The sequence below is a fragment of the Rattus rattus genome, chromosome 7 (assembly GCF_011064425.1).
Source record: "Rattus rattus isolate New Zealand chromosome 7, Rrattus_CSIRO_v1, whole genome shotgun sequence".
In the NCBI taxonomy this organism is placed as follows: Eukaryota; Metazoa; Chordata; class Mammalia; order Rodentia; family Muridae; genus Rattus; species Rattus rattus.
The window spans coordinates 14203808-14758807 of NC_046160.1; the positions used below are offsets into that span (position 1 = coordinate 14203808).

The window sequence follows — 555000 nt, forward strand, 5'->3', positions numbered from 1 at the left end:
TTAGCATCCATGAGTCCTTCGGTTCAGTCCTCAGCACCACTGGGTGACTAAACAAGGAACAAACAAGGATACACAAGCAGCGAGGCAGAGCTTATGGCGATCACTTAGTTATTATTGTTTCACGCACTGTACGTGATTCCACGTGCTCCGCTCTTATACGACTGACAGCTCGGGGCTGTTTGTCTCATCATGGTTACAAACACAGGAGCTGAGCTTCTCTCACAGCTTCTACCTCAGTCCCTTCCCTTCTGCTTATACCTTTTTGCACCTCTCTATGATTCAGGTTTGTCCATATCTCAGTTAATTAATTTCAACAGGAGCTGTTTCCCCTTCGGATCGAATGCCTTGCACACATAGGAGAGACACACAAGTGGTTCCCAATGCTCACTGGATCAGTAAGTCGAAGGCTGAAAAGTCTCGAGGGGAACAAAACCAAACAGGCTAAATGAAAGCCAGTCAGTCTCCAGCTAAGTCCTGCTGTCGTCATGAAAGGAGCGGAGGCAGTTTAACATCGAGTTAAGTAATCAGAAGTGTGTCGCCAGGTACTTGAGAGTTTTTAAATTTGAGGCATAATTCAGGGTACAAGTTAAAAGTTAAAACATTCAAGTCACTACAGTCTGAGTAGAGTAAAAATAAAACTCAATGAGTTTATTTTTTTATCTACTTGGAGATTTTATAGTCCACCAAATCACTGGCAGCCAGTAGCATAGAAATTGGCAGCTCTGGCCGCCCGAGGCCGATGGGGCCTTCCTTGGATGAAACAGAAAGGAAGTCCTTCTACATCAGGTTCCTGTGCCTCCTTAGCTTTCCATGTTTTTTTTTTTAAATCAACACCCACAGAATCAAGTTGAGCAACTTGTTTCTCTGAAGAGATTTTTAAAGAGAGAGAGAGAGACAAAGAGAGAACAAACGAATAAACCTCTTTAATATGACTTATAATGGTATCATAAATAGTACCTATTGTGCATTTTCTGCGAGCTGACCATTGAAAAATGCTTTCTGTGTGCATTATTCCACTTAATCCCTGTGACAACTTACAGGGTAGAGTCAACACTCATTCCAGTTAAGTGTCACTTGATTGTGTGACACATACCAAGGCAGATTATTCACACTCGTACTGCTTTCTTCAGTCAGTTCTCACAAGAATCCCATGATGTATAAAATTAGTTCTCTCTCATTTTGTGCAAAATTCATTCTGAATAAGATAAAGATAAATGGTAGAGCTTAGACTGGAGTGCGTCCAAAGTCCCACCCCAACTCCTACTTAGGAGTTCTGAGTTGTTCCCATGTGGTGAGAAAGCCAGGACTTCTTTGTTTTGGTCAGTCCAGATGGTATACATTTCTAAGACCTTTGTTCTTTTCAGTTTGGTTCTTGGGGTGTAACTAGTGGACACTATCTCACAACAGAGCTTTAAATTAAAGCTCAACCCTTGACTGTCCAAGGGAATCTGATGTTAGTTCCACTTTTAAGAGATTCATAAGCATTTACAGATTACCTTCTTTTTCTCTGGGAAAGCCACAAAGACAAACAGAAATCGCTGTGCAAGACAAAAAGGTAATTGTGTTCTTTCTCCCATTGCCTGAATTTTGACTTATATGAAAAAGACAGAAAACCTAGGTGAAATATACGATTATCTCTTCCTTTAGTTATTAGCTTTTTCTACTCTTCTTCTTTGTCAAATTCTTTTTACTATACGCTCTCGAAAATACATACACTGTTATCGATGTTATTGTATATAAAATTAAATGAAAAACATAAAGCTAATAAAGGTATAATTAATGATAATAGAGAGGTAATGTGGGATAAACAGAGAAATCTATATAAAAAAGAATGAATATATCTGACTCGGGGTTAGTAGGCAATTAATGGTGTATTGATACCAGTCTTTGAATCCTATCAATTTGGTCCTCGTTAGAAAGCAGTAGGGAACTGTTGCAGGGCTTAACATTTGATATTTTTGGACTATAAGCTAACCAATATAATCATGATAACGAAGAAAAACTTTACCAGTTTAATTAAAAACTTACTAAACCCTTGGAACTGATGCATGTCTTTAATCCGAGCAGAGGCAGGTACATCTCTGAGTGTGGGGCCAGCCTGATCTACACAGTGTGTTCCAGGACAGCCAGGGCTACGTAGAAATATTTTAATCTCATAAACAAACAAACATCTACTAAGCCCTGTGCTAAGTGATGAATGAGTAAAAATGAAACGTGTTTTCCCACAAGTTCAGGAGAGGCCAGGGCAGACCCATAGTCAAGATGCAAAGAAATGTGGTAAGTGACCCGAGAGCTGTCTACAGGACAATCAGGATATAGAGAAGTTACAGCTTGCAAAATCAAAACGATGATGGACACAACCCTTATGAATGTGTTGCCAAGAATGCAATAGTTTGAGCTAGTCTGGGACAGACTAATCAAAAGTCTACTCTGGTAACCTAAACTGAGACTGTTCTAGAACAACCGTCATGGAATCCGGTGGGATGCTGTACGACTGTAACTAGTGTGTCTGTCAATAAAGAGCCTACAGCATGACACCCCATCATCATTTTATCGACTCTGTATTGACACTTGAATGCTGTATAAATTTTTCAGCTGCGGTCCAAGGTCATGGAAAAAAAAAAAAGACACAGATATAAAATGAGTTTCCAGTAGCTGTGCAGTATAAATTAAGCCCAGCCGAAGTTTTAAAATAATGGCTACTTCCTCCAGAGAGTTCTCAGCAAGTCGTGGTTTTCTGCCTCTAAGACTCTGCATTCTAAATCAGGAAGCTCTGCTCTCTCAAGTCATAACCACATAGGCCGTCTTCGCTTGTGTTAGGTAACACATGTGAACAATTATGTCATTAAGGAGAAGAGGGGACATTAAATGTGGGAACAGGGAGATTTACAACAAAATCCAGTGAAAGGGGAGAATACAAACTTCTGTTTCCATTAGGGAAAAAAAAAACCTGAGAAGTCTTGAGCTTTTATTGAACATTCAGATTGTAGTTCTCTTCGGAATAATGAACATTCCTTAAGAAAACTTAGGCCAGAAGAGAACATGTGGGAAAATTGTTCAGGAAAGACAGGTTTGCAGGTGTGAGACAGTCTTAGCCCCAAACGACCTGCTGAAAGACTTAACCAGAGAATGGAATCAAAAAGCAAGACAGTGAATGTGCAGTTCAATGAAACATTTATATGTAAAGTATATATTTCACATAAACACTTAAATCTCTGTAGAGCAGCAGTTTAATTCTTTGAGAAAGTTACTCCTTTGAAAAGTAACTTTCTTAAAGGCCCACAACAGAAAATGACAGTCTAGAGTGGGATGAAACTGGATGCAGATGGCTCCGAGGAGATCCTGGGGGTCTTGCTGAGAGAAGATATTTATGGCTGGACTAAAACATCTGTAGGGAAGTTGAAAGAAAAAGAAAGGAAGAAAGAGAGAGAGAGAGAGAGAGAGAGAGAGAGAGAGAGGAAGAAAGAAAAGAAACAGAAAGAAAGAAAGAAAGAAAGAAAGAAAGAAAGAAAGAAAGAAAAGAAAGAAAGAAGGAAGGAATGAATTAGGCAAGGGAACATTTACAAAGAAGGTACACTGGAATGGATCTTTTTTTAATCTTAAAGTAAGAGAATACCAGAATATCTTTAAAGTCTCTCTCTGTCTCTGTCTCTCTGTCTCTCTGTCTCTTTGTCTCTCTCTCTCTCTCTCTCTCTCTCTCTCTCTCTCACACACACACACACACACACACACACACACACACACCATTTTGATCGCATTCACAGCCTATCACCTACTCAACTGAGCCCCTTCTTATGAACTGGACCGTTTGTTTGTTTGTTTGTTTGTTTGTTTGTTTGTTTAATTAGGGTTGCCTTCCTTCCTTCGCAAGGGCAGGACTTTAAGTACAAAGACGTAATCAGACTGACTTAGATGCTAGTGGATGTTGGCAGCCTCGGATTCCAGAGAAATGTCCGAACCGCCTCCCACCCCTTGACCCTCCCCAGGTCATTTTTATTTTAAAAGCCTCACTACCTAGGAGATGGGCTGTAGCTAGCAGCCGGGTCAGTGCTTTAGTGAGTCTTAGCAAGTGCTTTCGGTCTTCATTTCTATCTCTGGGGGAAGGGGGAGGTCTCACTTATTTCAAATCCATTACTATTACAGATTCTGTACCAAAATTGGCAGTCCATTTAGGTTTATTCTCTCTGTGTTCTCAAAAGCTGCCCCCACCCACACTGCTTTCTGAATCCAGACGTTGTGGCCTTTACCCCTCTATGACAATATATTTTACTTTGAAGCTATAAGACGTCGATGTGGGAGAACTATCTAGTTTTCTTGTCGATGACTGTACTGCGCAGATGATTCTCTTTCATCAAATATTTATAATTTAACACACAAGGTCTTCTTCCCTCTGAGGTTCCATGACTGCCGACAGCCCTTTTGGTATTGAAGGCAACACACCCGTATAAAGATGCACAAGAGGAAACACGGGCACGTGCAAGCAGCGTTTCCAAGTTTGACTTGTGTCGCAGGTGAAGGGCTGTTGCTGTATAGTTCAGGGAGCGAAGTGACGGAAGCCACCGAGAACGCCGAAGGGACAACTTTGGAAAGGAAGGTCCTCCACTCTGGACGCCGTGTTCAGGTGGTCACCTCTTCTCGCCGTCCTCCATCGCCTAGCGGACAGCAAAGTGAGGTTCGAGCACAGCGCGTCCCTCGAGTCCTGCGCAACCCGGAGCTCGGCGCCGGACCGGGACCTCACCCGGGCTCAGAGCCTCCGCGCGACCCCTCGGAGCCAGACCCACCACAGCGCGCGGCGGGGAACTACAGCTCCCGGCAGGCCCCGCGCGGGCCGCGCGCCCCCGCCCGCGCGCCCCGGCCCCCCGCCCTCCGGCCTGGAGACGGGACGGGAGGGAGGGCAGGAGGAAGGGGCGCGGGCGGCGGGCGGGTTCGTGCGAGGCGCGTGAAGCCTCGCTGGCTCCTGCTCCGGGACGCGGACGCTGGCGCGCGCCGACTTTCTCCAGAACAGCCGAGCCCGCCTCTGTAAGTAGTCGCTTGGGGGAGCGCGGAGCAGACACCGAAAAAAGTTCGCGCCGCCGCCGCCGCCGCCACCACCGCTTTGTTCTCCTGACCCGTCGGGCTGAGGTGGCGCGGCCCCTCCCCATCGCACGCGGCGGCGGCGGGACTCGGACCCGCGCGGGCTGGGCGGCGGCCGAAGCTGGGCGGGAAGTCGGGGCGGTGCTCCGCGGGCGGTTGGGGGGCGCTGGCGCGGCCAAGTTCCGCGGTCCGCGCCGAGGCTGTTGGAGTCGCGCGGCTGCGGGTGACCCACCGCGCCCCAGCCCTCGGGGACCCGCTCTTTCCGAGCCCCGCAACTAATCCTACAGCCTGCGGCGCCGAGCGGTGAGCCTTCCCTGTTCTTTGCTGCACTTTTCCTGGTCCTGGGGCTAGAAGGGGCGAGTATCCGGGGTTTGGAGGATGGTGACCCCAGTTTCCTGACTGCCTTTAGGCTTGCCAGTTGCAGCCTCGCTCCAAGAGGTTCTCGTTCCCCGGGGAGCTTTGCCCTGAGGTGAAACACTCGCTAGTGTGGAGCAGTAAAAAAAAGAATAATAATAATAATAAGCATACACGACATTACTTGATTGCGTGTCGAGTATTTTATTTCACATCATCGAAATCAGAAATATAGGCCGTGCTGTCAGCGAGCACGAATATAAATCAGGCTACAGGCGACCTGCAGACTTTTCCGTACACAGATTGATGGCATGGACATAACTGTCCCTTCAACCACGCCCGTCCCCACAGGAAATAAGACTATCGGTGTTATCTTTGATTAAAGAGGATAAGTTACAACTCGAAGAACTACTTTGTAGGACAGGGCCTTTAAAACCTGTAGGCACAAATGAAACAAAAGTTTGAACTGCCTCCATCTGTATCCTAGAGAAACGTTACTACACTAAAAAATACCTTTACTCTGTACCTGATGTTGCAGGTTTAGCAGTTTTGATTTTGTTCGGCTCGTGTTTAAACTTTTAATGCCGGGAGGGTAGACAAACTTATGGATTTGCTTCAAGAAGACTTCCCTGAAGTTCCCAGACTCAGTTATAAGTAAGATCTGCTCTATAGGAACACTTTCTCCTCCGTAGCAAGAAAGTTGTTTCAAGTTTTTGTAAATGTAATATTTTTTAAAATGTCTCACAGGAACCTTCACAGTAGATTTTGCTTCATAGGACAGTTCTTATAAATGTCATGGGCCTGAGATTATGAGTTTGAAGGCCTCTTTGATGAGCTAGGGCAATTAACATTTCAAGAGTGTTAAAACTAAAAGAATCTTAAATGTATTTGGCAGTTTCATTCTGACCCCCTCCCCCTCGTTCTCTCTAGGACCCTCCCACCCCCTCACCAGCCCCTTAAAGCTTTATAGCCGTGAGCCTTTAATCTTGCACATTTTATAAGCTGTTTTATCAGATGACCTGTTTAAAATAGACATTTCTTTCTGTTTGTGTGTTGTTTGTCATCTAAACACTGCTACACCACAGTAAGTTAAACTTTAAAAGTTAGGGGAGTTGGAAACACCTCATACATACAGATAGAGGGAAAGAGTTATTAAAGTACACTTTTCACAGAAGGGTCTGACAGTTTTCAACAAAATTCCAAAGTTGGCAAAAAAAAAAAAATATTAACCATAGAGGAGTTCACTGCTTGTTCTTAAAGAAACTCATTCAGGACTTGATGTATAATTACTTATATGTAACTTGGTTAAGAACATAATTGGATTTAATAATCACATCTCCTCTTTGAGTCTCTTGGGTTATGTAATTCAGACGGAACTTGCCTCTTTGGAGCAGTCATTTTAAAAGGAAAAATTGGGATATGGTACTTAAGAGATGTTTTAGTTTTAATTTCAATGTAGATAAGACGTTTTCTCCACTCGTGTGGTTATCTTATAGTGGCCGAACTTGAAAAGTGCTCGTTGGCAATCAGCCAATCTGATTTCTTAGCCACTACTGGTGCAGGATGAAGATATACCAAGCTTATCCAAGACTTCGAATTGCTTTGCCAGACTGATGTTCCCGTATCTGGATACACTTCTCAGGGCCTGCTTCTCTGCCTGCGCAGAGAACCTGCCTGGTGTGCCCTCTCTGTGTTCTCCAGGACAGTGGAAGGGCTGAGATTGAACTGCTACCCTGATAAGTAGACTTGTAGAGGGAGCAATTCAGTGGAGTGCCAAGCTCTTAGAAAGACAGTCTTATATTAATCCGAGGGAATGTTTCTGAAGTATGCAATAGATGTAGAGACTGCCAAAGATTTTTTTTATTTAATCTATAAAAATGCCTGAGTTTTTGCACAATATACAAGCGTTAAGCAAAGTCAGACCTTTTTCGAGGTAAAACATGGGCATTAACTTCAGTGTACTGGCCAGCTGTGTCACTAAAAAAGCTCACATGCTTTTTACATGCTAAAGCAGTACATACCATACACGTGCATATTTTCATGAGAATTGGGATGAAACCTTGCACGTTATTAGCATTCCTTGTACACAAAGTGAGGTTAAGCCTGGACAACCCTTTACTCCTGGGAGTCAGGTAAACATGGTATTACAGAGGAAAAGCTTTTTCCCTCTTCATGGTAGCATGCCGAATACAAACAGAGGGCTGGCTACCCTAAGTAATGAGAGCTCTCCTTGTGGTAGTTAATGTGTTTGGTTCTCTTTCTTTAAAGAGACCTTCCCTGAGACCCAGCTGAAACTGTGTCTCCTTGGCACATGCTCTGTTGCATCCCATAGTTTGTAATTACCTAGCTTCTTATGCAGATGTGTTTTTAATATCTGTGAGTTCGAGAGAGAGCAGTGGCCATGTCTCTTTCTGCTACTGCTGTGTTTGGTCGTTTGGCAAATGCCAAGGGTTCTGTAGGTCCGCAGTGACTGAAACTCCTGCTGGTAGAACTTCTGACTAGAGAGTTGGTTGAGATTGGAACATAACGTATGTCGATGAAATGACGGTGGGGGCGGGGGGTAGATCCGCTTGTGACATTATCATGAAGTATAACTCAGCCCAGTCACATAGCCTCCAAGGTCTTTGCTTTACTTTGTCTATGACAATTCGGCACACTGAGGTCAAAATACCTTTTGATTCCATTCAGTGGTGACAGAATTCGTAAGTTCATTTGAATGAGATATGTGACAGCTATCTAAGAGAATGGTTGAAAAAATGCCAACTAAACTTATAAATTCTCGACAACTAGACAATACTATTCTGGCTTAGAGGTTCTCATGGCTATTAGAAACAACACATCTAACACACAGTTTATAAATCAGCCAGATGTATCATTTGTTAACTTTTAAACTCTATTTTCTATTTGAAGCATAAGTACAAGGAAATTAAACAGCATACCAAAGTTTGTGTAAATTAAAATTGTTAGATTTCTTACATGTCAAATCAAGATTCCATAAACAAAACTAGGAGAGAGAAGACATATGGGCTGAGTGGGTGGGAGCTGTTAAGACAGGTATATTTGTATTCATGCTGCAACTTTAAAAGATCACTTTTATACCAAATTATATATAATTTATAAGGAACTCGTGTCTCTAGTAAGTTAATCAAGTGTGTTATTAGATTGTTAGTGTTAATTAGTTACTATCAAGTGGTATAATTAAAAGTAAATTTAGTAGGAAGATATCTTTTATCTAACTGCTGTAAAACTTCTGAATAGTCTTGAGTTCTTACAGTAAGCCAAGTGCTATTATTAGTACGTCTCTGACAGGTGTCAGTCCTTATAACCCAGGAGTCCCTCTGGTGCTGTCATTTTCTTTGTACTTCTCTGAAGTAATGCTGAATAAAAACAGTTCTCCCTTAATACTTCCTCAGGTATTTGAGGACCATTCATTCTGATCAGTAGATGCTTAGCACATGCCATTATCCTCATGGCTACCTGGATGTTTGCAGTTGTCTCCTTCCCAAACCTAAAAATCTGTAACTCTAAACATATGGATTATAGGATCTCTCTCTGACTCCTCTGTCTCTTTGTCTCCGTCTCTCTCTCTCTCTCTCTCTCTCTCTCTCTCTCTCTGTGTGTGTGTGTGAATTCATACATACATGTGAATATACAGTCTATTGTAACATAGACTAACAAGTGTGTGCAGATTAATGCTCATTGCTCTCGAGTGTCCAGAGGCTTTAGGATTGTATTAGTTCTTTTAGTCAACCCTTTATACTCACAGCACTTATCTGAAGCCTCAGAAACATAGCCCACCCCCATAAGTGGCTTCAGAGTAGCACCTCTCCATTCTAATGTTGCACATTTACCTTGGAATTTATCTCTGTTAAGTTTCACTTTAACTTTACTCCATCTGCTCAGTTTTTCCAACCTGAAGATTACATAACAGATCGTCTTTGTCTTTACCATTTCATATCTCATGAAAATGCAGAGCTGAGAGTGGTTTGGGCACATTTCCCCAAGGACCCCACACGTGTACGTTGACATACAACAACAGTTTCCTTACTGCACTGATATCCAGCTCAAACTCAGATGGCGTGTTTACAAAGACAGTGGGGAAGATGCTTTTAATTCTGTTTTCACGAGATTGTAGTAGTCTTGAGTGAGGAGCCTCTGAACTTTCTCTTTCTCAACTCTAAAGTGGCTGGTTGTGCAGATTAATAGGTGCTACTACATGGTGTTTACACTCGTGTGTGTTAGATATCAGCTAGTAAGAGTTCAGCGAAAGTCGGTACGTATTTCCTCCACTTGAGAAGTCTAGTCTTTATGAAGTTGTAAGTGTGGTGGACTTGGCATTTCTGGTTCGGTTTGAAACTCGACTGATGGGAACATTATCTATATTCTAGTTATTCACAAACCATTTGAATAGCCATCTCTTCTTGCATCTGCCTAAGGATTTTCTTTTGAACTATTCACGTTTACTGTTTACATTTTATTTACATTGGTGTTTGCCTGCATGCATGTCTGTGTAAAAGTGTATAGATCTCCTGAAACTGGAGTTACAGATACCTGTGAGCTGTTATGTGGGTGCTGGGGATCAAACCTGGGACCTTTGGAAGAGCAGCTAGTGCCCTTAACCTCAGAGCCATCTCTCCAGCCCCTGGCAAAGGATATTTGAGTTTGTTTGGTAGTTGCTGAATTGTGCTTACCTGCTTTTCAGTGCTCAGCACTTGAAGCAGCCCTCCCCATCCAAGGCCATGAGCACCTCTGTCTCTCTCACCCTGAGCTCCTTCTGCAGAGTTAGTGCATAATAGCCATGGTCACACTTGCTCACTGCTGTATGGAGTGGGCATCTTGGCCCAGAGACTTGCACTCACACAAAGTTTTAGACTCCTGCCATTGAAGAGGTAGAGATAGAAAGACTAAATTTGAGACCATCCACGGCTACATGATGAGTTTGAGGCTAGCCTGGGCTACATAGTGAGATTCAAAAGAAAAGACATTAAAAGATAAAGTCACTTAATTCTCTCATATTCACAAAGTCCAAGTTTCAGTTCTCTGTGTTAGTTTGAAAACTGTTGGGAGAAGATAAGTGAGATACAAGTTGAGAAATTCTTTTTGTGTAATCTCTCACCCTCCTCTCTAAACAGTGATTCTCAGTTCCTTGTCATCTTTAAGAAGCAGTAATTACTGTGAAAACAGTACTGGTAAGAAAGCATGAGACTTGGGTTCTAATTTGCACTGTGTTCATAGCCATGTGATTTGGTCTTCTCATCTGCAAAAATGACATTTCCCTGTTAATTGCAAAAACATTACCATGCTATAAAATAGGAGGTTGAATTCTAGCCATTTGCTCAAATGTTACTATCAGTGCTTATATCTTTTTGTATTCCTGTTTCTGTATGATTTTGTTCTTCAGTTCATACATATCATTCATTTTAATTTAACCCCATATACTCATTTCCACTCTATACACTTTGGATGCTTTTGAGTTTTCATCATTGTAATTATTTATGGCTACAAAGACTTTAGAAGGATTCATCTCTTGTGAGCCATTTTATTCAGCCTTGAAGGGTTATGCCTTTTTCTTCTTTAAATTTTTCTGAACTGTGTTTTCCTAAAGATTATAACGTGTAGTTTACTGGTGTACTTTCCCCAATGTTAGAAATCCCTTAATGATGAGTTCACTTTCTCCTGTGTTTCATAGTTTATCAGCAGTCATAGTTCCTTGCTGACTCCAGTACATCCCCATTTGTTTCTTTAGGCTTCTGGAAGGCATTTGTGAACAAAGCAGTCCAGGACTTGTATTTTGGCAGAAATAGTCTCTTTTCCAGGGATGGGAGTACTGGGGAAAACCTTGGGCCTTGTACTTGAGCTGTGTTCTCAGTTGACTCAATATATAAAATCATAAAAGACTACTTAGAGCTTTTCTGTAGTGGGAAATTATTCTGTATTTTCATATGACTTGGATCATATTTTATGTCTGTGATGTTTGTCTCACTTTCCCTGTTTTGTCCCTTCTGTCTTTCTCAGTTTCTTATCATAATTGAGTTCTGTAGTTGTGGAATAACAGTGTTTGACCTTCACAATTTAAAATACAATAGCACACAGCTGGGTACAGTGGTGTGCCTTAGTGTGAACTGCTTGGGGGGCTGAGACAGAGGGATCTTGAGAACCAGGAGCTGAAGCCCAGTCTAGGCAACCTGGTCTAATCCTGTCTACAAAAAGAATACACTACCTGCCCCTCCTCCCCAACCAGGGCTCAGGAGTCAGTGAGGGACAAGGGTATTGTTTTAAGTGGGAATCTCTGAAATTATAACTGTAATAAAAAATGGTTGTGATAACTAAAGTTAAAATAACTACCCATTGGGCTGTATTCATGAATTGTAAAAAATATCACCCAGAAAGGGAACCTTGAAGATTCAGTGATGCCATTCTCTGCCATTATTGTGTGATTCTAGATAATCATTAAGTAAAAGCCAATTACATTCTTAAAAAAAAAAAAAAATATCACCCAGAATTATCACTAAAGATTATAGGGCTTCTTACATTTTAAACTGATGTCAAGTGAACATAAAACATTAAAAACCCTTTTAACTTTTTCTTCTAGGTTGACAGCATTTCCGAAGGCACCATCTTTTCTCTCTGGATCCATTCATCCAAAGAAATATGTTTGTGCTATTTGACAAGCTTTTTGTTTTTACCTCATCACAGGGAAGTTCAGCCCCGAGATGGAAATGAGTACAGATGAGAGGGTGAATTAAGGTGTGATCATTTGTGGTGTCCCGTCAATCCCTAAAGGAATAGATTACCTGGAACTACTTCTAATCAGGAAGATTTCATATCTTGGCACAGATTGACTATTCAATTTGTATTTTCTGAAATGAAAAGCAAAAGATAAGAACACATTTAAAAGAAATGAAGATGTCACATAAATAATCAGTATCAACTCTGTTCCTTTGATGATAAATGGTGATGTGAAGTGGGTTACAGATCTGGGTGTGGTCCTAAAGACAAGATTCTTGATGGGACTGACATTGACAGCAGTAGGACCTTTTGTGCATTCAACTCGGAGCAACAGAATTCGTCATCAACAGCATGAGCGGCTCAGCCAGGGAAAGAAAGCAGCTTTCATCTAAATCCAAACCATAGCCATTTTTTTTTTTACTGCTATTTTGAAAACTTTTCCAGAACCATTTAAAAAGCATTGACAACTATTTTTATAGATTAAAGAAAGGCAGATGTCTGCAAATAATTCCCCTCCATCAGCCCAGAAATCTGTGTTCCCTGCAACTGTTTCTGCTGTGCTTCCAACCCCTTCTCCGTGTTCAAGTCCCAAGACAGGACTCTCAGCTCGGCTCTCTAATGGCAGCTTCAGTGCCCCGTCACTCACAAACTCTAGAGGCTCGGTGCACACCGTTTCATTTCTACTTCAGATTGGCCTCACACGAGAGAGTGTTACCATCGAAGCCCAGGAACTGTCTCTCTCCGCTGTCAAAGACCTTGTGTGCTCCATTGTTTATCAGAAGGTACTGTGCCAGCTGTTTATATCAGTAATGTTTTCCTAGTTAATATTGTTTCTCACACATCTCTATAGTTTATGCATGAAACAACGAGAGAACACATTTGGACTCATCAGTAATTTATGTCTTGATTATGAGCATTTTGGGCAGTATTCTAATAGACTGTGAGCCAAAAAGTCTGAAATTTCATTATCTAAAGGGAACCTACATCCTAATTTCAAAATATCAGTTACCCCAAAATAGTGTCGTTTTATAGTCCAGGGCTTCTCTGACATTTCATTTAATTTCAGAGAAAAGGGTCAGGAGGTGACATACTAGAAAGGTGGGCCAGCATAGCTGCTGGAGCTTGCGCTTTCCAGGTGCCCGTCATCTGCCTTCACTTTGGGTGCTGAGGGAGTTCAGAATCTACTGAACTACCATTTGTTATATACAGAAGCACACTCTCTTCCTCTCAAACAGGTAAATCACTTTGGAATGTATAACAGGTTACTCAAGATGGTCGTTTATTTTATAAGCACCTCTTGTCCATTTTTCCCATTCATTCATTCATTCATTCATCTATTCATTCATTTTAAATCCCAGTCATAGCTCCCCCTCACACAGCCCCTCTCTCTGCCCTTGCCTCCCTTTCTCCTCTAAGAAAGGGGAGGCCCCCCTGGGTACCAAACCACACTGACCTGTATCATTTTTTAATGAATCTTGGCTCAGTGGATAACATAGTATGATTTCTACTTATGAATTATTTATATGGGCTATATTAATTGTTTTTATTTTATTCTTAATGGACAACCACTTGCTTCAAACAAATGTGTACACTGTTTGCAAAACCTCTCTCTTGGGGACTGTGAAAGTGGCACAATTTATAAAATGCTTGCTTCACAAGCATGAGGCCCTAAGTTCAAATCCCTGTAGCGCCCACTTAAAAGCTTGGCTCAGCAGTATTACGTCTTAGTCCCAGCACTAGGGAGGAGAAGGGAGACAAGCCAGCCGCGATAGTGAAAGCATGAGTTCCAGATTCAATGAGAGACCCCATCTCATATGATAAGGTGAGGAATGAATGAGGAAGAGACACAAAGCCAACCACTGACCTGCATAAACACACAGGCTCATACATGCACAAATATGTACTGACTGAGACATACATGGTCTCTCAGTGAGAAGGACAACTTTGAATTTCAGCTCTTCATCTTTTGTTTTAGTTCCTGTGTTTTATATGGTTTGTCAGTAGCTTCTAATTAAAAGTAGTTGGTAATCCAAAAACATTATAGTTTGTGATAATGGCCTGTGGGCCTGTGTTTTAACAGTGACTTGCTGGTGTAGATATGGCCTAAAGAAAGAGGGACTTTAGATCTGCAGCTCCGTTGACTTGTTTCCATGTGTCTTTACTTACTGTAACACATTTAGTTTTGAGATGGGGTATTACTGTTGTGGCCCAGGCTGGTCTTTGTACTATGGGGTTCTCCTGCCTCAGTTCTCATTATCCGGAACTACAGACACAGACCACCTTGCCCAGAACTACCTTCCAATGCCTTCAGTTTTATTCCCCTTTCTTTAGATACCACTTAAGCTTTTTACAAACACTTATGTAGCTATTTTATGACTTTTAAACTTAACGGTGATGTTGAACCTTCGGATAACTTCTTTTGAGAGCATAAGAATTTATAACCTATGTTCAGTGAGACTTGTTATTCACTTTTCAACGTTCAGAATTTTCAATTTTTGTTTTTTAACTGATAAAAATATGTGTGCATATATTGACCATGTATAGCATTTTAAAATATGGACACATTACATAATGGCAACGTGAGCTAGTTAACTTGATTTATTTCTGATCATTTATTTACTTGGATGAATTCATTTACCTCACACATTTATACAGAGACAAACTGATTATAGGATTGTAATAGAAGCAGATCTATTACTTACAGGATGATATTGGCCAAGAAATCTTACTTGTTTAAATAAGTTTCCAGAGCTGTCAAACCACTGATTTGGATGGTTTCCAGTCTCTAACTGTGAGGTTTGGGTCTTCTCTGTAGGAGACAGATACATGAGAGAGGAGTCTTGAATGGTTGATGAGAACCATTGGGATTTTATAGATATGTTCATGGATCCCAACTCACTTAAGATTTGAAAAAGCTGTCAGCATTTCTTACCTTCTCTCTTGTCTTAGAGATCTTTCTTTCTGACCATCCATTTAGTTGCTTGTGTATGTACAGGTTCAGGTTCTGAAATAATTAGTTGAGTGCTACCTGAGTGATTATTTTGAACCTCCAAAGAAAGATATTATTTAATGCTTATAATTTATGTGCCAGATTATCTTTCAAGTTAGTACTGATGGTAATTCCTCTGTAAATAAATGCTTTAGATTTTAAAAAATAAAATAAAATTGACTGCATTAATAATAGTTATAACTCCCATTTGTTGGTTTGTCAGTTTCTGTTCAAGCCTTTTTATACATATTTTATTAATTTTTCACAGCTTCACTATGTATCAGTCACCACCGTTATCAAAAAGGAAGTGGAAGCACAGAAAATATAAGCTACTTTGTAAAGCCTTCAGAGCTTCCATTTCTAACTGCTGTGCTCTAGACAGCTGCTTTGATTTTTCCATTATCAATCACTGCTCACTTGTGAAATGCCTTCCAGTAAAGAGACAGTACAGTCAATAACGGTAGAATCCAGTTCTCTTGAAGCTAACTGCCCTTGTGTGTGCTGAAGCCTTTATAACAAACAGTGCCATAATGGCTGACATTTAAAATTCTAGAAAAAGTGACTGGCACTTAATGGTTTCATTTATAATTATTTGGGTAGTTTTATCTAATGGACATATTTGTTCTTTTAGTTTCTATTCTTGATAAACTCTCTTATGTAGAGCCTTCTAAAAATAGACCAGTAGCTACATTTTAGGGATTAGATGGAGCAGACATTGTCCCTACCCTTAGAAACTTATATTGTACTGAGGAGACCACATTCACTAGTGTCAGATATGAGAAGTAGCATGACATGTGAAGTAAAAAGTGTACTTTGTAGGCTGATGAAGAATGTAGAAGGCTGAGTCATACAGAAAATAATACTGAACCTGGAAATCTGGCAGCAAGGAATGAGGAGGTGAGGACAATATTCTAGACAGAAGGATTGGGATAAGCAAAGGCAGGGGAAAGGAACATGGTAAGTGTTAGGGCTAGAGGAATGTCTCAATAGTTACAACAGTACACTGTTCTTCCAAAGGACCTAAGTTTGATTCCCAGCATCCATATCAGGTGGATCATGACCACCTGTAACTCCAGCTCTGGGGAATCTGATGTCTCTGACTTCCATGAGCACTCTGATTCATGTGGCATACACCACACAGACACATGATTAAAACTAAAATAAATCTCAATAAAAGAAATACAAGTGCAAACATTTAGTAAGTGCCTACTTGGCATCAAGAGCTTTAGATGCATTTAATCTACACAGCAGTCTGTGATGCATCTGAAACTTTAATGTGCGTGAGATTTACCTGGGAAGTCTAAGGAGTATTATTTTGATTCAGTAGGATTGTGTGAGTATACTTCTATTACGGTAATGGTGGTGGTCCCTTGTTATAGATCCTATCTTAGTTACTTTTGCTGTGCTAAGACACCATGACCAAAACAACTAATAAAATAAGGCATTTAGTCTGTGGCTCATGATTCCAGAGGGTTAGATCCTATGACCATCATGGCAGGGACATGGCACTAGGGCATCAACTGAGAGCTCACATCAGGATCAACAACCACAAGGCAGAGTTATGGGGATAGCATGGTTTTTGAAACCTCAAAGTTCACCCCCAATGACACACCTCTTTCAACAAGGCTACACCTCGTAATCCTTCCTGGACAGCTCCACCAGCTTGGGACCAAGTGTTCAAACATGAGACTTTGGAAGCCATTCTCATTCAAACCACCACAGACTCATAGATGTACTGAGTTACAAGGGTGTAGTTGATCTTCATTTAGTAAAAGAGGAAACTGAAATTTTAGAAAAATAATTTGATGAGAATCAGAGATCAGACTTAGGTCTGTCTTTTTTAGCTGGGGACCGAACCCAGGACCTTGTGCTTCCTAGGCAAGCACTCTACCACTGAGCTAAATCCCCATCCCCGACTTAGGTCTGTCTTAACTCAAGCCTTCTGCACCCTGCTGCCTTTCCTCAGCAACAAAAGCATTCACACTGCATCCTTCCGAGAGTAGAGATTTAACTAAGGGGTTTGTGCAGCAAAGCAAGCTGTTCACTTCTGCCTTGAGGAGCTTGAAGGGGGCTGATAAAGTGGCTTCTTAGGTAAAGGTCTTTGCTGCCAAGCTCAACGACCTGAATTTGTTCCCTTGGACCCATATGGTAGAGTCAGAATTGACTCCCGGAAGTTATCTTCCAACTTGCAAACATACACATGCACATACACAAATAAAAAAAATATTAAAATCCTTAAAGATACTTTTAAGATGAGTTAGAGATGAAGTGGGTTACAGGAAAAGTGCATTGAGTGAAACTTGAGATCCTGTTCTTAAAAGGAAGGTACAGAGTGACAGCCAACTTGAGCTGGAAGAGTGATGGTGTTGGTACCTAATCAAATGCTATTCCCTTTTCTGGTTTCCCCTTCAGAAATACCCTACCCCATCCTTCCTCCCCCTGCTTCTATGAGGATGCTCACCCATTCCTGCCTTACCACCCTGACATTCCCCTACACTGGGACATCGAGCCTTGACAGGACCAAGGGCCTCTACTCCCATTGATGCCTGACAAGGCCATCCTCTGCTACATATGCGGAAGGAGCATAGGTCTAGTCCTGTGTTCTCTTGGGATGGTGGTTTCATCCCTGGGAGCTCTGGGGGTCTGGTTGGTTGATATTGTGTTCTTCTTATGGGGTAGCAAACCCCTTCAACTACTTCAGTCCTTTAACTCCTCCATTGGGGACCCTGTTCTTAGTTCATGGATGGCTGCATGCATCGCCTCTGTATTTGTCAAGATTGGGCAGAGCCTCTCAGCTGACCACTATATCAGGCTCCTGTCAGCATGCACTTCTTGGCATCTGCAATAGTGTCTGGGTTTGGTGTCTGTATATGGGTTGCATCCCCATGTGGGGCAGTCTCTGAATGTCCTTTCAGTCTCTGCTCCACACTTTGTCTCCGGTTTCCTCCTGTATTTTTGTTCCTGCTTCTAAGAAGGTCTGAAGCATCCACATTTTGGTCTTCTTGAGCTTCCTGTGGTCTGTGGATTATATCTTGGGTAATCCGAAATTTTGGGCTAATAATCTGCTTATCAGTGAGTGCATACCATGTGTGTTCTTGTGTGATTGGGTGACCTCGCTCAGGATGATATTTTCTAGTTCCATCCATTTGCCTAAGAATTACATGAAGTCATTGTTTTTAGTAGCTGAGTAGTACTCCATTGTGTAAATGTACCACATTTTCTGTATCCATTCCTCTGTTGAAGGACATCTGGGTTCTTCCTAGATTCTAGCTATTATAAATAAGGCTGCTATGAACATAGTGGAACAAGTGTCCTAGTAATATATTGGAGCATCTTGTGGCTATATGTCCAGGAGTGGTATAGCTGGGTCCTCAGGTAGTACTGTGTCCAGTTTTCTTAGGAACCTCCAGACTGATTTTCAGAGTGGTTACCAGCTTGCAATCCCGCCAACAATGGAGGAGTGTTCCTCTTTTTCCACATCCTCGCCAGCATCTGCTGTCATCTCAGTTTTTGATCTTAGCCATTCTGACTGGTTCGAGATGGAATCTCAGAGTTGTTTTGATTTGCATTTTCCTGATGACTAAGGATGTTGAACATTTCTTTAGGTGCTTCTCGGCCATTCGATATTCCTCAGTTGAGAATTTTTTGTTTAGCTCTGTAGTCCATTTTTTAAAAGGGTTATTTGATTCTTTGGAGTCTCACTCCGTGAATTCTTTGTATACATTGAATATTAGCCCTCTATCAGATGTAGGATTGGTAAAGATCTTTTCCCAATCAGTTGCTTGCCGTTTTGTCCTAATGACAGTGTCCTTTGCCTCACAGAAGCTTTGCAGTTTTATGAAGTCCCATTTGTTGGTTCTTGATTTTAGAGCTTATATAAGCCATTGGTGTTCTGTTCAGGAAACTTTTCCCTGTGCCCCTGTGTTCAAGGCTTTTCCCCACTTTTTCTTCTATTAGTTTGAGGGTGTCTGGTTTTATTTATGTGGAGTTCCTTTATCCACTTGGACTTGATCTTTGTACAAGGTAATAAGAATGGATTGATTTGCCTTCTTCTACATGCTGACCTCCAGTTGAACCAACACCATTCGTTCAAAATGCTGTCTTTTTTTCCACTGGATGGTTTTAGCTCCATTGTCAAAGATCAAGTGACCATAGGTATTCGGTTCATTTCTGTATCAGTTCTATTCCACTGACCTACCTTCTTGTCTCTGTACCAATACCATGTAGTTTTCATCACTTTTGCTCTGTAATACAGCTTGAGATCAGGAATGGTGATTCCCCCAGAAGTCCTTTTATTGTTGAGGATAGTTTTCACTATCATGGGTTTTTTTTTTTTTTTTTTGTTATTCCAAATGAATTTGCTAATTGCTCTTTCTAACTCTGTGAAGAATTGACTTGGGATTTTGATGGGGATTGCACTGAATCTGTAGATTGCTTTCAACATGATGCCCATCTTTACTATATTAATCCTGCCAATCCATGAGCATGGGAGATCTTTCCGTCTTCTGAGATCATCTTCAATTTCTTTCTTCAGAGACTTGAAGTTCTTATCATACAGATCTTTCACTTGCCTGGTTAGAGTCACACCAAGGTATTTTGTATTATTTGTGACTATTGTGAAGGGTGTTGTTTCACTAATTTCTTTCTCAGCCTGTTTATCCTTTGAGTAGAGGAAAAGGCTATTGATTTGTTTGAGTTAATTTTATAACCAGCCACTTTACTAAAGCTGTTTGTCACCTGTAGGCGTTCTCTGGTGGAATTTCTGGGGTCCCTTAAGTATACTATCATATCATCTGCAAATAGTGATATTTTGACTTCTTTTCCAATTTGTATGTCTTTGACCTCTTTTTGTTGTCTAATTGCTCTGGCTAGGACTTCAAGTACTATATTAAGTAAGTAGGGAGAGAGTGAGCAGCCTTGTCTAGTCCCTGATTTTAGTGGGATTGCTTCAAGTTTCTCTTTATTTAGTTTGATGTTGGCTACTGGTTTGCTATATATTGCTTTTTCTATATTTAGGTATGGACCTTGAATTCCTGATCTTTCCAAGACTTGATTTATCATGAAGGGGTGTTGAATTTTGACAAATGGTTTCTCAGCTTCTAATGAAATGATCATGTGATTTTTTTCTTTGAGTTTGTTTATATAGTGGATTACATTGATGGATTTCCATATATAATGAACCATCCCTGCATCCCTGGGATGAAGCCTACTTGATCATGATGGATGATAGTTTTGATGTGTTCTTGGATTCAGTTTGCAAGAATCTTATTGAGTATTTTGGCATCGATATTCATGAGGGAAATTGCTCTGAAGTTCTCTTTCCTTGTTGGGTCTTTGTATGGTTTTAGTATAAGTGTAATTGTAGCTTCATAGAACAAATTAGGTAGTGTTCCTTCTGTTTCTATTTTGTGGAATAGTTTGGATAGTATTGGTATTAGGTCTTCTATGAAAGTCTGATAGAATTCTGCACTAAACCCATCTGGTCCTGGGTTCTTTTTAGTTGGGAGACTTAATGACTGCTTCTATTTCTTTAAGAGTTATGGGGTTGTTTAAATGGTTTATTTGTTCCTGATTTAACTTTGGTACCTGATATCTGTCTACAAAATTGTCCATTTCATCCAGATTTTTCAGTTTTGTTGAGTATAGACTTTTGTAGTAGGATCTGGTGATTTTTTTAATTTCCTCAGTTTCTGTTATTATGTTTCTGTTTTCATTTCTGATTTTGTTAATTTTGATATACTCCCTGTGCCCTCTGGTTAGTCTGGCTAAGAGTATATCTATCTTGTTGATTTTTCTCAAAGAACCAGCTCCTGGTTTTGTTGATTCTTAATATAGTTCTTTTTGTTTCTACTTGGTTAATTTCAGCCCTAAGTTTGATTATTTCCTTCCGTGTATTTGATTCTTTTTGTTCTAGAGCTTTCAGGTGTGCTGTCAAGCTGCTAGTATATCCTTTCTCCAGTTCCTTTCTGCAGGCACTCAGAGCTATAAGTTTTCCTCTTAGCACCGCTTTCATTGTGTCCCATAAGTTTGGGTATATTATGCCTTCATTTTCATTAAATTTCTAAAAAGTCTTTAATTTCTTTATTTCTTCCTTGTCCAAGTTATTGTTGAGTAGAGCATGTTCAGCCTCCATGTGTATGTGAGTTTTCTGTCATTTTTGTTGTTATTGAAGACCAGCCTTAGTCCATGGTGATCTGATAGGATGCATGGGATTATTTCTCTCATTATATCTGTTTTGTAGAAGGTACCATGAGGTCCTGAGAAGAAGGTATATTCTTTTGTTTTAGGATGAAATGTTCTATAAATATCCGTTAAATCCATTTGGTTCATAACTTCTGTTAGTTTCACTGAGTCTCTGTTTAGTTTCTGTTTCCATTATCTGTCCATTGATGAGAGTGGGGTGTTGAAGTCTCCCGCTATTATTATGTGAGGTGCAATGTGTGCTTTGAGTTTTAGTAAAGTTTCTTTTATGAACGTGAGTGCCCTAGCATTTGGAGCATAGAGATTCAGAAATGAGAGTTCATCTAGGTGGATTTTTCCTTTGACAAGTATGACATGTCCTTCCTTACTTCTTTTTGATAACTTTTGGTTGAAAGTCAATTTTATTCGATATTAGAATGGCTACTCCCACTTGTATCTTAGGACCATTGGCTTGGAAACTTTTTTCCCAGCCTTTTACTCTGAGGAAGTATGTCTTTGTCACTGAGGTTTGTTTCCTGTATGCAGCAAAATGCTGGGTCCTGTTTACATATTCAGTCTGTAATTCTATGTCTTTTTATTGGGGAATTGAGTCCATTGATGTTGAGAGATATTAGGGACCAATGATTGTTGTTTCCTATTGTTTTTGTTGTTAGAGGTGGAATTATGTTTGGGTAGCTCTCTTCTTTTGGGTTAGTTAAAAGATTACTTTCTCGATTTTTTTCTATGTTTTAGCTTCCCTCCTTGTATTGGAGTTTTCCATCTATTACCCTTTGTAGGGCTGGATTTGTAGAAAGATATTTTGTAAATTTGGTTTTGTCATGGAATATCTTGGTTTCTCCATCTATGGTAATGGAGAATTTTGCTGGATATAGTAGCCTGGGCTGGCATTTGTGTTCTCTTAGGGTCTGTATGACATCTGCCCAGGATCTTTTAGCTTTTATAGTCTCTGTTGAGAAGTCTGATGTGATGCTGATAGGTCTGCCCTTATGTGTTATTTGACCTTTTTCTCTTACTGCTTTTGATATTCTTTCTTTGATTAGTGCATTTGGTGTTTTGACTATTATGTGATGGGAGGAATTTCTTTTCTGGCCCAATCTATTTGGAGTTCTGTAGGCTTCTTGTATGTTTATGGGCATCTCTTTCTTTAGGTTAGGGAAGTTTTCTTCTATCATTTTGTTGAAAATATTTACTGGCCCTTTAAGTTGGGAATCTTCACTCTCTTCTATACCTATTATCCTTAGGTTTGATCTTCTCATTGAGTCCTGGATTTCCTGGATGTTTTGGGTTAGGATCTTTTTGCATTTTGCATTTTCTTAGACTGTTGTGCCAATATTTTGTATGGTATCTTCTCCTCCTCAGATTTTCTCTTCTATCGCTTATATTCTGTTGGTGATGCTTGCATCTATGACTCCTGATCTCTTTCCTAGGTTTTCTATCTCCAGAGTTGTCTCCCTTTGTGATTTCTTTATTGTTTCTATTTCTATTTTTAGATCCTGGAAGATTTTGTTCAATTCCTTCACCTGTTTCATTGTGCTTTTTTGTAATTCTTAAGGGATTTTTGTTTCCTCTTTATGGGCTTCTACCTGTTTACCTGTGTTGTCCTGTATTTCTTTAAGTGAGTTTTTTATGTCCTTCTTAAAGTCGTCTAACATCATCATGAGATGTGATTTTAAATCAGAATCTTACTTTTCTGGTGTGTTGGGGTATCCTGGACTTGCTGTGGTTGGAGAACTGGGTTCTGAAGTTGCCAGGTGGCCTTGGTTTCTGTTGGTTAGGTCCTTGCACTTGCCTCTCGCCATCTGGTTATCTTTGCTGTTAGCTGGTCTTGCTGTCTTTGACAGTGGCTTGACCCTCCTGTGCTCTCAGATGTGTGAATACTCCTGGGAGACCATCTCTCTCCCAGTAGTATCAGGGCACAGAGGGCTGTGGCTCAGGGTCAGCTCCAGACACAGACAGAAGCGGGAAGGATCCTGTCCCAGACTGCTCCTCTGCTCCTGCCTCCCAAGGGCTCCAGACCTGTCTCTCAGGGCAGAAGTGGTGGTCCTGTCTGTGCTCTCAGGTGTGTCAGCGGGATCTGGGAACACAGCACTGTGGCACAGGGTCAATTTTGGGTGCAGATGGAAACCAGAAGCATGTTTTGGAACTTAATATTTTTGTATTGTATTGTATTATACCACATAGAAATGTCTTAGAAAGTAATATTAATTACTGTATTGCTATAGTTCTTTATATTGATGAATTTGTCTGTCATATTAGCTAAACCTTAATTTCTTTGTTCATTAATGTACAATGGAATTGTTTGCAGTTTTGGTGGTTATGAGTCAAGTTGTTGTCAGCCTTCTCGTACAATCTCAATTACAAACTGTAAGTATGAGTAGGCTTTTGTATGTCTACTTAGAAGTGTAATGGCAAGGTGGTTTAGTAGGTGTGTGTTTGCAATACCTTACCAGACAGATTGTCAAAGGTAGTTGTACACTTTCCCAACTGACAAGCTCCGTATCCTCGCTCACACTTGATATCAGCAGATATCTTTTAATTTATCCAGGCTGGTTACTGTACAGTAATGCCTCCTCCTTCTGATTTTAATTTGTATATCCTTGTGAATATATTTGAAATTTATGTTTTCTTATGTAAAGTTTATCCCGACTGTATGCTGATGAGTTTTTTGGGTTTTTGTTGTTTTTGTTTTGTTTTGTTTTTGTCAGCTCACCCAAACTAGAGTTACCTGGGTAGAGGGAACCTCAGTTGAGGAATTGTCTTCTTCAAATTGGCCCACCCCACGGGTACATCTTTGAGGCATTGATTAGAATTGATATGGGAGGGCTCAGCCACTTTGGACAGGTTGCCCTGTGTTTTATAAGAAAGAAGCTGGGCTTGGGGACTTAGCTCAAGGCCCTGGGTTCCGTTCTTAGCTCTAGAAAAAAGGAAGGAAGGAAGGCAAGCAAGCAAGCTAAACAAGTGATGGGGACGCAACAGCAGTTTACCTCCATGGCTCCATCCTGACTTCGCACACTAGTAGACTATGATTGTGATCTGTAAACCAAATAATACCCTTCTTCCCCAAGTTGTTTTTTCTCAGTGTTTTATCACAGCGACAGGAAGCAAACTAGACTGTATTGTTCATCTCGTCCCTTAGTGTAAAAGTTCTTCATACATCCCTGATACAAAGTGATTTGGTTTTTAAATAGATAGTTAAAACAAGCTTATAACATATCTTTTGCCTTAATATTTTCTTGTGCTACAAGTGTTTGAAATTTACTCAGCAGTTTTGAAATACTCTGTTAAATATGTTCACATAGACTTAGCGCGTTGTTGAGTAGATCTCAGAAGCAAAAGACCTTAAACGTATTCCTCCTGTCAGGCTTTGGGCTTGTTGACTGCCATCTTTCTCCCCTCCCCCAGCCTCTGGAAATATGTTCTCCGCGTCTGAATTCTAATGTTAGAGATTCTGTGTAAGTAAGAAGGCCGTTAGTATTCATCTCTGCATTTGCCTACTTCACTTCCTGTGAACATTCTCTAGTTTCCTCAGTGTTGGAGGGGCACAGTCATGCTACCTCAGAATTCACACTGATAACCTCATCCCAACATGGTCATTTGCAAAGATCCTGTTTCTGATGTGATGTTTGTGGCCGTTGGGGTGGGAATGCTAACATGAGGAGTGTGACTTACTTTTTTTTTTTTTTTTTTTTTTTTGGTTCTTTTTTTTGGAGCTGGGACCCAACCCAGGGCCTTGCGCTTCCTAGGCAAGCGCTCTACCACTGAGCTAAATCCCCCAACCCCAGGAGTGTGACTTTCAAGTTAACTCTGTGAACAGTGTATATGGTGTGGCATTAGGGTCAGAGTTCATCTTTGTGTGTTACACGTTGGAAATTTTTTCCTCTCTACAATTAATTACTCAGTACCCTTTGTTTTAAAACAGTTGATTATACAGATTTTGGGCATACCTAAACATTGAATATTTGTCTCTATACCAATTTCATATTGTTTTGAATTCTTTAGTTTACAGACAAAACAAGCAAAACTCCTATGAAGTCAAAGGCAGAAGTGTTCAACTTTGTCCCTTTTTCCTTCCCATTTGCATATACATTTTAAAACCAGATTTCCAGTCTCTACACTCTGAAAAGGGCTTTTGAAACTTTGTAGATATTACTTTTAGCAAGAGTTTTATGTTTTATTGTTAGTATAACCTTTTATACTGTTTCATGTGTTACATAGAAGTACCGGCTTTTATGATATGTCCTTAACTTTCCTAAACACATTTAACTTTGTTCTGAAGATTCTTTAGGGTTTTCTGTATAAATCATTTTGTCTTTAGGGAATCTTTCATTTTTCCAATAATATTTAATTCTTTTCTGGCTTTTGCTTTTATATTTCTTTGCTTTGGCAGTGAGAATTTCCAGGATAATTTTGAATAGAAATACTTGTGCATCCTGTTTCCATTTGTAAAAGGAAAACCTTTCAGCCTCTGACCAATCAGGGTGGTGTGTGTTTTGAAGGTGTCCTTCATCAGGTCAGAGGCGTCTCAGCCTCCTGCAGGTGTGGGTGGGACTTTCTCTAGGGAGGGCCTTTAGTACCCCGCTCTCCCTCACGGGTATGCGCTTTCTCTGAGTCTCTTAGCATGGCTCATGTTCTTAGCTGAAGCTTTGAATGTTAAGTAGCCTTACATTCCTGGAGCAAACCACCTAGTCACCACACATTATCTTTTTCACAGTCTTCCTAATTTGATTTATTAATACTTTCTTAGCTCTTTCTGCCTTTGTTCGTAAGGGACACAAGCCTATAGCTTTACTTTTTTCCCCTATCTTTGATTTGGGTGTCAGCAGAACTGGCTTTAAGAAGGGTGCTGGGTCTTGGGAGACTGATATGCGTGCTTTACCATTGGGGTGCAGTCCCTTCCTCAGGCTAATGTTGGCTTCTCAAGCTGAGAATGTTCCTCTTCTTCTAGTTGCTAAATACATTTAAATTAACATTTTAAATGAGAGTAATATTGTTAGTGTTAATGGACTTGACCAGTGAACCATTCCAGACCAAGGATTTCCTTTGTGCTGTTTTTAACTCAGTTTTTGTATCTAATAGACATGAACTATTCAGATTAATATTTCTTTGGTGAATTTTGTGTCCTAGTCAGTCTTTTGTGAACTTGTCACAAGCTAGACTTACATGTCAAGAGGAATCTCAGTTTAAAAACCGCCTCTATCAGATTGCCTATAGGCAAGTCTGTGGACACTTTCTTGATTCATGATTGGGGTGGGAGGGCCCAGTCCACTGTGCAGTTCTGCCCCTGGGCGCGTTTCTGGGTTGTATAAGAAAACAAGCTGAACAGGCTGTGAGGAACAAGCCAGTAAGCAGTGTTCCTCCATGGTCTCAGCTTCAGCTCCTGCCTCTGTCCTGCCTGACATCCCTCCATGATGAACTGATGTAAGCTTTACAGTGAAATAAACCCTTTCTTCCCCATGTTGCTTTTTGTCATGGTACACATTACAGCAGTAGAAAACAATAGATTCAGTGCCTCGAGTATAAAAATAAATTAATTTTAGTTTGCAAAGTCACTAGTCTGTATTTTGTTAGTGCCTCAGTAAGTCTGTAGTATTTCTACTCACTCATGGCGTTGATCAGGGCTGGTTCTTGTTAATTTTTTATTTTTCCTTGATTTGTTTGGCTCCTAGTTTACCAATTTTGCTTTCAGTGAACTAGCCTTTATTTAATTGATGTTACTGTATTATGACCTGCAGCACTAGTGCAGGATGGGTGGGAACAGTTGGATCCCGAGGACTCCCTGGCCAGTTAGCCAGCTAAAATGCCATGTTCCATGTTCATGTAGAGACTCTGCCTCAAAAGCAAGGTGGAGAAGTGGTTGAGGAAGAAGCCTCAATGTCAGGTCTCTGGCCTCCGCACATGGCCGTGTGTGTGTGCACAAACAAAGAACAGGAATAATTTAAATTTGTATAACTCATTGATTTTTTATAATATATAATTCTCCATAGACTACTTTGTAACTATTGCATATTATCTTAGTTCTTACTGAAATATCATAATCAAGGCAGCTTGCGGGGCGGGTGTATTTGGGTCTTGCAGACTCAGAGGGATAGGAGTCCATCACCTCTGAGACAGGAGCATGGCCACTGTGGCCCTGGAGCAGCAGCTGAGAGCTCATATTCAGATCCACAAACAGGAGCAGGGATGGCAGGAAGATTCTAAAGCATCAAAGCCAGCCTGTGATACACCTTCTCCAATACAACCATATTTCCAAATCCTTCCCAACAGTTCCAGCTAGGACCAAGTATGCAAGCAGATGAGCCTCTGGGTGGGTAGAAGATGAGGAGGATCTGGGAGGGAAAAACATGATCAAACTGTATGAAAGAAATGTAATAAAAAATTACTCTTGTACATGCATCTCTGATTTTTTATTCATATATATGTATATATATGTGTATATATATATATATATATATATATATATATATATATATATGAGTGTATGCCTCGGCATGTGTAGGTATTGTCAGAACAGAAGAAGTCAGTGGTTTGCTGGAGCTGGAGTAGTTGAGAGGCACCTGACATAGGTTCTGGCAACCAAACTCAAGTCCTCTGAAAAGAGTTACAAGTACTCATTACTGCTGAACCATCAGTCTAGCTCACATTTTAGATTTTTTTTTTTAAGCTTTTGATATATTTCCCCAATTTTCAATATATTTTTCTTTATTTGTGGTAATTGTTTCTTGTTCTGAAGTTTTAGTATTAAAATAACTTTTCATTAGTGTGTTTACATCGTGATGTCTTTTCACATATGTGTGTGCATATAGATGTACATACATACACTGTACACCTCTGTCTTCATTTATAGTTTTATGTAGGCTTCATAGTTGATTTTATGTTTCAAGTTTATTCAGTCAACTACTTAAGTGTTAAGATTACTAATGTTTAATATAATTTATAATATAGAGTCATTAAAATATATAAATTTCTCCTACTTACAAAGACTTTACTTAGGACATCTCCACTTCATAATAAAACAAAAACAGTATGTATACAGTAGAAATTATACTTCAGATTTTGAAAGCCTATGGTATAGTACAACACTTTAACAAGGCTAGGTGCCAACAGCTAGTAGCCAGCTACTACGGGTAGCAACTGATATCCTACAGTGTACTCAGTAGTTAAACTCTATGTTTGCTGGGCTAGGTGAATTAAATACCTCCTCAGTTTAATATTTGCAGCCTATGAGAAGTATATTCTGATGTGCCTCATCAGTCAAGAAGCACCTGTCTGACAGAATTGTTCTGTTTTTTATATGTGTTCCTTCTGTTCTTGGGACTTTTTCTGCCTTCTTTTAAGTATTTCCATTTTCCCTCCTCCCCTGTTTTGGTGGTGGTTGTTTGATTTGGTTTGGCTTGGTATTCTCTAAAAATTCCTTTTAGCACTTGCCCTAGTGTAAGGGTCAGCCATCTACATCCCGTGACCCAATCTGGCTACCTTGGTCTCATTTCCTGTTGTTTCAATAAAACACCTTGACTTATGGAGGAAGGGTTTATTGCCTCACAGTCCAGGTGACAGTCCATCATTGTAGGAAAGGCAAGGCAGCAGGACCCTGCAGCATGTGGTCACATTGCATCCACAGGCAAGAGCAGAAAACAAGTGAGCTACCGCTGCCTGCAGTGCCCAGCTCTTTCTGTCCACTCTTACACAATCCAGGATGCCCTGCTAGGGATGGATGCACACACTCACACACAGCCAGCTAATCTACACAGTCCCTTACTGAGACTCCTTTCCCAGGGGAATCTAGATCTTTATCTAATGGACAAGTAAAATCTAACCATCACACCGGCCTGCCACCTCCTGTAGTTCTGTTGAAGCACAGCATTACCGTCATTTACATAAGGTCTGTAGCAGAAGTTAGTATAGCAGATTCCATATGGCCCTCTAAGCCTGAAATATTATCTGGCATTTTATAGACATCTGAATTTTTTTAATTTTACTTGATACGCTATAAACATTTTCAAGTTGGCCTAGAATGTCTTACATACCTCAGAACCCTGTATTTCTGTTCTTTTTATCTGTGCTATTATTGTCATGTATTTTGTTTCTACATACTTTCACTTCTCATTATTCACTGTAGTCAGGCTGCACAAAGTTACTACAAACACCACATTAGCAGTTGCAGACCTATTGTGCCTAGGAGAAATATGGGGTAGGTTTCTATAAGCTTTTGTTCACAATACTTTTGTCAGCCAAGAAATAACATTATTTTATGTATGCTTCTGCCTAAGGTTACATTACTTGACATGCACCGTAAATTGTTAATTCATCAACGTACTTCTCAAACCCAGTAGCTCTAGAATGCCTACCTGAATGATACAGATTTAACTCAGCAAATCTTCAGACCCTCTGGTTCCATGCAAATCAATATAGTTAGACAAGTAAATGATAATGTGAAGGGACTTTGAAATATTTAAATTATATGTTTAATGGGGTTAACATCTCACTTCCTATTCACCAGAAAAGGAATGCTTTTTATACTCTGGGAATTCAAAACTTCAACAACATTTATTTCCAGGTTAATAAGATAGTTGAATCTAGATAGAAAATAAAAGCTAGTGACTGCTTTCTGTGTGGCAGTCTGTAAAGACCTAGATACTTTTGTCAGTTGCCTAGGTTTCCGTTATCTACTACTTACTGCTTCAGTTGGATGAATATTTGTGGTGCTCTTACTTTGTTCAGTCACGGTGCTAGATCCTGTGGAGGCTCCCAAAATGGAAGGCTCTTTCCTTCCCCCTAATCACGTTACATAAAAGATGAGCTCATGTCAGGTTAGGGATCACTGCTATCTTGTTGGAGAATTAGGAGAGCCTGTTTTAAACTTTGTTTTTGTGCTCATACCACCATCCACTATAGTTCTTTACCTGGAGATGTAGGTAGTGCCTTGCCATTGTTCTCCGGTAGCTTGTAGCGTGGATAAAGCAAGATGCTGTTAACATCTGTGGCAGTTAGCAAGTAAGCAGAAACGAGTCGTTTAAACACGCGCAAACTCCTCTTTCTCTTTTGTGGTCAAATAAATAAATTTTTGTGACTGTGATTCCTAGTAGTGCTATAAATTTTATGTAAGCTAGCCCAAGTTACTCAAGAAGTTCATGGTGACCTCTTCCCCTTACTCCCAGCAGCTAGCTAGACAAACATCTGTGGTTACTAGCAAAGAGCAGGTGACAGAAATACGTGATTGCTTCTGTAAGCCATTATTACTTACAGAAAACAGTGATGACTCCCAAGGCACATGTGTGGTCAGCATTCCTAAGCTTCAGACACATACTGGCTGGTTAATTAGGACTGTGCTTGGTGCCCCACTGTTTGGATCACCCTTCCTGTAAGTACTGGCATCCTAGATAGCCCGCGCCTTAGCGTTCACTGCTAATTGCATTCACCCTTCAGCGGAACGTACCTGTCATATGTCTTTAAGCTCTATGAAGTCAGACATTTTGTAGCCACAATAAACAAACATCCAAATGTTTCTTAGTCGAATACAGGAAGAAACTCCTGAAAAACAGCATAATGTCCTGCTTCAAAGCATAGGTTTTTGGTCAAATTGAAGTTTATCTTTACCACTTCTAAGTTACGTGACCTTGGTTTCTTATGTGAAAAGTGAGGTTGAAAATAATGAGTGTGTATACACATGTTTATGTATCCTAGATGTGTTTATAAAGTGCTTTGCCAATTACCTAACACAGTAGTTACATAGTAAATGCTAACTTATCAATGTTACTTATTCATTTGATCATAGTGGTCTCCAAAGTCTAAAACAAAGATAACTGGGAACCATAACGATACGAGGTCCTTTCTGTTCAGTCTGTAGAATTGGTCAGTGGAGATCTACAAGTAGCTAAAAGCTGCTACCAAGTTAGGTTCATGTTAATTTTGTTTTGTGCTTTATTTAATGTCCCCATGTCAGAATCTTACGTTGTATCGTGTAGAAGATAATTGTTTCAGTTGGGTATGATGTCAGTCCTATAACCTCTGTACTCTGAAGGCTTCAAAGGCAGGAGGATCTTGAATTTGAGGCTAGCCTGAGCATACATGGGGTGGAGGAAGAACAGGGATGAAAAAAAAAGGTTTCCTTAATGTGTGAATTACTCGGTTTTCTATTAGCACTTCAAGTGCTCCTTTATTGGTGTGGAAAGTTACAGAGTTTGCTGATAGTATCACTTGTATAATTTATTTATGCTTTTATTGAACTACATGTGTAAGCTTATGATTTATTAGAAATAGTTCAGTGTATTTCTCAGAATGTTGGTTTGTTTGGTTATTTTAGATTAATGGTAACAATACGTGACTTCAGAATCTCCTAATTTTGAGTTCAGCTGAGGTAACTAGTGGTTGAGCAGTAGCTGAGTAAATGCTTTTTTTTTTTTTTTCAAATTTCCGTATACTTAGGACTATTATCAGATACAACGAAATCAAAATATTCTAGTGTTGAATTTACATCTCCAATGATTAAACTACTAGGAAGGTCCTATAGAACCAAAGGGCATAGTAACAATTGAGTGAGCTTATAGAAGGCCATGTGATATCAGAAGGGGACAGGAAAACTAACCCAAAGTATATAAATAATTCCATTAAGGAAAAAAGGGCCAGATGGGGTTGGAAAGGTGGCTGAGCTATTAAGAGCACTGGCTGCTCTTCCAGAGGGCCAGTTCAATTTCTGCACTCACATGCATGGTTTGCAGCTCACAACCATGTATAACTCCAGTATCAGGGGATCCAGTATCCTATTCTGATCTCCAAGAACACCAGGCACACACATGGCACATAGATGTACATATAGGTAAAACATCCATACACATAAGATAAAATAGCAATAGAGGAAAAGGGGGTAGAAAAATGGCACATCAGTTCAGAGTATTTCCTGCTCTCCCGGAGAACTAGAGATTATTTCCCAGTATTTCCAGCTCTAGGGAATCGGACACCCTCTCCTGTTCTCTTCACAGACCAGAACACACATGGCATACACTCACACACACATGCACATACACACTTAAACACTATATACATGCACACACAACTCAAATACTATACACACACTCGTAGATACACATGCAACACATAAAATAATAATGAATCAAAAAACCTTAGAAAAAAACAGTACTTAGTGATAATTATCTCAAGTATAATAAAATTTTAAACTTTAAAAGAAATATTGTTAGGGCTGGAGAGATGGCTCAGTGGTTAAGAACATTGGCTGCTTTTTCAGAGGAGCCGTTCAATTCCCTGTACCCAGGGAAGCTCATGACTCCCCGTAGCCCCAGTTCCAAGGGATCTGACATCTCACAGAGATGCATGCAGGCAAAACACCAGTCAATGCTCATAAAAAAAAAAACTGTTAAAAATATTTTAAAATGTCTTTTAAAAGGTAACGTGAATGCTTTGTCTTTAAAAGGGACAAATAGTATATAATTCTTACTTCTCAAATTACTCTTTTTAAGTTAAAGATCTTATTTTTTTTCTCCTGTCAATGTTAGTCAGAAATTTATCTGGTGTTGTTCTAAAGTCGTCAAGAACATTAATTTCAAAAATCTGAAAACTAGGAAGGGAGCTGCAGTAATTGGAGTTTGATGCTACTTAAGCAGGAATTAGAAAAGTCTGTGATACATTTATTTTAGGTATATGCTATAAAGGAATCATGGCAAAAAAAAAAAAACCAACAACAAGCGTTTTAAAGGGGGTCACTTTCCCATAAATTGAGTTTTGAAAACCCGTTTTAACTGTGGAAGGCACTTAATGCTGACCCCCACACAGTAAGTTCTAGAGGGAGTAAATTAAATGTGCAAACCTGGGTCAAAGGAAAGTCAGTGTAAAATGGAGCTGGCTGACTGCTCTGTACCAGGATAACTCACTTCTAGGTCAACAGACCATAATGTCAGCTATAAAAATAATAAGACAACAATCTGGGTGGAAAACACAGCAAGTGTGATAAGATCAGCACCCTCCCCCTATAAAGTACTCACATGTTGGAGAGAAACACAGCAACCACACTAAACACTGGGGCAGATGACACAAAGTGCATTTCACAAGATGATTCAATAAATTCGTAAACAAGCACAGCAGAACATGGTTAAAGTAGTTTTTAAAGGAGTACAGACTAAGTGGTCGAATCTCATAGACATACAGTGATTCGTGGATTGTATGAAGCATAGACCTGCCTAAACACTGACAACGGCTACATCAGCATAAGCAGCAAGATTTTTTTTCCCCAAGAAATATCTCTTTAGCTAGTAGATCACTTTTAGTTGAGTTTTGTTTAAAACTTAGATATGACCAAAAGTGGTCACTTTCTGAATTTCATCCAATTTCATGACACATCCTGAGGGTGGAGTGAGGTGGAGTTTCTTTTGTTGTTGTTGTTAGCATAAGCCAAGACTTAGCTTCCTTTTTTTTGAGCTTTGAAAGTCTTCCAACATACTACATGGAGGTCAATGCTAGCTTCTTCATGTCTTTCCTGAGGAATGCCTTATTCTCAGTAAACATTTATTTGCTTTTATACTAAAAACAAAGTCATGCAAATAATGGACATTTTCCTTATTCTGTATAAGAACATGTGTGTATATGGTGTGCTGGGAATTGAACCCAGGGCCTTGGCAATGCTAAGCATGTACACTACCACTGAGCTACCCTCGTACTCCTAGACTCCTATTTATTCATAGTTTACAAAGCAAAATGAACACAAGTGCAATTTCTACCTCGTATAAACCGAAGAGGGTGTGTTTGCCAGAAAGCCACAGAGAAATAGTAGAACTGGCAGTCAAACCTTAGAATGCCATCTAGCAGCAGTAGAACTGGGGCTGAGGCAGGTGAAGTGTGCCAATCAGATCAGTTGAGTGTCCGATTATGAGAAAATCAGTACTGAGAGAACATGGCAAAAGCCTGGCTCACAGTACAGCAGTGGCTCCTGAATGGATTCCAAATATTGACACTGTATTGTCATTGTTATTACTGCAAAGTTTTCTTTTTAAGATAGGGAAGTTCATTACCTCAGAACTTAAGAATCAAGAGAGGGACTGGGAATGTAGCTTTTCATTTTAGCCTTATCTATTGATAGGTATTTTTCAAGTCGCTTAACTCCCGATCCTGTTTTCTCTTCTGAGAGTCTAAGATTAGAATATCTACCTTTATAAATAGTTGTGGTGATTAAATACAAAGTTCTTAGTGCAGCCCTGGGACATGATGCTCAGAAAATACACCCATGGCTTCAGATTTCAATGTAGAAAGCTCTTGGTTCTGTAGATCTAAACCTTAGTGAGCATCAGAGTCACTGCATTTAGTTACATCATGTCAACAAATTATTTTTTTATTTCAGTTCTGACGTGCTTATTTAAAATGGGAGATTCCGCTCACAATGTCTGGTACGTGATGAGTACCCAGTGGATGTTAGCTCCCTGTTTACTTGCTTTCATATTGGTAAGAGGCTTAAACGATACCCTCTAAAGCTATTGTTGCTGTTAGTTTGTTGAATGAAAAAACTAGAGGCAATTGGAATGAGAAGGGAAGTTGGTAGAAAGCAGTTCATTTGAGTTATAGTGGCATTTAGTAAAATTAAAATTCTGACTAAAGCTGTCTGCTTTTAAGTGATTTAAAATACTTGGCTTTAGTTTTGATCACTTGAATACTAGATCTGAAGACCAAATATTCAGTGTACTTGAGGGGTGATTTGGTCTGAATGAATGAATGAATCTATTGTCTCTATCAACATGAATCAAGTGTAATTTTCAGTTCTGTCGTAGTGCCTGAAAACCCCAGCTGTGTCTTTTGTTTCTAAAACCGGTTGTCATTCTGTGTTGTTTTCTTTCCCCATTCTCTCTACTACAGCTGTGTTGCAGTGGCTTGGCGACATTCTAATCTTTTTGATACACACACACATATACACACATATACATATATATGTATACACACACACACACACACACACACACATATACACACACACATTATCTAGGTTAAACAGTGTCAGGCAGTCATTACTAAATACTTTAACTGGAGGGAAAATTAATTTGCTGCACATTCAGATTACAATCATAGCTGAAAGAGAAAAGGTCCAGGTATTAAGACAATTCAGAACTAATTACAAAATAAGGGGAGAAAGTGTATTTTAAAAAGAAAAAGGATTTCTCTGGTTTATGTCAGAAGTGCAAGTATTAAATTGAGCAACTCTGCTGGCAAGTGATATCCAGAGAACTGAACTAGAGACATCGGTGAAAGGGAAGCGTCCACTCAAGCTCTTGTTGAGCCAGTCCTCAGTGACTCCTCTAAACTACTGATTTTGGCCTTAAGTGAAAACGAGCATTGGAACTCTTCCCTATGGTTAAGCACTTTTCATAGTTGGTGCTAAATTAATATTAGTCTTGTTTCTGCACGATAGTCAACAGAATTTTTAATGAGTGCCAGTTAAATAACTAAGTTCTGGGCTTTTAGGGAGTCCGAGGAAACCTGGAAAGAGAACATCCTTAGCACGTGTTTTCTGTTATTTAGTATAGGTTTTAAAGATACTGTAAAGATATACTTGGCCTTAAGTTTAAAAATCAATTTAGTATTCCATATATACTTATGTGTGTATCAACCTCTAACCAAAATTGGTGTACTTCACTTACCTATAATGAAAACAAAATTGTATATGTGTTAAAACTCTAAGGATTTCTTATTTTTATACTACCTTTTAAAAATGCCTAATGACAGGTAAATAATTCACTCAGATAATATTGAATTCTGAAGTTGTTTGTTAACATTTAAATTGATATTTCGCCAAGTAAAATAAAAGTTTTGCAAGCTTCGTACCTTATCTGACACTTTACTAACAGAAGTTGGTGGCATGAGATTTTATGAGACAAGGCTTCAGTGTTTAGCCGCCGTTAGTCTAGAACTGGGAAAACCTTCATTTTGCACAAGGCAGAGGAACTACTGACAAAAAAAAAGTAAGTTGGGAAGTTACTGGGAGAGCGCTGTTAGGAACAGGCCAGTGGCTTTTTTTTTTTTTTTTTTTTTTTTAAATTTGCTTTAAACCCTTTGCTTCTTTGCTTTCCTTCTTTCCCCCCTTTAGTCGGGGCTGGGGGGAAGGAAGAAGGCGTGGGCTCTGCGTTGTCAGGTTACTAACTCCCATCCACATTCCCCAGGCTCTAGAGTTTTGACTCCTTCCATCCTAGAGCATCAGGGCTCTTCAGCGTGAGCGTTAATCATTAACTGGGGCCAGAGAGTCCCACGATGGAGCTGACTGTGCAGTCTGCAATACCATACCTACTAAAAGTTCATAAACCCAAGTGCTGGAAACTAGGAGTGCACAAAGACAGTGCCGTGTACCTCCTGGGGCAGAAGTGTCCTAGAGAGCAGAGAGCTCTGTCGGAGCTCACTTGTAGCTTGGCCTTGCTACTGAGAGCTACTAAACATACCCTAGGGTGCTGTCCTGCTAGCCCTGTTCCCTGTCCCAAGAGCCCTTGTTCTCCTGCATGAGAATGGGGTGTGCAGAAGATGAGAGACCATTTCTTGTTGTCTTACGTCATAAAGGCAAATAGAAGATAGCAGTGATGGGGCTGGGCAGTTCTCCTCCCTCTGCTGCCCCACGACTGAGAGCAGCAGATTCACAGATGGAAACAAGAGTTAGTTTGCGTTATTTTGCCAGAATATTTTTTCCTTTTAAAATTATACAACTGAGTGGAAAGTGGCCTTTTCCTTTATTCCTTATTCTGTTGAAGTACAGCTTAGAAAAACAAGCCATTCTCTTTGAAAAGCTTCTGCTTTCTGTGTATTTCACCGCTGGTTATTTTTGATAGGTTTTGAAATATAAAGTGCTTTTGTTTGGGGCTTTTAATGTTTTGTTCATGCCTTTTTTCCCTCATGTGGTCCAGGCCAGCCTTCAAATCCCTGTTTACCCAAGGGCGACCTTGAACCTCAGCTCCTCTGCCTCCAGCCCTAGAAGCTGGGATTGCGTGTGTGTACCCCTGTGCTTGGCTTGACTATGACTTTCACATAGCTCCTACGTACTGAGAATCATTCTGGAAGAGGAAAAATAATTCTGAGCAATAGTTGAATTTGGAGTTTTGAGGATCTGTGGACTATTAAAAATAGGCAAAAATGTATATAATGAATTCTCATAACATATCTTAAGTATATGAAAAATGCCAGCCTTGTAGAATGGACATACACAAGTCAGGGCAAGGGAAATGGCTCCATGGATAAAGCTCTCTCCCTGTAAACATGAGGTCCAGAGTTGAGATTCCCAAAATCTGCACCGAAGCAGGAGATGGCAGCTGCCTGGGGAAGAGTCTGGGAATCCTGGGTCAGGCTGGCTGGACTTGCTGGAACCTGCCCCATTAAATAATCCACATGCCCATAGAACATGCATGCAGATGCACAGCACCAACTCACATACGTAAAAGGGGGGAGGGTACAGGTTGAAACTACACAGAAGTACCACTTTTCATACAAGAGCAACAAATGTGATAATGAACTTAGAAAGTAGCATTGACAAATCTTTTCATGTGTGTTACGTTTATGTGTGTATTTGCATGACTTTTGCGTGTGTGGGCCCACATGTGTGCAAATGTGGTGCACATGTGTACACAAGCATGAGAAGGCCTGAGGTTAATGTCAGGTCATCCTCAGTTACTCTTCTGCTTTTTTCGTCAAGGCAGGGTCTCTCACATCACACCCAAGCTCACTGATGTGACTAGTCCTGATGGCCAGCTTGCTCTGGGGACTCCTCATCTCTCCCTCCAATTGCAGAAGACTGTCAGACCCACCTTTTGTTCACATGGGTTCTAGGATTTGAACTCTGGTCCTCTCTCTGCCTGAGGGGCAAGCACTGAGCCATCTCCTCTGCTCCACAAACTTAATGTTTTGCATGTAGACGTATAAGCTGGTGTCTTTGTGAAGACCAATTGATCAGTGTCTAAAAGTTTCATATATATGTATACTTTGACCTAGGAAATATTCTGAGAAATTATTTCCACACATATACTCCAGAAATAATAAAGGTATAAACATGCGATTACTCACTGGCTGTTGCTTGTAATAACAAAATATTGGAAACAGTAATGGCTAATATGGCACATCCAACTGGTCAGGAATTCAGATTTTTTATGTTACAATAATTTGTTTAATTGTCATGGTAACTGCCAAGTATGCTCTGTTTTATAGATAGAAAAACCATAGTTAAGATTATACAGTTAGGGGTTGGGGATTTAGCTCAGTAGTAGAGCGCTTGCTTGCCTAGCAAGCACAAGGCCCTGGGTTCGGTCTCCAGCTCCGAAAAAAAAGAAAAAAGAAAAAAAAAAGATTATACAGTTAATAAGATTTGAATTCAGGGCCTTGGGTAAAGTGCTTGCTATGTAAATGGGAAGACCTACGTTTCATCCCCAGAACATAAAAATCTGAGCACAGTCATCCTATAAAACTCAACAACCAGCGAGCAACACAGTCAGATTCTCCAAAACTGCCAAAGTCTGAGAAACTTTTAGATCCAAAAAAAAAACCCTACTAGTACCTGACAGCTCAAGGTCATATAGATTCATGGAAGATCCTGGAAAGAAGAAAGGACATTAGATAAAGCTAAGGAAATCTAAACAAAATATGACATTTGCTATAAATGTGCCATACTTCTATAAAGTGTTAATTAATAATGGGAAAACTGGGTGAATAACATTTTTTAAAATTTTATTTATTTAATGAACTCCACTGATAAACCAGAAGGGGGCATCAGATCTCATTACAGATGGTTGTGAGCCACCACGTGATGACTGGGAATTGAACTCAGGACCTCTGGAAGAGTAGCCAGTGCTCTTAACCTCTGAGCCATCTCTCCAGCCCATGAATAACATGTTAAAGTAATTTTAAAGCTCAGGCATCCATTTGAAAAGAAAGCCTAAACATCATGTTTGTAATATTTTTTAATGTTTTATTAATCCTTTGAGACTTTCACGGAATTTATTTTTATCATACTCAGCTCCATTCCTCCTCCTAACTCCTTTCAGATCTGTCCCCACCTCCCTACACTCCCAACATTGGGTTCAGTTTCTCTTTTAGTTACTTGAATCCATTTGTGCTCCTCGTACTCTCCTATATGTGGAGCCTTAGGCCCTTGAGCATGGGCAGCCCTACTAGGAGCCATGCCGTTAAACACTAACTCTCTGTCACCTGTCTATAGCTTCTTGGTTCCATCTGTGCTGCTCTGTGCTGGAATGTTGGCCGGCTTGATCTCGTGCAGTTCTTGTGCAGGCAGCCATAGCTGCTGAGAGCTCATAGGTACAGAGGTCCTGTCAGATCCAGAAGGTTGTTTCATTCCAGTCTACCGCCTCTGCTCTTGCAGTCTATATAGGCCCTTCTCTGTGATGTTCCCTGAGCCTTGGGGGTATTGAGAGGAAGTGAGTTTCTTTAAAATTTTAATGTTTCTCATGCATGAGCAGAGTTGAGTCATGTTCTTACTTGTGAAGACCTGACATCTGAACTTTGAAACCCATGAGTAGCAAATATGTGTATATTCATTTCCTTAGTAGATTGTTTCTGTTTATTTTGTATCTTGTTTAGATGTTTTAAAGCTATGCGCTTGTGGTCCATTTCCTGTTTCTTCGTAGATGTTTATCTTTACTATATCCGTGCCTCTAGACCTCAGTGCTTTTTAAAGACTGGCCAGAGTGAGCCCCTCAACCTCAGTGACAATATTTAATCTCTTCTTATTTTTCAGTCTATTTTCTGTTATTTTGGTTCTGACATTTGCTTTCACATAATTTGTAACTACTTAACAAACACACGTATATGATACTTCAATAAATTGGATTTTTTCACAAGCCAGTCATTACACCTTTTTCTCTAGTCCAGTGGTTCTCAACCTTCCCAATGCTGCGAACCTCTAATCCAGTTCCTCATGTTATGGTGACCTCAACCATAAAATATTTTTGTCGCTACTCCATAACTGTAGTTTTGCTACTGTTATGAATCATAATGTAAATATCCATGTCATCCATTGTAGATAGAAATACCTGTGTTTTCTGATGGTCTTAGGCAACCCCGTCAAAGGGTTAAGGCCCACGGGTTGAGAACCACTGCACTAGTCATTCAGTGATTTGTCAGGTTTATAGGTGAGTATCTTGTGAAGATGTTTACTGGAAATGACTTGACTGTCATCACCAACATCTTTCAGCCTCTTGACATATGTTTATTTTAAATAATTATTTGTAATATTTTCTGCACTCTTTCTTTTACCAGCGCCAGGGTATTTGTGTATTCATTCATCTGTGTGGTGCTGAGGCTTGGCCTGGGCAGTGCACATGCTAGAAACACACCGGAGCCACACCCTATCCCCAGCTCCCGCTCCTGTTACCCATTAGGTAGCATGTCTACTGCACTGTTGTTTATGTCTTTTCCAGGCTGTAAATGCATTTAAATGTTGCTTTCTTTTTTGAGTGGTGTTTTTAGTTAATTCTTTGAGTTATTACAAGAAGAGACTTGTCTTGTCTGATTATGTCAGGGTTAGTGACCAGATGACTGACTGACTATTCTTTCTGGAGAGAAACAACGCCTCTTTCCCGTTTCTTACTGTGTAATTCAGATCTGGTAGATTTGGTCAGATCCTGACCAAAGCTTCAGTCTCTCTTCAGGGATTGCTCAGCTCTTTCCTGCCCCAGTCTTCTGAGTTCTGTTTCTAGACAACAGCTTGAATCCTTACCATCTTGCCTTTGGCCGTTGTCTCTTCCCTCTTAGAATATAAAATATTTTTGAACTGTTGGTATTCATTAATTACAGTGCTAGGAATTAGACGCAGTCATCAGCAAATTCAATTTTGAGACCATCATGTAAAGCCAGCAGGACCATTGTCCCGTTTTATGACCAGGACTGATGAAGTTTTTCCGTTATTATTTGCCCTTATTCTAGAAGTTTTGTGTTTCACTTGCCATTTACTATCCTGTTGTTTAATATCTGTGCCTGTTTCCATTTTCCCCCTGTTAGATTGTAAGCTTTTGGGAGGCGTTTGGAAGATACAGACTGTTTTCTCCTTACAACTGCTATCCATACCTTGTATTTAGTAAATATGACAGGAATGCTATTTTTAAAATCAGTTTTATTCTTTCAAATACTGGTTTGAGATTTTATTTTCTTATGAGGGTGGAATATGAAATTCTTTTTTAACATTGAGGGAATGGTGCAGCTAAGTTCTAAAGCTGCTTTGGTCTCCTATTTAATCATTTAGCTTAGTAAATTTTTAATTAGAATTTAGACAAAATAATTTTTATTTCTCTCTTTTCAATTAAAGATAATTACCACGTTAGCTATACATTAAAGCATAGTTTAAACTTAATAAATACTATTGATAACTCAATAATTGAAGGTAGAGTTGGTATTATAAAATACCTAACTAAATAACTAAAGCATCTGCCGTAAGATCTGAGGCTGCCAAGAGAGGGCTGTAAATTTGTCGTGCTTTTCCCCAGTGAGCTGAGTAAATAAGAAAACACGGTTAACTGCATGCTACACTGTGAAACCCGAGGAATGTCTTTTTGTGATTCCTCACCAAGTAGTGCCACCATATGAAGTACGAGAGCCATCCTTTCTTCAGCATCCCTGCAATAATCACATTATAGTTTGGTGTGACTGATTTGTGCCAGATCATTGAGCTTGAGCCAGTAACACACCATACTGTTTATTAAAGGACAACTGTGGTGTTATCTTCTGAGAATCAAGGAATTTTTTACAACAGTGTGTTCCAAGGCACTAGTAAAATAGATGACGTCTTTTATACTTTTAATTGATTAAAAATGGAATAATTTTGTAAGGCAGATATTAAAAATTCCTAATATTCATCAGATATGATACATGCCTTTAATCCCAGAAATCGAGAGGGTGCCTGGCCTTGGTAGCAAGTTCTAAGCTGTCCAGGACTGCATACGGAGACCCTTTCTTAAGCACACAAAAACGTTTAACTATTAGCTACTTCCTTCAAAATACTGGCACACATCTTCATATTTTGTTCCACATATGAATGCCCTAAGTATTGTAAATGAGAATAGTCTGTTTAGGGCATATGTGGGGAAATCCTCAAGCCTCTGTGTAGCGCGCTGATGAGTCCTGCGTTTGTATCTGCAGTGAACGGACTAAAGTGCTAGATGCGTGCTTGAACTGAAGTCAGTACCCTGTCACTGCTGTTAGAGATACTTGGTCTTCAGCCCTGAGATGGTGTGGGTGTCTAGTTCAGTGATCTTGAGTATAGTTGCTGCAGTTACCATGGCAGTGAGGTACTTTGCAGTGTGGCTAGTGTGACTATGGAGATAAATTTTTTATTTTATTTTAATTATTTCAGATTCAAATGACTACGGTGAACAGCGCTATGCTATAGCAAATATTTAAGATATCAGTTTTATAGAGAAAAATATGTTCAGTGTTATAGGCTCAGCCCACAATTAGTTGACTCCATTGCATTGTACAGCACACCATAGCAGAAGCAAAACTGTCTACCTCAGTGAGAGCAGGAAAGAGTCCAGAAGACACCAGAGGGTACAGTCCCCTTTAGGACTGTCCCTGTCCCCAGGCCCCACATACTCATGACACATAAGGCCTGCAGAACCTCCTAGGAGTGCAGTATGAAAAGCAAGCCTTTAACCCATGGACATTTTACACATCCTATCCAAAGAAGAGCAATAGCTGACCGAGTGTTGAGCAGTACAGCTCTAATGAATGGAAACAGTGGCCTGCCTCTCAGGACACAAACTGACCCGTGGAAGATTACGTTGTCTTACAGCAAGTAGAAATCTGAAATTTGTAAGACGCATGCGTTTTAAGGTAATGATTATTTATTTGCAAATTTACTTTTCTGTTTTTGAGCTTTAAAATTAACCAGGATGTTTGAGTACAAGGTTCACCTTTTAAATATTAAAAGAGTTGTTAGTAACTAGCACTGTGCTAAGACACTTTAAAATTAAAATAGAATATTTATAACAGCAGAAGCTATGGAATATTGATGCAGGGCTGTCTTTCTTCAGTTTCCAGAGTGTGGATTCTTTGGCATGTATGATAAAATTCTTCTCTTTCGACACAACATGAACTCAGAAAACATTTTGCAGCTGATTACCTCAGCAGATGAAATACATGAAGGGGATCTTGTAGAAGTTGTCCTGTCAGGTAAGCAAATGGCTCCTTCTCCCTTAGTCTGTTCTCCCAGAGTGTTTTCTACACTAGTTCTGTGTTCTACTGCACTTGGCTCCGTCACCATGTGATTGCTTGCTTCTGTAATGTGTGGTCATGGTTTCTGCATGCTTTTCACTTTTGGGAAGGTTATAGCACTATGAGAAAGGAAAACTGAATTTCTTACGAGTTTTGAAGCTAAGGAATTGCCAGTTAAACTGAAAAGAAATGCTTTCCTACGAGTCAGAAACATAAAGGGGGACTACAGTTGTTTCTTTTCCCATTTCTGTTAAGAGAACAGAGGTTCTGAAAAGAGAATCTGGATAAAGAGAGGAATATTAAAGACTTGGAAGAGAAAGTGGCAGTGCTGGTTACTTGTGTGATTTACAAAAACATCTCTTCCTTCTTGTCCCCAATGGACATTTCCCATTTTCATTACCGCCTTGCCCCTTTTTGCCCTTCCTGTTCCCTAACTCCCACCGTTTTCACTTCCCCAACATCAAGTAAGCAGGACAGTCACTGAGCAATGCGAGGGGCAGAGGAATGCCACAAGGAAGGCATCGTTCAGTTGGCAAGAGAAGAAGGTTGATAAGAGAAAGGAAGCAAGTGGTCAGCCAGACACCCAGAGCCTGCTCGCTCTACCCTCCACAGTCATCTTTTAGCCTATTCTTGAGATCCTCTCCGGCCACTGTGTCTCCCTACTGGTCCTTACAGCCTCATCTGTGTTTCTGATTCTTCATCCCCTGGCCCCCCGCATTGATCATTCTACACCACAGCCCACCTGCCTTCCCTTCACTCACAGGAGATCTATGTGCTGCTCTCCTCTAAGGTCATGGTCACCTTCATTCTTTCTTGGCTGTGGACCTTTCATCAAACCGCAGGCACCTCACTAGTGACTTTCAGGTGACGTGAGAGAGCAGCGTTTGATCTACTGCTCCGTGGCTCATGGAGAAAAGAGGAGTCCTGGACACCTGTGAACTCAATGTCTTATTGTCACAGAAGCACTGTGACAATGAGGTTACGTTCCATAGCACTTTTATTTTTACATTTTACTTCAGTGTTTCCTTTTTCAGTGTACCCTAAGCTAAGCAGTTTGTAATGGGCTGAAGAAGACGTAATAGGTATTTGCCATCTTGTTCTGAGACAGTGCTTCTGGAATACCTAGCCTACAGGTTTCCAACTTGGCCTCTTTGGAACTTCACTCATTCAAAGCTGCTGGACTCCCAGAAGAACTGTTTTTAAAAATCATAGCATTGGACCAGCAGGAAGGCGTAGCAGAATGTGATCCCTGGCACACACATGATAGGAAGGAAGAACTCACGTCCGCAGGTTCTCCTCTGACCTCACATAGGCCATGGCACTTGCTCCTCCCCTAACATGTGACCTGCAATAAATAAGTTTTATTTCATTAAACATTTTAAATCACAAGTTTATTAAATGCTAAAAATAATTTATTTTGTAGTCAAATGAAACATTCAGAGACATTACCTTGTGTTTCCATATAAATGGATATGGTGACCCTTCCTAACTAATTTGCAATTATAAAATATAGTTTATACTTTTGGTATTGTTCTTTCTTTTTAAGCTTTGGCCACAGTAGAAGACTTCCAGATCCGCCCTCATGCTCTCTATGTCCATTCTTACAAAGCACCTACTTTCTGTGATTACTGTGGTGAAATGCTCTGGGGATTGGTACGTCAAGGATTAAAATGTGAAGGTGAGCGCTTTTAAATGTCTGCATTAATTTGAAAGAGGATTTTACATTTGCATTTGTGAATTCCTAATGAAAGACAAAAGTCATGGTTGGTGCCTGGGTAGTAAGACTTTAGAATCGCAGAGATGAGGACTCTGGTCTTTCCTTTGCCTCCACCTACTGGTTCTTCTGCATAGGCAACTTGGACAACCTCTCTGGAGACTGCCTTCTCTGTGAAAGATACTCTTCCAGTATCATAAATGGTTAAATAGGTAACGTGAATAAAATAATTGACAGAACAGTGGCTTAGTAACTATTAGCCACTTACGATATAGAGTTTTATTATATTTTTAGTTTTTCTGTACAGTGGTAAACTTGGTAAGTTAGGTTTGCTAGGGCATAGCAGTTCATCAGACAGAGGTCTCTTCAAGAAGCAGTGGCGGGTCAGTGAACGTTTTTTGTAAAGTTCCAGCAGGCAAATACTTTACAAAGGCTTTGCAGGTGTGTGGTTTCTATAGTGTCTAACTCTGCTGCTGTAGGATAGAACTAACTGTAGGAACCAGAGAGGTAGCTCATCAGCCGAGAACACTGGCTGCTCTTTCAGAGGACCCGGGTTCAATATCCAACACCCACATGGTGCCCCACAACCATATGTGACTCTAGTTCCTAAGGATCTCATGCCCAGAGCACCAAGCATGTATGTGAGATACACACACATACACATACATACATACATACATACATACATACATACATACATACACATACACACGCATACATACATATATATACACACATACACATACATACATGAAGACAAAACATTCAAGGAAAATTTAAAAGATAAATGTTAAAAAAAACTCAACAATTAGCCATAGAAAATATGTCAATAAACAATAGACTGTGTTGCAATAAAACATGTTTATAAAGTAAGGGAGATGTCTTAGTAAAGGGCTTGCCACACAAGCATGAGGACCTGAGTGCAGTCCCCAGAACCCTTGTAAAAGCTGGGCGTGGTGACATGTTCTTGGCAAATTAGGAGACAAGGGGGGCTTTCTTACAGTTCCAGGCCCCAGTGAGAGATGCTGCCCCAACATAGGTCTCCTCAGTAATGGGAGCTGAAGTTCATCTCTCGTCTCCACACTCATACACAGATCCCTGCACACACATGGTACACATACAGCCTTTATGTTGTACAATTGTGTGTTATACTTACATGACACCGATACTCTATATTAGCATTTGTTATTATTTTATGTTCAGGAACATTGAGATTTGAGTTTCATATAGTTTGTCACTGGGCAGTGCTTGAAGCCAGCAGTGGCTCTTAAACCCTTGCCACGTTCACAAACATGCTTAGCCGGGCCCCGCCTCCACTGTTCTGAGTCTGTAGCTTCAGGGGTGAGCCTAGTAATTTATGTTTCTAATAAACTTCCAGGGGGGTTGTGCTAGCTATCAAGTCAAGACTCCCTACTCCAGGCAATATAACTTTTCTAAATAAGCTTTTCTATACAGTTCTTATCCTTGAATTTGTTATGTTCCACGTCATCTGTTATCTTAGTTCTTAATTAAGGTTGGTATTGTTACTGGCAGAAATAAAGACTGTTTTTTATGTGTCACATTTCAAATAGTTACATTTAAAATTTTTATATTTTACTCTTAAAATATATTTAGGCTGTGGATTAAATTATCATAAACGATGTGCCTTCAAGATTCCGAATAACTGCAGTGGAGTAAGAAAGAGACGTCTGTCAAATGTGTCTCTGCCAGGACCTGGCCTCTCAGTTCCAAGACCCCTGCAGCCTGAATGTGTGCCCCTGCTCAGTGAAGAGGTACGTATTCTCAAGTCATAGGAGGCATTTTACTAAGGATTCCCAGTGACTTTACAAGGCCTATGACATCCCAGAACAGGTGATACCAGAGGACAGTAACGTTCCTACACTTAAGGCACTTTAAATGTGGTGATAAAGACAAGGCTCTCCAATAGCAGTGGATTGTGCCGTGCGCTCCTGGGGACTGCGTTATTGTATAGATCACTGTGTGAGCCTGCTTTCATTATCCTGCACCCAGCATCCGTACTTCACTTAATCTTACGTGTAACAATAATGCCAGCTTTCCTAATACACAACTCCAGTCATGTTTCTCTCCTCTAGATAACTATATTAGGGATCTCCAGATGAGCAAAACCTATACGCGCGTGTGCGTGTGTGTGTGTGTGTGTGTATGTGTGTGTGTGTGTATGTTTAAATGACAGAATATATTACTTTGGCTTATGTGATCAGATTCTCAGTAGTCCCAAAAAGATCATCTATAGACTGGAAAGCAGGAAAAACTAATGGCTGCTTAGAAACTAGAAGCCTCAGAATCTGAGGGACAGCTGTCTGGAAGTGCGCTGAGAGTTGCTGGTCCTAGTCTGTCTGAAAAGGGCAGATGCATGTGGAGTCTGACAGGCACAGTGATGGCAGGAGGAAGCAGCTCTCCACTGAAGATTGGCATGGCATGCAGAATGTGCACCCTTCTGTTCTTATTGCATCGGCACCCACAGCGCCACCCACGGTCACAACATGTCTTTCCCTCTCAGGTATTTCTCATCACTGAAAGTTTGTTGCACACAGGCCACAGTTTGTCACTGGGCAGTGCTTGAAGCCAGCAGTGGCTCTTACACTCTTGCCAAGCTCTTAGAACATGCTTAGCTGGGCCCCGCCTCCACTGTTCCGAGTCTGAGGTGGCACTTACCTAGACGTACAGAGTAGTCTGTCTTTATAGTGCCATCACACTTTTGAAACCTTGTTTGTGAGTCTAACATTCTGCCATTCTGTTTGTGTACTAAATTATAGAAAACGAGAAATAAATTTCTAAAAATAAATAAACAAATACATAAGTAAAGCCAATATGTAAAGCTCTACTGCGTAAGGAATTAAGCTTGAAGACAGGCATACTGGGAGCAGATCCTTAGATGTAACTGTATCATGATCATAAAAGACAATGTAACGAGGTTCATGAAAACAGAAATTCTCTCTGTAAAGTTCAGTCTGTGACTCACTTTGCTTAGCACAGTACTTGGTACCCAGTTGATATGAATGAATGAGCATGCTGGTTCTCAAAATGTGAGGTAGGTCATTAGATCTGGTATCTACATGACTCTGGAGACACAGAATGGTTAAGTGACTTTCCAGAGTCATAGGGCAGATTAATAAGTGTATTCTTCTTTCCAAGGATAAATACAGTAGTTTATTGAAGATTTATGTGCTTAGTAGTACTTGGAATGGTTTATATCTGTACATTGTAATCTTGCCAGTAGTTGGTTTTAAAGCCTCTGTCTTTTATATATTACTGCTATCAGGACTTCTGTACACTAGCACAGTGCAAAGCTTTGGGCTATTGTCTATTTAATAAAAGTAAAACTTATGTAATCCTACTCCAAAACTTCTCCTGTTCATATACTACTTAGCCACTGAAAGAGACTTTTGAAGTAGATAAAGAAAGGTAATCCCAATACTCAAGCAAGGATCGCAAGTTCTAGGCCAGTGAGACCCTGGTTAACAACAGCAAACACCCAAGGGAGAGAGTAGAAGGAATGTGTGTATGGAGGCCGAGAAGGAGAAGCTGTGCACAGACATAGGGAAGGCCTTGGGAGGAGACTGGTGTGTCTCATACACTGAACCACAGAGGGAACCTATCAGGGAATGATAAGTTACTGCTTTAAGAACCCACGAATGATGCTCTGGTGGTAGCTACCCTCAGTTGGTCGTTCCTGGCCTAGGGAAGGCAGAGGGCAGAGGAAAGGGAAGCACTGCCACCCTGTAGTAATCGCAGGGCATTGGTTCTAGAGCCTGCAGCAGATACTGAAATCCATTACTGGTCAACCCCTTTCTAGAAGTTGGCAGGATATCTGCATATAATGTATTTACACACATCTCTTGAACACTTTAAGTCATCACTAGGTTGTTTAGATACTCAATATACTGAAAAATAGAATTATTGTTCTGAGTGTGACGGTGAGCACCCTGCTGATCTCTAGTGTTGATCTCACTCATCTGGCTCATGAGCAGGTGTGTTCCCACTTCCTTCCCACATATGTATCCTGCCTGCAGTGTCCCCGGTAGAAGACGACCAGCCTCTGTGGATGGGGCGTAGGCCAGAGCAGTTAGAAGGTGCAAGCAACCCTGACGCTGAACCAAGGGCAGTGAAGAGCTCTTCAGCCTCCTTGTGCCTACCTTGTTGCTCAGAGGTCTGCATTACAGTCGTCAGAGGCACACTTCATCCCAGTTTTCTTAGAGGAAACGAGGAATACGTTTCTAAAAATGAGTGGGTGGGTGGGTGGATGGATGGATGGATGGATGGATGGATGGATGGATGGATGGATGGATGGATGGTTGGTTGGATGCCAAGATATAAAGCCTCACTAAATAAGGAAATGAGCTTGGAAACAGGTATGTTGGGAGTAGAACCTATTAACATAACTCTGAGGTTGCCTTCGTCTGTGTGCACAAAGCTATTTCTATCATGATCATAAAAGACACTGTAAGGAGGTAAAAGAACAGAATTTTTATTGAATTTGGTTAGAATGAAAGCTATAAGGTTTAAGGATCCACAACTTAGTACTGACTGTTTGAAGGTGAAATGGTTGAGTATTCCTCTCAGTATATTTCTGAGAGACAGAATGACACTAGAAAGAAAGCTCAGGTCTGAGCTGGTGCACAAAAGTAGAGGAACTTGTCTCACAGATTCTCCAGTGCTGATTACAATATGCAGAGTTGATGGTTTTTTGATGCTTTTCTTTCCTTTAGAGAGAGAGAGAGAGAGAGAGAGAGAGAGAGAGAGAGAGAGAGAGAGAGAGAGAGAGAGTCTATCTGATAATTGGCAATGATGTTGCAAAGTTTTGTTAGGAATTAATTAGCTTACAACTAAGCTAATTGGAAGTAAGTTACTTTTAGAAAATTTCTGGCTACACATTAAAACAGAAAAACAATTAAGCTAATACTAATTTGCAATTAGAAGACTTTAAAAGAAGACTAGGATTTTCACTCAATTCTTGTTGTGTTGATGTCAGTGGTCCCATTCAGTTGCTCATTGAGTGTGCTATACCTCTCCTGCCACCATCACTGCCAGAGGCAGTCACTGAGACTCAGGGGTCATACTGACTGATGTCAGTCAAGGCACACTGAGGTAGGGAAAATGTTAAGAATTTCAGGGATTCAGTGCAGAAAACCTACTCGTTGTATTCTCAGTCCACTTTGATATTTAGATGGGAATAGAATTTAAATAACCCTATGACTGCTACTGCTACAGAGGGACAATTGTACCTGGCACACATGTTCTGTACTATGTCCCTAATCCCCTGAAGATACCAGCAGGACATGAACAAAGGTACTAACCGGCCATGCAAATAAAAGTCTTACTTACAGGGGTGTCTAATAGCTACATCAGTTTTACTGTGTCTTGTATAATTTGAACTTGAGGCAGACCAAAAATAGAAGATGCAGGAGGAGAGGAACTGCAGAGGAGACTGGCACACTGAGAACAAGCTCAGAGTGCTGCCCCTGACAGTGAAGACAAGGGCTGGAGTGTACTCCTTTTAGTCATCTGCAGAGGTGTCCAACCTTTCTGCCTCAAAACATGATTATATTTAGATCGTCTTCCAGATATATAACATAGCATTTAGCATATAATAGTCACTGGATACATGTATTCAATAAATGGAATGAGCTGCCCTGAACTGGCCTATAATTTAGTTTGATTATTCCCTTTGTTTAGAGAGAGCTGTAGTTACAAAAATCTACTTATCTCTTAAGCTTCACAGACATTTTTAATTGTTCTTTAATTTTTTAGCTTTGCTTAGAGGGAAAAAAAATCCTCCAAAAACATTGGAAAATATTTGCAATATCAAGGGACTGCTTCAGATCTATTACTATCACTAATGCTACTTTGGTTTTTTTCTTCAACCATTTAGTTCAAATTTCTAGAAACGTATTCCAGTATTGTTGGGAAATTGTGAAGTAACTCTTTTTCCAGGCTATTTACAGTAACGCAGTGTGAGCAGTGACAGGCATTCCCCAGTCCTTTGCTTCTCCTGCGATTAACTGCGTGGTCAGCTTTCAGTGGGTATTAGCATCTGCTGTGAAGTCATTGTCAGGTTTCAGTTTTATTGTAAAGTGCTAAATGTGCCTCTCATACAAGTGCCTCTCTCTCTCTCTCTCTCTCTCTCTCTCTCTCTCTCTCTCTCTCCTCCCCTCTCCCTCTCTGTGTGTGTGTGTGTGTGTGTGTGTGTGTGTGTGTGTGTGTGTGTGTGTAGTGGTTGAGAAATGGAAAAAAGTTTGAAAAAACCAAAATTGGTTGAGAAATCTGCCTTTGGTGGTGGTAAAATGAGCACCATTGTAAAGTAAACTATAGAAAGTGCCATTGGCAGTAATGCCCACCTAAGCAGAGAAGTCAGTAAGTCCCAGTGCAGAACAAACGTTAGGCCAGCCCTGTGAGGTGGAAATTGTCAAGCCATTGGGGATTTCCCTGGGAATGGAAGGCAAGGCTGGACAGGTACTGCGTCATCAAATACTCATTATCTGACCCTGTGTCCACCGCTATGACTTAGTCCAGGAGCTTCTCTTCTTAAAGGGTACATGTTGTGGCCCTCTGAAAATGTAGAGAAATAACCAAGTGGTTGAACAACCTTGTGAATTGCCCACTGTTACATCAAATGAGTACTTCTATACAGTAGTCTGCAGCCTGCATTGCTACTATCTTTTTTAAATTATCATTAAAAATTTATTTATTCCCTTTGCAACCCAATGTCAGCCCTTCCTCTCCTACCAGGACCCATCACGAAAGTCCTCCCCAAGATAAATAAATTGTGTTTAAGATTTGCTCCCAGTACTTTGTTTTAAGATTGACCTATACTGACAGAAATTACTTGTTCTAGTCACATACTCACCAAGAGCCAAGTAAGAGAATCCCGTCCTGGAGTGGTCGTCCGATCTGGATGGAAAAGATGGTAATGTGCAGGGTCAAAGTTCCACACACGTTTGCTGTCCACTCTTATGGCCGACCCACAATATGTCAGTACTGCAAACGGCTGCTCAAAGGCCTCTTTCGCCAAGGACTGCAGTGTAAAGGTAGGGTTGCTTGCGTTCCTGGTACACTTCATGTGCATTTTTATAGTAAATACAAGTCTAAAATATCTAAGTGTCAGTAACATTATTAAAAAAATTGTTCTTGTGGTTACTTTAAAAAGAAAGGGGGAAATACACACACACACACACACACACACACAAACACACACAATAAACTTTATCTACAGTGTTCTATAAAACTATATGAGAAATCATAGTACTATTTCTCAGTTAAATTAATTAAGTATAAGATCACATGCTGGTAAGTAGAAAATCTATGCATGCCATTAGATTATTCATGAAGTAAGAGGAGGAGACCTGGAGCTACCAGAGTCGTTGTATCGTACAAATGGCGTTAACTTCATCACACAGACGAAGAAGCTTATCTCTGGTCAGGTTAAGGTGCAGAGTAGGTGCATCAGAAGTTAAAACCAGACTGTTGCCTAAGACTCGAGTTCTCAGAGCAAGTCAGTTTCTGAGTGATGTAAAGGAAGTGTAATCATATCTGATTCTAACTGTTTAAATAATAAGCTGGATGTTTATATTTTAGATTGCAAATTCAACTGCCACAAACGCTGTGCATCCAAAGTACCACGAGACTGCCTCGGCGAGGTTACTTTCAATGGAGGTAAAATTATATTTTTTTTAACTTTAATAAAAGACCAGAAAAGGTCATGACTCTGTACTATCTGGGTAAGGTTGTTTACATGTTTTATTTTACTGGCTTTCTTTAAGATTGTCTTCTGACTTAGTAACTAGCAGAATACAGGGATCAGTGACACAACATTGAGTAGTGAATGCCTTCTGGCCTTCCTTCAGCCATCCTGCTACTGTGGCCCCCAGGATCCAGGGGTGCTGCATATCAACTTCCAGATGACTTTTAAAATCTGGCTGTCATCTTTATTCTTTATTTATTGACTTTTAAATGTAAGACCAACCCTCTGAGGTGATTCTGATACATGTCTAAGATACAAATACATTAACTAGTTTGCCTGAGAATTAAGGCCAAGAAGTGACAGAGCTAGAGTTTGAACCCATGTCTGGCTCGTTTGTCTTCTTCTCTCAAGTAATCGATCCCTCTCTTCCTAAGTAGAGCAATGCTAGTGAAGTTACACTTACTTTTGGAAGGAAAGAATGAATAGCACATGCTGAAAGGTTCCAACACAATTTTTCCTTAACAGTTTATATGACGATAAAAGTAAATGTAAGTAATTTTTTAGGAATAGGATAATGATTGAAAATTGAACTCCTTGAGAATTTAATTAACATTTTCTGTATTTTTTTTTTATAGTTGTCTGTTGTCTTGGGTCTGTTTAAACTGATACTAAGTACCATAGGTGGGGAAGTTTATAAACAACAAAAATTTAGTACCCATGGTTCTGAAGGCTGAGAAGTCCAGGATGCCAACAGACTCTGAGTTTACTGAGACTTTTGCCTCCTAGTTCGGGGAAGACACCACTTAGATATGTGGTAACATGCTAGAGTGTGTGAAAAAGCTCTTAGGGCACTAATACAGATTGTAAGGCAGAGCTGTCAGAATGCGATCTCTTCCAAAGGTCCCACTTCTGAATACCTTTACCTCAGAAGGTAGATTTAATAGACAAGTTTTGGATAAAAGATAATTAACATTATTGGTAGAGTACGATTAGTTTTTCCATATGCCTAAAGTCGTCTTTAGTTTTATAGCTTACTCATTTGTATTTTTGTGCTTTCCTACCTTTTTATAAATGGATATGAAATACTGTATATTCATTTTAATGTGCAATTTTCTGGTTACTCATGAGTGTGAATACCTTTCAAGTATTTGCTGGTTATTTAGGTACCCACTCCACCCCCGCCACATTGCCTCTTCAAATGCTTTATTTTTGTGATGATTTGACATACTAATCCTTTCTTCATTTATAGATCATAATACCTTGATGGTGTATTTTTAGCAGCTTTGCTGACATATAGTTTGCTTGCTTTATAATTTACTCACTTATATTCATAAAGCTATATGGCCATTACTCTATCTAATCTTAGGAATTTTCATTCTCCCGAAAATTATATACTTCATATTCCCATTCTATTCTCACTGTAATAGCCTCTGGCAACCAGTAGACAACTTTCTACTTTTATGTCTTTGTATTTTAGGCATTGAGCATAAATACAGTCAGACAATCACTATGAGGCTTGTGGCTGGTTTCTTAATTAGCATAGTATTCTCAGAGTTCACATATAGTGTAGCTTTTGCCAGTGTTTAGTTCTTATGGACAAATGATATGGCTCACAGAGAAATAAGTGCATTTTATTTGTGCAGTCACCATCTAGTAGGTTTTTGTGCTGTACCTGCCTTTGGGGTTGTTAGGAATAATGTTGCTATGCACACTTTAGTGTTACTTCTCTGTGGACATATGTTTTCATTTCACTTGGGTAGATACCTGGTACAGAAGGAGGTCGGCCGACGTGGTAACTCTATACTTACGTTTTGGAGACCAGCCAGACTTCCAAAGCCACTGCACGGGTTTAGCGCCCATCAGTATTTAAGTAAATGCCTTGTCTTTTATTAGTGAATTGTAGAATTTCTTTAAATATTCTGACTACAACTCCCTTATCTAATGTTTTTACATACTTTCTCAGTGGTAGAGCACTTGCCTAGAATTTGCAAGGCCCCGGATTTGATCCCCAGCACATACAAAAAAGTAAGAAACAAATAAAGACTTCCTCACCTTGAATCTCAAGGATATTCTTGTCAAGTTTTAAACCTTTTTTTCTAGTTAACTTTAAAACTGATCTTAGATGCATTTATATTCTATGACTATTGAGCTGCAATTCTTTTAAACCTTTCCTAGAGCCTTCCAGCGTGGGAACTGATACAGACATGCCGATGGATATTGACAGTAATGATGTGCACAGTGACAGCAGCAGGGGCTTGGACGACTCAGAGGAGCCCTCCCCTCCCGAAGACAAAATGTTCTTCCTCGACGCAGCCGATCTGGATGTGGAGCGAGATGAGGAGCCGGTTAAGACAATCAGGTAATGCATTACACTGCTGCCAAAGGCCAAGGCAGGTCGGGCTCTCCAGTCAGGAAAGGCGGCCTTTCTGTAAATGGAATTTGAAGTATAATTTAAAATCTAACCAAATCATGGATAATTAATGCATGTGCCACATTATTTCTAAAATAAACTTTATTATCTTTGCTCTCAACTCAAGATAGAAAGCAAGACAATCTTTACTTTCTTAAAAAGAAAAGGACTTTGTTTCAATAGGGTCTGGATAAAATATCTCACTGTAGACCAACTACCTCAAGGTGCCCATATTAAACCATTAATTGAAGCAGCCCGGTTCTTCACACACACAGGTCACCAGTGGCAATCCAGCAGTGAAGAATATATCCTGAGATGCCTGCATACACACATATTTGCACGTTTTCTCCAGCTATTTATAACCTGATTTTATTTATTACACTGTTTAATTTTCTTAATACCTAGAAGTATTTCTCTTAACTGTATTTTTCTCTGATATGATCGACTTATTTTGGAATTTGAGCCATGTAAAGTTGAGTAAACCTGTTTTGCCTTATGAATTTATTTTTCTGCCTAGGGCAAGAAAATCCCTCAACAGCAAACCCAAATGACCTCGCAGGCTCCAAATCATCTGGCTGGAAGATTCCTTCTGCTCCACCCATCATCCCCCACCCTACCCCCCATCCCCACCCCACCCTCTCATGCTTGGCCATGTCCTTCCAGAAAGATCCTGACAAGCATGACTAGTTACAGTGTTACAGTAGTTTGATAAGTTCACTATGTATCAGTATAACAGAGCTAATTTATTTTCTTTTTAAGTCATTGTCTTATAATCCTTTGAAAAATATTAGCTCAGTTATGTTTTAGAAACTTGGTGAGGTGTGATTTTTTTAAACTAGATATTGAAAATATTGATCATAAATTTTAAATATTTTCTAGTCCATCCACAAGCAATAATATCCCACTGATGAGGGTGGTCCAGTCCATCAAGCACACAAAGAGGAAGAGCAGCACAGTGGTGAAGGAAGGGTGGATGGTCCACTACACCAGCAGGGACAACCTGGTCAGTACCACGCGTGTGAGCATGCTAGGAAGCTGGGCGAGGGCTTCTGCTGTGTGCACTTCCAAAGTTAAGAGAAGAGTGAAGTATATGCTGATGTTACATACACTGCCGGGTGTGTAAAAGCTGTGCTAGAATGATGGTCAAAGGAACCCCAGCGTAGTGACGCACAGTGTAATTACGCTAAAGATGACAGAGTTAGAATTGCAAGGGAATAGTCATCTTTAGTAAGGTAGGAAACAGTTGCTTTAATGTATATAAACAGGGATTGTAGAGTTACAGAGGACAGAGCAGAGGAAGACTCGGCAGAGTGGAGTAGCTGAGCACCCTGGCTTCAGAGCTGGCCATAAGTCTGCTAGTGAGACTGTGAGCACGCCACAGCCCAGGTCTTCATGCTTCAGTGTCTTTGTCTGTAAAGTCCGCTTAGTAGTAACTTCCTCATACACCCAAGTCATCTACTGCATCTGAGAAGAACTTAGGGCAATACTTGGCTTATAGTAGCAGTCAGTAAATCAGTAGCCATTTACATTTGCTGAATATTTCCTAGTAATCCTTTCTAGAATAATAAGTTAGATTGCTGCAGTAGATCTCCTTGGATAGCTGCCGGAGAAACTCACATCTGATAGAGCACAGAGAGTAGCTCCCACGGAGTACTCAGCCCCAAAGACCGCTGCTGTGGTACCTTACCTCTGCCCCTCAAGGCACAGGGGCCATTGCAAAAGACGGACAGAAAGACTGAGAGGCAGAGTTGGGAGGACCACAGGGAAACTGTCTTCTGGACATGACAAGACTGCTGTGGCTATCTGCGCGGAATGAAGCCAGTCGCAGTTACAGTGGGAAGGGCTCAGAGGCTCCTGTTCCCGGCTGAGGGCTTTGGGGGGTGGGGTGGACAGATCTTCCTAAGGCTAAGGCTCCTAGTGGGTCAGCCATGCACAGACGGCCCCACACCCAGCAGGTTATGGATGGCAGCAGTTGGGCCTGGAGTTAGTTTTTAAAGAGGGACACAAAATTGAGATCTGGGCAGAGTTAGGGGAGGAATGGGGATAAAATTATCAAAACACATTATATGCATCTATAAAGTACTCAAAGAATAAAATTATTTTAAAGCATGGAGTGTTTGATATATTCAGTAAAGTTTATGTGCTGACCGCAGTACAGGTTGCCGCTGTGTGTGTGATCATTTGCTTTCGTCCATGTCCTTTCTGCAGGAACGTAGTATACACACATCTGAGGGTTCAATAGTGTGTCTCATGATGGATAAGTCAATAAATACTGTTAGGTAACAAGTAGTCATTTGGGAAAATGACCATAGCATAAACACACTTCACATGTAACAAAACAAATGAATCAAAAGGTTTAAATGCTTTCAGGTTAAACCAGTGGAAGAAACATTAGAACAGTTATTTTATAAAGACTCCGTGTTGGAGAGGGGAGAGCCATGAACCAATGTCATGAAAGAAATGCTGTGTTTGGCAACTCCAAAAACAAGCAAATGACAAGCTGGAAAAAGTATTTCAACTTATACTTTAAATAAGAACAAATCAAGAATATGTGAGGGCTGGAGAGATGGCTCAGTGGCTAAGAGCACTGACTGCTCTCTTCCAGAGGTCTTGAGTTCAGTTCCCAGCAACCACATGGTGGCTCATAGCCATCTGTAATGAGATCTGATGCCCTCTTCTGGTGTATCTGAGGACAGCAACAGTGTACTCACATACATAAAATAAATATATAAATCTTTAAAAAAAAAAAAAAAGAATATGTGAAAAAGCCAGCAAATTGATAATGAAAAAGATCACAGCACAATAAAAAAAAAAGCAAATTAATATGAAAAGAGAGATAACATAAAAAGGAAATAAAATTATTCTTATACATAAAGTGTGGTTTTGTTTATAATAAAAATATCGGGGTTGGGGATTTAGCTCAGTGGTAGAGCGCTTACCTAGCAAGCGCAAGGCCCTGGGTTCGGTCCCCAGCTCCGAAAAAAAGAGAAAAAAGAAAAAAAAATATCAACTTCAACTTAGACTGATAATAACAGTTTGTTTGCTTGTTTGTTTTTTGCTACATGAGAGATCAAAACGTTTAGAAAGGGTCTAAGTCAATGCTTCTCAACCTATGGATCACAGCCCCTTTGGAGGTCGAATGACCCTTTCACAGAGGTCGCCTAAGAGCATCAGAAAACAGATATTTACATTATGATTCATAACTAGTTATGAAGAAGCCACTAAATTATTTTATGATTAGGGGTCACCACAGCATGAAGAATTGAAGTAAAGGGTCACAATGTTAGGAAGGTTGAGAACCACTTGTCTAAGTAATTACCCCTGCAACTATATCCACCCTAGTGGATAAGAATATAAATTATAAATTAGCTCAAGTCTTATTTAACACTACCAAAACAGTCTTTTTATATCTTTTTAATTTTTTCTATATTGTTGAGAATTTTGTATTCGTATACAGGAAATGCCCTATCTACCCCATTTCTCTCCATGTCCCCCTAGCACATCCCCCTTTCAGTTCATGTCTTCTGTGTCTGTATGTGATAGCCGCTAAGTTAGCAAGTACTACAGATAAATACCTGAGTATCTGGCCACCCAGTGGAAGACGAAAACCTACCAGTGGCCACATCTTAAAAAATAGGAAAAATGATTCTCCCTCCCCAAGCAACTGTCCACTCTTAAAGACTTTAAGGGGCGAGACCTACAGATCATGTACTCCAACCATGCCAGGATTTTGTCTGGCTTGATTTTGTGTAGATCTTATGCAGGTAACCACAGCTACTTAAGAGTATATGAGTTTGTTCCCTGAAGATGGATTTCACAGCACCCTCCCCATCTGGCTCTTTCTGCCTCCTGTGTGATGTTGCCTGAGCCCTGATGGTGTCCTGTTTAGGACTGAGCCCTAAGTCTTTTATTCTCAGCACATTGACCAATTATGTGGCTGTCCGTGACCAAAAACAAACAAACAAACAAAAACCCTCCGACTTAGCTTGAGCGCAGCCTGGGCCTCTCAGCTCCTGGAGCTAGGGGCTCTGCATCCAGAAAGCCTTATCTGTACGTACCAGGATCTGGGCGAGCAGGGATAGTTGGGGCCTGAGAACCCCTTGCCTGACCATGCTTGGGGAACAGCTCTGTGTTTATTTTTTGACAACATCCAAAAACTTAGCATAGAAGTAAATTACATAAATCTGTACATGTGAATGATGTATAGATATTTCTGTGTGCATACATAAATTTGTATGAAAGGACCCTAACAGCATACTTCACTTGGGTAAGAGTAAGAAATGCGATATGTCACTGTGGGGTCGTTATATTTAAACCTACTCAAAATAGAGGAATGGATAGAGGAAAAGTGTAAGTATGTTGGAAGGAAACATTTTTGAACCACATTTTCTGACTTCTGTTTTTAATAGAGAAAGAGACATTATTGGAGACTTGACAGCAAATGTCTAACATTGTTTCAGAATGAATCTGGATCAAAATATTATAAGGTAAGGATTTTGCATTTTATAAAATGTTAAAATATCATGATACTCTATTTTCTGGTTTCAGTAAAGTTTTATATGGTTAACATCATTTATATGTGAATGTACTTATTATGATTGCCTAATAAAGTTTATAGAGGTCGGCCTGGAGAGATGGCTCAGCGGTTAAGAGCACTGACTATTCTTCCAGAGGTCCTGAGTTCAAATCCCAGCAACCACATGGTGGCTCATAACCATCTGTAATGAGATCTGATGCCCTCTTCTGGTGTGTCTGAAGATAGTACAGTGTACTCATATACCTAAAATAAATAAATCTTTTAAAAAAAAAAAAGTTTATAGAGGTCATCATTAGGTCCTTGTTGAAGCATCTGCCCTCCACTTCCATTTTTATACACACATACACATACACACCAAAAAAATCAGTCGTCTGGTTTTGGCCTATTACTTGGACTAAACATTAAGTAATTTAGACCCATGTATAGACTAGAAAGAATGTTCAAGCAACCTTATTTTTATTTTATGCACATTGGTGTCCATTTGTGTCTGTGTGAGGGTATCAGATCCCCGGGAACTGGAATTACAGACAGTTGTGGGCTGCCATGGTGTGCTAGGGATTGGGCCTGGGTCTTTTGGAAGAGCGGCAGGTGTCACCTCTCCAGCCCTCAGAGTGGTCACTGGAGATGCACTGTAGAGTGCTTCTGACAGTGAGTTGACAGGTGTCGGGTGTGGAGGCAAACTACCTCCTAAATGCTTTTCTGCCAACATCGCCAAGATCTGCTATAGCGTTTCATGGTGTACGTACGTGTGTATGTGTGTGTGTGAACATGCACTTGTACCTGTGCACACACAGTACATATACGGGACCAGAGGCAGATGCCAGATATCTTTCTCTATTATTGTCCACTTTTGTTTTGTTTTGTTTTGGTTTGGTTTGGTTTGGTTTTTTTTTAAGTATAAAATTTTTTTTCTGTGTATGAGTTTGCCCAAATGTACGTGAATGTCTGTTGTCTATAGTGGCAAGAAAGAGGGTATTGGGTTCCCTGGAATTAGAATTACAGGTAGTTGTGAGCTGTCACATGGATGCTGGGAACTGGACCCAAGTCCTGTGCAAGAGTAAAGTGCTCTTAACCACTGAGCTTCTCTCCAGCCCCTCCACCTTACTTTTTAGGATAAGCCTGGAGCTTACTATTCTCGATAGACTAGCTAGCCAGTGAGCCTACTGAGATCCATCTGTCCCTGCCTGCCACCTTCCAGCTCTGGGGATCTGACAGGTCCACGTACTTGCAAGCCCTTTGCACATCTCCATGCCCTGAGTCTAGTACTCCGTGCTCTGCCTCTAGCACGACTGCACAATCCAATCGTTTAAGACAGACATACCGTAGTGCTTGGCTGCCTGCTCCACATGCTGTACACTGTGTTGTCTTAGTGGCAGCATTCATAAAAATGCTTACCTTTGCTTCTAGCATCTTTAAATAATAAAATAAATATGTATTCATAGTTTTTCAATAGTCAACTTTTTTACTACAGGAAATTCCACTTTCAGAAATTCTCCGCATATCTTCGCCACAAGATTTCACCAGCATTTCACAAGGCAGTAACCCACACTGTTTTGAAATCATCACTGATACTGTGGTATACTTTGTTGGTGAGAACAATGGGAACAGCACTCATAACCCTGTTCTCGCTGCCACTGGAGTGGGACTCGATGTAGCGCAAAGCTGGGAAAAAGCGATCCGCCAGGCCCTCATGCCCGTTACTCCTCAAGCAAGTGTTTGCACTTCTCCAGGCCAGGGGAAGGACCACAGTAAGTGGAAGCACCTCGGCGGCTTCGCTTTATTTTAGGCATCTGTGGATATACTCATGAGCCTGTGCTTTTTCCTGCTTTCCATTCTGCATTGTTAATGCTTAAGTTTTGTCTTTAGCCAATACCATTAGTTAAAACCTTTATGAAGTTATGCTGAATATCGTTCATACACATATACATACCATGACTCGAGTACATTCACAGCTAGCTACCGAACGCTGCCTCTACCAGCCTGCTGTCTGGTCTGAGATGGGTATCTTTTTTTGCTGCTCTATAATAGTAGCTACTGTGGAATTGTTCGTGTTGAGTGAAGCCAGCCCATAAGACAGAAAGAACGGTGTTACAATACTTAGCGGCTTAGAATCTATGAAGTCTCATGAGATTCGGTATTAGTATTAGGTTTTTTTTTTTTTTCTGGGCTAACATAAACAAAGTACTCTGTTTACATTATACCCATAAAATCTGTTAAGTCAGAATGATCTTACTTTTAAATGAGTCAAGATAGAAATTTTAAAAAATACTGAAATGGCCACGGTGGTACATGTCTCTAATCTCGGCACAGAAGAGGCAGGGGCAGGCAGATCTACGAGTTAGAGGCCAGCCTGGTCTGTATGGTGTCAGCCAGGGTCATAGTGAAATCCTGTCTCAGGAAAAGAAGGGGGAGGGGATTATTATGCCAACAAAACTTTAAACCTAAATCGAGTAAATATTTAATAGTGAAAAAATTAAAATATAGTACAACTCTTACCTCACTGGAATTATGTTTATAGAGGATTATAGAGAAACATCATTAGACAGATATATTTCTATAGAGATAAGTGGGCTGCCACTTCCAAATACAGTTTATCTCAGTTTACTTGTATTATTTTATGCATCTGTTTCATGCATTACATTAGGCCTAAAACTAAAATCCAAAACAGAAATAATAAAGCGATTTAGAGGGAGAGGAGCATGTGAATGTTAAGCAGTAGCAAGGAATGCTTTACTGTGGAAACTGAGGTACAGATAGGAAAAGCAGAGGCCTCACAATAGAAACCTCGATTTGGAGTTAGGACTGCAGTCAAGGGTAGGATAGGCAGAGGTGAGGGAAAGGAAGAGGAGGCGGCGGTGCTGGGGAGACAGGTATATTCAGAACGTGCAGGAGGTAACCATCATGTCCTTTGCTACATCCTGAGGAGGGATGGTAGATGGATGGTTCTGGGCAGTTTACACAGAACTAACATTTAATCAAAACTAAGAACCCTTTCCCCAGAAATATTAGAGACATGTATGCACACATTTTATTCTTAACTTCCAAAGGCTTAGTTGAAAGTCTCCAAGGCACATTCCTAGAGTAAGAGGGGCGATGAGGGAAAATGCGCACACTTCTGTCGCTCACTTTGCTGTGTGATCTTGGACTCTAACATTCCGCATCCAAAGTGGGAGGAATAATAAATACGCACACAGTGCACTTGGCAGCGTGCCCGAGACTTAATTGATATTCCTGTTTTGTCTAAAATCGAGAGAAATTAAAACTGGATGGGTCCAGCTAGAGAAGGCCATTGAGAGAAAAGAAGATAATGAACTAGGAGACAACCCACTGTACTGTGTGGGCGTTGGCAGGCACAGTAATTTTGCTGGTGCGCCTTTTCTCGATCAGTCTGAAATGTTTAAATTACTTACGGGCTGTGCTCCACTCCAGGAGGTAGAAGGAGGCGACGTCTTTGAGTCTGAGGCCAGCATGAGCTTCATAGGAAATTCCAGGCCAGCCTGGATTACATAGTGAGACAATGTCCCTAAAAACTAGGAGATTTGGATGACTTCAAATATTTTTGAATTGACTTAATATTTTTAAATAGTTTTCTTGTGCAAGCGTGCATGTGTGCATGCATGTATGGTGTACATTTGTGTATGTGTATGGTGTGTACATTTGTGTGTGTGTTGTAGATTTGTGTATATGTACCTGAGTGTGCCTATGACGACCAGAGGGGAGTATCAGGTCCTTTTCTGTTATTCTCTGCTCATTCCATTGAGAGCACTGAAACAGGCTAGCCTTTGGCTCTCATAATCCTTCTGTCTCCACACCATACAAAGCTGCAGAAGGCCATACTTGGCCTTTTAAAATAGATGCTGGGGATTAAGCTTAGATCCAACTGCTTTTGCACACTAAGCCATTCCCCAACCTGTGTTACTTATTTATGATGAAGAATTTGCTTATGTTAGTGCTGTCTTGTGTTTTAATGTGTGCAGTTGTGAAGGAAACATCACGTTTTGTTTCTCTGGTTTGTCTTAAGGTGTTTGGTCTTTAATAGCTGTTCTGCTTGTCTCTATGTTTCCCTTTTTCTTATTACATTCTTTGTTTACTACAACAACTCATCAGAACTTTGTAGGAATATGTCACCTGACTTTAGGCAGTCCTTGGGATACATAAAGGGTCCCTCCTATCTCAGTCCTGTCTCTGCCCTCTGTCAGCAGTCTGCTATAGATGTCTTAACTGGGGAGGACTAGTGGGATGGGAATCCATACTAACTACCACATCATTTTATTTTTCCTTTTACAAATATAAGGTCATATACTCTTCAGGTATAAATTTTTTTATACCTACTCTAATACATGAAAGGCATATTTCAGTACCACTGTGTAAATTTATCTAATTTAAACTTTTTAATGAAAGTAATGAATTCTTTTTTTTTTAATGTGCATGGGGGTATATGTACCTGCATATATGTCTGTATACCAGATATGTGAATGATGCCTCCAGAAGCCAGAAAAGGACATCAAATCCCCTGAGACCAGAGTTACAGGAGGTTGTGAGCCACCCAATGGATGCTAGAACTCAAACCAGGTCCTCTGAAAGAATGGCCAGTGTTCTTAACCACTAAGCCATCTGTCCTGATGCATGCTTTTTTATGTTTTAAAACAATATAAGCAGTACAGAGATGTATTACAGTCCTTGCACCCCAGCCTACATCACTCCCTCACCAGACGCAGCATTTTTAGTTTAAGTCAGACACTGCTATGCTATACTACAACTTGGTTTTTTCTTCTTTTGCTCCTGGCAGAGCTGGTAATTGAATCCAGGCCTCACACTTCACACATAATAGGTAGATGCCCTAACACTGAGCCCTGGCCGACAACTGCCCTAAGTAGCACATCATGTCACAGGTTATGTTGTTTTTTTGTTTTGATTTGTTTTTTTGTTTTTCTTCTTTTTTTGTTTTTTTAGGAGCTGGGCTCCGAACCTACAGCCTTGCGCTTCCTAGGCAAGCGCTCTACCACTGAGCTAAATCCCCAACCCCTGTTGTTTTTTAAATGTTTACTATTTGTGTGGATGTGTCATTTTATTTAGTCAGTTTCTTGTTGATGGGTTAGTATTGTATATAACATTGTAATGCATATATTATCTACATCGATGTATTTTTAAGTTTGACAAGCTTTGGATTTTCAGTAAATAATAAGTCATACTAACCATTTTGTGTTTTTCTCATATTTCATTCTTAAATTTTACAGAAGATCTGGCAACCAGTATCTCCGTGTCTAACTGTCAGATTCAGGAGAATGTAGTAAGTAATAATTATAGCCCATATGTGCAGACTGGGTAATTAAAGTAAGGGAATAAATGTGAAAATTTTATCAGGATTAAGTCTATGTCCCCAAGTATAGGAACAGGACCAAGGATAGGTGAGAGCCGATGGAGTCACATGACGAATCCCGAATCCCAGGAATCAGACTCTGGAGAGCAGCATCAGGGTGCAGATCTGAATTTATTGTGCAGTGCATAAAAGCTTAATGCAGTGTCTGAGCCAATCCCAAGCCCCTAAGTCCTCAGCTAATCATATCTCACCACTCTGTCACCATGCTCCAATGAAAACCCTGCTTGATGAGGTGACGCAGGAGTGGGGGGGAGCATCATCACTTGTTAGAGCTTCTATGAAGACAGGGAAGCAGCCACCGCCCTGGCCTCTGTTCCTTGTGGCTCTTACTAGTGTTCCAGGAGCCATCTTGGACCCAGTGCAGTGTCCATCAGATCCTGACTCTGCAGAGTCGCAGAGCCTGGTACCTTGCTCTCCGTCCCACTCGTTTTCTTCACAAGACAGTGTTTGAATGTTCTGAGAGCAGCACACAGTAACCGAGACAGTGAGTGATCTGTGTTAGAATTCCACACAGAGTCAGCTCAACCCCGGCGTGAATCTAGGTCTTTATTTTGGATGTGGGTCTAAGTGCACATGCGTTTGGAGAAGCAGGGAAGCCTTAGCCGTCCTTCCTGTGTGGAGTGTGAGCATGTGCATACATGTTGTCTCTCTAGCTTGGCGCTCACTCACTAGCCAGGCTGGGTGACCAGCAACCTCTCAGGGTCAGCATCTCGCCTCCTACAGTGGAATTAGAAGCGTGAAGCACCACGTACATCGTTTTACGAGGTTCTGGAATCAAACTAAGGACCTTTACCAGCTGAGCTGTCACCCTCGCCTAAGTATTTTTATTGTTGTTCTGTTTTGATTTGATTTTTTAAATCAAAGACAGTAGTCTCCTTTTTGGTAAAACTTTGTTCTTAATTTTTCATAGGTCAGTACTAAATATGAAAATAATTTTCAACTCAAAAGTATTTTTCCCTGAAGGTTGTTTGGTTGGTTTGGTTTTATTTCGAGACAGGTTTTACTGTGTAGACCAAGCTGTGCTTGAACTCACAGATATGCTTGCCTGTGCTGGGGAGAAATGCTAGGATTAATGACGTGTCACCACACCCAGCTCCTAAGGGTCTTCTTAAGGAATAAGTTATATTTGCATATTTAATCACAGTATAATACAAGGCTACCTTTCTTTAAAACCCAGGAAGCCTATGCGTCATAAAATATTCTGTGCTTCATAAATGTTTTTGCTTCTAACATGAAAGTGAAACTAAGTGTTTGAGTCAGAGACACTGATGTGCTCGGTGGAGAACATTGTGCTTGCTTGCTTTCTCTAGGACATCAGCAGTGTTTACCAGATCTTTGCCGATGAGGTGCTTGGTTCTGGCCAGTTTGGCATTGTTTATGGAGGTAAGCAATTACAGCCTTTGATAAACATATTTCCTAACTTGTGAGGTTTGAAGACGCCGTCATTCTTTTAGCTCACAGTTCTGTTAAGTGCCCTTTTCCTCAACTGCTGGTTTACATCCTCCCAACTAAGTCCTTTTCTCTAAAACCAAGTTTCTCTTCATTCCAGTAGCAAAACTAAGAGTGGCAGAGTCAGGAAGTTACCTTGTAATAGTCTTTGTCTTTTCTCGCAGCTCATATGTACAAGTGTGCTCCTGCTGGGTTGTGTGCTCTGTTCACTGAAGTGGGTTCACCCCTAGTTCCCAAAGCACAGTCAGCATTCATCTCCTGTTGACTTGAATATCCTCAGGTCTGAAGAACTGCACTCTTACTCTGTCCTGTGATTAAGAATACAGATAAAACCATTTAGCTTCTATGAGTCTCAGAATCTTGGCATCTGCCTATTAAAGGTAGTAAACTGAATTGCACTGCTCATAGGCTTACTGGAATTAAGTAAAACTAACATGCCCATGAAAGAACTCCGTAAGCTGTGATCCAAGATAGAATGTGAAACCCTTGGCATCCCTTGCTTCCTCCTTCAGTCTTACCCTTCTTCCCCACCACTCTTGGAGTGAACCTTTCAGAAAATCAGCATCAGATGTTAATATTAGTACTTTCAGAAGCCCACTGTCTGTGGTCTGTGTCCATTGTTCTTAGAGTACGCAAGCTGTTACAGTCTCTGCTTGTGTAACCTCCGTTCTAATTACTGTTCTTTATTTCTTCCAGTCATGCTTGCATGCCTCCGTACTTTACCTCTGCACCTTTCTCCATCCTCTGTTCCCTTAGTTAACATGTGTTTGTTTCCAGCCTCATCTGAAGGACTTTCTCTGCTGTAGTGGTTTTCAACCTTCCTAATAACATGATCCCTAATCGTAAAGTTAATTTTGTTGCTACTTTATAACTGTAATCTTACTATTATGGATCATAGTGTAAGTATCTGATATGCTATGCAGATGGTCTTAGGTAACCCCTATGAAAGGGTCAGCACCTCCCCCCCCAGAATCGTTGTGCCCACAGGTTGAGGACCACTGCTCTAATGCATCTTCTTACCATCCAGCTGCTCAGCTGAGTCACTGCATTGTGCTTGCTCCGTGCCCCTGCCATGTGGTGGGCATCCTCCTGCCAGAGTGCCTGTAACACTGGGCTTCTCTCATCTTCCTGCTGAGCTTTGAGGGAAGCCTTAGGGGTGTCTGCTTTCCTTGTAGGCCAAGTATCTGCTTGGAATTATGCCTCACCCAGAAAGTATGTAGGTTTTACACATGCACACATCTGTGGTTTGCAACTTCAGATTTGTTGGTTTTATATTCGTGAGATCTCTGGAAGAATTTACTGAGGGAAGAGTAATTGGTCTGAAGTACTGGTGGCATCCTACCAAGCAAGCCCTGTTGTCTAGTCTTTTAAAGTAGTCAGAATTTTAGGGCCATGTCCTTGAAACAGTTGTAAGTAATTTTTATGTTAATAAACTGGTAGAAAACAGGTCTCATTGTGTTGTATGGAGCTAAGAAATGTACCTGTTGTTTTCACCTTGTGAACAGTGACTCCACTTAATAAATGCAAAGTAATTAATTTGTTTTAATTACTGACTGAGATACTGTTATGTACTTATTTTATACCTAGAATTTAAAGGTCTGGAGTTGAGAGTTTGCTGTAGTTAATCACTCTGCTCACTTCATTAGTACTTTATTTCCATCTTGACAGTCTTCGATCGGGGCATTTAAAAACTGTCACCTATTTACCGTGGTCTGCTGCTTCTCAGCAAGCAGGCGCATGCAGGTCGTGAGATCACCTTATTACAGGCAGTCTGTAGAGGGAAGTAACGCATTTGTTAACATGGAAAAGACTATGAACAAAAGAAAAATGCAAGAATAAATACATAAAATGTCTGTCTGTGGACACCTACCCAATGCAGCTTTTCTGTTTTATGTGAGCTACCAGTTGATTATTTTCTATTCTTTAACAGGAAAGCACAGAAAGACAGGAAGGGATGTGGCTATTAAAGTAATCGATAAGATGCGATTCCCCACAAAGCAAGAGAGTCAGCTCCGGAATGAAGTGGCTATTTTACAGGTAAACGTAGAGTGGCTTACCTGGGCTTGACTGCTGGTCTGTGAGACTTTGAATGGATATTTAGATGATGCAGACAAGGATATGTTTGGGGGTTTGTTTGGATCTTCTGAGTACTAAACAGTAAGCTTTTTATATTTATATTATAATGTATAAAAGTTTACGGGCACTGCTATGATTTTATTTTGTAATACTAGTTTGATTAGAATCTTTTTTCCTGAGTTAAATCTCTAAAAATAATAAAGGGAAATTCAGTTTTAATTCCTTCAGAGATACTGATACTTCTGTATTTTTATCATGTCATTTTCTTGTTCATCAGATTTTCAGATATGATATAAATATGCTACTTACCCTAAAAATGAACATGGATTAAAACAAAGTGTGCCTTTTAGCAGTAATGTGTTGTTCTGTTAATTCAAGGTTCTCTGTACTGCATTACTGTGTTTGGTGGTGTTTGGTTTTGTTTGGTTGGGATGTTTGTTGTTGTTTTCTTGTTTTGGTTTTGCTAAAGCCAAGGGTTGTTATGTACCCCAAGATAAATCTCATGTTCATGGTTGTCCTCTGGCTTTAAATCTGAGTGCTTGATTACAGATGCACAGCACCGTGCTCAGCTTATCAAAGCATATTCTAAAGATATGTTAGCAAATGTGCTATATAAATCAAAGTATTTTTCTTTAAAGTATTTTTCTTATCTTCTTTATGATTTGTCTAGAAGATAAAAACTTAGCTTGATTGTTATCTTCTGGATGTTGCAAGAAATAATAATATTGTAGTTCCCATCAGTTCATTGTAAAATGTTTTTTGTTCTCCCGTGTGCGATTGTCATCTTGGAGGTTTATTGCTTCTGCCTACTAACCTCGACCTAGTCCTAGAAGCTTCCAGTCTCTATACAGTTGTATCTAGGCCTAGAATGTCTTCAGCCTCTGAGACTTGCTGCTGAATAAACTCACCCCTTCTAGTTCTTTCTGAATTCTGTCTGATTCAACTACCTGTTCTGGCTCCGCCTCCTCTCCAAGTGGACTGGTTCCGTCTGACCTCGCTCTCATCCTCTCCTGAATGAATTGGTGTTTAGCCTCAAACTAACTCCAGCGATCTCATTCTCTGGCTCAATTCTGTCTTTACCTGTGTCCAGCCTGTTCTCTCGTCAGTCTGTCTCTGTAAAACTCTCCTGGTAAAAGTGCCCCCTTCTTCCTTTTTCTCCACACTGCTCTCTCTGGAGCACCCTCTCTTTTCTCTGTTCTCCTCAGAGTTGGGCATATGCTCCCCTATCAAATCTTTCCCCACTGATTCACCACTTTGTCTACCACTAAATTAGACATCACTTTCATACATGGGTGCTTCCTTCTACAAACTAACTTTACCTTCATTGTTTGGGATTAAAGATGTGTACCTAAAGGCCTGTCTGTGTTCCAGCCAGGGATTAAAGGTGTATGCTAAGGGTTGAGCCACACAACTAGAAAAAGAGGTTTCCAGTAAACAACGTAATCTCAGGATTCATAGTTTGATCAAGTATCCTGCAACAGTTTTTATATGGCTTTTGCATGCTATTTAAAAAATATCCATGTAGTAGTTAATGCTCTCAGACCTTCACCTGCTTATGCGTGAGAGTAATATAGCCTACTACTCTTTGAAGGAAAGCAGTATTTAAGCAAATTTTAGTGATATATTTCTTACGTTATTATTGCTAGTAACAATTACTTCTTGTTTTCAGAGAAATGATAATCAAAATCAGTCAGTCCCTAGGCTTATATCAAACTTCTTCCAACAAAATTAACTTTAGGTAGAATGTTAATATCACTTACATAGGCTCTGTATAAGAGTGTGTGGTTGGTGTTTTTCATATTTAATTTTGAAATCTTGCTGTCCTACTAATACATAAAACAATAAACATAAAGATCTTCATCTAAGTATTGATTTCTCTTTGGCTTTGATCACAAACAGCACTAGAGTGAATACTTAACTTAGGAATTTCCAGTTAATACACACAGTGAATACTGCTTGTTTGTATCAGTGTATAATTAGGTGTTTTAGGTTGCCTAGATAGTCTGCTTTCATAAAAGCTTATGTATTTGGGGGACAGAGTTCGTGTGTGTGTTTGTGTGCGTCCAAAATTGTGACTTTAGTTGTCACTTGACAGTGTATAGACTCAGCAAAATCTGTATGCATAAATAGTTTAAAGATGAACTTTAGCATGCTTTGAATGTGAAATAGAATGTAGTGTAAACTTGTATCACAAATACTTTGTAAAACAAAATTTCCACATAATACCTTATTTACTAAAATTAGTTTCATAGTATTTAATCAGTGAGCATTCCAGATAGGTTTTCACATGGATTGAAGGTAACCTTACTACAGTTTACATTCTTGCTGCGTTCTGCATGTATATCTCTCTCTCTCTCTCTCCTCTCCCCTCTCTCCCTCTCTCCTCTCTCTCCCCTCTCTCTCTCTCTCTCTCCCTCCCTCCCCTCCCTCCCCTCCCCCTCCTCCCTCTCCCTCCCCCCTCCTCCTCTCTCTCTCTCTCTCTCTCTCTCTCTCTCTCTCTCTCTCTCTCTCACACACACACACACACAGAGTCCAGGGGTCAGTTCTGTGTTGAGGAGGAGGCATGTAAAAGTGATGTAGCCTAAGCTAATCTACAAAACGTCTTGTAAAGAAGACTTCATGGAAGACATGGAAGACAGTCTCTCCCTTCAGTGAATCTGTTTTCTAGTACATAATTGGAAAAATCACCTGTGAGTCTTGTTGTTTTTATTTTATATGCTTTTAGTTTACTTTCTAAACGTTTTATTAGTTATTATTATTGCATATATATAAATTTATGAATATGGTCTGCCGATTTCATTTAGTATTGCTCATGTGTGTTTAGGGCTCACTGCTTGGGATTGTAGCTCTTAGGTGCTTATCCCTGGAGCAGACTGACTCCCTCTCCCAGCAGTCATTAACTGCCTCTAGCTCTTCATTTAGGGGTCAGCCTTCTGAGATTTTCCCAGTCCGTGTTGCCATGTTCCCTGGTGGTGCTGTTGCTTAGGCCATGTACCATTGAATCTCACAGGTTCAGCCCCCAACACATACAGACTCTATCTTGCAGCAGGCTTCCTGGGCCTCTAACCCTTCCATGACGCTCTGAGCCGTCGGTGTAGGAGCTGTGATGTAGATGTGCCTGTTGCTGTTGAGTACCCCATGGTCAGTTGATCTCTGCATTTGGTCTCCCTCTAATGTAAAAGGAAGCTCTGAGGAGGAATGAGAGTAAACTATTTTTCTTTTCATATTGTATCTTCATATACTCATTGTAGTTTTTTACGTGAGTTCACATTTCTACTGAAGTTGATCATCCAAATACCCTTCCACTTCTCTTCAGAATCTGCACCATCCTGGGATTGTAAATCTGGAATGTATGTTTGAAACCCCAGAACGAGTCTTCGTAGTGATGGAAAAGCTTCATGGAGATATGTTGGAAATGATTCTGTCCAGTGAAAAAAGTCGACTTCCAGAACGGATTACTAAATTCATGGTCACACAGGTATTGTAACTCTACCCTGAAACCAGTAAGACTAGGCTGGGAGAATGGTTCAGTGGTTAAGAGCACTGATTGCTCTTCCAGACGTCCAGAGTTCAAATCCCAGCAACCACATGGTGGCTCACAGCCATCTGTAATGGGATCTGATGCCCTCTTCTGGTGTGCATGAAGACAGCTACAGTGTACTCATATATAATAAATAAATAAATCTAAACAAGAAAGAAAGAAACCAGTAAAACTAAGAGAGTTAGACAACCCCATTTTTATATATTGGGAAACTAAGAGTTAGTAGCCTTAATAGAAGTAAAACAGTAATACTTTTAGCTACATCTTGATTAAATATAGTAGAGTTTGAAATGATTATTCATTTCAAGAAGTCACATTGGTTTTCTAGGTATTAAAAAAAAGCCCTTTGCAGGAGCAGGATCACTTCTAAGTTCTATTTTTATCTTATGTGTATGAGTGTTTTGCCTAATGTATGAATATGTGTGTGTGCGCACGCGTGTGTGTTTGTGTGTGTGTTGCCTGTGGAGGCCAGAACAGGTCAGAGGAACTAGAGTTCAGTTAGGAGCTATCTTGTGGGTATCGGGACTGAACTTGGTCCTCTGCAAGGACGCCGATACCCCCACCCTCTGTGCCGTGCATCTTCTCTCCAGGTCGTAGGTTAGCATGTAAAGTCAGGGGTTTCAGGGAGGGTCTCATACCTGTTGGTCATCTTACTTCGCTCTCAGTTGCTCCTCAAAACCTTTTCCTAACAGATACTTGTTGCCCTGAGGAATCTACATTTTAAGAATATCGTGCACTGTGATTTAAAGCCCGAAAATGTGCTGCTTGCGTCTGCAGAACCTTTTCCTCAGGTGAGACATTCTCAGAACCTGTTAAGAAGTATTAGTGACATTCACAAAAGCTCTTCCTGATACAGAACAGCTCTATGTGCATATCATTATAGTCTCTGACTGCCAGTTTGAGGCAGCAGCTAAATCATTTAAATTCAGAGTTTATTATTATATTACTGGTATTTATTGACACTTTTTCAGACTTAAATAGGTCTCAAGAAACAAACTTTTGGATTTCTCGGCGGGGGGTGGGGGAGGTTTTAATTATATATATGAGACTCACAACTACCCGTTTATTTATGCTCTTCAAATATCAGAATAGAGAGTCACCAAAGTCAGTTATGTCTCAGTAAATCTTATTCATACGACATGTATCATGTGACATACACTACAAACAGCAAGCAGCATTTGAATATGCCTCCAACTGTGTTCTCCAGCAGTTGTCTACACTGTGGCTGTGTGCACTCCAAACCTCTCTCCCAGTTTATAGCTGCTAAGTCGCTTTGTCAGTCAGAGCATTGCCTCTGGGAAGTACTTTGCATTTATTTGCCTGTTGGGCATAACTGCAATCATTAATAACCAAAACAAAATCTAAAATGATGTAACAAGGTTAAGTGTCCTGAGCTTTGCTAAGCCCATCATGCTTCCAGAGAACATGGCAGTTGTTGTGGTCATGGTCATATGTAACCTTATTCAACTCTAAACCAACTGGAGTAGTGGTCTGTCAGCACAGAAAGCACTTGCAGCTCAGAGGTTCGCTACTGTTTATTATCATCTGTAAGTCTTGCTTACTTTCCTGCTGATATGTAACATCTTTGCCAACAGATATTCTAAAATTAAGCAAAATGAAGGATGCTTCGAAATACTGTAGCTTAACATTTGAGTACTTTTATATGTCTAGACACTGAGGATTCAAAACTGAAACACATTACTCAAGGTTCTCTAGAATCACAGAATTTAGGGAATATCTCTATATTTTAAGGGAATTTATTGTAATGACATACAGTCTAACTAACCCAATAATGGGCAGCTGTGAATGGGAATTCCAAGGATATAGTAGTCTTTCAGTCTCACAAGGCTTGTTGTTTCAGCCGCTCCTCTGTTTAGACTGGAATCCTGAAGTAGGTTCCAGCATATGTGCTGACAAGTAAGTGCAAGCAGCTGGAGTGAGTTCTCCTCCTTGCAATGTCCCCGAGTAGGCCTCCAGCAGAAGGTGTGGTCCAGATTAAAGTGTGCACCACCACACCTGTATTTGGAGCTTGCATCTTCCCAGGCTGACCTTGAACTCAGAGATCTGCTTACCTTAGTCTCCTGGGACTAAAGGCATGACCTTACCATGGCCACTTTGCCTCAGGTATCTGGGTCAGAAGCCTGTGTCTTCCAGCCTCAAAATCTGGAGCACAGGTGTGCCCTCCATTTCTGGATTGTAGTTTATTCCAGATGTAGTCAAGTTGACAGCCAGGAAGAGCCATCATACGGGGGTTTCTTGGAGTAATTGAAGATCAGAACCCTCCATTTCATCAAAACAACAAAACTGAATCCATGACTCTGGCAGTTTACGGTAGAGGACAAATCGTTTTTAAAATAAGCACCAGGATAGCTCTTCATACTGCTGTAGTGTCACAGAGCTACAAATGTATCTGTCTGCCCCTGGGGAAATGCATTGCAGTGTGCCTGCCTACAGCTGTCTGCATAGTCAGCACCTTTGGTTAAGTGCACTGAGCATACTTAGGAACAGGTATTGCTACATTAATTGATAAGCTTTTGTCTATTCAACTTCCAGGTGAAGCTATGTGACTTTGGGTTTGCCCGCATCATTGGTGAGAAGTCGTTCCGGAGGTCAGTGGTGGGAACTCCAGCCTACTTAGCCCCCGAGGTTCTCAGGAGCAAAGGCTACAACCGTTCCCTAGACATGTGGTCGGTGGGAGTCATCGTCTATGTGAGCCTCAGTGGCACCTTCCCGTTCAATGAAGATGAAGATATAAACGACCAAATCCAAAATGCTGCATTTATGTACCCACCAAATCCATGGCGAGAAATCTCCAGCGAAGGTAAAAGAGAATTAAGTTTCAGGTTCTCACCATTAGTCTGAAATCTTTGTGATCAAAATCCTCCTGTCTCTTCATCTCCCTGCGTCAGCACCAGTCTTTGGGCACTCTATTGTATTTAGTGCCTTATTATTATTAACGTTTATTTTCGAGACAGCGTCTCACTTGGTAGCTCTGGACCAGGATGGCTTCGAACTCACAGAGATCTGTCTGCTTCTGCCTCTCAAGTGCTAGGATTAAATGTGTGTGCCACTGTGCAAGGCCAAGTACTCTACTTCTAAATTGTTTTGTATCTATTTTTCCTCAAAATTTTTAGGCATGACAGTAATCCAGGTCCCAACAGCCTCATCCAGAAACTACTAAAGTGTCTTTTTACCTGTGCCGCCCACTGGTCTGTCTGATGATTCAGTCGCTGCTACTGGATCCGTCTGCAGGAAACAGTTATTTCATCTATTTGACTTCCCTTTAGCCACAGCCACTATAAGTTTCTGATGTGGCCCTTGTTAAACACCTTTTTGGTCTCACCTCTACTTCTCACACAAATCTAGTTGTGCACTCCTAACTTTTTTCTGTGTCTTTGCATGTCTTTCCTCCCCAACAGCCCCTGATCCAACCTCTTCATTTCTTCAAAGCTACCTTCTGATTGGCCTGTGTGTCTTCCTGACCTACCCCTCCTCCAAGATATAAATATCCTCTCATGCTAACACTTGAGCATTTTGTCTTAAGGACATGTTTTGGTAACTAATTATTCCAATCTTCAGAACATTGTAAATCCCTTGAATAGACACGTTCAGTTTATGTACTCTATACATAGAATGAGCTTTTATATCTGCAGTTCATTTTTTCAGTCCCTCTGATCTCTTACCAAGAAGCTTCCTACTATAGTCTTCATGACTAGTGAAGGCTTTTCAGTTTGTAATGCCTCCTTCTGTACATGTCGGAGTGAGCCAGGGCTGTCAGCATACACTAGTGACCCCAGGATTGGGGAGGTTTCAAAGCTTTCTACAAGACCTTTTCTCAGGGAAGGGGTGAAGAGAAGAGGCAGGGAAAAGGAATGAAATTGGTCCTCTTTAATTACTGACGGAGTATGCCATCCTTAGTGCACAGTTCTCCCGTGTAGTAGATGTAGTGCTGAGGAGTATCTATGAGTGGAGTAGCCTTGGAATAAGTCGGTCTGTTTTATCTTTCCATATATACTGGACCAGATGACAGTTTGATAAATAACTCCACTAAACTGGAAGGAGTGTCAGGAACAACAGGAGAGCCAGCAGCAGCCTGCCAGGTTCACTTTGTAACAAAAGAGCTGAGATCCACTAGGAGGTTTCGATGCTCACAGCTCTCAGAGCTCTAAAGCAGTGTGGTCCATAAACATCTCCTGTCATTCGCTTGGCCGTGTCCTAGATTCTGACCCAGCAAGTGGGATGAAACAGTTCTGTAATTGATCAGAGACTGAGCACCAGTGACAGAATAGACAAGAGTTTGAAGAATTTAAAGCACAGAAGTTAATAACTCACAGGAAGTCTTTGCATATCGAGACAAGGCTTTCATCGCAGTCTGTGATCAGTATATGGTTTCATGGTTGCCTTGCTTTGGCAGTATTTCAGTTTCTCCAGACAACCAAGTAGAATGTGCTAAGTGTCGGTGTAAGTACCAGATCACCCCTCACCTGTTTGCGAAGGCCGACAGTGTGACCTTTGCTGTGCTCTCCACTTCCTTCTGGGGATATCTGTAGAAGGGTGACGTCTGCCACTTTTTCACACCACATGGTGGGGGAGAGCACTGTCACTGCAAGAGGAAAACCTATCTGGAACCAGTCTGCTTTGTTCATCCTCGTGTAATAGTAATGAATGCTTAGCACCTGTGTGCTGAACACATCCTGAGCTTTTATAGCAAGCTGATGCCATCTTCCCAACAGTTTCATTGTGTAGATGAGGAAATCAAGATACAGAGTAGTTTAGCAACAGACCAAGTCACACTGTGGTATAGCACACCTCAGCCTGGCAATCTGGCTTCAGTATATGCGTGTAACCGCACTGACTGCCACCTTAGTAACATGAAAAGTTGGCTCATACTCACCACAGGAGGCATTTGAGTCACTTCTGTGTGTTAGTTCTGTACACTTGAGAAGCGTATTTTCTCCCTGACATCTTTACATGAGTTGGTCTGCTCTCCTGCAGGCAGAATCACGGGTTTGGGCACCCCAAAACTCATATATAATTTTGCTTTTCATCTAGCAATTGATTTGATAAACAACTTGCTTCAAGTGAAGATGAGAAAACGTTACAGCGTTGACAAGTCCCTCAGTCATCCCTGGCTACAGGTAAAAGAAGTCTGCATCTTACTCTCCTGTGAGTTTGTCTTCACTCATGCACCCACTCTAGGAGCAGCAGGCTCAGCACATCTTGGGATAATCTAGGCCTCTGTAGTCATTGTCGTGCTGTGACTTGGACATCTGGGCGTTGTGCTGTCTGCCACTCAAGTCAGTGTTGATAGGCATTTGAACACCCAGGAACAGAAACAATGAATCGGCCTGTCATAAGTACTTAGCTGCTTGTGCATTTTTAAAGTCAACATGTTCAGCATATTTTACTTTAAATGTCCACTAAAAGTTTTTCTTTGTTTCGTCTGATTCCTCCCTGGGTTATCACGGACATTGCTGTGAGCAGAGCGGCTGTGCAGCTGTTCTGTAGGACGTGGAGGGCAGCACAAACACTGAACAAGCCACCGGGCTGCTCAGTAAGGCAGCCCGATAGGAGGCTTCAGTTCGAGTCCAAGGCTTACCTTGAACGTTGCCAATTTGAAGTACTAGTTAGACGGAAGGATTAGGAGTTGTCCGCTGTTGCAGCTAAGGTTATGAACGAGGGGTTGTTGGCACTGTCTCTTTGTGACTCATGGTCATTTTCTTTCCCTAGGACTATCAGACTTGGCTTGACCTCAGAGAATTCGAAACTCGCATTGGAGAACGTTACATCACACATGAAAGTGATGATGCTCGCTGGGAAATACATGCATACACGCACAATCTCGAATACCCAAAGCATTTCATTATGGCCCCCAACCCGGATGACATGGAGGAAGGTCCTTAGTTGTGAGTGAGCTGTTCCTATAAGGAAGGGTTTCATTTCAAGAACGGATACTTTGCTGCATGACTGTTGCTCTCTGCAGACTGTCATTGCAAGGTGGCAGCATCATGAGGACATAGAAGGACATGCTGGCATCAATTCTGTAGCTCATAACGAGTAGGTACATGAAGGGAAACTGAGTAAGAAATTCAAAATGGAACTTGTTATAAATTTTTATAGCATAAGCAATAACTGGTTCTGTAATTTCCTAATCCTTCACATTAGCACAATGTGAACTAGCACATAATTTATCTCTCCTTTGCTGTTATTAGATCATTTGTTTTAAAGGCCTATGACTGTCTAGCTATTGTTTATAAGGTTGATTACTCAACAGGTTTGCAGTTAAGCAGTAACCACGAGGCTAACAACATATGGTTTGCTGTAAGGACTTTTAGTATTTGTCCACTGTTGGAGGCATTGATTCTTCCTGGACCCCTACAAACAGAACACTGCACTGCTCCCCTTGTGGTGGATGCCTCTTTACTTTATGTCTGTGTGACATAAGTCGTGACTCTTTCTATGTCGTAGTAGTCACTAGAACTGAACAGTTGGTGTTACAAATGAGTAGAACTAGCTGGTGAGCACTCGGCTGTGCCACTGAGCACGTATATTCTCAATTGACACCATCTTGATACGGTGCGCCAACAGTGTGTGGGCACAACTCTGCATTTAACTAATTTATCCTTACCTGGAGCTGAATAAATTATAGACAAAATTACATACTAAAGAGGAAAGCTAGTACGGGGTCAGTAAATGTCACTACACAACAAGCAGTATCATTTCCTTCTTCCCTTAGCCTTTGGGTGGGATTTGCAAATATCTAGTTTTTTAAACTAGCATTGTATTTTGGACGGTTTGGAGGAGTGGTTGAAGTCAGACAGGAAAGTCCAGCTTATCGGGAGTTTACCAGTACAGCGGATGAAGGAAGAGTAAGAACATCCTACACTTCAGCTCCAGAGCCAGCCGTTTTGTAGTAGTTAATAATACAGGTTCAATATCCCTATTTCTGCTGCTCTACACCGGGAGGGCTTCAGTTTCCAGATACTGAAATGTTTGCAGACTCTACTAGTTCAACATCCTGACTTACAAATCTGAAACCCCCCAAATTCAAAAACCTTTGAGTTCTGTGCCCTTCAGATTTCTACATTAGCGATAGTCCCATCTGTGCTTTACCCAAAGAAAAGGATCCAGGACTATCCGCTTGTGAGAAATATAGTAGCTGTTTGTTTCTTCATTCATCACTAGTCACCAAGAACAGTTTTTCTTGTTTCTCCCTTTCTGTGCTAAAAGCAAAAATTTGGAATCAGAAAACCTGAGTTTAAGTTTTAGTGTCTGTACTCTGTAGATCTGTTTGGCTGAGCAGGTGACAGTTTGAGCACTTAGTTTCTCAGTCTGGAGAGTGGACACCATAAATTCCTACTGCCTCTTTCAATGTGGCTGTGAAGATTGGGCTGTGTGACCGCTTCTGACAATCTGGAATGCCAGTGTCGTCACTTCCCACTGGTCCCGAGATAGCAAAGGAAAAAGTTGGTGTGTGAGCAGACTAAAACTAAGTGCCCTGGCAGGTGAGAGAGCAGCTGCAGGTATCTTTCTGACATGTAAAAGGTCCTTGAAGAAACACAAACATTAGGGGTGCCTCTGTTGTAAATGTTTATGCTTTGAACTGTCCTCACATTAGGCTAAGCACACTTAAAGAAGTTGAGGCACACGGTTAGCTGTTGAAGGTCATTGAGTAAATATGGATTTAAACCGAGGCCTATACCCATGTCCCTTCAACCGTCCCAGCCATTGGCAATGTACTGTATATCTGTAAGTATTTCCAGAAGACTTTCCAAACTGTCTCTGTGGTTGTTTTCATACAGCAGTTGTGAAGAGTAATTTTAAAAAACTTGTAAGAATGGATTTTTCATTTCTGCTGAGTTTGCTTGACCAGTATGTACAAGATGGAGCTAGTGTGTGTCACTAGCCCACTGTGGCTTTACTGTGTGTGTGAAAACTAACTGGAGTGACTGCTGGGTTGCTGTACCTCTGTAATCAGACTTTACAAGCCATGACAGTAATTGCACTCTGTTTTCGTTGAAGCCCTATGCTGTTTAAAGAGAGACTGTAAAGGCACTGTCGTAGTTGGGAGTTGAGTAATACTCCACTGTGTAACCTGCATAACTTCTGTCATTGTCTTAAAGCCAAGCTGTGTTTGCATAAAAAGTAATTGTTTCTTAGAAACATGTGACAATTTTCAAAGTAGTGTATAATGACACTGTTTAGTACATTTTATATTTTTTGTTACATCCCACTTTTGTAAATATTCTTAAAACTTGATAATAAAATGTATTTCTCTATCACCATACTTCCCTATGTGAAAACATTAGACCCTCTCTAGTACAAAGATCTCAAGAGAGTTTTATTTGGCTATAATATTGCCGCTGGGCCTGAGTAGTGGGACAGTTTTGTGAACATAGCCAATGCTGCATGAGCACTGACTATGCTTACATATCGCCCACCCTCTAAAAAGCCATTTCAGTTGTATACCACATTTGACATAATTATCTAGAGGGTTCGTTTATTGGGATGCCAGTACAAAGAATAATATAAGTAAGTATTTACTTCTTTCAAGTGTTCTAGTCTGGTCCCCGAAAACAAAATCCCATCTGAAACAGTGGCTGTGGAGGTAGAAAGGTAGAGCAGAGCGTGAGGATGGTCTGGGCTGGGCGCACAAGGCTGGGGGTGGGCTCAGGAGGTAAAGCATCTGCCGCACAATCAAGAGCTCCAGAGGGGACCCCCAGCACCACGCGGTACACGCCTGTAACCCCATCAGACACTGCAGCACAAGGGGAGAGGTGAAAGATTCGGTCAAACTAAAGAGCTGTGAGTTCGGAGAGAGATGCTGTTTCAAAAACAAAGTTGGAGAGCAATGAAGAAAAAAATAAGCATCCACTATAAACCCTCACATGTAAATGTGATCATGCCCTAAATGTGGTCACAGGGTACATACTAAACTGTAGGTGCTGTGGCCAAAATGTGCATGCACCATAACACACCAATTAAATACGGCCTTGTTCCTTCTTCTCTCACAGACGAAGACACAGAACGTTAAGGCCACGCTCGGCTAAGCGGAAACGGGAATAAATGAGTCAGTGGCATACCACTCCATCAGTGACTTTCACTGCAGTTACCACAGGCTGAGGCATGGCTAATACCATTCCCACCTAAGCTCCTCAGGACTGCTGCTGATAAGGAATGCCCATTTACAGGATAAATAGCATGGTTCTACAGACCAATTTAATACAGAACTAAAATTGTGTATTGACCTGAAAATACAACAGAATGAGCTCAGCCTAGGAAATTGTTCCTCCTGGATAGTTAACATTGCTCTTAATTCTTACTTCAGTAAAAGTCAGATTTGCTGCAGTCTTTTTAACTATGACTTATTACTTCTTTAAAATTATAGTTATCGGGGTTGGGGATTTAGCTCAGTGGTAGAGCGCTTGCCAAGCAAGAACAAGGCCCTGGGTTCGGTCCCCAGCTCCAAAAAAAAAAAAAAAGGAAAAATTATAGTTATCAATCTTTACTTTCATCCACAGAAGCATGTGTATTCTGAATCCTGCTTCCAGAATGGAGAACTGCTGACTCCTTACCAGTCACTCTGCCTTCATCTGTGCACTTCACAGACCAGAGAACCAAGTGTATACTGGCATATTCAGTTAATTATCTCCTTCAGCAAAAACAGGATCTTAACTCTAGAAACTCACATCTGACTTCTTTCAAATATTAAACCTTAGAGAGCCTTCTATCAGAATACACTGCCTTTTGCCCTTTAAAAATATCCAGATCTGTTGACTCGGATCCCTGAAAATAGCAAACCAATCAGTGCTCATATGTTTTTAAAAAGTAAGTAGAAATACAGTAATTTGATAAAAGAAACAATTTCACAATAAACTGCTTCACTGGGTTGAAAACAATTATAACAGGAGTTGGTTATAACCTTTAACATTCTACTGTTTTGATTGTGTTCATATAAAACAGGCCATTGACTGAAAAGAGTTGACAGTGTGAGTACTTAAGTCAACTTCAGTATGCAAAGTGAATTTCTTTTATTCTGATAGTCAAGGCAGCTGAAATATCAGTGCCAAACCAGTTCATCAAACCCAGGTACAGAGGACGAGGGGGCTTCTGACTGGCAGGCCTTCCGTCCTTGACTTCCCACATGAAGTCTCTGATGAGGCAGCAAGGCAAAGAAGTGAAATCTTTCTCCCATCTTCTGAGGATTCATTAGCATATCGTACCCCCGAAGTAGCTGCTGCTGCAGGGATGGGTCACCCGCTTTATCCAAAAGAACCTGAGGGGGGAAAGTCTTTAATGAACACCACCGGAAGAAGGACTCCCCCAGCGTAGCACTAATGATGTAATGATCCAGTACAGCAACTCCCCAGATGTGATCACAGTGTCTTATAACTGTAGAGTGCTGTGATCCAGTGTCTACATCTGCATCTTTATCCCAGGTGATCTGCTCTGTAACAGCTCCATGTCCTCAGAAGAGGAGGTATCAATTCATACCCATGAACATGGTTTTCTTGGGAGTCTCAGTCTCATACAGAAAGTTGGCCAGCTATGCTACACCCCAGCTCTTGCCTGTGCAAAAACTGCATAGGCCTGCTTGCTACGGCAGCATTAAAGCCAGCAGAGCTCAATTCAAATAGTTTTTGGAATTAGGATATTCAGTGTTAGTGAGATAAACCGTTACCTTCAGCCGCACATCAATGCCCATGTTTTTTAGAAATGTTCTTTGTTCCACGGGACCCAGAGAAGCTACTCTTCCTTGTGCCATTCTGCGCAGGTAACTGAAGTCTACGTCAGCTGTCAGGTCTGCTGTTCCAGGAGCGGTCAGGACATCGTGCAGCTGGTGTTCATAAAACCCCTTGAGGATAGGAACAGTGTTTACTCTGTTTTAGTTAATATTATTGAGAGTAAAGAAAGGACATCCTACTAACCCATCTTTTACATTGTCAGTGTTAAGAAGAAAAGTATGTCCTGAGTCTGGTTTAAACTGTACACAGTAACATCCTTTCTTCAAACAAAGTAAGCCATGGAAAGGGCAGTAGGATTTGTGACGTTGGCGTGAGTGCCTAACCTTGTCACCTTTAACGCTCCCATTAACGCTGTGGGCAAGTCCTGGTTATCAGAACCTAGGTAGTTCAGTTCACAGAGTCTGACGATATGGTGTGTACGCCATCCAGACTTGCTCTACCTAATCCCAGAGGGAAGGCTAGAGAACACCCCCAGGTAAGAACCCTTTTTTGTTTGATTGGTTTTGATTTTCTAAGACAGTTTCTCTGTGTAGCCCTGGCTGTCTCAGAACTCACTCTGTAGACCAGGATGACCTCTAACTCAGAGATCCGCCTGCCTCTGCCTCCCAAGGGCTGGGGCTGAAGGCACGTGCCACCGCCACCCAGCAAGACTTCCTAACAGTAATAAAGTTAGAAAGAACCAAGGATCTAGAAAATGAGTAATAGCCTCTGGCTAAATATATTCCAGTTATAGACTATTCAACGTGGTTAGTTTCATTTAAAGAACATTTCAAAAGAATGTTTAGGAAGGGTGAAAGGAAGTATCTAGAAAGAAAAATATGTTAAAACAGTTTGCAGTTGCTAAGTTAAACATGCAAAGTAGCTTTTTTTTTTTTTTAATGAAGGCAGGGTTGAATATTAATGTGAGAGACTGTTCCCTAAAATTAAATTATTCCAGTGCTTACTAGGCTCAGTGCATATCCAGGCTCAGTGCTACGAACGACGTAAGATCTGAAATTATGGGTAGTTATAACAGCATAATTAACATTAATGCAACAAAGACACCATAAAAGCTAAGAACTATTTAGTGAACGTCAGACTAACAGGGAGATGCTGATAAGGCATGCCCTGCGTGACACATACTCTCAAGGTGTCAGTCTTTGTTCCATCGTGACCGTAATCCGCAATCAGGGCAGCACCTCCAGTTGATGCAATGCGCTGGGACAGTTCCTGGATGACAACCCCAGCATCAGGACAAACTTCCACATGCTCCCTTCTTTCATCGCGCTGGTGAGGGAAGAGTTCGACTCGTTACACCACTCAGAAGAGCTGCTTCCTCAGGACCTTTCACATTTCTACAGTGAACGTTTCTTAGTTATAATGAATTCAACTAGAATATGGTCTGGCCAGAGTTTCACACGGCAACCTTTTCGGTATACAGAACTTGTTTCTTTCGTGGTGAACATTAGGTGTGAAGACATTTCGATACTCTGAACCTACCACATGGTCAATACCATTACACAAGCACTTTCCACACTAATAATGAGAACACAGTCCATTGGGCTGAATGCATGAAGAACAAGACCTGACGTTAACAGGGCCTCCAGAGTACTGTCAAAAGTACCACTTATTTGCATCTGATGAAATCAGATCCTGTGGAGTCAACTGTGCTGCCTTCCATGAAGACAGAAAGCCCTCCAGTGGTGTCCAGTATTTCCAAGCAGCAGATGAACTAGAGACAATTCTTGTAAAATTTGCTATTTTCATGTTCACTATGAAAACCCACTGTCACACTGCCTCCTGAGCCCTTGAAAACAGCATAATAACCTACAGTGTAGCTATAAAAGTCAGAGCCAGCCAGCTGCCGACATGCCTCAGGTTGCCCTGCTGATTCCCCATACCACCTCAGACTAAGCCTCACAATGACAGGTGGCACCCATGGCCCCATGCAAATGACAGGAGATACTTAAGTGAGTCCTAGTTAGGTTAAGAACTAAAAGAGACTACTTCTAGGAAAAGAGTTTGTCATTCAGGTAGAATGACATAGAATATGAAAGAAACTTCACAAGTATCTAGTCTAATATATTAACATACTTTGTAAAGAAAACAGGTTGGTGGGCATGTTTTCAAAACCCTGTTTTTAAAACTGAAAACTTTGGGAAATTCTTAATTAAGATCTAGGACATAGATGTTTCTCTAGGGTAGAGAAGAAATAAATGGGAAGCTCAGATGTTCCTGAGAAGCAAGTGCTATTTGGGGACCTTTTTAAACAGCCCTGGAGCTAAAGGAGTGACTGGGCAATCAAGAGCACTGGACTCTTCCAGAGAACTCCGGTCCCATTCCCAGCAGCCATGTGGCCGTTCACAACCATCTATAACCCCAGTTCCAAGGGAACCATCACCCTCACACAAACATGTAAGTGAAACACCAGTGTATTAAATAAAATAATTTTTTTTTAAGTTCAGTCCCAAGATAGAAAGCTCTGGAGACCATTCCTTAAAGGCAAGAGAAGGCAGCAGGTATCTGTTCATGGTGTGGGGTCAAAGGTAGGTCTGGGTTTGAGTACAACCCAACAGCTGTCAGTGATGAAAGCGGTGAAAACACAGAGCACTGCATGCCGCTCAGGTACCTCAGCGGTTCCCACAGCTCACTGCCTTCCCACAGGGAATGTTCCCTGCTAAGCAGATCACATGGCATCATTCGTCATCAGGGAACAGAGGCGGACACTTGGCTGAGTAAATGCTTGTGAGTCCCATCTTCCTACATAGCAAGATGACACACGAGAGACAACGTAGCCCACAGGGCTTCTGGACTGCGACTGTGACTGCCACCACCAAGCGCCTCATGGGCTGCGCTCCAGCTTCCCACTGGAAGAAGCTAAAGTGTCAACTAGGAAGACAGACGACGACTCTGAAACAGCTAACTTAGAAGGAAAACTCAAATTCATACTTGTATGAAGGCTTCTGCGGGAGTCGCACAAGGCGCCAAGACGAACCTCAGTTTATCAGGAGATTGTGGGTCGATATCAACAAACACTTCTCTCCATCCATGTGGTGTTTTCTAAACAAAACACATCAAAGTAAGCGTTTGCAAGCACTTAAAGCATGGTGTTCTAAGGAAGGAATAACAAATCAAGCTGTAGGAGAAGCAAGCAGCACAGGGTTGGAAGATGGGGCATGAGCAAGCAGGCGCTTCTGGGACAAACGGCTACACTGTGTGACAAGCTGCCATGGATGCAGCCCATCACTAAACCCAAAGTCTCACAGGTGGATATAGGGAAATCCTAGTCTTGTCAGTAAATCCTCAAGACAGTCATTCCCACTGTAGGTTCTCTCGCCCAAGACTAAGAATTCATAGCAACATACCCAAGAGAATAAAGATTCTGATTGATATTTCTGCTTGCTTCTCAATCATAGTCAAGAAAATCCCACCTAATACTAACTTGGGCAAGCAGTGGATACGCACTGTGTTCACTAGCACAGCTTTAAGGCCCTTAGTTAATCATAAACACGACTTTCCCATCAATACCTGAAATTTATGCACAGGAAGAACATCAAAAAACTCATGTGCGAGGTAAAAGCTGTATCCTGTTTAAAAATACAAGAAAAAGAAATAGTGGCATTTCAAAGCAATTAACTCTACTGAACATTAACCATAAAAAAAAAAAGTGCCTGATTCTTCAGCACTGAAACCCGGGATGCTTCCATACCACCATCTAGGCCAATGGTTCTCAACCTGCCTAACGCTGAGACCCTTTAATACAGTTCCTCATGTTGTGACCCGCAGCCATAAAATTGCTACTTCATAACTTTAATTTTGCTACTGTTATGAACTGTAAATATCAGATTACAGAATATCAGAGATGCAACCCCTATAAAAAGGTTGTTCAACCCCCAAAGAGGCCTCAACCCACAGGTTAAGAACCACAACTCTATGGGAAGCTCACTGTGAACAGCATACAAAGAAAAAATACTCAATGATCAGCTAAGTCTTCTACTCATCACTGAACCCAAGAACAATGAGAATCAAATCTGTCATCTGAGGAGGAATGTGAACTTAATGCCAGACATGGCTTTTGGTGTCTTGCTGAGGATCTTGTCTCCACCCTGTCAAAGACTCCTAGACTGGTAAACCACCACACCTTGCTTGCCTTTGGTCAAGTATAGATTTTTTGAGAGATTAGTGACTAAACCTATCTCCAGTCACTTTCTTCAGCTGCTCCAGGCCATTGTCGGTAGCATCCTAGCTAACGGGAAATACTACAAAGGACAGAGAGATTTACAGTTTGGGTTTCTATAAAATGAACACCACTCCATAATGTTAAGCAATCTTCTATTATCATGTTTTTTGCTAGACAAAGAAGAGTCAGCTATTCTCTGCAGGTAAGGGCCTTGGCAGTGGTAACTGAGGCTGTGGTAAAAAGCTGGTCATCTGTCAGAGCTGTGGAGAGTTCTGACCAATGCTCTGCCTTTAGTCAGTGTGAAGTGTACCTGTAGGAACATCCTTCAGGTCTCGATACCAGGAGATTGGAATCCCAGACTTTGTGACACCTTTCATGTACACTAGGGATTCAGCATCTCTCTCCAAAGGGACCTTCTCCTCAGTCAGTGTCAGTGCTTGGATCTCACTTAACTTTTGGCTCACCTCTACGAGGTGTATTGAAATGTCACAGGTTTTTAGCACAGACCCAAGCTGACTGAACACCTAAAACAAAAAAGAAAAGACTGTGACTTAGTTACTGTTCTGTTGCTGTGGAGACACAATGGCAAGACAACTTAAAAAAGAAAGCGTTTCACTGGAGCTTCATTTGTTTCAGAAGGTGAGGCCATGGTCATTACAGGGGGAAATATGGCAGCAGCCAGGCAGACATGGCCCTGGCACAGTGACTGAGAGCTTACATGTTAGCCACAAGCTAGCTGGAGGCAGAGAGTGGGAAGGAACGGGCCTGGTGTAGGCTTTGGAAACCGTTAAGCCCATCCCCAGAGATATCTCTCCTCTAAGAAGGCCACTTCCCAATCTTTTCCTGAACAGTTCTACCAATGAGGGACCGAGCCATTCCAATGTATGAGCCTATGGGGGCCAAACCACCACACACTGGCAAACACAATGCGTCAAGTAGAAGGGGTTTCTGACTGCTCACCACAACCATTAGTTGATTCACAACAAAGATTTACCCCTGACCCAGGTCATTCTCCAGTAACATGTGGGAACCACACCTATTAGAGTTAATAAGCACCATTTATATAAGAAATAAACTGCAATGTGGCTTCCGAGTAACAATTTACTAATAAAAATAAAAAGATTTACCATCCACACAATGTTTCAGATCGAGTACTCTTAAAAAGTCCAAGAAAATAAAATGTATACAGGGTTGATTGAATAAAGCCTGGGTGTCTATTAAAGAAACCTCTCTGGGGACATGATGAAACTGTATCCTCAGAAGCATATTAAATGGCACTGGGGAAAATATGGGGGTGGGTACACATCTTAACAACCTTTAGCACTCAGTGGCCCATTGACCACTTGTGGCTTCCTCTGCTTTTGGGAGTGTACAGATACAGACTAATCGTCTGACCCAGGCAGTTTTTTTCTTTTCTTTCTTTTTTTTTGGGGGGGGGGAGGAGCAGTGATTGAAATAAAAGAATATATAAAAAAAATTTTGCAACAACAACTCCTTTCAAAAGATCAAATTTAAAATAGCTGTTATAGGGAGAGATGGCTCAGAGGTTAAGAGCATTGACTGCTCTTCCAGAGGTCCTGAGTTCAATTCCCAGCAACCACATGGTGGCTCACAACCATCTGTAATGGGATCTGATGCCCTCTTCTGGTGTGTCTGAAGACAACTACAGTTTACTCACATAAATAAATAAATCTCTGAAATAAAAGTAAAATAAAATAAAGTAGTTATGCTCTGCCACACCTACCTAAAAAAAATACTACTTAAAAACCTCATTAAAATGTTTCATATTCAAATGGCTGTCAATTTTAAAAATATATATAGACTCGGAAGCTTCATGAGTGGGCTTTTTTTCTCTTTAAAATATAATCAGTATTCTTATTTGTCATTTTAAAAACTCTTCAATTCCTAATTTCAAGCAAAAAAAAATCAAAAAATTAAATCTGTAATGATTTTTTTACATTAGATTGCCAAAAAACATACAGGTTACCTTCAAAAATATTGATGAGTTTCAAAACAGAAAAAGTTAAAGTTTAATAAATATTACTATATATCCCTTTAAAATATTTTTACAAAGTCCTAGGGGAAAAGTACAGGAGAGAACAGTGAAAGAAAATGCCCCACTAGGGCTAGGAGAGGCTTTGTTGGTGAGGCATCTGCTGTGCAAGTCTGAGGACCTGAGCTCATCCCTGGCCCCATCAAAATGCAGACAGCCCTGGTGCTGTGCACCTTTAATCCCAATCCTGGAAAGGCAGAGGCAGGAGAATGACTGGGGCTTCCTAGCAAGTCAGCAAACTTCCAACTCAGTGAGAGATCCCATCTCAAAGAGTAAGGTAAAAGTAGTGGCAGTCACCCAGTGTCAACATCTGGCCACCACATTACTCTGACATTGGATTTTAGTTGACAAATACAGGAATTAGAAAGTAGGACTGAAAACCCAGAAGATTAGTAAGATTTGAAAACTAGCTCAAAAATAGAAAGATTGACCTATGTGACTTAAGAGACGTTCTTTTATTACTTACCCTCAAAATATCTGCTGTGAGGGTACCCCGACCTGGACCAAGTTCCACCAGCTGGAAGGCTGTACTCTTTCCGGAAGCCATCCATTCACTAACGAACCACACCCCGAGTAGCTATGACAAGAAAAAACATTGAAGCGTTATACCATGAAATTCTCCATACACACATACTTCATACTAAACAGCAAAACATTTACAAATAATTCAATATAGATTGTTGGACATGCACAGATATATACAGATGCAAATGCGCGCGCGCACACACACACACACACACACGAATCACTGGACCTCCACTGGGCAACATTGGCAGGACATACGCTGCATAGGAAGCTTACTATCATGGCGAAGGGTGCTAAGCCCCACGGTGCGAATGAGCAATCACTTACAGAAAGGTACTGGAGTTGGGAACAAAAGGACACACGACAATTATGCCATCTCTTCTTACTTGTGATTTCCACAATTACACAACCCTTAAATATAATTTACTTCCTCAAACCTAGATTCTACTTCTGTTTATGTACTATTTCCTATCTTTAAGTCATCAAAGGCACTTTTAGGGAACTAAATGAACCGCAACTCTGTTTCTTACAGGGAGGCTCCACTGTAACATGGTTAAGTCATAGCTGGCATTTCTCTCTCTCTCTCTCTCTCTCTCTCTCTCTCTCTCTCTCTCTCTCTCTCTCTCTCCCTCCCTCCCTCCCTCCCTCCCTCCCTCCTTCCCTCCCTTTTCAACCACATTTTTCACGATTTTCCTCTTCTCAAACCTTCTCTATCGTCCCTTGTCCTTCACGTGTCTCCACTTCTTTGTCTATAGTGAAATCTGAGTTTTTCAAATGCTCTCTCACCATTCCCTCTAAAATTTTAAATATTTGATAAATCACATACACACACACACACACACACACACACACACACACACTCACACACACACACACACCCCAAACCCTGTTACAGATGAGCATAGCTTGTTCTGCTCTCAAGCATCTATAACGTTCACTTCTTTTACGGTCCACACGCTGAGTATTACCTCCCCGAAGATTTGACTTATTTCAGGTGAAGTAATAAAGTCTCCCTTTTCTCCTAGCATATCATGGTGCACGTAATATCCCTGAGTAAAAGAGAAGAAATGGAAAAGATTCATTTCTCAGATAAGGCTTTCAAAGGTACTCCCCCACTCGTTATGTAATTCATTCAGTGAAGTCACTGTTTACCAAGGAAGTTCTCTCTCCTAAAATAATCAAGATAAGGACAGAGTCTTTATCTAAATTTTACATGGTAGTAGTCATTTTGCAAAACTCACAGAACAGCAATTACTCAAGTAGAAGGGCTGCAGACATGCAATGTTCACGTCTCCCAGTCAGCACAGTAAGATTCTCCCCATCCTTGCAGCCCTCTCTCCCCAGTTAGCCCTGCCTGTTGCTGATACTCTGTTCCTCAATTTTTCTTGACCATTGTGCAACCTAAATAAATGTGATTTGTGTGAAAAATCCATCAGTGTGTGCATGAGAGACACAGGGAGAGAGAGCCATCCAACTATATACCAGTGACTTACACAACGTTCATATGACTGATGAATCTCAATAAAACGGTAGGTTTAAAACAAAGGCCCTGCTTGTCTAAAGTTCATGCCAATGCAAAGTCTCTTTCTTCCCATTTTAGTTCTCCTCAGCATCCATACCTCTTCAGTCTACTCAAACAGCATCTTCACTGACTTCTCTCTCCAAAGACTTCCAACCCAAAACTAAATCCAGTGAGATATATATATATTATATTTCTTACAAGGTCTGGAGAGAAGGCCTTGTCTTATCTTCATATCCCAAGTTTTACCATAATGCTTAACCTTCAGGAAACATTCAAAGCTTTCTTAGAGTCAGGAAAGTGGAGATCACCTATAATCCCAACACTCAGGAGGGTAAACAAGAAGATGCTACAAGTTCAAGGTCAACCTTATATAGTGTTTCCCTTATGGCAAGGAAATGCAACCCAGTTAGAAAATCATTCCTTTAATTCAAACTACATTCTGTCACCTAAATTCTGCAGAAATTTGTAGTGACTTCTTTTGGCACTGCCCTTAAACACAACCTGATCAAATGACAGATTAGACTACATTCCAAGGACTTCGGAGGTGGCTCATCCCCTGACCTCTGGAAACATTCAGGCTCCTCTCTGTACACACACTTCGTGCTTCACGCTCCCCTCACGCTCCCCTCACGCTCCCCTATGTTTACCTTGGCTGGGTTGGTCAAAACCTCCTTCATGTACTCGGCCACAGTGATGGGACCTGTAGACTTTATTTTATACATAAGATGCCGCAGCATCGGTGTCACCTGGTTGCTTTCTGCCGGCTCATTCCCGGAGCTGAAGCACTTCCCTCTCCAAATACTGGGAATGCCTGAAAAACACGATTAAGACCCCGGCATTAGAAATCACCATTTCACTTACACGCGCAGCAAGCCGCCGAAAGCTTGCAAGGCAGGCGAGCTCACATCACTAACTTCGCCCCAACGTCAGAACCCGATGGAGGTGTGCATTGAACTCATGACTACAAGCTCCTCCACACAGCCAAGCCTCTGTGCGAACCGGCTTCCAACTCCAGCTCCAGCCCCAAGAAGCTACAGAGGAACTAAAGAGTCACGCCATGCGGTTTCTATGGAAACGGGGTTCTGCAAGGAGACTCTTACCCGTGCGGGCCACGCAGCGTCTCACCAAAGCATTCATTCCAACCACCTCGGGGCCTGGCTCCGCCCCGGAGGCGGAGTTGAAGGGTATTTCCTACTGTGCTCACGAAATAGGAAGTGCGTCACCGGAAAGCGGAAGTGAGCTAAGGACTGCGCTCGCGTGTCCAGCCTACAATGTCGGCGGACCAGGAACCTTTAGAGTTCCTTGCCAAGAATCCCTGGCGTCCCAAAGAGGTGACAGAAGATCCAGACGAGGAAGACGAGGAGGATAGCGATGAGGCCAAGAATGGCTTCTCTCTGGAGGAGGTGTTACGCCTCGGAGGCACGAAGGTAACCGCTTCAGGCTCCGGGAAAGGGGATGCGCACGGCTGCCGGGAGTGTGGGACCCGCAGCCCAGCCTCCGATTTGTTCTAAGTGCTTCCCACTTTTACTTTTACCGTTCCTCAGTGGAAAAAGAAACAATTCGGATTGCATGTTTCCTCCTGTGTAACTGTGTTTTAACTCATTTAACTTCGTTAAAATGTAGGCGATCTAATTCTAACCACGTGGACATGGGTTTTGAACATTAGTGTATGCGTAATCTAAATCTGCTAGGTTAAAAGGTAAATGCCTTATAGGTTAGATTGAAGTCGCTAAAAGGACATGCTAGTTTACATTAGCCTTTTATGAAAGTGCCTTTTCTTCCCTGTACTGTCTCATAACGTATTTTATATTATTGGAAGGAGTACTGTGTGTTTGTTGTTACATACTTGTGTGGAAATCAGAGGACAACTTTAGAATCGATTCTCTCCTTTATGTGCATTCCGAGGATCGAACCTCAGTCACCAGCCTTGCTTGGCATGGATTTGACCCACTGAGCCATACCCCTGCCCACTCATAAACCTTTAACCTTGCTCACCTGACGCATTACATATCTTGAAGAAGGTTCTTCAAAATCCTTTTCCCTATGATGTACATATCTTTTGTGCATTTTCCTGTTGCATATCTCTGATTTTGCCAGGTAATAGTGTAGTAATTCACACGTGATGGTTGTTAAAGGTGAAGTCCTTGGTTTGTAATATGGCATTTTTTTTTTAATGTGTTTCTGCAGCAAGATTACCTTATGCTGGCTACTTTGGATGAAAATGAAGAAGTAGTAGATGGAGGCAAAAAGGGAACCATCGACGACCTCCAACAAGGTGAATTGGAGGCATTTATTCAGAATCTGAATTTGGCCAAATACTCGAAGTCTCTGATTGAAGAGGATGAACCAGAGAAAAAAGAAAACGCCAGCAAAAAAGAAGCAAAACTACCGAAGGTAGAGAATAAGAAACAGAAAGCAGCAGAAGGAAAAAAGACGGTGAAAAATAAAAGCGTACCAGAGCAGCATCCCGAGAGCAGTACCGTCTCCAAAGCGAAGAGGGATAAACAGCCCGATGCATTCGAATTTCTGGAGAGACAGACGCTGTTACTCAAGCCTGGGGGCAAGTGGTACGACATGGAATACAGCGGTGAGTTTTCCTTGGAACCACAGCCTCGGGATGTAGTGTCCAAGTACAAAGCCCTGGCCGAGAAGCTGTACGAGCAGGAAGTCAGCTTATTCAAGAATAAGACAAGCAATCAAAAGGGAGGCTCCTCCACCTGGATGAAGGCAATCGTGTCATCGGGGACGCTAGCCGACAGGATGGCGGCCATGATCCTTCTGATCCAGGATGACGCTGTTCACACACTCCAGTTTGTAGAAACCCTCTTGAGCCTTGTTAGAAAGAAGGGCAGCAAGCAGCAGTGCCTCATGGCTTTGGATACGTTCAAGGAGCTGCTCATCACAGACCTCCTTCCGGACAGCCGGAAGCTCCGGCTCTTCAGCCAGCGCCCCCTTCACAAACTGGAAGAGCTGTCCAGTGGCAACAAGGACTCAAGAGATAGAAGACTGATCCTGTGGTATTACGAGCACCAACTGAAGCACTTGGTAGCAGAATTTGTTCAGGTCCTCGAGACTTTAAGTCACGATTCCCTGGTAACCACCAAAACCCGAGCCCTGGTAGCGGCCCATGAGCTTCTCTGTGATAAACCCGAGGAGGAAAAGGCTCTTCTTGTGCAGGTGATAAATAAGCTGGGAGACCCGCAGAACAGAATCGCCACCAAAGCTTCCCATCTGCTCGAAGTGCTGCTGCGGAAGCATCCCAATATGAAGGGAGTCGTGTGTGGAGAGATAGAACGGCTACTCTTTCGCTCAAATATCAGCCCCAAAGCTCAGTATTATGCAATTTGCTTTTTAAACCAAATGGTCCTCTCCCATGAAGAAAGTGAGCTGGCTAACAAATTAATAACTCTTTATTTTTGTTTCTTTCGGACTTGTATCAAGAAAAAAGACATTGAATCAAAAATGCTCAGTGCCCTTTTAACAGGCGTGAACAGAGCGTACCCTTACTCCCACATAGGTGACGACAGAGTGAGGGAGCAGGTGGACACTTTATTCAAAGTGTTGCATGTTGTAAATTTTAATACTAGTGTGCAGGCTTTGATGCTGCTTTTCCAGGTAATGAATTCTCAGCAGACAATATCTGACCGATACTACACAGCTTTATACAAGTAAGTGCATGAGTGTGGTGAAAACTTGCTGTGGTGTGGCTATGTAGTATAAGATAAAAGGAGTGTGTGTGCGTGTGTGTGTGTAGGTAAACATATATGTATCTATATAAGTATTCATACATAGCATCCCCTCCCCCTACAACTAAGCATTCTCCAGCTTTGAGCACATGGCACTCTGACTCCTGTTTCAAAGGTAACACTTTGCTCTATTTGTTTTAAGTCTTGGGGGAGAGTAAAGAACTAGAACCAGAGGAGGAATTGAAATCCCTTTCCCCAATGTACTCATTCTAAATCTCCCTCCAGTTCTTCCTGCCGCTGTTGAGTAATTCATTCATTTTTGAATGCTTACATCTGCTGCCCATGTTCTGGGTATATAAGATATGGCCCCGTCACAGACATCCCACGCTGCACCTTATGAAGTATGCTGAAGAATGCGTGTTAGGAGTTTCAGATTTCAGGGTTTAGCTTGGTTTGGTTTGTTTGTCCTGTGTCTCACCAAGGCAGGCGTTGTCTACAGTGTAAGCACTTTGGGTCTGTCTTACATATGTCAGCAAGCTGTGCTGAGGAACCCATCTATTCTTTTTGCTTTTTAATTTTTTGAAACAGGCTCTCACCATTTAGCTTTGATTGCTCTGAAACCCATAGAGATCCAACTGTCTCTGACTCGAGTGCTAGGATTAAAGGCATGGCCTATCACACCCAGCCTCTAATTTGATTTTTGTGTTTGTTTTTTTTTAACAGTTGCACATCTGTAACTTATGAAGGAAAATGTAAAGTAATGATTAATAGTTTAGATTTAAGCCATACTTACAATGATTTGAATCCCAGGTAGTAGTTTGCCATGTTAAAATTGGGTAAATTATTTAATTCTCAGTAAAACCCTTTGGTTACTTGATTAACGTCGTTTTTCTTACAGTATTTTATTAGTGAAATGCAGGATGTGCATCTGTCTCATGGCCTGACATTCCCATGAGGAAGCATTTCCTAAGTGTCAGCTTGTGAATGACAGGACTGGGACCTTACATAGCAGAGCTTTAGGACCAGGGAGATGGCCCAGGGAATAAAGGTCCTTACTGACAAGGCTGCCCCCCTATGTTCAGTCCCCAGTGCCCATAGGATGGAGGGACAGAACAAACACTAGGGTGTCCTCTGACACACACACACATGCACACACACACATAATTTCCAAGAAAGCTGTATAGGAAGAAGCTTTATTTGGGATAAGTAATGAAGGCTTTAGTCTGTGCCTGATTGGACCCCTCATTAAGGAAAGCAGTATATGGAGGAAGCTTGTAATACGGCAATCTGATACCTTTGAACCTTGGGAGAAAAGGCAGGAAAACTGAGGCGGACTCAGTGTAGGAAACCACAGAGCATAAGACTGAGAGATTAGAAGAACCGAACCTATTTTAGGGACTGTGGGCATGCAGAGAACATTCTGGACTGGGATGGTATGTATGAAGGATACTTGCTTAGTCCATTGGGTCACATTTTAAGGACTCAGTTTCCTTTTTCACTACTCATTTGTGGTCTCCATATGAGGGATGCTGCCCTGCTCACCTGGAGAGTGAGCAAAGACACTCGGGCCATCACCTCTACTGCTTCATAGGTGACAGTTTTTATTGTTTTGTTAGCAGTTCACTGTAGCCCTGGCTACTCTTGAATTTGCTATGGAAATCAGGCTGACCAAACTTGAGCTGCCTGCCTCTGCCTTCTAAGAACTGATTAAAAGTAGATTGAGTGGGTATCAGTTTTTATTAATTGACTTTTGTGTAACCTTTCAGGTGGGGTCTGTATCTGTATAAAAAACTATTAAAGGAGAAAAAAGTCACAAAACAGGTGGCTCTTACCTGATGATTTCTTTCCTTTGTGTGTTCTTTTTCTTGGGGTCATTGATTTTTACTTTATCTGATAAGACAGAAATAGTTTCTTATTCTAACATATGCAGAAAATGTGTCCCTAAGACGAGGTTTTTGTATTGGTTGTAGAGTCTTTAAATGTGACTACTGGATGTAAAGATGACTTTATGAATGGACATTTGACGTTGACTTCATTTACAGAAAGATGTTAGATCCGGGGTTGACGACATGTTCCAAGCAAGCGATGTTTCTTAACCTGATCTACAAATCTTTGAAAGCTGACATCATGCTACGCCGGGTGAAGGCTTTTGTGAAGAGGTTACTTCAGGTTACCTGCACACAGATGCCACCATTCATTTGTGGAGCCTTATATCTTGTGTCTGAGATTCTTAAAGCAAAACCAGATTTAAGAAGCCAACTAGATGATCATCCGGTGTGTTCTTTACTGCTGCTCGACCCTAGTGGGTGCTGGGGTGTTAGGCGGGTGCTTTTGTGGGTGTGGTTTTCTTTGCTTCACTGACGGTGACGAGGTTTCTCTGGAGCATTACAGTGTAAGTTCAGGGGCTCGGCTTCACTGCCAGGCGGACGACTAAATCCATGGGCAGGTTGCTTGACCCCTCCGTCTATTCCATGAGAAACTGCCCTCCAGTAGAAACTGCAGTCATATGAGGTAGTCCTCGGTGATTCTAGACTGAGTAGACCCTTCCGTCTGATTCCTCCATTATGAAGAGGAAATAAATACCGATAGCACCAGTCTTCGTTGTTTATAACATGACAGATGTTTGAGGATTCAGTTCTAAAATCTCTCCTGTTTAGGAGAGAGTGCAGCCTTCTGTTTCACCTGAGTGGCAGTCATGACTAGAGTTTTACTTGACTGGTGCTTCTTCACCTTTTACCAGAGTTGCAGTGAGTCTTTGAAACTCCACATCACATAATGAATACAGACGTCATTGCCATTCCCATTGATTAACAGCCATTGATCCATGTCCTTAGGAATCTGATGAAGAAAACTTCATTGACGTGGGAGATGACAGTGACGATGAAAAGTTTACCGATGCAGACAAAGAAACAGCAACAGATGCAGTGGAGGAAGTGGAGGCGAAGGAGGCTGAGCCTGAGAACAGCGCAGAAACCGAGAAGCCGAAGGCCGCTTCCTGGGTGCACTTTGACAATTTGAAAGGTGAAGTCCTTTGGCTTGTTCCCTTGAGCTTTTTTTTTTTTTTTTTTTTTTTTTTTTTTTTTTTTTTTTTTTTTTTTTTTTTTTTTTTTTTCGACTGGGGACTGAACCCAGGGCCTTGCGTTTGCCAGGCAAGTGCTCACCGCTGAGCTAAATCCCCACCCCTCCCTTGAGCTTTTAAACGAAGAATTCGTTTCCTCTGTTATCTTCATAGCCCTGTGAGTATGGTGTGCCACGTGCATGTGCGTGTGTGTGTGCGTGTGTGTGTGCACGCGTGCGTGCGTGCATTCACGAGAGTGTGAATGCTGGAGGTGGAACCCAGGGCCTTTGTGTGGCTGAGCGAGTATTGAACTTCATTGGCTACCATGAAGTGCAATTTCAATGGTAGGGAATCACAGGTAATCTTCATTAGCAGAATTACACACTTTAATTATCTTGGAAACCAAGCAGATGCCTTCAGAGCCGTGGGAATCCGGTGGAAAACAATGAAATGCTAGATGCACGGTGAATCACGTATTTCCGGTCTAAATAGGAGTTTAAGCCTCCGTGAGCCACGTTAATCAAGCACAGAAAGCACCTGAGTGTGGCTTCCATAAAGTTTCTCAATGGAGCTGTGCTTGACCACAGCTTTATGGCCCCTCTTGTTTTTTGTGTGGCTGTCATATTCATCCTTTGCTGTTTGTTAAAGATCTTTTATTAAGTGTGTACTTATGTGTATATGTGTTTGGCCTGTACATACGCCTGTGCGCCATGTGAATGCCTAGTGTCCAGGAGGCCAGAAGAGAGCATTGGATGCCGTGGAACTGGAGTTAGACAGTGGTGAGCACCATGTTGGTGATAGGAGTCGAAGCCAGGTCCTCTAGAACTGCAGCCAATGCTTAACTACTGAGCCATCGCTCCAGCCCCTTACACGGGTTTTTAAGATAGATAAGACAGACCCTCAGAAATAGAAGCCCTAAGTGACTATACACGCACACACACATATCAGAAGAAAATAAGTCAGTTAATAGAATATTAGAGCCAAAAGAAAGTTTATAAATGTGGTCTTTATCGGAGGCCACAAGGAAAAAAGAAGGCCAGCCTTGGAGTGAGGAAGGCAGTACAGACCCATTCTCTTAGGACCATGGTAGCTCAGCCTTGAGTGTACATTTGGACATGTTTGGTTTTTTTTTTTTTCCCCCGGAGCTGGGGACCGAACCCAGGGCCTCACGCTTGCTAGGCAAGTGCTCTACCACTGAGCTAAATCCCCAACGCATTTGGACATGTTAAAGAGAGTGCTGGCTGGGGTTGGGGATTTAGCTCAGTGGTAGAGCGCTTGCTTAGGAAGGCTAAAATCCCCTGGGTTCGATAGAAACTCAAAAAAAAAAAAAAAAAAAAGAGAGTGCTGGTGTCAGAGGGAGGCTCTTAAAAGGATTTATCTGTCTGAAGCACAAACTCTTGTCCTTCGGGAGGCGGCAAGCTTGTACTAGGGCTACACCGTTGACAGTGGACTTACTGGCCTTGCTGGCCGTGAGACAGTCGTCCAGGAAAGGGAAAGGACTCGCCCCTGAGCCTCAGGGCCTGAGTTCAGTCTCTGGGTCCCAGATCTTGAACTGGACAGAGACCTGGCTCCTAAATACTGTCTTCTGATCTCCACACGCAGCCCTGTGGCACTTGCACACGCATATACTTAACAAGAAAAAGTAAAAACGGAAAGTAAGTCTCTTTTATTTTGGGGTTTCAGCAAACATATAAATCTGTTCCAAGGAAAAATATTCCCAAATACAGCTTAACAGTAAGGATTTGGAACTGCACAGCTCTGGAATACTCCAGATGTATTCCTTAGGTTATTTCCATCTTACCTATTTAATGTCTGTTTTCTCAGCACTTTCTCTGCATGCTTGAAAAACCGAAGAGATCGGTCATTTGGAAGGTGGGGCCAGTATGTTGCAAAGTTTTTTCAGGAAAAAAAAATGTTTGAGTAGACAGACATCAAAGTAAATTGTTGAAAGGACTTGGCATTTTAAATCTAGTATTGGATTACCAAACTACCACCAGTTTTGAAGATTAGGTCTTTTCTGTGAGAACATTAGTTGTGATAGTTTTGAAGTGTCTTCCTGAACTAGGAATAAAGCATTTCCAAAATACTGTGTTCTTAGGTGGCAAGCAGTTAAAGACATATGATCCATTCAGTAGAAATCCTTTATTCTGTGGAGCTGAACATACAAATCTTTGGGAGCTCAGAAAGGTAAAGTAATCTCAACCACCTTCCATTTGTTTGTGCTTCTTCTTGCTTTCCTGGGTTTTACACATTGAAACTTGACTTGCAAATGATGAAGCTAATGTTAAAGCACATGATGGTGAGAACAGTGCTGTGTCCACTTTACAGAGACTTTTCACTGCTGTGCATGTAAATAAAAATACCACAGCTAGCTTACAAATCCAAGCAAGGATTGTTGCATGTGGCTCTCTCATGTGTCCTGCCTGCGTGGTGTGAGAATAGATGTCTTTACTATGTTATTTTGTAAGTGAAGAAGAGGAGTTAGGTTTCTGATAACCTCCTGTGATCAAAAGACAGTGAGTTTCCCCCTGTGAGTTATTCTTGAAATGCGAGTGCAGATTCTCACAGCACTCCTTTGAGTCTGCAAGACCACAGCTACTGTCCTGGTGGTGCCAGTGTGTCCTTTGTCTGTTCCTGCTGGCACAGCACTGATGATATAAAGGAGACAGGTGAACTGACTCAGAGCTGCTGTGTCTGTAGCCGACTTCCGATATATTCTTCTCTGCATGTTCCTGTAGTACATAAGGGGAGGGAGAGCCAGATCACTGCAGGATGATAAAGCTCTCATTGTCGACCTAGATGCATGCCCGTGTTCCCTGTGTAAACGGAAAGTGCGCATTCCCACTCCTGCTGCACCTAAGTGTGGAGGTCGAGCATGTCTCAAGGTGGAACTTGGTCAGCTGTCCCTGATCACAGAGCTGCGTGCTGATAGACTGACTGGCATACTCTGATTCATTTGCCCAACAGTACCTGTAGCGAGTGACAGAATTCATTCTCAAGCAGTGCCTCAGGATCAATCGCGCCTCTCTACAAAGTTGGCTGATGAAATTAGTGTTCACACTAACAGTGCAATTCTGTGCCATTTGGAGGAACTGCCCTGCTCATCCAGGGTTTTTCAAATGACCAGTGTCCAGTGTTCCTAATTCACATCTGGGGAAGGTCTACACGTTCATAATAGACCAGTTAACTCTAAGTAGCAAATGCCTAAGGCCACTTGGTGCGGTTGACTCTGCCTGGCCATTAATTTTGCCTTTGGTATAGTGTCAAAGGAAACCCACACTTTGGTGAAAGACTTATTAACTCCTTTCTTAACCACAGATCTGTTTGAGGCTAGGTTCTCTTCATATTTGCTCAAATGTTATACAACACTGAGAACGATTGAAAATGCACTGCATTCTGTTCACCTGAACCAACATTTTGTTGGTTAACTAATACTTTTAGAATTAGTAATACTTTTTAATACTTTTGTAATTTGTGTTCTGAAATGCACTTCTTTTTTTTTTTTTTTTTTTTTTTTTTTTTTTTCCTTTTTTTCGACTGGGGACCTAACCAGGGCCTTACGCTTTTAGGCAAGCGCTCTACCACTGAGCTAAATCCCCAACCCCCACTTTTTTTTACAAACATGTTGTTTGTATTAATACATGGTAGCTATGTTATTATTTTCATTTTCTGTGTATGAGCATTTTGCTTGCATGTACGTAAGTGTGCCCACTTGTATGCCTGGTTCCAAGAGGCCGGAAGAAGGCGTCAGATCCCCTGGAACTGGAGCTGCAGGCAGTGCAGATCCACTGTGTGGGTGCTGGGACCTGAACTTAGAATCCGTCCAAGTGCTTCAGGTGTGAAGGGCTGAGCTGTCTCCATCCCTGGACTTAGTAATGTAAAGGAACTGCAAGCATTCAAGTTTCCCATTGTACCTTCTAATAAAGTAAATAATAAAACAACCTTCTTAGCTAGAAGTTCTTAAACTTTCAGATTTTTAAGTGCTCACATGGTTTGGAAACCAAATATTTGAGAATGATTCTTTCTGTATTGCTTAAGTTTCAGTTCTCAAGATTTTTCTCAAATAGCCTGTAATTTTGGGGGGGGGGGAAACTGACTAAAAATAATGACCCTTACATCTTCTTATACAGCTATCTGAACATTTCCACCCTTCTGTGGCCCTCTTTGCAAAGACTATCCTTGAGGTAAGTATAAAATACTCTCTAAAATGTGTAAATATTATAGGGTTTTGGGGGGTAGTTTTTGTGTGTGTGTTATTAAAAGATGTGGCGTGCGATGGCGTGTGTGTATTGTTTGCTAAGACAGAGCCCTTGGCTATCCTAGAACTCAGTTTCTCTGGGTTAGTCTTGAACTCACAGAGAACCGCCTGCCTCTAAGTGCAGGATGCCTTCATACCTGGCTAAGTATTGTAGTTTTCGGTCCTCAGTAGTTGATGCTGTGTAGAATCTGGTGTTTTTCTGCTGTTGTCGAGGACCAACGTCCAGCACAGAGAACAAAGTGCGGATCTCATGCTGAGATGAGTGGCAGTACAGCCCCTCAGTAAACAGCGGCTCTTATCACAAGCTGCCTCTCCTGGGAAACATGCTGTGGCCTCTGCTTCCTGGATGTGCTTTTTCAGCCAGAGTCTTATAATGGTTACAGTCTCCTGTACGTTGCCTGTAAAATAGGTGTTTGTGTATAGTTTTTTAGTGTGGTGTACAAGACAAATATTGTTCATATGTGTCTCAGACAGAATGCAACCGCAGCTTACGTTTTTCCTGGATGGATGGATGGATGGATGGATGGATGGATGGATGGATGGATGGATGGATGGGTTCTTTCAACTAAATCCATAACTCCTCCATCATCTTTCCACCTTTCAGGGAAATCACATTCAGTATTCAGGGGACCCGCTGCAGGATTTCACACTCATGAGATTCCTGGACCGATTTGTATACCGAAATCCAAAGCTACATAAAGGCAAAGGTAGGCCTCCATTGTTTAATGGCGCTCTGGTTTGCTTGCTGGGATTTAGTGAGGGAATGAATGTGTAACTGCCCCATTACACCGACCGTCATGGTTTGCATTTCAGAAAATACCGACAGCGTGGTGATGCAACCCAAAAGGAAGCACTTTATGAAGAATGTGCGGGATCTTGCTGGTAAGACTCCAAAGGACAGCATCCCACAGGGCAACACACGCCATATTCCGTGGCCTACTTTATCGTGATAAACACAGTAAATAAATGATAGGCCCTCTGGCAGCCATTGCCCAGCCTTGGCAGCTACCCCATTGTATTCTGCCCTGCCCATAGCACGCAGCTCCTTAGAAGCCAGCTCGTTCACTTCACGGCTGGTACTCTTCAGAGCGTCTTAAACTCTTCTGACCAAACTGCACGGCTGACTCTTTGATGCCGCACCATTGGCAGTGTGGTTGATGTCCCCTGTGGACATGTAATCTTCCAGACGCGGTTCTGCTTCTCTATTCAGAAAGGACATTTCTTCACACACCACATCCCTCCTTCATCTACTCAAGCATTACAGTTAGAAGTTTTAGTTATTTCCTCCCAGAAATCCAGAAATGTCAGCAGGATAACTCAGGTAATGAGGACTGTGAGGCAAACCAAATCTTTAAATCAAATCAGAAGTTTTATTTCTTTAGAAGAAAAGCTAATATCCTCGAATTCTTTTTTGTTTTTATTTTCCTCAGTATTAAGTAAAATTATGGAAAGTTCTGTTGATGGTTTCTTCCTAGTTTTAAAACTAGAAGCATTGTTGTACATTTCTTCTGAGACAGCCAGAGTGTGCTGTAGTCCGGCGTGTGGGTACTCTTCGAGGGGCTTCAGTGGTTAGCTCAGTGGTTAGAAGTACTTCTCTGGGAGAAGACCCAAGTTTGGTTCTTGGCACCCATCTAGGGTGTCTCACAACCACCTGTAACCTCACCTCTAGGGAGATACAACATCTGTGGCTACTGCAGACTCCTGCAGTCATACGTCTTTGCCCACACATGTACATATAAATCTTATTTAAAATAATTTGATTCTTTTGAAACTTGCATCTTGGGTACATTTGGAGAGCAACACAAGAACCTGTCGCTCCACTGGTGTGTCCTCTAGAGGACAGCCACGAGCTTAGGATTCTGAGGCTTGTCCACACCTCAGAGGTGTGCTTTGTACTGCGGGCCGCTTACCCAACACTGTCTTGTTGCAAGATTTCAGAACCATTCAGCAGTGGTGACTCATACCACAGCCAGGGCTTCACAGAAAACCCTTTCAAGAAAAAAAAGTCAAGATTTCAGAACTGCCAGTACGGTAGATATAGTCTGAGCGTGTGAGTGGCAGGAATGGGCATAATAAAATGCTTCGTTCTGCAGTGAATAGTAAAGAGTTCCTTGCAAAAGAAGAAAGCCAGATCCCAGTGGATGAAGTGTTCTTCTACAGGTAAGAGACCTAGTTCAGCATTCTTTGGTACTGTTTAAATGTTTCTATTTGGTATACTGCTTTTTTATCTTATTATTTTTTTAGATTTTTATTTTATTTATTCACATTTCAAGTGTCCCCCTTCCTGGTCTCCCCTCTGCAAACCTCCCATCCCATCTTCCTTTCCCCTTGTATCTAAGAGGGTGCTCCTTCACCCACCCACTCCCCCCTCACCACTCTAGTATTCCCCCACTCTGGGGCATCAAGCTAATTCTAACCCTAACTCCTAATCCTTCTGAATATTACCTAAGATGACCTCCAGCTGTGATCCCCCTGCCTCTTAGCTCCCAAACAGTAACTCTTTCTTAGTCTGTTAGTTTAATATAGTAGTAGCTCGGGAGTAATTTGTCCAGAGCATGATCCTTCGAGCAGAAGGATCCATTGAGTGAAGTTGGATTTGGTCTGATTGATCTTTAAAGTCGCTACTGATGTTTCTAGTGCTTTGTAATATGGTATCAAGTTATCTGATTGATTAGTTAATTAGGTTTAATTTAAATTGCTTTTAACTTTTACTGTGAATAATTTTATGAGTGTGATGCCAATGGGAAAGTCTTAAGTTTTCCTGTGACTTTGGGTGGGCTGATAAGTTGTTAACGATTTTAGATCATTTAAAACCACCATATTCTAATACTTAGATAAGTAGTGTTGAGGATGAACTAACCTTTTACCATGCAATTATTTTCCTGTCATGTGGGATTAAACTCAGGGCCTTGTTCATGCTAGACAACACTCTACACACACCTTGAGGCCTCTCTGATGCCATGTTAAGATATTTGAGGAAATGGCTTATAAGACACTATAAAGTCTTGCAAGCTGCTTCTACCTCACTTAGAAGTGCTTGGTGGCTCATACCTGCAACCCAGCACTCAGGAAGAAACGAGGGCTTGTGTGTACAGAGCCAGCCAAGGCCACATGGAAGACCCTCTAAAGAGTAAAGAAAGGTATAATGTGTCACATTTCAAGAGTCTATGGCCATCTTGTTTAACTCAAAACACTTATTATATTGAATACAAATTTTACTCATTTGTGTCCATTCAGTATCCATAACACACTTGAGTTGTAATTAGTCTTTAATCATAAGTTATATAGACAAATAATACACATTTTACTTTAGGTATTACAAAAAAGTTGCTGTCACTAAAGACAAACAGAAACGGAATGCAGATGAAGACAGTATAGAAGATGTCGATGATGAAGAATTTGAAAATATGATTGGTAATTTGTTTTTGTTGACTCAATTTGTAAAATTATTATTTATTAATTGACTATATAATATTAGTGGTATAAGTGAACTTAGTACTTACGAATCATTGGTCTGCAGATTGTAGTGGATGATTAAGATATAGCCTATGGTAACTTACTCGTATTTGTTCTAGAAAAATAATTATTGAGCTTTATAATATGTAAGAATTCTATTTGCAAGAAGAGTGTTTTCATTTCTGAAACCGTTTCTGATGATATAGAGCTGTTTATTTTTCATAATCTCAGAATTCTATGAGTAGCAATGTCTGCTGCTTTATCATTTTTTTCTTTATAATCCTCGGAGCTTGGGGATTTTCAACTGTAATCAATGAAACTACATGAAAATGGAAGGGTTTATTTGCTGTTACGGCTATATCCTATACTTGACTTGGTAAAACAAAATAAACACTAAGGTTCTTTTTCAACAAAAGAACTATAGACAGATTAACAGACCCCATTTTAAAGATTTCATTGAGTCACAGGCTTGTATAAGACAAACCAGCAGCAGTCCTGATAAGAACATTGTGCTATAGTGAAGTCCTGGTTCTGTGTCGCGGCTGACTGGGGTGTAATGTGTGTCCTCTAGTCCCTTGCTCTCTCACATTTTCTGTATTGTTCTCGGGCAGACACATTTGAAGATGACAACTGCTTCACGCCTGGAAAGGATGATATGGACTTTGCCAGGTAAAACTCAACTTTCTCTTTACTGTTTCCCGGTATTTCCCAGATTATTGTTCATCAGAAGAGGAAGCCTAGAAATTATGAGATCCAAGAGCAAACCGTTCACTGGGCTGGAACCTTTAGAATGCCTCAGGCTTAGTCTCCTGAGCACACTTTAGAAAACATGGCCTCCTTTACAAGTGTTGTCTCTACACCCCACCCCACCCCCAGTAATATGAAAAAAACAAAAGGAGCTAAAGATGACTTGGAAGACTCGGAGAGCAGTGACGATGAGCTCGGTGACCTGGATGACGACGAGGTCTCCCTAGGAAGTATGAACGATGAAGACTTTGAAATTGATGAAGATGGAGGAACATTCATGGATGTGTCAGATGACGAAAGTGACCATGTTCCAGGTACACATTGAAAAAACTAAGTCACAAATTACACGGCTTTCTCGCTCATTCTTAGGCTAGGTGTCTATATCTGAAGAACACACATATCAGTATTGAAATAACTTTAGTAAACAGCTTTTCTGTCCAGTTGCAGTTGAGTGGTTATATGACTTAACTCTTTTTATCATTTAATAAGGACTTATTTAAGTGTAGCTCAGTAGTAGAGCATTTCCTAGAATGTGTGAGGTTCTGGGTTAGAGCCTCTGCTGTCAACAAACGGAAGCAGTGTTCTCCGAGATTTCTGAAAGCTCTCTTCATAGAGTCATACAGCCCTGTGAGAAAGATGGCAGGTGTGGATTATAAATGAGCAGGGCACCACAGCTGAGTCCTTGTATTCTTGTCCTTCTGCTTCACATGGTGCTTCTGGGCCTCAGCAGCAGATGGTTCTTTCTTATGCAAGGTTGAAGTGTTGGTCTCATTGATGGTCACTGAGTAAATTCCTGGGACTCTGAGAGACCAGAGTGCCGTGTATCCTTCAAGCCCATTCTGTTGGATTGGAGGAGTGAACACTCATGGGAACAGATGTACCAGGCCTAAATCAGTATTTTCCAGACTTGTTGTTTTAAAATGGTTTAATAGCAAACTTTCTTGGGAAACAGAATTTGGTGAAGCCAGCCCCAAAGCCAGTACTAAGAAAAGCAAGAGGAAGAGTGAAGATGATTTTGACTTTGCTGGGTCATTTCAAGGTAAGAAAATGCATGTGGTCTCTTCAAACCATAGCAGCCACTATATGACATGCATATTAATTACTATTGGGGAAATGTGATTTCAGAGCTGGTTTGATATCGTTTAGAAAATCTTCTTAAAGATCAGTCCTCAGGCACCTTCTACCATTTGTCTGAGACAAGGGTCTCTCTTAGGTTTAGGACGTCAGCACTGAGGCCGGGTTAACTGTCCCATGAGGCTCTAGACATGCACCTGCCTCTGCCTCCTATTTCCTCACTGACGTCACAGCACTCCTACCCACGTTTTACATGGCTGCCATAGATCTGAACTCTGACCGTCACACTTGTAATACAAGTATACTGATTAAACCATCTCCCAGCCAAGAAAGGCACACTAAGAATTATAACAAGAGTTCGTAAATGTGGAGAGTTCCCAAGCCCCACCTCTCACACTGAAGTGTCTCTAGATGATCTTTTCAGTCATGTTTCAAGAGTCCAATTACATGTGAGCCCTATCTATCTTACCACTTTAACTTTCTTAAAATGTCTACAGATTCAAAACTATAGGTGAGTTTTTAATACATTTTATTTTCAGTAGCATAAATAAAAGTTTATTGATAATACAGTAAACATTCTTCAGTCAGCTTTTTCAAGGCCAAAGAAAAAGATCTGAATTACAATTTATATTTTGTTTCACACAGTAGAAACTCCATCCATGTCAGCTGTGGGATTGTAATCCTGAGTGATACCGTTGGTTTCTTGTAGAGATAAACATTGGTCGGGGACCAGATCTGGAAAATTAGTGCACATTTGAGTAACCTACACATTTTTTTCTTAAGGACAAAAGAAAAAGAAGAAAAGTTTCAATGACTCCAGCCTATTTGTCTCTGCTGAAGAGGTGAGGCTAACATCCTGACTTAAGAGAATAGCTATTTACATTCTTTACAAGTTTCTAATGGCCTTCCCCGCCTCCCTTCCTTTCTGTTTTTCAAGTTTGGTCATCTGTTGGATGAAAATATGGGCTCCAAGTTTGATACGACTGGCATGAACGCCATGGCTAACAAAGACAATGCAAGTGAGTAACTGACTTGGTTGTTCCTACAGCAGGGTCTTCTGTAGCCCAGGCTGACCTTGGGCTCTTGAGCATCCTCCCCCCAAGCAGTAAGATTACAACTGTTCACTACCCGGTCACCTTGTGCCATTCAAGTTTTTAAATGGGACTTCCCTGAAGATGTCCTTAAGTGGCAGAAAGCTTGCCTGTCACATAGCAAGGCATAAACCAGACACACAAACTACCGACCCAAACATGTTTTTTCTTAGAGATTCAAGATTTCTATTTTGTTTAGACTTGGCTAAAGGTTTACTCTTACATGCTTGAAGACTATGTAATTATTCCTGATGTTATTATAATCACTAGTTTCTATTCTTTCATAAAACAGAAAAGAACAATTTTCCAGTATAAATCCTTCTGTATTTTCATTTGTAAAATCCTCATCTAGACAGTAGAGGAGAGCAACAAATGGTGGAGATACACAGAGGGTGGGAAATCGCAGGCCTCCTGGGCTGAATGCAGTTATAGTCTGGGAGCTTTTGGGGATCACAGGGCCCAGACTCATCTGTCTTCTCCCCTCAAAGGTTTCAAACAGCTCAAGTGGGAAGCTGAGCGTGATGATTGGCTCCACAACAGAGATGTGAAAAGTATCATCAAGAAAAAGAAGAACTTCAGGAAGAAGAAAGCCCCTCAGAAACCCAAAAGACAAAGGAAGTGACAGTGTCAGAGTGAATAATAAGTTAAGATCATACTTACCCTTAATTTTTGCTACCCAGCCATTTTTGCTGATCTTTTTCTCTAACCCCATATATTCCAGACTGTTCAATGGATTTGTAATAAACTGTGGAAACAAGGTGCTGTCATTTATACAATTACGATAAAGTTAAACTTACATTGAAAAAATTCTTCCATATTACTTCATAACAATGAAAGGGACAGCAGGGCTCCTTCCCTGCTCGAGCTGTAACCACTCTCCTGACCACTGGGAGCTGCTTGTTGAGGCACCGGATGCCATGCTTAAGTTAGGTACATGACGTCATTGTGGTCAACTCTTAACTGTCCAGGTAGGCACTGGCTCTTCCCCAGAGAAAGCAGCATCCCTGAGAACACATACGCCTGAGGAAAATAGCCTTTTACAGCAGTAACGGTTTGTGCCCATCCCCATCTTAGGTCTCACTCTGGAATCTGTTCTTAACCACTGAGAATGAAAACTCCAGCTTGCAGGGTGGGGCAAATAATAACTTTTGTGGGGTATTTGTAAAGTCTGAAAGTTGATCAATAAAAAAGGTAATGAGGATTAAAATAAGAGCTAACTGTTCTCATCTAAGTAATTAGGTGTGAGTCCCTACTATGTGGTCCCAGGAGGCGACTAGTGTCGGAAAACAATAACAAAATAATGTCACTTGCTCTAAAGTTGTAAAGTGCCACAGAGTTCATAGGTTATTTTACACTTGAATTTTTACTTGAGAAAAAACATACCTTCCAAAATGAAGGGAAATGTCTTGCTCATTGTTTGCCTGAAATCTGATATTTAAAAAAAAAAAAAACACTATTAACATATTAAACCACAATTTAATAATATATTAGTGTCTATTAGCATTTTGTACTAAGGTCCAACTACTAATCCAAGAAGTAATCTTATAGGATAGTATATAAATTATATTCATCTTAAAATATAGCCTTTATTTTTGTTGTTTTGTTTTTCATAGCAGGATTTCTTAGTAGCCCTAGCTATCCTGGAACTCACTATAGACCAGAATGGCCTTGAACTCACATAGATCCACCTGCCTCTGCCTCCCAAGTGCTGGGAAAGGTGTGCACCATCACCACCCACGTGGTATTAGCTTTTTCTACAAGTAAGTATAACAGGCAGGCCAAACTGCCCCCATCCATTCCCTTCAGTTCTGAGCCAGAATAGGGACGCTTGTTCTACCCTCCCCAGGTAAAACCTGCACACTCCTAGTCTGCAAGTCAAATGCAAGTCACCTATTGTACAGCTCGCTCCCCTCCTGCCCATAAACCGTCATACCTTCAATCTCAAGAAACGTTTTGCCCAGAAATGCCACCAACATTTAGTGCATCCCCTGCTAGAAAACAACTGCTGAACGGTTTACCTTGGCTCGAGTTCATCTTTTTAAACAAAAAATAAGCTCCAAAAACGCCCACGAGCTCAGCAGCTAAAACTCCTTTAAAGATCTTCTTTGCCAGGGGTTCCATGGTCCGAGCCATCCTAAATTTAACAACATGAATGCCCATGTTCAAGTTTCTGCTGCCACATCTATAAAGAAAAACTCCATTCCCAGTCTCAATGCTTGTATGAAACTCGCAGTTTCCAATCTCCATGCCTAAGGAATGTGATAAATCACAGAAATTCTGAGAAGGCATAGGCCTTCTTACAAAGCCAAACTGGAAGAACTAAGGGTTTTTAGTGTCTGATACAGAATGGGTAAGTAGGTTAGAAAAGCTTTTTAGCTGACAGGAATTATAATACAATCTAATACTAGGAACAGCAGTTGAAGGCCGTTTTGGAAACTTCCCTGCAAGAGGAAGGTTATTTTGTTAAGTTGTACCACGGTTCATGCCCTTTCTAGTCGGATGTGAAACCAGACAATAAATTAACTCAGTCTTGTCCCCTAGACAAATCCCTGAGTGTTGGAACACTTAATGCACCATCCCCAAGGCATTCCTAAGCCTTCAGACCACTTCCCATTCCCAAGATTCTCACTCAGCAAGCCTAGGGTGGCACTGCAGTAAACTCCCCCCTTGAAGTCATTCCAGACAGTTTTTATACAAAGCCCTGGCCCATGAAGGAGTTGACCCAGAAAATAGCAAAGCTACAGGTAACTGGAATCTTCCCTCCCTGTATGCAAAAACAAACCAAGAAAGGGGTATTGCTGTTGGCTCACACAAGCTTATTAGCATGAATAGTAGGTTCAGTTTCCAACAGTCAAAAGGTGCCTTTGAAGAAAGGTTATACAGCAAATAAGATCTTTGACTTGCTAGATACACAAAAGGTAGCCCGTGCTTTACAACTCTTGCTTCCCTATAACCTCAGATCAAGAAAAGAACTACTCATCTTTTTATCTAATATTCTGATATCTTCCCACTGATATTTTCTCCGTCCTTGATGCTGAGACGGGCTGTTGTATAATGTTCGTGGTCAGCCAGTCCTTTCCCCTGCTTTTACTTCCCTTTCATGGTGTCTAAGCATGAAAATAATTAGACACTGTCAGGATTCGCCCTGGACTATGTTACCATGTGTCCCTCCTCCAACGTTCCTGTTTCACTTTAATAATGGGAATTATTCAGGGACCAAAACACGGTAGTATTCTCATTTTTTGAAACGAAGCAAATAAAAAACTTACATATAATTGGGGATGAGGCAGGAGGGACAGAGCTGTCTTCCTCGATTTCCCAGTACTCTGCAACATCACTCACAGTCCCGCTCAGTTCTGCGTTCCCAAGGCCGTTTTTTAAGGTTTCGGGGCAAGGACACAGCACACCTGCCTGTGCCATAACTTAAGGAATCTGAGCAAAATCTTTTTTTGATCGGAAGAGAGTGATGCTATGGCTTCGAACAGTCCAAATAACGCTATTAATAAAACATTTACTTTCTTAAAAACAGTTGGACGTGTTACATTCCAAGGTCCTGCGCTTCGGGGCTGGTCTACTTAAAAATAAAGCCCGATTGTCACCAGGGACACACTGTTCAGACAAGATGGCCCAGGGAGACCAAAGACCACGGGGCCTTCATGCACAGGAGCGGCTGGGGCTCCAGCGCAGGTGAAGCAACCCTGTGTGTCCTCCAGTGTTGACCCGAGGAAGGAAAGTCGACCGGCCGGGCGGCGCTGCGACCCGGGGCTAGTGCCGGGCAAGGTTCCAACAGCGAGCGCCTAGCCTTACCCGGGGTCCTGGTCCCAGCATGCGCCGCGGCTCGGCGACCCGGAAACGCTCCCGCCTGCCCCGCGCTCTTGTGCCAGCGGGGGAGTCTCGCTCGAGTGTTCCCCAGACCCAAGAATGTCACAGACCCCACGCGCCCAACACTGGGGAATGAAGGACGCGAGACACACAGCTTTGTCCTTACCTGAGGCCTTGGCAACCGGACGGCGCACGCGCAAGGTCGCAGCGCCACGCCCCCAACTTTAGCCACGCCCCACAGAGGAACCTAACCTGGCTTCATAGCTGTGGAAAGATGGTCGTTTTGTATAGACAAGGTTAGCCTGCCCACGGCCACACCCAAGCAAAAGAAAGAATTCACCTTTGAACCCAGGACACTCTGCACATGGATCCTCTTTCCTCCACTCCAAACCCAAAATGTATGAAAACAGGAACAACCCATCACCAGGGAGTGGCCAGAAAAGTGAGACCCTAAATCGGGATCTGCCCTTTAGCCAGATTCCTACACAATTCCTTTGCACATTAAAATTGAGAAGTGCTGCCCCATCGTACTGCCCAGTAGTCAAGAATCGGACTTACCAAGGGGAAGGAAAGATAGGAGAAGAGAAATAGAAATGACGCTGAGGGACCACGTGTATGACAAAGCATGGAATGCCATACTACTACTGTTATTAAAATGTAATCTGGCCTCAGAGATCTGCCTGCCTCTACTCTAGAACAGCCAGGGCTACCCGGAGAAACCCTGTCTCAAACCAGCAAACAAACAAATAAAATGTCTGATCCCTGGCCGTCCAACCTAGGAAGCTATGAATACTGCCCAACAAAATCTTCAAGGTAAAAAACATGAGACTTTTTGCATAATGGGATTTTTTTTTTCTTTTTGGCTTGGCTTGGCTTGCTGGTACAGCTAGCTATGCAACACTTGTGGGTCTTTCATGTTTGCTTCTCTGAGAAAGGCACAGCCAAGAACATCTTTCGGTGTTCCTGTTGGTCCCTCCTGTTGACTCAGCCTCTGCTAGGTCCTGTCACTGCTGTTGCTTACCCGACTGTGTACCAAACTGGACTGCAGGTGTCTGCGAGGTGTTTGCAATTGAATGGAGCCACCACTACCTGATAACCTGTGAACTGAACTGATTTCCAGACAGCATAGATGGGAGTTGCTCCAATGAACCTTTCTAAACAGGTCCATTTCCCCTGTATCCTTTCTTTCCCACTATCTCTGGTGGATGGTGGGTTACAAGGAAGGTTAAAGTGTTTAAGAACCATCATTAAAAATAGAATTAAAAAAAATGAAAAGTTACATCAGGGAGTAGAAGTGTCTAAAAAGATTATAAGGATTAGGAGGTGTGGCCTTGTTGAAGGAAGTGCGTCACTGGGTGGTGTGGTTTGAGGTTTCAGAAGCCCACACCAGACCCAGTCTTTCTCGCTGCCTAGGGATCAGACTGTGGCGCCCTCAGCGACGTCTCCAGCTCCACTACAACCCACACCACGATGACAGTAAATTAACTTCTGAAACTTTAAGCCAGTTCCCAGTTTAGTGCTTTTTCCTTATGAGCTGCCTTGGTCATGGTGTCTCTTCAGAACGTTAAAGCAGTGACAAAGACATGGCTCAACAAGCCATTTTTATTAGTGGTCTTTTTGACAAATGCAATGTCATTCAAAAAGTGGTTTATTTAGTGGTATAATTAATGGTTTATTTAGGAGACACAACTAAGCCAAGAAACTTACATGGGGCAATAAAATATATGTAAAGCCCAATTTCATCGTCCACTGTCAATATATCTGTTACGGTTGATAACCCATTAATGGTAAAGAGTGAGACACGTTTGTAAAACTAATAGAGGGTGATGCAGAAGCCACCTCGTACTTACACTTCATGGAGAGTCATTATACATCACATCAAGAAAATGGATGCACAAAAGTATTACAAGTGTATGTTAGGAAAATTGCCAAAGCCACAGGTTTCATGTTATGAATGACTAACTCATTACCAGGCCTAGGATTACTTTTAAAACATTGATGCTGGCTAAAATGACAGCATTTACTTTTTCAGAAATGAGGTGACTCAGTTAAAGCCAAATGACAAACAGGTTTTATTACTTGAGACAGTGTGTCAAGTTGCTCATGGTCTCAAAACTGAATTTATTCCAGAACTTGATGATGAAAGCTCCCATCATACAAAGTTAGCATTCCCAGTGAGTTTCACTCATCGCTTAAATGAATTGTATTGTCCTTAAGATGAAATCCAACTTACTAATACAATGTTTCAAATCATAATAAGGTTTCAAATGAAAGTGAAATTGTGGCAATCTCAAATTAAGGAAAACAATTTCCTGCCTTTTGATACAGTGACTAAACAGGGCTTTCAGGACCAGCAAAAAATATGCAGCTTATTTATTTGATACAAGAATTTAAGAGGCTGGAGAAATGGCGAAGCAATTTACAGTACTTGTTTTTCTTGCAGAGAACCTGGGTACAATTCCCAGAACCCCCACAACTATCTGTAACTCTAGTTCCAGGTGACCCAATGTTCTCTTCTGACCTTCAAAAGCATGAGGTACACAAGTGGTTCATATGCATGCATGCAGTCAAAACATTCAAACACATAAAATAAATTTGAAAATTAAAGAATTTAAAACAGATTTCAAAATTCCCGGAAAAATAGTATCTTGGTCAAACTTCCAACTCTGTTTTCAGTCAATGTAGATATGTTGCCTGTCAATCATAAACAGACCGTACAAAGCTACAGTCAGGTGTTGTAGGATATTTGATCACAAGACTGATGATTACTGGAAGAAAACTCTTTCTAGTTGTGGGGGCCCAGCCCTTAGCACACACCTTTAATCTCTGGCTAGAATATAGACAGGCCCTTAGCACACACCTTTAATCCCAAACAATGAAGACAAAGTTAGTTTGTAGAAAGAAGCACCTTAAGTTTGAAGGTGATGTCTAATTGAGTGATAGACAAAGTGATAAATCTGTTTTATTAATTATTAGTAAAGCCTATTTATAGGGTTGCTACCGGCCTCGGTGGTTTATGGTCCCGAATGAGAGACACACACACACACACACCTAACTAAATGTCCCCTCATCAGAACAATTACTTGGTGACTGCCTACCCTCCGTGCTGCTAGAATCTGCCTCCTGCCAATAATTCTGCGTTACTACTTACTGATTTCTATGTTCCATCTTGGCCACCCCGGACCCATTGGTGCATCCCTCTGGGTCACACTTCCTTTGCCTTGCTTCTCTACCTCATGGTGGCCTCTGTCTCCTCTCCACATTCTCCTCAAACATAGTGGGCCTCCTCTTCCTTTCCTCCCAGTCCTAACCGAGAAAATCCTAAAACCCCGCCTCTGTCCGCCCCCTCCCAGCTATTGGCTGCTGGCGTCTTTATTTACCAATCAGAACCAGCTAGGGGCAGGCTCCCAGAAAGTTCTGCAGACCCTCTCTTGCAGAAGGACTTTAGGGGGAACAAAATTAGCATTCTTAATACAAGCAAGTACAAGAAACAGAGAGAGATTTGACAGAACAGGATATGCCCAACTTTCACATGAAGAAAGAGAAACGGGAAGCTACTTAAGAGACCACAGAGAGAGGTTGAGGATTTAGCTCAGTGGTAGAGCCCTGGGTCGGGTCCCCAGCTGAAAAAAAAAAAAAAAAAAAGAGAAAGAGAGAGAGAGAGAAAAAAAAAAGAGAGAGAGAGAGAGAGAGAGAGAGAGAGAACAGAGAGAATAAAATAAATAAAATAAAAAAAGAGGAGAGGGGAAGGAGGTAGTTTTACTGGAACAGCTGTACAGAGAGAGGTTGAAGGGAGAAAAAGGTAGACACACAGGTGAAGACAGAATGAGCAGAGAATGAGAAGGAGTCACAAGATTAGAACCGATCGACAAAGTTAGTATGAGCAATTCAGGGGAAGCTGAGAGAAGCCAGATTGAATCCGTCAACACAAAGAGAAGTCTGAGCTCAAGATCAGAAAGAACAAGAAAGGGTGAGTCTCAGGGGCTGAAACACTCTAAGTGTACAACATTGTACAGAGGGTAGATGCTTCCATAACTAGACCTAGGTTAGCAGACAGCTGAGGTAAGCCTCAGAGACAAAAACCAGCCAGGTGATTAAAAGTTACAGTCAGTCAGCCATCTAACTTGAGGGAAAAATTAGCTGCCTTCCTTTCCTAGACTTAGACAAGTCTTGTCTTCCCTGAATCACATATCTCTCACATCATAGTCACAACGCTCGATATCACCTACTGTTGTGAGCAACTCTTCTCAAAGCCTGAAGCAACCAAGAGGGAAATTGTGGACTATCAGCACTTTGAGAACTCACTGAGAACTGTAACCACTTCCACCCACCCACATATCACTGCGTCACATATCGAACGCACTACGTGTCAAGTAGTTCACTCTCTGACCATTCTGGGTTGCCATTTAACAACAACAACAATAATATAATTGTATTATAAAATAATTGTAATTATAATAAGGCCAATGACATTTTATTACTTAGATGTGTTCACTTTCTTTGTTGCTGATCACGAATGGGACCCACAGAACAATTCTCAGACTCTCTAAACAGGGTGATGTGTAATTAGGGTCACCATATGAGGATTTGGGATGCAGGGCTTCTCTGCGGCAACAGATATCATGAAATTTATACACAGAATCGTTGTTAGCTTACTAGATTCCATTAGTGTTTGTCTATCTGTGTGGCCCATAACTATTCTTCTTTGTCCAATGTGATCCAAAAAAGCCATAAATTTGGACACACTTGCTCTAAAGAATGGGCCAGCTCTTGGTGAACTCTCTAAATGGAAGAGATGAGACATCGAGAGTCCCAAGGTGCAATCCTAGCGTACTGCAGAAAATAGCTCCTCCCTTGTAAAAGATAGAGAAAAAGGAAAAAGAAACAACAAGGTCTTAGGTTCTTTCATCCTAAAGAACCCAAGGCCTAGAGAAAACAAGAGAACAGGGGATCCTACTACCTGCCCTAAAAGATAGCCCTGAGGCCAGCCTGCTCACACAGACCCCCTGCTACTCAATCTCTGCTTGCTTTACTTATTATGCTCTAATTTAACCACCCCATTCTTTTCTCATTTTCCTCATTTGGGGAATATAAGTCTATATAGTCTAGAAGAAGACAAAAAAGAAACAGTGAATTATTTTGGAAATCAAGAGGAAACATTAAATATGTATCAATATATCCATGTCCCAGAACCCGAGTCCAGTGTCTGTGGTGACCTACCCCTGACACTGATAAGATACAAGAGGCTAACTTAGAAGGTGGTATTTCATATAACATGAACTAAACACGGATACACACATACCTGCCGTCACACTAGACATCACACAGTGGACATCACAGAGTGGGCATTACAGAGTGGACATCATGCAGTGGACATCACAGAATGGACTTCATGCAGTTGACATCACAGACTGGTTATCACACAGTGGCCATCACACTGGACATCACACAGTGAACATCACAGAGTTTACATCATGCAGTGGACATCATGCAATTGACATCACACAGTGGAAATCACAGAGTGGACATCACACAGTGGTCATCAAGCAGTGGACATCACACAATGGTCATCAAGCAGTGGACATCACACAATGGTCATCATGCAGTGGACATCACACAGTGGACATCACACAGTGGTCATCACACAGTGGACATCACACAGTGAACTTCATGCAGTGGTCATCACGCAGTGGACATCACAGAGTGGACATCACAGAGTGGACATCACACAGTAGACATCACACACTGGACATCACGCAATGGACTTCATGCAGTGGTCATCACGCAGTGGGCATCACAGAGTGGACATCACACACTGGACATCACGCAGTGGACTTCATGCAGTGGTCATCACGCAGTGGGCATCACAGAGTGGACATCACACAGTCATACGAAATAGGTTAGTCTACATTTCCATATGTTGTTTCCTTTCATACCACATGCCTGGAAATTCAGAGTTGAGCTTGTAGAATTTTCAGATTAACCTGACCCTGGAGAAACTAGAATTACCTTACACATCTCTGCCCCGCCCTCTCTTCCACACAGTCAAATCCTCCTATAACTACATGTATTAGTGTCAGTAGGATCTTGACCATTGTCTTCTTAAATGTTTTATTCGTCAAGAAACAAACAAACAAGACCATGTTTAAATCAGTCTTAAATTCTCGCCCAGGGGAAACAAAGAATGTTTGTAATGTGAGGGCTAATCCTGTTGAGCAGATGGGCAGGGCATCTAGCCAGTTCCTCTTTCCTTTCTTGAGAGACAGATTATTAATTACACCTTCCCAACCACAGTGAAAAATGACCCCGCTATTATGTAACATAATGACTTCAAGTGGGAATCATGTATGAAAGATGTAAACACAATTCTGATTTTCAGCTTTTCACAAACTTCTGGAATTAATCATCAGAAATGTAATCAAACCCAGATCCCCGTTTCTAACTAGGACTCCTCTGTGGTCAGTTCTTTGCCCATTATAAAATGGAGACCAAAAATGGTTCCCCACATGTACTGTGTTCATTCATATTCTCTCTCTGTCGCTCCATCCCTCACTCTCTTTCTTGGAGTATTGCAGATCCTAGAACACGCAGCCTTGTGCATTCTATATCTAGCTTTATCTCTAACCATGCTCCCAGTATGCTTCAGGTGTCTAAGATTCTTTTCATTTCTAAAAATTGAAATAAAATCAATGTATACATTTAGTATAGCGTTTGCCCCTAAAATGTTAGATTTTCTTCCAGAACTCAGGAAATGTATATGCCTTATTATTATAGAAATCCCTGTGTTTAGAAGGTCAGATTTTTTTTTTTTTTTTTAGTACCTCTATTACCGTGGATTATGTCCAGACTCCTTGGCGTCTATGGAGCTAACTGTCTTTGAGGAGTTCCAATAGACTAAGTCCATCACTTGCCCTAAAAGACAGGTGAAAGGTTTAATGATGATGTAGATGTTGGCATTTCTTCTTGGCTTTGCCCAACAGTTACCTGGCAACAGACAGATAGGTCTGGCTTGCTGTAAAAGGGACTGTTTGGCCCCTCCTCTCTCTCTCTCTCTGCCCCTTCTTTCTTTCTGACTCTCTTCTCTTCCTAACCACCCCCCCACTCTCTGCGTCTACTCCCTTTTCAACTCCCCTTCCCAGGCCCTCAGATAAACTCTATTCTACACTGCACCATCACATGGCTGGTGTCTGGGGTCAGCAGGGAGGGATGCCTCAGCGTGGGTCCAATGAGGCACCCCCTTCCCACCGCACCATTCTTGGCTCCATAAAACATATCCTTAGCTCTTTGAAAAGCACAGCAGTGGGGTTGGGGATTTAGCTCAGTGGTAGAGCGCTTGCCTAGCAAGCACAAGGCCCTGGGTTCGGTCCTCAGTTCCGAAAAAAAGAAAAAAAAAATGATAGAAAAGCACAGCAGTAGGAAAAGATAGCATTTTCTTCCAGGAACTGGTGAGGGTCTCCCTTTTAAATCGTAGCAAGAGCAAATAATATTCACAATTAAACTTCTGTCTTAGTTAGGGTTTTATTGTTGTGAACAGACGCCATGATCAATACAAGTTTTATAAAGGACAGCATTTAGTTGGGGCTGGCTTACAGGTTCAGAGGTTCAGTCCATTATCATCAAGGCAGGAGCATGGCAGCATCCAGGCAGGCACGGTGCAGGAGGAGCTGAGTTCTACATCTTCACCCGAAGGAAGCCAGGGACAGCCTGAGCATCCCCAGGCAGCTAAGAGGAGAGCCTCCAAGCCCACCCCGCAGTGACACACTTCCTCCAATAAGGCCACCCCATCTAATAGTGCCACTTCCTGGGCCAAGCATATGCAAACCATCACAGCTTCATTAGTCAAAGATAACAATTGATAACAAAGATAGAAAGATAACAGATCTGGCTCTGAGAAGTCCCGCTGTGTTTAGGAAAGTCCTTATAGCTTCAGGCAGCAATTGAGTTCCCGTCATGAGCTGATGGTTCTTGCTTGGTGTAGGAGTGCAGCAAAAGCTTCCGTGGCCTCAATTCTCTCCCATCAGGTGGAGATGCACAAAGCATATGCTAACACAGCTAAACATGAGATGAGAAAGTCTCCTCGTGGCCGTTTGCCTGGTCTGCAACTTTGATTAGACTTTGCCCCCACCAGCCTCAAGTCAACCATGATACTGAAGTAAGGGCAATCTCACGGGTCTGCTGTGGACCAACACTGAAGGAATCACTCCTGTGGTTCAGTAGTATGGCAGGGGGTGTGGCGCCTAACGGTGTCAGCAGTTATGTTAACACACAGAAGAGCTAGCTACGGTTAGTGTCTTAACTAGTTAGCATTGCTTTAAAGCAAAGTTACATAGAATAAAAGGCTATATTCCTTAGTGTAAGGGTTAGGAAGAAAAGTGAAAGACAAGGAGAACGGTATGGAGAAGAAAATGAGAGGGGAGAAAGTGTAGCTTGTGTGTATGGTTAGGATCGGTTTGTCCCCCAAGACCCATGTGCTTGGATGTTTGGCCCATGGGGAGTGCTGAGATAGAGGTCACAGGAAAGACATTTGTGACCTGAGGTTTGCCTGGGGTAACTCATTTCTCTTTCTTTGTTGGTCTACCATCCTCTGAAATTTTGTTTTCCTTCAACTCCAGCTCCCCCACTCTCATGCCTGACCCACGGATGTGGAAAAGGAAGCTTCCAGGTAGCATGGTAGATGAGACAGATGCTGCCTTCATGTGCTTATGGGTAAAGAAAATAAATAAAAATGAGCAGGCTGTTCCAAGTAGACAAAGAAAGAGCTCCCATGGTGTGGGCAGAGGTCCCTGTGCTAACAGATAAGCTCTAGGGGAACCTGGAATGCTAACCCAGGGTTGTTCCTTCAAGGGAAAGAATTCAATACCTGTTATTTGCCTACAAAGCTGGGAGCAGGCATGCATTGGAGCCTGGTGACCTTTGTGTTGTCTGTGGCCATTGATTACACCAGACTCTACCCCAGGCCATTGTCGTAAGCTTGTTTTTCTCAATCTGCAGAATCTATCCTTATGGAAGGTGTCATATGTACTTCACAGAGAGATTTGATGTAGTCTCATCCCATTTCCCCCCTCCTCAGTCTCCTCCCAGCACTGTATAAGAAGGGGCTTTTCTATGCCTTCCCTTGCTCTGAATAACGACACAGAGACGTTTATATTTATCAAGAGCTTCAGGCACTACACTGGGCAGACACTCAGCTATTCTAACTGGCCTCAGGCTACTTCCCAGCCTTGGGGTCTATTGCCTGCCTCTGAGGCCTTAGTCTCTCCCTGGCACCTCCTTCTTCATCCATGTCCCAACGGTGACTCCAGATCTCTGGTCCTCTCCTTGCCTCTCTCTCCCTCCCTCCTTCACTTCCTCCCTCCCTTTCCCTCTCTCTCCCCCCTTGTCTCTCTGTCTCTCTGTGTGTGTCTGTCTGTCTCTCTTTCTCTCTCTCTCCCCCTTCCTCCCTCCCTCCCTCTCCCTCTCTCTCCCCTTGTCTCTCTGTCTCTCTGTGTGTGTCTGTCTGTGTCTCTCTCTTTCTTTCTTTCTCTTTGTCTCTCTGCCTCTCTCTCTCCCTCTCTCCCTCTCCCTCTCTCTCCCCCTTCTCTCTGTCTCTCTCTCTCTCCCATTCTCTCTCTCCCCCCTTGTCCCTCTCTCTCCCCCTTGTCTCTCTCTCTCTCCTCCTTCTCTCTCTCCCCCTCTCCCCCTCTCTATCTCTCCCCTTGTCTCTGTCTCTCTCTCTTTCCCTGTCTTTTCCTCTCCTGCTTGCCTATTTGTTGTTCAGCTCTTTAATTAGTCAATCAGAAGACGATGGAGGACAGAGGTTTTTTTTACAAAAATACTGAGTCCGGAGATGCTTCATGATAATACCAAGGTCTGGGCTGGAGAGATGACTCAGTGGTTAGAGCACTGACTGCTCTTCCAGAGGTCCTGACTTCAAATCCCAGCAGCCACATGGTGGCTCACAACCATCTGTAATGGGATCATTAGATGCCCTCTTCTGGTGTGCATGAAGACAGCTACAGTGTACTTATATACGTAAAATAAATAATAAATAAATCTTTTAAAAAGAAATCCAGAGGAGAAAAATATTCAAAGCAACAGCTCTGTGACTTTGTAAGAGGGACTATAGAATTTCATCCTTGGTTTCCTGAATCATAGATGTTAACAATTAGAAACATAATGCAGCTAATGTAAAACAAAAGAGAGAGCCTATAAGATGGGAGAAAGATTGATTGGGGAAAAAACTATGATAAGGGTCTGAAGGAGAATCTCATGATGTAAGGTCTCTAGCCACACAGATATGCAAAGGTCACCAGTCTAGTAAGCATGTCCGCTCCCAGCCTTCTGGACAAAGTAGTTTTGCATTCACTCCCTGTGTATGCAGGAAGGACCCTGTGTATTTAACATTTCAGGCGTTCCTAATGCTTGTCTATGAGCACAAAGCCCTTTGTGTCTCCTGCAGAAAGGTGTTACCTCAAAGACCAAAGAACAGATGATAACCTTGAGTCAGAGACTATGAACTTGACCCATCAGTGCCCCAGAGTGAATGACAGCCTTGGAGAGAAGACTAGAGTGAGAAGCAAGAGAGATACTGGCAAGATGAGAGGTGCAGGCTGCAGAAGGCTTGGACCAGGCTGTAGTGTGCATAATCCTGCTGCCGGTGGCCTGGAGAAGATCTTAACACTGGAAGGAACATTGGGAATTGGCTAACCCTGAGTTTAAGGTGAGCAAGTGGACCAACTTCGAGAGTCACCTACCTGTCAGCCACTGCTGGAGTGTCCAGTCCCTCCAGCGGATTGACTACTACAAGGGGATATTGAAAATAGGTCTTCTACATTAATGAACTTTCCACGCTCTCAACACACTTGAGAGACAACTTCCAGCTTACCCTTAGGAAAGGAAGAGAAACTGAATGCCCCACAGAGTACAAAACTCCATGTGGCCAGAGGAGGCCCCTGGTATACAAAGAAGGAAGGAGATAAAGGCAGCTCTGGGAAACACTGGTCACTCATCCAGTACAAACCAAATGGTTGGCATCAGCCCAAACCACAGGAAAGACAAGAGCCCAGTTTCGGCTGACATCCTGCTCCAGGCAGGTGACTGGTAGGATCCACGTTTTGAAGACTCCAAAAGAAGTTAAGAAGTTCCTCGAACTTTTTCTTTCCACCCCCTACCCAACCCTGTGCTTCTGCTTTCTTCTTTTTACTACAAATTTAGGGGTCTTTTTGCTTTGTATTTTCACTTTTATTCCTATTTAATTACTGTTGTACACTTTTTTGTCCCCCTCCTCCCCCTTGCCTTGTTTGTCTTTTTAAACTATTATGTTGTTGTTGTTGTTGTTGTTGTTGTTGTTGTTGTTGTTATTTTGGGTTTTGGTTTATGTGTTTTGTTTGTTTGCATGTGTGCATGCATGTATTGTGTGCATGTGTCTGTCTGTCTGTCTGTCTGTCTATCTGTGTGCCTGTGCTTGTTCTTGAAACAGAGTCTCCTTTTGTGGTCCTGGCTGGTGTGAAATCATAGAACTCCACCTTCTTTTGCCTCTTAAGTGCTGGGATCAAAAATGACACCACACTCAGCCTAGCTGTGTGTGTGTCTGTGTCTGTGTCTGTGTGTGTTTGTGTGTGTGTGTGTGTAAATCTCAGTGAGTCAAAAGTCAAGGGCGGTAGAAGCTTATGAGCTGCCCAATAACTTTTTTAAGTCAACCTTAGGCATATCTTGACAAGGAATGGGCACTCGCTTAGAATGCCACATGTAGCACATGCAACATTTTTTTTGGCACGGCCCCTCCTGACAGCTGGCACCGTGGATGAGAGCTGTGCACAAGCCAGCCCTTGCAGCTTAGCCACCAGCAGCATCTGCACCGCCTGCCGTTGGCTCACCTGCTGTTGCATGCAGCAGGCAGTCAGGCCTGACGGCCCAGACGCCAATCGCTGCAGCTAGCGTGCTGTAGGCTCTGTGTCTGTCAGACACACACAGAGTCACTCCGTCCTGGGGGCTTCCACTTGGGTAGTAGTGATGATCCCACGAGCTCTGACTCAGGGAGCCCAGCCATCAGAACAGCAGTCTGGCTGTCCTTGCTTTTCTGAGGTGGATTTGTGTGTGGTGCCCAGAACCAGGGTGACATTAAGCGTTGGCAGGGTTTCGGTGAACTGCTGAAGTGATGCCAGGCTTGCAAATGGATTCATCCCAACCGGAAGTTCAAACAGAAGAAATTAAAATAAATACATTTAAAAAAAAAAAACACTCTAGGGCTGAAGAGATGGCTCAGTGGTTAACAGCACTGTCTGCTCTTCCAGAGGTCATGAGTTCAATCCCCAGCAACCACATGGTGGCTCACAACCATCTGTAATGGGAACGGATGGCCTCTTCTGGTGCATCTGAAGACATAGTGGCAGCTGTCTGCCCCAGGCTAGATATGTCCTGACTACACAGAAGGTACTGAGGTGGACAGACAGAGTCAGGGCTGAGCAAGTGTTTGAGTGAACTCCTAAAAAATGCCTATATGACATTTTTCTCTATATTAATCAGAATACAGTGATTTCATGCTGTGAAAAGATCATAAAGCCATGAGAAAAGGGCTATAAAGAACTGGCAACGCCTTGTCTTAAGGACATACATATCTTAGTCTCCTTCTCTATGGGCCTCAGGGCCACCCCTGTGAGAGACAATGGCTGTAGACCCCAAGATCCAAGAGAAAAGGTGGTGCTGGAGAGACCTCTGAGGAGAGTGATCCTCTCATTCTAGAGCCCTTGACTTGCAGAAAGCAGAGCTCAGAGGATGGAAGATGGCCCTGCACTGAGTTCTTCCCCTCACCAAGTAGCTCCCTTCTGTGAACCATAGGTGTATTGCTACATGGGTAAAGACAAGACTTACAAGTCTTTTAATAAATAACAAAACCAAGCCCAATATCCAGGAATAGCCCTACATTGGGGCTTTAATCACTTACCTAGATTACCCTGTGATTTTAATTACCACACCAAGTGAGATGGTGCTCGGAAAGCTGCCAATCCAAAGGAAACCAGAAGTCTCGCTCTGAGAATTTCTCATAGGCAACTTGAATGACGGACTGGTTTTATTAAGCATTTATTTGTTGGATATTTAGTGTCTATTAATCTTCTGTGAAGAGATTTTGTTCTTCTTTTCCTGGGATGGGATGCCTAAGTAGTAATATAAGAAGCCTCTAGGGTAACAGTCCTCGGGCCCGGGCCTGTCTGCACCTGCGGCTCGCCTTTGTCGGGAGGATATTCAAACAGGATGAGAATTGGGTGATTGTTTCCCATGTGACTGGGAAAGACGATTACAAATAGTCACTCCACCTGAGTGACAGGGAGTGGACTCGTTAGCAGGGAGCCAGCATGGCTGAAAAGTCCAAGTTTATCGAGTACATTGATGACGCTTTAGAAAAGTCGAAAGAGACGGCGCTGTCCCAGTTGTTTCTCATCCACCAGGGGATCCCTTACCCAGTTACCATGTGCACTCTAGAAACTTTCCGAGCTTTGGATGCCTTTGAAGCCAGAAGTGACGACATCCTGCTAGCGTCCTACCCCAAGTGTGGTAAAGAGCGTATTTTGTAAGGAGGTGGGAGAGGGTGAAGGTGGGAGGGAGGCGTCTTCTTCCACTTCCATATGGAACTCACGGAAAATGAGCACGGAGGGAACCAGGACAGGAGAGCGCATGCGTTCTAAAGTCAACAACTGAGACAGCTTGGTATATATCATCCTGGAGGAAGAGGTCCGGTATAGAGGTCATGGCGGGTGATGGAATGGGTGGTAGGAGGCGTGGCAGGGTCGAAATAACAAAATGGGTCTCTTTTTGACAGACAATGGAAGGAGACCATTTCTGTCATTTATATAATGGTTTCCATGTGGTGGATTTTTGTTGTTGTTTTTTGTTTTGTTTTGTTTTTTTCTTTTTCGGGATCTAGCATCAATTCTCTGGTTTCTCAAATGAGTTTTAGAAGGCCCGTCATCAGTGGAGGGTAAAGATCGGAGGATAAAGATTAAGAATCTAACTCTACTGTTCAGGAGGAAATATAGTATATAAACCCAACATTTCTCTAATATAATATTCTTCTTCAAGAAACATATTCTATGTTCAAAATGAATCATGTCGAGGACACATCTGAGGCTGACGTGGTGTCAAATGTCTGTAATCTCAATATTCATGAGGCCCAGACAGGGGATTCATGAGTTAGAAGCCAATGTGGGGTACACTGCCCCCAAAAGGAAGGAAAGGTGAGAGGGAGAGGGGAAGGGAAAAGGAAGATGACACAATTAGAATTGTATAAATGGGGTTGGGGATTTAGCTCAGTGGTAGAGCGCTTGCCTAGCAAGCGCAAGGCCCTGGGTTCGGTCCCCAGCTCCGAAAAAAAGAAAAAGAAAAAAAAAAAGAATTGTATAACTGCATTAAAGTTCCTGTTAGTATGCATGAATGCTCTTTCTCCAAAATTATTTCTTCCCAGCACCAGGTTCTTCCAAACTCTAAAGAAGTGAATGTAGACATCATGGGAGAGTTGAAAATTTAAATGTTCCTCAGCTATATGCTGAGGTGAAATATCTTTATTAGTAAAACTCCTTGATGAGTTTCTGTTTTCTGTTCGTTTGTTTTTTTCTTAACAGGTTCAAACTGGATTCTCCATATTGTCAGTGAATTAGTATTTGCCGTGTCTAAAAAGAAATACGCATGTCCAGAATTTCCAGTTCTTGAATGTGGTGACGCAGAAAAATACCAGGTTAGTACACACGATCTTTCGACGTACAGCACACAACCACTGGTATATTCTCCCATTCTGTACTCTTCCTCCCTTCTGAGTTCAGAAAGTATTAACAGGATGCTAACAGTGATCACTGATCACGAGTTATCGCTTGCTTACCACATCCTCAGGCCTCTTCCAGGATTATCACATTTTCTTACAACACAACCTTATCACCAGTTGACAAAAGATGAAACTGCCAACCTTGCCCGAGATGAAGATAATAAATGGCAAGGCCAAAAAGTCAATCCGAGCTTTCCGATTCAAGCTCCGAAAGAATTTAATACACAGCTATTCTTACTTGACTAGCAGTAGCATTTTTTTTTTTTTAACTTGGCAGGCAAATAATCTGAGAACACCCAGGATGTGAACTAAAGCCAGAAGATACGGGGATGGGTAGGATGCTAGGCAGAGCATTTTCAATTTCCTTACCTTAATTACAGCCGCTGTGTATGTGACCAATGAGGAATCGCGAAGCGGTAGTTAGGACAGACGAGCCGAGCCTCGGGTGAGCGTTGAAAGCGCCTACAGAGCTCTCAGCCTGTTACCATCCCTCTCTTTCCCGTCAGATTTGACTGGGACACCAGCATTCAGGAAGCTCCGCTCACTGCCCATGAGTAAGGGAGCAGTGGGAGACTCTGCTTTGAGGCCTTGTACTTAGACACCCCAGATACATCAGAATACAGAAAGGAAGGAAGGCTGGACCAAGGGGGAACCATTTCAGTAAAACTTCCGGAAGCATTCACCACCAAGCCTCCCCAGAGCAGACATAAGAAACCAGGGTATAGGGATTTTCGGGAACAGCGTCTGGTAAGTGACCACACTCTAGATGCATGACAAATACAAACTTCAAGGTTCCAAAGGTAAAGGGGAGCCCATTTCCATGTGTTGGGGAAAGTAGCAGAAAAACGAAGTTTGAATGGCAGCTGTTTGAGAACTTGAGGCTAAGCGGGAGGCAAGCACCAAACCCCGGTGCAGGCGGCCACCCAAGACACCTTGAGAGGCAGAAGAGAACTCAGTAGCCATTAAGGCCCAGCGTCCCAAACTTGCGGAGGATTGTTCTTGCTCAAGGGCATCCAATGGAGGCTCAGACATAGGGGGCTCTGGCTTTAGGGCCAGAAGAGCAGACGTGAGCTTTTACTAAGGGAAGAGATAGGACACCGAGAGAAAAGCCAGCCAAATATCATATAACCTTGCTCCCAATGAGGACATTTGGTATTGCCTTAGGAAGTGATACTAACATGTGCCCAGCTTTCTTTAAAAAACCTACTACGTCCTGGGTCAGGATCTTTTCTAGTTTATGTGCCAATGTTGCTACCTACCTCCTTCGTGCAAACAGGCTTGTTTTATGCTTGAAATGGGATTTGAACTGTTGGCTGGTCCGCTTCACGTTACACTCGAGATTGTTCCTCCAGGAAAATATATTTTAATTTCTTTTTTAAAAAGATTTATTTATTTATTTATTCATTTATTCATTTAATGTGAGTACACTGTCACTCTCTTCAGACACACCAGAAGAGGGCATCAGATCCCATTACAGATGGTTGTGAGCCACCTCGTGGTTGCTGGGAATTGAACTCAGGACCTCTGGAAGAGCAGTCAGTGCTCTATATACAACTATACATGAGATTTATTTATTATGTATAGAATGTTCTGCCTGTGTATATGCCTGCATGCCAGAAGAGGGCATCAGATCTCATTACAGATGGTTGTGAGCCACCATGTGGTTGTTGGGAACTGAACTCAGGACCTCTGGAAGAGCAGTCAGTGCTCTTAACCACTGAGCCATCTCTCCAGCCCCGCATAGTTTCATTTCAAACAAGTTATCTCAAATGGTTTCTATACAGTAGAAACCATTTATAATAGGACATTCCCTGTAATGCTGATCAGAGCTTTTATTCTATGTCAAGATTTTTTTTAAAGCAGGGTCTCATGTAGCTCTAGGTAGCCCGAAATTCTCATTGTAGCCGAGGATGAGCTTAAGCTATTGACCCCCTTGCCTTCCTCCCAAGTGCTGGGCTTGTAGCTATGTTCCACTACACCCAGTAACCAGTCTAGATTTGTGAGGATTTGCCACTGAAGGAAACTCATCCTTGGGGCTTCTTTTCCTCTCCTAAGAGATGTGGTATTTCTGTTCCTCATATGAGATCCAAAGTTATGTTTTAAGTTTTTGTTTGTTTGTTTGTTTGTTTTTTGTTTTTTCTTTTCTTTTTCTCGGAGCTGGGGACCGAACCCAGGGCCTTATGCTTGCTAGGCAAGCGCTCTACCACTGAGCTAAATCCCCAACCCCATGTTTTAAGTTTTAATTAACGTGTTTAAGGGATCCATAAACCCAAAGTGCCTCTAACCTGTAAGCCCCTTGCCCCAGGACAGATACTTCCTGAGATGCCGAAGGCTATCTATGGTTTGTGTGAGACGACAAGCCACATGTTTTCATTTCCCCAGACAGCTTTGTCTGACCCAAGTGCACTGAATGTGTTTGACCACGTGTAGGCAGGAAGTATATAGACCACAGGAAATTCTCAGGATGTATGCCTGCCTCTGATTGGGTGTAGGCGGGAGGCATGCAGGCAGAGACCAATCAGGATGTATGCTTGCCTCTGATTGGGTGTAGGCATGCAGACAGAGACCAGTCAGGCCCCACTGGACCTGACGGGAACTGCATAGCCTTATGGGTTTGCCTTTGTAAGCCTCTGCACAATGTGACTTGTTACCATTTTCTGGGATCACTGGAACGAACCTGGCCAGAATTCATCAAACTGGGCAATATTTGACCAAAGCTTATTGCAAATTTAGCTCTGATTTTGGTGATAGTCTTATTCTCATCCGGTGGGATTAACACCTCAGCGGAAGCTTTCTGCTTCTCCAGCTACACTAATGTGAATGTAAAATGTTGCCCTGGCTCTTTCTAGAACCTTCCCTATTTGATCTTAGTGCCAATTATGAAAGGAAAGTTGCCCTCTCTGTCGAAGAAAAGTCTAGCTGTAGTGAAAAGACCTAAATGACTGTTGCAGTAGCCAAGGCGTCCTGGAAGATTCTAACTCCACTTCAGAACCTTCCCTGAAGTCGGCCTGGAGAAATGGCTCAGAGGTTAACGGCACTTGCTGTTTTTGAAGGGGACATAGGCTTGGTTCCCAGCATCCACATGGTAGCTCACAACCTCTCCAGGGAATCTGACAGCCTCTTCTGCCTCTGTTGGCACCAGACACATTCATGGTGCACATACATACATCCAAGTAATTTAGTCACACGCAGAAAATAACATTTTTATATTTAATTAATTAATTTTATTTGCGTTTTGCGTGCACACATATATGTGCGCTATGTGCATGCACAGTGCCCGTGAAAGCCAGAAGAGGGTGTCTGATACCCCGGAACTGAAGTTATGGGTGGCTACGGCACACCCATGGGTGTGCTAAAAACTGAACCTTGTTCCTCTGCAAGACCAAGAAGTGCTCTAAACCACCCGTCTCTCTAGCCCATAAAATAAAATAGAATTGAAAAAAAAAAAATCAGTGTAGTGAATGAGGCATGGTATCCTAGTGTAACTGGATCTGTGCCGCCCAAGAATAGCCAAAAGCCATGAACTGAATTTTAAGTCTCGGCTTCATTCAAGAGAACCATTAGCCTGAGAAGATAGTGGATTAACATCTTAAAGAGCTGCCTTCCCGTAGCTTACTGATAGTATAGGGAGGGGAAAACAAAGGTCAGTCATTTCAAGGTTTATTCCTGCCTCCCCCCCCCACCCCCCACCCCCACTCCCCACCCCCACCCCCCCACCCCCCGCCGTGATCCCTCTTGTCTCTGAGATTTATGGCATCACTGCTTGTCTCCTCTGGGCAGCAGGGGCAGAGTTGGTGTAAAATAAATCATTATGTCCTAGCTATCCTGCGTAAAAGATACAAAATCCCAGTGTTTTATTCACAGGCTATAAGCCTAGATTGGTCAGGTTTTAGAGCTGTCCTAACTTACTTCCCAGCCACATGTCCCTTGTTACTTGCTGTTTCTCCTGGCCACATGCTAATGGTCCATCTCCTCTAATGGCCACTTCCTCCTCTCTCCCTGTGCTTTCTTCTTTTTCCTCCCTCTCTACCTGCGGCTCCCGGCTAGCTAACTGAAAACCCACCTTTCTCTTTCTACTGCCCAAACATAAGCTTTATCCATTTATGGACCAATTAACTTGGGAAACGAGGTTTGCACAACAAAAGCTGGTGTACCTAAGAATTCATTTGTCTTGGGGCAACCAGATCTTGGGGTACAGAATTTAACATTTGAATACATAGCAGCACCAGGCAAATCCTGACATTTCCCCTTTCTAAATAAAAGACTCTTTTTCTTACAATAATAAACTACATACAACAAGAACAATTATCAAACAATAATGAAATCTATGGTGTAATAATTATATTTATAATACTCAGTCCATTTGTATTTGGAAACTTGGGAGAAAGTATTTTTTTTTAATCTATCCTACTTGGGGGGTTTAGAGTTTTGTATTTAAATCATTTATTTTTTTCATTACCGTCTCAAGCATTTAAATTCTTTAATGTTCATAACTTTCAGTTACCAACCTTAAAACACCAGTTTGCAATCTCCTCCAACCTTCATAAAATACGTTTTAAACCCTCTAACCTTCATCTACTAACCTTTAAACACCTTCTTGCAACTTAAGCTTCCAAGTCCTCCAACCTTCAACATTTGCATTTACCATCCTCAAAGCATCTCCTTAGACTCTTAAACATTTTTCCTAAATCACTTACTATTCTAGTTTAAATGTGAGATCATGACTATCAAGTCTTTGACCCCAACCCCAAGTGACTTGAGAAGGAAGTAAATATTACCTGAATATACAGGAAGTACAGGCAAGCAACTCCCAAAATTATAGCCATGACAGACACAGTTGGATGGCTGAACGGTCCCCTAACATGTCTCTATAACATTGTAGCATCTGTCTTCAGCCTTTGGGCCCAGTATGTCTGACAGAAGATCTGTGAAGTAGTAATTATAAAGGATTTGCTTACACTGTCTTGGCAGAGCTTGACTCTAGCCTTTGCCTGAATTTAAGTTTGCCCATTTGGGACAGCATTAGGTCAGGAGATGAAGTTAAGGCATTTTCTTTGCCCAGTGGCTAGCTTGCCTCTAACTGGAGTCCTTTGAAGCTCATCGTCTTCTTTGAAATGGAATGAAGGGCTGCCAGGAGCTGACATGTTTCAATGTCTAAAAGACCTTAAATTAATAAAATAAATTTTTAAATGCCATATTCTGTGAATCCCTGAGGTTTTGGAAGATCATCTATCTGACCAAACAAACTTTGCTTGTTTCTAATTATTATTACCTGTTCAATCTAGAATGTATATTTCTGTGATCATCTAGACTAGTACCTGACATGACCATGAGTTTGACTGTCTATCAACTTGTATTTCTTAAATACCCTTTTTTTTTAAAAGATTTATTTATTTATTATATATAAGTACACTGTTGCTGTCTTCAGACACACCAGAAGAGGGCATCAGATCTCATTACAGATGGTTGTGAGCCACCATGTGGTTGCTGGGATTTGAACTCAGGACCTCTGGAAGAGCAGTCAGTGCTCTTAACTACTGAGCCATCTCTCCAGCCCCTTAAATATCCTAAACAGATTGTAATAGCAGCTTTAATGGGACTGGAATTAAACCTTGTATTTTTAAATGAATTGCATAGGTACAGTGTCTATAAAAGGGTTGAAATATTCATATCTTAAGTTGTAACAAAATTAACCTTAAATTTTGTATCCATATACAAAGATTTATACCAATGAAAACCTTAGGTCTGTATCAATATACAATAACCCATAGCAATGTATAAAAAAAAAAACAACCTTATTAAAAATAGCAATAACTCGGGGTTGGGGATTTAGCTCAGTGGGAGAGCGCTTGCCTAGCAAGCACAAGGCCCTGGGTTCGGTCCCCAGCTCCGAAAAAAAAAAAAAGAAAAAAGAAAAATAGCAATAACTCTAAGTTGGAGAGTAGATTTGATAACCCTTTTATCCTATTTTTCCTTTATGATACTTTTATATCCCCCCTTTTCTTCTCAATCCCCTTCCTTTTATCAAAGAAAGAAGGATAGAGAATGGGAAAGTAAAGAGTTTAATCTCTTATATTTTGTTTTTTTTCTTAATCACGACCATTTACTAACCAACCTCTTTATAATGACACACATCCTTCACCCAATAGAACAACCAAAGTCAGCAAAGCCTCATGTACTGGATCCCCAGGATTCCTTCTCTCCCTTCTGTTCTCTGAGCACTGCATCGAACATTTGTTGGATATTCCCATAGTGGCTTGACCTGTAGGACTGTAAGCTTTATGCAGATAGGCTTCATGCCACATGCTTCATAAAATTGTTGTATTCTGTAGGACAGATATATGTCTGGGCATCATTAGCTTCGGTCATCAAAGGCATTTCCAAAACAGTTGTCATCTCCAATAAATATGCAATCTCAGAATCAGCCCCTTCAGAAGTAGGGCAGAAGCCCCTCGGAATTTCATATATACATCAGTTGCAAGACGTATCAAAATATGTACTTATCTCAATTCTCCAAACTCTATAAGATGAAACATATTTTATTGTTTGACATGGTCTTAAGGGATCATCCATGAGCAGATTCTGGATTCTTATTTTTAATACATTGCATCTCTATGGGTTGCCATTCTGATTTGGGGGATTTTTCTCCTCTGGAACTATCTATTCTGTTGTTGTTGTTTGTTCCAGATCTTCTAATCTCTGTTTGATGGCCTGTAATCTAGCATCTGATTTTCCAGTCTCTCTCTTTTTCAAGTTTGTCTTACATTGATCTCTTTTAAAAGGATAGATAAAATTATAATAATCTTTATGATGGTAAGTACAGCAAGAGTATAAATAATCCAAGTGTCCTGTGACATTGTGTTTCCCATTTTTTTGTTTTCTGTGTGTGTGTGTGTGTGTGTGTGTGTGTGTGTATGTGTCCGTGTGTGTATGTGTCCGTGTGTGTGATGGGTGTGTGTGTGTGTGTTTGGTGTGTGTGTGTCCGTGTGTGGATATGTCCGTGTGTGTGTGTGTCCGTGTGTGTGTGATGGTGTGTGTGTGTGTGTACACAATCTCTCCTTCTCTTTAGACACTTTATCCTTTTCTTTATATGTTATACCCAGCTTAGAAGTTTGATACTTTTAAGTCCCATTGTTGCTTTGGAAGTTGGCTCTTATGTCTGTAGGCTCCTAGGACCAACAGGTGTCTATGGTGGCTAATTCTTCCCCTTAGTTGGAGGCAAGGTTTGTCTTCTGACTTTGGTGGCTCTGGGCTTCTCTCTTTAAGACCATCATTTGTCTGGTGTGCCCCTAAGCCACATCACTGGTGCTCGGAGTAAGTTTTGAAGAAGCTTCCTGCAGCTTTGGAATTAGCTGTGAGCTAACTTGGCTGTGCCAAATGGGGCAACCAGGTCTTGGGATACAGTATTTAACATTTGGATACATGGCAGCTCTGATCAACCCTAACCAGTTGGTAAACATCAACGATATCTAGACTTAACCTTCTCCCTGCGCCTCTGTTTGCTGTGTGGATGACATCTAGGTTGAAGGTTAACTAAGAGCAAACTATTAGCAGTGTGTGTGTGTGTGTGTGTGTGTGTGTGTGTGTGTGTGTGTGTGCGCGCGCATGCACGAACGCGCGCACTTCTTCGTGCAGAATGAGGTGCAATTGTGTTCTTGTAATATAGTACCCACTTGCTAGCTCCAGAATTGCCAGAAAAATGTTGGAACTCTGTCAAATCTTTTGGGGTTTTATATCTGAAGTTTTATGAGAAAATTTTTTTTCAAATACTTTAGAGGCAGATTTCTATTTCAATTATAATTTAGTTATGTCTACTTTTTAAAATGTTGTGCGCCTTTTAATTTTAAACAGAAATCAGTGAGAAGGTAAGCTTAAGCTCATAGTAATTCTATCTTCAGAGAACTTTCCTGTGAGACACATACAAACTTGTCTGAAGAAGCCCTACGTACAGCCAGTCTTCCTATTGGTTACACTTTGGCTATGTTACTCATTTGTTGGAATAAAGTGTTATCTATCTAGTTCTGCGACAAATACTTTCCTGTCTATACCTCTAATCCTACTTTGTCATTCTGCATGAGTCCCTGTGTTACTTGGGGCCATGTGGTGTAGGAGGAACAGTAAACTATCGCTTAATCTGAAAATGACCACCTATTTGATGCTGTACAAAGCATCTAAAGCCTCAAAGCCTAACCTTAATCTCTAAAATAGAGGCTCCGATATCGGCCTGGAAAGATTGGTGTGGATGGATGTAACTAAGTTATTTCAAATACCAGGAAAGACAGTTTAGTGTAAGTCAGCCATTAGCACCACAAATCACCACTTGGACTCACTGTCAAAGTCTAGATTTTCCCCCTTCTTTAAGTCAAAGTATTCATAAGTTCTTACGGAATTAACTACAAATTATTTTGTCACCAAAGCTATATAGCACAGCTTACAAAGCTTTGAGTGATCTCCTCAAATGTGGAGCTGACCAAACTTGCCCTCTGAGAAGCAGTTATAAAGAGCTGATTTGGAGCTAAAAACCCTCCACCACTTAGTGGCACTTGTGTCTTTGCTCTTCAGACAGGGTATCCTGTGACCTGGAGTTTATTATGTGTACTTCCTGCTTCACCCTCCCTAGTGCTGGTTACAGACATAAACCACCACACCCACACATGGCCATAAAACTTTGTTCTCTTTAGTTCTCAGTAGAAATAGCTAACAGAAAAAAAAATCAATTATTCTACAGTCCTTAAATGGACAGACATTTCATAAATAACTTCTCAGATAGTTAGGAAACCTTGGCCTTCATATTTTGTTGGGATATTTGAGTGCATGGTACTCCTTTAATCCCCTCACTTGGAAGGCAGGGGCAGGTGGTCTCTGAGTTCAAGGCCAACCTAGTCTACAGAACTAATTCCAAGCCAGAGCTACACAGGGAAACCTTGTCTTGGAAAACCATAAAAGGGAAAAAATATATTTAGGAGCTAAAAAGATAATGTGAGGGCTCTTGCTGTGCAAGCATAAGACCAGAGTTTAGAGCTCAGTGCCCACATAAAAGGCCAAATGTTCCTATAATTCCACTGTATTATATATATATAGTATATATGTATACTATATATATAATATATATATATAATATATAATGCTGTAGGGGATGGAGACAGGGGAGTTGCTGGGGCTTTCTGGCTGTCAACCTACCTCCACGTTCAGTCCAAGACTGTCTCAAAAGAACACTGTGTGGGCCGTGACACAGCAGGTCACTCAGTGTCTTCTGTGGCCTCTGGGAGTGCATGCACAAGCATACATACATAGAAATGTGTATGTATGTATGTATATATATGTATATATATACACACATATATATTCTACATTTACATATATACATGTGCTTGCATGGGAGTGCAATCATACACACTAAGAAAAGTTTAAAAAGTAGATCTCTAGGATTTTTAGGAACCATGGGAGACTTGAATATTTCTATCAAGGCCTTGATACGGAAGAGATAGAACTAAACAAAACAGTGAAATACAGGTTCTGAACTTGCTCGAACAGAGAGAATTCGATGTGATTGTTATAAAGGGTAAAGGATAAGTCACAACAATTTAAGATGGAAAGCAGGATCCAATAAAATAATTAATGAGATTAATGATTTGTTTATGATTTCTCCATGAAAAACATGTAGGGGAGGAGAATTTAAAGTAATTATAGAGTGCTTGAAGCCACCACTTAGATACCGTGCTTTTAGTGACCGAACACACACACACACACGCACACACACACACACATTCTAACACTCACACACACACACACTCTAACACTCACACACACTCTAACACACACACACGCACACACATTCTAACACTCACATACACACTCTTACAAGCATATAGTCATATGGACATAATCTCTCATACACACATTTTCTAAAACACTCTCACACACACGCTTTTACAGACACACCCTCTCCCCACACACTCAGATATACACTCTTACACATACATACATTCTCTTATGCATGTCTCTCATATACAAATCCACACCCTCTCTCTCTCACACACACACACCCTCGCTGTATGGTGTGTATTTTGTAGAGGATGAAACGGCTTCCGTCACCAAGAATACTGACAACTCACCTCCACTGTGACAAGCTACCACAGTCTGTCTTCAAGAGCAAAGCCAAGGTGAGTGAATTTGAAACATATAAAAAGATTTATTTGTATTCTGTTTATGTATGAGTGTTTAGCTTGTATGTATGTGTGTGCAAATTTGAAATTTTTATGTATATACAGGCTACCCTTTTATCTCTCTGGAATTCTGACCTTGCTTTTGGCAGTGCCAGTAATGGTGGAATTTGAGTGTGCGAGAGGCAGAATGTAGAATTTCCTTTGTTGTCTCTTTCTTCGGATGTTTTGCTATGGTTCCATTTAAGCCAAATGCATCTCAGCTTGTGTCAAAATAATACATAGGAGGAAATGTGTAGTTTATTATCATCGGCTTTACAATTGATATACTCTCTCATACACACACACACTCACATACATCTATATATATATATATATATACACTCAAACACACACTCACATACACACATACACACTCACATATATATACATTCTCTCTCACAACACACTCACATACATACTCCCTCTCACACCCACATACACACATGCATACTCACACACACACTCACACACACTCAGTTGTAAATTCTGAATATATGTGAGAAAACACTCTCCCTCACATGCACACACACACACATAAACACATATACTCTCTCCCGCACATGCACACACACACTCATTTGCAGATTCTGACTATATGTGACAGCGTGTGTGCTATTTATACAAATCTGGCTTACATTGCTTAACATGCTTCCCAGTTGCTCCCATTTTCCTGCAAGCGTCAACGACTTCAGTTTCCTTCGTAGATGACTAGAATTCCATTGTGAACATTTCCTCCATCCGTTCATCTGCTGACGGTCGTCTGGACTGGCTTCATTTCTTTGCTACTGTGAACAGTTTGATTACTGCTCGAGTATCTCTGTGATAGGCTTGTCAACAGTGAGGGGACAGAACTGCCGCTCCATGGTGACATCTTCAGCCTTCCTCTCTTGTTGTAGGGGCCCGGACCCAGGCCTAACCAGGACTTGTGACTTTGATGGAGTAAAATATTTTAGGATAGGTCAGCACGATGCAAAGTTGGAGATTTGATTGAAGATATTTTAATATGGTGGCACATGCCTTTAATCCCAGCACACAAGAGACAGGGGCAGGTGCGGTGGACATAGCAAACTTCGGGCCAGGCAACAGGGAGCCCCGTCTTAAACAACAATAACAGCAAAATCAAGATATTTTAGCAGAAAGAAAAACCTTCAGATAGAGAAGAAAAACCTAAGAGTATGAGTGTAGGATTCTCAACGGAGAACCAGAGAAAGTGAGATGCTCCCAAGTTTGGTACAGCTTCAAGGGACAGTCCCGGTGTCTTAGAATTATACCTGTTTACATCGTAAGGACACTTTCAAAGCGTTTTTTTTTCTTCCCTTTTTTTTTTTTTTTTTTTTTTTTTTTTTTTGGTTCTTTTTTTCGGAGCTGGGGACCGAACCCAGGGCCTTGCGCTTCCTAGGCAAGCGCTCTACCACTGAGCTAAATCCCCAACCCTTTTCTTCCCTTTTGATTGGAGAGATCGTAGGGTAGGTCTGATGATGCCTTGCATAGTTCTGTAATCTGATGGAATAAAAACCGGGAGCTACTCTTCCCAGCCTCGACTTCTCCCACCCTAGTTTAAACATCTCTAGGTATGTTCCCATGAATTAGCTAGTGCCCTTTGCACTTGAGGACCCAGCTGCTATTGCTTGTAGCCTTCCAATTCTCACAGAAAACCGAAGTCCACAAAAGCTCTGGAAAGCGGCCGAAAACACCTGACTAGCAGCCCGCCTCCTCAGTGACTCCGCAGAGTCACTGCCCCCTGCTGGGTTCAGCTGCTGCTTACAGGGGCCTCAAATTTATTTAGTCAAGAAACTTTCCAGGGTGGGGGTGGGGTGGGTGGGTGCGGGGTGTGTCTTCCCCCTTTCAGAAAGTCACCTGACATCTGCTCTGCTTTACCCCGCGTCTACTGTAGAGTCTCATAGTTCAGCCCGGTGCTCAGTTACGTCTTAGGATGCCCGGATGTGTCTGAGGCCCTCAATGCACACGGAGCAGCCATGCACTTTCCCACAATTCCTGGGTCCCCTCCCACAATCCCTGGGTCCCCTCCCACAACCCCTGGGTCCCTTCCCACAACCCTTGGGTCCCCTCCCACAATTCCTGGGTCCCCTCCCAAAATCCCTGGGTCCCCTCCCACAGTCCCTGGGTCCCCAGGGATTCAGTCTTCTCTTTACAACACTCCCTTCACGCTTATCATCCAAAGGGCATCGCAGGTCATTGGAGAAGACAGACCCGAGAAAGAGAGATCCGACTCCATCTGCATTCTCACAGACACACGCAGCCTCTGCACCTCACGTTCATGACCTTAAGGACTAGTTTGCAACTTTTTGCTTTATTTGGGATTTTTACCTTTCAAGTCATCCTTCTTGATTCTGCTAGGGAAATGTCTCTGTTTGCCTTTTTAGGAAACTCGTTATTAGCAAAGGTGCTCTCGGTGCTACTCTTCTGCTCTTCCTCTTCCCTTCCCCCATCCGTGATTTAGCATGGTCCCTCTTGTTCTCTGTATTGACACAATTATGACACTGTTCACCGTTTCTCTTTTCCACAGTGCAGCACAAAGCTACATAAGTTAACTTCGCTTTTGCTCTCTAGATATTGGTGATGTTTCGAAACCCTAAGGATACAGCAGTGTCTTTTTTTCATTTCCATAATGATGTCCCCGATATTCCAAGCTATGCCTCTTGGGATGAATTCTTCAGACAATTCATAAAGGGACAAGGTATGACTGTTAATAAAAGAATTTCATCTTCAACAGGTGAACACATAAATACGAAAATATAAAGAGGTAAGATATATGAAGACCCGAAAGGTTACATTTAAATGAGGTTTTACAGCAGCAGCACCACCACCAGCAGTTTCATGCATCAAGCTTGTGCGCTGCTTCTCTGGTTTCAAAGATACTCTAGACCAATGGTTCTCAACCTTCCTAATGCTGAGACCCTTTGATATAGTTCCTCGTGTTGTGGTGACCCCCAACCATAAAATTATTTTTGTTGCTGCTCCGTAACTGCAATTTTGCTAGTTATGAATTGTAATATAAATATCGGATATTTCGTGGGGTTTTGTGGGACCATTCTGAAAGGGTCTTTTGAGCCACCACCACCACCCAACTTGGGTCGCAACCCACAGGTTGAATACCACTGCTCTGGAGAGCTCATTTGTTGACCATGAATATTGAGGGGTCATAGAAGTTTTTTAAGAGTAGTGGAGAAAAGTATTTCTTGTTTTTCCCCCCACCTCAAGTCACTGTATCAGTGTCCAAAAAACCAAGATAAAAAAGAAAAATCCACAAACTTGTAAAGATACACCTAAGACATTTTTATTAGACTATGTAAACATCTTATCTCTAATTATCGACAACTACTATTTGAAATTATTGCTTTTTTTTGTTCCTTGATAATTTCACATATTCGTATAATGAATTTTAGCCTTCCCTCTCCCCATGACCTGTCTTGTCCCCGCTCCTTTCCCCACTGAAACTTTTCTTCTTCCCAACAGTTTTCCCTATTTCCACGCTTTCTGTGCACATGTGACTTGCTGAATTTAAACAGGGTTGCTACACTGGTCACTTTTCTGTCGCTGTGATAGAACTCCATGGCCAGGACAGCTTTTTTTTTTTTTTTTTTTTTTTTTTGGTTCTTTTTTTCCGGAGCTGGGGACCGAACCCAGGGCCTTGCGCTTCCTAGGGCAAGCGCTCTACCACTGAGCTAAATCCCCAACCCCCAGGACAGCTTATTGAAGAAAGAGTTTATTTGAGCTTCCAATTCCAAAAGGGTAAGAGAGCATCATGACAAAGAGAAGCATGGTGGCTAGCAGGAAGCTGAGAGCTCATGTCTCAAACTGCAATCTTAAAGCCCACCCCCAGTGACGTATTTCCTCAGCCAGGCCACACCTCCTAAACCTATCCAAACAGCACCACCTACTTGGGACCGAGAATCCAAATATCTGAACCTGTGGAGAACGTTTCCAGTAACTTCCATTCACAGTAACTTGCATAAGCATGGACGGAAGTTCTATACTGGAGCGATGTGTGTGTGTGTGTGTGTGTGTGTGTGTGTGTGTGTGTGTGTGTGTGTGTGGTTGTGTGTGTGTGGTTATACCCACAGTGTTGCTGGCGTAACGGTTCTTGCGGTACCTGGCATTCTCTCGCTAGTTCAGGCTCCAGTGGGCCATTGGAACTAGCACTAATTTATCTCAGGGGCTCCACACTGCCCCCATCTATTTTCTGACCAGCTGTCCTCGAGCCATTCCAACGTGGCACCCTGTCAGTCCACAACACCGCAACACCACAGAGAAAAATGACACACCCCCACCCATCATTATTAACTGTTTTTTTAAATGTATTTATTTATTATATATGAGTACACTGTAGCTGTCTTCAGACACACCAGAAGAGGGCATCAGCTCTCTTTACAGATGGTTGTGAGCCACCAAGTGGTTGCTGGGACTTGAACTCAGGACCTCTGGAAGAGCAGTCAATGCTCTTAACCACTGAGCCATCTCTCCAGCCCCATTATTAACTGTTAAGTCCCTTGGGGAGTTATGGAGCCTTGTGAACCCTTCCTCGTTACATGATGAAATAGTAACTATTAATTTCTAACTATTACTGCTTCTTCCGATACTAAACTAGGTGTTTGTTGTATAGGAGTGCTTTCCCTTAAGACTCATGACCCACCAGAGTAAGGCCCATTGTACAGCTGAGAAAACAAACAAAATTATTCGGCCAATTGCTAATCACCCCACTTGTTTAAGTGGTCTATGAGTACAGTGGCCAGAGGTCTACATGTATCTCTTTTTAACGGTAGCTAAATGACCATAGAAGAGATGATATTGTCTTTTTTTTTTTTTTTTTTTTTTTTTTGAGCTGAGGACCGAACAGGGCCTTGCGCTTGCTAGGCAAGCGCTCTACCACTGAGCTAAATCCCCAACCCCTTGTCTGTTCTCTTTAAGACATGCTACATGTGGTGTCACAGTTTTCTCTCAGATTAAAATAATGAAATCTGAGAGTCCCTCTAGAGGGAGTGAGACTGAGCTGAAAAGAAGACCCTGAAACAAACCGGGGTCTGGAAGAAGCAGAAACCAGAAACTTTGGTGGTTTGTTGTGGGTTCTCTCTCAGGGATGAGTAGCCATGCATGCTGCTTCTCCCCAGGAAAAGGGCTCTCACACGACAGAACCAGCGTCCCTAAAACGATCTTTAAGTGACGTTTAAGGTGGACACTGTGTTTGCTACACGTACACGTGTGAACTGATTGCCGAGGTCAAGCAGTCACGTCACGCAGCCGCTTTGTTGTGTATAGAGATGCATGTCCGATTGCTGTGCCCTTAGTTCACTAGTTCATTCAGCAACACTGGGTTCCTAATTGTAGTCCTCGTGCCGTACATTAGCTCACTAGACTTACAAAACTCAGAGCTCCAAAGGTACATCAACGGTGTAACTCTGACTTACATCGACCCGTCGCCTTCCTCCCCATCTCCCGCACCATCCTGCGTTCTCTATCATTCAACCTTTAAAAGGGTCCAACATGTGGATGTGACCAGTGATTTCCTTTTATCAGTCTGCATGATGCCTCCCAGGTTCACTTATGCCACGGATATCGGCATCTCTATTTTAATACTCCACGTTGTATCGATACACCACCATTTTTTTTTATTTATTTATTTCATGTATGTGAGTACACTGTCGATGTCTTCAGACACACCAGAAGAGGGCATCGGACCTCACTTCAGATGGTCGTGAGCCACCATGTGGTTGCTGGGATTTGAACTCAGAACCTCAGGAAGAACAGTCAGTACACCACCATTTTTAAAGGTGTTCGATATAGCAAACCCCACAGCATTCCGCATACGTGGACACTACAAACAGTACCAGCTCCCTGGAAAAGAAAAATATTGGATCGTGTCGTGGCAGCAAGGAAAACTCACTAGGAGTGCCGTTGAGCATGCTTCGGTTGTCTAGAAACACATCATGGCGTCAGACACAGCAAATCCTTAACACCGTCCATACATATATAATACCGCTCCACACGTATGTAACACAAGGGAACATTCAGTGATGGTTTTTGTGATTTGTGGGACAACATAAAGAATCTCTTCCACTGTCTACATTCATTCTTTCTGCTCAGTTGATTAGCAATAAGGTGTGACAGCCATAACTTGGACAGGATTTCTTCCTTGCAAAATTCTGAAATCCAACGTCTAGAGGCAGACGAACACGTTATGGACATCATGATGAGCTGACCAAGCTCCTGACATGATGACTTCTCCTCAAGGATGGACGTAATCTTGAATTGTATGCTGAAAGAAACTCTTACCTCGTCATCTCTGAGGAATCTTATGGCTCTGATCAGATCATTCTTACAACTTGCTCAGTTGTATCCTTAAGGGAAAATGTTCGAGGGAGCAAGACATGAATGGATGAGGACAGCGAGCCATGTGTATCTACCTCTTGGAGACAGACTTGTAGTATGCACAATCTCTCCTGACTGACCATTCACCCACAGGCGTGGTCTGTTTTCCTCAGCTATGTACAGTGTCTCAGTTTTTTTTCTCCTGTGCTTTTTAGTTTCTTGGGGAAGTTACTTTGATTTTGCAATCAATTGGAACAAACATATTGATGAGGAAAATGTGAAGTTCATATTATATGAAGACCTGAAAGAGGTGAGATTATGGTAATTAATATTCAAGGGCAGTACAGAGCATGTATTTAGAATGTCTGGTTGTGTGAGCTAACAGTGTGTACAATTTTTAAAAAAAAAAAAAGTTCTAGATACATAACACAAAACTAGAAAAAGCCCACTCTACATAAGATTTTAATTTGTTTACTTAGCAAATAAAGTAATGTTTGCAGCTTAATAACAGCGTCCTCTCCTGCCTGAGATGGACAGTCTGTGTTAGCGATTGAAGAAACAATAGGTAGGTCTCAGCTAATTTAATCGAACATGCATTTGGTTGTGATTTTTCGAGAGAGTGCTTTTGTTTATTCAGTTAACAAACATAGAGTCAGAGGTGGCTCAGCACAGTTTTAGGCCCAAGTTATACATCAGTGAAAAATCTAAACAAGGTTCACTGCCCTGGAGAAGCTTCTAGAATAAAGGTCGTTATGCCCAATGGTAATGGACACAAGGAGGTTGGCCTGTGTGTAGAATGTGAAGGAAAACTGAAGAATGGACGGTTGGAAGGCTGGATCAATCCAAGAGCATAGTGGTTGAGGAGTTGCCATGAAGAAGCTGTGACTGATTAAAGAACGGGATGGAATGAGGGCGTGAGCCAAGTAAGTAGCTATGGGAGGACATTCCAAGCTGAGGAAAGCAGTGGGAGCACACCACACAGACACACAGACACACAGACACCACACATGCACACATGCACACACACACCACACATGCACACACACACCACACAGACACACAGAGACACACAGAGACACACACACCACACAGACACACACACACCACACATGCCACACATGCACACACACACACCACACAGACACACACATACCACACATGCACACACACAGCACACAGACACACAGAGACACACACACGCACCACACATAAACACAGAGACACAAACATACCACACAGACACACAGAGACACACACACACCACACATGCACACACACACCACACACACACACACACAGACACACACCACACATGCACACACACACCACACAGACACACAGACACACACAGAGACACACACACCACCATGCACACACACACACCACACGGACATAGATACACACATACCACACATGCACACACACACCACACAGACACACAGAGACACACACACACACATGCACACACACACCACACGGACACACAGAGACACACACACACACCACACATGCACACCACACATGCACACAGAGACACACACAGACACACACACACCACACATGCACACACACACCACACAGACACACAGAGACACACACAGAGACACACACAGAGACACACACACACCACACATGCACACACACACAGACATAGGTACACACATACGCCACACACAGACACACAATCATAAACACCACACACACAGACACACATGTACACACACAGATACACATACACATAGACACACAGGCACACACATAGAGATATACATACACGCATACACCACACACACACAGAGACACAGAGATACACACACAGAGAAATATACATAGATATGCATGCACACACAGACCCACACTCATACTTGATCTTAGCCAAAAGGCCAAGAAGCTGACACACATTCACAAACACCACACACACAAACACATATACACATAGAGACATACAGACACACACACATACACCACACACAGAGATACACATGCATACACACAGAGACACAGACACATACAGAGACAGATGCACACACAGACACACACAGACACACACAGACACACACAGACACACACAGACACCATGCACGCATACACCACATCACACACAGACACACACGCATACGCACAGAGAGGCACAGATGCATACAGAAACAGATGCACACATAGACACACAGACAGACACACAGATTCACACAGACACACAGAGACAGATGGATAAACAGACAGACAGACCCCAGGTAGCAGTGCATTGGGGGTGATTAGCATGCACAGAAGAGGCAGGTGCAGTGAGTGGGGTCAAGTGTGTGTCACGTGCCTGGGTAACAAAGTGAGGAACAGCAGAGCAGGCCCCCTAAAGTGACTGGCTTTCACCCAGGGCATCTGAGCAGAGGAGTGAGAGGATGGTTGCGGCTGGTGTGTGAGAATGGGTTGGAGCCAGGAGAGTGCAGGAAGAGAGACCTACTTCCCCATCCATGCCTTTTACCCAGGAAGGGGTAAAAGGGGCAGGAGTTCAGAGACAGCCGTGGTACATAACAAGCTGTCTCAAAACTAAATAAATAAATGGACACTGCTGATGTAAGAGAGTCGTGGCCTCAGCAAATCCCACTGAGAGGTGTTTGTCTTTCAAATATTTTCCCCCAGAACTTGGTTGTTGGAATAAAACAGATCTCTGAATTCCTTGGTTTCTCTCTAACCGATGCACAAATAAAAACCATCTCGGCCCAGAGCACCTTCCAGGCGATGCGAGCAAAATCCCAGGAGACACACGGTGCCATCGGGCCCTTCCTCTTCCGCAAAGGTAACCTTGCTTTCATTTTGGGGGTGTTGTGTGGCTTCAGAGTGACTTTGCACTTAACGGGCAAGCCAGATCACTTTGTCTGAAGCAAAACAGGATTTTAGGTTTTTTTTTTTTTTTTTTTTTTTTTTCTCCCTTGATAAGAAAGAATTCAGGACCCAGGGAGCCCAGAGTTGTCCTTTACTGCACTAAGGGCTCAGTGATGGCAAGATGGCAGCTTGAGCTCCAACATTCTGTTCTGGGTAGGAGAAGGGAAACAGGAAAGGAAGGAACCCTGTACTTTAGCTAACCAGCCCCCTTCTGGAGCCTTCCGCCAAGCCCTGTGCAATGCTGTTTGCATTCCTTACCGTCTCTCTCCCATAGCAGTAGCTGCAAATGTAGCTTTCTTTCTTGAGCTAGGTGGGTTGTAACTCACTTAAAATCAGAGTTTTGTTAATAGAGAAGAAGAAAATGGTCATTGGGTAGGTAATTAGGTACTTGGCAGATGGTTTGCTTAATTTCATTAAAGTACTCTAAGTTCTTACCCACGTTTATAATTCTGTAAGTTGGGACTTTCCACTTTCATTTTATTGCATATTTCATGAAAATATAACAATATTTAACATTTTATTGCATTTAGTGTGTGTGTGTGTGTGTGTGTGTGTGTGTGTGTGTGTGTATGTGTATGAGGAGGTTAGAGGACAATTTTTGAAATTCAGTCTAATCCCTCCACCAGATGGAACCTGGGGCTAGAACTCAGGTTGTTAAAGCTTTGGGGCAAGCCTCTGTGCCCACTGAGTCATCTCATGTGCCACATGAGCACTCGGAACAGCAAGGGGGACCACAGCTAATATGGACACTGGTTATGTACTGGGATGTTGGGTTGGGGTTAAATTTTATAACAAAAAGGACACAAAAGACTTAAATTTGCAATGTAGTAGAAAGCTGAAGCCCCAGGGTCTGGCTTTTTTACACTGTTGCATTTCAGGATTAGAGCTGGGTCTACTTTCTTCGGTTACTTTGTCAACTGAAGTAGTCATTTGAAATAGCCTGAATAAGAACCTGGCCACAGCTGGATCCTTGTACAACTCTGATTCTCATGCCTGAATTTATTAGCTTTCGGAAGGGGGAAAATAACACACGGTTCACCAAATGTTATTCAGAATAGGAAAAACTCCTATAACGAATGGAGTACACCTGGGGTGTCTTGTAGAAAGTCGAAAGGGCAGGAAAATATGGAAGGGCATGACAATGAAACACAAATCACAGGTGACATCAAAAATGAAAACTTCTCCCCACCCCCACCCTCAGCCAGGTTTTACTTCTTGGTGTGTTTCCGCCCAGCCTTTGTTGTGGTTGTTGGGTATAGTTGATGACCTCTGGGGACAGCTTTGTGTCCTGTTTCAGTTCCTTAATGCATCATAACTGTTTCCTCATGTTGTTAAGCCCATGTCATCGGCACACATTTCAATGGGTCTGCAACACAGGGTTTGCAATTTGAACTATAAGATCCAAAGATTCCACAGAGAGAAATAACTTACTTTTTACATGCATTTATTTATCTTCTGTGTGTATGTTTGTGCGTATGTATATTTGTGTATGTGTGTATGTGTATGTATGTAGGCTCACATGTGCATGCCATGGTATGCATGTGAAGGTCAGATGGCCACTTGTAGAAGTCAATCTACTCTTTCTATGACAGGGGTCCCAGTGATCAAACTCAGATCTCCTGGCTTGATAAGCAAACTTACAATATGTCAGGAAAATATGTTTGGACCTCTGTTGAGACAGAGTTTCACCATGTAGCTCAGGCTGACCTGGAACTTACTATGTAGCCCCCAGTGACTTAAACGCATGATCTTCCTGCCTAGGCCTCTGGATAACTGGCTAAAGTATTAAATTTCTCAAAAAGCAAAAGTTCAGTGTCTGACATGTTAACCAAACCCAAAGTAAAATGTTAACTTTAAAAATGTACTTGGGTAGCTGAGAAACTTTAGTAAGGAGGAATTATAAGATTTTAGACCCCAGATGTTGGGAAAGAATGTGGGTTGACCATTGAGGTGGAGTCTTCTTCGCCCAGATGTGTAAGGTTAGCCCGCCATAGCTACTACACCACCCATGGAGACGCCGCAATGGGCAGTGTTGATCTTACAAGAAAATTGTGGGCTCATTTTTAAAAGTAGCAGTTTATCTCTATCCCAGCTAGTTTCCAAATAAATGAGACCGGGGGCGCTAAGGTTTATTTAATTAAGATTTACAGCACAATAACTGGGAAGTTAATAATCTATTCTGATCCTCTGGACTAATCTGGCTACCTCTCAGCCAAAATCACCAAGGTACTAGCATTTTAGTATTGGCCTGGCTCTCTGGACTTCAGGTGTTTTTCCACAATGTCTCTCAGGACTCCTTGCTCCCACCTCCCACCCCCTCAACCCCCCCATTCCCCACCACCACCCAGGCTCTGTTTCCATCCCCCTGGCTGGTGGAAGCCCAGCTCTATTCTCTATTCCCCTAGCCATTAGCTGGTCAGCTTTTATTGACAAGTCAGAGAATAAACGGGGAGCAATGCTTACCCAAACTTGAACCAAGAGATGCTTAGAATAAGCGTTACAGTGGCATGTCCTAGGGCAATCAGATTTGGGGGCAAAGAAATCAGCATTTGAATAATACGAGGATCGCCTTTACACGGTGCAGAAAAGCATCATGCCTACAGCGATTGTTTGTTTTGTTTTCTTTTAAGACAATTGTTTTAGTCAGTGTTTTATTGCTATGAAGAGACTCCAGGACTGTGGCAACCCTCTCCCCCTCCTCCTCCCCTCTCTCTCCCTTTCCTCCTTCCTCTCCCCCTCCCCTTCCCATTCTCCCTTCCCCCCTCTTCCTCCCCTTCTCTTCTCCCCCTCTCCCTCCCCCTCTCTTCTTCCCCTCTCCCTCCCCACCTCTTGTTAGATTCTGAGTCAGGATTTCTCTGTGTAGCATTGTCTGTCCTGACTCTGTACACATTAGCCTTGACCTCACAGAGATCTGCCTACCTCTATTTCCCAAGCACTGGAATTAAAGGCCTGTGCCGCCATTGCCTGGCTTGTGGCAACTCTTATAAAACAAAACATTTAATCGGGGCTTGTTTACAGTTTCTGAGGTTTAGTATATTATCAGGATGACAGGAAGCACGTCAGCACACGGGCAGACATGGTGGTTGAGAATTCTACATCCAGATCTGGAGGCAGTGGGAAGAGATTGCAGACCACTGGCTTGGCTTGGGTTTCTGAAATGTCAAAGCGGATATCCAGTGACACATTTCCTCCAATAAGGCCACACCCACTTCAACAAGGCCACACCTTCTAATCTTTTCAAACAGTGCCACTCCCTAAGCACTGGAATATATGAGCCTATGGTGGCAGCCATTCTCATTCAAGCCAACACAGCTATGCGGTTGCTGTTTTTTTTAACCTTTTGAAGAAAAATACATTAACAAAAGGGTAGCTGGGGTTGGGGATTTAGCTCAGTGGCAGAGCACTTGCCTAGCAAGCACAAGGCCCTGGGTTCGGTCCCCAGCTCCGGAAAAAAAAGAAAAAAGAAAAAAAAAAAACCAAAAGGGTAAATTTGGGTAGAACAGAGGATAAAATTAAGAAATACCTTAACATATATCTGAGTCTTTTGTGCTTTCTGTGCTGTAGGTGAAGTTGGTGATTGGAAAAGTTTGTTCAATGAAACCCAGAACCAGGAAATGGATGAAAGATTCCAAGAGAGCCTGGCAGGCACTTCCCTTGGAGACAAGCTGAAGTATGAATCATATTGCCTGGCTTGATTCTGGCCAAGCTGGCCGGCCCACATGTCTTCTTTTCCCTAATAATAACTGGGTTTATATAATTAGATAATAACGCACTCAAACAGTTGCATGACAATAAACATGTAATGTAATTATTAACAGTGTAGATCTAGGAATGGTGGTAATAGCTGACATTTTTTGAGCTCGAATTAAAGTTTGTTCTTCTTTGGAACATTGCTGTCAGTGTGTTGTTCTGGGGCTGACAAAATGGGCTTCCAAATGCCGTGTGTAAGTTTTCTTTAGCTTTTCTCATTAGGAAACTTCTCCCTGTGGATCCAGTAGTTGTAGTAGTTACCTCAGACTTATTGGTGGGTGAAATCCAAGCCTGACTCTGCACTGATCAACTGCAAGTCGATTCCAGATAAATTCATCGTATTCTACTCGGCGTGTGCCTTGCACAAGAGACATTATACTGCTACTTAATACAATCTTTGAGTCAAAGCTAAAGTGTATGTTTTTGTACCATGCAGATTTTTCTGTTGCGGGGCCATAAACTATCAGGAGAATGTAGAGAATATTCCAGAAAGATTATCCTATCTGGTGCTTCTCAATTGTCCTACCATTTAGGAGGAAGAGGCAGGAAGCTCACTACAGGTGAGAAGTCAGCCTAGTTTTAAAAGTTCTGGACCAGTTAGGGCTTCAATCAGACCCTGGCCCTGACCATCAAACAAAGCAACAGGAAAACACCTGAAGAAATGACGGCGATAAGGGGATATTTGGAAATGCGGAATGGAGTGGGAAGAGAGAGTAACTGTCATCCCTTGTGAAGGTTCAGTAAAGAAATTCCTGCAGAGATCTTGCTGTCAACGTCTCCCTAGGTAGTCAAGTTCTCATTTAAGGAGCTATGGTGGGGAGTGGGAGTTTATACAGGCTGATCTGGTCACTGGGGTTTCACATTAGATATCTCAAATTACACCCAGAATCCACGCCACAAGAAAAGTATAGACTTAGGCTATCTTAGGACTTTCCCACCTCTCACTAGTTGAGATGTTGTTTCAGATGAGTTTCCTGGTTCTAATTCTAGCTCCTGAGTTCTCCTCATAGGGATGATGCTTAGCTCAGAGTGTAGGCACGGGGATGTACCATTGGGCAGTGTGCTACAAGCTAAACCCTCAAGTCCTGGGCTAGCAAGTTTGATTCTGGGAGTGTGTTACAGTCTGACAGGAAGGTAGGGTTCCTGTTCTTTCGTTTATTTATTTATTTATTTATTTTTCTGTATATGAATACACTGTAGCTGTCTGTCTTCAGACCCACCAGAAGAGGGCGTCGGATCCCATTACAGATGGCTGTGAGCCACCATGTGGTTGCTGGAAACTGAACTCAGGACCTCCGGGGAAGAGCAGTCGTGCTCTTAACCGCTGAGCCATCTCTCCAGCACAGGCAAGGTTCCTTATTAACCAGGGACTGCTGGGTTGCCTTGTGATAAGATATTCCTTGTGGCTCTTCAGGGGGCAGGTGGATCTTAACAGGGGCCTGGCCTGGAGGGTGGTATTGCAACAAGGGGCTAGCAGGTACCTGCTAAGGTCTAGACAAATAGATTGAAGAGAGACTCCTTCAACCCCCTGGCCAATTTTGTCAAGAAGGCTGTGTCCTCCTTGACACAGCAGTGTGGAAAGGGAAGGAGACTAATATTTACAAACCTGAACGTACATTGTCACAGACATAGCCTGGCAGGTCCCTCTTCGAGTTACTCAGTATCTCCCACTGTACACTGGGATTCGGTAGCATCCATGTGTCCAGTTGCATCCTAAAAGTTTATTTTGAAAAGTAGATTGTAATCATTGATCCAGGAGCTTATTACGCACGACAAGCAGGAGACTTGAGTTTCTCCTCCCTCTTCCGGTAGAGCCTTCCCAGCCTGATAGCCAGCAAAAGAGCTGGCAGTAACTGTAGCTGAACCGAATTCGGTCGGACCTTGGCTCCCGCGCCCGGGAACAGAGGCGACACGCCCACCTGACTTCTCGCGGGTGCGGGAGGGGCGGAGCAGTGCGGGAAGGCGGAGTCCGCCGGGAAAACGAAACAGAGAGAACTAGCCTGACCTGGACTTGCCCGGCAGAAGCGACAGTGATCGGAGGGCGACGAGATTTTAGGGGCAGCACCTAAAGCACAATTCGAGTCCTGCGCCAGGGCACGGGCCATTGTCCGGATCCAGAAAGTCGGTAAGACCCCGGGCTATTTTCCCACTCCTGGATAACAGTTACAGGAAAAGGGACCCAGAAGGAAAATGACAAGTTGATGACTTGAAACTCTGGAAGGAAATATAGAAGCCTGAATGACCCGGAAACTGAATTCTGGGCCAAGACTTAGTGCCCAGAATTCAGTGCACAATTATGGCATTCCAATTAGCGGTCCTCTGTGACAACCGGATCCTGTTCCATCCTCTACCTTGTTCTTCTCTGTGCACCCGAGTTTCCTTCAAGTCTGACCCTGAGGCTTGCTTTCCGGCTCTGACCTCCCTCACACCAGCCCCCTATGGTCAGGCACCTCCCCCTCCCCCCTGTGCCCACCACTATCAGACCTTGGTGCTTCTGGGCCACAGCCGAGTGCCCTCCAACTCCTGGGCCTTGCTACTGCCTGTTTCTACTTCCTGGAAAGCCCTTCCCCCAAATGACTTCATGGACAGATCTCTCTGTCTATCCAATCAATCAATCCTTCTCACAGGGCCAATTTTATGAGTAGCCTTCCCTAAGCTTCAAACTCCACGCTGCCCTTGCAGCCCGCCCCCGGCCCCGTATTTTTCTCAATTTTTTCAACTAGTACTTAGTACCAGAATTTGTCTTTTTCCCTCTACCAGTAAGATCCCAAGAGCAGTTTTCTCTGGCTTGTATAAGCCCAGCACCTAATCCTGATAGGTGCTCCGGGACATGTATGTTAAAAGGATGATAATTCATAAATAACCTTAGATTCTAGAGAAACGAGAGTCCCTGTTGCACCTTCAGTACTAACCGTGCCTTGCCTCCTAGAAGTTAAAGATACTCTCCAAGCTAGTGCCCGGGGCCTTAGAATCTTGTGCAGACCGTGCAGGTTCTTCGGCTTGCCCCGTGGACTTGGAGGGGCCCAAACAGTGTTTGCAGTTTGCTCCTTTTATATATCGTGTGCTAAGGTGATATATAATCATGCATGTTTTATGGGAAGCAGCTGCTGGAAGGGGCTCAGCCTTCTGGGGCCCTACAGTCTTTAGGGAAGAGAGAGACCAGGGTCTTCAGGACATAGGTGAGACAGGCAGGTAGCGTTTGATGGACTGCTCTTTGGGCGAGCGACTGAGATCCCCGCCGAACCTGCTTCCTGGTGAGCATCCTGATTCCTTTATAGAGCAGTCCCACCTGTGAATATGGTTGTGAGGTGGAGTGATACTAGTTGCCCCTGCAGCATCACAGAAGGCCAGCCCATCCTGAGAGGTAAATAAAATAGAGTGTTCCAACTACTGGGAGCGTGGATTAGAAGGTACCTTGGCATTCATTCACCGATGGACTCATTTATTCATCTGTACCAAGCCCTTATAATTCTTGTGCCTTTCTTCCTTTTTTCCAGTTAAAACTGTTATTTTTTTTTTTTAAATAATTTATTGGGCTGGAGAGATGGCTCAGTGGTTAAGAGCACTGACTGCTCTTCCAGAGGACCTGAGTTCAATTCCCAGCAACCACATGGTGGCTCACAGCCATCTGTGATGGGACCCGATGCCCTCTTTTGATGTGTCTGAGGACAGCTACAGTGTACTCACACTCATAAAAAAAATATTTACTTAAAAAAAATTAGGTATCTATGTATATGTGCATAGGAATGCAATTCCCTTGTTGGCCAGGGAAGGTGCCAGCCAGATCCCCAGAAGCTAGAATTACAAAGAGGTTTGAACTGCCTGCCGTGGGTGCTGGGAACCAAATATGGATTCTCTAGAAAAGCATCGGTGTTCTTAACTGTGGGCTCATCTTTCCAGCTGTAATTACTTATTTATTTAGTTTTAGATTTTTTATTATGTGTGTGTGTGTGTGTGTGTGTGTGTGTGTGTGTGTGTGTGTGTGTGTATACATGTGCTTCAGGGAGCCTGTCAACGTCACAGGACAACTCGTGGAAGTCGATTCTCCTTCTACGCTGAAGGCCCAGGGATCGAACTCAGATGGTCAGTCTTTGCAGCAAGCTCCTTTACCTGCTGACCCACCTTGCCAACCCTGGTGAAAACCATCACTGTGTAGGTAGAATGTAAAGTCACAGCCTGGAGGTGATCACCAGGAGAGAAGGTAAATACAGAGTAGGAAGAGGCTTGCACACTGGGCCCTGGACAATATTTAGATGAAAAGAAGATGAAGAGGAACCAGGGAAGAAGGCAGAGATGGCGCAGCTTGAAAGAACAGAGGAAACCCACAGAACAGGTGTCTCAGAGCCCTAAGCTAAGGGGTGGGGGGGGGATGGAGGTGGGAACAAGTGACCAAATTGAACTATTGGATATGACAATGAATGAGCTACTGGGATTCTCAGAAGATCAGAATGATGCTTTTTTTTTTCTTTTTTCTTTTTCTTTTCTTTTCTTTTTTTTTTTTCCGGAGCTGGGGACCGAACCCAGGGCCTTGCGCTTGCTAGGCAAGCACTCTAACCACTGAGCTAAATCCCTGACCCCTAGAATGATGCTTTTAAGATACTGGTTCTCAACCTTCCAATGCTGCGGCCCTTTAACACCCGCATATTGTGGTGACCTCAACCATAGTATTTTGATGCTACTTCATAACTGTAATTTTGTTGTTATTATGAATTATAATGTAAATATCTGATAGGCAACCTCTGTGAAAGGGGTCACAACCCACAGGTTGAGAACCACTGCTTTAAAAATCCTTACAATGTGAAGAGTTTTGCTTAAAAAGTAAAAATTTCATTTCATGTGGTGTTGAGAATCAATCTTGGGGCTTTGTGAATGCTACACACCAGAGCAGCTGTCTCCAAACCCACTAAGCCTAATGTTTTAAATTTTCCAATTCGTTTTTAAATGGATACATAGAAACAAAAACTTCTAGATTAGGCATTAGGTGATATTTTGGTAATATTGATAACATTGTATAATGTTAAATCAGGCCTAATGTATCTCTACCCAGAAACATTTTCCTTCCTTTCTCCTGGGAACATTTCACTTCTTTGTTTGGCCACTGCCCTGTGTTCACTGGGGAAATAGTACTCAAGTTCTTTGCCTATTTTCTACATAGGTGTGTGTGTGTGTGTGTGTGTGTGTGTGTGTGTGTGTGTGTGTGTGTATGTGCATAGTTATATGTGTATGAGTGTTGTACGTATAGGTACACAGTCAAGTGTAATTTTAATTTTTTTGAAAGCTATTTTTAATGATGCTTCTTTTTTTTTCTTTTTTAAAGACTTATTTATTTATTATATATAAGTATATTGTAGCTGTCATCAGACACACCAGAAGAGGCCATCGGATCCCATTACAGATGGTTGTGAGCCACCATGTGGTTGCTGGGATTTGAACTCAGGACCTCTGGAAGAGCAGTCAGTGCTCTTAACCACCGAGCCATCTCACCAGCCCTTAATGATGCTTCTTAAATGTTTTAACCTTTCTTTTAGCCCACCACCCATCATCAGAAGTAGTGGGAAAGAAAGAATATGAGGGAAGTGGACCTGTTTAGAAAGGTTCTTTGGAGTAACTTTTGTCTGTGTTGTTTGGAAATTGGCAGTTCAGTTCACAGGTCAGCAGCAGCAGCAGCTCGATCCACTCACAAACGCTTCATGGATGCACCAGTAGTTCTGTTTGGTAGAGTTGGGATAGCAAACAGGAATCAGCAGCGGTGACACTACCTAGAAGAGACAGCCAGGCCTCAGTCTCAGCACGAAGTCATCAGGAGGGACCAGGAGAAGTTCTCAGCTGTGCCTCTCTCAGGGAAGCGAAGATCAGGGAAGGCATAACACCTACAGGCATTGCACAGCTAGCTTCAGAAGCAAGTCAAGCTCAGCCCCATTGCTGTCTATCGAGTCCACTTTTATCCCTCCAAACATTATGTGTCCTCCATTAGTTTTGCCTCAGCACCTGCATCTGACGTCACTCTGCCGATCAACCCGAGTCTGTGGAAGTGAGAAGAAACTGTAACGTGCCATCGGAAATTGTTTGGTGCATTTCTCTGTATGGAGTCCGGACAAATGTAGTTCAACTGCACATGTAAAGTAGACCAGTACATGTGTGTTGTTAGTAAAGAATCTTTTATCACGTGTCTTTTCACTTGTTTTAATAGAACTTCTTTTTACCTGTGTCCTCTTCAGCTAAGCATTTGCTCCTTCATGCATTTGCCCCAACAAAGCACCATCCAACCAACTTGCCAAAGAACCCTTAAGTTTCCACTTCAGTCGTGTGTGTACATAGTTTGTGCATGTGTGCACATGTGTATACGTTGTCATGTGTGTGTATATATATATATATATATATATATATATATATATATATATATATCTCCTTGTTTTGACCATAAAAGCTGTAATTCTACTCCTGTACATTTTACACTTTCTCAGGCAGGTGGACAGACTGGAACATCTCACTTCTTGGAAGCCAGGAGTAGAAGAAGGGACAGGGCCAGTAGTTTTGGAAAGCATATGGTCTAGGAGGAGAGAAAGAAAGATTTTTTGACATAATTTTTTTTCTAAGTTCGTGTTGGGCTGAGATGAGTCCCGCAGAAAGAGGCCCTGTCTCCTGTGGTCTCCTAATAGTGGGTTGGAAACACCAGCTCTAATGTCTGTCAGTGTCACATGTGTAGGTGCCTCTTCCTTCGCAGGTCACCGGGGAAGAAAAATGGCCAGTGATACACCAGGTTTCTACGTGGACAAACTTAACAAATTCTCCCAGATACACAAAGTAAAGATTATATATAAAGAAATTTCTGCTACAGGACCTCCACACGACAGAAGGTAGGCCGCTCTCAGGAAAGGTGTGGTTAGGTCCAGGGAGATGACTCAGTGGGTAAGAGTTCTTACTGTGTAAGTCTGAGGACCTGAGTTTGAATCCCTAGCACACACATAAAAAGCTGAGTGTGCCTAAGAGCACCCCTGAAAATCCGGCATTGGGCAGGGCAGAGACAGGAGGATGGCTGGGACTCTTTTGGCTACCAGTCTAGCTCTGAGTTCAGTGAGGGACCCCATTGTAAGAGAATGAATAAGGCAGAGACGGATGGATTTACCTGGACTCCTTCTCTGACCTCTGGGTACGCACAGGCAATTCACTCCCCCGGCATGTACATAGACCATACAATCTAGTGAACACACACTTTAATAAAAGGGTGGAAGGAACGTATGTTCCAGGAAGTGGATGTGTAGCTCCGTAGTAGCGCATGTGCTTGGAACACACAAGTCCTGAGTTCAGGACTTAGTAAAAGAAGCAGACAGACAATAAGAAGTCTGTCTGTTCCTGTAAAGTAGAAGAGACTGCTCTGGTGCAATACAGACGTTGGTGCTTGAGCTCCATTGCAAAGCTGCCCAAGACCTGTGAGAGTCCGTGAGGTAGAGCCTGGTAACCTGGAGAAGAAAGATGGAGGCTGGAGAATGACTTAGTAAACACGCTTGCAGCCAAGCATAGGGACCAGAGTTTTTCTCTGGAACACACATGGTGGAAGGAGAGACTAGATTTCTAAAAGTTGTCCTCTGACTTCCAACAAGCATGTACTACCATGAATCGACAGGCAACATATACACTCCAACTCACCCCCACACTAAAGAAATACATACATACACACACATACATACATACACACATACATACACATACATACAAATACATATATACACACACATACATACACACATATATACACACATACATATACATATGCACACACATACATACACACATACATATGCACACACATACATACACACATACATATGCACACACACATATATATGCACACACACATATATACACATAAATATATATACATACATGCATGCATACATACACACATGCATACATATGCATAAATATATACACACATACACATGCATGCATACACACATACACATACATGCATACATGTACATATATATGCATACACATACATACACACATAGATATAAATGTATACACACATGCACATGCATACATACACACATACACATACATGCATACACGTACATACATATGCACACACATACATACACACATAGATATAAATATATACACATGCATACATATACACATACATATGCATAAATGTATACACATATACACATGCATACATACACATACATGCATACACATACATACATATGCACACACATACATATACTTACATACATACACATAAATATACACACATATACACATACATACACACATACATATACACATACATACATACACGCATACATACACACAAATATATACACAGACACACATACATACATAGCAGCTCATGCTTATAATCCTAGCACTTAGGCAGCAGAGGCAGGAAGATTGTTGTGAGTTTGAGATCAGCCTAGGTTATACAGTAAGACTCTGTATCTAAGTAAGTAAATAAATAATAAATAACAAGAAGAATAAAGAAAAGAAAAAAGGAAGAAGAAAAAAAGTATATACTTCTCCCTGCTCTAAAAAGATATTGTTATTGGGGTAGGTGTTTAAAGTCTATAGTGAGCATGGGTTCGAATCCTGAAAGGTACTTGTGGGGTGGTAGCAACTGGAGCTCTTGTCCTTAGCTAAATTACAAACTGAAATGTGTTGCAAATACTGTTTTTCTAACCAGGTTTACATTTCAAGTTATAATAAAAGAGAGGGAATTTCCAGAAGCTGAAGGTAGATCAAAGCAGGAGGCGAAAAATAATGCTGCCAAATTAGCTGTCGAAATACTTGATAATGATAACAAGGTGAGTGACTGCCTTCCACCCCTAGTTAAAGGGAATCTGTAAGAGTGTGTGTGTGTGTGTGTGTGTGTGTGTGTGTTCTCTCAGGGAGAAATTATGACTGTCAGGGTATGACCATTTGTTCAAAGCTTTACTTCCTTTTTTATTATCTGCATTTCTCCTGAGTGAGAAACACACCAGGAAATTTGTTGACAAAGCTGTGCACTTCTGAGCACCAACGTACATGCTCTGAAGCATGAGGAAAGATGAGACCGTTCGGCAGGAGATGAGCTGGGCTGACAAGGGCTAGGACAGGACCTTTCCACTTCAGGAGGCAAACAAAACAGAGAAAGCCGTGCAAGACCTGCTAGGGAGAATGACTTTCCTTGAGGGAGGTAACAGAGAGCCAGCATACTGGACATGGCATCCCTGAAGGCGCAAACAGCATAAATGACACATAAACCAACAACAGTAAATGGCATAAACCAACAACAATAGAACAGACTCATTTGGTCTCTGGGGAGGTGCAAGAGGTGTTCTGTGTTCTGTGTGCTTAGCATGAGCAAGACCCTGGGTACAATTCTCTAACATCAAATAAACAAAGCTATCCAAGATATTTGAACAGAAAGTTTTTATGAAATAAAGGCACGATATTAGACAAGATTAATTTCATCAATAGAAGAAAATACAGAAGTACCATGAGCGACACTGATCCTTATGAAGGCACTGATTGGAGGAAAGACAGGTGGGAGCGGGATTTTAAAATCACGGAGGCAGATGATAAAAAGTTTTGTGTTTTTCTACGACGATGTCAAAACCAGGCGGCTGGAGCCGTGGGAGCAGAATGAGACATGAAGTGTGATTCGTGCGTGAGATGAGAAAGTTTTACCTTCCAACTTACTCTCGCATAATCGTACTCGAAGTGCCATCCTTACAACCAATTCAAAGTAGCTAAGCGAAACCACCAATTCTCTTATTAGTAAGCTAGGAAAAAATTAGTCAGAAGGTTAGATAAATAGGCTAGCTTTCTTCTCTCAAAGTCGAAGAATGACAATAATAGCAATGATGGGAATTTGTGTAAAAGAACACAATAATAAAAATCAATGAAGCGAATTACCAAATCTAGCCCTTTGGTAAGATTAGTGAGGAGAAACTTTGGACCAACCCTGATCTGCTGGAAACAGTGAGGGCTGAGATCGTAATAATGTTGCTTCTGCGTGTGTGTCTTTTCCATCAAGCTGAGACCAACAGAGCATGTTAGAAAGTGTTAAATACTTTTTTTTCCCCATGGAAGAAGAAGGGGGATGTGTGGCTAAAAAGGGCTCAGATGTCCGGAGTATATACGGCTCTTACCGAGGACTAGAGTTAGATTCTCAGTGCGTTGGGGGCGCTCAACCAACCACCTGTAACCCAGCGCTCTTCCGACCTCCTCAGGCAGTCCTATGCGGTATGCAGGCACACGCGTATACATACATTTTAAGATAAAGATAATAAAATAAAACTTTAGGCCCGTGTGTTCTGTGCTGGTAAGGCAGTCTGGCCTCGGGCTCTCTGTGTAGCTCAGGCTGGCTTCAGGTTGTGTAGCTCAGGTTGGCCCCAGGCTTTCTTTGTAGCTTGGGCTTGTCTCAGGATTGCTGTATGGCTCAGGCTGGCCTTGATCATTTTGCCTGACTCCCAAGGGCTGGGATAACAGATTGCTCACCTGGCTTTTCTTAATGAAGCTATAAAAGGAAACTGGATGACTTAACAAATGGCATATTTATAAATGGCTTGGGAAGTACATTTTAAGTGTCTGTGCCATTCCAAAAAAAAAAAAAAAAAAAAAAAAAAAAAAGAAGAGGAGGAGGGGGGTTGGCTTGGAAGGTGATATATGTGGTAGTTATCTGAATTCAGCTATGCATATTTCAAAACATGTTATATACCAAAAATATGTGCATGTTTAATGTGCTATTTAGGATTTTTTTAATTAAAAGACTTTATTTTTGCAGATTTTTTTTTTTTTACTGATAGACATATAGTTCATTTTTAATAAGAACCTATAACTAGGAAATCCATAACATGTGAGTTGTCGTCGTTACTTATTTGGTAATTTCCTATGATAATTCGTGATTTGGATTTACATATCTTTTTTTTCTTTGTAGGTGGATAGTCACACGGATGCTTCTGAACAAGGTTTAATAGATGGGAACTACATAGGCCTTGTCAATTCTTTTGGCCAGAAGGAAAATCTGCCTGTAAATTTTGAACTGTGTGACCCCGACTCCCAGTTCCCTCACAGGTGAGACTTCTACCGTTTCACTGTATGTGGGCCAAGAAACGGAAGCATTTCCTACATAGTTTCCCAGGAATATTTGCTCCTTTTTTATACAATCATTTTGGGAAGTTTTAAATAATTTATAAACATCTCTTTAATTAAAATATCCCATTCCCGGGGTAAGAGAGTGTGGTTCCACTTTCAGTCTTGCTGCTGGGGTATGTGAACTCTGCTCAGGCAGAAGAGACAGGAGAGCACGAGGCTACGTCCCACCTTCTCTGCCATCGCGATGCTGTAGCAGCAGAACACAGAGGAAGACGGGTGTGTGTGTGTGTGTGTGTGTGTGTGTGTGTGTGTGTGTGTGGTGTCCCAGCCTAGCTGAGATAAGGCAGAGGCTGAAGTCGATGAAGCAGGGGTTCTAAACTCCTGGGCGTGTCAAATTTTCAAATTGTACATTACATTGACAATGTTTTCGATGTGGGAATGAATACTCTCATTTTTCCTAGATTTATTTGTAAATGCAAAATCGGGCAGACTACGTATGGTACTGGTTTCGGCGCTAACAAAAAGGAGGCAAAGCAGTTGGCTGCCAAAAATGCGTATCAGAAGCTGTCAGAGAAAAGCCCATCGGTATGTGTTGTCAATTAGACTTAATTTGTACAATTATGATTCCCTTTGAAATTGACTTCAGGTTAACTTACTTGTACAACATTAGCTAGTTGCAGAATGAATGGATCCTCCATTCTGTGTACCAACAATGACCCACGAACCATGGGGGTCACAAGGGTCGGGGACATAAAAGTTCTGTGGCAACTCAGGATTGCTTTTGGAAACTTAGCCCCAAACATGCATGAAAAAAAAATGTGTTAATTTTGTGATTGCGATTGTGGACATGGTAGCTACGGGGAGAGTATGTGCAGTAGCAATGGATCGTCTGAGAGGGGTAAATTATCTGTCCCTTCTTTCAGAAAACTGGCTTTGTCACATCTTTATCCAGTGACTTTTCCAGCAGCTCGTCTATAACAAGTAACTCGTGAGTTTGGGTAGCAGATGGGATGAGTGGGCTGAGGGCGGGGCATGTTTGAGGGTCTGGTCCCTATCACCTCCCTCCCGCTAGACTGAATTCATCAGAGTTACTCTTTTCTTCTAGTGCTTCTCAGTCAGCATCTGGAAGGGATTTCGAGGACATGTCTATGGTACGATACCAGCCTTGAAGTTTCCGATTTTATTTTCTCTTCTCACTTAAATATGATCTTCGTCATTCCATAAGTTTTACATTTCAATTTCACGTCTCCTTACTAAATTATGATATTCAGAGTCATCGACCTTTTCCGTTCTCTTTATTAACTTTCACTCATATTAACTTCTATTCTTCAAGTGCAAAATTCTTTCCCATTCTCCCCCATCCTTTCCCACCTACTTTGTGGTCTGTCCTTCCTTCCTTCCTTCCTTCTCTCCTTCCCTCATCTCTCCCTCCTCCCCTCCCTCCCTCCCCCTTCCCTCTCTGATCTCCCCCTCCCCCCTCTCCTTTCATCCTTCTTTATGCTAGGATTCAAATTTAGCTTCAGGCATTCTAGCCAAGCTCTGCCACTGGACCATCCCCCAGCCCTTACCCTTGTCCTTTTTAACATTTCTACTATCTTCTTTTTCCTCGCCCACCCAACTGGATACTATTTGGTGTAGTTTCCACTCCTACTGAGAATCAGAACTAAACTTAAAAATCAGGCCATTTTTTTTTTTTTATAAAAATTGCGTTTACTAAGAACTACAGCTCTGTAAGAGAAAGACGATTGATTCAATAGAATAAATATTGTCTGAAGGGATGTGCTACCCCTAAGTGGGCAGCAAGTGGGAAAAGATGCTTTATGCCCCTAGGGATGAGGAAAGTGCAAATCAAAACAGCCATTTGACAGCATGCCACAGCATGCAAGCCTTGCAGTAAGGGTTGGTAGGAGACTCAGGGAAACCTGTGGGCCATGTGGGAGGCTGGTGACCCTGCAGATTAAGGGGCGGCTCCCAAACTAAGACGATCGCTCTCCTCCTCTGAACAGTTTCCTTTTCCTTTTGTTGCAGAATGGTCTCAGAGAAAAAAGGAAATCAGGAGTGTGAGTATCATTGTGCACTGAACATATTTCAGACTAGGAGTCTCTTTCAGACCCTGTCTGTCAGCTTCACCTATTGTCTATGGTGTTGACAGAGCGTTAGACATGTGTATCTGGGTGGTAGTTCAGATGCAGTGGAAACCTTGAAACCTATAAACCAATTTAGCAGGAGAGAAACACACACACACACACACACTCACACTCACACTCACACTCACACAGTATACTGTAGACACAAAGCCCTTTGGGGATGTAGCTGGAGACTACATCCATTCGAACACTATTGAAGATCTGGAGTTGGAAGTGTTTTTACGGAAAGTGTGTTTTTTGTTTTCCGTTTTTTGGCAGATCGGTGGGATATAGATAGTGTAATGACTTGTTTTTTGAAGAACAAATTTTATATAGACCATTAGGAATTGGTTTCTTTCACTGAAGAGTAAAGATGTCATTGGAACTGTAGGCGGGGCGACAGCAGGAGTCACAGGAAGCCATCAGTGTTTTCCCAACACTACATTGAACAAAATACAACTCCTGAGGAGGATGGGTACAGAGACGGAACTTGTCACCTGATCCAGCCCACAGCTCTGGTGCCTGAGGCAGTCAAGGGGGGAGGGGAGAGTTAGTGAGAAAGGTTAGGAAGGGAAGGTAGACTTGACTGCAGGAAGACAGTGGCTGGGCGAGGGACGAGGAGGAAGACCCCAGTCACTCCATTAGCCAAGACTCCTGGCCTGACGGAGTTCAGCAGGTTGAAAACTTGAGGGTAAAGAGGCAGGGCGGCAGCATGGCTTTGTGTGGCTAATTTCAGGTGATGTTTGAACAGCTCACTGCAGATGGCTCACCATCAGAGGGGCATGAAGGTCAGAGGGAGGGACCCGGGAGAGCTCCATCCTGAGTCTGAAGAGGAAAGGGAGACAACAGCATTACAGTGGCAAGCACACTCAGGTGCAAGTGAGAGGCAGGAAAGAACTGAAGGGAATCAAAAGGAGGGGTTTTTTCTGAAGAAACCGAACACTCCCTTCCTGTCTTTCTGGGGACTGATGCAAAACGGAAAATGGCCAGTGCGTAGCGTGGTGCCTGCTCTAAAGTTCTATAGGTTACTGCTTTGTCTGAGTTTTCCATTTTTGTCTCAATTTTAGGAAAGTGCCATCTGATGAAGTGCTAAGAAATAAATATACCTTGGACGACAGGTAAGTGCGGTTGGTCTAACGGGAAGCGTGCTTGCGAGACTGCTGCTTACAGTTGAGTTACAACCTCTATTTTCACCCGCGTAATTGACAGCTGTGGCCTAGTCAGGTCCGAGGAGGGTCACTGTCTCTTGCGGAAGGAAGGTTTAGGAATCCAAGTGGAGCTGGAGAGATGGCTCAGCGGTTAAGAGCACTGACTGCTCTTCCTGAGGTCCTGAGTTCAATTCCCAGCAACCACATGGTGGCTCACAGCCATCTGTAATGAGATCCGATGCCCTCTTCTGGTGTGTCTGAAGACAGCTACAGTGTACTCAATACAGGAATCCAAGTGGAAGTGTCAAATGCAGATCTCTGTAATGTTAGCAGTGTTTCCGACATCCATGGATGCTCTTAAAACTGAAAGCAAGTAGTACTTTATGTCAGTGATTTAGAAGAAAAAAAATAGAGAAAAGAAAGGATAGGGAGGAAGAAAGGTGTGGAGGGAGGAGAGAAATGCCCGTGGGGAGGGAAACAAGACCTGTTTTCTAGCTTCACACGAGATTTCACTAGAGGTAAAAAGAAAGGGGGCTCATCCTCTGTAGATAAAAATCAAATACCTAAGATGAAGGAAGCCTGTTTGAAGCAGCAGAACATCGCATACAAATTCTGAATGCTTATCAAGCAGCGCCTGATACTGACCTGCCACTGTTGTGGGCTTATGGTAAGAACAAACAGAATTCTTCCTCTGAAAAAGTTTTGAGGTGGCCACCGGCATTAGGGAAATGGTTCTATTTAAACATCCCTATATTTAGAGGTGGGGAGATGGCTCAGCTGTGCAAACCTGAGGGGCCTGTGTTTGAATTCCAAGTGCCCTATAAAAAGACAGGTGTAGCAGCACATGCCTCTGTAACTCCAACCCTGCCAGGGTGGGGGGCATGGTAGAGACAAGTGGATCCACGGAAGTCAGTCAGCAGGCAGCTTAACCAGTCAGTGAGCTCCTAGTTCAAGGGAAGATTCAGCCTCAAAAAGTAAAGCACAAGGTGGGCAATGGTGGTTCACATCTTCAATCCCAGCACTCAGCAGGCAGAGGCAGGCAGATCACTGAGTTCAAGGCCAGCCTGGGCTACAAAGAGAGTTCCAGGACAAGGGCTACACAGAGAAACCCTGTCTCAAAAATCAAAAACAATGGGGTTGGGGATTTAGCTCAGTGGTAGAGCCCTTGCCTAGGAAGCGCAAGGCCCTGGGTTCGATCCCCAGCTCCGAAAAAAAAAAAAAATCAAAAACAAAACAAAATAAAAAAAGATGGAGAGTAACTAAGGAAGACCTCTGTCATCAATCTCTGACTTACACACATGCCCCCCCCACACACACACCCCATACACACACGTATACACATGAATGTGCACACACATGTACACCATACACACATATACACATACGCACATACCATACACACACACCCCATACATGTGCACACACACATGCACACACACAACTTATACACACATACACGCATGCACACAACACACATACACATGCACACACCGTACACATACGCCCCGTACATTGACACACACACACATGCATTCACACAACCCATACACACATACACACATGCACACAACACACATACATGCACACGCAACACAAACACTCATGCACACACATATTCACAGACATGCACACATACACATACGTGCATGTGCACAATCACACCCACACACCCATATATATATATATATACATGTGTATCTGTATTCACATATTTATATGACACACACACACTGTAATTGCAAAATATGGCCAGGGTTAAAGAAGAACAGTAGTATGGTAAGGAATGGAAAGAAAACCCTAAGGTTACCTTTCTGTGGAGAAAGCATGTGCTAGAGTGTAATGAAAAGATCAAAAGATCACGGCGTGGTGGGATGAAAGAACTGGGGACATGCTACCTGGCGCTTAGTGGGGCATTTACAGGTCTCCTGGTTTTTGCTGAATGCAAAGGTAAGGTTTGTAGAAGGTTCGGGGGGGAGGGAGACGCTATCAGACTGAGTTTTCACAACTAAAGTCGGGCAAGTCAGTCAGCAAGCCATCACTGACGGCTGGGCTGGAGTAAAGATGGTGGAAATGAAGAAACACTGCAGACTGTGGTGCTGTGGGCCGGAAAGCTCATCAAGGCTTACGGATGGGATGGGGGGAAACAGAGGGAAAGAAACAGGTCTTACAAGCAACCTTGGGCTTCTGCTTTCTCTGTGGTACTTTTGACATACACTGAGTGAGTCTTTTTAACTTTAATACTTGTGTGTGTGTGTGTGTGTGTGTGTGTGTGTGTGTGGTCATTTCTTCTTTGTAGTCGCTGCAGAAGGATACTTCATCATGCCCTACAGGGGGGTGATCTGTTATATTGAATTCTCTTTTAATAAGGGAGGTAAAGAGGAGGAAGAGGAAGGTGTTTTTTGGTAACTCAGGAGTTCCGTCATATGTTATTAAAAACAAGAAGGGAAGAATCATTTTCATCTTACATGAAACACTAAACCTCAGAGTAACGGCGATATCAATCTTACCTAGGTTTAGCAAAGACTTTGAAGACATAGAAGAAATTGGCTCGGGTGGATTTGGCCAAGTTTTCAAAGCAAAACACAGAATCGATGGAAAGACGTATGCTATTAAGCGCATTACATATAACACCAAGTGAGTACCTGTCTTGATTTTTTGAACACAGTGTTGAACTCCCAACCCTCGTCTTTATGAAGTCCTTCATTGCTTGTTGATTTCTTTCTGGTCCTCCTTAATTTCCTGACTACAGGAATTTGGTGTATTCTGAAATGACGATCATACAGTGGGTATTATTTCAGTGTAAAAATATGCTTGTATCATTTTGAGACAGGACTGAAACCTGAAGCTGTTGAGTTATTTGGTTTAAAGTGGTTTTCTCCATTTTTTTCCATTTTTGAGGCTCTCCCTCCTCTCTGTTGTCTCAAGCTTGTATCACGTTGACATAAAGCCAGCCACAGGGCGATTTCAAGAGAATAGCACGGCGTGGCTCTTGAACCCGATCCCTGGAAAGCTTCTGTTGTACTGATCTTGGTTTCTTTGCACAAACTAGTTCCCCGACTTATCTTTGTCACACATTGAAAATTCTAAATTAGGTTCTACCTTGCTGCTTGGATTGCCTACCCTTGGTGCCCAAATGGGACTGGTTTGTGAGTGCCAAAGATCTTAACACATCTTCTAAACAGAGTATCAACTATGATGTAGCTGTTGGAAACTGTTACAGACAGTTGAAAGAAGATACAAATGATGTCTGTTTACCTTTTGGATGTCTGTCATTTAAGCCACTGTCTTTTCTTTTACATCGTGAATGAGAACTGCTATGGTTTCGGCTGAACTTTTGAGTTCTGGCTCTCTTGCTAAAACTTGTCACGGGAACCACAGTGACAACAGAGAGGGGAGCCTGGGTGGTGGCCTTCCATCACTTCAGGCGTTCTGTAGCTGTCAGGGGTATGTAACTGCACGTGTGTTTTCTGGGTCCTTTTAAATAGGAAGGCAAAGCGTGAAGTACTAGCACTAGCAGAACTCAATCACGCCAACATTGTTCAATACCGAGTTTGTTGGGAGGGAGAGGACTATGACTATGATCCCGAGAACAGCACAAACGGTGACACAAGTCGGTAAGAAATTCTCAAGGCATGGGATGGGATGGGAGGAACTTGGCATTGATTGTGTGGGGGCCACTAGAGGAGGCTGTCGCTCCTCCCATTAATGACCAGAACAGCCTTCAGAAGACTCCATGGTCTCCTGTTCTACAGACGAGGAGATAATCTTTCCCTGTTCCTCTCCGTCTTCCAAACTTGCTTTTAGTTTCATTGTTTTAGACTCACTATGTACCCCAGGCTGGCCTCAGGGCGGGCTTCCCAAGTACTGTGCTCACAGGCACTTTCCAGGAAGCCTAGCTCAAACTCGCCTTAAAGGCATTTTTTTAATGGGCTGGAGAGATGGATCAGTAGATCCTGGATGGCCTTTGCGAGTACGTCAGGTGGCTCACAACCACCTGTAACTCCAGTTCCAGGCTATCCTCTGGCTTCTGTGGGTGCCAGCATTCACGTACACATACCCACACAGAGACAAAGTCACATCATACTATCAAAATAAATATTTTAAAAGAACACTTTTAAGTTTTCCTCAGCTCTTTCTAAGCTCTCGTGTGTTCTGTGTTCCTGACCCCCTGGTTGTTCATATAGCTGGTGCTATAGTTTGTAAGAGTAAAGACTAATTTAACACGTAGATGCTGACTCCAAAAGGCTTGTCTTCCGCTGCTGAAACTCTCTGAAACTGCTTTTGGCTGTACGCCTTTGGAATGTAGCTATACCACGGTGGTGGGGTGGTGAGTTGCCCAGGGCATGCCCTGATGGCCTCGCTCACTCTTGGTTTTGGCTCAGCCCCTTCTGTAGCACTGGAGATTCTAACGACCTGGCTTTTGCCTTTAAAAGCCATGCAGATTTCATGGGGACAGGCTTCTCACTGAAATCCGGATGTCACTGGAGACCTTACCTACCATTCACCATCTCTTCCAGTGTCCTGGTCCTCCTTGTGCCTTTGAGAACTCTAGGACCTGCTGACCATCAGAAGGCAAAAGACTTCATTAGCTTTAAGCGAATTATTGGCAACATCATCATATTTTCTAGCATATGTGTGTTCCGAAAATATAAATGCAATATGGAAGGCAACTTAGTTCGTGTGTTGAAACTGTGCTTAGTGAAAACAGCCCCCCCAACTTTATACAGCAACCAATTTATTGGCGCGCCTGTTGGAGTTTCTAAGTGGGCTCTCATCTTAGGCCTGTTTTTTGTTTCTTTCTTTGTTTTCTTCTACCTCTTGTGAGACTCTGATGCCTAAGGTGATGAGGAAAATAGCTAACTCACTTCGTAAGTGTTCTGTGCCCTGTGTAAAACAGATGTTCAGTTAACCGATGACAAATTAAGATGCTCCAAATTTACTTTATATAAAAGTGAAAAAAAAACCCCAAGATTTCTGCCATTAATACTACTCATATCTATTATCAAAAGTGATCAAAGATCTTCAGCATTAAGGAATACACAGGCTCCTACTTAATAGGTAAACAATTGAAGCCCTGGATATTTGGGAAATGATGACTTACATAAAGTGGTTTGTTTTATTTCAAGTTTCTTATGTTCAGATTTTTATTCTGAGACATGAGGCTTTGGGGTTTCATAAGGCATGGTAGAACTTTTTAAAAAATGAATTTATTTTATTTTCGTTGCTACTCTTAATGTACTGTGAACTTTGTATCCAGATACAAGACCCGGTGCCTCTTTATCCAAATGGAATTCTGTGATAAAGGAACTCTGCAGCAGTGGTTGGAAAAGAGAAATCGGAGTCAGGAGGACAAAGCTTTGGTTTTGGAGTTATTTGAACAAATAGTGACAGGAGTGGATTATATACACTCGAAAGGTTTAATTCATAGAGACCTTAAGGTAAGGGGGAAATTTTTTTTGTTGGTTGATAAACACAGTTTACCAGCATCAACGATGTGTGTTCTTTAGTTTTCCATCTGTGATTGGCAGTTAGTCCTGATAAAATTACATCTCTCTAATCTGCTGGACTTCAAGTGGGTCTGGAGCTTACTTACCCAAATGCTGTCCCCTGAAACTGCTTGGCAGGTCTCTGTGGCCCATGAACTTATTGTGACAATGATCCTATTAGAAGTCTCGTTCCTTTCAGGCTACGTGTAGCTTGACGGTCATTGCCTCATTGAAAGCAATGACAGTTTTCATATTCTGAAAAATTGTTGTGGTTGCAAGGTCCAGCAGGCTGCCCCGACCCAGCCTCTGCTGTGGCTCTGCTCTGCTCTACTGTGGTTCAGCGGGAGCACCCAAGGGCAGGCACAGCTAAAGAGTCCACAGCTTCGTGTTGGCTCGACTGGGGTGGTCTGCCCCATGATTAGGAAAACCATCCAAGCTTTCATAATGCGCATACATCATCCTTTAGTGTCTTTGCTTTAATGGTCTGGACCACTGGGTTCCTCCATTTCCTTTTCATCAGCAAGAAAGGAGAGGCACCAAACAGCCCTGTGATTGCTTTCTTTATCGCAAACCTATTGTCTTAGTCAGGGTTCCTATTCCTGCACAAAACATCATGACCAAGAAGCAAGTTGGGGAGGAAAGGGTTTATTCAGCTTACACTTCCACACTGCTGTTCATTTCCAAAGGAAGTCAGGACTGGAACTCAAACAGGGCAGGAACCTGAAGGCAGGAGCTAATTCTGTGCTGCTTACTGTCTGTCTGTCTGTCTTCTCTTTCTTTCTTTTATTTTTAAATCCAATTGATAAGATATAATTGCCCACCTATACATACAAAGCCCAGTACACATCCATCCCTTAAGAACATTCATAACAACCTGTAAAGGTACAGTGTGGAATCATAGTGTCAGATTCCATTTTGTCCTGTGGCTACTCTGCCTTCTCTCTCTTCCTTCCCTCCTTCCTTCCTTCCTTCCTTCCTTCCTTCCTTCCTCCCTTCCTTCCTTCCTTCCTTCCTCCCCTCCCTCTCCCCCCCCCTCTTCCTTTCAGAACCCAGGACCACCAGCCCAGGGACGGCACCACCCACAATGGGCTGGGTCCTCCCCGCTTGATCGATAATTGACAAAATGCCTTACAGCTGGGTCTCATGGAGGCATTTCCTCAATTGAAGTGCCTTTCTCTGTGATAACCCCAGCTTATGTCAGGTTGACACACAAAACCAGCTGGTACATCTGCCACGCCAAGTCCCGCCTGATGGCTTTGCTCTATGTCCTTCACTGGCCGAGCCTCTCATGCCCCCTTTTGTTCTGATTACTTAGCCTTTCCAAATCACCCTGCCTCAGCCCTTTTCTGCGCTAGGCAGAAGAGCCCCGTGTCCTTGTCTAGGTGGAACTTGGCTGTCTGTGTATTCTACCTGTCTCAAACATTCTGAACGGGGAATGCTTCAAAACAGTCTCTGGGAAAATGAGTACCCTTCTTTGTAGCTGCTTGCTGAACCTAGTTAAAATTAAGTGGACTTCGAAACATACGGGTTCTTCTGTTTGCCTTGCATTCGTGAGCATAATAATTTGATATCCGAGTCCACTCATTCCTGATATTTCTCTGTAGCAATCTCCGAAAACACTCTTGAAAGTTAGAACATTTTTAGGAATGTTATGCTCTAAAGGATAAATTAGAGCCAGGGTGGATGACACATGCTTGAAATCCCAACATTGAGAACCTGAGCCAGGAGGATGATGAGCTTGAGGCCAGCCTGGTCTGCACAGCTAGATCGCATCTCAAAACATTTTCATTTTCGTTTTTGTCCACCATCCCTTCACTTCCGTGTAAGTCATACATAGACTTGAACAAACCATTAGCTTCTTACACATAACTCACTCAAAACCTATCCCAACAGGCTGGATGCAAAACAGAGTCGAGAGCCCATCTGCCTATTCTCTAAAAGCAGATATGGAAGGAATTTGCAAAATATGTAAGAAAGTGTCATCAAACCTTCCTGCTTAGGATAGGCTAATGTTTATTAACATGTGTTATTCATGTTAGCGTGTTCTGAAGTATTCAACATGAGAAAGAAGATAAACCATAAAGCACTTACTCTACGTACTATAATTAATTATATATAGTGTATAATAAAATGTATACAACACACACATATATATACATATATATATACATATATATATACATATATATATATATATATATATATTTTCTACTAAGTTACGACTTTTCACTTGCCAATAAGTGAGAAGTTTGGGTATCCTTCAGGCCCTCCTCAGAGTGCACAATGAGTTCTGGAATGTTCCTCCTTCGGGCCCTCCTCAGAGTGCACAATGAGTTCTGGAATGTTCCTGACTCATCCGCTAGCTTCCCTGCATCTGCTCTGGCTGGGTCCTGTGTCATGAAGCCATCTGTCCTTGCGGTCTTTTCTATTTACAGAGAAGGTCTTTCTCTGGGTGTAGTTCATCCTGATCTGAGGTCCTTTCATGGACATTTTTAAAGCTATAATGCTGCTTCCTCTCTTCTCAGAAAAGATTAGAAAGATACGTTTGTTTGCAGGTGTCTCTCAAAGGACAGTGTTTACCCAAAAGAGCCATTCTGACACGAGGCCTCCACTTCTCACCATGTTAGACTCTCAAGCGTTATCGGTGGGGGCATAGTGGTTTCTATAGAGAGGGCTTCCTCTGCTCTCCGTATCTTACCTTAGTATCGGAGGGATCAGCCCTGACCAGAACCTCAGACTTGTCTTCTGCTCCCTGGATGAAGGTGACACATCTTCCCTGTCCCTTAACCTCACACTATATTGGGATAAACAAGATCGAGCATCATTCATTGTGTTTTCTGTTTAATAAAAAGCAATCTGATATTACTCCTTATCTCACCCAGCTTAGCTGTTTACACAGACTCCTGTTTCTAAGAGTTAGGCTATAGCTGCTGTACTGAGGTAGCCAGAGCTACCCCATTCATCTGCTGTACTGAGGTAGCCAGAGCTACCCCATTCATCTGCTGTACTGAGCATTCATCTGTGGGTATGGCAAAGCTCTGCTGCTGGGACTTTAGTTTAGCTTGGGAACATTGTCTCTCCATTTCTCCCACAAACAAATCTGCTTCTTCTGCTGACTTTAGGTTCAAAACGACTGACTGAACGCGAATCTCGTTGCTAATTCTTGCACAAGGCTCCTTAGAAGCTCCTTTTGACCTTTTCTGGGCTCATCTTATCCCTCGTTCCTTACCTTGGCCCTCTCATAGGGGTGTGTGTGTGTGTGTGTGTGTGTGTGTGTGTGTGTGTGTGTGTGTGTAGTCCAATATTGTGTTGAATGTCTAATTTTTGCAAGAATAGCAAAATATTAATATTTTGTCACCAACAGTCTTCCTGTTTTCACTCAGTGCTGTTTAGTTATTTAGCACATGTGGCCACTCTTTTGTTGTATGTGCATGTATTTGTGTGTGTGTGTGTGTGTGTGTGTGTGTGTGTGTGTGTGTGTGTATGTGTGTGTTTGGGCTCAGTGGTTAAAGACTAGTGATCTAAGTTCAATTTCTGGAACCCACATAGGTGGAAAGAAAAAAATCGATGTCACAAAATTGTCCTATGCATTTTAAATATGTTTAAAATGGCATCTTAGAGTGATTAGAGATGTAGTTCATTCGTTAGAGTGCTTGCCTAGGGTGCCTGGAGCTCTGAATTCCATCCCCAGTTGTGCATAAACCAGACATAGTGGCTCATCCTCTAACTCCCAGGACTCAGAATGGGAAGGTGACAGGATCAGAAGTTCCAGGTCATCCTTGGCCTCCTACTGAGTTCAAGACTAGCATAGGATACGTGAAACCTTCTAAGAAAAAACCAGCAGTCTCCTCAACCCAAACAACAGCAGCAACGAAAACAAAATGACCAAAGGAAATGCATAGAAAAGGTGTTTCGTGATCATTATCAGCATCTGTTTAACAAGATGGAGGGGGCATACTTCCTAAAAGCTGTCAGAATTGGAGAGAAAGTCTGCATGGGCTATCCTGCAGTATCGCTGGGAACTGACCCATTCAGAGACTCTCACAATCGGGAGGGTTTTCCCATCCGATCCTGAGTCACTTCTGCAGAATTCCCTCAGGTGGCGGCCCAGCTCTGTTCTGGGATGGGGAGCCCTATCTCCCATTCCTTGCACCTCTCACTGGGCTGGATATATGAAAGCAATGGTTCATATTCACGCCCACCCTCCAGTCCTGGGTCTCTTTCCTGGGACCTTGCAAACTGAATTTTCCACTTGACAGCTGATCTGATATTTGGAAGCAGGAACAGCCCAAGCCAGCTTTGCTACTGTTTGGATGTCTTTTCTTCCTTCCTCACTTGGCAGTTTTAAAGACCCCAGGTTTTAATTTCCCTGATTTGGGAGGCCTGTGGAAGGATAAATGCAATCTTTATAAGTCCGCATAAAAGATAGCTGGGGCCGGTGGTATTGGTAGTGCACACCTTTAATCCCAGCACTCAGGAGACAGAGGCAGGCAGAGCTCTGAGTTCTAGGCCAGTGTGGTCTACACAGTGAGTTCCAGGACAGCTGAGGCAAAGAAACCCTGTCTCATCCCCAAATGTAGTTGGGATCTGTGGTAATAGTTGATCCAGGGGTTGGGGATTTAGCTCAGTGGTAGAGTGCTTGCCTAGCATGTGCAAGGCCCTGGGTTCGGTCCCCAGCTCTGAAAAAAAGAAAAAAAAATAGTTGATCCAGTTGGCATATACTAATTAATTTTTTTCTATAGCCAGGTAATATATTTTTAGTGGATGAAAAACACATTAAGATCGGAGACTTTGGCCTTGCAACAGCCCTGGAAAATGATGGAAATCCTCGAACAAAGTATACAGGAACTCCTCAATACATGAGTCCAGAACAAAAGGTAAAGAAAGCCCTTTCCTTTCTATTAAATTCCTCTTTCACCTCTCTGTCTCTGTCTCTGTCTCTCTGTCTCTCTCTCTGTGTCTCTGTGTCTCTGTGTCTCTGTCTCTCTCTTCTGTATGCACGTGTTTATGTAGGTGTGTGTACATGTGTGTGATGTATGCATGTCTGTGCATGAGTATATGGAGGCCAGAGGATGTCAGGAATCTTGTCTGATTGCTCTCCACCACACACACACATACACACACACACACACACACACACACACACACACACACACACACAGACACACACACACAGACACACACACATACACGCAGAGACACACACACAGACATAGACATAGACACACATATACACACACAGACAGACACACACACACACACACACAGACAGACACACACAGACACACACACAGACACACACACACAGACACACACACACACACAGACACACACACACAGACACACACACACACAGACAGACACACACACAGACACACACACACACACACACAGACACACACACACAGACACACACACAGACACACACACACAGACACACACACACAGACACACACACACACACACACACACAGACACACACACACACAGACACACACACACAGACACACACACAGACACACACAGACACACACACACACACACACAGACACACACACACACACACACACACACAGACACACACACACACACACACACACACACACACACACACACAGACACACACACACACACGGGGCGGGGGGGAGGGTAGGGCGTGGATATCTTATTTTCCAGGACAATTTGTGGAAGATGCTGTCTTTTCGATGTCTGCATTTCGCATCTTTGTCAAAATGGGGGAGGCACGTGGGTTTAATTGTGGGTCTCTTATCTATCCAGTTGATCCACATGCTTCTTCTGTGTCCCTTTCACACTTCATTACTAAGTCTCTAATATAAGTTAAAATCAAATATAGTGAGACCTCAAGTCATGTGTTTTCTATTTAGGATTTTTTTGGCTCTCCATGGGTCTTTTATTCTTCCCTATGAATTTTAAGATTTTTTTCTTCCTGTTAAGTATGTCATTGGATTTTTGATGGGGTTTATAGTGAACTTGTAGGTCACCTTTAGCACTATAATACTTTTCAATATGTTAATTCTGCTCATTCACCAGCATAGGAAGTCTAGGTCTCTCCGTGCAGCCCTGGCTGCTCTGGAATTCACTCTGTAGACCAGGCTGGCTCTAAGTCAGAGATCCACCTGCCTCTGCCTTCCAAGTGCTGGGATCAAAGGTGTGCACCACCAGGCACAGTATAATTTTTTGGAAGCTATTGTCAATAAGATGAATTGATTCTTTTAGCATATTCATCAATGAAACAGAAAAAAACCTACTCATTTAAAAAGTTATTTCCTGTGTATGAACTTGCCTGTTTGAATGTATTTGTACCCACAGTTGCCAGGAGAGAGTGTCAGATCCCCTGGAACTGGAGTCAGAGAGGCGAACCACCGTACAGATGCTGGGATTGAATTCAGGTTCTCTGCAAAAGTCGAGACCTGGGTGATCTCTCCAGTCCTAAACCAGGATTCTTAGATGTTGACTTTGTAGTCAGTTAGGAGTTTTTGTTAGAAAGTTTAGAGTCTCTTATGTACAGGATTGTATTGTTTACAAATGAGGATTTGGCCTCTTTTCCTGTCTGAATTTCTTTTCTATCTTCTCTTGTCTGGTTAAGAGTTCAAGAAGTAGATTGAATGTGGGTGGAGAAAGTCCATCCCGTTGTCTCACTCTTAGTGCTGGTGGAAATGTTCTTGGTTTCGCTCTTTAGTAAGTAATTAGCTGTAGGTTTTTTTATAGCCTCTATTGTGTTCCTTCTATTTCTTTTTTTTTTTTTTTCGGAGCTGGGGACCGAACCCAGGGCCTTGCGCTTGCTAGGCAAGCGCTCTACCACTGAGCCAAATCCCCAACCCCAATGTTCCTTCTATTTCTATGTGATGGTTAATCTTGGTGCTCAACTTCATGAGATCTAGAATAATTAGGCATTTTTTTTGTTTTTTCCCCAATAATTTATTTATGTTGATTCACTTTAGATCTCGATCATAGCCTACACCTCTCCCAAGTCCAGCTCTTCCAAATCCCTTCTCCCATTATCCCCTGTCCTTCTCCCCAGAAAAGGGGAAGCTTCCCTTGGGCACCACCCACCCTGAGACATCTAGTCCCAGAAGGACTAGGCCTATCCTCTCCCTCTGAGGCCCAGCAGTTCAGGTAAGGGAAGGGGAGCCAGTGCAAGGCTAAGGAGTCAGAGACAGCCGGCGCTCCAATCGATAGGGTACCCCCATGAAGACCAAGGTCACATCTGCTACAAATGTTCAAAAGCCATTTTAATGTAATATACCACTTATAGCTATTTTTTTTCCTCAAAAGGCATGGAGACTTATATTAAATGAGTAACAAAGACACATGTATTTTTGGCTTTCAGTCATTGTTAATGGAATATGGAAAGGAAGTGGACATCTTTGCTTTGGGCCTTATTCTAGCTGAACTTCTTCACATATGCAAAACTGATTCAGAGAAAACAGAGGTAAATATCCCAACAATGAATGAAGGAAGTGAAAGCATTGACAACCCGTAAGTGCTACGGTTATTGCCGTTTGGTGAGGGGGTGTATGACCACATTAGCTTCTCTTTCAAGTGTCGCCAGCCATTTTGCTCTAGATTGAAAAGTTTGGCTTTCTTTAGAGTATATGCATAGACCATAGGATTCCCATTCAAGTTTGCCAACCCAAATCTCACTGATTAGGGGGGAGTTTCTGCTCTAAGTGCTACCTGGATATAAAAAGGAGCAAGCCAGTTTCTCAAGGGATTCATCTTGTAAGAGGAAAGAAAGATAACATCAGAGAATGGCTATTTTTAGAAGACAGAAAAATCTTTCCAGAAGTCTGGATTTAGGTTTCATGGAAACATGTAGGCTGGGTACTGAAGGGTCAGGTTGTTTGTTTGTTTTGTTTTGTTTGTTTTTTGGAGGAGTTATTTAAAGGCATATGCATACATACACACAAAACATGTGTTTGCATGCTCTGGTATGCTCATAGCAGTCAGAAGACTTCTAACCAGAGTTAGTCCACTCTAACAATCTGAAATAAAAAGCATGCTACCCCGCACGGAGATTAGAATGCGCAGTGTGTGTTGGGACTAACGGGCGGTGTAGTCTTATCTGAAGCTGGTGATTTCCCCAGGTGGGGCTGGAAAGAGTTTGGACTCTGTCGTGTAGGTGGTGGGGAATCCCTGGAGACAGCAGGCGATTGGACATCCTAGTTGGAAACTCAGGAGGTGATGGAAGGATGTACTGCCTAGCGTTCTGAAACAGAGGGACTGAGGGATGAGTCTCGTGCACTTGAAAGCACTGACTGTTGAGGATGCTCCTAGACTGGGGTAGGCTTGGGGAGGGGCATTTTGTCTGCTTCTTAGACTAAGGAAACCACCCTAAATTTTAGAAATCTAGTGTGACTCCAGCTATTACTGTGTTTATAGTTTTTCTTCCTATGCAAACGACTGCTTAGTAAATACATTTATTCGTTGTATTCCAGTTTTTCCAACTTCTAAGAAATGGCGTCTTCTCCGATGATATTTTCGACAACAAGGAAGTGAGTACTTGAAAGCAGCCAGTTTAATTTTTTCCCACTCTTTTCTTTCCTGATAACTGACTCTTAACTCTAATTAACAGAAAAGCCTTCTACAGAAATTACTCTCAAGTAAACCCAGGGAACGACCCAATACGTCTGAAATCCTGAAGACTTTGGCTGAGTGGAAGAACATCTCGGAGAAAAAGAAAAGAAACACGTGTTAGGGCTTTTAACTGCAGTCTGAAGTGGAATGTCAGAGAACAATGAACTTCTTCTCTTAACACTCTCCCAGACAGTAAGGATGACCCAAAGACATTGTATTTATCAGCTATGAACAAGTATGCCCGTTTCCTCAATTGTTAATTGTCGGACCTGTGGCTGGCTAGCCAAATATGGAAATGTTTCTTTCCTTCTCGTCTGCCCGAAGAGAAAGCCAAGCCGTGGTGGAGAAGGTCACTTAACCCCCAATGCTAACTGAAGGCCTAAGGCTTTTGACGTACTAAAGAGCTGGCAGCCAGAGCTGGGAGAGAAGAACCTGCAGACAGGCAGGCAGAGACACAAAGACATGGTCTAGAATGAAGCAGGGAGGTAGAGAGATTGAGAGACAGAGCCACATGGAGAGACGGAATGGCAGAGTAGTAGGCTTAAGTTAGATGAGCTAGCTGAGAGACTGCCCCAGAAAACAGGCCAACAGCCTTATACACAGATGTCTCAGTGTCTATCATTAAACTCCAAGCAGGATCGATGAAGGCCCTACAATAGGTTTTTTTTTTCTTGTTACTTCAAAAACAATCTTACAAAGTTATTTTCTTGACAGTTCCATATGTGTATTGTATCCTGATCACACTCCAAACCTTCTGCTGTTCATGCCTTATCATGTGAACTATAACCTCTGAACGTGGGAGTCCAAATTGTCCATCTGTCCTTAAGTTGCTTCTCATAGGTAGTTTAGTCGTTGTGATGAGAAAAGTAATGAAATGGTACCAGAAATGGGGTTTTGTCGCAATAAACCTACTGTGCGGTTTCTTGGAGTTTCAGGACTGGTTTGTGGGAAGAATGTGGAAAAGTTTGAAGCAGCAGGCTAGAGAAGTCCTCAGATGGTATACGTCAATCTTAATTCTGGTAGCTCAGAAGTCTTTGCAAAAAAGGAACCCATTGGGAATTGGACTAGATGCCAGGACATTTGTGTACAATTCAAAAGACCGTTTGGTGAGGGAAATTTCAAGACATTCAGACTGTGGCATGGTGGTTATCTCCTTCTCACAGCTAGAATTATAGAGCAAATTAGGAAGGAGTGAGGGGTAAGAAGTGAGAGAACAAAGATCTGGGAATGAGTGCCTTCAAAGACGAGGTTGGTGCAAAGCTGTTAAAGCAATTAGTGCACTGAGGGAAGCCATGCACTTTCCATTGCTGCCATTATAGGAACGAGACTACAGCCACGGCGGCTGCACAGCGTGGAAAGTAAAAGCCCTTTAAAGGTCTTTCGTGTCAAAAGTTCCAGCAGGTGCCACAGCCACTCCAGTGGAGTCTGTGTGACAGGAAGCTCTTGTGCTTCGTTTCTGTCCAGAACAGAGGCCTGTGCCTGGAATGGCTCGGCCTCCTGGAGCTCCCTGCAGTCTCCCTACAAAAAGATGATGACCAGGGTCTATGCTTTCAGTGGAATTGCCTTCTGTATTCTAGCCTTGGTGATCTTAGCAATTTTAAGCCTGTCAACAATATCTGATTTTAAGAATATAGCAGTGTGGGAAGATGATCATGTACCTTTAGATGTCTCAGGAACTGAAAGTTCAGAGACGGAAACGTCTCACACCATCATGATCCTGATGAACTCAACGGCTGCGATGAATTCAACTGCTGTACCCATTAGCTCCCAGCAAATAGGAGAGAAATTAATTGCAGTTACTAAGAACATGACTTTTCCAGAAAAGTCTTTCCCCCCTTTTGGGAAAGTTTTGTTTAGCATGATTCAGAATAGTAATGATTCTTTTAAAAAGATCATAGACAAGTTCCAACAAGTTGAACAAACTTATCAAGAGTTAACTATGGTTACAAAAGCTTCCTTACTATTCTGAGGGGCGGTAAATATAGAGTTTAAACTTTATTAAAACAAAGGTAAATGATGAATACATACCTGGTGCCCACCAATCTGGCAGTATAACTGCAGTTTTCTAAAGTATTGTTTTCAGCTGAGAATTGTTTTCTAGACTGTATGTTCAGCTTTCTTCCTTGCAAGGGACAAGGTGATGAATAAGAGCTGGATGATTGCCAATTATGATGTATCTGTTCTAACTGTTTAAGTCTATGCCAAAAAGTAAAGCTTTTTACAACACATACCTCGAGTTTGTGTCTGTCTGTTGCGCCGAGTCCGTTCTCTACCTGAAATCCAAGCCTTGGTCCCTCTGCTGATACACTCCCCTGGGTGGTCTGTGGCAAGCAGGAATACATAGGGGAGAAGTTTTTCTGTTTCAGCTGTATAGGAGCTTGGAGAATGCTGTAGCCATAGCCCAAAGTTTACATTTCAAGATGGCGGCAGGACTTAGCATCATCTGTATGCTGCTGGTTTTGCAGGAAAGCACAAGGGTCATGGGGTAGAGACGCTTGTCCCATAGTTCTATAACAAGCCTGTGAGGACAATGTATAATAGGGTGGTCAGATTCCTTGAAGAAAGGCTCTGAGAGTCTATGTGAAGCTAAAAAAGTAAAACCCAAGTTTTAACTGCAACCCCAGGATGTGGGAGATGACAAGGACATAGAACATCTGTTGAAGAAGCTGTAGATACTGACTGGAGCCAGCCTAAGAGAAAGCCCATGCATGCTTCAGGCAGCCAGGCTGTAAGGAACTTTTTAGAGTGTGGGGCAGTGGACTGTGCCAGGAACGTTAGTAAGGTTGATCGGTTTGGAAGCCCTGGAACCCAGAGAGGATGGTAGGAGCTTCACCTGTTTCCAACCAGGCCGCTGGCACAGGACCACACTCCATACATAGGTCACATAGATCAGAACAGAGTTCTCCATGCAAAGGAGGTATCTAGAGGCCCTGAGAGTTAGCCAGTAAGCTTCCCTTCCTGGACATTTCTGCAAATGTAATCTCTTGTCCATCCCGGGGACCTGGTATGTATCCATTTTCCACGATGAATAAAGTTTGGAACCAAGGACTGTCTTATCAAGAACCTCAGTGGGGAGCATGCAGAAAGCCTATGTCTAGAAAGCCATGTCATCTAAGCCTCCTGAGAAGGCCCCTTCATGCTCCCAGACAATTAGCTAAGGACAATCACCACTGATCAGCTAAACCGTATTCCCTATCCCCCACCCCCAACCCCTGCCCTGCCCTAGGCTCTCAGCCCCAGGACCTATCCATTCCCAACTCCCCACCATCCAGTGACCAACTCATGCCCCTAGCCCCAGGCTCCTCATGGTAGGCCTGTGGACACCCCGACCCTCTGTTCCCGACTCCTCTGCATCGTTTCCAGTGGTGACTGGACACTTGGGAGCTTGGGAACCCCAGCTTCAGGCTCCCATATCTTAGGCTGCATTTTCCCACCCAGAGCGGTAATGGGAGCCTGACGGCAGGTGCAGGGTAAATGCAATCTAGCGCTCCACTTTTCATCTGCCCAGCAGAGTTCCCATACCTCTGCAGCCAGAGCTGAGCATCTCCTGCTTCTCCTGCCCAAGTGGCCTTCCCACACCCAAGGCGGGATGAAACCGGAACCCACATTGGAGCTCAGATAATGCTACTGTGTATTCCAGACGCTGGACACTAAGATACAGCTTTTGTTTGCCCAGCCTTGCAGAGGTCCAGTCTTTCCCTGCTGTTAGCTCAGACTTGCTTTGTAGAATAGGGATAGTTACTTTGTATCTTTGTATGCTCTAATATTTGTCTTATAGGGTCTCGCAGCTAAGAGTTTTTCTTTGCTTCTCAAAGCACCTTGAACTTTTGAAGAGAGTTGAGTGTTAAGATCATGGGACTGAGGTGAGACTGAATGCAATTTGAATTATGAGATGGCCGTGAGCCAATGGAGAGAGACTTGGACACACTCCCACCATCATGAACTGAGGCTTCTGCCAATTCTTTCCTGTCAGGAAGGGTTGTATCATCTGAAATTGAGTCTAAAATAAATAAATCTCTCCTCCCCTAAGTTGCATCTGTTGGGCTTTTAGTGACAAGAAAAGTAGCTAACAGACTGTTTACAGAAGTCCTGTCAACAAGAAGCAACCATGATGCCTTCAAGAAGAGAATGGATTTGAAATTATATTTACATATTGGAAAATGAAGTAAAGCTAGATATAGTAACAGCATATTAACAGCCTGTCAAATGAAAAAAATATTTAACAAATGTCTACGGTAGGAAACCATTCACAAATTCACAGAACATTCAAAACAAAATCATTTTTAACCCCACTCCCATTTTTTTTTTTTTTGAATCTCAACAAATAGGTTGAGGTGGAAAAGGCAGACGAGGGAAGAAGCGATACTAAGTTCCTAAGTGGCTGGCTGAGAGGAGGGGAGGGGATGATGGGGCTGGAAAGGAAGGTTCTCCATCTTTTTATCTTCTATATCTTGTTATCTGTTATTACAAAGCTTTTAAGAAGGATAGCTGTGCTGTTGGCGGCAGTAAGAAACTCTCCATCTGGACAGAGGCAGAGGCCTTAGAAATGATACTTGAGAAACCCCGGAGAGTGAATGATTCAGAAGAGGGAGACAAGACCACCTGGGGCAAGATGAGCTAGGGACAGAGCCTAAACTCTGGAACGGACGTCCACAGGGAACACTGAGCAGAGCAGCCAACAGCAGCAGGGAAATGCTAGATGATAATGTGGATGGCGTCCTTGGAGACCCTGAGGGGTCTCAGTTTGAACTTTAGAGCAACAAATCAGCATTAGAAAAGCGTCATGTTGGGTTGCGGATTTAGCTCAGTGGTAGAGCAATTGCAAGAGCAAGGCCCTGGGTTGGGTCCCCAGCTCCGGAAAAACAGAAAAAAAAAAAAAAAAAAAAAAAAAAAAAGCGTCACGTTGTTTTAGGATTTTTAAACAGAACCACATCCAGGCTTACCAGAAGGTGAGAGGCATCGAGAGACTCCTACAAGGCGTGTGGCTTTTTCTAAGTTCATTAAAGCATCTCTTTGTCCTCTGACTGCTAGTGCGGTCTGGTAAGGCAAAGTTCAGCGTCAGATGCTAAAACTACAGTGGGGGTGGGGAGGAGAGAATATTGGCAAGAGTTTATAATGGTGAACATGGACTTCTGCAACGGAAAGATGCACACCATCATAATAACAGTGAGGTCATGAGATTATTAGGCCGGAATGTGGCTATTCTATTAGGTAATTGGTTTTCCTTAAAACACACACACACACACACACACACACACACACACACACACACACACACACACACCCCTTGAAGAAACTATTCCTTTTTTTTTTTTTTTTTTTTAGTATAGAATAGTTTATTCAGGGAATGGGGAGGGAATTGAGAGGAAGTAGAAACAGAAAATGGGAGGGTGGGGAGTGGGGGGGGGAGAAAGGGACGGGAGGAGAGACCACCAGCCATGAAGAGAGGGAGGGAAGGGGAATGCGAAGAGAGGGGGAGCAGGAGGGGGAGGACAGAGGGAGAGCAAGAAGGCAAGAGAGCAAGAGCAGAAACTATTCTTTTAAAGAAATATTTACTTTATTTGTGTGTCCATGTTGTTGTATCTGAGCACAGTGGCAGCCCAGGCTAAAACAGGGCATCGGATGAAGCTGGAGTTACAGAGAAAGAAGAAAAGGCAGTAGCTGTGGTTGATGCTAGCCACTGCCAAATATAAGTGAAGATATATAGGTATCTGGCATATTGTTTACATTTTCCAAATTTTCTAGGTAGAAAGAAATCTCTTTTAAAACAGGCTAATATTAGCTTTAATGAACAAAGCTACATTTAAGAGGAATACCAAATAATATAGCCAGGAAGATTATAACATTCTACCCTTCTCTTACTGGTATTTTTACATTATGAAATATGTATATTATCTTTTAGCATTTTTATTTACTTCTAAGGATAGATTTTCTCAGTCTCCAAACCAGGAAATCCCAAGTATCTTAATCAGAGAAGCAGCTGGGCAGTGTAGGGTCTCACTTGCTAATTCTAGGTACACTTTTGAAAGGAACACTTTTACCTAGTTTCACTAGGGAATCTTTATCACCGAGTAAATATATCATTTCTATTACATACACATATGTAACAAACACATACATGTAGATGTAACAAAAATTTATATCAGATACATTCATAATCTAGAATACACACATACATTATGTGTTACTCTATACATGTAGGCTGGTTGCATAATCGTGGGACCCAGTTTAAAATGAAATGTAAGGTGCTTTTCAAGAGGCTAAGTGTGGGACAGCTGCGTGCCCATTAAGTATCCCCGCATACATGGCTGTGACAGGAGAGATCTGAGTGTCAGCTTTGCCGAGCCTTCATCATCTGCAGACTCACTAGTCACAGACTTACAACATCCATTCCCACCTGAATGGTCACCAGAACTCTCTGGCACGCTAACATTTTACCATAAGAACTATTTCTGTTCGATATTAATTCTCTCAATTTTTACCTTCGAGCACACAAGAATGAGTCTGTGTGGATCTCTGTGCAGCTTTAACACATATTTCACCTTTGCTGTTACACCCACCCTTCCCTTTTGGTTTCTTTGGCTGGAGAATTTTAAAGTGAATCTCAGTTGCAGCCATAAATATTTAAAAGTTGACTTGTAATAGACAAGTTCTTTGTAGTATTAACAAAATCATACAACTACTCAGACAAACTGAGAAATATAATTATCACATAATTAGCCTGAATTCAATTTTACAATCTCAAAAATCAGGAAGATCCCAGGTTGCTTTTGGTTGGCATGTCCTTTTACTCTAGAGTATACTCTGCTCCCTTTACTCTTGGCATTCGCTTGAGGAAATAGTTATATGTCTGTGGAATGTCCTCTACCCCAGAAGTGGCTCATGGCGTCCCCGTGGTTAGATGGGTGCAGTTACACCAGCACTGGCTTCCACCCTAACTGAACGCTGTAGCCGCTCTGTGGCGCAAACCAAATGTTTCCAGAGTATGTAGAGCCTGGCTGATGTTAATGTAGTTGTGGTGTATTTTACTTTCCTATTGTTGCAGTGTTTTACCACAGACTTGGTCGTTTACCTTATATTCACTTCCTGTGGTTCTGGAGGTCAGAGACGAGATTTGGCAGCTGTGCTCCCCAGTGGCGGCCATCACGAATCCTATGTTTGGTATTACCAGATTAAGGCGCAGCCACACAGACCACTCAGTTTTACCTGAACATGCTCCAGCATTCGTATTCTTTCCATTTGTACCTGAAATTCCCCTTGAATTAAACAAACAAAAAGTTTTAGGGACAGTGAGATGACCTAGCAGGTACAGGCACTTACAGCCAAGCCTGGTGACCTGGGTTCAATCCCCCGCACCTAAGTGATAGGAAGGAATCAACCTACACAAGTAGTCCTTTGGTCTCCACACATGGTACCCATGCCTACACTCATACCCGTATCACCTAATTTTAAAAACGTAGTAAAAGTATTGTGAGCTATAGTTCCACTGTAATCAACTCATTTACCCAACATCGACAATTTGACAGTGTTTGCTCTGTTCAGAGGTGCACCAACACTGAATTCAATTTTAAAACATGTTTGTCACTTCAAAGAAACCCTTCTCCATTAACAGATTCATCATCTCCCAACTCTAGAAAACCACCCATATGCCTCCTGGCTATAGCTCCATGAACATAAAGAAATAGACCCTTACACAGAGTGTTTTTCACATGGAAATGTTAAGGCCTTAGATAGGGTTTTACTGCTGTGAACGACACCGTGACCAAGACAACTCTTATAAGGACAACATTTAATTTGGGGCTGGCTTACAGGTTCAGAGGGTCAGTCCATTATCATCAAGGTGGGAGCATGGCAGCTTCCAGGCAGGCACGGTGCAGGAGGAGCTGAGAGTTCTACATCTTCATCTGAAGGCTGCTAGTGGAAGACTCACTTCCCAGCAGCTAGGGTGAGGGTGTTAATGCCCACACCCACAGTGACACACCTACTCCAACAGGGGCCACACCTTCTAATAGAGCCACTCCCTCAGCCGAACACGTACAAATCATCAGTCCTCAAACTTCATCCAGGCAGCCGGTCTCAGTGCCCCACCCACTGCTCCTGGGCTGCTGTTGCTATGCTTAGAACGGCCGAGTTACAGAGCAGCTGCCTCCTCGTAGCTTTGCATGTCCCAGCCGTGTCCATCCTTCAGAACCTGAGCTTAGTGTAGTGCTATCAGAATGTCACAAGGTCACCCAGGCAAAGCTGGCTCTCCCCTAGTCCTCCCACTGTCCTGGGCTGCACTGAGCTGACCACTCCTCTGGGATGCTTTCCCTTGTGATGCTGTGGTGTTTTGGAAAGCGGGCAGGCCGCCGCGTACTCTTGGAGTTTAAAAAGTGGATATTTAGTACTGCCCTGGGAGTCCACTAGAGGAGAGCCCTGAGCATGTGAACTGGGAAAAAGGCCCATGACTTTGATGTCTGACCCTGGACATGACCCAGGAGTATGGAATCCTCTGACCCTTCCTTCCTTCCTTTCCAACAGGGAAGTGTTTTATCTGACAGGGATACTCAGCCTGTGCCCCCTACTCCAGAGAACTAACGTCTGGAAAATGCTATCTGGTATTTTTAACAGCTGTGTTTACTCTGAAAGACAAACCAGGATGAAACTACTTCTTCAAGACACCGGCCCTGGAACACAAAGCAGGCTCCACAGGTATGGGACAGGTATGCCATTTCTCCACATAACTATTTGGTAGTCTGATTGGAAAGAGCTGGCCTTGTTCTGTATACCAGCTTCATGCCAATGCTTAATTCGCGGTGCTGGTGACTGAACTCAGGAGCTTCCACAGGATTGGCAGTCCCTCTACCATGAAGGCCCATCTCACGCCCTAAAGCAGACCACTGATTTCTTCCAGATCCCCTGATCTTCTCAATTTACCCAAAGTAAAGAGGGACTAAGTATGTTACCTGTCGGGACCCTTAAACTCTATAAGCATCACGATACCACCGTAAGTCGTAATTGTTCATGTCTATGATACTTATATTTGGAAGTGACATTTTCCTAAATCAGTGAGCAATTTTATCCAAAGTAGAACCCACTTCTGAAAGAATTAAGTGCTATACAAAGGCCTTCTTTCCCCACCCATATAAACAATTTTACTTTATTGGGAACAATCTCAGTCATGATCCGCAGAGGTTGGTCCTGGGCAATTGGAAGATAAGTCTTCTTTATCTGAAATTTATATGTGAGAAATAAAAAGATAAATACAAATTTATGGTAAACTTGTAAGATAGTATCTAATATTTTTGACCAATCATGCTTGTTATTTATTCCACAAAATAAATGGGGAAAAGATTAAAACGATAATAAGAAAATGAGGAGATGAGGGCTGAGGATGTGGCTCAGTGGTTAAGAGCTCTGGCTGCTCTTCAAGAGGACCTGGGTTCAATTCCCAGCACCACATGTGGCTCACAACTGTTTAACTCCAGGATCAGGGGATCCAATGCCTTCTCCTGGCTTCCACAAACATGAAACATATGTGGTGCATAGATGTATATACAGGCATAGCACCTACACACATAAAAGCTTAAGAGATTAAAATAATTACAAAAAACCCTTCGTTCTCAAACACAAAGTCCTTAATTAGACGTCAGTCAGGGTGAAACGGACAATGAGACAGCCGGCTCTGTTAAAATGTCTGGCAACGGTTAAAGCAATTTCTTCTTCACAATGGAGAGAACAGGATGGATTTCCACACACTTGGCTTTAAGGAGTCAGGGCCAATAGTCTGCCTAAATAAAAACTAGTTCCAGCATCTATCAAAGCGTGAATCTTCAAAAATAAGCAAAAAACCCCATAATCTTGAAGGTGTTTGTTTGTTTGTTTGTTTGTTTGTTTGTTTGTTTTTGATGGGAATGGTGGTTGATACAGGGTCTCATTATGTAGCCCTAGCTGGGCTGGAACTCACTGTGTACACCAGGCTGTCCTTTAACTCAGAGAAATCCACCCGCCTCTCTTGAGTGCTGGGATTAAAAATGTGTGCCACCATGCCTGGCCTTTAAGCTATTCTTTAGAATTAAAATGATTTCTTTAGTAAGAAAATGGTGAAAATTCCCTCTTGTACATTCAATCACTGAACAATTAAGTGCTGGATTTTAGTAAGAACCTGATTCTTTTTTTTAAATTTATTTATTCTTATTTTATGTGCATTGGTGTTTGCCTGCATGTATGCCTACGTGACGATGTGAGGATGTCAGATTTTGGAGTTACAGAATAAACTGAGCTGCCATGCAGGTGCTGGGAATTGAACCCAGGTCCTCTGGAAGAACAGTCAGTGCTCTTAACCGCTGAGCCATCTCTCCAGCCCCCAACTCAATTACTTCTATAGTCACTATTTCTTTGCAACACCGGTCCCACATTGCTATTTGAATGGAATAAGAAGACGCTTCTATTGTTTGTAGGAAATGTGAGTTTTATTAAAAATAAACAAGCATGCACAGGCAGTAAGTATAAAGTATAAGTCATCCTCTTACCTTCATAGGCTGTCCCACACCAGATGCAATACAGATGTTCTTCCCGTAAGTAACCAGTGAGGATCTGCAGTTTTTCTAGCACCTGGGGAGAGGACACAGGCACGTACGTCAGTGGCTCACACTGACCAGGACCTTGCTTCCGGATCTTAGTCTGGTTACTTAGGGCCAGGCTTCAACTCTTGTGGTGCTCTCTCAGTTACTGCAGGAGTCGGAGCAGAGGGAGAGTCTCAGCTGACTAACCAACCACTTACTTGTCCACAAGAAACAACTGGGGAACATGAAATCATCTTTTGGCTACCTCTGTGATACTAAGGTTTTTGTTATTGTTGGTTTTATATTTTTTTAAAAAAGATAGGGTCTCTTCTTGGCCTGCAACTTGCTATGTAGACCAGGCTGGCCTTGAACTCACAGAGATCCACCTGCTTCTTGCTCCCGAGTGTTGAGTCTAAAGGTGAGTGCCATTATGCCTGGAGGATAACTAAGAGTCTTAATTACTCTGTTACTATCAAGACTCAGTCCCTCAGGTGAGCAGGACTGAGCAGGTGAGCAGGGAGCAGGACTGCTCCCATAGTTACACACATGGGAGGTCCCACAGTGAATCAGGAATGTGTGCTCAAAGCCAGGAATGTTGCCTGGTTAAATCCCACACTAGTAGCCACAGGACTTACTTTCCTGAGTAATTACATTTAAGAACTAATTGTGCATGTGTGCCCATGTGTGGGCAGGTGCCTCCGAGCGTGTATCTGAGGAAAGCCTGGGCGAGCTGGTTCTCTCTTTCCACCATGTGAGTCCCAGGGATTGAACTCAGGCTCGGCAGCAGAAGCCTTCCCTTCCTGAGCCATCTTCCTTCACACTTCCTTCTCGTTTTATTTTCTGTTTGGTGAATAGAGGAGGTACACAGTAGCACCACTTTTAGAAATAAAACCGGAAACAAAGCCAACTGCAATCGTTTGCTCTTGCAGTGAATCTGTCATCTACACTGAAGCTCAGGTAAGAGGGTGGACAAAAGCTAAATGGAAAAATTCTAGGAAATTTTGATTTTTGGGCTAGAAACACAATCCTGTAAACCAGCAACTTTCAACTGGGGGTTTTTCAGTGATGCTTGGAGACATTCTTTGGTTGTCATGAGGGGAAGTACAAATGGTACCTGGAGGGTGGGGACCAGGTATGCGGCTATGTGGGGAAGGGAGGAGGCCGAGTGAATGAAGTTCTGGGTGAGGCCGTGTGAGGACTCCACTGCCTCAGCCTCACAGGAGAGGCTCAAGGGGAACATCTAAGCTCTCTGCAGGGATCTGGGAATGACTGACCAGCATGCAGAAACACTGGCAAGTTTAGCCTCTGCCTCTGGAGTTATAGCACAAAGCGTCGTTACAGCTCAACAATGCTATCGAGACCAGCTAGCCCGGCCCACCCTGTGCTGTCCCTACACCTGCTGGATTGTAAGGTTGCTGGGGTTGGTAGGTAACCTGTTGGGTGAGCACTCCCCCTTACCCTGGTTTTCCTGTTATGTGTCTGTGTGTCTGTCCTTCCTTCCTTCCCTCCTCACCCCCAGTCAGGGTGCTAGAACCCAAGCCAAGCAGCATGTGGTACAGCTACACATCCTACCATGCTGCCCACAGCAAAGAATTACCCAGCGTCGAGTGTGAACAGTGTCAAGGCCGTGACCTGCTACGGCAAACAATGGTGCCCACACATACACTCAGATCTTCACTGGGGCACTCGTCTTCATCCTGCTCTTCCTTTTCCTCTTCCTCTTCCTCAGTCTCCTCTTCAGGCCTCATCCAGTACCACGCCTCCCTGGGAACCTGAATATTCTGAAAATACAGAATTATTTTCATAAAACACAGCTGGGTATACTTGTTTTGTCTTAAGTGTGCCTGCGTTAACATGAATTTGTTCTTCCAAATAATATTTACGAGTGTCATTTCTCAGAAGAGCGCTGGACCACAGTGAGGACTGAAAGGACAATTGGGAGTTGGTCTCCTGGTTCCAGCTGTAGTCCAGCAGGAGAGATGGGCACTGGGTATAAAACTGTACAGTGACTAGGAAGGAGGGGGTCAGTAAGTGTCAGGACACACGTAAGATGACGGGAGTACAGTGAGGCGACATTCCTCCCAGATACTTACGCACCATGGAAATTACACCAGTATTGGAGACTAAGTGAAGTCATTTTACTTTGATAGTACTCGCTGTGTTTTGTAAGAGGCAAAGATTTCTTTTAAAATGATTCCTGTGTGAAATGAAAGCGTCCCACCTTGATTTTTCCCAAAGACACACAAAAGTGCAAGGCGTGGACTAAAACTAGGTTATTCTGGTTAATTAAACATTATGGGGAACAGAGTTCCTACACATTCCAGGCCTGAGCAATGATACTGTGAGTAAGAGAAAAGCTATTTAACCCTTGCTGGACAACTGAGGAAGTGGGCTCCGGCTAAGTCGGTCATTAGCCGGCCAGTCACCACGGCAGGAGGCGCACATCAGACGACAGCTTCCGGGTAGAGAAGATATCTACACAGGGCATGATGGGCTTTTGTTCTGATTTTTGTTTCTCCTTAATGAAAATAGGAGTGGGTCCGCTCCGGGTGCCAACGCCAGGGGACTGGAAGCAGATGCCCGCATACCTAAGAGCGGTCCGCTCCGGGTGCCAACCCCAGGGGACTGGAAGCAGATGCCCAACCCCAGGGGACCGGAAGCAGATGTCCGCATACCTAAGAGCGGGATGGCTCCGGGTGCCAACCCCAGGGGACCGGAAGCAGGTGCCCGCATACCTTCTGGGCATCCAGCTGCTGGCAGGCTCGCTGGCTTCTTCTCAGGTCTCCTTCGAGCCTCAGTTCGTCCTGCTTACTTTTCAGTCGCATCCTGATGGAAGGAAGGATGGTGTCTGCACTCTCGACTGCTTTACAGACCCAAGCGCCGAGGGGCACACCACCGTGAGGCGGGCGGGAAGCAAACGGCGGTCAAGGCCGCAGCTTTACCGAAACTCCTCGGCCGCCTTTTCTTCACTCTGGTTTTTCATGTGAATCTTCCTCCTGTAGCTCTCCAGCCTCTCCTCTGCTTTCCGCTTTAGTAACGACTCGTGACCTATGCCACTTTTGCCTGGTCATAGACAAAAGCCTGATGAGGGACTTAGGACATTACCGATTGGCTTTTTAAGATAAGGAAGGAGATGCGGTCCTCACTTGGATATAATCATCCAAGCTCGAGTCATTAAAATGGCGACAGAAGGGGCTTGGTCCTTGCTTGCCCTCGAGGCCCAGATGCCTGGCTCGACTTTGACAAAGATCCGTCGCACCCAACACAGTGATGCTACACACGTTTTTAAAAATTAGGAAAATATCATCTGTCACATTTTTCTTAAATGTGTGCTTTTTTTTTCCCCTCTTGAATTAATCCAAGGAATTAGGCACAAAAGCTGTCACTGATAAATCCGCTGTAGGACATTTTTAGCACACTGCAATAAATAAGAAAGCGCTGCTCTCCCCACAGCTATAACTCTTCCCCCCAGTTCTTGTGGCTCTGAGATCAGAGGCAGGGCCACAGACGGGGTGGGCAGGGACCCCACCAACGGGCTCATCGCTCGGCCTTAACTCTTTGGCAAGGCCTCACTGTGTAGCCAGGCTGGCTTCCCCACCTCCACCCTCCCACGTCTGCCTCCTAAGTTCTGAGACTACAGGTGTATTTTTTATGATTTAAATTTGATATTCCAGTACTTCTATTTCCTTAAAACTTACTTTAAATTTTTTTTCCTAGAAAAATAACTATAGAAAGATTTAGAAGTTTAACATTTTACTATTTCACAGGCTTCTGATATAGTAACTATAAGGGCAACCATCACGCAACATATTAGGCAAAACGGTCTAAGTTACGGTTATAATATACCAGAAAATGACTTGGTTATATACCTGTTTTGACATTGAGGGGAATTGGTTCAACAATACCATCTCCTACAAAAGGGAAAAACAAGAAATATTTTATTTTCACAGAGTTCAGGTCAGTCAGTAGAGTATGCAGCATTACACTGTTCCCTGAATCGCACTCCCAGCCTCATAAAACTCCAAACCGAATTCCGGGAACTAAAATTCGTCAGCTGATACATTGTCAATGAATACCTCTCCTGCCTTTAAATACCTCCTTCTGAGAAAGACTACTTAGCCTCTTCTGCCTGCCTGCCTGCCTGTCTGTCTTTCTGTCTGTCTGTCTTCGAGACAGGTTCTCACTATGTAGCTCTGACTGTCCTGGAACTCACTAGATAGCCCAGGCTGGCCTTGAACTCACAGAGACCCACCTGCCTCTGCCTCCCCAGTGGACATATGCCATTTTAAGAAGTGACATAATAGGCATGATAGTCTTAGTGGACAGAAACCTCAAGAGAAAACAGTCTTCCTATATGGGGGGTGGGGGAGTGGGGACAACTGTGACCACTGTACTTCCCTACCCATCACCTGCTACCTTTCTTCACAGCCTCCACCCTTAGCCGCCTGCCAGTTCCTTCAAGGGTGTGGTGGGAGGCTAAGCAGTTCATGTAGGCATGGGAGGCATCTTAAATGGACATGAGAAGACATCTCTGAAAGGGCTATTGGCACCAAAAATCCTAAGTACTGTCAACTTAGGTCTCCGTCAGACCCGAGCCAGTTCCGCACATGACTCACCGGTCTTGCCCAGAGCCTGCCCACTCTTGTACCCCATCTTTTGGAGCAAAGCGAACCCTTTGTTTTCGCAGCCCAGCGCATTCTTCAGCCCAATGTCACGCCTTTCCCGTTCTTCCTCTTTCAGGCTCTTCTGCCTATTTTTCAGATTCGCTTGCTGTTGCTTTTCTTCTTTTCGCCGGGCTTCTCGGATCTGCCTCAGCATGGGCACGCCGGGTCTGACGTCTTCTCTGAAAAAGAGCGGGAACGGTGTGGATGAGTGCAGGACGTCTGCTCCCTGTTGGCAGCAGAGCGACGAAGGCCAGTTACGGGCTGTGGGACACTGAAGGTGGTGTAAAGTTGAGAATGTTAGAGTGACTTTAGAGTAATATTTCTAAGGGGTCAATGACAATAAACAGTGAAGCTGACTAAAGGCTGGACGGGAGAACAAGATTCCACAAAGGGAGGAGGAGGCAAGCAAGGCTACAACATAGGAGAGGGCACCCAAGGAGGTCGAGAGCGAGCAGAAGTAACACGGTTAGTGCTGACAGAGATGAGAAAGCCTCCTAACTGTGTACAGACACAGGGTGTTTTCCACCTTTCTCTATGAGGCCTTGGATGTCCTGAAACCCTCTCTGTAAAACAGGCAGACTCAAATTCAATCGGGTGCGGGTGATCCACCCAGCCTCTGCCTCCCACCACGAGGAGGGCGCCACCACGCCCGCCTGGCAGTAAGGTTGATTTTAATGCCATATTTAAAAAGCAATGTCCTGGAATAGCAAGATGGCCTTCCACGGAAACAGGTTTGCTGTGTTAGCCTGAGCCCCTGAGTTTGGCTCTCAGAATCCACGTGGAGGGAGGGAAGTGGCTCCCAAAAGTTGTTTTCTGATCTCCACATGGGTGCAGTGCCCTCCGCCCAGTGATGAATATATATTTTAGAAATTCAAATATATATTGAATGACACCCTGAGCTAGGGCGCTAGCCCAGTTGTCAGCGTACTTGCCTAGCATGCATGAAACCCTGAGTATAATCCCCAAACTGCAAGAACCAGACACTGATGTACACACCAGGAATCTCGGCCCTTAGGGGGCAGAGGCAGGAAAAGGAGCTGCACGGTGAGCTAGAGGACTGCCCAAGCTACACGAGGCCCTATCTCAAAACAAACACACGTGAGCACCACCACTATGCAAACAATGCCCTTATTTTCGTCTATAGGCGTCTTTCGGCCACCTGGATACTGTCATAGTTGGCGTACACATTTACTTACTGAACGTTAATGAAGGAATCCGACATATAGTCCTCTTCTTCCGCCATGTTCTCCTTCCTATGGCCACACCACCTGCCAATCAAGTAGGACAAAGTAGGATTCATCGTCATCGTCTTAGTTTATCAAAACGGAAGCCAACCACGGACAGTGGCAATGCTTCATGATGCTCCCTGGTATACAAAGAGAGAGAATCTTAGCACCCTAGGTCCTAGCAACACAGAGGCTGCCAGTCCAACAGAGGCTAACTGGGAATGCCACGGGCTTTAGAAACCTCAAAGCCACTGTAGTGATGATACACCTCCTCCAACAATTCTTTACAAAGAAGTCCTCCAATTGGGAACCAAGTATACAAAAATATGAGCCAGCTGTAAGCCATTCTAAACCACTAGACCACCAGAGACTCATGCACTTTCTTTTTTTTTTCCTCTCTTTGAGATCAGGCCATCCTGTATCTCAGTCAAGCCTGGAACTCACTATGTAGACCACTCTAGCCTTGAACTTGTGATTCTCCAGTTAGGAGACAAACTCTCATACAATTGGGTACTATTCTCCAAGATGGCCTGCTCCTAGTAAATTTTGTTGAGCAATTCATGTAACCAATAGGATTTTGTATATTGGAGTGACTTTTGTTTTTGGGTTTCTGGAGGCAGGGTTTCTCTATATAGTCTTGACTGTCCTAGAACTCACTCTGTAGATCAGGCTGACCTTGAACTCATAAGAGACCCACCTGCCTCTGCCTCCTGAGTGCTGGGATTAAAGGGGTGTCCCACCACTGCTAGGCTTACGGTGACTTTGGTCACACTAAACACAGCACTCTGTAAAGCCGGTAGTATGAATTAACTGACTGAAGTCAGTACTCACATATGATAACACTCAGGAAGCTCTACAGAGGTGCCCACCTGGGAGGATCCGAGGCACGAATGAGTGATCCGACTAAGAGCGCCTCTTGGGAAATTAGTCAAGCCTGAGCTGGATCAGACCAACCTGCAGTATTCTTACATATAGCAGTTAGCACTTACCTAGCTCATGAACAGCCCAGTAGATACGAACAATCAGTTCCACTTTCCAGATGGGAAAATTGAGGCTCGATCTGGCTAAATAATTCGTTCACAACCACGAAGAATACCGGCTTGGTGATCTTGCTCTTGAAACAGAATGAGATGGGTATCAAATCCAGAGCCTCCTACACGCAAGGAATATGCTCTATAATTGAGCTAAATCTCTAATTCAAACTGGATTATTTTTATGGGAAGCGTTTAACTCTACAGTCAGACACGGTGGCCCTCTGGTGTAATTTCAGCACCTGGCAATGAGACCCTGTGTAATAATACAAAAAGTATTACTTTTTACTTTACAAAAGGTGCAAGGGATTACAGGTTATTTTATTTTTTTTCTATTCTTGTTTTCGGAGCTGGGGACCGAACCCAGGGCCTTGCGCGCTTGCTAGGCAAGTGCTCTACCGCTGAGCTAAATCCCCAACCCCTACAGGTTATTTTTTAAAGCTCTACCGTTTATAGTTATTCCGTCTTTTACTTATAATTTTCATATAAAAATCACACTGAAATTTCACAGCTGGGCACTGCAGTTTCACTAAATGATGCGGCTTGAGGTTGTTAATTATTACTGGCGAGAAAGTTATGTTAGGAAGTGGAATAAGGGGGCAGGAGAGATGGCTCAGAGGTTAAGAGCACCATCTGCTCTTCCACAGGTCCTGAGCAACTCCCAGCAATCACATGGTGTCTCAAAGCCATCATGATGAGATCTGGTGCCCTCTTCTGGCCTGAAGACATACATGCAGGCAGAACGCTATACATAATAAGTAAACATTTTTTTTTTTTTTTTTAAAGAAGAATAAGGAATTGGGCCCTAGAAGGTGAAGGCTCTCTTCCTATGATGACAATATACACTACTAGCATTATCCAATTCCTTCAAACATAAGCATAAAACCCCACATGATAGATGACTCAGGCAGAGAAGCTGGTGGCCTGAACCATCACTTAAGAGTCCCAGCAGCTTAGTGGCCAGCATTCTGGGTCTATCTGAGGCGGGAGATCACACAGCATTTGTTGATGGTTGGAGGTGGTGTGTGTCAAAGAACCGGAATGAGATTATGTGAAGCTCTTTGCCTGTTGCGAAATAATGGAGTAACCATTTTCCCAATGGAACATTATAGGTGCCGCTAGCTTATTTCAGTACTGGGCGCCGAGTTTGAAGCAAGGGCTATTGAAATCAGAGATGGGTGAACTCTATGGGTGCCTACAGCATCGCAGGCTCTTCCCTCCCGTACCCACCCACCAAAACGACCACTCACGGATGGGACGCAGCTGACGGTATGTATGATCGGCAGTCACGGCCAACTTGCACCGACCCCAGTCATTCTCCTGGGAATCCGCATACCTTGAGACCGAAGCTTTAATGCCGGTACCCAGCACGGCTGAGGACGCGCTGCGCATGCGCCATACGATAGGCGCAAGATTCACAGACAGCCCACTTGTCCCAGACTGCAGATTCGCTGGGAAACTGGGATGGGCGGGGTTAAGAGGGCGTGGGGAGCGCCGGTGCGCATGACCAGCATCTAGCGCATGCGTAGTCCTCCGGCTTCCTGGGGGCAGGGGTTTGGGAGGCGGGGCATCCGGGTCCCTCGGCAGTGCGGAGCTCAGCTGGTCGGCCCAGGCTAGTCTAGGAGGTGAGGCTGTCCCGCGTGCTGTCAGAGCTTGCAGGCTGACACGCACCGCGATTCCTGTGCCCCAGGAACGTTTTCAGAGGGTTGAGGATGGAATTCGAGTTTTGAGGCCGGGGAGCCTCAGCCTCGGGGTTGACAGCTCGAGGACTCCTACGTGAGGCTGACATCCCAGGGCGGCCCGGGACCCCGGCTTGCGTATCCCACTGACCCCCAGTTGTCGGAGTCCTCGGAGCGGCCCAGTGCACCCAGACCGAGAGCACTGCATTCCCGGGGCGAGGGGTTGTCCCGGGCCCTCCTGCCGCGGGGTCCCCGGCGGGCCCGCCCCCTCCGGTCAGAACCCTGGTGGTCATTATTCTGGATCCCGGTGGGGAGGAAAGGGTAAAGGTGCCTGTAACACTCTTCAGGAGACGGAGAAGGCTCTCAGATGTTTGCGGGAGCTCAGTGCTAGGGGGTTCTCATGGTAGAATGAGTTTATAACCTATGTTCTGATAGGCAAATAACCGCTCTAGAATAATGCCTTTTTGCAGTGTTTACATTTTCCTTTCATTCCATTCTTATCGACAGTTTAATTTTTTTATATCATTGTCTTCTCAAAGTTAGTTCTCTAATGAGAAGTGAAACCACGCTTTCTTCCCCTGTGTTAGTGGTTGCATTTATGAAACTTGACATTTAATATTAAAAACTCCTTACGTGCAAGGGCTGGAGAGATGGCTCAGTGATTAAGAATACTTGTTGCTTTTGACAAGGACTTGCGTTCGGTTTCCAGTGCACACATGACGACTCACAACCATCTGTAACTCCAGTTCCAGGGGAAGCCAACACCCTGTTTTGACCTCTGTGGGCACTAGGCACACATGTGGTGCATATACATACATGTGGGCAAAACACTCCTTCACATAAATAAAAAAATTTCTTACATGTATATTTTACTTTTTTTAAAAAAAATTAATCTGTTCATTTAAGGTGTGAAGTAAGAACATCAATAATGGAGTTAGCTCACAGTTTATTGCTAAATGAAGAAGCGTTGGCTCAGATCACGGAAGCAAAGAGACCAGTGTTTATCTTCGAATGGTTAAGGTTTCTTGATAAAGTCCTAGTTGCTGCTAACAAGGTAAGTATTGTCCCCCTGCCATGAGGTTAATATAAAGAAAATTGAAGACATTGTGTTTCGAAGATGTTTTGAGTCATTCGCCTCAGGAATTGGAGGATGTTATACTAAGGGAATTGTTGGTTTATCCTTTTCTTAGTCAGCAGTAAAACCGAAGCCCTGTCTAAATCCTGCTTGTTTCATGCTTTATATCTGTCTAGGCAGTGCAAACGTAACCGGATTAAAACATCACCGTGGCTGGTGTCACTTATAATCAGTGCCTGGAAAGGTCTCTGTGATAAGAGATTTTTACTTTGTCTTTTACTTCCTACAGAGACACTTGGATTCAAACTTGTTTTGTGCTTTAAGACTTTTTTTTTTTCGTTAACATTAGATGCTTTCTTCAAGTGAGAAAGTGTAGGAGTGAATCCTAAAAGGTTTTTGGAAAAGGTGAATTTTACACACTGAACCTCACAACAGGCTAGTCCTGACCTTCTTATCGTAGTGTTTTTCTCTAGACTAATTGTTCCCTAGAAGAGGCCTTTCTACTCTGTTGCCTGAAGGGAATGTAGTTTATTGTCTGGGATTGAAGAATCGGGATTGGAAGCCTAAAGACTTCACCATTCATTATGTAAACATTCACTTCATTCCTGTTTTAGTACAGTGACTTCAGTCCACAGTTGTGCCCAACCCTTCTTGTCCAAAGATACCCTGTCTCATTCTTTTTCAGAAAGCAAGCCTCTAGCTTTCTTCTGGAATGGAGGAAAGGGGGTTAGAAGGTTTTGTTCCTTTGTTAGTTTCAATTTTACTTGGTCTGTCAGGGTTTTATTAGTTTTCCTGGTTGGCTCGGGACCTGCTGTGTATCTGAGACTGGCTTCAGACATCCAGCTGTCTTCCCAAATTAGCTGCCCGAGTGCTGAAATGCTGGGTATGGTGGGTGTACTCCAGTACAGCCTCTTGGATGGTCAACTAGTAGTTCTTTTTATTTCTATTTATTTATTTCTCGTCTGAAAGACTGAGAATCAATTTTAGGCTCCCCTTTGGGAGTTCTTGGCTTTCAGGTTTCATCCAGGTTCTCTTCCTTTTGTCGTGGCCGTTGTAGACTTGTGCTATATGCTGTTGTTGCTGCCTGTTAAACTCACATTAATCGCTAGAAAGGCAGGAATAGAAAGACATGGATACCCTAGTAACCTTTAAGTAAAAAAAATTTTTTTTTGTCTCTTAAATCCTCTGTAACTGGGCATGTCCAATGAAAGGTCTCTTTCGAGCTGGCACATAACTCAAACTGCCCACAGCAATGGTCAGGGTGTGTTTTCTTTGGCTCCTTTCTGCCTTTTCACGTAGCTTATCCTCCATGTTAGATACTTAACTCTCACCGGGTTTGTCGTGAGAGTTGTCAGTCTAACCTTTCAGTGGTACTCCTGTGATTCCTGCCGCCACTTTACACACCCAGCCTTGAAAAGACACCTCCTGGGCTGGTGTGGAGCCCAGTTACTAGAATACTTGCCTCTAACATACAGAAAGCTCTGGGTTTGTTCCAGGTGCCACATAAAGCAAGTGTGTGTGTGGTGGCCATAGTAGTAATCCCAGCCCTGGGAAGTGGAGGCAGACGGAGATGGCCCGTCATTCTCAGCTACAGGGTGAATTCAAGGCATTCAGTCATTCATTCTTATTCATTCTCTCTCTCTCTCTCTCTCTCTCTCTCTCCCCCCCTCCTCTTCTCCCTCTCACTCACTCTACCCTCCTTCTCTTCCACTCATACACAAACATCTCTGAGTTGACACATTTGAACAAATTTATTGATTTCAAACCTGTCCTTTGCCAACCCCCTAAAGTCATCCTTCCCTTCTTATGCCTTATGTCATGTTGATTAGCGACTGTTAAGAGAGTTACCCATGAGTATACCTAGAATTCATGTATTTCCCATCATCTGCCTTGCCAGTGTCTCTCATCTGGGTTATTGTAGCAGCTTTCTAATTGCTCACCATGCTTCTACTACTACACACACACACACACACACACACACACACACACACACACACACACACACACACACACACAGCATACACAGTTTTAACAGTCAAAATGAATTGGGCAAAATATTTAGAGTACAATCCTTCTGTGCTTAAAACAGTCACTCGGCATAAATTTCCTGTTCTTCAGTGTATCGGTACCGTCATCTGTTTTCTTACGACTTCGTCTTTGACCGTTTTTCTTACTCCATCCAGCTAACCTAACCTTGCCGTCCTCGTGGGAGTCATGCTTCATCTGCAAAGCCTTTGTACTCCCGGGATATTCTTTTAGTTAGCTGCGTAGCTCACCATTTCACCGTAGAGGGACATTTTCTCAGACCATTCACTTATTTACATTCTGCCCCCCACACACAAAATGTAAGTTTCACGAGGATAAGGACCCCGTCTATTTTGTGCACTGTTGCTCCCAGGGCCTAGATTAGTACATGGCATGTAGGAACTGCATCATATTTCTTAAGTAATGGGTGATATTGACTAGATATTGATTATGTGTAAATCTTGGAGTTGTGTTCTGTTGCTTATATCTCTCCAAAATTTCTCTGATTTCTAACCATAACTCTGATTGCTAACCCATAACTTTATGGACAACCACATCTTCTTTTCAAGGGAGACTTAGAAATCAGTCATCTATGCATCTAGTAGTGATTTAACTTCCTAAGGTGGTCAGAAACTGGCTCATACAGTAATCATTTTTGTTGAAATCTGACCTGGACATTGAAGAGGAATGAGGATTTAATATAGGAAAGACCGGAACATTTCTTACTGGAGTTTTATTTTCATAAAAGGTTTCATTTGTGAGTTATGCCTAATTAAAATCTATAGTCGATTTTAATTATTAGAGCACTATATGCATTAAATATTTTTTGAATAGAAAGTAATAAGGGTAGCAAAGGAAAAATGCTGGTCTTTTTCTTTTTTTAAATAACAGACAGATGTAAAAGAAAAACAGAAAAAGCTTGTTGAACAATTAACTGGACTAATAAGCAGCTCGCCTGGACCACCTACTCGAAAACTGTTAGCTAAAAACCTCGCAGCCCTTTATAGCATTGGAGATACTTACACAGTTTTCCAGACACTGGATAAATGTAACGACATTATCAGAAGTAAGGATGACACTGCGGCCTACTTACCAACAAAATTGTACGTACACGATTACAGGAATCTGGTGTTCCCTTTTGCCTGTTTTCCATATCATGAAGCCCCCACCCAGGTGGTGGGACCTGAGCTACAGTACTGGCCGGAAGTTCTGCCGAGGTCTGAGGAGGGGCTGAACTCCCTCACACCTGTCACCACTGAGACTAAGGAGACAGCCAGGAGAATTGGTACGGTGCGAGCTGTGGTGTCAGGAGTCTTTTGATCGATTCATATGGAAGTCACGTTCTTGCCCCAGAGGGAAAGAGAAGAGTTATTGAGGGAAGGGGGCCGGAATGGGTGAAGTCCAGTTCACTTTACTATCCAGCCAGCTGAAGAGGTGAAGTGATTTCAGAGTCCAGACCGGCCTGCTCATTTAACTGCTCACACACTAGACGGGCAAACTTGAGTAGCTGAGGCAGAGACCATTTCGCTACAAGTTTAATGACAACTAGCTTAAGTTGGCCCTAAAATGCTGTAGAGAATTACAAATTATTTTTTAAAAAGCAGAAAAGTATAATGAACTGTATTTAAATTTTTTGTACTTTTATTAGTGCGTGTGTATGTGTGTGTGTGTGTTTTACATTGTGTATATGAGGACAACTTGTGGGAGTTGGTTCTGTCCACTCCACTGATCCTGGAAATAGACCTGTATCCACTGAGCCATCAGGCCAGCCCAGAGATTGTATTGGTAAGCAGCGAGACCGTTTTCTCCAGGGCAGCAGTGGCTTGTGTTGGAGCATTCTACGAGAAGATGGGAAGGATGCTGGGCAGTGCATTTCCAGAGACAGTGAACAATCTGTTGAAATCTCTGAAAAGCGCAGAGGTGAGTTTGCAGCAAGAGTTTAATGCCTTGCCCGTCGTACATGGTGACTGTGCTTTGTTCTGTCGCCATGATCCTTGCTTTGTTGCTACGATGCTCATGGTGCTTAGGAAAGTAATTTCAGATGATCACATCTCCTTAATTTTGGGAGGGGGGTACCACCGTATTTTAAACGAGTAGGTTTACCTGTTAGTTTTTACAGAACTCTGTTTTTCTGTTGGTCTTATCTAATGTATCAGTTTCACACGTCTGCCTTAACGCATTGCTGCACACTGCAGCGTAGGAGAACCGAGGCTTCTAGCTCAGTTCTACACCTACAGATTAAGTGTCATGGGGTCATGTCTCCGTGCAGCCTCTTCTTTTTCCCGTTTGGTTGCTGTCAGAATGCTGGCCTTCCCAGGCGGTAGACCAGCCACCCCAGTGCACCTTCGTCTTTATACGGCTTCCTCTGCAACTACTTTGTTTGCAGTCAGAGTCACAAGTAACAGGCTTTAAGACCTAACATTTATTTCTGAAGATAACAGAGTTCAACATTGACAATGACATCAAATGAAATCGTTTTCTTTTGTCCTGTCAGTTTCAGTATAGATTCCTTGTCAACCTCAGGTGAGTGGTACGTAGAGTAAGCTCAAGACTCAGATTTAATTCTTGGAGGGTGCTTGGAACTAAATGTAGGGTGTAGCACACGTTCTTTCACTGAACCATGCCCCCGGCGTGCAATCTCATTTCTCTGTTCAGGAGAACTAACTTCTTGGATGATATTAGTAATTGTCCTTAACATTCTAGATACTTTGTAGAATTCTTGATTCAGTGCTTCTCCGTGATGTCTCAATTTAGAGATAAACCAGCCGGGCTGGAGAATTGTCGTGTCTCTGTATGTTCTTATGAAGCATGGCGTTGGCTTGACTGTGGTTCTTTGCTTTGCTTCATGGTCACGTGCAGTCTCAAGGGCGGAGTGAGATCTTAATGAGTCTGCGGAAAGTGTTGACTGGATTGGGCGGCGCAGCAGCTTCCTCTCATCGCGACATTTACAAGAACGCTCGATCCCTCCTCACCGACAGGTCGATGGCTGTCCGATGTGCAGTGGCCAAGGTCAGTACGCAGCCAGTGTACAGTGTTGTCCCAATGGCACTTGCTCTTAAACAGCTAAGTTTTCTTAAATTATGAGCATTTTTGGTTTGTTTTTATATGTCGCATTTTCTAGAATTATATAGAGGGATGCTTATTTTGAGATTCATGTTCATGTTTCAGTTTCTGTTATTTTGTGCTGCTTGATGAATGGATGTTTATCTAGTTCCACCTTTCTTCTTCCTTTACCTAGCTTTGGCTATTACCCACACAGCTTCTGTGGATATTGGTGTGCAGTTTTTGGTTTTGTTTTGTTTTGTGGACCTGGTGTTCTTGGGGTCAGTGTGTTTTGTTTGGAATGGCTAAGATCGATGTTTACCTTTTTAAGAAACTGCCTGTTTTCTAAGTACTTTTATGGCTCTAGTTTTTTGCCCTTTGCTTTTGCTGCTGTAGGAGATTGCTGTTGCTTTACTCCTTCAGTATGTGCTAACCACAGCTTTTGTTTGACTGATAAGTGGGATTGATCATCTCATGATTTTGACCTGTATTCTCCAGTGACTAATGATGAGCATATTTTCAGGTGTTTATCATCCATATTTTGTTTTAAGAAAGTGTATATAAATACTACCAATCACTTTGAATTTCTCTATTACTGAGTTTTGAGAGTGTTTCATAAACTGTTTATATTTTCATTACACAAAACATTAATTTACAAATATTTTCTCAAAAACCTGTGAGCTGACTTAAGAGAGGGTGTTTTGTTTTGTTCTGTTTTGTTTCTGCCTTGTGATTTGAGAATACAGTCTATCATGGGGGGTTGGGGAATACGAGGTGGTATCCAGGGAACACAGGAAGACAGAAAACAGTGCTAGGCTGTACTCAGGTACTCCCCCACCCCAAACACAGTGACCCACTTCCATTAAGTAAGCAACACTTCCTTAAGGTTCCACAGCCTCCCAAAACAGTGTTACCTCCTGGGGACCAACAGTTAGACACATGAGTCTGTGGGAGACATTTCCCGTTCAAACCATGACAGTACTGGAGATTGCATCACTGTTCTTGTCTTACTGCACTGAGAGCGTTCAGCATCGTGTTGAATGGAAACCCTGAGAGCAGATCTGCGTCTTGTTCCTGATCTCAGACAGAAAGGCATTCTGCTCTCATAATTACGTGGCCTGTTGGCCATTGTTAATTCTAGACGCCCTTTATCATGTTTGGAAAATACCCTCCTGTCTCCATTACTTTTCTGTTGCTGTGACAAACCCCATGCCTAAGGCAACTTAAAGAAAGAAGGGCCTGCTTGAGACCTAGCATTCCAGAGGGTAGGAGCGCGGCCGCAGCCGTCATGGTGACCCAGCATTCCAGGGGATAGGAGCGTGGCTGCAGCCGTCATGGTGGCCGGAGCAGTAAGCTGAGAGCTCACATCTTAAACTGCAAACAGAAGGAGAGAAAGCAGATTCTAAATGGTGCAGTCTTTAAACCATTCAGCCCACCTCCGATGGCTTCCTCCTCATACAAGGTCACGCCTCCTAAACCTCCCCAAACAGCTACCAGTTAGGGACCAAGTCAGACAAATGCCTGAGCCCAGGGAGCACATTCTCAGCCAAACTGCTGCACCTGCGTATATTGTTTGCCAAGATGTTTTATCAGGACTATATCCTGGATATTTGTCAAAACTTTTTTCTTTTAATAAATTTTTTAAAAAGATCTATTTACTATATATAAGTACACTGTAGCTGTCTTCAGACACACCAGAAGAGGGCATCAGATCCCATTACAGATGGTTGTGAGCCAGCATGCGGTTGCTGGGACTTGAACCCAGGACCTCCTGAAGAGCAGTCAGTGTTTTTAACTACTGAGCCATCTCTCCAGCCCAGAACTTTTTTCCTAAGACAGGTTTTACTGTGTTGTAGCTTATATTGTCCTCAGATGGGCAGTCTTTCTGCCTCAGCCTCCCAAGAGCTGTGAGAACAGGTGTGGATTGCTGACCCTGGTTCTCGTGTTATTTCTGTTGTTGGTGTTTATTAAATGCTGTACTGTGTAATTCCAGCCTGGCCTTCAACTTGAAACCTTCATGCCTCAGCTTCCCTATTCCTAGGAGTGTTATCCTTTTTAGATATGTTGTATTAGAATTGCTAAATGTTTGTGTAGTATTTTTGTATCTTTATCCATGAGGGATATTACTATTCAGTTTTTTATATTTTTAAAAATATGTATTTATTTTTATTTCATATGTGAAAGAACAGAAATTTCCTGGAGCTGGAATTACAGGTGGTTGTCACCCACCGTGTGGGTGCTGGTAATTGTACCTGGGTCCTCTTATACAAACATTAAGCGCTTTTTACCACTTAACCATCTAGCCCCATGGTTTTCTTCTCATAATTTTTTATGAGGATTTAAGATTTTAAGCTACAAATTCTAATTTTGAAATATTTAATGAATTTACTACTGAGTGAATTGTAAATGTATAGTCATTTTATCTCTCTTTCCTAATTTTAGTAATTTATGTCTTTTTCGTTTTCTTAAACAATTGGATATTAATCAGATTAGTTGGTGGCTTTGGTTTTGTTTCTTTTTTTGGGTTTTTTTTTCAGTTTTACTGGACTTAGTGGTAGTGCTTCAGTTCCCAATACTGCATGGGGGAGGGGCAAACAGCAAATCCCCAAGACTGTGTTTCTGTTTGTCGGATCACCGCTTCTCTCTCCATGCTCATTTCCGTGTTTGCTGCTTTTTTCAGGTTTTCTTTTTCCTTATGGAACAGTGTCCTTCCTCCCATTGCCTGGCATGCAGTTCTGAAAACCGTTCATATGTTTGCCCAGTTCTTTGGGCTTTTTAGGAGCGAGCATTAGTTTGGTCGTGTTTGTTACTCCACTGTGGAATAGAAGGCCTGACTGTAATTTACTTTTGCCTGGTTTTTAATCCTAGTGCCTTCTGGAACTACAGAATGAAGCTGTTTTCATGTGGACTGCTGAACTAGAAAATATAGCCACCCTCTGCTTCAAGGCTCTGGAAAACTCAAATTATGGGGTGCGAGTCGCAGTGTCCAAACTCCTAGGCACAGTCATGGCTACAGCACTGATGCCAAAGCAGGCAGCAGGTATCGTTGTTGGCTGACCCTGCGCTCGACTCTTGTAGGTATCGAAGGTTGGAAAATGCTTTCTTCTAAAGTAGTTATTACTCATGGAGGCCGCTTTAAAGGGATTTAAATCATTACCTACCCTTTTCATCAAACAGAAGAACCTAAACGACACTCCCTGGTACACTTTTTGTGATAAAGGTGTACACGTTAACCCTGAGCGTATTTTTGGCATATCTATGAAATGGTTTGTATAATGTTTGAAGCACAGGAGTCTGGCGTCTTATGTGCTGCTTTCTCTCCGTGTCTGGTATTAGATCTCTGTGTATCCTCAGTGCCGACCTCAGTTTAACGTGAACATTACCAGTCAGTGTCAGGAGCAGCACTAGCTGCACGGTTCCACAGACCGGTTGTGGCCAGTACATGTAACAGGGGGAACACATGACGTAGTGGCTTCTGAGTAACTGTAGCTCCACTGTTGTTCTCACCTTACCCCAACCCCACAACAATTAGATGCGATAGGTTTATGTCCCAGACCTCACAGTTATTAGCTGTTTGAGATTCGGCTTTACACCTCTAGAGATGCTTTTCATTATATGATACCTGTGAGGTAACGTTTTTATGTTCTGTATAAAAACTCAACTGTATAATTTATTTGACTGTCAAAAAAGCCCCAAGAATTTTAAGAATCATCGTTATTATCACTTTATAAATGAGGAATTTTCTCACTCATAAAATTTTTATTTTTTAATTTATATTGAGACTTACAGAAATTAAGTAGCGTGTGTTCTAAAAAAGTGTTCTATTGTGTAGATATGGAACTAAAACCCAAGCATTCGTCCTACGTCCTGTATACATAGACACAAGCTTTGCCTCTCCACAGAGTTTTTATAAGGATCATCTTTGCTCTGTATGTGAAAAGATTTTGTCATCTGCAACCAGATACTTGGAGTTTAACACACTGGGAACTACTGCGCAGGGGGGCTGACAGGATAGCTCAGTGGTTACAAGTACTCGCTGCTCTCCCCAAGGACCTGACTTCTTCCCCCAGCACATATATTGGGCGACTCACAACCACCTGTAACTCTAGTTCCAGGGGATCTGATGCCCTCTTCCATAGAGGTCTATAGGTACCTGCACATAGGACATATATGCACTCAAACATACATAAAATTTTAAATGAAATCTTTAGAAAAAAGAAAAGGAAAGGTTCTTTGTGTCGTCACTGGGGTAAGGACTGTCCGCCTGTCTGCAGTGGTGGCTGGTGTTCTTACCGCCCCACAGATGTAGCCCCATCGTTCACGGTCACATCGATGCATTGACTTGTTTCTTCAGAGCTCCTTCCATCTAGCTTTCTTTGCTTCCAAAATGGATTCAAGGTTTTGCTGATAAGACACTAACCTTTTCCTTATAATAATGCGCTTAGAATCATTACTAGGAAATTTAAGCTAGAATACTGGAAAGATGAGTCATTGTGCTGCAGACACTCATTTGCTCTTTCTTTCCTTAAAGTCATGCGTCAGAACGTGAAGCGAGCAACGTTTGATGAAGTCTTAGAACTCATGGCCACGGGATTTCTGCGTGGAGGGTCAGGTTTCCTAAAGAGTGGTGGAGAAATGTTGAAAGTTGGAGGGTCTGTTAATCGGGAAGTGAGAGTTGGAGTGACACAGGTTTGTAAACACACGTGTGGGCTGGCTCTGTCTGGACCATTGCATGGAAGTCTGTCATACTAGCATATGAGGACATTTTAACAGTCTGCTTTCTTTGAAACATTTTAACCAATCAGTGGATTAAATCCAGATGCCAATCTCATTGCATACTTAAAAGTAAAGGTAGATTCTCCTTTTGTCTTTTCTGTCTCTTTTGAGGTGGGGGGGTACTGTGAATTGATTTTAGGGCCTTATACACATAAGGGAAGTAAATACCTACCATTGAGCTGTAGCCCTGGTCTGAGAGGTAAGTTCTTGATGTGTAATGTCTATTTCTACTATATGTATATAAAAAAATCCTCAAATTTCATTTCACAAGAAATAAGTTATAAAGTAAGCTTTGCCTAACATGATAGTGCAGACACAGGCTGAGACAGGAGGATCCTCAATTCAAGGCCGGCCTACGCTCCACTGTGGGGACTTTGTCTCAAAACTATATACACGAAATAATAAAAGTGAAACTAGAACAGTATAGTCCTTTAAAAATAATAAAGTAAGCCGGCTTTGTTTAGAACTATATTTAGGCATTAGTAGTTTAGGCATTTAGATTGTAATAGTCTCCATATTCCTTGTGATTTATTGATTTATACTTTAATTGGATTTGTCAGTGGCTAATCTGTAATGAATTATAAGATTAAATGTGACTTGGAATTATAATTTCCAAGCAATGACTAATGTTTTCAGATCTGATAGCATCTAGTAAGTTTGCATGGCTCATGGTCTTAGTCAGTCACATGAAGTGGTCTTGTCCCTGACACAAACGTAAAGCGGAAGCCATCTGTGTATCTCAGGGAACTCTCCAGGAGCAGTGCAGCTCATGTGTCTGTTTGGAATGGTAACTTCTCTTCCCTAGCTCGTCACTGTCTCATCCTGCCCACCTTAGCACGTTCCCTCTGCTGTTCCTGGCTCACTTTTTCTTGACTCTTATGTTTTTGGCTTTGACTGTTAGATACAGTCTCTCACTCTTGCCCAGGCTGGCCTTGGACTGAGGTGATCCCCCGAATGCTGAGATTACAGGCATACAGTACAATGCCTGGTCTCTTCAGTAATTGTTGTATTCAAGCCAGGCATGATAGCGCATGCCTTTAATCCTAGGAGAGACAGGCAGTTCTTTGTGAGTTCAAGCCTGGTCTACATAGTGAGTTCCAGACCAGCTAGGGCTCCATGAGACCCTGATTGCAAATGAACAAAAACAACCAAGCAAAAAGAATTGTTCCAAAGACTCTACCAGTGATTCCTTTGGCAGAAGTGAAAAGATGGAATTGCCTCTGCGTTTAATCTCAAGTCTAACTTGAGTTTGCTGCCTCTGCTTCGCCGTCGTTCTCTGCGCTGCTTTCTGTCTACGCAGCGGTACCTAAGGCTGTGTCCTAACGTTTTCATAGGCCTATGTTGTCTTCGTGACGACTCTGGGTGGCCAGTGGCTGGAGCGTAGCTTTGCCACGTTCCTGTCCCACGTACTGGATCTGGTTTCCCATCCTCGAGCAACACAAACACATGTGGACGCTGTGTACTCAAGGCGATGTGTCTCCTTCATCCTGAGAGCCACCGTGGGCAGTTTGCTGGGTGAGAAAGCCCAGATAGCAGCTGCCAAGGAAATCTGCCAGGCCATCGGGAAGCAGATGAAAGCCGTGGGTGAGTGGGCCTGAGTTCGCAGTGCGTGCTGATGACCCTAGACGTTTAATTCATTCTTCCTTCTTTTCCTCCTTCCTTCCTTTCTGTCTTCCATCCCTCCCTTTCCCCTCTCTCCCTTCCTCTCTCTCCCTTCATTTCTGTTTTGGGATGGGCGTCTCACTATGTGTCCCAGGCTGGCTTCAGACTTGTAAATTTACTCCCAGGCTTGTGAGTGCTAGGATTCTTATTCTTAATAAGTACTAACAGCTCTGATTGATTTGTATCTTTAGAAACTGTTTTTCATAGTAATTTAAAAATAAATTTTAAGTCACATTTATTTATTTTGTTTTATGAGTTTTGCCTGCAAATTCGCATGTGTATCATATGGATGCTTGGTGCCTGCCGCGGTCAGAAGTGGGGCTTCAGAACCCTCTGATTCTGAGTCACAAATGGTTGTAAACCATCACGTGTGTGCTGGGACAGACCCAGAGCAAGAGCAGCCAGGGTTCCTGTCCTAAGCCGGTGTTCCAACTCCTTATAGTTGGCTTTATTGAGAGATTTCTTTAAAAAGGATTAAAATAAGCATATAATTGTATTGAAACAGAGCTTTAAGAATGAGCAGCAGTTGGTGAGGTTTGGGGTTGGGTTTTTCCTAGTGCCTGTGCTACATTTAAGTCTCCCAGAATGCACTGGTCTATGTTTATCTTTGTGGGATAAGCTGTTGACATTTTCCTGCTTGAAGCCTCTTGTTATGTAAATATATGTTTTTTCCTGTCTTTTCTTTCTCTTGTTTAATAGGCCTAATATGAAGACTTAGAAAGTGATAGTTACAGATAACCATTACCGCTTGTAGGACATGTTGTGAAAGGTCAATAGTTCATAATTTTAAGAAATATGTTTTAGATAAAATTTTATTTGACCGTAAATTGTTTTCGAGGATTTACTGTGACATTTTAGTGCTTATTACAACATGTCATGTTCAGATCAGGATATTTGGCTTGTTCGCCACATCGAAGGTGAACCCTCTCTGCTGGGAACACTCCGCATCCTCTCTCGCAGCTCTTCCACTATGCAGGCACGACTGCATCTATATTGCTGTGTCCGCTGCCACAGCAATTCAGACTTACACTCTACGCTCAACTGAAGGAGCTCCTGGGAAGAAATCCTCTTCAGAACGGGGTGGTTTCATACTCTCTGTGTATTAATATCTGAGCTACGAGAGCAATAACAATGTTTTAGTGAGTGACACAGGCTCCTGCCTTTGCAGACCTCATAATGCTCTTGGGACCAAAGTAAGGCAAGGCACAAATTGTATACGACAGTTTAGTTTATCTTATTAGAAACAGGTGCTAGCTTTTAATGAGGCAAATTATATTGCTCAAAAGAGGTCTTTAAAAATAAGGATATAACTAGATATAATCAGTATAAAATCATTTAATTGTCTTATAATATGAACAAAATAAGTTTTCAGTTTGGTTATTATTTTTGCCGTTTTAATAGCTTACTTAAACTTTTTAAAAGCATAGGGATAGATAAGTGCGAATTACTAATGAAGGCTGTTTGAATTAATGAGCTTTTTCCTTAGCTGTGTCTAAGTAGTGATCTCCCCTATGTTGACATCTGGAGGAAGACCCACAGGAAGACTCACAGGCTGAGTGTAGTGCTTCAGTCCTCCAGAATCAGCAGTGCTGTGGCAGCCATGGACTGGCAAGCTGGCTGCAACAGCTCACAAGTGGAGTTCATGGGCCCGCCAGCCCAGAAATGCCCACAAGGAAAGAGGGATGAACTAGGACTATCATTTTGTATTGTGTATCTTTATTATCAGTTCAGAGTGAATGAAAAAATGAGAACATTTTATTGTCATTGAAATATTCTTAGTTTTATGGCTGTAAATTAGCTTAAAAGCCTAATTACTGAATTAAGTATCATGATTATATCAGGGATTTATGGACCATAAGGTATTCTCAATTAGGAATAGTTTGTCAAGACATACTTAGTTACCGCACATTTTAATTCTTGTGGCTATTAAAAGGTTTTGGGAAGAGACATGAAAGTAAGTAGGACCAGAGAGAGCTTCCTCATGAATTCTAAGTTCCCTGTCCTGTGCCGTCATCTACTTCCTGGTCAGTAATGTGACAGGGGTGACTCCAGTCTAACGGGGCACTTGAAGAGTAGTAATAACAGTAATTAACAATGACAGCTACTTAGTAGACTCATTCTGTAACAGGATGAGTTACGTTCTATAAATCATTGTCGACTGGCTACTCAGCACAGCTGCCTTTAGGCCGATGAGGAAGGAACTCAACACAGCAGTCGAGTAGCACACCCCATCACAGAGCTTACACAAAGTTGCTATTAGAGCCCAAGTCTTGTACCTCCAAGCCTGCTTTTGTCACTGGCTTGTTTGTTTGTGTTTATTTTCTGTGGCGTTGGGAATTGAAGCCAGGACCTCAAGCGTATAAGTCAAATTCTTTACCACTGAGGTAAATCCATGTTTCTGAGTCTGCTTCTATAAGACATCATGGATTTCCGTTTCTTTGTGTTTGTATTCTTGGAAGCACCATACATATAATAAATATATATATGTTATATATAATATAATATGTATATAGATTATGTACAGTATGCATCTTAGCATTGTCGTGACTCTGTTTAACAGTGTTTTAATGTCAGTTCAGGGCTGGTGACTCAACAGTCAAAGGTACCACTAAGCTTGATGACCTGAGCTCAGTCCCTAGAACAAATATGGAAGGAGAGAACTAAATCCAGCAAGTAGCTCTGAGACTTCCACACGTGTGCTGTGCACACAAGAGTTTAAAGCCAGCTCAGTTCAGTACCGAGTTATTTAATTTGCCACTAAGCAGTAACTGCATCGTTTCACCCATCGGATGCCTGGTCTGTGTTTTCAGAAGCAGTAGTGAACGATACAAGCAGTGAGAACAAGTCTGGGGCCGCAGACATCGCCGCCAGCCAGCACGTCATGGTCTGTGCCCTGCAGGAGCTCGGGAGCCTGGTGCAGAGCCTGAACGCCACCGCCTCCCCTCTTATTCAGGAAGCATCCATAGGTACAGCGTCCTCTCATGATCCTGACTAGAGATCTTTGGGCTTTATTGAAGTTAATCTTCACAGTGATGGGAATAAAATACTAAAAGTTTTAAGAAAGTTCAGCTGTGAGAATTGATTCTAATTGACCAAAATTCATTGAAGACTTTCATATAATTAATTTTATAATAACTTTTTTACTGTTTGAAGGAGGATCTATATAACCCTAACTGGCATAGAACTCATGTGTAGATGATCACTTCAAAATCAGGAATCTGTTGGCCTCTGCCTCCCATGTGCTGAGATTATAGGTGTGAGCCAATGCTCCCAACTTCAGCTTTTATATATTGATGGTGCAATTGAAGTGTGTTGATTATGTTATTATATTATATTATATTATATTATATTATATTATATTATGAACCACATATGTGCTTTTTGGCTAAGCTGGGGAACTGTGAAAGTGTGAGGCTTAGTATTTTAATTATTAAATTATACAGAATTGTGTTTGTTTGATAAGGAGTAATGTTTGAGGTTTTTCCTAGGACTTTTGGAGATTGTGACCTCAGTGCTCCTTCACCCAAGCATGGCTGCTCGGCTGGCTGCTGCATGGTGTCTGCGTTGTGTGGCGGTGGCCTTGCCCTTCCAGTTGACACCATTTCTGGATAGATGTGCAGAGCGGCTCAACAGCCTCAAGACGTCCCCAGAAGCTGTTAGTGGGTACAGTTTTGCAATGGCTGCTTTGTTGGGAGGCGTGCATCAGTGTCCGTTGGGCATTCCTCACGCCAAAGGAAAGGTAGGATAGACGTCTGGGTAGGTGGGGCGGGCAGGCGGGCGGGCGGGCGGGCAGGCGGGCAGGCGGGCAGGCGGGCGGGCAGGCAGGCGGCGGGCGGGCGGCCTTGCTCACTGAGCGCTGCTGTCTTCAGAGCTGAGCCAGGCAGTCAGTGAGAACTGGAAACATAAGCTACAGTGCACAGACCCTAACTGCACCGTACAGTGAGTCTTCCCGGGAACATAGGTTTGGTCTGGGTATAGTACCATGCTACAGTTTCTGTATCATTTAAAACTCAGATCTTTTATTTCCATTTCTTAAGTGTGTATCTGAGCGTTGCCATGTCACCCAGTGGGCCTGAGCTCCAGTGTTCAAGCAGTGTCCTCTCCCCGCCTGCTGAGTGCTGGGCTGTAGGTTGGTGCCCTGTGCCTTGTGTTCCTTCAGTTTTTAAAAAGAAAAAAACCCCACATCAGTGTGTCTAGAAGTGGCAGGGAATATTTTATTGTCATATTTTGTATTTGACAATAGTTAGAAGTTAAATTGTTCTTAATAATTCATTACTCTTTCCTCTTATTTTCCTTCTAGTGTATATATTATATAGCATACATATATAACACACACACACACACACACACACACACACACACACACACATACAGCGTGTGCTACCATGTCTCCTGTCACACACACCGCAGTGTGTAACGCCCCTATTCTCTAGGACTCCTGTGTGTGTGGAAATGCTGTCTGCAGCCTCGCTTGGCTGTCTGGGCTTCAGCTCTAAGTTCTGCTCTTCTCTGGCAAGTAAGGCTCCCGCCCACCTGCTGCTTGAGGATCCGCGGCTTTTATCAGCTTTGCGTTAGTTTGTTTCTCCTTGGAGTGCTCTGTCTCCATGTTCCTCACAGCATTCCACATGTGTTTGGTGGTCACAAGGGCCTACCTGGTACTCAGAATAAAATAGAATCTTCTGTCTGATTGACAAACAGTTATAACTCATAATGTGTGCTCTGCCTCTCCGTTCTGAATTCCCCCTCTTCTGCTCAGATTAACTCCCCTGGTTTTTAGCTTTCTGGCCTTCCTTACAGTAAAATTTCTTATTCACTCTATCAAATTTCATCCTGTTTGTTTCTATGCCCAGGGTCAGTCTCCTTCCCGAATTCAAACTCAAAGCCACTTGTCTTTGCTGAGTGTCACTCCTCAAACGCTTTTACCATTTAACCAGTCGTATGCTGTGTTCGCCTTCGTTCTTCCTACATCCTCTCTGTCTAGGCTCCAGGTGCTCTAGGAGGAGCTTAAGGAGTCATCGGAGTTCAGGAAGTTAGTGACTTAGGATGGTAGTGCCAGTAAGTACTATAGCTAATAAGTGGTTACCTAGGCCAGCACCATTTTTAGTCCTGTGCACATGCTTAATCCTGGCAAAAGAGAGGTCGGCACTCCTATTTTACTAAGGCAGGAACTAAGGCAAAAGGTCGAATTGCCATTGTTAGAAGGTCACTCTGTAGTGCAGTTAAGATGGAGTTGGGCAGTGTGACTCCGGTGATTATTCTAAGCACCACACTCTGGGTCTCCTCGGTGTCATCCATGCCCGAAGCAGAGTAGTGTAGTATTTGGCTGGTAACAAGAGCAGGAGGGACAGCCTCACTCTTAGTAACATATACCAGCTGGCTGGTTCATTATTGCACATTCGTCAGCGTCTTTCAATTAAAATCCAGTTTGAAACTTGTCTTGCAGATGGTGGTGAGCATTGCTGAAGATCTGTTACGAACTGCCGCTCAGAACAGCAGGCTGTCCCTGCAGCGCACTCAGGCTGGCTGGCTCCTTCTGGGGGCACTCATGACTTTAGGTATAAGCGTTCTGGCTGACTGCTAGCTGCCGCTGTACTATACAGCAGATTGATCGATTATCCATCATTTGGGAGTAAATATCTCATTCCAGTAATTACGTCTTTAGTTCAAACTTTTCTCAAATTAAATTTCACATTTCCCTTGGGGTTGGGGATTTAGCTCAGTGGTAGAGCGCTTGCCTAGCAAGCACAAGGCCCTGGGTTCGGTCCTCAGCTCTAGAAAAAAAAAAAGAAAGAAAAAAATTTCACATTTCCCAAAAGAATACGTAATAGCTTGTAATTATAGAAGGAGTGTGGCCGTGGGGAGAAACCTTGACTGCCTGAGTGGAATCACGGCTTCAATAGTGGCAAAGCCCTGTTTGCAGTCCCGTTGGTGCTCTGGGGGGGCACTTATGCACTTGGCTTTCCTGAATGCTGTGATGAGTCTTGGACACAAGCACCTTGTATACATGGCTCCTAAAAATACCAAGAGTTTAAAATAACTCTTATTGTTCTTAGCACTCATTTGGTTTACCCAAAGCTAATTTAAAGTGTAAAAAATAGAAGTGTCGAAACGTGTATTAGAGCCTTGTTCCTCTCTGACTTTCTTGTTCTGCTTTTTTGGTGTATTTACATTTTTGAAACATGATCTCATGGTATCCCTGGCTGACCTCAGACTCCTATGTAGTTGATGCTTGCCTTGGACTCTGAGTCATGGAGCCTCTACATCCCCTGTCCTGGAGTAGCAGGCATGCATCGTCCTGCCCCGTGACCCCACCTTGTGTGATGTGTGTCTTGTATGTGTTGTAATTGCATTTTCTTACTCTTCACTTCCCTGCCTAGGACCATCGGTTGTCCGTTACCACCTACCCAAGATGCTGCTGCTGTGGCGGAATGTGTTCCCTCGCTCCCTGAAGGAGCTGGAGGCTGAGAAGGCCCGAGGGGATTCTTTTACCTGGCAGGTAACTCTGGAAGGTCGCGCTGGAGCTCTATGTGGTAAGAACTGAAAACATTGCACTCTCACAATGTTTTTATACTACTACTTAGTGATATTTTTGTCACTAAAATGTGCATGATAGAAAAAAATCATTTTCAATTTTTATTTTACTATCTGTTGTTAAATGTGTGGACTTCAGATTACAGAAACTGTATAAATAACTCCAGTTTGCTACTATTAAGTAGTAAGAATTAACCCAAGACTCAGGAAGTCCAATTACAGTGGTTAGTGAATGCTGGGACCCATGCACCTTTATTCTCAGTGGTTACAGCCCTCATCTACCAGAGATCCGATGCAAACAGAAACTCAGCTGGACAGAGTTAACCCTTTGCACTATGAAAATCACTTCTTTGGGCATGATTTTGCAATGTGCAAATGTTACGACTTGTTCAGACATCAGCATTTCAGAAAAGGTGGTTACAGTGGGGTTTGTCTGGTGGTCAGCAAGTTACAGGAAAAGCCCACCTTCTATTTTATTTGGGAACTAGACTGTCCTCAGACTTGAACTGTGTTTTGGTTTTACCTGGCATAAAAACTGTTTCTTCCCCAAGTCGGAGAGGACAATTCAGGGTCAGGTGGCTGCCGTTGTGTTTCCTCAGCCGAGGCATGCTTGGCCATAGCTATTTTGCTAAAGTTTGAGGAAAGAAATTCTAATTTGTGGAGTATCCGCTCACTCCTGTCCTGCCTTACACCTGCATTCTTTGTTGTCATCTGAACTCCTTTTCAAAATCTCCCTAACCTGGCTTCCTCTTCCCTTTCTGTTCTCCACTCTTTTTCTGATTTTTTTTTTTTTTTTTTTTTTGTATTTGTGGCTTTTAATTGACATGGCTTCACAGCCGTGTATTTTATAGAAATTGAGAACTGTAGATGTCTTTACCACTATCTAATGTTTAAAGTTTATTCAGGCTCACAAAGATTTCTTTAAACCTTCAAACTACTTTCTCTAGCCATGAGGAGTTTTGTTGCGCACTGCCCTGAGCTGCTCACTGAGGATGCGGTTAGGAAATTGATGACTCCTATTGAATGCGCCATGACCATGATGTCACAGTAAGTCACAGTTTGCAGGAAGCTAACATCTTATTTGGGTGTTTGTGGTGAGTGTGTATACGTATGCACGTTCACATTACGTATGTGTGGAGATGAGAAATTGATGGAGGGTGTCTCCTCAGTCAGTCTTTACTTTATATTCTGGCAGGGACTCTCACTTGAACCCAGAGCTCCCAGTGCTGTTAGTCTTGCTAGCCAGCTTGCTCTGAGGATCCTGTTTCTGCCTCCAAATCGAAACTATTTGCATTTCAGATGGGCCAGCATGCCTACCCACATGTATGTGTGTACTAAATGACAGACTCTGATACTCACAGACACCTTATTCTATATATTAAATAAAAATGTACTTAGTGTCTTTGTACTTCTCAATTCATATAAAAAGCATCTAAACTTTATTTTGTAAAGTGAATTTAAAAGTCAATGGTGTGGTTTAGAACACATTGAATTCTGAAGTGTTTCTGCTAGCTTTATTATTATTGATCATAAAGCATACTGAAAATGGATTAGTCTGTCAGTGTACTTTGAGATTTATCAATGCGTTCCTAAATGACCTCGTTAACTGTTAATGCAAAGTGATTGTTCTAACAACTAACGGTTCCCAACTTTTCTTTCAATGTTGCAGCATTCCATCTGTAATTAAGGCCCATGGCGCCCACCTGAAAGCTAGTGCTGCAATGGTCCGCTTAAGGCTTTATGATATCCTGGCTTTATTACCTCCAAAAACCTATGAAGGTAAATAAAATGTGCAATGCCTGATAAAGATTCTTCAGTGCGCCTCTTGGGTTCTTGGTAGTATTAGAGTTGCCACCGGGACTCCTCCTCAAACTTGCCTTGGGAGAAACAGCCACCATCTGACTTCTCTTCACATAAATGCTTTCACATTTGTTAACTTGTACGTTGCGTTCTGTCACCCATCCAAGCTCTTTACATATATTATGATGTTGCTGTGACTCTAGCCCATCTTAAGAGGTAAAACATCCTACCTGTTCTATAGATCAAGAATCTCAGGTAAAGAGAGCATTTACCTACGTGTTAGAGCTGGTAACTGATGCCATAATTTGGATAAAAACCCAACTGACGGGTTGGGGATTTAGCTCAGTGGTAGAGCGCTTGCCTAGCAAGCGCAAGGCCCTGGGTTCAAGGCCCTGGGTTCGGTCCCCAGCTCCGAAAAAAAAAAAAAACAAAAAAAAAAAAAAAACCAAACCCAACTGACTTGGCCTTTAGAGTCCATATTTAAATCAGAGTTCCCAATTACTCCATATTGTAACACTGACAATTATTTAGGTATCCACGAAGACAGAATAAGAATTTACTTGGCAGAAATGAAATACACAAAGTGATAACATCAACCATCAGTTGTTCTCTAACACAACTAAGCCTAAGAACTTTGCTGGGTCCTGTTTAAGTGTTTGCGTGCATCATTAGCAAATGATGTCATATAGCATTTAGTATCGTTAAAATAAATGCTCTGTTCACTGTTTGCATTTTTCTATTACTTTTAGTTTGTGCTCAAACTACATTATATCATAATAGAAGGGAAAATACTGTTATTGTGTATTAAAACCAGCGCATGCCAGGCCTAGTAGCATGGATCTGTAATCTTAGCCACTTGCTGGGCCGAGACACTAAGGTCACAAGTTTCAGACTTGTTTGGTTGCAGAATGAGTTTAAGGCTAGCCTAGGTGGTATACTGTCCTTAAACTAAAAAGTGAAGAGTTGGGAGATCTAGCCTTGTGGGAGAGCATCTACCTAACATTTGTGAAGCCCTAGGCTCCTCACATCTGTTTATGGGGGAAATCAGTATTAAAACGATTAATATAATTTTAGAATTGGCATGGTATAGCCTGTGCCTGTAGTCTCAGTTGCTTGTGTGGCTGAAGTAGGTAATGACTTGAGCTCGGAAATTGAAGGCCTGCTGGGCAGTGCAGTGAGACCCCGTCTTCTTAGGAATGAGAGAGGATGGGGAGGGGAGAGTGAGAGGAGAAAGGAAAAGGAAAAATAGTATGGATGTTTTCCAAAGGTATGGGAACTAAGTTCACTCGTGTTAAACACATTGCTGTCCTTTACGGACATGAAGCTTGTTTAATCTGCTTTGCTGCTGTGTGCTTTAGGGTCCTTCAATGCCCTTCTTAGGGAGCTGGTGGCAGAGTTCACGCTGACTGACAACTCGGCCAACACAACTACTTCCCTCCTTCGCTCCCTCTGCCACTATGATGACAGTGTCCTCCTGGGCTCCTGGCTTCAAGAGACCGACCATAAATCAATTGAAGACCAGGTGGGAAAAGACGCGCACCAGGGCAACCTCAGGCAGTGGTCCCACGATACACTGTCATTTCAGGAGAGGTTAGCCTGTGCCACAGAAGCTCTCACTCCACTTTCACAGACACAGTCGCATCTTAGCGGTGGACAGATGGGGAAACGCCAGTAGAAGAATTGGGCAAACGTCTTCATTCAGTATCGTTGTATTTAGATATTTGGCTGTGGCAATGACAAAACTCAGATTTAACTGGCTTTTTTGTTGCTAGTTTTTTGTTTGATTTAGGTTTGTAACAAATTAGGAAGAAAGGAGACTTAATAGATTGACAAGTTAGAACCAAATAAATTATTCTTATTAAATAAAAAAAAATCCAGAAAAGCAGATTTAACCAGACATGGTAGCGCATGCCTTTAATCCAAGTGCTGCAGAGGCAGAGAGACAGAGAGACAGTCAGAGATGCAGAGAGACAGTCAGAGAGGCAGAGAGACACTCAAAGAGGCAGAGGCAGAGAGACAGAGAGAGAAGCAGAGGGGCAGAGAGACAGAGAGACAGGCAGAGAGGCAGAGAGACAGTCAGAGAGGCAGAGGCTGAGAGGCAGAGGCAGAGAGACAGAGAGGCAGAGAGGCAGAGGCAGAGAGGCAGAGAAGCAGAGAGGCAGAGAGGCAGAGAGACAGAGAGGCAGAGAGGCAGAGGCAGAGAGACAGAGAGGCAGAGAGGCAGAGAGAGACAGAGAGGCAGAGAGACAGAGAGCAGAGACAGAGAGGCAGAGGCAGAGAGACAGGCAGAGAGGCAGAGATACAGAGAGACAGGCAGAGAGGCAGAGAGACAGTCAGAGAGGCAGAGAGACAGTCAAAGAGGCAGAGGCAGAGAGACAGAGAGAGAAGCAGAGAGGCAGAGAGACAGGCAGAGAGGCAGAGAGACAGGCAGAGAGGCAGAGGCAGAGAGACAGGCAGAGAGACAGGCAGAGAGACAGGCAGAGAGGTAGAGGCAGAGAGACAGGCAGAGGGCAGAGAGGCAGAGGCAGAGGCAGAGGCAGAGGCAGAGAGGCAGAGAGGCAGAGGCAGAGGCAGAGAGACAGAGAGGCAGAGCAGCAGAGAGCAGAGAGGCAGAGGCAGAGAGGCAGAGGAGAGGCAGAGAGAGGCAGAGAGACAGTCAGAGAGGAGAGGCAGAGAGACAGAGGCAGAGAGAGGCAGAGAGGCAGAGGCAGAGAGAGGCAGAGGCAGAGAGACAGAGAGGCAGAGGCAGAGAGCAGAGAGAGAGAGAGGCAGAGAGACAGAGGCAGAGAGAGACAGAGAGACAGAGAGAGGCAGAGAGAGACAGAGAGGCAGAGAGAGACAGAGAGGCAGAGAGACAGAGAGGCAGAGAGAGAGGAGAGAGGAGAGAGGCAGAGGCAGAGAGGCAGAGAGGCAGAGGCAGAGAGACAGAGAGGCAGAGAGGCAGAGAGGCAGAGAGGCAGAGAGGCAGAGGCAGAGAGACAGAGAGGCAGAGAGAGAGTCAGAGAGGCAGAGGCAGAGAGGCAGAGAGACAGGCAGAGAGGCAGAGACAGGGAGGCAGAGAGACAGTCAGAGAGACAGAGAGACAGTCAGAGAAGCAGAGAGGCAGAGGTAGGCAGGTCTTTTATGAGGCCATGGCCAACTTGGTTTACACAGAGAGTCTAAGCTAGGGCTACATGGGAAGAACCTACCTTAAAAACAATACAAAGAATGTGAATGCTGCTTTAAGTCATTTTTGTAGGTTCTGTTACAATGGATACGATTTTGCTCACATATTCAGGTGGGCAGCATAAAAATGTTTAAGATGAACATGGACTTCCTTATGACTCAGTAAATGATTCTGATAATGACATTTTCAATGACAAAACATGTTCATCTGCTTAAAAGCTGTCATGTCTAATCACATTTTATTCCTGCACCACTCTCTTCTTGATGTCCAGTGATGGTGAGTGCATTTCCTAAGCAGACTGTGAATGGGCTTCCTTTTCTGTTTCACAGCTCCAGCCAAACAGTGCGTCTGGAAGCGGGGCTCTGGAACACGACCCTTCCTCCATTTACCTGCGCATACCTGCTGGTGAAGCCGTGCCGGGGCCTCTCCCCCTCGGGGTCTCTGTGATTGACGCGTCCGTGGCTCTTTTTGGGGTTGTGTTTCCACATGTTTCTTATAAACACAGGTTAGTGTAAAGTTAGCTGGGTAACTTGAGTCAAATATAAGTTATGTTTAAGAATAGATTTTTCCATCGCAGCTGCTTTCACAATAACAAAGGCTGTTACTTAAGCAATGCTCTCATAAGTGTAATGGCATAATTTATATGTACATGATAAAAATAAAATGGCTGCAAATTCCATGTAACTTGAAGGTCTTTTAAGATTTGGCTCTGTGCACTAGTATCTAGTGCCCCCTGTTTTGTGGCCCATGTCGTAACCAACAGTTTTCATTTTAATGGTTTAGCAGTTTCTAAATTAAATGTACCTCTAACTAGAGTTGTCTCCTTCATAATTCTGTTCCTGAACAAGTACACATGTGGGAAGTTGACTCTGATTGGTCTGTGAGTTGGTGCAAGTCTGGATCACAGGAAACTAGCAGAGCTGGGGTTGTTGTAGCACAAGGATTTTAGTCCGCTGTATTCTATATCCACAGCCACCATTCCTAACTCTAGCAGTGTTTTGTATATTCGTGATTCCCTAAAAAGGAAAGAAATGAATTAATATAAGACCCTTTCAAATTACTTAACTTTTATAAAATATGCCTTCAAATAATATTGTTTATGTGCAAAAGTAATAATACATCTTTAAATGTATAGGTTTCTTGATCAGTTGCTTTTAGCTCTTTGTTTTTTATATTTAAGCTTGATATCATTAAATACTATGATTACCACATAAATGTTAAACAACATTAAAGCCGAAAAAACTATATATATTATATATACACTTAACATCCTTGCTCTAAATCTAAGCACATTCGAATCCTAGAGTTTGTGGTTTTTGAATTGGTCAAAGCTAAGCCTTTCTTGAAATGTCTCAAAGCTTCTGGAATGGTACAATACAGGATGCTGTTTTCTTCTATGTAAGAACATTTAAAAATGTTTTTAAGTTTATCTGTTCACTTTATATATATGTGTGTTTTCCCTACATGTATGTATGTACAGTATACCTGGTCCAGAGTATGTCAGGAGTATGCTGCATCCCCTGGAATTAGAGGTTTAAATGGTGGTGAGCAACTGTGTGGGCGCTGGGAGCTGTGTCCTTTGCAAGAGCAACACTGCTCCTAACTGCTGGGCCGTCTCCCACACTGCTCCTAACTGCTGGGCCGTCTCCCACACTGCCCCTAGCTGCTAGGCTGTCTCCCCAGCTCCTGAGTAGGATTTTAAAGATTCAAACAAACAAACAAACAAACAAACAAACCAGAACCTAGGCTACACAGAGTTTAAGGTTAGCCTATGTTATATAGAGGGACCCTATATCAAAATAATAAAAAAGAAAGGAAAAAAATTCTACAGGGCCTGAGGAGTTGACCCTGCAGGTAAAGAGACTCGTAGCCATGCCTGACAGCCTATATCACACAGCAGAAGAGAGCTGACTCTCACAAGTCAGCCTCTGACTTCCATGAATACCGTGCACACTTATCCATGTGCATACACACTAAATTAATATATAATATATAATATATAACATATAATATATAATATATAATATATAATAAGAGTTTTTTTAAAATTATGGCCCTCTTTTCTTTCCAATTAAAAATTATCCACAGAAGTAGATAATAGTTATTATTCTGTTCTATTAAAACTTTGAGGAGACAAGGTGAAATGGCATACTTCTGCAACTCGGGTTCTAGAGAGGCTGAAGCAGCAGGAGAAAGAGTTCAAGGAAAAGCCAAGCAGCATATAAAACCTTGTTAAAGGGGTTGGGGATTTAGCTCAGTGGTAGAGCGCTTGCCTAGCGAGCGCAAGACCCTGGGTTCGGTCCCCAGCTCCGAAAAAAAGAAAAGAAAAAAGAAAAAAAAAAACCTTGTTAAAGAGAGATGGGCGGGGGGGTGGGTATGGGGGACTCACGGACCTAACAGTAGTCATTTTAGAGTATCTGAAACACAACATGTAGAGTCCCTTTGTTTGGCTGAAGGCTTAGAGACTGTGCTCCGTGATCAGACGGCTGCCGTGCCGTGCTCCTGTTCAGCTGCATATGATTGAAGTGCATCACAGAGCCACCCTGCTCACTTCATGTCTGGAAAGCAAAGTGAGAGAAAGAAGGGTCCCACTCCTCCCCCAAGGGCATGTCCCCAGTGCACTAATGGCCTCCCACCAGCCCCGCCACTGCCTAACAGCACTACCCTGGGGATCCAGACTTTTCCACATAGGCCTTTGGTGGGCATTCACAGTGCTGACTGTATCATATACTGTAATCCAGGGGGTTTGCTGGGCACACTGGTGTAAATGCTTAAGGCCTCTGGAATTATGAACTGTTGTTTTGCTAATTGAAATTTAATATTTAGTGTCCTTTTTTGTTCTGTTTAGTCAAATACATGAGTATATATTAATTTAGGAGATAAAGGTTGGTTTTGAATTAGTTGTGGGAATGAAATGGATACAGTCTGGGGGCATAATTGATAAATAACTGGTTTATATTCTTATCTCTGTTTTTAAGCCATATTTAAATAAAAACCACTGATGTGACTTTATCCCATTACTATAGGTTGCAAATGCTGGATCACTTTGCTGAATGTGTTAAGCAAGCCAAAGGTGTCCGCCAGCAGGCTGTGCAGCTCAATATATTTACTGCTGTTCTTAGTGCACTGAAGGTAGGAGCTCTTAGAGCACATAAATGTGCCGGGACATGTCAGTGCGTTTTAAAAAGCCAGGCATATCAGATTATTATAGCACTTACGTTTCTATAGTCATGTTCTTGATAATGGTGAAGTTATGTTAGTTAATGAAGTTACTTGAAACTTTATATTGTGTTTATTACAACTAAATTGGTATTTTATATTTTAGTAATTCAAAAGTTTTGATTTCAATTCGAACTTGACATTTTTTAAGTGAAGTATAATTCCAATACTTTCTTATGGGATTTTCCAAGATGTCTATTTCATGAGATCTGATTTTCTAATGAAGATTTATGAAACAAATCTTAATTACCACTTGTGATTTAAACCAAATCAGCATTAACAAGTGTCTGCCATGCTCACAGAATTCATAAATGATATCAAGCCTTCATGACTTACTGAAAAACTTTTGTCTTAGTGCTAGAATTACTATAAAATGGTGCTCGAGTAATAACATTCAGTACAACAGAAGATGTAAGTGACTGAACAAGTATTCCTCAGGCATGCTTTCAAGCGTGGTGTTAGGGAGGGAAAAGGCTACAGAGATAGCATTGGGTTCCGTATGTAGCCATTGATGGACCCCGATTTAGAAGCTGACACTGATGTCTGAGCATTTTAAAAAAGGCAGTGCGGTGGTGAGGTGGTGTGGTGGCCTCTAGTGGTAGGGAGAATAGAGTGGTTTAGCACTGCCTACAGATCACATGCACGCTCTACACAGACATGGCTAGTGCCTCTGCCATCGTTAAAGTTTCTGCTGGCACCGGGACCTAGTTTTTCATCTCAGGTAAGATAATTAAATTCTTAAAGTGAAAAAATAAAACAATTAAAGAATTAAATTGCAAAGCCGCAGATATAGCTGTGAGAGAAAACCAGCCTGTGCCAGCGTGCAGATGCTGACCCCTGCCGCCGTCCGACTTTGCATGTGTATTGACTGTACGCTCTACTCACAACCGTGAGGTCTGTGTTTGCTTATTTATCTTCTGTGGCTCTGGTGAGTGAACCCAGGGCCTTGTATGTTCAGGCACGCACCTCTGAGCTGTCCCCAGCCCATTGCCAGCATGGTCTTGAGCTTGCTGTGTGCAGGGGCAGACCTTTAACTGCTGTCTTCCCGCCTCATCCTCCCAAGTGCTAGGACCACAGTTTGGAGCCACACAGTGTTTGTTTTTATTGAATTTTTATATAAAGGGATCAGTCTCAAACCCATTACCGTGCTGGCATGTAGTCAGCTGAAAATGCTCATTTTAACCATAGAGTCCTTCATGCCAGGAGCACTGCGTGTTAGACTTTGGGTAGAAATCCTCCCGTGGGTTGTGATCCTGGGCCCAGCGGGACTACTGAGTGTTAATCGCCGTGTTCTGAAGTCACACACAGGAAGTGATCACAGTCTGTTGAGTAGCTCCTAGCCCCAGGTATAACATATGTATTTGAGAAAAATAATGTATGAAGAAATCTGTATTTCTTAAAATTGAAGCATATCTTTTTCTTTATTCAACCTGAATTATGAATTGATATCATTATTCTCTTTTTTTAAACATCAATGAAGGGCTTAGCTGAAAACAAGAGTACTTTAGGACCTGAGGAAGTCCGTAAGTCTGCTCTGACACTGGTTATGGGAGCTCTTGACAACCCAAACCCCATCTTACGGTGTGCGGCAGGGGAAGCCCTCGGGAGAATGGCTCAGGTGGTGGGAGAAGCATCTTTTATTGCCCGAATGGCCCAATATAGCTTTGACAAGTAAGTGCGTCTCTTAGCAAGTTTCTCCACTGGTCTAAGGTGTCTCTTAAGCAGTCAGTAATTGTTACCTAGGCTATGTCCTTTCCACATGGTTTACAGCATGTGACAATTTTTGGTTACACAATTTTCAAGGGTTTTAAGGATTGTTGTGCATGTCGGTTATGAAGAGTGACCCCAGAGAGTCAAACAAGGCCGACTAAGGTGAGAAATATGGCTTTTAATGTTGTTACTCGGAGTTAAAAATTAGGTTTACTTAATAAATACATTGCAATTCAACTGTTTAAAAATCTATATGTAATATTTAATTTTAAAACTTATTTAAAAAGTACATCTTAGAGGATGGAGAAATGGCTCATCAATTAAGAGTACTTGTGTCTTTGAAAAGACCAAGTACAGTTTCCAGCACCCACATCAGGCAATTCCCAGCTAACTGCCTGCTACTCCACCTTTGGAAGTCCAGCACCCTCCATTGGTGTCGGTGGGCATCCACACTTAATTCACATACATATCAATAAACATAAATCAAATATATATACATATACATATACACACATATATATATGTAGAAACTTTCTTGTTTTATAGAGACTTTGATTGTAATTATAAGCAGCTGGGGCATAGTTCAGTGATAGAGTGCTTGCTTAGTATTTCCTGGATACTGAATCTGGTCCCAAGCACTTCAAAAACAAAACAAAATATAGGAAATTTCTTAAGTAAGAGGTATCTTGTGTATTTTCCGAATGCAGGTTCTTCTTTGTGGTAACAGGGGTTGAACCCAGGACTTTGTATACACTAAGCACATTCTCTGCCTCTGAGCCACACCCTCGGTCCCACAAATCTGTTTAAATTTCTTGTTCAAAATCCATTATAAGGACTATTATTTATTAGTTTCCAGAATATTTTCCTGTTGTGCATATGTGAGTCCTGAGACTGTCACTAGAGGCAGTGGAGAGGACAGTTCCTGCTGTGCATGTGTGAGTCCTGAGACTGTCACTAGAGGGCAGTGGAGAGGACAGTCCCTGCTGTGCATATGTGAGTCCTGAGACTGTCACTAGAGGGCAGTGGAGAGGACAGTCCCTGCTGTGCATATGTGAGTCCTGAGACTGTCACTAGAGGGCAGTGGAGAGGACAGTCCCTGCTGTGCATGTGTGAGTCCTGAGACTGTCACTAGAGGGCAGTGGAGAGGACAGTCCCTGCTGTGCATGTGTGAGTCCTGAGACTGTCACTAGAGGGCAGTGGAGAGGACAGTCCCTGCTGTGCATGTGTGAGTCCTGAGACTGTCACTAGAGGGCAGTGGAGAGGACAGTCCCTGTTATGTCATCTTTCTCAGGTTGAAGTCAGCTCGAGATGTCGTATCCAGGACTGGTCATTCACTGGCCCTCGGTTGTTTACATCGTTATGTTGGTGGCATAGGATCAGGACAACACCTAAAGACCAGTGTCAGCATTTTACTGGCTCTCGCTCAAGATGGGACATCCCCTGAAGTTCAGGTAGACAGTATGGGAGTATTTTTCTACAATTACTTTTGAGACAAGGTCTCTCTGTTTTGCTCTAACTGACCTGGAACTTATATGCTATTCACATGCTTAAGCCTCCTGAGTGCTAGGATTACAGACATGTGCCGTCATGCCTGTAATTTTAAACAAGATCTAGGACTGATAAGTTGTTAGGAATTATGTATAATGCTCTTTGTTATTTTAGGAGTTTATTTATAATAGATCATTAGCAAGAATTTTGCTTTTCAACATACTCTTCAGAGTCTGCCTCTTTCTGGGAGTTAAACACACACACCACAAATATATATATTATATATATAATATATATACATATATTATATATATGATATTCATGCAATGTTTTTATTAGTTCTTTGAGGATTTCATACAATATATTTTGATCATATTCATCTACTCTTAACTCTTCCCCTATTCATCCTCTCCTTCCCTGCCCACCCAACCTTGTGGTTTTTTGGTTTGGTTTGGTTTTTAATCCTTCAAAACTAATTTGTACTTCCCATATATCCTTGATGTGTGGTCTTCTACTGGAAGGGAGTCAGCTTGCCAGGGGCTACACCCTTAGAGAGTACTGTCTGCCCCTTTCCCTGCAGCCAACATGGCACTAGCTCCATGGCTTACGGTGGAATAGTGTGCCCAGCTCTTCTCTCCTGTTTGTTATTCGGCCTGGCTTAGGCTTGCATAGGTTTTGTACGTGCTGTTGAAGCTGCTGGCATTCAGATCTGCAGCTTCTCTTCTATGTTCCAAAGAAAATGTTCCCTGCGTTTCTTACTATCTTTCTTCTGTCTCTTCCACAGTGACCCCTGAGCTTTGGAGGCTGGGATGCAGTTTATACAATCCCTCAGGGATAAGAATTCTGCAGGGCTTTTCCCCTCCACTTTGGCCAGTTGTGGATTACTGTGTAAATTACCACCCACTGCGAATAGAAGTTTCTCAGATGCGGGCTGAGGTGCATTGATTTGTAGACGATAAGTCATTAGGAATCAGGTGTATGCTATGCGCATGTAGCCCCACAATAGTAATAGACAGCCTACCACCTATGACCCATCTAGCATAGGTTCTTAGCCTGATAGTGGTGGCAAGCATGGGTTTCATCTTATGGAATGGAACTTAAATCCAGTTCGAAGTACTTGTTTACTCCATGATGTTTATGCCACTATTGTATGAGTGAGCACACCTTACCAGACCACCCACTCTTCTAGCTTGCAGCATTTGTAACTGTATGACCGGTGATTATTTTCCTTTTCTGGTAGAACCTTCAAGGACTATGAAAGCTAGCCAGTAGTGATGAAGCTTCTAGGTCCAAACCAGTGTGATTTCACTCTGTTCTATCACTCAAACATGTCGTTTCTTCAGCAATACGATCTGACTTTCAAGTTCTGGAGGGTAACCTGGAACAATGACAGAAGCCTGTGATGTTTGGGGGAGGGATGTCTATGGGACCTCAGTGGCCGATGACTTCAGAAGTAACTCACACCCGGCACTGGGCTCTTGTCTAGTAGGGGCTTTGTTGCCCTGTTAAAGGTAATGGAAATATATTCCATATATTACACACACACACAAGCTTCTACACTAGTAGGTTTCCGTATGTCTTTTTAAGAGTGTCTTTAGTGTGGTTTATCTCTCCCCATATTCCCTCTTCTCCCGTCTTTCTGGGTCTGCAGTGGTGCTAGGATGATCGCCGTCCACCATCGTCCACTTACCTTCAGCTTTCATAACTCACATCTAGCACATCGTACTGTTTACTCCTTGTTTCTTTCTTTCATTTGCTGGTTAGGACCTAACTAGCTTCATATCCCGACTTTTTTCCTCCTTTACCCCAACCCATGCTCCTAGGCTCATTGAATCACATTTACTCCTTGAGTATTTGTTTTGGACCTTTGTTGTTTCTCAAACATTTTACATTTAAGCAAATATAGCTGCAATGAAGCTTTACAGGTATACACATAAGCCGTTTATGTGGCACATGCCAGCAATTAGAAGGCTAAGCATGAGGATCACAAGTTCAAGGCCAGCCCAAGATACAGTAAGACTCACTCAAAACATAGTAGAGATATTTATATGAATATAACAATTTAGTCTACTTGACTAAATACACTGTAATTGTTTTCTTCAACTAAAATGCAATTATGCTTTATTGTAGACTTGGTCTCTTCATTCACTTGCTCTGATAGTGGATTCTAGTGGCCCAATGTACCGTGGGTACGTGGAGCCCACGCTGTCCCTGGTTCTCACCTTGCTGCTAACAGTTCCACCTTCACACACGGAAGTGCACCAGTGTTTGGGCAGATGCTTGGGGGCGATCATAACTACTGTTGGACCTGAGCTGCAGGGTGAGCAAAATCATCTTAAGTTAAAGACCGTGGGCAACTACTGTCCCTCCATTTCCCTCAATGTCACTATCGTGTGGCTCGCAAAACTTTTTAATAACCATCGTCTAGCACACATTTGTATTTTCCAAAATCCGGCACTCAATGTTTTATATGTACTGTTCTTATAATACACAGACAAACCACAGCAGGTGTCAGGGTTTTGCTGTGTAGTAGCAGGCTTAGAACCCTCAATGTGGAACAGGCTGTCCTTGAACTCACAGCCTCTGGAATTAAAGGTCTACAGCAGCACTTCTGGCTAATAGCATTTTTAAAAGTCTTGAGCAGAGAAAAATGAAATTCTGCTTGGACATCCCCTTCCCCCACAAAATGAAAAGGAAGTTCTTTTAGCCCAGAGTGCTGACTACTGCCTCCATGGGCTTACTCCTTTTGACTCTAAGACTCCTAAGGGGTGTGTCACCTGTCTCTGAGGCAGCCTAGTTTGGAGAAAAAGTTGATAGAAGGTTGACTCCTGCTGTACTTGGAACTGGATCTTCTGATGTTGAATTTAACACTGAATTCAGTGAGTCATGACTGGACCCCGAGCGCATATACTCAGAATCCCTGCTTCTCTTTCCATTTATTTATGTCTTGAGGAGGTCAACTTCCTATTTCTATTTGTGTCATTTAATGATGACACAGTTCAGTGATATGAATTCCTTACAGACAGAATTTGAAAACAGAGAGGGGCTGTGAACTTCCCCAAGGTCATGGTTTTATACATGATTATATAATTTCCTTGACTAGTATATGTACATGTAATTATTTTACTTCACATTAAAAGGCAATTTCAGATACCTATATTAGGCAACTAAATTACTATACAAGAAATATGTAATATATTTTCCTTAATTACCTCTAAAGCCAATATTGGGGGGAAGGGGGTGTCCAAGCAAAATTTCATTTTTCTGTGCCCAAGACTTTTAAAAATGCTGTTAGCCAAGAGTATGCTGGACACCTTTAATCCCAGCATTACAGAGGCTGTGAGTTCAAGGACAGCTTGTCTACATTTATTATTAGGCAAGCAGTAGTTAAAGTTATCATAATGAAAGTAGTTGTGTTTGTTGAGTAGAGAACTATAGAATGAGAACCCTTACGGTTCTTTAGCAGGTGGTTATAAAGGATAGTGTGATTTTTTAAAGGAATTAATATCTGAGACATGAATTATTACCTTGCAAATACTATGGACTATTCAGGTGGTTTTTCACAAAACAGTCTGTGTAAGGATTGGAAGAACAGTTTACCCGGAAGACGGTTACTTTCTAGGAGTCTTTCTGTGACACTAATAACAGCTGCATTTTACGTTGTCTTATCTTCCGTTTAGGAAATGCAGCGACCATTTCCACCATCCGCTCCTCTTGCTTGGTGGGTTGTGCCATCACCCAGGACCACTCTGACTCTCTAGTGCAGGCAGCCGCCATCTCTTGCCTTCAACAGCTTCACATGTTTGCCCCACGACATGTCAATCTGTCCAGCCTTGTCCCTAGCCTTTGTGTAAGTACACAGCCATGCCATTTACCATTTATATTAGAGCTTTAAAGTGTCTTCATCCAAAGACCAAACCAGACCAAAACAAAGCTATACTGGCTGGGCCATACGTTTTACTATTTACATTTCAATAGTTATCTTTTATTTATTTTTTGTTTTAAATTTATGAAATACTTTAATGAACTGTTTATTTCCTAGTGAAGGACTTGCTATGTGCAGTCCCACTCTCTCAGAACTGTATTTCCTATTGCTTGAATTGCTTCTGAGATCTGCTGTCGTCATTGCAATCTTAAGTGTGTCCACTCAGCCAATGTTTATGGACTGCCTGTTGTATGTCATGTACCAGGCAGACTACTGAGGCTCTTGTGTAGATCAGACAAGATCAAGCCTTTGTCATAAGGCTTACAGCTAACAGGGACAGTGAACAACAGCTACTTACAAACAAGACAAGGGCTAGGAAGGCTGCAGAAGGTCAAGGCTGTTGCTCAGTGGTAAAAGGCCCTGGCAAACAACAAACAGAAAAGAAAAGGCGTGGTTAACATAAGGAGTGTGTAATGCAGGACCTATCATAAGCCAGACATTGAGAATTTAGTTCCCTGAGAAATAGTACTTAAGGTGTGTTATGAAGAATAGGATTTAGTCTGTAGATTAGCACAGTATCAGAGTATTCAGAGGGAAAAGTATGGAAGGCCTGTATCTGAGAAGTACAATATGCTTAAAGGGCCAGTTATTGTGTGGTTAGACCTGGGAGGAGGTGAAAGTATGGACCTCAGAAAGCAAGGTGGATCGGATAGCTAGCCAGGGGGCAGACATGCAGATGTTCATAGAGAGAAAGGCCTTCGACATTATTCTGTAACAAGGAACCACTATACTCCACAGGGACGTAACATGAGCAGATCTGTACTTTCTCCATTCTATACTCCACAGGGACGTAGCATGAGCAGATCCGTACTTTCTCCATTCTATACTCCACAGGGACGTAGCATGAGCAGATCCGTACTTTCTCCATTCTATACTCCACAGGGACGTAGCATGAGCAGATCCGTACTTTCTCCATTCTATACTCCACAGGGACGTAACATGAGCAGATCCGTACTTTCTCCATTCTATACTCCACAGGGACGTAGCATGAGCAGATCCGTACTTTCTCCATTCTATACTCCACAGGGACGTAGCATGAGCAGATCCGTACTTTCTCCATTCTATCCTCTACAGGGACGTAGCATGAGCAGATCCGTACTTTCTCCATTCTATACTCCACAGGGACGAATATGAGCAGATCCGCATTTCTCCATTCTATACTCCACAGGGACGAGCATGAGCAGATCCGTATTTCTCCATTCTATACTCCACAGGGACGAGCATGAGCAGATCCGCATTTTCTCCACTCTATACTCCACAGGGACGTAGCATGAGCAGATCCGTACTTTCTCCACTCTATACTCCACAGGGACGTAACATGAGCAGATCCGTACTTTCTCCATTCTATACTCCACAGGGACGTAGCATGAGCAGATCCGTACTTTCTCCATTCTATACTCCACAGGGACGTAGCATGAGCAGATCCGTACTTTCTCCATTCTATACTCCACAGGGACGTAACATGAGCAGATCCGTACTTTCTCCATTCTATACTCCACAGGGACGTAGCATGAGCAGATCCGTACTTTCTCCATTCTATACTCCACAGGGACGTAACATGAGCAGATCCGTACTTTCTCCATTCTATACTCCACAGGGACGTAGCATGAGCAGATCCGTACTTTCTCCATTCTATACTCTACAGGGACGTAACATGAGCAGATCTGTACTTTCTCCATTCTATCCTCGCTGCCTAATGGAGGCTGGACTCTGCTTTACACAGGCTCATAAAGACAGTCTTGCTGTTGTAGGAGAACAATGATAATGATTGTTTTAGGTTGTTTGCAAAAAGGATGGAGTCAAATGATATTTAGATGGAAGAATTGACAGAATGAGTTGATTAATTGGCCCTGAGGGAAAAGCAAGAAAGATGTTCTAGGGTTTTGTCCTGAGCACAGTAAAGGAATTTCCCGTGATTTGCATTGTTGGGCAGGGTTGGGAAAAGTGGGATATCATTATTTGGTTGTAGGTGTCTGAGCTCAGTTAAAAGAGAATGGATTGAGCCAGGGGGTGGTAGCATAGGTCTTTAATCCCTGCTTGGGAGGCAGAGGGCAGACATAGCTCTGTGAGTTCAAGGCCAGCCTGGTCTACAGAGTGAGTTCCAGGATAGTTTCAGCTACACAGAAAAACTGTCAACAAACCAAATCAAACCAAACCACCAAGCACAAGACTGGCTTAGAGAAGTGAGTTTGGTACTGTAAGTCGTTTAGATGACCTATGGGAGTAGGCGAGATCAGCAGCGAGAGTGCTGAGTGGGAAACCCATTGTAGATTTATAAAAGAAAAGAAGACTCTCAGAGAACTAAGAGGAAGTGGAGAGGGGACCAGGAGGACAACAGTGACATAAGAAAGGCTGAAGGACAGTAGAGGTGTGCATTCACACAAGCCAAGGGCAGCCGAAGAGCAGTTAGCTGTATCAAATACCAACAAGGCTTGAGGAGAGCCCGTCATGCCCGTCGGCTTTTGCCACATGATTGTTTGTAGCAAGAACTCACTGGAAGAATGATGGCAGTGGAAGCCAAAGTACGTTGGGTTAGAGATGGAGCACAAGCAGACATTCTCTGTAGACATTTGGGATGTCGATGCTGGAGCAATGGCTGGTCTTCCAGAGGATCCAGGCTCATTCCCAGCACTCACATGATGGCTAATTATTGTCAGGGAACCTGGACTTCTCGAGTACTGTCTGCCCATGGTCCACAGAAATACATGCAGGCAGAACCCCTACACATGCAATAAGAATAACAAATGGCTTTTAAAAGCTAAAATACGAAGAAGGCAGTGTCAGGAAGTCTAGGGGCTAGGAGAGACTTTCCTTCCTGTGGTTTCAGTGTGTGAGCCTGTGCCATGCTGGTGTGAGGGAGCCAGTAGAGGGGAGTATTAAGCATCCAGGAAAGAGAGGGAATAATTGATAGTTCAAGTGGATTTTAGTGGAATAGAGTTTCCAGGGCATAAGTAATAGGATCTCCCTCTCAGTGCAGCCTGACTAAGAGGCGAAGGACAGAGCTGAAGATGGGCTTAGAGACTTGGTGTCTGGAAATGAAGGATGCGTCTGCTGATTTCATAGCAATAAAGAAAGGGAAGACTCACTTGTGTGAGTGAGGGATTTAAGGTCAGGAGAATGGAGTACAGGAAATGGAACTAGCTGGAGGATGTAAGATTGTCTGGTAGGACAGGGGGTTCAGTATAGATAGATCAGTGTCACTCTATGACTCCGGTATGTGATCAAGTTTGCTTAATCATGATTTTTTTCAGATCTGTAAATGACTGAGCTGAAGATCATAAAAAAAGTAGACCTCTATGTCTTATAGGTAGACTTTGAGCATTCAGAATAGATAAAAGGCCTCAGCATAAGGGACAGAAGAGTGCTAATGAGGCAGTGCTAAAATGATAGCCAGTGAGGCCTCATCTGGATAGGGAGAAGTGAAGCCAAAAGGAAGCTGGAGAAAGACACCACAGATGTCACTATTGGAGGGGGCTGCTGGAGGGAAAGGAGGAACCCTATAGGATAATAAAGAGGGCAGGATAGGAGGTTCTGGGCTTGGCGTGGCATATTTCCTTTTACTCTGTAAACTTGCCCCTATTAGAATCCAGCGAGTCCCAGGCCATTAAGGAGTTTGAGTAAGTCATGGGGTAGGACCAAATGTACGCAGCATGTTTACAAAATGCACCTAGAAAGAAGACGATAGAATATTAGTGCACACTGCCCTCTGCAATAGGAAACTGAGCATTCTGCTAAAGCTGTGACCTAGTGTAAGCAATAAAGCCATAGATGGCATCTGTTACATACCCGGTACGGCTCAGACAGGCAACGGAGGAAGACACACACTAACCTGCTGGCTTTTATGCCTTCTCTCTCCATTGTTTTCTTTGAAAACTGGTTTTTTTTAAAGATCATTATGTGCAAGTGTGAGCATGGATGTACTACCACTTTATGTGCGAGTGTGAGCATGTATGTACTACCACTTTATGTGTGAGTGTGAGCATGTATGTACTACCACTTTATGTGCTAGTGTGAGCATGTATGTACTACCACTTTATGTGCGAGTGTGAGCATGTATGTACTACCACTTTATGTGCGAGTGTGAGCATGTATGTACTACCACTTTATGTGTGAGTGTGAGCATGTATGTACTACCACTTTATGTGTGAGTGTGAGCATGTTTGTACTACCACTTTATGTGTGAGTGTGAGCATGTATGTATTACCACTTTATGTGTGAGTGTGAGCATGTATGTACTACCACTTTATGTGTGAGTGTGAGCATGTATGTACTACCACTTTATGTGCGAGTGTGAGCATGTATGTACTACCATGGGCATGTAAATGTCAGAGGACAGCCTTAGGTCGCCAGCCTTCCGTCTTATTTGAGACTGTCTCTTATTTTTTGTGTATGTGTGTACACCAGGCTAGGTGGCCTTCAGGCTTCCAAGGATACTCCTGGCTCCACCTGCACTTTCTCAGTAGGCACTCTGGGATCACACATCCAAGCTCTGCTGGGTCCACCTCCTACATGAGTTCTAGGAATAGAAGTCAGGTCCTCACGCTTGGGGCAAGTGTTGTACCCCATTTTTTCTTCCTTGAATTTTATCCTGGTGTCCAGGTTGGCTGAGCATAGTAGAGAGGGTCAAGGAACCCGACTCAGCTGAGTGGGTTTATCACTAACCGCAGGGGCCACAGCGAGCCTCCTGTGCTTAGCACAAGATAGTGTTTCCAGGCCGAGTCCACGATGGAACATCTGGGGTTTTATTACCAGGCACGTCGGAGTATTTTCCTGAACCTTTTCCAGAAGACTGGGCAAGTGAGATTATTGTCATCTGGGGGAGGGGGCGGCATAGCAGACTAGAGATGAGAAGAGGGGTATTCAAGTGGTTGCCTTGTTGAAGCATTGCCCAAAGCCTCTCATGCAGATTGCATTTACCAGATGCTAAGACACTTGCTGAAAAATAGTCTGCATGTGAATTCACTCAAAGTGGTGAAATGAATTCAGACTTGAGTACATTCACACCAGTTCTACTGTCCTTGTCACCAAAAATGGCCATATTATGTGAAGCCACATATAGTATCTAAAACAAAAGGAATATGATTTTTTCAGCAAGTATATTGACGGGTACATTTTGTCATAGTACTTAATAAGTTCTAATATGTTTGAGACTAGAACTATTCAAATGTATTTGTAAAGGCACAAGCGCCATGCTGAATTACCATTTCTGTCGCTGGAAACAGCTGCTTTGTCTTTCCCATGACCATACTGTCAAGTGACCACAGTTCCTCTTGTCCAGACAGAATCATTGCCATTTGTGACATCTAGAGTAATTTTAGAAATGTCAGTGGATGATTTTAACTTTGAAGTTTGTCTTTATGATGAAGTAAATGTTCCTTAGCCTGGCACACTGTTGCGTTCTATAATCTTTTCACTCAGGAGGCAGACGCAGGCAGTTCTTTATGAGTTTGAGGCCCATTTAGTCTATATAGTGAGGGCCAGCTTAAAAAAACAAAAAAAGAAACAGGCTTTGATGTGTCATTGCTGAGAAGGCCACCCACCATTGAATGTACCTTGCTGAAGCCATATGCTACTCAGAGACGGTAGAACTGTTTATGGTGTAGAAACCTGGAAACTGTGAAAGCAGCAGCCCTGCAGACCAAGCCTCACAGTGAACACCTCTGCTGACACAGAACTAGATCCCGGAGCACTGCACAGCGGTGTCACTTGTTGTCAGTGCGCAACTGTGTAACGTTGATGGTACCGTCCTCCTGAGTCTCGTCAGACATTTTATATCGCCAGGCTATCCCCAACTGTAAGATCAGTGCATGAATTCTCAATTCTTTCTTTTTTTCCTTCTAGAAACCTTGCCAAAGATGACTTTATTGTATTAAATATCTCGGCAGAACAAACCATGGGTATTATAATGCCATTTGCTGCTAAGTTTCTATATGAATGTCATCTTAAGCTTTGATAATTGAAAAGGCAGACTTAATTGGACATTATGTGTCAGTATTGACCAAAGAGCAATCATTTTCTTGAACTTCATTTTTCCTCATAATTGATGGTTGATTTTTTTCATTTATGCAAATACAGATGCTCCTTAGCTCATGAAAGAATTAGGTCTGAATAAATCCTTCATAAGTTAAAAATATCAGAACTTGAAAATACGCGTATGACACTTAACCTACCAAACAGCATAGCTGAACAAAACCGTGAATTGTGTCCAATATTGGCTGCTCATGCCAATGACCTCATGGCCGACTGTGAGAGGCAGTTGGTGCTGGTGGTGAACATCATTAGAGGGCCTGTCACACGTGGCTTGACTGTGAAAGTCAGATTTCCCAACATGGTTTCTGCTGGATGTGGATCAATTTCTGTTCATATAACTCAAAAAGCATGAAGCCAGACTGTTAAGGCAGAGGCCGTGTACACAGTCCAGTAGACAAGTGACATAATAGTGTCCAGAATTATATTTATCTATTCTTAACTGTTCTGTGTGTGTGTGTGTGTGTGTGTGTGTGTGTGTGTGTGTGCGCGCGCGCGCGCACGCACATGCACATGCTTGCCTGAGTTTATGTGCAGCACATACTACAGGTACCTACGGAAGCCGAAGGAGGGCTTCAGATGACCTGGAACTGCAGTTATGACGTAGCTGTTTATGTGGGTGCTGGGAACTGAACCCAGGTCCTCTAGGAATGACCACCAATGTCAACTGCTGAGCCATCTCTCCAGCTATCCATTTGGTGGTCTTAAGACTTACAGCCATGGTATCATTACAGTTCAATGTGGAAAGTCCCTGGAAAATACCACTGACTGTATGCTGCATCTCTGATGGCACAGATGTAAAGAGAAAAGGGATGATTACACATCAGAGACACTAACCGAGTGTGGTGCCGCACGCCTGTGGTCCCAGTGTTTGGTGGGGAGAGATGGGGGATTTGGAGTTCAAGGCCAGACTCAGCTATACTGTGAGATGGAGTCCAGTGTGCTCTACATGAGCCCTGCCTCAAAAACAAAGTAAAACACTTTGTAAACTGGGATGCTTTATTTCAACTTCACTTTGGCTGGCCAGTCAGCATATTTGCTGAGTGTATTTTCTTTGTCTGTAATTATCGCATGATTAAAGTTTTATATTATTCTTCCTAAAGTGACTCTTGAAGACCGATGTGTAAGATAGGTCACAGTATACAGATAAAACGTCCAAAGCTGTGGCTGAGTGACATGTCCCCATTGACACAGCTGCACTTAAGCTTTCTAGTTACGCTGTGTGCGAGCCTGGGAAGTTTGTATTATAGGAAGAAAAGTAGATATTGATTTATCAGGACTTTCTCCCTTCAGTTACGTCTTATTTTTCTTAAGCTTGCATAGATTGGCTTTATGCAAGTATATCTTTTTATTTTTCGTTATTTTATTTCCATTTCAAATGTTGTCCCCCTTCTTGGTCTCCCCTCTGCAATCCCCCCATCCCATCTCCCCTCCCCTTTGTCTCTAAGGCTCCTCCACCCATGCACCCACCCACTCCCACCGCTGCACTAGCATCCCCCTATGCTGGGGCATCGAGCCTTCACAAGACCAAGTGCCTCCCCTCCCACTGATGCCAGATAAGTCAGTCCTCTGTTACATATGTGTTGCATGTAATTATAATAACATGCTACCACTTTTCCTGAGAGCTCTGACCTTTCCCGCTTTCCTTTGTTCCATCCAGCTTAGCTCAGGATCGATCACAACCATCCCCAACCCAGGAAAGCTGGGAGCTGCTGTCTGAGCTCTACTGGCTCCCTCTAGGCTCTGCTAGTGTCTCCAAGCCATCAGCTACTGCCCTGGCTTCCCTCCCCCTCTCCCTCTCCCTCTCCTTCCCCCTCTCCCTCTCCTTCTCCCTACCCCTCCCCACCTTTGCTCTGTGGTGGCATAAGCTTATCAGCTGGCCTTTATCAGCCAGCCTCCACCGACCTCTTTGGCTATATGCTGGTGTCAGAGGCCACCGGTTCTAGCTTCCCCAAGATCTCACATGGTTGTTCTATGCGTCTCTTTCCAGATCCTAGCCTAAAAGCCCCTTCTCTTTCCTCAAGTCACCTTTTCCTCCTGGGACCTAGAAATCTCACCATTACCCTTTGCCCAGCAATTGACTCCTGCCTTCTTTATTGACCAAATTAAGAACCAATTAAGGAACCAGACTTTAGTATCAGCATCTCCCCCTACAAATAAATAACTGGAGCCATGGGCCCCTACATGTATACTCTGGTTGGTGGTTTAGTCCCTGGGAGCTCTGGGGGGTCCAGTTAGTTGGTATTGTTGTTCTTCCTATGGGGGCTGCAATCCCCTTCAGCTACTTCCTTTCCCTAACTCTTCCACTGAGGTCCCCTGGGCTCAGTCCCCTGGTTAACTCCATCTGCATTTGTATTAGTCAGGTGCTGGCAGAGCCTTTCAGGGGACAGTTATAACCCCCTTAAACCTAGAGTTTGAAGGTTATTTACTTATTTACCTATCTCTTACATATTATATCCCTACTGTAGTTTTTCCTCCCTCCTCTCCTCCTACTTCCCCCTCCCCTATTTACTCCTCCTTAGTTTCCCTTCAGAAAAGAGCAGGCCTTCCAAGGATATCAACCAAGCATGGCATGTGAGGTTTATGCAAGTATATCTTAAGTTAAGAAGATATTATGAATTTATGTGCATGTGCTTGCTGGCTTGTGTGTATATGCATGTAGGAAGGATGCTTGCATGGCAGAGGCTAGAAGAGGGTATCTGATCTGCTAGAGCTGGAGTTACAGGCAGATGTGAGCCTGGGAAGCAAACACTGTTAACTGCCGGCCTGTCTCCCCAAGCCCACAATGCCGTTCTGATAGCATAGAGAGAAACTGTCATCGTAGAGGAATTTGTGTTCTGCGTACTAGACTCCCCAGTCCATCTGTGTGGTTCAGATTATTTCTCAGGTGCTTACTTGTTTCTAAGAAGGCAGTGCATGGATACAGATTTACAGTAACATGGTGACAGTTAGCGTTTAGTCAGTTAACCTATGTCTGTACTGGTTATATTTTATTTTTACTGTGATCCTGTGAATATTACAAATAGGATCAATAGAGGTGGGACTCAAACCCATACCAGCACCCAGGACTGAGACTTGCGTCTCTGGACTTTACTTTGGCTATTGGAGTGTACTGTATTTATTTTTGTAGGGACTTTGAAGTGGGATACGTCTGTAACCATGCCTCCATTTTTAGTTGGTTTTTTTTTTTTTTTTGGTTGTGTTCATGTTTGCTTGATTTTCCTTTATTTATTTTAATTAATATTCTTTTTCACTGTTAGTTCTTACTATATGCTTTGCCCCTTACTTTCCGTTTACTGCATTTGATTTCTATAGACTTGTAGATGGCAACATTTCAGTGCGACAACGCATGAACTTATGATGTGCATAAACTCCTGGGTTTCCATTTAATACGGGCTCTAGAGAACAGATCTCAGCGTAGGTATTTTGGTAGTGATATATTTTCTGTGTGTCTCACTGACACGATCATCCTGCAAAAAATGCCATTGTATGATTGTGTTGTATTTGTTTAAAGGTTAGATTTTATTATTTTTAATTGTGTATGCTTGTGTGTCTGAGTGTGGGTGTGGGCACATGATGTGTGCAGGTGCCCAAGGAGACCAAAGGTGTCCGTTCCCTCCCGAGATGGAATTAACAGGTATCTGTAAGCTGCCCAATATGGTGCTGGGGTCGGGTCTTCTGGAAGAGCATCAAGTGCTCTTAACTGCTGAGTCATCCCCCAGCCCCCCCCCCCATGGTAATTTAAAAACCCAAGGTCTTTCACTAAGGAGCCTCTTAGAAGTCAGGCTTCCCAGAGATGAGTCTTCAGTGTGAATGAACTTTAAGGGTGACAGCTGAATGCTGCCCTGACTTGTTATGCTGGCAGGTTCACCTATGCAGCTCCCATCTGTTGCTCCGTCGAGCGGCTGTGGCCTGTCTCCGGCAACTTGCACAAAGAGAAGCAGCAGAAGTGTGTGAATACGCCATGAGCCTGGCGAAGAATGCAGGGGACAAAGAGATCAGCGGTGGCAGTGAGTCCTCTTGTTTAAAAACTTTCATGTAGCGGGGGCTGCAGTTGGGATGTAACATGATTAAAAACATACATTATGGGGAATCTCTCATATTTCTAAGAGATCAGAATAATCAGTTTGAGAAACCAGAGGTAACCATTAATCTCAGATTAATTTAATACTACAGTGAGCAAGCGGAGGTCATAGTTAAAGGCACTTTACACTGTTGTGGGTCGTGTGTAAGGCTTGGTCCTTGTGTACTGCTACTCACAGCATATGAGATCACACAAGTCTGCTTGTGGAATTCCTTTTCAGATGTCAGTCCTTTCGCACCTGGAGTTAGTTCTCGAAGTGACATCCATTGCCGGCACCAGGGTGTTAACATCACAGACACGGGGCTTGAGGGACTTCTTTTTGGAATGCTAGATCGAGAGACCGACCGAAAACTGTGCTCTGATGTTCACGACACGCTGGGGCACATGCTTTCTTCCCTGGCAGTCGAGAAGCTTTCTCACTGGTTAATGCTCTGTAAAGATGTCTTAGCAGCTTCTAGTGGTACGTATCTAAACGGTGCTCTTAAAGCCATGGAGATCGTTCTGTTTCTGACATGTAAGCATGGATATACTTCTCTATTGAGCTTACTTTTAAAAATATTGATAACTTTCAGTCACAAATTTCTATCGGATGTCGAAGGTTAGATCACGGTGTAAACTAAGATGCTTTTGAAATATGTTTTAAACTCATCTGCAAGCTCAGCCTAAATTTTAGCATCTGAAAAAGCTCACGTTACTTTGTTGTACAACAAAGCATGTGGTTCATTTTAAATCCTAAAGTGGAGTGTACGTTTGAATAACTGATGTTATGTGTTTCTCGGTTCCAGATTCAGAGGGTGCTTGTCAATTTTGCTCGCTCAGAGAATGAGAGGTGGCCATCTTTCCAAGCATCCCCTGGGACGAGTCACGGTGCTCTTCTGTCTTGTAGATATGAGTGCGGCAACGCTCTTAAGCAGTGGGAAAGATGAAGAGTCTGAGAAGAAGGATGAGATGGATGACGATGCCATGTTCACCACACTAGGCGAGGAGGACAAATCAAAGCCTTTCGTGGCTCCTCGATGGGCCACTCGGGTGTTTGCCGCAGACTGCCTATGCCGAATCATCAACCTGTGTGAGAACGCAGACCAGGCTCACTTCGATCTTGCCTTGGCACGGTCTGCTAAACTACGAAACCCAAAAAGTAAGTTCTCCTTTTCCCGGAAGTCCTGTTGATAGGTTTGAGATATTTCACCTCTCTGAGGCATGCTTTAGGCTGTGCATTTTATTTCTCGCAAGTTGCTTCACCTGACCATAGTGTCTGTCCCTTATACTACTTGTTTGTATTTAGAATATTTGTTTATATTTAGATATCTATGTATATGAATTTTATTCTTTCAACCATACTAGAATAACAATGCTTGCAATCTATGTTTCCTCAGAACATGCTCCTCAGTTTAACACTTACTTGTAAAAGAGACGGGACATGTGGGGAGCACATCGGAGCTAACTGACTGAATTCTTGCTTATAATTAATCAGGAATGATCTACCGACATCTGTCTTTGTTTTTGTTTTTTTAAGATTTATTTATTTATTTTATGTATGTGAGTACACTGTCCCTGTCTTCAGACACACCAGAAGAGGGCACCAGACCCCCATTACAGATGGTTGTGAGCCACCATGTGGGTGCTGGGAATTGAACTCAGGACCTCTGGAAGAGCAGTCAGTGCTCTTAACCACTGAGCCATCTCTCCAGCCCCATCTGTCTTTGTTTTTTAATTAAGACGTGAGTTATACCCTGCCAAGTTCCTCCAAGGACGCATACGTCCTTGAGAGACTGTTCTAGCCTGAAGGAAATGGCCTCAGTCAGACACAGATACTGTGTGCCATGAACTCACCATGTAAACATTTGTCATTGTCATTGTTTATCCTCCTGGAGTTGGTCATACTTTGAGTTGTTTACCTTTAAAAGACCCTGAGAAGATACACTTGCTGCTGACATGGTATTGGCCTGCAGTCCTCATATCTCTGTCTCTTGCACCTTCTTTTTTTTTTTTTTTTTTTTTTTTCCGGAGCTGGGGACCGAACCCAGGGCCTTGCGCTTCCTAGGCAAGCGCTCTACCACTGAGCTAAATCCCCAACTCCGTCTTGCACCTTCTTTCTGCCTTTCCTCTAGTCATCCTTATTCCCTAGCCGTAGTTCCCACACTGACTGACAGGCGGGCTCTGACGGTACAGCTTTCAGGTCCACAGTCGAATGAACGTGGCCATTCCTAGCCACAGAGACAGTCAGAGTCATGAGTCCACAGCGTATGTCAAACTCTCATAGTTCACACGTGAAAATTATTTGGCATTTTTGAAAAGAAAAATGCTTATTACTGAAAATGTCATTGTTTTTAGCTTTTGTAACATTTTGTGCTGAATCTCCTTTGGATCAAACATTATAGAGAACTCACAAAGTGAGTATTAGTCCCAGTAATAAATATCTTCATTTTATAGTTAAAGAGACCTGGAGAAGTTGAAAGAATTGGTCCAGGAAGAGGCTCCCTACTGTGTATGTAGTTGTCTCCCTTTTACCCTGTTGGGTTTGACTGTGTTAAGTAGACAGTATAGATGTATATATGTTAAAATGCCTTGCATGGTATAGCAGTGCACAGTCTATGAAGTGTAAATCAGAACATCGAGCCCAGGGGAAACAGTAAATATGGATTCATGCCATTGTTTAGTCCATATTAACTGAGCCCTATTTACTGTATGCTGAGGATGTAAAGAATCAGAACCATAGTCATACCTTGAAAAAAACCTAATAGTCCAGATGGTAGAGACGTAGACTTATGAATCCTGTGTGTATGATGCGTCCTCACAGAAGTGTAGGCAACATTCTTAAAAAGGTCATTTGTGGGCTAGAGCGATGGCTTGGTGGTTAAAAGCACCTGCTACTCTTGTAAAGGACCTGGGTTCAAAGCTCAGACCATCAAGTGACTCCCAAATGCTTGTAACTCTAGTGCCAGAGAATCTGATGCACTCTTGTAGCCTCTGTGGGCCTCCATGGTATGCATTACCTCGTCCATCTAAGAGGAGAATGCTCCTCATGTCAGAATCTGCTCACAGTGTGGCACTGTGCCTCCCCCATGCACTCTGCGTGCGCACTGTGCTTCGTGGAACTTCACAGCTGTGGCTGGATGTAAGATGGTCTCAGGACTCAGCTTAGGTTCTGGGGTGAAACACGAGCCAACTCTGACTCTGAAAACGTGCAAACCTGGTGCTTGTGCTGTCCAGGCCCTTCGGATCGCATCCTCATCTGCTGAGCACTGTGCTTTAGCTAGAGGAGTGGCCACTCCTGGGCTACAGAAGCCCTGCCAGCCCAGCCCCCAACTCCTCTCTACATCCCCCTTATACACTCACCTCAAATTACAGAAGGAAGGTTTATGGGCGGAGGCTGTTAGGGAAAGCAGTCAGGTACAGTTGCTTAATTTGGAGTTTGATAGATTCCTAGACATGGTGGATTATCTGACAGAGTACAAGGAAAATTTGTCCTTTTTATCTTCCTTCCATCCATCCATCCATCCATCCATCCATCTTTTATTTATGAATTATTGTCTTTTTATTTACATTTTGTTTATTGACCTATGAGTAGACCCATTTTAATTCAGATCCTCTACCTGGGATTTCTTCTCCCAAACTCTGTCAGTGACTTATCTACCTCACAAGGCTGGTTGCTTGTTTTAACCTCCTCTAGAGGAGGGAGCTTTGGTGACCTCCAGCCAAATTCTCTTCCTTCTCTTTGCTTATAGTGCCTACCCCAACATACACTCTTTAAACTTCAAATGTTAAATTTGGTTTTTTAAGATAGGAACTTGACAAAACTTGTCTTGTTAACCTTTCAATAGTAACAACAAAATCCAATTTAAATAATTCTTTGGGGGTGGGGTGAGTCACTGAATTGCTAGTACTTCAAAAAGACTGCCTTCAGTCTTCTAGACTAGAGCACTTAACTGTGATCATTTCTCCTGGTTCCTGTATTTTAAGTTGACTGATCTTTGTACCTAGCTTGTCCTAATGTCACCTAGCATATTTCTTGTTAAACTGTATGCCTTATATACCCACACTCCTGCTCCGTCCTGGTCATGCCCCCCACTTACTCCTGCTCCATGGAGGTCATGCCCACCCCCCACTCTCACTCCTGCTCCATGGAGGTCATGCCCCACACTCACTCCTGCTCCATGGAGGTCATGCCCACCCCCACTCACTCCTGCTCCATGGAGGTCATGCCCACCCCCACTCTCACTCCTGCTCCATGGAGGTCATGCCCACCCCCACTTACTCCTGCTCCATGGAGGTCATGCCCCCCACTCACTCCTGCTCCATCCTGGTCATGCTTTACCATGTGACCCTTTACCATGTGGCAGTGTGCAGTGCCTGTAAAACCTTGCCTGCCAGTTCTGTTATCACTCATATCTGAACCAGTTCCTGGTCCTTGGTCTTTTCTTTCTGCTTGGAGCTAGGTTCTTTTCTGGTCTTTATGTTCTTGGTACATTGTTATCAGATGCTGGCATTGTAAATGCTGTGAAGCTAGTGCTAAATTTTGCTGTTTCTTTAAATAGTGCTGAACTTTGTCCTGGGATGTAGTAAAATTATTGCACTTTGTTTCACTTGAATTCCTTTGAGATTTGCTTTTAAGCAAGATCCAGGGTTACCTTTGGCCTGGTGTTAAAAGTACCAGACTCCCTTCCCATTCTGTTCTCTTAAAAAGTCTCTTAAAGGGGTTGGGGATTTAGCTCAGCGGTAGAGCACTTGCCTAGCGAGCGCAAGGCCCTGGGTTCGGTCCCCAGCTCCGGGGGGAAAAAAAAAAAAGTCTCTTAAAATAATTTTGTAGCTAAATTTCCTGACTACACACTGTGCTTTCTGCAGTAGAGATTGTCGCTATGGCCTGTGATTGAAATGCAGCCCACAGCCGTGTTTGTAAACAGTTTACTGGAATCATCACTGTTGTTTCCATAGCATTGTCTGCTGTACTGTGTACTTTCTGGCTGCTCTCATAGTGTAGCAGCAGAGCCTTAGAGATAATATTGCCTGCAAAGCCAAAAATAGTCAGTATCTGACCCTTTACAGAAAAGTTCTGCCAGTGTCTGTTCTGAGGGAATTACAAGGCCGTTTGGGAAAGCCATGTTACTCATGTATTTTGCTTCAGCTGCCAGTGTATATCCTGTAGTCGTCTGTGTTTGCGTGTTAAAGCTCTGCTGCTGCGCTGGGATTCTTGAGTTTATGCTTTAGACATTATGGATCATAAGCACTTTGTCGAATTGTTTCATATTTTTGTGCATTACACTAGTTTGGGTGAACTTTCCCTTCTACATTCTGTTTTCCTTTGCAGATGACCTCTTGGTATTACATCTCTCTGACCTGATTCGAATGGCATTCATGGCTGCAACTGATCATAGCAACCAACTGCGAATGGCTGGGCTCCAGGCACTTGAAGACATTATCAAGAAATTTGCATCTGTGCCTGAGCCAGAATTTCCAGGTCATGTGATCCTGGAGCAGTATCAAGCTAATGTAAGTTCTGTGGCTGATTTATACTCTAACTGAAGTTTGTGAGGGTCACTAAAGGAGGAATTACAGTCTCTTTTCCTATGGAACTCAAAGCTTTATGATTTGTTTCAAAGTTTCAGTCAACCTACAACTGGAGAAGGGTCCAACTGTTGTAACTATTTTTAATCTGTGAGAGCACATTAATGATGAAACCTGAATAGAACTTGTAGCCTTGCCTTCTGGTCTTGTGTGTAGATGTTCAGCCATGCCATGCCGTGCCACTGGAATGATAAAGAGAACATTCACAGAAGTGTTACGGATTTGCTGCCGTTGTATCTGTGGACACTAAGGCTTGATGAACAGTTTTAGAAATAAAAGCAATGTCCTGTTGTAAACCCAGTGAGGACATGACTCCTGGTGACAGCTGCCAAAGACACTACTGAAAGGAGCAGACTTACGAGATTGTTTTTACCACATCCTAAACACATCAGTTTGTTCTCCTGAGATTTGTACTCTAAGATTTCAGACACACAATAACCTAATCCTAGTAACGGGGGAAAGGCTATGAGAAAGTTAGGGGAAAGTTACATTGGGAAGCAAAGTGGAAGTCTTTTTTTAAAACTGAAATAATGTGGAAACTTGGTTCCAGATACAAAATGTCTTGCCTAAAACTTGCATTCAAACCAGGTGGTGGTGCATACCCTTAATCCAGCACTCTAGGGCAGAGGCAGAGGCAGAGAGGCAGAGAGGCAGAGAGGCAGAGAGAGAGAGGCAGAGAGGCAGAGAGGCAGAGGCAGAGGCAGAGACAGGAGAGGCAGAGGGGCAGTGGCAGAGGCAGGGGCAGAGAGGCAGAGAGGCAGAGGCAGAGGCAGAGGCAGAGGCAGAGGCAGAGGCAGAGGCAGAGGCAGAGGCAGAGGCAGAGGCAGGAGGATCTCTGTGAGTTTGAGGCCATCTTGGTCTACATAGTGAGTTCCAGGAAAGCTAGGACTACATAGATAGACCCTGTCGAGAGAGAGAGAGAGAGAGAGAGAGAGAGAGAGAGAGAGAGAGCGAGCTGTGAGTAATATGTAAATACAGGTGGAAAGTTCTATCTTTAGTCCAAGTGACTGTATACAGCTACTTACTCCCATACAGAATGAGGGTCTCTTACGTATCCCAGTGTATTAGTGAGGGGCCTATAGTCTCAGGAGGTACAAGTAAGAGCAGGTCACATTCCAGGCCATCCTGGGCTACATGACCATGTCTCAAAAAACAAACCAAAACAAGTAACAATACTCCGATCTGCTTTCTTAAAAAGGTTTATTTATTTATGTATGTATATGAGTGTTGTGTCTTCCTGTATGTCTGCATGACAGAAGAGGGCATCAGATTACCTTATACATGCTTCTAAGCCATCATGTGGTTGCTGGAAATTGAACTTAGGACCTCTGGAAGGGCAACCATTGTTCTTAACATCTAAACTATTTCTCTAGTGTTCTTATTTAAAAATAATTTCAAATATTCAGGAAAATATTCTAAAACCGTTTGTATCTTTCCCCCATATTTGTCTATTACTCATTTTGATTAATTTGTTTGAAAGATGACTTTCTCTTCCTCTCTCTGTCCTGCCATGCCTTTTTCTCTTTCCACAGACATACATATGTACATATAGGTTTTTCCTAAGTCATTTCAAACTATTTTACTCTGTAAAATGTTACCCTTGAGCCATTTGAACTGTATTTCCAAAGAATAAGAGCATTGTCTTATGTAACCAAAGGACAGTTATTAACTGCTGTGAGGTCAGTATTGACTCTTTGCTTTTATTAAGTCTGTCATGACTTTATTCATAAAAAGAACCTGTGATTGTCTCCAGATTACAGCATCTATCTGAGAGTCCATGGCTGATGCTGACTTCCTTAAAGCTTGTTTGTATGCCTTACTTATTGATATAGTGGTAATAGAAAAGCTAGCTAACAGCATATTACCTTCTACGTGTGTATGGTGAGAGAGAGGGAGCAAGGGGAAGGAGAGAGAGAGAGAGCGAGAGCGAGAGAGAGAGAGAGAGAGAGAGAGAGAGTTTGTATACGCAGTAAATATATGAATGGCATCAGAAGACAGTAAGAGTCTGTCCTCTCGCCCGTGGTTCTCGGGTACCCAGCGCAGATGGCCTAGCTTGCTTGGCAGCCACTTTTACCCACCCCTAAAAGCCAGTAGATTTGAGTGAGGTACTTTTGGAGGTGTTTTAGTGCCTCTTAATTTTTATTGTTCGTCAGTTATTTAAAGAAATTGATTCACTTCCATGAGTTTTGCCCAAAAGATACATAGATGCTATTAGGAATATGTTTAGAAACTACATATGGGGGTGGGGAGGAAACAAAAGTCACAGCAGACTATCAGAAAGTCCCATTTACTTTTAAATAGAAACAAAAGCAAAGGAAAGAAGGTTGTTGGGGTTGGGGATTTAGCTCAGTGGTAGAGCACTTGCCTAGCAAGCGCAAGGCCCTGGGTTCAGTCCCCAGCTCCGGAAAAGAAAAAAAGAAAGAAAGAAAGAAGGTTGTCCTAGGGGCATCCTTTCCGTATAGATTTGGTATTATAACTTCCTAAGAAGCAAAGACAAATGCTATGTTTAATCTTATAATAAGCTAAGGGGATAAGGAGGAGGTGATAAAAAAGAGAGGAACATAGATGTGTGTTTGGTGTTTTGACCTCCAATGACTCAAAAGGCTTTCTGTTTTCTATTTGTCTCTAAAATAAAAATTTGCTCGTTTTTTTAGGTGGGAGCTGCCCTAAGACCAGCTTTTTCACAGGATACGCCATCGGACATAATAGCAAAAGCTTGCCAGGTAGGAGGAAGCAGGCCTTCCGTAAGGTCCTAGAGGTCTCAGATTTCACTGAAAGGGAGAAAAAGCAAATTGTTTTTACCTTGGAGATGCAATAGTGTTCATTCCTTTATAAAATAAATTTTCAAGTAAAATTATTCATCCATCCATCCGTCCGTCCGTCCATCCATCCATCCATCCATCCATCCATCCATCCATCCACTTATTTGATCTGAATGAAGCACTGTTCTCGTGTGGAGGTCAGGACACCACGTAGGTGTCGGGTGTCTCCTCCACTGTGGATTCCCTGTCAGGTCGTCGTTCTGATAGAGGGCGCCTGCCAGCTGAGCCATCTCACTACCCCTCGTTTCCCCCCTTTTAAATTTAAAACTGTAGGCGTTAACCACACTCCTCTTTGTTATAGCTCAGGATTCAGCTTTGGATACTTAGCCCCTACATTCTCTCCAGGTGAACAGACCTCTGAACACCATAAGGAGACTCAAAATAAACATAAGATACAAAATCTGTAATAACGGAGGAGGGTAGTAACAGGTACTAAACGTTCCTGCCCATAGGGTATGAGAGTTCTTGGACTCCTGGATACCGATTACCCTAAAGAGAGCTGCACATTATGCAAATGACATTGCACCATCGGTCCACGAGAGTTAGTCTCACGCTGTTGCATCCGCAGCTACAGAGCCACCCAAGCATATATCCTCACCCTGTGCTAAGTGCCTTCCTCTCCCATGCTCCCCTGTGGAAGGATTCCTGCACTGAGTTCTAGTCTTTGAAAAATGGCATTTTTTTCTCACATTGAACAGAGAGCATTAGCTGTCTCCTCCTCAGTCTGCTGGAGAGCAGAGCCGTGGCCCTCACCTTTGCTTAGACTCCATACCCACACTGCATGTGACCGGGAGACTCTGCTCACCGCAGTGCCTCATTTGAAGTCCTTTGTTCTCCTGGTTGAATGGACATACTTCTTTTTATTGAATTGGTTTCTCTGGTACTTGTTGCCTTAATGGTGCTCTTTCGGGGAGTTAACTTCTTCCACAGACAGTATGGGACAGAGAGAAGAGGACCAGGGCTATAAGGGGTAGATCTTTGTGTTATGGTTGAAGTGTTGAAGTGAAAGTAAATCCTTTGGGATCCAGACAAACAAGCACAGAGAGTAGTCGTGCGCAGTTGCCCTCTTGATGAGGGTGCTCTGAGCACAGCAGCAGCAGGTCTTCCACAGAGCTGCTGATTGCTAGAAGCGTGAAGGCTGCTAGAATTTCATCTCACAAGTGAGCAGCTCCTAGTGTTGAGTTTCCCTTCATCTTATTTGTTTCTTTTTCTATAATGGTTTTTGTCTCCTAGTGGCAGGTCCAAATGCCTGGCCTCCTTTCCACGTGCACGAGGAAACTTAATTTGAAACTGGTGGGACAGTGCCTCGCACATTCTTTTACTTTACAAAAGAAAGAGCTGCTTAGAAGGTTCTGGTTTGTTGGTGAGAATAACTTTACCTGAAGAGACTTCTAATCAGGGTAATCTTTAGAAAGACAAGAGAAAGCCTCACGTGTAGGACGCCTGGATGTTTCTGTGAGGCAGCAAAGCAGCCAGTTATAGCAGAAATCACAATGAACCTTAAATATTTCACTGGAGCCTAAAATGTAAAATATATGCCCACTTGTTTGGCATGGGGGCCAAGGTCTTTTCTCTGAATATGGTTTTGTGGAATCTTCACTGCATTGTCTTTCTTTATAAACAAATCCATAAGCATTACTTGCAATTCCCAGGTATAAGACACAAAATCTTACAGAAACCCACTTATATTTTTATTTCTGTATGTGTATGTATATATGCTCGTACACACATGGGTGACCACAGATGTTAAAAGACGGTATCAGATCACCTGGAGCTATAGTTACGGGCAGCTGTGAGCTGCCTGGCATGGGCGTTGGGCACCAAACTCTGGTCTTCTGCAAATACAGCAAGAGCTCTGAACCACGGAGCCATCCCTTCAGCCCCTATATACAGTTTCTCATGTTGTGCTGACCCCCAACCATAAAACTATTTTCAGTGCTACTTCATAACTAATTTTGCTGGTATGAATCACAATGGAAAATATTTTTGGAGATAGAGGTTTGTCAAAGTGGTCATGACCCAGAGGTTGAAAACAGCTGCCCTAGACTTTTTAAAGAAGAGGAAGTAGGGAGGAGTTTTGCAAGGAAAGCTTAGGGCGACATTTCTGGTGTTCACAAAATTCCCTGGCTTTTAGTTACATTTTAACCAAATTGCACTAAAGTCCTGTATCTCCAGTATGTTTAGTTTCTGTAGGAATCAACAACTTGATTTCCTTTGACACTCTACTTTAGTGCATGTCACTTTGAACTTGCTATTTGCAGAACCATTTTGGTGGGCGATTTATCTTGCCAGAAGTGTGCCCTAATAACAATGTTGTTAAGTGCTCTTATTTTTATTAAACATAGTTTTCAGGTTTTGAAAATAAAATTTTAAGCAAATGAAATTATTGTTGTAATAATTTTGTCAGTTTTTAAGGTTTTAAATAAAGAAACACAAGTCCATTAGCCATGATTTGAAACCCAAATCCTCCAGAAACCAGAGTGGTTTTTCTTTTTTTTTTTTTTTTTTTTCTTTTTTTTTTGGAGCTGGGGACTGAACCCAGGGCCTTGCGCTTGCTAGGCAAGCGCTCTACCACTGAGCTAAATCCCCAACCCTCAGAGTGGTTTTTAATAATCCTTTTGGCAGTAAAACCTGAGCTTACCACACTTACCCGCCCCCAAAGCTGGACAGGATTTTAGTCTTCCTTTGTCTCTGAGTGACTCCTAATGGGTTCCCTAGTAGAAATGTCCGTGTGTCCACAGTGTGCTTCGGCCCCAGCCCTTCCCTTCCTACCTGTGCTCCCTCAGGTGCGTCCTGCCCATCCTCCCTTTAACCCAGAAGTCGTGGACATAAACATAGTTGCCAAAGCTAGCCCTGTCTAGGCCTCTTCCTGGATGGCATCCTTCTGTTGACTTCAGTGTCTGTCCTCACATGGTTTTCCTTTATTTTCCTGGGTTTCCATTTATTTCTGTTGTTCTGCTTACCCCTTCAGGATGCCCACTCCCCCCATTGTCTTGATAGAAGAATTTAAGATATTCTCTTCCTAAACAAATCTGCCTCCCAATCTTACTTTAGTTATGGCTTTTGCGTAGAAGTTTCTAGTCTTAAATGGTTACCTCCCACTTGCTCCTGGAGTCTAGAACAGTTTCCATCTGTCTTCTGAACATCCGCCTGGAATCTTCTAGTAGTACCTAGAACTCACACGTGAAAGTGTTGGGATCTTACGCTGACTTGTCTGTGCTGAACTTTGCTGGTCTTTACGGCAGCACTCCTGATGGTGGTTCCCCTTCCTTCCTTTCTTCAGGGTTAGGAGCTTTGACTCCCCACCCTGCCTCTCAGTGTCCTGTGCCCATCAGTCGTGGTGTAACACCCTGCAGTGTTTTGTCTCCAACGTTCCTTTTATTCCCAGTTCCACCCATGTCATGTCTGTCTCATGCAGTCCTGTAGGAGACATGAAACTGAATATGCTGTTTATTGTCCTGTATGTACGTCTTCTAAAGCATAAATCTAATGCCAAGGACCCCATCTGATTTTAGTACATAGGACATGTAAACTTCATTGTGTCTGACCTCAGCTTTCCTGATCTCCACTTCTTCCTCTTCTCGCATCCTTGTGTCTTTACACACAAGCTCTCCTGATGTCTAAGCATCTTCTCTCCTTCCTATCTACCGAGTGCAATATTGAAATTATAAAACTCTATAGTTTCTTTTCCCCTTATTAAAAAAGCCTTTCATGATAACTAATTTGATAGTTTGATGATGGTAAACAGATAATTGTTGAAGAATTTTCAAGACTGAACTACTTTAGGGAGAAAACCATTTATTTTAAATTTTTGTTAAATAGTGGAAACATAGAATCTGGGCATGGTGGCACACAGTTGTAATTCCTGTACTTAGGAGATAAGCTCAAAGCCACCCCGTAGTGCCCGGCAAAGCTCTGTGCCAGACAGACAAACGGAGTGGAAACTTAGTGCTGCTCTGCTTTCTGCAGTGGGGATAGAATGAACCCTTTTATTCTCTGTGCGGGGATATGAAGAAGCACATCTCACTCCGCTCTTCGGGTACTCTGTACACAGTAATTTTCACTGTTCCTTGCCTAGGTGTGCAGCACGTGGATTGGAAGTGGTGTTGTCAGCGATCTCAATGACCTCCGTCGGGTGCATAATCTACTCGTTTCCTCTCTGGACAAAGTTCAGGCTGGAAAGGGATCTCCTAGTCAACTGTACCGAGAGAGTGCCACCACCATGGAGAAGCTGGCTGTTCTTAAGGCGTGGGCAGAGGTAAACATGGCCTCTTATAGCTCACCATTCCTCCATCCCTGAGCCCACTGGAGAGCGCTCTGTGTGTTAAAATTGGCCCTCAGCGTGGAAAGCCTTCCTACCCTTGTCGATGAGTCCTTTGCAGTCCTTTTTCTCACTGGCGTTCTTGCCTGTCCCTGTGGCCTGGCAGTGATGAGCACAGAGCAGCACACTGCAGTGCTCAGTTCAGATGAAGGCAAGACCCTGGGCTTCGGGTAAGGACTTAGACATAGTCCCTCAGAGAAAGAGAATGTGGTATATCAGTGAAGTACCATAAGAATTAATTTTCTCTCCAAGTTCTAGACTACAGATCCAGCAGTCTTGTAAAATATCCTTGGGATCCAGTGCTTCACTCTGGTACTTTGGCAAAAATAATGGTTTAGTTTTTTTTTTTTTTTTTTTTGCTTATTTTCATAAAATGATTGCTTTTGTCTAGGTTTTTTAAATTAATGCAAATCTTGAAAAGATAATACTTAGTAGATTTTATTTTTTAAAAAAATAAAACTGTTCTCCAATCTCAACTCTTCCTTAATCAGTCCCCAGGTGTCTGTAGCATTGTGTGCTCCGATGACCATGGAAGGTCCTTTTATTGCAGCAGGTCCTCTGCACATTCGCCTTTGTGACTGATGGACCTCCTGGGGAGTTTGGCAGTGTTCAGGGTAAAGAACATTAACTATTGAGTCAAACTCTGGAACAAGTCCTATCTTAAGATTTATCATCTGTGTGACTTCTTCAAGTGACAGCTGGCTTACCGCCTCAGTCTTATCATTGAAAAGTGGAAATGGTATCTTCTGTAAGCCATGCAGTATAACAGTGCAAACCATCATGCTTGGCACCTAACTGAGATAAATAAATGCCTTAAAACTTAGGTCAGAAGGCCACAAAACAGAATGAGTAGTGTGCACTCATTTGGAGTTCTTTTGTAGTGGGAGTAGTTTGTATAATTGTTTAGCAGTTTGTACCTCAGGCTTAGTGTTTCCTGCTGACTGTGAATTGCTACACACCACTTCATTTCATTTCTTTTATCTCGTTCTCAGATGCCAGCCTATCCTAGGTCTGTTCATTCAGACCTATTTTACCTCTGCTTTTTCACTTAGAGAGTTTGTTTGCCAACTCCTCCAGTTCTTAGGTTTATGTGAACTGTGCGACATTGGATATTACTTACTTGCCTATTCAAAAATCGTTTTATTCACATTAATATTTATTTTATGTTTAATTTTTATGTGTATAAATGTTTTGTATGTATGTATGTATTCCACATGCATGCCTGATGCTCTGCACAAGTATAAAGTACTCTTAATCACAGAGCCATGTCTCTAGCTCCATTTGTTTTTTAACGTTAGAGTTTCAGAAATGACTAAATATTTCATAGGATCATAATGTAAGGTCAGTTAGACATTGGCGTAAAGGACCGTGTGCAATACCTGCTATCTTACCCATAACGAGCATCACCTGCTGCACTTACTTTTACAGTTGCTGTAGTTTGGCTTTAATCCAGGGCGCATACTTGTCTTATGGCCGCTCCCCTTTATCCAGCAGTGTGTTATGGAATGCCAGCTCTCAGGCAGGATAGTAAAGACCAGGATAGATGTGCTGCATGTACTTAGCAAGACAAACTCAAAACCAGGAGATGCAGCAGAAAGTAAAGAGAGCCACCATAGGAGAGATCCAGAGTTCTCAAACGGCAGGGCACCAAGCAGGCTGTAGGCTCAGAGCTGCAGATTTTGGAGCAAGTGATGTTTAAGTGGAAACTTGGAGGACAAGAGTAGATCCCAGTCAGGCGCTCATATGAAAGTTCCGAGCTCTCTGCTATCAGTTATGCCCTCCCGGATCCTCACACCTTCATGCTTTGTCTCGTCTGTGATCTCCTTTCTTGGCTGTCTTTTCTCACCCTGAAGTTTCTTTTCTTTTCTTTTTTTTTCCATCTTTATTAACTTGAGTATTTCTTATTTACATTTCGATTGTTATTCCCCTTCCCGGTTTCCAGGCCAACATCCCCCTAACCCCTCTCCCTCCCTTCTATATGGATGTATTGTTCCCCTCCCCATTACCGCCCTCCCCCCAACAATCACATTCACTGGGCGTTCAGTCTTAGCAGGACCCAGGGCTTCCCCTTCCACTGGTGCTCTTAGTAGGATATTCATTGCTACCTATGAGGTCAGAGTCCAGGGTCAGTCCATGTATAGTCTTTAGGTAGTGGCTTAGTCCCTGGAAGCTCTGGTTGCTTGGCATTGTTGTTCATATGGGGTCTCGAGCCCCTTCAAGCTCTTCCAGACCTTTCTCTGATTCCTTCAACGGGGGTCCCGTTCTCAGTTCAGTGGTTTGCTGCTGGCATTCGCCTATGTATTTGCTGTATTCTGCGTGTGTCTCTCAGGAGCGATCTACATCCGGCTCCTGTCGGTCTGCACTTCTTTGCTTCATCCATCTTGTCTAATTGGGTGGCTGTATATGTATGGGCCACATGTGGTGCAGGCTCTGAATGGGTGTTCCTTCAGTCTCTGTTTTAATCTTTGCCTCTCTCTTCCCTGCCAAGGGTATTCTTGTTCCCCTTTTAAAGAAGGAGTGAAGCATTCGCATTTTGGTCATCCTTCTTGAGTTTCATGTGTTCTGTGCATCTAGGGTAATTCAAGCATTTGGGCTAATATCCACTTATCAATGAGTGCATACCATGTGTGTTTTTCTGTGATTGGGTTACCTCACTCAGGATGATATTTTCCAGTTCCATCCATTTGCCTATGAATTTCATAAAGTCATTGTTTTTGATAACTGAGTAATATTCCATTGTGTAGATGTACCACATTTTCTGTATCCATTCCTCTGTTGAAGGGCATCTGGGTTCTTTCCAGCTTCTGGCTATTATAAATAAGGCTGCGATGAACATAGTGGAGCATGAGTCTTTGTTATATGTTGGGGCATCTTTTGGGTATATGCCCAAGAGAGGTATAGCTGGATCCTCAGGTAGTTCAGTGTCCAATTTTCTGAGGAACCTCCAGACTGATTTCCAGAATGGTTGTACCAGTCTGCAATCCTACCAACAATGGAGGAGTGTTCCTCTTTCTCCACATCCTCGACAGCATTTGCTGTCACCTGAGTTTTTGATCTTAGCCATTCTCACTGGTGTGAGGTGAAATCTCAGGGTTGTTTTGATTTGCATTCCCCTTATGACTAAAGATGTTGAACATTTCTTTAGGTGTTTCTCAGCCATTCGGCATTCTGTGAAGCTGTGAATTCTTTGTTTAGCTCTGAACCCCATTTTTTAATAGGGTTATTTGTCTCCCTGCGGTCTAACTTCTTGAGTTCTTTGTATATTTTGGATATAAGCCCTCTCTCTGTTGTAGGATTGGTAAAGATCTTTTCCCAATCTGTTGGTTGCCGTTTTGTCCTAACCACAGTGTCCTTTGCCTTACAGAAGCTTTGCAGTTTTATGAGATCCTATTTGTCTATTCTTGATCTTAGAGCATAAGCCATTGGTGTTTTGTTCAGAAAATTTTCTCCAGTGCCCATGTGTTCGAGTTGCTTCCCCACTTTTTCTTCTATTAGTTTGAGTGTATCTGGTTTGATGTGGAGGTCCTTGATCCACTTGGACTTAAGCTTTGTACAGGGTGATAAGCATGGATCGATCTGCATTCTTCTACATGCTGACCTCCAGTTGAACCAGCACTATTTGCTGAAAATGCTGTCTTTTTTCCATTGGATGGTTTTGGCTCCTTTGTCAAAAATCAAGTGCCCATAGGTGTGTGGTTTAATTTCTGGGTCTTCAATTCTATTCCACTGGTCTATCTGTCTGTCTCTGTACCAATACCATGCAGTTTTTATCACTATTGCTCTGTAATATTGCTTGAGTTCAGGGATGGTGATTCCCCCGGAAGTCCTTTTATTGTTCAGGAAAGTGTTAGCTCTCCTGAAGTTTCTGAAACAACTCCACTCTCTTCGTTTCCTTAGTGACTCACTCCATTGCGATTACTTCCTCTAAAGCCACGGGTAGCAGTTATTCCAATCACTGCCCACCTTCAGAACTTGTCTTACTTGGCCTTAAAGCCTGTGCCCTCCAAGTGCACAGCCAGAACAGCAATGCTTACAAGGAAGCACTTGCTCTTCCATTGAGAGCCATCGAAACATTGTTATCACTGACCCTGGAACTCCTGTGATCCTTTTCTCTGGCAAAGAGAAGAAGTTCATCGCCGTGTTTACTTAGCGTTACCTGTAGCACGAAGAGGAAAATATACTTTGCTGTGTGTTTAGGTTCTGTGACCTTCAGTCAGAAGAAAACATGATGAAATTTGTTCAACTGTAGGAAAATTAGTGGGTACATTATGCTCTATGCAGTGTAGCCATTAGAATATGATTATGAAGAGTGAGAAAACTGTATATTAACTTGTAAAATTAAACAGTCCTCTGTGCAGCAAATTCATAACTTACAAAGAAAGAACATGAAAATGAGTATTGGGCTTATAAGGCATTTTTCGACTCTCATGTGCTAATCTTCCTTTTTTTTTTTTTTTTTTGATGTAATGTCTCACTATGTAGCCCTGGCTAGCCTAGAACTCATTATATAGACCAGGCTGACTGCAGACTTGAAGTGATTTTCCGGGTTCAGTCTCCTGAGTACTGGGATTACACGTGTGTGCTATCGTGTGCAGTGTTTCGCTCCCCAGCCTCTTACAGCAGGTATTAAAGTGGAAGTTATAGAGGAACACGTCTGTCGGACGGGAAACGTCTGCAGTGGCTCCTCTCCTGTGCTCCTATGCTCAGCACTGTCCCATGCAGGCCCTGCCGCCCTGCTCCTGTCCTCGTGGCTCCTCTGTGCACACTCCGCCCGCCTCTGCTCTGCTCTGTGGTTGTGGTCGGCCCCTGAGGTTTACTCAGCCATCAGAAGCCATCATGTGTCCCCTAAGGACCAGACACAGGCGTGCTAGGGAGCGTCCTACCTGGACAAAGTTTGGGACTTCGTTTCTCTTCCTCAGTCTTCCTTTATGGTTAGCTGCTGTTTGCTGTTTGTTTTAAGACAATGTAACCCAAACTGGCTTCAGACCCAGATTTTCCCTCAGCTCCCAAGATCAAAGGCAACGCACCCAGCCTAAAAGCAAACTTCAGGTGTTTCCTCAGCATTTTATCAGCTCAGCATTTATTGTGTCTTTGAGTTTATAGGGGAAAGTAGGTATTTTGTCTTTTTTGCCTTAGTTCCTGGCATGATAACAAAAACAAGGTGCTAACCGAGGACTGGAATGGATCGCTGCTTACATTTACAGTGTTTACCGACACTTACTAGGATGTCAGTTTAACTAAAGAAGAGTTAAGGTGGGGGCAGGACCACGCTGGGGAAGTGAGTGGGACATGTGGGTGTGCGATGCATGCCTTTCATCACACACGCAGGAGACCAACACAGGCTGACCTAGATGAGTTTGAGGCCAACCTGGTCTACAAAGTGAGCTCCAGGCTGTCCAGAGTAACAGTGAGACCCTGTGTCAAACACAAAACAACCTTCCCCCAGAAAACCCCTTTGAGAAGCATGGATGTGGTGTTTGTAAACCAAGCTGTAATCTGCTCACAACTGTGGTCGTTACTCTCTGCCTGTGCTCTCGTTGTCTCCTCACTGTGTGAAGGGTAGATGAGCCTTGCCTGTCAGGCTGTCGGTGTACAGGCGCGTGCCTTAGCATCCTCAGCAGGCACTCAGGGGCAGTGCCACAGAAGGAGAAACGTTTCCAAGGCCTCTGTGCAGTGCAGCTCTTCTCTTGCCTGTTTTATTCCTTTTCCCTGTTTTAATTAATGTTTTCCAGCACTGTATTACCACTCGCACAGAGCCTAAATATGAGTGTAAAACAAAAAAGAAAGGCAGCAGGGAAGCACCCTGAGCGTGCTTTAGGAAAGTGGCTGTTCCATGTCTAATTAAAAAGGTCACGGACTACAGAGGACACAGATAGTACAGTGGCAAGTACATCATAGTCTGAGACAGGCTACCTGCCTAACTGCAGGATTGCTAAGTGTCACTCACTCACTACAGCTGTCCTTTCTCTGGCCACCTCCCTTCTCTCCGTCTTTTTCTTTGAATGCTGTTTGATTGTCTGGTAAGCCTGGGAAGGAGGCAGCAGACAGGAAGTCGTACTCTGTGCTGGGAGAGACTGTGTAACATGGACCAAGGATGCCAGATTAACTCAGGGAGGCCACTTAAGGGGTATGCTGGCAGAGGAATATTAGAAATCAGGCAAATTAAAAAAAATTCTTCAGAAGCAGGAGGTAAAGGCACTTTTAGTAGTTATCAAGAATTCAGAAAGTGCCTGGCAGTGGTGGGGTACACCCTTAATCCCAGGAGTAGGAGGCAGAGGCAAGCAGATCTGTTAATTCCAGGCCAGCCTGGTCTTCAGAGTGAGTTTTAGGACAGCCAGGGCTACACAGAGAAACCCTGTCTTGAAAAAAAAAACCCAAAAACTGAATTCAGAAAGTTATATATGTTCTAATGTTGATACCAATTTTCCTTGCTCATGTAGCTGCATGATTAGAACAATCTAAAATATCCCATTTTTATCCTAAGCCATATTTTCAACTCATGAATGTCTTATTAGGTATATGTGGTTGCTATGAATATTAAGAAAGAAGCAGAGTCAAAACCGAAGAGAGCAATGAAAAGTCCTGATGATGATGATGATGACTTTGGCACCATAGACGAACTACCTCCCGACAGTTTAATAACCCTGGTGCAGCCCGAGCTGCCGACTCTCAGCCGCCTGTGGCTGGCCGCGTTGAAAGACTACGCACTCCTGACTTTACCAGCCGAGTTCTCTAGTCAGCTTCCCCCAGACGGTGAGTATGGCCTGCGCTGGCTTGCCCATGGAGTTCAAACTAATAATAAAATGCACTTGGCAGAGGCTAGAACCAACAGTAGCATAATGACATCTTGAAATTTGTGGACATAAATTCAGAATTATTTCCTTTAGAGTATGTCCTTTATACTGATTTTGTGATTCAGGGTATGACAGCAAGGAGTGTGTTAGGTGAAACAAAAATGGTAGCGCTGTTGTAGTGACGGCAGTACAAGCAGAGCACTCTGAATCGCTGTGGGAAACAACGAGCGACCTCTGTCCGTGAGCAAGTATAGTATAGTACTGTGCTGCCTGGTGGTTGTGTTTTCATGTAAATTCTAGCCGAGCCATAGCTGTGCTCCTAAAGCCTTTGCTTATGTCATTTAATTACTTCTCCTATTGAAATCAATAGAGACACCATCATGAGCATGTTTTTTGTTTGGGTAAAATTCCTCCTCAAAAACTCAACCTTCCTCTCGGATATTTTAATGATTGTTATTGAGTCGTCCTTTATTCTCTTCCCATCAGGCACATGATAGCAAGGTGAGAGTAGAGCTCAGTGTTGGCAGTAGAAATGGGGGGGGAGGGGGGAGGAGGGGGAGGAGGAGGAAGAGGAGGAAGAGGCGGGAGGAAGAGGAAGAGGAGGAAAAGGAGAGCACAGAACAGGGCTGAGAGACGGTGCTGTGAAGAAGTGTGGCTAGTCCCACGGGGGAGGACAGCATAAGGATGCATGGTGTCCCTGGCTGCCAAGAGGAGAGGCTGGAAAGGTGCCTCAGGAGGGACAGGTGCCTCCAGCTGAGCTTCGGGAGCCTCAGGAGGTGGAGGAGCTCGTTGCCTGAGCACTCTTGTATGAGGCGTCGCGGATAGCCTAAGTTGTTCTTAGCTGTGTGGACATTTGTAGCAGACAGGAAGTATGTTTTTACTTGCTCTGGCTGTTTCACAGGAGGAGCGTTTTACACTCCCGAGACCATCGATACAGCGAGACTTCACTACCGGAACTCCTGGGCCCCAATTCTCCATGCTGTGGCACTTTGGTTAAACAGCACAGGATTTACATGCCAGGAGTCCACAGAAGCCACAGCTGTGTCTGGAGGACAGAAGCGCTCCCCGGCTGTCAGTTTAAACCAGGTCCCAGGAGCCATGGCTAGTGCTAAACCCCTGCCAGAAGTTAACAAAGACAGAATGCACCTGATCCTAGGTAGGCGCCCGTGATACATTTCAGGTTGGCCACTGCAGAACGCTTGAGCTCTCATTGTAATGCTGTGTAAAGCCTTCCGTAGCACAATTCAAAGAAAGAATTACAAAAGGACTTTTCAGCTCCACTTATAAAATAAATGCATTTTTGTCTAAAAATCATCCAAAACTATTCTAAAAGCTTAGCCATAGTGTTCATCCACAGAACAGTATTGAATTTCAAGGAAAAAAAAATCTAGGGTTTTTTTTTCAACACTTTCTTTGTATTGTCATTTAACAGATTATCCAATGAAGAAAAAATGTTTATGATCTAGTTTTAAATAATTTTAATTTATAAGTGTTCTTATTTAAGTATTTACATATTCTGAAGGAAGTTTGTGATCTTGTGTTTTCTGGACGTGAAAAGACAACTAGTAAGGTGTAACTAATGTAATTTCTCAGTAGATCTCACAGTTGAAAATATGAAAACCCAGAGCCTTGTACACTGAGAGCAGTTATTTGGACGAGCCTTGCGTATAGCTTGACATTTGAAAACCTTGGATGAGAGGTGGATGGCTCAGCAGTTAAGAGCACTTACCGCTCTTAGCGAGGACCTGAGTTCATTTCTAACACCCACCTCAGGTGGGCTCCCAACCGCTCCAGCCCCAGCGGCTCTGACATTACCCTCTGCACTGACTCTGCAGGCTGGCATGCTCACATGAACAAACCCACACAGACACACAGAATCCTAAAAATGTATGTTTACAAAGTTGTCGGGCAACTCTTTAATGAAAGTAGTAAAATAGTTATAAATTTATTCTTTTTTTTTAAAAAGATTTATATATTTTATTCATGTGAGTACATTGTAGCTGTCTTCAGACACACTAAAAGAGGCATGAACCACTATGTGAACTCAGGACCTCTGGAAGAACAGTCGGTGTTCTTAACTCCCGAGCCATCTCTCCAGCCCATAAATGTATTCTTTTTTTTGGTTCTTTTTTTTTTTTTTTCCGGAGCTGGGGACCGAACCCAGGGCCTTGCGCTTCCTAGGCAAGCGCTCTACCACGAGCTAAATCCCCAACCCCATAAATGTATTCTTAATATAGTATAATTTTTTGTTTTGTTTTTGTTTTTTTTTAAGATAGGGTCTCACTGTGTAGCTCTGGCTGTCCTGGAACTCATTTTGGGGACCAGGCTGGCCCCAAACTCAGAGCTACACTTGTCTCTGTCTCTTGAGTGCTGGGATTAAAGGTGTGCACCACCACCTGGCTAATGTACTGTATATTGTTTTTAATTCTAGAAATTGAAGTGATTATCTTCATGGCATATCTAATTTAAATACTTATCGAATTACAACACTACAACCCCATATTGTGTTTGTCTGCTTAGCCTAGAAAACATTTTTAATTTCTGGTATTAATAAATATGTAGTAAACTGGGGAAAATACTGTATCAAAGCAACACAAGTGTTTTGTGATGAAAACTCATGTTTTTGTGTGTTCCAGGTGTGAGTATACAGTTTCTTTGTTCCCCCCGCCCAGAGGAGCCCATTGAACACGTTACAGCATGCCTGCAGGCCTTACACACCTTACTGGGCTCTCCTTACACACGAATACACATTGCAGAAGATCAGGTACAGTGAATTTCTATAGTGGATAATTGTGGGCTTTGCTTTAATTGCACTACCTTGGAATAAATTTCTCACATTGGAACTCACATTGTAAGTTTCTAACAAGATTATGTAACTAATATGACCAAAAAGGGTTTTTTTCTCTCCTGACTCTTGGATGACGACACAGAGCTGGACTGCAGCTAAACACCATGGCTTTCCCCTCCTAGAGAGGGAGTAGTGAGCGTGAGGTCAGGCACCAGCTCTGTGATGCCAAGGCAAAGGCCGCTTCTTGCTAGAGAGGATAGGTGAGTCAGCTCTTAGAGAGGAACTGCCAACGGGAGGAGTTTCCTTGAGGAAGAACAACACAGATACAAAAGCCGGGATCCAGGAGGACATGACAAGTTCAAGGGAACTACAGTCGTTTACTACTGCTGATGTAAACCAGGTAGATGTCATCAGATTGGGGCTGGGGAGTGCTGAAAAGGGCAAATATGAGTGAAGCCTTCTTTATGACAAAGGAGTTGGTACTCTATACTGAAAGTGAATGGAAATGATTAAAAATGTTTAAATAGAAGAATGATTAATTTTGTTTGGAAGGATCATTTGGAAGGAAGCAAGGCAAAGGATATAACTCAGTTATAGGTAGGCAGATAAATGATAGATACATAGATAGATCAATAGATGACAGATAGATGGCTTACAGACAGACACATAGATAGGTGGACAGACAGATATAGAAGGATTATACACTTTTCCTTGTAGAGGTTGGTTTATGAGATCTGAGAAGGGAAGCATGGGGGACATGAGAGCTATGGGGCTCTCAATGTAATTTCCCAAAGAATAGTCATCTAGAAAACTGAATGAAGATGAAAAGAGGACCATATTGGGAAATTGAGGATCAACGACATTTATGGGTCAAAAAGGAAGGAACTAGATGGACAGTGGGGACCAGAGAGTGGGAGTAGGAGCAAAAGCCAGCAGCTCTCAAGGGCAAGGGGTGCTCTGTGGGAGACAGGGACAGTGTAGAAGGGAAGAAAGCTACAAACAGACTACAGCAAGGGCAGAGGAGGCCTGGGGGGCTTTAAGTAAGAAAGCCTAGAACATTCAGTTACTGTGAGGAGAGTGGCTTGACAGGAGAGGCACAGGTCTCTGTCAGTCCCTGGAAGTCTGCTGGGATAAGTGAAGAACACGTGAAGAAAAGTGGAACAGCCTTGGATTTATTTTGATTTCGAATTTCTTTGTACTTGTGGGGATTGTCTCTAGAGCCTCTGTGTGCTGAGCCAGCACTTTCTGACTGAACAGCACCCCAAGCTGTGTGGGGGCTTACTTAGCCTAAGAGAAGAATGGAGAAAAGTTTTGAATGAATTAAGTGTCTCTTTAACTTTTAATTTGCAGCAATCTCATTGTAATCAGGTAAAGAAAATTATTGAGACTTAAGATTACAGTTTGTAATAGTTGCTGAAGTGAAACACACCACCAATTCCTTAGCTTAGGAGGACAATTAGGAACTTCTGTGACACTGAATTCTAGCAACACCAATAGCTTAGGCATTTTATTCCAGTAGGAGACTAATAATATCTGAATATAAAACATATTTAAATATTTAAATACTATATATTGCTTGAAAATCTTATAGGATAAAGTGTGACCTCTCAATTTTATTACAGTGCAAAGAGCACTAGTTATCTAGTCCTATATATTAAATTTTAGCTACAAAATTATTATTGCATGTATAGTTTCTCAGATTTCAATAATATACATCTGTCATTTGAAATTGAAATTAACTAAGCATATTTGTATTAATTATAATAGCTGATTGGTGTTGAGCTGCTAAGTGTCCTGCACCGCCTGTTACTGACCTGGAACCCACCCTCCATCCAACTGCTGGTCACCGGAGTCGTGCAGCAGATTGTCAGGGCCGCGCAGGACTATCTACAAGAAAAGAGAAGTGCTCTAAGTAAGACTGGAAGCAACCTTGTTTGTTCCCCAAGGTCTGGAGTTGGTTCTTTTACATGTATGGCTGTTTTTCCCACTTGCATGTCTGGGACCCACGGAGACCAGAGGAGGGCACTGGTTCCCTAGGACTGGAGTTAAGCAGATGGTTGTGAGCTGCCATGTGGGTGCCAGGAATTCACTCCAGGTCCACTGGGAGAGCAAACAGTGCTCTTATATTGAGTCCTCTCTCCAGTTCTGTACTCCTAGTTTTATAACCAGGCATACTGGGTATGTCCATGATCTCAGCATTTGGGAGGTAGAAACAAAAAGATGAAACAGTACAATGTCTGTCCACCACCATACAGCACATTCAAGGTCAATTTGGGCTAGAGACCTGTCTCAAAACAAAATTAAAATTTAAAAAATTATTAATTTTGAGCTTCTTCCATTCAAAGGTATCAATTTTTTGTGGTTCATATAGCATATTTGTTATTCCTATTATGAAATATAAACCTAATAAAATGCCTAGTACTGACTTTCCAGGTGAGATGGAGTACCCATGGCTTTCAGGGAGGGTCATCTAGCCAGGGCATTGTACCAAGAGCACATGGCACCAGCTACATATTTACCTATAAATCCTTTAGAACAGTGTATAACATACTTATCACTTTATGTATATTATTGCTGGAAATATCACAAATTATATCTTTTCCTAAGATGAAGAGGATATGGAAAAAGAGTCCTGTCCTACACTAGGAGAAGGGGGTGACACCGGCGGCCTCATTCCTGGAAAGTCCCTTGTGTTTGCAACCATGGAGCTGCTGATGTTCATTTTAGTACGGCATATGCCACACCTGAGTACCAAGATGTCGGACTCTCCAAGTCACGTGGCCACAAAGACTCACCTGTCCGAAGAAAGCGCTCGCTTGGTGGCAGCCACAGTGACCATTCTCTCAGACTTGCCATCACTCTGTTCACCAGCTGGTATGGTATTGATCAGTATTTGAGAGTGTGCTATATGAAAGATGCGCTTTCTTTGGATTTTAACAGTTTCTTTTTCCTTTCTTAAGTCTCAGCTGCTAAATGAGAAGTTTTTTTAAAGAGTTAGTTTGCCTTTAACAGCCTGGGAAAGACTAAAATTTCTAAAATTACAACCTGAGGTAGCCTTGCCCGGCATGTGCAAAGTCCTCATCCTGGTTTTGATTCCCAATATCATAAAACAAACAAAAACCTGAAGGTTGAGGGAAGACATGACATCCACAGACAGCCATGGGAAGAATGACTGACTCCTGGTTTATAATCTGGTTCCCATTGATGAGTGTCACTGAAAAACTCATGTATGCTGAGGACAGTGACAGTCAACCGTGAGGAGCACTGAAAAGAACTGTGGCTAATAAAGGTGATAGCTGTCTGTAGATATGAAGGACTGTGGCGTGGAGTAGACATTCCCTCAGTTTTTTTTTTTTTTTTGGTTTTTTTTTTTTTCTTCCTTCTGCAGCAAAGCGTTTATTACATCTTGAAGAGGAGAAACCGGGGCCCAGAAAGGCGCTGCTTATAAAACCCTAGTACGGGGGTTGGGGATTTGGCTCAGTGGTAGGGCGCTTGCCTAGCAACTGCAAGGCCCTGGGTTCGGTCCCTAGCTCCGAAAAAAAAAAAAAAAAAAAAATAGATAAAACCCTAGCACGGCGCATCCACGCCTGATTGGTCCCTTACCCATGATCTCGCTGGCACACCCTGGGGTGGGCAAAGACTTGGCGCGAACACTCTTGCACATGCGCACACAGCTAGTTTCCTGAAAGGAAGTCGGGCTGGCGCAGTGGAAGCCAGCGCCATCTTGTAATGGCGAATGTTATTGCAGCTTTCCACATCTCCCCCTTTTTGTTTTACTAGAATGAGTCTGGTCTAGGCCTCTGCAGTTACGTCCATCTGCTGTGGCGCCTGTCTTAAGTCGTTCCTCTAATGTCACAGCCTTATCTGTCGTAGGATAACCCTATTGCTACCGGGCCCATGTCTTAGATTGGTCTGTGCATGAGGAAAGTTGCCCGTCTCTGGATACCGCAGTGCTGTGTGACAGTAACTGCTAAACGACCTAGGGCGAACTCTACAAAAGAGGCCAGCCAGAAAATGAGTTGGGGAAATCATGATCACCCTATCGCGTGCAATGAGGAAACCTCAGCGATGTAGAAGGGCTGATCAAAGAATCATTGAGTCTCTCTCATCCCAGTGCAATGGATCCACAAATCCATGGGGTGCAAGAGCAGAGAACTCAGATGTCGACTAATTTTTGAGGATAGATAACCAAATTTCAGGGGAGGCCCCTTGTTCAATGGCCACAAGTGCTTGAGTGATAACGACCTTGTCATGTTTCTGTTGAGATCTGAGTTTGCAGACCAACTATAGCATGAACACTAATCCACAGCATAGGGCTGCACCAAACAGAGCCACTCCCGATAAGTAATGGGCATCTCATCTGGTTCTCCTCAGCTGCTACCACCAAGGGCCGTAGTCAAGCCGCTCCTATAATAAAATTTAGAATTCCCAATTGTTAGCAACTACTCCAGAAAGTTCACCCACTGTGCTTGCCTAACAATAGATTGGGGGGGGGTAACTCTAGACACTGCAGACACAATGGCTGCAGCAGTAATGGCTGCTACAATAGCAGCGAAAGTAACAAGGTCTTTCCCAAGACAGTTTAGGATCGGTCATTCTTCTCTGGAACAACCAGCAGGCAATGGAACCATGTCTGAGATCTGCACAACCAGGACAGAGTTCCCCAGTCCACAGCAGCTTCATGCAGATGGCATTCCTGTGAAACTACAGACTGCAAAATGACTAAGGCAGCAAGAGTCACCAGGGGAATGAGGGGGGCAGGGGTAACAGCTGGAGTCCAGTCTTCTCCAGCAAGCAGCAGTGCACAGAGGGTTGGAGTGCAGGCCACGGTGGGACGGGACACAATGATTGCAGCAACGTCAAAATCTCTGTGATGACAAAAGATGTGGGGGAATCCTCCGTCTTCCTCCAAGGACACAGGAATGACTCCAGGGACCCGAACCAGGAGAGCTGAATCTTCATGCTCCCAGGATCAGCAAGTCTCAGCAACCACCTTTGGCAACTGGCATACTCTTGTAGCATCCTTTCGACCTGCAGTTCTGGACCCTCTCCGTGAACGGAGGCTCTCCTCGGCGCCGGCGATGGTGAGGCGTTTGTCCCAGGTTTAGGCACCAAATATCCCGCGCTATGGTCTCGCCAGCAAGAACACGCGCGGACACCAGGATCCTTCTGCAGCAAAGCGTTTATTACATCTTGAAGAGGAGAGCGTTCCCTCGGTTTTAAAGTAAAAATAGTACCAGAAAGTATGTGGGTCCATTTCAGCCCAAGCAGACCTTCCTGGCTCTTACGTGACAAGCATGAGCAGTGACTTCTCCATCGTGGTCACGTGGAAGGAGCCTCACTGAGGGCAGGCCAGGCTCTAGGATGCTTCATCTGCATTTGCTTGCTCAATAGGTCATCTTCCCTGCTTGAGTTGACTCTCGCATACTGAGGGTAATTACATGTCTGAGAATTGTGTTCCAGGCTACTCAAAATATGTCACTAGTCCTCTGCTGTTTTCTGACCTCCATTCTCTCCCCATTGTGAAGGGCAATGTTAAATAGCTTACATTGGAAGTAAGAAAACTGAGATTCAGTTGAAGCAAAAAAGAAAACGCCACTTCTGTTTTAAAATCAATGTGGCACTTTATGTTATTTTTAAACATTGATTTATGATGGTAATACAGTAAATTTTGAATAACAAATATAATAGCAAGGAAAGAAATAATATTAAATCACCGTCAGCCAGGCATAGTGGTGCTGAGACAGGATGGCCTGAGCGCAGGGGTGTGAAGCCAGCCTGTGCAGTCATGAGGCCTTGTGTGAGGGAAAGGAGAACACAACCAACTGTTTCATAACAGTGTCTGTGGGGTGTGTGTCTGTGTGATGGAAACAGCTATCATGGAGGAACTGAAGTTGCAAAAACTTATTTGATTTATTTCAGGATGTATGACAATCCTGCCTACAATTCTGTTCTTAATTGCAAGAATATTGAAAGACACAGCAATAAAATCTGTGGACAACCAGGTTTCTCCCCCAGTCAGCGCAGCTCTTCAGGGGATAAAAAGTATTGTGACACTTTCTATGGCCAAAACAGAGGAAACTCAGAAACAGTGGACAGCTCTAATCCGGAGCACTCTTGCCTGCATCCTGGAATATTCTCAACCAGGTAACCTGTCTGAATTTTCAAAGTTTTAATGTCTTAAGTGTCTTCCTTCATAATTATTACGTGAATAACCTTGTCAGGAGACTGCTGCTGTACAACACTGGATCAGTCCTAGGGGTGTCTCACTGCATCTCAGATTTGTGATGCGTCTTCCGGGGTATGGGCTCTAAACAGCCCTGTCCTCAGTGCTTGTAGCATCTGCCTGGCTGAAGGGAGACAGTGTGGACCCAGAACTGACATGTATTGCTCTATGTATGCTTACTTACAGGTTGTTGGGTTTTTAGGTTTTTTGTCCTCTCTCCCTTTGGAATCTGCTCTCCCCCTCTCCTCCTCATCCTTCTTTTGTTATTTTATTTTTTGAAGCATGGCCTTGTTATGAAGCATAGGCGAACTTCAAACTCATGATTGTCCCATCTCAGCCTCTTGATTCCTGAGATTACAGAAATACTCCACAGTGTCTGGCTATGTGTTTCAATAAAAATGACAAAATAGGAGCAGGACAGGATGACGCATGCCTCTACCATGTAAGAGGTAGGGCAGGTGGTTCTCTCTCTGTGAGCTCAAGGCCACCCATGTCTACATAGTGAGTTCCAGGCCAACCAGGGCCAACGTAATGAGGCCCTATGTTCAAATAAAGAGTAATGAAAGAGGAGACTGAATATTTATGACTATTCTAACTCATCCCCAGACTGAACTACAAGCTTGATATTGAAATATTTTATCCTATGTCTGTATATAGAAATAAGGACTTTCTTATTAATAAAGGAAGTTAGTTAATAAATGTATATATATACATGTATTATATTGAGATAAGTAATTATGAACAATATATGGCATTTGTTTATATTTTAATTTACTTAAGTAAACTTATGTAAGTAAAGTTTCATCTTTTTATTTCTTCAATCAATTTGCCAGTTACTTGTTACCTGTCAATGGGTACTTTTTATAATTTCTAATTTTCCACAATTACAAACATAGTTGTGATAAACACCCTTAAAGATTCCTCATGTTTTTATGGTACATATATAGAACTGAAAATACATATTTAACACTAGTTTCATCAGACAATGCCAAATTGCTGTCCCCTGTGGCTTTATGAATTTATGATTCCATCAGCAACATCTGCTAATCTCACCGCCATACATCAGTTTGTATTGTCCTTGTCTTGGTGAATATAAGTGTTTTTGATTTAGGGGAAGTGCTTATTCATAGTTTTTAATCTTCTTTTCTTCTGTGTTTAACTTCTTAAATTGTACTTTTTAAAAAAGAAATGATTGGGGGCTGGAGAGATGGCTCAGAGGTTAAGAGTACCGACTGCTCTTCCAGAAGTCCTGAGTTCAAATCCCAGCAACCACATGGTGGCTCACAACCATCTGTAATGCAATCTGATGCCCTCTTCTGGTGTGTCTAGAGACAGCTACAGTGTACTTATATATAATAAATAAATAAATCTTTAAAAAAAAAAAAGAAATGATTGTAGCTGTGAAACAGAGTAGGAAGGGGAGGTTTGCACACTCCTTTCTGATACCTCTCCACAGCCAGGCATCAAGGCTCCTGTCTGTAGTCCCAGCCCTTAGAAGGTAAGGGCACGCTCACTGTGCTGTGCGTTTCCAGCCTGGAGTGCTTCTTATTTAAAGGATTGAGGTCCTATACTTAAAAATTGTGTGTAATTTATGCTCATACATGGAAATCCTCATGGGATTTAAAAGTTGTTGCAATACGCTTTTCATTTTTAGAAGGTTTGATTTTGAAAGAATTTCAAATTTTAATAAGATGTCTGAGAGTAGATTTGTCCTAGATATGGCCTCCACGTTATAGGACCCTCTGTAAAGTTCATATATCATCATTGTTACTCATCTTAATTAACTTTACTGAACCATTTGAAAACGTGTTGACGTCTTTGTGATGTTTTACTCCTAAGTACTTCATAGGTATCCTAAGAACAGAGTAATTCCTTAAATACCCACAGAGGAATTACTAAACTTAGAAATTTAGCATCGATGTAGTGTTATTTCTGTTCACATGCAAACTTCAGAAGTTGTCCCAAGAATGCCTTTTTCTCTCATTATTGTCACGTTTAATCTGGGGATTTCCCTAGCCTTTATCTTTTTTTTTTTTTTTCTTTTTTTTTCAGAGCTGGGGACCGAACCCAGGGCTTTGCAGTTGCTAGGCAAGCGCTCTACCACTGAGCTAAATCCCCAACCCTAGCCTTTATCTTTTATGATGTTCCTAGTTTGGTTTTATTCTGTTTCGGTGTTTTTCAAGACAGGGCTACTCTGTGTAGCCCTGGCTGTCCTGGAACCTCACACAGACTAGGTTGGCCTCGAATTCAGGGATGCTCCTGTCTCTGCCCCTCCCCGCCAACTGCTGGGACCACAGGTGTGCAGCCATGCACATTGCTGCTTTTGAAGACTACAGGACACCTATTCTGGAGAATGTTCCTTAATTTATAGTTGTTTAATTTCCCCTTGTTAGTATACATTCGTTTATACCTTTTGAACAGGAATATCACATAAGTAAGTAATATATATCTTTCTTAGTCATGTAAGACAACATATAATGTTGCTTTGCCCAACGTCAAGAATCTCTTGGTCAGGCATGGCGTGGTGGCCGCACCTTTAGTCTCAGCACTCAGGAGGCAGAGGCCAGTGCATCTCTTAGTTTGAGGCCAGCCTGGTCTACATAGTTCTAGGACAGTTAGCCAAGGACAGTCAGGCAAATAAACAAACAACTATTGGGGATTGGGGATTTAGCTCAGTGGTAGAGCGCTTGCCTAGCAAGCACAAGGCCCTGGGTTCGGTCCCCAGCTCTGAAAAGAAAAAAGAAAAAAAAAAAACCAACAAACAAACAAATATTAAAAATAAAAGAAACTCTTGGTTTCTGCTTTTTAAATTTTTTTTAAACTTCATATGCATTTGTGTTTTGCCTGCATGTGTGCTTGATACAAGGGTATTGGATCCCCTGGAACTGGAGCCGTGAGCTGCCGTGTGGGTGCTGGGAATTGATCCCAGATCCTCTGGAAGAGCATCCAGTGCCTCGACTGCTGAGACGTCTCGTTAGCCCCTTGGTGTTTGCTTTTTAGACAGAGTTGTGCTTTGTAGTCTACACTGGCCTGATGTCACTCTGTAGCCAGGCTGCCTTCAAATTTGTGTCAATAATCCTGCCTCCACCTCCCATGTCCTGGCCTTCGAGTTATGCAGCACCATGGCAGATTGTAGTGTTCAGTACTTGATCAAGATGGCGCCTGCCACAATGCCCACTACAATGCTGCATTTCTTCTTTCTATAATAATGAAGTGGTCTGCAAAGAGACTCTTTGAGTCTGCCTTAGCTGCCTGCTTTCTGTCAAGCTCTCACAACCAATTAAAAAGGGTGCCTGAAACATTTCTTCCTGCCATAGTTCCACAGCGAGGATTTTGTAATCTGTGTTTTTTCAGGTTGAGACATACTCTGGTGAACGTTAAGAGTGTTGTCCACGTCCGTAATCCCCAGATCTCCCACATTGGTCACCTTTTGTTTCATAGATGACTGTATGCCCGCACCGGATGAAGTGAGCACACTTACAGCCATTGCACTCTTCCTGTGGTCTGCCAGCAGTGAGATAATAGGAGTGCAGTCCCTACAGAACGGCTGCATGAACAGATTTAAAAGTGCCCTGAACTCGTGTGACCCATGGGTGAGTTACCCTTCCACAGCCTGCTTTGTCAGGGGCCTCCAGATGAGCTCACTGAGACGTGTGATGCAAGAACCCTGGGTCTGCAGTGGGCTTTATCTCTTCCCTCTTGTTTATTTGTTACCCTGTAGGTATGTGTTGTGTTGTGTATGTGCAGCTACTTTGGGTGCCTCCACATGTGTTCTTACCTGCCTAACTGTATGGTCAGCCTGTAGGACGACTTTTAAGTGGAAAACTGTTAAAGAGCACTGTGTTTAAGCACTCAGAGTGACAGTATGGATACTTGCCTATGCCAAAATTGTCTTAATGAATGAAATATTTTATTAACCTAGCCATAATTATGAGAGACTTTACATGGGCTTTGTTTTATAGTATTTATTTCAGTGATACAAGGGCTATGTTAAAGGGTAACATTGTTGCATCTTTTCTGGTTTTTTTTTTTTTTTTTTTTTCCTGAGACAGGGTTTGTCTGTGAAGCCTGGCTGTCCGGAAACCAGATCTATGGACCAGGCTGGCTTTAAACTCACACATCCACCTCCCTCTGCCTCCCAAGTGCTGGGATTAAAGGCCTGCAGCAGTATCATTATTGCATCCTTTAATGAACTTAATTTTATTGGTTTATTGTCAAAGTCCAAGTTAAGGCTTCTCAAACATGCTGCACACCAGGAAAAGAAAATCAGTATAAAACATTCCTGCCTCCACCCTGGGCTTCCTTAAAGTCTTCAGATTCATAGCTCAGAGACCTCTGTTCTTAAACTGTCCTCCACACTTTTCTGTTTGCAGAGGAATTTGGTGGTTTACTTTCTCACAAAGTACCGAATCAAGTGTACGCCATCCTCTGCCCAAACATTAATGAGCAGCCGCTCGACTCCTTCCCTTCCTAACAAAATTGTTACTACTCTGAGGAGTATGGTGACACATGCCTTTAATCCTAGCACTCAGGAGCAGAGGCTACCCAGTCTCTACAAATTTGAAGTTAGCCTGGTCTAAATAGTGAGTTCCACACTCACTAGAGATATATAATGAGAACTTGCCTCAAGAAACAAGAAAAGAAAAAGTTAATATGAAGTCTTTCTAATCTAGGTATAGCCAATGGGGATCTCCTTTCTAGACCTAGAAATTGATATAAACAGTTGTTTCCAAAGAATCAAATGGGTTAATGCATCTAAATAGTGTATTTTTGTAGCTTTCTTTCAGGCCAGCCATTTGTTAGCCTCCCTTACTATATTGGATTAACATTAGAGAGGCAGTTATACATTGAAGGAAGGATAGGAAGGAGATCTGACTTCCTAGTGTCTGACTAACCCAGCGCAGTAGAAATCCTGCTTAGATAATCCTGATGGTTCTGGTGACTTATATACAAGGAATTTCTTTAATCCCCAGGGTTCTTTAGTTAGCCTTGAGTTCCATCATTCTCCTTTTCAGCAGCTGTCGAGGTGCAGTGTGACTAAGGTCTGTCAGATGCATTCATTAAGAAAACCTCTCTCTTACCTAGGTTCAAGCCAAATGCTACCAGCTTCTCCTCTCCGTCTTCCAGCATTCCAACCGTGCACTCTCGACTCCCTACATCCACTCCTTAGCTCCACTAGTGGTCGGGAAGCTGAAAGCTGTGGAGAGAGACAGACCAGCCAGTAGCACGGAACTTCTGGCTGTCCAAGAAGGAATTAAAGTTCTTGAAACATTGGTTGCTCTTGGGGAAGAACAGAACAGTAAGTATTTTCTGGTTAAAAGCCGCTAGTCCGAAATGAAGACCTGTATTATTTATGAATCTTAATGTTAAAGCCAGGCTTCGCAGCAGTGAGTTTCTGAGAAGCAGTTATGGTCTGCTTACATGATGTATTTGCTCAATGTATTAGCTTCCTTTATATTTATTTTTCATGAGTAAAAACACTCAATGAATTACTGAGGGCGTTTTAACATGTGGTTTTGTTTTTAATTTTCTAACAATGTTTCTAGTTTAAGAATTGAAACTACTAATTTAATAGAATTTTTAAAATAAAATGCGAATTACATAAGCCTTCTGTAATAACTGCAGTAGAAGCACCAACTGTCATAAGATACTTCAGGGTTGGATACTTAACTTTTTGCTTCCTGAGAACTGCAAAGTGCCTTGATTTAACCAGAAACGTATGGCGACGCACACAAAAATTTGATTTTTAATTGTGGGAAGGCTAAAATTTCAACAAATACCTTATGATTAAACATTAAGCTGCTCCTTCCAGACCCTCTCCCTGAGCTGGGAAAGAGCTCCCCCTCACATGCAAGCCTGGGCTCCGTGCAGGCATGGGGCGGGCAGGGCCTCATCTCTGCCTCCGTGTTGAGCTTAAATCTCAATGTGGGCATCTGTTAAGGAACTGAAAGGCAAGTCAGTTCAAAAATGCTTTAAATACTGAAGGGCAGTAAGACCAGTGCTACCGTTACAAAGTTTATAGTTAGTAAAATAAATGTAAAAATACAATTAGCCCTACTGTGTACCCTACTGTGTAACCTACACATGAATTAATGTATTGCTTCCTGTAACACCTTCTTCTGAACAGTCCTCTCTTCCTCACTGCCTCGGTTTCTCTTTACTTCATTTTGTCCCTGCTGGAGACAGGCCTATGGCTTCATCACGTGAGTGACTGCTGAGCTGTATCTCCACTCACACTATAGCTTTTCAAAATTCTCAACCATCTTCACAATTTTCTGGGAAACTTTTTCATGAAAAGAGATCACATTTGCAAAGAGGTTAGAAAAGTTAAATGATAATTCAAAACCTAATTACCCTCAAAGTCATGTGACTAAATTAAAAAACCTAAAAGATGTTACTATCAAATTAACATCATTCATTAAGTCATTGTGTATTTTCTCATTACTATCCTCCTGGTCTATCTGATCCTATTTATTAAGTAATTTTACCATTTTTACCCCTGTGAATTGAAATCAAACCAGGCACATGTGTTTTATCACCAAGCTGTACCTCCACCCCTACCTTTATTTTTGCATAGCATTTAGTCTTAACTTTTTAGTTAAAAAAAATTAAGTTACTTTTTACATATATTTACTAACTGTATGTTTGTTCTGTCTCTTGAAAGTCTTGCTGAAGTGTAAAATGTTTATAATCCAAGTGAAAATGTGTTCAATGTTGGCACATCTTGCTAATACTACAAATTGGTCTGCTTTGAAGATGGGGGTGACAATGCTTGTGTCGTACTGATGTTTTAGACCTTTATTTTTTGAGACATTTAGTTCAGAGACGTGGCACAGCTTGTTTGCTCTTAAACACACAGAAGACTGTTATATTACACATAATATATTGTTATTATTAAACATGACACGCTGCAGGGCTAGAGGGATGGCCCCGCGGTTGGACTGGCTGCTCTTTTGGAGGATCTGGGTTTAATTCCCAGCACACACATGACAGCCCACAACTGTCTGTGACTGCTGTCCCAGGGGCTCAGACACTCTCACACAGGCAAAGCACCAGTGCACATAAAATAAAAATTAAAATTAAAACACCAGTCAAGGGGTTGGGGATTTAGCTCAGTGGTAGAGTGCTTGCCTAGCAAGCGCAAGGCCCTGGGTTCGGTCCCCAGCTCCGGAAAAAAAGAAAAGGAAAAAAAAAAAAAAAAAAAAAACACCAGTCAAGCTGCGTTCTCTGCAGTCAGGCCAGTCTTTTCTGCCCTCTGTTACAGGAGTCCAGTTACTCGCTCTTCTGGTGCCCACTTTGATCTCCTACCTGCTGGACGAAAACTCATTTGCCTCAGCAAGTTCCATCTCCAAAGATCTTCATGAGTTTGCACTCCAGAACTTAATGCATATTGGACCTCTGTACCCACACGCTTTCAAGACGGTAATGGGGGCTGCTCCTGAGCTGAAAGCTCGACTAGAAACCGCTGTCCGAGCCAGCCAGGCGAGCAAAGCCAAAGCAGCCGCGAGGCAGCCTGCCCCTGCCACGCACTCCGCACCAACCATTAAGCTGAAGACAAGCTTTTTCTAGTGCGTCCTTCCCTTCACCTGCATTTACATTCCATGGAGTTAGTGACAACCCCACGCCATTCCAGGCCTCGGACTGTTTTATCTATATATCGGAATTATAATGCTTTGCGGTTGGTTAAGTGAAATATACCTCTTACTGATTTTTAAAAATCGTGTGGTAAATATATTTTCATTTTTATCCTAATGATATTTCTCCTTTGTTGATTTATTTTTGTTGTTCCTGTTGGGGTTTTGTTTCTGGTTTTTGGTACAGGTAACTGGACCCAGAGCCTTGCTCATTGTAAGCATGCACTGGACTGTCATATGCCCCTAGACCCTAATTAACTTATTGGTTTTAACTCTAAGCCATGGTGTTTTAAATTTGTTAGAATAGAATTGTATCATGTAGTTGGGCAGCCATTGGATAGTATCAGGAAAAGAAAATGGGTCAATTTTTAGCGTTTGTCATGATAAGTTAATGGAAAAGCAAACAGATTGTAAAGTTGGAAGTGACTCAAATAACAGAAAAGTCTGTTTTATGGCAAATATCCTATGAATAAAATCACATTTTCTAACCATTCCATCTAATTTTCTGGTCTTTCTGGTGGGCTTTCGACTTTCACATTAAATGCCTAAGTTATGCTTTGTGTATATCTGTCTTGTTAGCCGAAGTGAAATTGTCATGTAAAGATCCACTAACGTGTTTCGAATGTGCCACGCTCTTCTACTTCTTTTTAATGGCTGAAACTTGTCCTGCTTTATGCTTTGTGTAATTACAGAGCCTCAGGTTCCTACCGTGGTGGTTAGTTTCATTCATCAAATATTTATTGGAGCCTGCTGTGGATAAGGCAGCAAGCTAAATGCTTGAGGGCACGTGGAGAGAGTTACAGGTTAGGGGTGCCGGTCTCTCATGCAGTGGGAATGAATTTACCATGCAAAACAGGTAACTGGTTATGCGAATGCTCCCCACACCAGTCAGCACATTTTGATCAGCAGTTTTAGCAGACTACGTAGTTTAGACTCCATCAACAAAGTGACTTTTCTGAACATTTCAGTGTTAATGCCGTTTGAAACGTGCGACCTGCCATTTACGCTCCGGTGCCTGCATCGATTAACCCGTCTCAGAAAGGTGCTCGTCTCGTTGGTTTCTCCGATTGACTTTTTTCAACGCTGTTGATTTTCCTTTCAGTTTGGACTTCCAACATTTTTCTCCTTGCTTTTTGTTTTTGTCTTTATTTTTGGTAAAATCCTCCTAAAAGCGCCCCCAGTGTGGTGTAATCTCGTCGACTGAACGTGTCTATTCCCTTCAGGCTGAGGATAACTTCTTCAGCACGTGCAAGGCCATGGGCTCAGCCCATGGAAATAAAGTGTACAGTCCAGTGGCTCCCGTATCTCCACAGCAGTCCTCACCACAGTCCCACGTTTTCACTACTTCAGAGCCGTCATCTCGGTCCCCTCCTTCCCCTCAGTCACAGGCTGCCACCTCGAATCTGCTCTGTCTACATTTCACACCGTGGACCCTCATCAATTATGTGGAGTCTTGGGCTCTTTTGTGACTGGTTTCTCGAGGGTTCATCCACACCGTAGATTGGGTCATCCTGCCGTTCTTTTTAATGACTGAATACTACTCTGTCGTATGTACACCTTTTCTTTATCCACTTAACACCTGAAGGACACTCAGGCTGCTTCCACCTTCTCCCTCTCAAGACTGTCGTACAAGTCACGGTGCTCTGAACAGTTAAGCACAGCTTTTCCATGAACGTATTTTCTGAGACAGGGTCTCATTCTGTTCTCTAGGCTGGCCCCTAATTGGGATCCTTCTACCTTACCCTCTTGAGTGCTGGGACTATAGATTTGCAAACATGCATTTTGACATCTCGTCAGCGTCTAGCCAGCAGTGGAATTACCGGCTTAAGTGATAACTCTTTAACTTTTTAAAAACCTGCCAAACTCTTCTAATATTTTGGTGCACATGCGTGTGTGCATGTGACCCTTGTGTAGATCCTTGTTTTTACCCTGTCTTTTGCTGTTCTTGGCACCCCCTCCCCCCGGCCTTTCAGAATAGGACACATCATGCATTTCCCCCCATCCTTCCTCCCCCGTTCTCTGTTAGTATACACTTATCCATTCTATATTCTATATTCTATCCATTCTATAACATTCTTCTAAGCTACTGCCAACCAGTTCTTCTCTGTCATTGTAGCTATACAAGAAAATCTCCCCCGTTCTCTGTTAGTATACACTTATCCATTCTGTAACATTCTTCTTTTTTTTTTGGTTCTTTTTTTTTTTTTCGGAGCTGGGGACCGAACCCAGGGCCTTGCGCTCGCTAGGCAAGCGCTCTACCACTGAGCTAAATCCCCAACCCCTGTAACATTCTTCTAAGCTACTGCCAACCAGTTCTTCTCTGTCATTGTAGCTGTACAAGAAAATCTTAGCTGTACAACAGAATTAGGGATGGGAACGAGACAGCGGTGGTGCACGCCTTTAATCCCAGCACTCGGGGGCAGGGTTCCAGGCCAGCCTGGTCTACAGGGTGAGTTCCAGGATCGACAGAGCTACTTGGGAAAAAAAGGGGGTTGGGGATGGGAAGATGGCTCAGTCAGTAAAGAGGCTCCCACACAAGTATGAAGACAAAGGCAGCATAGTGTGTAGTATTTAGTCTGATAAGCAGTTTTTCACATGTACAGAAATGATAGTGTATACTTATATGAAATATGATGTAGCACAGTTTAATTATGACAGATCATCACTGACAAGAGCTGCTGGGCTTCAGAGATGGCTCAGTTGATAAAATGCTAGTCGGCAGTATTGTGAACCGGAATTCAGATCCCACTTAAAAAGTCAGGCATGGCAATGTGCACCCTAGGGAGCTGAGGCAGGAAGACACACACAAATGCACCCATACACGCTCAAGCGCACACACACATGAACACTTATACCACATGCACAGCTTGTTACCCCTCATGTTTTCTTCATTCTTAATTAGAATTCTTAGGTCTGAAAGACCAAATCCTTTGAGTTCAGTCTCCGCCTTAGAGAACCTGACCTAAGGTTGAACTCAAGTTAATGGCACCTAGCACCAGTTTTCCAGGTTATTCCCCAACAAATCTGCACCTCCAGGTTACAAGCCCGCCCCCTCACTTCCTAACAACCACCAATCAGGAGGAAAGCACGTTAAGTTATGGTTGGGTTCCCAGCATCAGCCAATTACGTTAAAGGCCATAATGGCCCCCCAATCAGATGCGTACCAGGCTAGACACCCCCTTCTCGCCTCTATAAATGCTTGCCTGAAAGTGGGCTCGGGACTCCCCCCCATTCTCTTGCATCAGAGAAGATGATATGGCCCAACAGGAGATTTAATGAAGAGACCCCAATGCAGTTACATTGGAATTGGTCCCTTGGTGGTCTTTTGGGGTTCACGAACATTTCCGGGCACAACAGGTCGATGCAGAAATGGTTAGAGATTAGCTATAAATTAATTTCTTGTTTGAGGCTTTAAATTATTTTTAAAACCTGACTTAATCATCACATACCATATTTCCCTCATATCTAAAATATTCTGAAGCTGTTATTTATGAACTTAGCAGTTTTAAAAAGAATTTTATATCTTAACCATAATTTAGGGAAATTATCCTAAGCTGGTGATGGAGTGCAATGGTTGTATGTGCACAAGTGAGGAATACCTCACATAACACCCAACTTGTGTTCATGCTTTTCCTTATTATATATATTTTATATGTATATATTATATATAATATATATATGCATATATACTTAATGTAAAGTAACTTTTATGTGCCCGATGTAATTGTTGTCTCAGAGGTTTACTGCCTGTCTGCTAAGCCTATCTTATCTAGACGTAGAATATTTTCAGCTTCTAAGACTTACTGCCAAATAAATTCATCCTTTCTAGCTCTTGTTGAATTCTGGCTGGCTGGTCAACTCAGCTATCCTGCTCAAAACTCCTCTCTCTCCATGCTGACTGATTCAAACTGGTTTCTTTCAGCTTTGACTGAATTGCTCTGCTTGGCCTCCTACTACCTTTGGCAATACACTCTAACCTTCTGGTTCCCTCTCATTCTCTGGCTTGTTCTGTCTTCACCTGTGTTTAGTTTATATTTCCACTGCAACCTGTACAACTGTTCCAGTAAAACTGTCTCTCTCCTCTTCTCTCCGCACCACTCTTTCCTAAGTCCCCTCTTTTTTCTCTGTTCTCTTGTGCTTCATTCTACAAACTAACTTTATAGCTTCATAGTTTGGGATTAAAGGTGTGTGCTAAGGGTGTTCTGTATTCCAGACAAAGGGATTAAAGGTGTGTGCTGAGGGCCAAGCCACACCACAACTAGAAACAGGTAAGCAGCATGGCCCGAGGTTCACAGTGTGATCGAATATCCTGCAACAGCATACTACATATACATACATCATATGTGCATATCCATAGCTGTCATGGGGATGTACACGTTTTCTCCACCACTAATCTCCCTAGCTTTACATCTGTCATTTTTTTCTCTATTCTTTTTTTTTTTTTTTAACTTAAAAGAAGGGGCTTAGTAGACAGCTCAGTGGTTAAAAGCACTGACCACTCTTGAATTTGCTATGTAGGCCAAGTTGCCCTCAAACTTCAACAGTCTTCCTGCCTTAGCGTTTCTATGTGTGGATGATAAGTGGGCTCCATCAAAGCAAACTCTCCTTTACTCTTACTTCTCTTCAAGAAATCCATGGTTCTTACACATTCGATTAATGATTTGATTGTTAAATCTCTTCCTTCCTTCTCCTTCATTTCTAATTACATGGGGAAATGCTTCTCTTACCTCACTTGCAACACCAAAAACAAGGGGGCTTTATGGGCTTTACGTCTAATGAGTGTAAAGTAATGTCAGAATAAAAAGGAAAGGTAAGTTTTTGTCTTATTGTAAAATAATTATAATGAAATTTGCATTCATTGACATTTAGGGAAAAATTCTTCTCACTACCTAGAAAAAAGAAATCTATGCTGTTATTTGAGTGTAATTTCCCCATATCATAATAACTAGATGGCAGATGTTTTAGTTTGCTTTCCTCCATGACCATTCTCCTGTGACATTACTCTGTAAGAAGGGAAAGATTTAGTGATTCATTTTTTTTCCCGTAACTCTGGGCTTTGCACATGCTAGGCAAGCTACCTGGCACTGAGCTATAACCCCAGCAGTTTTCCTTTGCATATGTATGATGTGTGGGTTCATTTGCACGTGTAAGTACACAGGTGTGCACATGCCTGTGGAGACCTGAGGTTGCTGTGGGGCGTTCCTCCTCACTTACTCTCCACCTGATGCACCAGACACTCAGGGTGTCTGAGGCTGGAGCTTGCTTTCGGCCTAGTCTGGCTAGTTTGTCAGGTTAGTCTGGCCAGCTCGGGGACTTCTGTCTGACCTGGTACTGGATTACAGGCCCATCTGGTTTTATGTAGCTTCTGGGAATTTGAACTTCCTTCTCCTGGCAGACACCTTACCTGCTGAGCCGTCCTTCAGCTCCCCTTGTTTTTGTCACCTCTTTTTACTCAATGGACCATTACTTGCCACTATTATTGTGTAAATAAGGACTTCATTCCCAGTTTTTACATCGTAAGGAATAGTGTTACCTTGACTTTGTAGACTCCTGAGGGTAGATTTCCTAGGACTTACTCTTTTTTTTATAATCAGCTTAAATTTTGCTACAGATTGCAGTATTTTAGAGTAAGCAGAGTTTTGCTTGGTTGTTTTTTCCTGTGCGTATCTTTGTTTTTAAGCTGGCGGACAATTTTATTAAAGTTAAAAAGAAGAAGCCAGGGGGTGGTGGTGCTACCCACTTTTTTTTTTTTTTTTTTTTTTAAAGATTTATTTATTTATTATATATTGAGTACACTGTAGCTGTCTTCAGATACACCAGAAGAGGGCATCGGATCCCTTTACAGATGGTTGTGAGCCACCATGTGGTTGCTGGGAATTGAACTCATGACCTCTTGAAGAGCAGTCGGGTGCTCTTAACCGCTGAGCCATCTCTCCAGCCCGCTACCCACTTTTAATCCCAAAAAATAAGGAGACAGAGACTAGGGGATCTCTGAGTTTCAAGGACAGCTGCGGCCAGCCCTACACAGAGAAACTGTCTTGGAAAACAAACAAACAAACAAACAAACAAACAGTTAAAATGAACACTCTCTCGGGCAGGCAAACTGTAAATGGAAGAGAGAAAAAGAAAACTAAACAAACAAACAAACAAACAAAACCAAACCCCCCCAAAAAAAATGAAAAAGAAAAAAGGTCATGCCTTAAACCAGTTAAGCCAACATACAACATAGAGGCTAGCCATGGCGTCATGCCCCCTCCACCCCGCCATTGCCCACCCCAGGTACTGGGGCTCCTTTCACGTTTTTAAATCTGGTTACATTCTTATACAAATATTGCAGCACTAATTTGGCCGTTGTCTTATACTAAGAACTATATTTAAATCGCCTTTCCCTTACCCTTTCCCCGTGAGGTGCTTCTATGTATTGCATACAAATGAAGTTTGAACACAGCAGCTTGGTCACGTTTGCTATAAGGTCCTGTAAAAATGTGAGCAGGTTCAAACGGCTTCCGTTCTCCTGCTCTTGGTGCTTCATGCCCTGCTGCTGAGGGGAAATGTGGGGAAGGAGATATCGCGGACGATGGCAGAACTTTCCATTACAGAGACCATCTGCAAGTCCCGTAACTAACACACGGTGAGCAGGGTGAGCTCTGTATGAGAGCTGCAGAGTAAAACCCGGATCTCGCACACACAGGGTGGGTTCAGTCATGTTGTGAAAAAACTAAGGAGCTTGGAAAATTAAAGCAAGAATGTGAAGCTGGAAGTTCTTCCTCTTCTTCCCCTCCCTTCCCTCCTTCGCCTCCTCCTCCCTCCCCATCCTCCTCATCCATCTTTGTCCTTGTCTTTTCTTTCTTTTTTGGCATTAAGCCCTGTTCTCTCTCTCTCTCTCTCTCTCTCTCTCTCTCTCTCTCTCTCTCTCTCTCTCTCTCTCTCAATGCAGTGTACACAAGAAAAATGTGCTGTTTCCATTATTCTGAGGACTGACTGACTGTATCTGAGGATCACCCGGGTGAGGGAAGATTGGGCACTTTCTGCTGAGAGTGCTGGACCTGCTGGAAAGGAGTGCAGGGATAGGCAGCATACAAAAAATGTTCCAACACACACACACACACACACACACACACACACACATGCACACACACACAGACACACACACATACACATACATATGCACACACACACATACACATATACACACACAGGCACACACATATACAGACACAGAGACACATACATACATACACACAGACACACAGACACACATACATACATACACAGGCACACACACACATACACATACATATGCACACACAGAGGCACACACACATACACACATATGCATACACACACATACACAGGCACATACACACACAAACACACACATATACATACACACATATACACACAATACACATATACACACATGCACATACATACATACACAAACATACATACACACATACACAAATATACATACATACACACATACACACACAGAGACACACACATACATACACAGGCACACACACATACACATACATATGCACACACAGAGGCACACACACACAAATACACACATGCACACACACATGCACACACACACAGGCACACACACACATGCACACACACACAGAGGCACACACACAGACACATACACACACACACACACACATACACATACATATGCACACACACATACACATACATATGCACACACACAGGCACACACATATACAGACACAGAGACACATACACATACACACACATATGCAGACACACACACATGCACACACACACACACACACACACACATACATATGCACACACAGAGGCACACACACACACACACACATACACACACATACACAGACACATACACACACAAACACACACACATACATACACACATACGCACACACACCCACACCCACACATGCACACATACCCACAGACACATACACACACACAGACACACACATACACACATACACACACAGGCACAGATACACACACACACACATACAGACACAGAGACACATACATACATACATACATACACACATACACACACAGAGACACACACATACATACACACATATAACACAGGGACACACACATACACATACATATGCACACACAGGCGCACACACACAAATACACACATGCACACACACATACACATACATATGCACACACAGAGGCACACACGCATACACACACGCATACACACATACACAGGCACAGATACACACAGACACACACATATACATACACACATACATATGCACACACACCCACACACACACATGCACACATACACACAGACACACACATACACACATACACACACAGGCTCACACACACACACACATACATACTCACAGATTTAATTTTTGGACTTCAGGGGAATTTTCAGATGATGGGATTTCTTCATTCTCAGTGTGCACTCCATGCTTCCACAAGGCAGCAGCCATTCCCAGTCATCCCTAGCTGTGCCTTTGAGAAGTCTGAGGGAAGCTGGATGCAGGAAGAAGCTGCCTGATAGATGACAGGCAGGAAGGAAACCGGGAGAGATGAGAGACCAGACAATGGGTTAGTACAAGGTCCTGTTCCCCACAGTGCTTTTTGTGCCTTTTGTCCCTTCTTTCCACCCAAGCGATTTCCCTTTTCTGCTCAAAACTCTGAAAGAGCCATCCAGTTCAATTTGAAGCCTTTCTCTGAAACGCAGTTTGGGAAAAAGTGCCACTCATTTTTAGTGAAAAACAGAAAAAAATATGGGATGAATTGTCATTTTATAGAAACTCATACACGGGGAAGTAGAATGTAGCACACATTATTATCTAAGCACCCTGTTAGCAGATCTCTTCTTCACCGTAAGCTGCTTATGCTGACTTAGAAGTCACCACCTCAACGGTTGCTCTGTGTGCTCAGAAAAGAAGTCATTTTCCCTGCCTCTTGGGCTTTATTGTATAATGAAAATATTGGGATGTCAACAACACCACGAGCTTTGTTTGAGGCGCAGAGGTTAGCTTAAGCATTAGTCTCGTTGGTTTTAGGATTATTTTAACTCTTACTGAAGTCCTGGTGTGGGAATGAAGAATGTAAAAGGGAAATTGTGGCATTTACCGGGGCTTTAAGTGCGTGTGTGTGTGTGTGCGCGTGTGTGTGTGTGTGTGTCTGTGTGTGCTTAAATTTCAATTAGTCTTGTGAACTATATTATACCATACGGTAGGTACTATGGTAAAAATTTAAATTCATTCTCTTATATAACCTCACAGTTATTTTGTAAGACAAATGTTATGCTTTAATAAAAACCGAGAGAACCGGACCAGTGAGAAGGCTCAGCGGGTAGAGGTACTGGTCGCCAACTATGACATACGTCCTGAGTTCCATCCCCAGAGACCCACATGCTGAAAGAAGAGAACTTACTCCATAAGTTATTCTCTGTCCTCCACACATCAGCAGCACGCACGGGCGTGCGCGTGTGTGTGCACGCACAGACACACACACACACACACACACACACACACACACACACACACACACACCGCCCTCCCCCACACACACCGGTTTTAGAATCTAACTCATAGAGTAGATTCTAATATGGGATCCAGGGGCCTTATTAAAGCAGAAGAACCTTAAAACTTTTTTAAAATGTACTTATTTCTGTTAAACTTCCAACAAAATATTACCACACACGGATCTTCTAAAGGAAGTTTAATAATCCCATTTTAGTATGACTCTTAGTATTTTGACTTGTTGGATATTATTTCCATAATATGAACGTCAATAGTATTCTGATTGCACTCAAAAGCAAAGGAAGTATTGAATAACAAATTTGAATATGAATGAAAAGAATTCTCCAGTACGTATCCGTAGTAGTCCAGGATGCCTATACTTTTGGGAAGTGTGCGAGCGTAGTATGTGTATGTGTGTGTGCGTGCATGAAATCCATGAGTATTCCTTCACTGCTTCCCAGCTTTTTTGAATTTGTTTGTTTGTTTGCTTGTTTGTAAATAGTCAGGAATCCCTCACTGAACCTAGAGTTCACCTGTTTGGCCAGACTGAACCATGGGTTCACCTGCCTCTGCACCCTGTCATCTCCCAGTGCTGAGTTACAGGTCATTGCCTGCCTTTGTGGTTTATGTGAGTGCTGTGGGTCCACACTCAGTTTCTCACGCTTACATGGCAAGCGCCTTGTTATCTATACATTTCATTATATTTGATAGTCTTTGTTTGTGAATCAGTTTAAGGCAGTGATCTTGTCTGACATGTCTTCTATTAGAGGAAAAAAATTGATTTTGAACATCTGAGATTATAAAATTATTTAAATCCCTCAGATGACAAAGTTCCATTCTTAGCCAGGTAGTGGTGGCACATTTCTTTAATCACAGCACTTGGGAGACAAAGGCCAGTGGATCTCAGTTGGAGGCCAGCCTGGTCTACAGAGCAAGTGCCAGGACAGCCAGGACTACACAGAGAAACCCCCATCTCAAAAATTCAAGAAACAAAAACAGAGAAAGAAAGGATAGGAAAAAAAGAAAGAAAAAATTTCTATTCATGTTTCCGTGGCTCTGATAGATAAAAGAGAGTAATCAACCTGTTTTTAATTTATTAATTAAAATTTAAATTAGGTGGATAGAGGAATAGATAAGTAAATAATTTTGGGGGGTGGGGAGCAGCCCTGGCTGTCCTAGAACTCACTCACTCTGTACACTAGGCTGGCCTTGAGCTCTGAAATCTGCTTCTCTCTGCTTGCCTCTGTCTCTGGGGTGTGCCACCAGGTCTGGCTCAACTTTTTTTAAGGTCACTGAGCTAACAGGCAGGTAATCTGGGTGTAGTTTTGGCAGTCATCGGTCACTCAAGGACTCATTGAGGACAGCCTCAATCTCTTGAGCTGTGGATGAGAGACTCAGGCAAAGAACGTTTAGAGTCAAACTAATTTATGACACGAGGAAATTGGCCAGGCCTGGATCAACTTTTTATGATAATAAAGAATGAATTCACAGAGCAGAAACATTCAGTAACTGAGTGAAGAGGGCTTTGCCATGGCTATTTGCAACCAGAGCAGATACAATGTGTTTCCTGTCCTTTTCACATGTTGCCATGGGAAGAAGGGGAGCAGAGAGGACAGAGACAGGATGCCCTTCCTTTGCAAGTCACTCACCAGCTTATATCTTTTTTTTTCATGTCCATCAGATCAAAACAAAATTACAATTTTTTGTTACAGTGCCAACTAAATAATTGCTTAATTTGGTTTTCATTTCTTAAATGTTCTTCAGGCACCTTCCTTTCTCGGGTTGGTGTAGTGTAAATTTATAGTGATAATAGTTATCAGGGAGCTCAGAGAGGGAAAACACTGCCAAGTCACTTAGAAGGAAAGGATTCTGGTGTGCCTTTGGTGTAAAGATCAGTTGCCCAAGAAATTGGGAAAGCAACAAGTGGGAAGGGAAGGTCCCAGGGTATTCAGGAGTGCAGTGGAGCAAAAAGGGACTTTGTTCCTTCCGAGTGTAGCCCTTAGGGCTCTGTGACTCTACATGTATGTCAATCTCCTTTTGATGACAAGAACTATGACATCTATCTTTATATTCCTGGCACGGAATATAACTGACAATAAGATACTTGTCCAAGCGAATTGAGTGAAAACTGCCGCAAAGAGGGGGAAAATGAGATTGAACAGGCAGCACTTGTTACTGGAGATCTAAAACTTTTGCAGAATTTACCGGCAGGATTACTACAGAGAAAGGGACTTTTCATACCAATACTTCAGACTAAGTGTTAAACTAGAAATTAGAAGAAGCCCCCCACGGCAAATGTTGAACTTTTGCAGAAAGATAGAGGACCAGAGTGCCTAAGGGAAAACTGGTCTGTTAACAAGCACTGAGCCCCTCAGGAGATGAAAGGCAGGCTCTGTGACAACCCTTAGTCCAGGGGTGTTGAGGCTTTGATGAACCCCCAAATGGGCGACGAAGGGGCAGACGACCGGATGATTTGCCCAGAGCCTATTTCCTAACAAAGCGACCAGGAAGCCAAAAACTAAGTGCAGCTGGGGCTGGTACTTGGCTTGATAACTTCCGCGTGTGAGTATGCAACAGGGAGCGCCGCCCGCGAACTTCCGCATGAAAGGGGCCAGCCGCGGCGCGACCCTAGGGGCATCGGCTGGCTGCACCTCTGAGGAGGAAACCCGCGCAGCCCTGAGGGGAGGGCGTGGCGAGGAAAGGCGTGGCTTCAGTCCCGCCTCCGAGAGACGCAGGCCTACAGGCAAGCAGGGTTCGCCACGCCCCAGGACTACATTTCCCGGCAAGCCCCGCGGGCCGCAGTTGACCCACTTCCCGGCCCGTCACGGGCTCGCCCGGCCCCCGCGCCCGGGCGGCTGCTCCCTGCTGACTGGGGTGTGGGCGGGGAGTGGCGGAGGGAGGAGGCAGAGCTGGCCGCCGCAGTTTGCCGCCGCTGCTGGGCGCCTAGGCAGAGCTCCCCGGGGTTCGTGCGGCCGCCATGGACGAGCAGGCGGGGCCCGGCGTCTTCTTCAGCAACAACCATCCGGGAGCTGGCGGTGCTAAGGGGCTCGGGCCTCTGGCGGAGGCTGCAGCGGCCGGAGACGGAGCGGCTGCGGCGGGGGCGGCCCGAGCTCAGTACAGCCTCCCGGGGATCTTGCACTTCCTGCAGCACGAATGGGCCCGCTTCGAGGTGGAGAGAGCCCAGTGGGAGGTGGAGCGGGCGGAGTTGCAGGTAAAGACCCTCCCGGCCTGGCGGTCTTCATCCCGCCTCTTCTCTCTCTTCTGCCCCGCCCCGGACCCTTCACCCCCTCCCCCAGCCCGCTTGCGTCCCCTCCCCCTTGCCTGGCTCCCATCACTTCCAGAATCTCATCCCCCTTCCTCCAGTCACCTTTGACTTTTCTGATCCCACTTCCTTGAGCCTGTTTTCCCACTCCTTCTGATCCATTTACCCTCCCGGCGCCTTTTTGTCGGCTGTTTCCCACTCTCAACTCCCGTGCTTGCTTGTTTCCACTGTTTGCCATGCCACATCTTGGGTTGCCTGTCCCTTTCGGTTTACTGATTGGATTGACAGTAGTTTTGAGAGACTCCGAGCAAATCATTCTGGCTCCACATGACGCACCCTAGGTCTAGAGACATTCCCCGCAAAAGGTTTTGGCAGTTGACTACTACTCACTCACTCTGCAAGAAAGGTGACCAGAGACAGCAACACAAGTTGTATCAGCGAGGCCTTGGCTTTCCGCGAGAAACTGACGTAGGGCTAGGGTGTTACAGGCAGTATCAGCTTTATGTCTGAAAGTGTTTCCCTTTCTGCCCTTCCACCCCATCCCGCATTTGGTTTGGAATCATAGGTTTCAATGCAGGATCTGACTGAAGGGAGCCAGAAAATGGGCAGAGGTGGGACACCTTTTTACAGAATCTAAAACTTCCCAAGAGTTGGTTTTTATGGCCAGTGCTTTGCAAGCCTGACATGTACTTTAAAGGGAACTGAAGGGGCTTCAGTGCTACATCGCCCCCTTTCATAACCTGCAAGGTAAAGAAAGTATGACTATCTGAGAGGAGCTGTTGTGGGCCTGAGAAGGATGAAAGGTTGACACTTCACTGGCCATTCTGAGTTGGTAAGTAGGTTTTCTCTGACTGTTTATAAAACTTCCAACACACACACACACACACACACACACACACACACACTAATTTCCAGAGGAACTCAGAGAGCTGTGAATTGTTGTGCCTCACTGTTTTATGAGCTAAGCCTGTATGCTTATGAAATTTAAGTACAGTTTTAGTTTGTGAAGCACTTGAAGTGTGTTCCTTTTTTTGGTCCATCTTTTTTTTTTTTTGGCACAAAAAACTTAAAGAGAAAGAAACATGCTGAAGAGACTCAATTGCAGATGCATCCTGCTTTGGTGAGGCTCATGTGGCCACAGAAGGAGCAAACAGGCAAGGTTATAGTAAATAGGTCTCTGATAAAGGCTATGCTTGTGTCCAGCTCTGTGACCTTGAGGATATTCTGTGACCTCTCTGGGCTTCAGTTTCATCCTTTACTTATTCAGCACATGGCTCAGGCCTGGTTAAATGTCTGCCTTGTGTATCCAGACTCCAGCGAACAAAACTGGAAAAGCTGCTGCCCCCTTCATGGAGCTTCTGAAGGCGAACAGTCAGTGGATAAAGCTGTGTGAAATAGCCTATAGTTGGGCTCTTCGAGGGAAAGTAAGAATACAAGAGTATAGTCACTTCTTGGGAGGTGGGTATGGGCAATCGAATGAAGTAAGGTAGTGGCCTGTATGGTTTCTTCTGTTTCTGCAGTTATGTGGTTTGTGTTCTTTGCTGACTTTTTAATACCTACTGTTAGGTATAAGTCTGTTTGATATTTGTAAGTCTTCTAGTGATGGCTGATCTCGTACCCAACCAAGTGACTGAGAGTACACAAAAAGTCTGGTGCTTTGACATTTACCTTCCCTGGCAATGCATTCTGCAGATGAACTTATGGAGGGGTTCAGGTCAAGGGCCAACTCTCATGCATGGTTGCTGGAAATGATTTTTGTTTGTTTCTGCTTAAATTTTAGCATATTTTGTAGTTTAGGGAATGTAGAACAAATGACACTAATCTGGTAAAAACGGGCAATAAGACAATGTTTGCCTTCCTGTGTGTAGGTATGGGGATTTACAGACTAGCCTATGTTTGCTCATTCTCTGAGGCTTCAATTTTAAAGTTAATTAGTCTTTAATTTTTCCACACACATCCAGATTAACTTCAGGTAAGATTCCTGTTGTTCCTTATGTTAAGAACACTACTTATTTTTTTTTTAAATAGCATCTTTTGATTTATGTTCTAGAAAGTTTTTTAAAAAAATCATAGAATTTTTTTTATAAATAAAATAAATATTATTATCGCAGGGTTTGCAATAATACATGGTCTTTGTACCATTCGCAGAATTACAATTTTTAAAAAGCATGTACTTTTAGGTCAACATTAAATTTGATTTTCCCTTTCTGTACCATTGGGCTTTTCCTAGGGGGGGGGGAAGACAAACAGTATAAAGTAAAAGAGTTAAATGAGTTGCAGTGACACATACCTGTGTCCTTTTAATTTTTAAAACTCTTCCCAAGCCATTAACACCAAAGTCAACAGAAGTGCCTTTAAGGTTCAGTCTCATTTGTCTCTACAGGAACCTGTCAGTCCTGCTCCTTCAAGTTGTCAGGGGTGAGTTGTGAAAGGCAGCCCAAGTTCTCATCTGTCTGGGCAGCCTGTGTCACTTCCTCCCTCCTGCAGATGCTGGGAAGGAGAAAGGAGTCATATCAATCAAAACATTTTTTTTTTTTAATTTCCTTTTTCCTCCTCTCCCATGTTAGTTAATGGATCATCCCCCCCACCAGCCATGAGAATTGGTGATTCACAAGAGAACAGAGATTATCAAGGTATTACTGAGTTTTGTGTTTGAAAAAGGAATTGAAAGAATACTATTTGAAAGGTTTTTTTTTTTTTTTTTTTCACGTATGAGACATGGTGCCCAAGACCCCAAAGAAGCTTGAATCCTAATCAGTATGGGGGAGATTGACTTTCTTAGAACAGCCTGAGAAGATTCAGCAGTAAATGTGGAAAGTCGGGAAGTAATCACAACCCTAGGCTTAGTCATTTGAAAGTTACCTTCAGAAAAGCAAACAGGTAATAGAGTGACCGTAGATTTTGACGATATACAGGCGGAAGGAGGAGGCTGTGGTTCTGTCTACGTGGGAGTGGTAGAATTGTTAGATCAACTAGTAGAGGGCATGTGGTATAGAGGCTCTGGGCTGGAGTGTTTATGAATCTAGATCTTGGCACCAATGATTTGTATCTCATTTAGCAAATATTTTTCAAGTCTATACATCATGCCAGGTCCTGTTTTAGGCATGGAGAAGATATAAGATCTTATCTCGTGCAATTTAAATGATAGGGTCAGATAAACAGTGAATACCTGCTACATTGCAAAGTCTTACATGCTCTGCTAAAGTAAAGGGATAGGAAGAAGTCATCATAGACTGAGAGTTAGCGAGCAGAATCCTTCCAAGGCCGTACCTGAGAGTTAAAACAGCCAAGAGAAGGGAGGGTGCTTAGAATATCACAGGGACAACAATGGGGCAAGTGTGGCCAGAGTGGAGGAGGAGTGGAAGAAATGATGCCGAGGAAGATACTGATCCTGCTTCCTGTAAAGACTTTGAATTTTGGCTGCATCTGGTGGCACAGGCCTGTAATCTCTGCTACTTGGCAGACATAAGGTGAGAGACATCACAAGTTGAAGGCTGGTCTGGGTTATAGAAGGAATTCAAGGGTAGCGTGGACTCTTAGTAGGTCTAGCTTCAAATGCAAAGTGAAAAGAAGACTGAGACCAGAGCTCCGAGGTAGAGGGTTTGCGCAGAGTATGCAGGGCTCTATGTCCAACCCCCAGTACCAAGAAAACAACCACCGCTGGGCTTCACTTCTGCAGGTTGGGCAACCATTGGAATGTATTGAAAAAAGGAGCATCTTTAAAACGAACCCTTAGCAGGAGTTGAGAATATGCCCCAGGAGGTGGGAAAGAAGAAGCAGGAAGGGTGTTTAGGAGTCTATAAATTAATTGAGGCCTGAGTGGAGAGGTAGTGGTGGGTTTTTTTGCATGTACAGTTTGTTTATGTATCATTAAAACATAGTAGGTTCTGAACACAGGAAGACAGCTCACTAGTCAGTGTGCCACGCGCGCATGGGTAGGATGTGAGGTGTGAGGATAAGGGGACTGAAAACAATTCAACACTTCGGTCCTGCATACCTTCGAAGGATAGCTGAGATGCATTGAGCACATAAATGGAAGATGTAAGAACTTAAAAACGATTGCGTTTTGTTAATTACAGCAGTTATTTTACGTATCACAAAATGCAACAATGACAGACCTGTTAATAAATCTATACTCTAAGCTCACTGTTATATTTCATGCCTATAAAACATATATGCCAAAAATATGACCTGTCAGAGCCTTAAGTTACCTTGTGAGAATTAAGTGAGATCATTTTTAAGTCTCCAGTAGGTGCCTGGTCTATAAATCAAGTGAATGGTAGCAAACACACGAGGTCACTTTTTCTCCTGTTTATTGCCTCCAAGAAAATGCCAATCTTCAATCTTAAACTCACCTCAGACCAGACCTCGATGGCGCCTTCTCGAGCCCATGCAGTCGGACATTCAGGGCCTGGTGCTGGCATTAAAGTCGTTTAACAGGAATGGATGGCGGCAGCTAAACTTTATGAATCCAATCTCACCTTTGCATTACACCTTGGATAACAGATTGTGGATATTTGTAACCATTTTATAAGATGGATTTATCTTTTTCTTTTAAATTACTTTTAAGCTTGGAACAAATGAACCCTCCTTATATCATTTTGTGAATAGGTTTTTAAACTTTATAATTTAAATTTTCATAATCTTCAGTTATATTTTTGGAAAGATTACAGGGGTTTTTACTCTTTTAAAACATATGCTTTTGTCATTTCACTTCAGTGTTTCTTCACCTTAATGACAATCTTAGAATAATCTGTTCCCTGGGCCTCATCCAGACCAATTGAATCAGAGTCATAGAAATTATGGCCCTAGCATTAGCATTTTTTGAGCATTTGTTAGTATTTTTTTTTTTTGTGTGTGGTTCAAATATGTACAAAGATTGAAGATAAATGCTTAGTTTGTTTCTATTCTCTCTCTCTCTCTCTCTCTCTCTCACACACACACACACACACACACACAGTGTATAAAGTTTGGCAGTTTTCAACATGTGTTGGCATTTAGTATATGGGTGCTTTTTATAGACTGAGATATAATTTCTGTTAATTTCCATTGTTCTTTCTGATGATAGCTAGCATTTATTTTAGGCAGCAGCCTATTATCATTTGAATCACCTCCCACTGACATAGACATACAATGACAGGGTAATCTTTGAGGTGGAATGAACTTTGGAAGTAACTCCAAACTTTGTAAGTAACAAGAGAGGTTAAGTGACCAGGAATGAAGTAGGTTTTGAAAAGCCCTGTCACTTCTGTCTCCAGATATTTTGACAGGCTTTTCTCTTTCTAAAGTCTTTTCAGATTCTTACCTCCTCTGCCGCCTCTCCTCCTCCTCTTTTGTCCTCTTCCTTTAGATTCAACCCAGGGCTTGGCACATGCTAAGCACCCCGTCTACCACTCAGCTGAACTCAGCCTCAGCGTCTCTGTTAGGAAGCCTTCTGAAGTAATCAGTCATACTGATACTTATTGGTTTTTGTAATTTTTTTTTAATCTAAAACATTTTAGAGACTTTAATGTGTTTTTTGTTGCTTTCTGGTTTGTGGAACACATTTACATTTTCCCACTGTCTTTGATATTTTGTCTTTCATTAATTTTTGGGAGCATGGGTTTCTGTTTGCTTTGCATTTTGTTATACTCAAAATCTCATCTTGCAGAATATCTGACTATAGTTTCTTTAGATAGACCCTTGGCTGCATTTTCTTGCCCTCTTGGGTTTCTGAGTGTGCACGTATGTATCTTCCGTCTCCTCTTCTCTACGCTTTTCATCTTTATATTTTCACATTTTATTCTGGGTAATGTATTCTGACTTTTCTCTCAGTCCGTCATCCCCTCTTCAGTTCATTTCAGTGCGTTGTAGTTATGCAGTGACTTTTAGGTTGGGTCATTTGACACTCATTTTGGTTCCTTTTGCAGGCTGGTTCTTGTTTTGTTCTTTGATGGTGTCTCGTTCTTTGCATGTATTTCCAGAATGACCTTTTAAACGCGTGTGTGTGTGTGTGTGTGTGTGTGTGTGTGTGTGTGTGTGTGTGTGTGTGTGACTTTTAATTTGGTGTCTCCAAAGTTGCTCGGTTTGAGTGGACTGTCTGGGTGCTGGGTTTAAGTGGACTGTCCGGGTGCTGGGTTTGAGTGGGCTGTCCGGGTGCTGGGTTTGAGTGGACTGTCTGGGTGCTGGGTTTGAGTGGACTGTCCGGGTGCTGGGTTTAAGTGGGCTGTCCGGGTGCTGGGTTTTGGGTGTCCGGGTGCTGGGTTTGAGTGGGCTGTCGGGGTGCTGGGTTTGAGTGGGCTGTCCGGGTGCTGGGTTTGAGTGGGCTGTCCGGGTGCTGGGTTTGAGTGGGCTGTCCGGGTGCTGGGTTTGAGTGGACTGTCCGGGTTCTGGGTTTGAGTGGACTGTCCGGTTGCTCCTTGCTCACAGTGACTTGTTCCTTTGTGTTTTTGCCTTATCTTGGTGTACTGCTCACTGTCCTTGGAAAAGTATAGGAGTATTCTGAGTTTTCAAAGGTTCTGTATTTGCTTTTTTTTTTTTTTAATAGATTACTGGTAATTGGAGGCATTATTAGTCCAGCACTAGTTTAAACAAAAGTCATTGCTTGAGGCATTTGGACTTCTGTCTGCTGAGACCTGGGTTGTAAATGTACTTGAGAACAAATACACTCACTGTCTTTCCTGATGGTCATAAACCCCTTAGTGTCTAATCTAAACGTGCAGTATGTCGCCCGTCAGTGTCCAGTCTGGATGGGCTGGTTTGGGCTTTGCCTTTCGGTTTCTGTCGGCCTGTTCTGCTGGGTCTGTATACGAAAGCTCCTGTGTCCTGACCTCACTGGCTCCTCCCAGCCTCTTTAATTTGGATCAGATAATTTTTTGCTATCTTGTCAATATTATGTCGCTTTAAAGAAAATTGAAATATTTTGTCCAGAACTTTTAGCTATTTTCAGTAGGAAAAGTTGCTGAATTCTCTGGTTTTAGTTTCAAAATCTAATAAGAATGCCCACAATATATGTCTCGGGGGGAAAGTCATACTCCGAGCACTCCCTTCTATCAAAAGATATGCCCGCTCAGTCCTAAACTTCCTTGTCTGTGTTTGGTTTTTCTTGCTGCACGGCCCTGCTGTGTAGCCCAGTCTGCGCCAGCCGCACCGCTCTGTTCACAGACCTTGGAGTTCTGGTGGCAGGGAAGACCAACGGTTTTCCGCCAAAGCAGTTGTCCTTTAGGCAGATTGAAAGCAAGAAACTCTTCACTTTGTGCTCTCAGAGTAAATAATCCGGATGGCTTTCCCTTTGCTACTTGATGCAGCTATGCCGTTTGAGTTATGAAATCTGCCAATGGTGTCCAAGTTTCAGTTTTGGTCCATTAAAAAGAAAACAAACCAACCTTACCCTTGGGATCCGTAGAGATTCTTACCTGGGGTGCCTTTCCAAATGATGACACAGGCTTTAACCATCATAACTTGGCAGTGTGAGACGCGGGCCTTAGAGCCAGACAGCCCCTCTCACTTAAGACTTTCAGTTTTTGTAGGCTTCTCTTTTATTTATAAACTGTTGGTGTGGGTACACACATCAAGCCGGATAGTTAAAAGGTTTAAGACATAGGAAGTATGGGCCAGTGAGATTGCTTACCTGGGAAGTATGCTTCCAAGCCTGCCAACCACGTGGTGTAAAGGGAGAACCAACTGCTGTCTTCTAACTTCCACACTGGAGCAGGCATCTGTGCATTTGCTCATGATAACAATGAAGCCTGTGGTATTGCAGTGCATACAGGTGGTCTAGTCGGTTAGCTCCACTTAGTTGAGATGTCTCTCCACAGACTGCATGAGTTTATATTGTCTATTTAGCGTGCTTTAGAAGCCAGCAGTCTAAATGATTCGGTTGTCATAGTAGCTGCTATCCTGTCTTTGCCCTGTATGGATTGAGAACTGTAACTGGGGCGTTGATGCTAATGATGCTAGAGACGGCAGTAGTAGAGGGCGCCAAGCTTGTATGCACTGGGCATAGAGGAAGGCAGGGCAGCTGAGGAAGAGGATGGAAAGGGGAAAGAGAAGCCTGGGCCCTGGCAGACAGGAGTAAAACTACACAGCTCTCTAACTCTTAGACGATATTAGGATACTATTTGAATGTTTTATTTAAGCGTTTGTAATTGTAGAGTTCTTGAGTGTCTTTCCCAACCCTGTGTTTCTGTTTATTTTCTGTCCCATTCTTTAGACTAAGAATATTTTGTCCCTTAAGGAAATTTAGAATATAAGTAGTCTCAGTCTATGTAAGTATAGACTTAGTTTGAACTGAGTTTTAGTCCCTAATCCAGGGCCTGTTTGCTGACCAAAGCCTCCTATTTCATTGATTTCTCTGTGTAGTTGCTTCTGGTTTCAATGAGCTGGATAAATCATAACATTTATGATTATACATGTTTTGAGTGGCTATCAAAATATAAATTCTCATCACTTGAAAAGTTTTTTCCTTCAACTTGGAGAGTTAATGATATACAGAATAAATTAATATTGTCAGGGTCTCAAAATAAGTCTTAGACAATTTGTGTTCCTCAGAAGTATTTAAGTGTGTTCTCTAGAGCCCATCCTATCCCACGTGGCTCAGGCTGAGCTTAAACTCTGTGTCGTGCAGAATGGCCTTTAACTTCTGCTCCTCCTGCATACTGGGGTTCCAGCACACGCCCTCATGCCTGCCTACATAGGCAGTGGTGGAGATGAAACTACCACTTTTACGTTTTGTGTAGGGAATACTGAAGTCAGACTTTAGTTTTTAAAAAAAAATTTCAAATTTGGAGCCTACGAATTTTGTTCCAAGGCTAGTAGTTTAATTAGATACATTAATTAGATCACATGACTACATGTAGTTCAGTGTAGTTTGTATGTGTCGTGGAATTTCGCATAGTGTCTTGTTTATTAGGTTTTTCTTTGCCAGTTCTATGTGTGCTGTGTGAGGGCAGAATGATGAATACGTCAACTGTGTATTTGCTCTTATGCCAAAAGTTAAGGTTTAACTTTGATTACATAACGTTATCTGAACAACATGATGGGCAGTAGAAAATATTGGCGTGCTTAGAAGGACATTTGATTGCATAGTAAGCTGAAGGCCGTGTGAAAAGGATCACTTTTTTCGGGAGATGGAGTGGGAAGGAAAGCAAGGGCCTAGGTAGGAGCGGAGGAAGGTGACGCTTGGGAAGTAAGTGTTGTAAGTTTGATGGAGTAGGTATTTTGGGTGTGGCAGATGTGTTCTTGGCGTAAATACACTGGAGAGATCCTTTCCAAGGAAGGGCCCGAGGGAATGTCTCACCACTGATCACACAGGCTCCATTAGCACGCATCTGTACGTGATAGAAATTGGACCCAGTACACTGTATCTGCTTTGGAGAAGCAGACCTGACGTCAGATTCCACAAGGTAATACCAGTTTCTCTTGATGGAAAAGTACCACACTGTGTGAATTGTTCTCATTCTTTTTATTTGTTTTGCTTACGCTTCCTAAATGAGAAGGTTGTGTAGTGAGCAAAGGAGCTTAAATTATAGGCGCAACCCAAACCTGCTCCTAAGGAATGTGGATTCCTTTAAGGCTAAGGGAGCAAGGAGGAGCCTGGAGATCTGGGTCGGCGCAGTTAATGAACCTGAGAGAATAGGGTTAGTCAAGGAAGGCATCGTCCTCTCAGGTCAGCACACTGCCTTGCTCTCTGTCTTCATCACCCTCTAAGCAGTGAAGGTCTGTGTATTGAGAGCCATGTGTCAGATACATTGCCAGTATTTTAAACTTACAATTTATTTTAAATCTTACAAAACTTGATGTAGAAGGTATTAACCATTCCTTAATAAACAGGTAAAAAAATGAGAAAGGGTTAATGTTATATCACAGAAAAAGGTTAATGGCAGTTCTGGGCGCAGGAAGTAGGACATATTTTGATAATTTCCATTTTCTTTCATACTTCTTGGTCAGTGTATAGAAATGTTTTGTTTACTAAATTCTGATCATCATCAAGATTCAGTTACTTTCTCTGGAAAAGTAACTGTTGTGTGTTTGACTTCTACACACAAACAGGAGCGTGTACTCTGAGAATATATATACACCAGAAGCAGTTAATGCAGTCCAGACCAGTGAATGATTCTGTTGCTAGAAAAGATGCTCAACACATTATCTTTAAAATTTCAAGGTACAATATATTTGTATAGTTATTTGTCAATGTAAGACCAGGTTTGTCCTTCACTTATTTTAATGAGTACCAGCTAAAGGGGCTAGAAAGGTGACTCAGTGGTTAAGAGCACTGGCTACTCTTCTAGAGGACCAGGGCTCGATTCCCAGCACTTACATGGTGGCTTACAACCATCTGTAACTCTAGTCCCAGGAAATCGTCTGCCCTCCAAGGACACTGCATGCACGTGGCACAGACATATATGCAGGCAAAACACCATACATAAAAATAATAAATAAAATGTTTAAAAAAACCATTTACAGTTCTGTGTTGTCATTCTCAAGTAAGCCACAAATTATACTGTTTATGATCTTTAGTTTTGGTTTTCCTTCAGTAAAGCACACTGAGTGAAAACATCCCGGGGTTTTTGTGCCCTGGTATTAACACAGTTGTTTCTCCCACATCTGTTGTGATAGCGCTATTCTTAGTGGCTCTTCCTTTCCTGCCTGCCCAGAATCCCCCTATCCATCCATCCACCCCTGCCTTCTTCCTGCCTTGCCTTCCCTCCCCTTCCTAAGTCATCCCGTGAAACTCAATTAAATCATAACACATGAACATTTTTGACAAGAAAACCAGTTGACTTTTTTTGTGGTGGTTTTGTTTTTTGAGACAGGGTTTCACGGTAGCTCTTGCTATTCTGGACCTTGTTCTGTTGACCAGGTTGGCCTTGAACTCAAGACGTCTGCTTGCCTCTGTCTCTGGAATGCAGGGATTAAAGGCTTGCACCACCAGGCCCAGTCCAGTTGACTCTTGATAAGTGTATACAATTCTATGACAATCAAAGTATATGGAAGACCTGTAAAGAATGGCTATTACGTGACTATTGAACATGCTCTGGGGTTCTACCAAACAAGAAAAACCTACGGGTTAGTCTATAAAGTAGGTTAACAGAGATTCGTGACGGAACTCCTATCATACTGTCTGTCTCATACGCTGCACAGTTGATCTAGTTCACTAGATTTTGAGTGACAGAGGGTTTTATTTTTTAAGGTCTGGCAGAGTGACTGGCATATAATAGTTAATCAATAAATCCTCCTCTTTTCTTCTTTCTTCCTCCTTTTCTTCCTCCTCCTCTTCCTCCTCCTCTTTTCTCCTTTCCTCCTCCTCTTCCTTCTCTTCCTCTTCCTCCTCCTCCTCCTCTTCTTCCTCCTCTTCTTCCTCTCTTCTCCTTTCCTCCTCCCGTTCCTCCTCATCTTCTTTTGTTTTGTTTTTGAGACAGCATTTCTCTATGTAGCCCCAGCCATCCTAGAGCCCACTTTGTAGACCAAGCCGACCTTGAACTCAGAAATCCATCTGCCTCTGCCTCCCCAAGTGCACAGGTGTGAGCCACCACCACCCAGCCCTAATAAGTTATTCTTTTTTTCGGAGCTGGGGACCGAACCCAGGGCCTTGTGCTTGCTAGGCAAGCGCTCTACCGCTGAGCTAAATCCCCAACCCCCTAATAAGTTATTCTTAATTGGATGAATCTTATATTCGGTTACAGTAGTATTGAATATGTGTCAACACGAACATGTATGCTTATGTTTATTCTGGATCCCATCAAATTTTTATTCTTTTTTTTTTTTTTTTTTTTTTTGGTTTTTTTTTTGAGCTGGGGACCCAACCCAGGGCCTTGCGCTTCCCTAGGCAAGCGCTCTACCACTGAGCTAAATCCCCAACCCCAAATTTTATTCTTAAAAAGCAGGTCATGTGTCTCAGACATCTGTAATATTTATGTTTTCTGGGACTACTAAATATACAGCATATACACTGTTATTAGACAAATACTTTATCTGTTCTTTTTGCCTCTACCTTGTGACTTCCACCAGAAAGAGCCATTTGAAGCAAGGCCTGTCTGCATTCTTGTCCTGCAGAGCATGGGGCCCTGCCTGCGAGATCATTTTGACAGGGTCCATTTCAGGAATGCCACTGCCTTCCTAATTGCCGCTGGCTGCTCCTGCAGTAAATGGCTACAAGTGGGTGGTTTTGTTTGTGGCAGTGTGAATAAGGATTGTTCCCCACAAGCCCCTCTTACATATTGAATTCTGACCACCAGGAAATGCCTTTGGCATCTTGTCCAAAAACATCTTTATGATCTACAGAGTCCTGTAAAAGTTTTCTCTTTTCTCTCTCTCTCTTTTTTTAAGTCCACACCCTCAAATTTTCCATGCTTCTTATTCTTTCTAAATAATTAGCTGCATATTTTATTTCTCTGTGGTCTGATTTTAAATAAAAGTATTTAAGGCTAGGGAAGAAGTTTATGTCTCTTTTGTTGCTGTAGGAAGGTTCACTTGTGTAAAGCCATACTACACGTTTTAGTAAGATCAACTCAGGAGGAAAAGCCAAAACCCAAATAGCTCCCACACTCTCTAGAAAACAAACATCTAGGTGACATTACTTTATGTGTACTTTTCTAATTTTGTTTGTATATTGCTTACTAATATATTGCAGTATTTAATCTTTTTTGTACTCTGAGCCTTTAGATAAATACTAGAAATTTGTCAGTTGTCCTAGAGTTGGAATGAAACTCTTAGGTCTGAGCCTGCTTTTTTCATTAGAAATGTGCAGGCCAGAGGTTGGGGATTTAGCTCAGTGGTAGAGCGCTTGCTTAGCAAGCGCAAGGCCCTGGGTTCGGTCCCCAGCTCCGAAAGAAAGAAAAAAGAAAAAAAAAAGAAAAAAGAAATGTGCAGGCCAGCCAAATAAGTGAGACTAAAATAAAGCACCCAGGACAAGGAAACGCCCAGGTTGCTGAAGCCTCACAGAGAATGGGCCATTGGGCCAGACTTGTGTGTGTCATGTAGTCTATGCAGGGGATGCTGAGGCCTGAGGCTCTCCTGACTCCAGGGGAGCATAGTAAAACCCCTTTCACAGAAGAAAATGTGGCACTGTAGAACTTTAAAGTTCAAAAACAGTTTGTACTTTTCTTCCTGGCCTCTTAGGTTATGCTATTGTAAATTTCCCCATTTAAAAACCAGCCAACCCGTAGCAACAATGGAAACCCCTTCTCAGCCCTACTGTCTATTGTCAGTGCCTCCTGATCTCTTTGCTTGTCTAAATTTCTCCCAACAGACCACATCTGCTACCTTCAGGTATTTTTCTAGTGTTCTCTTATTTCTCCCTTCCTTTCTCTTTTAGGTTACTGTTTCTCAGTCCCCTGTGATTTTGTTTCCATTCCTCTCTATGAAGCTTGCTGAACTCCACATTATGTCCCTCCCACCCCTCACATTAGTTTAAGAGTTGCTACTGTAATGCATTCCTTTCTTAGAATAGCTCTACACCATTGTAGCTTTGCTGATACTTTTCAGTTAAAACCTGACTTGCCCAGCTTTTGCAAATGTGGGGGATGACCTGTTACTTGAAGTTTGATCATCTATTTGAAAATCACTTTTCCAAAGCTTTCTTTCACTCTCTTACCCAGCCCCTTAACCTTGGTTCAGGTCATTCAATCTTTGGCTTTCTTGTTCTCTTTCAGTCGTGCATTGGCATGTGAATGCTTTGTAGTTCTTAGAACATTTGCAATCATTTTATTTCTAGTACTCCTGTCCTTAGCAATTCACGCCCAGTGGATGAAGAAGGGCCTTCCTAAGTTTTCACCTTCAGCTTCTCTTCTGGTAGACATGGTATATGCTCTCCTGCCTCCTAAGCAGCTAAATACTAATTAAAGAGTGATTGCTTCAAATGATTCGTTTTCATTGTTTTGCCTGGTGTATATTTCAAATCTCTCCATAATAAGTCTGTTAACATTTCCTACATATTAGAGTGCTATTTTTAAACTGGAGTACTGTGATCCTTCCCTTACACATAAGCCTTATCTACTTGAAGTACTTGTTTTGTCATTTAGCTCTTAGTGTGCCACCTTACTCTGTTTAATTGCTTCTTCCAGGTCTGTTCAATTGATGCAGATATCTGTGGAGCATCTGCTAATAATACACACAGGACCATGTAGCAGTTGGAATGTAGCAGTTAAGAGCAGGGGCCATTCTCGTCCCCTTTAGGCTTTAGCAATTTCCTTTGTACTTATCTTAGTATGTGTAATGATGTTACCATACAGTGTATGCATACATTGAAATAGCCAAATAGCCCATAAGTACGTACACTTTAAAAAGTGGGAATTAGCCAGGTGTAGTGGTACACACCTGTCTTTAATTCCAGCACAGGCAGGGAGAGGCAGGCAGAGGCAGGCAGATCTTTTCAAGTTTGAGCTCAGCCTAGGCTACATAGTGAATTCTAGGCCAGCCAGGACTACAGAGTAGGAGTCTATTTTTAAAAAGCGGGGGTTGGGGGTGAGGGCAGAGATTACATAATAATATAAAAATAGTAGTATTAAAACAAAAGGGGGGAGATTAGAAAGGCAACTCTGTTCCTGACTAAAATACACTTTAGCTGGAGAATGCGATCATCGTTTTGGAAGATGAAGAAATCTTTAGGCAAATGACTGTTTTTGTCATCTTTGATGCAATAAAAATTAAAATATTAGGCAAACTAATACTATATAAGTTCAGTCGTATTTCACCAATCTTGTAAAGGACAGGAGCAGAATATAAGGAATAGAAATCATAAGAAAATCGACTCATTGTCCTGGAGTCAGGTCTTACCCAGCTGTTTCCTCCTGCTGTCTTTCAGCTCCATGTACCAGTGTGGCGCCGAGCCTTACTGTTTAGTGAGAGAACTCTGTTTAGGCTGTGTGGAGACCAGGGTCAGAATACCAGACTCCTGCAGAGGTGTTCTGTTTGTCCAAAGGCACTGGACTTGCATCTGACCGTTCCAAAGTCATTTTCAACACCCAAGTTTTCAAGGAAAATTGTGTTGAATTCTTCACTGGTGTTTTGGAATTGAGTTAGGAATTTGTAGACTCTAAAGACTGAAATACTTAGTGTTAAATTTGTGTCATAGTTACATTGTGGTCTAGTTTTTTGTTTTGCTTTTGCTTTGTGGTCTCTTGTGTTTTGACTGAATAACGCTGATTGATAACATTTTATTTTGTGTATTAGACTTTAGAAGAAGAAAATAAATATTGTGATCATTGACATTCAGGTAGTTATGGGTATGTTTATTTTAATCATTCTGTGTTAGTTTAAAAACTCTATAAATATGCTTTAATATTATAGAAAGAGTTGGAATATAAGTTATCAAAAAACTATCAATATTCTACAAAATAAAAAACTTTAAATTTACAATTCAAAGTTAAATTTAAATCTTATTTTTAAAAACTAATATTTACATTTAGAAGAAATTATTTAATATTTAAAGTGGGTCTATGTACACACATATACATATTTATTACATATATATGTATACATACACATCAATCAAGATGATAGAAAAATATACAGAGATTTCTCTCTAAACCGTCTACAAAATTTTTTACAGATAAATTTTACTTAGAACTTTTTGAAAATATTTCTAGATTGTACCTGTGCATGCCCGTGAGCACTCTTGATGTTTATCATGTCTACATTTACCTTGGAGATAGCTGGGTTTCTCATGTTTCAAGTTTTTACAATTAATGTTTTCCTTCTTTCAGTAACTATCTTGTACTTAAAATACCTAGAATATACCTAAGTATTTCTAAGCTTCATTTCTGGTACAACTGGATCTTTTTCATTACATTCTGCCTTTTCTGGAGAAACCCTTTAATCCTTGCCATGTTTCATCCCAGTTGGGTTTCTTTCGTTCTTCCTTGTTAAATTATATCCTGCTTAGAGTTCTCAACCTAACACAAACCAGCGTCATCTGAGAAGCAGTACCTGTGACAGTACCTGCTCAGATCGGCCCATAGGCAAGGCTTTCTTGGTTAATGGTTGATGTGGACAGGCCCAGCTGACTGTGCATGGTGCCACCCCTGGGTAGGTGGTGCTGAGCTGTGTAGGAAAGCAGGCAGAGCAAGCCGCACAAAGTGTTGTAACTGTTAAGTGACAACATTTATAGCCTATGTTTAGAATTTTAGAATTTTCTACAGGTTTATAGTAGAAACTCTGTCCTTCATAAGTTGATTTCATATATCTACTTGTTGGTTGTTACTATAATAAATAAAATACTGTGTCTATGGCTAAGAAACGATATTACAGGAAAAAGTTATTATAGAGGAATGTGGGCAGGCCATGTATGAGATGAGACTTGGCCCTCATTTGATGAGGGCTCAATGGTTTTATTATTTTATCTTACATGCTTCAGATTCTAGAGAATTAGGCTTTATTAATCAAGCTTACAAGGAATTATGTACTGATTTTAAAACTGACAGGCGTTTCATCATTCCACTGACCAGAATCTTTGTAGCTTCTATCCAAATCCTTTTGGTAGAGAACCTGGGAAATAGATAAGCAAGAGTTGTTTTGGAGAACTTGGATTAGCTGGATATCCTGAGGAGCTGCTTCTCTGTAGCGCACAGCTCTCTAGAGATCCCAAATCCTGTCTCTGAGACCATTCTTACACTGGCTTGTCATCTTTACCCCCTCCTCACAGAGTCGGCCTTTGTAGTATCATTGTTACTTTGGAAGATTGGGTGGGCTAGTGGAGTGGCTTAGTTGACAAAGTGCTTGCTGGGCAAACATGAGGATCTGCGTTGGATAAAACTACATGAAAGCTGAGGGTGCTGGTGCAGGCTTGTCATGCCAGTGCTGGGGAAGCAGGACAAGGCAGCCAGTCCCGCTGAGTCAGCAAGCTCCACGGTCAGTGAGGGACCCTGACTCAAACAGTGCAGTGCAGAGTTACTGAGGAAGAGACCAAGCATAACCCCTGGCCTTCCTTCCCACTTGTACGCGTGAAAACCAGGCTGTAAAATGAATCGGTTACACCACTGGCCTCAAGATTCAGGGCCACCTTACCTGAACTTGAGTTTTCCAAGTTTTTATAATTGACCTGCTTTTAGAATATATTTAGAATAGGGAAGCTCTAACCAAATACCAAGTACTTTCTGCTGATTTTGTTAAAATGAAAAAAAAAGAAATAGTATTGGGTTTCATGGAGTCAACTTATGTCCTGCCACTTTGCTTAGTCTGTGGGTGATTATCAGAATTTTCCTGTTTCCTTGAGTGTAATGCATATATAATCGTTCAGTGTATAAGACATTTTTCTGCCTTTTCTTTTAAATGATACATGTATACAGTTGTATAAATGTTTTTCTTCCTGTATTAATGAAAGCGATAACAGCCATCTGGATCAACTTCAAGTATTTTCCCCAAGTGTAATTCTGAGGTGTTTTAAAGTAGGTGGTGCTGTCCATATCTAAAAGGCATAATCTTGATTGCTAGAATTCTGAATATTGGAATATGGAAAGATCAAAATCTCTAAACTTTAAAAAACCCTAAAAGTGACAATCCCAAGAGGTTAAGATTCTTGATGTTGTAATTCTGGACGTGAAAGTCATGAAAACCACAGTTCCTAAAGGAAATGAAGAGGTTATATAAGAAGGTAGGGAGCCGGGAGTGTAGCTCAGAGGTAGAAAACTTGTCTAGTGCCTGGGAGACTCTACATTCAGTCTAACTCTACGTTTAAAAAATAGCTGTAACTATGGCTAGCTGGTAAAGTGCTGCCACCCTGCCTCTGAGTTCCCTGGAGCCCACGTGGTGAATGAGAGAACTGGTTCTCACAGGCTGTCTTCTGACCTTCACAAGCACTCCTACACACACCCTCATTCGCCTGGATACCCGCATTGTTCAGGTGAATTGAATACTTAGAAACCAGGGGAAGCATCATTGTTTTTCTGAGTGTTTACCGTTGGGAGGTTAGTGTATGAGTGATTTGTCAGTGTTCTTATCAATGTACAGAGAGCCACTGACTTTAAGAAGGAGCAGTACTACTTAGAAAACCAATGCAAATGGAAAGTGATGCCCATTTTAAAGAAATGAAAAACTTAACTATCTATTGCACTGTGAGACTTCTAAGTGTGGCTAATTGTTGGGGCAGCTAGCTGAAGGATTACTGCCTCTTGTGGCCACTCATCATCCATATGCTTTTTCATATTTCAAAGTCCACCTTCCCTTTGTTTTTGGAGATAAGATCTTGCTGTGTCTACTTCATAGGTAATCCATTTGCCTATGAAATTTCATGAAGTCATTGTTTTTGATAGCTGAGTAATATTCCATGGTGTAGATGTACCACATTTTTTGTATCCATTCCTCTGTTGAAGGGCATCTGGGTTCTTTGCAGCTTCTGGCTATTATAAATAAGGCTGCTATGAACATAGTGGAGCATGTGTCTTTGTTGTATGTTGGGGCATCTTTTGAGTATATGCCCAGGAGAGATATAGTTGGGACCTCAGGTAGTACAATGTCCAGTTTTCTGAGCAGCCTCCAGACTGATTTCCAGAGTGGTTGTACCAGTCTGCAATCCCACCAACAATGGAGGAGTGTTCCTCTTTCTCTACATTCTCGCCAGCATCTGCTGCCACCTGAGTTTCTGACCTTAGCCATTTCTGACTGGTGTGAGGTGGAATCTCAGGGTTGTTTTGATTTGCATTTCCCTTATGACTAAAGATGTTGAACATTTCTTTAGGTACTTCTCAGCCATTCGATATTCCTCAGCTGAGAATTCTTTGTTTAGCTCTATACCCTGTTTTTAAATAGGGTTATTTGGTTCTCTGGATTCTAACTTCGTGACTTCTTTGTATATTTTGGATATTAGCCCTCTATCAGATGTAGGATTGGTAAAGATCTTTTCCCAATCTGTTGCTTGCCATTTTGTCCTAATGACAGTGTCCTTTGCCTTACAGAAGCTTTGCAGTTTTATGAGGTCCCATTTGTTGATTCTTGGCCTTAGACCATAAGCCATTGGTATTTCGTTCAGGAAATTTCTCCAGAGCCCATATGATTGAGACTTCCCCACCTTTTCTTCTATTAGTTTGAGTGTATGTGGTTTGATGTGGAGGTCCTTGATCCACCCTAAAGGCTAGGATTGCCCACGGCGCAGTCCACAGACTACATGGAGCTCAGGAAGAGGGATGCTTTACTCCTTCTTGGGGGAGGGGAGGTGTGTTCATGGAAGGGGATATGGAGGCAGGGTTTGGAGCAGAGACTGGGGGAGTGCCATTCAGAGCCTGCCCCACACATAGCTCATATATATATATATATATATATATATATATACACAGCTACCAAGACTAGATAGGATTGATGAAGCTAGGAGGTGCATGCTGACAGGAACCAAATACAGATGTCTCTTGGGAGACAGTCGGAGCATGTCAGATGCTGGCAGCAAACTATTGGACTGAGAGAGGGACCCCTGATGGAGGAGTTAAAGAGAGAGAATTGAGGGGTTGGGGATTTAGCTCAGTGGTAGAGCACTTGCCTAGCATGCGCAAGGCCCTGGGTTCGGTCCCCAGCTCCAAAAAAAAAAAAGAGAGGGAATTGAGGGACTTGCAGCCCCATGGGGAGCAACATTGAAGCTGGCTGAGCTCCCCTGGGACCAAACCCATCACCCAGGGACTATACCTGGACTGACCCATGGCTCCAGCTGCTTGTGTGGCAGAGGATGGCCTTGTTGGGCACCAGAGGAGGAGAGGCCCTTTGGTCCTGCAGGGTGAACCCCAGTGTGGGAATATGGGGGAGGGAAGGGGGGTGGATGGGGAAGGAACACCTTCATAGAAGAAAAAGGGAGGGGGGGATAGGGGTTTATGGACAGGACGCCAGGAGGGGAAATAACATTTGAAATGTGGATGGGGAAATACCCATCAAAAAAAAGAAAAAAAAAAAAAAAGAAAAAGAAAAGAAAAAAAGAAAAATCTTGCTGTGTATCTAGATTGGCCTGGAACTTGAAGTCCTCTGACTTCAACCCCAAGAGTGCTGGGATTACAGGCATGTGCCACCACATCCAACTTTCCACAGACATGTCTACAAATACATGTATGTTTCCGCAGGTGCTCCTACCTCCACAAGCCCCCACCCCCATCCCAGTTTTTCTCACTAGCCTTGCTTGGAACCCTCGAACCTGTCAGGTAGGCTAGGCTGGCTGACTGGTGAACTCCAAGGATTTTCTGGTCTTCTTTTAGTTTTTTTTTTTTTAATCATACACACACACACACACACACACACACACACACACACACACACACACACACTCTTCTTCTATATATTCGTTCATTGACACCATTTCTATAAGCTAGTGGCATACATTGTGCAAAGTCTCAGTTCTAGTTCATTGAGTGGATTTGCCACAGACTTGACCCCAAAGCAGACACAGTATCATCAATTGACTGTGTAAACCTTCTGTGTGTGTTTAAAACATTGAGGCTTAGCTGGATATCGCAGTACCCCTGTAATCCCAGCACTTTGGAGGCTGAGGCAGGAGGGTCATGGATCTAGTCCAATCAGGCCTACAGACAAGGCCGTGCCCCTCTGCTTTGTATGTTTGCATTTCCGCACATAAGCTTAACAAGGGCTCTGCTCTGAGTAGTGTTCTCAGTTTCCACTTCATAGTTTTTAGTGTGTATTCTTTGTACTAAATGATGTTTCATTATGACACATGTGCATGTCATGTATTTTGCTCTTATCTCCCTTGGCTTTTTATAACTTTTTCTCTCCTTCCTGTCTCCCATTATATAGTACTACTTGCATATGTATAGTACTCTTGTATATGTATATATGCAAATATAGATTCCTCATTTGGGAGAAATCATTCGACATTTGCCTTCATACCAGGCTTACTTCACTTAACGTGATATTTCCCTTTTTACCTGTATTCCTACAAATGGCATTGTACACACACACACACACTCACACACACACACACACACACACACACACACACACACACGCTCTTTATCCAGTCATCTGCTGACATCTAAACTGATTCTTTAGTCTGGCTATTGTGAATAGTATTGTAATAATGATGTAGATGTGCAGGGGGGATTCTACCGTATGTTGATTCTGGCTGTGTGTGGCATAGTTGAATCTTTTTATGGCTTTGATTTCCACGGTAGCTACATTGACTTCTATTCCTACCTGTAGGAGTATGATTTCCTCCCATTTCTCCCTAGCATATTTTTCTTTTCTTGATGATGGCTATGGATTGGGGTGGGATGGAGCCTCAGTAGAATCTTGGTTTCCTGATCCCTAAGGGTGCTGAACATACATTTGTTGTTGTTGTTGGTGTTAGCCATTAGAGAACCGTTAGAGAAGTGTCTGTCTGACTCATTGATTAATTAATAATTGGAGTTTTATTATTTCTGCTGTTTGTGTTTCCGAGTTCTCTGTCTATTCTAGACAGCAGTCATCTGTCGACCCCCGCTGGCACAGGTTCTCACTCTCCTGTCCCTCCTTCTGCAGCTTTTTAGTACCATGCAGCCCATTTGGCGCTTCTTATTACTCTCTTCTTTGTTAGTGATTTCAGAATCTCCTCTGCCTCCGTGTTGAGTGTTTGCTTGCGATTGCCCTGGCAGCCTTGGAGCTTCAGGCCTTACATAGGCCCTTTAATCCATTCTGCATTGATTTTTTTGCACACGAGGAAAGGGGTCTAGTTCCACTCGCTTACATTGGTTTTTGCAGCATGATTTTTGAACTAACGGGTTTGATTTTGAACATGACTTGCTGAACGCAAATCACTGCCTTCACTCCTTTTCTCTTTCCGAACTGTTGGTGGTGGGCTTGTGTCCTTTCTTCTCTCACAGTATGATCATCACTGCTATGGTAAGAGACACCTACTCATGTTTGTGTTTTGTTTTGCATCCAGCTATGTAGCTAAAGGCGTCGTCTCAGCACTTTTGGTGCCATCTTTAGGGTCCTTGTGGGATATTTTTTAAAAATCAAAAGGCTTAGATTGCCCAGTGTTATAATGCAGATATAAAGCCCCAGTGTGAGGTTGCAGATATAAAGCCCCAGTGTGAGGTTGCAGATATGAAGCCCCAGTGTGAGGTTGCAGATATAAAGCCCCAGTGTGAGGTTGCAGATATAAAGCCCCAGTGTGATAATGCAGATATAAAGCCCCAGTGTGATAATGCAGATATAAAGCCCCAGTGTGATAATGCAGATATAAAGCCCCAGTGTGAGGTTGCAGATATAAAGCCCCAGTGTGATAATGCAGATATAAAGCCCCAGTGTGAGGTTGCAGATATAAAGCCCCAGTGTGAGGTTGCAGATATAAAGCCCCAGTGTGAGGTTGCAGATATGAAGCCCCAGTGTGAGGTTGCAGATATGAAGCCCCAGTGTGAGGTTGCAGATATGAAGCCCCAGTGTGAGGTTGCAGATATAAAGCCCCAGTGTGAGGTTGCAGATATAAAGCCCCAGTGTGAGGTTGCAGATATGAAGCCCCAGTGTGAGGTTGCAGATATGAAGCCCCAGTGTGAGGTTGCAGATATAAAGCCCCAGTGTGAGGTTGCAGATATAAAGTCCCAGTGTGAGGTTGCAGATATAAAGCTCTGGAGCATATGGAACTACTTATTGACTTGCTTGGCTGTTAGTCTGTTCCGTGTGGATGCAGTTAATCTATAAAAAAAAAAAATATATATATATATATATATATATATATATATATATAAAATTTTGAAATTTTTACCATTTGGGATTCTTAACATTTGGAATTATGGCATCTAGATTGTGGGCATTCAAGATTATGGCCCAGATTTTAGGACATGAACAGATGATTTTGCACTGAGGTGTCCTAGTACCATCGGTATACACTGTGTAGATAAGTTTTAACAATAGGATTTTGAGTTTGGGGATATTAGCTCTGTTTTACTAATAAAAGTGGGAGTTTAGCAAACTTAAATATTTGCCACCACTAAGTAGCAGGACTGGATTTCAGAGGCTGTGCTGGGTGATTCAATGTCTGGGCGCCTTGTGATCAGTATGAGAATTAAGAGGATCATAAGGCAGTTAGTTATATGACAAGGACTTTGGAAAGTCACTATTTAAAAGCTGAAAGTGAATTCTGTGTTAAGGGTTTTTGTTTTTGGGTTTGTTTTTTTTTAAAGACTTATTTATTTCTTACATATAAGTACACTGCAGCTGTTCAGACACACCAGAAGAGGCATCAAATCCCATTACAGATGGTTGTGAGCCACCATGTGGTTGTTGGGATTTGAACTCAAGACCTCTGGCAGAAAAATACGGTGTTTTCAGATGTTTGTTGTAAAAGCAAATGCAGTTGCAGCCTGCCCGTCCTCCAGCGGCCTCCTGTGGATCAGCACAGTGCTGAGGAGAAAGTTCAGCAGGTAGAGGCACTTGATTCCGAGCCAGACGGAACCCAGCTTCTCTGTGTTGTCTTTAATGTCCGTGGGTTAAACAGAGGCACGCACATGCTGTGTTCATGCACACATACAAATGAAAAAATGTAATAAAAATTAAAATCGATTCAGCAGAGATTGATAGTCTAATTAACATGCTAACATGGGAATAACAGGCAGGTAATCTGTCGCATGCCAGTAACGCCAACCAACCCTTGGGAGTGGAGGCAAGGGGACCGGGAACTTCACGACCATCCTTGCCTATGCACTGAGTCTGAGGGCAGTTAGGGCTTCAGGAGACTGGAATTTTACAGCGGGGGGGAAAACAGACTGGAGGCTGATGGTATCTATGAAAATACATGCAAATGGAGAGTATCAGATAGAGGGTAAGGTTCAGGCTAGACCTGTCTGGGTAAGGTTCAGGCTAGACCCATCGGCAATACCTGAATATTTTTGAGAAAGTTTCTTACAGTCTGCTTTTCTCAATTATTGCTCTTTATTAGCATATATCCTTAATCGTCTAACATTTATTAAAGTAATATGTTCCTTTGAGTGTCTTTCTTCCTTTAGAAAGGTAGAAATCTTTTTTAAAATTTATCTTTTTAAAGATTTACTTTTGTTACTTTTAATTATGTGTAGGTGTGTGTGTCTGCATGTGGGTTTGTGCATGTGGGGGCAGGAGCCTGCACATGCCAGAGGCATCAGGTGCCCTGGAGTAACACATGATTTTGAGCTACGTGACATGGGAACCGAGAATGAACTCTGGTTCTCTGGAAGAACAGCAAGTGCTCTTAACCATGAGCCAGCTCTGAGCACTTGGGAAATCAATCTTTTTTTAAAAAAGATTTATTTGTTTGTTTGTTTATCATATGCACTGTAGCTGTCTTCAGACACACCAGAAGAGGGCATCGGATCCCATTACAGATGGTTGTGAGCCACCATGTGGTTGCTGGGATTTGAACTCAGGACCTCTGGGAGAGCAGTCAGTGCTCTTAACCGCTGAGCCATCTCTCCAGCCCCCCAAATTAACCTTTTAAAATAAATAAATGTTTACACTTACTTTGTAGGCTTATTAAAACAACTCATTTCACCTGTTTATAATTACTGACCTAGCTTTTTTTTTCACTCCCTACCCCCGTCCCCCCTCTCCCACTCTTCCCTCTCCCTTCCCTCCCTCTCCCTTTCTTTATGCCACTGATTTTCCTTGTTGAAACATTTACTGGCAATAAAATTATATTTAAAAGTATGTCTTTTATTTCTCTTGCTGACTGTCAGGAGTAGGTATTTTCTAACTAACTTGCTTGTTGGTTCCATTTCTCAACTATCTCTCCAGGATGTGTTCTTATTAACTTTCAGATAAATACTGTGATTTTTATTTAGCAAAGCCTGCCTCCTTTCCTTTCTATTGTTTTGTTTTAAAGCAGGTCTTGCTGCCAAGCACTGATCAACTTTGTATTGCTGTGTCAGCCAGCTGGGCTTGAACTCCTCATGGTAATTCTCCTGCCTCTACATGCTGGCATTACAAGCATATACCACCATTCCTAGCGCTCACTTTTCTTCTTAACTGACTTTTTTCTTTCCCCAGTTTGTTCTGAATCTTGCTGTCTTGACAAGTATTTTGGTATATTGACCTGGAAAATTCTCCTATCTTAAATTGTGTTCTAAACCTACTTAAGAACATAGATGATTTCTCATGGAGGATTTTTAAACGTTGCCTAAAAAGTTTCTTAAGAGGTATTAATTTTCATAAAGTACTAATTGTATACTTATGTACAGAAAACTTTTGTTTTCAAGTAGAAACTAGTGTATTTTGTGTTTCAAAGGAAGTAGTAGTATGAGCTGGGTCATCTCAGAGAGGAACACTGGAATACTTTGAAAATAAAAGGAGGTTATAGAGGGGAGAGACGGTGTGCAGAGGTGAAGGCACAGACATGGGGGGTCTCTGAAGGCGGCTTCAGCCTAGACTACAAATAAAGGGGCTGGAACATCGGCCAATGCCTTAAATCTTAGGCTTGGGCTCTGGAGAATGTTGCCTGAGGTATAGCCCAGGGCAAGTAATTTTATTGGTTTAAAACATTTAGAACTCTTGGAGCTTTCTAATGATAAACAGCACCAACTGCTTGCCAAGACTTTGTTAGTAAGCAAACTTCTTAAAACGTACAAGTTCTCCAGCAATGGAGGAGTGTTCCTTCCTCCACGTCCTCTCCAGCATGTGCAGTCTGTCACCTGAGTTTCTGATCTCAGCCATTCTGATGTGTGAGATGGAGTCTCAGGACTGGCTTTTGGTTTGCATTTCCTTGATTTGCATTTCCCTTATGACTTAGGACTTTGAACATTTCTTTAACTGCTTCGGCCATTCGAGATTCCTCTATTGTGAATTCTCTGCAGGTATGTATAAAACTGGCCAAGAAATATTTCTGTGAGGAAAGTTTTTACAGGCTCATTAGTTGCTCAAAAGGAAAAGCTCATCGTAGAATAAATATCGTATTGGAAATTCACTTTTGAGTGGAATATCAATTGTGTCTGTGTCTCCAGGGGTAAATGGGCATCCTGCTGTATTTTATTTGTATTCACTTTATGATCACTGTTTCTGTCGGTGTCTGGTTCTGGTTCTCTGTGCATGAATTATGTCTACTTTTATATATTTATGTATAAAATATATGTGACTATATATTTCATACAAGATTTGCTTCTTCTAGGACTTAAGTTAACAGGCTCACCCTGACCGCATGTCTCTCTTTCATTTACTAATGGAGGGGATTGCAGCAGGCAGTTCTATTACACAGTGCCAGTAGTTGTGTTGGACATCAAGTAGGGCTCAGTTAATAGTGCTAAATGAGTGGCAGTACTTGTCTTTGCCACTTGAATTAGACCCTAACCCCACTAGAAGCGTGTTGTGAATAGGATTCTTTTTTTTTTTGAGACAGGCCCTTGACGTGCGGGCCATAGAACTCCATTACTATGTAGCCTAGGCTGGCCTCAAACTCAGGATCCCCCTGCCTCAGCCTCCTGATGGTGGGATTAGAGGCATGTACTACCATACCAGCAGGGACATTTAGTTTTTCTTTTCTGTATTCTCCTTTACGACAGTTTAAGCTGGTGGCCGGTAGATGTTTCTAACATTCAATAGGACATGTTGCTAGATTTGATCTCTTTACCAGGAGACTGCTGTTACTACAGTCATGAGTAAGGGATTTGGAAGAGACTTAGAAAGCTAGTCTTTGTGGGCCTGTTTGCAAATTTTGGGGGAGAAAAGAGCTGGACTGAGACAGATCCATCTCTTGCTCCACAGTGCCCTGCTTATTTGGTTTCTAACTGTGTCAGTGTAAGTCAGAGCTGCTCCAAATTCAGCCTCTCAGTTCTGTAGTAGCATGGCCTTGCAGTACATGGTACAAATGCAGGTTCCCAGGCCCCACTCTAGAGCCCATCGGTCAGAACAGCTGTCTTACTTTAACAAGTGCTCCAGACGGCAGTAGGTTGTGACTGCCTTTAAGGATGGGCTGGCAGCCATGATGTGCTAAAGAGAACTGCCTAGTGACCTAGATCAGAGAGCATAGGTATACCCCAACCTCTCCAGGGAGCAAGTGTAATTCTAAGAAGGTCTTCTGCTAACATACGCAGCCTGAGACCCAACTTGGTTATGTTCACTTCTTAGCATTAAATAAACCATAGTGCTGACTTTTAAGTTTTCCTGTTACCTGCATTTAGAAGTTGAGAACCTCCTATTAGTCATACTTTCTAATGCCTTGTTTTAGATTTTTATGAAAATGAACGGCCTTTATGTCCCACAACAACTGACCCCACCCCCACCTCCCCAACCCCCAGAAAAAGACAGTTGGAAAGTGTTTTCGAAAGACAGGGTTTTTCTGTGTAGCCCTGGCTGTCCTAGAACTCACTCTATAGACCAGGCTGACCTCGAACTCAGAGATCCTCCTGCCTCTGCCTCCTCCTAAATGCTGAGATTAAAGGTGTGCAACACCATGCTTGGCTTCAATTTTGAATTCTAACCCTTTAAAGTTTAGAGTGCTGAATAGTTTATAATAGTGTTAAAGTTGGGGTACATTTTCTATGTTTTAATTGTTTACTAATACTACACATATAAATAAACCAGGTTAGGACAGAAGATTTGTATTCCATGCTCAACTTCCCTGAAATACTTGGCCCAGATGTGTTCATACATATTTTAATTTTGGAAGCTTTACATGGACTTACTGGCTGAACGTCCCTAGTCTGAAAGTCCGAAATCCACGATGTGTTCTGATGCTCTCACAGTTCCAGGCACAGGAGCAGTTTGGACTTCAGATTTTCAGATACAGATGATGCTCAACCTAGATATATTCATTTTAACTAATTAAAATCGAAAATGACTTACAAATAAGCCTGGGCCGGAGATATAGCCCGGTATATAGTACAAAGTATGTAAGTAGAAAGCTTACCTAGCCTTAGGTTGGATCCATAACACCACACTTACCTAAACAGACTTAACTGACTTTGGCTTTGCCGTGTAGACTGTGGTCCAATATTCATCCAGTGCTGTTTTCTCTTTTTTGTTTACTTCTATAGATGAGAAAATGAAAGTTCTACTTAGATATAATATATTAAGAACAAAAACCTTAATACATCATGGAATTTTACCTTTTTTTAATAGTTTTTTTTTTTTTCAGAATTTTACCTTTTTTAAAAATAACTTTTTCAGAACTACCATTATCAGGTGCATGTCCTTGAATAGAAAATGAGTATATGCTGAATTTTGATTTTTTAGCTATTTATAAGACTTAAAGGATAGCTTTATACCTTATCTTTTATCAGATTTAATTTCTCCAATTTTCACAAATTTTTAAGAATGGTTGCTGTTGTTTTTCTAATCTGTGAAGTCAGAAGATTAAGAATGCCTATGCTTTAAGTGCAGCGAGCTCTAAGGTTGTTCACGTGTAATTATGGTAATGGGGAGTTTTCCTGTGGTGGGAACAGCTGAGTGCATCACCTCAGAGACCGTTGGAGGGGAGTGCACTTGCTCTCTGAGAACCTCTGCCTCTCCTTACAGACTGGCTCTCCTGCCAGGGCACATAGGGAATGTTTCAAGGCATTTCTCGAGCTGCTGTGTGTTGTCCTTTCGCACTGCAGTGTGTGTGCACCTTGAGTGTTGTAGTGGAGGTGCGTTCATTTTCTCTTCTCGTCACCTTGGTTCATCTGTGCGTACACTGCTCCCTGGGATGCACCTCGCTTTATGTCGTGGTGCACCTTTTTATTTCTCTCCTAAAAATGAATTTTGACTATAACATCCCAAAACAGTCTACAAATAGGTGGCTTGGGAACTAGAGTTGGTAAATGAGTGTGTTTGGCAGCAATAGCTTTCAATTAAAACACTCTAAAAGCATATTGGCATGCTTAGGGGACAACCTTTAAGAGGTGTAGAGGGAATTTGAGCGTAATTTAAACTCTTGGTCTCTGCCTCTCAGTCCTCTTACACTGGGGGAACATTTACATCTACTCTATACTTGAACAGTCTAGAGCCCAGTGATGACTTTACCTTTTCTCTTTAAGGAGTCAAATGTCTGCAATCCGTTCCTCCCCTCTCCTTCCCCCTTTCCTTTTATTCTGTCTTGTATATAGTTCTCTGCCAATGTATTTACAGCTGCTGTGCTAAGAGCCACTTATTACTCTGGATAGATGTTTTCTCTCCCCCACTTGCCCCTTCTTTTTTTTTCTAGTCCTTTCTTCCTTCTGTGTCCCTCTTTGCCCCTTTTCAGTTAAATAAGCCAACTCAGAAAAAAGTCTGGTGTGAAACATTGGCAATATTTACTTGTAACTTATATTTTAAAAAAACTTTACTTGTAATTTTATGTTTTAGAAAAAAATAGATGTATACCAGTTGTGCTTTAGACCTGTGCTTTTTATAGCAGGAAGTTGTTTCCATAAGCAGCAGCCTATGTCATAAGACTGTTTTCCAGAGGAAGACAGCAAGACTGACTTTACTGTTACAGGACCATCTCGGTTCTCAGAGGCCTTGTTTGAGACACTCATTTCTCCAGGTCTGCTAATACGTTTTAACCTGATGGAAAATGCCTTGTTCACATAGTCTTGCCTGGTTTTTAATTTGCCATTTTACAGCGTGAAACATACCACTCTAAAATGGCTAGTTTAAAGAATATGTCTCTTTGCAGACTAATAGATGCTGTCCATTAGAGGGCGAAGCTGATTCATAACACCCCACTCCCCCATCGTGGAAATAAATGCGTTTCCTGTCATTTATTATTACTGTTGTTGTTAGTTTGAGTCAGGACCTTGTTATTTCCTTAGGCTGATCTTGAATTTGTTTAATCTAGGCTACTAGTGGATTAGGGCCTAAGTCACAATAAAAAAAAAAAAAGAGCAATGGGATTTTACATTAATTAACTAATTGATATGTATTTACTCAAGATAGTGTCTTGTTTAGCTCAGGCTAGTCTCCAACTTTGAATCCTCCTTCCTTAGCCTCCTTCGTGTTGAGATGACAAGCATGTGCCACTGTCACCAGCTCACATTTATGATTAGTGGTTTGAATATGCTTGGCCCATGGGCAGTGTACCATTAAGAGGTGTGGCCCTATTGGAGGAAGTGCAACACTGGCTGGACTTTGAGGTCCCATGCTCAAGATCTGCCCAGTGTGGAAGGAACCCTTCTCCTGGCTACCTTTGGTCCTTCTCTAGTACCCGTCTGACTGCACACTGCCATGCTTCCCACCATGATGGCAGTGGACTGAATCTCTGAAACTGTAGCCAGCTCCAATTCAATGTCCTTTATGAGAATTGCCTTGGTCTCGGTGTCACTTCATAGCAGTGAAGCCCTAAAACATGGTACTTTGACATTTTTCAGACTTAAGTTTGTTTTGAACACCATTTTAGTATATTTGACTCTTAGATTTCCTTCTGTCCACATGTTCTTTGTTTTTCTATTGAGTTCTTGGTGTTGTAGGTATTCTGTGTGTATTAAGAAAAAAATCTCTTGTGATTTATGCTATTCATAATTTTGTTTTGATGTTTCTCAAGAAGTATCTTATTTTTCAAAATAGTTCTTCAGCAACTTTTTAATTAATGTTTAAAAAAATTAGGGCACATTCTCTAGTGTTTTATGGCCTCAGGATGCACCTTAGGAACAACAGCCAATGTTATCCACTGGTCTCTACACTCTACGCTCTATAGATGCTCACTAGCACATAGATGTACATATACGTAAATATAAACGAAGAGGGCAGCAATGTGGTTTCCTTTAGCCCTAGGAGCTGCACCTTGCATGTGCTAAGCATGTGCTCTTTCTACCATCGAGCTGGATACATTTAGACCACTTCTCAGTTCCAATAGTCTGTGTTTGCGTTTGTTTTCGGTTGCCTTGTGTCATAGGTGTGGTTTTTGAAATAACTGTGTTACTATAATGTTTTAAGCACTTCTTTTGGGAAGGAGGGCGGCTCAGCAGTTCAGAACGTTACTGTGATTGGGAAGGACTTGGGTTTGGTTCCCAGCACTCACACAGTGACTCAGTTGTCGTAACTCCCATTAAGGGTATCCACAGGCGTCAGCCATGCATGTGTGCACATACATACATGCAAGCAAACGCCCATACACATAAAGTTAAACAGCCATAAAAATTTTAAACATTTTAGAGCTTTTAAGTAATTTTGCTTGCTTACATTTTATGTCTATGTGAACTTTAGAATTCCCATGTCTGGCGTTTTAAAATTTACATTAAATTCGCTGGTGGCTTGCAAAATATTTAAATTTGAATTTAGGAAGAAATAAAATCTTGTAATATTGAGCTTATTTAAGAATATGAAGGTTTCTTATAAGTCCATATAATTTTTTGTTACCACAGTAATTATAATTAAAAAAAACAAAAACAAACACTTTTAATGACTGTTTTCTTGGAGTTTTATAGTGTTCAGCTATATTATTTGCAAATGATTTGCAAATATTTTCTTTATTTTTATGTTTTTCTCAGTATTTAAGCACATTTTTAATGATAATGTTGAAATGGATATTTTTGTTTTGCTTCTAACTTAGTTTCAGTACTCTTAGATTTCTCCGTATATATTGTTGACTTTTGGATTGAGATGGAATCTTTTATTTTCAAGATTTGTATTTTGTATCAAATTTTCTTTAAAAAGCCAACAAGAAGAATCTTAAGCTGAAAGAAAAGTTGAGAGGACCATTCAAAGAATTTGTTTTTCTCTGAACTATAGGGCTAGTTGCCAGCTAACCTGATAGTCTGTTGGCTCCAACTGAATACCTCAGTGTTTGATCCGAACAGTGCTGCCCCGTGAGACTCACTCTCCACATCAGAAAGTTAACACTGATCTATTTGTACTTTTCAGGCTCTTGTTTTATCGTCTGTCTCACTAATGTCTCCGCACAATCCATTACAGTTCGGAATCATGCCTTGTATCTGGTTTCTGGTCTCTTTAGTTCTTCAACCTGGAACAGTTTTTCTGTGGCTTTAGAAATTAACACTTTTGAAGATCACAAGAAAATTGATGTGAAAGGACTCTCATGTTGAGTTTCTTCAGTGTCTCCTTCATCCTTTATAAAAATGTCTCATACCTGTGAGTTGTAAAAGTAACTTTTATTAACCTGGTGTAATTGTCATCTTGGAGACTTCTGTTGAATAAGCTCCCCTTTCTAGTTCTTTCTGAATTTTGTCTGGCAGGTTCAACTGCACCATTCTGTCATAAATTCCTCTCCAAGCTGACTGATTCAATCTGGCCTCTCTTGACTTCTCACTGAATATTTCTGCTTGGCCTCAAACTGACTCTGGCAGTCTGTTCTGATCTTCTGGCTTCTCGTCCTCTGGCTGCAACTGCACAGACTGAATGGAGCTGATTAACTGTGCTCAACTCTGCTGCACTGCACTTACAGCACTGACTCCACACTGACGCCCTCTGCTGCTCTTAAATCGCTTCTCTTTCTCTGCCATTCTCGTGAGAGTTGGGTGTATCCTATCCCTGACTCATTCTGTCAGATCTTTCTCTAATTTGTCACTTTGTCTGCCCCTCAACCAGACATCACTTTCAAATAGGACTGCTTCCTTCTACAAACTAATTTTACCTTAAAGGTGTCTACTAAGGGTGTGTGTCTATTACAGCCAGAGGGTAAAGGTGTGTGGTGTATCTGCATTCCAGCCAGATCGCATGGACTCAGGTCTTTAGAGATGATGCTTTGCCAGAGCAGCCATGTTGGTGGCTTAAAATTCCTTTATGCCTTCCCCCTTTATGTTTAAGCTAATACACAGTTTAACTTTTACAACAGAAACTGTGATCAATCCCATCAAGGTAACAGTCCAGATGTCCTTAGGAAGATCTGCTAATGCTATGAACCTTTTCCTATAAGCTCAGTCCTGGTCAACCGTCCTTCAGCAAGTATCCAGGTTGCCAGTCTGATGTATGACCTGTCCTTCTTTGGCTAGTTTGTTAAGCTGTCCCATGTTTCTGTGTCTTCTGAGTTACTGTCCGTCTGCTTCTCTTCTCTGAGTTGTGCCTTTGATGTGGAAGCCTCTCTTACGTGGGTGGATCTTTATCAGTTGTGATGGACCCATAGCCTTTCATCACCCGTGGAAATGCTGACAACTTTCCCCAATTTAACACATGCCTGACTTCATTCAGATGTTAAACATCTTTACACAGCTGATATAATTTAGCAGTTTTTGTCTACAACCCAGTGCCTTTCAGCAGCTCTTGTTCTTGTCTCAGTCACACTAAATATTTAGAGCTAATAAAGCACTATCCGGTCTATTTCTGAATTGATAGAATAGGGAAACAAGTTGTAGGGAGATGGGTAAGCTGCCAGTGGGTTGGAGACTCAGTTGCAGTATAGATCATGTTTAGGTTAAATTGTAGAATCATCCAGCATCAGTGACATGCCGGAAATTGAGAATAGCCAAAGATACAGAGGATGAAGCTTGTAGTTTATGTTATTATTAATATATATACACATATATATGTGTGTGTATATATTTCTCTGTCAACACAGTTGGTGTCTTCGGGAGATGGGTCAGGCTGACGCTGTCTTGCGATGAGCTTTCATTTTTGTCGCTTGAAGTGCATGTACCATTATTCATTTTGAATAATGTCATTTTAGAATATAGATGTTCTATATGCATACACACATATATGTAATACATACATATATGTCATTTAAAGTGTTATAGGATCTTTGGGGAGTGAACAGATTCTGTGGATGTTCAGGGCCTTTTCCTCTGTTTATCTAAATGGGAATGCCTGTTGCTATATGTCAGTCTTTTAATTATTTTAGTAAGGAAAATGTCTTTTTAATTGAAATACAAATTTAAGAGATTTTTGAAATAAAAATAAACACATCATATTACCTATTTATAGTTTGAAGGATATGAGAAGACTGGCAAATTGGATTTTATATTAATTATGGTACTAAATAAGTAGAATTGAGTCCTATTTAAATAGAATTAAGTTTGTTTATTTACTAAACCATAGTTGGACAATATTTGGAGTTCTTAGGGATGTTTTAAAGTCATTCTTTTATCTTTTTGAATGGAAAGCAGTGCACATACCCAAATAACACTGCCGTCTGTCTCGGGTTGGCATGGCAGAAATGGGTGAGAGCAGCATGGGCAAGTAAACCAGTGGTTATCTTCGACACATCTTGGATAGAGCGCTTTCCTGCCTGTACAGAGGTTTCAAATTGCTTGGGTAAGCTAGCATTCCAACACCAGCAGTTCTTTAAGTACAGATGTTATTTCTACCCTCAGTGTCTTAGCTCCTGAAAAGCTGCTCTTTGTGGTCCCTTTCCTACTGAAGCTGAAGTCGCTTGTCATTTGTCTTGTGATGAAATGCACAGTGTGCTGAGAATCTGGCCTCTGGTCGTCTTTTCCATTACGTTTCCTTCAAGGAGATGAGAAAGCCATTCACTGTTTGTAGGGTGTGTAGAATTAAGTTAAGGACTCTTATAAAATTTAGGTATATCAGGAAACATAGACTTTCATAGACATATACAGTACATCTCGGTCCTATCCATCTCCCACGCCCTCCCTTCCGCTTCCCCATCCCTCCAGTCTTCTCCAGCATGTCTCTTGTCTTCCTCTCAACTTCATGTCTTTTTATTTAATAACTACAGAGTCCAGTTAGTGCTGCCATAGGCCGATGTATATTTATGCACTGAAGTCCAGGTAACTGGCAGCGTCCTCTGCACTCCCCAAGAAGGGCAAGGTAGTACTCCTCACCAGCCGTCCATCAGCTGCGTTTGTCTTCTCCTTGAAGGGTGGGCATGGAGCCCTCCTCCCTTCCGTGCTGTGTTCAGCTCTCTTGATCTTGATAATGAAACTCTGAATTTGGAAGAATTTATAAGAATTTTGGTCATTTTGCTTTCCTGTTTTCATTCTTTATAAAAATGAAAGTTCTTCCAAGGTATAAAAAAACCTTGCACAAACTGCTTGTGTGCTTTGTGTTTTCTGGGCTCTTAGGGAAGATGGGCACCACATGCTGTCACACCCCTCGTCTGAAGGAGACTGCACATATGTCTCCTGTGGACAGGTTTTCAAATCACCCCTTTAGTTTGCATTGTGACAGATTTGAAAAGGACTTGTATCCATTGTCTGCTTTCCTAAAACCTCTTTATAATGCAGTTGCTCTGAACTGAGTTTTGCCTTTCTCTCCTTTTCAGGCTCAGATTGCTTTCCTTCAGGGGGAGAGGAAAGGCCAAGAAAACTTGAAGAAAGATCTTGTGAGGAGGATCAAAATGTTGGAATATGCTCTGAAGCAGGAAAGGTAATTCATAAAAATCCTGTGTCCCACCACTGTTGCTCTCATGTTCCTAAACTAAAATCATGCTGTAAGACCATGACTATCGAGTGGACATCCTTATATGATTACGATGTTAATCTTACATGAATAACAGTAACTTAATTCAGGAAGGTGGGTTACATGATGTAGAACATTTTACACACATTTCTCCTCACTGCTTCTTACAGGAAGCTGTGTTCTTCTCTGCTTAGACTGTTGTCCATTCCTCTCTGTTCCACTCCCACTTTTTATTATTTATTTACTGAGGTTTGTGTGTTTCATACAGCCTAGGCTCTAACCCCAGACGCAGTCTTCATAACCTCAGCTCCAACTCTCTGTCCTCTGCCTCTTCATTTTCAAGTCTAGGCTTGTGGGACCCAGCTCATCTGGTCCTTTGTTTGTTTGTTTGTTTGTTTGTTTTGTTTTGTGTTTTCCTTTTAATATGGTTTTTGTTTCTTAGTTTTTCTTTCCATAGTTTTGAGGATTGAGCCCATGGTCATGTGCATATGTGCAAGTACTTTACCATTAAACTGTATGCCTAGGACTCAACCATTTACTTATAGAGTAATATTCTATTTTAATTTGTAAAGAAAATTCTGTAATGTCTCCCTTTTTTTATAATGCAATAGTTTATTTAAAAAAAATGCTCTGAGAGTGTCTTTTCATAAACTAGGTTCTTGTTGTTTAGATGCCGTCATTTTTCTAGGAGGAAAGCCTTCCTAATTTGGTAGTGTTACATTTGGGTCGTAAGTAAAGGAAACTAGGTCACATGTGAGAGTTTGAAAATTTTCACATGGATTAAGTTTCTTCAACTTAACTTTCTTAGCTTTTGTTTTTGTTTTTTCATCAGCAGTCTGAAGTGGTTCATTATTTTTAGTAATCTGAACATGTGATAACGTGACATCAGAATGCTCTGTTTTGGTAATGTTTTGCCTTATTTTGATAGTCACTTGCTTTTCTTTCATTTTTGAAGTTTGTTAATGGCCTGTTTATAAAACCACCATAAAATAACAAAACCATTTTAAATGGTGAGAGATTGATACACGAGGGGTTTCTCTCGTTGATGAATAATAAATAGATTTCCCCACACCTTAAGTTGAGCGAAAGCTGCATTAGGGAGGTGGAAGAAAAAAAGCTGAGAAATGGTAATGTGTAAGTGCCTAAGGCCTCAGACTGTCTTCACTGCAGTCTTCCCCAGAGGTGGGGAGAGACGGACAGTAACAGAAGTCCTATTGTGGGGAGCTGCCGTGCATGCTACCTTACCTTCTGTGGCTGTGACAGCCTACCATAACTAACTTGTGAGGGAAGGCTTTATTTCATGTTAGAACTCCCAGGACACAACCCATCACTGAGGTACATAGGGCAAGGCATCATGGGAGGGACTGAAGCAGAGACCATGGAGGGATTCTGCTTACTGACTTGCTCTATTTGCTTACTTTTCTTCTTCATTTTTAAAAAATTATTTATTTGTATGTGTATGGTTATTTTTCATGCATGAGTGTTTGTGTATCACATGTGTGCCCAGTACCTGTAGAGACCAGTTTTGGGTTTCTTGGAGTTGGAGTTACAGACAGTTGTGAGTTTCCATGTGGGTGCTGGGATTTGAACCCAGGGCCTCTGGAAGAGCAGCGAGCACTCTCAACTCAGCCGTCTTTTTAGCATCTTCATTTGCTTTCCTATGCAACCCAGAGCCATCTGCCCAGGACTAGCAGTGTCCACAGCATTAATCTTCAATCAAGAAAATGACCACAGACAAATCCACTGGCCACCCTGATGGAGGCAATGCCTTACTTGTGGTTTCCTCTTCCCTAGATAACTAGAATTGTGTCAGGTTCACAAAACCAAACCAGCACAGTGTCCAGACCTAGAGACTGAAAAGTAATTGTAGTTACACGTCAGATCTCTCCAGACTGAGTCTAAAGCCTGCCCTCTTCACCATTTACCATGACACCATTTGTTACCTACAAGGCAGTAGAACTGAGACACACCGATATTAAAGTAAACAGGAGTGTGTGTGTGTGTGTGTGTGTGTGTGTGTGTGGAATGTAGTGCACATTAGTTGTTATTTGATGACCAGAAATGGAGACAAGTATAGAGTCAGATCATGAAAGATCTTGAACTAATTGGAGAGTTGTAAGAATTTTTTATACTGTTTACCCAGATTTACCAATTTACACATTTATCTTTGCCTAATTATGCCATCTATGAGCCTGCTGTTTTTCTCCCCCTAAATTATTTACTTAATTTCCCTAACTAATTTAATATATAATTTATTTTTTCTTTTTTGATTTATTTTGTATTATTTTTAGAACAAGGACCTTCTGTTATCTAACAAAGTACTGTCCAACTTATATACTAACTATATCTATATCATATATATATCATTAAATATCATATCTATATCACATATATCATAACTATATTCACGTATATACTAACTTATTCAAGCAAGTGTTATTGTTAGTGAAACTTGATGCTGGTATAATTCTGTTACTTGTTCAGGTGACCTGATGGAGATCTTCATAGTGGGCCTTCCCCATTTCCAGTGTTGGGTCATACTGCTAGGGAAAGGTTTTAAACTTGAAATACATGTTCTCCCTGAACAGTACTGGAAAGACCTCCTTATCAGGGCAGGGAAGTTATAATAAAGGAGAAGTGACAAGCATAGCACATGCTGGAATATAGCAGTACCTGCCACAAACATTTAAGTTCAAAGAATCTAACAGTTGTGGGTATAAACATGTGAAGATGGCATACTGAGAGACAAAGCAAAGTCAAGAAGGACTTCCAGGCTTCTGTCTTGAGAAGGAGCCATGGCGTGGAACAAGGTGAACTTCACAGGAGGGTTGTGCTGCTGCTGGGCAGCATGGGGGAGGAGATCGGCTAGAGCCCTGGGAAACAGGTGCTTGGGAAGGGGGTAAGGAGGAAAAGCCAAAACAGGCGTGGCCTGAGGAGGAGGAAGAGGAGAGCTGTGCTTGGATGAGGAGGGAGGTAGTCTGTAAGCAAGCTGTTGGCTGACGGGGTCATTGGGGTTCACTCTTGGCACCTGCTGATGCCCTCGATGCTCTTGACCACGCTTCCCAGAGGTGGCAAGAATAGGGGCCAGGTCACAGGAAGAAGCAGCAGAGGGAAGGGAGATTGGAGACTTTGCTGTCTCCAGATGGTTGCAGAGCAGAAGAGATCGTGAAGTAGCTAAGTCAAGGAGGATTTCTTCTCTACTCTGCAGTCTTTTTTTTTTTTTTTTTTTTAACAGAGAGATTTAAAACTAATTTGGGTTCTTTGGGTGTTCTTCAGGATGATTTGGAAGTTCTGCTCTAGTGACACCTCCCCCAACCCCTTTGGTTAAGTTTGATTAGTTTTTTCCCTTGGATAGAATCTTGATGTGTAGCTGCGGCTGGCCTAGAGCTCACGTTGCTGTAGAATCAGTGTATTGTCTGGGCTGGGACTGTAGGCATACCTCACCATGCACACTTGCAAGGAAACGTAAAGACGGGTCATTATTGTCATCATCATTAGTAGTAGCAGTATTTTATGTGTGTTTTACCTCTATGTATATATGTGCCACATGTGTGGTCCAGTATCCACAGAGGCCAGAGGAGGGTGTTGGATCCCCTGGAAAGTTGTGAGCTGCATGTGGGGGCTGCGAACTGAACCTAGGTCCTCTAAAGAAGTAGCTAGTGCTCCTCACTGCACACCATTTCTCTAGCTCCTGCAGTGACACTTCCTGAGGCTGTTGGGCTAACAAAGACAAACCATGTTCTTTGTAGCATGGAGCATTTGATTTCTTTTTAGTGAAAAATTATTTTTTTAGTAGTTTAATACTAGGTATTACAAATACATTTTTGAATTCTAGAATACTCCAGTGTTTTATATACTGGAATTAATTTTCTAATCCCAGGAATGTAAAAAAGAATGGATTGAGGAAATTTGAAACAGAAACATGGAGAGATAGGCTTTGGCCTAATTTAACTTTTTAAATTTAATTTGTTACATGAGTTTATTTCAGTAAAGCCACAAGTACAGACATCATCCAGCAAGATGAAGGCAGTCGCTCAGAGCCTTGCCCACCATGCATCCCAGGCAAGCTTTACAGGTAGAATGGCCATTCTGAACTCGGAGCACCACTCTGCTTTACGATTTCACTGTCAGTGACATTTGTATAGCCCTGGTCTGTTTTAAAGGCATCGAGGCACCTCACCGACAAACCACTAAGTAATGATCCCTGTAGATCTCAGCTTCCCTCTCCAAAGAGCCAAAATAAAATACAAGTGACTCCTTAGATGACTACTCACCTAGCAATGAATTTATCAAAGCATTCCTTAAAGCACAATAAAGTTTACAGGCTAAGCAGGCTACACATTCCTTTGAACAATACAGTGTTTGATTTTCATTCTAATGAGGCTCAGCTCTACATAAAATCAACTCTCCTCACATTTCCCTGCCTGCTCTCTTTTACGTTTACTGTAAGAGTCCCAGTGTCATCTTGCTTCTTTATTTCCAAATTCTAATTCATCTTCTAGGTAACAGAATTAATGTTCAAAGCACAAAGGAATAACCATGTTGTATCCCTGCTTTAAAATCCCTGGTTAGTTTCACAGCAAATCCTATGTAAGTAGGTACTTCTTTTCTGGTGTCCTTTTTGGACTTCATTCCTAGTAATTCTGTTGCCTGTTAAACCTAGTGTTTGCTGTATTTTGACCCACTGGGTGTTTCTGATTTTAGAGCTAGAACTTGTCCTAAACACAGCTGTTAGTTGTGAAAATCCAGACAGAATACCCTGTACATCTTACTAATTGAGGTTTACTTAAAATCTCACAGTGCCTTCTTTTCTCCTTTTATTTGACACCGTGCTTTACAGAGTTAGCCACTCCTTTGCCCACATTCTTCGGATGTATGCTTGCAGCACTTATGTCAGTGCTGTACATTCTCTGTGTCTTAGGCATCCTCTTCTTTCCAGTCCTCCTTTTCTTCACTCTAACCGGCAGGCTCTTTTTAGCAGTTAGCACACCACTTTGCATATGATAAGAATTCAGTACTTTGTTGAAATGAATCATTCTGGGATGGGGAGACAACTCAGTGGGTAAAATGCTTGCCGTGTTCAGATCCCGAGTCAGATCCCCAGTCCTCAACTACAAATCAGGCACAGCAGCATTCACCTGTAACCCCCGCAGGGGGCAGAGATAAGCACTTAGAGTTTTACTGACCCACTAGTAGAGCTGAGATGGCAGGCTCAGGGTTCAGTGAAAAAACCCTGTCTCAAAAAGTAGCATACAGAACAATAGTGGGAGACACCTAACCTGGCTTCTGGCCTTTGCTCAGAGGGTCTTTCTTTTTAGCATTAACATTTAAGATGTGCTTGGACATGGTTTTAAATCCCAACATACTGCCTATGAGATATGAAGTAGAATAGAAGCTCCTTGGTCTTCTAAGTAATTTAAGTGCATTGGTGTGAGGATGTCAGACTCCCTAGCACTAGAGTGAGAGACAGTTGTGAGCTGCCATGTGGGTGCTGGGAATTGAACCCTGGTCCTTTGGAAAAGCAGCCAGTGTTCCTAAACACTGAGCTATCTGCCTAACCCCTCGCTAGTCTTTTACAGTTATTAAACATGTTCCATGTTATTTTATCCAGCAAAGGCCAGTTGAGGGTGGAGTGTAGGTTTATCTGAGATAGGAGGTCTGTTTAGATCTGCTTGTCTTGTAGTTCAAGTGAGACAGAAAGAATAATGAAGAACGTCGTTAACACAGTGACTTGAAGGATCAAAATAACGGGAAGCTATGAGTTCTTGAGGGACATTTGAGCATTTTTAATTTTAGTAAAATATTTTTTAAAAAATTTATTAAGGAAACACAGATTTTAGCCAGAGCTTGCCCTAAATACAGCAGTTACTCACATATTTTATTTTCTAATTTTCTAAATTTTTGTGAGATAGTAGTAGAGAGTAGGACTGGTTTTGTAACATATATCATATATGATATTTTCTGATTATTTAAAAAACTAATATTTTATTCAGTTTTATTCTGAGACCACTAGGATGCAGTATAATGCAGTGTGTTCTATAGAAAATGCTTTCTCTCTGTGTGTTTATAGAATATAATTAAGGTCCAGAGAATTTTGTTGCTACTTTTATTTAAAATGTTGTTATTTGTTCTCAGACTAGTTATATTAATTTACTATTTTGACTTAACAAGATACTGGTACTTTGTCTTATGGTAGAGGAAATATTTCTGGGAAATCAGAAGACTGATAATTACATTAAGAGTATGTTTACTTATAACTGTAAATTAAGCTAATATCTGCACCTCACCGTGTACTGATCATCAACAGGATTGGAAAAACTTAGTTTAATAATGAACTCATTGGATTAAGACACATTGAGAGTATAGAGAAACATGTTCTAGACAATTTGGTGTTTATAATCTATAAATTGTCTTAAGACCCCCTCTATATAAAAACTAGTGAATTAAAAAATGTGACGTCTCTCTGTGACTACATAATGATTATTGAGTGAAGAATTTTGGTAGTTTATATTTTGGGACGAATAATTTTCCTTTTCTAATTATAAATTATATAAAATGGTACGGCAAGTGTTCCATCCATTTCTTAAAATTAACTTATTTTTGTTTTGTGTATGTGTTTTGCCTGTGTGTGTGTGTGTGTGTGTGTGTATGTGTATGCATTTATGTATATGTACCTCGTGTGTCTGGTGCCTGAGGAGGGCTTCGGGTCCGTGGAATACATTACAGATACCATGAGTCATCATGTGGGTTCTATGCTGGAGTTGTACCTCAGGAAGAATAGCCAGGGACCTTGACTGTGAGCCATCAGGACACACACCCAACCCCCTGCAGTTAATTTTTTATAAGGAAGAAAAGCTTTCAATTTGTTTATGTTTCTTTTCCTTCATTACTTACTTTTGTTTCTGAAAATTGTTATTTTTAGTTATATATTTTTATTGTCTATCTTAACTCATTGAATATTTACTTTAAAAAACTTCATCCAGTAGAGAAAATAAGTTAAAATATACAAATATATTAGGCTGATGTTATTTCTTAGTTAATCTTTAAAAATTTTTTTTCTCCTTATCCAGATTTTTATTGTATCATTTGCCTAGATCTGAGATACTTAAATTAAATGGCTAGTCCAGTTTGCTGAAAATAATAATACTTTGCTAATTTTAAAAAGAAATTGGACAGACCTAATCATGGGATGTTTTCCTGACTAAAGACAAAGGTGTGCTGACTAAGGGAGTCACTACAGATAGACGGTCATGCAGCACTGATGGTTTTACTGGTTGGTTTGACTTTGATAGCACCTAAAAGAGTATGCGAGTGAGAGTTACCAAGTAAGACCTGTAACATGATAGGGAATGCTTCTTTGTAGGATAAGTTCAAACATTGAGAAAGGTTAGTGTAACAAAACAAATCATTAGACCTCTTTTATTCATTATGATAAACTTCAGTTATAGTCATTAAGATAATTGAATACAACAGAAATTAGAATTTATATAGTTCGTTATAGGTACAAAATGAAGATTTATGTGATTCCTAGTGTTCTCCTTTAATTTCACTGTAATGACAGTTGGTGATTCAACAACAAAAAAGGCAAGTATTTGACACCACGGGAATCTTAGGAACTTTCAAAGTTCTGGGCATGCTCAGTCAGGACTGCCACACACTTCTTAAAGCTTATTTAAATGTGTCTTAACATGGCTTGTATTTTCTCATTTCTTTGTTAGAGCCAAATACCACAAGTTGAAATATGGGACAGAACTGAATCAGGGAGACATGAAGCCTCCAAGCTATGATTCTGGTAAGCTGGCGGTAAAGGAAGTTTTAAGTAATAAAAAGTTAATGTCTAGTATTTCGTAGAAACATTGAAAATATAAGTTAATATCTTTTTGCAGTTAATTTTGCTGTCTTGTTTTTGGGTGCTAATCACTTAGTGTCATGAGACCATTTTGTACCACCTTTTTTTTTTATTTTTTTATCTGCATCCTTTTTTAATTCACAGTTGTCTGCCTGTGTTCTAACACAGCAGAAGGTTCAGGTAGGGTGGGGTAGCATGGACTAGCCTCACTTAGCGCCTGTGTTGATGTTTGTTGTAATCTCTGTTGACCTCTAGTGTTTTTAATTTGGGTTTTCTATGTCTTTTACTTCAAGTCAGACTTCATTAATCCTGCTTATCTTTTAAAATATTAACTCAGTTCATTCATTCTTTGCATTTTTCCACTTCATTTATTTCTACTTTAGTTTTGATAATTTCTTTCCACCTATTGCTTTTGGGTTTGGTTTGTTCTTGTTTTATCACACCATAGAGGTACATTTTACAGTTATTTATCTAAGATCTCTTTTTCTTACTTTTTCATTTTTACATTGTGTATGTGTAGATGTTCGTGTGCATATGTGACAGGTTTCTGGGGAGCTCAGCAGAGGGTAATCATTAGGTCCCTGGAGCTGGAGGTACATGTCGTGTGAGCCATGATACACATGTTGAGACCTGAACTCAGGATCCTCTGCAAGAACAGTCCACACTCCTCACGTGGAGCCGCCACTCCAGCCCCTCTTTCTGCCCCCTTGTTTATGTTTGTAGATTCTTAGAGAAGTTCCCCTTTTAGGTTTGCTCTCATTTATTCCAGAGGCTTTGCATTGTTCTGTTTTCATGTCAGTTAATTCCACGAATGCTTTTCATTCTTTCTTGAATCCTTCATTGGTCTATTCATCATTCATTACTGTTGTATCCTATTTTGTTTTGGACAGTTTTGTTTAGTCAGAGTCTCAGTATATAGCCTCCACTGGCCTGGAACTCTCTCTGTAGACCAGGCAGGTCTCGTGCCCAAATATCTATCTGCCTCTGGGTCGCAGGGCCTCTGCCAGCACACCAAGCTCAATACTCACTGTGCTTTAATCTCTGTCACTTTGTGTGGTTTCCTATACTCTACTTTGCTGTTAATATCAAGCTTTATTCCGCTGTGGTCTGATATAATACATGCAGTTATTTCAATTTTTCTAAATTTGTTGAGATTTGCTTTGAGTCCCCTTACGTGTCTATTTTAGAGAAACTTCTATGACCTGTTGAGAAGAATGTATGTTCTATAGTGTTTGGGTAGAATATTCTGTAGGTATCTGTTAAGTCCATTTGGTATTTGGTGACATTTAGCTTTAATGTTTCTCTTCATCTTTTGTCTGGATGACCTGTCTGTAAAACTGGGCAATTGAAGTCACCTACTGCTACTTTGTTGTGGTTAATCTGTAGACCTTCTTTCCATCCATTCACTCTTTTTTTTTTTTTTAATGTTTATTTAGTGTATATTACAGACGGTTGTGAGCCACCATGTGGTTGCTGGGATTTGAACTCAGGACCTCTGGAAGAGCAATCAGTGCTCTTAACCTCCGAGCCATCTCTCCAGCCCCCCATCCATTCACTCTTAAGTGTTATCAGTCCTTGAGAGTGAGGTGTGTGTTTTGTAGACAACAGAAAGATGGATCTTGTTTTCTGATACAGTTGGTTCTAATTCAGTTATATCTTTTGACTAAGGATTTGAGGCCATTAACATGTGAATGTATTCCTGGAAGATGGATATTAATTGCTGTCATTTTGTTGATTTTTGTGGTATGTGGTAGTCTTACTTTGCATACCTGTCAGCTATCATCATTAATATTTTTATTATAGCCTTGGATGTTGTCTTAGGGTTTTACTGTTGTGAAGAGACACCATGACCAATGCAAGTCTTATAAAGGACAACATTTAATTGGGGCTGGCTTACAGGTTCAGGAGTTCTGTCTATTATCATCACGGCAGGAAGCATGGTGGCATGCAGGCAAACATGATGCTGGAGGAGTTGAGAGTTCTATGCCTTAACCCGAAGGCAACAGAAGGAGACAGTGTGTCACCCGGGGTGTAGATTGAGCATATGAGACCCCAAAGCCTGCCCCACGGTGACACACTTCCTTCAACAAGGCCACACCTACTCCAACAAGGCCACACCTCCTAATAGTACTGCTTCCTATGGCCAAGCGTTCAAACACATGAGCCTATAGGAGCCACATCTATTCAGACTGTCACACTGTCCCCTCCACCCCTATACTTGGTGTTTTAGCTGTAAGTTGGTGTCGGAGTTCTTCTCTGTACCTGCCTTTGTTCTGTGTGCTCTTTAGACCGGAATGGGCATCTGTTTGCTGGGATTTTATTGAAGATGTGTCACATGCCTTTGGCCTCCAATTCTTTTTCTTGTCTTATGTTCATAATTTATAGATTTGGTCTTCTTGTGGTGTCTTGACTATTCATTCTTCTTTTTTTAATTCTTTGATTGGAAGAGTCTGAGGGGCAGAGCTCAGGTGAGTTAGCCTCTTACTAGTCAGTGAGCAGCTGGAAAGGCTCAAAGACAGACGGTGGTCTGAGTGGTGTCTTGGGGTGTGCTCACCATCGGGTCCTGGAGGCGCAGTGCTTCATACTTCTTTTTCTTTTTCTTTTTTTTTCGGAGCTGGGGACCGAACCCAGGGCCTTGCGTTTGCTAGGCAAGCGCTCTACCACTGAGCTAAATCCCCAACCCCGTGCTTCATACTTCTTAAGAACCTAGAGTTCACAGAGTCTTCTAGACAGACAGACAGTAAGCCTCAGGTACTCTTCTGTCTTCTCACCTTCCTGGTGGTGGGATTATGAGTACAGACTGGCCTTTTTCATTTCTTCTTTTAAATTTTTAGTTTCTTAAATGTGAGTAATAGTATTTAATTCAAAGCTTCAAACCATGACCCTGTAAGTCAGGAAAAAAATATAAAAACAAAACAAAACAGGCACTTTTTCAAAAGACTATCATAGTTATATATTGTCTGTTTCAAAACAATGTTGTGGTAAAAATTGAAATTGCATGACCGCTCCGTGCTGGTCTCCTGGTACTCTCAGACCCAGGTGGTCGCTCCCTGGCTTAGTTCTGGCACCAGAGCGCCATATAGAACTAACCTTAATTTATCTCAGTGGCGGCTGGTTCCAGTGTGGCACCACACCACGTTAGCCTAGCTGTCTTCTCACCCCAGCGGTCTCTCCACTCCCATGGCTGGTCGCCCTGGCCAGCCTTGGCCAACCAGGAACTCTCTGGTCCCAGCTACCCAGTAAAATCATGACTCAACAAACTGTAACCCAACAACCAGATTTATGTGTTAAATTCTCAGTCTACAATACATCCACAGAATAAATTCACTGCCAGTTAATAAAGATAGAAAGCACCCACCTAGACAAGATGAAACTGACCTAGACCACCTGGATTGGAGTCATCCCTCTCCCTGTCTCCATCCTCCAGGTAGCTGGGGTGGATCTCTGTTGGCAAATTTATCTTAATCTAGGTGGGTGTTTATATCCTTACCAATTGGTTGTAAGTTCATTGTGAGGATGAATTGTGAATTGAGAATTTAACATGCAAATCTAATTGCTAAGTTACAAGTTTCTGGAACTTTGATTTTACCCAGCTAAACAGGACTGTGTGTGAAAGAAATGAGAAAAGAGAGACAGTTGGAGCGTGGGGACCTGGTTCTGTTGCCTGCGTGGAATGAGAACACGCAGGGCCCACAGAAGGAGGTAGGGTGTGTGTGTGTGTGTGTGTGTGTGTGTGTGTGTGTGTGTGTGTGTGTGTGTGTGTGTGTGTGCATGGGCCACCGGAACACATGGGGCCCCTGAAGGAGGTAGGGGTGTGTGTGTGTGTGTGTGTGTGTGTGTGTGTGTGTGTGTGTGTGTGTGTGTGTGTGTGTGTGTGTGTCTGGCATGGTAACTACCGCCTACCGGACCTCACAAGTGGAGAGGGTGCTAAGAGGGAGACAGCCAGGAGAGGTCTGGGTCTAGGGAACTGATAGCAAATGATCCTCATTAATTTTTACCACAACAGAATGTTTAACCACAGTATGTAAATTATACATATATAATATCTATACTTATTTTAATCGCCTGCCCCGTAAGTTTTACAGAGCAATGTAGGAGTTCACAGGTCTAGTTGCTGTGCATAAACAAACTTTATTAGGAGGCTGGAAGTTGGTTTAGCTGTTAATTTTGTTGGTTTTGACACAAGGTCTAATGTAGCCCCAGCTCGATGTCAGCTTTTGATCCTTCTCTCTCCCCCTCCTGAGTGTGGGGTACAGCGTTGTGCCACATGCCTGGCTCCATGCAGTGCTCGGGTAGAGTCCGTGGCCTGAAGCCTGCCAGGCAAGCAGTCTACCAACGGAGTTGTGCCAGCTGAGACACGTTCTTTACGTGTTCGTATCAGATTGCTGGGGCTTTCTGGTTTTTGTTTGTTTTGTTTTTTAACTACCATTTCTAGGTTTTATAGTATTTTTATGTGGTTCTCACTCTGTAACTTGATTCAATAGGACTTTGTCTTAGAGGAAACTTCTCAGGCTAGTGGAAATGGAGGAAAAGCTGTAGTCTTAGTTCTGGTGCTGTAAAGGGAATCAGGTGGAGATAGTTAATCATACAGAGTTTTGTTATCAAAACTGTCAAAAAACAACTCATATTGTCCTGAAACATACCTTTTAAAAGCTGCATTTTCCTATTCTTAACCTTATAAATGTTTATTGGACATTGTTTATGGACTGGGTTGTCCGAACATGTAAAATTAGTCAATTTCATGGTGATGTAATGTTCTCCAGATGAAGGCAATGAAACGGAGGTGCAGCCACAGCAGAACAGCCAGTTCATGTGGAAGCAAGGCCGGCAGCTCCTCAGACAGTAAGTACCCGTTAGGTCTCCCTCCCTGCGGGGTGAGATGCTTCACGCTGCAGTTTTCATGCTTCTCTTTGTCGTTTTAACTCCTGTTTCTCTTGTGTTGCCGCTGCGAGTGGTAGGTAAGTAGTAAGGTAGTTAAGCAGACACCTTAGTTGATTCACTCGTCACCTTGCATATTGAACACTTTCCCCTCTGTTGGAGTTTAGGAGCTAAAACACTTCTGTGTCATTATTTTCTTTTCATCAACTCTCTGAACAGACATTTTACTACGAGCCGGCAAGGACCCCAGCACACATTTCGTTACCAGCCTGTTCAGTACACCGAAGAGCTCTGAATCCCCAGATTCTGTATATACTAACATACGTTTTTCCCTAAATGCATAATTAGGACTCTACAGGGGTTCTGATGTCAACAGCAGACTAGACCTGTAGTCTTTTGGGGTGGGTTATTAGTAGTTTATTTCTAAGTTTTTCTAAGCATATTAATGCTGTCCATTCCTTTTAACTAGAGGAAGAGATTATTACGCTATCCCATACCTGTCTTTTGTCTAGAGCAGTGGTTCTCAACCTTCCTGATGCTGTGGCACTTTATTTTTAAAGATTTATTTATTTATTTTATTTGTATGATTACACTGTGGCTGTCTTCAGACACACCAGAAGAGGAGATCAGATCATATTACAAATAGCTGTGAGCCACCACGTGGGTGCTGGGAATTGAACTCAGGACCTCTGGAAGAGCAGTCAATGCTCCTAACTGCTGAACCATCTCCCCAACAGCTGTGACACTTTTAATACAGTTCCTTAGTTGTGGTGCCTTCCAACCAAAAATTATTTTTGTTGCTACTTCATAACTGTAATTTTGCTACTGTTATGAATTGTAATGTAAATATCTGATAAGCAGGATTTCTGATATGTGACTCCTATGAAAGGATTGTTCAATCCCCAGAGGGGTCTCGACTCATGGGTTGAGAATAGCTGATCTAGACAAAGTTAGAAAAGATTTAAACCATTAGGTGGATTTTTGTTTCTGTTCTCTCTTTAGTCTTAAGTACAACATGTGTTTCTCTTTAAAAGTTTATTTTTGGTAATCAGAGTTGAACCTAGGCCCTTAAGTGCCAAGCAAGTGCCTACTTCTTGTACCGACAGGACCTTGTTGTTCTCCTGTACCACACGGAACTTCTGTTTGCTGGTTTACTTACTTCTCTCTTGTGTGGTCTCACTAAATTAGCTAGGCTAGCCTTGAATTTGCAGTAGTCCTCCCTGAGCCTCCTCAGTAGCTTCCGTAGCAGGTGAGTGCCACCAGTCCTATGCATTTTCAGTTTACATGGCTGAGTGCTCTTAAAGTGCCGTAGGAGGCTACAGAGATGGCTAGACGGTTAAGAGCACTTTCCTGCTCTTGCAGAGAGGAACTGGGTTCAATTCCCAGCACCCACAGGGTGGCTCACAACCACCTGTAACTAATTCTGGTGATCTGACATCTGCTAGCCCAGGGGGGCAGTTAGACACACAAATGGAGCACAGACATACATGCATGCAGAGCACCTGTATATGTATAAGTTTTAAATGCTGACTGGTTTTTTGCTTTTGTTAATGAGAAGTGATTTCATAGTAAATAAAGGTGTTTTTTAAAAGTCATTGCAGACTTTTTGAAAAAGGTGTCATTTTATCAGTAGGCTATGCATCGGCCATTTAATAAGACTAACGTCGCATCTCTGGTAGAGCAGTTTAAAGCACATATATCTAATTTAATTTTGTTGCCAAAGCGAGGTACAAATCAAATATTAATTACTAAAAGTAGAAAAACGAGCTAGAGAAATGGCTCAGCAGATTCAAGCCTTAGCTGCTTTTTGCAGAGGACCTCGGTTTGGTTTCTAGGACCCACATGGTGACTATAACTATCTGACCACCATGGATATCAGGTAGTCACGTGGTGTGCACACACATGCATGCAAAACATTCATACCCATAAAATAAATAAGCCTAAATTTTTTAAGTGTTAGGACATCTTATTATAGTAGTCTTCAAAAATATCTGATTAAATTCAAGAAAGTGGGAATTTATAATTTCAGATATTTAAAAATAAGAGTAGACACTAAATGGGTTTGAAAAGTGAGCCCCTGATTTAATAAAACATCCTATCCCATTTGATTGCCTATCTTTGTGAGGTTTCTTTCAGCTCTAGTAACCATACAAATGAAGTCCTGAAGTAAGCAGGACTTACACTAGCTGCCTTGTCAACCTGTGCGTTCCTCGTTCCTTCAGTAGACCTCCTATATAAATAGCCGCATGTCATCATTGTGCCGTGACATCGCTGTCATTTCCTTTGTTCTGGTCCCACCACTACCACGCTTGGTCTATTAAAACAAATCATCGCCAGCATTTAACACCGGGGCTCCTGGGGATAGAGTGCTTTCTATATATCATGGGTGACATTAGGTCTTCTTGAGGAGAATAAAAACAAGTTTAAGAGAAAGTTGTGTATCAAGTAAGTGGCAGAATTGGGCTTGAGCCGTGGATGTCACTGGATGCTCTGTGCTCTTTTTCTGTGCCTCCAACTCTCTTGAACCACACAAATTCACATGCATTTGTATACCTCATGTCCCACTATTTAATTGTTAATTTTTGTTTTGGAATTTCTCAGGACAGAAACATCTCTTTTTAAATTGACTGTTATGAAAAAAAATGTTATCCTTTTCTGTGTCATGGAAAGAAACCGTTTACACTGCAACCATTCTCTGCAGATTTTAGTTAATGACACTTCACATAAGAAATGTTAAAACAACTGGAGCCATTATTCTAAAATAGCAATGGTAGAGTTTGGAGGAGAGTGTTCCATTCTTCCTAAAGCAAAAAAGTGCGCTCTGAAATACATTGAAGAACTGTTTCTTCTTAGGATAGATGAATAGTGTTATTGTACAATTCTTTGGTTTTTCTCTGTGACTGTAGAGGCTGGTACTGCAAGAGACAGCTCCATCTGCAGCTGGAATATTATTAACAAGTCTACTGACGTGCTACTGTTCTGTTAAGCCTTATGTAGTCAGTGAGTTTGAAGAAATACTTTTATTTACAGTTTAAATTTTACAATGCTAATTCCTGTGTGACTGAACTGTAAGGGTCCTCTTCGTGCAGGTATCTCCAGGAGGTCGGCTACACAGATACTATTCTAGATGTGAAGTCCAAGCGTGTGCGGGCATTGTTGGGCTTTTCAAGTGATGTCACTGACAGGGAGGATGACAAAAACCAGGACTCGGTGATAAATGGCACAGAGGCTGAAGTTAAAGAGACAGCAATGATTGGGTAAGCTATAACTTCAATTCTTACTGAATATTTTTGGTATACAGGATATTGAACTTTTACATGATGACTTTTAGTTAATTAAATGTTTTAAAAGTTTCATTTAGTTAGAAGGTCTTAAGATTATTTTAATTCAATAATATAATTTTTATTTAGGGTATTTTTATTTGCTTTAAGCTTAAGGATTTAACATAGATTTTAATATCTTGAAGCTCTATCAACCACTGTTAGAATCTCATAAAAGATGTTGAAATTAAATACAAATCTATAAGAAGGATATATTATTGATGAACCAGAGATCAGAAAGTAAATCTTTCCTTAATTGTATCTTTTATATCATGATGTTGTTACTCATCTTTCCTTTGATATAAAATATCTATTTTAAATATATGTATATGTAGATATATATACACACATACATATTGATTTAATAGACTAAGTATGACATTCAGAAGTTATTTGAACTATTCGAGTTTTGTTTCTGACCACATATCATTGACATAGACATGATTTTAATTAAACGTAACAAGCATAATTCAGTAAAGAGATTATTCTTTATTAGAAAAGTTGTCATTAAGTCTGATGTGTACTTTTTAAACTCATATTTAGTCTAAAAGAATTGTTTCAATTGAGCTCCATAAATTCCTTTTGAGGAAACATAGTTTTAGTTATTTGTAATATAAAACTATAGAATTAGGTAAAGGTTCAAAATAAGAATTTTATAAACAAATGCCCTTAGACCTTTTAAAAATGTAATATAATTCTCTTTAGCACAACATGTGCATGCTGTGAATAGCTGTATTTTCCCTTGTAAGTAAAGCCATTAGGTTTGTTACAGAGTTGTGGAAGCTTACATGAGAGGTCCAAGGAGGAATTGTGGAGAAGAAACATAGAGAAACAAGGCAGGGCTACTTAAAATGGGATTTTTTAAAGGGAACACATTAAGGTTAGCATGGAGGTCAGTCTGTGCAGAATGAGAAGGGGACTCTTTTGTCCATTAGAGATTGAGGGCTTAAGCACTCACCGTTCTGCCTTTTCAGTTAATGCACAGAACTGTAGTAGATGGGACTTGGTGTGGGTCATGGGATAGTTTAGGGATCCTATAATATGATCATATTGTAATACAAACATGAGGTGCAGAAATCTATCAACAGTTCATTTTTTTGGTGATGCTTTGAAGATTACCTGAGAATTATTGTACATATTTTAAACCAGAAAATCTGAGTTAACGGATTCTGCCTCCGTGCTGGACAATTTCAAATTCCTTGAAAATGCAGCTGCAGATTTCAGTGACGAAGACGAGGATGAGGACATTGATGGAAGAGAGAAAAGTGTCATTGATACTTCAACCGTGAGTTGTAGAACTCATTTCAGTTTCTAGGTGCCATAATGCATGCATTAGAAATCTGTGTCCTTAACATCTTGAAACCTTAAATCCCTTCCATGAATTTGGGGCAAGTAGGAAGTTTTCGTTACTGATTTTAACCTCAGTCGTGTTTTAGTAGAGCGTTTTCTCCACGGTTGCTTAGACTTTGTCAATGCATTAGTGAAGGCCGCTCTCAGTCGAGCTGCAGAGCATGCTGAACCCTGCAGGCTCTAACAGTGCTCCGGATTGTCTGCGAGGACAGTACACTGGCAGACACAGCATGGTGCCTGACGGTGGCTAGCAGCAGCTCCCAGACAGCTTCTGTCTCTCAGGAGAGCTGCAGTGCACTCCCTACAGAGTTTCAGACCTCTCCTTCACTTGTTTAGAAGTCTCTACTGTTCGGCCTTTAAGTGTACTGACTTTCCTACAAGTGTCTCCAAGTTAGTGTCTCTTCCTTCTCTAGTGTTTTCCCTCTCCTTTCTTCTTTCCTTCATTTCTCTCTCCTTTCCCTGCTTCCTTTTTCTCCTTTTTGAAGTAAGAAATGAAGACATGCTTAACTTTTGTTAAGCAAAGTCTGTGCATTTTGTCTTTTACTTAAGACTAGGAAGAAGGAAAGTTGAAATGTGAAGCAGAGGGATCCAGTGTCAGAGGCCATAGTTAAGGCTCATGCTGCATCACGTTTTTTTCTTTTTCTTTTTTGCAGAGGTGGGGGTTGAGAAAAGATCTCACCATGTAACTCTGACTGTCCTGGAACTCACTATGTAAACCAGGGTGGCCTCGAACTCAGAGATCTGCCTGCCTCTGCCTCCTGAGTGCTGGGATTAAAGTTGCCTGGCATAATTTTTCTTAATGTGTCTGGCACAATTTTATTAGTTTGTAAAGTGAAGACTATAATAAGTACCTCAGTTAAGCCCCTTCAAGCTCTTCCAGTTCTTTCTCTGATTCCTTCAACGGGGGTCCCGTTCTCAGTTTAGTGGTTTGCTGCTGGCATTCGCCTCTGTATTTGCTGTATTCTGGCTGTGTCTCTCAGGAGAGATCTACATCTGGCTCCTGTTGGCCTGCACTTCTTTGCTTCATCCATCTTATCTAATTGGGTGGCTGTATATGTATGGGCCACATGTGGGGTTCTGAATGGGTGTTCCTTCAGTCTCTGTTTTAATCTTTGCCTCTCTCTTCCCTGCCAAGGGTATTCTTTTTCCCCTTTTAAAGAAGGAGTGAAGCATTCGCATTTTGGTCATCCGTCTTGAGTTTCATGTGTTCTGTGCATCTAGTGTAATTCAAGCATTTGAGCTAATAGCCACTTATCAAAGAGTGCATACCATGTGTGTTTTTCTCAGGATGATATTTTCTAGTTCCATCCATTTGCCTATGAATTTCATAAAGTCATTGTTTTTGATAGCTGAATAATATTCCATTGTGTAGATGGTGGTACCATTTTCTTAACAGGATACTTTATTCATAGCCCAGTGGCAAATAACTCCTGTAAGTTCTTTATTGGTAATTATATCAGTTTAATGATTTTAAAAATCTATAAATTGGGCTGGAGAGATGGCTCAGTGGTTAAGAGCACCCGACTACTCTTCCAAAGGTCCTGAGTTCAATTCCCAGCAACCACATGGTGGCTCACAACCATCTGTAAAGAGATCCGATGCCCCCCTGAAGACAGCTACAGTGTACTTATATATAATAAATGAATAAATCTTTTAAAAAAAATCTATAAATTGATTATTAAAACTATGTTAAATGATCAGATCGGAAAATCTTAACAGCCCAACCATTTGGTTTCTTAGTGTTGTTTAACCATTTAATTTCTTTTTATGTAATTAAATTCATAGTATTGATAGCATTCCTGTTGATGGCACAGATTACAGGATATTATGAGTATGCATGGAACAGACTCACCTGTTCTCCACATTTAAGTACTGGGCTCTGGGAGCTCTTCTCCCTCATCTTCACCACATGCTTGGTATTGAATCCAAGGTCTGGTTAAATAAGCACATGCACCACCCCAGCCCGAGATGAAAAATAAATGGCTGGGTTTCTTAACAGTTTTGTTAAGTTTCACCTTGTATCACCTTAGATTTCACACCCAGCTGCAGCCTGATAGACGCATGCCAAAGGACTGTTAGAGTGCTAAGTGTGTAGAATGGCAGGCATGACTTGTCGCATGAATTCCGATCTACAGAGAAAATGGTTGAAATGTGTCCTGTTAAAAATGCTCATAGACATATGGAAAGGCTCTCAAATCAAAATGGGAAACTCAAGGTGAAGACTGATAAATTTTCATCCTATACAATTTGCTCTGTATAACTTTTCTACTGTGTAAGCAGAATCTTTTGTATTATAATCATTGCTATATAAATTTAGAAGAAACATATGATATATTCATTTATTATAAAAGCCATGTTAATGTAGAACCTTTTTGTTAAAATATATTATTATCTTTTTGCAAAAAAAAAAAATGCTCAGAACAAATAGCGTTTTTAAAACCTTGTTCTAAGACTAGGGTTGGTGGTGTATATCTTTAATCCCAGCACTTGGAAGCAGGAGGATATCTGTGGGATTGAGGTCATCCTGGTTCACACAGTGAACCAAGATTGTACAGAAAGACTTTGTCTCAAAAAAAAAAGTTGTTTTTGTTTTTTTGGGATTTTTTTGTTTTTTTAATAAAACGTTCATAGATCTAAACTAAGAGGATATGGCTACTGTTGGTTACATTTAGGCTGTTATATGCATGGTTTCTCCACAGCCACACCCTGTCCTTTTTTTTTCCTCCGACCTCAAAGTTTGCTTGTTCCTTGTGTTGCTGTCTAGAGCGGCAGCCTGTGGGTTGTGACCCTTTGGGAGTAGAATGACCCTTTCACAGAGGTCACACATATTCTGCATATCACATATTCACATCACAGTTTATAAATGTAGCAAAACTACAGTTATGAAGTATCAGTGAAATCTTTTTATGGTTGGGGGTCAGCACAGCACAAGGTCACAGTGTTAGGACGGTTGTGGTTCCACTGTGGTCTAGAACATTTCTGTCTTTTCTTCATCTTCTTCCCTAACTATTGCCACCAACGGATCGTTCCTGTCACCTCACATAGTTAGGATCTGAAGTTGTAGATGCATGAAATGCACCCTCTTCTGTGTGAAAGATAACTTCTGCTGAAGCATTTGCCTTCTTCAAGAACTTAGGAAAAAATGAAATTAAGAATCTTTAGGTGTGGTTTTAGTAACAGAGTCCTAGGCCCTTTTAAACTATCTTTTGGGGGGGGTAATTTCAAAGTTTTTTTTTCCTCACCCACTTGAAACTCCCTAGCCTATTAGCTCATATTTCTTTTAAAATCCTTTTAAATGTTTTTAGTTGAAATAGACTATAGACTATATCCCTTTCCCCTTCCCTTTCCTCCCTCCAGCCATTCCTAGCTACCCACTCTTGAAACCCTCCCATGTCCTCTCATTTAAAAGTCATTATTGTTAATGCATGCATGTTCGTCTGTATACATGTGACAGACACATATAAACACGACTTGCTGAGTCTGTTTTTGTTACGTGTGTATGGTTTCAGGGCTGACCATTCTGCCCTGAGCAGCCAGTAAGGGCTCCCCTCCCCCGCAGAGACTAGTTGCTGCAGCTCCTTATCTAGGAGTGGAACTCTGCAGAACGTCTCCTTTCGTGTTAACATGCTCATTGGCATTGCTGTTGCTCCGGTCTTGTTTGTAGCCATTTCTAGGACAGACGGTTGGGCGTGCCTTACCGTGGACTTTCTAAGTCCCTAGGATCCTACTTGCATATAATTCCCTACGATCCCACTCCTATTGCCGTATTCCCGAGCCATAGATGCAGGAACTGTGATATAGGTGATTGGTTGTCACTAAGCTCCCCTCCATTTGTTGATCTCCATTGCGTCTAATTGTAGTTTCTGTGATGATCTCCATCTGTCATTCTTCTCTCCTTAATTTCTTAAGTAGAAAATCTCCTGTGTGGGGAAGGAAAGTAGTACTATTATAAATTTTACCCCTAACTATTTACTGATCACATATTTCTTTTGCAACCACAGCTCTTCTTTTCTTTGGTGCCTAAGCTTAAGATCATAGGGTTTTGGTCTGTTTATTTAAAGTGCGAGACCCTTGATAGGTGGTGGGACTGTAATGACGGCAGTGGACCCCATGGCTGGCTCTTTTGTTGATGGTCACCTAGACATGAGTTTGCCCTGGCAGTTGCTTTTGTTACTTAATACCATGTTTAGTAATAACTAAAGCCCAGAATACTCTGAGACATTTAATTTGAGGTCCAGGTACTATTTCTGGCTTTCCCTTGTCCTTTTTGTCTGACAGTGAGGACACAGACTTTCCATCTTGTGATGGCTAGTGGTGGCCTTTCTGATTTCAGCTGGATTCCTATCCTAGGAGTAGGTGGTACATTTACCTGTGGAACTGTGAGGATAGGGCAGCCTGTGGATGCTTTGCCTGTTTGTCTGTGCACCACGTGTGTGCCTAGTGTCCATGGAGGTCAGAACAAGGCATTAGATCCCCTCCACCTGGAGGTGCAGACAGTTGTGAGCTGTGGTGTGGGACCTGGGGGATGAACTCAGGTCCTCTGGAACAACAGCTCAAACTCACCCCTGAGCCATCTCTCGGGACTGGTGCCAGTCTTCAGAGACATTGTTTTATACCTGAGTTTTGTTGCTCAGTCAAAACTAGAACAAGTTCTCAGGAAATGGCTTGTGAGTAATTAGAGAACCCATTTACTCTGGGTTCTCTGCTCAGATCCAGCCATGGTTCTTACGGGTTTGTTATGACGGTAAGTCATAATGGCCTGTGAGTAATTAGAGAAAAGAACCCATTTACTCTGGGTTCTCTGCTCGGAACCAGCCATGGTCTCACGGGTTTGTTATGACAGTAAGCTAAGAAGTTCTGTAAGCTTAACAGTGTTTCTTATGTTAGGGTAATACTCCAAGTAATCAGAATTAGAGAAATAAGCTTTTCCTGTTTAGTTTTTATATGCATAACAAAGACCCACAGAGAGCTAGGCATGTTGGGCTCAGCACTCACTAGCAAATTTACCTTTAAGAACTACAGGATTGGTGGCTCCACAGGTATTTTTAAATGTATAAAAGTGAGTCATAACAATTCATCTATTAAGCCTGAGTTATCTCACTCTACAATACCAATATTTTAGGGAGGGAAATTGAATTCGTGAGAGCCATTGACCTAGACACATGGTGCATGTTTCTCATCCCAGCATTTTGGAGTCAGAAACAGCTCAGCCTCAAGACTAGCAAGGGCTACATAGTAAGACAGGACATAAAATAGTTGTTAGAGAAACTGAGGAAAGTGGAGATAATGTAGGAGACCTGCGGGGTCTTTTGATTCCCGAGGCATTCATTTCTGATTCAGTTATAGATGTAGCTGGGCTTGTGAGGGTACGACATAGTTATATCGAGGTATTGTGGCTCTACTCTGGAAACAGTTCACTGTTTACAGAATGTGTTCTGTTTCAATCAGATCAGAGTCTGCAGACTGTACACATTGCATCTAAAAGACGTAAGATTTCACTGTTCTCATGACAAGAGTGCAACCTGTCTGTAGTTTAAGTACAAATCTTACTCATCCAGCAATATTTATATTCTTTTAGTTTAAATACACTATCATACCTTTGAACAAAGTTTAAATTACTGCTTTAAGATGTACTCTGCTCGTTTTTAAGAACACAATATGTCTGGCTGAGTTAGGTGGCGTAGTTCTTTAATACAGCCAGTATGTATGTTCTGAAAAATGGTTTCTTTGCTTACTCAGTTACAAAGGATCCAGTCTCTTTATTTAAATTAAATGCATAATATTTGTTTTTATTTTAGTTTGATGTTTTCCCTTCCCCATTAGATTGTTAGGAAAAAACCATTACCTGATACCAGTGAAGATCGAGACACAAAAGAAGCTCTGAAGGAGTTTGACTTCCTTGTCGCCTCAGAGGAAGGAGACAGCGAGTCCAGAAGTGCAGGCGACGGAACGGACTGGGGTAAGGGAGCACACTGGATCCAGTCAGGGGTCTGAATGAGTATAGGAACTAATGCTTCACCTGGAGGGCGGTGTCTAGGTCGTGTGAGTACCTGTAAGGAAGCTTGTATAGCTGTTTACTCCTCCTTAATGTGTAAGGAATGAAGTATGAAACAGTATTGAATTAAAACACGGGCTGTTTTGTCTTCTGTTTAGACAAGCAGAACCTGCTGATTTAGATTTTGGGAAGCTTGAGCATGACAATGTAGTGGAACACTTGCGTTTTCATAAATCTTACATCCTCTACATACATCACATTATGTTAGAGAACTGTAACTTTTGTATTCCATAGGATTTGACATATAGAGGCACAGTCGGGGAGTACAGATGGCTTTAAGAAGCTCTAAACAGCCAAAACTGTTAACAAGCATTGTGACCAACATTTGAAGGGAACTTCTGTGACAGATTATTCTAGTACTTAAAGAATCGAGATAAATCCTTCATAGACGGTCAGTTCTGCTGGGTGTGTGCATATGTATGTAGAGGAGAAAGGAGACGAGAAGGGACTGGCGTGTGCTCAGTTATTTGTAGAGAGGATGTAATGCTGCTGGCTACTGTAATGGTACCTTAGGTGTCCTCTGTACAGCTTCTTCATGTTCTCAAAGATGAGCCAGTCAGCTCGTGTGTGAAATACTCAGTATTTTGTTCATAAAGATTGCTATGAATGACACAAATACTATTTTATAGAATTGTTGACTGCTATTTAGATGTAGATGTACCTCATTATGAACTTTTTCCTGGCTTTTGTTCAGGCAGCTACTTGAAGGATTGATCTAGTACATTCAAGAGCTGGAACCAAGACTATAGTTCTACAACATGTGACTACTTATATCCAGCAAAATTGTACTTTATACTTTTAGCTACAGACGTTAGAAATACTAATTTAAGTCCTACTTTAAAATACATTTATTCTCTGAAGAAAAGAAATGAAAATGTTAAAGTTACAAACGGAAAAACCAAGGTGCTTTTTCCTTCCTGATTTACACTAAAGCTTTTCTTTCTTTACACTTACTGATCACTATAGCGAGTGGAAATGCTCTTTGGGCAAGCTCAGGAAACAGGCTGCCTCATACGTTTTAAATACAAGCCACAGAGTTTTTTAAAAACTTATGTCTGAAACTCTGTACAATGAACATCTTATTAATGATCACTTCATAAACATGCTTCTCTTACACTGTGTGTACCCCTGTAGCACAGGTCTGCATGAGGCAGTGATCTGACCCATTCTTTCTACTCAGGGTAAACTCCAGCTCCTCACCTACTCAAAATCTACTGTCATGGTAGAGGTGTTTGTGGATGCCCACTACAAGTCACCAGTCACTACTTTTTATTTGTATTGAAACCTCCCGTGAGAGAAGGGCACCGTAGTGCATCTGTTTGTACAGCCTCTGGATCTAGGCTCTGCTGTCTGTCCGTCTGTACAGCTTCTGGGTTGGGGCAGTGTTTTAGTGCTGGCTGGCCTTTGCCCAGCAGTGAATACTAATATTCTAGTGGGTTTTTATAGTTACCTTTAAGACCTTACCTTTAGGGACACAGTCAGGTACTTTTGCTGTTGCCTGTCCCCTTCCTTTTCTAAAGCAAAATCTAGAACTATTTCTGACAACTACAATAAGAAACACAACATGTATCTGAAGAGGGTTTTGTTTTTTTTTCCAAAACACCAAAATTTGAAAACCAAGTAGACAGTGCTATCGGTCTCTCTTCTGCTTTTTTCTGACTGAGCTTACTTATTTCCCAAGTACGGTAGTTGGGCTAGCATTGCACTGTGCCCCAGTGAGCTCTCTCGCTGAGAGATTCCATGTCGCTGAAGATGAGACTCTCTCATTGCTAGTCTCCTTGCAGGCATAGTTAGCCTGGCTTTTCTGCAAAGACAGCTAAATTCTGCCTGCCTTGTATAACTTTGTTCTCTTCAACCACAGAGCCACAGCCCAGTGCCACTTGGTGCACACCAGTATATGTACATTTAAGTTCAGTGTGCCTCGAAATAGATGGTGGTCGTGTGCTGGATCTGTTATGAGTGAGTGCATAGAAGTCTCAAAGTAGAATATCTGTTTGCCGGGAGCCTGGCCTTAAGTTTTATTAGATTTTTGTCTTTAGGTTTCTTTTCTTTTCTTTTACCAGTACAAGTGTCTTCCCTGCTTTATGTCTGTGTACCATGTGCATGCCTAGTGCCTGAGGAGACGAGAGGAGGGTGTCAGGCCCGGAGACTGGAGCTGTGGATCGTTATGGTCTGCCCATGTGGTGCATGGGTAAATCATGCACTTAGAGTAAAACTCAGGTCCTCCGCAAGAGCAGTCAGTGTTCTTAACCACTCTGAGCCATCACTCCAGCCCCTGCTCTTCTTTTATTTATTTTGTTTTTAAAAGAATTTTATAATTGCCAGGTGTGATGGTGCACAACTTTAATCCTAGAGCTTGGGAAGCAGAAGCAGGTGGATTTCTTGAGTTTGAGGCCAGATTGCTATATAGTGAGTTCTAGGACAGCTAAGACTGCATAGTAAGACCTGTCTCAAAATAAACTTTTAAAGATTTATAATTAAAATTCAAAGCACAGGATTGTGCGTAAGTTCAGGGAAGTAGATACTAAATCTTGTGAGGGTCGGCTGCTGGTTGGCTGGTTGATTGTACTGGGTCAAGAGCCTAGTGGTCTTGGAGCAGGTGAATTGACATTGTCTGTGACCTACCATCGCTGCTGCTGGTGCGAGTGCCTAGAGACTGGAATTATAAGTCTTTACGGCTACCAGGATGGCTTAGCAGGTGAAAGTGCCTGCTGCCAAGCCTGACAGCGCAGTCTGATCTTGGAGCCTCCCCAGGAGTTGTGCTCCAGCAAGTGTCATCTGACCACGCTGCTGTGTGCCACGTTCTCTCCTCTCTCTCTCTCTCTCTCTCTCTCTCTCTCTCTCTCTCTCTCTCTCTCTCTCTCTCCTCTGAATAAATAAAATAAACATTTTAAAAAAGACAGTAAAAATTAACATTTTCTGAAATTAGTCCTTCTGGTAGAATGTGATATTCCTACTACTGATAGATGTTATATCAGAGATCTAACAGACGCTTTTTGAAATTAGAGTAACTTAAATTGCTTTCAAAATAGATTTCTGTTTATTCTGATTTTTTCAGGTAATTCCAATGTTAATTCAATAAATATATTGATCAAGTGCTCTCCATGCACTGGGTCTTCCTGTAGGTGAAGAATCTTGCTCCTATGGTACTCAATGGTGGATCTAGCATTGTTCATAAAATGAGAACCACATGCTCAAAGCACAAGCCTCCCTTTTTTTCTTTCTATGCTTTTGATAACTTTCTTTTTTAAAAAGGTCTTTTTTAATAATAAAATATAATAATGTTAAACAGAAACTCATACATCTGAATTGGACAAGACAAATGAACAGAAGGAAAAGAACCCAAGAGAAGGCAGAATAGTCACAGACCTACTCTTGAACATTCGGGAATCCCACAGAAACACTAAGTGGAAGCCATAGTATATCCTCAGAGCACGTGGTGCAGACCCACGCAGGCCCTGCGCTTGCTGCCGACATCTCTGAGTCCATGTGAGCTTTGCTCATGCTGATTGGAGGACTTGTGTTTTCTTGCTGTTCTCCATGTCCTCTGGCTTTTACACTCTTTCCGCCTCCTCCTGTGAGTTCCCTAAGGGGAGGGATTTGACGGAGGCATCCCTCAGGGCTGAGTGTTCACGGTCTCTCACTCTGCACATCGTCTGGCTGTGGGTCTTGTTTGTTCCCGTCTGCTGCAGAAGAAGCTCCTCCGAGGATGATCTGCCTGGCCTGAGTGGCCTGTCTTAAACTCGGAAACACCATTAAGATGATTTTTAGTCTCTTAATAATAATCTTCTATCACTGTACCTGTGTGATAGGGAATTCACTGGCAATGCTGTAACATTCTCGGAGTTAAGGAAATACCAGGTTTACCTCTTCTGTCGTTTCAGTGGAGATGTTCTGTTAGTTAGGACACTGACTTGATCTTTGCTAAGTGTGCTTTGTGTGCCACATATGTGAGTATAAGCATGGCTTGTTTTAGTGAGTGATGTCATGAAGAAAATCAGTGTCTTCCACACACTGCCTTCGTATGTGATATTCTACTGAAGAAAGACTGTTTGTCTCACTCTGTTTAGAAAAGGAAGATCAGTGCCTGATGCCGGAGGCCTGGAATGTGGACCAGGGAGTGATCAGCAGACTGAAGGAGCAGTACAAAAAGGAGAGGAAGGGGAAGAAAGGGGTGAAGAGTAAGTGGGAACACTGTCTAAACACGTTCACCTCTGCATCTCCCATCTCGGTTCGCTGTCAGTGCTCTCCTAACGTTTCATTTCTGCTCCTCACCGTCTCTCAGGGGTTGAAATTAGTCGGCAGCTGTTTGACTGTGAACTTAAACAGAAGTCATATATGAATATGGGATTTTCACAGACATGGAAAGGTTTGGGAGAATATCAGCCGGTGCATTTGAACAGTGATGGGTTGGCTTCAGGACAGCCCACTCACAAAGATGTTTACTTCTGGTCGCAATATATAAATTTTACTTAACCCAGTTTGCTAGCAGTCACCAAAGTGATTGCTTATACTTTCAGATCTTGAGATGAGAAGAAGTTAATTTCTACCCCTGAGTAGTCTTGTGTGTTCCCAACACGGAGTTCATTTGCTCTCATCTGTATATGCCATACAGGGCACATGGTCAAACATTCAATTTAAAAGAGTCTGCTTTCTGATTAACTGTTTTGGCCACTTTAATTTATAGCAGTATTACCAACTAACTTTCTCCTCGTTTCGGTAAAGTGTATGCCACATCAGAAACAGAAGGCAAAATGAAATTTTAGCCCTGTGGATCATATAACTCATTATGCAAATGAAAAGTTTGTCAGTAGATCTAGTATGTATGTAAGGAAATGCAAATCCTATCAAAACCTTGATGGGAATAATATTAAGCAGCTTCTTAGGAACTGGGGGTGTAGCTCAGATGGTAAAGTGTTTCCCTAGCATGCATGCACAAAGCCCTGGCCTCATCTCTGAAGTGCATAAATTGGGTGTGCTGGCTCATGTCTGTAATCTCTGTACTCTGGAGGGAGAGGCTGTAGGACCAGGAGGTCAGGGTCAGAGTTAGCTATACGAGGAATTAGAGACCGTCCCAGGATATATGAGACCTTGTCTCAAAGCACCAAAACCATCTTTTTGGGAGAGTAAGATTAAGCCACCTTCTGTGCTTCTACTCCTTGACATGGTAAATAATGAGCTTTCCTTTTGATGGCAATAGGAATTTTGTCCTTTGAGATGTGAAAGAAGTATAAACGGATTAAAATCTAAACTTAGTGTGAAATGTATTTATAAATTGCAAAAGACTGGAAGGATAAAAATGCTGCATTCCCTTCTTGCTTTTTAATTGTGATAAAACATCCAGAGCAGTCTTTCCTTCAGACATTGGGTTACAATCTGGTAATTATTTTTAAGACATTTAAATACTAAAATCTCAGAATTTATAAATTCTGAATCGATGAATTCCGTGTCCGTTAGTGATGATAGCACAGGTTTAAGAATCACTGAGTGATAAGATTGTTTACTGTTACCTCAGAGTAGATCAAATCAGAGTGAGAAAGGTACCATTAAAGCAAGGCTGTTTCATTCCTTTATTCCAATGCACTAAACTCAAAGAGATATATTGAGACATGGATTGCTATGGCTTTTTAGGACTAAGTCAGAGCCAGTTAAACTAAAGTGTTGAGGAAAACTTGTGTACTGCCCATTAGAAACATTTCCAGGTTATATTTCTTTGGGTCTTACGTTATAAAATGAGTATCTTGGAATGTAAAGATCTTTTCATTGAAAAGGTAGCCACGCCTGCTGTGACTCATCTACTCTGCATTGTAGTTGGGATTTAGCCCTTAAGATCTAAAGCTGCACCATTTGACTGGAACAGTACTCCCGATAACAGAAGCAATTGGAGGCCCTGCACTGGGTGTTAAGATGCATATTTAGACTTAGAGCACATGGGCTTCAAGTGAAGCAGCGTCCCTCTCTGGGGACAGTGAGCGCCTTGCACTGAGTTTAAGGAGTGTAGACTGAGGTCGACTGTCAGTCTCACTTGTTCCTGTGGAAAGCAGCGTGAGGACAAGTGCAGATCCGTGATGAGGGGAAATGAATTAAAGCTTTGAATTGGTCACAAAACACTAATTTATAAACAACCAAAGGACACCTTTCAAATCGCTGTTACCCAGTGTAAACTTTTTGATGTTTTTAATTGATCTAGTGTAAGTATATCCAGTCAAATTGTGTACTCCAGTCATACTATCTTAAATTTTTCTAGGTATTAGTTAAAACTGCTTAGAAATAGTTGTATTCTTTGCTGGTATAGGAAATACCATAACGGACTATGGGTAAGATTTTCCCATTCTTAATTAAACTTGTAACAGGAAAAACTACCGAAGATCTGTTTCAGCCTCTATCCTATATAAAACAGTCAAAACAGGGATGTGGGAGAATGAAGAAGCAAAGCCCAGGTAAGTAATCAACAGGGCATGAGACTTCACTCTGGGTTCCATAGCTCAGGATGTAGGCAGTGACTGTAACTTAATTTAAACAAGCAGGGGTGTTACTGTTCAGCTGAGTTCACATTTGATTCATGATCTGTGATCGGCTTCATTTAGACCACTGGTCATTGGCTTCATTGTAGATAAGTATGACTTTAATGATACATATTGGACAGGACATTCTTTCACATGTAGTGATTCCATTAACTTAATTCACAAAGAATTATACTTAAGTATAATTCTTTTCCAGAAATAATAAACTCTTAAAATTTGAAAACTTCAAAAATAACTACTCCTTATTGATCAATCTAGTAGAATCTTTTTTTTAAAGGTAAATGTTGGCAGATGTGACAAAGTTTATTGTGCAGTTTTTATCAAATGAGTGATTCTGTTTTCTCTTTTTCCTCCTCTGCCCTCCGCCCTTTCTTGGCTAGGGCCCAATAGGTCAAAACTACAAGATATGCTTGCTAATCTGAGGGACGTTGATGAACTCCCCTCCTTGCAGCCATCTGTTGGCTCCCCTTCCAGACCCAGCAGCTCCAGGCTTCCTGAGCAGGACATCAGTAGGGCAGATGAAGGTGAGCACGCAGACCTAGAGCTTAACTGAGCCGCCCAGAGCTCACAATCTGTACACATCGCTTTCTTGAGGCAGTTGGGCGGGGGGTAGTTTAGCATCGGTCTGTGAACTGGAGGGAAGGGCATAAATTTAAGAACCAACTCCTAGTTTCCGGTTTTGAATATTCCCTAGCTCCTCTGTCAGCTTGGTGCTAACAGGCACACTACCTGCCAGCATTCAGTCAAAAAGTTGGTACTAAGTTTAGTTCACTTTGAAAGTCAGCATAAATACGTTTTTAAAAATGCAGACACTGGACATGATGACACATGCTTTAACCCTAGCACTCAGGGACAGAGGAAACTAGCTCTTTATGAGTTTGAGACCAGCCTGCTCTACATAGCAAGTTCCAGACCAGCCAAGGGCTGTAAAGTGAGACCCTGTCTCAAAGTAACAACAACAAAATGGAAAGGAAGCCACCTGTTGTCATATTTTCTGTTTCCGATGTTTCCTTGGTCCCTTGAAAAAGTCCCTATCCATTGGCATATACTTTTTAAAAACATAGTTATAGCCATCATGTAGAATAGTTCTGTTCTGTTTTATGTTTAGTATAAAATCATATTGATGATTTTCAAGCTCAGCCTTAATGCTATATATTATACTTTAGATTTGAAATAAAATTCTTTCTTTGAACTATTTTGGTTGTTTCTAGTTTTTCGTAGTGCAGTTCTGTGATATACAAGTGCATAGTTTAGGGTTGGAGGTATATGTCACCTGGCGAGTCACGCAGAGTCAGTCCATCCCCCCACTGGGTAAAGGACTGAGTGGAGAAGAGACGTGGACAGACGTGAGACGGGGTGGAGGGAAGGGAAGGGAGGACTGCTGACTGTACATTTAATCTCCTGTTACTGAAGAGTCCTCACCCAGCATTCAGGAAAAGCTTCCACAGTCTCCGTGCAGTATTTGAGTCCTTGTTAGTTTTCTAAAAGCTGATTAAGGGCGGCAGTGTTTAGTTATCCCAAAGCACTGTAACCTGTTTCTTCACGTCTGAGGACTCGGAGAACAAGATGCCCACCCATGTAGAGGCGTGATGTCCATATTGCTTTTTCTTCTGACTGCCGGCTAGACCTTCCTAGAACATTAGCTACTGCTAAGCCATGCTGTATTCAGTTCCAGAACTGTTTTCAGGGCAAGGCCATTTTTATTTCACGTATAAAAATATTAGAAATGAAAAATAGGACAAACAAAAGACACATGCTGAATACATACCTAGTCTCCTTGGTGCACATGAGTTGGTATTTGGAATTTTGGCCTGAAAATTACGTTTGGACAGTTTCAGTCTGCCCACACCTGGGTTACCTGACCCCTTCAGAGGCTATGCAGCATTCTAGGGACAGCTTATTTTGATTGGTTGGTGCTACTCTCGTGTACATGTAGCTTAACAGTGGCTTAATTTGTATTCTATTTTATTCTGAGTGATTTTCTTTTTTCTGACAGATTTTAAGTTTTTGTCACTGCCCCTGGCTGGCCTGAGTTCATTTGTAGACCAGGCTGGCCTTGAGGTTCATCTCCCTGGGCCTCCAGAGTGCTGGGGTTAAAGTTATACACAGCCAGATACCACTACTGGTTTGAAAGCAAATAACCATTATTTACTGTGCTCAACAAGTACCTGTTATTAAACATAACTGCAGCACTGCAAACAACTTTTTTATCTACAGTGCACTCAACTCACTTAACTTGCTTATTTAAAGATAAATTCTCTTTAGCAAATTCTTCGAATTGTTAAATTCATCCGAAATGTTTCTAATCAACAGAGTATCTTCCTCTGGAAAGGCGAGTCCTGGTGCCTTGTTGGAATAGTTTTCTTTCATAAGATCTTAGTTGCATTTTGCTTTTCATTGGTTCTTCATTGGTACTTGTTGAAAGGTTGAACTGCTGTGTTCAGAGGTACCAAGCAAGAATATTCAAGTTCATTACACAGTGACACTCCTTCTTGTAGCACAGTTGACAGCTATTAAAGTTCCCAAATGGACTTTAAAACATCTTTAAAGGAAATAAAACGTGCATACAAATGGGAACAGTTGGTTGAATCATCACAGATCAGAAGTAGCCACTGACTGTTCTTGTCGTCACCCTCAGATCAAGGGACAAAGCATTGCTAAGGTAGTAATTCTCTCCATTACTAAGGTAGCGTCCTCAGTCACTTGTCTCACTTCAAGAGATTATTCTGGCTTCTAGCACTGTATATTAATTTTTCTTAAATAGACTCATTGTACAGTTTTCACTTTGAAATGTCTACAATATTCCAGGTTATAGAATTGATTGGTTTTATTTTGAATGAGATCAACAGTGCTCAATGTACAGCAAGAACCAATTGTTAATATACTTAGTAACTGGTAGATGTTATTTGAATAATTATCATGAAATATCAAATAGAAAGAAAACTTACTTTAAAAATATTTATTTATTTATGACTATAGTGTAGCTGTCTTCAGACGCACCAGAAGAGGACATCGGATCCCATTACAGATGATTGTGAGCCACCATGTGGTTGCTGGGAATTGAACTCAGGACCTATGGAAGAGCAGTTAGTGCTCTTAACCACTCAGCCATCTCTCCATCCTCAAGAGAAAACTTACTTTTAGACTTACTATTTTCTGTATAATGATTAAGGAAAGGACAGTAGATTACTAAATCAGTATCTCTTTTACTTTTCTAGTTAGATGATGCTGTTGGCAGGATAATATATGAAAAGGTAGTCTAAGATTTTTTTTTTTGCTCATGGAATTTCACTGTTTACAAAATTTCTTAACAGTAATATAAGAGAGGTATAATCTCTGAAGCCTATAATTCCAGCACTTAGGAGGCCAGGGCAAGAGAATTGCCTTTGTTCTGGACCAGCCTAGGCTCAACAAACAAACAAACAAACAAACAAACAAACAAACCCCAAGTAGATCAAGTTGACATGCACACGTTCACTCCGCAGAAGTGTAATACAGGCAGCGAGACTAGCTCTGAACTGTTTAGCTGTGTAACTTGGACTTTGTCTCCTTCAGTGGAAGCATTGACGTTCCCGCCTTCTTCGGGGAAGTCATTTATCATGGGAGCAGATGAAGCCCTTGAAAGCGAGCTGGGGCTTGGAGAATTAGCAGGCCTTACAGTGGCCAATGAAGCAGACTCATTAGCTTATGATGTAAGTAGCAATTTTGTTTTTACACCATTTAATCTGTTTGAAAATTTAATAGTTGAGTTTATAGAAGAAGATGGCAGAGGTAAAATTTTCACAAGTATGGATCTTGGTTTATAGTTTTAATCTCAAACTTTGCAAAGATGGGTATAAAAATAAGCTAACATTTTCTAAATAACCTGGCGATTAAAGTTAGAGACTGCCTTCATCTGCGGTCACTCTAAAATGTGCATTGTTTGAGGCAGGCACCTGTGATGAGCCAATGTCTTTCTTCCTCGTGGCCCCTGTCCTGCCCCTTGAGTACCCTGTCCAGTGTGCGCTCCCTGCGCTGCTCGTTCACTGCTGCATGCTCACTCCTTGTCTCCTTACCCTCACACAGCCGTCCTCCAGATGACCTAGGCCATAATGGCTACAGGCAGATTTCCCACTGCCTACCTCTGTCTTCCCACCAAACCATTAAGACTTTACCCAGTAGCTAATGGAACTGGACTCCTAATGCAAGCTCACTTTTTTCCTTCTCAGGAAAAATTGATATTATATCTTTACCCTATTTCCAAAGGTAGTTCTTTGTTTTATTAAATATGCCAGTAATCTGTTGCTAATCTAATCATTTTTAAAAATACAAAATGAACTCTGGCATTTTTGGAGGTTCTTTGTCTCATATATCTTTGTCAGTTTTTTTTTTTTTTTTTGTTCTCGTAGGTTCTTTGACTATATTATGGTTTCCAGCTTTGCGGTATTTCTGTGTGTGATCATTTATGTCTCTTGTGTCCATACATGTTTCTTGTAATTTTTCTTTGGTTCTTTTTCCCTTTTTGTCCCATTTCAGTTGTTTTTGTTTAATGTTGTTATTCTTCAGATGTCTGTTCTCTCATGAGAAACAGAGAGGGAAGGATGGGGATTCAGATAGGAGGGGAAAGTGGGGAGGCCTTGGAAGAAATGGTAAAGGGGAACCGTAGTCAGAATATACTATGAAAAAAATCTCATTAAGAGTTTTAAAAGCATCATCTTCTGATCTCTCTGCACCCAGAGTCTGGGTGTAGACCTGGCTGGGGTCTTATATTGCTTCAGTCAGGATTTTGCCAGTGCCTGGGTTCTCTCCTGAAGACTTAACTTGGAGAAGACCAGGCTCTGTCCCAGTGTTTGACCACGCTGGCTTCACTTGGCATCTAGTGTCCACACTTGAGTGCGTGTGAAAAGAGGAAATGCAGCAGGTCTGCAGCTCAGTGATGACCCTGAGTCTTCCTCCTCAGCTCTGGGTGCTGGAGTTGCAGGTGTGTGACGCCATTCTCAGCCACTGTTACATTTTCCATGTCCAGTTTATAAATCTTGTTTCCGTCTTGGTGAAGAAAGTATTAAGTCTCAAAAACTGTGACCATAGTTGGAATTTACAAGCTGTTTTAGTTTGGGGCTGCATTGCTGAGATGGAACACCACAACCAAAAGCAGCTTGGGTAGGAAAGGGTTTACCCCACCTACAGTTGCACATCGCAGCCCATCGTTGGCTGTGGAAGAACACTGGCTTGCTCACCTGCTTTCTTTAAGCACACGGCACCACCAGCCTAGAATGGCACTGCCCACAGTGAGCTGGACTCTCTCACATCAGTCATCGATCAAGAAAATGCCTGACACTTGCCCACAGGCCAGGCTGGTGGGAGCGTTTCTCTACTGAGGTTTCCTCTTCCAAAACGACTCTAGTCATTGACATAGTTGACATAAAACTAGCCAGGACACAGGCATAAAGAAAAAAATCCTACCCCAGTTACTTTCTCTCTTACAGTTTGTTTTTTTTTTTTTTTTTTTTTTTTTTTTTTTTTAAATATTTTATTTATTCATTGTATGTACATGAGTACACTGTCGCTGTCTTCAGACACACCAGAAGAGGACATCAGATCCCATTACAGATGGTTGTGAGCCACCATGTGGTTGCTGGGAATTGAACTCAGGACCACTGGAAGAGCAGTCAGTGCTCTTAACCTCTGAGCCAGCTCTCCAGCCCCTCTCTTACAGTTTGAATTGAGTTAGTTCTAATTATTCAGTCTCTCGGGCACTGTGACATAGTAATTTTCAGTAAGTGCATGTTATTGGAGTCTCCGTCCATGTCTGTTTGGAAGTGTGGTGAGACTGTCAGAAGCTACTTGCTTTCTGGTGTTAGGGGAGCAGAGGAGGAGTGGAGGGGTCTGCTGTCTCCTACTGTCTTGTCTAGGCTCCGTCTGCTAAAGCCTCTCCGCTCCAGGAAGGCCACAGGCTGCTGACCAAGCCTTCAGCGCCTGGGCGCTGGAGGACGTTCAGGATCCAGGCTAGCAACAGTAGGAACTGTTGGGGATTATTATTTACTGCATTTTAGACTGAATTATGTTAACTGTCTTTGATCGTTTCGTATTTCTCCCATGAAAACTGCTGCCACACGTTGCTAGTTTTGCTAATTGGCTTGGCTGTTTTCTTTAAAAGTATATTTATTATTTTGAGGATTGTACCATGTAGTAGTGTAATAGCAAATCAGCGATCTCAGCCTGATCTTTTGTTTCTTAATAGATAGCGAATAACAAAGACGCCTTGAGGAAGACGTGGAACCCTAAGTTTACATTAAGGAGTCACTTTGATGGCATCCGAGCCCTTGCTTTCCACCCCATTGAGCCTGTGTTAATAACCGCGTCAGAGGACCACACGCTGAAAATGTGGAATCTGCAGAAAACAGCCCCGGCCAAAAAGTGAGAACATTCCACCTGCACTTGTTTTTTTAAGACTTTAGTTAAATTGTTTATCAACAGGAAAAGATACATTTTAAAAATAATTGTTACTTTTCCCAAATATCTCTTCTCGATCTTTACTCTTTACTGTTTATAGGTAAATCCCTCAGACAGTCTAATGTTAGGTCTGACATTTAGGAAAGGGGTTGTTTTTACCTGATGTTTCCCAAGGGTTTGTAACTGCTGATTGCAGTCCTTACGCATAAGTGCTTCTCGTGGTTGTCTTATTGGTGCGGCCTCTTGTCTGTAATGAAGATCACGGTTCCGTAAAGAGACATAAGTAGGAACACTTAGAGTTATCAAACCTTTGGCCTCAGTCTGGCCCATCATTTTCCAAGTTCGGATTTACAAAATGAAGAAGTACTTAGGTACTTTTCTATGTTGACAACAAGTTTTCCACACTAACCAGTTTGTCTGACCCAAAGGACATTGCTGTGTATCCTTAGGTGTTCGTCCTTGGCTTGGTGCTGTCTGAGTGACAACAGGCATGATTTCCTTTAAAGTGCTTCATTAGCCCCTAAGCTAGACCAGATCTACTTGGCTAGGTCCTTCTGGAGCTCACCCTCCATTGGTCCATCCATCATCCAGAACCAGCATCTGCCAGCAGGGATCCTTTGGCTGTGACACAGAGACATATACAATACACTGTGACACAGGACATCACAGAAGTTGAACTACGTGTAGAAGAAATCTGCCCACTTTAAAGACACCATTAGCATCAGTGCTGTGAGTCATGCAGGATGAGGGTGGATGCAGCCTGAGCAGAATGCGGATCGGGTCACAGAGGGCTCACTCCCTCATGGGCTGTGCCTTGGCCTTTCTGAGTCTCAGCTCACAGCTTGTGAGCTCTGGCTGCCGCCCGCCCAGTCACCCAAAGCTAAATGGAAATGCCTATTTAGGAAAAGAAGAAAACAAATTAGCAAAGGTATCTGCACATACAAAGAACAGTGACCTGATTACCTTTAAGCTTCTGGGTGACTGAGGGGAGAGAGATAAGGCACACCTACAAATCCCTGTGGTGATGTATGGAGGAAGTAGTGAGTTCTTGCCTATAGCCAGTGTCTGTGACTGAGGGGAGATAAGTAAGGCATACCTACAGATCCCTGTACTGATGTAGGAAGTAGTGAGTTCTTGCCTATAGCCAGTGTCTGTGACGAATCCTTGGCTGTTAAGTTATGTAAGTAATGAATGCACATTGGATCATTGACTTGGGCAGTGTGTACAGAATCAAGTGTAGACGTATTAACCTTCATGAAAACACAGACGGTAAAAGTACCATTTGCCATGTGCGTAGTTCTGGCTTTGACTGTTTTTATATTCAGATTCTCATTTTTCATCATCGACTAGCTGATACTATCTAGACTTTCTGCTTTACTTTAAATGTAGTATAATCTGAAGTTGTGAAGTAATAAAGACTTCCCTGGGTTAGTTAATTAATGATGTAACTGGAACTGAAATGACCTAACAGCCCATGCTCTCTCGTGGGAGTGGTGTTCCTCCCACTAGTGGGCGAGTTGTGACAGTGAGAAGGCTGTGCTCCAAGGAGCTGTACTAAGGTGCTAGTTCCATGGTGCCACTGAGGTGTAATTGGCATTAGGCGAGCCTCTGTATCCTGAGGCTGGGGATCTTACTTACATATATGACATAGTCAGTCATGCCCTTCACTCAGCTGTGGAGCACTCAGCCTCGTCTTCTCTCTCCCGTTTAGGAGTACTTCTTTAGATGTGGAGCCTATCTACACCTTCAGGGCTCACAAGTAAGTATGTGGGTTGTGCTTTTAGCTTGTTTTTTTTCTTAAGTCAACATCTTTATGGCACAGTTGTAATTGGAATATCATACATTCTTTCACTTATGTAATTTTTTTTTTCCTTTTTTTTTTTTTCGGAGCTGGGGACCGAACCCAGGGCCTTGCGCTTCCTAGGCAAGCGCTCTACCCCTGAGCTAAATCCCCAACCCCTCACTTATGTAATTTTTTCTGTTAGTGTTGGGCTTTTTTTGTAAATGTCAAAGACAGATAAGATAAGGCAGATAAGATAAATCCCAGTATGGATCCTGGTATGCGTGCACATTGTAAAGTGAAGTCAAGGCGTTTAGGTGTGTTAGAAATGCTAGCATTGGGTCTGAGAAGATGCTTCAGCGGTTAAGGGTGCTTACTGCTTCTCAGAAAACTGGAGTTTGGTTCCCAGAACCCAGGTGAAGGATCCGCAACAGCTGGTGACTCCAGCTTCTGGTGATCTGATAGTGCTTTTCAGGCCTCTGGGAATCCATGCAGAGATCCCACACGCACGCACGCACGCACGCACGCACGCACGCACGCACGCACACACTTAAAAAGAAAAGTAATTTTTGAAAGGAGTTCTCATCACATTTTTTTTCTTCCCTTAGCATAGCCTACATAGAAATGACTGGGAACGTAGCTTGAAAGTAGAAGGCTTTGCCCATTGGGCGTGAGGCCTACGTGTCCTCTTTATGCCACTTATATTTTTAACCAAGAGTTTTTCTATAGTAACCACATATGTTCTTGCTTCTACTTATGTATAAGGGGCGTGTCTTCACTTGATGTGTCATACAAATTGATATCTTTTTATATAAAGAGTAGGAAAGTAAGTATTTTTTCAGGTGTAGCAGGCCGTATGCTGTCTGTTGAACTTTTTTTGTCCTCTTTTGGCTTTTGGTTTGGTTTGGGTTTTGCTGGGGATTGAACTAAGGGCCTTAATTCTTGTAACATTCTTAGTTTTGTTGTGTGTGCTATAACTTTACGTTTAAAAGAATCAAAAGCTTAGCTTAAGGATAGTACTAGGCCTACTCTGTGACTTTAACCTCAAAGCTAAAATTTACTAACCTCTGGGGTTGCAAAGAAAGGAAAACGAATAATGTTCAAGAGTGTTTGTATTCATTGTTGCAAACTGGAGAGTGGAAATGCACTTGAGTCATTAAGCATTGTAAGTGTAGGCTGTACTATAGCATTAATGTTGGTGAGAGCAGGTACCACACGTGGTTTGTTTGGTGTTGCAGAGGTCCGGTGCTGTGTGTGGTCATGAGTAGCAATGGTGAGCAGTGCTACAGCGGCGGCACTGATGGCCTCATCCAGAGCTGGAGCACCACCAATCCCAACGTCGACCCCTACGATTCTTATGGTACGTGGCTCACTGGAGTCCCAAAGCAAAGTCTCTATTAAGGCTAAAATTGTAAAGTTTAAAATTAGTGAGGAGAAGCATGTCTTTATTTCATTCAAAAGGACACCTATAAATGCAGGAATCAGCTAGGTACAGAATGCTAGAAGTAAAAACATGCTAAAACCATGCTGTTCTTAAGGAAAGACTTTACCTCCGCGGTCTTACTGCACAGAAGTACCGGTTTGATTGGCGCTTGCTTTCTTCATGCTAGATATCTGCCTAGTACTGGAAACACTGTAACTCGTCTATAATCATAGTTCATTACTGTTTTGGGCAAACGATGCTGAAGGTAAATGAATACTGGCATTATTCTCTTGGTCAATTGTTAGAGGAAAATGAAGGAAGCTAATTAGTGTTAAAGTCCACACCTCCAAAAATATTTATTATGAAGGATTTTAAAGGTTAAAGAATGACCTTTTGACTAGGTTTGGAGGTGTAGGCCTGAAATCTTGAACTTGACGGGGAGAAGCAGGAGAATTGCAGTGAATTTAGACTAGCCTAGTGTATTTAATGCATTCTGGGCCAAGCTGAGCTCTGTCTTTCCTTCCTCTACCCTCAGTACACCCGTGCAGATCGGGGATGCATGGGTTGGATGGGCCCTTTGGTTTGAAGAGCAGAGCTGTTATGCCATGAGTCCATGTGATACTGTCTCCAGATAGCACCATAAACTCTCTTGCGAAACTCTTTAGAAGTTTTAATAACTTGTTTAATATCTTGTTTTAGTTTTAATAACAGATTTTAACATGTCATGTTTGTCATTAAAACTATTTTAATTTTACTACCAAAGAGAAGTGAACATAAAATCAGCAAACAGACTTCTCTTCTTACATTTGTATCAGAGTCATTAAACCAGAGCTTTCATTCCAAGCAATGCTGTGCTTCTAATTCTAATTTAGAATCTTCAAACTCTATATTTGTATACTTCCAAAAATGGAATTTTGACAGCATTTCAGAAGAAGAAGGTGAAGTAGGAAGATTGTTACACTGTTTCCTGGTGCTCTGTTTTGCGTTGGAACCTAAATGCCTTTACAGTTTTCCTCCTGGTCTTGCTCTTTCTTGTACACAGATCCTTCGGTTCTAAGAGGCCCTCTGTTGGGCCACACGGATGCGGTGTGGGGGCTGGCCTACAGCGCGGCCCACCAGCGCTTGTTGTCCTGTTCGGCAGACGGCACTCTTCGTCTGTGGAGCACCACTGAGGTTGCTCCAGCACTGACTGTATTTAATGATAACCAAGGTACCCTCCTTCAAAATGAAACTTTCCAGATCTTGAACTCCTACTCTAAAAAAGCAAACAAATGAATGATTCTATGAACTCTTGATTGTATAAATTTCTAAGGTTCTGTTTGAATTTTTTAAGCAGCAACAGTATTTTTGTTTGAAATTTCAATCGATATATATTTCTTAAGAACATACCATTTGATGAGAAAGTGAGGTTTAAAATGTTAATATTGAGATATAACTTACTGTCAGTGAAGATACTGAAAAGATTTGTCCTGATGCCTGTGGTGAACAGCAGTCCTGTAGCTGGCCCACTCTGGAGCTGAACCATCTCTTCCCTGGGTAGATTGTACCAGTCTGGGTCTTTTAGGGATATTTATTATGAACATCCATAACTTTTCACTGTGGGGAACAGGGACCATGTAGAATTGCCAGGTTTGTGGTAGGAGTTTCTTAACTGATGTGAATTAACTAATGTTTTCTCAAGTGCTCATGGTGCTTGGCAGCCTGGAGTGCAGCACGTGTGAGGTCATTGGGTCTGCACCCTCACTCACCTCTGTGCTAGCCTCACGCTAGCCTTCTGTGCGCATGTGGTGGTGTCTCACCTGTGTTTTAGTGGTGGGCTCCGTGACAGCCCAGTTGGCCCGCTGCTGTTCGCTGCTGTTTGCCATTGTCTACTTCTAGATCGTCTGCACAGAGTCACTTTTGAGTTATTATCTTGCTGTAGTTAGGTGTTGAACCAAATGAAACATTCCTTTATTTTTATGTTTATTTTATTTATTTGTTTTCTTGTGGCAGTGCCTTGCTGTGTAGCCCGGGGCCACCTTGAATTTACTGTGCAGTCCAGGCTGACCTCAGGTTCATTATCTTTGGGCCTCAACTTTCCAAGTGCTTCGATTTAAGGCATATGTTACCATACTGGCTTTATCACTCTGTTTTTGGTATAAATGAGTTCCAGGCTTAGTCCTTGACAATACCGTTTTATATTTGTGTGGTGATTTGCATGCTAGACAAATATGCTAGCACTGTCTTGCACTCCCAGCCACAGAATACCTTTTTTCTTGAGCTGTCATGACTTGCAGTTAGTCCTTGAAGACTTAACTCTGTGCTAGGCGAGTGTGGTTCTCCTGACCTGCACCTCAGCCCAAGGTGGATTTCTTGTTGTTTTCTTCAAGATGGGTTTGTAAAATACAGAGTTCCCAATGTGTTGTTCTGTGCCTGCCTGAAGTGGAAATGGAAGCTATAAAACTTACAGTCTGTGTGGTTATATTTTCTTTATAAATGAGTTTGTCTCCCATGTGTGCATTAGAACAGTAATGGGGAGAAAGCATTGAACAGGTCAGAGTAATGACATAGACTAAGGCTATCAGTCAGAAAGAGATACTCTCCACTGAAAGGTATAAAATAACTTTTAACATTAAGCTTTATTAAATAGGTCATTCTTGGGTTTGTTTTGCTGCATGTTGAGCACTTTGTGAAGTAGACCTTTAAGTTGTCATTCTCTTTGACTATTTCTGACACTTAGAACTGGGAATCCCTGCTTCTGTGGATCTGGTGAGCAGTGACCCGAGCCATATGGTAGCATCGTTCAGCAAGGGATATACAAGCATCTTCAACATGGAAACACAGCAGCGAATTCTCACGTTAGAATCCAATGTCGATTCAAGTATGTATACCAGTTTTTCAAAGTCTCCGTATTCATTTTTAAACTTAATCAAAAGTATAACTGCCGTAGTTACCATAAGGAATGCTTGAATTATAGAGCGTGGTAGCGCCCAAGCCTGAGGACACTTTATTTTAAAACAGTTGCTATTGTTTCAATGTCAACACAATGTAAGCAACCAAACCAAACAACAGAGAAAACCTCACATGAAGAACTTGCTCCACACGGCCAGGTGACATTTTCTGTTGAATATGGAAATGAAAAAGAGGATATAGTAGTTAGTCTCTTTGGAAACTCTTAAAAAGTACACAGCAACAATTTTCAGTATGCTGCATAAAAATTCAAAATCTGATGGGTCGAAAGATGATGGATTTCTTTCTAGTATGTTGCAAAGAAGGGACAAGGAACGATGGTATCTATATTTTGATCACAACTCTATGAGTAGGGCTCTGTGTGTAGAAGGAACTGGGGTTTAACAAGATTACTTGTGTCCAAGTGATGATAGAACTTTCTTGGTTGGTGTGTTTCGTTTTGAGACAGGGTCCCACTTTGAATCGCTGACTGGCCCGGAACTCTCTGTGTAGATGAGTCAGGCTGCTCTTAAACTCACAGAGCTCCTCCTGCCTCTGCGCCACCATGCCCACCTATTCGAACCTTATTGAGGTAGCAGGCGTGGAGAGTTGAGGTCATCAGTGTCTCTAGTCCAAGTGTAAGGTGTTATCAGTGTGTAGCAGGGTGGGAAGGAGCTCCTGACTTGTGCCGTGGAGTGTGACTTAGTCAGGTGACTCATATTACAATACTCAAGCTGCACACAATTGGAGAGTAATTGCCCACAGCCAGACTAAAGTTGAATTGTTTATTGTTTTTTCTGCCTTTGTACGAAAAAAATTGCTTTGACTAATTTGTATTGATTTTCATTTTCTTCTTTTTAGCGGCCAGTTCTTCCTGCCAAATAAACAGAGTCATCAGTCACCCCACCCTCCCGATCAGCATCACTGCTCATGAGGACAGGCACATCAAGTTCTACGATAACAACACAGGTGAGACCTCACTGAGGGCGAGCCGTGCTGAAACAACACCCACAAGAGCAACCAGGAACTAAGCACCCCCTGAGTGCGCTAACCGTGGGTGTCTGATGGCAGCTTTACCGCCACCGAGTGGTCACGGAAACACTCCGCAGGCCATTTCCTTCATTCCATTCCTGTCTCCTCAGACTATGTCATGCAGTATGGAAGTGTTTTTCAGTTTGTTTAATGGTAAGCAGACAGCATATTCTAAAGCCACAAACCTAAGCGCCCTCAGAAATGGTCTGTAACAGTCCACGGGGAGTGAGCGTTAACAGACGTGGAGGCAGAGGCTGGTGATTGCGTTTACTTTAAATTATTCTCTTATCCAACAGCTGTGTTCTTTTGTTCAGTATTAAATAGCTTGATTGAGCGTTTGTTCTGTGTGTTTTTCCATGGGCTGATCTTTTCTGTCTTATACTAGAATTTGAATTCTGACTGAGCTGGGGCACGGGGCTTTCCCAGATTTCAGTGGACTGCATTTCAGCATCTATGGAAGTGCACAAAGAGCTCACGTGGGAAGAGCCTGTGTGTGCAGCCACGTCTCTTTGCTCGTTGCATGAGTTGCTAGAAATTTAATTTTCACATTCTTTTTTGTGTTACTTCTATCTTTCTCTTTTTTTTTGTCCCTTCAAGTTTGAACTTTCTGTCCTAACACACTCATGTAGTTTGTAACTAAAGGGTGCACAAGATTAGAAATGTCTAACTCGTGATTAGTGAACATGTAAAACTGACTGAATTTGTTGTGGCTTAAGAGACAGAGTCTCATCTGAAATTTAACCTGTTTTTATTTCGTGTTATTAACATGACCAAAGGCAAGACAGGGAGATGTCTTGCTGTTTGAACTGTAGAGGAGGTTGATCCAAGAAGTGCACAGACAGGGAAGACTGGGGACACCAGGGTAGTGTGGAAGTCGGCCTATGATTTACTAAAGAAAGTCATCAGTAAAGAGTGACGATTTCTCTTTCCAAAGGCAAACTGATCCACTCGATGGTGGCCCACCTGGAAGCCGTTACAAGTTTGGCGGTTGATCCCAACGGCCTGTACCTGATGTCTGGCAGTAAGTGCACTGGCTGGGGGTTATATCTGTCCTTACCGTTTTCATGCTGAGGTAACTGTTCCTTCCACCCTCCTTTCTTTTGCATTAGGTCATGACTGTTCAATACGCTTGTGGAATTTAGAAAGTAAGACGTGTATCCAGGAGTTCACAGCTCATCGGAAAAAGTTTGAAGAATCGATCCATGATGTAGCATTCCACCCTTCTAAATGCTATATAGCCAGCGCTGGAGCCGACGCCCTGGCTAAGGTCTTTGTATGATGGGGCACTTCAGCTTCACCCTGTAGCTCTTACAAGTCAACCGCACACAGAGAAACGGAAGACCAGGGCGGGAGCCAGCTCGCCCTGCCCTTTTGTTTGGCTGAGGGAGCACAGAGAACTCTGTTAAAGTACAGTTTTGCAGTTCCTATACAGTTTTCTAAAAGTAAGGTTTGTTCAGGTTGCTGCAAGCTCAGCTGAACCTGTGAGCCCGAAACTTTCAGATCCCCCCAAAGAGGCACTTTGATTTCTGAGGTTGTTCTCACTCGCTGGGCGGGCCCGAGCGTTCGTTCTCCCTTTTGAGTAAGCAGGGCATGCTGTAATGGATACTTAGAGGTGAGTGCCGGGAATGAGTAGCGTGTGTCAGTGTTCACAGGAGGGCCTCCCGCTGCTGTCCCTCAGCCGTTCTCATGAAGCACAGGGCAGTGTTCCACCTGTTAGGAGGGATGCAGTAATATGTTAATTATGTGATTATTCAGAAATGCTAAACAAATACTTAATTTGCAAGCAAATTTCTATATTGTATTACAATTTTGAAAGTAGATATGGAACATTCTAAAGTTTAGCTGTGAGGCACTCGCAGTCAGGAATGGTGAATGGAGTCTGCTTTTACTAAAGGTGTTTAACTCATCCAGGTTTGAGATCCTGTTTATTTTTAAGGGCAAACAGGGCATATTTCTACAATTTGTCTAAAACTTCACCTCATTAATGTACTAGAGTGATCATTTCAATTGATAAATTTACTTCCTAGTGACTCTCTGCCAAAGGAGAAAACTTTATTAGCATCCGTTTCCCAGCACCCATACAACTGGTTCAACTGATCCTCACTGTTTCTAACCTGCCCCTCACCCTCATGTTGTCTGATGCTCACCATAGACAGTTTATAATTACTGTGTCATGTAGTCCAAAGCACGGGGTCACCTGACGCAGCTGCTTCTGCAACTGCACTTGGTAAAGCAGTGCACCCCAGCATGTCCTCAGTAGTGTCTCGAAAAAGAACTCTGTCGAGATCTAGATGGAGATGTTAGTACCTGTGATGTCTTCAAGGTTCTTTCTCCTCCCCTCTCTGCATTGTTTAATTGGAACACACATTTTAATGAACAGTTGATCAATACTGTATCCAGAGAAAACCATGTCCTAAAATGGTCAGCTGTGGAAGTCTCAGAATCCTGCTGACTCAACCAAAGGCAGCCTCATCCCCTTCAAACCCTCTCTACCTCTGTCCTAAATGACAGAGACCACTATAAATAATACATTCAAATTGATCTCCATCCTTTTTATCAAAATGTGTACACCATGGGCTCTCTGTCTTAAAAATACTATACCCATAAATATTATGAGCCATTAAAATAATTCCATTGCCATAGCCATGGCTTTTCTGGTGATCTGTTCTTTGAAGTGGATTCTCATGGTGATATGGTTAATAATTGACTTCTTAAAATTTTCTGCTCATCTGTCTTTAGAATTCCCCAGTGCAGGCAGACTTTTATTACTACACTGTAAGACTCATGCTGAATTTCCCTGATTAGTGTATAGACAGCTGTAGTATTTAACACAACTACTGTTTATCCTTGTGCTTTGGTTAACAAGCAGACTTAAGAGATCGATTGGTATATGCAGGTGAATTGAGTTACACCTAACTACCAGGCAAATCTTCATGCAGATAGAGTTTTACTTTGTGACGGGTAAATTCTTCCATTCTTTGTGAAATGAACAAAAGGATTTGTTAACATGTGTGGAATATTAGAAGATTCCAGTCAGAATTGGCATAGTTATGATGGCTGACCACAGAAACTGCTTCAGTTACTTTCCAGTCTTCAGTGTGTCTTACTCTCGTCCCCAACACTCCAGAACCCAGGAGAATCTGCCCTGTTCGTTCTGTGCCTCGTGAGATTGAAGTTTTCCTGTTAGTGGTGGGAAGTTGTCCTAAGATAGGCCAAGTGTGATACAACTGGCAGAACTGCTGTAAGGCTGTAGGAAGTGTGCTTTGTGCCACTGACGACTGCACACAGAGAGTCCTCCAAACCCGCCCTTTCGCTGTCATCCTAGAAATGAGCCAAAGCTGTCTTCCAGCTGGATGGTAGCATGGACACGTGTTTGACTTTCCCCATCCTATTGAAAAGTCACAAGACGAGCAATTTCAAGATTCAAAGTCCTTGAAATACTTTGATGAATACTTACCAGATTGTAACGTCTCGGGCGAGCTGCTCTGGAGTGGAGACTTGGAAGTCAGCAGGTAGGCTAGGGCCCTGCCTCGCTCTCTTGTGCTGTGGATGTGACTCGGGGCTTCCAGTGCTTCTCCAAGTGCAGCTGTGACTCGGAGCTCATTCACTACTCAAACCATAGACACGTAGGTGATGGATGACCTTCAGTATTTTTGTATTGAACAAAGTTATCAATTTTTGCCATTAAACAGATAATTAGTTATGCAAAATATTTAGCTTTTGTAACCATTTAGTTGTAACTGAGAGGGGATTGAACTGTACCACTGATAATGAACTTGGTGAGAAATTATTTGTTTATCTGACTTCATTCCTTCAGTATTCTTGCTATAAATTTCTTTTGGAGATAATGATTCTTTATTTGAAAGATGTCTAAAATGTATGTATATTTTATAAATATATATTATATATATTATAGGGATATATATAATATATAGACTATATATATCTATCTAAACCATGGGTGCATTTTACTGTTTGTGTCTTCACTTTCGGAGGTAGATGCTCACAAGTTGATGAGTCTGATGAGTGTTGTGCTGTTTGCTTTTACAGTATAATATATAGTTCCAAGTGTTTAAATACTGTATATACTATATTCATTATAGGCTAGCATGCTTGTTTTAAAGACTGTCATTCTAGTTTATTAAAATCTGAATGTAAGAAAACCTGGCTATTCAAATGTGAATTGAAAAAATTCCATTCTCAGAACTGAACTATTTCCATATAACTGAACATTCAAGCTTTTTGACAAAATGTGTCATCGAGAAGGCAATAGCTAGAAAGTGAGAGGTGCCTTTAAAAACCCTACAAATGCAGCCTTACAGTGAGGGTGAAGACTGAATCTGTGTCGGGGGGCGGGAGGGGGAAGAGAGCGTGTGAGAGATGGTGTGTGTGTGTGTGTGTGTGTGTGTGTGTGTGTGTGTGTGTGTGTGTGTGTGCGTGCGTGCGTGCGCGTGCGTGCGTGCGTCTTGCCAAGACGGACGCACCAATCTGTGAAGATCCTGATTTGTGATTGTCAGTGTCGTTTAATATATCTGTTCAACTTCTAGGACTTGAGGGGTCATCTCCACATAGTTGCCGTACTCCTTCGAGCACTTTCTGTGCTTTCCAAGAGTTTTGAATGTGAACTCCTAGAAAATTCACTAAAGAATAAATAGCTCCTTTTTTTAAAAATCAATCTCAGATAACAAATTATTGGTTCCCTGGAATTATGGGCTTCTCGCTGATATTGTAATTTTGTAAACCTTGACTTTCTAGTGCTTCGTGTGTTTCCCCTGTTCGCAAGAGTATGGCATAAAGTTGTTAGATGATGAGGATTGGTCTAGTAAATCTCGCTCTTAGATGAAACACTTGAACTAACTCAACTCCACCTAACAGTAGTCGTGAAGACCCGAAACGGCCTCTCATATCTACCTCATGGTCATTGCTGCCATTCTAAGTAGAACAGCGGTCTGCATTACAGATAATAGTCGATGCAGCTTAATCATCTGTCGGTGCTTTTCTCGGGCTGTCATCTCAGCTGCACGCCACAGAGCAGCTTGTAACATTCGGGGCTAGTTTAGGTCTGTCGCTTGTTTCCTTTGTTTTGTTTTCCTAAGGACGGCTTTAAAATACTATCAGTGTACTTTTTCGGAGGGAGTTGGTTCCCGGTTGTTATGTCTGTGAAATATTTTTAACCAAGAATCAGATCGTTAGTGAATTTACCTGAAACTCCAGCCATAGACACTCTTATGTAATCCAACCAATTGAGAGGTGAAGGCAAGAGAATCACAAGTTCAAGATCATCCTCAGCTGTATAAGGAGCTCAAGGCCAGCCTGGGCTACACAAGGCCAGCCTGGACTACACGAGCCCTTGTCTCAATACAACAAGAAGTGTACCTGGAAAGGGAAGTCTAGTTTTATTTGGCTTACTTTATTCTTGAAAGGCATTTCAACGCTCTTAGGTATATAATTATTCACCTTAACGACTTAGAAAATGCCTCTCTAAGCCTGCTACTTCTTTGTTTATATTTCAGTACTTAGAATGTTTGACACTGGGATTCTGGTTGCACAAAAGTAGTATCAGATGAAGTGTGTGTGTGTGTGTGTGTGTGTGTGTGTGTGTGTGTGTGTGTGTGTGTGTGTGGGGGGGGGGGTGTGGGGGGGGGGTATGAGGCAGGGGGGAGAGAGAGAATGTGTGTGTGAAATACATTATTTCTTAAAGTCCATTTCAGTGGAAGGCCAGAGGATGAGTATATCTGTTTAGCAGGTAAACAATGTGAATCAGTGTCCACATCAGGCCTGTAGTTAGGTCTCTGTGTCCGTGGAAGGGACCCCACATTGACCAAGTGTTTAACAGAACCTTTACATCAGTTTTATTGCTATGAGTTTAATGTTGAGAGGATTACGTCAGACCAAAGGAGAGCTTTAGACCCACCCTTTATTCTAACAATGTTCCTGAAGCGGTGCTGAAGATTTTTTTTTTTTTTTCTGGATTTTTCTGGATCTTGGCTAGTCAAGCTTTAGATTTCATTTAACCGGGACCACATGCTCATCATCCCTCTGGTGCAAATTAGAGAGTTCATGTTGATTTAGATTAACTTTAATGTCTGCCTGGGTGTTTACCAGGCTGTGAACCAGTGAGTGCCTTGTTAGTGTAGCGTGATTTACCCGTTGTGCGTTAGGTCTTTCTGAGGGTCTCAGACTGAGCTTCGAGCTGGCTGTGGCGAGCTGTGGAGATTAGGAACGCAGCATTAGGAGGTCTTCGGTCTGCCATGTCCACTCCCCTGCTTTCTCTTCAGTGTTTGGCTGGTGTTGGCCCTTGTGAGAAAACAAATAGAGCCCCCTTCACACTTTCTTTTTTATTCCCGATTGAGGAGTGCCCCCCATTCCCACCCCGGCTATATGATCAAATGCCTGTTTTAGGAAGAACCACTTCTTTGTAATACTAAAACCTACCACTTACCTTATGTCTTCTCGGTATCAGTTTACTGGAGCAGATCTCAGGGTGTCATCAGTTCAGATTCCTAAATAACCCTTTCTCTCCAGCCCAAACCCCAACTGGTGAGCCCTGAGCCAGATGGTTTGATATTCAGGTATCTTAAACTTTAGTTACAATCTCAATTAATGTAAATCCAAATGCGGATTCGTGTGGTGCAAGCAGTGTCTTTGTAAATCCAGGGTGTGGATAAGCTAACTGATATCCAGTTTTGGTGGCTCTAAGTGTATTATTTGTTTTTAAATAAAGTGTACAAATATAGTCAATGTGCTCATAGGTGTGTCGTGAATTGGACTGTGTGAACTTTGGAATCTAGCCATAACTCTGCAGTGAATCAGTTAAAATACATTAATATCTGATGCTTTTGTTAGAGGGCTTATAGAAGAATGCAGAGAAACGGAAGAGGACTAGAGAAAGTCCTCCATAGATGCACGTGCAAGGTGACAACGTCCTGGGGTGCACACTGAAGGGTAGGATAGCTCATGACTGTGAGCACTTTGGACCTTTGGAAAGCCAGTGAAATTAAAATACCTCATGAGATTAGTCAGTCCTACGTTCCAGGACACGTGACATCTGTGCTTACCTAGTATCTCATGTTTTCGGGTGTTCAGATAATTGTTTTAATTGTAGACACATGTAAATTTAATGTTCTTACCCCTTGGTTGGGCTGCTTACAACCAAGAATCATTTATATCCTCTGACCCACAAGTCAACATCCCTTTTCAAGGGCTTTGCCTGTCCAGGACTTGAGATGTCTTCCTTACAATCCAGATTCACAATACAATAGAATCTAATAGTGGCCTCTTCCAGCACCATCGAGTCTGTTTTGTTATATATTGGCATGGTAATGAGAAATATATCTCTGGTGTGTACATATCAATTCAGCACCGTCAGAAATTCCCATCTGTCTTTTTAAATAGGAACATGATGAGCCAAGACATGATTTGCTGGGATCATTTTGGAATAATCTACCTTGGGAGGTCAAGAGAATGAGCTCAAGAGTTATGGGGGAATTGCTGAACACCCTGGAGTCAGTCTAGGGTCAGCGTAACAGTATGACCTGTAGCGGGGTTTCTCAAAAAAAAAAAAAAAAAATAGCCTTGTCCTGAACTTAAGGTATTTTCAGAAACACCTGGGTATTGTGGTAAAAAGGAAAAAAAAAAAACAAAAAACAAACAAAAATCCCAAGCCACCATTTCCCACAAGTAGTGCATGCACTCTGCACTTTCTCTCCCGGACTCCTCTGACCCAGGAAGCCCGTGGGCCGTTCACTCACGGTTCCCTTGGCGGGGTTGTCACCATGCCAGGCATACGCACCCCAATTTCTTGGTGGGCTTGGTGGGTCCCGCCACCGTACCCTCTCTTGAACTCAAGTCACCACATGAAAGAACACATCACAGAATAATCTCTGATCCAATTGATAAGATATAATTTGCCCACCGAGACAGCACAAAACCCTGTACACACCTATCCCTTAAAAACAGTCATAACGACCTGTATCTATGCAGAGAGAAGAATCTTAACATCTGCCGCCACGTTCTCCCAGCTCCTCCCTCCCTTGTAAAACCTCTGTTCCTACCTCCTTCCTTCTCATCCAATGACAGGCGTCATTTTGTCTGCCTTCACCTGCATAATGATGTCAACCTTCCCCCGGGGAGTCTGGCAGCCCCTTTAATGCCGTGCCATAATCGTGGGGCATTTCTCTGCCCGTACACTTCGCAGTTCCCATGTGCTAGGGCACTCAGTTTGGTAAAGCAACACTGCACGAGGCTCTGAAAATTTTCAATCCTCACTTTTCTGGGACAGCTTTTTTGCGGGGGGGGGGTGATGGTGAAGGTGGTATTTTTTATATAGTTCTCAGTGCTAGGCTTTAAACCCAAACCAGCGTTTCATGGGTACTAGTCCAGCACTGTCACTGAACTGTATCTTTAAGACTTCAAAGCCGTAACACAACTCCACTAAAAGAGGACAACTTAGAAGCCCACAGAGTCCTAAGGCTGCTGGTGTCTTACATTGATTCTAGGTGAATGGAAGGTCACGGTAGCTGCAGTTCGACCTGAATGAAGATCTGGTGATGTTAGAACAGTCTGCAGTGTCCTCCTAGGAAAGGCTGCTTCCTTCCTGTGTCACAGGCAGTTGGCTTTTCCTCAGTTGGCTTTTCCTCAGAAAAGCAGCTTCCATAGAGAGGGGTCCAGATGCTCGCTCTACCTTCTCCTCTCCAGGAAGCTAATTAGCTCACAGATGGAAAGAGCTCCCAGCAAGATGCCTGCAACACAGTGCTCAGAGCGCTCTCCGTGAGCCATAGCGTCCGTGTTCCAGGCTCCCAATCTCAGGTCAAATATTAAGCAAATAGGCTGTCTGACATTTTCATAACAGCATCATCAAATTAAGGATCATGTTAGAAAGCCCCACCATCCCCAAGTGAGAAAGTTCCCAGAAAGCAAACTTGAGTGAGGAGTTAGAGAAAGGCAGCCTGGCAGGCAGGGTGTGGAATGCTAACCCATTGTTATCTTCCTCCTTCCTGTGTGAGTGTGACCAAGCAGGTTTTCTCGTGTGTGAACAAACATGAATTAGAGCTAAAGCAATTTCAACAGCAGTTTGTTTGCAGAGTAACTTGGATGATAACAGGAAGAAAAAACTGCCACACCTAGAAAGAAAAACTGCCAGGCCTGTGACCTGGGCATTGTGCCTTCCAGTCCTTCTTAAATGGCTGAAAGATGATCTCTTTATTCAAAAAATTAAAGATTTTGTCTTACATTGGCTCGATTTAGTTATTTTTTAAAAATCACACCAAGTGTTCTAAAACCTTCAGGTTAATAAAGGACCACCGGGTATATATTAAAGTGAATGTGAAGCCTACGCCATGAGTAATACTCAGGAGTACTCTGATTGGCAGGGTCCTCTCGCGCGGGGCTAACACTTCAGAGTTAGGTTCCGCCAGTTGCTGCTCACAAAGAACGCAGAGTCAACGGCAGCAGCATTTAATCTGAATTTATTTAAGGGGAAGATGTTCTTCAGTAAAACCACCTGCTCAGTTTCCTGGTGCATCTCAGAAGGAGTCCGGCTTGGATCTAACTCAAGTGTCAGGTCACCTTTCATTCCTTTTCCTGTCGTCCTTTTTAGATTTTTGTGCATGAGTGTTCTGCCAGTAGGTATACCTGGGCATGTTGAGCAGGCCTGGCACCCATGGAGGACAGAAGAGGGCATTAGATCCCCAGGACTAGAGTTACAGGCAGTTGTGAGCTGCCATGTGAGTGCTGGGGATCAAACCTGGGTCCTGTGGAAGAGCCGCATGTCCTATTAACACTTCCAAGCTTGATCCTTGAATATACACTCGTGGGTTGGGGATTTAGCTCAGTGGTAGAGCGCTTGCCTAACAAGCGCAAGGCCCTGGGTTCGGTCCCCAGCTCCGAAAAAAAAAAAAAAAAAAAAGAAAAAAGAAAAAAAAAAAGAATATACACTCGTGCATATTCATGAAGCACAATGTGATGTTTTGATTCATGTATACATCCAATAGTTATCAACTCAGGGCAATTACATAAACTCAGAGTAATCGCCTTAAACTTAATTCTATATGGTGAATACTTCTGAAGTCCTCTTTCGAACACCAGAATTTCTCACTGCTCCATCAGTGTCTGATAACAACTATGAGACCTTCCATTGGTACTTGATGGGAACATTTTTTTCTGCATAGGTGAGATAGTGCGGTGTCCGTATTTTACCTGCCCGCCTTTCTGGCATGGCCTTCAGCCTGCACACGCTGTTGCAGATGGCAGGATTTCATGCCTTTTTAGTGATTGGATACAATCCCATTGCGCTGGCAAGAATGTGGAGAAAGAAAAGGTGGATGAAATTCAGTACTATTGGTGGGATTGGTGTACAACCCTTGTGCATTAATTAAAACAACAAAGGTCAATACCAAGTTCCAGCAATCCCAGTACTGGCTAAACAGCCAAAGGAAATGAAGTGTGTGTGTTGAAGAGACACCCACGCTCCAGTGGTGAGCATTTTAAACAAAGCCGTGACGTGAGCTCTTTATTTCTGGAGACGACTTAAGTGTACACACCTGACTACAGGTGTTTAGTCTTATATTTGGACTTGATTATGGTTCCAAACAGTGTTGTGCACTCTGTGTAGTTTATACACACTCTGTCTCTGCTGATGAGCACATTGCATGTTTTATTTTGTGTGTCTTAAAGTTTACTTTGAGAGCACAAAGATTAACAAGGAGTTGGTGATAAAATGTATGCATCGTCTTTAGAAAGCATTCGGAACTTTCTGCAGCAGTGCACGTAAGTATGAAAGTGTTCAGTACGATGTCATGGTCTCCTGCCCTCAGCTCACATCTTGTGTGTCAGGAGCTGCTCATTTATCAGCTGATACATTAAAACAGGATTTGCTTCTGCCTTCCTGAGCTCCTTAGGGCATGCACCCCCCCCACCACCCCCACCCCCACCCCGCTCTGCACTTCGCTTAGTGACATAGTATCTAGAAAGGATTCAGATGTTGGTTGGCTGGATAAGTAAAGAACCTATTTCCAAAATTCCTGTTCTATATTAATCATTGAAACCCCGAGAAAGCTCAGAAGAGGTCCCTAGCGTAGTTCTCAGCACCCATGTCACCCACTCAAAACCGCCTGTCCAGCTCAAGCGCAGTCTTATTCTGGCCACATAATTTCAAAATGGTGGGAGGTGGGAGATTAGCTTAGAAATGGCTAATCCTGTAAGGTGTTTTACCTTGCAAGCCTGGAGACCCGAATTCCATCCCCAAACCCACATATTAAATGTTAGGGTGCAGTTGTGGGGAGGCAGAAACAGGTTGATGGTGGGGGGCCGGGAGGGGGGTGTTTGCTGGCAGCCACTTTGCAATCGACAAGCTCTAGTTCAATAAGAAACTGTGTTCCAAGATAGGTCCTAAGGAATAGCAACTAGGTGGGCTCCACATGTATGCATGTAGACACATACCCTGCCAGTCCTGTGATAGTGCTCAGATTACTTAAGTATGTGGGTGTGACCCTAAGATTGAGGTCTATGCCCTGACTTGGGAAGAATTTGGATCTTAGCTCCTGAGTAGCAACAGACTACTCAAGGCAGCTCCCTCCCTATACCTTCCTTCTCATCCTATCCATCTTGGGCTGAACCATGCATATGGGAGAGGAGTTGTCTCTAACCCTGTCAAGGACATCCCTGCATTCCATACTCCCCTGTAGTTGAGTGTCTGCTATGTGCCATCCGGGGAGCCTGACAGTGACCAGGCAAAATCTTCACCTGACATACCATACATTCCTGCCAGAGACACAAATGATGAGTAAAATACAAGGAATATGGAGCTGGAGAGATAGCTCGGAGGTTGAGAGCACTGACTGTTCTTCCAGAGGTCCCGAGTTCAATTCCAGCAACCACAGACTAGCTTACAACCATCTGTAATGAGATTCTGGCGCCCTCTTCTGATGTGCGGGCACATATGCAGGCAGAACACGATGTAATAAATCTTAAAAAAAAAAATACATAGAATGTTACAGGTAAGTGCTGGAGAAAAGTCACATCTGATGATCTCTGACTAAATGTGGCACAAATGAACTATATAATTAACAGAAACCATTAAATGAATGTTTATTTAAAGATGTGCACTCAAAATTAGCCCTCTTCCGCAATGCTCCTTCACTCCTGCTTGTCTGATAGAGCTCTCACAGTTCATCCAAATGTGTATGTAGCAGGGTGTGCATTGACTTAGCCTGTATGTTCCTCTGCTCTTTGCCTCTTAGAACTTCTTGCACATAATGGGCACTTTAAAGTCTATACATATATGGATCACTTAGAAATTTTCTTTTTGTTATTTGCTTAATTTGCTTCTTTAAAGACAGGTTCTCAATAGTAGCAGTGGCTGTCCTGGAATTCACTGTAGACCAGGCTAATCCCACATTCACAGAGCTCCTTTCTCCTGCCTCTGTTTCCCAGATGTTGAGATTAAAGGTGTGCGCTGCTATGCCCAGCCCTAAATCTCTTAACGTGTATGTGTATAGCCTTTTATAAGTAAAATGAAAAGATCTCTTGGTAAGCCGGTATGCTTTAAGTAAACGAAATTAAGTATTGTATGCATCTCACTTTTTTATCCAATAACAGGCGGGACTCCTTTTACACCACGCAGTTTTCCATTCTTTTAATGACTGCCTTGTTCTGTGGTGTTGGCATACAATCACTTACTAACCCTCTCCCTATATTGGTGGGTAATCGCCTTGCTATATTAATGCTATAATAAACATTCCTGTGTGTGTATTTGTGATTTTGATGGCTTTCTGTCTATGTATAGGTTCCCTGGAGTGCTTCAATGTACAGAAGGATGTATGTACTTAGTGTTTTTCATTCATGTTGACAGATTGTGCCTAAGAGAGCCAGAATGTTTCTGTCAGCGAGTGTGTAGAAATGCTTTCTTTATATCCACTGGCAAGAGAGGGAGGGAGGGAAGGGAAGAGGAAAGGCCGGAGGGAAGGTGAGAGACTAGCAGCAGTAGTAGGAGTTTTCTGTGTTACTTTCCAGTTAACTGACCTCTATATCTCTAGACATCGTTTCTTGAGTTTGTCAATGGTTTGAATTGCCTCTTATGGCTAGTGATTTGCATAACAAATTACCACAAAGTTAGTAGCTTAAACATGTAGTGTTTCACAGTTCTACACGTTAGAATTCCAAGCTGACTCCAGTGGATTCTTAGCTCAGGGCCCAAGAGGACTGAAGAGGCATCTTCAGAAGCATTCGCCGGAGTCCACATCTCCTGGATGGTCATAGCTTCCCATGCTTGCTGTCCTCCTGTGGTCTTCTCGGTGTCAGCTCTGGCCAGGGCACTCCCCGTCCTCTGATACTGCTGTCTTTGTTCTGCTCTCCTTAAAGGCATTTGTGACGCGTTGGGTGCCCTCAGAGATCTCTGGGAAGGTCAGCGGATGAAACTTAACTTCATCCCTCTGCCTCTGAGGCCCCTACATCGCGGGAGCAGCTGCAGGGCAAAGTTCTCTGCCTCTCCGATTCCCACTATAACAAGTGTCCACAGCGACGCTTTTCAGTTATTTTCCTTTTTATTCCTAAACAAGTTCCTGTTCCAATGGCCTATTTATTTAACTGATTTATCAAAGCTAATTTTAAATATTTTCTAACGTTTCCCATGGTTCGAATACATTTCAAGGGGGAGTACATCCCCTTGCCGCTTGATCACATACAACGAACAGCCCCTTAGGAAACTTAACCATTTGGATTTCACTTCAAGCTCTGTTGGGCTTTCAGAGTCACATCTCAAATCTCTGTTTTTTCAGTAATCTAATTTGTGAACAAAAAATGTTGGCCTTGTTTCTAACATCTCTTTAAGCTTTTAAGTTCTCCTTTCATATTATGTAAATATCTTTTTATTTATTTGTTTCATATTTATGTAAATGTCTTTTTTTATATGTTTATATGTTTTTATATGTTTTTCTCCCAGTCTGTGATAGTTCTGTTGATATCTATACCCTATTGCCATTCAAAACTTTATACTAGGATATGAATATATATGCATATACATACATATGTTTTCAAAAAAGGATCCCATTGTATATCCTTGGCTGTTCTGGAATTCGCTCTGTGGACCAGGCTGGCCTTGAACTCACAGAGCTACACATGCCTCTGCATCCTGAGTGCTGAGATTAAAAGCATGCACTACCACTGCCCTGCAGGATATGACTATATTATTTTATGAAATGTAGATATTTTGAAAAAAGTCTATAAAAATAAAATTTATTCAGTCTTTTACTGATGCTCACGCGACTCACATTTCTGTGGGGGCCAGGGTATAACTTGTAGGAGTCCATTCTTTATCACCCTGTGGGTTCTGGGGATTGAACTCATGTCATCAGGCTTGGCGGCAAGCACCTTTACCCACTGAGCCATCTCGCCAGCCCCACACTTGTATATTTACGTCTACCATCTCCTGTCCCATCCAAAGAATACCCTCTATTTTGGGGAATTGTGTTGAAGCCTTCTCTTCTACATTTAATGATTTAAACATTTAAATTCTTGTTTTAAATTACAAGCACGTTATGGGAGAGGTGATATCCATCAGTGCCTCTGCTTAGGGTCAGAACTGTCTAATCTACCTACAGCTGGAATTAAGTCAGCTGTGAGCTTCCCAGTGTGGGTGATAGGAACCAAATTCTGGTGACCCCCCGAATAGTTCATACTGAGCCATCTCTCCAGTCCCTACACTGAACTGTGACCTTCAATTAAACTTTTTTTTTCTTTTTTTCGGAGCTGAGGACCGAACCCAGGGTCTTGTGCTTGCTAGGCAAGTGCTCTACCACTGAGCTAAATCCCCAACCCCTCAAACTTTATAAGGAATGAAAGTAGTTTATCTATTTTCTAGGTTGTGGATCCAGTACCCCCTTATTAAATAAGGTTTTCTCAATGAATGAAAATGTCAGCGTGGTGAAGTTTCTATCTAGAATGGCATTTCTCGGTGTGCTGTTGTTTTTCCTTTTATTTCTCTGTATAGAGGGCAGTGAATGGATCTAATTACAGTAGCTTTATGTTTATTTACAGTGGTTTAGTGTATAACACAGCACAGTTTACCCCACAGTTTACACCCCTGTTTTCTGTACGTTCCCGCATATTCTTAGGAATTTGAAATTTGTTATTTACTCCAATTTTATCTTATTAGTGGCTGGAAGCATTTTGGAAATTTTGACAAAGGATACCTTTTTTTTAGGTAAGAAAAACATTTTTTTCTGTCTTATTCATAACTTTACTAAGATTCGAGTTTTTTAAAAAATGACTACTATGCTTTTGTTAGTCATTATGGTGAATCTCCCCATTTCTGTTTTTAAGGTTTTATAACAAAACAATTGTTTCTACATAAATATATATTGTTTATAATAAACATACATATTAAATTTTATCAATTCTAGTAGTTTATTCCCGAGAGTGCCTTTGGGATTTAGAACTAATACTTGATAAAAATACTCTCTATGTTTGATGACTCCCATCTGGTGTTAAGTAACGATCGCGGGAGGCCCCATCTGCTACTGACCTAGTGGAGACGGCTTCAGCACAGCACTGGAGTGTTTGTGCTGCTAGTGGTTCAGTCATCTCCACAGTACTCACGAAGACAGCTCCACTTTTCTTCAGAACAGCTCCTGAATCTTATCAGATGCCCTCTCAGCATCTTCTGAGGTGACCGCGGGTCACTTCCCCGCAAAAGTTACAGCCTGGGGCTGAAGGGGTGGCTCGCACTGCTCTTGCAGAAGACCCGGTTTTGGTTCACAGCACCCACACGTGACTCCTCACATTTGCCTTTAACCCCAGCTGCAGGGGACCTGCTGCCCTCTGAGGCACCTGCACACAAACACACACAGTTAAAGGTAAAAACCTTAAAACAAAGGTTGTTGGCCATCTGGGGTACATACGTGTAAAGTCCTGACCCCAGAGCACCCCTTGGGATAAAGCCCGCTTGAGCACAATGTGTTTTCTCAGAATTGTTTTACCTATACGAGTGCATGCCTGGTGTGTGCTCAGAAGGCATCAGATTCCTGCAGCGGGAGCTAAGGATGGTTGTAAGGGGACATGTGGGTGCCGGGAACCGAACTCAGATCTTCTACAGGAGCAGTAAGTTCTGCTACCCTCAGAACCAGCTCTCCAGCCCCTTGGGTTTTAATATCCATATTCATGAGCCCTATTAGTCATTAGCCATTTCCTGAGGACTGGGGACATAGGCAGTGTCAGTATGTGTAATAACACTCACGAGGTCCTGGTTCTGTTTTGAGATTCATGTCTTCCCCAATTTAATAGGAGTAACCAGAGGGTTCAAACACAGCAAACCATTGGGCATAATCGACTAAAGCTCCCATAGTCACACATGGGATCTAGAAATTCTGCTTCTGGTGTACACCCCTAAAAAGCCTACCTACATTTACCAGGAGAGAGAGATGTTCTGGAATGGCAGCAGTGTTTAGCTCAGCTGCAGAACGGACAACAACCCCTCTGTCTGTTCAACACGAAATACCCAGCAGCACGAATGAGCACTTTCTGTTTATGTGAGCAGTGGTGCGTCTCACGGTCTACATCGAGCAGGAGAAGAAACGCACTGGCTGCCTCTGCTTCCAAAAGGACTAGAGTGGACACGACGCGCTGTTGTGCTGTCTGCCCTGTCCTGAGTCCTGGGGTGTGGTCTGGCAGCTTTAGCATCTGGGGAGAAGGCGACTGAGGCGAGACAGTGCCTCCTCCCACCCAGGAAGAACCTGGGGCTGATGAGAAACGCCTTGGCCTTCCCCAGGCTCTGAGAGCAGTCCGCTTCCAGACCTGAACAGAAGCAGACATTCTCCAGTGAGGAAAGAACCCCAGGGCTTCTGCCTCCTTCCAGGAAACTTCTTTTTAATTAGTGATTTGGCAATATTTTGTAATGGACTTCGAAATATGTTTCATATTTTCTACCCTTCGAAGCTAACCAAGTAAGGCTCATTTCTGCTAATCAGAAGGTATAAATTAACACTCAGAACATTGTATCATTTTGTTCATAACTTTTTAGCTTATTTATTAAAGGAAGGGGAATGTTAGACATTTTTCTCAAGATACTGGAAAATGACTTTTACCGTATTTACTGTTAACCCATTTGGTCTGAGGAAATGCCCACGTGTGAATTCTTGGTGCCTGGGTCTCTCTCTTTTCTGCCTAGTGTCCGACCACGCTGCAGCCTAGAAGTTTCTGTGACTCGGTTCTGGCTTTCAGGGCCACGAGATCCTCAAACTGCGCTTCATTCAATTAAACGTTGCTAAGGTGGTTGGTTTTATTTTCACGGTACTTGAGTAATTCCTGACATGGATTTGGTTTTGAATCTAATATTTAACAAGTGTGCATCCCTGAGATAAGTTACACGTCCTTTCTAAGTCTCTATTTTCCATCACTGCTGGGAGCATCAGTGTGGGGATTAATTGGGATAATATATGTGAGAGCAGTTGAGAGGGTCGCACGCAGGAGGGGCTGACCTCTCCGTTTCTTTTTCCTGGCCTTGACCCCCAAAGGCCAGGAGAGCTGTTAACGGGCTGGCCCTGGGTGAGGAGTTTCTTTAACCAGCTGACTGAAAGCTACACTTACAAAGACTCCTTAGTTCAGAAATGCCCATGGCCGGGCTGCTTCCAGGTGATTTATTTAGACACCTCACTGGAAAAGAAATCAACCCAAAGGCAAACTAACTTTTTCCAATCTTAGTATTTTTCCAGAAAATGAAGACGGTTTGTGGACAGTGCCTCATTCAGGGAAAGCTAAGAAAGTTCTTTTAATCCCTCAGTGCACTTCTTCAATCCACTGCCTGTTCATGAAAACAGGGGTCGGGAAGCACAGGCTGCGAGGGCTGCCTCGTGGACCACTTCACATCTCTTCTTCTCACAGTGAGCTGTGTCCCCAGAATCTTTGCTTGGTCCCTCAGAGTCTCTAACACGTTGACCTCCTAAGGTAAAATTTTGCTGGAGTCAGTCCCAGACCAGTGTGTGTGTGTGTGAGAGAGGGCGCCCCTAATACAAAGTGAGTGCGGTTGGCAAGTCACAGGTTGAGGGAGAGACTGATTGCACATGGCCACTCCTGGTAGGTCACCTGCTGTTGACGTGGGCGAAACACTATAGGAATGGCAGCCATCAGAAACCTCCCAGACACCATGTAGCTGCCAGCACTTCCTAGGGCGACAGAGACCACAGTGGCTGTTGTGTGGCCAAGCTCCCTGTCACTGGGTGACCTGCTACACTGCTGCAGGCTGGGTAGGATAAGAGACAGTGCACCCAAGGGCTCTCCGATAGCTTCTTCCTTTCACAGTAAGCATGCCAGCTCCATGTCCCTTAGGACAACACTTACACAAAAGGAGCCAGGTGACAGGCATAGGAGTGGTGGGCCACCAGTTGGAGAGGGTGGAGGATCCATCTGTAAGCCCAAAGCCATCTGCTGGAAAGGGGTTTGGGAGAAGTCCCAGGTGTCGTGGAAGCCAGGGAGACTGAGGAGGGTTCTTTGTGAGGCAGAAGGGACTGTGGGACCCCTCCTCATGGACTGCCTCCCCTGCTGTGCTCCTTATATCATCTCTGCTCGCCCTCAAGGCTAGAGTCAGAGGCCAGCTGCTCCTGTGACCTATGTAGAGGTGCAGAGTCTCCAGGCTTCTGAGGCAGACAGAACCATTTCCCCTCATGCTCTATGGTGGGAGCTGGGTTTGGGAAAGGTCCCCAAGAGTCTTACACTGAAGGAAACTAGCCAAAGACCCTGTAAAAGCTAACGTCAATTAAAAAAAAAATTCCTCAGAGCTATCTGCTTCTAATATGCCTTGTTCTTGCAAATGTTCAGAGTCCCCTGAAATTCAAAGACATGTATTCATTAATGAGCTATGTTTTCTTTAAAGTGATGAGAGGCCCTCTGAGTGATTTTCCTGAGGACTTTTGAGCTACTCAGAGCACGCACGCCTGAGTACACACACACACACACACACACACACACACACACACACTGGCAGTTATTCTGTGAGCAACTTTAAAAGAACCTATCTGAAGAGACACAGATGTGTGTGTGGAGCTGAGGAGATCTGGGGAGGGAGAGGAGCAGGAGTGAGGTGGCGGTGGCTGGCAGGGAGGGAGACAGAAACAGTGCTGCAGTGGGCAGGGCACTCTAGTCAGGCAGCACTGAACCTGCAGTCGGGAAATGTGGACATTTCCTTCCTACCTGTGTGAGCTCAGTTAACTCCCCCTCTGTGTCTCGATGTCCTCCTTGGAAAGCAAGGGGCACTCATTGAAGACATAACGAGCTATGAAAAATAATATTTGTCCCATGGTAGACTCCCAGCCGTGGTTAATGTTAAGGTCTAGGTAAAATATCAAGTCCTTGATGGAATGTTAAGGTCTAGGTGACTGTTACTTGGTCTAACCTGGCATTTGGTGCTATTACTAATATTATAAGGAAACTTTCTCATAGGTTGTTTCTGCTGTTACTAGGAAACTTTCTCATGCCCCAGCTGATTACATACTCTGTTATTTTCTGTGCTCTTGGAAACCAATGACTATAGCAGTCAGTAGAATGGCTGTGAAGGATTAGACACAATAAGTATGGACCTGAACCAACCACCCAGTAGCACTTCCTGCCCCCTGTGTAAGCTTTTATGGTATTTGCTTGTATAAGCTGCCCCTGGGATGGACCCGAACAGAATACAGACACCTGCCCCAATATAAGAAACGATTTGAAATTAGACTTTCATTTTGGGTGGGGGTTGAGTAAGTTTAAGTTCCTAAGACCTCCCTAGGAACTGACATCCTGGCTGGCAAGTTAAGACATGAATGTTAGACAAGTCCCCTGCCACAGTTGAATACCACAAGGAAGGGGAGCGGGATGAGTGCACGACGAAGACGTGTCCCTAAGGAAGCCTCTTTCGCTAAGTCCTGATCAGTGAAATGTCTTGGCACAAATGTTTGTAGATCTCAGGCTTTAGAAGCCCTATAGGATCTTGACTTAACAGCAAATCATCTCCTTGGTCTGACCTGTGGCCCTCATTGATCAGTTTTGGGATGTGGCATTCAATAAACCATCCCTATTTGACTGAGAGAGGCGTCTGAGTGGTTTGTGTGGCCATTCTTGGACCCCAACAGTAGGTAGACACTCAAGATCCATGTCTTCTAGAAAAGGCATGAAAGGAGGTTTTGAAAATCATTTCTTCAGCAGTAGGGATGTTGTGTGGGTTCATGCCAAGGAGAAAGCCACTTGATTGGCCCACAGCCGAGCGTTGTAAGTGAAGCCAATGATTAGATGCCATTGTCACCCAAATGTCCCTAGGCCTCTCCCTCCAGTGGACGGGAAGTCACATGGACGGTAACCACTCAGTGGTGTTAACTTGACACCAGTACACAACAGAATCCAGGCAGGCTCCAGATCTGCTTGTGAACAACCCAGTTGACCCTGCCATGTTGGCTGTGGCCTACACAGGCAGCATCCCCGGAAACTGACACTGGGCCACCAGTATTTTGCCGGAAGTGCTCCTTGTTGACTTCTGAGGTCTCCAGGAGGACAAGCAGCTCTTCTACTGCAAAAAAGTGCCCACTCCAAAAACACAAATAAGGAGGTAGATGTTCCCTTGGACCACAGGGCTGGGAAGCCACCCTGGAGAATTCCATGCTGCAGCTGTCCTCTAGGATCAAGGGTGTGTTTTTTATTTTTGTTTTTATTTTATTTTATTTTTATTTTTTTTATTTTTATTTATTTATTTTTTTCGGAGCTGGGGACCGAACCCAGGGCCTTACGCTTGCTAGGCAATATTTTTGGTTTTTTTAAGGAGAAACCAAATCACCCTACCCCTCTGCCCTTTAGAAAACTGCTTATTTATTTCTCCTGGTGCATACCTTATCCTGTGATTACCACAGCAGTTTGAAACCTCTGGGCGCCCCGTTGGTTTAAAAATGTGGCACAACTCTCCTGCTGAGGTGGGAAAGGAACTCCCTTTCATCAGTTCCAAAGGGAACAAAGGCAATGAGTAAAAATCAATAGGGTGATGTCAGGAAGTGGGCTTGCAGATGCCCGTGGATGTCAGCGGGACAACAATGAAATTGATCTCAGGTCTTGGCACAGCATCTGTGTGGTTTCTGTGGCTTTTGGCCCCTATGGGTATATGCACCAGGGCAGCCTTTGTAGGGAACCCAGATTCCCGTTTGCCATTATCCTGAATACACGCCACTCGCCTCAAGCAAGTGTGAGGCTGGAGGGGTCCCAGAAAGGAGCTGTTCAAAAGAGATGTCTTTGTTAGCAGAGTCTTGGCTACCAAACCAAGTACAGCGATTGCTTACTTGGGGCACCTTCTGCTGACAGGCCCCGTTTGTGTCAGAGGGAAGGCAGGGAGAAAGCTCAGCTCAGTATTTTTCAATTAGAGCATAAACAGACAGACAGACAGACAGGAATGAAGGAATGAAAGAAGGAAGGAAATTTTGCCTTGAAATTGTGATCTTTTGGCTTTGTTTTGTGTGCTGGTGGCTCAATAACTTTCCTTAGTGGGGCCCTCCTAGAGAGAGAGAAGCGGATCCTAGAACCATGACGTCTGTCTCCCTGGTCATAGGAAGAGCTTTGCAGTATCAATAATATGCAACAAGCAGGAGGTTGTCATCATGGGGGGCTGAGGGTAGTGACGTGTCGTTTTAGAGAGGCAGACATTGGCTTTCTTGGTTAATACACAAGGCAGAACAAGACTCAGCCTGATGCTTCCTGGACTCCCAGAGCTTCTTAATTAAGCTGGGCCGGCCAGTGCATGCCTCTAGGCTGAGCACTTGGAAGGCTGAGGCAGGAGAGTCATACATTTGAGGCCAACCTGGACTATATAATGAGACCATCTCAGGGTGAATAAAATAGGCCTGTTGAATTAGAGTGGTCACTGGGTGATGGTTGCTTGGCTTTCATTTAATTTCGGCACCTGGAAGACAGAGGCAGTCAGATCTCTGTGAGTTCAAGGCTAGCATGGTCTCCGTAGGCATTCCAGATCAGCCAGACGTGCGTTGTGAGATCCCGTCTCAAGTGAATAAATACAAACTTATGGTTGTATAAAATGAGCACCAGCTGGGACTCTGGGTGGTCCTGCTGGGGCGCTCAACCTTGAGGTTGGTCCCTCAGTAGACGCGAGTTTCCGTTGTCTCTCAGCAGAGATGTGAGTCTATCTCCAGAAGTTGTGGAGAGAGGTGTGACAAGAAGGTGACCTGTCTCCTCTCTTACTCCTGTCCCGCATCCTGTTTCTGACACTTGGCTATGTCTCTGGCTTTGGAGATGACAAGTTACTCCAGGTTCAGCCTCCCCACCTCTCACTTGAGCTACTGTGAACTGAATTTCTGTTCTGTGCAACAGAGAGCCCCTAGTCCTCAGGGTCTCACACACCATAGCCCCACTTTTCTCTCCAGTCTCACTCGGCACCCTTACCTCACGGCTCACACTGGGCCTCACAGCTCACACCATTGTCTCACAGCTCACACTGTTGTCCCAAAGCTCACACTGGTCTCAAGGCTCACATTGTGCCTCACAGCTCACACTGTTGTCCCAAAGCTCACACTGGTCCCAAGGCTCACATTGTGCCTCACAGCTCACACTGTTGTCCCAAAGCTCACACTGCCTCATGGCTCACACTGTGCCTCACAGCTCACACCATTGTTTCACAGCTCACACCATTGTCTCAAAGCTCACACTGGTCTCAAGGCTCACACTGTGCCTCAAGGCTCACACTGTGCCTCAAGGCTCACACTGTGCCTCAAGGCTCACACCATTGTCTCAAGGCTCACACTGTGCCTCACGGCTCACACTGTTGTCCCAAAGCTCACACTGTGCCTCACGGCTCACACTGTTGTCTCAAGGCTCACACTGTTGTTGCCTCAAGGCTCACACTGGGCCTCACAGCTCACACAGCCTCCTCTTTGCTCCTGTTACCTCCTTCCTTGGATACCTTTTCCATTTTTCCTTCTCCTGAATGAAATGGGGTCTTTCCATAAAGCCCAGCCCAGAAACTTTCTCCATGTTTGCCAGCCTCCTGTCACGTTAGCAAAGACATGTCTGTGTGGCTGAGTGTCTCTCATATGACCCTGTAAGCTCCTGGGTCAAGGTCTAGGTCTCATTCCTCTTATCAATCCTTTTGCCTGGCATGTCATGGGCGCTAGCAATGTCTATTAAGTGAAAATTAAATCTGATCACACAAGAAGGATTTTCGTCCTCAGGGATGAAAATGGAAGGACCAGTGGAGCCCTGAGGTAGAGCCCTGCAAAGGACTTTGGTCCTAGAAACACAGTGAATGTGCTATGTAGTAAGGGACCTGAGAAGGACATGAGGACAGTAAAGGAAAGCAACTGGAGAAGAATTAGACTCTCTCTCATCCATCCTGTTTCTTCTAGAAACGCCTGCCTCTGCTTCTACATGTGCCATTGGGTCGGGTACCATCATCCGATGTCTCTCTCAAGTGACCCAAATGCCAATGTTTCATTTCCTTGAGTTTGTGTCCATGGTAATGCTTGTGTCCTCTAATGAGAAAGGACCACAGGAGTCTGTGGAGAGTAGCAGGTCAGGAGAGAGCCTGCGTCTCTCTGAGCAAGTCAGAGAGAGCTCTGAAGGGGAGCTGGCATTTAGACTGACACTTGAAGGATGGGTAAGAGTTCTGTCAACCCTGCAGGGACTTCGTGGGACTGTGGGCAACAGATCAGGGTGGTCAGCCTGAGGAAGTGAGAGCAGGGTGGCTGGTCAGATAACCAGGGAGAGTGATGGAGAAAGGGGTGTTTGTATCTGACATTTCACACTCTTCTCAGTGTCCCTTGTAATAGTCCGGAGAGTGTACCTGATGGTATTATAGGTACCATCTTACTGGAGCTTCCAGCTTACTGGAGAATGTCTGATGCAGCCACTTCGGTCATCTTATGTCACTGTCATTAGAAGCACGGTGGGCTGGAGTCTTAGTTACTAGATGTTCTTTGTTTCCTAGTTTCAGAGGTTTCAGCTAACAGTCATCTCTCCTGTCTCTGGGCTGTGGTGAGGCTGAACATCATGGCACAAGAGTATGGTGGAGCAAAGCATCATGGAGCCTGGGAAGCAAAGAGACAGAGAGAGGCTGGGAACAAGACGTCCTCTCAAGGCACACCTCATGACCTACCTCCACCAGTTAGGCCCCACTTCCCAACCATGACACCAGATTATAGACCCGCCATCAGATTAGCCTACTGATTAGTTCAGAGCCCTTGTGATCCAATCATCTCTCCTTGATTGGAGCCATGAGCTGGGGACCAAGCCTCTCACACAGGAGTCTCCGTGGGGACTGTTCATACCCAGGCCATATTATCATACACCGAGTCCATGGCTTTGGACAGCACCATGCCTTAAAGGAGTGGTTCTCAAGGAACCCCTTTGGGGGCCACAGGTCAGATATCCTACATATCAGATATTTCCATTATGACTCATAACAGTAGCAAAATTACAGTTATGAAGTAAACAGTGAACATAATTTTATGGTTGTGGGGTCACCACGACATGAGGAACCATAATAAAGGGTCGCAATGTTTGGAAGGTTGAGAGCCACTGCCTTAGAGGAATGGTCTTTAATTCCAAATAAGAAGACTTCCCCAGCGAATGGTAGAGGCAAGTTCATATGTGCAGTCCTGACACAATGCTTAGTTTATGACAGTCACTGTTGGGCATAACTACCATTTTATTTCTAATGAAATTCTTTGTAATGGCTAGTCATGCATTCAAGGCATAACCCCATGATAGTAATTATAGATTTTTAATTCATTTGTCTGTGCTTAGCACTGGACTACAAATTCCCCAAAGACACCGGCTGAATAAATGTCTCATCCCGAGGCGATTTAACTCATCCTTTCAAGAATATTTCCTTCTTACTCATGTAGATATTGTAATCTAATGGGAGACCTTCGTGGGGCTTTGACTGGGAAATTACATTATTTGAAAACTTTTAAGCTGAAAAAAGTTTCTCGGACACAGGAAGATTGTCTTTTCTGTAAACTCGCACTGGTCCCTGAGACAGCAGATGAGGATGAAGGACTTGTCCTGTTCAAAAAGGGTTATTTAAAGAGCCAAACAAAACAAGAAGTATCTGAACTTTTTCAGTATGAACCAATCTTTTTTTTTTTCAGATCCTTGCTGCAAAGCTTTCAACCTTAGCAAACAAATTTCTGCCAGGGGTTGTCAGTTTCTCAGAAGTGGGAAAATTAGGTGGAATGGAGTTGAGATGGCATGGGTACCAGAGAAGCTTGTGCTCATTTCTCTGAGAGAAAAGGTCAGCATACATGTATATGTGTATGTGTATGTATATGATGTATATGCATATGATGTATATGTATATGATGTATATGTGTATATATATGTGTGTGTGTATATATATGTATATATATATATATATATATATATTTCCTGTTAAGAACACATTGTGAAAGGTACAGTTGCTTTAAGAGATTGGCTAGAGAGCCTGGGGTCTCTAGAGAGTGAGGCGAAATGCAGACCAGAACAGCAGGAGTGTACAGGTCTTAACTCCCAGCAAAGCGTTGCCAAATGAGTCCCCACCCCCAACATACCTTCCCTCCATATCTGCACACTTTGCTTCCTTGGTTCTGACTGTGTCTGAATGACTGATTCTTGGGTTTTCAAAGTCATCCTGTCTCTATGGCACTGGGTGTGGCTTGGGTTGCCACAGTAGTGTTGAACCCAATCCCTCTCCATTGCCACCCCTACCCATGTAATTCCATCACCCCCAAGATCTGGATCTCCCAACTACTCTGTGCACACTCAACCACACTCTCCATCAGACTCCTCTTTGGCCAAGCTGGCAGAGGACATAGCCCCTCACTTCATTTGTCCCTACTGCTTCTTCCAAATGTTCATCCCCTGTGATGGTTTGTATATGCTTGGCCCAGGGAGTGGCACTATTAGAAGGTGTGGGCTTGTTGGAGTAGATGTGGGCTTTAAGATCCTCACCCTAGCTGCTGGAGGCCAGTCTTCTGCTAGCAGCCTTCAGAACAAGAGGTGGAACTCTCAGCTCCTCCAGCCCCATGTCTGTCTGGACGCTGCCACCCTCCTACCTTGATGATAATGGGCTGAACCGCTGAACCTGTAAGCCAGCCCCAAATACATGTTGTCCTTTATAAGACTTGCCTTGGTCATGGTGACTCTTCACAGCAGTAAAACCCTGACTAAGACATTCCCTTTAGCTCTCTTGAGTGCTGTCCCCTCACAGAACCTTCTATCAATGGCTGAAAATACCATAGCTACTATCACTAGTTTCCTTTCAGTCTGACTCCTGTCATCATTTCTGCTGATTTGAACAGATGCACAGACAAGTCTGATGACATCAGAGCTTCATAGCGTCTTCACATCCTGAAGTTCTTTCCTCTATCCAGCACTCACCCGTAATTGTTGGCACCACATAGTCAGTGGCCCATTCGGAAGAAGTGTCATTTCTCCATCTAAATGCATACACACACATATACACCGGCCACTCAGGTGACTGTCATGGTTCATCTTCACCTCACTGGACTTGGAATCCCCTTCGAGGGAACTTCCGGAGGGGTTTAAGTTGGAGGGAAGACAGACCGGGAGTGTGGGTGGCATCCTCCCTTGACTTGGGGTCCCAGGCTGAGTAAAGGTGAAAAATGAGGAAGCAAGCAGGATTTCCTCTCTCTGCGTCCTTTCTAAGGACACAGTGTGAGTAGCCATTGCTTTCCCACCACAGTGGGCCACGTACCCTCTCATTAACCCTTCGTGAACCTTTCTTTTCTAAATGCAAAGAAGCTTTTGACAGGCATTTATCGCAGCAATAAGGAAAGAAATATCGATGACTGATTTAGTTAGGGTTTTACTGCTGTGAACAGACACCATGACCGAGGCAAGTCTTATAAAGAACAACATTTAGTAGCCTTACAGGTTCAGAGGTTCAGTCCATCATCGTCAAGGTGGGAGCATGGCAGCATCCAGGCAGGCATGGTGCTGGAGGAGCTGAGAGTTCTGCATCTTGATCCAACTGCAAACAGGAGAAGACTGGATTCCAGGCAGCTAGGAGGAAGGTCTTTCAAAGCCCACCCCCACAGTGACACACTTCCTCTAACAAGGCCACACCTCCAACAGTGCCACTCCCTGGGCCAAGCAGATTTAAACCAGGAAGGATCATCTAATCTGGGGTAGTTTTTCCTGTATGAAAGAAGGTACTGAAACATTAAAATTACATTATTTTTTAAAAAATGCTCATTTACTGGTGACAATCTTTTTTTATTAAGACCCCTGGAAAATAATTGGTTTTTCATATCCATGGATTCAACCCATCTTGGATAAGAATATTAAAAAAAAAATTCTGTCAGCACTGAATATTTGCAAGACATTATTTTCTCCAACAATACAATGGTATATAATTTAAAATTTTACGTTTCATGCATATGTATTCACACATGTAGGACATATATGTGGAGAGGAGTACATGCATATGTGTGTGCATAGAAGCCAGAGGCTGATGTGGACGTCTTCCTTAATTTCACAATACTGTATATATTGAGATAGTCTCTCATGTGGACCTGGACCTCAATGACTCAGCTAGAGTGTCTATTCTGCTTCTTACAGGTGTCCTGTCTCTACAACCCGTGTCCCGGGGTTAGAAACCTGATGCCACACTTAGATGTTTATTTCAGGACTGGGGATCTGAACTCTAGTCTTCATGCTTGTGTGACAAGTACTTTACCCACTGAGCCATCTTCTCAGCCCCATGAAATATGTATTTACATCATATTAGGTATCATAACTAATCTAGATATAATGTATATGGAAGAGAGGATGTGCAGAAATCATATGCAAATACTATAGTGTTTTATATAAAGGCCTTAAACATCTGAGCATTTGGAATTCATGGGGAGAGTTTTACAAACACCAAGGCAATACCTTTGTGTATGTTCTCTTCACCGACAAAGACAGGCAGAGTGATTGCTCCCCGTCCTTCTGTAGTTTAATCAGTCTTAGCTGAGTCTGCCGCTTATAGAGCATCCATGTAACTCCATGAGGAAACTCCTCCGTAAAAAACTGTTTTCATACTTTGAAATTTGGAAGCAAAAATGTTTGCGATTGGTTTTCAAAACAAATTGTATGGTTAGGAGACTTAAATTGCTGATACCTTTTAATAGATTCTTTACTGTGACCCGGAAGTTAAGTGTGTGTGTGTGTGTGTGTGTGTGTATGTGCGTGTGTACTGTGTGCTCAGCCACATAGGCACATATAGAAGCCAGAAATTGATATCAGGATGTTTCCTCAGTGGCTTTGCTAACATATTATTGTGATCGTCTCCCCCTGAATATGGAGCTGTTTTGACCACCAGGTGAATCCCTAGGAGCTGCCTGTGTCTACTCTGCTGCTAAGGGTAGAGATGTGTGACCATCCATTCACCTTTTCAGTGGTTGCTGGGAAGCCAAACTCAGGTCCTCCTACGTGCATAGCAAGTACCTTACCCACTGAGCCATCTCCCAGCCCCAGACCACATTAGGTTTAATTGGTGTTGTATTGTGTGTGGGTGTAAAGACATTTGGTAAGCTTAGCGTTGAAGTGGAAGTTGATTAATCCACTCTAAAGTCCAAAATGTTTTGTATTTGTGAATGAAAGACACACACACACACACACACACACACACACACACACACACACACAGCACACAGAGCCTATTTTTAATATGCCCTCAGCTCAACAGTCGGGTCACTCCCAAATTTCCAGGTTGCTAACGCCACCCCTCCGATATCCCTCAATTATTACTTACTAAGCTCTATACTTCATGTCTGTTACCCCAGACTCAGTCAGGGGCATGGGCCTGGGCCGCTCTCCCCTGATTCTTATGTGGTTGTATGTGTCTCTCCCGCAGCTTTCAGGCTTCTCAGGCCGGGAACTTCTCCTCCCCTGCAATGGTGATTCTTTCTCCCTTGTGTCCCTTGCCCAGGAACCTCCAAGTCCTGCCTTTGTTTCCCTGCCCAGCATTGGCCACCAGCAACTTTCTTTACCAATTAGAATCTACTGGGAACAGGGACCGTCAGCGTCTCACAAGCTAGTGTGCGAATTCTCAGGTAAATTGGGAACCCAGTTAACATAATATAAGTGATAGACCAAACCCACAACATAGTCTAAGTTCCACTTGCTGGATAATAGCCTCAATTTATAAAATAAAAATGTCGCACACCAAAATTAACCAGACCCAATGTCTGATGTGATGTTTTTATTTATTTGCAAGATTTCTTACTTTATAAAGAATTCAAAATTAAAAAAAAATATTAATGCAAATATTTGGCCCAGGTGTTGACATGGGAATTGTTTTCTTGCCTCTAGCCAGAGCATCAGTCGACATATTGTAAAAAAAAAAATTCATTCGTTTTTATTTTATATGTACAAGTATGCATGTGTGTATCTGTTCACTACAGGCAGGTCTGATAGCCTTGGAGGTCACAGGGGACAATGGATCCTCTGCAGGCTGGAGTTACAGATGGTTGTGAGTTACCTCAGAGGTTGTCTGTAAGAGTGTCTCGTGCTCAGGATGGCTGAGCCATTTCTCCAGCACAATACATATTTTCGTAAAATAAAATAAAACGTAATCATCTTTTTAAAGGAACCTTCTGAATATTTCTAAAGTTCTGGGGTTAAAAGCAAGCACCCTCTGCATGTCGGTCAAGTACTCCATCGCTGAGCCACACCCTACTCCTTCCGGTTCTGTGTTTAATTTATATTCTGAGACAGGGCCTCGTTAAATCGACTAGTCAGGCCTCGAACTTGTGAGCCTCCTGTCCCAGCCTCGAGTAGCTGGGATTAGAGGTATGCACTCTCCTGTCCATCTCTGAATCCTCCCTTGCATGCTCTGCGTCTGTATTTTACGAGCTAATAGATGTGTCCTTGGGTGAGGACGTGACCGTGAAGCTCAATCAGGCTCCTCCCACTTCACTTCCGGTTTGTTCTGTTTTGTTTTGCAAGAAAAGGAACAGTGAAGTATGGCCTCATGACGAACATCACGTGATTAGAAAATGTCCACGCAATTCTTTGAAACATTTATTTAAGCAGTTCCCACATTCTCAAGACAAAAAAGAAAAAAAAGGAAAAAAAAAAAAAAAAAGGGAGACCACTATAAAAACAAACGTATGGACAGTTACAGAGTTCTAATGAGAAACGTAAACAAACTTCCCATAAACGCTCAATGCTTTCCTGTCATAGGAGCTGTACCCTCCCTCCTCTGCTGTCATAGGAGCTGTACTCTCCTCTGGATACATATTTGGAAAATAACTGTGGAAATGTGGACTCTTCAGCACACACAAGGCGATGCAGGATTTGAACCCAACCTGAGAGCTGACAGTCAGCCTTTTGACTGGTAGGTTCTGAAGCATTTACACCACCAGTGGCAGAGTAATAACACCCAGTGCATTTTCCCAAGCTCTCTCAGAGCCCTCCCTCGCCACCCCATCCCCCCAACCCCAAATATGGACCATGCCGGGGATGGTCCCAAGGATCAGTGAGACAGCATTTGCCGTTCTGTCTGCTCCCAACTCAGTTTCGAGGCTGCGAGTTGAACTCTGTACAGATATTCCGGATGATCCTGGGGACGAATTTGTAGAGGTTGTCAAACTCATCCACGAAGAAGGAGTGGTCCCTGGCAGGGTGCGTGGCAATTACCTCCAGCTCATCCTGAGCAGCCCATGCGATGCCTATTGCGTACGTGATCACCCCTGTGAAGACAAAGATGGTGTGAAGCGAATGCCCCCAGGCATTGTTTCCTTCTGGGCACCCCAGACCAGAAATGTGCCAAGAAAAACGAATGCGAGAACCCCAGCGAGTCCTCTAGTTTCTAGAAATAAACAGTGTGACCAGTTATTCGACAAACACTTTGACTATCCACACTGTAGCACCAGCCACGAATGAATGTAGCTGTTGTCCTAAGAGTTTATAGTCTTTTGGCCTTATTTTAACCTAGGGTCTTTTATAGCCATAATGAAGAGAGAGGTGGCAACAGGGCCATCCTGGTGCAGAATGGACTCCTAATTCAATACCACTGGGTCCTCAGAAACTCAAGAAAGGCCTAGCATCTCAGGCTTTTCCTGCTGCTTGTGGATCAAGATGTAAAACTCCCAGCTCCTTCTCTCCAGCACCCTGTCTGCCTGCATGCTGCCATGCTGCCATGCTTCCCGCCATGATGATCACGGACTGGACTGAGACTGTAAGCCAGCCCCAATTAAATGTTGTCCTTTATAAAAGTAGCCATTTCACAGCAATAGACTGACTGCCATTGACAAATATAGTATTTTTCGTCTAAGTATTGTGGCACATACTTATAATCCCAGTGCTTGGAAGGTTGAGGCAGGAGGATTTTGTGTTTGAGGCATGCCTGAGTCATATAGAAAAAAATCTCCCCGAAAAAAACAAAATAAAAAAACAAAAATCAAAACAAAAATGAACATTTGCTTTCCATAGTACATTTTAAAAAGCGTTATTGGTCTATAAAAGTTCCGAACACAATTTGGAGTCAACAAAGCTAGGGGTTTGACATCTTCCATAAAGCGAGGAATCAACTTCCCCCTTTGCTGCTTTCTGCCGGTGTGGAAGCAGCGTTAGCGGACACTGTGTAAAAGAAAGAGTTACTGTTCCATCGCTTGCAGGCTCTGGGTACTTGAGGAGCCACTAAGCAGAATCCTTTTGATTCTGTGTCCTCTTCTCAGAGACCCTATGCTGTTTCTACCTTTTCCTGTGGTTGTGAACACTAAAAAAGAAAAGAAGAAAGAAAAAAGATCTGTTCATGTGTATGAGTGTTTTGTCTGTATGTACATGTATTCATGGAAGGTGCCCACAGAGATCAGAAGAGGGCGCCCAATCCGGAACTGGAGTTCCAGATGATTGCGAGGCTGAGATGATTGTGGTGCTGGGAACGGAAGTCAGGCTCTCCGCAAGAACAGCAAGAGTTTCTAACCAGTGTGCTACCCTTCCAGTTCCCTGTGGATGTTTTCTTAAGTCACAGACAAAAATAATACATAAAAGGGCGGTTCCTCCCTGTGCACCAAGGACACTGCTCCAACCCCCTTTTCCCGAGATGCCTCTGGGCCCGCGTTAATAGCAGGAGTGCTCACCCTTCTGGTAGGCAGCCATGGCTGGGATCCGCACGTCATCGTAAGACCTGCCGTCGGTGATAAGGATCATTACCTTCCTCTTGTTCGGTTTGGACTTCTTGAAGAGTTGTTCGAGGGCATATTGGATGGCAGCCCCTGTGCTGGTGCCCCCGCTCCAGTACCCCACCCTCCTGATGGCACTGAGGACGTCGGCTTTGCTGTTATACTTGTCGAACCCGAATTCCAGCCGCTGCTCATAGGTGTACTGCACGGCCCCGATGCGAGTGTCGGTGTCTGAAATCTCGAACTCCTTGCTGAGGTTGGCCACGAACTGCAGGACTGTGCGGAAGTTGCTTGTCCCCACGCTGCTTGAGCCGTCAATGACAAAGCCTATGTCGGCAGAGTTTAAACAGGTCTTGCTGCAGGCGAGGCGGTCAGTGTCGCAGACCCGCTTCACCAGGGGCTGCACGGTCTTGTGCAGGCTGAGCCAGCTCTGCACGTTGAAGGAGTAGAAGCCATTTGTTCTGCACACTGCCTGGAAGAGAGGAAGGAAGGATCTAGTCCAGATCAGAAGTCAAGTCCTTCAGCCTGCCAACAACACCCTTCACCACCAGGCAGGCTTCTTAGGGCTGTACTTCCGGTATTAGAGCACCCTTCAGAGCACCCTTTCTATATTCCAGTTTCCTGGCTGCGTACCACTGAGGTCAAGATCCCTCCAGAACATCTGGCCTCACTCCCCTCCTCCCCTCAGCTGGGACCCTGTCTCAGTGGAAAATGGTCCAGCGGAGATGTGCAGTATTGGCTTTAGTTTTATATTTATACCTCCACTGGCTTCTCGACTCATTGCCGCTGGAAGCCAGCAGTATTGTAGCTTTGTGGGTACCAACCATCGCAGGGGATGGCTAAATGAAGCTATTGTTCTCATACACAAACAGGATGCTTCCAGGGCAGTCCTGTACTCTGCCAGAAGGCATTCAGAGTCACCGAGGGGTCACGTGTGTTGGAGTCACACTCGATGGCCCTACAGTCCCTTAATTGGTTGCCACAGGAGCCCCTCATCACAGAACAGAGGGCCAGCTGTGAAGGGACATCTCTGAGTCCCCGAGAACTGGAACACCAGAATAAACTCAACGTTCTGCCTGCCACAGAACCCTGCCTCTAGGCAAATGAGTGTTTATTTATCTATGCCCAAGCTTGTTCCAGAAAACTAAAAAATCCCAAGCAAGTTGGTTAGATGTTCTTAGAAGTGATTAGGCTCATGTCCCAAAAGTGGGTCATCACTCTTCATCCTGCTAATCTCTGGGGATCTGGCCGGGTCAGACTTGGTGGCTACAAATGAACTTGGATAATGGCAAAATTAGTTTAAGCAAGAAGTAACACGTTTTCCCAGGAAATGTTTTTTATTGATTGAAAACACCTAAATGGGGTTCGTGAAACTTTCCACAGCCTAGGTAGATGGATGCTAGGTAGACAGAGCTGAGTTCTGACTAGTGGGTAGAGAGGAGTCCCACAGACAACCTGTGTAAAGTCACAGCGAGATGGTGGTGGTGCCAACTGTGGATGGGACACGGTTTGGCAGGAACACAGTGTGTATGTGGAGGTCACAGCAAGCTGACCAAGTAGGGAGGTTGACCTTCACTGCAGAGTGCCTTAGCTATAACAGGTAATGGGGAAGGATTTGGATCAAGGACCCCAGAATACTGGCAGGAGTAAACTGAGGAGACTCCAAAAGGGAACGGACCAGTGACAGAGTGCTGTCTCAGATCTCGGGTGGTTTAGGCCTGATTAATAGCAGAGGGTGAGAGATGTGATGTGGGTATCAGGGGATAATTCTGGGTTGCCACTGGCCTTGGGCCCTTCAGGGGGAGCAGAGGAGTATGACCGTTCTGATCTGGGAGTCTGGGAGTGTAGAATTCCTTTGTTTTGTTTGTCAGATTGATTGGGTTCATTTGTAGTGTATGTGTGAGCAGGGTGTGTGTGTGTGTGTGTGTGTGTGTGTGTATGTGTGTGTGTGAGAGTGTGTGTGTGTTACATATACATATATGTAAGCCCATGTGTATATGTGTGTATAGGATGTGTAGACTTCTTTGCAAGCCTGTGTGTGTGTGTAAAGTCTGCCTGGCTGTTTGGGTCCTCTGATGCTGTGAGAGGAACAAGGGGAGGTTTAAGTGACAGTTTGGAGACACTGCTCTTCCCCTCTGCTTGCAAACCGCTGGCTCTGAAGTGAGAATAAAGTTTGGCTTTGAAAGGACAATTTCAGATTCCCCAGGGGAGGCCCCACTACATGCTTATGAGTTTTGAGAACATTCCAAGGCCCTAGAAAGCAGCTCTAAGGTCATGAGAACATTTCAGAGTGCAGCGGATCCTGCGCTGGACCGGCTGCCCGGACACTCCCCATAACTGGACAGCTATGTATGTACCTTGCTGGCGAAATTGGGCTCCACCACATGCTGCTTCTCCCTTTCAGCAGCCCCTTCGACGGTGACGAAGAAGACATTGATCCCCGACTCTCTCGCAACTCGTGACACCTCTTCTATTTTGTCTGTGGGCCAGCCATCCACCAGGACCACAGCCACATTGGGAGCACCACCCCTGTTTCCATTTGCTTTGGAAAAGAAGTTCTTGGTTACAAAGGAGATGGCGCGGCCTGAAAGAAGAAGAAGAAAATGTGCTTGAAATGATAGTGGTAATGGTAACAGGTCACAGCAGTACAAAGAGGTCTAAAAAAGCATACTCATTCAGCCCCAAGTTGTGTGTGTGTGTATATATATATGTATTACACACATATATATATACACACATATATATCATATAGTTGTATAATATATATCAATCTATATCTATATCTATATCTATATCTATATCTATATCTATATCTATATCTATATCTATATATATTTCAGTCATCACAGTCTCTCCTTGACTTCATTTTTAAGCCCAGAGCTTCTAATTGTCTCTTGTTTAGGAAGAGAACGTTTTAGGGTCCAGAGGAGAAAGACTTCCACGAGATCCAAAGGGCCCCTTACCTGACCTTTTCTTATTAGGCCCCTATAACAGGGCCACACTGTGTCTGAGAACAGGGATGGGGAAAGCTGATTTGGAGTGACATTAGCCTCATCCTGGCCCTTCACAGCCCGAGTGGGCCCAGTGCTACAGCTGTTGAGTGAGGGGCTGTTATCCATGACTAGTGATGTCCTTTCTCCAGTCCTAGAGCAAGGACACGGGTCTGGCTGGCTGTGGGTAGGATGTACCTCCTAGGAAGGGACATGCTGGGTTCAAGCCCTAGCTATGACAGGTCAGCTCTGTAGGTCACTCTCAGTCCTGGGGTCTAGAGTTCCAGGCCAACAGTTTTCTCCATCGAGTCTGAGTGCCACAGACATGAGGAGTAATGGAGTCTCAGGCATTCTCATGTGTGTATTTTACACTGTGCAAGGATCTCGGGTTCAACCTACTGCCCCAGTTTTGAATAGCTCTTCTAGTTTTTGTTTTTGTTTTTTTTTTTTGTTTTTTTTTTTTTTTTTGTTGTTGAACGTCCTAGGTCCTCCTGAGCATACTGAGATGATGACTAACTGCTTTCGAGTTAGCATGACTCTTAACTGAGAATCTATGGATCCTAGTGTGTATGAGGGGTGTGTGTGTGTGTGTGTGTGTGTGTGTGTGCGTGTGTTTGTGCGACTGCACAGGCACATGCCCTGAAGGCAGTTTTTGTCTATAAGAATATGTAAAAGGCCACAGTTTCCAGGAGATTCCCAGGTGGGTTCTCATTTCAGTTACAGTTCAATTCGTCTTGTTTAGACTTTAGCATTAACATCATTTCACTCAGCGCTTCTGGGTTTGGTCAGCATCCTGGCTCCCCTGGCTGTTTCACTGTCAATTGAAGGCAACAGGTGGTTACATTCCAAGCTGCTACAGAAGCGTCTCAGACAACCGTGTGAACTGGCTGCAGAGATCCCGTTGTTAATGGAAAACCACGGCTGTTGAGAACTCAAGGCTCTAAAGTGCCCAGCAGTCTCTCCAGGATAATATTCAGCACCCGTAGCAAAATGCATGCGTTGTAAGAAGCCGTATGATTTCACACGACCCCAAGAATCTTAAATATGGAGGCAGGCTGGAGTGAATCAGAGCCTTGCACACATTCCCTTCACCTTGAAACAAGAGGCTGAGGTTGGAAAGCTGCACTACCCATAGTCCTTTGTGCCTTACGCTTCCCAGCCTCTTTTTAGTTCCCTAAGCTGATGCGTTTGATCCAGGCTTAGAAGACGAAAGCCAAGCAAGGACTGTTACTTTGTTTCTGCTACTACTTCTGTGGAGGAGACTGTGGTGTATTTGGCGTCTCTGCACTGGGATTGGATGGTAGTTCTGAAGGCGTTTTTTGTTGTTGCTGTTTGTTTTTTAGTGAGAATGGGGAGCATAGGGCATGGTGCTGGAGCTGTGTGCTAGCCTAGCATCGTGGCAGCACTCGGGATGGAGCAGGTTCATGAAAAGGCCTTGTTGACAGAAATTGAAAACTGGTTTTCTGGTCTTGGAAGAGATAACAGTGCCTTGAGAGGTCATTTTAAACGCTCAGCTGCATTTGCTTCCTTAGTCCTTTCTATCCTCCTCAGACCAAATCCCCATGTGCCTCAGTTACTACATTCACTGAACCCCTGCAGGATCCAGAGGCAGAGGAAGAGCATCTCACTCTCTGAAAACGTATACCAACTGGGTTAGGAAGCCTCTCTGACCTCATCGGGGGAGCTGAGTGCCTTGCCAGGCTCTTCTCATTGAAAACCCGCGTGTATAATGATGAACTGTTGTGCAGTCCCCTCTCGTGCTTATGAGGCAGGTGATGTGGATTTACAGACACGGATCTGGGGACTGGTTAGTGGCTACTTCGCATTGCACTGTAGCGAAGGATTCTGCATTTGCCAAATCCTCTGGTCACTTCCAGAGGTAAGGAGAGGGAAGATGTTCGTTATCCAGACTCTCTCTAATTTCAGGGATGCTCTGTGGAATTTAGTTCTGCTCACTGCTTTCCCCCACACAAGCTACTGTAACTTACACTTGAATTTCTTTGGCCTTAAAGGGTTGGAAGTTCCATAAAGCACAACCAACCTTCCTTCCAGTCTTTGGGCATGGCTGGTGTGGGAACATTCCCCCCTGCTCCAGCCTCCTCTGGGTAAACAGGTAAAATGGAACTTCTGGAGCTGTCCCGCTGAGGACTAGAGGTTGAACTTCTAGTGGTATCCACCACTCTTAAAGTTCAGACACTGCAGGAGACTCATTTTTCAAACATGGGACTCACCTCTTCGCAAAGACACCACTACAACAACTTTGATGGGAACTAGATATCCCTGAAGGACCTCCTGAGTGGAACTGGTGACAAAATTTAGTAATAACTGGTTGGCAGCTTATAGGTCAGCCATGAAGTAGTCACAACAGCTGTCCTGCTTGGCCTGAGGAATGTGGCTGCAACCAAACACCTGGATGGGAAGGAAGTCAGAGGCCCAAGCGTTTTGACCATTTTGTACCCGAATCCGTGGTAATACATTAGGAAAGATACAGAGGCTGTGGTGTCACTTCTTGATGGGTTATTTTTTCCCACCTCCTCCAATATAGAATATTATAAGACAGCCACATAGAAGGTGCACCATGGTAACAAGGAAGAATTACTTGAATCTGGGTCACATACCTACATTAGAAAGGCCTCCTCTCTGGGTAATTTTCTCTATAGCTGTCTTCAGATCTTGAGAATTCATGTGAGTTTTGAGGTTAAACTGGGTCGCAGGGTTGTCTCTAGAGAGAACAAGAAATGAAATTTAGCTAGAAAGTTATTCCCTCCGGAGGAAGGCAGCTATCACGGTAGATTCCTCCGTGCACAAACAAGATAGCTGAGCGACAACACCCGACACAGTGTCCACAGAGGACAAGGGGATGAGACAAGGGAACCCAGGGTCCTCCACAGGGAAGGGAGGGCAGCAGACCACTGGGGACAGGCTTGGAAGGTCGAGTTCTACTTTTGGCTGTGCCACGTCATGGTTCTGTGGTCTTTTTGCTTCTTCTTAGAGCAGGGAGAAAAGCTCTCTTCAGTTTACTTCCTTGGTGATGGACTTGCCTTTTCTTGATTTTTTTTTTTTTTGCTTGACAACATCTTACATGTATATGTCCATATAATGTGTTCTGACCATCTTCCCTCCTAGCCTCTTATCTTCCTCTCTTCCCCGTCATTGCCACCCACACCTCTGCTCCCAGATTCATGACTTATGGGTTGGTTTTGTGATCCATTTGGCTCAGTTAGGGCCACTGTGTGAGCACTGGGTTGGAGATGTGTACTAACGTCGTGGGGTCATCAGAGAGAATACAAGTCAGGATAATGATTTCTCCATTTACAGGATGTCTCAGCCTAGCTATGTAATCCCGAGGAGCCATTTAAGTCTCTGGGTTCCAGCTTCTTTACAGAGATAAAAAACAGCATCAAAACAGTCACACTGCTAAGGTCCAGTGGGATTCTATCCTAAGAGGGGAGCAGTGAGTTCTCAATGTCTCCCGATTAGAGCCTCTGCAGGAAGGGTCTCATCTGTTAGCCATGCCCTGTGCAACTAGAGAGCCCCAACTGTTAGCCATGCCCTGGGTACCCCCTAACACTGGAACCAATTATGAATAGTGGGTCCAGGAAGACCACTGTAGATGACCCACAGGAGTTGGGTCATCTTAGGACTCCTGCAAGTAGGTGACATGAGTAGAATATCACCAGAAGGTCAATGTCATCTCCCTGAAGACTGAAAAGAGACATGTGGGACAGATCCGGAGTGATTTCACTGGTGAGACAGAATAAGGACCCTTCCCTGGGGAGCATGCGTGGGAGAGCAGTGAGAAGAGCCTTGAAACTGTCAAGCAGAGGGTGTGGAGGAGTAGCAGAGGGGTGAAGTTTGTGCCAGGTGCGTGTGCACCCCCAGTCACGGTGAGCAAGGATCTGTCTCTGGAGCCACTGACACCCAACCATGGGCAGAGCAGATCCCTCGGTGCACACACCCTGTACAGCCACACAGGGCTGCATGCTTCCGAAGAGTTTTGGCTTGGTTCAAACATGCTGTCAGCTTGAAGCCCCTCATTTCTCAGTCAGGGAGCCTGCATGTCACAGAGCCAGGGTGGGCTGTGGGACCAAGTCTTCAAGAGGTGGGAAGCCTTTTGAAAGCTTTTTCCAGCACTGAGCAGCTGCTTGGACAATTTGGGGTGAGAATTCTAAGGTGTATTCTTAGCATGACCTTGGGACTGCAGTGTGGGCCAGAGGGGCCTAAATAGTCCTCAGGACTTCAGACGAAGGAGGCCTTCCCTGACTCCTTCCCATCCCTCTTCCTTTCCTATTTCCAACCTTCTTCACTGTCTCAAGCTGGGTGCCCAGAAGGTGTGCTTAGCCAAGTGGCAGGTGTTAGCCAGCTGAAGGGTCCGATCTTTTAGCGCAGTTCCGTAAGTGCTGTTTTTGCCTCCGGCCACTGACCTCAAACCCTGTACTTATTCACATAGAGTTCCCATGTCCCCGTCAATCATGCCCCAGTGGTTCTTCCCACCTTAACTTTTATCCCTGATTCTATTATGAGATTCTATTAGCTGTGGCAGTGCCGGCCATCGCCTCTGCCCGAGGACTCTTCCTTCTGTTCTAACTCTGCCTGTAAGACTCTCTGCCCAAAAATCCTCAGGGGCTCTGGATGCAGAGTTGTGGTAGAGAATGGGCTTAGCAAGTGCAAAGCTCAGGGTTTGATCCAAAGCATCAAAGTTAGCTCATGCCTGGCTAGCATGTGTTAGGCTCTGGCTTCAATCCCCAGAATCTAGAGTGAACGAACGAACAAAAGAACGAACGAACGAATGAATGAGTGAACAAACTCCTTGCTGTGGTTTGAATATTATTGGGAGGTTAGTCCCCAAGGATCATAAGGCCTTGATGAGTGCAGGTCTGGTGAGACCGGCTGAGGTCACTTGATCAGCAGTTGGAAGGGACTGTGGTGACCATGGTGGGAGCTTGAACTCCCGTGGGTCATCACAAGAGTGAGGTTGAACTCTGGCAATGTGAAGGCCCATTGGCTTGCACTCTTGCTCTCTTCTGAGAGATCCTACCAGACCTGAGTTGATGCTGCTGTCCCTGCCCTTGAACCCCAGAACTGTGAGATATTTCCGTCAGAGATTAGTTGTTTTATCATGCTAAGAAAAAAAATGTAGTCCTATTGTTAGACGTCATATTTTGGTTTTCAAAGCATTCATGATTCAATTACAATTTACCAATTAACTCTCCTTGTTTTTTTCTCTTTTTATTTATTTACTCATCCATTCTAGGATTTCCTATATTCTAGTGAAATACTGAGTAGTCTTTCTGTTTTCTATTTTTTGTGTTGTTTTTTATTCTTCCTTCATCCCCAGCAGACTCAACTCTCTCTAATTCATAGCATATGACATAGTGCATGGCACATAAAGGTCCCCAATGAACAGTACCAAATAAACAACATTTTTTGTTCCATTTCTGAGCAGCTCTTTTCTGGGTTCCCTGGGTGCTCTCCATCATGGACGCCTTCTTGACTTGTCAATAGCAGTCAGTACACACTGGCACGTTCCCTTTCTTGAACCTCAGGTATACAAGCAATGGCTCCCATGTATCTCCATCGGAAGGTTCTCAGGTTTGGTAATTCCCAAACTGAACGCATTTCTCCTTCCGGTCTGCTCTGCTCAACTTCACTCCTCTTCTGTATTCCTTGACTCACTGAGCCATCCAATACTAAGCATTCTCCTCACCTAATGCCACCTCCAGTCAGACCTACCTCTTACCCATCTCTCATACTCCTCACCTAGTGCCACATCCAGTCAGACCTGCCTCTTACCCATTTCTCATAGCTTTTCCATCCTTCCTAGTCTTAACTTTAGACTTTGGTCTCCTGGCTGACTGACTAAGGTTCTATTTGGATCTGGACTGCCTCTCAAAGGCTCATGTATTGAGACTGGCATTATGAGGAGGTAGTAAAACCTCGAAACAGTGGGAGGAATGGGGTCGCTGGGAGTGTGCCTTTGGAGGGAGTATGATAAATAAAACAGTAAAATTGTTGAACATTTCCTCATGGGCACTCAATGTGATTTAAACTTCTTTGACTTTTATCCTCACAGCAATGCCATCCATGAGTCCATTGTTTTCTTCCACATCGGACTCAGGCTGAACGCACGCACTGTGGTAACACTACTTATACTAGATACGACCTAGAAGAACCTGGGAAGAGAGTCTCAGTGAAGGTCGTCTGCATCAGGTCAGCCTACGAGTAAGTCTGTGTGGGATTGTCTTCGTCGCTTTAACTGACGTGGAAAGTCTAAAAGTGAAGGGCACCATACCCTGGGTTGGGGCTCTGTACTTTATAAGAGTAGGGAATGTTAGCCAAGAACCGGGCCTACTCTCATTATTATCTCGGTGCTCTTGGCTGTGTTGGGCTGTCCTGAACGCTTGCCTTGACTTCTCCTCAATATGGTATTCTAACCAGGAATCACGGGCTGAAATAAATCCTTTTTCTCCTAAGTCGCTTTTTGTCAGAGTATCCTATCATAGCCACAGGGACGACATTAGAATTAGCACCTCCCATCTCCTTTTCTGGTTCTTTGTTTTGTTTTGGATAGCTTTTCACACCATGTAGCCCAAGCTAGCCTGAAACTCTATGAAACCAGACTGGCCTTGAGCCCACTGGGATCTGCCCACCCAGCTCTGCCTGCCAAGCTTTGGGATTTAAGGTGTGCACCACCACACCCAGCCCTTCTGTTTGCTTTTCAATCTCCTGAGCCTGTGAATTGAGGCTCGTTCCTATTTCACACCTTTATTACACTGTAGACATTTCCTCAGCACTGTCTGGAGCACACTCGCCTCCAGATTGGCACATTCCTCCTCTTTTCTGACTGACTCGTGAACGTCGAGTCCACAAGCAATATCGCTGTAACCATTGCCCATCCCTGCTTACCTGTATGTAACTCCTGCCCACCTGTGCTAGCTGCAGGTGACTCATGCTGCCATTCTTAACTGTAGGTAAATTGTGCTTACCTGTGCTTACCTGTGGGCAACTCATGGCCACCTCTACTTAATGCAGGTGACTCATGCCCACCTGTGCTACCTTCAGGTGACTCATATCCACCTGTGCTTACCTGGCAAACATGTTTCTGTGAGTCGCATGTTAGTTTTCTTTTTACTTTTAAAACAGCAGTGGCAAAGTGTGCACGCACGCACACACGCAGTCACTCGAGCATAGTAAATTAACATTAACACGACTCTAGGAAAGAGCTGAGACAGTAAGGCCATCTGTCACCTCATTCAACTGTGTTTAGTCAGGTAACTAAATATTTTCCCCCACCTCACCAGAACTGATCGTGCAAGCCTACTAACATGGTCTTAAGACGAATGTGCGTTTTAGTGAGCCAGCCAATTTGCGGATAAATAGATTCACAAATCCCAAGGTTCAGCTGTAACCCAAGGGCAGGTGATCGTCCTGACTTTGGATCCCTCGTGCTTAGCACATAGGAGGGACTACATTCTGGGGAACACACCCACGAGAGGAGGAAAGGCTCAGCTGACTTCTTCCTTGGTTCTTTGTCTGTGATAGAGCACAGAGCTCCCCAAAATCCCCATCTCCACCTTCCTGCATTACGTCATGCATTAATGCATCACACACAGCTTGGTCCTCAGAGGCATATAGTCCAGCTATTCATACACTCAATGAAAGGTGCTTTTCATTTTATTTAATGTCATTTCTTTAAAAAATAAATTGCCTCCTTAAACTAGACTGTGGAGTCCTAAAGAGAAGAAACTCTATTGTATGTGTTAATTATCTTAATGGATTCAAAGGCTGGGCATGGGGCCACTGAAACCCTTCCCAATGGTTGAATTGATGATGATTATGGTTATGGGCAAAGACATGGAACTGGTTCACCAAGGGTCTTCCTGGAACATGTAATCAAACCACTTAGATGAATCTTATTTCTATATTTCTTTCTCATGGCACAGGACAGAATGTCTTGGGGCATGGTAAGCCATAATGTTTACCAGATTTCATTCTGATTAAATCAAGGGAGTGAGTGGACTGTTAACCTGTAAGCTATGGCAGCTCTTAGGATAGAACATAGGCAGGCATGGGTGTGTTTGTTCTTTTCCAGGATGGCTGCCTGACATAGTCGCCTGGCCACTCTCCAGACAGGGCTGCTATGGTTTAGATGCTACTTCATGTGTTGGGGGCTTGGTCTTCAGAGTCAAGGTGTTAACATGGCCGGATCTCTTAGATAGGTAGGTGTCAGCCGTGACCCTAGTGGAGGGTATCTATGTACTGAGAAAACCATCTTTGGAAGGAATTAATGCAGACCTTTAGGGACTGGATTGTTTTTCACCAGAATGGGTTGTTATGAGGAACCTGGCACTTCCCCACAGTGCTTTTTTAGAATGTGTCTCATGTGCACCTCTGCCCCTTGTTATCACCCACCATGAGCTCCTCACCAGGGTCAGGCAAAAGTTGGTGACACACTCGGACCTCTGGAAATGTGAGCTAAATAAGATTATCTTCCTTACAAATTCACAGCCATCAGGTATTTTATTATGAAAACAGAAAACAGAGAAAAATAACATTTAAAAGATTATGCCCATAATATTTTTGTGTAGGCAATCTCTGAATTTTTAATTTTATTACAAGCTCTCATGAAATAAAACCACATTCTCTGCCTCAGCAGGATCAGAGAGATACTTTGAAAACAAGAGGAAAAAAAAATAAAGAGGCTTACAGTTTAAGGACAAAACATAAAATTGTTCTACACTTGGAAAAAGAACTAGGCTCAATGCAAAGAAAGTAATGCTGGGCCAAAACATTTTCTGTGTATAGAAAGGGCTAATTTACATGCTAGCAAATGGCTGCTGGGAGCAGGTTTTGGAAGCAAGGACACCTGTTAGAGGTGAGTACCGGTGGTTTCTCTGAAGGTTTGGGTCAGGGAGCAGGTAAGCTGAATCCTATCTCCTTGATGCTATAAAACCCACTAGGTGCACTGGTTCAACCGTGTGGGCTACTTGATATATCTTCCAGAAGAAAATCACACACTAGCCTGGGAGTTTCTAAAGTGAAGAATTTAGTGATTCATTCTCAAGGAGATTCAGGAGGCTCTGGGTTTTGTAGGACTTTTGTTAAGGTCCTAACCCTACTGTTCTGTTGATATCCTAGAGTCTACTGGTCTACCTCCGAACAGTGTCGACAACTAGATGAACTTGTCAAAATAATTTGTTTTGCCTGTCGAGAAATATTAGCTAATCATATTTCCTCCAGCAAGGACCTTTTAAAACTGTTCCCTCTAATTCAGCAGTACCTACAGATTATTATAAAATAATCTATATTTAGCCATTTAATTTTCATTGTGGGCTGAAATAGAGAGGTTGTGGACTTGGTCAATGTTATGAAGCATGCCTGTGAGATCAGGAAGAGATTGCAGGGAACGTGCTGATGGGTGCAGGGAAGGTGACAGACTTAACCCTGGAGGGCTTATATTGAAAACAATTCTGGTTCCAACCCCTCAACAGCTCTGAACTTCACTAGAAAAACTGCTGCTAGCCTTAGTGCATGTGGCCTGGGCCAACCAACCAGCTGAGGGACTTTGTACAACAGTGGATACTGGCCTTTTGATTTCCTAGCAGCAGAGTCTTTCAGAATTAAGTTTCTATGTAATTAATAGCAGTATTATCCAAGGAGAAGAAAATAAACCCATCTTAGCCACTCTCTGCTGGAGGATCGGGAAACCCTGCTGCTAAGGTCAAAGTCTGACATCACTGGACAGCCCTGAGCTTGGTGCAAAAGGGTAGACTCCCTTTGTCAGCAGGGGGTTTTCCTTCTCTGGAGGACCCTGGACCCCACCTGAGGAATGTCACATAGTCCTGCACTTGATTCCTGGAATGCCTCTCTATGCTAATGAGGCATCTCCTCAGTACCTTAAACATTCAGCCAAAGACCTTTGTCTACCCTGGATATGCTCACCCACCTCCCCAAAACTACCAATAAAGTATATGTATATAGTTCACCCCTAATAAAGGTATATGCACAAGATATGATCGTGTCAAAGAGCTATTTCATTGAAGATTGGCCGAGAGCCCACCACACACACATGCACACACACACACACACACACACACACACACACACACACACACACACACACACACACGATCCTGCCTGCTCCAGACTACGTTTCATCCTTCCAGTCCAGTGTGCAGCGGCATCTGGATACCCTGAGAGGGAGAAAGAGGAGGACGTAGAGCCACATTGGAGAAAATGGAACATTCCATCTGATGACCTAGGAGTCCCTCCAGAAGCAACTGGCACATCAGATGTTAATCTGGAACCACACTGGGGGCCTCCCCCTGTGAGCACTGAAATATCCAGGCAGCATAGCTTCCCAAACTCACGTGGCTCTGGTCACCTTGGGTCGTGTTAAGATGTAAGTTTCCAGCTGGAGAAGCAGCATGAGGTCTGAGGTTGTATCTGTGTGGATCACTAAGTAGCCGAGTCTTAGAAAATGCTTTAAAGTTCCAGAACTTAAGCAACAAGGTTGCCAGTGACGAGAGAGGGAGAAGAATAAACAGAAGTCTAGTGAGGGGGAGCTGGAGAGGGTGCACTGTGTTTGCAGAGGACCGGAGTTCAGTTCCCAGAGCTCTTGTCCAGGAGTTCACACCTATAACGCTGGCTCTGACGCCCTCTTCTGGCTTCCATGGACAACTATACACTATATACTCACATAGCCCCACATAAACACAATTAAAAATATAAGTCTTAAAAGAAAGAAATCTAGAGAAGGGAAGAGAAAGACAGAGAGGAATGGGATGGAGCCCCACATCCCTGAGACTGGTGACCTAGGAGGAGGCATGTGGCCAGTGATAGGATTCACACGATGGCAGCGTAGGCTGTAGGAATAGTCATGTATGAATTATTGCCTGAGAAGCCAGTGATGCCTTGGCTCCACATGTATAAAGTATGATTTCATAGAACTGATGCTTGGCATGGATATCAGAATTTTTTAATGACTCCCTAATGTGCACCAAGATGGCTGTCCACTTTTGAAGAGGGAGGGCGGTCTCAGAGGACCCTGTACAAGCCCAGCCAATGTGTGACAGGAACTCACAGAATCGCTGGCAAAGCCAAGTGTGACTGCCTTTGTATGTGACTCAGCAGAACTGTACAGGAGGGGGTATTAGGGTTATCTAAAGAGACAGAACTGAATAGAATGGATATATAGTATATGTAATATAGTATATAATATGTAGTATATAACATATAGTATATGTATATGATATGAGCTAGTCTAACAAATCCCCTTTAAATATATTATATACAATATACTATATCTATATAGTAGCTACAATATATTTCTATCAAATATACTAAAAGTATATATCATATTATATATACTATATATTCTATATACAATATAATACACACATGTAAATATATAATATAACACAAACATATATATATATATATATGTTAGAATGGCTAACAGGATGTGGTCTAGGTAGTCTACAATGTTTGTCTGAAAATTTAAAGGCTGAGAATCTAGAAGTTGTTCAATCCATGAAGCTGGATGTTTCCATAGTCCTAATATGGTGTTAGAGTCCTGGAGATTTCTGGAGAACTTCTGGTCCTCAGTCTCCATTGACAACCTGCAGAACATGGTTAACACTAGTCACAGCAACAGAGTAGATGAACTTGCCAGCAGAAGAGGGAGCAAGCAGGCAAAGTGTAAAGCTTCCTTCTCCTGTGTCCTTTTACTTGGGGTTGCCACCGGAAGGTGTGACCCTGGTTTTAGATGAGTCTTCCTGCTTCTAATAATCTTACTAAGAGAGTGCCTCACCGGAACACCCAGTAGCTTGGGTCCCAGTTAATTTCCAATGTAGGCAAGTTGACAACTAAGATTCGACCTCAGAGATAGAAAGAGAGAGAGAGAGAGAGAGAGAGAGAGAGAGAGAGAGAGAGAAGAAAAAGCTCAAGTTTCTTTTTAAAAATCCCCTCTTTCTTATCATGTATGTATATGTGTTACATGATGCATGTATATGGGATATGTATGTGCATGTGTGTAAGTATGAGTAAGCATGTACCATGGAACATGTGTAGATGTCAGTCTTTGCATTCTACCTTGTTTGGAGGCACAGAGTAATTTTTGCACTGCACACACCAGGCTCCAGCCGGCCTTGGAGTTTCCTGAGTGGCCTTTTGTTTCCTATCTCCCTGGAGTGGCCCTACCATTGCAAATGCATGCTGCACCGTCTAGGTTTGTATACTCTGCTCATGACCTCCTCTGTCCTCAGCCTGTGATAAGCATCTGTCTAGTCTCCCAGTGGGTGTCCTTGGTGGACAATGGCTAGGAAGGGTCCTCTGCTGTCACAGACTTGTTATATTGGGTCAGCAAGGTGACCATGTCTCTCTAGTTATGTCAGCAAGGTCTCTTCGGTTTACAGCCTTCAGACATGTGCATGTGACGGATCGCCTCCTCCCGCCACTCTGACTGTCCGCCGGTAGGTGGCGCCACTGATCCACAGAAGGCCCCAGCATGCCTACCGTTCCACTGTATGTGACTTCAAGGCTGAAAATCACAGGGACGAAAAAGCAAGAAAATATAGGAGGTGTAGCACAGGTCACAGCCTACAAAGGAGATGGCTGCCGTAAACCCCAGGGCAAAGGAACATTTATTTATAAGCGAAGAGAACTAGCACTTTGCCGGTTTGCAAAATAAGAAAACCAATTTTCTTATTTTGATGTCCTGGAGTTGACAATGAAGTCCAAGAGAAAATGCACAATTCTCTTCCACTTATAGAGTTGAAAAGAAAAGAAAACATAAGTCTAAGGGGCAGTTAGCATTTGTGGATGTTCTAGGGGGCAGTTAGCAGTTAGCATAGACCTGTGGATGTTCTAGGGGGCAGTTAGCATCTGTGGATGGTCTAGGGGGCAGTTAGCATCTGTGGATATCCTAGGGGGCAGTTAGCATCTGTGGATGTCCTAGGGGGCACTTAGTATCTGTGGATGTCCTAGGGGGCAGTTAGCATCTGTGGATATCCTAGGGGGCAGTTAGCATCTGTGGATGTCCTAGGGGGCAGTTGGATGTCCTAGGGGGCAGTTAAAACCCGTGGATGTCCTAGGGGGCACTTAGTATCTATGGATGTCCTAGGGGGCAGTTAGTATCTGTGGATGTCCTAGGGGGCACTTAGTATCTATGGATGTCCTAGGGGGCAGTTAGCATCTGTGGATATCCTAGGGGGCAGTTAGCATCTGTGGATGTCCTAGGGGGCAGTTAAAACCCGTGGATGTCCTAGGGGGCACTTAGTATCTATGGATGTCCTAGGGGGCAGTTAGCATCTGTGGATGTCCTAGGGGGCAGTTAGCATCTGTGGATGGTCTAGGAGGCAGTTAGCATCTGTGGATGTCCTAGGGGGCAGTTAGCATCTGTGGATGTTCTAGGGGGCAGTTAGACCTCTGGATGTTCTAGTCAGCATCTGTGGATGTGGGCTGAGATACAAGGCAAGCTGTGTGCTATTCGCAGCCACCCTGCTGCTAGAGTTTACCTGTTAACAACACACTCTGGCTGTGTTTTCCTCTGTTCTGTGTACCTTTAGGTATTGTGTGCAGTCACACACCTGGTGATTGTATAATTTTAACTTTAGAATGCATGTACAAGAGGGGGCCTTGATCCTCAACCTCGGGTTCCAGCACCGCGTCTCTGCCTTTGGACTGGTGGAAAACAGCTGTAAACTGCTTTTCCAGTGCGTGAGCAAACAGGCCTTTGAAGTCGATTTTATTTGACATTTGAAGGCTTAACCTGTCTGATAATTGCCCTCTTCCCCTGGTTGGGCATTTAGTAGGCATTTTTAGGAAAGGCACGTGGTGTTTCTGAGTCTGCACCAAATGTCACCTGTTCTACTGGAGGCATGTGCTGACTGTGGGAGGCAGCCACGGTTGCTGACAGGATGTCATGATTATGGGTTATGAGCTCTGCAGGCAGGGAAGAGGGGAGAGAGATCTGGTAGGGATGCTGATCTCTAAGAATAGAAGAGACAAACCAAGAGCCCAAGAGACACTCAGAGAGCAACCAGTCTTGTGACCACACCTCCACAAACGGATCACGTCACTAGGCTACCCATGGGCCTATTGTCCCCAGGGAATCTTTCAGTTAGGGCTCCTGAAGAATCCAACAGGTTGCACTCCACAACTTGATACATCTTGGGCTTTTCTTATTTCCTGTTACTACTTGGCACGGGCTTTGAAGTTCTTAATTTAATTCTCGTAATCTAAACTTCAAAGTCTGAATTCTGAGTCAGCTGTCTCGAGAAACTCCTCGGGGAAGCTGTGTGGGGCGGCAACAGTGGAAATGAAGATGGGTGCCTGAGAGGTGGGGATGATTTGTCACCGAGTCCCTTCCGGTCCTTCTCAACCTCCTCTCCCGCCTCTGTGGCTGTTCTTGATGGGGTAGGCATCTCTTGGCAGAGCCTGGAGACCTCACTACTGCAAGGTAAAACTAGGATTCTATGGTAAAGGGTTGGTTTTTTTCTTCATGTGGGAGTGCAGAAACCCAGCGATGTGTTTGGCGTATGTCCGGATGCATCTCGGAGAGAGACAATGTATCTAGATAATTTTGGTACGTGGGTCTAAACAACTGAGGAAGAGCCACCCAGGGAGTGAATGTTACCATTGATGTTGGACAGTCTGGGGGCTGAGAGGGAAGAGAAAAGCAGAGAAACGTTGGCCCAATTCCTTGATGTGTAAAGGTGCTTGCTGTGCAAGTCTGGTGACCAGGAATTGGTCCCTAGAGCCATGGCGGAAGAATTGAGAACCGCCTCTTGTAACTTGTTTTTTGACTTCCACGCGCGTGTGTGGCACGTCTGTGACTGCATATTCTCTCTCTTTCCCTCTCACACACACATAACTAATAAATAAAAATTTAAAGCGGAAGGCGGGGGCTGCATGCATCGTGAGCTGCCTGAGTTATTCTGCTGCCTGTGATGGCAGCTTCTTCAGTGTTCGCTGTGGACGAGAACCAGCCGTTCTCCGGGAGGCAAACGTTTGGCCTCAGATGGAGCCTCAAACTATCACTGTCTTCTCTTACTCGGAGGCTGCAACTTCCTGGCCGGGTCAGCTACTGACTTCTTCGGTGCCTCAACCTGCAGGCAGCTTCTGTGGGACCATCCAGGCTCTAACTGTGTAAGCCAATCGAATAAACCCATTCAGGTAATCATATTTCCTATTGGTTCTGTTCCTCTGAGGAACCCCGATTCACACAGAAGGCAAATGGACCTGCTGAGAACCCCAAGGCTGTGAGTGCAGTCAGAGTCTCTCCGCAGACCTGAGCCCAGCAGTGCCCTGTCCAGTCTCCCTCTCCCTCTCTTCCTCTGATAGTGCTCATTCCATTTAGTGATGAAAGGACTGAAGAGAGATGGGAGGCCGGACCGCTGTGCACCTTCAATAAAGAGCAGTTTCAGCCGGATAGCGTGACTCCTCCTGGCCTTGTCAGGCCATCCTCCAATTTGGGGCTGCGAGCAAGAGGAAGCAGCTTGCTGGCCTGTTAGTCCAATATCCATTTATTGGCTTTCTTCTGAGCCAGCCGTTGAATTATACAATGCCAGGGCTGGCGGAGCCCTAATAAATCATCAGTTGACCCCATATTTTACAGGTGTCAGCACTTACACGGAGAGGTTAAGTGATTGCGTAAGGTCCTCCAGCGGGGCTAAGGTCAGAATTCAGATCCCCTGTCAGCCGGTCCCCACCCTGCTACAGGCAAGGCGAAGATGACAGATTAGTTTATATGAGCGTAAAGCGGAGGGACAGACGCGCATTTGGCCTAAATGCTTTACATTAAATTAATACAGTTGGAGAAAAGGCAGACACGAGGGCATGTTTAGAAAGTGAATTGGGAAGCAAGGCGTAAAGGTTTTCTTCCAAACAGTGATCCTGTCAGGAAAACAGAGGAGAAAATCGGGGGAGGGGCCGAGATGCTCCAGGTGGGGTATTTTACTAGGAAATTTAATTTTATTTCTCATGTTTCCGGAGGTTGAAGACGCCATTCTGGGGAGTGTTTAGTGCTACACCATTCATGGCAGATGGCAGAGGGTTCGAGACAGTAAAGGCAAGAAGGGCCAAAGCCATTTTCATAACAAACCCACCTTCTTGGTAACTAAGCCGGTTCCTTGATTATGGCACGAGTCTATCAATAACCCTGGCTGTCCCCAGTGCATCTACAGCTAAGTACCCCTGGCTGTCCCCAGTGCATCCATTGCTAAGTACCCCTGGCTGTCCCCAGTGCGTCTATTGCTAAGTACCCCTGGCTGTCCCCAGTGCATCCATTACTAAGCACCCCTGGCTGTCCCCAGTGCATCCATTGCTAAGTACCCCTGGCTGTCCCCAGTGCGTCTATTGCTAAGTACCCCTGGCTGTCCCCAGTGCATCCATTACTAAGCACCCCTGGCTGTCCCCAGTGCATCCATTGCTAAGTACCCCTGGCTGTCCCCAGTGCGTCTATTGCTAAGTACCCCTGGCTGTCCCCAGTGCATCCATTACTAAGCACCCCTGGCTGTCCCCAGTGCATCCATTGCTAAGCACCCCTGGCTGTCCCCAGTGCGTCCATTACTAAGTACTCCTGGCCGTCCTCAGTGCGTCCATTGCTAAGTACCCCTGGCTGTCCCCAGTGCATCCATTACTAAGTACTCCTGGCCATCTCCAGTGCGTCCATTACTAAGCACCCCTGGCTGTCCCCAGTGCGTCCATTGCTAAGTACCCTTGGCTGTCCCTACCTCGCATCACCACTGCTCTGAGAGTTAAGTTGCTGACACAAAAATTCAGAAGCCACATTCGAACTGCCACAGGGTAGGGGGACCGTCTATCGCGTTTGCTTTCCAGCCACGTTTGCTATTTCATCCTCATTCTTGTCGGCACACAACACCTCTTCAGCCATTTTCCTTTTCCCTTGACATACTCAGCGCCATATTTGCCTATCACACCAGAAACCCAGGTACACGCAAGCTTTTAAATCAGCTATTTTCGATGCCAGATAACACAGCAAGCTTTGAACCCTCGCCCCCCAATAAAACTGACTAGGACACCTGGCACTAAATACTTATATGTGCTCTTTATAGGGAGGCGTGCTCTGGATTTGCTATCTTCAAGAAATAACATAGAAATGAAAATGGGTTGACATTTGGAGAACAAGTAAACGATAACCCCAACAGCCACCGTTTCCTTTTTCTTCCAGATTTCAAGTCAAAACCACACGGTAGCTCATAAACACTGATTGGTGGCATCTGCAATGTTTGGATATTTATACTTGAATCGTAACTACTTATAAGTGCCAGTTAGCCACACTACTGATGTTTCCTGACAGAAATAGAAGGGAGGAACGAATGTATTCTAATTTAATCCTGGAAATATACGCGTTATGAGTTATGTGACAAAGAAAGCTTTTTTTTTTTTTCACTTATTTTTCTTTGTAACTCAAAGCAGAGTAACTAGCATGTTTCTAGCAACTCTAACCTGCTAAGGTCTTTGTACCAAGACTGTAACTGGTGTTCTGCTCTGGGTAGTCCTCAGGACGCTTGCCAGCTGGGAGGCGTGTGGAGGGGTTGGAGTGTTAGGACGCTTATTCTCACTCCGAAGGAATGGCCCTGCCGTCACAGAAGCTTTGGAGCAAGAGCCCTGAGCTCTGTGTCGCTTTGCAATTCCAAGGGCTAAACTACAGGTATGTGAGGAGGAAAAGCATCATGGGTCACCACATCCCCTTTCTGGCTAGCATACAGAGCTGTTTGGAATGTGCTTACAACTGGAGATTTATCAGTGTTTTGTTCTTTGATTATGATCTGTCGTAGCTGAGTTCTGTTGCAGGGAGAAGCGCATCCATATGTGAACTAAATTGATTTATGATTCCGAATCAGGGGGAAGAAGCCTGAGTTTGGAATGCTGCTATGTCCCCTCAAGCCCTACCCTTAATGAAATAACCAGATGGATTGGGGCCAGTCATCTCAGTGCTCAGCCAACTAGTGAAGCCCCCTCTCTGTGCCCTGGGCTTCTCGGTCACCTGGTGGACTTTATCAATATATTGCAGAAAGTCCAAGGTTGTTTGGAGGAAAGAGAATGCACAACCTAAAGCCCTGTGGCCGCTAGCATCTTACCCAGGTTGTAGCCTCTCAAACAAATGTCTTCATAGTCAAGGCTAAGGGGATTTAGCCTTATTGTCTAGAGATAAAGAAACTGGTGACAACTAGTTTATCCGTGGCTTGCACCCAGGGCTCTGAGTCCCTACAAATGAATCCTGTCTGCATCAGTCATGAGAGTGCAAATGGGATTTACACACAAGCATGTATTACTAACCTTTTCTTCCCTTTGGGAAGGTTCATATTTCTCCCATGGCAGCTGGATTTCTTCCTTTTTTTTTTTTTTACATTTGCATTAGAGAAGAGAATGAATCAGGGCTTCAGGACTCATGGTGGCTTTGAAGTTAGGGATGCAGTAGTGACGGACAGGCTCAGCCTGAGCTGCACTTACCCGTACTGAACAACACCCACGAGGGGACCGCCAGGGCCGATGTCCAGAGCCTGGACGACGTCCACTAGGAACTGCTTCTGGATCTGGAAGCGGCGCTTGCCGATGCCGGTGCTCCCGTCAATTAAGAACGACAAGTCAATTTTGCAGTCTGAGGGATAGAAAAGGAAGCTGTGATTCTGATTGGCTCTGAGTGCTCCCACCCAGGGAAATATATAGAAAAACCGGATTAAACGATATAATTTAGTTGTTCTCACATTTATATGGATAATATTTATAAATAATATACATTCGCTGGTATGAATTAAACTATATATTAGTGTATATTATATAAGTTAAACTATAGAGCTTATATGTAAATTTTAATTTATAAGTTACACACACTAACAGACTAGCAATAACTAATAATAAAGCAGAATAATTATAACAATATGCTATAATAAAAACTAATAAAACTTTGGGGGTTATTTATTTCTAGAATTTTCCATTTACTATTTTTAGATTGGAGTTGATAATGGGTAATCAAAACTGTGGAAAAGAAAAACCAAGGTTAAGGTGAATCTGCAGGAAGACAGTGAGAGCCGTGGGAGGGACGACTGGGCTGAAGGCTGGCTTCAACCTTTCAACAAATGCTACGCGGCTAGCAAATCAGTGTTTGCGGTCCACCTCTGCAGAGGTACTGACTCAATATAATAAAACTGACTTTCATGGCTGAGCGGAAGCCCTTATTGGAGTTCGTATAGCCTTAAGATTAACTTTTTAAAAAAATAATCCATTAATTCAATGGATTATTGAATTAATGCTTTTGGCAGACAAGAGTATTTCAGAAACATTTCCAAGGTGAGGCAGGAGAATAAAGAATTTTGATCTACAGCAGCCAAGAGCACCCCCTTGTGGGCAGGGGAGAAACTGCACACAAGTCCCTAACCTGTGCATGGCTTCCTTGGGGCTGGCGTTCCTGCCCTCCATTAACAAAAGCGCTATAGGCAAGGAAGGGCTGTTGGAAGTACTAAATGCTTCTGAGCTACCGAAGTTTGAAGCAAGATTGGTTAGAAATAATTATTGATGAGAGATGATGCAGATTCGTGGACGGAGAGAAAGTTGAACCTGACGATGTGCTGAAACAGCTATTGAAACCAGAGGAGGTTTGGAGGAGATCCCAGGGATGCCTGTCTGCCTCTACTCCATCTACTTTGCCTCTCAGCTCTTCAGCAAATCTCAGAGCTTTTTGCTCCGAGTCTACAAGTGCCTTCTAGCCTTCCCTGTCCATCTGGCTTTCTCCCATGATGCCTGCGTCCAAGAATAAGCCCTGAGATGAAGATTTCAGGAAACAAACGAAATCCAAATGTGGTTTAAGGACTCTAGTCAAGACAGAGCAGAAGTCAGGAAAACCTGCTCTAAGGCCTCCTTTCCTCTAGTGGTCAACGCGTGTTTTCCTAGGCCTTGCTTTGCAATGTGAATTATAGCCAGCAGGTGGCAGTAATGTTCTTCAGGGCTTTCGGTCCACCAATACCAGCAGGATGTAGAAAATATGGACTCCCGGGATCCACTCAAATGTAGAGAATCAGATTTGCCTTTAAAAATGACCCCTAAGTTTGAGAAGCACTCCTGAACAAAGGGTTTCCTCCCAGACGCCATCAGATTAGTTCAATATTGCCTTTTAAGAGAGAGGAAAAACGATTCTAGGAGGGGATAACGGGTTTTCCCCGTTTCATTTATTTTTATTTTTTTCAGCGACAACAGAACAAGGATTTGGTAGCATCCGTTTGGGTTCCTCAAGGACATTTTGCTCATTTTTTACATCTTGAACTATGTTCAGGAACAACGTGTTCAGTTTTGAAGTAAGCAATTTATTCGCTTAGTTCTCTTGGCTCTCTGGCCTGCTTGCTGAAGGCTGACCCAGAAGTCTCTTTTGTTACCCTTCCCAGGATTTTTTTTCCCCCTCGCTGGAACCAAACACGAGGCCTTGTTGCACTTCCTAGGCCAACATTCTATTACTAAGCAAAAGCCCCTGCCCCCAAACTCCCAAGATATCTTAACGATTAGGCTTCTATCTTATGGCACATACAGTCTAAGACCCAGTGGGTTTCTTCCATGGAAAGACGGCAGGCTGGTTGAGATTGACATCGGTATTAATGGGTGGATTGTGGCAGGAGGTGTTCAGTATTGCTGCCTTATTTATGGCAGCAGGAAAGGTTCTGGATGAAGAAGGAAGGTCAGATGTGTTATGTCAAGGAATCTTTTTTTCATTCCGTGATACAGTTCTACATGGTGCAATTCTGTAGACAAACTCACGCTTTGGGCTACATAACACATCAGGTCCATGTTTTGTAACTTCGGATGATATCTAGCAGAGGCACGCGCAGGTCACAGGTGTTATGAAATTCCCACAGAATGAGCTGCGAGCCATTCTGAAGGACCACAGGTAAGTGGCTATAGGATCAGTCAGTGGGTCTGGGAAGGAGGCTCTGTCCTGGCCTTTGTTTCAGAGTCTCGGGGTGATTCACGGATGCTTTTGGTCCTCTGATCATACGGAAAGAAGCAAGGAGGAGTGAGAGTCTGACATAATAGGTATGAGGCAGGAGACAGGCATCTTTAGTCTAACGAACATCTTCCGGTGTTTCTTACACGCAGCAGAGGTGAGACAGTCCGCTCGGCGGCTGGCGGCAGCTTTGGGAGGATTTGTGAGGGCTTTCTTTCGGTAGGTTGAAGGGACTACACTTCTCCGTGTTCCTTCTCTCTCCATCCCTCCTTTGTGATACTCCCAGGTATTTTCTCCCCTGCCTAGCGAGGGTCACCATATATGTGCCTTCTGTTTTGTTTTTGACCTTTATAATAGAATAGAGTCTCTGTTTTGAAGCACAGTTCGTCTTCCAACTGTAAACGTTTCTGAGGCATTTCAATACCCACTTAGCATTCCTTTATCTCTTAAATTTGGCGAAGAATGACGGATGTGTGTATTCCCTGACATCTTCTTTCCTGACTCTGAATTTTCTTGTCCAAGTGTTTGATCTTGCTATTAGACTGGGTACCTCATGGCAAATGACACAGGCAGCCTTCTTGTCCCCAACCCTATCCCATGTTCCTCACCACAGTGACATCTATCCAGTTGCACCAGTCATTTTTTTTTTTCAATACAAATCAGATCTATGTGCGTGTGGGAGGAAACACACATGCCACGGCACAGTGCGGAGCTCAGAGGATGACTCGTGAGAGCAGCTTCTCTCCACCGTGGAGAGGACCCAGGCCATTGGGCATTGCAACAAATGCCTTCTCCAGCCGAGTGGTCGCCGGAGTCCTGCAGATGTCACTTTTAATTGTCCCATATCTTGCTCCACTCCAACCCTAGAGATTTTTCCTTTTCTATATTTCTTGACCCTGCTAATTTCTCTAATTTCTGGTTAACCCCAAGGCCTGGCTTCCATTACTTCAGTGGAGCCCACCTCTGCCGATCAGCCTGTCAATTCTTTTCATCCACCCTTGCCCCGCCCCTTCCCATTCTTTGCCTTGTTGCCATAGTGACTAAAAAGGAAAAAAAAAAAACCTTGATCCTCTCCCCTCATGCACATACTTTAAATCCTTCAAAAGCTCTCCGTTCTCCTTAGAACAAAGTGTCAGAAGATAGAAGCTAAATAGATCTGTGGTAGGAGAGAGGTGGGTCTGAACTGAAGTCAGTACGCAGAGGAGAGAGATGTTAAAACTACCCCGGGGGTTCCCAGCTGTCAGTTAACTCACTCGGGTCTCCCTGCGACACTGGCTCCGAAGACTGTGTGCTGAGTTCTTCTTTTGGCACAAATCCTGGAAAGAGAAGTAAAAACTGTTGTGATTTCCAAGCATAGGAAGCACCTGGCCTTACCCCAGAGAACGGGACAGAGCGGACATTCATACCCAGCTCTGGGGCTTGGCTTAGAGCTGCCTCTTCCCTACGCCGGGGCCCATCCTGAGAAAAAGAAGTTCCGACAGCCTGCCCAAGGGTGCTCTGTTGGATATTCGGGGGCCCTGTTCTGCTCTCATTTTAACTAGTTCTATCTGAGTCCTGGTTTATTTACATAAAAACATTGCGGATGTGTCGGTATAAATTATCATTCTCTAAAATTCTGAAAAAAATTTGAGGTCTGGCTCATCCAAACCTTTCCATGCTCAGTATATACGGGTCCTTGGCCAAATTTTGGTGATGTAGGCACTGGACAAAGCCGAGTTAGACATGTGCGGGGCGATCTGGAAAAGGTTGTGTGTACCAGAGGGGAACACAGTTCAAATAAAAGGGCAGAGAAGACAGCCTCTCGCCCACAACGTTCATGTTTGGAGAGGTTGTATGAGGGTGGGGTTCAGCTAGGTAGGGGTGGGGCGGCCTATTAGGTACACAGAGAGTGACAATAAGCTGCAAATACAATAAGCATGGATCTATTAGGATGGCTGTGACCAGCGGGTTTCTCAGAGGCAGCAAACGTGTGCAGGAAACAGGTCTCCCAGTTTTTCGGATGCCGAGTTCTGGAAGTTTCTGGCAGTGTGGAGGCAGGTGTGGAGGTCTGTGGTCTGTCTCTGCTCTTAGCTGCAGTGAGCTCCCCCCACCCCCAACCCCCGTGTGCAAACCACATGATTTCATCTTCCTGTTAAAGGTCAGCCAGCTCACCTCTCTCCCTCACATCACTTGGAAATACTGTTTTGGGTGTTCAACAGTATTTCTCCGCCAGATGCTCTGCAGGGATCAATGCTCTACACTGTGCGTGCGTGCGTGCGTGCGTGCGTGCGTGCGTGCGTGCGTGCGTGCGTGTGTGTGTGTGTGTGTGTGTGTGTGTGTGTGTGTGTGTGTGTGGGTGTGTGTGGTAAGTTCAGAGGTTGGGTCTTTGTATCCCTGTCTCACCTTGCCAGTAAAATCTTGCTTCTTACCAAGAACTGGAAGACTCTGTTAAAGGGTCAACTATTTAATGTTGCATTCAGTGAATCACACACACACACACACACACACACACACACTCATACCCTGATGAGAATGGTAAATCTCATACCATTTTCTTCTTTAAAAAATTTTATTTAATTTTACTTTGTAAGACAAGGTCTTACTATGTATCCTTGTTTGGTCTAGAGCTCACTATGTAGACCAGCCTGGCCCCAAACTCACAGAAATTCACCTGCATCAGCCACCTGAGTGCTGGGACTACAGGCACGCACGGCCACCAGGCAGCCCTCCTGAATACCATCTTCCCAGAAGCAGACTGAACTCCTGTGTGTGTTACCAGAAGGGTGTGAACCCACCTCCCAGTGAACTCGCTCACTCCAGCCTTTGTCTGCAGGCCTTCTCCCTCCCCTTTGGGAAACCAGGCATCCCCAGGAAAGTTTGAATGGCCCCACCCCTGGACCTGAAAGTCCCAGGAGACATCCTTCAGAAACGCTACTCCCTCCGGCTGGGCTGGACCACCTGAGCCACTGGCTGAGCTGTTAGGCCCTCTGGTCTGTCAGTGCGGTGCCTCTGGTCTGATCGGCGTTCAGAGGTCAGCGGATGCTTACCTGAATCTAAAAGGACTGGTCCAGGCTTCCATGTCGCCATCTCTTCTGAATTTTAATAAAAAGAAACAAACTTACTAAAACAGAACCAGCATAAGCTCCCAAAGCAAACTGCTAGGACTCGCCTTCCCAGCCTGGGCAGAAGCAGCGACCGTGAAAGATGGGGCTAGGATTTCGGAGGAAGCAGTGTGAAATTCTTGGGATGTTCCTCCTACGTGGAGATCTTAAAACCAAAGGTGTGTACTTCATTCCCATTGTACCAAGAAGCGTGACTAAAGGGAACCCTGGGACACCCAAAAGGCTCATCCAATCCAACGCACCTAGCATACTGTCACATAGTCCCTCCTCATTAGCGGCTGGCTGCTACTTGTTACTTCTAGAGATCAGGACCCACTACTTACCCAAGCAAAGCAGGGTATGCTAACCCTGTCTTAGGTTACTGAAAGCCTGGAATTATTTTCCTGGTAGCCATCTGAAGTATTCTGAGCTAATGTTTTTACCCACCGGTCCAATCATCTACCCATTTTCCCAACCACCCACTCGTCCATACTTACTATGGTATTGTGACCAATACCATTTAATTAACACTGTTCCGTCGACCCCTTCCACCAGTTCCTGAGTTTCCTTTCATTGTGTGGTGCCTCAATGGAGTGTGCTGTCTGGTCTATGTCAACTTGACACAAGCTAGAGTTATCTAGAAGGAGGGAACCTCCTTTGAGAAAATGCCTCCTTCAGATCTGACTGTAAGGCATTTTCCTAGTTAGTGATTGATGGGGGAGGGGCCGGCCCTCCCTTTGTGGTGGTCCTAGGTTCTATAAGAAAGCAGGGTGAGTAAGCCAGGGGAAGCAAAAGTAAGCAGCATCCCTCCACAGCCTCTGCATCAGCCCCTGCCTCCAGGTTCCTGCCCTGCTTGAGTTCCTGTCCTGACTTCCTTTGGTGATGAACAGCAATGTGGAAGTGTAGGCTGAATAAACCCTTTCCTCCCCACGTTGTTTTGGTCATGGTGTTTCATGGCAGCAACAGCACCCTAAACCAGGACGCAGAGTAAAGAAGAATGGCATTTGGGTTCTACTGCGGACAGGCAGTGAGGTGCAAAGGGTGATGGACAAGGGGGATGTTTGCCCAATAATCCCTGCTCTTACTTGGGAAATCTGAAAGGTTAGGAGGGTCTCAGAGGCAGTTCGAGAACATATTGGGAAACCTCACAGCACAAAGATGACTCGTTTTTCCTAAACTTACCTGTGCTCTTCCCAGAAACTCAAAGGCATGAACAGCTTTTGGCTCCTAAAGGTCCTCTGTACTGCTGGGGTTACAACTACTAAATTATTTAAAAGAAGTCATTTTTTTTTCTGTATGCAGAGTCCAGGGGAAATTTAAAAAGTTTAACACACCCTTGTATGTCCAGGTTTAGTGGTAAGACCTGGATTTAACCTGCTTTAGGCAAGCTTTAACTAGGTTGGGGGAGATCGTCTCTTGTCGTGAAGTTGTTCTTTAAACGATGTTATTTTACCCTTATCGCTCTACTGCCACCTGCTGGTGAAAACCAGCACTGTGTCATTTTCCTTTTTACGAAGATGCTGGTGGCATCTCCCGGCTTTGCCCAAAGCTCTTAAAATGTTATTTTATTTCGATTATTTTAAATTTTCCTCAGCGTGAAGGCTAGAATGCTGACCTCGTCGTTATTAATTTGGTGACCCCAGCTTTTTACTTTTGTCCCCCAAAGCCTCCCCATCAGAGCCCCTTTCATCCGGCCTGGTGACAAAACTGAATAAATTCACATTCGTTTAATAGCCAGTCCTGGAAAATATTTGGACAGCTGAGATTTGGTGTATTTTGGACTTTGTGGCACTGAGGAATCAATGTGTAAAAGGGCCTCTGTGTTCGGGGGTCAAGCAGGGACAGGACGGTATGGGAAGAAGTCAGTCAGAAAACCGTCCTGAGGCTACCAAGAATAGTCAGGTGTGCTGTACCCACCTAGCCTACTGTTCCCCTACAGAAGTGTTGGAAGGTTGTTGTCCTGAGGGTTTACCCTGCCCCGAATCACACAGCAGAGGCTTAGAGGAGGGATGTGTGCACCCTGAAAGTGTCACTCGACAAAACAGGGAATTATTTTGGTAACAATGTTTGGTTGGCCGCCTCACAGATGAGTTAGATCTAAGGAAAGTATTGTGTTGGGGGGGCGATATGCGGTGTGAGGAACATTCAGGAACCGTCAACCATTACCTAGAGCTTGTTCAACGCCAGCCAGAACCACCTTGAGAGCGGTAAGTCACATTGAGCCTGAATAGGGTAGCGCTATGACCCCGTTTTGCACTTGGGGAAACAAACATTTGCTTTGGATGTAGTTTGAGCCTGGATCATCAGGCACCAGAGGTTGAGCCTAATCTCTGTCCGTCCATCCATCCATCCATCCATCCATCCATCCATCCATCCATCCAATCATCCACCCACCTATATATCTATCCATCTACCCATCCATCTAATCATCTATCCATCAGTCTATTAATCTACCCTCCCTCACACACACACACACACACACACACACACACACACACACACACACACGCACGCAAGGACCACTTTTGTTCCATCGTCTCAGAGTACTTGTTTATACCACAGAGGCTTGGCCTAGCACCATTACCTATAACTCCCACTAACGTGGTTAAGTCTTTAAAAGGACCTAAGATGATGGCCCTGCACATCTGGAAATCACTAGCAGGGGACCCAGGAGGGAGCTGCAACATATAGCTATCAGGACTATAAAGTTTTATGGGCCTGAAGCCCAGGCGGCCTGACAGGCCCCACGTTCCTCCCTGGTGAGTCCTGGGTGGACTTTGGAGGCGGAAGTGGAAGTTTGATGGTAAAGCAGGCCTCTGGAGCTGGGGGATGCTAGCAGCCTCCTGTCCTCTTTCCTGGTTGTGTGTCCCTAGGGCAGGAGGGCAGTGCATTTCCCTCAGACTTCCTCTCGCTATACCCGCAGGAAGTGCTAAGAGAATACAGGCCCAAGGCATTGGCATGCCAGTAGCCTGTTGCACAAGCACTTTTAGAGACCACTGGGGACATTTTCTATCCCTGGGTGTGAGTTCATGCCAGGGAGGCATCCACGGCCCCAGGTTTACAAACGGGATATCCTCCAATACACACTGTGAGATATTTATTTGGGACCTGGACAACGTTTTTCATGGAAACAGTAATTCCGTGCTTAGATTTCCAGGCCAGAGAAGCTTATTTGACTCAAACAGAGCCCATGGGGCCTCGCTTGATATTCTGACCTGGGTACACATACTCAAGTATGCGTCGGCAGGATTCAGGTGGCCTGCTGATTCTACAAGTAGCAGGACAGAACGATTCCAGGGACGTGAGCAGTTGCAGGCTCAACAGGAGAGGAGCCCATTGTGAGGGAGCCAGCACTGTTTTCAAAGGCGCAGTAATTCTCAGATACAAGCGTGTTCTGCTCTGGCTGCAGGGCTCTGCCACACGCTGCACGCCACAGAAGGATCATTGGGGACGGAGGGATCTGATGCAGAAATGATGAGACATTAAGTCGAGGGCCACAGATTTGAAATTGTCTCTCAAATTGAAAGCCATTCAGAGTCTCAGACTTCCTGAGAGTGCAAGGATGATTTGGTTATTGAAGACCTCAAGGAGGTTTTTGTTTCTGTGGGGATTAATCTTTTTGGTAGGGAGTTAGCCCAGATGTGTTTTATAGAATTCTTTGTAATTCCATGATCTTACAGTTTTATAGTTGAGGTACTGGGCAGCTTGCTTGACATGTATGGCATGTATGGCATGTATTGCATGTATGACATGTATGATGTGCATGAGACATGTGGCACGTATAACATGTGTGATGTGCATGACATGTATGACATATGTGACATGGGTGACATGCATGGCATGTGTGACATGTGTGACATGTATGTGGTGTGTATGGTAGGTGTGAAATGGCAAGTATGACATATGTGACATGTATGCCATGTGGTGTATATGACATGTGTGACGTATGTGACATGTGTGATATGTATGATTTGTGTGGCATGTGTGGTATGTATGACATGTATGACAGGTGTGACATGTATGGCACATGTGACATTCATAACATGTACGACATGTATGACATATATGTTGTGTGGTGTATATGATGTGTGTGACATGTGTGACATGTATACCATGTGGTGTGTATGACATGCATGGTGTATGTGACATGTGTGATATGTATGATTTGTGTGTCATGTGTGGTATGTATGGCATGTATGACAGGTGTGACATGTATGGCACATGTGACATTCATAACATGTATGACATGTATGACATATATGTCGTGTGGTGTATATGACATGTGTGACATGTATGACATGGTAAGAGCTGACTGGAGAACTAACAGCCCCAGATGTACTTACCCACCTTGACTCTGAGTGTACAGATAGTTTCTCCCCTCTGCAGAAGTCTTTGTCAAGATTCCATTTCTGCACATCTTTGCACTGGCAGAGTGACCCCAGGCAAGGACATGCTGAGAATTATGGGAGGGTCTGAGTGGTTCAGGGCAGTTGTGTGCATGATGGTGTTCTAGTTTCCTTTCTGCTGCTGTTATAAAAATACTCTGAGCAAAAGCAACTCTGGGAGGAAAGGAATTTGTTTGACACACACTTTCAAGTTATAGTGCGTCATGGAGGGAAGTCAGGGAAGGAATTCAGATAGGAACTCAAAGGCAAGAACTATGGAGGAATGCTTGCTCCCAGACTCAGGCTTAGCTAGCATTCTTATAGCCCATTCTTTAGGGAATGGTGCTGCCCATGGTGGACAAGGACCTCCTACATCAATTAAAACTCAAGATGTCTCCCCACATGTAAGCTCGCAGGCTATTCTGATCTGGCACTCCTTCCATTTCGAGTCTTAGGTGAGTTAGGCTGGGTCAAATTGACAGTTGGGCCTGACTAGGATCATTAGTGAGATGGGAAAGAGCTGTAGAAATGAACAAGTTCTGGGTAAAAGGGAGCTAAGAACATTTATGTAGGTCTAAGTATCAGAAACATGAAGGAGACTGAAGAGGAAACAGAGACTCACAGAACAATAGAACTGGAGGATGATTTGATTAGAAAAAAAGCAAGGGGCCCAAATGCATTTAATAGAACAAAACCTCGAATAGATCCAAAGGTGGTCAGGCCTCAAACTGAAGGGAGCTGGAGACTGGAATGAGGTCTGGTCCCATCCACCCCTAACGCATGTCTGATTCACTTGGTGCAGTTGGTATTTGCACTTTGTCCCAGAAGCCATACACACATATGGGTAAAACACCCACACACATACAATTAAATAAAAAAGCAAAGCGTAAACAGTGGGGGGAGGGGGGATACAAATATCTCTTCATGGCAGTCCTGGCCTCTATTCCTCACGCCCAGTGGCTCAATAGGAGAAGCATAGTTTTAGCCAGCCAGTCAGCTCCCAGAGCAGGCCCGGTGGGAACTTAGGGGGAGCACCAGTCCTGCTCTGCTCCTTTCTGCAATCTGTGAGCTTTGACAGAGCTGCAGCGCCCTGCACCAGGTCATTAAAGGCTGCGTGGAAGCAAAGAGAGGTGAGCCCCGTGTGTTGCATCTCGCAGGCACGCTCCTGGGAGAGAACAGATTTCTTTCTCCGAAGCATAACAGATGTCCCCAAGCAAGATGTGCTCTGCCCTTTCTTGGGAGATGATAAAATTTTCCCTTGATCTTTTAAGTGCGTTTCCGCAAGCGTGAGCCCCAGAGAGTATCTCTTTTGAGGCTTCTAAGAACCCGGTTACTGAATCCTTAGGAATTGCCATCACAGCCTGTACAAAATCGCCTCTGGGAAAGGGAGACTGGGCCAAGGGCTGGCTTACTTAACGTCTTCTTTACTTCCCTTACAGGTTTCTTCACAGGTCTGGACCTGAGGGCAGAGCATTCTGTTGGCCCAACTAGTTTTTAAGGCTCTATTAGCTCGAAATCAAATGGTGAGGATTCGGGTTGTTGGAAACATGAGGGGCAGCGGTGAGGAAGACAGCTGAGGCTCTCACCTGGACTGGCACCCGGACTGTGTGGGCTGCTCGTGGAGGTGGGGAGGGACCACAGGCCTGGAAGCACAGTTGGATTGATCAGAACATGGACGAGAATCTAGCTGGCTCTCATTCTTTCTGTGAGCCAACGTAACAGGCCTAGACTAGGGTCAGAATCAAGGCAGAGCCTTGGTGAAGTTTGAATCTGCCCTGGAGGAGGCATTGGGATGGAAAATAAACAAATAAACAGGCAGACAGATGGATAGATAGAATGATAAATAAATAAATATATACATAAATAAGTAAGAAAGAATGAATTTAAAACAGTGGCTAGGTAGTCCAGGCACTAAACACCCTTGTATTTTATGACTGGCAAAGTAAATCCCTTATTCATGAGGGCCATATTTCTTAAATTTCCTTTTTCTCAAAAACAATTCCCCCTCAGCTGTGCCACTTGTGGAGAGGTTAAAGCAATCCCTCAGCAGAAATGTCACCTAACATTTAGCAGTTTGCCTAAGCTGCATAAACACGGAGTTGATACAAATCATTAGTTTTCAGTCGCTTTTAGAAGCGTCCGATGGTTTAGCCTTGATTACTCTGGGAGAGATTCAACCACGTTTCATCACTTCCTGAGCAACTTCTCTGACGGAAGGCTTTACAAGGACAAGGAAGATAGAGGAGTTTGAAAAGAGAAACATAGAGCCCCTTGGGGGAAGAAGTCAACTGAGTGAAAGAACCATGTTTCTTAGCAGGGAAGAAGGTGAAGGTATATTGACTGGTTCTGTGTGTCAACTTGACACAAGCTGGAGTTATCACAGAGAAAGGAGCCTCATTGAGGAAATGCCTCCATGAGATGCAGCTGTAAGGCATTTTCTCAACCAGTGATCAAGCGGGGAGGGCCCAGCCCATTGTGGGTGGTGCCATCCCTGGGCTGGTATCTCGGGTTCTATAAGAGAGCAAGCTGAGCAAGCCAGGGGAAGCAAGCCAGTAAGTAACACCCCTCCATGGCCTCTGCATCAGCTCCTGCTTCCTGACCTGCTTGAGTTCCAGTCCTGACTTCCTTTGGTGATGAACAGCAATGTGGAAGCATAAGCTGAATAAACCCTTTCCTCCCCAACCTGCTTCTTGGTCATGATGTTTGTGCAGGAATAGAAACCCTGACTGAGACAAAAGATAAGGAGAAGATTCTAATGTCTTTTAGGGCTACCTGTGGCGGATTTTTCCCCCCCTCCTTTTGACCTTGCAGAGCAGTTTTATGATTTGTACAAGTCATAAAAATAACCTAGGCTCCCTGTAAAGCCGTTATCTCCACATACTACACACGGCAAAGAGCCATCCCTGGTCGTCTACCCAGCAGCTGCTGGCCTCTGATTTTGGTATGTAGCAATATAACATACGTTCTCACATACAAACACACAAGTGCAGGACCAGGCTGGAAGCCTGTGTTGCACCTCACTTCTTTGGGGAGCAACCTACCTCAGGCCAGTCTCGTGCCAGTCAGTGCCCATGAATACCAGCTTTTTGGTTATTTGTTTTTATTAATTTTAAGGGTAAACATTGGCAGCTGGCAGTTTAGTTTGTAGCGTCTTATATATACGCATCCTTATTGCTCTGACTCCATTTTTCTTGAAAATGCCGTAGCTGCATTTTTCTTTATGGCAGAATTGCATTTTGCCGAATACATTAGCTCACATTTCTTCTACACTCCAGGGGAGCGGATGCATGGAAACTTTACCTGTCTGTCTAATGATGGGTAAGTAAAGCTTCATTTCCCACGAACACATCTCATGCCCGTTCTCACCCTCGGGTAATACTTACCTTACGCTTCTTTCTTGGAAGTGTGACTTCTGCCATTTCTCCACACTCATGCCCAAGCTGTGTGTTTCAGTTTGCAGTATGAATTCTCTCTGTCTGTCTACCTCTCTGTCTCTCTTATCTCTGTCTCTGTGTGTGTGTGTGAGAGAGAGAAATAGAGAGACTTCTCTCTCTCTCTCTCTCTCTCTCTTTCTCTCTCTCTCTCTTTCTGGAAGACATTTTTCTGTTTAAACAGCATGTATTTGGTTCTTGATACAGTAGCATATATTTTTAAGAATATATTTATTGGCCATTTGTAGTTCTGGTGTAGCCTTGTCATGGTCTTTTTCCATTTTTTTTCTTTTTTCTTTTTTTTTATTTTATTTTTTTCTTTCTTTAGGAATGCTTGTCTTGTAAAAGATTGGGTTTTAAGAAAAACTTTCTCCAGACACCTTAAGGGAGAAAGACTTTCACAGGTGGCAGTGAGGAGGGAGAGTGCAAGAAGGAGTTCACTGATAGACAGTGGCGTTCTCCCTCCCCTGTCCTCCTCCCCTTCCTTGCTCAGGCAGGGCTGGAGGGCAAATGATTGGCCCTGCCATTTCTCCGCCTTGTCAGTAGGCGGCGCTCTTTACCCCTATGGTCTATTTGCATCGTGCATACATTTTTAATGCTAATCAGCAGCGAACACCAAAGTGCTTCTTAAAGTGAACCTGACTGGGAAAACAATACTACAAGCGACCATTCTGCTTTATACGTCTGAGAGATCCCAGCGGACTCGACAGCTGGGACTGCAGATTGTCTCTCTTCTCAGTCATCTTTTCTAACTACTGCAGTGGATCTGGCTCTCTGGGTGGCTCTCTCTAGGGCTGGGTGCTCCTGGGGGCTCTGGAACCACCCTCGGACTCTCCCATGAAGACAGCCTTATTCCTATCTTGTGAGACATCTCTGTTCATTTGGCTCTTGGCTTAGTACTCCTACCCTTTGCCTGTACATACATATGGTCAGCGAAAGGACCATAATGTCTGGCCTCCTCTTCCTGGGAGTCCTCCCACACCTGAGCGTTCTTTCACATGCTGAGAGAGCTCCCTTCTCCTCAAAATACGTACTCCTTTTGTTGTTAACTGGCCTCTAAGGCAAGGGTTCTCAACCAGTGGGTCGCGACCCCTAGATATTGTCCATCCGATATCCTGCATATCATATATTTATATTCTGATTCACGGCAGTAATACAGTTGTAGTTATGAAGTGGGGACAAAAAATAATTTCCTGACTGGGGAGGTCATCACAACATGAGGAACTGTATCAATGTTTTGCAGGTCTAGGAAGGTTGAGAAGCGCTTGGAGTCTAAGGTGTGGTGTTCTGTCTGAGCGGAAGCTTTTGACCTCATTGTAGGACAAAGACGACTGTCAGGCCTCAAACACACACAGTCCCTGTCCCAGCTACACACGTGTCGGGTGTCCTAAGCTGAAGGGACTAGTAATAAATTTTAGTGTGTTGAGGTGGGGCGTTCACTGATATAGTCCAAGATCCTAGAATGTTTTCTGATGCGTGATGGACATTCAAAATATTTCTTAAATGAATTAGGCTTTGCTTGAGCATCCGAGTTACATTTCCTTCTAGAATCTTTCTGTTTCAGTCACACATATAAAAGGAAACATACAGTAACCACTGGCTTATCAGTTGATACTTTAAGGAGTGTTTCCTTACCCCTGGGCAAACTATTTCAGCATTTTAGAATTTAAAAGGTAGTCATTTACGGACTAAACGTTAGTTCATGTAGTTGGGTTAAAATATCTCAGCAAGTGCGCACAGCTATCCTTCAAGAGAGACATCTGTGATGCTGGGAATGGAACCCGGGGTTCCACTGAGTTATAATCACAGGACGCCACATTAAGTACGCATTATCTTTCATAGAAGGACAGAGGACCACTTAAACTCTCATTACTGATCGAGCCTACAGACCGTCTTCCTGGACCTCTACTGAGCAATGGCATACAGTAGGGGGGTCGGTTGCAACCATTTGACGATGGAATAGGATGTGGGACCCACAAAGCTCACCTTGAAAACTGCAGACTCAAAGTACAAAGCAAAATTCCCATGCTTAACGTGAGCTTTTCTTTTAAGAGAGTCGGTCATAAAAGTAGGTAGACGCTTAGCTAGGACAGTGGAATGCCGTGACCCTTGAAGACAGTTCCTCAGGGACCCCCAGCCGAAATTTTACTCTCATTGCTGCCTTAGACCTGTACTTCTGCTACTGTTATGAATTGAAATGCAAATATCTCTATTTTCTGACGACCTTAGGCGACCCCTGGGAAAGGATCATTGGGTTGTAGCCCGGTGTTAAGGCTGATACAAGACCGAGGGGGCGGTGGTTCAGGCTCACGAGCGTAGGAATGGGGCTTCTTTGGGAGTGACGAAACTGTCCTAGAATTTGTAACGGGGGCCGTGCAACTCTATGGGTACCACCCTCTGCATGTGAACTTTAAGCCGGCCGAGACTGTATGGGATGTGAACAGTGTCTTCTTTTCATGGCTGCGGAATGCCTTCGAGTGGACAATGCAGTGTTTGAGAAGTCCTCTGTCCCTGCCTACTCGGGCCTGCTGTCTTAACAGCTGTGGTGCCTGCTGCACGGAGTCGTGTCCCCCCCACCCCCCCGCGGCTCCCCCTCCCGCGGCTCCCCCCCCGCTCCCCCCAGCGGCTCCCCGCCCCCGATGCCCCGCCCCCCCCACCGTCCAAGGGCTTGCCCAGCAGTGTGTGGGTCGCAGAGAAGCGGGTGCTGTGTGGGCATGAACAGAGAACACTGGCGGCGGGCTGGGAGGCTGCTGTCCAAAGCCCCTGTCCCAAAGCCAGGAGTAACAAGCCCCTGCCAGGTTGGGAGTCACTACTTTGGGTTTTTTGAGGGTTTTTTTTTTTTTTTTTCCAGCCAAATTGGCATCAAGACTTCCAAGCTGCAAGCAAAGCCAAGCAAACAAGCCACGAACTCACCGTGCTGTTACATAAGATGCCCCCTGGGAGAGACAACTACCGGTTCAGATACTCGAATGTATCTGAAGGAACAGAGGTCTCAAGAGCCAAGCACTTGGGATGTAATAAAGAAAAAGCCCTGGTTCCAGGGAGGCCTGAGAGCCCCGGCGACCCCGAACCCTAGAAGAGTCCCCTTTCCTGCCAGTATCAATGACGCGTGTCAATATTAATAGTAAAAATAGTAATAGTAAAAACAAGAGGGACTGGGGGGGCTTGTCTGATGTGTTTCAAAACTTTACCAAATTATTCTTATGATTCTCTGATTCGGGACCTTCAGGTCCCAACTTCCAGGAGGCATCTATGAGGTAGAGTGTTTACGGTGGAATCATCGACAAGAATATGGTCAAGTGTGTGCTATCCCTGCTCGCCTGGTGTGCATCCTGACAGTTACTATTAATTACTAAGTTAAATTAAATTAAATCGGGGAAGCCCAGCAGCTTCCAATCTGGCCACTTTGCCCTCTACGGCGGCTCCTACTGTCCTGACCAGTTCGCTGATGGCATAGGCGGGCTCCAGGCGTTGGAGTTTGGATTCCTGCTCTGCTTGCTCACCCACGTGACCTCGGGCACTTCCCCTTACCACCTTCGCCCTCCCTTTAGTCACTGTAACAATGCATTTGTTTAAGTTAGGAGTCCTACAGGTCTGCTCCGGGGAGCTAATGTGTGGAAGTTACTCAGAAAAATGCCCGGTGCTTTGAAAGTGCGACTTCTGTAGAAAATAAAAGGCTGGGTGGACAGACAGATGTGGAGGCTCTGCTGGGGAAGGGGAGGGTCAGGCTTCATGGCAGCGATGACTGAAAACTGGATCGGGCTGACAAAAGTCCTGGGGACCTCCTCCCAGAAGGAGAACGTGTCACCAGACAGGAACTATTCAGGGAAACCTTCTGAGATAATGGCGACCCGTTGTACAACTTCCCGTCCCCTCCTCCCTCCCCGACCAGAAAACTATTTGAACTGACCCAGGTGCTCTTTATCTCTGGGTGGTGAAGACAGAGGCCCGTGGATGTGACAAGCAGATACAGCCTATCTGGCCTCCTAAAGGGAGTCTTTTGGGTTTATTCTCGACATCTAAAGACTCCTGGGTGTGGGCCGTTTATTATTTCAGGAAACAAAATCCGGAGCACAACAATGATCAGAGCGAAGCCTACTGTCTTTTTCAAGTGAGCTTTCCGCATGCTATCTGACCTTCCCAAGTATGGCGATGGTAATCGTGTTTTGAACCTGGAAGACAGACCCTGCTGCCTCTCACCCTGGTGAAGGTCTCACACACTCCCGAGTCACTAGCCAAAAGGCTAAGAGCTGGCACTGCATACTCAGGTCCCCCAACCGCTGTTCCTCTAAAGGATATACCATTCCTCTCTTGTGCTACACGGCCAATCTACTCACCCATCTCCTGACTCCTGTGGCCCACAGGTTGGGGTCGGGAGCTGCTTGTGACAGATGCTGCAAATGGCTTTGAGGTGGCTCTGTGGGTAGCCTCAGCTACTGGGGTAGCTAGAGCCTGTGACAGGGTGACAGGCTGTGCAGTTGTCCCTGGAAGAGATGGCTTCTCATAGGCTTTTGTGGTCTCACCTGTAAGAAAACAGAATTGCATTGGTGCTCACAAAACAGCCTGGTGGGACTTGGAGGACCAGAAGTCAAATGAACGTTCACTGAACACCACTGGCTTTTAACCGAGACTTGTACTGGTTGCAATGGAGACTCAGTTTATATAAACAGCCCGTACAATTTCAGAGCAGTAAGCCAATCAACAAAAGATTAAACCACACGTTTAGGTTACAGCTCAAAACCATAGCAACACAGGAAAGGAGGAACTGGATTAGTTGCCAGATTACTTTGCCAGGCCCCCCGAGCAATGGTTTGTTTTCCCTTCTAACATCTATTTCCCTCTCTCCCGTTTCTATAACCTTGCTATCTCAGTCGTAATTGGCTTCTAGATGCATGGTACTTCAAACAACAACCCCCCCCTCCCTCCCCGCTATGGCTCAGTCTTAGAGCGCATGCTGATTTGGGTTGGTTCGTAGCAGTCAGCTGACTTCCGGCCTCAGATGTCTTGCCAATACCTGGGATGATGGAACTAACCCGCTGGCGAGGGCTGTCTAGGCTCTTCTAAATTACGAAGCTGTAGCCCGTGTCTGGCCCTTATCCTTTTATAGCCTTGTGTGTGCGTATACTGACTCTGGGACACTTCACTTCCCATCACTCTCTCACACCATCTCCCTGCCCCGGAACCCTTTTCCCCAAAGGGTCGCCTCCTACTTTGACGTCCTATATTTCAGTCACTGAGTTTGGTTTCAGCTGCTTGCATGAGTATGAGTGGGAGGCTATTTTAAGATTTATTTTAATTCTTTTTTTTTTTTTTTTTTTTGGTTCCTTTTTTTGGAGCTGGGGACCGAACCCAGGGCCTTGCGCTTCCTAGGCAAGCGCTCTACCACTGAGCTAAATCCCCAACCCCTTATTTTAATTCTTAATTATGTATTTGAGTGTAGTGTCAGCATAGGCCTCAAGAGGGAGTCAGTCCTTTCCCTCGGAGCTGAAGTTATGGGTGGTTCTGAGTTGCCCTACACGGGTACCGAGAATCGAACCCTGGTCCTCGGCAAGAATGGCAAGCTCTTTTAACCTCTGAGCCATCTGTGAGTTAGAGTTGGGGGTCATTTCCCAGAGTGTGGGGAGCTGAGCCAAGGCTCTAGTGACAAAGCGAGTCTCAGTTTGCTAGTGCTCCGGTTGCTCAGAAAGTCTCCCCAAGGTTTAGGGCAAGAGAGGTTACCCGATGAATGCTGGAGACTATATTGGAGACCTTGGACCAGGGCCATAAAGAGGCATAATGGTCCCCCTCATGCTCATCCCCTTCAGCTCTGGGTTTACTGCCAGTGGCTATTGGACACCGAGTGGAGTATGTCACCTTCTATAACTGGGAATCTGGTGTCCTGGTGTTGCTGTAATACACTGCCCTAAACTTGGAGACTTAAAGCTACAGGGTTCCATTTTATGGTTCTGGGTCTGGGATTCCAAAGTAAGGACTACTGGGCCAAGCTAGGTGCATCAGCAGCACCCAACTTCCTCAAGGAAGCCTGAGGGTAGAGTGTGTTCCTGTATCAGCCTAGTTCATCTGGATTGGTTTGTGGCTGCTTTTGAGGTTAGCATCCTTAATCCTATTGCAATGCGATCTCCTCTTTGCAGGGTGTGAAGGAGTTTCTCTCTCCTTTTATGGAGATGTATGCGTTTGTATTAGAGCCTACCCAGATAATTCAGGAAAATATCCAATGTCAAGACCCTTAATCGTAGTAGCAATGTGCTCCTCTCCGTATAAGGGCACACTCAGGTCCCCTCCCGGTGGTAGGGATTTCAGTATCTTTTGGAGGGGCCTTTCTCAGCTCACTGTAGCATCCTGGCTCTAGTCAGTAATCATTGTGTTTGGGGCTGATGCGTTTTACACTCGTGGAGAAGCAGGCCAAGGGGATAATGCCTGAGGTCAAAAGATGCCTCTTTCTCCACCCTATTTGCTCCTTGATGTCATGTGACACTGTACACGGTACAGCATCCTAGAAGAGAGTCAGAGCTATACCCGTGCAAACAAAATGGGGTGTTCAGACCCACTGCCCGGTACTGGCACCTGCTCCCTTCCACACCCTGACACTGTCACCCCCTAGAGGTGAAATCACAGTGCAAATTTGGGAGAGAAGGCAGATGAAACAAACAAACAAACAAACAAACAAACAAACAAACCCAGGATCGAGGTTCGGTTCAGACATTCCAACTGATCTTGTGGCTAGGAAGCAACTTCTCATTTTTATTTACCCTGTTGCTTGCCAACAGTTGGCCATCTTTAAGTCAGTCAGAAGACTGGGCCAGATGATCACTAAAGAGCATGGAGGGCTTCTGGGCTTCATTTGGCCTTCACCATCCTGGAACAGAGCCAAGCCTGCCTGATGTATGACATTTCTTTTACTTTAAATGATAGCCGTTTATAATAAGTCCCAGAGAAGTCTTTAATTTCTCAGGAGGGATCCTCTGCCTCATGCTGATTTGAGAAGACCTTAGCACCTCTTGAGGGAGATGCGGGCCTGCCTTTTGGAGGCTTCACCTAGGGAGAGGGTACCAAGTAGAACTGCTCGTAGATGTCAACGGACAGGATCGTTTGGAGAGGCAGTTACAAACTATCAGGCAAGTACAGTTTTACTTTCAAGTCATTAATTTATCCACCATGCAACAAAGTAAGGCTTTTACTAGAACATCTTCCTATCATAAACATATTATACTTCGAAAATCACAATTATCTTTTCCTTACTCCGTTGGCCAGATCCTACTAGGCTTCTGACCACCCCAGTCATCTCTGTCTGTGAATATTCATTTTCAAGAGAGTCAGAGACTAACTATCACGAGGGTAGGCGATAATCCCTGGACACATCTGCCTTCAAATGCTCGATGGATTTACTCAAAAGTCACATCTCTCTCTATGGTTTTGTTCACTCTCTGTCACTAATTAGAACCACCTTTGTTACGGAGGAAGACGATGCTACCATCTCGATCATAATTCTCCCAGTTCCTTACTGAATATCTCGATCTTGGTTCATTATGAGCAATCTGACATAATACCCCGCCAAGTGGCTTCCGCAGGCGGTGTCAGATATATGGAACTTTTTTTCTCCTTTCCAAAGCTTTCACAGAAAGCTCCCAGTGCATTTCTCATTTGGACGTGGCCTAAAGCAGCTTCTCCAGGACCTGCCTCTCCTTAGCAGCAGATGGAGCCCCAGGCTTCCCTAACCCTGACAGTTCCGTGGAGTTGAGCTCAGGGGGTTACTAATGCAACCACCAGGAATTGCTCCCTGAGAAGCTGTCTCAGATGGGCCGTGATTTTTGATATAAGAACCACAGCCCAGGCCAGACTGAGCTCTTAGCCCTACCCTTCCCAGCCTTGCTTCTAAAGCTAACGGAACCTGTTTTTTTATGAATGGGGACAGCCATGCCTACTTGGCAGGGCTGCTTCCATAAACTGGGTGAAGTGTGTAAGTCCTTGAACCTGTGCATTGCACATGTAGAAATCTAACAGATGGTAGGAGTTGACATTTGAAGTCATGCCGTGTATGTCTCCCCCCTGCAGTGAACAGCAGTGTGCCTTGTAGCTGTGACCAGGACAGAGCCAAGATGCCCGTAGGTCTGAATGTTGGTTCTTCTCACCATTGACTCATTCTAAGCCTTAGGACTGTACGCTAGGGCAGGAGGTCTAAGATCCCCTGCCCATCTACTGTATTCTTCCCCTTTGGAGAGGATTTTTATGTAAACATTCCTGGTGAAGATTTCCTTCCTGGAAGTGGACACAAATATTCCTATGTTAAGCTAAGGGACAGGCTTTTCAAGAGGCCAAGAAGCATCCCCACTTGCAAGGATGAGCAGAAGTAGAGACAAGGTTTGAACTCGAGGCCGGCTGACTCCAAACCCACACTCTCTGTCCACCAAAAGGGAAGAAAGTAAAAGGTGGACCTTGGTCACTTGAGGATTCCGAATGCAGCTCAAGGTCTGTGGTGATCTCACCAAGGCTTACTGTCAGTGGTGGTGACAGCGTGTGTGTGTGTGTGTGTGTGTGTGTGTGTGTGTGTGTGTGTGTGTGCGTGCCTGTGTGTGTGCTTGTGTGTGTGTGTGTGTGTGTGTTTGTGTGTGTGTGTGTGTGTGTGTGTGCGTGTGTGTGTGTGTGTGTGTGTGTGTGTGCGTATGTGTGTGTGTGTGTGTGTGTGTGTGTGTGTGTGTGTGTATGTGTGTGTGTGTGCCTGTGTGTGTGTGTGTGGGTGTGTGTGCCTGTGTGCTTGTGTGTATGTAGGTGTGTGTGCCTGTGTGCTTGTGTGTATGTAGGTGTGTGTGCCTGTGTGCTTGTGTGTATGTAGGTGTGTGTGCGTGCTTGTGTGAATGTGTGTATGTGTGCCTGTGTGCGTGCTGTGTGTACGTATGTGTGTGTTTGTGTGTGCCTGTGTGTGTTTGTGTGTGTGTGTGTGTGTGCCTGTGTGTGTTTGTGTGTGTGTTGTGGTGCATACAGGCAGTAAGGCAGGAGTTGCCTGGGAAGTGAAACTTAATGGTAAAACCAGTCTCACCTCCTCTAGGGCAGGGCTTAGCAAACAGCCAAGGGGAGGCAGGTGGGTGCTTTCCTGGCACTTTCTGTGTAGCAGCTTTCCTCAGCCTTCTTTGACACCAGGAATGTGAATCCCCAGTTTTTTCGAGCATTTATGCAAATCAACACTTACCCGTTTTTATTTCTTCGATCAGAGAAAATGGAGGCAGTGGCCAAGTAGCAGCTGCCCAGTTAATGGTTGCTAACTGCCTGGGAGAGACAGCCTTTACATTCCAGGTAATATCAGTCCCCAGCGTGAGCCCTGCTAGGCAAACCAGACACCTTCCAGGGTTCAAGTGAGATAATTTGCCACCGAAGACCTTGGCTATGCTTTTGGGGGTCATCGTAACCTGATTTACCTGTTAACTTATTCTCTGCGAGCCTAGTAAGCGTTTTATGCCGCATGCTGAGACCTGAGCCACAGATGGCCTTGAATCCACCTCTTTTCTGTTTTGCCCACTAAAGGAATTTTTTTTTTATACTTACCAATGAGGCTACTCTTTCACAGTTCTCACTGGGATATTTTATTTAAATTAGTAAGACTCGTCCCCGTGTGGGCACATCCTTTTGAATACATGCCATTGATATGGGCACAAACGTCATTTAGCTTGGGCCTGGCACACAGAAGGTACTCGGTACCTGTGAGAGAATGGATGGGCGAAGAAGAAATGTGCTCTTCGAGATGCGGACAAGCGTGAAATAAGGAACAGACAATAAGACCTGGTGATAGGGCCCAGGAGGTGGAGGCGGTATGATAATGGGGAGAGGTGACAACAGCGATGGTTGTGTTTTAACACTGTGGCTTTTGCATACTTTATAGACTTAAATGGAAGTAGGGGGCACTCACTGTGCTACATCAAAGATGCTACCTAGGCATATAGATAAGGCTTTGCTGTGTGGAGACAATTCGGCTTGGCCAGGGCTGGTGTGGATAAGGGGAGCTTTGGACAGGCCTCTAATACCCGGGCCTTGAAACCACATGGGTTCCAAAAGCCAAGGCAGCGTCTCTTACCTGTACGGACTCCCTGCTCTCTCTTTACAACTGTTACCTGCTTTAGGATGCTGCAACCCACCAGTCTCTAAGGAACCAGTTACGATCAGTCACACCCTTGGGCAAATCGCTAAAGGCTTCTTTGGTGAGCTCCTTGATCTGAAACACAGAAGATACTGCCTTTCTCTGCCTCAGGCTCTGGCAGTTTAGGAATTCAGAGCTGTGCTCACCGGACATTGTGTGTGGCCCTACCCCTTTTTTGGTTTGGAGTAAGGGCTGAAGCCGGAAGGACCTGAACAATGCTTGCTATACCAGGGACTTTGTCCCTGAGCTTCCCATAGGTTGATCTGTGCAGTCAGCAGACCCAAGTCTCCCCAAGCAGTGAACAGAAGAAAAGGAAGAAGAAAAATAAATAGGAGGGGCCAGGAGCCATACTGTGTGTGGGCGTTTAGGTGAGAGAGTGCTGCCTTCCTTTCTGCGTCTCCAAGCCTAAAGAACAGGTAAAGATGGCCGACCCGTTTCCTGACAGTCTTCATGAGGTAGAGCAGTCACAGGCACACCCTGGACCCCTTGGAGAGGATTTTGCAGAGGTACTAGGAGAATATTCTGGAAGTCTAGAAGCACTCTCCCCTCAGAGTAAAAAGGGAGAGAGTCTTGACACGTATCTGAAGTCAGGGGCTTACCTGGCTATGACAACTTTCTCTACACTCGAGATCTCTGTGGTCATCAGTGCCATTAGCACATCCTGGTCCAAAGACTCTTTACAGCTCCAGGCAGAGGGAGAAAGAGGATAACCTCACCTCAGAGCAACTCAGGCCTCAGCGCAGTCCAGAGAGAAAGAAGCCCAGGGTTCTGAGTGCAGGGACTGCTGGTTCCTGGGATGGTTTGCCAGGAATGGCAGAAAGGGGCAGAGACCGGAGGAGAGTCGACTCGATAAGCAGAAACCAGTTATCTACACAGTTCACCCACTCAGAAATCACCATAGGAGAAGAGGTGGTAAACTTGGACGAAGCAGAGACTATCTGGAAGCTTCGTCACTCCTTCCTTGTGTCCTCACTGAAAGAAGATGGGGCTTACCTCAGATCTGGTTCTTAAGCTATCATCCCACTGTGAGGAACGGGGACAGAACCTGTGCTTGCGACTCAATAAATCTGTCAGGATCACATCTGTGACCGAAATGTCACTGGAGGTATAGGTGGGGCGGTGGCAAGCTGGAAGACTGGCGACCTCCGGTGTGCTCGGGAAGGCTCGTCAGTTGTAGTTTAGCGACTGACTGGTGTTTGGAGCCGCACTGTCTGCGTTTGACTCTCGACCTTTGCTACCCCCTTGCTGTGTGTCACCAGAAATTTACACAACTTTCTCTAAACTGCGTTGTCTGCAAAACTGTGCCTTAGGGCTGAGAACGGGGTATATTGGTAGTAATTTGCGCCGACTAGAATCGGGATTAAAAAACAACCTGGGAAAGATCCTGTCACAGTGCCTCGCACACAGGAAATAGTCAAGAAACGCCAGCTCTTGAAATTCCAGAGCCAGGTCCAGCCTACAACCACGAGCAGGATGTGAACCAAGTCCACTCTCTGCCATGTTTCTGGAACGCCGAGTTCTATGAGACAGAAACTATGTGAGAAATCAAAGCACCTCTCAAAAGAGCACCATGGAGGGCACTGTTCTGGATTTAGTACAGAAACTCAGGAAGAGCAATTTCTTAGTCTCTGCCTTCCCGAGGAGGCTGGCTTGGCTAAGGCCCAGAGACGTGCATTTTGCACTGACCCGGAGTCATCGCTTGCTGTTAGTGGATAAGGCCCATCATCCTCTCTCCTTCCTGCCCTCTGCTTTACCGCCAAGGAGAGGCAGCCTTTTCCCTTTGAGTTGCCAGGAATCGTTTCTAGGCATAAGGTCTGATCACGGTCTAAAGTAACAAAGCAATAAAATTCAAGGCCGCAGTCATTCCGAATGGAAATGACACAGATGCAGACACAATATCGAACTGTGAGAATGACAACAACAACAGAAACCACATTCCAGTCCCAAGCCACGGCTGTCTGGTCACATTGATTTGGGTGCCAGGTTCCTGGCATTGATTAAAGCATCATGGAGGTCAGCAGAGCTTGGCTGGGTAAGATGTTAATTTCCATATCATCGTCTAGTGCGCGACGCCGTGCTTACGTGCTCGGCTCGGATGAAATAACACGCGAACACTTGCCTGCGTTAGCCGCTGCAGTTTTGGGTGACGAATATGTAAGAGTTGATGGATAGGTTACTCCCTTTTGGGGCTTACTCTCTGCAAAAGAAAAAAAAGAAAAAAGAAAAAGAACGAAATTTATTTCTGAGGTGGGTTTTCAAATCTCTCGGTGACGGCAAGTGGATTATCTCTAATTTATCTCTCTTGAGTTCCATAGCATCTGTTGCCCTTGCATGGAGTTGTCGATCGCAATAAGAAAGTCAAGTGGCATTTTGTTTTCCTGCGGAGCATGTGCTTTTATTAATAATAGAACGGAAGCAATAAAGTCCCCATGACTCAGAGTTTCTTATTTTGCTCCCCAAGAGGTGACATGTAAGCTAAGTGGTTTTCACCCACATGGCTTTGGATGTTCAATTGCAACAGTAGATGGATGGGAACATTCCACTTAAGTTCCTTTTAGGTCTTGGACTGGCTGTCCGTGGCTGGATAGCTACCTCTCACTACCTTGACCCCGTGGGACCCATTTGAAATCCCGGGCATCACCTAAGCTGGAAAGCAGTTTTGTATAGGTCCTCCTTGAACGTAACCATCGGTGGTCAAGACGCTAGATGCAAGGCATGCAAGTCTTGTCTAACAAGGACACAATAGAAGACCAGAGGTGGATCGGCAGAGTAGTAAATAGTCATCAGTCCTGGGATGACTAAAATGGCTCCGGAAGGCTATTTCCTGTGAAACCATCTAATTTCCAAGTGATGCCAACACTGGACCTTGTTCTACGGTTAAATCGAAAGTGTCAGCAGAATGCAGATGGTCTCCTCCCTGACCCGCGACAAGTTCATTTGTCTGTGCATAGCTGTGAAGATCTCAGGGCCATGAGCAGTGTCTCATGTAGTTATGATACAAAGAAATATCTTTAAAGACTTCCTCTGTGCGTGTGCACGTGCGTGTGTGGAGGCCAGGCAAAGGTTTTGGATCTCATCGTGCTAAAGCCATAGGCATTAATGAGCCCCCTTACTAGCGTGCTTGGAACCCAGTCTTTTGCCAGAGCGTCAAGTGCTCTTAACCACTGGATGCTTCTCTCCAGCCCCACGAGGGATAGCTCAGTGCTTCGCCCCTTGCTGCGATCCCCGTGCTCTAGTTGTGGGCAGTATCACTTGCTATCATTTATATGAAAGCATTAATCTCTCAACACTAGGAAGTACTGGAGGAGAATGGTAGGGGTGGTGTCGTGAGAAGAATGGAGTGAGGGGGACGGAGGACAACCCGGGAATATGACAGTTATCCTACTGCACAAAGATTGGGAGGTCTCAGGGAGCACCTGAGCCTAAGAAAAACTGGGTTTCTATTTCTATTTTCCTTTTTCTTTCTCTTTTTGATGGTTCCAGGAAGCAAGCCCATGACTTTGTGCATGCTAGGTGAGGGCTATACCACTGAACTACACCCAAGTCCTCATTTTTACTTTTAATTAGCTGCTATAACCTTCAAGACTCTATTTATTTTTTATTGAGAAAATATAAATAATGATGTGGCCTCCAGAAAGTTACAGAAATGAAAAATGAAATGAAAACGTATTTGGAGCCGCAAGTGCCCACAAAGACGCATACGCTTATTCAGACATCACCTGTGAGTTCCACTCAAAGGCAAAGACGGGGCAAACACCCTGGCTTACGGATGCGTCTTACACCACTGCATTAAAATCATCTGGGGGGCGGAATGGGTCATTGCTAAGTCTTCAGCCATGTTGGGGCCTGCTCTGAGCAGACCCGGGTTGAGGCTGTGTGGACCTCATGAGGGACTCCTGGCTGTGGGCCACACGGAGTTCACAGAGAGGGAGACAGAGGTATCCACGGTTTTCCTAGTCTTATGACTAAAGTTAGGTAGTTCTTTGTGTTTCTGTTCAGAAGCCAAATGAGCACCAGCTCAGCTGTCTGAAATGTGGATCAAAAACAGCGGCGAGGTATGAGGGGACCTGCTGTGACCTCTCACAAACCTACACTGTCCCAGGATGGTGCAGACCAGAGCCACACACCTCACCTCTCCCTGACAGCTCCCAGATCCCCAAAGTAGATTAATTAAAGAAGCATAGTGACCTATAAAAATTAGAAATAAAACCCTAGAGAAAGGTTGCGCCAGCACCCGAGCCTTCTGAGGAGGGTTCTGACCCAATCTAGTCATGTTTGTTGGTTGCGAACTTCTGAATTACTCGGCATCCTTGGCTACAACCGTATGCAGACAGTGCCCTCCCTCCATCCATTTGAAAGAGGTCTCCTCCTTACTGTGCAAGCACAAGTGCTTATTATCTTTGGCCACCGTCCTCCTCTGTTAAATGTCACAAGGTAGAATGAGGGGGCAGAGGAAGTTGAGATTTATAGAGAATCAACCTATTAAGCTGATTTTTATTGCAAAAACGAAGGGCAAATAACATCGAAACCCCCAACACGCATTGTCTCTCATTTCTGGGAATAAAGGCTTTCTTCAAAGCCCTGCTGCGATGCCTGGAGAGCAGGCCGAGTTGTAAGTTTGAAAACTTTCGCTTAGGCACAACTCTTATGTGGAGGTTGTCTTTCTCTCTGCTCAACCAGGCACTGCCGTTGTCCTTTGGTCTCTTGGTTACAAGGCTTTGTTACGACTTACCCTGTGGTTGGTTCCTTCCCTGATCTGACAAAGAAACCAAGCTCATTTGTGATGCAACGGGCTCAGAGCTCGTCCAATTGGAGAAGAACCTTGAAAGGTCTGTTTTCACTTTTGTCAATTTCGATGGACGGAGGAAATAACGGGGGTTTGGAGCCTGAGGTGCCTAATGAAGGTCAGAAGACCTTTCTCCTTACACGGGGTGGGGGTCGGGGATTCCTCCTTAGAATAATCCAATCGCATTCAATCTTTCTGGGAGGTCAGAGAAAATAGGAGACTGGGGTCCTGGGCGACGGAAGGGTAAGGTGAGTGTAGGACATTATCTTGTGCTCCATTTCAAATGTGGCACAAGGAACAGTTTGCTCTGCCCAATCTCAGGAGATATGAAATAAAAAAAAATAATGATTTGTCGGCTCTGGTAGATAATAACATAGTATATTTAAAAGAAAGAACCCTGAATGAGCCCATAGTCTGCATTAAAAACAACATCGTGTGGGGGTGTTGGGGGAGAGACGCTAGCCACTAATGTGGAAGGAATGACATAATTAGGAAAATTATAATTTTGCAGTTCCAGCTTGCCTTGGTTTCTGTAGTATCCAAATTTGTGATTCAACTAATCTGCAATTAAAATACTTGGAAACAATTTGTAGCTGCATGGAGCTTGCCTGTGACTCTTTTCTTGTCATTATTGCCTGAGCAGTAGAGTGGAATAGCTACTCACAGCGTCCACGGTGTTAGCTGCGTGAACCTAGAGACGACACAGTACTTGGAGAGGATGTGCAGAGGTCACGCAGACACTGTACACAAGACACTTATACAAACTGCAGATCTGACACCCCGAGGGGATCCTGGAGAACTACAGGCTAATGCCTTATTTGTGAAGCAGGATGGGCAATGGGTGTTAGAACTGCTGAGGTAATGTAACAGGGTAATAAGTTACACAAGAATCACTCTGCTTGCTAATTAAATATACATATCTTGGCCCTGGGGATATATATTATACAAGCCAAGAAATCAAATTTGCTATCAGCATCAATTAAAGAAACTGGCAGTATAGCCCTTTGACAAGGCCAGTGTACCATGACGCCAGGGAGATTGGGCCATGTAATCTATCCTTTTCAAAATATTCGAGTTGAGGGGCTGGAGCAATGCCTTAGAGGTTAGGAGCATTTGCTGATCTTGCAGAGGACCTGAGGTGCGTTCCTAGTATCCACATGATGGCGCACAGCTGCCCACGACTCCAGTTCCAGTGGTTCTGATATCCTTCTCTGGCCTCCCTAGGCGCTAGACACGCACACGGTGCACATGCACCATATGCGAGCAAAATATTCATATACATAAAATAAGTAGTAAGCAATTAATTGAACAAAAATTCAAAGTAATCTGAAATAGAACTGAGGCTCAATGTCCCTCCAAACCTCTGCTTCCATCTGTCCATCTCCTAGACAGCTCGAGAGTCTAGTGTGGAGTACACTTGGCTCTCCTGAAGGATTAGTGTTTAAAAAAAAAAACCCAACTTGTTAGATGTAATTCACTTTACTCCAAGTTTGCTTGGACTTGCAGGCAGCTGAGATGCAGTTAACACGAACGACTGATGTGTCTAGCGTTTCCAGGTTTGACTTGGTAATAGTTTTCAAGTAATTATAACCAGTTTCATAATTCTAATTTTTAGAATAGTGCTTGATATATTTCTGAAATGAGTAGGCCATAAGCCAAAAGTAACAGCAGCAACCGAAAGATCGCATTTCATCCTGGTGTCACCTCGGATGCCGGTATCCTCAGCGGTGACCTCAGGGTGTGACAAACCTGAGACGACGAAGGACTCTCTCCACCTGGGTAAGGATAAAGACTGAACTCCGTTCGAGTAGCTTCCTTTGTAAAAGGACTGCCCAGCAACTTTCCGAACAAGTATCTTCCCTCCTGAATTATCCAGCACACCGCTATGAAAGGAAAACAAACAAACAATGACAACAAAAAACCCACAAAAAACTTAGACTGACGGAAATACAGAACTATGGCTGGACAAGAGCACACCAACCAGTCTCGGTCTTTACTCAGACCCTGGAAAGCAGCGAGGCTAAGGGAACGTTTACTCCGATTCACAATCAATCCCGCACACGGTATTTCTGCTGAGCATGGTGGCACACACCTTTAATCCCAGCACTCGAGAGGCAGAGACAGTTGGACCTCTGTGAGTTCAAGGTCAACCTAGTCTACAGAGTGAGTTCTAGGACAGCCAGGGCTACACAGAGAAACTCTGTCTCAACAAACAAACAAACCCAAAGATGGGCTATACTTTTATTTTCCTCCTTTAGTTGTCGTCGTTGTTGTAGTCCAGGCTAGCCTCAAAGCTCGCTATGTAAACCAAGCTGGTCTTGAACTCCCAATCCTCTTGTTTCTCTCTCCATGCTTGGCTTACTAATGACTTTGTTTTCTCTTGTAGCTTTTGTATTTGTAGGTCTCGCCAGGCTGCTCCGGTTGGCTTTGGACTCCTGAACTCAAGCCACCTCTGTCTCAGCCTCTGGGGTACCTAGGACTATGGCATGCACCACTAGATCAAGTTTCCCACGAGTCGTTTAAAATGAAAACTTTGTATCAGAGAATTTCTTATTTGGCTTTGGGATATCACAGGATGAATTCAGTCACGTTAGGAGCAGGATAAGATTGTTAAAAAAGTACATGGTTCTTTGATTTAGGGCCAGAGAAGGAAAATATGCAGCTAAATTAAACTCATTTGAAAAACATACTCAGAGCTGGGGACATAGCTCAGTGTGAGGAGGTCTGCTTAGGATGTCTGAGGCCCTGGGCTCCATTCTTAGCACTGCAGTAAGAAAAAAAAGGAAAGGAGAAAGGAGGGGAAGAAGGAAGAAGGAGGAGGAAGAGGAGGGGGAGAAAGTGGAAGAAGAGGAAGAGGAAGAGGAGGAGAAAGGAAGAAGAGAAAAAGGAGGAAGAGGAGGAAGAAAAGGAGGAGAGAGAGGAGGAGACAGAGGAAGAGAAAGAGGAAGAAGAGAAAAAGGAGGAGGAGGAAGAGGAAGAGGAGGAAGAAGATGAGGAAGAATAAAAGGAAAAGGAGGAGAAAGATGAGTAAGAGGAGGAGAAAGAGGAAGAGGAGGAGAAAGAGAGAGTGGAAAAGGATCCCCTGACTATTGAAAATGATTCCTTAATTTCTAGGATTTTTTTTTTAATCAGGTTTTACACCCTGATGTCTAGGGACGGCCCACCCCAGGCCCTAAGTACCACCTTTGTTCACAGTGTCATTACCTTGCTCCAGAGTCCCCCATGGCTCCTCTGGGTATCTCTATTTTATGGCATAGGAATAAAGAGTACAAGGCCTTGGGCCCCTCCCTGCAGGGGCAAGGCTGCCATTTCCTTGCCCTCCCAACTCCACACTGACTCAACAACTTTCAACACTCAGATTCCCAAAGGCCTTGGACAAAGTGATGATAGCATTTGACGGGTAAAAACACTTAATGGCTTTCAAACCACCGCACTCAAGTCTCAGTGTGCCCTCCCAGCAACCCCAGAGTCACCGGGTGGGGTGGAGGGAATGTTGTTTTTCCTGGCTTCAAGAGTGAATCACCCAAGGTTTTGTAACTAATGCTTTGAATGTAGGCAGCTCTCACTGATCTCAAACCATGGGTTCGGCCCTGTTGGTTGTGGTACTTAGGGCTCACAAGCATAAATACCTCCCTGTCCACTTTCTTGTCACTCTCTGTAGACGTCCCTGTTCCACCATGGGGTCTGGCTAGGCTCTGTCTGCTGACCAACCTCGCCGTTCCATTCGAGTGGCTTACATTGTGCTGGTCTCTTCTCTGGGCCCCTCTATCACCACACAGAAAGCCTGACGCCATCTTGCTTCTGAGGCTCTCTTAGACTTTTGGTTTACTGTCTTGTACTACCTCGAAAGATTTCTGGAATTAATTTGGTTTCTTAAATAAATAACAGAAAATTATTTTTGAAAACAGATTTAAAAAGTTATTTTAATGTGTGTAGGTATTTTGCCTGCATGCACATATGTGCACATGTATGACTGGTGCCCACAAAGGCCAGAAAAGGGTACTGGAGTTACAAATGTTTGTGAGCCCCTCTGTGGGTGCTGGAAACCAAACATGGGTCTTTTGGAAGAGCAACCAGGGTTCTTAGCCAGTGAGCCATCTCTACGGCTCCTAGAAAAATCCCTATGGGAAGGACACCATTTTGTTTTTCTGTGTAAGGATACGTATCGGTGGGTTGGGGCAGAGAGTTCTTACAGCAGCTTTGGGAGTCAGTTGTCAACCTTGCAGCATTCCACGACCCCATGGACTTGACATTGGGGACTTGAGGTCAGTCATCTTAAGAGTGTCTATATGTGGAAACACACTAATGAGACCTGTCTCCTCTCTGTTGCCTTTGTGGAGAATTTATCACTAGACTGTGCATAGACATGTGCATGGCCTTGAAGTTTACCTCCTTCCTGACCCTGGTGCCCGGGGTCTGGAGATAAACTTAGGTCCAGTAAACCACTGAACCAGCTGTTGAATGTCAGCTGCTCAGAGTGACCTCCGGGCACATTTAGAAATCTCCAGGAAGAGAGCCTTGTACAAACATGTCTCTTCATTGATCCATCTAAGGATCTCTCTCTCTCTCTCTCTCTCTCTCTCTCTCTCTCTCTCTCTCTCTCTCTCCCCCACGTGCTTGCCTCTCTGTCTTTACATATTTGGGTTAATCCTTCCTTCCTTCCTTCCTTCCTTCCTTCCTTCCTTCCTTCCTTCCTTCCTTCCTTCTTTCCTTCCTTCCTAGGTAGTTATCCCAGCAAGGACTCACATTTCAAGAGCATTCCCTAACCCCTTTGCACGGATTAGCCAATCATGCAAAGTCAGGCTTCATGGGTGGGATAGGACAAGACACGTCAGGAAGAAAATACCGGAGGCGTGTTGTCCCCAGTGTGTAACTAGCTCTGTTTGGGCTCCAGTTACACCCTCTTTACAAAGAGAACAGCTTTGCTTTGTTTGTGCGATCTTTTGGCTCTGACGTTATTTCCGACACCAACCAAGCCGGATGGCCTGAGATAGACCCCAGAATCCATGTAAGGAAAAACTGTGTGAAGTTGGTGCATTTGTAATGAGGACTTCTACTGAGAGCTGGTAGGAGGCAGAGACTGCAGAGTGAGTGACCTTCAAAGTAGCTCACAGGTCAGCTAGCCTGAAGCATGCAGAATGGCAGAACCAAGGAAGACCCTGGCTCAATAAGGTGAAAGGGCAGAACTCCCCAAAATTGTCTTCTGGGTTCCACACACAGGACATGGTGTGTATTTCCCAAATGAATGAATGAATGAATGAATGAATGGTCATTTTAAGATGAGACTGAGCCCAGATATGATGTCTCAATGTGACAAATTTCCCTTTGTTTTGAAAGAACAGATATCTCATGAGAAAACGTCTGTATATGATATGGTGTATGAGTATTAACTCCTTTAATTAACCTGCGTTTTGAACCCAAGTCTGTTCTTGCCCATCCTCTGTTCTGACTGTGGGAGACTCTGGCAGGTTAGGGACTGACGTCCCCAGGGCACTCTCTCTTCATGGCATCTCTCAAATCCTGCTTCCTGAAAAACAGATTCTCTCTGTGTGTGGAAAATAAAGCTAATAGCATCCCAAATTCCCACTTGTCCCTTCAGACCTCTATTCAGCCTCCGGATGAACAGTGAGACCTCTTTCTGAATGGCTTCTGCTCTCCAGACACTGGTCCAAGGAAGCCACAGAAGCCTTCGGTGGCTCAAAAACAAGCAGTGAGTCTTGTTTCTGCCTCATCTGTATTCTCTACACTGACGTACATCCCACCCTGCACACGGGCTTGCAGAGCCCTGTTCCTCTGAACACCCTCCTCAGTTTTCTCTTTAGGCATGTGTCCATTCTTCTTAAAGCCTTTTCTGGCCAAGACTTCTGCAAAGAATTCATACACCTCCCTCAGTCCACACATGGAGTAGCGCTGAGCCCTCTAGTTCTTACATAAACAAGTGACCTGGGGCTCTGGGCTAAAAAAGTCAGGGACACAGAGGAGCTCTGATCTTCACTGTGCTGGTGGCTAGGAATTATATTAACTTTTCCTTTCCTTTTTCTTTTTTTTTTTACCTCCTTCCTTCCTTTGTTCCTTCCTTCCCTCCTTACTTCTTTCCTTCCTTCCCTTACTCCTTCTCCTTCTTTCTTTCTTTCTTTCTTTCTTTCTTTCTTTCTTTCTTTCTTTCTTTCTTTCTTTCTTTCTCTTTTTCTCTCTCCCTCCTCTTCTCCCTCTCTTCCTCCTTTCTTCTCTTTCCCTCTCTCCCTGTTTCCTTCCATCTTCTCTTTCTTTCTTTCCCTCTCTCCCTCCTTCCCTCCCTGCCTTCCTCCTCCTTCCTTCCCTCTCTCCCTTCCTTCCTTTCAAGGTAGTTAGCCCGACAAGGACTCATATTTCCTTAATCTTCCCTCTCCCTTTTGCATGGATCAGCCAATCACGCCAGATTCCTTTTCTGACAAATGGGAATCCTAGCAGTAGTGTCGGAATGAAGGACTGAAACAAAGCTGGCAGGAAAGAATTAGAGCATCAAAAGGTTACTTGCTGTCATTTGGACGGCATCAGTGGTGAGGTCAAATTTACTCCCGAGGTCTGTTCCACTTAAGAAAAACAACAGCTCAGTGGTTGCCCGTACTGCTCCACCTCATTCCCTCCGATCATTACAGACAAAGGAGAGACGTTTAATACAGTCTACTGGTAATTCTTAAACTACCTCTCACGAACAGTGTTTCATTGTTGTCTTTGCTTTCTGTTTGCTTCCTCCAAATTTCAGAGTGTACAAACTAGCTACCTTCAAAGTAGCTAGTCTCCCATGGCTCCCCTGGGTGTCTCTATTTTACGGAGATACCTCTCCTCTCCTCTCACTCCACACAACTGCTGATTAACTTGTGCAAAGAAAAGAAAAAGATACAAGGAGCCAGATAATTCAAACATTATCTAGCATCCGGCCCCGGTATCCAAGGCTATGCCAGCAGTAGTTTGAGCCTGATATGTGGCTAGATCTGGGTGACAATACCTTACTCTGATGCTTGATAATGTAGCTTCTGAAGAGCTATGCAGACTATATCCGCCTGCTGTCTTACTCTGTGTGTGTTTGTTTCTGTTTTTGAAGACAGGGTCTCATGTAGCTCAGGCTAGCCTTGGATTCTATGCAGTTAAGATAACCTAGGACTCCACATTCTTCTGCCTCCCAAATGCTGGATTACAGCTTCTCACAACCATCGCTGGCTGTGTCTTTATCTTGAAGATATGTCTAATATGTCTAATAACAATAGATACTTGAAAGGGGGAATTGTTGTGGTGAGTGAGTATGGCATTGGGGGAAGTGTTTGTCATATGCGCGTTAACTTGATCACCAAAGATACTAAATGAGCACACATTTCCCTGTGCTTGGTTCTCAACCTGAGGAAGAGCGGTCTGAGGATTCTGTGAAGGTTGCTTTGCCATTTTCCATTTGAGCTGTGACTGAGTTCAAAGCACATCACGTCTCTCGTAGTCCTCCTCCAAAGCCACCCCTTTTAGTCTCTGGTCCATCACCAGAGTTCTGAGAGATATTTCCCCCTCCAAACTCCTGGTCATTCCTAACATTTTCTTGCAGCACATAGAAAAAAAAAAGTGTTCCAAAGGATCAAGAACTTTATTTTCTTTGCCATGATCATGAAGGACTACAATTCCCACTTTGTCACTACAATTCCCACTTTGGAAGGGGGAAGAACGCTTGCTTTGTGTTCCTTTCCATGACTCAACGTTTCTTCTCTGCACTCGATTCTTCCTCAAACGCTAACATTTAGCCTTTCTTGTTTTCTTCTCTACATGTCATGCTGGACCCACGTGTCCAGATATTGTTGGCTGGATTCAGAATATGAAGTTTCATTTTGGGTGGGGGATATGTGGTCTATAGTGAAACTTCACAGCTTCTCTCTCTTTCTTTCCCTCTCTCCCTCCCTCCCACCCTGCCTTCCTCTTCAGTATGAAACTTCACAGCTTCCATTCCAAATGTCTGTTCTTGCTGAACGGTTGCTCACACAACGGTAAAGTTTGGGGATCCAGTTAATTTTGCTGCGATTTTTGCCCTTTTATTTGCAATCTTTAAGAAAACAATAAAGTATAAAATGAAAGATGGTGGGGGTGCAAGTCAGTTTTTGTAAGAGTGCTAGGAGACACAGGGTCACGCATGACTTCTGGGGTAAATTTGCAAATGGAATGCAGAAGGCTCAACTGGATTTGTACATTTTTTTTTTTTTGCTTGCTAATTACGGCAACCCTGCGCCAGAAGTTTCCCCAAAGTGCTTTGATCCCTGGGTGCTGAAGAGGTCATAGCCACCCACCTGTGAACTGCGGCACCACACACGCTGGAGTAAGACGCGTAGACGCCAGTGCCGTAAACATGGTATTTGGGGTCTTGGCAACCCGCTGGACATTTCACCATGAACTCAGGATTGATGATTTTTCCAGCTTTGACATCACAGTTGATCTGAGGCACAGCTGGGAATACAGAATGAGGTCAAAATTACCCCCGCTGTGTAAGTTTACATATGAAGTGACACTGCCCGGGTCGTACTCATTTACTTAATCTGTAAAAGTCTGAATCTGAATTGGCCCTGTGTCCCTTCCATATAATGAGGGTAAAGACGTAGCAGGGACATTCCTCAGACCAAAAGAACGATGATGTCCATTGCATTTAATATGCTAAAAGGTATATATATATATATATATATATATATATATATATATATTTGCTGACTTCTGTTCTTGTTTGGAAAATTTATTGGAAATAATTCTGAGAAAAGGCTCAAGATGTGATCTGGAATCACCAGAAGGAGGGGATTACAGATGCTCTGGGATTGTGACAGGAAGAGAAGGCTTCCAAGGGAAGCAGGGAAGGCAAACGGGCTGATGCTGGGCTGGTGAGCCCCAGAAAACTGAGAATCCGTGGCCTCATAGGCCGAGAAGGGGGAGCGAAGAGGCTAGGCTGGGCCAGGCTCAGGGGAATTGAGCACTTGTGTTCTGTGCAGGATGTGGGGAGACACAGAAGATGTTTGAACGGAGGAAGTTATATTCAAAGCCACCTTTTTGTTTTGGTCCCCCAGAGGATTTCTTTGGCCCAGATGTTGAGTCACCATAGGACCGGTCTCTTGCTTCTATGCCTGAAAAGATTGGTCCTCTCATTGAGCACCCAGGGGAGTGCATCTGTTCTTGTCTCCTGCCCTCTTTCTCTTAGTCACAGCTACAGACAGGCTTTCTGGAGCAGAAAGCTTGCCTGAGGATAAGGTGAAAAACATATTCTGCCAGCAATGTCTGAAAAGGATGTTTCCCCTCTGCTAAGATTTTCCTCCCTCAAAAAAGAAAGCGCCCCCCCCCAACAAGCGACAGTTCCCTAAGCTGTGCATTGCACACTTAGGTGAGTTTAAGACTAATCTGGTTTACACAGTGAGATATTCTCTCAAAAAACCGAAAGAGAGAAAGAACATAAATAGATAAAAATTTTATCTGATTTATATGTGCATGCACACAATCACATGTCTACACATGTGTGTACTCACACATGTTTTCAAATGTCAGAAGAGGGTATTAGATCCCTCGCAGTTGGAGTTAGAGGTGACTGTGAGACACTCAGCGTAGGTGCTGGGAATCAAACTCAGATCCTCATGATTGAGCGGCTGGGGCCCTTGATTGTCACCTCATCTCTCCAAGCCACTGTATTATTGCATGTTTACATGAAACAGAGCTCTCAGTATGGATGATTTAAAATTCAAATGTTGATCAACTCTGCAAAATACTGAAGGTTCTCTACTGTATCAAATATTTAGATATGACTAAATTCTTTAAGTGTAAAAAGCAAATAAGCTTATCCCTCTCATTAGCATGTAAATCTGCTTCCCTCTTTTACAAATGATAGTTATATGAATACCAAAGAATGGTCCTAAGATAATTTTTATGAATATTAGTAAGTCTATTATTTATATATTTTATACATCTGTATACTCAAGTGGCATGTAAATTTCTCACCCCAAAGGTTTGTGAGTGGGAGTTTAAGAAGCTGGCCCTGAAGGTGTGCTGTGTTGACCCCCACTCCTTTAGTCAGGAGGCAGAGGCAAGTGGGTCCTTATGACCACCATGTTCTTCATAACAAGTTCCAGGCCAGCCAAGGCTACCCAGTCAGACTCTGTCACAAATAAACAACACACGAGCCTGCCTCAGGTGACTCCGTAGCTGGGAATGTGTTCAGTGTGGGGACCAGCTCTTCAGAAAGATTCCAAACAAGATTCTAAAAAACATAAACACAAGTTCGGCACGGGCATGTTCAGACAGAAGCTGGAAAACACTCTATGTGAGTCAGGACTGACAGGAAAGGGTCATTTAGCCACTAGAAGGAAAAACTCAGAGGCAAGGGGTCCTTTGTCTCTACGAGCAGCACCGTTGTGACCCTGGAGGGCTGAACTGGAACGGTAAACTTTCTATGGAGGTAAATTTGCCAAGAACTTTCTAGGAATTGATGCTTCCCTGGTAAGAGTGGGCTGTTCACAGGAAGCGATGAACCGGCCTTTGGTGGACGTGTGCAAACAGAACAGTTGTAAGGGGTTTCTGCCCTGGGTGGGAGGTGGAAATTAAACCCCTCCCGGTGCTAAGAGTTGGTGATTACACTCAGAGATCCAGGAGCTTGGCCAGGCCACCCACCCTCTGAGTTACAGAGATGCTCATGGAGTTGTTAATGGTTTCCAGCTGTATCCAAAAGTAAGCGCTCCCCCCTCCCCTTAACCCTAATGCAACGGAATGAGCAGTTACATTTCATTCAAGCCGGAGAGAGAGAGAGAGAACGGAAGTTGAGCCCCTGCCTTTTCCCCACACGCCCCTCCCATAAGCTTTGCCACTCAGGGCTAGGCCAGCTCGGCGCTCCTCCTGGGAGCCAGGGTTGAGTTTGATCACAGGCTTAAGCAATTTGTGGTCTCCGTTAAGAACGGGAGCTCTGTGCTTAAAACTTTTAGTTCCATCCTCCCAACCAAAGTCACGTCTTTTGAACCTTTTGTTCCTTTACACTCTGATAGCCAAAGGCTCACTTACTATTTTGAGTTTTCGAGTGTACGGTTTTTAAAAGGCAATTTGGGGACAGAAGATGGCAGCTTATCTCTTCTCAGATTAGCTAGTCGCTGGGTCCCTGGCTATAAAGGAGGTGTACAACCCCCATCCCCTCCACGGATTACCCCCAAATACATCTCCTCCCTCAGATGTGAAGACAAGAGCCGGCTTCTTGGCCTTCGTTATCTGAGATAGGAAATAGCAAACCCTGTGGGTCGGGGATTACATTTTGATGACTCCTCGATGCACTGAGAGTTTTGGATCTGCTGGAAGGGAATAAGTGAAGCTAAATCTAGAAAGTTATCGGATGAGTGTTCAGGGTGCACACGGTACACGCTACAGGATCTTACGTGAAATCTGTAGCTCAGAACACAAAGGGAAATGCCCTGTGGAGGCATATTTGCATCCTACTAAGCAAGTTTTTCTTGGAGGTACATTTGCGTTGTTCTCTCTCTCTCTCTCTCTCTCTCTCTCTCTCTCTCTCTCTCTCTCTCTCTCTCTCTCTCTCTCTTGCCTAGGAAGTATTTCAAACACACTGTCTTGTCTGTGTAGAACCTGATTAGGAAGTGGGTGGCTGAAGTCATTTTGTCCCAGAGGAGGAAACAAATGAGGAGCAGGTGCTCATACGCTGCTCAGAAACAAGGGGCAATGGCGAAGTGTGGCTAAAGGTCAAACAGTCGTTAAATGTATACAGAAAATTAAGCCAGAGAAGCGAGCTAATTAAATCTTGCCAAGAGTAATCGCCAAGATCATTGGAAAGTGTAGTCAGTGTCCAGCCAGGAAAAAAGCATGTCATTTTGTATTTTTCTGACAGCAATTCTTTGGGTAGATGAACATCATGGTTTTTTTTTTTTTTTTTTTTAATTTCTTCATAGTTTTCTCCGAGTTCGTGCAGAGATCTGTTTTCTTGTAACCATCAGTGAGTCCTCCCCGTCTGAACGTGGGGACAGATGAGATGCCTTATCTGCGTTGTGAGTGAGTTTTACCCTCACAATGCAGTATTTACATTGTTTTTATACTTTCTTACTCTCTACAAACTACGTGACATAGACTTCTTCAAAGGGAAAAAGTCTAACGAGGCAAACTCGGCAGCATCTGCTCAGACGTGAGGGAGCATCAGCCATTGAGGATGGCCTGCTCTGCAGGTAACCCCACGGCGTTACTTACACGTTCTAGAAAGGCTTCTTCACAAGAACATGAAGAAGAAGAAGGAGAGGAAGGAGGAGGAGGAGGAGGAGGAGGAGGAGGAGGAGGAGGAGGAGAAGGAGAAGGAGAAGAAGAAGAAGAAGAAGAAGAAGAAGAAGAAGAAGAAGAAGAAGAAGAAGAAGAAGAAGAAGAAGAAGAAGAAGAAGAAGAAGAAGAAGAAGAAGAAGAAGAAGAAGAAGAAGAAGCAGCAGCAGCAGCAGCAGCAGCAGGGGCTGGAGAGGTGGCTCAGTGGTTAAGAGCACTGACTGCTCTCCCAGAGGTCCTGAGTTCAAATCCCAGCAACCACCTGGTGGCTCACAACCATCTGTAATGGGATCTGATGCCCCCTTCTGGTGTGTCTGAAGACAGCTACAGTGTACTTATATATAATAAATAAATAGGTCTTTTAAAAAAAAGGCAAGACAAAGCCTCTTCCTCCTTGCTGGTAGGGGAAGCCAGGGAGACACGGGGTGGAAAGCACCCAGGTCTGGGCAAAGTTGCCGAGGTCCAGAGATGCTTCAGTGGCAGCATCTGGGGAAGGCGTCTTTTGAAAATTATTCTTTTAATTTTCTTTAATGGGTTTGAAGCAGGCCTGGCCACACACTCTGCTTCTGTGGTCCCTTTCTCCCCAGCTCCTTCTGATGGGTCCTAACGGCTACCTTGATTTCTATAGCCACCATCACTTCCGTACCATAGCATCTCAGTGCCAGCTGAGAATTCCTTCCCAGAGGCCCGAGGAACCTTCGAGGGGAAAAGAGGACCGAGTGCAAACCGAGTGGGTATTGCTGTCAGGTTCCTTTCCATCAGTGGTTCTCAACCTACCTGCTGTTTCAACCCTTTAAATGCAGTACCTCATGCTGTCCTGACCCCTAACCATAAAATTATTTTGTTGCTACTTCGTAATTGTAATTTTGCTATTGTTACAAACCATAATATAAAAATCTGACATACACAATATCTGGTATGAACTCCCAAGGGGTCGTAACCCACAGGGCGAGAACCGCTGCTTCACACGGTTTATGAGGCCTGTATATTACCAGTATGATCAAAGACATCCCGTTTCAGGACAGAAAACTGATGGTCTGAGCCAGTATTTTAATGCGCGACTTCTGCCTTAGTGGAGGAAGCCTGGCATGGGAGTGCACACCCGGAACCCCAGCGCTCAGGAGGCAGGGATGAGAAGATCATACGCGAGGGGCCAGCCTAAACCACACAGGGAGACCCTAAACCACACAGGGAGACCCTATCACAAAAGCAAAGCAAAACAAAAGTCTTTAGCGAGAGAGCTGCAATGTTGTGCCGTGTATGGGCCTCCTGCCTGCGCTGCTAACGTAGGCTTCGACAGGTACGGTGCGCAGTGAGTCAGGCGTGTGGCAGGTCAAACCAGAGCGCACGTAAGCTCCTCGTTCACCGCTCATCTTTCGGTAATCCCGGAAAAACCACGCTACTGCCTGGACAAATTCCTTACTCATTAGGGAAAGCCTTCGTAAGCTCGCTCCGTGGCTGCTAATGAGGAAGAATTACTACGACATAAAAGAGCTCATGCACGGTAAGTTTTAACACCGGGCCTCACTTTATTGGACCGTGATAGTCAACCAGTTTAAAACTGTACTTTAAAGGAAATCACACACAAAAAAATTATTAGTTTAATGAAACAAAACGGACATCAAGTTGAAGACAAGCACGTCCTTCTTGGTCCTGACCCCCCACAGTGAACAGGTCATACAGTTTTTCCTTTGGGGAAGACTTCTTTTGAAAATTATTTTTAATTTTCTTAAATGGGTTTTGATTATGTTGAGTCTGCCCAAAAATGGTCAGTTGTTTTTTGTTGTTGTGTTGTTGTTGCCTTTAAGAAAAGGTTGAAGATCATGGAGGCCTTTTACAATCTCCTCTAAAGGAACCCTGGGTTGGCCAGTGCTATAGTTCACTTTTCTAATGTGAGCCATCTTGAAACACGGCTCGAATTACTGCCCACACCTGAAGGTGCCCCATTAGTCTTAACCATTACTGTAACTTTCAAGTCTGGATCTTCATTCATCTAGAACACAAGCTTCAAGAGGGCAGGGATTTTGTTCATCTAATTTGTTTGGTGTTGTTTAGTGGAATATTGAATGAATGAAGCAACTCATTTGAAAATCCTGTTCTTCATGATTGTTGAGGGGAGGGCGGCAATGGGGGGAGGATGGGGAGGGGAACACCCATAAAGAAGGGGAGGGGGAGGGGTTAGGGGGATGTTGGCCGGGAAACCGGGAAAGGGAATAACACTCGAAATGTAAATAAGAAATACTCAAGTCAATAAAGAAAGAAAGAAAGAAAGAAAGAAGGAAAGAAAGAAAGAAAATCCTATTCTTTTCTCCCCCTTCCGATTCTGATATTTCTCTTTATACCAACCCTGGTTCAAGATGCACGTCACGTCTGGGACAGCTGACTTAACTGCCTACTGTTCTTGCGTTGTCTGAGCTAGCCCCACCGTTTATCCCAATCCTTTCTTCATGAGCAGTGTGTGGAGAACTTAAAAACGGCGTACTCAGATTTTATCGTTTTCCTGTTCAACACTCCTCAGTGGCTTCCTCCTGCCCTTGGAGTCCAGACTCCTGAGCTGCAAGGGATTGAGGGATTTAATCCCCGCCCTTCTGCTTAACCTCTCACCATGGTTACATGGATGGTGAGAAGGCTCCAGTCAGCAAAGGTCTAGGGGAACCAATCCAGGGTGAAGACTTTGATGGAGAAATAGTCTGTGGTTTGGAGGACATGAACACTCCTGGGGTCCCGGAGCGAGATGAGGGAGGGAGGCGATGCCTGAGGGGAGCAAATGGTGCCCAGCCTCGTCGTGGCCAATGCAGCACCTGCGTCTCCACCAGGGCTTCCTAGGGCTGCAGAATACGCTTTTCTGAGGGAAAAATGGTCTTGACAAGCCTACTGAGCCATGAAGGGCTTGTGGGGAGGGGGTGTAGAAGAAGAAGGGGACACGATGGAGTGGCATGCAGCATGGGTGTCTGAGGGTAGAACGTGAGAGACACAGAGGGGCTGGAAGTGTGAGGTTCTGGAAGCTATTCCTCCACAAGGAGGAGCCCACTGTTGGGCTTTGGAAATCTATAGTAATGGGTCAGGATATGACTGAATATCAGTTACAGAAGAGTTCCTTTTTGTAGGCTATAGCAGAACTGAGCTGCATTGGGGAACAGGACAGGAGGGCCATAGGAACACAGGAAGGGCTAAACAGAGGACAAGAGCCCCAGATTCTGCAGAAGCCAGGGGAAGAGTTCCAGACTGTTAAAAAAAATAGATGGGTGCAACATTGCTTTTGCCTAATGTCTGAGAATAAGAGACCCAGTTAGTATCCGATGATGTTGTTCTAAATTCAGAAATTACAGCTGGTAGTGGTAGGGCTGAATCTGAACCCCATAAGTCTGAATCTGATTCCACCCTACACTCAGAGGATCTGAGCTTTTACTGAGAGACAGTGGGCAGCATCGGAGACCCTTGGTCTGAAGAGATTTGTCAAGAAGAATTTACGTAAGAGGCAATTGGAGGAGAGACAGATAGGTCATGAAAATCAATAGAAAAGCAATCTAAAAACTTGTCTTGTTTCTTTGTTTCTTTATACAGGGTCTCACTGTGTCTCTTTGCCTGGCCTCAACTCACTATGGAAACTAGGCTGGCCTAGAATTCATAGAGATCTTCCCGTCTCTGCCTCCCAAGTGCTGGGATTAGAGGTGCGTGCCATCATGCTTAGCAAAAGGTGCTACCTTAGTACGTAAAGACATGCTCGAGCTTTAAACCCTTTAACGAGTGGATAAGTTGTTTTCATTATTGCTTCCTTCTGGGTTGAGAGACGCCTTCATCCTTATAGAGAGATGGACGGAGGGACAACAGCCAAGGAGTGATACGGTATCTGTAATTTACCCATATAGCTTTGGGGCAGCTGACACCATTTATGACTAAACATATCCTACCTGAGTTGACAAGGGGCCCAAGTACAAACCCTTTGACATCATTCTTACCAGATCATGAAAGACAGGGCATCTTCATTTTCCCGAGAAGCAAGCTAACTGCACATGCTCACAAGCAGAGCCAGAGTCAAGACCCAGCCCTTCCAGCTATAAAGCCATGGTTCTGTTGGTTTCTCCTGGCTGCCTCTCCCATAAGTGAAGTTAAATAAGACACTGCTTCTTTAGTGTAACCTTCCAGGGCCTTTCTGAATTCAAAAGGCATTAACGGCTACTATTGGGGGAATGCAGGATATGTACAGCAAATGCATCAGTGTGTGTGTGCATGCATGGGCACACACCTACTCCCGTATCTTCATCCCAAACACCTGCAAGGCAGCTCGCGAGTGCAGTTTTTCTGTCATTTCCAAGAACCTGCCATGGTAGAGTTTACCTCACTGAAAGTCTGCAAAAGAGAGTGTCAGCTTTCTTTCTTATCCACCCATCGCAAAGAAGTCTAGAAATGTAATTTATCTTTCTCATGATCCGAGAAAGGTACACATGGCACGACCATGTAGAGGACGACCAGAGTTGGCACCAGGCGTCTCAGAAAGGGGCAAAGGTTGAAGGGGAATTACAAGTTGCTATACGTGAATCTGCCCAAGAACCTTAATGGCCTCTTCTACCAAATTCTTCACCCAAAGACCTGTGTTTTTCCTTATCCATGTACAAGGCACTCAACAACCAAATCCCAGAACAATGGCTTCTTCATGCTAGAGTGTCTGGAAAGCATCCGTCCTTGCAAGGTGGATTGCTAAAGTTTTCCCATACCTCATATAGAAGGTGTTAGAATTAACTGATTGGAGTTGATGCATAAATTAAAGGTTGTGTGTCTTACTCCACGTTAAGCCTATTTCAGCAGAGTCCAGGGTAATGGAACTATTTCGGGATGAGGTTTCTGCAATGCCTGTAGACAGCATCTTCTTCCCTTTGCTGATTGTTGTTTCCACTGGGTAAATCTCCTGCTCAGGAACCCCTCAGGAGTGTCTGTCCTTCAGCCTCCATGAAGAAACAACTTCGTGAGACAGCGCCTGCCCCAAGGGCTCTCACCCACTTTCCCCTTGCACCTCCAGGACTCCCCTACCCCTGGAGCCTGCACTGTCTTCCCATTGTCTCCGGACCTCACCCCACATTGACTCTCCACGAAATCAGCTCAGTGGAGCCAGACAGCTCTGCCTCTAAAACCCTTGTTTCCTCACGTCTTGTTTTGTGAAACCACTATGAATCCTAGCGTAGACTCCTAGTTTTGTTATTCTCAATGTAGCCTTTACCACATTCTATTTTATGGTGGTTTCTGTTGTTCGTTTGTCTGTGTACCCATCTGACAATTACCTAATGAGGCACTAATTGCATAGTCTTGGTACGTTTGGCCTCTTTGGGAAGACAGACTATATTAAAAAGCTTAAAATAATATGTGGTAAGACCCAGAGGGCGTATGACACACCCAGGAGGCATCCAATCTAGTTTTAAGCATGCGCTGGAGCAAGGCACTGAGACCAGGAAGCCTCTCTCCTACTCTTTTGCGGGGGAAAGAAGAGCACATTTTCATTTTGTGTGAGATTAGATGCTTGCTGAAGTCTGAACATTCTAGACAGCCAGCCAGTGACATCTGTGTTTTGTCAACCGGGATGGCCATCACCTGTGGAATGCTGTCAGTTTGTTCTGATGCTGCTCTTCTGTCTGTCTGTCCTGAGGCTGCTCTGCTCACTGTTTCTGAAACTCTGCTGGGGCTCCGTCATGTGTGGAAAAACATTCTGACAAGGGTTTACAACTTAAAAGGCTATTCCGCCTCCAGCAAAGACACTCCGCCGGGCACAGATTGTTCTAGAGCCTTTGGTGGCCATAATTTATGTGGAAACGTTAAGATGGGTTTAATTATAGCAGGGCTGAAGTGCTTACACGTTGAAAAGCAGGCTTGTTTCACGGGTGTAACCTATACGGAGGTGAAGTTAGTCTCTCGATCCACAACCACTCTGGCATTATTGGTAGCCTCCAAAACTCAAGAGAGATGGAGCTGTGTTTGGACGGTTTGTTAGAAGCTGCTCCAGCAGGTTCATGCTGACTGAACCAACCACGAAGGTACCTCTGGGTAGGATTAGATTTATAGCTTCAAAATGGACCAGGAAAATGAGGGCCTTGAAAAAAGTCACCTCTAAGAATAAAGTGTTAAAACTCCCAAGCAAGGCAAACTTTACCTTGGACTACACATAGAAAGTTAATTTATTAAGTCGCCAACACGCTAATTCTCTGTATATATAACTTTTCTTTTCTAGTAGTGTAAGACAGTGGCCAGGCTTTTGTACACTCTTACCTCTGAAGTTCAAGGTGGGCAGCCCAGGACAGAGTGGCCCAAAGACGACACTCCCTCTGTGTGGTGGGAATTACTATATCCAAATCCTTCTTATTGGAAGGAATTTGAGCTTCTTTCTGCTCAAAGGTGGTGGAGAGGAACCAAAACCAAAACCAAAACCAGTGCTCCTAGGCTGGGTGCACAGGAGTGGGTCAGTAGGCTCCCCAGGAGAAAGGCTCCTATTCCCTAGTAGCTTTTAGGGGAGCACTGTCTCAGAGAGCACTATGGTGTCTCCTAGTAAGAAGCCTTGTGTACAAAGCTCCCCCATTTCTGCCAAGATCTCATGTTCAGGAAACAGTGGAGCTGCTTACCTCCCACCGAAGACGGACTTGGGCTCTCTAATGTAATAGGGGCTGCAGTCATGGGGTGGGGGAAGTCACTGTAAATATGGAATTTGAATCCCAAGCCCTCTCTCGACCTCCATGACTGCCATTTCAGAGTGAGACTTGATTTGACTTAGAAAAAAATCAAGTGATAAGCCAAACTCCTTGGGATAAAAAAATTCTATCAAATGAGGCTATTCATACAAAAGCTAAGCACTGGCTTGGAACGAATGCTCACCTCTGAGCCTGAGAAGGTTCTGTGAGACTCTGCTCCTCCCATCTCTGTTCCCTTTCTGAGGAGCCTTCCTATCAGACTGTCTTCAGCACATTCTCAGTATTGAACTCTAGACCCTTTGGTTCTCCAGTGGAGCTCAGGAAGATCTATGAAGATGACTGGAGACCATGGGTCAACCAAAGAGGTGGGAAGGAGACAAGAATGAGAAGAAAAGGAAATTAAAAAGAGTTGGGGCTGGTAGGGAAGAGAGAGGAGAGCTCCCCACCAAGCAGTGCCAAGCCTATGAGTAGGCAGAGTAGATATGCTGGTAGGCCAGTGCTCACTCGCAGGCCAAATCAAAGGAAGCTACACACTCTTCTCTTGCTCTACATCTCTTCTTGCTACCCTACTTCCCACTTGGTCAGCTCTACCCATTGCTGAGTATCAGCCTCCCTCTGTCTCATTAGTCCAACTAGCAAGAATTTAAAATCTGGCTTTGACAACTAGTAGAGGTCCTGAGCCCTTGAGCCTCAGGAGTCTAGGACAACCTTGGGTGTTTTGGCAGGACCTGAAGATGGACAGATAACCAACATTGGCAAATGGCTTCCTCATGGCTATTTCAACTCTTTGGGATGTGAAGATTTTGGGTCTTAAAAAAAGAGAAATCACTGGTGAAACATGAAGGCTTCCAGGAGAGGAGGACAGAGGGAACTACAGAGGACCTATCTAGAGGGCCTCGCGTTCACATCTACAAACAGCACTGGCCTTGTCTCAGCCCCTTACCCACTGACTCTCAATGGTCTGAAGTCTGTCAGAATCCCCTTGCTCATCAGACCACAGACGGTCAGAGTTCTGCTGTAGTTTCTGACACAGCAGCACTAGAGCTGGTAGGGCAAAAGGGCTCAGTTGATGTTGATCCTGCGGGTCTTGTAGTTTTAAGAACTTCATCTGCTCTCCCACAGTGCTGTACTCCTATTATTTTGCATTTAAAATCCAAACACCTCCTGTAAGATAGGCTCTGAGTTCTCAGCCATAAATGGAAGATGGCCAGGATTTCTTTGTTTAGTGACAAGGAAGATGGCCTCTACCTCTGTTCTCTTTGAGAGCATGCCTTCTTGAATGTATTATAGGTCAGTAAAGTAGGTCATTGTAGGTCAACTCTTGGTCTATATTTCAGCCAAAGGGAAAGGTTAACATTCTGACTTCATGGTTCAGTGCCTCCTTAGGCACTGGGATACTTCGACACCTATACAATGATCTCCACATAGAAGCACACAAGAAGACAAGCACAGTTGCATCTAATAATCTCTCCACTGAATGTGAAAACGTGGTTCTGTCTTCCACTTGACCATCTGCTGTCCAGAAATGCGTGAACATGTCTGCATTGTCTACCTGTGTACACATTGACATGCCATGTCTGCTTACTAGCTGGCCATGCTCTGTCTTCTCCCTTCATATTCTGGTACTCAACGTTACAGTGGCTGGCAGGGCTATTTCATCTTCCTAGTCCAAGCTTGCCCACTCTTGTCTCCTTTGAGGATGACACTGCCTTGATGAGCTCAGATCCCAGCCAGCTTAGATGGATGTAATTCAATGCTCTCCCTCAGAATGGGGCCAGGAGAGAGACGAAGGGAGGTTGGGAGTGGGGGAGGGTAGGAGGGAGATGCAGATGCAGAGAGACAGGCAGAGGTGCCGCCTCTTTGATTTGGTTCTAGTGGCCTTTCCATCTGGGAACCAATCCCAGGGAACACCAGCTGTGCTTCCTGCCTTGGTTTCTGTGAATGACTCCAGGTCCTGTCCAAATCCTCTTTTCTACTTAAACAAATTGGGCTTGGATTTCTGCTAATTGCAAACAAAACAACCTGTGCCGAGATACTCCCCGTTGCCTCGTGATGAAGTCCAGATTCCCACACAGTAGTGAAACCCTTCTCCTTTCACTATAGCGAATTCTCGGCCATCCACTTGAACGCCTTTGATTCGCTCTGAATTTTTCAGGCAAACTGAATGTTTGCTTTTAAAAAAATTGGGGGACTGAGGCAGAGTCTTGTTATATAGCCCCAGTTAGCCTTGAACTCATGGTTCTTCTCCCTTGGTTTACAAAGGGCTGGGGATATAAGCATGCGCTTCTACGTTTGGCCAACTTTTAAAACTCTTTTCAACCTTCCAGCCTTGAGTATGTTCCCCCTACCCAGTTGTTTGCAATATCACACCCTCTTGGACTTTGTCAGAGTAGGCTCACCATTCCTCCACAGTCTCATAGTGCTATTACGTGTGATAGACTCGCCTATCACTCATCTTCCTGCTAGGTTTGTGAACTCTGCAAAGGCAGAGTGTACCTTGACTCTAGTCGTCCCTGGGTATCTAACACCAGGCTTGGTGCTTAGCTGGCCCCTAGTAATTCCTTGCAGAATGCTTGGATGCTGGGCCTTCCTTGTTACCTAGTCCAGCTGCAGACAACAGTTGGAAAAATGAAAATTACTCTGGCCTCAAGCTATAGACTATAATTTGCAAATACTCCTGAGATCAAGAATCAGATATGTCCCTGGCTTGGGAATATTGTGTTACACTCATCGCATCTTTTCCCTCCCTTATTTAATGATCGTGCTAGAGTTTCTAATTAGAGAGAATACTTCAGGCATTTATTGATTCAAATGTGCTGCATCACAAGGGAGATTTTGAGAACAAAACTAGAATTTAGCATATCAGAAATTCAATCCATCTGAGATCTCTCCAGGGGGTTTGCCCTTGGGTCAACTAGCACAGACTTTCATAGTCACCAAGAACTGTTGTCATGGCAATCATGGAAACTTTCATGATTTTTGTATCAGAGTTAATGAAGATCCTGGAACTAGCCCAAAGGAATCCACACTTGGGCGTGCATTTGTCCCCATATTAACCCAATCATTGTTTTGAACACACTTCTGCCCCAGCGCTAGTCCTCTTGGCTCTTGGTCCTGACAGGGATAAATAAATGACTGATTCCCTTTCAGTATTTCAACCTAAGAGTCTGTGGATAGATGCTCTTTTAGTCTCATGTCAGCCGAAAATCCCACATGGTAGCCTTTGAGAAAACCTAGAAAAGGGTGGATGTGTAAAGCAAATTTCTTCCTTTTGCTTCGAATTACAAATGTTGCTGATTTCAGCGTGCTTAAATTTAATGCCTGTAAAGAAAGCCTTTGCTGTGGAAAGCACAGAACATTGACTCTGTCTCAAGCCTTTATTTTATGGTCTCCTATAAACGTCCATCATGCCTTCACTTCTGGATCCAGAAATCCCAGTGCGCTCACAGCACACCATTTCCCATCTGTGTCCTGCTCTGCTAGTTATTTCCCAACATTCGCTCTGTTCTTCCTCCCCAGGAAGAGAGTCCCTTGTTTTCAGTAAAGAGTGTGTGTGCTGGCAATTAAGACATTTCTTCTGACCCCTACTGACCCCAATGGCACATAAGTAGAGGTATTTAACTTTCTGGATAGTGTGTGTGTGTGTGTGTGTGTGTGTGTGTGTGTGTGTGTGTGTGATTGTGCCTTCTTCATTCCTTGTTGATTGGAATGCAATGAAGGCAAGGTGGCCATTTTGGACCATCGGGAGCCACCTCAAAAATGGCAACAGTATGATCCAAAAGTCTGGGACTTCCATCCAATTACAGCTTGGTTTTACTAAAGGGAGAGAGATCCAGTCTCATGTAAATGATAATTATTTTGGATGTTTTCCAGCTGATCTTAATTGATATGCCCAAAATAAACTTTATTTTTCCTTTTCATTGTGTGATATCTTCCAGGTGTTTCTGTGATTCACCTCCTGAACCCAGAGCTTCAGTGGGGGTGGAGAATGCCCCAAAACTACTTCCTGTACAGCCTGCCCGGTTCTTTCCAGGGCCTTCCACTCAGATACAGCCGAATCTTGATCTTTAACATAGAAAAGAGCTTTACGAGGACTCAGTGTGAGGCAAAGTTGGGGTTTATTAAGATAGTGCATACTCAAAGGGTCTCACTTAAGTCAGAGTCCCACTTAAACGCCTTAACAGTAGTCTGTAATACTATCTGTAGTGACAATATTATTTCCTTTGAAGTTAGATTGTTTAAAATGTATAATTTACAAACAAGTTCAAAGATTAACAAAGTCTAAAATTAAGTTAAAGACTGTGAGTTTGTTTACTTGGGAACTCCCTTTTGCAAGTGAAACTAAGTTTTTTTGGGGGGAGGGTAGTGTGCATTATTCAAGTTTATGGAGAGGAGGGTGACTGTAGGCTTAGGCTCAAAGGTCCTGTAGGTTTTAGGCTTTAGCACTGTTCATTTGATGTTTAAATACTTGTTGGATGCATTGTTTTTTAAAGGAACACTATTTCTATGTAAGCAATCCATTTCCCACATCACCCCAGTCCCACCAACAGTGGAGAGTACTGGCTTACAGTTTGAGGTATACAGTCCAGGGTAGTTGGGAAAGAAGGAGTGTGAGAGGCGGCTGGTTATACGTGGTGGTAGACAGGAAGCTGAGAACAGAGAGGCTGTGGTACCGGAAGGACCCCCCCCATCTCTCTCTGTCTTTGTCTCTGTGTGTCTGTTTCTGTGTCTGTCTGTCTTCTCTCTCTCTCTCTCTCTCTCTCTCACACACACACACACACACACACACACACACACACACACACACACACACACACACCCAAAATCTCAAGGCTTCCTGCAAGTTCTCCACTTCCCCTGAGAGGTCCTATCTTCTAAAGATTCCAGAACCTTCCAAAATTGCACCAACACTGAGCATGAAGAATTTCAATATGCTAGCCCACGGGAGACATTTCACATTCAACCCGAACATTCTTCCCCTTGGCCCCTGACACTCATGGCCACCTCATAACACAAACCATATTTTTTTTCCAAGTTTAAAAGTCCTTATAACCTTTCACACTCCTAATACTACCCAATAGTCCCGTTTCTTATGAGTTCCATGGTAATCTCTTAACTGTGAGTCATTGTAAAAATCAAAATCAGGTTACATGCTTTTAAAATACAATGGCTCAGAATAAGATTTCCCATTCCAGAAGAGAAGGACGGAGGAGGGATAACAAGGAATACCAGGACCAAATCCTGCAGCTCTGTCGGATCTCTGGGACTAGTGATGGAGTCATTTGGCCTCCACGGTGCTTTGGTAGCCTCTCTCCGCCAGCTCTGCTGCTTGCAGCACACGCACCATAAGCCCAACACTACCGCATGCCCACAGCTTTCCTTGGTAGATGTCCCATGATCTTGGGATCTCCAACATCCTGGGGTCTTCACTGCAACTTGGGCATCCCATTCCCAATCTCATGCAATGGCTTTTTAGGGTTGCCCTGTAGGGACTCCAACCCTGCCACATTGCCCAGGCCTAGGAACTTCCTTGGCATAGCCTTTCAAAACTGTCTTGTCTTGAAATTTCTTCTGCCAAAACAAATTGGTTCATCGCTTTTAAACTTGGCCCTTACTCCAGTTCTTAGAATGCATGAATGATCTCCATCTCTGGTCTTCATTGAGTGTCTTATTCCCCTGTGGAGAGACGGGACTCCTATGCATATTTTTCTCAGCATTCTGATCTTACAAACTCCCACAAGAATGGCCTGTTAAGTTATACCTAAGCACAATAATTGTGCTCCTCTGGTTCATGGCTTCAAACTCCTCAGTAGTCCTTCTACAAACCAGTTCTAAATACTTACAAACCGCACGATTGATTTATCAAAAGGGATGGCAGCTGGGTGTAAGGTGGATGGGTGGCCACGCAGTGTCCGCACACAGACACCGGAGTTCTACATGCAATCACACAGTGATTTGGCTTCACCTGCTGAAATTGCAGCCAGTGAGAAATGTAGACCAGGCCCATGCTGGGTATGAGGGCAAGGGACTCTTCCTTCTTCCTTGGTCTTTAATTTCTCTGGTCTTTCTGTCTCTCTCAAAGCATGCTGGGAGACAGGAAGCTTTGATGGACTTTTGCACTAGCCATACCGAATCTTCTAACTTGGAGAATGGAAACCCCAGCCATAGCAAGCCAGTTGCCTGGTTCTATGTGTAAGTTTTGAGTTTTCCATTGCAGTGGAACTGCATTTCTTTTATTTAAAATCAGGATTCAGATCAAATGCGGATGAAGTAGGTAATGAAGGTGATAATCATCATTTAAATGTAAAGGAACTGACATAGAAGCAAAAACCCTGGCCAAGCACAAACAGCACCATCCATGTCCTCTAACACAAGTGGGACCCGACTCTCCACGGGGTTAGAGCCTTGTGGCAGAAAGGGACTTGGATTTTACTTACTGAATTTGGGTCTTTTAACCTTCTTTGCCGGTTCTTTATTTGAATGTATTCCAGTTACCAGCAAAACTAGGTGAGGAAAAGAAAAAACAGAATTAGTCTACTTAATATGATTTTCCCTAACAAGTGTTTTCTTTATAGCTTCACCCATATTTACAATTGTTGTACATGAGGTATTTTCACTGATGAAGCGAATCTTTTCTTATAGCGAAGGAAATGAGAGGTCCAGTCTGTAGAGTGTCTTAGCCTCTGCTGAAAGGTCTTTTCAGAAAACCACCTTGGTAATTGCCACGTCTGTTACCTTCTCATTTCAACACACCATGTCCGCTGCTCCTTTCCAAAGGACGGAGAGTGTGCCTGTAGGATGAACACCCGTGCCTTGCTTGTGACGTTTCCTAAGTCTCACAATGGGCTTCCAAGTGTCCAATTTGTGTGCTCTCTCTCTCTCTCTCTCTCTCTCTCTCTCTCTCTCTCTCTCTCTCTCTCTCCCTCTCCCTCTCCCTCTCTCTCTCTCTCTCTCTCTCTCTCTCTCTCTCTCTCTCATGTGTGTGAGCATATGTCTGTCTGTCTGCCTCTCTCTCTGTCTGTCTCTCTCTCTGTCTCTCTCTCTCTCGCACACACACACACGCTCATGTGTGATGTGTGTGAGCATGTGTCTGTCTGTCTGCCCCTCTGTCTCTCTCTGTCTCTCTGTCTCTCTGTCTCTCTCTCTCTCTCTCTCACACACACACATACGCACACACACAAACACGCTCATGTGTGATGTGTGAGCATGTGTCTGTCTGTCTGTCTGCCTGCCTGCCTCTCTCTCTCTCTCTCTCTCTCTCTCTCTCTCTCTCTCTCTCTCTCTCTCTCTGTGTATAGGAATGACTTGTAGGAAAACTGAATAGAGGGGGGTCAGCAGACAACCTCAGCAGAGCCTATTCTGGAAAGGAAGACATGGGAGAAGTCACCGTGGAGAAGGGAAACCTCTCAGAGTCTGAGGATGGACCCCTGATACTGCACTTGCTTCAGAATCAGAGCCAGGCCCTCAAACAGCAGGATGTAGACTCTGCCTGCCTTCATGGATTCAGTAAGCAGTGAATTGTGGGTTGAAGAATCTAAAGCCACATTTCCTGGCTCCTGTTCAAGTCTAGAGAATAATCTGAGTCTTGTGCTTTAAAAAAACAAAACATTGGCTGTTTTTCTTATTGCAAAAGTGATGCATGGTTCTTCTAAAAAATGCAAAAAGTGATATAGGAAATATGGGTGAACAGAGAAATGTGTTTTCTGCATGTATATTTACATGCATCTATATAGGTGCTTTAAACATTCAATCATGTTCATACTATTTACAGTGCTTTATAACTTATTTCAAAATATGTATGTCTAACCACACACACACATATGTATGTGCACACACATAAATGCACACATACACATACGTTTTTCTTATATTTAATGTTTTACCCCCACCATTTTAACAGCCTGCAAAGCAATGCGTTATATGCATGTACCCCAATCTAACTGATCCCCTATTTAATGCAAATAGTTTCATTTTGCACAGATCTGTCATTATTTCCTTAAAATAAATTTCTTCAAATAGAATTTTTGTTTAGAATTTATGTCCACTTGAAATTTTGGTATATCCCACAACATGTTTATAGTAATTTCCTATTAGTGATGTACAGACACTCTCTTCTTCATTCCTGCCCTAATTACCCTTGTAACTGGAAGGGCAGTTCTATCGTTCTCAAAATCCTGGTCAGTCCCCCGTCTTACTACTCCAGGGAGGCGTGGCCAGGTCTTCCCTGCTGTAGCTATGTTTGGGGACAACTTGCTTTCTGGATAGAGTTGGGGTTCTGAAGGTGGGCATGGGAAAACACAGCCATCTAAACCCAGGCACTTAAATCTAGGTTGGGGACACACACCTGCAGTGTTAGCACTTCGGAGGCCAAGACAAGAGGATCATAAGTTCAAGGTTACATAGTAAGCCTATGTCTAAAAATCAGAAGGCAACTGATCTCTCTCTCTCTCTCTCTGTCTCTGTCTCTCTCTCTTCTCAACAATCTATATATACACACATACATATATATTCAATTTAGGTACAAGTGGACTTTTAAATTAGCATCCAGTTTTGAAGGAAGAGGCAGTAATATCACCAAGTGTTTGAGAAAATTATAAGGCCACTGTTACAGAAACTCCTTAAAACTGTTATATTGAAATCTTAACCCTTAATGGGACAGTATTAAAAGTGGAGTCTTCTAATACTAGGGGATGAAGATGGAGGTTGCCCTGTTATGAACAAAATTAATGGAACTACTGTGATGGTTCCATGGGTAAAACATTAAGTTCTAGTGCCCAGAGCCCAAATAAAGTTAGGCAGAGTACCTTAACCCTGCAGCCCCATGTCCCATTGCTCCTATGGTGAGATGGGAAGAAACAGGAGACTCCCCCAGAAGGTCAAAGTCTAGGTATCTTGAGGTTGGCACTGGTAAGCAACTAAGAACTCCTGTCTCAAACAAGATGGAGGGCAAAGACCCAGCTCTACCGTTGCCCCTAACCCCTACATGAGCACTGTCATGCCCAAGCTCTCACACATGCAAAGTCATACATATGCACACACATGTATTATACACATAAAAAAGTCAAATAAGTGGCGTCAGGGCCCTTGTAAAAGAAGTCTCAGAAAGCTGTTTTGTCCTGTCCATGCTATCAGGGGATGTCAACCATTGGTGTCTTTATCTCGGCCTTCCCACCCTCCAGAAGGCCCACATATTAAGTTCTTATGACAGTTGGCTACAACATTCCAAACACACGAAGAACCAGGTAACCTGTACCAATGGTACAACTACCATGTTAGCCCGCTCTTCAGCTTTTGGCACTAGCCAGGGTGAGGACAGTTGCCTGCTTGGCCATGAAAGAACAGAAACATGAAGGAGAACTGGGTGAGAGCAGACAATGTAGCCAGGAAAGGTGAAAACTGACTTTTTTTTTTAGGTGTTATTTACTTCTGGGGTTTGGGTGTGTGTGGGTATCCTGGAGGTGTGTTTTTTTAAATAGTAGTCTCTGTGGCATTTAATTCTGCATAAAGACCACACTTTCATCCACTATGTAGAAATAAATAGCCAGAATCCAGGAATGCGTTGTAAAAAATGTACTAAGCACGTTCCAAATAAATGAATAAACAAATAAAAGGTAACTTTGAAAGCATAAAGTGAAATCAATTTGAGTGTCAGTTTTGGGGAAAGATAAATAACGAACCATGTGGGCCAGTGGTCACTGGGAAGTCTTTATAAGTCTTGGTGTCACTAGAACCATAAATATTTCAGAAAGACCACCTCGATACTTGATTAGTCCCCAAGACCCTCCAGGATGAGTGAGCACGTGTATGCTGTCTCAGCTTACCAACACAGGGTAACAAGGTTGTTTTTGTCCACATCCACACAAGCCCTCCTCCGCTCTCTTCTCAGTATATGGGCTTGCTAATTAAAGCACCCTCTAATCCCGCTCTCCAGAGGAGGGCTCGTTTGCACAGCCTGCACACGTGGTGGAACCCGGGGGCAAGTTTTCCTTTTCCATTTGCAAGTCATCTCTTACTACATTGAACGTAGAACATACGCTATGAGGCTGGGGAGCCGGCAGAAAGATCTCTAGCGCTCATTGGCCAGCCAGCCTAGCCAATCACTGAGCTCCTGGTTCAGTGAGAGACGCTGTCTCAAAAATAAAGTGGAGGCCAATAGATAGAGTGAAGACTTTGGCTAGCAACAGCTGACACCTGCGCATGCGTGTTCAGGCACATCGGCACACACACCTGCACAGGCAGAATGGCGAACATGCATCGCTCCTTGCATTCGCGAACAAAAAGAAGTAGATGTGGAACTTGGGTAGGAGGAAAATCAACCTTGCATTCATTTACCTGGCGGCCTGGCAGCGCACTAAGAGGCAGACCCCATGCCTATGTAAAGCAGCAGACTGCTCTGCGAGGCACGTCTTTTCGAATGGTAGTTTTAATTACTTACCCACTGAGACTATCGGTGTCTACAAACCTGGAGAAAATTGAGGCAAGAACGCAAAGCAACCATGACGCCATGCCCCTCGGTGTTCCACTTTGAACATCCTAAACCTTTTCATCTTCCTTTTAGTAGCTCTTGGAATTTCAAGGAAATTAAATATTAAAATTATGTTTTCTAATTTTAAAAGTTCTGCTACTTCCTGATCTCGCCTCCTCCCTGGTGCCATAGCAAACTAACCACAGTTAAGGGACCTGAAGCGCAATTGCTTTTGAGTTCGATTAGAAAAAAGACAAGACCTGAGCATAGAGATAACTCATAAATAAAGAAAACACAGAAGGATAAGCTCGAAACAATATTGAATTAATGATTCAAAACATAGACTAAAAGATGAGAGATTGTTTTTCGGTGTTATGACCCTGTGTATGGAACAGAAAATTACACTTAATCCTGGTGGGGAATTGGGGCTAGTAAATTTCTCTGCTCTGTTGGCGTGGGTGGAGCCATACAGGAAAGCAATTTGATAATAGGTTTCAAGAGCCTTGAAAATTATCTTCTCTGACACAGAAACTACCCTCCTAGGAATATATCCCAAGTTAGAATCTTTGATATAGACAGAGATTTATGTAGAGATTCTCATTAGAGCATTTCTAATGGCAACCTGGAAGGAAGAAAGTGTTGGCAATGTCCCAACAATTGGAGAAGTAGAAGCGTTTATTACAAATGATGTGTAGAAGTGAGTAAATTAGCTGTGAAGAGCTCCGCTCTAACCTTAACAATTATTTTGACAGTTAAAATAGAGGCAGAGGAAAAAAAATACCCTGGAACAATCTACCAAGATGTTAAGATCGAGGAAATCTTGATTTATATATTCTACGTTCTGTATTTCTCCCTACTGTATCCTATCATTTATATATAAAACACATTTCGTAGGATGTATGTTTCTTTTACAATTAGAAACATGCTATATCATTAAATTATTTTTAATTTGGTCATATTAGAGTCATACAAACTTATGACGAATAGTACATTCTCAAGTTATTGGCGTGATTAATCTGTGCTCGTGTTTCTAGTAAGTAATGAATTATAATTTAATTTCAAGATAAGACGTGAAATGTCCGGATAGCTCATAAATAACCATGTCAATAAACATTTAGGTGCCTGGAACGTTCACAGAAACTCCTCATTCTCGCCCAGAAATTCCTTGGTAAGTCTTTGAGGCATCCAGTCCACTAGCACAGCAGGGCCCACAACACCTTGACAGACCAGTCCATAAAGCAAATCACTTTAAAGGCATTTACGCTCCCTAATGCTTTACCTTGCGATGAATGTGCTCGTGGGGACCTTGTGCCTTAAGCAGATCAGTCTCACAGCAAACACAGGACTTTACTTTCTATAATCCCATGGAATATCAATGTAGGCTTCAAATCATAGAATATTAAACCTAGGTTGGAGGGGTGCTTTGGAATTTATCCCTTGCCCTTTGTTTTAGGGAAAGGAAACCCAGGTCAAAGCTAACAGCTTGGCCACATATGAAGCTGCAACCAGAAAGCAGGTTTGGTAGCAAGAGTCTTAGCTTTTTTTTATTTCACTTCTTCCCTCTGGGTAGAAATGTTGACTACATTCGGGACCCCTAAGACAACGAGTAGGGTAAGATTCTGTAGTATGCTTGGGGATATCTCAGAGGTGCAGGCCGGACCAAAGAGATGGCTCAGTGATTAAGAGCACATTTAGCTCTTTCTGAGAAACTGAGTGCGTCCCCAGCAGCCACGTCAGACAGCTTACAATAGCTTGTAACTCTAGCTCCAGGGGGATTTGACACCTCTGCGGGCACCTGCATTCCTATGGTTCTATTAAATTATGACTAATAAAAATTGTGATAGTCAACCAGTCAATCTGAGGTTTTGATCTTTGTGTACTGTGTGAAATGATTTAAGTCATGCTAATTGACATGGTCATTACTTTACACACACACACACACACACACACACACACACACACACTGCACACACACACACACACACACTGCACACACACATACACATACACTGCACACACACACACACATACACAGAGAGAGAGAGAGAGAGAGAGAGAGAGAGAGAGAGAGAGAGAGAGCGTTTCAAATCTACTTTTCTGAAAAGTTCCAAGCCAACAACACAGTACCATGAATTACTTAGTCATCATGCTGTGCATTAAAATCCCAGGTTTACTGACCTCACAGTGAAGGACACCTCCTCATGGCTATTCCTCTAGACCATCTTCTACTCTCTGTTTCCTTGACTTTTTCTACATAAGTTCACATAGAACCATTTTCTGTCTCTCTGTCTCTGTCCCTGCCCCCGTCTGTCTGTCTCTATCTCTGTCTCTCTGTCTCTGTGTGTATGCCTGTTTGCGTGCATGAGGATGCACATGAACATGTGCATGAGCAGGTGTGTGTACATGCGTATGGAGGGCCAGAGGAGCTGATGTTAGGTGTTTCCCTTGATTGTTCTCCACTTATATATGCACACACACACACACACACACACACACACACACACACACACACACACACACTGTGTTTGTGTTAGTGGATTCTCTCCTAGCCTGTGATTCCTGGGAATTGAGTATTGCCCATTGCAAAAAGAAGCTGCTTTGACAAAGTTCGAGGGAATCTCAGGTCTATGATTAAAAACATTGACAGCTGGGGAGCAGTTCAACAGCATCACCATTTAACAAACCAACAGTTCTGAGTTCTACTCTAGGGCTTTGACTTCAGTCATGGGCTTGTGGCCAGCTTTACAGGACCAGACATGAACGCCTACCTATGGAACAGGGCACAACTCCATTCAGGAAAAAGGTGATTACCCCATACCAGTTGTGCCGCTGCTACAGCATTGTGAATGTCTTGCCTTGCAGGTTGGTGTTGAGCGTGCAGCATACAATGCTGGGTGAGACCACTGACATCTTTTCTACCCCAGACGCTTGCAGAATTCCTTCTGGCACTGTGAAAGCTGGTTAGCACAGAGGAAGTTTTCTGGTTGGTTAGAGACGAATTTTTCTATGCCTGCAACCAAATTATAGCGTGTGGAGATGTTACCTAACTGAAATTAGCCAGATGTAGAAAGACAATTGGGCGGGGAAGATGTCTTAGTGCCAAAACTCTTGTCACATAAGTACGATGACTGGAGTTCAGATCTTCAGAACCCACTAAAAGCCGGGCAGATACGGCGTTGCCTGTAACCCCTCTCACCGAGGAGAGAGCAACTGAGGGTCATCTGGGTGAACTGACCAGCTAGATTAGCTGGATCAGGGAGCTGTGTACCCAGCAAGAGATTCTACCTCAATGAAAAAAAGTGCAGAGGGTTGGAGAGGTGACTCAGTGAGTAAGGGAGAGCCCACTACCAAAACTGTGGTGGAATTTTGGCTGACTTGACCTTGTTTTGGTCCTGTGCAGGTAACCAGAGATGCTGTGAGTACCTGAGTCTAATAACCATGTCATGTCCAGAAAACAGCCTTTCATAGCCCTCCTCCCCATCACCTGGTTCTTGCTTTCTTTCTGTCCATTCCCCTTTAACGTTCCTGTTCTCTGTCAATGGAGACACAGACTGGAGGTGCGAGTATCTTTGAATGCACAGATTCTACTTCTTTGGGGTACACATCTAGAAGGAAGACTGAAAGGTGACAGGCTAGTTTTGATTTTACATATTTGAGGAACCTCCATATATCTTTTCATGAGTGCCATCATGCGTGCACCATTTTATTAAATGCTCGAGTGAGTGCCACCATATCCACCACTGGCAGGCGAGAGCTGATGGCCTCTCTTCCAGGTCCTTACTGACTCTTGATACCTTGTCCATTTGATAAAGGCCATTCTAATAGACATAAAGAGGTATTTTATGATGGTTTTGATTTACATTTCCCTGATGACATGTGATATTGAACTTTTTTTTTCTTTTTTTTGGAGCTGGGGACCGAACCCAGGGCCTTGCGCTTGCTAGGCAAGCACTCTACCACTGAGCTAAATCCCCAACCGATATTGAACTTTTATCAAATATATATATTTGCTAACTATTTCATATATATATGCTTATATATATATATCTTTCTAAGAAACATCTATTCTAGCTTATTTTTAAAATTAAATTATTTCATGCTAGTTAGATTTCTGAGATCCCCTATAATATCAGTATTAACCTGTCATCAGATATATGGGCTCGCAAATACTCTTTCACTTCATAAGTCGCCTCTGTTCTCTGTTGATTTTCCCTGTGCTGTGCAGAATTTGTTTTGGGTGAGCTCCTTTGTAATTCTGCTTCGGTTGTCTGGGATTTTAGGGTCATGTCCAACAAGTCTTTGCCTAGACCAATCTCAAGATGAATTTCCTAGGCTTCCCCCACTCCATTATCTCTTCAGTTTCAAGTCTTACGTTTTGGATTTTTCTTTTCTTTCTTTCTTTCTTTTTTTTTTTTTTTGGAGGTGGGGACCGAACCTAGGGCCTTGTGCTTGCTAGGCAAGTGCTCTACCACTGAGCTAAATCCCCAACCCCTGTTTTGGACTTTTCTATTTTTGGTTGTTTTTAAGAATTTGGTCACAGCTAAGCATCTAATTCCATTCTTTTGCATATGAACATCATATTTCTTCAGTGCCATGTATTTAGGGGATTATCTTTTCCCTGTTGTCTTCTTGAAAGATCATTTGAGTATAAATTTATTTCTGGGACCTAGCACCATGCTGTTTTGATCATTGTATCTGCTGTGGTTTGAATATGAGATGCCCTTCATAGGCTGATGCCTTCACTTGGTTTCTAGCTGGTAGTGCTGTATTGGAAGGTTGTAGAACCTTTAGGTGAGGAAGGCTCACAGGAAGAATGAGTCATCAGGATGAGCCTTGATGATTTTCATTCCTGTCTACCCTCTGTTTTCCTACTGAGATCACCCTGTAATGAGCACCCTCCAACTCCTGTTACAGTAACTTTTCCATTATGAAGAAGTGAGGAGTGTATCCCTTGAAGTAAGCCGAAGTAAACCCTGTTTTCTGTTAAGTTGTTTTATTTCCGGTACTTGGTTACAGTACCAAGACAATCAGTTAATATAGTATCTCTGAAAAGTATATTGAAATAAGGTATGGAAATGCCTTGGTAGGTTTTTCTCAAGAAAGGAAAAATAGAAAACATGTTGTTTGGGGGCCAAAAGGATAGTTCCTTTAAAGTTACAAAGAAACAGTAATTGTTAAAGAAATGAGGATTTTCATGGATATTGCCTCCCAGGCATTCAGAGGTCACTGAAACCGTGGTCTAAGAGGTCCAGCTGCTGCCTGCACAAGCCCCAGAATTTTAGTATGCATTGTCTGTGTCCCCTGGGAGTTCCAGGGCCATGGAGACACCTATCAAGAGTTTTGAGAAAAGTCTGGGAGGTCAAGCAATGTATAAGACAGGTTAGTAAGTGATAAGTGAAGCTTTAGCTTCAAGCGAGTTCCCAAGATTCTGGAGCTGCCAAGAACGTGGGATATCTGCTAAGGAAAGTGGCACAGGCCAAGTGGGAATGTCCAGAAAGGAGGCCCTGTCAGCTCCGAGTGTCAAGGCCATAGCTGCTGTGATGTCCAAGGCTGTCGGTGCCCAGCTGCCCTGCAGGTGCTTGACAAGAGCTACCTAGTTTCCTGTTTTCCTTTGGTCCCATGCACCCTGTCTCCCTGTTCTCCATCTAGCCATTTTGGAATGGAATCATCTACTCTCTGTCATTATATATTGGAAGAATGTGACTTTCTGATGTTATAGAGACTCATAATTAAGAATTTGCCTTGAGCCTCAAAAAAGACCTTGACCCTTGGACTTATGAAGAATGTTGAGACTAGGCAGGACAAAATATATTTTGGATCTGGGACATTCCACATAGGCTCTTTTTAAAAACAAACAAACAAACAAAAAAACAATTGTTCCCCAATTGGTGGTATTATGAAGGAGGTTGGGGACTTTTGAAGGCCAGACTTTTAGCTGGTGGAATTAGGACCCGGGTCACAAAGGTTGTCTTTCGGAGGTTGTGTTTGACCTCTTGTTCTGTTGCTCTGTCTGCTAACTGGTTTGCCATGACCTAGGGCCTCTGCCATAGTGAACAGAGAAGCCCAGCCTCACCAGGTTTTCCCTAACACCATGCTCTGAACCATGGCCAAAGCACAAATCTCTCCTTCAATTTTTGTTGTTCCATCAGCTAGAGTTGACCATAGCAAGATGGAGGTTACAAAATTCTGTAGATCTACTGGATCTGTTCTAAGGGTTTGGTGGTGTACATTTTTAACATGTCATGGTACCTGTGATGGTAGATGATTTTAAGCCTTTTTTCCCAAATATAAATAGTATTTTCCAATTAAATTATTAACTTTAATGATGTTGTGCGTGGGGGGGTGGTTATTGGGTGCAGGTGTCTCTGTCATCCAGAGGAATGAAGAGGTGTCCTCTAGACGTGCAGTTGCAGTGGGTCACGAGCTGCCTGATGTCAGTGCCAGGTAATCTGTTGGAGCAGTACTATTGCTGAGATGCTGGCCAATGTCTTATTTATTGTTTTACTTTCCCCTTGCATAGTTGACCTGGCTATAACTTTAGTGCAAGGACAGACATCTTTATCTGACTCATCACCACAGTGGGAAGGACACCTTTTTCTCCCAGTCCCGGGCAGATTCTCTTTGAGCAGCCTTAGACATTCCTTCTCTGTAATGGGTTAAATTTCGCCCCTCCCCCATGCGATTGAGGCACACAAGTCTGAATCCCTAGGGACTCATAATAGGACCTGATCTAGAAATAAGCGGCACAGATAATTGGTTTGAGTTGGGATGAGGTCACACTGGAGCTCTTGATCCAGTAAAACTGATGTCATTGCAATAAGGGGAAAAGCCAGAGACGGACAGGCACATGGAGGATACTCTGTGAAGATGCTTCGGATGAGAGCGTTGTACTCATAAACAAACAACTCTACATTTCCGGGAAGTATCCAGAGGTCAGAGCGGAGGCAGGGACAGACTTCACCCTCAACACCCTCTGAAGAGGCCATCCTCACTGACACACTGACTTTAGATTTGAAGCCTCCAGACCCGGAAGGTCACTGTAAGACAACCTATTTTTGTTGTTCTGGGCTCCCCAGCTTGTGGAGCAGCTGCAGTCAGTTAATATAGACTGTCCACAAGGACTTTGTGTCCTCCAGCTCCACCATGGCATGCAGGAATATTCTAGCTGGCAAAGCCTCAGACACTGGGCAGTAATAACAGAATGCTACCCCTGGGCTTAGTCCTAAGCCCACCAACAGTGCCTGCATTCCAGTTGGCTTCCTGTCCCTCACAGACATGTCCAAAATTGTGTCCTTTGGAGATAAAAGAAGATTCAAATAGTTCATCTCCAAAGTATGAAGTTATGGCAGGAGTAAACCATTGTCATGATAAAAATTTTCTTTTCTTTTCTTTTTTGATAAATTAAGAGACAGGAGGATCTCAAACTCAGAATCTGCAAACATGCTATGTCTGAAGTATTAGTTATTGAAAAATACAAAGATATGTGTGCATAGTATCTGTAACATACAAACACTATACATGATATAAATGTATGCTTTATACGAGCACGCACGCGCGCGCGCGCACACACACACACACACACACACACACACACACACAGAGCCTAAGGCATCTTGAATTTGATCTAAACTTAACATTCCTGTCCTTGGCCATATCAAAGAATGCTCATATACACATATAAAAGTACTTACCAAGCAACACTTCAATAACAGACGCCTTCATAGTGAGCACAACAATTCCCATAAATATCAAAATGGCACCCTGGAGAGGAAGAAAAACATTATCAAGCTTCAGCTAGGAGTTCTGAACGGGATGCATGAGGTGTGTGCCCACATTCTGCATCATTTTGCATTGCCCCGTGGAGCCGTGATTTGAACCTGTGGCTTCTATAGGAAGACATGTAGATGGAACTGGATAGGTGCACTGACTGATACCCAGTGTCCGTTTGCAGTTAGAAAGCCCATTCTAGTTGTCTGCCTCTGGTTTTCTACAGATTTGTTCTTAGAACTGACAAAAGCTCCGGGATTTTGACACTATATCCCAATAGTCCTCAGGTTTGGGCAGTAGACAAATTTATGCTGAACAATAGGTATGAGTTCAAACCTAAAGAGATTCAGGGACAGATGCAGGATGCTAAGCGTCCCTACTGGATGCTTAGGGCCAGAGCTACTGTAACAGTGTTGCAGACTCACCCTCCCTCTCCCGCACTCCACTAAGCTTATTGGCTGCACAGCCATGCTACTTAGGGCCAGTGCTAGCTAGCGTTACAGTGTTGCAAACTCATCTTTCCTCTCTTGCACTCCACTCAGCCGAGACCCACTAAGCTTCTTGGCTCCACACACATTCTACATCCATCATCAGTCAGTTCTCGCCCACACCATTGTACCTGGTAGAGGCCACACCCTGGTCCCCCTAGATTAGCCTTATAGGGAGGTTAATTGGCATGTCCCTGGTTGGAGCAAATTGGTTCCTGACATCCCTCTGCTTAGATCTGTATAGTGAGTCTCCACCATACAAAAAGAAAATCCAAAGTCTCCAGGTAGCTCAAGGTCCTACTGGATTTATCCACCTTTCATCCTTCTGATTGAATTTCACATTATTCTTCACCTCACCTATGAAGTCCAGGGCACTCTGGGCCCTTGGCTCTTTCTAGAACAGGCCTTTCACCTCAGGGTCTCTCTTCTGCATTTACTGTCCCACCAATTGTTTGCTCTGCCTCAACATAATTCCCCCACAGGTGCACATGAATGTTGCCATATTTTTTCTCAGATCTTCATTCAAATGTTGCCTTCTTCTGGAACATTCTGAAATCAGCCTATTTAAAGTCACAATTCCCTTTCTGTCTACCGCCTTGACTATGCCCTATTGTTGCATTGCTATTTTTTTTCCTTGTTACTTATTACTTTTGACATACTCTACAATTTACTTATTTTATTTTTGTTTGTTCACTGTCGGGTCCCCAAAAGAACGCCAACTCTACAAGGGTAGGAATTTTTGAGTTTGTAGGTCCTCAGCAAATGCATCAGAGGAGCATGTGAGTACCGAGAGCTGTCTCCTTTCTCCAGAAAAGAAAAACAAAGAAACTAAACAAAAGAAAGGCACCCGGGATACGCACCAGAACCAATCAAGTCCACACATTTTAAATGGTCTATTTTATAATCTGTGAATGATAGGTAATAAAATTACATTAGAAATTAGTTAACAAGGCATTATTGATAGCCTACACACAAACCCAAGGGGTTTGAAACGCAGGGAGCACAGAGGGACACTCTCAGATCTCAGCAGTCATGAAGAACACACATGACCTTCACATAGTGGTCTGCACAGATACCAGTTCCAAGAAACAATTGCTCTAATCCTGGTGAAGATGGTACCTGCATATGACTCATCAGCCCTAGAACCAACCAGAAACTCTTTGTGCTTTTGGAAGCAGAGCATAGTGAAGGTTGTTCCTCACCCCTGTGCTTTCCTTTTTCTTGGTTGTGTTTTTTCCCATACTCTTAAATGTTAATGTGACTTTTGAAATAAGAGGGAAAACATCGAAACCCTCGCTCTCTGACACCCCAGAGGCCAGGGCTGAAGTTCCGCTTAGCAATTTCTGCAGAGGGGAAGGCGGTCAATATCATGAAGTCATGGGGTGTTCAGCAGCTAGGGAGCCTTAATTCCTCCTGTGCTCCCTGAAGTGCTGACAAAAATTGAACAAGAGCTTCCAAAAGAATGTTACTTGTGCATGAATTATGGATTGTGCTGTGAGCTATAATTTAAAAATTCCCCAACCTGGAGTTCTGGTGAGGCAGATAAAGCCCAGTTGTGAAAGAAAAAATATACTTTAGTGTAAGGAGATTAGCATAGCCAATTCAATTAGATATCATTGCCTGAAGTTAGAAGAGGACAAATTTGTAATAAATAATAATAGCACCTTGTTCTAACTTCATCTCTATTGCTGTGATAAGACGCTCTGACCAGAAAACAACTTAGGGGAGCAAAGTGATGATTTTGGCTTACAGGTCACACCTGATCATCGTGGGAAGTCAAGGCAGGAACTGAAGTAGACACCAAAGAGGAATGCTGCCTTCTGGATTGAATACAGCTCAGGACCACCACCCATTGCCCAGGGAATGGTGCCGCCCACAGTGGGCTTGTCTCCCTTATAGCAATCAATTAACAATGAAGGTAATTCCCCACAGACATGCCCAAGGCCAACATAAACTGGGCAATCATTCTGAGAATCTCTCTCAAAGCTATGTCAAGCTGACAGTTAAAGCTAACTAGGACATACCACATATATTCTTCACTGTCTTTCAACAAATTAGTTAATCATTTACATCTCAAATGCTGCCTCCCCTCCCAGTCCCCCCCCTGGAAGAGTTGATCCCCCATCGCCCCTCCCCTTTGCTTCTGAGAGGGCAGCAGTCCCCTGTATCCCCCCACCCTGATGTATCAAGTCTCTGTAGGATTAGGCATATTTTCTCCCACTGGAGGTAGATATGGCAACTCTCTGCTACATATGTGCCTGGATCTTGGACCAGCCCATTTGGTTGGTGGCTCTGGGAGCCCCCAGAGCTCCAGGTTAGTTGACATTGGTGGTCTTCCCGTGGGGTTGCCATCTTCTTGAAAGCCTTTAGTCCTTCCCCTAACTCTTGCATAGGGGTCCTGACCTCTGTCTAATGTTTGTCTGTGAGTATCTGCATCTGTCGCAGTCTTTAAAGAAGCTTCATATGTGTTTCTAAAATGGGAGCTCCTCTGTTAATGTTATTCTAGCCACCGTCCTCCTCTTCTTCCCCCTCCTCCTCCTCCTCTGATCCACTATGTAGCTAAGAATGGCCTTGAATTGTATACCAGCATAAAAGGTTTCTGCAATGCAGGGACAAAAGTCAGGGTTGTGTTTGTGTTGGGCAAGCACTTCACAAACTGAACTAAAACCGGAAGGCTGATTCTTCATCTTTGTCGAGCACTTGGTTCCTAAACCCTGACCCTTTGCTTAGCAATGAAGCCCAAACTCTGTGCTTGCTGAGGAAATAAGTAAGGCTTGTTCTTACAGTGACTTTACTCATCAAGTGGAGGTTTATACGTTGGTCTGCGTTTTTTGTTTGTTTGTTTTTTGAGACAGGGTTTCTCTGTGTGGCCTTGGCTCTCCTGGAACTCACTCCGTGTATCAGGTTGGCCTCCAACTCAAGAGATCTACCTGCTTCTGCCTCCTCAGTGATGGGATTGAAGGCGTGGGCCACCACTGCCTAGCTCTTGGTTTCCAAGGTCTCCAGTGAGTGACTAATCTAAGTCAGACCCAGTTTTATCCTTCTTGCTTCTGTAGCGGTTTTACTCCTTGCCATGTGTAAAAGCAAAACCGACTTTTCCTGAGATCTGTTTGTTAGCACGTTTGATGCTCACAGGTGAAGAAGGCAAGCTGTGTAAGTTAAAGAAGGTCAGAGAGGAACAGTGCTCGATAACGGTGGAAGGAGATGGAGAGGGTAAATAGAGAGAAAATGGCTTGTGCAGCCCATGAGGAATGGGATGTATTCGCCAGCTTAAAACTTATTCTGTGCACAGAGGCTGACAAACCAGACATTAATCAAGCAAATAAAAATAAAACAATGATCAAACTCTCCAACTGGGGAGGTGCATTTAGGGACCATCTTATCATCACTGTGTGTGTGTGTGTGTGTGTGTGTGTGTGTGTGTGTGTGTGTGTGTATGTGTGTATTAGGATGCATGTATCTGTATCACTAACATGTTTACTGCTAGATTTCACAGTTACACAATAAACAGAAACCGACCTGAAAAGTTACCACTTCACACAATGACAGCATCAAATGAGGGGCAGCCACAGCCTCTGACCTCTGACCTCCTTGTCCATTGCTCTCCCCGTTCTGTACTCTGCCTGCCTTCCAATTAGAAAGGGCCAGTTTCCTAAAGCACAGGACTGAGTGAGCGTTCACCTGTCAAGATCTTCTCAGCTCACTCATTCTCTAAATAACAAAGCCTAAATTCCTCAGGGAGTCATTAGAGGCTCTGAAAATGTGGTCCAGGTGACCCTTCAACACCATTAATCTGAAATTTCTCCTTCATAATTCTCTCCTCCAGCCCCAGCACCCATGGGCTTTTGATCTTTATTTCCACACAGTAGTGCCACAGCTCTCACTCACAGTGCTGTCTCTCTGGAAAACCTCACCACCTTCCCCTGCCTTGCATAAGCCTAGCAGTCTTCCAGGCTTCATCCCAGGGCCCATCCCTTTTTATGCAATTCTTCCTGGCTTCCTAAAGCCAGAACCCATCTTCATTCATAAACAAGATGATTCAAAGAAAGAAGAAATGAAAACGGAAAGGTTATGTGTGCTCTCCATGCCAAACAGAGAAAAACAGAACGCACAGCCCAGTATCGAGTTGCAGCAGGTCTTCCAGAGGGAGATTGACTTGTGTTTGGTCATAGCTAACATTTATGGAATACACGCTAAGTGTAGCTGATAAATTAATTAACTCACTAGTGTTTGCAACAGCATGGCAAAGTATTGACTATTTATTGACTTAATTTAGCAGTAAGGCCCTGCAAACACACAGAAGTCAGAGACTTTGCGCAAGGTGACAAGGCTGGAAAAAAGGAGCAGAATAGAGGCCCTGCCCTTCTCATTGCCATGGTTACTGCAATGCCTGTGGGTCAGTAAAGGACACTGTAGCTGGACTTTTGGCTACTTTATGGGTTTCTCTTTTTACGACCCATCTCCACCCTTATCTCTTCCAACCCCCAGACACTACGTAAGAGAGAAAGAAGGCTAAAGGGAAAAGGGGGCATCGATATTGTTAGACTACTTCCTGACTAGAGGTGTCGAGTTCATTGGGGCAATTTTGGCCTTTGTCATCAGGATATCTCCAAGCAGCAACCAACCAGCAACCAGCAACCAGCAACCAGCAACCAGCAACCAGCAACCAGCAACCAGCAACCAGCAACCAGCAACCAGCAACCAAACCATTAACCAGCATCCTGCATCCCACTCAGCAGTCAGCAGCCAGCAACCAGCAACCAGCAACCAGCAACCAGCAACCAACATCGAGCATCCAGCATCCAGCATCCAGCATCCAGGAACCAGCCAGCAACCAGCAACCAGCAACCAGCAACCAGCAACCAGCAACCAGCAACCAGTAACCAGTAACCAGTAACCAGTAACCAGCAACCAGTAACCAGTAACCAGCAACCAGTAACCAGCAACCAGCAGCCAGCAACCAGTAACCAGCAACCAGCAACCAGTAACCAGCAACGAGAAACCAGCAGAATAGCAGCAACCAGTAACCAGCAACCAGCAACCAGCAACCAGTAACCAACAACCAGTAACCAGCAACCAGCAACCAGCAACCAGCAACCAGTAACCAGCAACCAGCAACCAGCTACCAGTAACCAGCAGGAATAGCAGCAACCAGTAACCAGTAGCCAGCAACCAGCAACCAGTAACCAACAACCAGTAACCAGCAACCAGCAACCAGTAACCAGCAACCAGCAACCAGCAACCAGTAACCAGTAACCAGCAACCAGCAACCAGCAACCAGCAACCAGCAACCAGCAACCAGCAACCAGCAACCAGCAACCAGCAACCAGCAGGAATAGCAGCAACCAGTAACCAGCAACCAGCAACCAGCAACCAGCAACCAGCAACCAGCAGGAATAGCAGCTGCTGCATCCCTCTTGGGGCTCCTGCATTTATATACCCTCTCAAGAGTCACCCGGAATTTCAAACATCAGTCACTTGCAAAAACTATCTACAGCTAGCAAACTCCTGCTCCTGCCAGAGTGCAAGGCAAATCACGCTCTGCTGCTGTGCACAGTCTGATGCAGCCCCGTATGCCACACCCGGATTTAAAACAAAGACATTTTCCCATAGCATGTCTATGTTTTTAAAGAAACCAAAGTTTCCACTACAGGTCACAGAGATAAACCACTCCGGAGCTGGTTTCGGGAAGCAGTGTCTGCTTTATTGCACACAAGGAGCCACTTATATAGTGGGAGCCGATCGCTACTCTTGGTTAGTATATGACCTCGGATTGGATAATGCGTGCTCATGCAATCAGGGTCTCTGTGGGGGAAGAAGCTATGTGGAGAGTGCGGACTCCTCCAGAATGCCAGCTACTCATGCTACTTCGGAATTCAGTGTTCTGACATCAGGAGCATGTGTGCATTAGAAGCAGAGTCCGCTAAGCAGGCTAGCCACCAGCTCGTGCCCGTGTTTTCTTCTACATTCCACTGGCCATTGCTGGCTTATGGGAAGCAGGTGCCTTCAGCTACATTCTGACTCAGTTGGTCGAAGCTGGTATCATACAGTTTGAATGCTCTCATACGGATTCCACTAGGCAGCTAGGATTGAACCCACCTGTTATTTATATCACAAACACTGGCCCCATCTTGGTCTCCCCTCACAAAGTCCCTCCTCCATGTCCCTTTCCCTATTCATTTGAGAGGGGAGATCCCCACCCCCTGTATTCCCCCAACCCTGGCACATCAAGTCTCTGCAAGATTAGCTGCATCCTCTCCCCCTGAGGCCAGGCCAGGCAGCCCTGTTGGGGGTGGGGGGATGGATACCACAGTCAGATTACAGCTTTGAGGAGAACCTCTACTCCACACCCACATGGTTGTTGGGGGACCCACATGGAGACTGAGCTGCAGTCTGCTATATATGCGACAGGGCCTCATTCCAGCCCTTGTATATTCTTTGGTTGGTGGCTCAGTCTCTGAGAGCTCCCAGGGGCCCCAGGTTAGTTGACCTCTCTGGAACCCACCTGCACTTAAAGCTACAAGAAGGAAAAATTGAGCATTGGCTCAGGTATGGGGATCGGATGAGGCTTGAACAACTTAACTGAGCTTCAGGGAGCTACTCCGTCAGGCATGGAAGAGGAATGAGATTATTATGGAACACAGAAGGGGCTACATATGCCTTGAATGTCATGCCTAAAGAATGTGAGATCGATCCTGTAGGCAACAGGGAGACTTGGAAGGCTTAAGAATGATTTTTCTTTGCATTCGTCATTCTAATAAGCCCCTTGGAGGTCTACGTTAGCCACCCACTTGGGGAAAAAAATCTACCCCATTGGACATATAGAGGTGATATAATGTTGGTGTTTGCCTGATGTAGGTGTGGTGCAGGGGAGCACCCAACCATCCTCCATCCGTTAGGCAAAGAGAGCCAGCTCCCATCTGGAAACAGTTAGCAGTTATGAAGCATTTGGGCTGTTACTTCCAACATGCTGGAACCCCCTGGGGACAGATGTCTCTGTGTGAAGAGAGGCCACATCTGCAGCCTTGCTTCCTCTGCTCCTCTTGCCTGTCAGCCCTCAGCCTCTTGTCGTTGGGTGTTGGGCGATCAGAATAGAGAGGAAAAGGAGGTTGGCATTTGGGGGGGCTTCTTTGCAAGGTGGATGTGGTCTTGATATGGCTACAGGCCTGGGGGGTGAGGTCTCAATGACTCCATTCACTTCCACCTTGATACCAACAGTCGCCATGAGGTGGAGACTAGAGTCTTCAAGGATTTGAAGGGGGCCGGGGGCACATAGTAGTTCACTTTCCAGTTCTTTCTGTTTCCGCCCTCCCTTTCTGTCTTCAGGAAGTAGTAACAGGAAAGTGTGTTGAGTCACATGGGTAGAATAAGTATTACTATCTCTTAATATATATTTCACTAGGTATATGTGAGTCAACCCACAGATGTGAGGCCAGGTTACACGGTCAAGACTGAGAATGGCCTTCAAGGCGTGGGTCCCCTTTCTAACAGACCTTCTAAAGGACAGATTGATTCCAGTTTAGCAACTGAAACGGCTGCAGCTGGAGATATTTCGGGAAATATCTTGCACCCGTCAGCAAAGAGCCTTGTTCAGTATTGTCACAACTGATCGTCAACATGCTCTGATGTCTGCAACAGTTTGTGAATTAAAAGGGCACCATGGCTAGAAAATTCCACATTGCGAAACTTTATCACATGCACCTTGTTTTCTCAGACATAGCCTCTTACTTGGCCTGGATCCTGCTGTGTAGGTGAGGCTGGGTCCCACTACTCTCATGGAGCCTCCTGTTTCTCCCTCCCCAGTGCTGGGATTATGGGAGTTCGGCTTTAAAGCAGGCTCTGGGGCTGTGCGTGAAGCCTTGGAGTCTACCCATCAAGCACTTTACTGATATTGGCCAATTCTCCAGCTAAGTGTGCTTCATATTAATTATGTCAGACTTTCCAATCAGCCACTGCTGTGTACCTCGAGCGACGCTGCAACTCATCAGCTAATCCTTATGAAGTGAAATCCCCACACTTATCTGTGGTGCCCTGTTCACGTTCAAAGCCCAGCGGCACCGCTGACTTCAGTCTTACAAGACGCAGGACCGTCAGCAGCTCAAACATAGCCACCGAGAACATTCACTTGCGTTGAGGTGACTCAGCTGGTCCAAGCCTATAATCTAGCAAGAAACGATACCTTAGACCAGTGGAGATCTCCCCTGGGCTTTGAGAATTGAGACTTTGAGAGTCTCGAAGTGTGTGGCTGCTGAGCTGCAGGCCTTGTGGGGCCCTGCATAAAGACAGGGATAGAGACAGAGACAGAGCGAGAGGGAGAAGGTGAGAGGGCGAGAGGGCGAGAGGGCGAGAGGGTGAGAGGGCGAGAGGGCAAGAGGGCGAGAGAGCGAGAAAGCAAGAGAGGTAGAGATAGAGAGATAGAGAGAATGAGTCAGTGAGAGATAATAAGAGTGGCTATGTGTGGACAGTGGGCACAGCGTGGGGGGAAGCAGGAAGGGGGCGTCTTCATTTCTGGCCACATCGCAGGTCCTACTTCCAGTCTGAGGGAGATCCAACTGGACCTGGCTCTTGTGTATGACGAACGTACTGCTGGGTGCTTTTCCTCCAGCCAGTTTGAATTAGATTCCGTTTCTGGCAGCTTAGACTAAAACCCCTTTCCATGTTTATTTTTTTAGTTAGGTCTCATTTCCCTGAAAAGACGGCTGATGGGATGAGAACTCTTCAAATGAGAAGGATGCGCGCACTTCTCTTCTGTCAGCATCCGAGCAAGCAGGGGCTTCGTGGAGAGGCTGCAGGGAGCCCCGAAGCCAGGTGGAGGGAAGGAGGCATGGCCGAGGGAGCCAATGAACTCTGACTGAGGATGGGCGACCTCAAAGCAAAGCTACCAGAACAGTGTTATGGGGTTTCCTCGATTACAACAGTGCTGCGCCAGCCCGGACATTTGACAGCTCTGAAGACACTTTGGTTGCTACAATTTGGCACCTCACGCGTAGAGGGTAGTAGCTCGGACATTCCGTAAGGAACAAGCCAGCATTTCAAATAAAGAGTCAAAGAAGTCTAATTTGAGTGAATGATTAGTTTTGAAGTTGTTTATGAAAATGTCGCACCAGCTGGTATTACCATCCAGGAATTTAATTTCCCTTAAGTCTCACATATGCATAAGTGAATAAGGTGTGAACTGTTTACGAATACATTCCTTTCTTGGGGACCGTGTTTCAAAAAAAAATTATATGTGTGCGGAGGGAGTTGCCCCTAAGTGGGGTGTGCTCTGACGCCTCCTGGAGCTGAGGTCACAGGGGGTTGTGAGGTGTCTGACCAGGTACACAAGAACTGAACTCAGGTCCCGTGGCTTTAACCACCGAGCCATGTCCCTAGCCTGGAGACTGCTTTTGATCATTGAGAAAACCCCACAGCAGAGGTATTCTGTGGGCACCAGTTGGGTTAAGCAGCTCATGTATGTGCCATGACACACACATGGATGTGCATTTGCCGCTCATCCATGTGGCATTTTTCGAGTCTCAGCAACCTGGAACGGGAAAGCCTGATTGGGTATGTGTTTGAAACCATCACTTTGTACCTCGTTAAGATCTGCCATATGGTAATGTTTACCACATCCACAATCACTTCCACCAATGGTGACTTCCAGGGACACTGCAGATAGCAATTACATTCCTGAGGTAGTAGTTTAGATCTTGGACTGCGGGTGGCGGGCTGTGGGGTGGGGGTGGGGTGGGGAATGCACTGGTTTGCAGGCGTGCACTGAAGAGCTCCCAAGAGCCATCCATCCTGGGTAATGGAAAGGGTATCAAGAGGGGAACATCTGGGGGAAGGAAACAAGGCCCTCTGAGATGAGGTGGGGCGCGAGGGCACCTCCCAATTACCCTGGCAACCAAGAAAGGCTGAAAAGAATCGCATGCCGCTGTTAAACATGGGTTTCTCTCATCAGAGATGCCTTGGCCTAATGTGTTTGACACCGCTTTAGCTCTGCCTCCTCTCTGTGAGTTCTCCCTTGGGTTTTTGTGGTTAGCAACTGCCAAGGGCTATCGGCTGTGAACGCAGAGCTGAGTATCTGTTTCAATTCAACTGGAAATCCCTAGAGCCTGCCCTAGCACGAACGCTCTGTGCTTTGTTTTCTTGGCCTTCGGTTCTGAGGCACAGAAGAAACTCATGTCCAGCTCTGGGCCCGCCTTCCAACCAAGATAGGAATAGGAGGGCTTGTTTGCGGGACCTGGGTTTTCCTGACTGCCTCTTGGTAAAGAATGGGCGAAGGTCAGGTGACAGGCCTTCGGCTTTCCCAGAGTAGTCAAGGCACACTCTGGAGTCTGGTCCGGAGAAGGCTACTGGAAAATGGAGGGTGTGGAGGAGTGTGGAGGAGTGGCTGTGTCTGTGGCTAGAGAATTAAGGGCTGTAGAGGATTAAACTCTGGAAATTACCAGGGACAAACAGAAAGAGTCATTTAGATGCAAGACACTAAACTCTAAAGGAAGCCTCCTAACCTCACACTCCAGAGCTCCTGAGAGCATTCTTAGCCCTAAAAGACCTTTTAGCTTCACTCACACGCCTCTCCAGATAATTCTTGTTATGCCAGGAGGGATTTGTTCCCTTTATTCCTCTTCACAGATTTATTTATTTATTCATTTATTTATTTTTATTGAGATAATGTCTTACTATGTTGCCCAGGAGAGCCTCAAGCTCTGAGCCGAAGCGCTGCTCCCGACTTAGCCCCCTTGACTATCTAGAACTGAGGGCATGTGACAGTGCGTCTGGGTTTTTGCAGAAAGTTCTAGAAGTTTCACGTATACCCAATAAGAACCGTCGTTTCAGGATCCTCACTCAGTGCTACACACCACACTCAGTAGGACTCACAGACTTCTCGTGGTAATAGATCTCAGGAGAGTACTACTGGGTTCGCCTTCTTTCCAGAGCAGAGAACGGAGCCATAGAGAAGGTTTACAAGTTGTTCAAGGTCGTAGAGGATATGCGACTCTCCTAGAGCTATGTCAGACTTGGAATCCTTCACGCCTTCAGCATCTCGTGTCCCCATCACTCACAGCATGGGCTCACCTTCCCTTCCACCTGACTCATGGATCAGAGGCATCTAAAATTTTCACTCGACAAGAGTTAAATTTCAGGCTGTAAAACATACACGTTGGATAATAAAAGCTGTCATAATTATAAAGGATCATTCTGGAATCTGAACTCGCGGCGTTTCTCTTCCTCGCAGATGTTAAAATGATGTACAGGCATCATTTTTAGGTTTAATCAGGTGTGTCACCCCCAATATAAAGAGAAGCTCAGGAATACTACAGTTAACTGTGTGGTGGGATGTGAAAAGGACTGACTCTCGGACGACTCAGGACTCGGTCACGGCGTCTGACTGTTCTCACGTCCCAAGGTGGCCTTCTGGAAGTTCCTCTCACTGTTGCCCAATGTGGGGTGGGAGAGAGGAACTGTCAGGAAGGGAGCAAAATGCCAATACTCTTTCCCAAAGGAATTCTCCAGTCTCTGAGCACTTCTCTTGGCTTCCATGTCCTTTTGCAGAGTCTGGAGGAGGGAGCAAGCTGGGGTTCCAGTTTTTATGCCTCTTTGGAACCCCACCTTGGTTTCCCTGGAATGTCCCTGGAAGCCACTGAGACACAGGGAATCCGATTTTGACTTATGACTTATGCCAATTCAGGGAAGAATATGCACCCAGCGAGACTCCCCGTGTAGCTGGGCATCTTAACACATGCCTACAATCTCAGCACCCAGAAGACAGAGGCAGGAGGCTCATTGCCAGTTTAAGACCAGCTTGGTCTATATAACAAGTTCCAGGCCAGTTAGGTCTGCATAGTAAAGTCACTGTGTCAAAATCCAACCAACCAAACCAACAACCAAACACAAACACAAATAAAACCAAGCGAACAGGCTCCCTGTGTGAGACAGTCTTCTTGGGGTGAGCGGGGGTAGGATCCTGCAGAGTTAGGAGCGTGGAAGGCAGAAGGGACTGTACAGAAAGCAAGTGAGCACCAACCAGAGGCTGAGGGAGAATCTGTAAACCCCAAGCCAGAGCACCTACAACCAGGTGGCTACAAGTAAGGGACCCCCAGTAAAGTGAGAGCGTCTCCAAAGCACCCACGGCTGTGCTTTTGGGACCCGAAACAGCTGTAACCCCCTCCTCCAAAGCTTAGGGAGTCGGATGGCAGCCCACACGGTAGCAACCTTAGCAGGCTTTTCGGTTACCTTGACCACACCGCCATTTCTGTGCTTCCATTTGAGACACAGAGTAGTCATTACTGCTGGCCAATGGGGCATAAGACAGAGGAAGGGAGAATTCAGTCATTACCCACATGGGTGGGGTGTGAGGATATAAACTCGGGATGCTATCTTTCAGTCTTGCTTAATATCATATACATGCCAATGAGACCTACACAACTGAGTCAAAATATGATCAAGGTCATCGAAAACCTCGGGAACTTGAAAGACTAAGGGGCCTAATCAAATTTTATGCAGGGCAGAGGCAAGCACTATTCCAATGTGCGGTCACAGTGCAGGTATCTGGGGAATACGGAAGGGTATGAGGAAGTCACACTGAGTCCCTGAATCACAGCACATCTGTGATTTCTCCTGACCTCACTCTGTTCCAAACGCCACCCTGGCCTGCCAAATACAAACCCAGTCACCCACTCGGGGCCTTTGTCAGAACTCTATGCTGGTCTGCTGCCATGAGTTACTTTTCCCCAGGACTTTACAGCACTTCCCAGCTCCAATCATCCAATGAAAATTATTCCCCCATCTCATTGCTCCTATATCTCCATCATGCTTCTTGCTGTGTTTTCTACAGCTACTCCACCACCAGCTACACACACACACACACACACACACACACACACAAAATACACATATACACACATACATACACATACATACATAGATACATACACACATACACACAAAAAATACACATATACACACATACACACATACATACACATACATACATAGATACATACACACATATATACACACACAAAATACACATATACATACATACACACATACATACACATATATATATACATATATACATACACACATACACACATACATATATACATACACACATACATATACACACACAAAATATACATATGCACACATACACACACATACACACACATACACACTCACATACACACACAAATACACATACACACATACACATACATATATACATACACACATACATACATACATACACACATACATATATACATACACACATACATATACACACACACACACTCACATACACACACAAAATACACATATACACACACATACACATACATATATACATACACACATACATATATACATACACATATACATATATACATACACACATACACACATACACACATACACATACATATATACATACACACATACATATATACATACACACATACACACATACACACATACATATATACATACACATACATACATACACACATACACACATACATATATACATACACACATACATATATACACACACACACACACACACACACACTCACACACACTTCTGCAGTTCTGAGAACCGTGAATGCATGTGGAGGCAGCTCAGTAAATAGTAGTGGATACTGGCTGTCATCGAATGCTTCTATCTCAGTTTTCCTGAGAGGCTTATTCCTATTTGAGTACAAATCTCACGGTATTGTGCCAGCAGAGGTAGTCTGGGCAAGCCAGCTCACTGTACCCTTTATGTCTAAAGCATGTTTTCTGTGCGGGGACACAAAGGACCCCAGAGGGAACTTACTCAGTATTAAGACTCCAGTGGCCTGATCCTCTGGAAATTGCACATACTTTTTCCCTCAAGAAAAAATAATCTCCTCCCTGCACTTTTATAAGCTGAGAGAAGAGGAGGAGGAGGAGGAGGAGGAGGAGGAGGAGGAGGAGGAGGAGGAGGAGGAGGAGGAGGAGGAGGAGGAAGAGGAGGAGGAGGAGGAGGAGGAGGAGGAGGAGGAGGAGGAGGAGGAGGAGGACAGGATTTCTTCTTGTGACAGCTGAACGGTTATTTCCCACCAAGTTTTGCTGAATGTAGACCCGAAACTTTAGCTTTCTTCCAACTGAGAAAATTAATCAGAGATATCTTTCCTGGAGTCATGTCAATGTTAAGAGTGTTTTTAGTCTGTGCTGAGGGAATGGGGATTACTTCTATAACAAGCTGTCGACTTCACCCCAGTGAAGATAAAGGAAATGTTTGGAGACCCCACAGGCTGTGAGGAAGTTTTCCATCCCACCAGCCACCAGCCTTCTCCCTGAAACTTGGAAGGAATTCCTTTTTTAATTTTACTTTTTATTTTTGGCTTTTTGAGACAGGTTCTCTGTGTATCCCTGGTTGTCTTGGAATTAGCTCTGTAGACCAGGCTGGCCTCAAACTGAGAGATCCACCTGCCTCTGCCTCCTGAGCACTGAGATTAAAGCAGGCATCACCACCACAAGGATGGAAAGTGAGTCTTAAATCAAGATTGGTCAAAGACCAACACCCCAACAGTCCCTTTCTGAGTCTCTTTCCCTTCCATTTATTATGGAGAGGGCTATAGTCAAGATACATAGCCTTTCTTAGAAGTTTGGCTCCAAAACTGTGTTCAGAATAGCAAAGATTGATCTGATAGTAATAAAACAGACAAACAACAAACAAAAAACCAAGACAGGTCCCTTGGTGCCTGCTGTGTTTAGAATGAAAGCCTGGTGTTACAGCTCTTGGATGTGAGCCTGAGATCTTCTTATCTAGGACCTTAAACTTCAAGGACTTCTCAGTGCCTTTTCTGTGAGGAGTTAGCAGTAACTCTTGTCTGTTTAGTGTGGGTGTCAAACGAGCTATCATATGAAAGGGTATTAATGCTATTGATAATGCTGGTGATAATTAATTGTTCTGTTCACGCTGGTGTTCTCATTATACCACATTTACTGTTTTGCAAGATGTGGTCCACCTAGACAGAAGGTTAGGACCTAACAGAGCAAGCAGCTGGCTCTCTCAGTAGGACGATGCTTCCTAGGGTAAGCTATGGCTTGATTCTTACATGTACGTCCTGGTGAAGGAAACTGGATAGTCTAAATGTTAATATCTCCCAAGGCTCACAGAAATCCTTGCCTGGAAGGTAGTGGTATTTGGAGTTGGGGCCTTTGGGAATGACCAAGTCAGAGACCTCAAGAGGAGGAGGTTTCTCAGCAAAAGAAACCAAAGAGCTGGAGAGATGAGTCCGTAAGAGCCCTGGCTGGATAAACATGAGGACCCAAGTTCAAATCTCTAACGTCTGTGTAAAATGTTGGGCATGGTCATCCTCATGCTTATTGCTCTGGTGCTGTGGGAGGTAGAGATGAGAGGATCCCTGGGGCTGCCCGCCAGCCTATTTCCAGTTTCAGGGAGAGACCCTGTCTCAAGGGAATAAAGTGGAGAGTGATAGAACATGTCTCCTAACTTCCCCTTCCACCTGCACCCCATGTGCAGATACAGTGAGAAGATGCTCTATATAAAACAGAAAGTTGACTCTCACCAGACATAGAATTTGTGGGTGCCTCAATCTTGGACTTCTCAGCCTGCAGAACTCCAAATAAAAATTCCCATCTGTATGTTACCCAGTCTCTGGTATTTCTTACAGAAGCCCAAAGTGACTTAAGATGCAAACAGGACTCGGGGCTGCCGTTTGGCTAAGTACTCTAAGGGTTCAGTATGGTACTCTGGATATATATGCCACCCAGCCTTCAGAGTTGAGAATCCTAGCACCCACCATGATGGGATTTGCAAGTGAGACCTTGGGTGGTAAATAGGCCTTGGAGGGAGCCTGAGTGAAATCAGTGCCTTATCATACGGTCTCAATATTTTGCTCTCTGCCACTGGATGACTTGATGAGAAGACGGTTGCCTACAAAATCATGTGTGTATTGTATTCCAGCCTTTGAGCAGTTTGTTCCTGTCTTGTCATTCTCCAGAGCTACAGGGAATTAACGTTTGTGGTTTAGGACAGCTAGGCTACGATGTCTAATAGCACTGACCGACCTGAATACGCAGAAAAGAAGCAATTCTGTGTTTTTGTTCCTTCTTCCTTTGTTCGGAAGTTTGTTAGGGTTCCCTGCCAATTCTCTTGGAAATCTTTGAGAGAAGGTTGTATTATTTGGTCAGTCAAGTGGCCAGGAAACAACACCTGACATTTAATTCTCAAGAAGAATTGAAAAAACTTCAATGAAAAAAAATATGAACTAGAAATGGAACTAAATGTTGTCTATGAATTCTAAGATCAGAAAAAAAAACACTCTGTAAAAAAATCTCTTTGTCGACTAGGAAGCACAGTAGTGTTTCTGTGTTTCAAGATTCTGGCGGCAGCTTTGACTCAGGACAGGATGTGGGTATCCCTTACTTCAGTTCACCCCTTTCCCTTGACCTGGAGTACAGCTGGAGATTTTTTCGGGTCACATCTGTTCTATGTGGATTCGCCATTTCCAGGTTGCCATGTAACGTAATTTTTGTGGATGGTTCCATCAAACATCGTATAGTGCCTGCTTCGGATACTTCCCAGGCAGCTTGAACATTTCTACTCATCCCTAAGGACCTCAGGAAGGCTTACAGAAAAGTTTCTAGCTGATTAAAAACAAATTCTACAGCCAGTATCCACAAATGTTTGTTTTATGGATGAGGTAACCATGGAAAATGCAATAAACAAAACAGAAATAGTCCTTGCTCCATGGTGAACATGTGACTCCGGGCACGTTGCTGTGGTGTGGGGGTGGAGATTGTCCTTTCAGCTAGGTGATTTCAGGCTGAAAGTGTGGGTGTGTGCATATGTATGTGTATGCATGTATGTATGTGTGCATATATGTAACTGTGCATATGTGTGCATGTGTATATGCCTGAGTGTATGTATGTGTGCATGTGTGTGCATGTGTGTATGTGTGCATGTGTGTACGTATGTGTGCATGTGTGTGCAGGTGTGTATTTGTGCATGTGGATGTGGATGTGTGTATGTATGTGTGCATGTGTGTGCATGTGTGTATGTGTGTACATATGTGTGCATGTGTATGTGTATGTGAATATGTGTGCATGTATTTGTGCATATGTGTGTATGTTTATGTACATGCATGTATGTATGCATGCATGTATGTGTGCATGCATGTGCATGTGTGTAACTGCATATATCTGCATGTGTATGTGCATGTGCGTATGTATGTGTGCATGTGTGTGCATATGTGTAACTGTGCATATGTGTGCATGTGTATGTGCTGTGTGTATGTATGTGTGCATGTGTTTATGCATATGTGTGTATGTGCATGCAAGTATGTGTGTATGTGTGTGTGCATATGTGTGTTTAATGAAGAACCTAACAATCAGCACAATCAAAAAGTAACTTCTAAGCTCTGTAGTGATTGCCCGATCCCTCTCTTGATGCGCTTTCTGTAAGAATGGAAGCTGTGAGCTGCCATTCTCCAAGTACTGCCCACAACTGTGTAAAGCAGCAGTTTCTCTGTGTAGCTTCTCCCCCTCCTGTTCTCCTGTGTTTGGAAGGTGAGGAATTTCTCTGTCTTCTGGCCACCACAGGTCCTGATGCAGGGGCAGCGAGCTTTCTCAGCCAGCACAGAAGTTGCCTCCTCAATTTATCCTTAGCTGAGTGAGGGACCAGTTTAACCCTCTGAGAGAAGAAGCAGCGACTGATTTCTAACACGTACAAGAACCCACAGGAATCCACAAATCATTTACTTATCCCACCCAAAGTGGTAATGTTTAAAAGGTTAAAGATACCAAAGAGCACACATGGATGGGTCCACAGCTCCAGCTACCTATGTAGGAGAGGATTGCCTTATCTGGCAGCAGTGGGAGGGGAGGTCCTGTGGAGCTTGTTGTCCCAGCATAGGGGGGTGGTTAGAGGGGTGAGGCGGGAGTGGGTGGGTGAGTGAAGGAGCACCCCCATAGAGGCAAAGTGAGGGGGATGGGATGGGGGTTTGTGAAGGGGAGACTGGGAAAGGAGACAGCATTTGACATGCAAATAAATAAAATAACCAATTAGTAAAAAGGTGGAAGCTAATGACAGATGACACGGTAGAAGCTTGGGTTTCTTGTTACAGTCATTAACACAATGAAAATACTTGCCCGAACGCACGTGCACACACACCCTTTGACTATCTTGTGAAGAACAATTATTTTGAGTTTCATTTTCAAAGTTTCAGTGTCTTAGTTAGGTTTCTTTTGCCATGATAAATAAAACACCATGACCAAAAAGCAAATTGGGGACAGATGATGACTCTCAATTCCTACTCCATCACTGAGTGAGTTCAGGCAGGAACTGAAGCAGAGACCATAAAGAATGCTACTTACTGGCTGGCTCCTCATAACTTGATCATCCTGCTTTTTTACACTATCTGGGACCACTTGCCTAGGGATGGCACCACCCATGGTGGGCTTGGTCCTCCCACTTCAATCACAATCAAGAAAATTCTCCACAGTTTTGCCCATAGTCCAGTCTGGTGGGGTGTATTTCTCAGATGAGGTTCCTTCTTCCCAACTAACTCTAGCTTGTGTCAAGTTGGCATAACACACACACACACACACAGACACACACACACACACACACACACCACTGTTTTTATTAAACACAAATATTTAAAATACAGTTTTTGAGACTATACATGGACTGACCCAGGGCTCCAACTTCATATGTAGCAGAGAATAGTCTTGTTGGGGCACCAGTGGAACGGGAAGCCCTTGGTGCTGCCAAGGTTGGACCCCCAGTGCAGGGGAATATGGGGGAGCAGTAGGGGGGATGTATAAGGGGAATACCCGTATTGGGAGGGGGAGGGGAGGGAATGGGGGCTTATGGACAGGAAACCGGGAAGGGGAATAACATTTGAAATGTAAGTAAAGAAATATATCTAATAAAAAATTAAAAAAAATACAGTTTCTGTAAGCCTACTTTGACACTTCATTGTTTTAATGTATAGAGAGCTGCACAATAAAATGGACTGTCTTGTCCCCCTTCTTCATTTAATATGTCATGTGAAGAAATGGAGACAGAAGTATTAGCTTCCTAGGGTCACTTGATGACCTTTTACGACAGATCACTGTCTCCTGCCGTGCACTACCGTAACCCTTAGCTCACCTGGGGAGAACTTGGGGAGAAGAAGCTGCACATGTGAGCACATGCTAACAGGACCTTCCTGTGTGACAGCAAGCATTTAGCACAAGACCCACTCTTTCCACTAGAATTCTTTTCTGATGTATAGAATACATTCCTATAGAAAACACATCACCTTTCAAATCCCCGTTGGGGCTGCCAATCAATATTAAGCCTCGTGCCTGCCCTGGGAAGGAGGAGATGAGGGCATTGCTGTCTCTATTTTTCAAAGGGGGAGGGGACAAAAGCCAAGAATTGTTCCACGTCTTTCCTGAGGTAGCACACGGAGGCAGTAGCAGGGCTGCTCTTGTTAGACAAGACTCCTGGCTTGGCAAGTGGGTCAGACCACAGGGCTTTCCTGTGTTCCATGTGTCTTAGAGGAATTACACTGGAGGACAGCACACGCAAGTCTGCCTTCACGGCGCTGTTCAAACTATCTGCCGTACTTTCTCTGAAAGAAGCTATTCTTTATGCGATAGGCAACTTGCTGGAAAGATAATTAGATCTGCTGAAGGACAGCCACAAACACGATTTAAGCTGAGATATGGAGTGTTCCCAGCATTCCTGAGGCATTTCCTGTTCAGCCTTTCCAGTGGTGAGGTATAAGGTATATTTAAATGAAGTCTAGCCTGGTAAATTAGCATATTGCAATAAAAATGCATTCCTCGTTGTCTTAAAAGTCCTTGTCTAATGTCTATTTTTAATAAAAGAAGATATTTAAATTTAACAAAGACAAATTCTTCCAGCTTTCTACCAGTAGACATACACACCCAAACACACACACACACACACACACACAAACACACACACACAAAAACACAAACACACACACACACACACACACACACACACACACACACAGACATAGACAGAGAGACAGAAGCAAAGAAAAAATACACAGTGTTTGATCCTGTCTTGCTTCAGGGCATTTTATCCTCCAAGAGACCAGGGGAAAAACAACCTCATAACTTTACAATCAGAACTTCCAAATTTATTGCAACACAACATAATGGCAAAATATTATTTTCTTAGCAGAAACGATTAAAAAAAAAAAAAAAGCCAACCACCATGGCCAAGAATGCCTGGTTCTGTTTTTACAATTAACTCCAAGAAAACCTTGAATTCCACTCTTGATTTGGGGATGGTTAGAGACGCTGTGGCTTGTTTGGAGGGAAGGATCCTGTGTAATTGTTCAACTCGATCCTCTGTTTAACCTGCGTCTCAGGCATTTACTTCATGTTTATACTGGTTCCACACAATCGTGCTTAAAAAGAGATTGTGCATCCTTTCTTCTCGTGCAAAGCTGAGCTACAATGGACAGGACAACAATGCCAGCCCCTTCTTGGGGCTTATCAATAACAGAAGCATTCAGCCTAAGAAAACATCGCTATTGTAAACTGCCAACGGCTTGCACATCTCGCCACATTCCACGGAGACCTGCCTCACTAGAGAGACGGGGAGATCAACCCCGGATTGTTTCTCTTTTAGCACCGCTGTGCCCATTCCTCACATGGCTTCTCATACATTAAGCAGCGGCTATATTGTTACTGTATTCCTTACCAGAAACAAGTTGAACTTAAAAAGAAAGATGTAAATTGCTTAAAGGTGCCATACAAATGCCACATTTTCCAACTTGAACCATAATGAAGATGCTTTAGTGACACAGCAAAAAATGTGTCCTAATCTTAGCATTACAACACACACACATGGTTGTTTACAACTATGCCAGCTAGCACCCACTTCTACCGCCACTCTCTGTAAAATGAAAAGCTTTTGGCTGGCTTAGGCATTTATTCTTGCTTTTCAATGAAAAGAACTTTTAAATATTCTTATAAGCTTGAATGGAAAGCAACTATATATGTATCCCTTTAGTAATTCGTCAGACATACCTTGTTTGAAGAAAGCAGCGGGTTTTTTTTTTTCCGCCCTAAACTTTCCACCACAAAGAATGGTTATCCTTTTTTCTTTAAGCGTTTCTGCATCACAAATCCCATCCAAATTATTCTAAAGAAGAAGCAAGAGGAGGTCGAGGAATCTTTTCTCTTCTCAGGCGAGCTAAGCAAACATTCCCATCCACCTCTCAGCCCTTTGGAAGGCTCATTTTGTAACACACACACACACACACACACACACACACACACACACACACACACACACGCCTCTCATACTGGGCTTAGTGCTGAATTAGGCGGTCCTCTTTCAAATTTCCACTCCCACTTGCTTTTTTTGGGAAAGGATTTCTAAATATTCTTTTCTAGCCCAAAGCACACATCCAGTAAGCAAGTTCTACAGTTAGATATTCTGAGAGGCAGAGTGGAGTTGTTAAACAAGAACTTTTATTTCTTTAAAACTTTACTTTAAAAACCTATCCAAGAAGGGGCAGTTGGGGTTTTTTTTTTTTTTTCTCTTTCTTTTTTTTTGAGCACTAAGAACAGAACTGTATGAAGACACACACACACACACACACACACACACACACACACACACACACACACACACACACTGCTAAGCTTACTACCGGATTCTCACCCTTTGCACTGAGAACACCTATTTTTTTCTGGATGCTACTGCTTTGTTTTGCTTTGTTTCCATCCTTGCTTCTTGGGCAAACTGCATGAAATAATTGAGGTGTAGGCTGCCGGTAACAGGACACGCGATAATAATAGTGGGAAACGGACTCTGACTCATGGTTCACAGAAAACTCTCCTCTTGGCTATCTCCCACCATCGGGGAGAAAATGCCCATTTCAGTTACTTAGACATTAGTGACATCCACCAAGCCAAAGAGATTTGGGCCCAAAACATACGTAAGAATATGTCAGCATGAAAAAAAAAATCTGACCACAAAGTAAAATGAAAGAGTCCCTCGGACAGTACTCCAGGCTGCACTGTCTGTCCGTGTGGCGGGGCATCCTTTTGCCAGCTGGGCAGAGTAGCAAGGAGCCATTTCCCCTCCTGCTGGGGAACGTGCACTCATGCAGCTGGCGAGAACTTTCTTCCTTCCGCTGTGACTTTTCCGTGTCCTCATCTGCTGGCACTGGGACGGCTCTTTACTAAGACTCCGGCCGTCGTGCTCTTTACCCTTCCCTTTTCCTGCACCAAAATTACTTTTGAATCTTGTTTCTTCTCTTAACAAATCCTGGTGCCAGGCCCACAGGAGACAGACGGGACGATGCCTCCGCTCGGAAGGTCAGAGGTCCTGCTGCTCCTGTCAGGGCCGGTTCGTCTGAACGATAATGAGATGGAACTAACAAGAATGCTGGAAATGTAGCTTTTCCGGCACCTTTCTTGGGAGTGATGCTTATTATTTAATGTATCAAGTTACTTAATACTTAGAAGACTCTACAACGGTCGATACTGTTAGCTTTCACTTTACAATAAGGGAACTCGGCCCTGGGGAGTGTTAAACTTTCCCCAAGGTCCTTCAAGTGTAGGGACAGGACCTCAGATCCCTATTTAAGTCTCCCTGACTGCAAATCAAAGGGACTGTTTTAGTGCTTCCTATTGTGCCTTTTGCTACTTCAATTTAAATTTAAATTCTTATGGTGAATAAAGGACTAATAAAATATAACTAAAAAGCATACAGAGACTGTTCAAAGGTAATGCAAAGCCATGATGTTTGGGGTGAGGAGATTTTAGGAACTAGAAGAGACGCCTGCCCAGTGTTGGGGATGTGGCCTAAAAATGACAAAAGTTTTGTAATAACGAAATGTGTCTAATACAGTTTCGCTGGATAAAAATTACTCAACAAAAGGAAGTAACTCCTTTAAAAAGTAATGAAACATTGTTTGGTTTTAATAATATTGGTGGGGGTGGGGGTGGGGGGTGGGGAAGGAATCTAGAGTCCAAGGCAGACGGCAGACGTGCTGGGTCCCTTTTGGGCTGTTGGTGGCAGGTAACTACGGATGCTCTGGGATGGAATCTAGAAGCACGAGATTGAACACCTGTACGTCCACCAACCACCAAGCTTCTCTGGAGCACAGCCCAGTGAACTCCCCACACAGAGAACTCAGGAGCCAAATGTGAGAGACGTAGAGGACGAGAGAAAGATACAACAGCCGAAGCAAAGACCTAGAGTTCACGTTGCACCAAGGGTCCCACAGTTGGGATCCTTCTCTGGTGTTCACACCCACTTTCTTCCTAACTTTGCTCAAATGCCAGCTGAGTGAGGACTGTCCTATCTGCCCTACTAAATAGTCACCCCACCCTGAACAGTGCCTTTTCCTCTCCTCAGCCTTATTTTTTAAATAGTATCTATTGGCCTTCAGCAACATTTCCTCTTGACTTTGTTTCTATTGAATATGCAGGAAGGTACTGAATACCTACGAAGATTAAACATAGGCTCTGGAACGAAGACGGTTGTATCTGTTTTGTTCACCTACACGCTCACACTCAGGAACGGGAAATAGACTTCATTCTCAGCACTGCTGGTTCATACGAGGCTCTAGGACTTTTCAAACAACCAGGAGTGGTTGACAAGTAGCATAGATCCTTGGGGAAACTATATGTCACAGTTTTCCTTCCTGGGCCCACTTCTCTGTACAGAAGATCCGGGGTTCCGTCCCCGGCACTGCAGAAACTGGGCATGGTGACACATGTCTGCAGTGCCAGCATTTGGGATGAGGAGGCAAGAGGACTAGATATTCAAGGTCGTTTTCAGCTGCATAGCGAGTTCAAGTCCAGCCTGGGCTATAGAAGGGTCTTCTGCAAGGAGAGAAAGAAGGGACAGAAAGAAAAACTGAACGCAGCTTCCCCGAGGTTTTGTACCGCTTGTCAATCAACCTCAGTTGCTTGAAAGCACTTGTTCTTTCCTGAATAGTTTGTCATGACACACAAGCTTGGTGCCCTACTCATATTGTATCTAGCACACGTGCACGCACACACGTACGCACGTACGCACGCACGAACAACCTTCTAATCTCTTTTAGAACATTCTCTGTTAAAACTTTTTATTATTGTCATAAGCAGTGAACTTATGGTTCTCTAAAATACCGCCTCATTTTTCCCCTGTTTTTGCTCCATAGCGTGTGAAGCGACCATTGCAATTGTTACATTACACATCCATTCTTTTATGTGACTTTTAAAAATGCAGGCTGGCAATTTAAGAGTCTGTGTAATGAGGCAGCCTCTTCCGACACGCCAGATACTTTTACTGTGTGCAGGTATAAAACACGAGAGTTATACCTTCATAACACAATTGCACTGTAATATCCCGGGCTTTTAGTGTGTTTCGATGCTACATCAATTTTTCATAGAAATATGATTTGCCTTGAACTCCCGTGTATCAGCTTCGAGACCCTCCCTTTGGAGGCCGGAACCCACTGCAGGGATCTGATACTAGTTCGGGGTCCCAGAGGCTATTGAACAGTGGTGTGCATACACCTTTGTGGCACCAACGCCCATGGAAAAATCCACCAACCCAATTAGCCTGTGTGCAATAGATATCCCCACTGTTGTCAGAAGAGAAGAGGTTATTGTGAGAAAAATGGACCTTTCTAAGAGCAGAAGGAGCCAAACAACGAGCAGGGGCAGCTTACAGGCAGGGAGAGAACAGAGCAGAGGAGAATTTTTTCCGAGCAATGTAAAACGTTAAGAAGGAGGACGGGAACGTGCTAAAGGAAAAACGGATTAAATGCTAAACAGGAGCCGCTAATTAGCGAAAGGCAAACCCAGGGAAGGAAAGAAGATGATTGGGCGCTTGAATGCATCGTCTTCCTTGGGTCATTAACGCCAACCACAAAAGCGAATGTTGAAACTACTCTCAAACGCTGCCCGGAAGCCAGTGAGTTGGACCAACTGTAAATGCTGGTCAATACTCACAATAATCTAGGATAAACAGACAAAAAAATAAATAAATCCAGATAAGTCGCTGTGACGACGCTGGCATGACAGAGCTTAAAGGCCTACCGGCCGATCCCGGGAACTGGAGAGTAGCCTGTGCATCCTAGTGCTGTTCGGCACTGCTGATCAGGCAGGGTTGCAATGCCTGAAAGCACCTTGTGCAAAGCCAGGGCTCACAGTGGTGAACAGGAGATTATAGGCCTTGGAGCTCCCCATTATGCTCAGTAAGCACATTGAAGTCTAAACCAAAAGACTGGTTCACAGAACATGGCTAGCAGGGGCTCTGCTGACGTAAGCTGTGCTCTACTCTGCTGGGCATTTTGTCTCTGTAGGCCTCGGGCCACCTGGGGAATGTCTGCTATAGAGTCTCCCCTCCCACTATGGGGATAGCATACAAGAGAGATAGAAGATCTCTCGTAGCAACCATAAGGCTGAGAGAGGGTAGTAGGTACAAGGGGACGTTTCTTAGAACTGATGGGCCTGGTCCATTCTTTCAGATAAATAAAATTCCACCCTGAGAACAAGTGACAAAGGCTGGGGGCTGCTTCTCAGTGTTAGAGCGCTTAACTAGGGTCTTCTAAGGCCTGGGTTCTATCCCAGCACTGGTGGTGGGTGAGGGGGTGCTTTGGCAAAAGTGCGAATGAGTGTTGGAGAGAGGAAGAATCAGGATCAGGAATCCCACACCATTCACTCCTCTCCTCTCTTCTTCCTTGTGCTCATCAGATAGACACCTTGCCAACAGCATTCAGTGAAAATTATTTTAAATTTCTAGGCTTTCTTGGCATTTAACAATTAATCTATTTACATTTATTGTGATTACTGACCTGGTTGGTGTTATCCTTGCACCTTCCTTGTGTTGTCTATTTCCTTTTGTCTTTGTTGGCTAATTTTCTGTCTTCTGTTAGATTAATAGCATTTCTACGTCCCTCAGCTCCTTGCCATTGTTTTGGAGTTGCATGTCATGTCTCTGAAACACTAGGGCTTCCCTCTAACTTCCATACTGTATCTGTAGCTGTAATTTTTTTGTTCAACTTACTCCCTATTTTATTCCTGTTTACCCTGATAGGACTCTCAAACCCCTTTATGACCTCTCTGTCCTAGCATCTTATTGACAATTTTAGTGTTACTCTTTTAAAATACTAAATTAGGTTGCTTTAAAGGGCCATGGACATCTTTAATTTTAACACTTGAGAGACAGAGGAAGGCAGATTTCTGTGAGTTTGAGGCCAGCCAGGGATACATAGTGAGATTCTGTCAACAAAGCATTGATTAATTAGCTAATTAATTAATTAAAAAGATGACTACAGGTTTACAGTGTCTATAGTTACAATTTTGTCTTTCTTCTCATTCCTTTTGAATTTAGACTTCTTCTTGCTGACAAAGACATCTGAGAAGATAAAAATGGACACATAGTAACCTGTCCTGCCTACAAGATGTCCAGGGATAAAGATAGTGCAGAAACTAAGGGAATGGCCAACCAATGAATGCCCCGACTTGGGACCCATCCCATGTGAGACAGCCCATCCCTGACACTGCTGATTCTCCTGCTGTGCTTGCAGACAGGAACCTAGCGTAACTGTCTCCTGAGTGGCTCTATCCAGCATTGGATGGAAACAGATACAGAGACCCACAGCCAACATCTGGCGGAGTTCCTGGAGTCTTGTGGAAGAGTTGGGGAAGGAGTGATCAAGCTAGAGGGGTCAAGGACACCACAAGAAGACCCACAACGTCAACTACCCTGGACCCATGAGAGGTCACAGAACCTGAACCACCAACCAAAGAGCATGCAGTGACTAGACCTTGGCCCCCTGCACATTTGGAGCAGATGTTCAGCTCTGCCTTCCTGTGGGTCCCCTAACAACTGGAGCAGGGGCTGTCTCAGACTCTGTAGCCTGCCTTTAGTTTCCCTTCCCCTACCTGGACTGCCTGGTTGGGCTTCAGGTGTAGAGAATATGCCTAGTCCTGCTAGGACCAGATGTCCTAGGGTGGGGTGGTACCCAAGGAGGGCTTCTCCTTCTCTGAGGAGAAGGGGAGAGGGTAATGGGTAGAGCGATTTGTCAAGGTGGGACTAGGAGGAGAGGAAGGAAGAAGTGCTTTGATCAGGAAGTAAAGTTAATTTAAAAATTATTATTGAGAAAACAAAAACAAACCACACATTAAGAATTGAGAGACAATTTTAACATAGGACAGTATATATACCTTGGGTGGAAAGTCTATCATCTTAATGAGGAAATCCTACCCTAGAGACTTCCTTACTAAGATCAGAAACCCAGCAAAGATGCTCACTGTATCCACGACCATTTACTACTCACTGAAAATATGAGTCAATGCAATTCAACAAGAGAAATCTATTGGAGGAAAAAATTCAGTAAAACAGTTATTTAAACACTATCCTTACTTCTAGATACAGTGCTAGTCAAAGACGTGTATACACACATCTCTCCACTGTGTTTGCAGCAAAGACCTATCAGTCACAAAACCCCACTACAGTGAGCATGTGTGGAACCAAGTACTTGCCTTCCAGATGTTCAATAAACAAATTAGACATCCTTGGAAAATAGACGAACCTGGGAATTGGGTAGGAGAACATGGGAGGTATCTGAAACACATTGTATCTGAAAATAAGTAAAAGGCCAAAAAATAATAAAGATTCTGATGTGCTAAAGGAACATAGAACCCATAAGGACCACTCAGACAAATATAGGAAAAAATGATAGGTGACGTTAATGAACTAAGCACACTTATGGATATATACTGGATAAATGCCAAGCAGATGTCTAACTGGATGAGGAAACGCGCTTCTCATAATGGAATCCATTCTAGTGAATGAAGAAAGAACAGACAAAATAGAAAGCTATTGGCTTTTTGTTTGTTTAATCTGTTTTTGTTTTTTTGAGACAGGGTTTCTCTGTGTAGCCCTGGCTGTCCTGGAACTCACTCTGTAGACCAGGCTGGCTTTGAGCTCAGAGATCCGCCTGCCTCTGCCTCCTGAGTGCTGGGATTAAAGTTGCGTGCCACCATTATCTGGCTTGAAAGCTACTGTTTAGCAAGGTAGTTGTGAACAAAAAGATGGGAAACAGGAAATCTGTTGTGTTTATTCCTTGAGTAGTGGAAACAGTATCTCTGTAGTGGAGAAGTCTGGAAGAACCCTGTTAACCTGGTGACCACAGTTAGCAACCCGAGTAACGGGAAGTTGGTAATGGGTTCCTACCAGAGGCATAGAGAACAGACCATTCCCTCTGTCGCTTCATGGCCACACGTGTTTAAATGGTTTCACTTTTGAGGAGATAGGAAAATCCAAACGAAGAAGCCACTTTCAGACCCTCAAACTGTCAGAGTCTTGGCATAAGTTAAGACTGATTAGAGAAACCGAGTGCACTGGAACCCAACACAATATCAAATTCAACCATGGAGCAGGAAATGAACGGCAACTGCAAAGAGAAGCCAGTGAAACGCAAAAGAAACCTATGGATTCGGGAAGGCTGTGAACGGAGGGTAACTTTCCATTTTGATAATATTACAGCCACATGACATATCTGAGGGAGCCAGATGAATGGCATAAAAAATTCTCTGAGCTGTGCTTACAAGATTTTATTTTCATAAATCTGAAATGATTTCAATATAAAAACATACACTAAAAAGGATGACATCATGAATAGAAACTTGGACGAGAAACAGAAAATAACTAAGGAATAACATTCGGTTTGTTTTAGGAGATCTGTGTTCATGGCTTTTGGCTCTTGAACACCCAGCTTCTTTATTTATAAAAGGAAAAAATAATAATTTGCCTTTTTGAATATCAGATGGGATAAAATTGGCCAAAACCCCAACTATAATCAGGAAACACTGTGAAATTGATTGCTGCTAATTACAATTTCATATGCCATTTTTGGAAAAGTTTGGATGTCTCAGAGATTGTTTCTTTTTCTTAATATTTCCTAGTACAGTGGAGGTTAAGCTGATGATAACTCCTAAGGTTTTTAATGGTACCCACCTCGCTTGGCTCGTAAGTCTATGAAGATGAGAGGCAATGGGAGCTGGGCCTGGCGGGAGTGGTGGAATGAGTGTGTCTGGAGGCAAACAAATTCCCTGCCACAAGCACAAATGAAGGGCTCCAAGTGGCTTTTAAAGGACACAAAAGAGGGCCCAGGTCTCTTTGTAGAAGGGATTCAACGAAGCCTGCATAAAACCCCGTCACACACATCAACATATTTCTCATGATGTTTCAGTGTTAATGTTTAAAGGGAAAAAAAAGGAACTGTTTGGGAAGAAGTGTACAATAGGTGACATCTGGGTCTGGGTGAAGGTGGCCAGGGGGTGGCAGCGACACCGTGGAGACTGGCCTCAGAGTTCCCATCGGAGCACAATGAATAGGATTTCTGTTTGGAAGGGCCAAGCCTATGAGGGGACGTGACTGAAATTGCATACGAGCTGGGAGGAGACCACAAAAGAAAAGTGCAATAGGCTTTACAACATTAGCATTACAGCCATAGTGTGCTCTGAAAAGAGGAAACCTGCACATATACCAAGGAGAAGTCAAAAGACAGATAGTGAAATGACAGAAAGTGCTTACAAAAAATATAATAAAAGACAAATGCACTAAAATGTAGACTTAATAACTAATGAGAAAAACCTCAAGAGAGCTACCAAAAAAGAAAGAGGCTAATTGCATGTGTACAATGTGAAAACACACACACACACACACACACACACACACACACACACAGAGACAGGGAGAGAGAGTAAACACGTGGGGAAAACCCATTAAATCTTATGAGAACATCATAGAAATACAGATTAAAAATGATATCCAAGCACCATTTCTAGCCTGTCTGTTCAGCACTGTCATTTTTACAGATCATATTTATTCAATACCAGGAAGGTATAGACCAGTGTCTCTGGTCTATACATACTTACAGCCGGTAGTGAAATTACTGCACCCTTTCACAAAGTGATTGGGCAAGCAGAATCCTGAACACTGCCAACCATCAAAACCCGGAACCCAAAAGACCAAAGCCGGTTTTAAATCTTTGGCCCTTCTGAAAATCATGGACTGCTTTGTGTTATGACAGAATGCCACACGCTGCCTAATCTACAGTGTAAAGGGATTTCACGAAGGTCTGGAGGTTGGGGAGTGGAATAACAAGCCTCTAGCCAGGGTCTTCATGGTATGTCTTATTACAGAGGAAGGTAGTAGACTGAGAAAGGGTAAAAGAAAGCAAAAGAGCCTCAAATCCATTTTGTTTTATTTTGTTCCATTTGATTTTTCCAAGACAAGGTCTTACGAATGGTGCACAGACTAGCCTTAAACTCCTGGGCTCAAGAGATCTTCCTGCCTCTACTCCTGGAGTAGCCTAGAGTACCTGTGTATGCCAATGCACTCTGCTCAAACTCCTTTCAGTGAACACTAATCCTTTCTAGCTCCCCTGTGGTCTGATCACTTCACGAAGATCTCTCCTCTGAGCACTGCTGCACTGGGGGTTAATCTTCCAACACTTGGTTTTCGTGGGACACATTCTTATCATCTCAGCCCTAGCCTAAATGGACAGCAAGGAGCATGTAGGCAGAGGGTCTGGGCTGGGAGTCAGCTGGCCAAGAGAACTGTAACCCTGGAGACTTCAAGATCATGGCAAAGGAGGCTTTTCCATCACTTATGTCATGGGGTGACCATGCCTGTTCTCCTAGGCGCCTTCACAAAGGGGCTATGCTGTGCACCACAGCCCTGGTTGTGATTGGCATGACCACAGAGCACAAATCGCCAGTTTCCACAGTCCAAGGCTACGGCAGCTTCCACAAGCAGCGTTGGCTTGATATGTCTCTCCCTTTGGCAGCGTTGTGACGTCAGTTTCCACTCCTATGCCAACGACAGTTCTGGGCACGCACTTCCTGTCTGAATCGCTTTAATCCTCAAGCAACTCCCAAATGTGCCAACAATGTTACAAATGAGAAAACACAAAACGGCATTGCTAATGGCAACGTACAGGAAGGCAAAGTTAGAGTCTGAATGGGAGAAGTGTCTTCTGAGCTGCCGAGGGCACTCCAGGGGACAGGGAGGGTCACAGCAGGCGACATACGGCAACCTGTGTTTTAGATTCGTCTGCCTGAGAATATTCCTCAGTGTTAGAGGGCTGGCCTTGCAGGCACGAAGCTGGGTTCAAGTCCCAGGACAGAAAACAATAAAGTGCAATAAAGAGATGTCACTCGGGGTTGGGGATTTAGCTCAGTGGTAGAGCACTTGCCTAGGAAGCGCAAGGCCCTGGGTTCGGTCCCCAGCTCCAGAAAAAAAAAGAACCAAAAAAAAAAGAGATGTCACGCCAGGCCTCTGTCCACTGAAAGAAGATGATAAACAGTATGACACACAGCATCTACCTCGGCAATGTTTGAAGCTGCAGCATACATCCTCGCTCAAGTAAAGAAATGCTAACTAGGTACAAAACCAAAATATTGTTCTCCCTCCCTCTCTCCCCTCCCCCCTCTTTCCCCTCTCTGTTCTTCTCCCTCCCTCCCTCTCTACCCCAGTCATGTTCTCTGTTTCTTTTTTTTTTAATTTTTGAGATAGCGACTCACTCTGTAGACTAGGCTGACCTGGAACCTGGAACTCACCATATAGCCCAGCTTGGCTTAGATCAGACCCTTCCTTACCCTTCTCTCTTTAAGAACTACAGTTTAATTTAGAAAGAATACTTTGCTAGCTGAGAAATACAGGCAGAGGCATATTTGGGGACCAGCTTGCATTTTCCATTTTCCAAGGTCAATATTTTATTCTCTCTCTCTCTCTCTCTCTCTCTCTCTCTCTCTCTCTCTCTCTCTCTCTCTCTCTGTGTGTGTGTATGTGTTCTGCCCACATATAGATCTGTGCCTGCACCTGAGGAGGCCAGAAGAGGAGGTTGGTTCCCTGGGACCTGGAGTTACAGACAGTTGTGAGCCAGCCATGTGGGTTTTGTGGTTGTGCTTTCAAGCACAGCCAGTGTCATAACTGCTGAGCCCTCTCTCCAGCCCCCTGAGTACAAATATTAATGTCAACCTAAGAGCAGTTTCCAGCAGAGAAAGTTAGCAATTTTCCCCTGCTCTTAAACCAAAGAAGCTTCATTTAATTTGTGGGTAAGAAAAATGTTTTGCTTTCACATATTTTGTGATGCATTAGTGTTTAAAAATTAATTAGCGTAAGAGATTAATTACAAAGCCCTTGAACTGAATGAACCCTAATTACGATGTGAACTGAATGTACGCACTTCATTAGTAGATAAGCAAGAAAGCTAATATAAGGAGCAGAGTGGAGCAAGACTGTTGTGGCCACAGAGCAGGCAGCAGACAGGATACACACTTCTCAAAAACCCCAAAGCCAGTGGTCAGTGTCTAGCTAGAGGGCATGATCGCCAAGCCACGACAATCTCATAGAGCCCAGGAACCTGCACAGCATAACTTTGAGAGTTTTCTTAAAACTCGGAGACGTCACGTGGCTCAGAGGGTTTTGGTGCATTTGTTTATTGCTTTGCTGGCTGATGACCTTTGACCTTCAAAGGTTCTTCAGTTCGTTTCTTAAGCAGGAATCCTACCTAATGGTCTAGCCCAAGCTTTAGTCAAATGAACAAGCTTAAGGACATATAAGGGAAGAGGAAGGCAGGAGCTAGACCGTCAGGGAGGATCTGCCTTGCCTTTGGACATGTCATAGCTTTCTTAGCTATTATTCATCACCGTCTCAATTATTCCTGGATGGATGGATTTTTTTTTTTATTATCCTCAAGTGTATGTATTAGGGACCCAATCCTCTATGTGATGGCATTTGAAGATAAGTCCTGGGGAGGCAATAACATTTAGATGGAGTCATAAGGGTGAAGTTTCTATCAAGGATTAGTGTCCTCACAAGGAAAGGGAGAGGGCTCAGAAAGATCAGCTCTCCTTCTCTTTATGTGAGAACACAGAAGGAGCTGTCTGCCAATAAGAGGAGAACCTTCAATCAGGTCTGTAGGCACCTTGACCTTGGACTTCCCTGCCTTCAGAAGTGTAGGGAATAAATTCTTGTTATGTAACTCTGCTTTCCATCCACACAGATGGGCAGTACAGATCCCGGGCATCGGGACCTCTCTTGGTCCCATTTCATCATTTACTTTTTGATTAAGAAATGCACACCAGCCCTGAGCCACAGCCCTCTGTGCCTGGAGCCCACTGGGAGAGAGCTGGCCTTCCAGGAGTGCTGATACCCCTGAAGAGTACAAGAGGGTCAAGCCACTGTCAAAGACAGCAAGAAGAGCTAACACCAGACATAACCAGATGTCTAGAGGTAAGTGCAAGAACATAACCAAAAGAAAGGCCACTTGGCAACTTCAGAACCCAGTTCTCCCACCACAGCAAGTCCAGGATACCACAACACGCCAGAAAAGCAAGATTCTGATTTAAAATCATATCTCATGATAATGTTAGATGACTTTAAGAAGGACATAAATAAACTCCCTTAAAGAAATACAGGACAACACAGGTAAACAAGTAGAAGCCCTTAAAGAGGAAACACAAAAATCCCTTAAAGAATTACAGGAAAATACAACCAAAAAGGTGAAGGAATTGAACCACAATAGAAATATGGAAATGGAAACAATAAAGAAATCACAAAGAGAGACAACCTTGGAGATAGAAAACCTAGGAAAGAGATCAGGAGTCATAGATGCAAGCATCACCAACGGAATGCAAGAGATAGAACATAGAATCTCAGGAACAGAAGATAAAATATCTCCAACAAAATCATAGAAGAAAACTTCCTAACCTAAGGAAAGAGATGCCTATAAGCAAACAAGAAACATACAGAACTCCAAATAGATTGGACCAGAAAAGAAATTCCTCCTGTCACATAATAGTCAAAACACCAAATACACTGAACAAAGAAAGAATATTAAAATCAGTAAGGGAAAATGGTCAAGTAACATATAAAGGCAGACCTATCAGAATTATACCAGACTTTTCACCAGAGACTATGAAAACCAGAAGATTCTGGGCAGATGTCATACAGACCCTAAGAGAACACAAATGCCAACCCAAGCTACTATATCCAGCAAAACTCTCCATTACCATAGATGGAGAAACCAAGATATTCTATGATAAAACCAAATTTACATAGTATAGTTCCAAAAATCCAGCCCTACAGAAGATAATAAATGGAAAACTCCGCCACAAGGAGGGAAGCTACACCCTAGAAAAAGCAAGAAAGCAATCTTCTTTCAACTAACCCAAAAGAAGATAGCCACACAAACATAATTCCACCTCTAACAACAAAAATAGTAGGAAACAACTATTAGGTCCCTAATATCTCTCATCATCAATGGACTCAATTCCCTAGTAAAGACATAGACTAACAGACCGGATATGTAAACAGGACCCAGCATTTTGCTGCATACAGGAAACACACCTCAGTGATAACAATAGACACCTCTTCAGAGTAAAAGGCTGGAAAAAAAGTTTCCAAGCAAATGGTCCTAAGAAACAAACTGTAGTAGCCATTCTAACATCAAATAAAATTGACTTTCAACCAAAAGTTATCAAAAAAGATAAAGCAAGACACTTCATACCCATCAAAGGAAAAATCCACCAAGATGAACTCTCAATTCTGAATATCCAAATGCAAGGGCACCTACATTCATAAAAGAAACTTTACTAAAACTCAAAGCACACATTGCACCTCACACAATACTAGTGGGAGACCTCAACACCCGACTCTCATCAATGAATGGATCATGAAAACAGAAACTAAACAGAGACACAGTGAAACTAACAGAAGTTATGAACCAAATGGATTTAACAGATATTTATAGAACATTTCATCCTAAAACAAAAGAATATACCTTCCTCTTAGCACCTCATGGTATCTTCTTCAAAGCTGACCGTATAATCAGTCACAAAACAGGCCTCAACAGATACAAGATGCTAGAAATAATCCCATGTATCCTATCAGATCACCATGGATTAAGGCTGGTCTTCAATAACAACAAAAATGACAGAAAGCCCACATACACATGGAAGCTGAACATGCTCTACTCAATGACAACTTGGTCAAGGAAGAAATAAAAAAAGAAATTAAAGATTTTTTTAGAATGTAATGAAAATGAAGGCACAACATACCCAAACTTATGGGACACAATGAAAACAGTGCTACAAGGAAAACTCATAGCTTTTGGTGCCCCCAAAAACAAATTGAGGAGACCATACACTAGCAACCTGACAGCACACCTGAAAGGTCTAGAACAAAAAGAAGCAAATACACCCAAGAGGAGTAGACAACAAGAAATAATCAAACAGGGATGAAATCAACCAAGTAGAAAGAAAAAGAACTTTACAAAGACTCAACAAAAACCAGGAGCTGATTTTTTGAGAAAATCAACAAGATAAATCAACCCTTAGCTAGATTAACTAGAGGGCATAAAGAGAGTATTCAAATTATCAAAATCAGAAATGAAAGGGGAGATAGAGCAATAGAAACTGAGGAAATTAAAAATATCATCAGATCCTACTTCAAAAGCCTATATTGTGCAAAACTGGAAAATCTGGATGAAATGGACAATTTTCTAGACAGATATCAGTTAGCAAAGTTAAAATCAGGAGCAGATAAACCATCTAAACAGTCCTATAACCCCTAAATAAATAGAAGCAGTCATTAAAAGTCTCCTAAGGAAAAAAAAAGCCCAGGACCAGATGAGTTTAGTGCCAAATTTTATCAGACCTTCATAGACCTAATACCAATACTGTCCAAACTATTACACAAAATAGAAACAGGAGGAACATTATCCAATTTCTTCTAGGAAGCTACAATTACACTTATACCTAAACCACACAAAGACCCAGCAAAGAAAGAGAACTTCAGACCAATTTCCCTTATGAATGCCGATGCAAAAATACTCAATAAAATTCTCTCAAACCAAATCCAAGAACACATCAAAACGATCATCCATATGATCAAGTAGGCTTCATCCCAGGGATGGTTCAGTATATGGAAATCTATCAACGTAATCCACTATGTAAACAAACTCAAAGAAAAAAAAACTACATGATCATCTCATTAGATGCTGAAAAAACATTTGACAAAATTCCACACCCCTTCACAATAAAAGTCTTGGAAAGATCAGGAATTCAAGGTCCATACCTAAAAGGCCCATATTATAAAAGCAATATATAGTAAACCAGTAGCCAACATCAAGCTAAATGGATAGAAACTTGAAGCAATCTCACTAAAAACAGGGGCTGGACAAGGTTGCTCACTCTCTCCCTACTTATTCAATATAGTAAGTCCTAGCCAGAGCAATTAGACAACAAAAAGAAGTCAAAGGGATACAAATTGGAAAACAAGAAGTCAACATATCACTATTTGCAGATGATATACTTAAGTACATCTTAATGCACTTACTTAATGCATATACTTAAGTGAGCCCAAAAATTCCACCAGAGAACTCCTACAGCTGATAAACAACTTCAGCAAAGTGGCTGGACATAAAATTAACTCAAACAAATCAGTAGCCTTCCTCTACTCAAAGGATAAACAGGCTGAGAAAGAAATTAGGGAAACGACACCCTTAACAAGTCACAAATAATATAAATACCTTGGTGGGCTGGAGAGATGGCTCAGTGGTTAAGAGCACTGGCTGCTTTTCCAGAGGTCCTGAGTTCAAATCACAGCAACCACATGGTGGCTCACAGCCATCTGTAATGGAGATCCGATGCCCTCTTCTGGTATGTCTGAAGAGAGTGACAGTGTACACACATACATAAAATAAATAAATTAATTAAAAAATGTAAAAATAAATAAATAAATACCTTGGGGTGACTTTAACCAAGCAAGTGAAATATCTGTATGACTTCAAGTCTCTGAAGAAAGAAATTGAAGAAGATCTCAGAAGATGGAAAGATCTCCCATGCTCATGGATCGGCAAGATTAATATAGTAAAAATGACCATCTTACCTAAAGCAATCTACAGATTCAATGCAATCCCCATCAAAATCCCAAGCCAATTCTTCACAGAGTTAGAAAGAGCAACTAGCAAATTCATTTGGAATAAAAAAAAATCCAGAATAGTGAAAACTATACTCAACAATAAAAGAACTTGTGAGGGAATCACCATTCCTGACCTCAAGCAGTATTATAGAGCAATAGTGATTAAAAACTTTATGGTATTGGTACAGAGACAGACAAGTAGATTAGTGGAATAGAATTGAAGATCCAGAAATGAACCCATACACCTATGGTCACTTGATCTTTGACAAAGGAGCCAAAACCATCCAGTGGAAAAAAGACAGCATTTTCAACAATTGGTGTTGGTTCAACTGGAGGTCAGCATGTAGAAGAATGCAAATTGACCCATTCTTATCACTCTGTACAAAGCTTAAGTCCAAGTGGATCAAGGACCTCCTCATAAAACCAGATACATTCAAACTAATAGAAGAGAAAGTGGGCAAGAGCCTTGAAAACATGGGAACTGGGAAAATTTCCTGAACAGGACACCAATGGCTTATGGTCTAAGATCAAGAATTGGCAAATGGCAACTTACAAAATTGCAAAGCTTCTGTAAGGCAAAGGACACTGTCATTAGGACAAAATGGCAACCAACAGATCGGGAAAAGATCTTTATCAATCCTACATCTGATAGAGGGCTTTTATTCAAAATATACAAAGAACTCAAGAAGTTAGATTCCAGAAAGCCAAATAACCCTATTAAAAAATGGGGTACAGAGCTAAACAAAGAATTCTCAACTGAGGAATATTGAATGCCCCAGAAGCACCTAAAGAAATGTTAACATCCTTAGTCATCTGGGAAATACAAATCAAAACAACTCTGAAATTCCACCCCACACCAGTCAGAATGGCTAAGATAAAAAATTCAGGTGACAGCAAATGCTGGCGAGGATGTGGAGAAAGAGGAACACTCCTCCATTGCTGGTGGGATTGCAGACTGGTACAACCATTCTGGAAATCAGTCTGGAGGTTCCTCAGAAAATTGGACATTGCACTACCTGAGGACCCTGCTGTATCACTCCTGGGCATATACCCAAAAGATGCTCCAACATATAACAAAGACACATGCTCCACTATGTTCATAGCAGCCTTATTTATAATAGCCAGAAGCTGGGGAAGAACCTAGATGTCCTTCAACAGAGGAATGGAAACAGAAAATGTGGTACATTTACACAATGGAGTACTATTCAGCTGTTAAAAACAATGAGTTCATGAAATTCTTAAGCAAATGGGTGGAACTAGAAAATATCATCCTGAGTGAGGTAACCCAGTCACAAAAGAACACACATGGTTTGCACTCACTGGTAAGTGGATATTAGCCCAACAGCTCCAAATACGCAAGATACAATTCACAGACCAAAGAAGCTCGTGAAGAAGGAAGACCAAAGTGTGGATGCTTCAGACCTTCTTAGAAGGGGGAACAAAAATACTCAAAAAGAAAATATGGAGACAAAGTGTAGAGCAGAGACTGAAGGAAAGGCCATCCGGTGACTGACACACCTGGGGATGCATCCCATATACAGTCACCAAACCCAGACAGTATTGTGGATGCCAAGAAGTGCTTGCTGACAGGAGCCTGATACAGTGGTCTGCAGGGAGGCTCTGCCAGAGCCTTACAAATACAGAGGTGGATGCTCTCAGCCAACCATTGAACTGAGAACAGGGTCCCCAATGGAGTAGTTAGAGAAAGGACTGACAGAGCTGAAGGGGTTTGCAACCACATAGGAAGAACACAGTATCAACCAACCAACCCCCCCAGAGCTCCCAGGGACAAAACCACCATCCCAAGAGAACACAGACATGGACCTATGGCTCCACCTGCTTATGTAGCAGAGGATGGCTTTGTCAGGCATCAGTGCAAGGAGATGCCCTTGGTCCTATTAAGGCTCGATGTCCCAGTGTAGGGAATTGCCAGGGTGGGGAGATGAGAGTAAGTGGGTAGGAGCGCCCTCATAGAAGCAGGGGTGGGTGTAGGATAGTGGGTTTCTGGAGGGGAAACCAGGAACATTTAAAATGTAAATACAATGATGCAATTAAAGAATAAAATAAAAAAATATATAAAAAGAAATGCACACCAGGGGCAGTGTGTGTGTGTGTATGTATATATATATATATATGTATATATATATATCTTTCCATAGCTAAACAATATTCCATTGCCATGATTTTTCATTTGGACAGGCATAAACATTTCTAATCTGTTCTTTTGTTTCTAGTCTTAGCCCTTCCAATTAGTTCTTCTCAATGGATCCAATCTCTGGGACAAGGCATCCCATTCCTTGGGTGTCTTGTGTGGCCCCCGAAGCTTCTCTCCCATCCTGCTATGCCTCTGGCAGACTTGGGGGACTGCCGGTTCAGCTTGCTTTTTCTGGATGGGCACAGTAGCTTCCTTCCTATCTGACTGGGATGCTCTTGCCTCAGGCTCAGCCCAGAGCTCTCTTCAAGTCCAGCTCTGTTCTCATTACTTACTCCTCTGTGTTCAATGGACCCCGTGACAGTTCTACTAGGGCACAGGTCACTTGCTCTAATAACTGTCTTTGTGAACTCCTTGAATCCCAAAGCTAAGTTTTATCCATGTGTAACTTCAGGGTATGCCATGAAGCTTGGAATAAAAGTCAAGTAAATGATCAGATACAGAAAAAATCGAATATTTGAAATATTCCTGATAGCGCATGAAATATTAAATAATTTGAAGTCCTTCATTTAAGCACATATGTGAAAATGGGTTACTAATACCACATATGTATAGGATGTGGGTTTAACCTACCTTCGAAACCCTCAATGACCATACTATTTACTTTCACATTAATAACTCACATATCTCAGTAAATAACTGGGAAAATTGCTTTTGAATTCTACCAGGCGAAACTCCTTCCACCAAAGCTCAGTGAGTTCTGATCATGTAATCCTTGAAACCAAGGCACAGCCTAAAGAGTCTGTTGCCAACGGAATGTATTAAACCTAAGAAGCCCAAACAGAGTTCGTTCTTGGAAGCCGGAGCAGATTATCAGCCCACTGACCAATGTTCTTAAGCCATTCTGATATGGAAGTTAATTCTGTGGCTGTGCTTGAAGTCACTTCAAGAATTACAAGGAAACTTTACCTCTGCAGGGTTCCTGCTCTCTTATTACGTAGCAGCAGTATCAGAATGCCCTTTTGGAATTCTGAACTGGTGATTGGACTGTAAAAGCTTATGGCTCGGGCCAATAGGTTCATAGGGTATGTGAGGTTCCAAAAAATAATCCCATCTTCTAGAAGAAGATGTCCGAGTCAAGCCCCAAGCGTCAGGATTGAGTATCTGTCCTCTTTTCCTCTGTGTCTACCCTTAATCCACTTTGAGGCAAGATATTATATGAGGTCTTGTTTGGTCTCAAATTCCTGACCATCCTCCTACCTCAGCCTCCTGAGCTCTGGGGTTTCAAACATGAACTACTCCACAAGGTCCCTGTCCACAAGCGTAAGCTACTACACAAGGTCCTTGTCCACAAGCGTAAGCTACCACACAAGGTCCCTGTCCACAAGTGTAAGCTACCACACAAGGTCCTTGTCCACAAGCGTAAGCTACCACACAAGGTCCCTGTCCACAAGTGTAAGCTACCACACAAGGTCCTTGTCCACAAGCGTAAGCTACCACACAAGGTCCCTGTCCACAAGTGTAAGCTACTACACAAGGTCCCTGTCCACAAGTGTAAGTTACCACACAAGGTCCCTGTCCACAAGTGTAAGCTACCACACAAGGTCCTTGTCCACAAGCGTAAGCTACCACACAAGGTCCCTGTCCACAAGTGTAAGCTACCACACTAGGTCCTTGTATTCTTTCCTCTTCCTGGAAAATTACTTGAATTAGCTAGTTAGATCTTAAGAGTTCTAATTAACAAAACACTATATATTTCTATTTTCTAGTAATTTCAGAGTAGAATGTGGCCTTAGATCCTGATTTCAGTATTGGGATCCCCCCAGGGGTCCATAGAGAAGCTGAGTTGATAACCCAGTACACCAAACTAGGCAGGGCATAAGCTCCAACTTTAGTCTCCCCAGCAGAGCTGCAGAACTGTCTGGTCAGCCTCCCTGGTTGTTGTTGTTGTTTTTCTGGAATTTTCTAGTTGTTGTTGTTTTTCTGGAATTTTCTAGAAGTCTCATCCCATACAGTCCTATCTGACCACCTGCCAAAAACTGGGAGAACCCTTGGCTCTCTCTAACGCTTCCTTTGGGTGAACCTGTGGAGAGTGAAGGCTCACGGGTGGTAAAAAGAGAATGAGTTTCTGTAAAAAAACAAAAAACAAAAAACAAAAAACAAAAAACAAAAAACAAAAAACAAAAAACTTTGTCTTCAGAGTCTTAATCAAGAGGGAAACTTGCTTGTTGTCAAATTGATTTCTGCCTGATTGTAAACCATTAGGCCACTGCAAAATTCTTAGACTCTGTCAAAAACACAGTGACACTCAACTTCTGAAAAATGTTTCCCACATACTATACCACAATCAAACACTGTTCAAGAAAATAATTCCAGAGATGACATAGAACCTTACTCTCATAATAAAAAAAAATAAAAACATGCTAGATTAGGAAACCCATAGTTGGGGAACTGAAACAGCTATAAACTTTGTTCAGATGCATGACCGATGAGTCCCTTTAAATGGGACTGCATAGAATGAGTTTTTGGGAGGGCAGAGAGGAAGATGAACATAGGGACTTGGGGGGACTGATACCACCAAGCAGAGAGAGCTACATCTGAGCTTACAGCTCACACTCTGCCTACTTAGATGAGACTTGTAAGCATTCCACCTTCTCCACTGAGGCCACAGGAGGGCTGTGACCTAGGGGCAAAAGCCACTTTCCAAAATTAAGAAAGCCACCATACGATTAATGACGATGCGTACACAGATGACCCCTTTAAAGGCTAACCAATCTTTCAAGAGATAAGCGATCCAGTGTTGATCGTTGCTTGAACAAAATACCCTCCAGAAGAAAATAATCGAATCCAGAATCCTCAAACGTCAAATCGTCCACGTTGTTTCTGTGTCATTCTACAAATGTAGACACGAGGGACACAAGAAAATGCCATCCAAAGATGAGAATGGGGCAGAATGTCCAATAGCAGCAGAGGGGGGCGGTGACAGACAAATCGATTTTGGAATTAGAAGACAAAGACCATAAAATTACTTTAAAATACACTAAAATGTCAGCAGCGCATGTATCTAGATAATGGCAAGGTGGAAACTGCCATTCTAAGAAAAGAACCAACGGAGATTCCAGAGATAGAAGAATAACATTTGACGAAGCAAGTGCATCGAACAGGATCGGGACAAGTTGGACTCGATGGGTTTATCCGCTTGGGGGAGGGGCGGGTTTGTCAACAGTAATTGTTGAGAATGAAGTGGAAAGAACAGACAGGGATAATGCTGAAAACACCATTAGCGACCTCTGGGATAGCATCAAACGACCAGCATGCACCTGAGTGGAATCTCCAAGTAGAGAAAAAGAAGGGGACAACAGGCTAAAATATTCTGTTAAGAAGTAATAAGAAAACAAAAATTTTTCAGATCACAGACTCGGAAATCCTTAGTAGAAGAGATATAAAGAAAAAAAATACATTTAGCTATGGAAGGCCAAACTGTTTAAAGTTCATTCTGAGGAGAAAAGGGGCACACTGTGTGCGGTACCGCTATGATAAAGTTAACCTCGTCGTATCAGCAGCAATACTGGACACAAGTAGCCAGTAGGTTGACACAGAGTGAGAGTAATGAGAAAAACAGGCTATCCAGAGTTTAAATCCAATGGGACTCTTATGGTCAAATTAAGGCAATGTAAAAAATAAACATTGACAAACAACTGAGAAAACTGTGTCTCCAGCAGATTTAAATGCTCAAGAGAGTTCTAGCCAAGGTGGAAAGACACATTGTTCTTTTTTTTTTGGTTTTTTTTTTTTTTGGAGCTGGGGACCGAACCCAGGGCCTTGCGCTTCCTAGGTAAGCGCTCTACCGCTGAGCTAAATCCCCAGCCCCCACATTGTTCTTAAAAGCAAGAACAAAGCAGTTTTATTTCCTAACAGTGTATCCGTGGGTATAAACATGTGAGTACCGGTGCCTGCAGATGGCAGAAGAGGAAGTCGGATTTCCTGGACCTGGAGTTGGAGGTGAGTGCGATCTGCCTGCCATGGGTGCTGGATCCTCACTCAGGTTCACCAGGAGAGCAGTGCACAGACGCTTCCCCGCTGAGCGGTCTCTCCTGCCCAGGGATCTGAGTTTCCCTTTAAAAGTATCTATTTCGTTTTTTCTGTGTATGAATGTTTAGCCTGCATGTATGTATGTGCACCACATGCGTGCAGTGCTAGTAGAGGCCAGACAAGCATGTGAGATCCCCTACAGACAATTGGGAGCTGCCTTGTGGGTGTTGGGGGTTGAACCCTGGTCCTTCTCAAGAGCAAGGAGTGCTCCTAACCACTGGGCCACCTCTCCAGCCCAGAGATCTGCATCTTCAGGAAGACACGAGGAGCAAAGGAAATGCCAAGTCTCATTAAAGGTAAAATACGACTCTTTCCCACAAGTTATTTTATCAATGGCTGACAGCTTAAGCAAAAATAAAGTATTAAGAAATTTTCATGTATGAAGGAGGAAAACATATTACCCATGACTGGAGATCCTGTTGATGGAAACGCCCCGACTGTGATATTACCCAAGCTCTGTTCAACACCGCCATTCATGGAACTGGGTGAAGATCTCTCTGCATGACAGTCACGCATGAAACTACGGACACAGCAATGAAGAATGCCATTTAAACGGTGGCAGATTTATTCAATAACGAACCAAACAAAACCAACAAAAACAAAATAGCTTTCCATAAAGTAAATTGCAGGTAAAGATAGTTTCTCTTATGAGTTTGATGTAAAACAATGACTACCACAAACTTTAAGGAGCAAATACCTTTTCACAAATAAGTGGGAATCATTCCTAGTGTTTTTGAGATTTGTGTACACTGTGCTAGGTATCTGGAATTCATTCTTTAGCATTCTGTGACATGGATTTTACAACAATATACAGACGCTGTTTACAGTTTCACACAAAGCTGTTTGTAACCCTGGATGCTAATTTAGTTGGTATTTGTAAATATCCAAGACTATAATGTTTAGGTCATAGGACAGAGGTGCACACCTAACTTTACACGGTGAATTGAGCTTATGTACTTTGGTTGCGTTTCTGATCATAACCTATTGTACTTGTCTGGTCTTAGTTTTTCTCATCCGAACAAGGAAGGATTCAGATAAGGTCATCTCTGAGAGCTTTCCGTTATTACTTCTCTAATTATATTATTAATCTGATTAATCTGTGTAATATATTCATTAACTTTATTTGAAAATAATATCAAATTTGTAAAATATTACAAAACAAAAAAAAAACAACACGAATCTCCATAGGCTTTTTTACCTGGGTTTACCTTTAATAATTTTATCCCATTTTCTTTGCCACTTTTGCTATCTTTAAACAGATACGGTGTCAGGTCTTAGTCAGGGTTTCTATTCCTGCACAAACATCATGACCAAGAAGCGAGTTGGGGAGGAAAGGGTTTATTCAGCTTACACTTCCACATTGCTGTTCATTACCAAAGAAAGTCAGGACTGGAACTCAAGCAGGTCAGGAAGCAGGAGCTGATGCAGAGGCCATGGAGGAATGTTACTTACTGGCTTACTTCCCCTGGCTTGCTCAGCTTGCTCTCCTATAGAACCCGAGATACCAGCCCAGGGATGGTACCACCCACCCTATCACCCTTGATCACTATTTGAGAAAACGCCTTACAGCTGGGTCTCATGGAGGCATTTCCTCAATGAGGCTCCTTTCTCTGTGATAACTCCAGCTTGTGTCAAGTTGACAGACAGAACCAGCCAGTGTGGTGTGGCTAACTGATCTACCTCTGGAACCCATCCCCTCATCTCTCTGATGGCAAGTTACACACATCTTGGTTCTTTACCCAAAACTTTTCAGGGTGCACTTCATGAGAATAGCGATGTACTCTGGGGATTCAGTGGGTAAAAATGATTGCCCTCAAGTCGGGACTACCTGCATTCACTCCCCAGGACCCAGACAGTGGAAAGAGAAAAACAAAACATTTTGCCATCTAGTCTCCACTTGTATGCTATGGTATGTATGTGAGCACATGCACACACACGCAAACCACACACACACACACACACACACACACACACACACACACACACACACCCCAGACAAATGAAGTTTGTAAAAGAATAGAGCTGTATTCTTGCCTAATCACAGGACAGCCATCGGCTTTGTGAGTCTACGTCAGTATGAGGTTTTAATCGTCCGTGCCCGTTACTTTCAGGACTGTTTGCCTCTGCGGTGCAGGGTGCACCTGAGTCTCATCAATTGGCTGTGAGCTGTGATGTGTCTTCCTCGGCTTTTGTGAAAGTTCTCGAAGCCTCTTCTGGTATCTCTACGACACCGACATCTCCAGAAGATCCTCCTGAACGAAATTTAATAGAAAGTGCCTCAGTTGACGGAGCCCTGAGGTGACTGTGTGTACCATGGGCAGCTAAGTTAATTTTGAACTTAATATCCATGGTCCCAAGACATGCTGTTTCTCCTTTTCCTTCCTTCCTTCCTTCCTTCTGTACTTTAACAAATAAAATAATTTTCCTTTTCCTTTCTTTTTTTGTTTCCTTTCTTCCTTCCTTCCTTCCTTTCTTTTCTTTCTTTTTAAATTTCCTTCCTTCTTTCTCTCCTTTCTTTCTTCCTGTTCTTCCTTCTTTTCTTTCTTTCTTTTTTCTTCCTTCTTTCTTTCTTTCTTCCTTTCTTTCTTCCTGTCTTTCTTCCTTCCTTCCTTCCTTTCTTTCTTTCTTTCTTTCTTTCTTTCTTTCTTTCTTTCTTTCTTTCTTTCTAGTGTTTGCCATCAGTTATATATCTGGATTTCTGCCCTTACCAGAAAGAAACTCTCTTCATTTTATGTTTATGTTTATTTTATTTTATGTTTAGGGGTGCTTTTCCTGTATGTGTATATATTTGCTAAGTGTGTGTCTGGGGCCCTTGGAGTTCAGAAGAGTGCATGGGACCCATTGAACTGGAGTTAAAGACTGGTTCTGAGCTACCATTTGGATACTGGGATCCAAGCCTGGGTCCTCTGTAAGAGCAGCAACTGCTCTTAACTGTGAGCCATCTGTGCAGCTCTAAGGGTGAGTATTATGGGCACTTGTCATAACTTCTTGGCTCATTCTGCTCCGGTATAATAATGTGGTTATATTCTAATGGTGATGACTCACTTCCACAACTAGTCCTCTTCTGGGCGGCACTGTCCATGGAGCCTGAGAAATCCCTGCACTGTTCTGCCTTCTCCTATATTAAGCTCAAAGCCACACTTCTTCCGTGTAGCTAGTGTACCATGCAGCTAGCACATCTGTCACTGCTGCTGTCCCCCGTGTGGGTTTGCTCTGCCTCTCTACCTAGAGAGTACCCCATACTGGCCAGACTGTTCCTAAATCATCAACGTCACCCCCTAGCCTTGTCCATTCGCTTCTGTTTAGTTCACCTCGAGTTTTCCTTGGGAGGTGAGAAAGCAACCCAGGAGGACGATCAGCTTTCTACAGAAAATAAAATCTGCCGGGTGTAGGGTTGGTAAATATCTTTTCACAATCTGTTGGTTGCTGTTTTGTCCTATTCACAGTGTCCTTTGCCTTAAAGAAGCTTTGCAATTTTATGAGGTCCCATTTGTTTATTGTTGATCTTAGAGCATAAGCCATTGGTGTTCTGTTCAAGAAATTTCCCCCTGTGCCAATGTGTTCGAGGTTCTTTGCCACTTTCTCTTCTTTTATGTCTTTTTTTTTTTTTTTATTAACTTGAATATTTCTTATATACATTTGAGTGTTATTCCTTTGAGTCTCCGGCAAACATCCTTCCCTCCCCCCTTCCTTATGGGTGTTCCCCCCACCTCCCCCATTTCGCCCTCCCCCCGACAGTCTAGTTCACTGGGGGTTCATTCTTAGCAGGACCCAGGGCTTCCCCTTCCACTGGTGCTCTTACTAGGATATTCATTGCTACCTATGAGGTCAGAGTCCAGGGTCAGTCCATGTATAGTCTTTAGGTAGTGGCTTAGTCCCTGGAAGCTCTGGTTGCTTGGCATTGTTGTACATATGGGGTCTCAAGCCCCTTCAAGCTCTTCCAGTTCTTTCTCTGATTCCTTCAAGCGGGGGTCCCGTTCTCAGTTCAGTGGTTTGGTGCTGGCATTCGCTTATGTATTTGCTGTATTCTGGCTGTGTCTCTCAGGATCGATCTACATCTGGCTCCTAATCGGTCTGCACTTTTTGCTTCATCCATCTTGTCTAATTGGGTGGCTGGTGATGGGCCACATGTGGGGCAGGCTCTGAATGGGTGTTCCTTCAGTCTCTGTTTTAATCTTTTGCCTCTCTCTTCCCTGCCAAGGGTATTCTTGTTCCCCTTTTAAAGAAGGGTGAAGCATTCATTTTGATCATCCGTCTTGAGTTTCATTTGTTCTAGGCATCTAGGGTAATTCAAGCATTTGGGCTAATAGCCACTTATCAGTGAGTGCATACCATGTATGTCTTTCTGTGATTGGGTTAGCTCACTCAGGATGATATTTTCCAGTTCAACCATTTGCCTACAAATTTCATAAACTTCGTTGTTTTTGATAGCTGAGTAATATTCCATTGTGTAGATGTACCACATTTTCTGTATCCATTCCTCTGTTGAAGGGCATCTGGGTTCTTTCCAGCTTCTGGCTATTATAAATAAGGCTGCAATGAACATAGTGGAGCACGTGTCTTTTTTATATGTTGGGGCATCTTTTGGGTATATGCCCAAGAGAGGTATAGCTGGATCCTCAGGCAGTTCAATCCAATTTTCTGAGGAACCTCAGACTGATTTCCAGAATGGTTGTACCAGTCTGCAATCCCACCAACAATGGAGGAGTGTTCCTCTTTCTCCACATCCTCGCCAGCATTTGCTGTCACCTGAGTTTTTGATCTTAGCCATTCTCACTGGTGTGAGGTGAAATCTCAGGGTTGTTTTGATTTGCATTTCCCTGATGACTAAAGATGTTGAACATTTCTTTAGGTGTTTCTCAGCCATTTGGCATTCCTCCACTGTGAATTGTTTGTTTAGCTCTGAACCCCATTTTTTAATAGGGTTATCTGTCTCCCTGTGGTCTAACTTCTTGAGTTCTTTGTATATTTTGGATATAAGGCCTCTATCTGTTGTAGGATTGGTAAAGATCTTTTCCCAATCTGTTGGTTGCCGTTTTGTCCTAACCACAGTGTCCTTTGCCTTAAAGAAGCTTTGCAGTTTTATGAGATCCCATTTGTTTATTCTTGATCTTAGAGCATAAGCCATTGGTGTTTTGTTCAGGAAATTTTTTCCAGTGCCAATGTGTTCCAGATGCTTCCTAGTTTTTTCTTCTATTAGTTTGAGTGTCTGGTTTGATGTGGAGGTCCTTGATCCACTTGGACTTAAGCTTTGTACAGGGTGATAAGCATGGATCGATCTGCATTCTTCTACATGTTGACCTCCAGTTGAACCAGCACCATTTGCTGAAAATGCTATCTTTTTTTCCACTGGCTGGTTTTTAGCTCCTTTGTCAAAGATTAAGTGACCATAGGTGTGTGGGTTCATTTCTGAGTCTTCAATTCTATTCCATTGATTTTTCTGTTTGTCTCTGTACCAATATCATTCCAGTTTTTTTTTTAATCACTATTGCTCTGTAGTATAGCTTGAGGTCAGGGATGGTGATTCCCCCAGAAGTTCTTTTATTGTTGAGAATAGTTTTTGATATCCTGGGTTTTTTGTTATTCCAGATAAATTTGAGAATTGCTCTTTCTATCTCTGTGAAGAATTGAGTAGGAATTTTGATGTGGATTGCATTGAATCTGTAGATTGCTTTTGGTAAGATGGCCATCTTTACTATATTAATCCTGCCAATCCATGAGCATGGGAGATCTTTCCACCTTCTGAGATCTTCTTCAATTTTTTTTTCAGAGACTGTGAAGTTGTTGTCATACAGATCTTTCACTTGCTTGGTTAGAGTCACACCAAGATACTTCATATTTTTTGTGACTATTAAAGGGTGTCCTCTAATTTCTTTCTCAGCCTGTTTATCCTTTGAGTCGAGGAAAGATACTGATTTGTTTGAGTTAATTTTGTATCCAGCCACTTTGCTGAAGTTGTTTATTAACTGTAGGAGTTATCACGTGGTTTTTTTTGAGAGAGGGTCACTTATGTATATTATCATATCATCTTCAAATTGTGATATCTTGACTTCCTTCTTTTCAATTTGTATCCCTTTGCTCTCCTTTTGTTGTGTCCTTGCTCTGGCTACAACTTTAAGTATTTTATTGAATAGATATGGGGAGAGTGGGCAGCCTTGTCTGGTCCCTGATTTTAGTGGAATTGCTTCAAGTTTCTCTCCAGTTAGTTTGATGTTGGCTATTGGCTTGCTGTATATTGCTTTTATTATATTTAGATATGGACCTTGAATTCCTATTCTCTCCAATACTTTTAGCATGATGGGGTGTTGGAAAGCTAATATCTAATATATACAAATAACTCAAGATGTTAAACTCTAGAGAACTAAATAATCCTGTTAAAAATGGGGCACAGAACTAAATATAGAATTCTCAACTGAGGAATCTCAAATGGCTGAGAAGTACCTAGAGAAATGTTCAACATCCTTAGTCATCAGGGAAATGCACATCAAAACAACCCTGAGATTCCACCTCACACCAGTCAGAATGGCTACGATCAAAAACTCAGGTGACAGCAGATGATGGTGAGGATGTGGAGAAAGGGGAACACTCCTCCATTGCTGGTGGGATTGCAAGCTGTTACAACCACCCTGGAAATCAATCTGGAGGTTCCTCAGAAAATTGAACATAGTGCTACCTGAGGACCCAACTATACCACTCCTGGGCATATACCCAAAAGATGCTCCAACATATAACAAAGACACATGCTCCACTATGTTCATAGAAGCCTTATTTATAATAGCCAGAAACTGGAAGCAATCCAGATGTTCCTCAACAGAGGAACAGATGCAGAAAATGTGGTACATTTACACAATGGAGTACTACTCAGCTATTAAAAACAATAATTTCATGAAATTCACAGGCAAATGGATGGAACTAAGAAAATATCATCCTGAGTGAGGTAACCCAGTCACAAAAGAACACACATGGTATGCACTCACTGATAAGTGGATATTAGCCAAAAAGAAGCTTGGAATATCCAAGATACAACTCACAGACCATATGAAACCCAAGAAGAGAGAAGACCACACTAAAGTGTGGATGCTACAGTCTTACTCACTCAGTAGGGGGAGGAGAATAATCTCAGGGAAGTAGAGGGAGAGGAATCTGGAAGGGAGAGAGAAAGGGCAGTTCAGATAAGGGAGGAGATGGGGGAGAAGTACAGAGGGTCAGGAATTTGAAAGTGGGTGTGTAGCAGTGGGGGAGGAGGGACTGGGGGTAGCTACTAGAAAGTGTCCCAGATGCCAGGGACCCAAGAGGTTCCCAGGACCCAACAGGGAGGACATTAGACAAAATACCCAACAAACAGGAGATAGAACCCGTAGAGACCATATCCAGTGGATAGGCACGGCTCCCAGTAGAGGGATGGGGCCACCCACCCACCTCAAAAATATGAATCCATAATTCCTCCTGTCAAAAGGACATGCAGGGACAAAGTGTGGAGCAGAGACTGAAGGAAAGGCCATCCAGACACTGCTCCATCTAGGGATCCATCCCATCTGCTGACGCCAAATCCAGACACTATTGCTGATGCCAAAAACTGCTTGCTGACAGGAGCTCAGTATAGCTGTCCCCTGAGAGGTGCTGCCAGAGCCAGACCAAATACAGATTCGTATGTACATAGCCAAACATTGGACTGAGCATGGGGACCCCAATGGGGAAGTTTAGGGCAAGGACTGTGGGAGCTGAAGGGGTTTGCAACCTCATAGGAATAACAATATCAACCAACCAGAACCCCTGAAGCTCCAGGGACTAAGAGAACACAGGGGTGCCCACAGCTCCAGCTGGATATGTAGCAGAGGATGGCCTTATCAGGCATCTCTGGGAGGGGAGCCCCTTGGTCCTGTGGAGGCTTGATGACCCAGGATAGGGGAATGCTAGCTTGCTGAGGTAAGAGTGTGTGGGTAAATGGGGGCGCACCCTGGAAGAGGTAGCGGGGAGGGAGGAGGAGATGGGGGCTCCTGGTGGGGAAACTAGGAAGGGGGATAACATTTGAAATGTAAATAAATGAAGTAACCAATAAAAATTGAAAAAAGTAAGAAAGAAAGGAGGGGAAGAAAGGAAGGAAGAAAGAAAGGAAAATCTGCAAAATATCTACATGTAGAGAGGCATCTTTCTTTTCTGTTTCAGAATTGACAACCGCTCCTGTCCCACCCTCTTCTCGTGGACTTGGACGTTCCACTCTTGACATTTTCCCCGTGGTCCAGTGTTATGCATTTCCCTTCCCCTGAGGCACTCAGCTCACTACACCCACGTGCTCTACAGTCTCGCAACATTTCCCTACCCTGCTCCAACGTTTTCACCCAGAAGCGCTGTCACCCTCCACAAAAACCTCCAGGAAGTCCGTACGCATGTGGTCCCACGTCCTCATTTTCTCTTCTACCTCTACTTGTGGTTTCAGTTCTCCGCAGCCACTCCCCTGCCGAGGTCCCCAAGAACCTCCACGAGGTGGGGGGGGGGCACATTTTATTGCCCATCCCTGACTTGATCGTTCAGTTTGGTGTCTGTCCACAGCCTCCACATACCATGTGTGTTCACAGTGCCCTCTCTGGTTTTGGTCCAGCTGCCTGGTGATTCCTTTCCCGTCTCCTTTGTCGGCATTTCCTCCCTCACTTTTCTCTGTGCCCCGGAACTCGCTTTGTGGGTCCTTTTCTTCTCTTTGCTGCTTTCTTTCTTAGCCACACCGTCAACTCCTGAGCGAGAGGACTCCTATTCCAGAGCCAGCAGGCTTCTGATTCCAGTGTGGGGGCGCTGGGCTATAACAATTCTTCCTTTCTGCCACAAGCGATGGGCATCCTGACTATTAACAACTAGAATCTGTGTGGTGATATTACCTTGGCAACTCAGTTTAAAAAAAAATAGGAAACGTTCTTTTCAAAGACTTTTACTTATCATTGAAAAGGACTTCTTAGGGGTTGGGGATTTAGCTCAGTGGTAGAGCGCTTGCCTAGGAAGTGCAAGGCCCTGGGTTCGGTCCCCAGCTCCAAAAAAAAAGAAAAAAAAAGAAAAAAAAAAAGAAAAAGGAAAAGGACTTCTTGTGGTACGTTGGCTTACGTTTTCGGAATAGGCGAGGTCATTGCCTACCACGCAGTCGAACGCATTTCAGTCTGTTTTCGTTTCAAGTTTCCTGGCTGGAAATTTAAGAGCGAAGTCAAGTCAACCCGAGTGCAGGTTCTTCGTGTGTGGTCCAACCTGCCTCTCCCTTAATTCTGTAGCTGCGAACACCTTAAAAGGAGAAATAGTTTCCCTTGGGGCAAAATGAAGCAAAAAGTAAAAGCACACTGCCTCTGTGCTGGGTTTGATAAATGTACCTTTGTGGTCATTATGCTGTGTGGGTCAGAGCGCTTCTCTCTGTCGAGAAAGCTGGCAGATGAAATAGAAAATTGCCCAAGTGTATGCATGAACATGTACAAGAAGAAACAATGCTCTGTGAGAACGGATCAAGGAGAAAGTACACTGGTCTACTTAACTCCTGTGCCAGCCAAAGTTTTAACATCTTTAAGAATTACATGGTGATGTCGATGGTGATGGTGGTGGTGGTGGTGGTGGTGGTGGTGGTGGTGGTGGTGGTGGTGGTGGTGGTGGTGATGATGATGATGGTGATGATGGTGGTGGTGATGGTGGTGATGATGATGATGATGGTGGTGATGATGATGGTGATGATGATGCTGATGATTGGGTTGTTGTTTTTTTTTTTTTTTTTTTTTTGAAGTTTCCCTTCACTTGCCTTAATCATTTTGGCACAATACAATCTTTAATGTCATCCCTTGGGCACTCTCCTGTGGTCAAAGGAGAGACAACCACTTTCCTAGGTCCCTCTGACCCCAGACCTGCCCGGATGCTTGTCACCTGCTCTGGGAGTGCTCATGCATGGGAGGTGTAGGCGTCTATCCCTGTGAATCGTCTTGAGATGGAGAGATGCTTTGGGGAAGAGGAAGTAGAAAGGATTGTGCTATGGGAGTTACTGTGGGGAGGAAAGGGGGTGCCTGACTGAAAATTTAGTGTTCGGGTTGGGAACTCAGAGGTATTGCCCAGCATGCAAGCCATTTGGTCCCTCCCCACCACTATGGTGTGGCTGTTTCCCAACTGCAGCTGTCCCTTTAGGGATGAAAAGTGACCTAGAGTCTGCCCTTAAATGAGCGTTGAGACCACACTATGCTCTGCTGTAAGTCACTCCATGCTCTGAGATGTGGCTTTCAGGCTGTTCCTTCCCCCAGCTGATTCCATTTTTCAAAGCGCCTTTGACTGCTTTGAGTGCAAACCCTGAGGCAGGTGACTCACGTAGACACCATCGCCTGTCTAATACTGCTAATAACACAAAGACTGATAAATAGCGTACTCATAAAAACTAAAAGGGTTCTACCCTATAAAGATATCAAAGTAGGTTGAGACCACATAGCACTTAGTTGTACTAAAACCAGATATAAGAGCTCACTAAACAGAACAGACTGATTAAGAGTCCAACACCTTCATCAAGTCCCCCACAGGAGAACATCTAACCCTGCAAAGAGACAGTCAGACACTACTGTCATCTGACCACTTAGTGTGTATATCAAGGGGACTGGGAGGAGGACAACTCCTTGGAGCTTCAGCTCGGTTCTGTCCCCACTGCTGACAAGCCCTATTCAAATAGCCCTCTGTCCACCTGTCCAGCTGTCTACCTGTTCATCTCTGCTGACCCAATCCTCGACTTCACCTCCTCTGACCTAATCCTGCACATTGCTTCTACAGCCCAATTCCATCCTGATGCTTAGCTCTATACCGAGTTTATGGGTCGTCTCTTCAGAGACATCAGCAGGGTTTGTTGTGTAAACACTTTCCCCACTCAGACTCTCTTTGCGTCTGTAGCAGCCTCTGCCTTTGCCTCCAGTAAGGACTCCTACAACTCCCTGAGCTTTGTTATCCCTCTGTAATCCATTGGCGGCCATTTTTGCCACTACATCAATATGACTATAACAACTGTGTGATGTGTGAGGTGTGATTTGAGAGTCAATCTTGGTAGTTAAGATTAGAATTATAGACCAGGTACGGTGTCGCTTGCCTTTAATCCAAGTGCTTAGTTGAGGCAGGTTGGATATCTATGAATTTGAGGCTAGCCTTGTCTACATAGGGAGTTCCAGGATAGCTAGCTGTATGTCTTTTAAAAACAAACAAGAGGTTGGGGAAGTGAAGGTGTGTCTCTGTCTTCCGGAGGGATCCTTCAACTCTCTCTGAGTCTATAAGAAATCTGAATGTGCACAAGGACAATAAGCAACTGAACATTGAGCTTAACAGAAAGGGCAGGGCATGCTAAAGCCAAACTTACGACCTCCCTTTCTTGTGGCCACTTCCATAATTCTTGTTCATTTGCAGCATCAATGAGTTTAAGTCGTTGATAAGGTTATGCAGCGATCACTAATCTTAAGGAGTTTCGTCATGCTCAACAGTCTCTGGTAGAGCTCACATTTCTGTCCATCACGGCTTTCTTCCAGTCCTGGTAAACTGTCTACTTTCTGTCTTAGTGGATTCATCTACGCTGGGCATTACGGAAAAGAATAATTTAATACATTGCTTTTTTATATATGGATTCTTTCACAGATACATTCACAAGGCTCATCTGTGCAATAAGATGTATCAGCACATCATTCCTGCTATAGTCTGTGGTGGTTTGTATAAAAATGGCCTCCATAGCTTATATATTTGAATGCTTTAGTCACCAGGGAGTAAAGCTGTTTGAAAGGATTAGAAGGATTAAGAGGTGTGGCCTTATTTTAGGAAGCATTTTACTAGATGTGGGCTTTGAGGGTTCAAAAACCAATGATAGGCCCAGTCTCTCTCTATCTCTCTGTCTCTGTCTCTGTCTGTCTCTCTTTCCCTCTCTGTTTCTCTTTCTCTTTCTCTCTTTCTGTCTCTCTCTGTCTCTCTTTATCTGTCTCTGTCTCTGTCTCTCTCTCTCTCTCTCTGCCTGAAGATCAGAATGTAATTAGCTTTTAGCTACTGCTACAGAGCCAGCCTGCACCCCACCATGCTCCATACCATGATGATAATGGACTAAACCTCTGAAACTGTAAGCTAGACCTTATTAAGTTCTTTCTTTTATAAGAGTTGCCTTAGTGTTACTGTCTCTTCACAGCAATAAATTAGTGACTAAGATGTGGTCAAAATCATATTAATTGTGTAGATATACATTTTGTTTGCCTGGTTGCTAGCTTATAAACATTTATTTTGTTTCCCTTTTATGGATATTATAAACAATGGTGCTATGAACATTCATGTAGAAGTTTTGTGGGAACATAATGTATTCATTTCTCCAGGAATGGAATTCCCAGTTACATGGTCACCAGTTTAACATTTTGAAGATCTGATCACTGTTTTTCAAAGTGGCTGTCCAAACGTACATTTCCATGAGCAACGTTCCCCAAATCTTCTTTGACACTTCTTTCTATGGGTGAAACCCTTGTGGGTTTTTAAAAAATACAGTTTTCTAAAAATATCTTATTGTATGTGTATTGTGTGCTGGAGTCTATGTCTGTGCACCATACACACACCTGAGTCCAAGGAGGTAATGGATGCTGTATATTTCTTGGAACTCGAGTTATAGATTGCTGTGAACTAGCATGTAGGTGTTGGGAACCAAACTCTGATCCTTGGCAAGAGCAGCAAGTGCTCTTAACTGACAAGTCACCTCTCTAGCTGCAGTAAGCCTTCTGGTTTTGAGTGTCATTTCCTTTATGTCAAATAAAGTTGAGTTTTTGTTTCTTTTTTTTTTTTTTGACTGGGTACATTGCTATATTGCTTTGACTGACCTACTCCTGTTCCTCTGTCTGTACATCCTGAGTGGTAGGCTTGCAGATACACATATGCACACACACACACACACACACACACACACACACACACACACACACACAGTGCTGTAATGTTATTAACCTTTTTTCCTCTCTCACTGCCTTACATTTACTCATCTTGTCTAGTTTTCTTCTACTATTTATGGATAGCTGGCTGAATAGGTAGGCTTTGTTTCCAGAGGTCATGTTCAGCCCTGAAATGGAAACTTGAATTAAATCCAATCACACATTTACTACTGTTGAGAATTAAATCTACTAATTGGTTTAATGCAAGTTTGGATACCTTTATTAAGCATGTTATTCAGATTACTAGAATATGATGGGTTGACTGGTTATCACACCTAAAAATCAAGTATACATGTTGAGGTCTGTGGTGATTTGACCCCCATAGACTCATGTATTTGAATGCTTAGCACATGGAAAGTGGCATTATTAGGGGGTATGGTCTTGTTGAAGGATGTGTGTTACTGTGGGGGCAGATTCGAGGTCTCTCAAAGTTCAACATGTAGATCTCCAGGCTCCTCACTCTTTTGGCACCATGTCTGCCTGCCATGATGCCATGCTTCCCACCATGATGATAATGGACTAAACCTCTGAAACTATAAGCCAGCCCCAATTAAATGTTTTTCTTTATAAAAGTTGCTTTTGTCATGTTGTCTCTTCACAGCAATAAAGCCCTAAATAAGACAGAAGTTGGTACCAGGGACTGGGTATTGCTGTGATAGGCCTGACCATGCTATTGTTGGGAAGAATGTGGATTTGGGGACTTTGGAATAAGGCAACAATGGAATGCTTTAAGTGGGTTTTAATGGACTATCCTAATGGGGATATGGAAGACACTGGTGCTAAGGGTGATTTGAACTGGGAGTAGGGTGGGTGGGGTGGTGACTCAATGTGGTTCAGGGGAGAATAATTTTAGTATGTCGCCCAGAGATCATTCTTGTAATATTTTGGTGAAGAAAGTAGCTGCCTTTTGCTTTTTTATTCAAAGAGTCTGCCTAAGGCCAAGGTAAAGAGGTTTAGATTAATTGCGTTGGCAAAGGAAATCTTAAAACTGCCTAGTATATGGGGCTGGGGATTTAGCTCAGTGGTAGAGTGCTTGCCTAGCAATTGCAAGGCCCTGGGTTCTGTCCTCAGCTCCATAAAAAAAAACCCAAAAAGACAAAAAGCTGCCTAATATAGATTCTGTCCTGTGGTTCACTCTTACGAAGAGCGTTTCGATGAAATGGAGCAAACTTAGAAAGGAAAAATACAAAATGTATGGTGCAGGGATTAAAGGGGCACCATGATGTAGAATGGGGCTAAATCCTGTGTTCGAGGAGATAAACAGATTAAAGATATTAAATGGAATTAAGGGAGTAGTGGCAATATTCCCCCCAGTTTAACTTCAATCGTGTGAAAAGGAATTAAAAAGCTTAGGTCCAGGCACCGTGGTACAAGACTTTAATCTCAGCACTTAGGAGATAGACGCATGCAGATCTCTGAGTTCAAGGCCAGCTTGGCCAGGACAGCAAAGCTCAGACAGTGAATGAAACCATCAAAAGCAAAGCCCGTGAAGACGTAATTGAACAAGAAAGGCCATGCTCTAATCGCAGCAAGCAGCAGAATTTGACAGCTTCAGCCAAGTGGTTCTGGCTTTAGGGGTAAAGAGAGGAGAAAGGAGTTGTAGAATCTCTCTCTCTGTGACTAAAGACATTTGCTGAGGCCAGACATGTGGCAAGGGAGGCCCTGCATGGAGGACCAGAGAGGCCACGATGTGAAGCTCTGAAGGTGAAGCCCGGACTGCCTTGGAGACTTCAAGAGATTAGAGATGCCATGAGACACCTGCTAAAGAAAACTTCTAACAGGGAGTGGAACCCAGCCTGTGAAAAAGAAGTGTACTGTAGTCAACAAAGCTGGACAGAGTTGGAGATCTGAAGAGCACTTTGAGATTAGACATGGAGATGCAGAGTTTGGAGCTTGTCCTGCTGGGTTTTGGTCTTGGTTTGGTCCAGTATTTCCTCACTGTGCTCCCTTATATTTCAGAACCATAATGTATGTCCTATGCCATAATATGTTGGAAGTGTGTGATCTACGTTTCGATTTTGATTTTATAGGGGATTACAGTTAAGAGATCATATGAGTCCCAGAAGAGACGTTGAATTTGAGTTTTAAACATTTTGAAGTTGGGCTAAATGCATTTTGCATTATATTGTGGCTACAAGGCTGTGGGGCCAAGGGGTGAAATGTGGTGGTTTGATAGGAACGGCCTCCATAGACCCATGTGTTTAAATGCTTGGACTATGGGGAGTGACAGTATTAGATGTGGCACTTTTGAAGTAGGTGTGGCCTTGTTGGAGGAAATGTGTCACTGTGGGTCTCTTAGCTCCACCCAGTATGAAACATAGTCCCCTTCTGTTGCCTGTAGACCAAGATGTAGAACTCTGGGCTCCTCTTGCACCATGTCTGCCTGCATGCTGCCATGATTCCCACTATTATGATAATGGACTAAATTCTGAAGCAATAAGCCAGCACCAATTAAATGCTTTCCTTTATAAGAGTTGCCTTGGTCATGGTGTCTTTTCACAACAATAAAACCCTAAGAACAATATCCTTCAAAAAAAAAAAAGTCATAAAACAAAGAAGGAATTGGCCTGGGGGCATGGTTCAGTAGGTAATGTGCTTTCTGTGCAAGAGCCATGAATCTCCAGCATCCACATAAATCCATGTACTTCAGCATGGATTTGTGGGATACAGAGACCAGTACAACCCTGGGACTTGCTGGTCAGCCTGGCAATAAAAAATGGTGAACTTCAGCTTCAGGAGGAGCCCCTGCCTCTGAAGGATGAGGATGATCTTGAAGAGGGTGAAAAAGGAGGAAACCATGACAAGCCTTGGCCTCCACATGTGCATACGTGGGTGACACACCTGCAGCCACGTGTGAACCTACATGCATATATCACACATGTACACACACACACACACACACACACACACACACACACATGCTCATGGGGCAGGGGAGGGAGAGAGATAAAAAAACTGAGAAATATTATAAGACATATTATAATATTATAATAACTGAATACCTTTGACTCAACAAACACCTGCAAGAAATGCAATCCAAGGAAGTCATTGATCATTGCCACAAAGATTCCATATTTTACATGTGTACTTCTAATTATGAAAGGGAACCAAGTGAGCATCCAGCATGGTAGCCGGTGCTGTAATCGTGGCACTTTAGGGGTTAAGGCAGGCAGATCTGAGTTGCAACCTTCACAACACATCCAGTTTGAGACCAGCCTGGGCTACATGAAAGCATGTCTCTTGAGTCATTCAGTAGGTGGATCGATAAACTTTGACGTGTCTAGGCAGTGGGCACACATTTATTTAGAATGATGGACAAATATATTTACCATGCAATCCAGAAAGAATGGAAATATTGAGGATCCAGGGGAAAAAACAAATAAACTGAGATAAATATATGAGTGGGTTCAGCAGCTGGCCTGGGAGAGAGTTAGAGAAAGTCTGGGAGTTTATGCAAACTAGGGGTTCATGTTTAAATATGTGCAGAGAGAGGGGAAAAGCCGGGGTCTCTGAAAGTAACTGGTTCGCCAGCATATAGCTGGACTTCTTGCAGGATTTCCACCTCAGAGGGAGGAAGAGAATCAGGAAGAAGTCCTCTGAGCAGTGGAGACACAAAGCTGTCTTGGTTTAGTCTCCAGATAAAGTAAGACTATTTTAAGAATTTGTAATCAAAGAACCTGAAATCATGTTAGCTTGGAGTCCAAATTATACTACCTCCACTCAAGAGAATCCCAAGGTAGGAAATTAACAAAAACTGGTCTCCTAGTCAGAGGCCCCAGGCATTTAGCTGGAGAAAAGAAAGACTGAAATTTGCCCTGAGGGAACACTCCAGGGTCTGGTCAGGCCAGCAACCGTCAAGTCTCCAAAATGAACTCAGAATCCACAACCCAAGATGGGATCTTCTACTTTACAGAGTCCCCAGTTGCCAAGATGCTCCATTTTCCAAAAGTCTGAGAAGGCTTGAGTTTATTCTTCTCACTTCCATCTTTAATCCTCCCTTGTTTCTTTCTGCCAGCCAAGGAATCCTGTCGTTAAATTATAAGCTGGCGACGAGTCTGAACCGATGGAAATTATTTCGAGCAGAACTCGCTGGAGTCTTACACTAAGTGATGCAGAAATCAAGCTTCGAATCCTTGAGCCGGCCTTTGTTTTGTTTGTAAGTCTCACCGCGGTATTTTCTCTGTGATTGGCATTTTGAGACTTATCAAGCGCACACATTACTGTCCTCATAGGCACTTGTGGATTTAATCTTCCCCCTTAACAGTTGTCTCCTCTTGAGGAGTTTCATGGCACGCGTTTTTCGTAACGCAATTCAGTGCACCTGTGGTCTTTGCTTCATCTGTCACCTTCGCTGGACTTCATCAACGCTTTTGATTTCTTGTTAGTGTTTCGAAGTTGCAGTCCTTCAAGTATCATAGCCCTCCCTGCTTTGACATTTATTATAAAAATATTGTTGACGAGAAGTTATATTGACAAAGATTTTACTGTGGTCAGGGTGCGCATGTTGAGGCGCGGGATGGGGTGTTCCTCAGCCTTCAAGGAGGCTGGGCTGTCTGGCTCTCAGGCTGTCAAGCATTCGGATGCTGCTGGGTGCCCTGGAAGAGCTGAGAACGGAGTGGGGGCCCACAGGCTGGACCTAGCCCTGGGCCAAGAGGGTAAAGGGGGATCCCACAGGGAGAGTCTTTGGCTCGATGGTAGAGATCTTGGTTTGGCTTGGTGGCAGCTGTGGCTGGGAGCGCCGAGAGAGGCCTTCTACTGGAGATTGGATGGCGGCTCTGTAGGCTCCCCGTGGCGGATCACGATGGAAAGAGGCAACCCATGGTTTTAAGACATTTATGGTCATGGTGGAAAGTGGATGAGTAAAACTGTACCCCACTTCTCAGGGTGGGCCTGAGATTAAATACCTTTGGCAGGGAAGAGTGTCTGGAAAGGAACGTTTATAGGCTAAGCCTCCAGGCCTTTAGGTACCTCATTATAATGGAGATCTGTCTTGAGCCTACATGTGGAGGGGATTGGGGAATTGCCCTTAGGAGACTGATGGCCACAAATCTAAGGCAGGCTGTGGCTAGTGATGGGCCTGGTTTCCTTGGGTGTCAGGCGAAACGCCTACGGTCCCTTGAAGGTCACCGGGGTTTCTAGCCTTAGCCCAACCAGGAACCAGGGTGCCTTTCACGGTCCCACGTGATACCTTTGACGATTCGGCACTATTTTAGTACGTACCTGGATGGGCATCTTTGATTTTGTTCTCTATTGTGCCTTTGCTTTCGTGGTTTAGTTTTTAGCTTGGGGTGAAATATCCTCCACATAAGGTCTTGTGCATGGGGGTTTAAAGGCTTGGAGATAATTCACCTAAAAAATATCTAAGTCAACCATCAAGGGTGTCCTTAAATATCAGGACAATGTATATTTCACCGCTTTGTATTCCCGTGGGAAAACAGCTGCCCTGACCAGTTTAAAAGGAGAAACCTTTTATTTTGGATTCTGTTTAGAGGTTCTTGTGTGTGATTGGCTGGCTTCTCTCCTTTTAGGGCTGTGTAAGGTGGATATTACGGCAGAAGGCATAATGAGGGGAAGCTACTCCAGAGAGAGAGAGAGAGAGAGAGAGAGAGAGAGAGAGAGAGAGAGAAGAGTCGGGGATAAGATACAGCCTTCAATGGCTACCTCCCATGTTGTACTTCTCCCAGTCAAGCCCTTCCTTCTAACAGCGGTTCATTATGAACTCATCACTGGATGAGATTAGCGCCCTCATGGTCTAATCAACCTTTGGGTACAGTACCTCGAGCTACAAGGCAGGCCTTAGACACAGAAGCTTTGGGGCGTTATATACCCAGGTCCTAATGTTGAGGGAAAGAGTGAAGAAGCTCTAGAAAAAGGGAAGGGTACTGATGCCCGTGCTGTGACAAGAAAGTTGTGGGTGCCATCCTTTCTTTCAACTTGAAGAGTCAGGCATAGCTTTCAGGTACAGGCCCCAGGTTTTATTTCCATTTACACTTTCGGAACACACATTCTGTAGTAGGAATAAAACTAGGTCTGTGAATTATTTGTATATAGACTCCTAAACTTTAATTGATTTAATCACAGGGTGAAGTTTGGGGACAGAATGCTATTCTATGCCCATTTTTGTCCCTACCCTTAAGGAAAAAAGGTTTTCTGTGGTGTCTCTAATATTCTTTCTTATGATTTAAATGTCTCCATACTGGAGCGTTATGTGTGGGAAATACAAGGCCACATTTTGGAGTGACAGCTTTTGTTTTCTCATCATTCTTAAAGAGTCACTAAAGGATATATGCTAGGGAATACTGCTCAGAAACATGAACTAACCCCTGGTGCACCATCAGTTCATGCCTGTATGTGGCCCGCTCCTGAAAATACTTATGGTTTCCACACTAGAGGAGGTTTCCCTTCCAGGGACCATTATAATAAAACAAACACCAATTAAACTTGCATAGCCCTGAGGAACTGGCGGTTGTTTTTCGGTTCCACAAAGGGGCACTATTGAGTTTTGCAAGTTGCCCTTTCATGGGCAGAAAGGAAACCCTAATAACAGATCATCATGAAAAGTCAACACCTCGGTTTCTCATTAATGAGCGTGTAGTATGCACGTCTTAAACGGAGGCAGGGGAGCAAGTCTTCACCGTAGAGGTGAGTGTGTGCATTTGATAAAGTCACCTCCAAAGATCGAGCCCGCTGAACGATTTTTAAGTGCGTCTGAATATTTCAGAGTTGAGGATGAGCTTGGAGTTTAAAATGTGCATGGTACAGTGTTACAAATGTGCTTTCAAGTCCTACATTTATGAATGTGGAAGAGTTGCTCGAGTTATTAGGTGAATTTTAGGTAACCTGAGGTCTCTAACGCCCCATTGGTTTGTGGTTCCTTCGGACGTAATGCTTTGCTGAGAGTAACTGGGGATCGCATGCTATTGAGCAGGCAGTGTGCTAGCCCCTTGCAGAAGATAATGACCAGGGCTGTTCCGTGGTGTCTGGAGCCAAATGACTACCTTGTTGGTTTTAATTTAAAAGTATTCTTTTGTTACCACTGAGGAGTTTACAAATGTATTTAGGTATACATTCTTAATCTATACTTTGAGGATGAGTCATTGCCTATAAAAGAGAGCAATTTAGAGACCAGTGAGGTGGCTCAGCTGGCAAAGCTGGTTGTCACCAAGCCTGATGACCTGAGTTGAATTTCTCAGAGCTAACATGGTAGAAGAAGAGCATTGTCTTCCTCAGGTGTCTTCTGATCTACCCTCACACACACACACACACACACACACACACACACACACACACACACACACACACACACACACACACACTCACACACACTCACACACACACACACACACACACATACACACACCATACTCACACACAAACACAACACACACACACCACACATTCACACACACACTCACACACACACACCTCACACACACACACTCACACACCTGTCCCACAAATAAATGAGCCCATTAAACATGTAAAGCAATTTTGCAAAGGAAGGGGGGAAATCCTGTCTCATATAAAACATACTTTCATCCATTTGTACTGCCTCAGAGAGGACAGGTATGTATTATGACTTTGTGCTCTATCTTTCATTGCCCATTGGCAAAATCGCTCACCTGGCAATAGACCCATGGAAGACACATCTGTCTTTGCCAAGAGAAGAATAAGTCAAATCCTACTTCTCTGGGCAGCAGTGTCCACAAGTCTGTGATGTATAGACCGGAATCATGAAGGAGAATCAGGAACCTCCAGGACACAGATTTCCCTAGGAAGAAAAGGTCAGAGCAGGACCCAACTGGTCAGTAAGATCTTCAGCAGGCTGAGTCGATAGCCAGTTATGGTAAGCAGAAACAAGAGGAGCCACTCTGGCTGGTTCAAGCAAGACGTGGATTCTGTAAAGAACATTCAGAGGAACAGGATGCTATAACGAGCCAGAAGAAGGCAATGAGCAACCATGAATATGTTCAAAGGCCTCTGCTGTCTATTTGTATGAAGGGAAAATCATTGAACTAACTTAAGTAAAAGTACCATCAAGGAACCCAGTTGTCAGGAATTGATGGAAGGAATGCTGTTAAAAGTTTAGGAATCGTTATCACCGCTAGAGACATAATAGAAAATACTCTTTACCAAGCTGAGGTTTTTATGGACAATACTCAGTGGAGCCTGTTCCCCAACCTAAGGGTATGTTTGCTCCTCTCCATGTTCTGAAAATCTGGACAACCTCTGCCTAGGTCACATGGTTGACACGGGTTCAAATCTAACTCACTTCATTTCATACTCCACAGCCTCATCCGCATACGAACAGGATCTTGGGTTTGCACAGGACTCAGGTAGGATGTGGTCTCCTAGGCAGTGTCTTTCCCTGAAGTCCTATGGATTTCTTATTGGTGGAGTTATTAATTATGATTAATTATTAATTAGTTATTATATTCAGGAGCGTTTTGGTTTTTTCCCCCAGCATGATGGTTTTGAATGCCTGTTGTATTCTTTCTGGTGAAACACTTGTATCTTCCTCTAGGATCCAGTCCTTTCCCACCTAACCCATTTGCCCCGAGGACATTCGGTGAGATGAGGTGCGGTTAATGTTGGTTGGGTTCTCCATGCTTCTTTAAATTCTGGTCTCATTTTGGAATCAAAGTTAAATCTCAATTCCTCCCAGAACCCTCTTTTGGATTCTCTTAAGTTTTAAGAGCTCTTACAGAAATATGACGTTCAGAGACACAGAGACTTCAGGAGATAATCAATCCTCCAAAGAGGTACTCAAAGGCATCTAGACTATCCCGGAAAGGAAATTTGGCCTCTGATGCCTTTGCCCAAGAAAAGGTCAATGTATGGCTACTCATGACAAACCTTCTCCAATGGTAAGTTCTTCAAAGTCGTCATTTCCTGCCGGTCTTGAGTTATTTGCCTGTTGCGCCTTTTCGGTCCCCAGGTGACACTGATTACAAGAACACCTGTGACCTATTCCCCTTGGGAATGTCTTGGAAAGTGAGACAGTCATTGGCCCACCTGCAGAGGGGCTAGCAAACAATAG

At 43.2% G+C, this 555000-nt stretch overlaps 10 protein-coding genes and 2 long non-coding RNA genes across 16 annotated transcripts; 6 read left to right on the plus strand and 6 right to left on the minus strand.

Annotated features, from left to right (window-relative positions):
- The first annotated feature begins 11943 nt into the window (after positions 1-11943).
- Positions 11944-79125, plus strand: Prkd3 (protein kinase D3). The gene is made up of 18 exons (XM_032908881.1): positions 11944-12938; positions 43348-43486; positions 45075-45206; positions 46857-47014; positions 52099-52291; positions 52839-52916; positions 55120-55303; positions 56234-56357; positions 59764-59841; positions 61363-61639; positions 65129-65181; positions 66582-66654; positions 68651-68757; positions 72113-72274; positions 73030-73128; positions 74891-75158; positions 77390-77475; positions 78068-79125. The coding sequence occupies exons 1-18, from the start codon at positions 12651-12653 to the stop codon at positions 78239-78241; spliced, it is 2673 nt and encodes an 890-aa protein (XP_032764772.1). The 5' UTR covers positions 11944-12650; the 3' UTR covers positions 78242-79125.
- Positions 79126-81822: 2697 nt separating this feature from the next.
- Ndufaf7 (NADH:ubiquinone oxidoreductase complex assembly factor 7) lies at positions 81823-92526 on the minus strand. 2 transcript variants are annotated; one of them, XM_032908882.1, is made up of 10 exons: positions 92442-92526; positions 91989-92152; positions 90788-90868; positions 89761-89871; positions 87552-87765; positions 86590-86648; positions 86011-86121; positions 84205-84348; positions 83019-83192; positions 81823-82613 (listed from the first exon to the last, which is right to left on the minus strand). In XM_032908882.1, the coding sequence occupies exons 1-10, from the start codon at positions 92476-92478 to the stop codon at positions 82398-82400; spliced, it is 1311 nt and encodes a 436-aa protein (XP_032764773.1). In that variant the 5' UTR covers positions 92479-92526; the 3' UTR covers positions 81823-82397. The 2 variants fall into 2 exon arrangements, with proteins under 2 accessions (XP_032764773.1, XP_032764774.1); XM_032908883.1 differs by lacking the exon at positions 92442-92526 and adding an exon at positions 92247-92364.
- A 49-nt stretch (positions 92527-92575) lies between these two features.
- Positions 92576-109507, plus strand: Cebpz (CCAAT enhancer binding protein zeta). Its single transcript, XM_032908884.1, has 16 exons — positions 92576-92768; positions 93529-95009; positions 97070-97301; positions 97862-98048; positions 100184-100272; positions 102216-102269; positions 102948-103050; positions 103157-103225; positions 104437-104503; positions 105657-105757; positions 106411-106468; positions 106676-106860; positions 107499-107585; positions 108404-108462; positions 108558-108639; positions 109200-109507. The coding sequence occupies exons 1-16, from the start codon at positions 92613-92615 to the stop codon at positions 109331-109333; spliced, it is 3144 nt and encodes a 1047-aa protein (XP_032764775.1). The 5' UTR covers positions 92576-92612; the 3' UTR covers positions 109334-109507.
- Positions 108133-112783, minus strand: Cebpzos (CEBPZ opposite strand). Of its 3 annotated transcripts, none has more exons than XM_032908887.1 (5): positions 112700-112783; positions 110730-110845; positions 110095-110139; positions 109372-109456; positions 108133-108355 (listed from the first exon to the last, which is right to left on the minus strand). In XM_032908887.1, exons 2-4 carry the CDS (start codon positions 110842-110844, stop codon positions 109374-109376), a joined length of 243 nt encoding a protein of 80 aa, XP_032764778.1. In that variant the 5' UTR covers position 110845; positions 112700-112783; the 3' UTR covers positions 108133-108355; positions 109372-109373. The 3 variants fall into 3 exon arrangements, with proteins under 3 accessions (XP_032764778.1, XP_032764777.1, XP_032764776.1); XM_032908886.1 differs by lacking the exon at positions 112700-112783 and adding an exon at positions 111981-112528; XM_032908885.1 differs by lacking the exon at positions 112700-112783 and having other exon boundaries at positions 108133-108397.
- A 13081-nt stretch (positions 112784-125864) lies between these two features.
- On the plus strand, positions 125865-150626 carry Sult6b1 (sulfotransferase family 6B member 1). Its single transcript, XM_032908888.1, has 7 exons — positions 125865-126063; positions 127128-127240; positions 137398-137487; positions 140101-140227; positions 144072-144166; positions 146494-146650; positions 150301-150626. The coding sequence occupies exons 1-7, from the start codon at positions 125865-125867 to the stop codon at positions 150429-150431; spliced, it is 912 nt and encodes a 303-aa protein (XP_032764779.1). The 3' UTR covers positions 150432-150626.
- On the minus strand, positions 144061-147238 carry LOC116905901. Its single transcript, XR_004388575.1, has 3 exons — positions 146995-147238; positions 146583-146729; positions 144061-144157 (listed from the first exon to the last, which is right to left on the minus strand). It is a non-coding gene; the product is annotated as an uncharacterized LOC116905901 (long non-coding RNA).
- LOC116905900 lies at positions 147900-152712 on the minus strand. Its single transcript, XR_004388574.1, has 4 exons — positions 152492-152712; positions 152103-152199; positions 149200-149248; positions 147900-148102 (listed from the first exon to the last, which is right to left on the minus strand). It is a non-coding gene; the product is annotated as an uncharacterized LOC116905900 (long non-coding RNA).
- Positions 152505-179113, plus strand: Eif2ak2 (eukaryotic translation initiation factor 2 alpha kinase 2). Its single transcript, XM_032908889.1, has 16 exons — positions 152505-152611; positions 157211-157343; positions 159173-159293; positions 161411-161547; positions 162030-162153; positions 162492-162556; positions 162674-162719; positions 163597-163628; positions 164762-164812; positions 167354-167476; positions 168328-168456; positions 170100-170280; positions 175071-175205; positions 177680-177781; positions 178788-178844; positions 178925-179113. The coding sequence occupies exons 2-16, from the start codon at positions 157228-157230 to the stop codon at positions 179045-179047; spliced, it is 1542 nt and encodes a 513-aa protein (XP_032764780.1). The 5' UTR covers positions 152505-152611; positions 157211-157227; the 3' UTR covers positions 179048-179113.
- Positions 179114-186703: 7590 nt separating this feature from the next.
- Gpatch11 (G-patch domain containing 11) lies at positions 186704-197789 on the minus strand. 2 transcript variants are annotated; one of them, XM_032908891.1, is made up of 10 exons: positions 197642-197789; positions 196350-196474; positions 195331-195402; positions 194087-194313; positions 193340-193381; positions 192413-192533; positions 192206-192296; positions 191135-191251; positions 189438-189519; positions 186704-188136 (listed from the first exon to the last, which is right to left on the minus strand). In XM_032908891.1, the coding sequence occupies exons 3-10, from the start codon at positions 195375-195377 to the stop codon at positions 188081-188083; spliced, it is 783 nt and encodes a 260-aa protein (XP_032764782.1). In that variant the 5' UTR covers positions 195378-195402; positions 196350-196474; positions 197642-197789; the 3' UTR covers positions 186704-188080. The 2 variants fall into 2 exon arrangements, with proteins under 2 accessions (XP_032764782.1, XP_032764783.1); XM_032908892.1 differs by having other exon boundaries at positions 196350-196647.
- Positions 197790-197934: 145 nt separating this feature from the next.
- Positions 197935-279311, plus strand: Heatr5b (HEAT repeat containing 5B). The gene is made up of 36 exons (XM_032908893.1): positions 197935-198016; positions 198977-199124; positions 202062-202273; positions 202982-203090; positions 204030-204179; positions 207081-207252; positions 208744-208901; positions 210323-210572; positions 213461-213616; positions 214139-214389; positions 216094-216205; positions 217028-217180; positions 218129-218228; positions 218851-218960; positions 220340-220503; positions 222477-222652; positions 225174-225279; positions 226847-227037; positions 228368-228527; positions 230695-230884; positions 232245-232414; positions 242442-242586; positions 242881-243120; positions 243547-243798; positions 247969-248150; positions 250880-250948; positions 255126-255305; positions 261884-262121; positions 263064-263318; positions 264799-264926; positions 266718-266862; positions 267558-267824; positions 270873-271097; positions 274618-274769; positions 276262-276475; positions 278441-279311. Exons 2-36 carry the CDS (start codon positions 198999-199001, stop codon positions 278743-278745), a joined length of 6213 nt encoding a protein of 2070 aa, XP_032764784.1. The 5' UTR covers positions 197935-198016; positions 198977-198998; the 3' UTR covers positions 278746-279311.
- Positions 279312-291187: 11876 nt separating this feature from the next.
- Positions 291188-371906, plus strand: Strn (striatin). The gene is made up of 18 exons (XM_032908894.1): positions 291188-291536; positions 326566-326669; positions 334421-334494; positions 339315-339393; positions 342519-342686; positions 343899-344034; positions 349923-350058; positions 354225-354335; positions 357059-357202; positions 360234-360370; positions 362899-363074; positions 364822-364869; positions 366129-366250; positions 367356-367523; positions 369033-369173; positions 370103-370210; positions 371208-371294; positions 371383-371906. Exons 1-18 carry the CDS (start codon positions 291303-291305, stop codon positions 371550-371552), a joined length of 2343 nt encoding a protein of 780 aa, XP_032764785.1. The 5' UTR covers positions 291188-291302; the 3' UTR covers positions 371553-371906.
- Positions 371907-400371: 28465 nt separating this feature from the next.
- On the minus strand, positions 400372-489808 carry Vit (vitrin). The gene is made up of 15 exons (XM_032908603.1): positions 489764-489808; positions 489263-489332; positions 477544-477609; positions 460457-460613; positions 453906-454039; positions 449490-449567; positions 441582-441767; positions 435400-435456; positions 429375-429419; positions 427602-427664; positions 423870-424017; positions 408008-408111; positions 404757-404983; positions 402358-402871; positions 400372-400965 (listed from the first exon to the last, which is right to left on the minus strand). The coding sequence occupies exons 1-15, from the start codon at positions 489806-489808 to the stop codon at positions 400787-400789; spliced, it is 2073 nt and encodes a 690-aa protein (XP_032764494.1). The 3' UTR covers positions 400372-400786.
- Between the last annotated feature and the right edge of the window lie 65192 nt (positions 489809-555000).

Excerpts from the sequence above, each read along its gene's own strand:
- Prkd3 (XM_032908881.1), top strand. The coding sequence starts at position 12,651 with ATGTCTGCAAATAATTCCCCTCCATCAGCCCAGAAATCTGTGTTCCCT. Across the intron at positions 59,842-61,362 it reads CTGGATCAAAATATTATAAG|GAAATTCCACTTTCAGAAAT; the intron begins GTAAGGATTTTG and ends TTTTTACTACAG. Across the intron at positions 77,476-78,067 it reads TCAGTCATCCCTGGCTACAG|GACTATCAGACTTGGCTTGA; the intron begins GTAAAAGAAGTC and ends TTCTTTCCCTAG.
- Ndufaf7 (XM_032908882.1), bottom strand. The coding sequence starts at position 92,478 with ATGAATGCTTTGGTGAGACGCTGCGTGGCCCGCACGG. Across the intron at positions 90,869-91,988 it reads TTTTGACCAACCCAGCCAAG|GGATATTACGTGCACCATGA; the intron begins GTAAACATAGGG and ends TCTTTTACTCAG. Across the intron at positions 82,614-83,018 it reads GCATTGATGTGCGGCTGAAG|GTTCTTTTGGATAAAGCGGG; the intron begins GTAACGGTTTAT and ends TTCCCCCCTCAG.
- Cebpz (XM_032908884.1), top strand. The coding sequence starts at position 92,613 with ATGTCGGCGGACCAGGAACCTTTAGAGTTCCTTGCCAAGAATCCCTGG. Across the intron at positions 105,758-106,410 it reads AGAATTTGAAAATATGATTG|ACACATTTGAAGATGACAAC; the intron begins GTAATTTGTTTT and ends GTTCTCGGGCAG. Across the intron at positions 107,586-108,403 it reads CTTTGCTGGGTCATTTCAAG|GACAAAAGAAAAAGAAGAAA; the intron begins GTAAGAAAATGC and ends TTTTTTCTTAAG.
- Cebpzos (XM_032908886.1), bottom strand. Across the intron at positions 110,140-110,729 it reads AAAGATGAACTCGAGCCAAG|ATTTCAGGCAAACAATGAGC; the intron begins GTAAACCGTTCA and ends TTTAAATATCAG. Across the intron at positions 109,457-110,094 it reads ATTTCCCTTCATTTTGGAAG|TTTATTACAAATCCATTGAA; the intron begins GTATGTTTTTTC and ends TTGTTTCCACAG.
- Sult6b1 (XM_032908888.1), top strand. The coding sequence starts at position 125,865 with ATGGCTGAAAAGTCCAAGTTTATCGAGTACATTGATGACGCTTTAGAA. Across the intron at positions 137,488-140,100 it reads TCTTCAAGAGCAAAGCCAAG|ATATTGGTGATGTTTCGAAA; the intron begins GTGAGTGAATTT and ends TTTGCTCTCTAG. Across the intron at positions 146,651-150,300 it reads GCCCTTCCTCTTCCGCAAAG|GTGAAGTTGGTGATTGGAAA; the intron begins GTAACCTTGCTT and ends TCTGTGCTGTAG.
- Eif2ak2 (XM_032908889.1), top strand. The coding sequence starts at position 157,228 with ATGGCCAGTGATACACCAGGTTTCTACGTGGACAAACTTAACAAATTC. Across the intron at positions 163,629-164,761 it reads GAAAAAAGGAAATCAGGAGT|GAAAGTGCCATCTGATGAAG; the intron begins GTGAGTATCATT and ends TCTCAATTTTAG. Across the intron at positions 170,281-175,070 it reads TAATTCATAGAGACCTTAAG|CCAGGTAATATATTTTTAGT; the intron begins GTAAGGGGGAAA and ends TTTTTTCTATAG.
- Gpatch11 (XM_032908891.1), bottom strand. The coding sequence starts at position 195,377 with ATGGCGGAAGAAGAGGACTATATGTCGGATTCCTTCATTAACGTTCA. Across the intron at positions 194,314-195,330 it reads GATTCCTTCATTAACGTTCA|AGAAGACGTCAGACCCGGCG; the intron begins GTAAGTAAATGT and ends GCTCTTTTTCAG. Across the intron at positions 192,534-193,339 it reads TCCCCTCAATGTCAAAACAG|GCAAAAGTGGCATAGGTCAC; the intron begins GTATATAACCAA and ends GTCTATGACCAG.
- Heatr5b (XM_032908893.1), top strand. The coding sequence starts at position 198,999 with ATGGAGTTAGCTCACAGTTTATTGCTAAATGAAGAAGCGTTGGCTCAG. Across the intron at positions 203,091-204,029 it reads AATCTCTGAAAAGCGCAGAG|TCTCAAGGGCGGAGTGAGAT; the intron begins GTGAGTTTGCAG and ends GGTCACGTGCAG. Across the intron at positions 267,825-270,872 it reads ATCACTCTGTTCACCAGCTG|GATGTATGACAATCCTGCCT; the intron begins GTATGGTATTGA and ends GATTTATTTCAG.
- Strn (XM_032908894.1), top strand. The coding sequence starts at position 291,303 with ATGGACGAGCAGGCGGGGCCCGGCGTCTTCTTCAGCAACAACCATCCG. Across the intron at positions 291,537-326,565 it reads TGGAGCGGGCGGAGTTGCAG|GCTCAGATTGCTTTCCTTCA; the intron begins GTAAAGACCCTC and ends TCTCCTTTTCAG. Across the intron at positions 326,670-334,420 it reads TATGCTCTGAAGCAGGAAAG|AGCCAAATACCACAAGTTGA; the intron begins GTAATTCATAAA and ends TTTCTTTGTTAG.
- Vit (XM_032908603.1), bottom strand. The coding sequence starts at position 489,808 with ATGGCTGTGCAGCCAATAAGCTTAGTGGAGTGCGGGAGAGGGAGG. Across the intron at positions 402,872-404,756 it reads AGCCCAATTTCGCCAGCAAG|GCAGTGTGCAGAACAAATGG; the intron begins GTACATACATAG and ends CCTCTCTTCCAG. Across the intron at positions 400,966-402,357 it reads CATGGCTGCCTACCAGAAGG|GGGTGATCACGTACGCAATA; the intron begins GTGAGCACTCCT and ends TTGTCTTCACAG.